General features: G+C 44.7%; 4 protein-coding genes across 7 annotated transcripts; 2 read left to right on the top strand and 2 right to left on the bottom strand.

Moving 5' to 3' along the window:
- The first annotated feature begins 172,955 nt into the window (after window positions 1-172,955).
- On the top strand, window positions 172,956-444,501 carry NEGR1 (neuronal growth regulator 1). 2 transcript variants are annotated; one of them, XM_062003656.1, is made up of 8 exons: window positions 172,956-173,125; window positions 302,286-302,518; window positions 347,048-347,173; window positions 359,071-359,202; window positions 383,865-383,985; window positions 389,135-389,286; window positions 415,085-415,126; window positions 444,377-444,501. In XM_062003656.1, the coding sequence occupies exons 1-8, from the start codon at window positions 172,956-172,958 to the stop codon at window positions 444,499-444,501; spliced, it is 1,101 nt and encodes a 366-aa protein (XP_061859640.1). The 2 variants fall into 2 exon arrangements, with proteins under 2 accessions (XP_061859640.1, XP_061859641.1); XM_062003657.1 differs by lacking the exon at window positions 415,085-415,126.
- Window positions 444,502-511,010: 66,509 nt separating this feature from the next.
- ERICH3 (glutamate rich 3) lies at window positions 511,011-535,063 on the bottom strand. Its single transcript, XM_062003920.1, has 15 exons — window positions 535,044-535,063; window positions 531,860-531,953; window positions 529,896-530,021; window positions 529,212-529,283; window positions 527,320-527,445; window positions 526,581-526,664; window positions 524,669-524,824; window positions 523,183-523,401; window positions 522,413-522,593; window positions 521,031-521,217; window positions 519,654-519,952; window positions 517,620-517,832; window positions 516,268-516,768; window positions 511,643-513,912; window positions 511,011-511,339 (listed from the first exon to the last, which is right to left on the bottom strand). The coding sequence occupies exons 1-15, from the start codon at window positions 535,061-535,063 to the stop codon at window positions 511,271-511,273; spliced, it is 4,617 nt and encodes a 1,538-aa protein (XP_061859904.1). The 3' UTR covers window positions 511,011-511,270.
- A 2,752-nt stretch (window positions 535,064-537,815) lies between these two features.
- Window positions 537,816-545,480, bottom strand: CRYZ (crystallin zeta). 3 transcript variants are annotated; one of them, XM_062003867.1, is made up of 9 exons: window positions 545,373-545,480; window positions 544,074-544,198; window positions 543,633-543,785; window positions 542,326-542,489; window positions 541,525-541,576; window positions 539,369-539,518; window positions 538,863-538,964; window positions 538,685-538,780; window positions 537,816-538,431 (listed from the first exon to the last, which is right to left on the bottom strand). In XM_062003867.1, the coding sequence occupies exons 2-9, from the start codon at window positions 544,182-544,184 to the stop codon at window positions 538,270-538,272; spliced, it is 990 nt and encodes a 329-aa protein (XP_061859851.1). In that variant the 5' UTR covers window positions 544,185-544,198; window positions 545,373-545,480; the 3' UTR covers window positions 537,816-538,269. The 3 variants fall into 3 exon arrangements, with proteins under 3 accessions (XP_061859851.1, XP_061859852.1, XP_061859850.1); XM_062003868.1 differs by lacking the exon at window positions 545,373-545,480 and adding an exon at window positions 545,204-545,258; XM_062003866.1 differs by lacking the exon at window positions 545,373-545,480 and adding an exon at window positions 544,396-545,147.
- A 480-nt stretch (window positions 545,481-545,960) lies between these two features.
- Window positions 545,961-552,057, top strand: TYW3 (tRNA-yW synthesizing protein 3 homolog). Its single transcript, XM_062004238.1, has 6 exons — window positions 545,961-546,207; window positions 546,531-546,611; window positions 549,022-549,120; window positions 549,845-549,916; window positions 550,144-550,277; window positions 550,654-552,057. The coding sequence occupies exons 1-6, from the start codon at window positions 546,034-546,036 to the stop codon at window positions 550,868-550,870; spliced, it is 777 nt and encodes a 258-aa protein (XP_061860222.1). The 5' UTR covers window positions 545,961-546,033; the 3' UTR covers window positions 550,871-552,057.
- The last annotated feature ends 24,659 nt before the right edge of the window (window positions 552,058-576,716 follow it).

Here is a 576,716-nt window from a genome sequence, read left to right as displayed (position 1 = left end):
TTACTGTTGGTGTGGATGATCAGTATTATCAGAGGGATAACTCATTTTTAGCAGCTTAGCCTGCAACATCCCCAAAGGCTGCACAAGAAATGAGCCACACAGGGGTATGAGATAGGTGTGTTAGAGAATGCTTGTCTGAAATTTGTGTTCTCATAAAAGCTAAACTGCAAAATACAGGAGAGCACCTTCCTCTGAGCGACGAGGTTTAAATATGCGTGTTCCAGAACTGGTTTGGCAAATCCACTCATCTTATTCTGTGTTCATATATGTTATGTTTTGGTTCCAAATTTTGGCAACGTGTGTTGTGCATAAATCCTGTGTAAAGATGAATGCATGCACAGGAAGGCAAACATAAAGTGCTACAGCTGTTTATTAGTCTGCTTGGGCTTTTGATGCACAGTGTTTATCAACGACTATTCTTATCTTTTTGTTTATTTTATCTTAGGAAAAAAGATTCAGGACTCCAACACAGATAAAAAAGGCAGTGTCCAGACTAAAAAAAAAATACCCCCAAACCAAATCAAACAACAGAACCCACAAAAAATCCCAACCTTGCCTATCACCATAGTTACCTGACAAAAAACCCATCATGTGCTCAGTAAGGCTCAGTTACTGATGAGACTCTTAGGAGGTACCTCGTGTTTTTAATATGCACTTATGAACTATTCATGTTCAAAACAAAAAGTACAGAGAATGATAAAAAATGTACACGAAAGAGTTTTCTGCTATGGAGTATTCAGCTGTTGAGAAGCATGCCTGTGATTTCCTCTGCTCACAGGCTGCAGGAGGTCTGGTATTTACAATAGCAAGTGGAATTTAAAAAATACACAGAAGAAAACGCGTCCTTTGTGGTCCATTGTTTTAAGATGATCAATTGCTAAACCACCTTTCAAACTTGTTAGCTTATTTTATTGCTGCGTTTAAAAGCTCTTGAGGGTGGATCAGGCAAAGTAACCCACGTGCTCGTGTCTGCACTGGGTCCAGTTCTGGGCTCCCCAGCTCAAGAGAGACAAGGAAGTGCTGGAGAGAGGCCAGTGCAGGGCTACCAAGATGCTGAGGGGATGGAATATGTGTGTGAGGAGGAATGGCTACGGGCTCTGGGGCTGTTCAACCTGGAGGAGAGAAGGCTGAGCTCAGAGGGATCTCATTAGCACTTGTAAGTCCCAAAGGGTGGATGTCAGGAGGATGGGGCCAGTCTTATTTCTGTAGCACCCAGAGCCAGGACAAGGAGTGACGGGCACAAGCTGGAACACAAAAAGTTCCACTGGAACACAAAGAGAAATTTCTTTGGTGCTGAGGTGAGGGAGCCCTGGCCCAGGCTGCCCAGGGAGGGTGTGGAGACTCCTTCTCCTTCCCTCTGAAGGAGGAACATTTATCCCGGTTTCTAAACCTGCCTGGGCACGTTCCTGTGCCCTCTGATTGAGGGGAACCTGCTTTAGCAGTGGGTTGGGCTGGAGCAGCTCTGCAGGGCCCTTCCCATCCCCACCATTGTGGGATTCTGTAATTTTATGAAGGGGAGCCCTGTGGAAGGCTTTAAGAGTTTGTGGGATTTTTGAGCTATTAGGCAGAAGCTCTTCCCTGTGAGGGTGGTGAGGCCCTGGCAGAGGCTGCTCAGAGAGGCTGTGGCTGCCCCATCCTTGGCAGTGGCCAAGGGCGGGTTGGATGGGGCTTGGAGCAGTCTGGGCTAGTGGGAGGTGTCCCTGCCCATGGCAGTGGGTTGGAATGAGATGGTCTCTAAGGTTCCTTCCAACCCAATCCAAATCATTCTGGGATTCTATGACACACAGCACAATCCTGGTAATTTAAAATGGCATTCCTGCTAGGGCTCTTGTAACTAAGAAATACTTAAAAGGATCTAAAAATTAGACTGAAGCTGTTCCATTATTTTCCTCCTCGTGATGGTGCAGAAAACCTGGCAAGCCATTAAAGGTAACAGGATGTTGTAGCAAAGCCAGTATCTGTTGCTAGTTGGATCTAATGAAAAAGAAGGCATACATTAAATAGCTTTAACTCTATGCTAAGAAATCTTTTTCTTGGTAGCATGAAAAAAATGTTCGTGGCTCAAATGGAGCCTTTGACCTTTTCCACTGTATTATTTAATCAACGCTGCAGTAGCTGTTGGTGGCATAAATGCCCCGTATGATGAAAAAGGAGCATGCAAATCTCCTACTGATCAATACATTTACTGGAACAAAAATCTTTAAAGCTTGCAATCAATTTAAAGTTAAACCTGATCCCTTTAATTTGATGGAGCCTTCCTCACCCCACTCCGTGCAGGGACGTGGTCCTGGAGTTCCAGTAAAGGTCGGTCAGCCGCAGGCAGCTCTGTGCAGGGCAGCGCTTCCCATCAGAGCCCCACCTGCAGTGGGATGAGGCCAGTGGGATGCTTTTTGAAAGCATGTCATCTCCTAAAAACCTCTCAAACACAAGTACTGAGGTGTCTGTGCTCTTCCCATCTCTCGGTACAGTAGGAACATCTTTCCTGGTGTTGTCCAGACGTCAGTGGGACCATTCAAATTAATTTAGGGTGGGTGAAAAGTCTGGAAGCAAAGTGATGGGAAGCCTCTGCTCATCATTTATTCATTATTTAAAACAAACATCCTGAGGGCTGTTTATAGGTTTCATTAAATATTTGTGTCGAATCTAGATGTGGACATTTGCACCGTGTATTCATTGGAGGGGCTGGAATGGAGGCACACGGAGGGTTTTGCAGGTGAGACTCTCTGACTGCGGTGTCCAATATTTTCCCCTAACTTTCTTATATCATCTACATGGGTGATTCTGGGTCAATTCCACTGTCTCCACCTTCCCCCTTTTTACTCTCAACGCTCTCTGCACTTTCCAAAAGTATACACAATTTCATGCTTAACGGCTCTTGCTGTTAGAAGTGACCTGTGATGGCATGCACATATTTATGAGATGCTCTCAGGGCACTGCCCGAGAAAGCTTTTCAGCTGCGGGCTCTTGCCCGTCCTTGTGCGGACTCTGCCAGGACCATGGGCACAGAGTTGGCTGCAGTGTGCTGGCTGGCAGCTTGCTCCCAGAGCCTGGGCTCAACATGTGACTGCTTGCCTCCTGCCAACAGGACACGGGGTGACAGCCCCACTGCACCCTGTCTGCAGTCATGACCTTCCCTGCAGTGCGTGGCTTGGGCTTGGGGCAGCGTGGACCCAGGGCATGTGTTTTGTTCTGCAGGTGCTTGTAAATAGATTACAGACTTTTCCTCCTAATGTCTAGGCTGGGAATTACATCTCAGTTGGAGTTTGAATTCTTCTCCATGGATTTGAGCAGATTATCTCCCCTTTTTTACAGGAGCCTTGTACGTATTTCAACACTACTGTGCCCCTTCTTTCAATTAAACAACCTTGTTCAGTCTTAATAGACAAATCTTCTAGATCTCACCGTTTACATTCAGTGCCTAGAAGTGGTTGGAGTGCTCCAAAAGCCCACGGTAAGCGAGTACTCTCCTGTCTTTCTGTGCTGTTGTGTTTGCTCTCTGAGTGATTCGTGTTAGAATTTGCTCCTAGTGAAACGGCTTTTACCTCTGTTTCTGGAATTTGAGTGGGTCACCTGACCTGTGTTAATAACTCCTAGCACATCAGCTTTGCAATTCCCAGAATCTACTGGAGTGTAGTTTACAGGTTTTAAACAAACACGTGAGTGAAAGCGATGTGGGATGGACGGCTGCAAAGCTCTGCCCTGGCTGGGTGATGGTCGTTATTCTCTGAGACAGGTTCCGAAGGTCTCGCCCACCTCTGGTGCAATGGCTTCATCTGGGTGATGTTTGCCTTGCTCAGTTAGGAGAACACCTTGCTCAAGGCACAGCTTCTCCTCACCGTAAAGGCCTCAGAAAAACATTGGAGTGGATTGATGTGAGGTGCTCTGGACAAATCGATGCTGACTTCTTGTTTTCCCTTTGTTTCTTTGCAAGGACTTGCAGTTGGTTCAGCTGTTTGCTTCAGTAGTTTTCTGGAAACTGGAGTTAAGTTTTGCAGGTTATGGCTCTTCTGTTGACCTTTTGTGTCTGCACAAGACTTCTTTCTCATGGAAAATACAAGAGGGGAATTAAATCTCAGCATGAATCAGGATGCCTTAACATCTTACTCACTGTTCTTAGTGACCCACAGTCACGTAGAGCGGGAAGGGAAATTTTCAATACCTTTAAGCTCAGCAGTCATTCTTAGACTCAAAATTTGATGAGGTCAAACAGGTTCTCTTATAAAACACTAGATTAAGAATTAAACAGCTTGGAATTATTTACTTCAGGTAAGTGGAGATGTGAAAGGAATGTAAGAATGATCTTGCCAAAATCTGGCTGACAGGCTGAAATCAGCAGAAACACATTTCTGCAAAAGGAACAACACAAAAATGAGTTGAAAAATCTTCTGCTATGCTAAAATTGCATCATGTGCAGCCTGGGAATCCAGTTTCAGGGCTGGTGGGCCTCAGAGGCACACGAGCAGTTTGTCCGTGCAGCCATAAAACAGTACGTGGTTTCTCGGGTGGCCTCTGATTTTGCTGTGGGAACCTGTGTCCTTGAGACCTGATGGACTGGGACTTGCTCTGAAGGCACCTGTGTGGCCTTTGGAGGAAAGGAAATGATCCCAAGCAGCTCTTCAGAGCAAGTCCCAGCCCAGCAGGTCTCTTCAGCTCCTGCCTGCTGCTTACAGCAGCTTTACAAATGGGAGAATTACGCATCTATGTACCAGTGCTCGTAAAAGCATCAGGCACAAGGAAATTCATGCCATTAATCAATTGCATAAACATTCATGTCAGAAAATGCAGTGAAATATATGCAAAGCCCATTGCTGCCTTCCACGCAAGTCAAAGTGCAGAAAAACGTGTAATAAGTATCAAGTCTGTTTCCAAACAATTAAGGAGAGAATGAAACTTCAGTGCGCTCTCAACAGGTTTATAAAAGATGTGGCAGTGTTATGAATGTTAAAAGCTGCACACATCAATTTGCATACATCTATACATGTGTTTATCTACATCAGTGTGGGCAATAGATGGGCTGTGAGCTTCTGTGGTAGCACGGGCATGTAACTGATGCTTGATCCTACAGCTTCTACTAATGTTTATTCCTCTTTGTCCCTCATTTGTGGGTGAAGATGGTTTGCTGCTCCCTCTTGAAACTCAATCAGACGTGCTGGGAACAAGGTTAACTGGGTGTATTTGTGTGTCTGCATCCAGACATCCTGCAGCGATTGAATCCTGACGTTTTTTGGGGCGTTTTGTGAGAAAAATAAATCCCCATTGTGTGGTGCATAAGGTGATTAGATCTAAGTGTCCTTACCCGTTCTGTGATTCTTTCCCCTCTCTAATAACAGCAACACATTTAAGAGTCCTGAAGAGTCTTCACTAAAATTTCATTTTCTGGTGTGACAGGCACTTAAATCTCCTTTCTTTTTTTAACAAGAAGCTGTATGAAAGAATTACAACAGAATTGCAACTGTGGAAAATGTGTATTGGCTTTTGAGTCCCAGGTTCATTAGCTGATCCAAGAAAGAGGTTACATCCTTGGTGTAAAGAACCTCTACAGAGAAGATGCAGAATCCCGCCTCCCTCCCGATTCAGAGCTTCTTTCAAGAGTTTAATGATGGGTTTCCTCACGTGCAGGGACACCAGATGCACTAGAGCTGTAGTGTCATCTTCACGCTGTTGGCAGCGAGAGGTGCTCAGGATGCTGGGCACATCAACTCCCAGGACACTTCTGGTGCACACGTTTCTCTCAGGTCAGCGTGTGCTGCCCTGTACTTTGGCAGTAGTTGTAGTGATGGTCTGGGTACAGCAAGTAACATAAGCGTTGCCAGGAAAACGTAACGTCCTGGTTGGAGAACCAGAGACAAACAGACAGGTATATATATCTCATTTTCACTCAACTCCCAGTCTCCTCCAGAGCAGAGAGCAGCTTGCTCTGGTTATTTACGGCTCCAGCTCTGCAGCTTGACCTTCGGGGGTGAACCTTGTCCTCTGCTGTGCCCGACAACGGGAGCCCTTGCAGCATGGGAGGCTTGGGAACTCTTCTAGTGTAAACATGTCTGTCTGAGTACTGAAAATACATCTTCAGTGAGTGCTTGGGTGTTTGACTGGGAAATCTGCTTGCTGTTAATATTTTCACAGCAAGGGTTGACCTGTAGATCATAAGAAGGAGAAACAAAAGGGATGGAAATATGGCCTTACTTATTTACAAATGTGATTAATTATCTGCGGGCAAGTTTTGTTGTCGCAGATCTGATTTCTGTTCCTCCCAGACACACTGAGCCTTTTTGTGTTCGCACTGGCAAGCACATCAACCTTCCACTCCGATGACACATGTCACTTAAACCTGCCCCGGATCTGGATTTGATGTATGTCAACACATTTGAAGTTGTTAAATTCGAGGGGAGTTTCTCTGCCTGCTCCTCGGTTGCCAAGGGAATGCGGAGTATGCAATTTGGCTTTTAAAGCTGAACCCAAACATCACTGGGTTATCCATCTGATGGTACAAACGTATCTGAATATTTACTTGATGCAGGTTAGCAGACAGAGAGTGATGTTCTGGCAAAAGTTCTGTGACCATGGATAGGGGTTTAGGGAGCTGGGGAGGCAAACCCAGCACTCTGTCTTTCAGGGCTGTGAATTGGATATGCCTGTGCCTCTTGGGTACCTCCTGCTGTACCTCCTTTTGTCTCAGCACCCTGGAGGGATTTCTGACCTCAGCCAGGCCTGGCATAGCTCGGTCCTGGCATTTCTGAGCGTTTTGGGCTGAGGTGAGCAGGTCCCGTCAGGCACCTTCTCCTCACTGCAGGGACCTCGGTCTGAGTCCTGCTCTCACCGCTGAGCTGGGCATGGCCACGGAGTTCTGCCGTTCCCTGGACATGCAGGGCTGCTTCTGCCTTCAGTGGAGATGACAACCAGTCTCAGCAAGGCACAGGGGTGTCCCTGCCTGGGAGAAGGAGGAAAGAACGAGGAGGAGGGAATGAGTTTCACAGGTGGTGCCCTCTCCCTTTGCAAAGTCTGCGTGAAAGCTAATGGAATCTGTGCTTTTGCCATTATCTTTCAGTTTATAACACTGCATATAAAGCAGGTTAAATGAAACATTTGCAATCTGTCACTAATTTTGTAAGGAGGAGGGACAACTGGAAGAAAGGCACTGAACGCTCTACTCTGAGTAGCACTTATGGGACTTTCAGGTGAAGGTGGGCAGACTGACCGATACCCACCGGTGCTGCCCACAAGGACCAAGGGCTGGAGGATCGGTCCTCCCCTTCTAAACTCTGTCCTCCAGTCTTCTGGCAAACACTGAGCTCTCTACAGCCCTGCAGTCTAGTAGTCAAAGCTTAGTCACTGCTTTCTCTTCAGATCAGGGGAAGAAAAGCGGAGCATCTTGCATGTACCAAGCGTCCTGACCAAAAGTGGTATTTTGGGAAGGAGTATAATGTGCAAACTCGCTTTGTCAGCCAGGAGAGTTGCTCTTTACAGTGGGGCCATTTTTACCAACTTTTGCCTCTCCTGAGCATCCACAAAGATGTAATAGCTTTGTGCTTTAAGTCTTGACGAGGATCTTTCATCTGAAGTTTCTATAATCCAGTATTAATATTCATGCATGGTGAAATTAACATTTTTATCCAAGTTTATTTTGTTTGCTGTATTTTCAAGCATTTAATCTTGAAGCCTGAAAATCTATCAGAGTCCTGCTGCCTTCTCCTAGTTCCTCAGCCCAGCACTGAGGAAAGGCAAAGCTGGAGACCTGGCCAGTGTGGCAGGGAGGGACAAGCAGAAACTTTTTCTTTGGGTCTTCCACTGGTCCAGAAGGAAGCAGCAACTTGTTATTTATGTGGGTGTGATTTCTGGCCTCCTATTCCAAATCTTACCTCTGCTTATGTATGGTTTTGTTTTTATTTCAATGTGTATTTTTAAAAGAGAACCATGAAAACTGAAGGAAGAAGAAAAAGACATCAGTGGCATGTTATGGCTGAGATTTTACACACATAAAAGCCCTTAAGTAGAGCTGTGTAAAACTCATTGGTTTCACTTCACAGGGGCTTGAGACAAGATTTGCTCTGGCTTTTGATCCACCTCAGCCTGAACCCTCTGAGTGTTACCATGAGAGTCAGGGCTGAACTCATTCACTATCTCAAGGCAAATACAATCAGCATCAGTTAGTTTAGACACCTCTGTCATCAGTTGTCTCTCAGACTGCTCTTTTCACATGTTTTCTTCACAAAATCACGTCATTTTCTTTCAACAGTAACATCAACTATTTTTTTTCCTAGAGATTTTGCAGACCTTAATCAATATTTTAAAGAATTCTGAAGTTACAGCAGATGAGAGAGGACATTTGCATGACACTGCTGCTGATATTTCAATCTGCTGTGAGAGCAGTTTAGTCACAGAGTATGTTTGTACTAAGTAGGCAAATACTTCTCTGCAGATCAGCTGGCACCTAGAAAATCAAGCCCAAACAGCCATGGGAATTCCTCAATCTCCTGACTGTGAGCATGTAATATAACCCCTAACAGTATAGGGCATTAGTTTGCAGGTCGTGCAGTGCTGGGCACATAAATCCTGTGCACTTTCCTTCTCTGTTTCCCCCTTCTCTGCAAGGGAAGCCAACCCACCTGCCATAGGAGGGACAAGGCACAGCGGTGACCTATCTCTTTCCTCCTTGCTTTTTCCAGCTTAATCTGTTGATAAGTTGCTTTGCAATGACTGGTAGGAAGGTGAAGCTCCAGCCTTGTGTGCCCCCCCAGTAAGCATGGTGGTGGGGTGCAGGGCAGGGGGCTTGGTCTGGACTCCACTGGAGGCTCTGGCAAAGCAGGATTGGTGGGGCTTGCCTCTGGAAAGTTTCCAACTCATTACCTGGCCACTGGTCCAGCTGCTAGAAAAGGTGAAGCTGAAGAAAAACTGCTGGAAAAGAATAAAAGAGAAGATCTTAAGGTGAAGATGTCAAAGGAGACAGAAGAGATCCACATCGCTTTGCAGCCTGAGTGCAGCTTGTAATGAGAAATTCATATTGTTTTGGCTTTCTCCTGAGTTGTTCTTTGCTTTCTGAGGCATTATCCGTAGATAAACTTTATCACCTTTCTAGCAAAATGTATTGACAAGGAGGTGCATCGTGGTGCTGTTCCATCCTGTCTCCTGCAGGGAAAAGCCAAGATGCGGGGGGGTAAACATGGTGCATATGCTCAGCCATGGCTGAGACACAACACAGCTGAACACAGAGAATTAAGGCTTCGAGACACACCAGAAGATCCTCAGTACACAGACAACGCTGCGATACTCTCCGAAAACAACACAAAAGCTTTAGCAATCACACTGGGGAAAAAAAAAAGTGACTTCTTTCTTACTGAAACAAGGAGAGGTTTGGGAAAAACAGGAGATGGCCACAGAGTGCAAGAGAGGGAGGACTTTTGGCAGCACATGCCATGCAGCTGTGAGAAACGAGGAGGAAAGGGCTTCAAATGCTGTCCTTACGCACAACAGGAACAGCAACGAGGCTACAGACAGCAAGGACTGCCAACGGGTCCTTTGGGAATGGAGAAGAGCCTGAGGGCTGAAGGTGCTGGTTGGTAAAAACAAGAACAAGGGAAGGAAATTTGAGGAAATCTCCTCCCATGTCTCAATAGCCACCAAAATCCTGTCTTACCTACCTGGGGACAGTAACACCTACAAACACTGACACTGACATGTGACCAGGTAGCTCGCATAGAGGAGAACGAAACTCACTCAGTTGGGTACTCGGAGCCATTAGTAATCATTTTTAACAAAACCCAGAACAATGGGTGAGTTCCTGAGGAGGAGAAATCGTGTGGGTGTCTGTGCTTAAAAAGGGTGAAAGTTCTGGTAGCCAGCGAGCAGCTGCCGGGCCCAGGAATAGTAATGGGAAAACTCAGGTGAGGTGTCATTGCTGACGAATTCCTTGGTTCTGTAGTGTAATTAATGCCAAGCAAAGTGGGTTTATGAAGCATTAGTCTTAAAGAAAATTGCCCTGGGAGATGATAACTTTGCTGACTGAAGGTAACTGTCACAAAACAGGTTGCCTAAAAATAATTTGATTTACTGCCCCAGGCACTTTGAAAAATTGCCTTATGCCCAGTAATGCCTCGGAAATTAAATGGGTTAAAAACAGTTAAATGATCTAAAAATGTAATCAAAACCAGGAAGCCATCATTCTTTGGTCTTTCTCTAGCAAGTTGCCATAGGGATCTCTCCTTAACGCAATACTGCGTTGCAGAGGACATACATCAGCCGGTGCTGGTAGTCTGGGTGGCAGCAGCTCAGCCTCGGGGATTAGCCACGGTGTGGGAGCTCAGGTGGACATCCTGCTCAGGGGAGCCCAGTCCCCTGTGAGTGTGGAGAGCAGGAGGGATGCTCTGGTGAAAAGAAAGCAGCGTCCAGGAGTTCAGCAGGAGTCAGAATTTACAAGAAGGGCACGAGGAATTCCCAGGGAACAGCAGACCTTAGCACATCCAAAAACTGTGAGGAAGATCCTATTGGGTGCTGCTGAAACACATTTAAGGGAGAAAGCAGTCGTCAGGCACAGTCAACATGGCCTCACAAGGGAAAGTCTGACCTAAATGATTTGATATCCTTATACAACAAGGTCACCCACCTCACGGTGCAGGGCAGGCGGTGGACGCAGTTTTTATGGCATGAACCCCCATTGCTGAGGGAGCTGAGGGGGTGAACATGACCTGTGGGAATGCAGGCGGAGTGGTGTCAGGCAGGAGCTGCCTGTTCCCATGGTCAGAGAGGGAACTCTGCCAGACTTCTCCTCAGGGCTTGTTAGTGCCAGATTCTTTGGAAAGAGATGCCAGATAGGGGTGGGACCTGTAACATCCTCCCATTGTGAACCCCCCTGAGAGAGCTCTGCCAGGGATGCCTGAAGGCAATGGGGCAGCAGTGCCCCACGGGGACCAGGCACGTGGAGCCTCGAGGCATGGGCACAGTCGGCTGCAGTGGCTAAAAAACCAAAAGCAGCAAACTCATACCGGGAATGACAACATTCTGATTACCAAAACCATTTAGAGACAGAAGGGCTAACCTGAGGACCCAGGCACTTCACACCATGAAGATCGTCCAAGAGAAAACCAGGAGGTTGTTTGGGAGTGGTGCTGAAGCTGGAGCAATCAGTCACGTGTTGTGAAGAAATCAGTAGACAAAGTGCAGGAGACTGCATTAGATTATCCTAATTGTCCCTTCTGGGTATGAATTTAATGAAAGAATATGTGGAGTTTTATTCCTTTATTAAAAATAACAGATTCGTTGAATTTGATTAATTTTTCAACATCTATTGTGGTCAGCACAGCATCTTGCTTGCAGGTTTAGTCACAAACCAGCCCTTGGCTACAGGATACCACCAGAGCTTCACGAAATTCAGCCCTAGAGAGGGGTCCTTGATTTGCTCATCCCATGGCTACAGCTGAGTGAAAAGCTGTACTTCTCCCTCAAACTTCTGAGCTGAGAAAAGCTACAAAGCAGTGAGTGCTGCCCATGTGTTGCCAACATGTCTGTCAGGCTGGCGAGGGCAGGCCATGGTGCAGCGGTTCAGGGATGCACAAGCCACTGCCATAAGAGGGAAAGCTGGAGGTTCCCCTCAGGGAACAGCCTTGGTACCAAGGCACAGCTGGGAGCAGAGGAACCCTGGCTGGTGCCCAGCAAGCCTAAGCTGGTCTGCAGCACCCACAGCCAGCAGTGCCCAGGGAGCATCACCCACGCCAGATCCCAGCGAGTCTGTGTGTGGCCGTGCAGGTCCTGGCTGAGCAGTGGGAGCAGCGATGGGTCACCTCGGCCTCGTCACACACCTCCTGTCACCACCTGAGGAACGGCCCTGGGCTGCCTAATTAGGCAAAGGGGACGGTGCAGGGTGTTAGTTTTCTCGTCAATATCAAACTGAGGAAGCTGTCAGACAGAATGACAGGTATAACAATTAGGTGGTGCATTCTGAGTTGTGTATCTGACAACAACGTTAACGGAGGCGTCACAGGCAGGAGCGTTCGCCGAACCTTTCCAGAAGTCAGCTACATTTTGTCTGCTGGGCACAGTTCGTTAGTCGTCGCCCAGCAGCCCTCTGACAGCAGTGCTCAGGACCACTTCTGCTGTCTGAAATGTTTTCTTTTATTTGTTTCTATGAAATAATTATCTCATACTTAAATGGAAACTTTTTTTCCCCTGCTTTTTTCTGTTTCCTTTGCTGATGCTTTTCGGCTGTAATTATGTTCACAGCCTGGGATAAATTCAGACTGAATCCATGGGAAAGCACCTCCTCATCCATAAAGAAAGAGATAATGTCTGAAGATCAAAAGAGCAAAAACGTTCAACCTGGGACACACTTGTGCTGTGAGAAAACCCAACGCTCTCTGTGCTGGAGTAAGCAACAATTTACAGACTGTTTTTGTCTTCTCTACAAAAACGTCAAATAGTGTCACACAGGAGATTTGTGCCCAAGCAATCAAGTTCTCTGTGTAGAAAGGTAGCAGAGAAAAAACCCCAACAACCCACCTTTCAATGAAAGTCTAGCAGTGAACATTCCTGCATTGGAGCAGGGAGCCTGCTGCAGGCGGCGTGTGCCCCGGGCTGGTGCTGTGGCTGCAGCCCCCCGGCTCGGTCCCGGGTGGCACTGCTGCGCTGCTGCTGGTGGGCACGGCCGGGCAGGCAGCACCCGGGTCACCCTTTTAATATTCTCACGCTGAATCCAGCTCCTTGGACATCGTGTCCTGCTTTTCAACGGCCGACCCAGCTACTCCAGAGCACTCCTGCAAAAGAGCCTCGAGCAGCCGTTTTTGTGGGTCACTCGTGGGGAGTCACCCTCGGAGGGTTCTCGTTGCCACTTGCACACACTCAAGCAAAATGTGTTCTGTTTGTTTAAAGTTTCAGTCATTTGAATTTAGAAAATATTATTTAAAGAAAGTATTTCCAAGGCAGATTTCTTTTGACAGTTATATCAAGAGGATGCGGCCGGTGCCAAGTTGTAGGGGTTTGTACGCTAATTCTCAATTGTGCTTCCCAGGCACCGCTTTGCTGACAACCATCTGCTTCAACCCGATTTTCTTCCTTAAAGTCAGCCCAAGAGAAATTCAAATATCAAAAGGAAATATTTCAGAGGGAGTGGGAAGGAAGCAAAATATAAGGGTGCTGAAGCTGTAAACAGCTTTTGAATTTAAGTTTAGCTTAAGTCCCTTTTTTTGCAACCACGTTGCCTGCGGGTGAGCTGGAGACAGCTCAGTCTGGAGCAGCACCAGCCCCACGGGGTACAGCAGCTTCCAGCAGCTGCCACCGTTCAGCAGAAGCTCTGCTTAGCTCTCCCAGAGCTCTTCCCAAGGACGTGGGAAGGCTTATTTTCTCTCTCTCAGATGGTGCCCAGCCTGCAGTGTCCCGGTCGCTTTTGCAGGTTCCCGTGTGCGACGTCCTGCCCCAGTACAGAGCGCTGAGTGCTGAGCGTGGGCGAGACCCCTGCAGCGCCTCGAGCATCCACAGAGCTCTGGCCGGCTTCTCTGTCTATGATCAGCTTACCCCAAGACTAAATTAACCATTTATAATTAAAATAGTGCTAAAAAGCAGATGGAACGCATTAATTAAATGTCACGGTTGGCTTCCTGTAGTCTTTTGATATCGAATTCATAAGTGAGAGAAGGGAAAAGGCGTTTGTGCAGGCTCCAGGGGCAGCCGCTGCTGCGGGCAGCGGGCGCTGCGGGACCGGCGTGGGCATGGAGGCTGCCAGCGGGAGCCAGGGCACTGACATGGGCTCTGCATCCCAGCTTTGGATGTGCTTTGGCTTAAGAAGTGGTTAATAGCACAGCTCATACCTTCCGCTAAGGAGCAAACAGGAACAACGAAATTCAGTCACAAAGCATTATTTTGTCACAATTGCTGCACCTCTCTGAAACAACTCTATGAGAGGCAGCTTTGCTATCGTTGGTGTCAAGGCACGGTTTCCCTGGCTAAAACAAGGTGCATGATGCCCCATCTTTACCAACAGCAAAGCAGAATTACAGCTTGACACACATGTACATGCAGCTGCTGTTTTTTGCTGTCGCTGGACAATTCTCGTGTGAGGAAAAGCAACTGCTGTGCTGGAAGTAGGAGGGAGGCAGTGGCCAGGGCTGCATGGTGGGATGTGCAGAGGAGCATGTGCCCAGCAGACCTCTGCATGTCAGCCACCCCTGGGATCCTCCCCAGCCTCTGCAGAGCTGCTCTCGCTTTTCCAGATTAACCTTTTCAGGTTTACTAATGCACACTGTGAAAAATATGTGAGAATGTGGGTTCGAATGAATGAGGAAATGATGGAAGCATCAGCTCTATTCTTTCCTTTTGCAGAAGAATACCGTGGTGAGTGTTAAGACTTGCTAGTGGCTACCTAGGTCAGGTAATAGTCTGCCTCAGATACTCCTGGAAATGTATTGCATTTATTTTTGCTGTGAATTCCCAGTGGCCCATTGATGCTGAATGCTGCCTAACGGCTACAGGAGCCAGTTCCCATGGCATCTGGGTTTGATTTGCCAGCTTCTGGTGTGCTGGTAAATGCCATCGTTTGTCTGGTCATCTGCTTTCTGCTTTGGTTTATTTTCCCAGTCATTTTGGCGTGTGATGGTCCCAGGGCAGGGCTCCTCTAGCCCCGCCTCGGCCAGCACAGCCCCAGCCTGGATGGGAACAGGGCAAAGGTGGAGAGGGAGCAGATGAGAACTCTGCCTGGCCTTGCACACAGCCCCTGCAACATAGCCCCTGCACACCCCCCCCACCCAAAGACCCCCTGTGCCGCCTCCCTTGCACTCAATGTTGTAATTCAATATTCTTTACACCCCTAATGTGATTTTGACGCCACAGATTGGATTTTCTGTGAAAACAAAGTATCAATGCACAACAATACTAAAAATGACCAGAGAACATTTCATCATCAGTAAAATGAAGCAAAGGCTCCTCTGCTTCATGTGAGGAGGAAAGATCCAAAATGATGTTAGGGAGTTCAGAGAGTCACAAAAAAGGAGACTGTGGGAGAAAAGCTGCTCAGACCTGTCAGATGAGGATGAAGAAAAGGAACCTCTGCAATGGAGGATTCCCCCTGACATATAAAGCCGAAACCTTTGTCAGCATCCCCATTGAAAAGCTCAACCTCATTACAGTTTGTCATTCCACTTAAAAAACAAAAGCAGGGAAAGATGACTAACACTGTCACTAATCAGTGTGAAACTGTTAATTTTAATTGAATTACAGCAAACTTCGAGTCAAACCGATAAGTCCTAATCCTGTAATGCCTTAATTTTGTTTCTAATATTTTTCTGATATCCTAAGACACCATGTTACTTACGTGTTTAATCAATTTCATGATGGGTTTGTGAAACTTTGATACTGTATTGTTGGTTTCTAAACAAATGAGCGGATTTTAATTTCAGGAGGTGATGGTAAATGCAGCAGCCAATACACAAAGCCTGGGGAGGGACAGCTGGCTGAGCTCACCGCAGCAGTGGCCAGAGGTGCTGGTGTGATGTACCAGCCCTGGTGTGTTCATACCAGGGCTCTGCCCTGGGGTTCGTGTGCTGCCAGCACGGCCTTGGGGCCACTGAGACCACTGGGCATGTGCCACACATCCTGGGGGATGCTGGTAACAAGGCATTGAGAGAGAGCTTGCTCAGTCAACACCAGCTCATCTGCTGTTTGCAAGGGAGGGTTTCCACTCTTTTGAGGCTCTAAGGCATAAGCATAAGCAGCTGCAGCAGGAGACGAGGCAGAACCCATGGGCAGAGGCACGTGCTGCTCTGCACTCCTCACACCTTTATTCTCCACTGGCCTCTTGCAAAACTTCAGAGATGTATAGAAAAGGCAAAGCTTGCAAGAAACAAAGACTCATTTAAATCCCTCTCTTAACAGTTTATTATGCCACACCGAAGATGAAAACAGGGGTGTACAGAGGTGCCCACAGAAAGCTGATTTATGCTCCAGGCTCGGGAGCAGCACATGCCTGAGAGGCAGCAGCCATTTGTAATGAGTGAACACTCTCTGGGAGAGCTTACCCAATAACTTAAAACAAGATAAAATAGAAATGCCTGCAACAGGCACTGGGATTTTTTTAATGAATTTGCTTTATGAACTGTTCATAATCCATGTTCATTCCATCTTTGAAAATTAGGTTTATCTCCACAAAGTTCAGGCAAATACATTTGCAAGACCTGTTTTCAGGCCTTTAGGAAAACGGAATGTTTAGTGTCAGATTGTAAAGTTGCATTTTACAGTCAGATGGACAAATAGCCCTGTGGGTCCTTAATAGCCAGACCAGGGCCTCTCAGGAGGGCAGCTCCTGCCTGTGCCTAGCAGTTGACCTAGGCTCCTAGCGCTGGACACCAGCCACGGCCAGCCCCAGGTGCACACAACATGCACACACCTACACAAGCGCCTACACACACACACAAACCTGCACACTCACCTGCACACACACACACACACAGAGACACTTGCATGCACACACACGCACAGCTACACACACACACCCCTCCACAAGCACGTGCACACACACACAGCTGCACAAGCACCTGCACACACACACACACATGCACAATTGCACACAAACACATCCACACCTGCACATGCACCTGCACACACACACACACATGTATAGCTACATGAAAACACATCCAAACCTGCACAAGCACCTGCACACACACATACATGCACAGCTACACAAACACATCCACATCTGCGCAAGCACCTGCACACACAGACATGCACAATTACACACAAACACATACACACCAGCACATGCACCTGCACACACACACACACATACACATACAGCTACTCACACACACATATGCTCCCAACCGGCATCATGCAAGAAAGCTTTGGGTTTCTTGATCACCTCCCTTATCACATGCTTCTCAGTTCCCATCTCTTTTCTGTTTGCCACCCTTTGAACCTGTGCATCAGGTGTTCTCACATTGCTGACACCCTCAGGGATGGGGAAATAAGTGCTCCAGCTCTAGTGCTCTGGCAGTGCACCCGGAGGTATGGATGAAGGACCAGAGCTGGAAGAATTGCCAAGTCAAGTTTCCCTCCCCACATGCTCCAAAGGCAGTTTGTTTGTTTGTCACCCCTTATTAAGGCCAAAGCTAATGAGAGTCAGTGCATAATTTTCCTCTCCATGATGTCTGTGTGAGAAATGCCTTCATGCCTCCCTCAGAGAGGGAGGCAAAAACAGGTGAGCTATTTGACCACTATTAATTTTGATTATTCATGATCAAGCCCGTGACTGGGTATTTTGAGAAGATTTTTTAAATCCATTTGTGCATAGGAAAAATACCAAGGAACCCATATTTCCTTCCAAATAGCCTCCACAGAGTAAGATGTCGAATTTAGTGACTAAATTATTAATGATATGATAGTCACTTGGTCTTAATCTTACACTATTTTATACCAGGCAGCAGAATATATGCTGAAGACAAACATTTTTCAATGCTGCTATCTACTGCACACAAAAAAAGTGCCTTCAAAGGCAGATTAGACTGGGAAAACGGAGAGTCTGTGAAGTGAGATCGCAGCAATGGAGTCACTTTCTCCCTGCAGAGACAGTGGCTTGAGGCTGCTGTTTGCACATCTGAGTTCTCAGAGCACTTGAGGATCTCGAGTCCCACCAGAAGCCCTGTGACCTTTTCTGTTGATGTCCTCGGCGTGGCCTCTCACCCGACAGGTGCGATGTGGTGCGCAGGCGTGGTTTGAGATTCGCAGAGGGGGATTTTGATGTGGCCGAACCAACGCCGCCTTCGAGCCATCAAGAAGCTGGTGAGCAGCTCAGGTAGGAGGAAAGGAGCTCCTCTGTGTGCCATGCTGCCAGCTTTGGCACAGGAGGGCTGGTTTCAGATTGGTTTAAATACCTCTCTCTAATATTGCGGTCAAAGATGGTCTCAAATGATTATCTGGAGGCTTGGAGCTTTCAGGCTGCTCATGATCCTGGACTCTGTGTGAGAGCACGTCCTGGTGCTGAGGACAATTTCCCTCCTACATGACTCCAGCATGGGTGGCAGCTATAAACCTTGTCACTACAATGCCAGTGTTGGTCTCTGCCAGGGGAAAAACCATAAGCATGATTTCTTTACAGCCAGTGCTGATCACTGGTGAGCAGTGTGTCCCTTTTGGATTGAAGCAATGTCACCACACAAAGCCAGCTAAGAACACTGCATACGTGTCTCTGGAATATTACAGAAGACTGTCTGTGTTGGGAGCGACAACTGATTCACCTGAGATAATTTCCAACCTAGCTCTCAGCAAACAGCTTACACTAGTAAAACAGTTTCTTATCATGTCTCCCAGGCAGCTGCAGTAGCACACTGCTGCTCAGGGGTCCCTGCCTGTGGCAGCAGTCCCACTCCTCTCCTCCCAGGCCGAGACAGGGAGGGAATGTGGGCTACGAGCAGTGTTTTGAGGGTTATGTCTGTTTCTCCTGGGGAACAGCAAGGCTCTGATGCAAAAGTTCAGGTAATGTCTTTGTTGCCCACACATTTCCTCAACGTGTGCAGGAGCCCAGAGGTATTGCTGGGTGAGCATGATGGGCACTGTGGTTGCAAGGTTCACAGTTCCTGCTTTCTGTGGGGTATCTGCATTAGCATAAGACAATCTGGTCACTTGGTCCCACATAGGGACTGGGCTGTGGCTTTCCATTAGGTTTCTGGGTAAATGCTCTGTGCTGCAACCCCCTGTTCATGTCTTGTCTTTATTTCGGGTGTTCAGCAACAGGCATCGGGCACACCTCTCTAGAAAGGAGCGTGTGCTGGGAAAGACCATAACACATCTGCTCAGGCACCATCAGGGGCTTTGCTTTGCTGACAGGTAGAGCTTCATCTCTGAAAAGCTGGCCGCTTGCACAGGGGAAAGTTTATTTTCTGCAACACAGTGAGAAATAGGAGAGTGCATCCAGAATTTATGCTTTCAAATAGCAGACAGCTCTCATCTCATCTAGAGTCAGCTCACCACCTATTCAGCTGCAGACCAAAGATCTTGCCTCCTTCCTGACATCCTGCCTCCACCACTATAAAACAACCAGTGCTGATGGGTTGTGTTTGTTTGCTTATTTTTGTTGTAAAAGCTTTGAAAGAACTCTAAGGAGCATCTGTACACTCCAGTTATGCTATTATCTAATCATTTAAGATGTGGCACAACTTATCTGGTAATATGGAAATCATGTCATGTTTGTTAAATTGAGGGTTTAGTTGTGTGAGTCAACAGATTTAATTTCTTGGGTAATAAACTGCTCTGAAATGATTTCTGACTCATCCTTTCCTTGCGCTAGGAGATGTCTGAGGATGGTGGGAAGCCCAGGCTGGCAGGGATCCTGCGCTGTGCATGGAGGGACACCCGCTGTGCCGAGACGTTTGCCCCAAAGCACTTTGTGTTACTCATCCTCAGGGTAAGGTGACACTTCCAGCCCTGAGTCATCCTGCCCCGTGGTGTGGGTCTCCTCGAAATTGAAGCAATTGAAGCCTGGGTCAGTTTATGTGGGGTCTGGTCACGTGTCAGCTGCTGCAGGTCTCTGCTCCTCCTTTCGGTTCTCCAGGCCTTTTTAAGGCTCTTTCAGCCAGTCTGGCAGCTCTCTTTCAGCGTGTTTCAGCAGGCAGACAGTTCCTGTGGCTCAGAAAACTCATCCACTTGTGGGGATGGAGCGCGGTGCCCCTCAGAGGCTGGTGCGTGATGGCTCTGCCCAGGCTTCATGCTGCCTCATGCACTGGATGCTGCCTGCTAAGCTTTTCCTGCAGATCCGTGACAGACAATTGGCATTTTTAAAACATAGCTCTGATAATCCTGAGCTTTTCTTCCTCTCCCTGTTTTTGGTTTGGTTTTTTTTCCCCCCTCCATTTTCTACCTGCCTCTACACAAGGCAGCGATGCCATCCTTGTCCCAGTGCAAAGCTGATTTAGATGCGATAGAGGCTCACTCCTAACTTCCTGAAGATGGTACAAACTGTTCTGAAAGTGTCATTTGAAATCCCAGCCATCAGCTAGTTTTCACAGGTTTTGCTTTTTGCCTGCCTTGTTTCTGTTTTCCTCTCTGCTTTGCACACGCGTGCAGGTACCAATGTGATTTAAGCCTTGGCTTCGAATGACACTGTGCTGATTTTCTCAGCACACCTATGTTCTCCCTTCAAGAAACTGGATGGTTGTTGATGCAAGAGGAAGAAGAAGCCTCCATGAACATGCAAAGAGAATTTGAACAGAAAGCCAACGATTCTGAGGCACATCGAGGTTCCATCTGCCCCTGATGAAGAGCTTTCACCTTGCAGCGTATGACCCATAGTTGGGAACTTTACACCTCAAGGTTCTTTAAACTGGTAAGGCTGTAACATCATTATGAAGATATTTATTATCTCACATTCTCTCTCCCAGCTTCACAGACGTGCCGGGTAAGGTGACACACCGAGGAGTTATGGTTCGTGTGACCGTTAGCTGTACGTGTTTGTGTAACGTATCGTTTCGTAATGGGACTGTAAATCGTTTCAGTTGTTCATCTTTGCTGTATTTACAGCAGTGACACTTTTTAATATTGCAACATCTTATTCATTTTCTCTAAGCTTATGGGAGTGACATTTTTCAATATTGCAGCTTCTCTCACTGCAGTAGGCAGCCACAGGTCTCTGTCTGACCCAGATGAAATTCTTTGGGAAGTGATGAGAAAGGCTCAGTTCAGTTAACCGACAAAGAGATCTTTATGCAAGGAGCTTCCCAAAGTAGATAATGAAGAAATATGTGCCTGTTTATGTATGCAGCTAAACCAGCACAGATGACTCACCCTTTGATCAAGAGTCATTTGAAGTAAGGAGCCGCCTTTAAATGAAGCAAAGTATCAATGTAAATTAAAACAGGAAAAGAAGCATGACATGTTGGTCTCGGACCTACTATTGACTCCACTAAGAACAAGATCAGACTCATTATGTACCCAATTAAGCAGAGCCAGTGCCAGGAGCAGAGGGAGGGTGCAGCGCTGGGCCCCAGGGACGGCAGCGGCGGATGGGCGCCAGCAGCACCGGCCACACCGCGCTCACCACGGCCTGCCCGTGTCCTCCTGGGACTGTCCTCCCAGACTGGCCTTCACCTCAGCGAGGAGCAACCTTTGTCCGACTTTTAAACGTGTATCCTTTGCACAGGACTAGTTTAACTGTAATTCGTTCCAATGCAATACATGGAGAGGATCATGGACGAAGAAGTTTAGGGCAAGAAGAGTGAAAAAGAAGAAGACTGATGGTTGTACAGAAGACTTCTGGCTGTACAACCTATTTAAGTACAAGCCTATTTAAGTTTCCTTTTTGCTTCCTGAATGCTTACACTTTCTCCTAGCAGACACGTACTTCACATATTACCCTGCCCATTCCAGTCTGTCTTGACTGAGACTTTGCTGATCAAATGTACTACTGAGAAGTAAGTTACAGAATTATTCTGTGTAGCTCGTCTCCAGCACACCCAAAGCTCAGAGAGCTTCAATGACTTGTCCACTTACTACGGATTAATCATTTTGATTTCAAAGCAGCAGCAGGGAAATGTAAGGGTGGTCCTGCAACGTCACCCTGAAGATGAATTTTAGGAGTAGCATTTTGGTGGGATTAATTTTAAGAAAGGAATTGCACCAGGGTCTCTTGCGAACCAGTAACAGAACAGGAAGCAGGCTCTTGCCAGCAGCATAATCCCAAACATGGGCTTCTGTGCCATGGGTTAATGCCAGCACCAGAGGGACAAGTCTCTTACGAGCATCCTTATTTTTCCCTTCAATTTTATAATGATTCCTAACGAGCTCTAAGAACTCAGGAAGCAGCATAGTTATATAACAACAAAAGCAGTTCATCAACAAATAGATTTGAAACTCCTGAGGGGGGAAAAAAAGGACAGATGCTCCGTGTTGGCCAGATCCCCAACTTTCTGAAGTACTGCTGAATTTTTCTTCTGCCTTCAAGTACCTCTGAATCAGAAAGGAATGCTCCAGAACAAACCTCAGTATTTGAGGATTATATTTACTCATAAAAAATCCGAGATGAATGTCTTATCAATTAATCTGGGATTTATTAGGGCATACAAAGAAGTGACTGATTGCAGAATATCAAAGATAGGGATATGATCAGCCCTCTGTCTCACACGGCGATAAATGAAGGTACCAGAGCTGGTGAGATAGGATCACAGTTTTATTTATTGTTCAGTCCCGTATGCTGCAATGGTAATGGAGTTTTAGACAAATTGTAGCTGGCTTATCAGCATCCCCATTGAGCCTGCACCAGCAGGGCTTGGGACCCGTCCAGGCAGGAGGGGACGGGGAAGCGTCAAGGCCCCGGAGTGGGGGACACAGACCGGGCTGGAGCAGGAGGAACAGCCCAGCAGGATGGAGCTGGCAGGGAGTTTTACTGGAAATTTCATTCTGTCGTGAAAAACAGCTTTGGCAACCAGCTCATGGGCCCTGACAAACAGCTGAGCAGCGTGACGTCCCGCTGCGTGCCACAGCGCTTGGACCTCCCGTCACCCCTACCCACCCTGGCTGTGTGTGGCCCTACACAGAGCCCATCCAGCAGCTGGGCCCTGTGAAGGCAGGGAGGGCTTGGGACTCAGAGGATTAGGCTATTTACAGTGTCCTCTGTTTTAATGTCAGAAAGATATCCCCAGTTGGGTAATGGAGAACAGGAATTTGGGAGGGATCTGAAGCAGCAGCAGAGGTTGTAATGCTGATCTGGATGAATGACTCGTACTGACGAAATATCATTAAAAAACCCTACTGAAGAAACAGTGTCCTAGAGTCTGGGAAACTGGAAACAAATAGGGTGCTCAGGCAGAAATGATTTCTATGCAAATACAGTAAACAAATAGGAGAGGTTGCCAGAAAAAGAGCAAAAGAAAACTTTTGTTCCTGGCTCACACACCCACAGAGGTATTCTCAAATACCCAGCCTAAGCCAGGAATGCTATACACGGTCAGGAATGGCACATGAAATCAACTGGAAGGTTAAAACATATGAATTCTATTGTGCTAATGAAGGTAGCACCAGGTAAATGCGTTCAGCTGAAGCACTTGAAAGCTTCAAGGACAAGTTCAGGTCATTCATGGAGTTTTCCTTTTGAACTGAATCTAGCTAATTATTTTAATAACTAAAGATGTTCTGCTAAAGCAGGTTGTAATTAGCTAATTATTTGCTCTGTTTACGTTTCCTGCTCCCTTATGCATTTTTATTTTTCTCCTAAACTTGAAGACAAACTCTTCCAGAGTGCTGATGTGTCCATCTCAGGGAGTCTGGCCAGGAGGGCTCAGGGCACTCGTGCTTTCTCTTTCAGGGACAGAGTCCTGATGTGCTGTGGAAGAGTCAGCATGGCCACGACCACAGCCAGAGCCACAGAGTTTGCCCCTGCAGCATCGTGGTCCTGCCTGTGGTGCCTGCTCCTGCAGTGAGGCTTTGTGCTGCTGCCATGGGAAGGATCAGCCCCGTTCCAAGGCTGTCATTATTGCGATAGCTGTATGAAATTATACAGCTCCTCATTTGTCTGCACTAAAAATAAACACTGAATAGCTGTTTTAATTAATGAGTAAATATAACTAATTGATATAATTATAATTAATGCAGGAAAAGCAGAGAGACCTTGGGGCAGTGTGAAACTAACTCTCAGGCTTTGCTTGGGGTGATGAAGGCTCATTTCTGAGAGCCCTGGGCTGCTGCTTCCCCCTGCTGCCAGGGATAGAGGCCCTTACAAAGCAACCCCGAGGATAGTGTGGCAGGAGGAGAACTAGGCCACAATATATTGCTCTTCTTGATGTAAAGAGCCACAAATCATCCCTGGACACATGGATCCGAGAATCTTGTTGCTTCACCGCAGGCACTCGTTGCACCCCACAGCAGCCATGGATTCTGACAGCTCTTGTCTCAAGGGACAAACTGAGCCCTCAGTTCTTCCACTGGCATCTTCCCCACCCAAGGCAGGACACATTTCTGTACTGAGCGTGCTGCTCCCTTCCAGTCCCGTGGAAAAGTCTCACTGGCATTATCTGTCCTATGCATGTTGTAATGGCTTTTTGCCTCCCTCTGTGCCAGAAAGCTGGGCATTGCCTTGATAAAGGAGATAAACAGAGAAAAACTGTCTATCTGGCTTTTTTCCTTATCTACAACCCTGCTGATGCTGTTCCAGCTGCACTTATCGCTGCGGTATCTGAGCAGGGAGCGGGAGACGGCTCCAAGGGCTGTTTGCTGCCACTGCTGCTCCCCAGAGCCTCCAGGCTGGTGCCTGGCTGGGGCTGAAACGCACTCCTCGGGCAAGGCTGGTTGGAAAGAAGTGGTGCTCCAGCTCTTTTGGCTTCATCCTTTCCTCCTGATGGAAGGTTTACACAGCCTGGGACACAGAGCAGCCACAGCTCCCTGTCCATATGAGCGCTCAGGAAGGGTAAGAGGAAGAGGGGAGTCCCATCTCAGGGCTCACACAGCATCTCTTGGACTCAAAGACCAGAAAAAGAAGCCTGGGAAAAAAAGGATATGTGAAGGAATTTCTCCAGAAAACAACATGAAATAATGAGGAGAAATGTATCCATACACAGAAAGCTTTAGGACATTTATTGCTAATATATAACAAAGACGGTTAAACACAGATAAATGACAGCTTTGATGAGCCTTTATTGCACAGTTCTTTGCACCTCATTAAATATGAAGAATAAAAGAAGAGTGGAGGACTCAAAAGACAAATCTGCACACACTGTTGATGAATGATGAGGAATCTGAAGACAAAGGATAGGTTTTGGCACATTTGAGTTGCCACTGTTGAAACAAGTGTTTGTGATTACTGGGAGGTGAGTACAAATGTGGAGGAGGAGGAGGAGGAGGAAGTACAGATAGAAGTTTCTTGGCCATTGCCTGAGGGAAGCGAGCCCAGTTTGATACCTTATTTATTACTGGGCAGAGGCAGACATAGGACACCTTCCAGCACTGGAGGAGAAAAATAAAATGGCCCATTGTTACGATTCTCCTAAGCCATAAAATGAACACGTGCTCATCAGCACTCCACCCAACACTCTCAGTCTCATCAGTGCTGTAATGAGGCTGTGAAGAGAGAAACTAGTTAGGACAGCACTAGTTGGGAGGCTGTTAACACTGTCTGCTCCTGACAGCATGCTGCTGTGGCAGCTGCGGCCATGGGCAGTGCCTGCGATTCCGAGCCCTCTGCTGAAAGGGCAGGCAGGTAATTGGGATGCTTTCTAGCTTATCTGCCAGCAATGGAATGCTCTCCTGGTCAGGGATGCTCAGCACAAGCCCTCTGTGCCATGGGGACCGTGGGGCTGCAGCCCTGGGGCTGGGGGCTGGCAGGGGGGCACTTCACAAGCAGCGTGCAAATCGTTGGGATGCCAGCTGGGCACAGTGATGGTACCAATAGCACAAAGGACTCCTGTGCAGTAGGGATGGCCCACACCAGCCCCCTGGCACATGGGACTGGGGAGACCTTCCACTGCCTTTCTGGTTCGTACCCCTTCAGAGGGAACAGTCCCTCTCATCGCCACTGCAGGATATTTCCCCTGCACAAACACAGCCTCTCTAGCTACACATCAAGGTTTTTATTTTTAATGCAGGGATTTTTTGGGATATTTTTGCATGTGGAGTTCATTTGTTTATTTGCTTGAGAAGATTAGAAAAGTCCCAAGGGAGTGTGTGTTCTTACTCATACCCATTTCCTACCTAGAATCACATTACTAACACTTTCTATAGCCTTCCTGGGGTTTCAAGTTAATATAGAACATGAATATTGATACCAGTATCCCTCTCCTCGTGCACAAACAGCAGCACACACGTTGTACATGCCTGTGGGGATGAGGAGGAGGAAGGCAACCCGTCTGAGACGGCCACGGCCTGCGGGCTCGCTGCTGCTCTGCCCACACAAGGCTGCTGCTGCAGGCTCTGCTGTGCCAGCCCTCCCTGCAACTCTCCCTGCAACCCTCCCTGCAGCCCTCCCTGCAGCCTTCCCCCAGCCTTGCCATGGCTCTACCTGTCCTGGACAGATGGAGAAAGGGCAAAATGCCCTTTCCACAGGGGGAAGGGATGGTGGGACCTGTGGTGCACTCCCCGAGTCACTCTGGTGCACTCCCTGCTCTCTCTGGCGCTGCAGTTTCCATCCTGCGCCCTGCACCAGGCTGTGTCGGTCCTTGTCAGATGATTCACTGACTCCAGAGCCTATGGCAGCTTAAAAGCCATATCGCTTCCCAGGGTTACCACACGACTGTCTCTGCTGCTTTCAGATTCAGACTTCATTTGTTTGAGTAAGAAGTGCATGTAGCTGATAAGATGCTCGCGTGGAGTTGCCATTTCAAATGGCCAGACACGGTGAGCAAAGTGGCTGTGCCAGGTTGGAACATGGGAGGGAGGGTGGCAACTCTGCACATGCTGATGTGAACTTTTGCTTTTCCGAAGCTCTTTGATGTTCTATTGCTGTTATTTTGAATGTTTCCAAAGACAGGAGAAATGAGGGAGCAGGCACACACCTAAGGAAGTGAGTGGACACACACTACCCGTATCTCCTCAGGCAGCCAAGTGCCACCCAGGTGAGCAGAGCTGAGGGGAACTGAGGCTGACAGAGCCCTGAGGTGTCTGCCTCAAGCCATACAGGTGCCTTCAAAAAGCCAGAAGTGAGTGAGCAGTAGCACAAGCCCCGTTGTACAAAGAGGAGCAGGTCAATGGCAGCCTACAGAGGCCCTGCTGCCCCAGAGATCAGGCAGCAGGGGGGTACCTGACAGAGCCCATCTGCCAATGCCACGAGATGGGGGGCTGCCCCCAGGTCACCCTCTGGTGTGGCTGTCACCCTTCCCCAAAGAGGATTTCCCTCAAGGGCTCTGGGAGTTTGATGCCTTTCACACGCCTACCACAACTCCTCACCAGCCAGAGACTGGCTGTTGACCCTGTGCCCCTGTGCCCAGGCGCAGGTGTGTGTGGGGATGCTGGTGTGAGGGGTGATGCTGGTGTAAGCAGGGATGCTGGAGTGAGCAGGGATGCTGGAATCAGCAGGGATGCTGGTGTAAGCAGGAATGCTGGAGTGAGCAGGGATGCTGGTATAAGTGGGGATACTGGTGTAAGCAGGGATGCTGGAGTGAGCAGGGATGCTGGTGTAAGCAGGGATGCTGGAGTGAGCAGGGATGCTGGAGTGAGCAGGGACACTTGGAGCGAGCAGGGATGATGGGAGATTGCAGCCTGCTTGCTGTTTCTGCAGCTCTGGTGCCCCATGCAATGTGAGGTGGCCACAGTGGCTGTCTCAGACTCCTGCACCTTGCCCCATCTCGTCCTGCCAAAAGGGTTTTATCCTTTGTTCTTGTTCCTCGTTACTCAGAGATTTCTGCTCACACTCTGCTCCTTGTCTTTCTTGCCTCAGTCTGGCAGATGCTGCCCTGGCCCTCCAGTGCCTTTCGCCTCAAAGTAAAAAATTATCTTCTCCAATTATTGCCTTTTTTATGAAAAGAGTTGCAATAACAATGTTCCTGTGAATTCCTTTTGCAGATAAATAGTCCAGGCCCCATTCCTGAAGCGAGGAAATAATTGTACACACCTAAATAGGTGCTTTCCCCTTTATCTCCCATGTCCACTTTCTTCCTCAGCTATCTGATGCATTTCTTACTCCTCATTTCACACTCCTCCTCCTCACTCTGTCATCCAAGTTTGTTTTGCTCATTCTTCTGATAATCCAGTGAAGTCCTCTCTACAACAGAGGCAAAAAAGGGAACTTTTGATTTTCCACAGACTACTTGTGGACTCCGAACCCATTAAGATAATTCTGCTGGTTTTTATTCTCCAAAGAGCAGGATAAGGATTATATTCCCCAAATGCAAAGCTCTTCCAGGAAGACAGGCGATGCAGCATCTGCAATGTTCATGCCTTGGGGGTGGAGGACACTCACTTCAGCACGGAAATTTGGAAAACACGTAAAAATCATCAGGCAATTTGGGGTGTCCCTACTAATTGTGTCCCCTTGATGAGACACAGATGAGGCCTCATCTCTGGTGAGTATATTAACCAGTGCAAAGTCGTGCCCAGCTCAGTTACTGTTTCTGCCATCAAAAATGTTTTTGTAGGGCTTACTCCTGGCAAGTTTTCAGTGCTTTCAGCTGGGGCCTTGGCACGGCTCAGTTGTTAGCTGCCAAGCAGCCCAGTGTACCTGTCTGGGAGCCTGCCAGCTTCCAGAGGTTCGGGTGGCACCAGGAGACGAGACAGGTTGTTTTGGAAACTGCAGCAGAAATGCTTAAAGTTTAAACAAGGACTAGTTTGTCACGTGAGTTTTCTGCTCCCCGTGGTCAGTCTGTTGCCCCCACGCAACAACCTGCTGCTCAGTTTCCATTTTCACAGGACTGCAATATCTTTTGTTCAATCAAGCTGGCTCTTCTCCTCATTTCATCCTTTTATTCTCTCCCTTTGTGTGTGTCTGTCATTTCTTTCATTCCTTCAGGTTTCTTCCACTTGCCTAATTCAGCACCTTTGCCATTTCTGCCTCTTTCTTGCCTGAGCCCCTTGTGCCGTAATTTCTGCTTTCAAAGAGCTACTGGCAGGGAGGACAGGGTCAGAGGAGGAGTCTCCAACTCCACTGCATTTGCATGGTGCTGCAGCTATTGTGCTGCTGGAGTGGAGGCTGACTGGGGCAGCCACCTCCCCATCACCTTCCACCGCTTTGGTACCCTGGTGCGCTTCAGCAGCCTTCCATCGATAATCGTGTTAAGCCCCAGGAAATGTGTTCCTGGGAGAAATCCTGCACGTTTTCATAAAGCAGAGCACTGAATCCATTTATTCATGAGTCAGCCACAGCCCTGCCCATTGGTTTTAGACAGAAGTTTCTTTTCCTCTTTCGCAAATAGTCAATAGAGTGGTCTCTCTGATAAAGCAGAATAGTCCCCTTTGCCCCTTATGCTTTCTGGATGGAGAGATTAAAGAGGAGGAGAGGTGTGGGAAGAGAAGTCTCTGCAGAGTTCATAAAAAAAGAAAGAATGAAGATGTTGAGCATCCGTGGTGGGGAAGCTGCTCTGCATCTTCTCATCATTGATATGCTGTAAGTGTTAAGTTGCATCATGTGGAGTACACCCATCTTTTGGTGCTTAAATTATGCATGGATATAGATATATGGGTAAAATTCAGTGTGAGGTGGAGATGCTGATTCAGGCTGGAAAAACCTGAGCACTCATTAAAGAAAAGAAAAAAATGATGCTAAGGATATGCTTTTCCTCTGAAGACTGCCATTCAGTTAATGCTGGTGTGGATTAAACACTCGTCATCCAGACATCACAAATACATCAGATGGCTGCTCTGTCTCAGCAGTGTAAGCGTGGAACAGGATCCTCACAGCCCAGTGGAGGAGCACTGCCATTCACATCCACCCTTCCTCCTGCTGAAGGAGCCGCTGATGTGCAGGCTACCAAATGATACTGTAATTCAATTGCTGGCACATTAGGGTTTTTGACATTAAGACTTGTACTATAAATTCCAATTCTGTATTCTGTCAGTAACTAACAAATGCTGAATTATCTCCTTCCTTAGACATACACCATTGGAATCCATTTAAAGTGCTTAATGATGTATTAATAAAGCATGATTTTCCAGCAGAGTTTCTGAACTCCAGCCACTGGCGCCAGGACCAGCGCTGCCAATCAAATTAGAGTGTCATCACTCCTCAGTAAATAAAGGTTAATTGGATGTACAGTATGAAAGGGTCAGGGACGTCAGACACATCTATGGCAGGTTTGTTCTTACTTGAAAGTGGGTATTTTAGATGCCAGCTCCCGTGCAGGCTGCTCAGCTGCTGCCTGTTAGCGCGGACACCGCCGGGTGAGCGATGCCTCACGTTGCCTGCCAGCTTTGAAAAAGTTCACAGGAAAAATGCTGAATAGATTCAGCACTCCTGTGACCTCTGGATTTCCACAGGGGATGGGGATCTGAAGAAAGGCTCATCTTTAATTATTTCCCCACAAGGCCGTGTTTGACGGGGCTGGTGAGCTGTGGGTTGGAGGTGTGGCTGTACCCAGGCGGGCCATCACTCTCCTGCCCCCGTGCTGGCGCTGGTGCAGTGGGATGGGCAGAGCACACCGGCCTCTGGCGTGCCCTGTGCCTGGCAGGATGGACAGCAGCTCCCAGGGACCCGCTCTGCTGGCACTCCTGTGGCAGGGAACCAGCTGCAGACTTCCTCTGTGTGGGGCAGCGACTGTCCCACGGCCCTGAAACACTCCTCACCCCTCTGCTGCACTGCCTGGCACCTCAGCCCGCTGCTCAGCACCTCAGCCCACCGTCTGCAGCCACATCCCACTGTGCAGCACCACATCCCACCACCCTGTGCCGCATCCCACAGCCCGGCAGGATGGAGTGCAGGGCAGCTGCCTTGCCAAGCCATCCTTGGACAGTTCAGGTGGCTCTCCGAGGAGGCTGTTTAAAGCCATACAAGAATAAGCATTCTAAGAAGCACAACCCCCTGTTTACATTGTTACATGCCGTGTGGCATGAGCTGGAACTTCATCTCAGCACATCAGGGATTTTGTTATGGAAAAAGTCCATCCTGTTTTTCAAAACCCATTAATGTACCTCAAGTGCCTTTTCTCCTTCAGAGACTCTCTTTCAAACTCCCGGCTTTTGTTTAGTCTTTCATTGCTAATTAACCCTCCTGAGCTATTTGCTCCCTGTTCTGCTCTGGAGGCCTGACCTTTCATTGAAGACATCTGATATTTTAAAGCTCTGATTAAAATATTTCCATTAAGTGCTTTTTCAATGAAGAAAGGGCTTTTGACATGAACAAAAATGTATTATCTGAAATATTTGGTTTTGCTAAATGTATCAATTTGCTACAAAATTTTATTGACTGCAGAAGCAAAAAAATGTCTTCAATAAAGACAAAAATGGTGGAAAACAGATTAGGTTTTTGCTGCTTATTTGTAATTGTTCCTTTGAAATCTAGCAGCAGTTTAGAAAATGCAACTGAATTAAAACTACCCACGGAGCACCGATTTTGAGCATCATTGTGTTTTAGCCATACCTTTCAAAGGAACCACAGCTGAGGCAGATCTGTAGCTGGTGGTTGTCTGTCATGATTCCCACTCCCCTTCCAGGGAAGCTGCCTGGACTTTAGCCCTTACCAGTCTTTGGTTTGGGAAGCCCTTGGTGGGGAGTTGCCCCTTCAAGGCTGCTCCTGTAGAAACACGGTGGATTAATAACACCTTTGGCAGACATTCTCTCTTCTTCAAATGTACATTTACTGGGCTGTTCTGCAGATCTAATGAGTAACATTAAGCCCTTGAAGAACAATTAGTTGATGCTAGAACACTTCCAGCTTTACAGTATCATAGACTGATGTCATTAACCAAAATGAACAAAAGTCTAACAGTGGAACAGACCCAAAGAGACTGTGCCATCCTTCCACCTCACTGTCTGTGCTCTTGTGACACACACCACGCTCACCAGTGAGAAGATCTGTGGGCAACTGAGAGCACACACGAGTCTCTCGTTCATTTTAGCAAGAGCTGTAACTTGTCCAGTGTTTTTGGTGTCATTGATATACACAGTGTACAAAGACAATGTAAATCAAATGCAACAGTTCTAGGTCGGATTTAGGTCAACTAAGTGACACACACCTGAGGTTCTGGGTTTCCACAGATTGTGAGTACTGCACAGAGAAAAAAGGTGAGTGCATAATCACCAGTCATGCATTTTAGATACCTTTGTCATATCTCAAAGGGTTTTCAGGTTGCCTTTTACACTTGCCCTAATATTTCAGGGATAGTGGTTAATGGGGATGTTTGTGATGGAGCTGGGACGTTGGTACAGCAAGGTATTGATCAGGCACCTGCCTTCTTCCTCCATCATCATCATTTTTTCTATGTTTTCAAAATTTCCCTGCCCTCAGCCATGTCACTTCAGTGCCTGTCCACTCTGTCCCAGTAAAGGGAACTCTTCAGCATTTGCAAATGTGTTCAAAGTCTGACTTTTGGCTGCTCTCTGGGATGGCAGAAGAGCCTACGTGTGTTAGGGGTTGAGGGCCCAAGGCTCCTCAGTGAGAAAAAGGCTTGTTTGGAGCAGAAGGTAAATTTCTGTTGGCTTCTGAGATAAGGAAGGTCTTTGGCAGCAAAGGTGATGTGCTGCCCTGGCACCCCTGGCAGTCTGTTTTGTGTCCCTAACCCAGCTGCACTACTTTTCCTTTTACTCACAGAAACGCATGTCCTGCTGCTGTATGTAACTGCACTTTTGTCTTCTTCCTCATGCTTTAAATATGTGGTTTTTATTTAATAGGTTGCTGGAAGGGCATGAAGTTCTTCCTTCCTTTTTCTGCAACAGTTTCCCAGCCAGTCTGTCAGGAATCATTCACCTCCAGCCTGGCGAGGGAGATGCCCAGAGTCACTGCAGAGGTCATCCTCCATGCCAGACAGCAGAAACACTCCAGCAGAATCAGCAGGGTTTGTTGCCCCTCTGTTTATCACATCCCACCTCCAGATTCACTTTTCTCTCATTCCTTTACCATCTCTTCCATAGTCACAAATCAAGTTTGGATTTTTAGAGATGCTGCTTGTTCTCTCCCACACTCCTCTTACCTGTAAACAAAAAGCTGGTGATGGAGTTAACAATAACCTGCAGACACTTATCCCAGGACTCAGTTATTTTCACTATGGGTGTTTTGTGGTGAGGTATTATCTGCTACAAAGCAGTTGTGTAGCTCCTATTGCTACAGGTGGGTATAGGCACATATATGGCAGTTGGCAAAAGGTACCAGATACATGTCTATGTAGTTTTAGCATAATTGAGAAATATCTTTCTTGTCATTTAAATCAGATGATGTCCAGTGTAACTGTGGGAGTGGATGACAGAAGTAACATCCCTGAATACCTACATTTGTACCATAGCCAGAAACAAGTGACAGACTCTGGGTGAAAAAGGAGATAAGAACAGTCAAGCAGAGTGGAGACATTTTTCCCCTACCACAGACTCCTCAGGAGCTGAAAAATTGCCTTCCATTTCATCCATTTTAATGCTGAAGGGCAGGCTAGCCACAGCCTGACTCGAAGGCTGTCAGTGCTTTGTCATCCCGGCACTGCAATCTCACAGTGTATGATGGAAAAGTCGTATTGATACCAGATCCCGAGTGAGATTTCCAAGACACTGAGCTCTCAGGGTTCAGAGCGAAGGTCCAGGGCATCTCTTTCCCACTCCCCCAGGCACATGTGCCACAGCAGGGCGGTATCAAAAGATATTCTGGCACGTGCAGTTAATTTCAAAGAAAGCTGTTTCTAAAAACGCGTATCCATCCTCACTTGGTCAGTTCTGCTTAGAGCTTCTCTGGGGAAAGAGAACTATCCATTTCTATTACAGGGGATTTGAAGACAGGGTGAAGTGCCAACAATTAGACCCCAACCAAACATCACTCAAGTGTTGTGCACTCAAAATCCCATTCCAGCTTTGACTGTTGCCAAGTTACCTAGTTGAGTAACAGTTTGCAGGACAGACGTGATGCTGAGCAGCGTGGAGTGGTCCAGCAGTAAATAAAGGCCACTTCCCTCCCCTTCCCGTTCCCAGCCAAATGGCTGAAACTGAACAAACCAATCTAAGTAACACAAACCTGGCAGAAGGTTCCGTGTTTTAAATTATCTTTTACTTCCTCGGATTTCCTACAAGAAGACCCAATTCTTGTTTAGCTGCAAATTATGCCTTACCATATAAGCCCAACAAAGGAGGCTGCAGAGCAGTGCTTGTGCCCAGGGCACGTTGCTGCAGCCACCAGCTCCAATCTTTGTGTCCCTGAGGCTTCAGAGGAGTCTGGCTGATCCTCCCAGCCAGGCCTTGGTGGCAGCTTCCATGGGGGATTTGCTCACAGAGACAGGATTTACACCAGCAACCTGCACAGCAGCATGTGGTGTGCATGTGGTTTCATGTACAAAGGACCTGAAGCATCTGCACCCCCGAGGCAGAAACTGCCCTCCAGCATCAAAGCCTGACCTAAGGAGTCCCTCTAACCGTGGTTACAGGGGAAGCCTTGCAAAGGGTAATGAGTCTTGCTGCTCTCCTTGACAAGAATTTAAGGTGCTTGCAAACTTCTGCTGGAGGTACCTTCCCACCTCTGCATGGTTTCTGCCCTTTCCCCAGTTTAACTTCATTTAAATAATATTCTCAAATCAGTAGGATTTCTCTTACATATTTCCAATGCTGTGTTTTGGTTAAAGGAGGGTGGTTTTAGTTATACTCTTTTTATGTGTCTGTTTTTTCAGTACAAGAGACAGATAAGTAGGTGAAATACTTTATGTTTTATTCCTGTCATTGAAGCTCTACTATTCCAGAGAACATAAAGCACAGTCAACAGAATGTCATCTACTCTTTAACCATCATTTCATGATTATAATGCTATCATTAGGAAAGTGTTTCAAGTGCATGTGTAACAGCTTAAGGATTGTCACCTATAACGAATTCCTATCTGGGACTTGCTTAAATGTAGCAATCTGCCTTCCTAGATCATATCAGATCAGTGAATACACACTTCTTCTTGGAATTAGATTTGTATAAGGAAAGATTAGCCTCATATAACATAATGTTACATTTTGTTGTTCTGAGCTATACTAAATGTAAATCATGTCTCAGGTACAATAATAACTCAAACAGGAAATGCAAAAGAAAAGACATAAATATGAAAGAGAAAGATAGTGTGTATAGGAGCACAGTGCATTTGAAACTTGTTTTGAAAGTCAAATACATGCCTTTATTTACAATGCTCCGATACTATTCAGTTACCCAATGTATTTCTGTGAAATAATATCACATCTCCCCCTTTATGAACAGCACAGCTGGAGAAGAAAGCAAATGAGACAGCAATAACTCAGAGCTGTCAGAGAAGCGCCCCTCGAAAGAGGCACTGTCCCTTCCAGCTGTACAACATGGAAATCTGGAGGTTCATGTCAGTTCCCTTTGGAGAAAGGACTGAGGGAAGTGCTGCAGAGATGTGACCTGCCAAGATCTCAAAAAAAGGTGATGCAATTCCCTGTTTAAATTGTGCTTTTATGAAAACTGCGTTAACATGGAATTAAAACGCAACACAGGAACAGAACACTTTGTTTGACTGCAAGCTTGTTACCTAGGGTGGAGAGACAAGCCCTCCAAGCAAGGGAGGCTTTCTCCAGGCAGGAAGCTTGTCTGAGCTGTAGAAAGGCAGATGCTGTACTTACCTGCAGGTGACTGAGCAGCAATATGCTTGAAGTACTGTGTGGGACGCAGGCAAAGGTAATCTACCTGTTCCAGGGCTGCAGCCTGTCATCCAGGACGGCAACAACCAGGAGGAGCTTTTCCTGAGAGCAAAAATCAGTGGAACAGCCTGGCTTGGGGCACCTGTGGGCAATTAACTTGTTTGCTACCAAAGGCTATATAAGGAAGTGCTAGTGAGGTAGGTTTTGTGATGCTTTGTATGAGTGTGTTGTTAGTATCAGTGCAAGTAGTACATTGAGGCATTGGACTCTGGTAGGTGTGTGGCTTTAGTTCAATTTAACCTGAAGCTATTCTTTAGCTGGCCTTAAGGATGTGCTTGAGACACTATGAAGAGTTTTTAAATTCATTCTGTGAGGTTCATGTGCTTTTTCTGCTGTTTGTCTTATGCAGATCTAGTGTGTGTTGCTATCTACAAAGCTATCTGCAGGAGCTTCAGCAGGCCTTGCTTCCAGAAAGCTCTGCAGGTAGAGCTGGAGATGCTCCCAGTGCTACACGATGAAGGAGGAAGAGTCAATCCCTTCAGGGAACACTGGACTATTATGAAGTGTAGCATATCCATCACTTGCCTGCCTTGCAGTGGCACAGGAATGGCTTATCAATGAGGCTGGTCTGTCCTCCCAGGTGCTTCGTGTGGCCTTTTGTGGAAATGCTTCCCCTTTCCCCCTTGCAGTACCCTGTGCAGCCCTCTCCCTTGCTGGCAGCAGCCTCCCTGCTGTGGGGGCTACGCTGCTCCCCTGCAGATATCTTCCTTCAGCCTGTAGGCTTGCATCTTCCCAGCTTTGTTCTGGGGAGTGGGCATGTTCTGTCTTTCCAGGAAGCTGTAATACAGAATGAGGGCACAAAGGTTTGGAGAGGGTGGGTGGGGTTGCTGAAGGACTCTTACATCTAGAGTAAAGATTACTCTGATGAAGGTCTTAATGCTGCTTTTGTTTCCCTGTAACACAAATTAATCCCTAATGGTGTACAGCTTGGGTTAGTAAGAGCTCTAACCCACTCTCCTGTGAATCAAGCAAGCCAGCCTTTCCCTCTCTAAACAGCGGTTTGGGCAGATGTGTGAATAGAAAACATTTTGCTTCTCAAGGGATCTATTGTTTGGTGCAACAACAATAACTGTTTCTACATGTTTTTCAGCATTAAAGCATGTGTATTTCTGCAAAGATCACTTTGCTTACAGGAACACAAAACCTCTGAGTAATTACTGGGAAAAGCTGACTCACTCTTTGAGACTTTGCCGTAAGAGCCAAGATGGAGCTCTACAAGTCTGAGGCTGAGAAAGCGGGTCTGGTGCAGCAGCCTCATTGCTTATGGGGCTTTTTAGGTCCCTGAAATCATATTGGTATCCTCCTTTAATATTTCATGGGATGCACTGAGCATTCAGATGTGGAATGCTGGGATGAGAATATACTTAGTGCTGGGTATTATAGGAATAATGGGGGAGGCCAGAAAAATAGGATGTTAAAAAATCATTCCTAACCATCTAGAACAATCTGAGATGAGGAATTGATTGAGATATAATGTGCCACTGGAGGAGCTGGGCGGGCTTTAGACTACGAAAACCAAGGCTGGTTAGGCTCGGTCCCGTAGCTGGCATGCAAAAAGGCTGAGAGCATCCTGCTAGTGATGACTTGAACTTCCAGCACTGCAGCTTGTATGACTGGTGCTTTGAATCAGCCTGACTCTGTGTTGAACCTCCTCTTCATCTCTGATCCAGAGTTGATGGGGTATGGAGGGGGAGACGTCTGCTGGTGGAGCTTCAGCTGCTCTTGCTGGAGAGAGGCAAACACAGAGCAGCTTAACACTGCCTGTGGCTATGAAATGATGGGAAGGAAGGAAACTTTAGCTGATATCTCCTGACTTTGTTTGGAAAAGTTTAAACCAAAGAGTTTTCTTTTTATTTGCTGTACTATGCCACGTGTAGTTAAGCTAAAATTTCAAGTGGCTTGTTTATTTAGGATATGGCTGGAGTAGATTATACAAACTCTTCTTACTGAGCAAGTGGACTACCTACTGTGCTGGAGCCCAAACGTTTGGAGTGGTTAGTATCACTGCATGCACAATTGCTGTGTTTGCAATGTTGCTCTGTGGATACCATCTCCATGGTCTACCTGCTGAATTTCTGTGAGACTCCTGTGAGTCCTCTGAAACTATCCATCTATCTCATTCTAGTCATAGATGCTGGAACCCATCGCTGTGGTTTCGTGGTCTTGGGAGTCCTTTGAGAGCCCTCTTTTGGGGATTGCTTTCAAATGAGATTGGGAGTACTGTTCCCTACGTGAGTAATATCTCTGCATGGTTATACTTGAACAAAGGAACACTTGGTTTCTGTACTGCCCACTGGGTGCTCAACTGTGTCCTTGCTCATCCCATCTGGGACATAGTACCAGGGTCTCATCCTGCCTCCATTGCCACGAGATGCAGTCAGGCACTTTGTATCAGGAGCCTCTAGAGAGAAAACCTTTCTGTAATGGGGTAGAGCAGCTTCAGTGCTCCTCAATGAGAGCTGGCTAATCCTCTAGCAGACCTGAAACCAAATCCACCTATTGGGCTTCTAGAGAAGCTGATTGTCTTCCTGCAACTTGAGACAAAAGCGTGGAGTGATATTCCCATATTTACAGACAAAGTCTTTCTGAGCAGATGGCAGAGCAATAGGAGAGGCTTTGGGCAGCTGCTGCTCCCTTAGAAACCAGAGGGACAAACAGGGAGTGGGCGTCCAGAGAGCGAAGTCTGCACAGGACTCTGGGGTGGTAATAAATTAGAGGGAAGGGCTGGAGCATGATCATGGATGAGAATTTAACTGCATGCTTCTTGGATTTCCTGATAGTGGATTATACTGGCCAGGAGTGCTTTCTGGAGGAGGTGAAAAGCTGATACCTGGTGAAATATTGCTGTGAGAAGCTGTGTACAATGAGTTCTGTATTGAACAATCTGCTCCATTAATAGAGATGTGATGTCTGGATCTACAGTTTGAAACTTGGATGCCTTGAGTATTTGCTCAGCAATAATTTATTGCTGGAGGAATACTGCGCAGAACAAATGGGGTCAGACTGTGACCACCTCCTCCTCCTCCTCCTGCTGATGAATAGAAGATGAGGCAGGCAGGGTGCAATCACAAATAGTCAGCTGAGGTATCCAGGTGAATATTAGGTGTGTGTATGTTTGACCTTCGTGAAGTGAACAACAGGCAGAGGTGACTGTCTGCTCAGTCTGCTGAGCGCTACCGACCTGAGTGCTTAACTGGCCCACGCCAGGATGCGTGTGGAGATGAAGCAGAAGCCAAGTGTTTGCTTGGAAGCATCAGGGGTTCTCAGACTTCAGAGTGTTTTGGAAATGTTTGTTGAATATCTGCATTTTCTGGCTTTATGGGAGTCAGGAAGCAGAAGGACTGATGGAAATAACCTGTCGGTACTACTTGACAAAAAAACCCCACCCTTTTTGTCAGTGGACAAGCTAAAGATAACATCCAATATTAGATACGTCTTCTTACAGGCTAACTCACGAGCCCATTGGTGCCCTTGAGTCTGCTCTAACAAATGTGGTGATTCTTTCATAAGGTCTTACAAAAGCCTCATGCTAATCTTCTCAGCAAACTTGGCTGAGCATCTCAGGGTATCTCCAGATTCTGTTTTACTTTAAAAGATTAAAGCAAGTCAAGACTTGTGTTCAGGATGCATGGAAACTTTTAGGGTACTGTGAAGTAGGATCTGTGTAAGGAGGTCTTTTCTAATACATCAGATAGTATTCATATTAAAAACGAGATGATTAAAGGTGGATTTGGATCCGAGGCTGTGGGGTTATTTTTACTTCAGCTTTTGAAGGTGGTCCAAGTTTATTCTAGCAAAGGTGAATTTTCTATCTCCTTGCTTGACTAATGCAAAAAGCAAGCTGACTGCAGGAATCAACTGTTGTCAGTGGAAAGCAGACACTCTGAGCTGTTAACGTAAACAAAGAATGGACTGCAAGTAGTGCTGTGGAACTCTGTGTGAGAGTCTGCAGGGCTGGAGAGCGGAGTGCATGGCTCATCCCCAGGGATGCCAGACAAGGCAGCCCCAGCATCAGCAGGAGTGTGAGGTTAGCATCGCAGGAGGGGTGTTACATGCTCTCCTGACCTGTGAGAACATGCTGCTCCCGGGCTGAAGTCTTCTGTGCTGCATCTGCCTGCAGGCAATGGTCTTGTTTCTTCTGTTTTACTGGCGAGTTTTCAATAATTGTGTGTTCTGAGACTGGAGGGGAGAGGGAAAGGCTTTTACCAGAACAGAGTATGGCTTTGGGAAAAGTGATAGTGAAAGTGATTGGTGACTGATGCCGACCATAGGGATGTTCCATGGCAAAGATAACTGCCAGTATTTAGGGAGAGGGAAATAATGCTCAACAAAAAGGGATGCAGCCTTTGGTTCTCCTGATCTATTTTAGAGGAATACTGGGCTCCTAATGGAGCAAGTGGCCTCTGCCAGTACTACACTTGGGTCTTCTCATCTGGGACTGGTTATTAACAAGGAAGCTGAGGACCTTGCCTGAAGCAAACACAGCAAGTTTCCTCCTGGAGGCGAAGTGATGTAGACAACAGCAGCCTGCACTGAACTGTGGAGACTTCTCAGCGTCTTGAGCAATCTGTTTAACTTCCCTCATTCCAACTGAGACCAGAACATATTGTCTGAATTTCAGGGTTGTTCTCTGTGAGGACAAAAGAGAACACCCCATCTCCATCTGATACATCCATGCTGCTTCACTCCCAGCAGCATGTGCTTTATTAGAGTATCTCCTTGTGGGAAGCTAAGAGTTTCTCTTGTTCTTTATTCTGTTATCATTTGCTCTCAAATGCAAGAGGTGGTGATGGGAGGGGGGGCTTGAAAATAAGGTGAGAACCAGCAAGTTGCCTTCTGAGGCATCATCTATTCCTTCATGTTTTCAGATGCACCTGGCAACTTGAGCAAGAAATAGGAGCTTTTACTTGGATTTATTCTTTTCAGCAGCAGCAGAATCCTATGGAGGAGTAGGTGGGCTCTTTTATATTCCCAAACCCCTACAGGCTCAGTCATACTCTAATTCATGCCCGCTTCCACTTGTCCACAGATTGCACGATCAGGTTGTGAATTCCCAGTGTGGGGCTGGCTTTTGCCCCCACTTACGTCGCTGTCTGAAGATCAAAGCAGAATTTAGCTCTGCGAAGCTGAACTTTTGAGTTGAATGCGAGTCAGCAATCCACCACTAGTGCTCCAAACCACCTTAAGTTTTGATGTTGGTGGCAGAGAAAAGAAGTCTTAAACCTGTGTTTGAAACTGCCTGACCATCCCTCACCGTTGGATGCTTTGTATCTGCATTTGGAATCAATTAACAGAATATGACTGTGGCTTCAGCTAAATCCTGGTCTGAACCAGAATCCTGGCTTGAGAACAAGACCTTGGCCCTTTAAGGGGTGATAGGCAAAGTGACTTCACGTGTTTTTTAAAATAACTGTGTAACTCATTCTTTAATCTGCCTATTTCCATAAAAGTCTTTTCTCCACAGTTATTACACATCTTTAAAATATGATTTAAAAAATGTAATAACCTTTGTCATCTGTTCTACAGCTTGCCTTCAGCCAGGGCACTGCTTGAGAATACAGAACTTCAAATTAAATTTACTAATCTCACGGAAAAAGGGCACTTTAGGAAACGCTGCATTCACAGTTTATACTGCCACAGCCAGCTCAGGGCCACTAATTCTACCAGGTAACGGAAAATACATTATACATTCTCACTGCTGGTTGGGCTGAAATGTTTCACAAAATTATGGAGAAGCTTCTCACGTAAAACCAAAGGAAAATACCAATTAACCACTCAGTCTCTGGCTGCAAATGAAGCGGAGCTGGTTGTGAATGTTTTGCTCTCAAGGTAATGGGATGGTGGCTAATTATTTCCTGGCAGATGAGGCTTGTCACGAGGCAATTGAGAGGGGCATGAGGAGTTCTTCTACATCTCAGTGGATGCTGTGATGTCCAGCACAGCCACATGTGAGCACAGGGGCAGCCGTGTCCTGCTGGGCTCCTGGGTGATGGCAGGAGCACCTGCAAGGGCTGCTTTGCTGTGATAATGCACCTGAACACTCTTTCCAAGACACATCATTTATTCATGGATTAGAAGCAAATTGAGGCCCTCTCTGCAGGATCACTGGGGGATATAGTATTTTGAACTCCAGCCAAATCTGCCCAGCCATGCACTTTAAGAAAACACTTAAAAATCCAAATCACAATACACGTTCTGTCCATATAGTGGCGGGGGGTTGGGGGGGGGGAGGATGAATCTCCCCCTGCAAAACACCATTTGTAGGAATGAAGTCCACAAATATAACCTAGCAGTGTCAGCCTCTGCTGATGCTGTTCTGACAATTCTGTTTTGATGTGGCTGTCTTTCTGTCCATGCTCAGAGTAAATTGCACAGAAAGTAGACAAATAAATGGGGAGGAATCAGCATGCTGAAAACAGTGTGCTTTGATTTGTCTTCCCGTTCAACCTCTATCTGTCTGGCCTCTGGAGCTGACCTTTATTTAATTGGGACAAGGCTGGAAGGATCACTAGAAAGCATTAGGTTCCTGTGTCTATTCAACCATCTGTTAGTGAGGAGAGGATTGTCTGTGGGGTACAGCTGTAGGCTACCAAAGCTGTTGCCTGCTCCTGTCGGGGCTCTAACCAGCGCTTCAGAAGAAGGAGGTGAAATAAAGTGCTCTGGCACTTAGAGAAGTGAGCAGCACTGCTCACCGAGGTGCCACGTGTGAGTGTAATCCTCAGGTGCTCTGTTTTGAAGGAGGTTTGTTGTTTCCTCCCCCGTAGCCCCATCCTGCAAGCTGAGGGAGCTGCAGTGACAGAGGAGGGAAGCTGGTGCATGGAGCTGTGCGGCCAGAGGCTCTGGTGCTGGGGCACAGCAGCAGCCGCTTTGGCTCGCTCTGGCAAGGCACAGGAGGAGGCCACCTTTTCAAAATCAGCCCCTTTTGTGTTCCCCTGCTGTGGCTGCAGCTCTTCAGGAATAGATTTTTTTTAATTTTTTTTTTTTTTCCCCAGAAAAAGTGCTTGATAAAATATTCTTTAATGAAACACTTTGGGGTATGTAATCAGGATTTTTAATGATTCGTGTCAGAAGTGCAAAGAATTTTGGCTAAAGTAGAAGGCAGGATTTTTTTATAATCATCAACATGCTCATTATTCACTTCCCACTCTAAGCCAAGACAAGAAAAACAGCAGCTTTCTGATGAAAAGAAGAGGATCCATCAGGTCCCACTCACTTTTCATGAACTGAGAACTGATGTCAGTGACTGTCAGATTCAAGTGATTTTTCTCCATAAATCTCCTCTTTACTTGCAAAAAGGAATCATTGTTCCCTAACATTGCACAAGCTTTTTGTTCAGGTTTGCTGTGTATAAAATTTAATGAGAACAGGCACAGAACATATCAAGGCTCAGCATGTGTCAGTCAGTGTGCAGCTTTTGGCTGGGATGGAGCTACTTTTCTTCATAGTGGCTGGTACAAGGCGGTGTTTTGGATTTGTGCTGTTGAATAGTGCTGGTAACACAGGGACGCTTTTAGTCCCCGATGAGCTGTGTGTGAGTCAAGGCTGCTTCTGAGCCTCATCCCACCCCACCAGCCAGAAGGTTGGGGGTGCACAAGGAGTTGGGAGGAGACACAGCTGAACCCACCTGACCCAGGGGACATGCCCCACCAGAGGACATCATGCTCTGTCCCTTTCCTGGGGACTTTATGGTCCATCTTTTCATCACAGTATGCAGTGCAGGGAAGCCCTGGGTGCAGCTAGGACACAGAGATGAGTGGTGGTTCTGGAGAGGACTGTGAAAACAGTGTTGTCACACTGGATGCCTGCAGACAAGCTGACTGAATGCATGTGGATGGTTAGCAGAGGAACAGTGACTGCGTTCACTCAGGCTGCTTGCACCCTACCCTGGTGAAAAGCACCATATTTTACTCTGCTTTTCCCTAAATGGCACAGTCACACAGAGTAATGGGGCTCTTTGGTTTCCGAGTGTCTCTGACAATCCCAGTCTTGCACAGCTAATAGTAAAGAGCAAAATTAAACTGTCAAGGTTAGGTGGCTACTGTCCATACATAGCTTCTAAAAGGCTCAAAGTTCTTTTGAGGTTTATAGGTAGCTCCTGCCATGGTAGGGGTGTTTTACAGGTAAAAAATTCAGCTTTTTTGATGCCGTGATTCATCATCTTAACTCTTATTTATGAATATTCTTTTAAAAATGTCAAGATTCCCCTGTCGTCTTAAAAGGCAGAAGGCAATCAAAAAGCGAAGATTGCAAGCAAAAGGATGTCTTGCAATTTTTTAATGACATTTAAAGCAATTAAAAGTTCATCTAACTCCTTGCTTCTGCAAAACACCTGTCCTAGAAAATTACTGGGGGGGAAAAAAAAAAATCTCATCTGCTTGAAAGCTGCTCCTTAAAACCCAGAAGCTTGGCCAGCCCCGGAGGCAGGGGTGGTGGTGCCACGTGCACATGGTGGCAATCCATCCTTTGCTCGAGGGAGCATCCAGGAATACATCATGATTTTGGAGTTGTACCTTGTTCCCTCATGTACCACAGCATCCAGGGGTGGGAATGGTGGGAATGAACCACACAAGGGGAAGAAAACATTTTATCCCCCATCTCCCGTCTCTAAAGCAAATAGTAAATATTTCATCAAGACTCTGATTTCCTGCCACGCTGCAGTAGTTTAGCAGGTACATTAATAAGATGTATGAAACGTGACCTAGGTACAATTCCAACACCAAATGTGAAGCTGGCATCAGTCACCTCCAGCCTGAAGGGTGCAGACAGTGTTTGCTTTCTCAGTTCGTTGCCTCCGTGCAGCCTGCCTGGCACGCACGTGGAAGTGACCTCGGAAACGTTTACCAGTACCGTGTTTTTAAGCTCAGCGTGGAATTAATAAAAAGAGAAAGGGGTCATGCCCATAAAATTTGTGTTTGGCATTAGGGAACTTGCAGGTTGTCAATAGCATTTAAATGTTTTCTTTCCAATCTATTACCGTACTTAATTTCATTTTAACCTTAAACAGTTGGGGTTGGTGGTGGCCATCAGAATTAAATTAATATTGCTGTTTCGCAAGTCATTAATTGCTATGGCTGAACTGCAGCAGTAGCTCAAGAAAATAAAACATCTCCCAGGTAGCATGGCTGGAGGAATGGGTTATGAAGCCGCGTGAAGTCACCTGCAATTAGAACGGAGTGATCTTTATTAACTGGCCTGCGCCACGCGAAGCGCGGCCAGTGTCGTTCTCAGGTCTCTGATTTACTGCACTTCATTTTATCGAAGTGTGTATATCAAAGCAGAGGTAATTTCCCATAACAGGTGTAGGGTGTGAGCACAATGAAGCCCGGATCGTAAACAATTACAACCTCTTTGAGACGCTTTTGTGCAGCGACATTTTATTGATGTTTCTTCCTGATCACTCTCTGTTGAGTACAAGAGAAATAAAACGGGCTACCAAATGCCTAGGAAACCATTTCAGGGAGATTATCTGAATGTTTCCACGTTCTGCAGACTTGACAGGGTGGTGAATGTGTGAGGGATTGCTGCTTCCAAAGGGGAGGCATCACGGTAAATGATGCAAATTGGCAGGATTACAGAATATGACGAATCCAAAGATTTTAAAATATAATTGGAAAGGGTGTCAAAGACAGAAAAAAAGAAAAAAGGTTGATCTGTGCTTTCTGTTACTGGGACTTGAGCTTACATCCTAGTGAGAAGTGTACTCATATCAGAGAAAAACTGCATCCCTGGCGCTTGTGAGGGCTCTCACTGAACACCAAACCAGGTGACTTGCACAGTTGTTGTCCTGGGGCAGGGGGGGTAATTCTTCTTTAATTCCTAAGGGAAGAGAAAAATCTGTTTCTTCTCCTTGTTTTGATTTCTTCTGCATTTCCTTATGCTAATCAGCCTTGTGGGATGTGAAGTATGATTATGGGAAGCGAATTAACCACTTCAAGCTGCTGTATCTTTTGCCTGCAGAAGCAACTGTTAACAAGCACTGCAAGGTGTCTGGTCCAGCCCTTTCTGGGGCAGGGAGCCCAGCACCTCTTCCCAAGGCAGTGTGGGATGGGGACGTGGCACTTTGGTTGTCAGCGTGTCATGGTGACCGCAGAACAACGTGCCATCTCTTGTGCTTGGCAGGGATATGTGTTGTTTAGTGGGGATATACAGAAACCAAGGATGCAGGTAGCTTCAGAAATCGTCATGGTAGCTGATGCTATGTTGCAGAATCCCATAGCAGGCAGACCCTTCAGTCCCTGTGCTGGATGGCACGGCTCCTCTTCAACTTAGACCCTGAGAGATGCAGATAAACCGATTTCTGAGGTCACCTTCACTGCAGAAGCAGACCCCACATTTATTCATCTGAAAGGATAAGAGGAAAATAATTTTCTTGTCACAAGGAGACATGGCAAAGGGTGACTAAGTGGAAATGCTGAAGGCACTTAAATAGTAAAATGAAAGTTAAAAAATGTGTCTCGAAGAATTGTGTCCAGAGTCACTCAGGTGCATGCAGTGTACATAGCGCCCTGCAGCACAAAAGCAGTTTAACTGATTAACATGCTCCAGTGGTTTCTTAAAACTCGTTGTTCTTTAGCTGGGGCCAGTTCTGTGATCTTGTCAGAAAAGAGGTAATAAATATGCAAGTTTGTACAGACAGTACTGTTACAGAAGGCACTGGGCTGGAGGAGAAAACCTACAAAGTAATTCAGATAGGACTTAATTGACGTCTCCTGGGAGCAGCAGCTCCTCCAGATACAAGCTCAGGTGGCTCACTCCTGGGAGGTTTTGGTGGCAGGGGATGAGCGAGCTCATGTTGTGCCAAAGAGGCAGGGGATGAGCGAGCTCATGTCATGCCCACTGTCACCTCCAGCACTGACCGGTCACGCTGGTCCTTCTCCAGCTTTGGGGAAGCTGATGGGACCTTCTTACTGATGATCACAAACCACCATAATTCTGGAAAAGTGAGGCCTTTAGAATGAGAGTAAAATATGTCATAACTTGAATTTATTCTCATCGGTTTATTTCCTCTCAAGTACAGGCACAATGTGAAATGGACCTGTGGTCATCTCTGTATTTGCTGTGATGACTCTGCATAGAAATTTTTATAGGAACTCTGTTTTTTGGTAGCTTTCTGGAGTTTGATGTTCCCCTTAACATTGTAACTGAGTGATGCAGCCAGGCCATTACTTTGCTAAGGGGTGTGTGCACAAGTCGAGTCTGCACAAGGCCACCAGGTCTCAGGGAAATCCAAGTCACCCGTGCCAAAGAGAAGAGTCTGTGGGTTGCAGAAGGCCACATGCTTACCCCCATGCGGCGTACTGACTTCAGCACATTCTGCACCAGGCTCTGAAATGGCATCAGGTCAGGTTTGGTTCCAGCTGAACGCTCTTTGCTCTCTGCCTTTGCTCCCCATTCCCGCACAGCAGCAGCGCTGAATGTGCTAAACTGGGCTTCGATGTGCTGTTTATGCAAGGGACAATGAGAGCAGATGCCCATTGATAATGGTAATGTTGATGCAGACACTGTGTTGAAAATGTTTCTAAAGTTGCTGAAGAAGCAGAAAAAAAGAGAAATGAGTGTTTCTTATTTGAATGAGTTTTACCTTTTTATCTAGAGACGGTGCAGAGCTGAGGAGTCTCTCAGAAATGCCAGGAGCCTGAGCAGCACCATAAATAGCTTCCCGAATCAGATGTAAATTAAGCTTTCTGCTACATTTCTGTAATAATCCATCCAAAGAGGAGCAGAAGCTAAAAACCATAATAACAATGGGATAAATTATACAGACCCACAATTTTTTCCAGCACTGCTGTTAGCATAACACTAGACTGATGTTGTACCTATTTTTATTTTGCTGCTGGAACAGTCTGTGTCACAGAGGGGAGGCATACAAATTTCAGTGTCTCATATATTTTGTGAAATATCTGGAGTGCAGCACTAATCTGACCTTTTCAGCATTTTTCATTTCAATTGTCTGGTCACCCCAGTCCTTTGCAACAGGTTAGGCTCCCCTTTTAATGGGAAGAGGAGGAGTGCAACGGTCAACCATTCAAAATGCTGAATATTAAAAAGGTCAGCAGAGTATGGCATGGCAGCGTGAAAATGAGACAACACAATCCCAGATACCTCATCGCAGTGACAAAAATTGTAGCAAGAAGAGAAAATGTCACAACATGAAGCTATTTCCAGGAAGGGATGGGGGCATGGCGTGGAATGAAGCTGTCCTTGATGCAAAGTTAAGACTGCATCCCTGCAGACTGCCCAAAACCTCTAGCAAGACCAAGTTGCCTGTGTAATGGTCAGAGGTATTTCCTCACAATCAAATCCTCTTTGTGCAAGTGATGCTGGTAAATGGCCACAGAAATATGGCAAGTGTGCATATTCCTTCTTCTCCTGTGTTTCCATTTGGGTGTTGTGCTGTGCTGGAACCTCTCTTTCCTAAAGCACAGAGGGAGGTGAGCTCAACAGCTCGTCCTTTCCCTATTTTCAGCCAGAGGAGGGAAAACAAAAAACAGGTAATAAGTTGTTTGGGTTTTTTTTAAAGTGTTTAGTTTTAGGCAGCTCCTTGGCTGGAAGAGATGGCCAAGCCCCAGACACGCAGGACTCCCTGGTTTAACACCTTGCTTGCTTTGCTTTCATGTTTTTCTGTATTAGTATTCATCAGCTCTTAATTTAAATCATTTAAGAACCCAAATGGTGTTTATAAAAAGTCACATGTAAAATGTGTTGGGCTGATTGTAGCAGCACAAATGCCGTTTCATGCTTTTCCAGAGTCATAAAGAAGTACTTTGGTAACTATTTATTTTTCCTTGAAAAGTCAGTGTATGACAAACATAGATCTGAGGTACCTGACTTGAGGCGCCCTGGTTTGCAGATACTGGCTGATGACTACAAGGAATTGCCATTTGAAAAAAGAAAATGCAAACCTCAGAATTAACATAAATAAGCTTCAATTGAAAATGGGATTTCTTCCCACCTGAGGCAGGAAGAATTCACTCGCAGGAATCTTATCCGGCAAGAAAAGCGCTTTTCTCTCGCAGCCTCAGAGAAAGAAGCAGCCTCACAGAGAAGTTAAAAGAAAATGTCCCAGACATGTGCTTTTGTTACAACCTAATGAGATTGCACTGCTGGGCTGTGGAAGACCAAGCTCTCCTTTCACAGCACTTTCAGCTTGGCTGCTTATATTTTTTCCTGGGCAATTATAGCTAGCAGTCATTTGTGATGGATGTCAGATCTCGTCACCATTTGCATGCACAGCTCCTACTGTTGTCAGTGAGGTCTAAGTAGAATGGATGGAACATAAAGCCCCAAATTTGGCCTGACTACCTGGCAAACTGGCATAAGCATAGCTCAGTTCAAGTGCCATATGCTTCAGCCTCTTAACAAATAAAAAACCCAACAAAAAAGTCCAGTGACACAAGATCCTCTCTCCTTCCACCCTTGGAAGCAAACTCATGTTTGCACAGATAGCACAGGAGCCAGGGGCAGACCGAGAGAAGGACGACAGCAGCAGCACTTGGCTAATCAGTTCTTTCTGCTTACAGAACGTTTTTGCAAATGGTAAGACCAAAATTACCAGCAGAAGAGCTTCTAAAAGGCATCCTTGTGTTCCTGAGCCATGCTTATCCCACCTGTGACACGGACTCCAGTGTGCTGGTGGTGCTGACAGTGGTGGGAAACTGAGGAAGTCTGAGCCAGGTGTCAGGACAGAACAGGGAAAGGGGTGTCCTGAAGCAAAAAACAAGGGGAAGTTGTGTGGGGAAATGGGAATAAAGTCGTTTTTATAGAGATTTGGAATTTAAAATGATTCAGAAAAGGTGCTGTGAAGATAAAATACGTGTGTGTCCACCCTGCAGGGAGTTAAACTCCCTGTCGAGCCAAGGGTCTGGAAGCGGTCTCTGGTTCACTGCTGTGCCACCTGAGAGGTGGAGCTGTAGGAAAGAGTCAGTTCCTGCTCCCCTCGAGTGGGAGTGGGTAAAAATGAGTAGTGCTAGGTCGATGCAGCTGTGGAAATAAAGAGCAGCAATTATACTTCAGAGTACAGCTAAATGGTGTCCTGGATCATCATTAGCAACAGGCAAAAATGGTGCTCAAGCCTCTAATCCCCTCGCCAGTCAGGATGTCATGGAAATTGAAACTGAAGTACTCTTGGTCATGGCTTTAAACAAGTAAAACTCCAACAAGGTGATTAGAGAGAGCCAAAATCAGCTCTGAAAGTGCCTGTGCCTGCCTTTGCTCATGTGAGGAATGCTTTGGATGGGGCACACGGGTCCTGCCTGCTTGGGGTGTAGAATAACACCCCACCGGGACGAGAGGATGGGGCGAGCACTGCCTCTGGGGAAATGGTGGGAGATGTTTTAGGAATAATGTTCCCAGCCAGTGCTGGTAAGTGCAGTAATGCTAATCCTCCTTGCTGTTCCAGCTCACATTAGAGCAGTTTAGTGCTTTCATATTAAATACACTTATCAGGGACCGTACATTCTCCAATGTAGTATTGATAAGTACTGTAAAATTCCCAGAGCATTAAATGGATGACTGAAAGAGGCACTGGGCTCATCACTTACTGACATCCCTCTCCCCAAAGGTGTGCAGAAGGCACCCTCCGTGCCCTCCCTGTGGGGCTGAGCAGAAACACGCTCCTCACCTAAATCTCTTTGGTCTATTTAGGGTTTTATGGGACATAACCAACAATTCAGGGTCCATTTGCAAACTAATGTTCAGAAAATGCATGTTTTTGATCTCTTCCAGGCTGCAGTGAAGAACCCTCCTGGCAAGTCAGACCCAGCCTGGGAGACTAATGGCAGGGATGTTTCTGAAATGGAACTCTGAGGATACAAAATAGAGAAGTTTACACACAAAACCAAAGGTACCTAAATCTCTAATTAGACCCAGAAACACAAAAAAACCAGAGGTGATAGGATTTTCCCTCTCCCTTTTCAAGCAAGATATTTCTGGGTGCTTTTTTATTTGTTTAACCTTAAAACTCCTGTGTCACCAGCCACCATCAGCTGCCCTGAGAATACACCATCAGTCCAAGTAGCTTTAAGCCACTGGAGCAGAACAAGGAAAGCAACAGGTATCCTGAGGGAGGAATGATGTTTGGGCAGAGCGAGCCAGGCAGTGGGCAGAACTAGGGCTCTGCCCGAGGGGCTGCAGGAGCATGGCTGGGGCTCACGCTCCCATGCAGCCCCGTGGCACAACGGGGACTGACTGTCCCAGGGACAACTCTCTCCCTGACATTCTGCTGGTTAATTACAGGAGACTGGTCCAAGCTCTGCGCCACTCACTTCAATTTAAAGGGAAAGTCTCAACACATGCAGTGATAGCAGGAGGTACTGGACCTCGGGTTTAGACCTGGGAATCCAGTTCGGAAAGGGTCATCTGTAGTGCTAACCCTTATCTTTAATTAGCAACAAAATCTGCCTTAAATGTTGCAGTCCAGTGTTGCCTCATGAAGACAAGGACTGTTGTTAACTGTGTCTCTGGGCAGCACTGTGGCATGTCCTGGCACTGCATGCCAGACGGTTCCTCTTCCCCGTCCTCCTCTGCTTTGACCCTCCTTCTGCAGAACTTCTGCTGAGCAGATCCACTCTCCTTCCATCTTGGTCGAGTCCTAAATAATAGCTGATGGTGGTGGCAGCCGCATTATTTTGCAGAGACACTTTATTGTTCCTTTCAAAACACGGGATGGTAATAATGATTTTTTTAGAGTAAAGATGTGATCCAAAAGCAAAAAGAGAAAAAACCCAAAAGAGAGAGGAGAGGCTTCCTATTCCCTTGAGGAGACTTTAGATCAGACCTTTATAAACCATTCCTCCGCTTCTCTGCTGGATGTTAATTATTACAGCTTGCAACTCAAGAATTTTGTTCTCAGTCATATCCTAGTTTTATTCTCAGTATAGCCGAATGGCAAATTATTCATTTGCTCTAATCACAGTGGGGTTAGGATCTTTGGTATGCTAGTGACAGTATTAATTGCCTGGCGTGTGGTCTTCTGAAGAACACGAGTTAGAAAGAACGATCCCACACCCTAATTCATTAGAAGAACAGTGCAATTCATTATCTGTGCGTTATTATCACTAATGACACAGTAATAGACTCATACTAACAATAAATATCTTTTTATAAGCACACTGTTTTACTTAACAACCCTTTTAACTGGGAGGCAGAGGCCCGTGTCCCTCCGCCGCCTCCCGCCCCACCACAGCCGCCTCCCGCAGCCCTCGGCAGCGCAATCTTCCCCGTGCCCCAGCCTGCTCCCGCTCCCAGAGGGATGGTGGCCTCTGCTCAGCCCTGGGAGGATGGGGGTAGAGCAGCCCTGGCACAGGCTGCAGAGAGTTGTCTTCCTTCCCATTGCCTGCCATTGGCCTCCCCAGTGTCTTGTCCCTGTCCTGCTGGCAGCCCAGGGAGTGAGGGCCTGCTCACACAGATGTGTACGGTCAAACGTCCTCCAGCCTCTGCTTTGGTATCTCCAGGAACATGACCTAGTGAATACATTTCTTCATAAACATCAATATCACATCTCCCTTGAAAAGCCAGATTGCCACTGGTGAACCTCCCCTTGGCAACGGCATTTGCAGCTGAGCTGTCTTGGACGTGTGGGTCAACCCTTGGTAGAGGGGTGCTGCGGAACCCCACCACAGTGGGAATCTCTCCTTTGTCTGCGGGTGCTGAGGGAGGTGACTCCTGCAGATGGAATGACGCGGTTCATTGCTTCAGTGCTGCTTCTTACCTACCCTGAAAGTTTTTTCCTACTCGGGAAGATCTATACCAAGATCTGGAGGGTGCAGCACTCATGTTGTGAACACAACAACTCACCACAGCAGCTCATAAATCAAGCGTCACTTCCACAGGGAGGCACAGCATCTCTTCCCCCTCGAGGCTATCTGAGCCATATGCGAACAAGCTCCCAAGACCAGGCTTTTGTTTGTTGTTTCTTTTTTTTAAATGACTCACTTCTTGCTCTCAGCACAACTGCATTTATATGTAAGGGTGGCATGAGCCTTTCAGAGAAATTGTCTTAGGAGAGGTGCTGCTTCAGATACAGTCTATGCCATGAAGTCTAAAACTGCGCTAAAGTCTGTGCACTGTGCCAGCCTAGAGCACTGCACAGCCATGGAGCTGGTTGGCAGAGCACAGATTTGCAAGCCTGTCCGTGAGAAAGCTCTTTTGTAATGACCGGGTAGGAAGCAGATTTTTTTTCCTGGGGTTTTTGCACGGAGCTTGGTTTTCCCTGGGGAGCAGGGCAGCCCTTTGCTCCAGGTGACCTCACAAAGCAAAGAGGGAGGCTTTGTCTCCAACAGGGAGGTTTAAGACACAAACTTTATTTCACAGATACTGATGGATGGTTTTGGTTAGATTTTTGAGTCATTCAAGGCCAGGACATACACTTATCACCTTCTCAACAAAATCCTGAGAGCAAAGGACAGACTGCTACGGAGACTTGCACTTTTTTTCCAGTTGATGCTGTTTTCAAGGGATGTAGACTCCAGATGCTGGTGGAGCCCCTATCCCCCTGGAGGTCCGTTTTGTTTCCATTTGGCTATTTGGGAAGAAATGGATTTCTCTCCACTTCTGGCATTTAGAAGTGCTTAATGTGGTCTGTCACCAGGGCTCCCAACCTGTGTCCTGGGGAGTGGGACATCCTCCACTGCTGAGAGTATTGTTGAGGAACAGGCCACTGTTTCTGAGCTCAGAGGGAATCTGCCCTTGGAAAAACAACATTAAGAGACATTTCAGTGCTGTATCCTTTTATTTCCAGTCACAGGTGTACCAAGACAATTCTGGTGGCACAGTGGAATACAAAACGATTTCTTAATGACAGGAAAATCTGCACCCTTGAATATATCCCAAAGCAAGTCTGAAGTTATTGAGGCAGGGTCATTACCACTCGCTCTGCCAGCCAAACCTGGAAAATAGATATTTTAACTTTAATTGAATTTCATATAAGTTGCAACCTGGCCTTTAACAGAGTTTTCATTTTAATTTATCACAGACCCAGGCGTTTGCTTTAGGCTCTTGAATTTAGTCTCCAACGCTGCTGAAGACATTTTACCTCAACTGCACTCTGACATTGAATGCAGAAACCTTAACTAAAAAATCAGCATGTTTTTGCATTAGTGTTTCCTAATTTAGAAGTAACGGTGCCCAGTAGGGACTGAATATCTGACCTTTTTTTGCCTGAAGTTGTTCTAGTGGCTATGTTGGTTAAACTGTCTGATGCCAAGCAGAGGAGATATCCCAGTGCCTGTCCATGAGTCGTGCTGCCTTGGGGACCAGGACTCAGATCTTCCAAAGATGGCCAGGGAGCCTTTCCTGTAGTGCCACGTCCTGTGGGATTCCTGCATGGGAGGACAGAGAACACACACATCCCAGCTGTTCCCTGCTGCAGATTTCGGGTGATTTGCATGGCAAGTCTGGCACACCGAACCCTCCTCCTGAGTAGCTCCTGGGTGCTAAGCAGACCTCTCACTCCTAAATTCCTCAGTGTGCAGGAGGCGAGTTTGGATGTGTCTGGGAAGAAATAAGCCAAGCTGAGAGGAAACCTGTCATTGTCACCTGCAGTCTCACTGCAGCTCTCAGACTGTTTTATTGAGGAAAAAAACATGTGAGAGAAAACAGCAGTTAAAGGCATGTTGATGCCTCCATCCAGGGCAGAATCCCAAACCACTTTCCACACAGCTGTTTGCTAACTGTGCAAAAGCTGGAGCAGGAGCATCCCTCCTTCCAGCTGGTGGTACTCGGCCCCGGCCCTGGGATAAACCCTCCCTGCACTGGCATCAGCTTCCACTCAGCCCCGGTCCTCGGCTCCTCCATGGCGAGTCAGTGGAGGTGTTTGGTGTCCTGACCAATTAGAGGTGAAGGGAGGCCTGATGCAAGCTGAAATCACACACGCAGTTGCAGGAGCCGCCCATGCATTTTTAATACATGTATTAAATTATGCCGTAGAAAAGCAAGTTAGCATTTTAAACGTAGTGGAACTGTTTTTAACTTGTTTGTTTGGAAAACAAATATCTGCTTCATATTACATTACATTGTTGAATTATTTATTTACAGCTCAGAATACCTGTGTTATTTGTGTTAGCTGCTATTACAAACACCGAATTAATGCTCATTCATTTCTCCACTTATATTGTGGAGATTGTATTATGACTTTATCAATTGGCTTCTTTTTTTTTTTTCAAAGAAACTTATTTCAATCCAATTTCTTATGTCATGTTGCAGATAAATGAAAGCAAAGGCCTCCCAGTATTGTATGTGAAATCTGTAATACTGTGGCTCTAGAGTAATGCCTTAAACAATCAAGCTAAATATGTCAAGGGACTTTTAATACGCTGCACTGATGAAGCAAGAGTATTAAATTTATTCAACCATGAAGAAGGCTTTGATTATCATACACCTCAGCTGTGCTGGTATGTGTTGACCACAAGAAAAAAAAAAACAAGGGAAAATGAAATGTGATTAGTTCCTGATGGCTTGAAATTCCTTTAATACGCGTAACATGGAGGGAATTCATATTAAGAGCTTCCATCAAGAATTTGTCTTGTTTATTTTTTTCATACCTACTACACAACACAATGGATCAGCGTCTCCAGAGTGTGATAACGCTCTTATCAATATCTGAATGGAAACATATGGGATGGCACAATTATTGCCATTTTGTTGTTTGCTCAGTTAAGTGGGAGACTCATTGTGTCCCTCTCCGAGGCCCTGCAAACAGCCACACCAGTTTGTACACCTGAACACAGAAGTGATGGCTGCTTCCTGACTTTCTTTTTCCTCCTTTGTCCATAGATTCGATAGTGCAGATTTGGAAAACTGATGTTACGAGATTGTAAAGACTGGTTTTTAGCTGAAGTGAACAAAAGCCTATCTTTAAGACCTCAGTTTAAAAAAGAAAAGCGAGGCAGCTGCACTGCGTTTGAGTGAGACAAGATTATAATACACATAAGACATTGTCAGGAGAGGGGAAAATTATGAGGAAGTTTAAAAGGCTAATTATTAATCACCTGGCTTTGGCAGCACTGCAGGCCTCATTTCCTTGTTTCCTAGGCAGATGTTGGGTTTGCAGAGCTACAGTCCTATATCCAAAAGATTTTTAAGAGAAGGTGCCCACGGGCATAGCACAGACGCTTATGACTTATTACAACTCTGTTTTGCTTCTCCGCTGCCTCCACAGCTATTTCACACATGCTCACTGCAAGTACCTGTCAGTGAGCAGGCACAGAAATTTCACAGAATTCACGAGGAAGTGTGAAATCGAGTTCAAAGTGTTCAGCATTGTTAATTTGTGTGCATCACATGTGGAGGTGAAAGTGGTGTGCTGGCAGTGGAAACATGGAGTGGGAAAAGACCGTTTGTGCTGGGGGGGGCCCGTGCCACGGTGCAGCTGCCCCTCAGCAGAGGTCATGTGTCTGCAAAAATGGTGTGAATTTTAAGCTGACTTTGGACTTTTGGTTCTAGCTAGAATTCAGAAAGAGCACTTACAGAACAACCAGTGGCTTCACCATGGACAGGGTCTTCAGAAATTGCTGCAGAACCTGTCTGCGAATCCCAGACCAGGGCTCTGCAGCTGCAACACGGCGCCTGACCAAGAGCCTTCCCAGGAATTGAGTGCTCCAGGAAACTTGTGTGGTCAGGACAGGAAGGGGCTTTGCTGTCTTACACTGAAACGTGGAAGTTTAGCTGGCTGGATGATGGGTTTTATGCAAATAATGTAAGGACGAGTCGTCTCTCTCTCTGAATCCCACGAATGACAGATGAGAGCGCTCAAGAACTTGTGTACTTTAATGGTGCTCGTGCTGAAGATGATAAATGCAGTCTTCATCCAGAAACTTCAAGGTTCACTTTTTTTGAGAGAGAGGGACATGCATACAGTTAAAAACACTTTGCAACATTAATAACACTTCCCTGCAAGAAAGATTGATGTACGCAGCACAAATACTCATGCAGCGTACATAGCTCCTGGTAGACAAGTGGTATTGCTTTTGCCTTCAATATTTGGATGGAAGATTGAAGTCCAAGAGAGCTGTTTTTTCTCTTCTCAGAGGAGTGTGCTCCAAGGCTGTTACTTCACTTTCGCCTTGCTGATGACTGCACGGGCACCTGTTTCAGAAGACCAGCCCATGAGAATCATGTCACAGTTTCAGGCACTACAGGCACAAAATTGTGTCAAAAGCTGCTCTTGGCAGCACTTGAGATAAGGAGGAATTGGGAAGAGCTGGGCAGTCCCACTGCACGTGCCCCCTGCACACAAGCAGCATGGCTCAGTGCAGTGCGGGAGTCGGTTTTGCAATGTGGCTCAGGGCAGCACAGGATTCGGTTTTGCAGCGTGGCTCAGTGCAGTACCAGAGTTGGTTTTGAAGCATGGCTCAGGGCAGCACAGGATTCGGTTTTGCAGCGTGGCTCAGTGCAGTACCAGAGTTGGTTTTGAAGCATGGCTCAGGGCAGCACAGGATTCGGTTTTGCAGCGTGGCTCAGTGCAGTACCAGAGTTGGTTCTGAAGCATGGCTCAGGGCAGCACAGGAGTCGGTTTTGCAGCGTGGCTCAGTGCAGTGCAGGAGTTGGTTTTGCAGGACTTGCATTGTAGATACTCTTGTTTTTCACTTCCTTTACTTGCTCTTACCCCTGGGCCACAGGGTGCTGCATTACTATCAACCAGAGCTGAAGGCTATTTCAGCTTTGATGCTGAGCCTTAAGTACAGGCAGGGAGAAGGAAGATGCAGGAGTAGAAACTTTTAGTCTCAGTGCTGTAGAGTCTTGCACCACCACACCTTGGCTTTCCTCCCTGACAGGAAGAAGATGCACTTGGGGAAGCCTGTGCTAGCAGTCCCTGCATAGAGAAGCATCTGTTTTTCTGCTGTGAATGTTTTCTTCTCTGAGCAAGATCTCTGACCTTTAGTATGCAAGAGACTTCTTATCTCTCAGTTTCTTCAGTATGCTTTCAGAAACTGTGAGTATAGAGCGGGAAAAACACACCCAAGGTAAGCCTAAATGGAAGCCAAGCCATTACTGAGCAAGTGAAATAAGTTCTGGGTATTGGAAGGAAACTGGGAAAAGATAAGACATGCTGAAGCACAGGATGGAAAAAATGGCAGAACATAAAAGGAACAAGCCTTAGAAGCGTGGCCTTTGTGACTCTGGGGTCTGTGCTTTCCAAGCTGAGTGCTTCCTGAAAAAGGGCTGGAGCTGCAAGCAAAAGAAATGTTCTCCTGTTATTGTGTCTCTCCTATGTTCATGGAAACAAAAAATGGCATTAAACCCCTCTGACTTCACTATAAATTGTTATTCCCAGCAGAACCACAGGCAGAGCTCTCAGCTTTGAGCTGGAAGGGCTCACTCTTTAGGAGTCTGTGAAACATTTTACAGCCTGTTCACTCATTTACCTTGTCAATGAGATGTTGGATACCATGTGAAAACCAATGGGCTCAGGTTTTCATAGCTCTGCGTGAGCTGTCTCCTCTTTTTCAAAGATTATTTTTAAGTGAGGAGGAGTCTCATCCTCAGTGACATTATGAAGATAAAAGTGAATGGAAAGGAGACTGTCCTGGTTTAGCAAGGAGCAGCTTTTGGCTTGGTAACAGGAGGAGCGGGTTGTAGTGAAGACCCTCCCCCGGCTCCTAGGTTCAGACCCACCTCCGGCCCGGCTGGGCCTATCTGGCGCCTCTGCGATCACTATTTAGGGGACGGGAATTTGAAATGCGAGTCGGGAAGTGGAGAGTGATACAAGATGGAGGCAACCACGCGGACCCTTCAGCCAGAGAAGGAGGAAGGAACGAGAAGCAGTAGACCGGAGACCCCTCTGCAAGCCGTGGCGAGAATACAAGCTGTGCCCCTGAAACCTATGGAGATTCGTGGCAAGACTGAGAGCCACCAACAGCTCCGTGTGGGTGAGCCCGGACGGGCGGGGGACTGTGCGGGGAGATGGCCATGGCCCAGGCCGTGTTGGAGAGCCTGCGCACCGCAGAGCAGCCCGTGCAGATCTGCCATGCGTGTGAGTTACCCCACGGACTTGCAGGGAGGACTGGCGTGGAGTTCACCCGTCCTGAGGAGGGACAAACGGCAGAAGCTCTCGGAAAACCGACTAACTGAAACCCCCCCTGCCTGCCCCCCCGAACCGTTCAGGGGGGGGCAAGGTGAAAACACCGGGATCAGGGCTCTGAACCCGGGAAGAGGGGAGGGGTGGCAAGAAGGTGTTCTTAAAAAGGCTGGTTGGACTCTCCATTGATGTATTACTCTGGGTTGTTTCATTTTGGTTATGTTTTGGTTGATTTTGCATTAAATTATTTTCTGTTTTCTTCCCCAAAACCGAGTAGCCTGGTCTGTTTTGTCCTGAACCTTAAGCAGCAATTAAGCCCTCCCTGCCCTCGAGCAATCCTCAGCCTCTTCGGTACTCGAGGCTAATCGTGGCCTTTGTTCCCTGATGGGCCTAAACCACGACAGAGACACAAACCACAAGCAATGGAAATTGGGCAAAGCTAAACCACATTGCATGAACTGGAGGGGAAAAAAAAAAACTAGTGAAAAAGAGAATCAGTAGGAAATAGCCTCAAAGTAAAGGCTCAGGGATGGTCATGGTGCAGTTCCCAATCAGAGCAATTTTCATTTATGTAGCAGAATGCATGAATCTGTTGCTTCACAAGAGTGAAATCTCCCTGATGTTTTCTCCCAGTGCAACTGTAACTAAAGCTGAATGGAGCCAGGACAGCTGTTTTGGAAAACCTTCCTTTGCTCAGGAAGGGTTCATGCAGTTCTCATGAAGTCCCCTTGGAATAAACATTAATAGTGATGTGCTGAGCAGATGCTGGGTCTGGTGTTTTCTGTAAGGAACTCAGTTAATATTTAAGTAGGAGTCAGACAAAAGCAGAGATGAGGAAATGACAGATTCCCAGTATCATGGAATAATATTTACTGATTGAGAGGCATGCAGCTTCTTAAAAAAATCCAGGGTACATCATTTGCAACTTGTTCTTGTGAAGAGAGAAATCCCATGACGGGTTTCAAATCTTTGGCACAGCTTTATAACTTTATCAAAGAGAAGCATCAAAGCAAGAACTTTGTTCTGGGGAAAAAAAAAATAGTCAGAAAAATAATCAATAGAAACCACAACAAAATATAAGATCAGGATAATCATGTTGAGCCATCAGGAAGGTAGAGTTTTTGTGGCTTTTGTGATGTTTTCTTCATGACAGTTTGGTCTCAGTGGCACAGTGAAAATAACTCGGCTGCCGTGTGATTGACAGGAAATTTAAATGCCAGAAAGCAAATGCCACCAGGAAAAAAAAAATCTGACTCACATATTGCACACCTTAACGCAATATTGGATCCAGCCAGTTTCCTCGTAAGTTAATGGGTAATTGGACCCCATATGGCACCCAAAAAAGTACAAACTTGGGTCTTCAATGTGAGGAGAAGTTACCTGGGAAACTGTCTACATTTAGTTACTTATCAATATTCAGTGCTATTGCCAAGACAAGATAAAGGAATAAGATGGAAACTTGAGAGCTTTAGATAAAATAGGCCAATAAATGCATCAAGAGAGAATCTGACTCTGCAGCAATTTCTCCTGATATTGAACTTCAATCCTGAGCATCGTAAAAAAAAATAAATGTCAACTGTTTTTTCTGTAACAGCAGGACTGCCTAGTCCATATATGAACACTATTAATGTTGTTGCTTTTTTTAGTCTTTTTTTTCTCCCTACATGTTTGATTAAATAACTTACAAATATTCCTGTCCCTTTCATTTTCCTTTTTTTTTTTTTGTAACCAGATGGATTGCCAATGAGGGAGCAAGTGCATCTTGGATGCTGCTGAGAGTCCAGTCAAAAATATTTATATACCATAAAGACAGAAAAAATGAAGAATGGGCATCTTTTCCTGGTTTGAGAGACATCCAAGAACCAGAAACATCTGCTTGGAACCCAGGATACAACTCAAGTGCTGTGTGAGGAGCACTGCTGAACCAGCGTGGATCTAGGTAATGTTGAATGGCAGAGGCTTGCAGGCTGCAGGGGTTTAAAGCTGTCAGTTTGAAGTAGCAGTGATCTCTGAAGAGGGGCTGCACTGCCATGGTGAGCTGAGTGCTGTGGTTTGTCTGCCACATGGCACAGAGTCTTTGGTTTCTCTGCAAATGCAACACAGGGCTGGCTTTTCATAGAATCATAGAAGGGACCTTTAGAGATCATCTAGTCTCAACTCCCCTGCAGAAGCAGGTTCACCTAGATCAGGTCACAAAGGGGTGATGTTGCTGATCAGAAGAGGGTGGGGTCATTGGTGATCTTTAGCTAAACATATGAAGGAAATCTTGCTAAACATATGAAGGAAAGTTTGCTAAACACATGAAGGAAAGAGGGAAGGAACAATGACAGAATCTCAGAGTCGTTGAGGTCAGAAACCTCAATGTTAAGATTAAGATCACTGACTCCAACTGTTCCCTGGCACTGTCAGAGCCCCAACTAAACCGAGTCCCTCAGCCCCACAGCTACACAACTTTGGAGTCCCTCCAGGGATGAGGACTCCACCCAGCAGCCTGTGCCAGGGCTTGATAGCCCTTTCAGCGAAGAAACTTTTCCTGACATCTAGTCTAAACTTCCCTCGCCACAACCTGAGGCCTTTTTCTGTTGTCCTGTTACTTGGGAGAAGGGATCAGCCTCCACCTCACCACAACCTCCTGTCAGGCAGTAATGCCAGAGTCATAGTAATTGTTAGCTGGTTATCGACACTGAGCTTGGTATTGATTTCTATGCCATGCCTGTGAGTAATAGCGGAGGTGGCACATTGCAATGGAGAAGGTGTACTTACCCTGATTTCCTTAAAAATAACGTCATGCTTTAAAGAAGTGGAGCCAAATGCTCTTTTCCAGCTGCAGGAGTGGCCAAATGAGCCTTTGAGACTGGATTGTGTACGTGTCTCTGAGTTAATGATGTGCATCAGTGGGATCATGTGTTTGGACAGGCAAACTTCTCAATGAGAGAAAAATAATTGTTTTCTCCGTGTATGTTTTGATGTGCTGCTTGCGTGTGCTGGCACAAGCCTCTCATTAGTGACAGACTGTCTGTGCCTAAAGTATGGGCAAAAATGCTTTATTTTCTGTCTACTTTCCCTGTAAAACAATAAAAAAACCCTTCAATCATGAAAAAAGAAGGGCCAACAGGCTGCTTTTGTGCTACGGACTTTTCCTCTTTATTAGGTCTGAGACGGAGAAAGGCTCTTGTTAAGAAATGCTGGTTTATTGCAGCAGGCTGGGAGATGAGATAAGAGTGAAATACCAAACACACACGCACAAACACAAAATGAGTGAAAAATTGGAATGATAAGGTCTTTGGAGCGGGTTCCTGCTAAGGTGATTGAGGTGCGACGCCGCATCATATGTGTCGGTGAAGTTGGGGAAAAATTGCGGTATAATCAATTAAAATTGGTGCCACTGTGCCTGGACAGAGCTGTCTGACAGCAAAATATAGTAAATACATTTCTTCTTTGCTTTTTGTCAAGCTGACCTGACTTTGCAAACAGAAAGGGTGTGTGTAGAGGACATACTGCTGCCAGTAGCGAGACGGGAACGGCACTGGGCCAGCCTCAGCGTGGATCAACCTTCCATCAGGAGCGGAGCGAGGGGATGTGCCCTGCCAGGGAGGGGGTTTCCTGACACGTGCACCTTGTCCCTGCCACGCTGAAGGTTTGGTCTTGGGGATGGACTTCCCACCCAGCCCTGCCCTAGCGCTGTCGCCAGCGGGGTGGCAGTGATGGCCCCAGGGCTGCTCCTCTGGCCGAGGAGGCCTCACGTGAGGGTCCATGAACATGGCCGGGCCCACTGTGTGCCTGAGGGTGGGCAGAAGCGTCTGTAGCATTGTCTTTATGGAGCCTGTGCAGAGGCCTGTGCCGGCAGTAGGCAGGGACGGAGTGCTGGGGGACATGGGTTAGCATTGAGCTTAGCAGTGTGAGGGCAGGGCTTGGACTCCAGGAGCTTAACGTGCTTTTCCAACAGAAATGGTTCAGTGATTCCATGGCCCTTTGAGTCCGTGTGTACAGGACTGGTGGTACCAGCATGGTGCGAGCCCTGTGGAGCAGCCCAGCTTGTGCTCGCCTGTAGCCCGTGGCCACGCTGGCACTTTGGAACGTCTCTTCTCCTTCCTCTGTCTCTCTCAGCAAGCTGCTGTTACACCTTGTGGGTTTTGTGGTGGGATGAATCGAGTACTTCAGTTAACACTCCCACTATACCCACACAGATTCGCTGAACAAAGCCTCCCCGTCCCTGGCGCCACGCTAATGTTATTTCTCAATTACTTTTTGTTAAGCAAATATGTAGTGTGCTTTAAGTACTGCATCCAATAATTATGCTGAACTCTTCAGTGTTGCGTGATGGCTTTCTTACAAACCCTTTCATTATACCTGTCACATGAACTTTAAACACTTGGCAATGCAGCAGGATTGCCTTCAAAAAACAGAGAGTATTTTTACACACGCCACCTGTTAGAGAGCATTTGGGAGTGCAAGATTGAATGAAACTGAGGCATCCCACGTGGAAAAGATAGTGTATGCAATGTCTTCATTAAATAACCTTGCTTGTTTTGTGGGTGTAGTGGAGTTTTTTTTAAAGAGACAGAAGCACAAACATTTAATGCACATACACACATATGCTGTCTGGGAGGCTTTGTTGTTCACACACACAGCTGCAATTTATACGCCAGGAGCTGTTGATGTTAGGGAAAAACCTGTATTTCCTTATCTCAAGGCACAATCTTAGATAGAATCCTAACAAATAATGTCATTTCTCATTCTCATTTATTTTAACAAATACTTTCAAGGATGACCGAATTCCTTGAATGCTGAGAATGCTGCTACTGTATTTTTACTTCATTTTTAAACATATATATATATAAAGTGAGATTTTTTTTGTTGTTGTAAAAAGTACCCAAATACTTTATGAGACCAACTTTGAGTCTGCACACAGTTTTATGGAGATTCTTCTTCCTTTTTGCAGATACCCATATCACCCAAGGACAACTCTCCTTCAGAACTCCCTTCTGCCAAAGCTGGGAAGAAGCAACCTCTTGGTATGTGGGAAATGCAGCCCTTCCAAAGAAGGTTGTTGGAGTTTCTTCGCTAGTGACTAGGAGTTGAATTAGCAAGGTAGTACTCTCTCATTCCTGTTGGCTGTTAGGAAAAGCCCAGATCCTTGGATGGATGTCACTTATTTTCCTCTGTGCAGCCTATGAGTCCTCTGAAGTGCTGACAGATGCAAGGCTCTGTTTATGCCTCAGCTATAGCTAATTCAGAGGATTCGGATACTTCAAAGCTTCCAGTTGATTATTTTCTGTATGTTAGTTACATTTCCAAGTCAAATGATTTTTCAGTGAAAAACTCTATTGTCATTTAAATCAGGTTCATTTTAAAACATCAAATAAAGTTCAATAAAATTTAGTTTTTAAACGCTGAAATCAAGTATTTCAGCAGAGCTGACATACTTCGTTGCAACAGTTTTAATGGAACGTTTTTGATCTTCGGTTTCCAAAGAACTTGTCCAAGTGAAGTCATTAGTGCACACACTTAAAAAAAAATAAGACTTTTGAAGATTAATGTTTCGATTTCATTAAAGCAAAATGTTTATATTAATTCAAAATGACTTTAAAATGTGTTGGAAATTTTGATTTCTGTTAATTGGAGCAGAAAACATAGATCCTGCACAGATATTATGTGAGGTATCGTTTGCTGAGTACAAACCAGATTTTGCTTTTAAAGTCAGTGATGATTCAAAACATTAGCCTTAATTAGAGTAAAACATGGGTGATTCAAAACAAGCTGTGCTCAAATAATTTACTTCAAGTAGCAATCCTACTAAAATCATTATGCTGATGATAACTGGTAATCCAACGGGCATGGGAGTGGGAGCAGGGGAAGGACACTCATCAGGCTGGAATAAACGCTCACAGGAGAGGCCATTCCTATCACAGCATTGCCCATTTTCAGTTCTGAGCAGGCTGCTGTTCCTCAGAGAGAGGCCTGCAGAAGGTCAGGCCTTGCAGCAGTGTGGTGGAGATGCTGTGCTGCCTGGTGGGATGCACGAGTGAGGGCACTGTGCCACTGAAACAGAGGAACAAAACTGGGGAGCAGGAGTCACGGATCCTCATATCTACTTGTTGCTGGAATTAAAAAGGATGGTGAAGCAGTCCAGGAAGAATGAAGTCAATTCTTCAGTCCCTGCGTGTTGATCCAAAAGGCAAGCCCTCCCCCTATGCTGGCTCCCTGCCTGCCCCGTGGCCTCCAGGCTCCCGTCTGTGCCAGGACAGGTCATTCGGTGGACAACTCTCTCTGTGAATCTCTCCATGCTGCACCCTGCAAACTTAATTTAAACTTGTGTTTCCAAGAAATGTCATAGCAGGAAGGGACATTCCTCTGACTAAAGTGATTACACTGTCAGTGTCTGAAATCAATTAAGTGTAGCTTGGGGTTTTCGCTGAACTTATCCACCCTAAACCTGATCTGTTGCACAAGGCAAGCGCTGGGCAGGACTGGCGTCACAGGCTGCCCAGCTCTGCTCAGAGAAAGGGTCTCACAAAGCCTCATATTTTAAAGAGGAATCAAGTGTACACCACAGGAGAGCACATCTGGCAGCAGAGCACTGCCAGCACAGTGCACGAGCCATCCCGCGGCAGTGAAATGTTCACAGGGAGTGAACTGATTCCAGCACTGTGGTAAACACAAGGTGGTTTTGGATTTGATCTGCAAAATCTTGCAACTGCCTGGATAATAAACAATTGTTTTTAGATGCTAGACCTAGTACCTTTAAATACAGGTTACCAGTTTAAGCAGGCTTTTTTGAGTGACTGAGCTGGGGTTTTCACTGTTCAACTGGTTCACAAGGTTTACTTAGTTGCAAAATAGCTATCAAGAGTTTATTTACTAAGGGACTGAGTCTTCTAAATGGAATAGCAGACAGTGTTTATAAATCTGACATGCTTTTAAACCATTTTTTGTTTGAAAAGACAGGAAAGAGTTTCTCCAGGATTTCTTTTTCTAGTGGAAATGTTGATAATGATTTTCTTTTTCTTTCTTCCAGAGTCTCACTTTCCCTGAGAGGGGAATGTGGTCTTTTAAAACATATGCCCTGTTCCTGTTAAATACATTTTAGGAACACTGTGTGCACATGAAAAGACTGCTCTGCATCACTGTATGATGACCAGGGAAAGGCAGTGGTCTCCTAAGTGCTGGAACTTGCACCTTCACACCCTGCTGTTCCATGTTTCGAAGTGCTTCCTCGCGTGCCTGGGACAAACGGCAGCCCAACTGTGTAACTGCGTGCTGCACTCACAGAAGGAAGGTGTGTATGTGCTCAGCATGGGCTGCAGATTGGCCACGGAAGGTGGCTGCATGGCAGTGCCATCACCGCCAGCCACAGGGGCTGTGGCTGCCCATCGCCCTCCTAGGAGCTGCCCCAGCACCAGCCTCCCCAGAGCTGCTTGTTGGAGTTGGGATGAGGCTCGAAATTGATCCCTAGCTTCCCATTAGGGCGTTTGTGCCATTATGTAGCTTCCTAACTTAATTAATGGCTTGAACTTTGAGTTCTCAGAACCTCATTGATTTGGGAAAGCGTGCCCTCTCGGCTTACAGAATACAAATTGCACCTGGCAGCAGTTTTCATTAGCTCTCAGCAACCTCGACGCATACCTTATGGCACCTGAGCAAGGGGAGTGATAGGCACACGTCTGGGCTGAGGAGGGGGAACAGAGCAGGGATTTGGCTGGCAGCAGCAGAGTCTGACCTTTCTCACGCCCCTGCTGTGTTTGGACAGGTCCGTGTCTCCTGCAGCAAGCAGGGTTTGAGAGATGCTGGAGGACCAGACCTCCTTGCCAACAGCAGCTTTCTGTGTGTCAAGCCCAGCTGTTTTGGAAACAACAGTAACTAAAACACACAAAGGAAAAAAGTGTCCTGAAAATACTTCAGAAAATTATGTCTATTTGGGTTTTCAGAGAGCCTGAAATAAGGGTGTGTGTGGTCTGCTTCTACTCATCCCGATATGTGTAAGGCACCTCAGAGGTCTTGACATTCTGACAGTCCCATAAATGCCGGTAAGGACTGTGAAACAGATCATGTTTATTGTCACCACTCCTGGAAAAAACAGTTCATCTTCCAAAGAATGAACAAAAAGTACACTATCCAACCAGTTCTTCAAGTAAGAAGAATTGGTTCCTTTTTTTTCCTACTTAATTACAGCTATTCTGGAGAAAATATCCAATGCTGGCCCTGCTTCAGCTGGAACGACCCGTCAGATAAGGTCATGTTAACTATGTCACTGTGAGCATCAGGCTGACCAAGAGAAGGCAGTACATCCATCTCACGGGGCCAAGGTCCTCAGGAGGCTGGCTGATGGGGCTGGGACAGAGCGGCATCCCCTGCAGCGGGGTGTGTGCCGAGGCTTCTCCTGAGGCTCAGGCTCTCCTCAGTGCAGCTTCATTGCCCACAGATTCTCCTGCTCCCGGGTAATTCAGTTTGGTTGCTTGTTTGGGAGGTATTAGAAGTGGTCTGATGTACCTGAGAGCATGGAGGTTTCGCTCCATGCTGTTCTTCCATATGTATGTAGTGGAAAATCATGGAACTTGTTGCTGTATTTAATCTCTGTGTTTTCATGTCATCTCATAGACTCCATTTGTGATGTTTGGCAGGAGCCTAATAGGCCAGAGGATGTTTCTGAAGGATCCAGGTCTTCAGCCTTTTCTTGCAGCATGTTGCCAGTGTCCCTGGACTGGCATCCATCCATCACTTCTGCTGCTGATCTCCAGCCCTGATCAGAACAGCCCCCTTCTGTCCTGTGTCACTGGCAATCTCACGTCTTTCCCAGACCCAAACCTTTCCTCGTTTGGGATGAGTGACTACTCAGATCTATCTATCATATGTATAAGCCAGATGTTGTAGTCAAGGAACCACACTGGACCCTGCAATGGAAGAGAAGGCCACAGTGGAAGTCCTAATGCCTGGAGTCCAGCTGCCCAGGACAGTTATGCCTGTTTTAAAGCTCTCTAACGCCAGAGTCCCCCAGCTTCCCTTTGCTGCAGGCACTGCAGGCTGACGACTGGCCTCAGAATAGATTCTCTGCTGACTTCACCCAATTACTTGTAGCAATTTTTTCCTTGTACCAGTGTAAACAAATCTCTCACATCCTCTGTGTTTATGCCCTTCCAATATGTTTAGATGCTGTTATGTCCCTTCAACGTATTTTTCAAGTTGATGGAACTTTCAGGTTTTCACAGTCAAGTAAGAAATGAACGATGAGCAAGAACAAAGCCTCCTATTATGGAGTAAAGTGAAGCGTGTGCTAATTACTGCAGAGAGGCATCATGACGGAAGAGGGCTGGTGACTGACACGAGCACGGTCTCCTGCAGCCCCAGGCACCTGGTGAAGGAAGAGACACAAGGTGAGTGTCCTGGTGTCTCCTGCACGGAGGATAAGCACTTGGACCTGTGTACTTTAAAAAAGGTGATGAGATATAAGTGAAAGGCAGTGAGATATGCATTTGCAATGTGATGTGTCCAGGACAGTGAGGAAAGGAGAAAAATGTGTCTTTTTGTCATATTGCACCGCTATGAGAAAATATATCACTGCTTTCCCAGCAGAGCACCCTGAGACATATCTTTTCTCCTCCTCTAGCAAGGTGTTTTTGTGGCTATAGCTACTGATGTCTCCAGCATCCACAGATGTGATTTTCCCCCATCACATCTTCCCTTGGAGACAGGGGCTCTGGCCTGCCCAGCCCTCACCCCACGGCGTTGTACATGCAAAAAGGAAAAGGGCCCCAGTGTAAAGAAACTTTAAATGCTAAAATGTATTTGTATGTAGGACAATGTTCATGGGAGCAGCCACAGAGGGATGGGCAGTGAGCAGAGCAGGCAAGGGGCTGCCTGGGGGCTGGAGCACGCAGCCCTCAGCTCCCACCACTACCAGCACCACCAGATCTCCCTGCATCCCTCTCCCCTACCCTCAGCCCGCGGCAGCAGCCAGAGGCACCCACGGCACCCAGCATCAGCAGGAATGTCCTTCTGCTTGTCAAATATTGACTCGGACTAAAGAGAGCTTGTGTCCACCTCCTCAGGCTATGCACAGTCACTGAAGAGGCAGGAGATGAAGGAGGCAGAGACAGGCAGTGGCACCAGGGCAACGCTGGGAGCTGCAGAGAGCAAACAGGGAGGGCACAGACAGGAATGTGTACCAAGGGCTCAGCTTGCTTTGTGCTCGCACAGAACAAGCTTGTGTTCACCTGGTATACAGTCTTTCTTTATCTCTTTCTAGAGGGAAAGAGATAAGGCATCAAAATTAAAGCTGAGAAAACAATCCACCTTTCAAAAGCAAATGGCACCGTTACCAGGTGACACTATGAGTGCTGCCTAACAACCCAGAAATTTTTAATGAGCACCAAATTATTAACTTTTTGAGCAAAAACAACACAGGCAGAGGAAGGAGAGACAAGTCTCTGGAGCTGTAGAAGGGCTCCACACTGACAGGCAAGGGCAAGGCAGATGCCACCACACCGACAGGGAAGGGCAAGGCAGGCTCTGTGTGTGCTCTGCCAGTGCTGCAGGGACCACTGAGACTCCCGGCAGCCCCACAAAGAGCTTGGGGCTTCTCACAGAGGAGGCTGGTGCTGCCACGTCTGTGGCCTGACACTGTTGGTGTAATGGTGTGCCTGCAGCCCATCCAAGCCTCACTCTACTATGGTTCAGCCAGGGGCTGCTGCACACCCGCTTCCACCTCCCTGGAGAATGTCACAGCCTGCGCTCTCTGCTCACTCTGGGAGGATGCTCTGGTTCCAGGCAAAGGCAGAACCACAGCTCCTGCTCGTCAGCCACCAGCTCTGCCAGCTTGCTGCTGCCAATCCTTACTTTGTAATTTGTGTTTACTGGGCAGCTGCCAAGAAAAATAGTATCTTAAATGCCTTGTATTGTGCTCCTTGACTCTATTATTAGCATTGTCACTTACTGGCTTTCAGTGCTCTGTCTGCATTTTTTGCCCTAGGAGATTACTGTCCTGGACACTGCTGCCTTGCATAAGCAGCAAAGAGCACTGACCTTGTGAAGTTTCCATGTTGCCTAACTTGTGGCACGTTACAGTGACCGTTAACAGCATTGTGCCTGCAGATTAACCTTTGCTCGCTTTTGATTCCTGTTCCTTGAGCTGGTTTTCTTAACCAATCACCAAGAACAATATGCCTTACAATCACCAGCCTATTGGCAAAAGATGAATCTCATTTTCAGTGTAAGCAAGGTCTGTACCCAAAAAAGGCACAGTCAGGGCATCACTGAGGGGTGGAGGTTGGTGGAGAGCTCTGGGTCTGCCTGGTGCAGCCCCCGCTCATGCAGGGTCACCCAGAGCTGGATGCCCAGCACCGTGTCCACACAGGTTCTGAATATCTCCAAGGATGGAGACACAGCTGAACTCAAGGCTTGTTTGGCATATAAGATGCTCTCAGCATTGGCACTCTCCATGTGCCTTCTCTTGAGAAACAGTGAGACTGTCAAGCCATTATTTTGTTTTCAGCATGACTAGTAGTTAAAATAATTTGGTCTAACTTTGCATTTCTTTTAGCAGCAAATATCTGAAGGAAATCTCTACCTATTGATAGGCTTGGCTTTACCTTTTCTCATCATATTCTTTTTGCCTTACTCAGAAGATCCTTTAAAGCCATTGCAGGTGTCCCCTTGCTCTTGGGGCAGAGCACAAGGCAAGTGTGCAGGGTTCAGGATCTCTGAGGCTCAGGTTAGGGTACAACTGGTCCTCCATGCCTTGATGGATCTATAAACTGCTTGTTTCCTTCAAACACCTGAGACTTCTGTCAAGAGATAATTCTTCCCTTATCCTTTAAATCCTTCTACCTACAAAAAGTGACAGCTGCTGATGGAATGACAATATGAGCCAACCAGCAGCCGCTGCAGACTGTCAGTTGGGATAACTGGAGGGCTTGGAAGGTTTAATTTCAATTTGAAGTGATTCTATATGTGAAAATCATGAGCGATAGGGTTATAACAGCAGCTGACAAATACAACCACATCACTTCATGTCTGCTTCGCGTTAACTAACTCTTTGCATTTCATCCTTTTAGTGCCACATACACTTTTGGAGTCATGTTTCAGTTTAGCTCTTTAAACTTCCTGGGGAAGAGGTGCTCCCAGTGTTTTCTTTCTGCAGAGCAACAAATACAGAGGGTCACTAGCTGACACTGCTATCTGCAAACTATAATTCACTGGCTTGATTTAATCTCTGAGAAAATAGATAAGCATCATTGCATGTGACACCTGGCTTCCCTCTGTTGTCAAATACATCCAGAATACAGTGCAGTTTGAATTACCAGGATGATAAAGTGTACCAGGACAGCCAGTTTCGTATCTACCTGGGGCTGTATCCAGAAGACTATGATGGCAACAGCTTCTATGGGAGTTGCCTTACTCAGCCAGTACTGCTATGGAAAGGATTTGGATGGGCTTTTTCATTTGTAAATTTGCTACAGCCACCAAAAAAAATCTGCCAGGTTTAAGTATTGCTTGTTTCCACTCTCTGACAGCAGGCTTCTGCTCTCTGCTTCTAGTTAGGAGAAGCCTGCAGGTTTTAACAGTATCTGTCTGATTTCTTCGAAGGATTGTGATCACATAGTAATCTGAGCTCAGGAGGCTTTGGAAATGAGCAGTATTTGAGTCTTCTCCATATTTCTTTTGCTTAGGGAGCCCATCCTTGCATTTTTCACTTGTGATTCTTTAGCTAACATGACGTTAATTGTGATTGGAAAATGATTGAACCTGTGAGTTGTGAGACTATTCTCTCTTAACAGCATAGCAAGTATTGCTTTGATTAGATTGCTCTCTCCTTTCATTACTGAACAACTTTAAGCTTAAAAAGAAGTTAGATGTGAATAATATTTGTGTTGAGAGACTCTTTCCTGCACACTAGTGAAGAGATGTATGAAAGACAAACCTGCTCGTATGCACAGCCAGAGCACCGTCTCCTCTGCGGTTGCTTTTCAAGAAATAAAAGTAAGGATCTGCTCTAAAGGACTAAGCACAGTGTTTTCTGTCAATCTGCACATTAGGACTCCTCTGCCTGCAGACCAGTCGTACAACATCTCCCTATTTGAAGCTACTTTGTTGGGAAGAAAACAAAAAAAACCCCTAAGCATTGCAAGAGAAAGGCCCTGTGGAGGTGCCATGGTGGGAGAAATGTGGAGATGAGAGCTGTGACCTGGGGGCAGAGGATGGACATCTCCCTTGCTGGAGAAAAGTTCCTCTCCAATGCACAGTCACTCTCCTACTGAGAAACACCATCTGTCAGGGACTAGCTGTGGAAATGTGTTGGTTTAACTTCTTCTCAGTATCTTAATCTTTGTGCATTATAGAGGAGCCTAATTAATTTCCTACTAAAGCCCTAGTATGAGATGTAAGACAGGCTCTGTGCTGCTACAGCTTTCCAACCTTCTGGAGGGATGCTCATCCCAAGCAGGCAATGGCTTCCTGGGGGTCATCCTCGTGCAAGAAGGCAGAACCAAACAATGACTAGCAAAAATCAATTAGAGAACTGTTTGTTCAATAATTTCCTTTCGTAACTGTGTCACTTGCTTCTCTTTGTGTTCATCACAGTTTCAAACAGCCACCAGTCAGTGCTGAAAGAGTGATCAGGCATCTCCAGCTGGCGATTCCCAGGGTGCCTCCTCTTACTATCATTTAATTAGTGCAGATCCTGTGTTTTGATGTGTGTTAGAGGGAGGGATTCACTGGAGGCATATTTTTGACACCACACAACAATCCTGTAGGTTAATCCTGTGCTTCCATTAGGGTGTGTAAACCACCATTGCTTGTGCAGCTGTATGTTGCCCGTGCAGTGAGCTCCCTTTTCCTGTGTTAAGAGAGAAAAGGGGTTTTGCAGCGAGATACTCTGCTCCTTTCTATTTCTCCAGATCACGTGAGAATTAAATTGCCACCAGCCCATTTGAAAAGATGTGAATCCACCTCTGTATGTTGCAGAGAGGGGTATTTGCTGTTTTAAGACTCATTCATGTTAGATAAATACAGTAATCTACTCTCCAGAGGGTAAAATTCAGGAAAGCTGTATTTTACTACAGAGCACTGCACCAATTTACATCAGGTGACAAGGCCGTTTATTGCATGTATATGAACTCTATGTTTTTAAAATGTTTTTCACTAGTGATAACAGCGCTGGTAAGAAAGAGTGTTTCAGGGAAGGATTTTCCTCTGAAGGTGTTGCACTGTCTCCTTGGTTTCCACTGCATGATGTAGACTAGTCACTGCTTTTAACAATAAGTATTTACACGTTGTCCTTAATTTGGTGAAAAATCTTTGTAATCCTACAGAGTTCATAATCCACGGCCTTGAGCTTAGCTGCTTGATGGCTGTGCATTTCAAAGAGGGCAGAGCAGAAGTCCGTGCAGGGTAAGTCTGTCGGTAGCCAGAGCAACTCTGCCACTTGCTGCTTATTAGCACAAGTGCCCCTCAGAACAGAAATAATCATTATTTGTCGTGCCCAGGGTGAGAGCCCTCAGGGAAACTCGTGAGTATTTGCTCAGTGAAATCCAGAAGGAAAGGGGCAGCAGCAGGAGGGACCGACCACAGGCTGGAGGACCCAGGCATGGCTCAGGATGAACACGCCCATGGCTGTTGTGTTGTGCCTCAGACTGACATGATGCTCACAGCTCTCAGCTGAATGTTGGTTCAGTTTTGGTCATGAACTCCAGGCACATGGTTGCCTGCAAGGTATGAAGAATTCAGAAATTGTGTGTCAGTTACTTTACCAGGGAAACTAGAGCCTGCAAAATGTCTGCTTTCAAAGTTGTACGCTGCAGAATGCTATGTGAGGTCTTTCCTCACAGTCTTGAGTTGAGGTAGCTCAACATTTTTGGCTCTGCCTCTCCCTGCCTGGCCAGCATCAGGGGACTGAGCCTGGCACTGTGTGCTCAGCAAACACCCAAAAGGGTGACAAGGGATCTCCAAGTCCTGAGTGGGACCCTTAGAAACTCTTCCCACTTAATGCAGCTGAAGTGCAGGGTGGACACTGTCTTAAACCCGCAGCTACTGCAGTACAGACTGCAAGGAACTCTTTTAAAAGACTTCCCTTAGAAAAGCTAATAACTCACCTTTTAGGTCCTCTTTTTAGAGTCTGCACAAACACAACTGAGATAACTTGAGGAATTTAAATGCAGCACAGTAACACTGCAGCGACATTACCAAGTTACAGGTAAAGATTCCTTTTTTGTTTCAACCTTTATGGAGAAAGTTATTTTCTTATTAAAAAAAAAGAAATCAAAGAGCTATTACTATTTTCCTGGGTTTTTAAAGAAGTAATGAGCAGTAAACTCAAGCAATTATTCACATACATTATTAAATGTCACTGTTAAACAACTGCACACTGTGAAGAAGAAGAAACGTCAATTCACGGAGCAAACTTCAGGCCGATTTCATACTTGCCGAATTCTCCTTCTTCAATGTGATGCCTGAATAACTTTATGCACAGCATTTCAAATACAGGCAGAATTTTCTTGATATCTCTTTGACTACAAGTTTAATTGAAATTCTTCTTATACCATCCTGTGAGTTAACTCAACCAGCAACCCCCCCTTACGTGCAGCTAAATGATACAAAATCTGATTGCATATCACATTCTGTACATGATATATACTGATACTAAAGAATTTGTGCTGCTTTTACCAACACACTACCACAGAGTCTGCAATTGTCTTTATCCCTGACAACAATTACTCTGGAAAGGGCAGTTGTAATTAAATGTCAGTCTTTAAAACCACCAAAAATAAGTAAAATATCCAAGGTGAAACTGCCCAGATTCTTTTGGAGAGGGAGGAGAAGAAACACTTTCAAAGTATTCTGTCGAGTGCTTTATTATTTCTCATAGCACCTAAAGGATAATCAGGATGGTGACAAGTTTTATTGTATTTATTTCTTGGTTAATGCATTGTTATTACTACTTTAGAATTTGACATGTTAAACTCTACATTAATAGGAAACCAAAACCACAGCAAAATGAGATCCAGTACAAAATATTGGACATTTACATAGAACCCTATTTATTTCTAATAAAAAATATAGCATTTATTTGTCTTCCAGTTCTCACTTTTCTGCTCTATCAATTCCACCTGTGCAAGAGGATGCAAACTGCTCTCCCCCTGGCACAGGTGTATGCATGACACAAAATCTCCTCCTGAAACGAGGTAAGCTTTAACAAACAAATACTCCCCCATCTCCACCGTGTGTTCAGATGCATTCAGTTGTTTTCCTGGTTAGAGGTGGTTCAGAGATGAAGGAAATGCCAAATTGAGGTGGCAGAACTGTGAGTCTCTGGGATGTTGTGATGGAGGCAGAGAGTACAAATCAGAAGAGTCTGGAATTGTTATTTTCTGGAGCCACTAATGGCTCTGAAAGAAAAAAATATGTCCTGAGAGACCAGAGATATCAAATCCCAGGTGTCTTCTGCTGAGGAACCTGCATCAGCAGACTGAGGGACATGATTTGGAAATCTCCCGGTGCTGCTACGACTCTGGGCAATGCTAACACGGGTGAGCAGAAGAAGGAGTTGTGAAAGTAATGGAGGGAAAGTTTGTATCAGGCCTCATTTATCAATTAAGGAGAGATTTGTGACAACACCAGAAATTGGTGCTAGCTTAAACTCAAGTGATCACAGCCTGCTCGCCATAACGAATGCTATTAAAATGAAGCCCAGACTTCAGAGTGTAAACAAATCATTAAAATTCTGAGAACAGTTATGATCCATTTTGTGAAAATGTCCTGAAGTCCTTCAAAAGGTCACTGTGTGGCATGATCAAGAAAGAAGGCTGTATCGCCTAAAAAATGTCAGCCACGGAAACTTCGGCTGACCTACAGGAAAACGGCAGACATTTGTGTGAAAAGCAAATGGAATAAAGGGAAAGTCAACAGTAATGAATCCGCTTGAGGGTCAGAAATCCACAATAACATGAAGGGAGGCAAAGGACCGAAGAAAAATCAGTATCTAGCAGGAATCGAGAGTAAAAATGTTTTTTCTAATGAATATTATATATTAAAAAAATCACAGCTATGGAATTACTGTATTTTGAGATGGAAACAGAGACCTTCTCAAGTATAAAAGGCAGAAGAATGCAGCAACTGTGGCAGGTGTACACCTGGAAGAAATCCACACTGCAGAAAGATAAAGCGCCTCTCACTCCCACGTCATCTCACGATGCACGGTGGAAAGATGCTACTAAGCCTGGTCTTTAAAAGCCAGAGCCTCCAAATAAATCAGAATATTTTAGGAAGTTTGTCCCTGGGGCTCTCTGGACCCTCGTTGCTCCCTTTGGGGCTGGCGCTGCTCGGGTCACGCCACCATGCCAAGGGCACCGGCAGCACAGGCTGCCAGCGGTGCCAGGCAGAAATAATGGGGCAGCTGATAAGGGATTCAATTAGTAAATTGAAGAAGGGTACTATAAATAATGCCAATCAAGTAGGGTGTAGTGGTAATAGATCCTGTCAAACCAAATTGACGTCTTCTTTTAATGAGATTATGAGCTTGGTTGATAAAGGTAATAGTGTTGTTGTAATGGATGTCTGTACAGCATTTGAATTGGTACCAGATAACATTTTAATTAAGAAACCAGAATAATATAAAGTGCAAATAATAAACATGCAGAGCATTAACAACGAGCTAACTGGCAGTTCTCGGCGTGTAATTGTGTGTTTCCCTAACGAGGTGCTCTAATTCCAGACACCGTGGCTTGGTTGGGACAACGGGTCACAGGAGCTGCTGCATTTGATCCTTCCAGGCCCTTCTGCTCTTGGTATTTTAAACTTCAGAAGGATGGAGAAATCCTTTACAGAGGACTGTGGTCTCTCAGATGGCAGTGTTAGGTTTATGGTTGGATTTAGTGATCTTAAAGGTCTTTTCCAACCTAGATGATTCTGTGCTTCTGTGATTGCACAGAGCTCCTCACTTTCTTTTTCTGCTTTTCTTTTTGCCAAAGAAGACCAGTGTTCTCTGCCTCTTGTTTAAGCTGCATTATCCTGAGTCCAGTGGGATTTGTGATGTATATTATGCATTGGTTTTAACAGCAGAGGATCCACCGCTTTATTCTTCCAGTCTTTGCTCTGCAGAGCATTTTATGTCATAGTGATTTATGTCATAGTGAAACTGGGCTATCAGACGGTGTTGTGGAAGCAGACATGGGGTCCTGCAAGGAGGCTGGTGAACCAGCACTGCACTCCAGGACTTCTTTTTGAATCTACCTCTGGCACAGTTTCCCCACGTTTTATTTGATCTTTGCTATTTAGCACTTATCTTGACACTTGCACACATCATTTTTCTCTGAACTCCTGAAGCCTGGAGCCTTCAGCATCTCAGTCCTCTCACAGACACTTTTGATTAGCTTTTTGATCAGGAACCAGGAGTTCCCTTCTCTAGCAGCACCCTTCATGGGGGCATCATTGAGAGGGGGCATTGCTAGGGCAGGAGCATGAGGGTTGGTTTAGTTACTAGTGCTACAGGTTCGGCATCGGTGGCTTCCCACAGCACGGCTCTGGGATCATTGCTAGCACCTGAACACATACCTGGAAACCCCACCAACACTAGATCGGTCATAGCAAAGGTTATATCCTTCAGCTGGCTTTAGAAGTGTGAGATAGAAACTGCCCCTGGAGAGAACATGTGCTCTGCAGGTTAGTGAGAAATGTGGGTAAAAGGGGTGTTGTGCTCTTTTCCTTGAGAGAGAAATGTAGTGTAGGATATGAAATGAGTGCAGCAGAGAGGAATGTATGGGAAAGGACGGTGTCGCTAATTATTTGTTTTGGCTTAGGCAGTGAACCTTATTGTACTACATAACAGGATCCACGAAAGGTACTGAGCACAGACAGCTCCTACATGGTTATTTTGGTATTGTACAACACCCTTAATAACATATTAATTTAGAATATGATTGATGTAAGGTTATTTCATCTCCTGGATGGATGTTTTCAGATGATGAGGATGAATTTGAATCTATTATTATGTCAGTTCATTAGACACACCCCAGCCTTCTGTTTCTACATTTCTGAATGCTTTTTTTTAATACACACAAACACACACATATAGGTAAAAATACAGCTACAGCCTTACACACAAGAGCTGGTGTCAACACTCAGTGCCTGAGCAGCCCTACAGACTTCAAGAGAAATACACAAATAGCAAAGTTCACACCAGAGCTAACTCTTCTGCCTCCATCTAACACAATGTAGTGACTAGACAAGGATACATGGGAAGTCTTCTGAACACGTGGGAAGCCTTCATTACAGTCACAGCGGCTGAGATTCTGCAGCGAAACAAAAGCACATCACTTGAGATCGTGCTACAGAAGGCGGTTGTGAAACTGGAAGGTGCATTGCATCAAAAAGTTGAGTGGTAATTCCGCCCCAGCATTATAGTGACCACCTGAAATCTTTACAGTGCCTGATTTTCAGAGATGTTTCTGGAAACCTGAAGTCATTGCAAGCCCTGCATCTAAAATCTGGAAACCCCAAACCACAGATTATCTTCCTAAATGTCGTCCTTAGGGACTGTGGCAAAAATTCAGCACAGTATGAAGGTCTAATTTTCTGAATGACAGCATAAATCATAACTGGAGGCAGTTGCTTAATTAAAGCTGAGTGAATAAATGACTTTTCAATGTTCTGGCAGTTCCAAGAAATTCAGAAGTCATTTCAGGTCAAACATAATGGTTCATTTAACTCTTCGATACTCTTTTATAGATTTCGTTGCAGTTTTAAATGTCCCTTAAGCAATTACCTCTGAAACAAAGCGATACATGGAAAGACATTTCTTAAAATCATGAAAAGATAAGCTGAAATTATTTAAAATCAGAAAAGACACATTTCATTCGTGTCTCTGAAAATAAAGGTTTGAAGTTTTGGTCTAAAATTCAGAATAGCTGGAACAAGTTCATGACCATTTCATTGCCACCAGTACGTTTTTCTCTGTCAAAACACCCAATGTTCCCGTTTCCAGCTACAAGTACACGGGGCAGGATGAGGAGCAAGGCTGGAGCAGAGATGGGTTGAACCGTTGTTTCTGCAGAAGGGGAGGTCATGAAGATTCTTATTGGGCAAACAGAGAATGAGAAATAAGTTTAAATGACTTTTTAGGAAGAAAAATGTGTAAGGGCTTGTCTTGAAATATTGAAAGTAACTACAGAAATTTTGGACTCTGTTGAGGTGTCAGTGACATCGTTGCCTTTCCCACTTGTCCATCCTCCATCACTGACAGCACAGCAGCAAATGGCAGCAGCCAAAACTGGAGTTTCACTTATTTAGCAATGGCTTTGTCATGAAAAAAAAGTTGAGATAAAACATGTTCTGAGAATCTGAAACTGATTGGTGACCCCATTGCACCTAATGCAGAGAGCACTTGGAGTGGGAGCAAGGCCGCCAGTGCTCTGGGCTGAAGGTGCCCTTGCCTGGCAGATTGGACAAGGATATCCTGGTCTGTGCTGAGACTTTCCTGGTTCCTCCTGCCTTGCAGGGTCTAGACTTGCCTTTCAGACCTCTTCTTCCCATGGAAGTGCATTTCTGTTGGTGTCAACTATGACTTTGCTGTAAAGAGCAAAAATGGAAACAAGGCAAGCTGTCATATAAAAAAATGAACAGATGGGGAACCTATATTTAGAAAACAAACAAATAAAAAGAGAAGGGAAAGAGGTGCTTGCATGTGGAAGGAGAGATTTTCATGATGTCTGATTTAGCAGTGCTTATTATTCCTGGGCAACTACCGTGGCCACCTATTGTCAAGTGCCTACACCAGCTAAAATGTGATTTTGAGATAAATGGTAAATCCTCCACGCCCTTGAGACAGGGATAACACCTCTGGAGAAAGGCCAGAGTGGGCGAGACTCACGTGTGACCCCAATAAATGTCTCGCGATGAAACCGTTGGCTTCGAGCAGTCACATTCCCGGGCTCGGCTGAGCGTTTTCCTGCCTCCCGGCTTCCCTGCGTGCTGGGGGAGGCAGGAGGAATTCCCAAATAGCACGCTATTCATTTCTCCCTGACACCACAGCACGATGTTTAGTGATCTATCAGTCTCCTATTACAGTGCATTATTATATTCTACCCAGGCAGGCTTCCCCTCGCCTGTTATTTAGAGTGGACCTCTGTCCTCCTCTTCTCAAAAGAAGGCTCAAAAGCAGCTCAGTGCTATATTTAGAGCCAGCCCGCCTCCCAGCACCATCTTCACACATGAAAGCACAGTATGATTTGAAGAAAAGTGTTTTCATTTTAAACAGTTTCAGAATCAGAGTAACCAGAATGTGATATCATTTTGCACTCCAGCAGCAGCACCGTGCCCGCTGCTCCTGCCCGTGTTCGCCTCTCTGCCTTCCAGAGCTCCGCTGGACACATTGAAAGTACAGGGCTAACAGGCAGCCTTCCTGACACATAACTGCTGTGAGATTGAAATGAAGGAAGAGAGGAAGAAAACCAGAGCTAGACAAACAGGAAGGGCTCTCTCTGCTTGTGGAGAATCAGCAATTACACACCACGATGCTGCTTACTATGGGGCATTGCTTAATATTTTTCCTATCAACGATGCCGTGTGACTGACCGCGCCACCGAGAAGCTGCTCCACCACAAAAGCAGACACGCTGTCATTGGCTTTTAAATAACTCTGAACATGTCACAGAAATTATATGCACTGCTGTAAATACATGTCATACCTTTCCAACACTCAAAAGCTCAGTTTTTAAGAGCATTACACTTTTTTTTTCCCTCCAAAACTCAGTGACTTCAGGGTGATTTTTTGATTTCCTTTAAACATTAAATGAACTCATTCCCTGTCAACCTGTTCACTCCTGGCTTCGGGGCTGACCAATGGAGTTCTGTTTTTATCCTAATTCGTCAAGCTTATTTCTCATACACTTAAGTCTCACTGACATCAGTGGACACAAAGAGTTGCCTTGAATTATTAATGCATTTAAGTCACAGACTGAAATGAAACCCTAGTCAGTCTAAGGACAAGCATTGAGAGTCACTTGCATGAAGCCCTCAGTCAGGGAAGAGTCAGTGCAAAACTTGTTATATTTCTTAGGGTTGCTTTGCAAGGGTGAGGGTTTTGTTCCATTTTGGAAAAGAGGTTCAGGGAAAAGTAGAAATCTGAGAGATGAGGTCACGAGGCTGGTTTTGCGAGAGTCAGATAGTTTTGCAGAACAAACCTTCTACAAAAATGAAATACACAGCCAGGAGGCAGCCAAAAAGCTGAAAGCTGAATGCTGAGTTTGTGGTATGTGACAGAAATGTGATTTCTCAATGTAAGGATAAATAACAGCTTAGAAAAGATTGGTATTTCTGAAATGTATTATTCTCAACTCTGTACATTCCGTGTTTCCTGAGATCACATATGTGGAATGCACACACTCCAACAGGTGACAGGCAAACAACTTGTTACTGTTTTTATTTCTTACCTATTCACATGATAGCACTGAAACACAATTTCAAATTCATGTATCTCTACTACATCTAACTTGAAATTGCACCTGAAGGAATGCCTGTGAAAGATTAACGGCACAAGAACTTGTGGTAAGAATATGGAAAGTGATATTCTTGTCTATATTCCATATGCATATTTCTATGGAGGATGCCATAAATATCCTTTGGAAATGCTGGCTTGTCTGCACAGGCTGATGTTCCTGGGCCACACAAAAAGGATTTGCGTTACTTATTGGACTTATTGGTCAGAAAGGGTGGCTCTGGCTAGAGTGGGCTGCTTTGAGAGCTAGCAGTGCTACAGGAGCTGCTGCTTGATATATCAACTCCAGGCGAGTGACAGATTTGTCACCAACCTGAGCCCCTTACAGGCCACGCGGTGCTAAATGGCTGTTTGTAGTGGGCTCTCCAGAGCCTGCTGCTACTGCATCATCACAGCCCTCGCCTTTGGTCTCTAATATTTCATGCTCAAAGCCATTACATAAGTAGCATAATGCTGCTGCTTTGCCCGAGGCTTACATTAAATCACAGTCTTCAAAGGCACGTGGCAACTGATGTATGGGAAGCCCAACGGGAGCAGCCGCTGGCTTGGACAGGGAAGTGATTGCTCTCTTGGGCTGTGACTGTGCTATGGGCATACAGAGCAGTGACCCTGCTTCCCGTGGGATGGATGTCCACACACCGAGCTGAGCCGTATGCACAGACTGTTTTTTGATGCCATTTTCAGTTCTTTCCTCTTTCTCACAGATACATACTGATGCAGGAGGGTTTTAAGGAAAGACGTTACATTTATTTGCTATTTCAGTGTCCAAACAGGCCAGCTTAAAAGTAAAAAACATCACAATTTGTACCTTTCACATGAAAAAAACCCCAAAGGGCTGCTAAGCAATAGGCAGAGAAAATGAACTGCTCAGCAACAGGCAGAAGAGAACCTCCTTTTTTGTGCAGTACATTCTGGTCCTATGTTCACATTGCAAGCAGCAGCATTTAGTCACAAACTCATTTTGCAATGCATATATATTCACTTCCTGTATATGAGTCTTAAATTTAACCTGCTGAATCTAAAACTGAAGAATTTGACAAAATCAAGTGGCCAAAAAAAAGAGAAGTAATATGAAAAACAACTTCAAGGGGTGTGAGAGTTAACCTAAGCTATCTCCCACTTTAACTTACAACTTCATTTAGCTCCTAGACATGTAACATCAATTTGACCTCAATTAAACCCACTTATTCCTGTTACACTTCACCTCTGCATTTGGCTCTTTGTTTTACAATGCAAGCTGGTATATTGTAAAGAATAATTCCAATTATTCTCTGTGTGTGCTGATGGATTAAAGATGACATATGGCCTGGTGGAGGGTGTTTGGAGGAAAAGGGCCAGATACGGGGAATCTGGAAAAACTCTCTCTGTAGTTAAGCGCCGTTATCTCTGCCAAGTTACAGAGCCCAGGCGTGCTGCTCTGACTTTAAATGAGGGAAGTGACTGCTGCAAACTCAAATGCGGCCTTAGCGACAGAGCTGGAACATTCATCACGGTGGTAAACAGCTGCCAAGCCTCATGTCTTCAGTTGGTTGCGGGACCAGATCTGCACAGGGCAGGCACACACCCAGTGCTCTTGTTCAGACTGGTACCGGAACCCGGTGGCACGTTTTCGTGGGGGTCTCTGGGGCTGTGCTGCTCTAATGTATTTCGTGTCAGTCTGCTCTCACAAACGTGGCAGCAGAAGAGTTTCAATCTCTTTGCCTACCAAACGGCAGCAGTTAAAGGCAGTGTCTATCAGCAGCACCAGATACAGAGCATACAGCCCATGACACCTGATATTCAAACAGATTTTCTACCTGAAAAATATTTCGCTTCTAATGACCCGTTTTTACACCGTGTCCTCATTAAGCCCTTCTGAAACACAGTGGCTCTGACATTGTCCTAGCTGCAGAAGACATCTTAATAACACAGGCAAATGTTAACAGCTCTTAGAAAACCACCCCAAAGCAGCTTATTTTGCATGATATAGAGCAGCACAGATCCACCAATAGAGTCATCTTGATTTATACTGGCTGTAATTCTCACCCACAATATTTAACAGCTCTTATTAAATATTTAATTATCCTTTTGAATACTTTCCTTGATCTCTGCCCTTTCCTCCTGGGATGGGTTCCCAGGCAGCCAGCACTGACACCACTTCTATAAGAATATTAAATGTTTATAGTGATTTTTATATCGGATGATCTCAAATTGCTTAACGCAGTGGAATGGATCAGTCACCTCGCCTTTGAAGCAGAGCACGTCCTCCGCTCTGCTCGGAAAACACGGCTTACCGCAAGTTTGTCAGGAGAGAACTCAGAATACAGGGGAAATGTAGAAAGAGCCAGAGGCTAATTATTCAAGGGGGAATCTGGCCAGGGCAGGGAGATGAATCTCTCTCCTTCCTTCAGGGAAGGTGCTGTGTGACTCTTAAGCACGGCAACTCGTACAAGCTCCTGTTTTAGATCTCAGCTAAAGAGGGGCATTTCCATCTTTATGGGTTGGATTCTGAGGCTGAATGATGCAACAAGCTAAATGTGTGTTTATCCTCCCCCTTTTTCTGCTGTGATACTTTGAGTTTAACTAAGTGAGAAGTTTATTTTCCTTGCAATGTAAGCCAACATCTTAGAACGGCATCCAATTAAGAGAAGCAGCATTTTTCTGCGCTGTGGTGCAAGGACGAATGGTGCTGGCGATTTTAAAGACCGTAACAGACCTCTCTTACCGTGGGCTCCCTGGCTGTTGAGGGGAACCAGCCTGGTACTCTACCAAATATGTTTCTGATAATGACCTTTGCAAAGAGGTACTTTGACATGTGCTGTCCTTCCAATATAGATGAATTGAGGGATCTCATGTTAAAGTACTGATTTATTCTTGGCTTGTAGTAGAAAATCTCTGTTTTCCATAGTGTTCCAGCATCCGAAGGAGCCTCTTTAGGAACTGAAATGCAAGTTGGCACCTGCAAAGTCCTGGAGTGCATCTTGATTTTTTTCTAAGTGTGATACATGTTGATATGCCAGAATACTGAAAAGAAATTGCTTTCTGACTTTCAGCGTGGAGACTTAAAGGTAGGGAGTTTATGTGGTTGGGTTTCCGTGGGACCTTTCAAATGAGCACAAAACCCTCCCATAGCTATCAGGTAGGAACAATTATTTATGGTGTCATTGACAGTTCACCAGAGTTACCGTGGTCAACCTCTCACATGGGCACACCAATGAGACAAAAACCACCGTGAACACTCGTCCTTGTCCTTCGAGATCTCTAGAACATGCCACCACTAAATGTCACAAGCTTTTATTTTGAAAATGGTCTTGTTTTAATTAATATATGTAATTTGAAGCAGAAGGGTGAAATCCCAGCTGAGCTGGAGTTAACAGCACGTGCATGTCTGGATGGAGCCCTCCCCATCAGGTTGCCATGGCGCTACACGCTGGCAACACGGAAATCAATTTTGACAAATGACTCGCATCCCTAAACCTGTAACAGCTTAACATTTAAAACGTGGGGAGACAACACGTAGCATCGGCCGTGGAGCCTGGCCAGGAGGAATCCGAACAGCCATCACTTCCTGCTCAGAAGCAAACTGATGTTTGCTTCTTCCAGATAGAAAACGGTGAAAGAATAAGAATCAGAGCAGTGGAAATACACTCATTTTCTTCCATGCAGCCGTGAGTTTTGACTCTGTGTGCATACATAAACACATATTTACTATGCTGAATAAACTCATATTCGTTAACTGCAAGAAACTATTAGATATAAAATCATGGGAAGATTATCAAATAAGAATGGCTAATGTTTACAGAATGGCTAGAGTGTGCTATTCTGTGCCAGTTTGATGAAACATAAGAAACTTTTGTGTGGGTGACAGTTCAGCTGCAGTATTGGATGGAAGGACGTGGTTTAAACTTCACCTTCATTGAATGGGGCTGGTGTGCCTTTCATTACTAAACCACAGCGAGCATGATGATGAACCAAGGGTCAATCTGCCCCCTCAGTTAAACTTACAAGAACTTACAGAGGACATGAACTTCATTAAAAGTGATGGGATTATTTTCAGTAATCTCCTGACCTGACTTCCAGAGAGCCATGGATCAGACCAAACAAGATGCCTGTGCCCCGGGGCTCTATTAGGAGCCTGGACTCTGAACACATGGAGCAGACCCCAGAGCACCCATCTGGCCTGAAAATGTGTGGATATTTCCACTTTTGAGAATGGTATTTTGAGTCAGGCTTTTGGAGTGCCTGGGGGCATCTGCATGCCCCAGATGCTTCAGAAGGTACATGGGACAAGGCTACAGCAGCTGGGAAAGTCCCACTCTGTAGTGCTGATGCCCATCTCTATAAAAGTGGATTCTGAGTCTAAAATGAACTTTGCAGTCATTATCTTTCATGCAGTATCTTTGCCAGGTTTATACCAATAAAGGACCTATAATATAAACCTTTTGCTACCTGATCTAGGGGAACCTGCTTCTGCAGGGAGGTTGGACTAGATGATCTCTAAAGGTACCTTCCAACCATACCATCCTATGATTCTGTGAAAGCTAGAGAAATTTCACCGAACTGCTTTTAAAAGCCAGGCTCCCCACCCTCTGCATACACACTTTGCACAGCTCTGGGAGTCACTCAGGCAGGGAAAACACAGTTCAGTCAAGGATGTCTTTTTCTTTTAACATCCCTCATTTTCCCGATTCCCATCTTCTCCTCATATTCTCTCTAATCTTTTTCTGACTCTTAGGTCTTCCACTTTCAGGAAGGGCTAATTTAGTTCAGCAACACTCTTGTAAAGTGAGGCAGAGGAAAAGTGAAAGAGCCAGTCATAAAGATGGAGTTACACACATTCAGTATGTAATCACTATACTTAAGATGTACTTAAAGACAATGGACAGAACCTTCATTACTGTGTTATTGCTCCTTACAGCAAAGTTACCCATCACTGGCAAATCAATCCTAGTATCACAGTGTATAATGGTTGTGGTTTTTCTCTCATGAATGTCACAAAAATACACTAAAATGCCATGAGCAAATTTGACCAAAACTTCAAATAGCAAAGAACTTCTGCATCCAAGACTAGTAACTTGTTCTTCTTGGAAATATCAGGAGATCTCAAAGGCTTTACTCAGCACTAGAGTGTTTGTCACAGAACAGGGAGTTAGAGATAAAGCACTGGCTTAAGGACTGAGCACTTCTCTTTGATCTATTCCTGTTCACCCCGTCTCTTATTGCAGCTTCTTGCTCATTTTTAATTTAAATGTGTGCTTGACAGAAGTGTTAAAAATGTCACAGAAATAAATTGTCACTGATACATTTTTAAATTTATGTTTGCTTTAGAACTGTTGGCAGGCCCTGAGATGTTTTAACGTTCATCACCCTCGTGAAATCAATCAGCCATCGCAATGCAAAGCTGGGACCTTCCACATCATTAGGAACTAGCGCAGCTCTGCTCTCACTGCGGAACAACAGTCCCATGGGCTGTGGGGTAGAGGTAGGACATCAGTGGGGACATTTGAGACTGTTCTCTGGCATTTCCACATCCAGGTGCTGGTGGGGTTTTGTCCCAGCAGACAGGACCCCCTTGGCAGGACTGCTGTGAACTGTGGCCAGGGTCTGCCATGTGGTGGGGACGGCTCCTGCAGCGCTCCCTCCCACCGCCTCCCCTGCCGATGGCTACTCCAGCAAAACCCTCTCACAGCTGCAGGCCCAGAGACCAGATTCTTCCTGTTCTGTGGGGTCACAGGAGTGATACCTCCTGCAGGATCAAAAAGGTACAGGATGGCATTTTGAGAGGTGGTTTGAATAAGGATTTGGTGTGCCTAAGTATTTGTATGCCTAGACTCACAAAGCGCCAGGGGAAACTGCTGCCGTGGTCTCTATCCAAACACTTGTTAGCCCCAGTCATAATGAAATGTAAAAGAAAAGAAATGAGAAAATTTCAGGAGTGCAATTTGCCTGTTGCTTTGTAGCTCATTCCTGCAAATTGCTTAGCACAATTTTGTTAGTTACACTGGGAATGTGAGTGTGCATGTATTTTCTTTTGTTAGTGTTATTTCTAGCAGCACACAGCCCTGCCACATGCAGAACCTGCAAGTCCCAAATGATCATTATTAGCAGATCAAACCCCAGCACTATGAGGAGCATATTAACACTGCAGCCTTCAGGTACAGCTCTAATAACACTAAAAGACAGTGCAGTGCACAGAGCTATAAAGTGGTGCTGTGCTAATGCCCCAATAAACTGCTTCCCAAATTGTTTTATAGAATATTCATCACTCTGTGGAAATAATGCAGCTCTCTGAATATTTTTATCAACCTTTTCCTTTTGACCTTGCCCAAGCAGGGTTTTTTTTCATACTGGTCTACGTCTCAAGGCACCCCTATGGGCCATAGACCAGCTGACCTGTGTTTGTAACACACGTGAAGCATCTGCAGGATCTAGCACATCTGAGTTTTAATCGAATGCCCGCAGTTCAACCAAAGAGTATCAGTAATATCAAATATCAAATATTTTATATCAAATATTTTATATCAGATATCAAATATCAATCACCATTTGATATTTGGACAGAGATGCCCAGACAAGAGTACAGAGAACACTTTAAAAATTGAAGTAAAAGACGAAAGCAGAGTGGAGCAGAAGCAATAAAATGGATACTAGATACTGTCTGAACTGGGAACTGTCAAAGTCAGGCTTTTTCCCGTGTCCTCTCGCTGGAGAAGGGCAGACTCTCTTTCCTTCCTCCAGCAGAGTCACCCTCTGACTGTGCATCCTCTCGGCTGCCCTTGCCCAGATAATGTTGACTTTCATGGGTCAGGCTTAGCCCCTGGTGGTTGTTCATTCCTGCTATCCCTAGTGGGCACAGCAGTAGTTCAGGCAGGGAAGGGATGCTCCTCCCCACTCCTCCATGGCTGCCAGTTGCTCTCGCATTTTAAACCTTTCTCTGGTCAGGGTTGTGTGTGAGTGCAGACTTCCTCTCCAGCTAACAAGGCCCACACGACACCACGCAATGTCCTTGAGCTGTCATACCTTTCTTGACACCACAGATTGGTGTCCTCACAGTGTTCATACACCCACCAGCAGCCTCTGCACTGTGCCTCTGTGCCTGTCCATAAGGCTGCGTGTGGGACCTCTGACATGTCACCACGCATTGTACTTCTCATTTTCTTTCACTTGGATTTAATTCCCTTTAAAAGTTCCATTTCCCGACAACTCTTTCAGCTGCTGCATATTTGTGCTGTGGGGGAATTTAGTGTTAGCACCAGGAGCTGCTGAGCTCTGCTTGCACCTGGGATGTGGAGAGAAGGGGCCAGGAAAGCTCCCCATGCCCTTCTGTGGGACGGAGCTGCTGCACCTGAGTGCTCAGAGTGGGGAGGATGGGGCACCAAATGAATTTCCATTTGCAATCGAGATCCAGAGCTGAACCCACCTCTCAGAGACAAAGAGCAACTGTCTGCAGTCACTGTGATGTCCAGCCTCTGTCACTTGGCAATTAATATTGTTGAACTGTCCATCAGTTACTTGATGCTTCACTGTTGTGCAGATTATTTACATTCCCTCTCTGCAATCTAAATCCAGTGGCCTGCCACCGTGCAGTTTCCCACGCTTACACCCACCAATAAAGTGCTCGCAGAACTGGCAGAAAGGGCTGTTTGACAGCTGCCCATCAAAGATGATGCCCATGATTTGTCTGTTGCAGCAAATAGCTCATCCTGGAGTTCTTCTCTAGAGGTTTTCATACTGTCTGAAAGGATTTTATTCTTACTAGGTTACTTTCACATGTCTTTTGGCTCTCTCTAGAGTCATGAAAAGTCAGAGCAGAAATCATGTCCTGCCTTAAACAAACTGTCAGAAATGTGGTCGTTTCTCTCTGAAGTGCTGGCATGGCACAGCTGAAGCTGCAGTGCTCGTGGTGTGGTTATCAAACACAACTGCCAGTGGAGAGAGTGTCCTTTTTTTCTTGAAGCATTAGCTGCCAGTTGAAGTACAATGGTCTGTGATTCTGGGTTTTGTTAAGGAGCAACTGAGAAGCAGTGCCTTTACAACCATCAGAGAGTGCTGTCTTGAGCTGGTTGAACATCTGAAGGGCTTTCCTATTGAACAGGATCGTGTACCTGTTTCCAGAGCTGTGAAAACAGCAGAGCAGTGTGTACAACACATTGAGCATTTTTGGCAGGGTGTGTAATACTTTAGGTATTATGAACCACGAGAGATGGCTTTATAGATAATGTCTGCATGTCTGGAGTGACGGCTGGAGGATGGATGCTCCAAACAGCTGGGTTTTTACCTTCCCCTTCCCACTGGTTTATTTCAGTGTCTCTGAGCGCGTTGCTGAGCACACTTCCCTTGACTTGTTGAACAAAATTCTGCCTTGATTGAAAACCTTGTGTGGAAAGAAAGCTGGTGAAACACTAGTGGATTTGATCTCATACAAGTATTTGGAAACCCAAGAAACATTAATACAGAGGCATTTTGAATGTTTGGTTTGGATGCAGAGGCAAAAAAATAAATTTAAATAGCAAATGTCCACTGTGGAATTACAAACCTACAAGCTAGATGAAAACTCCTTTCTTCCCAAAAGCTGTAGGTAGAGAATTCCCTGTGTTTCACACGTCACCAGATGATGCCTGTTGCAGGATGTGGTGTCAGGCAACACACACTGTTAGTATAAGTATGTCCCTTGGTGTTAAGTTTTATAACAGCCTTTACATAAAGTCCTGAATTGTGACTCGGGTAAAAAAGCAAAGAGGTGTCTCAGGAGGAGTTGCAGGGGGTGGTCCTGAGGGCACCATGGCCCTGGAGCAGGGAGGGGAGTCCTCGATGCCACCACCACCTGCCTGGGCAGCAGAGAAAGCAACTCTGAATCACAGGGTGATGGGGGGAGGCTGGCCAAGGCCAAGATGAAAATGAGTTGAGAGTCTAAACTGAAAAAAAGGGTATGAGTGAAAGAGGAAGACAAAAAGGTGTGTGCAGAGTGTGCAACAGAGCACACAAGTCCTGAGTGCTCTGGGGTCCTGGGATGGTGGTGAGCCCTGGTGCAGGGCACCATGATCTCCTTGGCACTACGTAGTGCACTGAAAACGCTCAACAGACCTTTGTTCCCCAGCTGAGCATCTTTCCCCTGTGACTGCTGGGCCTGTAATTCAGTTCTGGGCTGTTTCAGCTGCTCGTTATCGGGGCCGATTGTATCCTAATGCAGATGATTTGAATTCTTGTCCAGTCCCTGCCATTATATAAATTATTTTCCAATATTATCCCAGACAGAAATACAGCAACATGTAAGAAAACGTGGATGCTTCGTACGAGAGGGTCATGATAGATAAAAATGATAATGGATCCTGTAGTGCTATAATCAAAGTCTAATTGTCCCATTAATTAAGAGCAATATTCGGTTATGTATTGGGTCCTAGAGTGATTATGACTCAAACGCGTACTAAAACGCATGGATTTATCTTCTGGCTTCCAGTTTTCAGCCAGGCAAAGCATTTGGTGGAGGTCAAACGGTTCAATTGCTGCTTTAAAATGTAGTTGAACTTTAGGCATGAATAATCATTGATCCTCTGCTGTGCTCGCCAGCCCTCGGACGCCGCGGCGGCGCGGGGGAGAGCAGCAGCCCAGCTCTGACTGCCGCCAGCCATTGCAGGGACATCTCCTCTCTCCCACTGCCACGAGCATCCAGCTGCCAGAACCTGCATCAGGGCTGAGGAGCAGGCGCCTCACTGGGTGCAGCCTGCTCACTCTCTGTGTATCCACCACTCCTGGGCAGGTGTTCCAGCGCAGGCACCTGAAATGTCTCCCTCGCCCTCCAATCTTCTGACGCTAATTTTCAGAAGTTCCCTGCCAAATGTGCACTGCTGGTAACACTGGCTGTTCTGGGGTAATTAGATCAAGATTCAAGCAATTTGCTGTAGGGCCTGAACTCAGATCATCCTTCATATGTCTCTGCTCTAGATCTGTCTTTAAATTAGATTATAATGAGCTTGGCAGCACTATTAATATCACAGCAAATCATAGGAGAGTATGGTTTTATTTCTTTGGTGTAATGTGCACAATCGGGCTGGTTTTGGTCATGCAAAGTAGGTAACAGTCACAAGTTCCTACCTTTTCTAATCATAGAAACCAGGCAGTAGGATGCACGAGTTTCTATAAACTAAAAGCACTTGAGCTCCTTTACAGTACTAAAATGGGCTTAACACAGGAAGTTTAATAAACTATTTCAAGATGGTAGTACTTGGTTTAATTATCATCAGGGTCCTACCTCTGGAGGTTATTTTATTTAAACATTGCTGCTTCTGTTTTTAGTCAACGAGCCTTTGCCTCGCTTCAAGGCGAGGTGAGCCCGGGCAGGCAGGGGGCTCCATTTCCCTCCTGCTGGCCAGTGGGGGGCAGAGCGGCCCTCCCTGACTGAGCCAGCTGTGGGTCTGGGACCTCGCCAGTGCCCCAGTGCCACAGCCACAGTGTTTTTCCTATTTTCCCTGTGGTTCACATCAGGCAGAAAAGGGATTTTGCTTCCACACTTCCATGAGGTTTCCGCCACTGCAGGATCACAGGAGGCAGGAGAGGTAGAGGAAGGGAAATTCCTGCCTGTGATTTTGTGGCTGTTGCCAGACTGTTCACGCTTTTATTGCCCATCAGGAGTGCAGAGGTCACGTTTGGCTGCGTGGCCGTGTGAGTGGATACACTGCCACAGCAAAATCACTGCTGAGGCTGGAGAGGATGAGGCTGGGATGCTTCTAACGAAGGGCTTCAGCAGTTTTGAGAGGACACGTGCCAGCCTATGGAAAGCTACCAGGGCCCTTCCTTAGGCTTCTTTTAATGAGACTTCTTTAAAATTTTGATTAATGACTTTGGCATAGAAAGAGGAAGGACGCTGAGGAAATTTGCTGACAGTGCAAAGTGGAAAGATGTTGTCAATAAAGCAGGGGTCTGGGCTACTGTGCAGAATTAACAAAATGACCTTAAGCACCAGAGTAAAGTAATTGGGATGAAGCTTAATAGCACAAAGTGCAGAGACCTGCAGCTGGGCCCTGACCATGGGCAGCAGGAGGAAGGAGACGGGAGCTCCTTCCCTCTCCTCTCCCTCCAGGACCGGCAGTGCAGGAGCAGCACAGGAGCTTCCTGCTGCTCGAAGCTGAGGGGTGCAGAGCTCTGCTGGGAATCAGCTTGTGTGGTTGGAGGGGGACAGGCTTAAGGCACGTTGTTTACAACACATGGCCTCATCAGCTCTGATGGGCTTGACTGGCAGTGCAGGGTAAAGCACCAGTGGTCAGCTACAGATTTCTGATTCTGATGAGCGTTACGTTACTTGTTTTACACATTATATTCTACAGCTAGAAAGGAAACGTAAGTGACAGCAATTCTTCTTGTCTTACTTTGATTTTTAAAAGTTTAGAAGATGTGAGGTTTCATTGAATTTCAACTTTCTGGAGCAGCTGAGAAGATGGTACCGTTTCACAAGCTATTTCAATCAGCCTGAATCCCACTTCCCAGTCCTTCCAGAGAATGTCCATTTCTCATTGCTCTTCTTATGATAAAAACGCCAAAAAGAGAAATAGAATGTAAACAAAAATGCTTTTAGTTTTGCCCTTCTGTAAAGAACAACTGCTTATTGCAAGGTCAAGTGTTTGGGTGTCATAGAAGAGAGAGATCACAGCAAGCTCTCTGTCTGATCCAGGAGGTACATATGGAGCTGTAGTTTTTGGTTGGATGGTGTGCCTGAACTGGAAGAGCCTGCAGAGGAGGAGTTGCAATTGGGTCAGCGAGGCTGGTCCAAAATTTGAACTGACAGCTGAAGAGAGAAGATGAAGACAATGAGCCTGTTAATCTTTTGTTTCCACTTATATTCAGTGAGGGTCACAAGAGGGGCTCCATCAGCCTTCAGAACACGTCCTTTGACATTGCATGTATTGCCATCAGAAACCTCTGAAGTATCTGGGAGCGGCAAAAACACCAGCACACGAGATCTTGCTGTTTCCTTTTTCTCACATACTGGGATAAATATAGATTCAGTGAGGGTGAGAGACAGTAAATTAAAATTCTAAATGAAAATGTTTCTTTGCAAGTTGTGCTGCTCATTGCTATGAGGAAACTTTGAGAGCACCTAGTGACATAAACAGGACACTGATTTGGGTAGATATGGGACCAGTTTGTGAGCTGGGGTTATCTGGAAAACAGAAAAGCTTCTCTCACACATAAGACAAAACTCTGGGCCAAATGAGGTGAAAGACATCAGGGACTCACCCCTCCGAGGAGTAAAGGGTTTGTGCCGGGCTGCAGGTCCAGCTACCATCGCTGCCTGCAGCAGCACAACACTCAAATGAGGCAGAACAACATCCTGATGCACAACCAGGGCAGCTTTCAGCTTTGTCCCTGCTATACTTTTATCTTACCTTTCATCACACAGCCAGTAAAAAGATAACTTGGTCTTTCACAGCTTGACCTGAATCTGCAAGACTGACAGAAGTAAACATCTTCTGATTTCCACTCTGAACAATTTGATATGCAGCTCTCTCCGAGAGAGCCTAAAAAAAGAATCCTTTCATCTTCATTTCCTGAAGTCGTTTGGGGTTTTTTTAATCATCTCTAAATTCATAGATAAAGCCCCAGACAATTTTATTGGATTAAGAATGACCACAAACAACTCTGAATGTCTCCCCATGACATTAATATGCTTGTAATTGATATATCCATTCTGTGTTTTTCTCATGAGGTTGGGTTCACTGTACTTATTCTGGTGCAGACTATCTGTCTCCCTACATGCAGGTATGTTTATCTTTAGTGGCAAAATCTAGCAGGATGGTAAATTATAGACTCCTTGCTAGGGAATGAATCCACTCCAAATATTGTGTCCTCTGGTGGCTTTCCTGCAAAAGTGAGACGTGCCCCAAGTCCAACTCACCAGGAGGATGCGAGACACCCATTCACACAAAGTGCACCCATGATGTGCCCACAGCTGCTGCTGACTGCAGTGTGTGTGCTGAAATGCAGCTGGGGGTGGTCTTGTCACTAACCCAAATAGTCTTAAGTATTAACAAAAGCTGTTGATTGGAGTGCTGCTGGATGAGATGTCTATCAGCTCCCTTCTGAAAAGTCAGCTTCATTAAATGAGAAGCTAACCTGTGATGCTGCATGACTCGTGACACGTTCCTACTTTCTTTTCAGAATTTTGAGAGCACTTTCCCGAAAGTACCAGACTCTTTGTCTACCCAAAATGGTCCTGAGTGGTTGGTGGCCCTCTGCCTTGCTAAAAATGTCGTGTCCGGCCCCATTGGAATAAATAAATTACATAGCTCAGGGGAAATTAAAACTCTGGGCAAAAGAGAAAGTATGATGAAAAGGAAGCATGTTTGATAAAAAAACTATGCTAAAATCAAGATTAAAAGTTTTAAATTCAACTCTGCCAGGCAGGAGGTGGATCTAATTTTCTCTTTAAATAGATTCTGGCTCTAGTTTTTATTCTACTATCAAGGAACTAGAATAATTACTATAGTAACCTCCCAGCCTAGTAGTACTCACTGCCTGCAAAGAGAATCAGCTCTACAATTGGATCTGGCCAGGCTGGAGCAATAGGCCAGTTGTATGAGGTTGCACAAGGGCAAGTACCAGGTTCTGCACTTGGCCCACACCAACCCCAGGCAACACTCCAGGCTTGGGCAAAGGGGTTGGAAAGCTGCCTGGAGGGAAAGGGCCTGAGGGTCTTGATCTAAAGATGTCTGAACATGAGCCAGCAGCGTGCCCAAGTGCCCAAGAAAGCCAAGGGCATCCTGACTTGTAGCAGCACCGGGGTGGCAGCAGGACCAGGGCTGAGTCCCCTTGTGCTGAGCATTGGTGAGGCTGCACCTCAAGTGCTATGTATTGACACGGGTAAGTGTGTCAATGTTTTTCTCGAAAGGTAGGTTATTATCCCTGCTTCAAAGAAGAAATTTAATGAGTGAGACATCTAGCAGGGTATAAAAGAATCATTTGAAAAGACATTATTCTTGGGTTGTTTTGACATGACCTGACTCAATGGCATGTACATCTCCTCAGAGAATAATCCTTGGAAGTCAAACTTACCTTGCCTAGGGATTGTTCTTCCTTGCTTTGCTCCCACCAACGCGAAGTGGAGTTCTGCACACGTAGAGGGACAGGAATAAGACAACCTTGTGTGTTTTCAACATTATGGAAATATATTACACAACAGAAAAATCTTCTTCGAAGAATCTGAGATGATGATCTTTCCCCAAAGCACACACAGGTCTGATTCACACATCACCCGCCTCATTGAGGTCGCTGGATTTTCTCCAGGATGAGAGGATAGCTGGTGCTTCTCCTTTCACCTCAAATCTACAGCTGAATGCTGGATCCAGAGTTCCTCAGGGTGAACAGAAGTGCTCATGTTGACTGCTGGAGTTTTTGGGCAATGTCTTATTCTCTCTAATGAGGGAATGATTTGGGGATTAATCACGTTGCTTTCCCTTCCTTGTCAGCTATAGAAACAGAGGCTGAGAGAAAGAGAGGGCAAAGAGCTTCTCTTGCGACCTTAATCATGAAGTATAAGAGTTTGTTTGCATGCAGCCTTGAACAGTGATGGCAAGTGATCACGTAGAGATAGGTTTGGTTGGGTTTTTGTTCTTCTTTTTGTACTCAGTAGTAATTTTCCTGGCTATGTCTGGCAGCTGCAATTACGTTTGACTTGATCTTCTTGGATCGTGGCACTGAAAACCAAAGAAAATTAAAGGATAGTGAATTTTGCATAATTCCACTCATACTAAGAATTTCCAATTAGCAAGGCATAAATTGATCCTCTTTGCTTTAATATCTTGGGCTTTTTTCCCCCCTGCATACAGATAACGGCTGAGTTTTAATTCATTTTAATTCTATTACCATACCTAACCATCATGCACTGTGATAAGTATCTCTCCTGTACACAAATGCCTTTGAGAACTAACCATCAAGTCGTTATTTAACCTCGTTGTCAATGGAAATAATAGCATGCACTGTATGTGTTTATTTTGCCTCATTTATAGAGCAAATTAACTTTTTTAAATACAAACACACCGGTATTTCTTTTCCCATTGACATTCTTCCCAGCGAGGCTCCACTTTCCAGGTTGCATTCCCTAAAGGTTTTCTACATCTCTGTTAGTGTACCAACCACTCAGCACACGGAAACAGATTTTTATTCTCACTATTACTATTAAATGTCATTAAAACGTGACGGAAAGTTTTACTGAGGTGAATGGGACTGATTTCTCCCAGGAAAGGCAGCTTATTTAAATCACCATGTGGATGAAAATCCTTTCTTTTAGAAAAGAAAAGCTAGGTTCCTACATACAAACACGCACGCTGCACTGTACATGTTATATAAAGATAACAAAAGATTTGCCATTGTTATTCTCCAACTCCTTATAACAGCCTTTTTAGGTGTCTTGCTGAAAAATTATGCAAGCTAAACCAAAGTACACTGAAAACCCCTCCAGTGCGAGTGGGTATTTATTACTACGGAAATAAATCGATCGCAGTTGACAGTAATTACAGGCTACGATGAAAACCAGACCAGATTTCTCAGGGTTAGAGAATGTTCTTACTGCAAAATGCACTTGGGAGTTCATCAGGCTGTAGGAGGACAGTAACCAAGGGTGTGATAAGTCGGACCCACACTATTTCTCATGCCTAAAGAAAAGGCCATGGGCTATGTCACAAGCCTATGGGATAGTAGCTGGGGTCCTGGCACCAACCAGCTGTTGTTGCTGATGAGGCTCACCACAGACATCCCCTTGCTGCCTCCAGCTCAGACTGGAGGTGATCCAGTGTCAGAGCAGGAGCATCAGGAGATGGCCAACCTCACATCTGTCCTCTGTGGGGAGAAGCACCATCCAACAATGCCAGGAAGCTGTTTGCCTAGAGAGGAAAGAAAGGCCTTCTGAGGCTTACTAACCTGGTGAAGACTGATGGGATGCTGCTCTGTCTGCCTTGCAGCAGTCATTGCCCTCAGTGGCTTTCCAGGTGAGGTTGCTCCCATCTCAAAAGGCTGCATTTCTTGCAGGCAGGCAGGCAGGCAGGTGGAGTGACATGACCTCGGTGCCTTACGCTGTGCTGTGCAGTGTTAAGGAAGGAAGGACACTTTACAATAAAGCATTGTTTTCATTTACTAATTTATTCCACTCACATTCAGCAAAGTTTGTGTCTGTATTCAGGGACATGTCACAGATCTTCCTGATTAACACCTTGCAATCCCAGCACCAGCCTTTCCTAGCTGCCAACGAGCTGATGACAGCAAATTAGTTAATTATGGATCCAATTGAAATACTAATACCTTTTGTGTCCATAACAAGTGCACTTGTGTTTTGTCTTCAGCCTTACTGCCCCTGAGGCCTTAAAGCCTGCTTATGCTGCAGTTGCCACAAACAGTACCTGAAGGGTTGGGACAGGGATACACCATAACTGGGCCAAGCTTTATGCCTTTGGGGAAAGAATACTTTCCCCACATAGGTGGGATCTGCAGCTTGGGTGGTGAGATGAAAAAATACATCTCTGGGATTTGGGCTGTCATGGGAAAAGTCTTAACAAATAAGTTCAGGTTCAAATAGCACCTATAAAGGCTTAGATGCAGCTGAAGAAGAGTAGTGTGAATGTAAACAGTTGGAGCACCTACATCCTCAAGCAACACGAGGCTGTAACTGACCTGCATCTTCTGCATGTGGAAATAAGTGAGACTGGGCAAACTTTTTGGCCAACCAAGCCCATTAATCTTTGTCTCAATGGTGTAGCTTCCTCTCAGCTTTTACTCTGTGTTGTCACTAAGGGAAAAGACTGGAATACACATAAGAACTAAACCAAACCATTCTTACGACGCCCACTTTTTACCTCTTTTGTTTCCCTACCCTCTCCATGGCCTGTGAAACTGGATGCCTTTTTTTCCCTGTTCTATTTAAAATTTAAAAGTTTGAGAAGTTTTTCTCTGCAAATAATTAAGCATGTTCATGCATTCCTGGGTCTTCACCTCTTGTCACAGAAAAAACAAAATGGAAAATATAACCATATGGAGGAGGCAGTAATAACAGGATAAAATACGGCTGACCTCTTATCACTTTCACTTGAAATTAGCATTTATTATTTTTTTTCCCCATTTGATGCACTGTCATTACAGGGTATGTGTGTGTTTTAGTATTTTTATTAATAAACATGGTAATTTAACAACCAGGTTAACGGCAGTTTTAATGAGAAAGAATATTAATTGGACAGGCTGGGAGATCTTTGGGCAGCTGTGGGTTTTTTTCCTTAGAATCTCACTCACCCCGTCCTTGAAAATACACAGCATATGTGCCAAGGGTTGGGGGTTTGTTTAAATGTTGACAGTTAATGCACACAGCTTGTACTATTTTGTTTCATTTCACAGAGCCTTTTGCACAAACGCGGATTCATGCCACCCCAGCCACGGGATTTGCAGGCTGCTAAATCTTAAAAGGTTTGCATAAACAGGCATCTTGCTATTGATAAGACAGACAATGTGACCATCTGTCTTTCTTCTGCAGCCAAATGAAAATGACACAAAGTATGGGTCTTGTCATTTAAGAACTACTAATTTCCCAGCTCTTGTTAGCCATAATTTCAGCTCTGGTGCCACAGCGGGCTGCTTGGCAGGCAGTGGCTCTCCCAACACGGGCACACGGAGCCCTGGCATGGCTGTGCCTCTGCTGGCCCTGGAGAAAGACAGTGCCTGTGTTCCTCACCCGTCCTCCCAGCAGCACAGGTCATGCTACATTTGCCTCTCCTCCTCGGCCTCCCTCAGATGACGATTACTCTGTAGCTTTCTCTCATCAGCACTAGCAGCATCTCCAAAATGCTCTGGAGAGGCAATTGCTGGGAGCAAACCAGAGCACTGTGTATGGTGCCAGTAGGGTGGAGGGCAACTTCTGACTAAAGGCTGAAGGTCAGGCTATATCTGTCCCCGGCCTTTTTCCTTCTGCCCCACAATGGACAATGCTGGTCTCTGGGAGGCACAAGCCCTTGTCCAGCTCTCCACCGCTGAGCCAGCAGCCAGACTATATCACCCCAGAAACCTTTACGTTCAAAAGGCAAATGAAAGCAAACAAACAAAATGATCTCCCCACAGAGCAGATTTATGGAGCTGTTGGCACTTAAGAGAGACTGAACAGACAGCAGCAAGTCAGATTTGCCATGGAGATACCCCGACAGAAAACAGGTTTCCTCCGGTGGAACAGGAAATCACCATCTCTTTAAACCAGTTTACAAAATGAGCAGATTTATGGTGATTGAGTGATAACAATCTACAGTTTATACTGTATAGCAGTTTTTGCAATATTGTCTTAATGCTGCTGTTGGAACATCACAGACAATAATGTGGTTTTGGGGCTCTCCATAAATCTTGCATTGTCAATAAAACGAAACTGAGCACTTACCACACAGACGGCAATTCCCAGCTTGCCCCTGGACGGGTAAGGGCTTTTTGATTACCCAAGTGTTGCTGTGCACATGAAATACCAAAAACCTGTGTTCAGACTACGTGCCGTCACACCAGGGCGTGTGCAAAGCCATCCTCCTCCTCCTCCTTGCCCTCATTATTGGCTGATCTACGTGTTTTGATGTGTAATTGCAGTAGGTGCACTGTGCTGACAAGTTACCCAAACACTGACTGCACCATTGTGTGAGACAGCTGTGGTCTTCAGATTTTACTGCCTCTAATAATAGAACTGTTGACAGATCCTCTCTCCTTCAGACTCATCTGTGCTGGGGCTGGCTGAGGGTGTGCAGGTCCCATCTGAGCCTAACCCTGACACAAACCCAGCGCCTCCAGCTCATGGGCATTTTAGGGAGAGTTGTGGGGTCTTGGAGGCAAAACTCCACAAAGTTACCATTCTCTCCAGCTCCAAATGTTGAGAGCAGTCACTGTCCTGTCCCAGCCAGTGGTGCATCACAGCTGTGCCCGTAGATCCTGTGGCAGTGATGGGAGCGAGCAGCAGACATCTCCATAAAGCAGCAGGCGAGCAGTCTCTCGTGACAGCAGCACATGAGGCTTTGACGCTGCCTGGCATCAGGAACTCCCCTCATGACACCTGATTTACATCTTCAGAACCAGCCTCAAAGAGTTTGCTAACTTGGCTTTTATCTCATAAAGAAAACACAGCACGCTGTTTTACATTCTGTACCCCATGGGTGGCCACAAAGTGATTTATTTACGTGCCAGCTCCTTTGGCTGTGTTACTCACAGAGGAAAGGTGCTCACCCCTACACCGTGCCCCATGGGCACTGCTCCTGCCTCCCACCACAGCCTCTACCACCAGCCCCAGTATGCCTTTGGGTCTGGACTGACCACGTCCTGTGCTCTCTGGGGTGTTCACCAAGCACAACGTGGCTGACAGCCTTTCAAAGGCACATACACAGCCTCAGCATTGACGTTTTTTCTTGTCAAATCCAAAGAAAATCTTATTTTCCTGTTTTTAAATGGTTGTGTAGGTTCTTGCTGCAGACTCCAGTCTCCCAACATCTTCTAGCACAGAATTCCTTTGTGCTGAAAATCCTCAGTGTAGCAGCTTTATAAAGCTGTAAACCAGTATGTAGGCGATTACATCTTTGGATAAGCAAGAGTGAGTGGAGCACGTGGATTCCCATACAGCCAGAAAAATAAATCAATTAATATCTTTGAAACCGAAAAAAGATGTTATAAATGCAGTAAGGTTCTGAAACGACCAGGCTTAAAGTGGAAAGATCAGGCTTGTCCGTGCCATACCAAGAATTCCTTCAAAATGACATATTCCACTGGTGAGAAAACCCAGACTGAGGCAATACTGAGACGGACACACCTCCAACCTTGCAAGGCTGCGGAGACTCAAAGCACTGATGATTATGGTCACGTGTTTTCATCCAACTTTTGTTGAGACTGGTTTCCAGGGATTAATCTGACAGGTTTGCAGATCTGATCAAGCTACTACAATTGCAGACAAGGTGATGAAAAGTTCCCCTGGAGGTCATACATCTGCCAGGAAAGACAGAACGTGGGAATCTTCTTCCCTATCATGGGCTTCCCCTGCAAATGCAGATAGTCCTTGCCCAGCACTTGTTCATGGGAAATATTAAATGAAAAGATTTCTCTTTGAACACTACCTGTTTCCTGAGCTAAGGTGCACACATTGCTTTGGGGTGCAGAGAACAGATTTGGGCAGAACACGTACCACTCTTCTAAACCCAGCACCTTTGCCATGGTCCTAGCACTGTGCTGCCAACTTCTTTCATGTTTCAGCCCAACAATTAGAAGACTCAGACTAGAAAAGAGATATCTTAGTTTAACAACTTCATCAGCCTGGAGCTTGAGACACATTTTCCACTTCTGTGCACAGTGCCTGAGGCTGGACTTGATGGCACCAAGGACTGGGGTGGGAGGCTGGAGCAAACCAGAAGCTCTGCTCTTCTTCTTGAGGCCTGAAAACAAATTGATGGGCCAGAATGAGAGAAGCAGCAAAAAGGAGAGTGTCTGTCATCTGATGGTTAGGTTATCTGCTGGGGACAGAGAAAAGGGAGGCAGGTGACTCCAGTTCTCAGACAGAAGTGGTTTTCCCCTGCTTCAAAGCCTCATGCTCTGCCAGCATGAGTTGTGCACAGAGGAGTAACACAGAGGACTTGGAAGACATCCAGTCACACCCGATACCTGCTTCTTCACTCCAAGGGTGTATGAAGAGTTCAGTGCTCGCAGGCACCTGCTGACTTGCATGTCTGTTTTTTTTCTTCACGTGTGCTGACACTTTCACTCTGAAATGTCTGTCTTTACAGCATCCCACTTTGTGTTCCTTCCCCGCTGGTTTCAGTCAGGTTTAAGAAGGGGCTGTGTGCTACAATGTGTTTCCCTTAACTGATTTTTAAAGGTAATATATGACTTTAATTGCCTAACTCATTCCGAATGGCATAAGACTAAAGGCAATTGTGAATGCAATTAGCTGGAATAATTTAGTTCACTTCAACCTCTTTTTAATCTTCCATTTTTAACCTCTTCTCTTCCCTCTTGAAAAAGCCAATGGTAAATTATATTAACAAAAAGCTGTGTGGCACTGGGAAAGTGAGATAAGCCCCATCTCCATCCCAGCCACTCTCCAAGCAGCCGGGTCCTGTCAACTGGGTAAGCTATTAACTGGCTTCAGATTGTTTCAAAAGTAAGGGCTTGTTCAAACTTTTCAGAAGGAAAGTTATGTGCTGGGACAGTAAAGAAGGGACATGGAAAATTCTGAAACCTTGAAAAGTGTTTCCAGGTACCACATGCAACATCTTAGATGGCAGTGCCTGTCCTCAGCGCAGAGTCCCGTGCTGCAGGTCCTGCAGGGCATGGTCCCTCTGAGGAAAGGGTTGGTGAGTCAGCCAAGCTCCTCCTGCAATGCCAGGTCCTTTTTTCACCTTGAAAAAAAGACTCATCTGTCAAAAGCCCCTCCAGAGCCTGTAAATAGGTGCCCAGAATAACAAAACCAGATTCAGTGCTTTGTAGGGCAGGTGCCAGACCGGGAGGCAGAGGAGGGAACTCTGGCAGCTGGGACAGGTAGGGAAACGCTGTGTCATCCTAACCACAACGATAAGAAAAGATAAGAGTGCTAAATGTTGACATTATTTTCTTCTCATGAACCAACTATATTACCTAAACCAGACACATTCTTTTCCTCTTGAACAGATTTCTGTGCTCTGGGAGAAATTCCCCAGCATTGCACTAACCAAAAACTGGGAGTGCTGTGACAGCCTCGGGGGAAAAAAACCCGAGCATCTACAGGTGCCAAGAAAGGCAGAATTTGTCTGCTTTTCTAGGGCTTCTGCTCCAGCCAGCCCCCAGGCCATGGAAAGCAGCAGGACATGGCTAATTACTCTGGGCAGGATCTGGTCGGTTTAGGACAACCCACCATGTCAGCTGCACAATGTCTATAATCCCACACCCTGCACTGACAGAAGAGCAAGATGGAAACCACATGTTCCAACTCACTTTCCATGCAAGGAGCTCTTGAATGCAACAATGCAGGAGATGCCTGTAATTAGGTCATCTATCAGGTACTAAGTTATGTGTGAATCTTTCTTTTTCACAGCAGAAGGCTTTTACTGTAAATTAAAGTGAGGGAGAAATATTTAATCAAACAACAAATGATATAAAGTCTTCTCAATTCATCCAAAGCTAAGCAGATCTATTTCATCCCAACCTAAACCAGGTTTTCTGGTTTGGCTACGGAGCTGAAAAACTACTGTTTGCTCAAAACTATTTTGAATCTCTTTTTGTTTTTCACCTCTGATGCAGACTGCCCCCATATCACCCTGCATATCTCCCAGGCAACCCAACCTTCCTTGAGGAAACATGGAGAGAGAAACTCACTTCTCCAAGACACGTTTACATGAGTTCCCAAACAAGCGACTTCTTTTCTTCTTTCAGGTAGCAATCCCACACTCAGCACTTGGCATGTTTTCCCAGCACGAGCCTCCTCAGGCAACCCAGCCACGGGGAATCTGCAGGCGACCTCCTGACCATGCAAACAGACCCCCAGCGCAAATAGGGGGCTTGGAAGATGCAGGAGCACTTCACCAGCTGAAGCACCAGAAACCGTCAAAGCAACAAAACGTCTTTTAGGCAGATTAAAAAAGACATGAGAAGAAATGGCAACTGTTGAAAAGAATTTGGTTTTCTTTTCAAGCAGGTTCAGATGGGACTTTCTCAGAAATCAGCATGTTAATCCAATAGAGGATCTCCTTCAAAGCCTGGCTTTCTCTTGAGCTACATTATCAAAGCAAACTCACAATTTCAGCCGATCAGAAGGCAAGAGAGAAGCTTCAAATGAAATGCCCAGAAAATTAGATTAATCAGAGTTGATAAGAATTAAGTGAGACCATTCTGCAGTGTGAACACGACTGAAAATTGTAAGATAACTAACTGATAGAGCACTCCCATGACAATATCTGATTAAAATAAACAAGTTATTATTTTCACAATAATTTGTTTAGTGGTGTCACACTATGCTCCGGATGAGGAAAGACAAAAGCAGCTTTGTGATCTAATTACTTTTTAAAAATCCTATTAACATAACGATTTGCTCCAACTGCTTTTGAGGTGTCCCTGTCTTAGCGTGTTGGTCCCCATGACAACAGAACTTTTCTTGAAAGCTCCAATTATTTTGGGACAGAACATCCTTTGAAGGAGATGTCCTGGTATCGTATGTGAAAAATCTCAAGGATCATTTTGGAGAAAAATAAACTTCAGAAAATCCTCTAAAAATAGCCCTGAGCCTGGAACTCAAATGTGAAGAATTCCTTTGAATCTCGGTTGCAAAACATGACAACTTAAGGTCACAAAAAAGCTAGTTTTAGCAAAATGTCAGGTGGAAATGCAGTTTTGGGCACCTCCCAATAGTAAACAACCTGGCTTCCTTATTTCTTAAGTATATGCAAATTAAGATAGCTAAGGATTTATGTTCATATAATTTTTTTTCACCTAACACTTCCATGGGGAGATATTCCATTGGAAATATAAAATATGTTGATTTAACACTTTAATTCTAGGATTTCTGAAGTAAAAGTTCAATTTTCAGGTAAAGATTAATCATGTCGACTCTTTTTTCCAGAAGACAGAAGAAAAGGCCAAAGTACAAAATGCAATTTCCAGCCCTTCAAGTGCAAATCCTAAAGCTCGTCAGCTTCCTAAAGTGGTACCGTAAAATATCATTTACTACAGAATAAAATCTAACAGAACTAGACATAGACCACTTGCATAGTGAGCCAAACTCACGGCAGTATTCAAATGATGACAAGTTTGAGTCGAGAGATAATTTGACCTGATTTTCTCTAGGCATTTCTATATGGACCAGACTCGAGGAACAGCTCTCCCCGGGGGCAGGGGCTGGACACAGAGCATCAGCTGAAGAGAGGCTCTGTCACCCATCAGCCTGTCCCTGCCTTCAAGGGTGTTCTGTAGTGGGAGGATTTCCAGCAGCAGCTCTGGCAGCAAGGACAGGAGGGATTGAACTTGCTATTCATCTCCTAATCCCAGCTGAAAAGAGGCTGATGCTCCCCTCACGCTGCTGTGACCAACCTGCCTGTAACTCTCGTGTGTACTCGTGTGCAGCTGATGAGGAGTGAGAGCGGTAATTGCCAACATCTTGGTTTCATTCCCAAAGCAGTCGCTTTCATAATACTGAAGATGATCACAACGTATATTTGTCCTGCGAAGCATCTTCCTTCTCCTCACAACCTTTTCCACGAATCAGCTCTCAGTAATTACCCTGAGCTATGATGTGATACGATGGCTATTTGCTGTGTTTAGCTTCGTGCAGCTGATGTATTGTCCAGTCTGTTCTAACAACTAATAGCAAAAGACAGTTCAGCTGTGTGCAGCTGTGTGTGTGGCGTGGCGTTGTCACATGGACAGAAGAGGGTACCAGGGGAATGAGACCGAGAGATGCCAAGCAGAGTGTAATCCAGATTGGGTGATTGGACCCATATGAATTTAAAAGTGTTTTCTTTGTTTTTCAATGCAGAGAAAGACCTGTGATGAAAAGGCATGAACTGAACTATGAAAATGCCTGTAAAATGACCAGGGAAATACCAGGATACATTAAAGGAATTTCACTAAGAAAACAAAGTAACTGTTGTGTGCATGTTAATACCATGCACACTCAGGAGTGATTTCCTAGCTGCGATTGGAGATAGGAATTAAAAACCTATGGGAGGCTGAACACTTCTGTACACATAAGAACCTGAAGTATTGGGGCAGAGCCTGCTGCCAGGTCAACAGGGGCCACAGCTGGGAGCTGTCTGCAGCAATAGCCTCTGCAGCCCTGGAGGCAGAAGCACTCTGTCTCCCTGAAGTGTTTTAGAGCTTTAATTGCCGTTTGATGAGATAAGCAGACACTGCACCTAACTGCCCTGACTCCTCTCCTGCATCTCCTGTATTCTCAGCTGTTTGACTTAGAGTTGAGGCTTATCCTCCCCATGCAAGTGCCTGTGACTATTCAATGAATTTTTCTGCTTTTGTTGTCTGAATAATTCACAAAGAGTTTTCGAGAACATCAAATTAAAACACAGGAAAGCATGTTGTTACTCAGAGGCTCTTGTTGGCAAATATCTAACTACCCAGGACGAATCTGATGAGAAAAACTTAGTTTCTGAGGTTCTTACGGAAGTTTACACCCTCTGAGCCCACAATTGTGGGCTTCAGTCCTGGGTGAAGAACTGGAGTAAGAAGAGAGCATCATCTGTTCCCAGCTGCAGCAGCTCAGTGTGTTTCACTCATGCCTGATCCAACGGGATCACCCAAATTTCCCCTGCAGGGTGGCCAGCTCTGGGGGGTGAGGGAGGAAAGGCTGAGTGAGGGGGAACACAGAACAGACACACCAGCACCCCTGTACCTCCTCTTTGTGTACTGCACAGCCTGAATGAGCATCCAGACAGCAGCAGCATCTGCATTCCTCCTTTGCTGCATTCACTTGACGAGCATCTCTAAAATCGTGGTGATTTCACTGTGGTTTTGGGAGATGAACCCGAGTGAATCCCTGCTGCATATTTAAGGACCAGCACTGTGCCACTTTTGCCAGACTAGGCTGATTTACAATGTGCTTTAATAAAGTGTGTTGCTATGGTGAGACTAGTTTCAAGGATGTGTGTTTGAAAAAAAACCCACAAACCCAGCAGCAAGAGAGTCGATTGTCCAAATCAGATTAACGAGAAACCAGGTCATAATGTGGCACCATTTTTTGCTGGTTTTGGATCCTTGACCTTGGTGAGCTCCATGTGGTTTGTACAGACCCAATTCTTGAGCTTGCCTAGGTGCCTCTGGACATCCCAGCCCTCAGGTGTGCCAATCCAGCTTGATGGTGTCTGTGCAAACTTGCTGAGGGTGCACTCCACACCACTTGTCTATGGCATTAAGATATTAAACTGTACTGGCCCCAGTACAGACCCCTGAGGGATGTGACTTGTCACTGATCTCCGTCTGGACGTTCAGCTGTTTACCACTACCCTCTGGTCATGACCATCCAACCAATTCTTTGTCCACTGAACGGTCCACCCACCAAATTCACATCTCTCCAATTATGACAGAAGGATGCTGTGGGAGATTGCATCAAAGACCTTACAGAATTCCAGAGAGGTGACCTCCATAGCTCTTCCCTTGTCCACTGATGTAGTCACTCCATCATAGAAGGCCACCAGGTCCAAGTCTTCTTAATTAACTTTTCTATTTTGTACCTTGATTAGATTTCTGCCTCTAGGCTACTTCTCCACTTTATAACCTCCTCAGAATGCAGTTGCATAGCTTTCTAAGTCATATAACATAATAGAAATTAGTTTTAACAATTTCTTTCAAGATTTATAACGCCTATATTGTTATACACAACACAAGCAGAGGAAAAACAAGACCAATTTGTGGTCTTACTGTGACTAGACATCTGTCCTCATCCCTGCATGGATGGGATTGTGTGCTCCCTTAAAAGGTGGGTTCAGCAGCCCTCTTTCATAGGAGCCAGGATGGGATTGGTAACAGGATCAGTCCTGCCTCACCGTCCCTCTTCCTCTGAGTGTTGCAGCCTCTGTTTTTACCTGCACTCCACGGCAGGTTTGCCACTTCAGGTGCATTGATGTGCTGGGATCCAGAAAAGGTTGTAATAAGGAAATGATTGATCACTGCAGTCAAACAGAGCATCAGCCTCTTGACATAGCAGCTGTAGCACAGCCATCGGCTTGTGTGCGACCAGTCCCTCATGGGGGGCATGGAGCTCTCCTGTCTCAAATCCAAATCCTCCCTCTGCCTGCTCTTTCTCCCAGAGCTATTGCTCACTCTTCTCAAGCCACTTGGAAGTGTCCCTGTGCTACAGGTTTTGGAAAAAAAAAAAAATCCTAACGCTCTCAGGACCCGAGGAAAAGGCATCTCCAAGCTGATGGGTCAAGCTCAGCATCATAGCCCAAAGAAAGCAAGAAGAGAACTAAGGAGCACAGGGCAGTCAGTTGGCTGCAATCTGTGGGCACCTCCAGCCTCTCTTCCCAAAGCCCCTGTAGACACAGCACCTGCCATGGCTCTGGTGAGGCAGAGCGCCAACGTGGTGCTGATGTTGAGACGGCTCTGTTTCTCTTCTGCTGCCTATCTGCTGTCTTAGCAGGTAATTATGACACCTTTTGATTCAGTTCTCAAACCTCCAGCAGAACTTTTTCATGTGATCAAGGTAATTATAAAGGTCAAAGCATTTGCAACAGAAAAGAGCAAATATGAAGGTGCTTTTGTTCCTGTCACTGCTGTCAGGTAGAGGTCACAGTGCTGCCAGATGGATGCTGAGGTTCCGATGCAAGGGATGCAGCTGGGCTGAGGCATCTTCCCAGGGCACTTGGAAAAAAATATATAAAAGGAAAGAAAAAGAAAGTCCCCAAACCCCTTAATAGTTTCCTTGATGGCTTTTGCTGTGTGGCAGACCTCACTCACCACTCACACCGTTAACAGCCTGATTTAACCTGTGCAGGGAGCGCCACTCAGTCATCGCTTTGGGGTATTTCTGTTATTAAGGCTGACTCCTTCTGCTGTCGTTGAGACTTCACTAATAGTCGTATCCTTGACCAACTAATTTGGAAAGGTCAAGCCCAAACTCAGAAGCACTCATTAAGGCCTTATTGGCTATATACCAGGACAAAGCTGAAGAATTTCTCTTGAATGTGGGCACTTGCATGCTTCAGTTCAACCAACCCCTCTCCTGGAGGCATTTGTTCTCTCCCAGCAACATATGCAATTTCATCAGGTAAAATTGAAAATCCCACTGATGCATTTGCTACCTTGACAGTATAATTTCTCACTGTTTGGCCACAGATTCCATTTAATTCATTCTGGGCCCAGGATGGCATGCAGCACATCCTAAGTGGGGCTGTTTCCATATGTGGCCTCAATACTTTCTTCCCTTGCCCCACTGAAGAACTCAGTTTTTACACATTCCTTCTTGTGCTTTCTTGCATATTTAAATGATGGGGATCTGCCCTGAGCCTATCCTGGCCCTCCAAGTGTAATTGGGACATTTCTACAGATCCTCAGCCTTTTGTTCAGCAGGTGGAAGTTCCCACCAAGGCATGTCTGGCTCCTGGAGCTGATATCCCACTCACTCCCTGCTCCAGCTGCCGGCAGAGCATCCCATCCTTGCCGCAGGCGCCTCTTCCCTGGGATCCCTGCCCAGCTGCCTCTCCTCACCCTGGCTGCCTCCTCTCAGCTAGAAGCTGAGCTGCCTCTGGACTGGTCACAGGAAGCAGCTGGGACTGGTAAGGGACAAATTCCCATGGTAAAAACTTTCTGAATAACAAGTTTCCTCTCAGTAACAGACATCCAGGTGAGAGTAAATGCATAGGACCCCTCTGACTTCTGTCCTTCTTTACCTCTGTCATTTTACATGGATGCACACATCTGCTTTGGTGTTCTCTTTTACAACTAGTGTCTAACACAGATCAACATCTTACTGTCTTGAAGATGCAAAATAGCAAGGCTGGTTGCTAGCTAGGAGTGTAAAATGGAGTGTGCCATAAAATGAACACAACAAAAGAGCAGCAGTTTAAGGAAACAGTAAACCCCAAAATGCTAAAACTTACTCAGAATGAGACAACAAGAACTACTGAATGAATAAGTTCAAGACCACGGCTGGGAAGTGGGAGCTGCTTTAGCAAACTGGTGTCAGACATCAAACCACTGCAATGATAATCTGAAAGCTACTGGTTGGGGAACACGCATCACAAATTCAGTAAGAGATCTGGGTTTCCATAAAGCACTGTGGTTCCTCACTTAGGGATAATAATCTACATTGTTCTTGGAAAGCAAGATGTCAGTAGCATAAACCAAGTAAGTAATAGATGCTTCTTAGGCACGGTGAGGATAATGGCTCCCAAGACAAAACGAGACGGGTTATTTTCTATCATAAAAGACTCTTGAGAATTAGGCAATCACCTGGTCTTTAATCCAGACATTGCAGACCCAAAGGAATTTTGTTTGAGTGTGACAGGGAGCGGGAAAGGTTTCCGTCTCATGAAAATTTATTGGAAATTACATTAGCAGTGCTGGGAAGGCAATAGCATGTGGCAGGAGCGGATGCAGCGCTGCATCCACACACAGCCCGTCGAGTACCAACTCGGTCTGTCCTGTACTGAGGGCCCCAGCCGAAAGGCTACTGTACATTGAGGACTTAGTGACCTACACAGCAGTTCTGTGTGGGCCAGAGCGGGGCTGAGCAAACCCTGTGGCTGCAGGATGGGCTGATCCCCACAGAAGGGCCTGCAGCATCTCCTGGTGTCACCGCTGCCGGTGCCTCTCTCCCAGCCGTGCTGTTATCTTGTGGTGAGCAGCATGTTCTCAGGTGAACATCTTTTTTTTTTTTTGACAGTAAAGATGAGAGATAGAGTTGTTTTCTCCTAGAACAATCCTACAAGAGCTGTACTTATGAAATGTCAAGGCAGCTCTCCACAGACGGGATGTCCCGGGTGGGATGTCTGTCCAAGGATGCATCACTCAAGGAATGCATCAAAAGGGACATCAGATTACCGACCTGCCTGCTCTTCCCTACCACTGTTAACCCCAGTAAGTAGTATCTTATTCCATACATGATGGAGTCTGAGTGCCCTTACCAACACCGTCCTAACAAACACCTGCATCAGCATATTGCAGGGACTTGCAATTATGAGCATGGGGTGAGAGCAGGAAGCAGATAATCAATATCAATAAACTAGTGTTTGAAAAATAGCTTGTACATGCTCAACTCATTTAATAGACCAATGATACTCATTTTTAAAACACCCATAGTGTTTGATTTGCTGTATTTTCGGGATAACAGAAGGGAAAGTGAGAGTCCCTTCAGGATGTCTGGAGAAGGCAGCCTTTCCTCCTTGTCTCCATTGTGGTTCATGGCTGTGCGCTTGCTGTGCTCTGCCTTCCTGCTGTGTTTGTTTTGACCCACACACTTCCAGCCCTTCCTCGGCCACACATGCTCCAGGTGTTTCTGTGCCTGGCAGCACATAGGGTACGATCCGTCACTTGGTGCCTGCACAGCTCTCACAGGAGAGAAAAGAAAAATCCTCCCAGTGTGCAGGTCTTGGAGACAGCATAGTAGGGGTCAACGTCCTTTCAAACCACTCACCATCTCCTTTTATCCCAGCCCTTTCTGAGCCCTGCTAGTCTAGTGGAGGTGAAAGCTTCCTTTTCTTTCCAAGAAGGAGCCACAGACAAAAACCTGGAGACATGCATTAAACTGCAATTCATCCCTATCATGACAGAGTTTATTCTGAACTGAGATAAGGAATTAAAGGAATTTCTTTTCTCTTTCTTTCCACCCCCCCCCCCCCCAGTATTTCTTCACAAAAGACTGTTTTTAACAGACTTTGCTGATCATGACATACAGAAAACAATAATCTATTTTTTATCCAATTAATTTTAAATTGTGTTTTCAACGTTGTGCCTAATCACTGGCTTTGTGCCTACCTTAAAACAAATCTGGACACCACCCACATACTTAAAGCACCAGCCAGGTCCGTCAGCATTCTCATCACACAATGCCACTGGGGAGCACTGGTGATGGTAGCGGCTCCTTCTCCCACCCCAGGGCTGGGGATGCAGCAGGGCTGGCTGGTGTGGGCTTGGTACCCACCTTAGTGTCTCTGCTGCTGTTCCCCCTCCCTCTGACTGCTGCATCACCTAGTGAAAGGTCACTCCTTACCTGTCTCCACTGGGACACGGTGCAAATGAGCAAAGTGGTGACAAAATCAGCCTTTTAAAAGTAATTCTTGTTTCCTCAGAAGTGTGTGAAGAAACATAAGAAGCGAGGACCTGTGCCAAAGCTGTGCATGCATCTCCCTACCTGCCCTTAGGCTGGCTTCTGGTCCTGCAGGTGCTGTGGTATCTGCTGACCTGAGACAGATCCTCCAGCACTGAACACCCCGTCCCGTGCTCTCAGCGTATCGTCTGCCCACGGCACCTGGACACCTCAGACTTCATCTGCATGTACTTTTCCTGTCATTTTTACTATAATAAAAGAATACTTAACTGTATGAAAATGCATACTTCATTTACATCAATGCACACCTATTTTAAATAAAGGAAGACAAGAAATGGAGGGGCTGCACTACAGATGTCAAGTGAAAACAATCACCAAGTTCAATGCCATCCAGACCTGAGGTGATTGATAGCGATAAGCACCGGCACTGCCTGATTTCTTGATAAATGAAGCCAGTCTCCAAGCATGGGAGTTCCCAGCAGCAGTGGGTCTGCCCAGCTGTGCAGACAGCTGGAGATAGCCCCAGCTGAGCGTCCGAGGGCTGCACCAGTGCAGAGGGAATCTCCATCCCCACCCAAACCCTCCCCACAGCGTGTCATCTCCAGTTGTGATTAATACACGCTGGCAAGAGGTTCGAGGGAATTCTCATTGCTGATGCCCAGGCTGTATTTATTCTGTTGATAAAGATCCCCCTCAAGACTATCCTTTTGACATCTGTTATGTCTACAAGGAACTCCTTCCTTCGGTGCTGGGATGAAGAGCAGCTTTATAATTGACTTCAGCAGCAGGCAGATCACCTTACATCCGCACACGCAAAGGGGAGATTGAAAACTGAAGCAATGACCCCAATCTATTCTCCAAACTTTCATCATTACTCTCTACAGCTCAAGTCCTCTTCTTCCAAAGCCTACTCTGAATTTAAAATTCACAGCATGTTGACAGCAAAAAAAAAAAGCCCACGAAACCTTAAATGGCAGAAATCAACAAATGTGGTGATGCATTATCAAATTGGAGATTAGGAATAAAAATGTTTCTTGTAAAGTAGAATCCTTGCCTTGATCCATGCATTAAAAAAAATCAATAAAATAACGTGCAACAACCATGAAAGGCTTCTTTTAATGACTTGTGTCTTAATAAATACCATATTCATTACAAATCTCCATCAAAATACATTATCTACGCTTGCCCATGCTACTTTTCCTTGATTAGAAAGCTTCACCTTGCTAAAGCATGAGAAATGGATAAGAGTGGAACAGAATACAAAGGGGCCACTTCTTATTGTCAGCTGGCAGGGTTTGCCCTTTTAAAGCAGATATCAACATTTTAAATTTCATCTTATAACAGCAGCAGATTTCTTCTGGAGCCACCTGTGACAGATGCAGGGGAACTGCAGAATCTTTGGACACTACTGTATTAATACCAGAAATGTTGCATCTGTCTCCATGGGCTGAGCAGCAATTGCACTGCTGGCTCAAGGAAGACAAGAAGACACACCTTTGCAGGAACCAGAGCCATGAGGGGGTGATTTGCCTTTCTCCAGATGTTTAAAAGGGCTGGCCACAAATCACTTGAAATTACAAATTAGGTACAGGTGTTTCTGCCCTGGGAGAACACTACAGCAGTAGGGCAGCTATGATTTGAGAGTGCTAAGGCTGTTGTTGGATGGGGAGGGTGTCACTTGGAACCCTGGTCCCTTGCACTGGGAGTCAGGTGGGGAGCAGAGGGGTTTGTGTGCAACCATGCTGGACATCTCATGAAACATACATGGACTGCATAAAGTTGCCAACCTGTCTGTGTCCACCACATTTAGTGACCCCAGGGGACATCCCCTCCCGGCACTGATATCTATTCAACATCTCACCATGTTTCAGGTGCTGCGCAGATGACCTGAGGCAGGAATTCATGTAAGTTTGCAATATTTGCTATACAATATTCAGTACCATCTTCAGCCATCAGGAGTGTAGGCTGACTGCAGGGCAGAGCACCCAAGATGTGCCCCAGTGAGGTAGGTGCTGGTGCTGTGTCCCGTGCCCTAGCGAGGAGAGTGTCTGCCCCAGGTGAGTGCCTGTCCCCCCCGCGCCATCACTCTCACCCAGCACCTTCACAAGGGATGGTGAGAAATCACCAGGTTTGTGTTCTCACACTGTGCACAAGGTGTTTCTGTACAGCTCCAGGAGTGCCTGGAGCATTTCTCACTTAGCATAGTACCTGGGAAAAATATATGTGTATGTGGCTTTGGTTGGTATTGTTTGATTTGACTTTAGGTAGCACTCTATCCATTACCTGAAATAACAAGCTCTCCCTGTTTGCTTACAGGAGAGCCACCTGACTCCATCTTTCTCTCCTTGATCCACGAGCACAAATACTAGGAGGCCTAATTTCTTTCAGATATTTACCAAAAGTTGAATAATGGTTGAATTGGGTTTATGGAAGAGAGATGGCAGTTTTTTATCTTAAACAGTGCCAGAGACCCCTCTCCCTGGTGCCTAAACCAATTGGTCTGATAATTCCCCTAAATGAGCAAACTGCCAATATCAACTATGCAACAAACCCAAACTGCCCTCCTGAAACGTTGTCATCTAATTAGAATCACACATTATTGCTACCTAGATAATTTTCCTCCCTTCGTCAGCAAGGTGCTTTGGACACGTCCTTCACCTTTCTGCTCACACGATTGCTCAGCTCTTCTAGAGAAAGAAAACCCCCAAGTTTACTGTTTGGTATCGAGTCACCGCCTGACAGCTGAGCCCAGATCAAGGACCTGGATGTTACCTTCACACCTTGACCACAGCAAGATCAGCGCCTGTTTGGTACAGGCCTGGCCAGTGTTCCTTGAGAAGCAACAAACTGCCCTTTCCTCTGATACCTCATCCCAAGGAGATGAAGTTAAACAAATAAATAAGCAGAATATGCGTGCTTCACTGAAAGCACAGAGCTGGCCGTTTGCAAGAACCATGTGCCAAGTCAGGGGAAGATGCAAAATTCAGCCTGCTTTTCACTTTGAGCAGATTACCCCTTTCTCTGGCAGATCCCTGCCACAGAGCGCGGCTGCCGATGTGCTGCGGCAGCGTTACCCATGGTGCAAGGCAAGTGGCTCTCTGAGCCAAGCCGTGCCAAACTGTGCCAGCCTACTTTCACCCAGACAGCTCTCCCTTAGATCCCTTGAGGCAAAACCTCCTGGCACTGCCTTTGAGATAGGGAACAGCAGGCTCAGATCTGTGAGGACACACTCCGGATATATATCTGGCCTCAACCATCTCCAAAGCGTTTCTGAAAAAAGCTGGAGAGGTCTCCAAACCAGAAAACACAAATAAATAAACTGTTTTGTGTTTTTTAAAGGCGGTGAAGGGGATTAGTGTGAGTCCCACCCCCTCTGCTTGCATTTGCATTCGGCTTCTGATGGCACTTGACTCTGAAATCATTCCAGTAAAGCGGAAAATTAATATTCTAATATGTCTGCTTCTCCAGCAACTAGAAATAAGTAAAGTGGAAGTAGCAGAGAAGAAAATGTTTCAGTATTAAGTATGTGTATGAATATTTATTGTAACCTCCTATCAGACATCTGCCTATCAGGGTGCCTGTTTGCTTGTATGTACTGGGAAACACTGTGGGAGCCACAGCAGCAATTATTTTTATATTGTATAGTAAGGAGGTGAACAATTAATTCCTAATAGTCTTTTGATGAGCTTTTAACACCATTTTTTGCTTGAGCATCCAGCATATCTTGTGAAGTGCACTGCAGAAGGGAGTCCCACCAGACCCTGCTGCTTCTCCCAGGAAGATACGTGGCTGTGGGATGGGTGAGCAGGACACCGGGGGCTGGGGTTTGGCAGTGCATATGTGCTCAGAGGCAGCCCACCATGGGGCCAGAGCCCCCGTACCCCCAGCCAAGGCATGGCCACGGGGATGGATATGGACACAAGGATGGCCATGGGAACAATCGTGGAGATGCAGACAGCCACAGGGGCATGAGGACAGCCATGGGGACATGTATGGCCATGACCACAGAGATAGAGACAGCCATGAGGACAACCATAGGGATGGCAAAGGAAATGGAGACAGCTACAGGCCATGGGGATGGGGACAGCCGTGAGGAAGAGACTCCCAGCTGCCCACCACACCGACATCCTATGCCACAGTGTCTCCTTGGACTGCTCTTAACTTTAACCTCTGCTAACTGTAGATATAAATGTCTCCAAGTGATAGAGACACACACAGAGTGACAAGACCCACCCACACCACGACTGTGTTTGCTTAAAGAGAAAACCCTGGCAGAGGTTTTAAAACTGCAGTTTGTTACTTGGAAACTCACAGTTACTTGGAAAACACACAAAGTCTCACTTTTCTGTAGGAAAAAACAGATGTTTAATAATTAATAAGAATACATAATTTTCGATTTTCATTTTTATTTATAAATATTTATGTGTGTTTAGAGCAATCACTTTCCTATAACTTTGCTTACTACTCTTTCAGTGAACCTGAAAGCCTAAATATTTACGGTGCCGGTTTGTGTCTTTAATGTTCATTTAAAGATTTATGGTAAACATGCCATGGGTGTAAATGCTGTCTTACTCATTTTCTTTACAGAGTACCCGGAGTCCAGGTGAGACTGCAGATGTGTTTCTGTACTGGTCTGGTTGGCCGTAGTTCCACGCAGCCCCTTCTTCGCTGGGATGGTACTGGAGGTGTTTCCTGGTGTGGCCAGGGATCGGGGCACAGAGACACCTCTGCTCCTCACAGGGGATCCTGTCCCTATTGTGTTTTAAGGGAGGAAAGAAAAGGAAAAATGGAAGAAATATCAGGTAAAATGTCCACGGCGATGGTCAGACTGGGCTCCAGTGGGTGCCAGAACCAGCACTGACTGCTGGGTGGTGGAGCACGAGCTGCTGTGTGCTGCTGCGCCTTCTGATCCTGCTCTGCACTTTTGGGAAGCCAGGAGTAGCACGGGAAGCGTCTTAGGCAGACAAGGGGAGCACCAACAGATGCCAGTGCCCAGGCTGTGGGCTTGGGCACCTTTGCAGGACCAGGAAAGGTGGTAGGTGGGAGTGGAGCCTGCAGAGCACTGCTGCTGCCAGAGCTGCTCCCGGGGAATCCTGCACACAGCTCATCAGCTGGCCGTCAGCTTGGCACAGAGGCCTCAGCATCGCTCACCCATGTATGCAGTTTGGTGTATTTAGAGAGGATTTCATAAGTAAGCAGAATCAGGGATTGAGGCAGAAGAAGGTCTGCAGGGGAGGAGCTGGAGCCCTGGATGAGCCCTGGCACTACAGCCCCAAGGGAGCGCCAGGCGCCAGCGCGACCTGTCCGCTGGTCACGAGATGAAAACTGCTGAGGTGTAACTTTGCAGATGTGGTGTCAAGCACAGTGTGTTGTTTCTCTGTTCAGAAGATACAAGATCAGCTGAATGTTCCGAGGTGTCACTGTGCTTTTTCTCTTGTTTGCTCCCAGAGCAGGTGCTGGGCCAGCAGCACCTCTGCACAGGCAGTGGGACCATTGTCCCCTGACACCCCACTGCGCTCAGGGCCTGGCTTTGAACACACTCCAGTCCCAAATTGCAAACAGATGTTTTTATTACAGGGCAAAGCAAGAAATTCAGGAGTTACAGAAGAAAAAGGGATTTGAGCAAACCTAGAAAACGCTGGAATCTAATAAATTTTTGATTGAAGGAGCAGGCTTACACTCCTGGGTCAATAAGGCAAGAGAGAAAGCTTTCATGCTTTGTTCTTTCCCCTGAGGTTTCAGAGAGCACAGAGATGTGCAGAGGATGGAGGGCAGAGCAGCAGGGCCTCCACAGCGTCCTGTCACCCCCTGAGCGCAGCGGAGTGGGCAGCGACAAACTCCTCCTGTGCTGCTGGCACCGAGTGGGCACGGGCAGCCTGCTCACGCTCCTCACCCGGGATGGAGCAGCTCCCAGTCCCACAGCCCCTGCTGGGAAGCACCTGCGCCGTGTGCAGTGCCACAGCTCCTGCCCGGCGGCACAGAGCCGTGACCCACTTACGGCCGGCTGCTGGCAAACAGCCCTCGCGGCCAGCTGGCACCAGCCGCTCCCGTTTTGAGGCGAGCTGGCTCTTTTGTGAACTCAGGACATCAAATTTGCACTGCAAGGGACGTTATAATTAAAATGCAATCTGAAACTTTCTGCTCTTACGCCACCATTAAATAATTATGGCTTATTCACCTTTTTTTTCCCCCCTTATCTTAATGTCTGCACAGTTTGATGACTGAATATACAGCAGCAGTGAATCACTCATTTACAAGTATAAAACTTGCATATTGTAAGGCTGAATTATTCATATTATTCCTGTTCAGCCCTATTTCTATTTACATTCTTGATACTGAAAAATATTCTTCAAAGACAAGTTTTGGCAATTAAAATTTAAAGGCAGAATCTGACAATGCACGTTATTAAACCATCACAAACCCGGACAGCCGAAACCAAAAACGTGGCTGGTGTGAGCTGGCGGTGACGTTGTGAGTTGTTTTGAAGTGGGTCACCGTTTCCCAAAGTAGACTGGTTTGACTTTTATATGGTTTGACTCCTTTTTTTTCCCCTCAGTTTTAGGGGGTTTGAGCAGGTTCTGAAGCTGGTGCCCTCACTGCTGCATGCTGCGTCCTGCGCTGCCTTCGAGGGAGTCGGGCACTGCTCTGGTGGGTTTAAAGGTTAGAAGGGATTCATGCATTCAGCCAACCTGATTAACGTGGGAGAAACAGAAAGTGGGATTAAAAATGATGGGAAATGATTCTATTATGCAAATGCAATCCATATTTAAATTGTGCATGCACAGTTTTCAGAGAAAGTGGTAAATGTAAAGCAGAGCCTGTGACAAGCAGGTTACGCTTCGCTCCTCAGCTGGGGAGTTGCACACACATGGGGTTAAAAACCCAAGAGCCCTAGGCAGGCAAGGGAGCTGCAAGGCAGGACTGCCCGTGTCCTTTGTCCCTGCAGAGCTCTGCTCGCAGCGATACGGGCACAGCTCTACTGTTTCATTTCCTAATATACTTCCCCTGTCTCACAGTGCTGAGAAATCTTTTCTGTATGAACTTTCCTACTGCCGTGGGGAGAAAGAGGGCTGCAGTTTGTTCCTTTTGAGTTTGCATTTCTGCCCTGATGATGTAGAGGTGATTTAATCAGCTCCTACTCCTCTGAGCCTCTATGCAATCTTGCAGGCTCACAGGAAGCTCTCTGTCTCACTTCAATGCTGAGCACCAGGGCTGGAGCTGTGTTAGCCCCTGCCCAAGGCCACCCGCCTACAAGCCAGGGCTGGAGTGGATCCTGGGGCTGGGACACTGAGGCACAGTGTTCCTGTGATGAGCAGGCAAACATGGATCTGCTGAAATTCTACACAGATCTCTAAATTCTGACAGCATGCCATTCTCTGGCTTTATTGTCTTCTCTTAAAGAAGAATGAAACTGCTCAGAAGTTACGTGCCTCTAAAATAGCAACAAGGGTGCACTGCAAAGACTGCGACCTCTAAACACACTTGTATGAGGAGGAAACCTGGGACCTTGCTGTCCTCAGGTGCTTTCTCACAGGCTTTCCAAAGGCTTGCTGGAGGCAAAGCAAGTTCCTTGGCAGCTGGAGATCATCCCTGCTCCCAGAAAGGATTGTGCAAGAAATAGTAATAATGCAGCAGTTATAACAAGCCATAGAGGGAGGAAGAGCTTTTTAATCAAAAACTCCTCTAAAGCCATTGGCTGAAATGACTGGGAAAATGGATGAAATGGATGGTGTATAACAACCCTGGGGACCTTCTGCCTGCTCCTTTTTCACTCATGGGGCAGCTCTGCCAGTGCCCACGCTGGGATGGCCAGGCACAGTCCTTCCCTCATGAAGGCAGTGCTGGGGAGAGCCTCTACCCTCTCCAATTTGGAAGGTAACCAGTGCTTTGCAGGAGCACAGATCTGTCTCTTAACTGAGCGTGGGACCAGAAATCACTGGGAGACGTGTCCAAAAACAGGTTGACTTTTTGATTTATTGTTTTTCAGTTGTATGTGGTGATGCAGACTAAGGTTATCCCAGAAACCCTGCAAGCTGAACACAGAGATCTGAGATGGTGCTTCTCAAGAAGGCCAGGTACATCTCTCCGGACCCTCTGTGGATCTCACAATACAGCAAAACGAAACTTGCCACAAACTTTACCTCAAGCAGATCATTTCCTTATCACATTTATAGAGTAGGGTTTCCCCATGCATGCCTTCCTTTTTACATGCACGCTCAGTGAGCCTATGACCCTTGTTATATGTTGGGTATTCTTTACCTGCAGTCTCTGTGACCCTAGCTTGTCTTTCAATGCTGACACCAGTGCTTTGGACACTCTTCTATGTTCATAAAATCTACATCTTCTGTGAGCTTTGGCTGTAGCTGGGTAATTTTCCTTGACTGACAATAGCTTGTCAGTCAAGGAAAGGCTGATGCAGAACTTTCCACCAGGCTGAGCATCTTCCAGTGCTGGGCTTTTTGCAGACCCCAGATTTATGAGGAGATTTGGTACCAAAGTCAGTCATCCAGAGCCACAGGGCAGCCTCCCTCAGCAGCTCCTCCATGCTGCATGCTCAGCTCCACTCTGCACAAGCCACTTGCCAGCTGTCAACAGACAGCGGTGCCCTGAGCCTTCTCCTGCCAACATAGCACGGGTGCCTCTCCTGCCCACCCCTGCAGGAGTTGCCTCCTCACAGGGATCCTCACCAAATGAGGTTTTTCCTGGGGACTGCACCCAAAACAAATTGACTGCAAGGACTAAGAGAGTATTTACTTCACCTGTGAGTGAGCTGTGTATGTGTTGTGACCTGTGGTACCTGAGTGACCCAACATGCCGTGGCCGTTGTGGCTAACGCGGCTGCTTTCACTTCATCTCGCTTCATCTGACCGATTGGCCCTAATATGAAGTGAGGGATGGGGGTTTGTTCTTCTCTTTCCTTTCCTTCCTTTCTGTTTTTTTCCTAGAAATTGAGGCCTGAAGACCCCACTGATGCTGCCTGGGCTGTTCTGGTGGGGATGGGAATGGGGTGCAGAGGAGGACAGTGTGTCCTCCCAGGAACCAAAGGATGGGAGCCTGGCTGTGGGAGATGTTAGCTCAGAGATGCTCTCATGATACTTAAATATCCATGTGTATAGGTAGGTAGGTAAGTACACAGCATGTGCATGTTTATACCCATGTCTGGCTAATTACATTTCTCTTAAAAAGCAGTCAATGTCATGGTTAACCTTCTTCACCTTTTCATCTGCGGTGCCATACACATGTTTGTACAAGGACAGAGCACAGCTGGGATCTGGGCAGCCGACAGCAACTCTGGGTGGCAGATCCCAAAGGCCTTGGTGTCCCACAAGTGGGATTCTGCAAACATGTCCCTGGGGTTTTCTAGTCCCCTCCTTTTCATACCCAAATAGATTCTCCTACACGCTCCACATGGTTATTAGCAGCAGGTATTTGCTGCTAATGCTTTTTTCTACATCTGCATGATAATGTTAAGAAATACTGCAATTTCTATATTTAAATTGCTCTGGTAAAGTATAATACATTAATCATAAATAATTTATATGAGTCTGTCTTTTTTCCCAGCACATCTCGGCAGTGTCATAGTAACATCCCTTCCATGTAACGTTACTTTGTATTCTCCTATAAAAGAAAAAGGAAGGGAAAAAAAATGAAGAAGAAAACTAGGTGAATCTTTCTTTTCTCTCTCCCACTCGATAGGAACAATCCCCAGCAGATTTCCTCGAGCCAGTCTCTTAATTTTGCGTAACACTAGCAGGTGAAGTAGGGAGAGCTGCTGTGGGCAATTTCAGCTCCTGTCAGAAGCGTTGCCATTAGTGTATCTTGTTTTATGCTGTGCAGCTTACAAGAGTAATGACAGCAAATGTACTTCTGCTTTCAGGCACGGAGTTGTACCGTACCTCGCCTTCTACTCCATTTCATGGAAACGACCGGGTGCAATTTGAATTCATTTTCTGCCATTATCTCTCTTTCGCTGGATTGTTTGTAATTTGCACTTGCTCTGCCCCTCCTCTTGCTGCCTGTGCCGAGCCTGGCTTGGCTGCTGCCACGCCGGCCCTCAGGAGCACACTTGGTCAAGCCACAGAGGAGCGCCAGCAGCTTTAAAGATGCTGTTTTCTCAGCGTGCCACGTTCAACCACTTCCAGCAAGGTCAGTGGTAGTGTTTTATCTCCCATCATCTTGAGGCAGAGGCACCAATCCTTGAAAGCAGCGGGGAGCAGCCAGCACCGAGCAACAGCAGGACTGGCCACAGCTGCAAGGATAGAGCTCCTGTGAGAGCGAAGCCACCCTCAGCACCAGATACAGACACTCCCCATCCTGGAAAAAAGGGCATTTATATCTCACATCCCCCCCACCTGCCCAAAAACAAAACCCCCACAAGGCATCCCCTTTCCTTCAAATGCAGTCAAAGGTTTTCTTTTGGTGTGGGACATTTTCACAGAGTGAGAGTATTTCCCAAAGCTGGTCCTTCCTCCAGAGTAAAAACCCAGGTTTTGGCAAACTGTGATTGTGAAGCATCCAGTGCCTTTATTCCACAAAGCCTTCAGTGGCTATGGGCCCCCATGGAGAAGACAGGGATGGAAATTTCCAGCAGAGCTGTGTGAAGAGTTGATTTTTTTTGTGCCTGTGACTTTCAGAGGCACTTTGACAGACCCTAAGTTGGAAAGCTAAACTTTATTTTCTTTTTATACTACTGTCAGTGAAAAAAAAAAACCACCCCAACAACAACAACAACAAAGAGATAAGAAAGATTTCCAGTCTTCAAATCTTAGGAACTTTTTTTTACCAGCAATAGTGGGAGTTGCATTCTGAGGTGAAGAATAGAGTATGATCTTACAGTACATGTTAAATAGCTTCTGAAACACAAGAAACCCTAATTAACATTCTTATAGTACTGGAAATATAACAAGAAAAGCAATTTAGTCTGTAAAACTCTATTTGTCACAATGACAATGATGAACAGAGAAAGCAACTGTTAAGGGGGAAATAGAAGAAGGAATTAAAAGGTAAAGGAGATGCATCTCCAACAGTTATTAAGTGGGTGGTTTGGAGAATGGTGAAGACAAAGCAAAAACAACTGACTGTTGAACTAAGCCAGAAAACTGGGAAATTCCCCCTTCTCCAAATCCTTTCTTCATTGAAATGCTTTAATTCAGATCTGCTCTCCCTTAGTCCTCACATAAACTGAAGAAGATAAGAGAACAATAATGCTGCAATGCAAGGAAACCAAACCAGTTCTTTAATCCTCTGACTCACATAAATTAACGAGCATCTCTGTGCTCTGTTTATGAAGCAGAAGAGTTCATGGCGAGGGTTTCCTTTATGGGTTTGAGCAGCTTCAAGGATACCGATAGTGCTCACAAAACGGGGAGCTGCATCTAAATACTGATCGTTTCCTCCAACATCTATCAAGCTTGGCTCCAGCCAGAAAGCCCTGGAGGTGGAAGATGCTGAGAAGTGGGGCTGCAGTGATCAAAGCAGCAATCCAAGGGAGGCATGGGTGATTGGAAATCACTTTTTCAACCCCAACAGGCAGGAATAATGCTATTTTAAAAGAGTTTTTGTTGTTGTTTCTTTCTTTGACTTCAATTACTTTTTTGCTCTCAGACTTCTCCATCCTAAACTTTTTCTCACCTTATGGTTTGACTCCAAAAGGGAAAACAGGGACTCTTACACAGATTTTGGAACACTTCTTTTGAGTCCAGTCATAAAAATATACTAAAATAAGCTACTGCCTTGGCAGACTTGCAACAGCAGACCTAGAAAGGTAAGCAGCTGCTGTGGAGCTTTCTTTTAGAGTGGGTTCAAAATGAAGTTAACACGGTGCAGAGGGCACATGGTGCCTGAAGCTAAGGCACCTCGGTTTGCCCATTTCACGGGTCCATAAACTGGACATGGATGTCCAAAAGTTTCAATTCCTGTTGCGCCGTTACTGTCAGAGTATGAAGCTGTTGTTAGTTGTCCCTGAAGCTCTGCAGCGAAGCAGGAAACCTGTAATTGCACCCAAACGGACAGAACTGCTGTTGTGCCCACTCAGGGCCCGGTGAGCTCCAGTTGCAGCCTTGGCAGTGCCAGCTCCAGAGGACCCTCAGCAGCAGAACTGGGATAACACACACCACCTCCCTCCCTTCTCTTTTGATTTCAGCCCCTTCAGGCTGTAGCATTTGTAACATCCCCATTTCCAGTACGTGTTTAGCCCCCACTGCAGCTGCTCGGAGATGGTTGGTTTGCCTGGTTACTTCCCCATAAAACACTTCCTCTGCTCTCCGCAGCAGCTGTGCAGCTGTGGGTGAAGCCATGTGCCCCCCCTGGGCTGCCCTGTCCCCATCCTTGGCAGCACCTCGCCAGAGCGCCCGGCTCCATCTTCACACAGCCTTCTTATTTCCTTAACTGGTATCACTTTGTGTCTTATACATTGAGGTTTTTTTCCCAGTTAGTGCAGTTCCCCAAAGGCTCTTTGGCATTCCTGCAACCCCAAGAGCTTCAGTTTTGGCAGGAACAGGAGCTCAGTTTTTGCCACTTGCTGATGCTGATCCTCCCTGCCCACTTTTATGGACGTATCAGATGCTGATGAGCCTCTCTGATGGAAACGCACAGATGTAAATGCCCCACTATTTATTTTTAAACTTAATGCACCACAGAAGGATTTGCTATTAGCAGGAGCACCTGGCCATAGAGGCATTGCTCATTCTTCTGAGATACAGATTGATGATGATCGCGTTGCTTTTGCAGATGCTGCTGCAATATTTATTCAAGTGATGTCTTCCGTGCACCATGCATCATCTCTCACTAGAAAACTATATTACTCTTCAATAAATATTTTGCCTCTAATGTCTTGGTGTGAGGAGATTTATGCACTGATTACTTCTTTCATCTTATTTGTTTAAGGAGTTCTTGTTTACAGAGCCCCCGACAGGGCTCCGCAGATTGCAAACTTGTGCCGAAAGCTCCAGGGTCCTTTATCTCCAGCAGACATCACCTGGACCTGCTCCCCGGCTCTGCAGCCATCACCCAAGTGCCAAGGGAGGTTCCTGGGAACACTCCTGTGGGAGACTCTGGCCATGCTGGAGAGCCTCCTGTCCCTCCTGCAGGCCATGGGTGCCTTTCAGAGCCTCCTAGCAATGTGAACGTGCATCAGTCGATGGGCAGCTTCCCTCCCTGTCTGACGTAAGCCAATTCCTCTAAACCTGGTAAGAAACTGCTGTACTGCTCTGCAGACAGAAAGGGCTTTTAAACAGCTTGCTCCAGCCTGAAAAATACCTTCCAGTCCTGTTCACGTCTTCTCTCTCCTGCATGCTGATCCCCTTATTTCAGCACTTTTAATTTGCTGGTTCTTACTGTGGATTCAGAAACCTGTTTATTCTTTGGTGATGAAACTCGGACTTTGCAAAGGAAGAGGCAGCTTGCTTGGGAGAGTGAATCCAAAAAGGCAGGGTGATCATCTGTGTGGTTGCCTTGAACATTTAACCTGTTGGTTTCCTAGAAGTACAAGGGATCCATCTCTGAAATGGCAGCCTTTACATTTCTTAATTAAACAGAGTAAGCTGAAGTGTTTAATTATTACAGAAACTTTCTGACACATTAGGCTTCATTAAATCCTGATCTTTTTCAATAACGGAGCAGACACTGTATTTCCTATTTTAGATATAATTAGACAGCAAGTGCTGCATCTTGTTAAGGAGTGTAAAGCAGAGCCTATACTTATGACACGGCATGAAAGAATTTATTATCAATATTTTTAAACGTGTCGTCACATTTCGGCAAGCTTTTTAATCCCTGCTAATGAGGATGGTTTCAAAGTACAGCACAAGGGCAGCGTGCTGCTTGGACTAGAGGGACCACAACAAAGAAAATAAGTTTGTTTTCCCTTGTCCAGGTTGTTTTTTAAAACCTCTAGAGAAGGTGACTGAACGACCTCTCTGCCCTCCCTCACCCTCACAGGAAACCTTTCCCTTCCACCTTTATTTTTCCACTCTTTTTATGTCTTTGCTTTTTTTTGTTTGTTTTTAGTAGGATAAAGCAGAAAGGGTAAATCCTGTACATTTACCACCTGAGAGCAACAGCTGTCCCCAGTTTACACTACAGCTCTCATCCAAAGTGTGGTGAATGCCACCAATACTCCAACAGAAAAATGACCTGCTTTCCCCATTGGGCTGGGCAGCAGCAGCACGTGTGTCTGACAAGGCAGTGGATGATGCAGCTGCAGATTAACTGGCCAAAGCTGGCTCTGGTTTTCTGTCCCCACGTATCTGCAGCAGAACACAGCTCTGGGGCTTGTGCTTTGAAAACCACACCCACATTTGAAGCGTGTGTCGCTACAGGGCTGACGTTTGTTTCTGAAAGCCCTGCATCCGCCTGATGGCTGCGCTGTGAGGTATGGTTTGGTGCTCCACGGGTTAATTGCTCAGAGTTTGGGGTTTCATTTACTGGCCATTGATTTTTTTCTTTCTAATTTACATTTATAGAATAATATTTGTCAGTGTAAAGTTAAAAGAGAAATGAAAAATGGGGGATATTTCTGGTTTGGCTAACGAGTTACTACAGGCGTGATGAGAGCTCTAAACGTGCGACCAATCCCAGATTAAAGATCTCATCCTCACCTTTGGGTTAATCATACAGACAAATAGCAAGGCAAATCCTGGAATACTTACTGCTAAAAGAGTCGAGGAGGCAGAGCTGGATTCCCAGAAACTGCTGTACCACCTTCCACAGTGGCACCTGGAAGCGGTCCTGCCTTCCTCCTCGGCTTTCCATTATTCATATTTTACTGCAGAATAGGTATCTTAAAAGATTCCTATTTATTGTTTTGTAGGCTGGAAATTAATTTACATACATTACTGTAAGGAAATTCCCATTGGTAAGGCTCTTGCTGGGAAAAGGTTATTTGTAATGACCAAATTTGTCACTGTTTGGAATCTCATAAAGGTCACAATAGAAGGTTTTCACTTGCTTTTTATACAATTCTGTATTTTAAAAAGAAATATGCTTAACTTTCATTTCATAGAAATATCAAACCTGTTTGCACTATAATTTACTTTTTGAGCTCTTGACATTTACCCAGCTGCCTGTCTTTGGAGAACAATCTCTTAGTTTGGCTGGGAAGCACTCGCAAGAAAACTGTCAATTACAAATGAGCATGTGATGCTGCGCCAAGGGCCCGTCTCCTCCCTCTCACACGGGATATGCTGGGGGTGCCCAAAGTGACAGCAGCACCTGCACGGGGCACCCAGGGGCCTCACCTTCCTGTTAAACACACACTGCTCAAGGTGCTAATTCACGTGGTCATCCTCACCAGCCTGCGACGGGAGAGGAGGTGTGTAAGTGAGTGAACAGCCTGGAAAGCATCATGTTGTGTTTCACTCGGGGAACAGCAGCTCCTATTCACCTCCCTTCCCTGTACCAGATGGACATCCCTGGGAAGGACACAAGTCCCTGTCATCTCCTGCCACTTGAGAAGTCCTTGGGCTTGGGGGGGAATCAAACTCGAGTTTTCTTTCCATGGCAGACCCCTCACATGACACATTTCGCATCATGCACCTGGTGCAGTTCAATCCTTCCATAAACTTGTGGGACCTACTGTTTGCTGCTTTTGTTATCCAGCTGTTAGGGTCAAGGTTAAATTACAAGCTTTTGGTGACAACCAGTGGATTCACAGCTGATGAAGCACTTTATTTATCTACCATCATTATCTCAAGGGACTGCTCTCACCCTGCTGATGTGACTTGGGGTAGCGGAGAAGGTGGTCTCTGCACCAGCAGCGCCTGGAGCGGATGGGGGCCACTGACTGCAGAGGAGACCCAAGCTGCCCTGCAGCAGCACTTTGCTGTTGGAAAATACTGCTTTTCATCTGTTGACTGAATTATTTTTCCAGCAAGCTGAGCCCTTCAAGTAACAACCTTTCAAATTGCGCATCAGGGTATCGGAGGTGCATGCAGCAGGGCTTAAATCACATTATTGATACAGTAATGTGCCCAGGGAGCAGAGCCATCCACTGTGGAGTCAGTGCTGTGTTAGAAGTAACAGTGTTTAGAAGTCTAGTGCTGGATTAAGAAAACAATGGCGTTAATGGGAGGCTTATTGGAACCACACAAGCGAGCTCAGAGAATGGGATCGGTCCAATTAGTTCCACCTGTAATGTTTCCAACAGCTAACGAAGAAGAAGGCTGAAGCATTATGTCACCACCCTGCACCTTCAGTGCCAGAAAACCAGCTAATTTCTCAGGGTACATATTGGAGGGTAACTACCGGTAGCTTCTAATTACCCCTTTCATGTGCCTGTACAGTGGATTTGCTCCTCCTCCTGCACTATTCTCCTGAGATGTGCCCTAACTATTCCAGGATGTGTCTTTGTCTTTCTTCCTGAGAGCAAAGCTGCTAACCCAGCTCCTGCAAGAGTTGTGGCATCTCCTTAATCTTGCCTTCTGGCCACCCTCTGCCTGCAAGCCTCTCTGCAGGGTGTTACAGCAGAAACAGGGTGACTTGAAAAGGGCAGTAAAATAAGCTGCCCTTGCTACAGTTGAGCCACAGCAAGCAACAACAGGCCAATCAAAGCTGCCACATGCTCTGGTTTTCCTTCTGCCTTTTAGCCCCAGCCCTCCAACTCAGGTGGTCATTGCACAAGGGCCAGTTGCCCCTTTGCCCTGTCCCTTGCAGGTCAAGCCCTGACTGGCTCCAGGTTCTGTGCATCCCTACAAGTGCAGGCAGAGGGTGTCTCCTCCCACTTCACCCTGGAGCACAGAGGTGAGCTTGGAGCTTTGTCCTGCTCTTTCAGTATCTCAGTTCAAAAGTGCAAATAGTTGTGGGACAGGGTTGCTAGTCAAAGTGATGTAGAGCTTTACACTAACGTTTACTAATATGCCTTATACTAACTTACTGCAATAGTATAAAGCTTATTTTTCAGAAGGGACAAAATTCACACACAAGCTGTAAAAAGGTCGTGCTTATCCCCTTACACAATACCTCCGGAGTCCTCCAACTTCCTTGAAGGCAGAAACCGGTTCTTCGAGGGGCCAAGTGATATCTGAAGTCGTGCAAAGATCAGGGGTGAGAAAGCCTCAGGACTTATCAGCCTTCAACCCCCAAGGCCCCAAAGACCATCACAGACTGTCACCGCGAGACACCACGCAAATGAAAGGAAGAAAAGACCTAATTTACATGTGAAATCGGGGCCAGGTTGTGTCTTTGCCTCGGGGGATAATATCATATGATTCCCTAACTTTCTAACAAATATAAGTCAAGCAAGTTGCCGAGTGGGGTGGGCACCTATGTGGTGGAGCACAATAAACATACCTTCTTTACAACCTTTGAGTTATAGAGTCTGTTTCTGCAAGTCAAATGATGTAACTTTATATTTTTGTGTGCTGGTGTATGTTTTTTTATGCTGGAGCAAAATACAGATGTGGAAATGAAGGATGCAAAGTAATGAAACTTGCCCAAAACTTCTGGAGGTTGGGTGATGTATGTCATTGTTTTTCTCTTTAGTGCTGGATAGACCGGTCTGGGGGCTCAGAAGGTTTTTAAATAATGAATAATCTTCAGATTGCCTTTTACTTGCTTAAAGGAAAGCTTTTGCTATATGTACAAATGAAAGATGTAAGTAAAAGGAAAACTATCACCCCCTTATTAAAAAACAAGGTAGGATTGAGGCTGTGTTTTAGACTGTTGTGTTGTATAAATATGTGAGGGGTGTGCATGGTGGGTGAAGCATTGTTCATTTCGCTGGAAAGACTACAAAGTGCAGGTCTGTTCCTCTCCTGGCTTGACCTGGTGGCATTCAGAGAGATATATCGATTTGAATTTAGGTGATGTATAGTCCGGGATCCGTGCACGAGTGTGCTATGATCTCAACTTAGCCATTACTGCGAACGTGTCATAAAGGATAAATAACTAATGTCAAGCATTCAGAATTGATTTGAGATTGGTGCACCAGGTGATCCTCCCAGTCTCTTATTCCCAGCTGCTGATGGAGCTTGGTGCAAACCAGGACAGTGCCAGGGTGTGCAGTTAAAACGCGGGGTGTGGACTGATTTTTCTGTTTATACTTTCATTGCCTCAAACGGCTTTTATTCTCCTCCTGCCTTCATCGATACAAGTAAAACTTGGGCGCTCTGGTGATGTGTTTGCATGTGAGAAGGCAGCTGAGCCCCGAGGGTGCCGTGGCTTTCCTCGGGACGGCTCCGGCTGGGCGCAGGGGCCGCTCCGGTGAGCACAGCTTGTAACCTACCACCAAGGAGAAGCTCATTAGTCATTAACGAGCTATTTACTGGAAGCGAGTTGCGCTTCTGAGGCGGTATGGTTGGTTGTAGCAAAAGCATGTGTAATCTCTGCTGTTAGAGGAATCCTTCTGTTTTGGTACGTGGTGCTTACAGCCTCTTCCCTTTTGCGGTAGGAACAAATAGAATGAGCTCTCTGCCCTTCTCGGGGAGTGTGCTTCCCATTCAAACTCGTGCTTGCTGTTTCTCTGCTGAAAAGATATTTTTCTCAGCCGAACCTAATTCTCCCCACTTGACTTTTTGAAATGCCAGCATCTCGGTGATTGAAGACAAAGATGCTAAAGGTGCAGCAAGTGCTTTTAATGGCTGTGCTTTACTGGCTAATGAGAGACCGGTGCCTTCAAAAAGGCGTGGGGTGGGGCAGGACTACTTGTGTCCTGCTTTTCTAAACGCTTGAAACTGCATTGCAGAGGGATACAGCAAGCCCCATCCAAACCAGCTATGCAAATTGCCCTACTTATCAACCACAGGCTTCATGGATATAGCTATAAAAATAATAACACAAAATGTCGTGAACTTGCTCTTCAGCAAGCTGGCTCAACAAATGAGCAATCTGTTTTCCACCTGGGAGATACAATCTACATCGAAAGAGAGCTCACAATAATGCTTTGAATGTATATCTAATTAGCTTATTCTTTTCCCCAAAATGCTCTCATTTGGGATGGGAGAGATACACTTTGACAATTCGTTTGCTACTACTTAATTCTGTGCATTATCTACCTTTCACAGATGGTGAAAATGTGCTTCAGGGACAAGAGTCTTCACTTGGCTTGATGGGGGGAGCACAGGATAAAAGTCCATGGGTTGGGCAAGTCACATGTGGTCTGTTTAGGCTAACATATAAGAAGGGAGCTGAAGCCCTGGGAGGCTGGCAGCCAGTTGCTCCCATGTGTTCCTGGCAATGCTGATCTGTGATGACTCACTGGAGTGGCAGAAGAAGGGAGAAACGAGGCTTGTTGGCTAAACTTGTTGCTTTTGGATGAGTTTCTCCATAAACTTTCACTTGTTGACAAATACATGCCATGTTGTATGTTAAAATGCCTGGGAGATGTCCATAAAGTGAGTTTTGAGAGGAAAGAGGGGTTTTTTTTGCCTCTGGATTGAGAGAGTGTGTTGCCCACATCTTGATGATGAGTTCTGTGGGTTTCTGGCACCTGCCATGCTGTGAGAGGTTGAGTGTGGGGGAGGTCTAACCTATTACCTAAAAGACTAAAGCCTCGTAAATAATACCTCTGTTTACCTCTGCATGGAACTATCAAGCACAGGCACTTGGCTTTAAAAAGTGTGTGTGCATACATAATATACATACTATTGTGTGTATACATAACATACATACTATCCGTGTGTGTGTTGAAACACAAATAGGTATGTTTTAGTGTCCCCAAAGCTTTGCAAGCACTTGGGACTTTCAAGATAAGTATTTAGGAAGTGTTTCTCCACTCAGAGATAAAACATGAGGTGACTCCTACCACATCACACCCTTGCATGGGTGGTTGTCTTCTGGGAGCTTTTGAGCATCATTTTGAACATAAGGAAAACTCTTTTGGAAAAGGTGGGCTTCCTCACTTTATTGGAAACAGCTCCTGTGTTCACCTTGATTCTCACCAGCAACAAATGCAAAAGCCAGCTAGCTTCTCATAGAGGAAAACAATGAGGTTTTCACCATTGGATTTACTTCCCTATACCATATACCAGTAAATGGGGGAGAGAGACCAGACTCCACAGTGAGTCTCCATTGTTTGGAGCGTTTGAGCACAGCAGGCACGTCACAAGCCTTGTCAGTGCTCTGCCCATAGCTCTGCCTCAGCCACCATGGAAGTAACACTTTAATAAGACACAGTGGACTGATACTGAGCTATCACACACAGTGTGAATTCTCTTCTTCTCTAAACCCATGTGAAATCCTGGTCTGTTTATAACTGCTAAACCACGTCTATAAAAATTCTTGGTAACTTTTTAATGACATCCCTAACCTAATAATGGTAGGAACAAAACCAATAAAAGGGAACTTCTTATTGTTTTGAACAACACAAATTTAATATATTGGGAATTAAAGTTTGAGCTTAATGAATAAAAGCAATTTAGATGTAAACAACTGGTCTGAGTCAAAAGCCTGGGGGTTTCAACAGACCATTATACATTACAGGGAAGGCTTTTAAAACTGAGTGTCTAAAGGCTTGACAGCAGGTCACAAAATGACCAAACTGATCTACTTTAGACTGTGTGCATGTCAACACAGGGGAAGCAGAGTGCAGCCTCCCCAAAAGATACCCTGCCCTCTGATCTCCAGGCTTTCACCTGGCAGTCTTCATAGGCTACTTAATTTAATTAGCATAATCAAGGTGAAACCTATAGAGGTATAAATATTTGTCAAAACAAATACAATGTGCTGCTGTATTTAGGGATCCCCTTTATTTTGAAGTCGGCCTATTAAGAGATTGCATTTGCTATTGGTGCCTGGGCAGTTCCACTGTCCCTGACCCTTGCTGGGGGGCCTCCTGCATGGTACAGCCAACTGAAGAGAGAGATGGAGGAAGTCCCAGGATTTTCTACAGAGTAATCTACAAAACAACGAGGTGAGAAGGTGAATGCTCTATGCTTGATTGCTATGGGCATGGGGCTTGTTCAGAACCGATTTGAAGTCATTGATCCTGAGCTCACGAGTCTCTTTGTGCTGTTGTATCCTGAAGGTATCATACAAGCAGCAGTGCTGTTGGGTTGCCTGAAGCCTTCAGGTCAACCTGCTCTGAAACAGCACAGGAGTCTGCCTTAGGACACTGGTCTTACTTGGGCATGACAGGCTTAAACTGAGCTGTCCCACACACCCATGGTGGAAAACACTGCTGTGAGTCTCCTAATTCACGCTGACTTCCCAAATTCCTGGTCCACAACTGCTGGAGGAGGGCTGCTCTATGGCCCACCCAAGGATATTCAGGGGATTTTTGCTCTCCCTTCTGTCAGTCCAGCAGTTTTTCCACCCCAATCTCATTATTTTGGAATGGGAAGTTTAGAGCAAATTATGTGCTAATTATAGCACTGCTTAGCAGGCACGTCTTCAGACTGTTGCACTTGGGGATAAGGCTGTCAAAATTATGTTAACAAACAAGAATGTGTCAGGAAGAGCTCTTCCTTGTGCACATTTTCTATAAAATGTGTATCTTCTAAGTCATTATTTTAGGCAGGAAAATGAGTCCTTAATACTTCACCCTAAGGGGAAAATATGTAAGGATTTATGGTTGAAATCAATAACAAAAATCTGGATGCCAGGGTGAGATGCATGTTTTCATTAGGTACAGTTCACTGCTGTATGAACAGCCATCATAAAGCCTCTCTGAAGAATGGCTTCAGGAAGAAAGCTATGAAAACATTGTGCTAATAGTTGAATGGGTCAAGCTGAGCTCATGGTCAACCATATATTATTCTCCTGGTTGCATATGGTTGTAATTACAAGGTCAAGGGAGACTGGCACGGTGAGACTTCTGTTCTTTGGTGTAAAGATTGTTTCCTTCCAAACTAGTCAATTGGTTTAAAATTACAAAATCTAGAAAAGAGAAATAGATCTCTAGAAAAATATAAAGATACCTTCAGGGTTTTTATTGTCAGGGTATTTAGGTGCTGCTCTAAAGCATAGAATTAAACAAGAAGTGGCAACCTTTGTGTGGGTGCCAATATGTGAGACACAAAGGAACTTGATTTGTCCACTGGTGCAGGACACACTAAACGAATTTCAGCACAGCAAAACGGAATCCAGAGAGAAAGGAGCAGTGTTGCACCATAACACTGGCTAGGAGAGTTGCTATCCCTTCTGATGCAAGCTTTTCCCACTCTGAGAACGTGAAGTGGAGCTTTGTACATGGTAAATGCTGTAATAGGAACATTGTTTGCTAAGGCACAGACCCAGGCATGAAAACCGTGGATGTTGTAGACCAGCCTGCCTAGACTGATTTCCAGAGCACGTTCTTAGCTGGAGTGTGGACTTCTCAGAACAAACACTTTATTTTTAATGGGCTCTGATCCCTGTCTGGGGCTCTACAAGAAAAAGTAATAGAAAAATGTAATGGTGAAGCTGGGTGGAACACCTCAGCTTCTAGAGGCTTTAAAGTTGAGAATCAGTCTGGAGATGGAAGTTTTGCAGTTGTCTTTGTTGTCTGGTTTTACCTGAGTTAACTTCTTCTTTACTTCAAATGGGGGGGGAGGGGGGACGTTTACATAATTCCTTCTCTTGCAAACTGAGCATTTGACCAAGAATGGATCAGATCTTCTAAATTTCTGTTAATGAGAAAAAAACTCTTTTGAATTGTGTTTATGTAACAAACACAAAAAAAAATAAGCCAGAAGTGGTCTGGACTAGCCCAAAGGCACAATCAAATGTAACACCATTGTGGAATGGTGTCTGCTAAAAAAAACCTCTCCAGCTCTCATAAAAAAATCACTGAGTCCTCCATATCCTTGCAATTGATGCTAGCTGTTTTTGTGGAGGACTTTGGGAAGGTCTGTGATTGGATACCACTGTGTGCTTTGGGGGATGGTTTTTGTAAATACAAATATATTTTTATAACAAAGAAATAATTTGCACACATTATGGGTATTTTCTATGAATACATACATATACTCATCATCTCAGAGCTGGGATAATTCCCTCCACTGTTGCAGGAAGCAGAGGGCTTCTATTTCCATTTCTGTGTTTATGGATTAGTACATGGCTTTCCAGGGGACCGTTTTTATGCAAGTAGAATAAATATGTACAAATGGAAGCACTAGATGCTTGAAAGACAAAAATATCTCACTCCTCATTTCTGAGAGCAGCTTCTCCCTCTGTAAAGGTGATTTTTTTAGCATGTATGCATGTGAAAGTTCTCCATTTGTGCAGAGGAAGAGAAGGGTTAATACCTTCAGAACACTGCTTGCATAATGCAACTGGGAGCTGGGATATATGGGTTGAGTTTCTTTTCCAAGGTAAAGTAACTGCTGAAAAAGGCTTTTATGGCTCAATCCTTAGCTCAGCAGTCTCATTGCACACTTAATATTAGTTTACAAGATGCAGGTAGTAAGTGCTGGAGGCAAAACAAACAGGCAAGGCATTAGAGCAGGTGAGAGGAAGCATGAGCTGAGGCACCAGCTGAAAGCCCCTGAGAGCTGCCCTAAACCGTGTATTGACCGGGTACAACCCTGGACCCTGAGTCTTTGGAAGCTCATCTGCTAATGAGTGATGGAATCAATGGTATTTCTGAGCAAAACTGCATCTCCCCTTCTCTGTGTGAATAATAAAAGTTTTATATCAGGCTGTTGTTTGCATTTCATAATAGAAAAACTTATTCAGATCAATTTCATGGAATAATTGCAGCAATCATTGCTGACTTTATAAGGCAGGGCACTGGCACACACAGAACTTTAGGTTTAGTCCTCTTTATCTTCAGAGAGACAGACTATGCTTGCTCTGGTCCAAATATCTTGCAACTGCCAGTCAAAAGAGTGTTAAAAACCCAAACCCCTCCAAATAGGGACTGATGCCCTGGGGCTGCCCTGTTGGTTGCTGTGGCTGCTGGTGGAGTGTTCCATGGCACCCACTCTTTCCCTCCCACACCAGGGATGCAGGGTCTCTCAAGCTTGTGGATACCTCACTGTTCTGGTTTAGCAAGGAGCAGCTTCTGCTTGGTACCAGGGGGAGCGGGTTGCAGTGAAGAGTTTGTGGACTCTCCCCCGGCTCCTGGGCTCACACCCACCTCCAGCCCGGCTGGGCCAATCTGGCGCCTCTGCCAGCACTGTTTAGGGACGGGAATGTGAAGTGCTGGCAGGAGGTGTGAGAGTGATACTGATGTAGAGCTTTATAATAACATGTGCTAATAAACCTTATACTAACTTATCACAATAGTATAAAGCTTATTTCTCAGACAGGACAAAATTCACACAAGCTGTAAAAGGTCACGCTTATCTCCTCACACAATACCTCCGGGGTCCTCCAACTTCCTTGAGGGCAGAAACCGGTGCTGCGAGGGGCCAAGCGATATCTGAAGATCAGGGGTGAGAAAGCGTCAGGACTTATCAGCCTTTATCTCCCAAGGCCCCAAAGACCATCACCGGCCATCACCGGGAGACATCACGCAAATGAAAGGAAGAAAAGACCGAATTTACATGTGAAAATCGGGACAGGTTGTGTCTTTGTCTAGGCGGATAATCTCATCATATGATTTTGTAACTTTGTAACAAATATAAGCCAAGCAAGTTGCCGAGTCGGGTGCGCACGTTTGTGGTGGAGCGATCCCCCGTGCGCCCGGCGCCGAATAAACAGACCTTCTTTATAACTCTTTGAGTTATAGAGTTTGATTCCGCAAGTCAATACAAGATGGAGGTGACCACGCAGACCCCACAGTCAGAGGGGGAGGAAGGAAGGAGAAGCACCAGACCAGAGACCCCTCTGCAAGCCGTGGTGAGAATGCAGCTGTGCCCGTGCAACCCCTGGGGGGCCATGGCAGGGCTGAGAGCCACCAGCAGCTCCGTGTGAGTGAGCCCGGACGGGTGAGGGACTGTGTGGGGAAACGGACTCTTCACTGCTGTATTACTTTTTTTTGTGTTGCTTTATTTTGGTTATGTTTTGGGGTTTAAGGTTATGTTTTAGTTGGTGTTGCATTAAATTCTTTTGTGTTTTCCTCCCCAAGCCCAGCAGCCTGCTCTGTTTTGTCCTGAACCTTAAGTGTCAATTAAGCTCTCCCTGCCCTTTGGCAATCCTCAGCCTCTTTGGTACTTGAGGCTAATTGTGGTCTTTTGTTCCCTGATGGGCCTAAACCATCACACTCAGGTTGAGCCCCAAAACAAGAGATGTTTTATGTAAAGTGAGCATCTGCCTTTCAGACCTGATGTGTCCTGTGAGTTTTGCCTTGGTCTGTTTAACCTATTCAAAGCCCATTGCTTTTCATTAGTTTGTTTAAGGCTGCAGTAATTTTCAGCCACTGGGCAGAGAAGACTAACATGGTATCATCTCATATTCCTGAGAGGTGCTGAAGTGCCTTTCAGGTACTAAATAAATTCTTTCTGTTCTGACTTATGATTGATACTGATCCCAACTTGTACCTGTGTTGCTCAGCTCCCAAAGCTTGAAGTCCATAAAATATTATTCCAAGCAGAGTTTTATTGATATACTAACGTGTGTGTGCATCCTTGCACACACACAGAGAAGGGAGTGTCTGATGAGTTTTAGAGGCAGGTGAGGACTGTGACTGCAGCAGCTCAGGAGGAGAAAGATGATGTTGAGAGAGAGAGGGACAACAATGCTGCCTGTTCCCCAAAGCCCTTGTGTAGCCTGGAAGAGAGGAGCTCCAAGGGGGATGTGGGTAGACAACTCTGTTCTGCCCTGAGATGCATCACTCCTGATGGTTCTAATGTCCAGGAGTAGAAAACTGGGGATCATGGCTTAAACAGTCACATTATGTGGTGGCAGTGCCCTGGAGGGTGCTGGGGCATGGCAAGTGTCAATGGCCAGTTACCCCACATTACCAAACACTGAACTTGCAGTTAACTTGCAAACATCCAGCAAATGACAAAACATGGAAATTAAACTTTGGGAAAACCAATGCACTTGGAGCTGCCTGCCTAATTCCACAGGCTTTGTTCACAGATGGTTCTATTTAGATCTATGAGTTAGTGTAAAGTGATAAAAGAGAAACACTTGCTGGATAAATCACAACACCAGAGCTGGGACTGTGTGAACTTTCCAATTAAATTTGACAACTCCTTAAAAAATTTAATCCCACAGATGCAATCTGACAATTCCCAAAGTGCAGAGTGAACGTGGTGTGTTATATTCAGCTGTAGGGCTGCCGAGTCGGCACTGTGCTTAAGTAGTAGAAGGTAGAGAAAATTCAGTTAACACATTGACACCATATGTGAGGGCCTGTTTGTGTAAACTAGAATAATTTGGAGCTGAACTGTTTACCAGTGGGCTTTATCCTCCTTCCATCTCCCTACTCCGTAAGGGCAGCATCAGCGAGACTCAAGCAGTCTCCCGGTAACTGACAAATGACTACTCATCTGCTCAGAAGATTTCCAGGAGGAGGGGAAAAAAAGGCCAAAGCTGGGAGATAGTTCTTACCTGCTACTGGGCATCTGCCACTGGTTCTTAAAGTACTCCTTCATTTACCTCAAGCGTTTAATTGAAACTTTGCAGAGGCTGTGGCTTTGCACGCTCCCCAGGTACTGGAGACATTCAGCGCTGTGATTAATTGGGCAGGCAGGATTTCTTGTGTTTGGAGACCACTCGAAAGTGGAAGTGAGAAATGAATTGTGCCAGAAGGGTAGGGTTACTTTTATTAATAGAGCAGATTAGATAGATCACAAAAACAATCTTCTAGTTTATAGGAGTCTGCCTCATCTCTTGTTCAGCAGGGATTGTGACTATGGAGCTTGACCCTGTGAAGGGCGGTGTCCTGAGAGGGGTTGCACAGACCCCATGCTGGTGGGAGGATGGTGAGAGAGAGGAAGACTTCCCACAGAGGGGTGGAGAAGATACCCCAGCCCAGTTAACCTCTCCTTGCCCAGCCCTGGCATCCCTTGCACCTGCTGGCAATCATCTTGGCAAGTGAGACTTGTTCTGTGGGCAGAGAGGCAGGAGGAGGCTGCCAGTGATGGTCTCTCTTCCTAACAGGGATGGTGGAGAGACATTGATTTTAATTCACTTCTACACAGGAGTTAAAGGAAAGGTACAAAACACCGATGTGGTTAGAATAGGTATGTGATGAAACCACTTCTGCTGTGCCTGTCAAAGTATCTGAATACCATTTATATGGAAAAGTCTTTGTATTCTGACTCATGCTTGAATATATGCAAAAACAACTTAAGTAGTCTTCCTCTCCCTCTTCCATCCTCTGTCTGAAGGTTTTGCTCAGTGGGAAAAATTGGAGGGGAGATGACAGTGTGTTTGGGTTTGTTTTTTTAAGAGAGGGAGGGGATAGTTTCCTGTTCCCTGTTCTGTAAGCATTACTGATAGGAGGAAACTGGACTTGCGAGGGAGCTGTCCCAGTGGTCTGTCCCCATGTCACGAAGGACTTGGCACACTTCTGTGTTGAAAAGTGACACCAGAGGCAGGAAAAAACAACCATCGTGTGGGGTGAGGGGGTACTTTGAATTTTTTTGTGATGGCCAGGTTCCTGCACTAGAAGTGTGACAATAAATCAGCACATGATCATGTACTCAACAGGCAAAAGCCTCTCATTTTTCTTCCCTTGTTCCATCCTCTCTTCTGCACTCATCCACTGACTTTGACTTTAAATATAAATACCTTCCAGCTTTTACAAGAATGGTGTGAGGCCTATTACAAATGCAGAGGAGTTAAGCAAACAGCAGTGAAATCTGTATTCACATTAACATTCAATTTACAGTTAGGAGTGATGTGAATTACCCGGAGACTCACTACTTCCCTGTACGTTTATTTTAGGTCTTGTTTTGGGTTAAATGGTAAGGCCACACTTGCTAGTGAAAGTCAAGCAGAGCAACCGTGTGACAAAGATGAAACATAAAATAATAATTATGACTTTGCCCACTGCTGGAACCTCAAAAATAGCTGCTGAATGTGTATCACAACCTGCTCTTTGCTTTGCTGAAAAAGCCACTGCTCCACAAAGTAAACACGTGTGACTTGGAGAGTATTAGCTTGTTCATCCACCTCCTTATTAAAATTTAATTGATGTAGCAATGTGTTACATATCTTAGATTTAATGAATTGGCAGTAATCACAATACTGTTCTTATTTGGCACAGGGAAACTAAGCTGGGGAACTTTTAAGGTGCCTTGGATTTTAAAACAGTTGTATACTTCAGGTGTTTCTGGTCTCAGCAAACAGAGGCTGACTCCTCATCTCCCAGTTGCAGTTTGGGTTGTGATTAAAATGAGCCAGATGTTACTTACATTAAGCAGAGATCATACATGTTACGTGACCCACTTTCTCTGGGTCTGGCTCAGAGCATCATCTAAAGCCCAGGCATTAGGGCAGGGCTTCATCTGGTGTTAACTCCTGTAATCCTCCTACTGAGAGAGCACGGAGTGGGGAAGAACCTGCTGCAGCCACCCTTTCTGGGGCTTCCTGAGACTTTACTTGCCCTTCCAGAGCAGAACCAACATTTGGATTGGCTTCAGTTACATGGCATTTAACTCCTGGTCGGGCAGATTGGTTCTTGTAACCAGCATCATGTCTTGAAATGGGGCCAAGAAGTAGGAAAAAATGACACTAATGGGAGGTGGTTATGACATGTAAAACTGCTCTGCAATTTTCCATGCTTATTAAATAATTGCAAGAAGGGTGCTTTTTCAAATTAGTTACTTATCAGTGCTCATCAAGTATGTCAAATAACAGCAACTGGAGAGTTTTATTTATTGGAACAAGATGTGTATGTTGGGTAGGGTTTGACCTCAAATGCATTGGTGGCCAGAAGTTGGCTCTATTCCTTTCCCTAAAGCAGTATTTATAAGTGGGGGGGAAAAAACCCCACTCGAAACTATCTGCTATAGAATTTGAGAAGAAATGATTAAAAGTAGTAGCAGAGGGGGAGACGACCCAGTCACTTGTTCCCCTTCTAAGTACTTTGAGGACAAGGTGTCTGGAGGGACGGCTGCCTTCTCTCCTCACGGACGGCAAAAGGAGGAGTAGGGAACTGTCAACTGGTTTGTAAAAGTAAACCTGTCTTCTAGGTCACAAAATGTGCAGTTCCCTGCCAATCACAATGAAAGGCAAGGAAAATATTATACACCAGAAGGAAAATACAGCTGATTTGTTTCCTTGTGTAACTGTGCTCCCATTGAATGGTTTGGGTTGGAAGAGACCTCGTTCCAACCCCCCTGCCATGGGCAGGGACACCTTCCAGCGTAAGGCGTGGCTCCAAGCCTCATCCAGCCCAGCCTTGACCACCATCCCCAGAAGCCTGTTGACCTGCATTTAATGGGTTATGCACCTGGGTTATGCACCTCAGCACGGGTGAGTGACCCTCAGCCCTGCACAGAGGGAGGACAGGGCTTCAGCATGGTTGACATGCATAAGTCAGGGCAGATAATGGAAAGAGAGCTTTAAAAAAAGAGGTGAACAGAGAAGCCAGGCAGGTGTTAGAGCTTGTGGAGAAGGAGAGGCTGCTCATATAACCGATTTCTTCTGAACTAACAAGCCTGTTGAAGGCTCATGGGCTTTGAGGTCTGGATGGAGGATCCTCTGCAGCCAGGGCTGCTGAGCAGACAGCTGAGCTCAACCTCCAGCCATGGCTGGTTTTCCTCGAGTGCAGTGTGTGTACTTGTGTTCCTCAGGGATGCTGCTCCATGCTTATGTGACCAATGCCATCAGACCTTCTTTCAAACTTGTAAATCTAAGTGTGAGCTTCCATGTTAACCTTGCTCTGAAATCTCCTTCTGTCTTCCCCTGCAAGCTGAAGAGCTCGCTGACACGCTCTGCATCACCAGGACGTTTCCATGTCTGCACTCAGGCTGATTAATTGCTGTAACCTACACTTTTAAAATGCAAAGGCAATTAAATAAATCTTTTTATGTACACTCCTTTCTGTATGAATCAATAGATGTTAAAGTGCCTCTAAAGCCTTATTTATCTTGCATTAAATCAACTGTAATTGTAAAAACATCTGTGATCCAAATGTTGCAGCCTGTTTGATCCTTTTCAGTCTCTGTTAGGGCGCAGTGCTCTCGTTCAGACAGAGTTCTAGTCTTTGTGAACTTTACCAAGTAGCTAAATCACTGTATATGCAACCATTAGCCAAGAAACCAGTGAATTAGGAGTGAGGAAAGCCTGGAAACATGCATTTTTCATGAAATGTACTTTGTTTGGACCATTGATGTAAGTTTCAAGCATTGTTTCCAGCTTCTTCCATTACCCACTCACCTGGAGCATGAGGACTGGCTTTTACTGAACTGGAGGGTCCTGCTGGGGTCCAGCCCTGTATCTGAAACACTCTGTGTTGTGCTTCACAACCCATGAAGTTGGTGGGGCCTAAACAAACCCCAGAAGAGCTTGCAGCCATAGACCAAGGGGATGGATTCATCTCTGGTTAGAGCTGTTTAACAGCACACAGCAACTGCTGGAGATGCTGAAAAAGGTGAAATGTCCACGTCTGTGAGCACTTCACCTCTCTCAATGAAGCAGCTGCTTTGAAAATAGAGAGATACCCATTTCTTTCCCCGCAGAAGCTTGTACCAAAGAGCTCCAGCCGACGTGATGGGTTTTCAGAATACTTCCAACTGCTTTGTGAGACAGGGAGTGTGCATTGGCTTTGACAACATTAACTGCTACTGGAAGAGAAAATAAACTCTCTGAGTAATTGCAGTTAACGCCTCCATTACAGGCAGCTTGGGGCACAGGCACAGGGAAAGCAGCGCAAAAACAAAGCGGGAGTCAAAAGCTGCTCTGATGGGAGATGGGCAGGAGAAGAATCAAGAACTGGTGTCCTTGATCCTCTGAACGGTGAAAGTGGTGGAGTCTTCTTGACTTGTTCAGGGTGTTGGGGATTTTCCCCACAATACCATGGATGCATGAATAATACCTCACAGGAGGGTGAGCCAGCTCTAAACCTGGGAAGGAGTACCAATAGCAGTGAGTGAAATGTGCCACACGCTGTTTCATGGGAGTGGCTGTTTGCTGAGCAGCACCCAGTGTCACTCTGGCAAGCAACAGGCTGACAGGCTGTCCTGTCCTTTCAAGCCTGTTTGCTGGGGCTGGGCAGAACTGGAGTGGGATGAGCCTCGCTGGGAACAGAGCCAGCAGGGATTTGTTTCAGTAATCCCTTAGAATCTGGATGTGTTAGGGTGTAAAGGACGATACACAGCAACATCAGCTGTCTCTGTGCTTTTACCAGTTCTCAAAGGGAGGTGAGAACATTGGTGAAGATGGTATTACCCCCAAGAGAAGTGCAAGAGATCTCACACAGCTGGATGGATTTATACACACTTGGTTGCTAAAAGGTTGAAGTGTTCAGCAAAGCTGTTGGTTCACAGCTCTATTTAAGTTGCATTTTGCATAGATAAATGCCTCTCCTCTCTGTCTCTGGCTGGTGGAGGTGGTGCAGGACTAGGTGGGACTCAGCAAGGAGCTTGCTGAGTGGGGCTTTCAAAGTGCCACTGTAACTCACTTGGCTCTGGGGCAGCAGGAGCCAGAGCTCTGCTTTGGCAACAGCCTCTTAAGCAGTGTATATAGAGGGCATTTCCCCTTTCTTCAGAACAGCATCTTAATGCAAAGCTACATTTAAATGAGAATTTAGGCTAGGGACCAATATGACAGGTCTTGGGAAAATCAACACAAGGAACGAGCCCTGCTTTGCTTTCCATCTCCCTTTCTTTGGAGAGAGGGCTGGGGCTTCAGAAACAAGCCCAGCACTATTGAATCCATTTGCCAAATTTTGCTGATGACTCCCTGTTGCTGTTCATCGAGAACCAGCGGGTGTTTCCAAACCAATTGATTAGCTTCTGGCCTCCTTCCAGCACTGAGCATTGGTCTGATGGGTCTCTAGCTTTCTAGAGTCTCCTTTCTCCACCCTTTAATCATAGATATCTTTGTCTTTCAGTGCTTTCCAACCTTGCTTGTCCTCTGCAATTGCTTGTTTACTTCCTGACTCTTGGGAGAGAAATTTCATTAGACTCCAAAAGGTGCTTAGTGCATTTCAAACCTCTTTACTCCCTAAATTTGGCCTAGGGGCTGAAACTCTGCAGTTAAACATAATTGCATTATGCATCTGGTCATGAGCCACAAGGCTTTTATTTATTTTAAGGTAACTCATCCTGGGCTGTCATCCAGGGAGCAGTAGGCCTACGTTTTGCTTCATCTTTCTCTTCTAATGTGTTCATAGTTCCCAGACAAGCGAGTTTAGGTGCCAGAGTGAAACAGACACAGCAATGTGGAGCTTAGTGTGAGTAAGTCTGCCTACCTGTGCAGACGCCCTGCTCAGGCGTGATGCTTGCTTGTGCACACCCCCTATTGTCAGGAGTTAACAAACATCACTCTAACATCATGCTGATTTTTGGGAAACAAAGAACATCTTAGAATGCATAGCACTACCTAGATGTTAGCAATGATTGACTTCTTCATGTGACACCTAAGAACTGAAGTGTTAAAGATTTTATGAAGATGAGACACAAATCAGGGCTTTGAGGAGAAAACCGATGGGTTTACTTTATAGATGGCTTTCAAATTCAGAGTCACATCTTCCTTCCTGCTCCCAGCAAGCACTTTGAGGCATGAGGTGTGAGCTTCTGCTGGGCTGCAGAGCAGAGACTGGTATACAGGGCAGAGAAGTCGGCATCCACATTTCTATTTATAGGTATAGCTAATAACTTCAAGTGTTCTAGGAATGAGGTTATCACTTTCACATGTTTCCTGATGTTCTGCTCCCAACGAAGCCATGTGGGAAGTTTAGTGAATGAATTACATAAAAATCTCTCTGAAATTGGCGTGGGCTGACTTGTCAAATGCTTCATTTCTCTACTAGCGAAAACACTTTGTGTTTCTGCAAAAAATGTAAAGAACTCTAATCCAGCTCAGCCAGAAGCTTTAAGTGGCCTTCTTATTAAGCAATTAATGAGCAAATAATTTGTGGTTAATAATTTACTCAATTTAACCTGAACAGATGATACCAGAGAAGCTCAGATGCCCCTTTGCACATAGCAACTGCTGAAGTTACTCACACCTTTCCTAGAAGTAACTGTGTATCAGGCAGATGAGGAGATGGACTTGTTACTAGAATCCACTGGGACATTTTTTTCCCTTTTCATTTGAATAAAGCCATCTGGAAAAACACAAGCAGCTAGAGAACAGAATGGATGTGGCTAGTGTGCTCTTGGTAGGCAACTTTGGGTGCCTGAAAATCTTGTCTCAGCCTGGCCTGAGCTTGCATGCTGGAGCTGGTGAACTAAGAGGAGGAAATCATGTTAGCAGGGCTAATGTGCTGGCTGCTTCCCTCCTGGAGGAGGACCTTCCTATGGGAAGAAGCCAACTGGGGAACTCAGTCTGAAATATCCAGGATGCTGCTGCAGAACTGCCCAAGCTTTACTGCAGCTGATAACACACAGCAAACTTACCTGGGATACCCTACTCTGATGAAAAGTCCCTATATAAAAGATAACTGCACACAGAATGCTTTGAAATAGCTCTCCTGTGTTGCTATCCTGCTGCTTTGATAAATAATTCTTTGTTGTCAGTAAATTGTCTGATAACTTTGTATCTCTGGGCTCTAAGCCCTGCCAAAGCAGACTGCAAATTCCTAAGCTTGTTGGAAATAGGGTTAACATGCAAGACCCAGCCATGAGCTTAGGTCTAAGAGTGTGCTTGCTTACTCCATGACAATAAGATATTATATCTCACAACCTCAGGACTAACACTGGAGAGAGAGAGAAAGGATTGAACTGTAGCAATAGGAATGTCCTGTGCAATTATTTCCATGTCTAATTTACATTGAGGTGTTACCACACCTAAAGACAATACTAAAGACACCTAAAGACAACAAATTATTTGGGTACAACTTTTTAACTATGGAATTTAGATCATGAATTCAGCAAGAAATCCAGAAAGGATCGGTTTCTTTGCGGTTCAAACTCTCAGGGGACTTCTGCTTTGCATTGCCACAGGTAACTGTGTACTTGAGGGAGCTAAATTGTGTACTTGAGGGATGCTAAAGGTTCCTTCCAACCCCTACCATTCTATGATTCTATGACCTGAGCCTGTTTGCCCTCCCAATATACAGCACAAATCCTTCAAATCTGAAATTGGAACTGATAGAAATATCAATAGCTTTAAGAAGCTGCTTATATCTCTGCACTCCTCTGCCCTGGATAATGAGTAGGCTCCAGGTAGCAGGAGAGGAATGCATGAATATTGTGTTCATGTATGCTTTAAAAACGCAGAGCAGGAAGACAGAAAAGCTCTTTGGGTCTCCCCCTCTGCTGTGGATGTGCATAAGCTGTACAGCAGCTGCCCACCTTCCTCCAGTTTATCGGGGATTCAGAAAAATCCTGCTGGATTTCAACCCTCGGCTCCTCCCTGTACATCCAGATAAACATTCCCAGAGCAGGATGCTTCTCTCCAGTGTTTACTAAAATGTGAGGTTTGCCTTCATGTGGGTGGAAGGATTTGTACCTGTGATCTTCATTTTGTCTTCCTGGCTGATAAAATTCCAGTTCTGTTTTTCCCAGGTAGTAACCCCTACCTGTGTCTATCATATGTGGTGCTTATTGCTCTGTAAATAGGCATTTCTGGGAATGTCTCGGGGTCTCTCTCTATGTAGCAGCTAGTTCAGCATCTCTGCTGATCAGATGACAAACGCTTTTTCCTCCTACGTGTGCAAGTAGCAATGTGATGAGGAGGAAGGATGTGTGGTGCTGCTGGTGCTCCCACAGAAATGCTGAGATGGCTTTAGCAGCTACTCAGGCCACTGAGAGTGCTGATGGATGCAGCTGGAGAGCAGCTGTGTGCAGGTCCTGGCTGAGCAGGGGCAGTGGTGGTGGTACAGCATCAGCCTTCCAGCAGCTTCCATGTTCTCTAACATGGTACACTTCCTATAGGAATAAACCAAGTGTCCCTATCCCATTCTGTCTCTCCTAAGCACTTGCAAGACCAGAACTCAATCCTTTCAATTTCAGCAGGTTTTGATCCCTTGAGCCATGTTCTTCACATGGACAATAAAGAATGATTTAACTACATGATCATCTAGCTGAGAGGTAAGAGCTGCCTGCCAAGAGAAGATGAGGTCTCACATGTAGTTCCCTTTTTTCGTCTCTCTTTTCAATGACAAAGCTTACTGAAAAGCTCATTTTGGCCATTTCTCAACTGACCTTCACAGGTTAAAAAAGTAAAATGGCACTTCTCACTTTACGGAAAAAAACCACCAAAGAAGGTATTGTAGAGCATTGAAACTTTTCCAGAAGTTGTTAGTTCAGCCTGTAGACTCTCATCTGTACTGATGGTCATATTATACCATCTTTTTCTAGCAATTTATGTAAATGTTACAAGATTCAAATTGTTGCCTTACAGTGCCAGTGTAATTTTAGTGTATTTCCCTGATTGCGTGTTATTCTCTGCTCTTCTGGAGTATTTTTGTTTGATCTCTTGAATGATAATTACTATCACTTCTTCATGTGTTGTTCATCATTCATGTGTGTCTTTTCTTCAAATCTATTTCTGGCTGCAGAAGGAAAAGAGCCTTTTTTATCCAAGGCTACTGTTAGCTAAAAAGCTTATGTAGCCATCTAAAGCTAAACTGCACTCTGTGAACCAATAAAAATGTTAGTCTCTTTAAACCAATTTTGAGAAATAATATTTACCTATTACTATATATATATTAACAAACTTGCCATCTTGCTGATCTCAGATGTGTTTTCTTTGGCTGAAAATTCTCGAGGATGCTCAGATGATTCTGATGATGTTGTCCTTAAACACTCCTGTTAAAAGCTCACTTCCTATCTTGAAAGTGAAAATGTAAGTCAATCTTGCTAGCAAGGTAATGTGACAAGGAAGTATTTTTGCATTTTACTGGAATGATATGCAATTTCCCAAAACCATCTACAAAAATAACTGCTCCCATTTCAAGAAGTGATTCACTTCAGGAACTTTGCTTCCAAATCAGGAGCCTCACCCTGTGGCAGAATTGGTTGTCTTCTTGGCAAGATGCAACAGTTTAGTAGAAGTTGTCCTCTCTCCAAGGGCTTCCCTTTGCATCACTCTGCTAAAAAGCCATCAGCAGGTTCCTGCAGGTTTGGGGTACAGGTGTCTTGGGTCTGTGTGTCTGACCTTGACAAACCTTCTTCAGCTTCTCTGCAAACTGAAGACGAAATACGTCTTTTCCTCCCTGAGGTGCTATGAAGCCAACTTTAACATGTGCAAACTGTCCTCAGGTTCCCAGAAAAACAAAACCACATTTTGCACTGAAGTGCCTTTTCTTTCTGTGGTAGGGAGATTGCAGATTAATGAAGCAGAATGCAGACCCAATCCATCCTGCGTTCGTGGTCTGACTGTACCGCAGTTTCTGCACTTATCTCTCTAGATACAGCTAGCAGCCGGGCTTTTTGGGCAAGGAGAAGGAGGCAGTAAATCCAGCAGGGCTGTCACAACACTAAATCAATTCTGCATTTGGTAAAATAGATCAAACTCTCCATATGCCTTTTCAAGACAGTGTCACACTGCTCTGGACTGTGTTTTGGACTTTGTTGTCCTCTCTTCCTCCCAGTCCCCCTCTCTACCAGTGTTTGCTGTGCTGGATCCATCATTGCCTGTTTGTGTTTCAAAGGCACCTCTTATGCCTCTGCTCTGCCTTAAACTATTTTCTTTGAGGAGGTTCTGTGGCCCTGCAGCCAGTCTGTGTTTTTCCTCCCTGCCCATCCATCATCCCAGTCACCTCAACCCTTGGCTGTACCCCTGGGTTTTTCCTCCCTGCCCATCCATCATCCCAGTGACCTCAACCAGGCTTGGCTGTACCCCTGGATTTTGCACTGTGTGGAGTCACGACAGCACCCACTCCCACGCTCCAGATGTGTTTTGGCAAATCCTGTCTTAAATGGCCCAGAGGGATGTTCCCAGCAGCTTGGATGTGGAGGAATCCCTGGCACAAGGAAACACATAAAAGGTGTGTGATTCCTTTCAAAGATATGTATTGGTCATTGAGCAAACCCACATGTGGATCAGTAGAAAACTGAGATCTACCTATATTAATATAGGTCACTTATGCAAGTGTTAATCTAAGTGGAAGGGACTCTGAAGTACAACACAAGAGGACAAAAAAAACCCCACCCTAGCCAGGAAGGCATAACATAAATCAGGAAGTAAATAATTTGTTTCTCCCTCTCAGAAGTAGATGGGTTGGGGTTTTTTTATGGCTTTTAGTCTTGCATTCAATAAGAAAAAATAATGCTAGCAGTATATGGTGTCTGCTGCTTAAAATCCAGACTTGGGGGGCATGTCTGAGCCAGAGCCATTCATAGGCTTATATTTTAAGATATCCCTTGCTGCTGTTAACAATCGAGCCAAATTATAGTCTGAACCAGCTGAAAGAGTATTCAGAGGAGGAGAAGTTTCTCTGCTCTCTATGCATTCCTTGGGCTTTGTTGTGAACAGTGAGGGTAAACCATTAACCAGCTAACTGAGTTTTCTCCTGCAACTCTTTGCTCTGTATGGATCATTCTTGTTTTCCTTCTTCATCTGAATGTTTTGTATAAAGCCATATTTATTTATTTTAACCTGTGGTGGTTGTGGGGCAGCATTTAAACTCTGACCATGAATAGCTGAGTGGTGTAAATGAGCTCAGTTGTACTGCACTTCCTGTTCTCACGTGTTGCAGAAAAGTATTTAGTGTGGGTTTTAACTTGGTGTCTCTCTTGCCCAGTTTAGGTCTGTCACCATCATCAGAGCCTTTCAGTAGTTACTTGGCTCTTTAAAAAAAAATGTTTAAAAAGTGCATTTTTGTGTCTACATCAGGGTTCACTGGTAGCCTTTGTCCTTATTTGCTATCAACTACCTAACATCAAGATAAAATTCATGCCAAAGCATCTCCATAGTCTGAAGGCTGTGAAAAAGGCAGAACTGTCACAGCAGAAATGGTGTGAGTAAAATTGCTGACCTCAGCAGCAGGCTTATTGCATCTGTTGCAGACATTGACCACAAGTAAGGGACGCAGCAACGTCTCTTCAATGAGATTTGGCTTCTTTCCCCCCCTAATTAAAATAATTAAATGACATTTAATTACAAGACTTCAGCCAAGACTTTGTTACATCTCGTCAACCGCATTATCATTGTTTCCACCTCTGTAGTCAGGTGTGGTGGGAGCAGATCTGATTCCCCAGTTCCAGTGTGTAGTATGTGGTTGGGCGCATCAGGAAGCTGCGAAGCAAAACCAGTAGCTTGATAGTAAATGCAAGTATAGGTGGTATTTTTCAGTGTTCTTTAAATAACCTGCCATGTGTGGCATCCTTATGCTTTTTACCTTTTCCACTTTTCTGAGCTACATTTTGAGTTCTACATTCAAATATATGTATTTAAGCACACAGACGTCCTCACCTCTAGCTGTGCTCTGAGAGGAAGTATCAATTTTCTCTCTGCAGATGCTTGGTACCTCACGAGTTTTTACACTGCAGAAATGTTCCTTCTGTAGAAATAGACCTCAGATATTTTGGAAATGCTTCTCTACCTGCAGCAGGGGGAGAAAGATCCAGAGTCTATCCCTTGCTGGAAAGGGGGCTTGTCTAGAGAGCAAAAGTGACCCCTGTTTTATTAACCAAGGTCAACAGAATCTGGTTTAGATGTTGATGAGCAGTCCCTGGCCGTCCTCTTGAGTTAAAGACAAACACCATGACTGCAAGGGTCATGTCTTCCTCATGTGAGTCCTCACAAATGAGGAAATGCAAATGGACAATGAATAGAGACTGCTGGAAAAAGGGGGTATTCTGATCCTCTAATTCCAGTTAGAGAACACAAAGCAGGAAGGAGTTGAAGATGAATGTCATAGGGAAAGTGTAACTCTGGTCAGTGTTTTAAATGACTAAAGCACTCTCCTGAAAAGGCTGTTGTCAAATTTTGAGGCTGTGTCACAAATCTCTGTCAGTCCCCAAATAAAAACAAAATATTGATGAATTTCTGGAGATATGAACAAAAAAATCAGTGAAATCTAAAAGGCAGAAACACAGCTGCTTATTAGGAGGCTTTTTCCCTTAAAATATGTATTTTAACTTTCAAGATATAGTGTTCATTACTGCAGGCAAACCGAAATCTGCACATATTGAATTGCCTCTGGCTAGCGAATGTATTTCTAAGGTACATAATATTTTAAGCAGGTAGCACAGAACAAATCTGCAACTCAATCTGTCTACAGCTAATCACGTATTCACAGCATACTTCTAGCAAAATAACTTTAAAAGGAAAGTCACTTGCCAGTCACTAACAAGCATACAGCTAAATTAAAGAGGTGATGTCTATAGCAAGCATGAGGCTTACAGTGTTATTTCTAATAACCCCCCACTGAATTTAGCTTGTTGAAGAGATCTCTAGTCCTTGCACCCCCTTGCTGAAAAAAAAAATGCATCAATTGAGTATATTTTAATAAGACAATGGATTTGAGTCAGAACTACAGTTTTAAGAAGAGTTTTAATTCCAGCTGACCCAGCCTCTGCATCTGAATTTGGTTGAGGTAAGCATTTTGTCTCACCGTTTGCAGAGTGGGCTTCCTGAAAAAATACTTCTCCTCTGTCAAGGCTTCTAAGATTTTCTCAGTAGATTTTTTCCCTTGCATGAGATGTAACCTTGACACAACTTGACTGAATATCACTTGTAAGGTTGGAGAGTGACCCCAGTATATATGGAGGATGTTTCTAAACTCATGGGGGGTAGAAGATGAGCTGGGAGAAAAGGGGATGAATATACAGTGTCTGCTGTTGCCTGTGAAGTCCTCTCTTCACTCCCTGACGTTCAAATTTGTAAGCTCAGCTCATGGTTCCTTTTCTTGATCATGTAGAAGCATCAAAAAGAATTTCTTAAATAGTTAACATAGTGAAAAGATCTGATCTTCATGGGTGGTGGTGGTTTGCAAACTCAATTATACAACTCTATAGACTCATATTTTTAAGACTGTTTGACTTACAACATCCACTGCTGTTGGGCTGGAGGGGTTACAGGAGGAAAGCAGATCTGGTAGAGTGTCTTCTGCTCTCAGTTAGGTTATGTGTTCCAGCCACTGACCTGATGCAGCAGGCTGTGGCTGCCAGCACCTTCGGAGTTTGCTGTGTAAAGCAGTAACTTGGTGTCAAAACAATTTTCCTTCACCACCTTTCTCCACTGGAAGTTTGGCTTTATCAAGCAAAGCCTCATTTAACTTGTGTTCAATCTGCCAGCAATGGGGTTTATTGCTACAGTTCATGCGTTATGGTGATTATTTGGCATAACCAACAGGAAGGGATCAGTTACTCCTCTCTGAATGTGGGTGCAGGTGAGTGTCCAGACAGCTCCTCAGTGGCAGAGGAGTGATAGATTTATCCTTTAGCAAATTTCTTAGATTCAGCAAGGGGATATAAATTCCAGAATGAACAAAAACATCTGGAATCAGTGATGCTAAAAATATACTCCTCTATTCCTACCTTGCAACTTTTGATATACTGATATGTTTCCTGTGAAATCTTACTTATTCTAAATCTCAAGTGGAGGTCACTAAGAATTGAGCTGTGGATGCACCTCCATGGCTTGCTTTCTTCTTGAAGAGAAGTTGATGTCATCTTCCAGCTCACCCCATACACATGGTGCAATGGTCTCCTTGCAGATCTCCTGTGAGCATGTGTTTGAGGTGCTAAGGCACTGAAATAAGAGCATAACTTAGCACAATAACCTCTGTGTTGCTAGCCATAGCCACAAATGCCTCAAAATACTGAAGTACTTTGAGTTGGAAAAAAAACAATGCTATTATTGTTACCATCTGCTATCCAGCTGCATGAAGGCAGTTGAAAAATGTGTACATTTCTGTTCCTTTTAATAAAGATATATTAAAATACTCAGAGGAGACAAGCCTTTAACCTGAAGCAATGCAGTAAGCTCTGCAGATAGTTTGTTTTTGAGTTTAATTGATGTGGCTTCAGTGCTGGAATAGGTCAACATTAAAGGCATCTAGAGTTATTAATATTTTTGGTAAATGCATAAGCTTTTCTGCTTTTATCCATGCAGACACCTAATAGGAAGGCAATCTGTTCTCTGATGCTCTGCTCACCCTATCCGTTAGTACTGCAAGTACTGCTGGCATCAGAGCGGGTAATGAACTCTGCTTCTGAGAGATAATACTATTTATCATATTGACAAATGCATAGATGTTATGAATAGGTTTTTGTATTGCTGCACAACAGCAAAAACATCTTGTGGAAGATCTCCTGAATTTTACACCTGACACCAGAAACAAATGAGTATTAGGGCAATTAGGGTGACAAGCTCATTAGTATTTTGAGAGAGTTAGAAGTGGAGACAAGCAGGAACATGGAGACACAGTCAACCTATTTCAAACGACAGCGTACCCAAAGTGCAGCAGAAAACATGTGGACTTTGACTGAGGTGTGTTTCCAGTTGACTAAGGGACAGAAAAAGGTGCATTTACCCCTCATGTCCAGATCCTCAAAGTCTTGCCAACCTGCAGGGTTTGCATTGCCTTTATAAGCCCTGTTCCTGGGAGAAGTCCTCTTGCTTAATTTGATGAGAGTTCATCTGTTCCTCTTGAGCCTGAGCCTGAAGGATACTCAAAAACCCACATTGACCCTCTGCCACTGCTGTGCACCATCAGAGGAGTGCATTGCTGGGATACATCCCACAGCTCCAACTCTCAAGGTCAGCCAAAACCTATTAAAGTATCATTGCACACCTGATGACTTGGCTGTGCACAAAGGAGATGTGGCTGGTGTACAGCACCCATTGGGCAGCAGCACAGACCAGAACATTTTGTCTGACCATCAGTGTGATGCACAAGGGCAACCAGATGTCCAAATACTGACACAATGCAGTGCCACCAAGTATTATGATTCTGTAATCCCTTAATAATAACCTTTGTTTTCACAGTACACTAAACTGTTGAAACCTTGTTAATTACAACTTAAAGGCACTATTTTTAGTATAAATCTGGCTATTATGTAGGCACCACCTTGCTAAGAGACTATTGTCTTTTTTTTCTCCCCTCTATGGTCTCTACCGTAGATAAGGAGGTGTTTGTTGCCTTGTTGACTTCTGAAAGATAGTGTCACTGACAAGAAGTCAGTTGTGCAACGCTCCACCTAACACTGAGCTGTTGATCAATAAAAGCCAACAAACCAGATTTGAATTTTCTGGAATTAATTTCTAACAGCTAATATTAACTGTGCTACTAGATCAGGTCCCAGCTTGATTGTTCTGAACCGCATCCAAGCTTCTTCTACAGAAAACAATCTGTGACAGTGTTGTGAAGTGATTTGATGTTATTTATCTGTTTTTAATGGTGAGAGAAACGTTTCTCTGTGCTTTTCTATGTTGTTTTCCCCTGTGTAACTGCAGAAGTTACCCTGATCTCTTTGTACGGCTTCTGCAAAGATTCACTTCATACTCCACAAAGAAATGTGATTACTGTGGGGTTCCTTAGGAGGTCTGTCCTGTAACTGTTGAAAATTGCACTCAATATGCAACAAAGTGGTTTGCTCAAAGAAGATAAGACTACCCTCATAGTATAACCAGTGAGAGATCCCTGATCAACATGATACATTTCTGGTGTTAGAAATTAGGATCCTGGTACTAGATGCATGATTTACCTTTTTTCTCATGATGTTGCTCAAGAGCTGCAGAGGTGTCTCTGGCCACCACAGGTCTCCCTGGCCCTGTTGCCATGGGAGGAAGAGATGCTCAAGTGCCTTCTGTCCCTTCCTCAGCTCTGCACTGGGATTGCTGATGCTGCTCTTCTGGCAGGCCAGCATGGAAAGGAAAGGCACAGCAATTCAGAGCATACAGTACCTGGTCTGTTCTCATCAGAAACTATTAAGCCATGTTTACCTTCCTACAGAGACTTGGCCTCCCAACAAAGACTTTGGGAATTTTGATCTGGCTACTGCCTGTCACATGAGGGATGTGCTGTGTGCCCAGTGCTGGGCAGAGGACATGACTGAAAAAATGTTTAATTCCATATTGATTGCTTTCACTTTATTTATGGGATATCCTGCAATTAAAATATCATCAATCAAAGGGCTGAACTGAATATAGATTTGGGCTTAATCCCACTATTTTCAAGTTTTGCCTCACTGGGATACTTCCCAGGTCGGGTGGTGCATGACATCAGTGAAGTCACTCTGATTCTTTCCCAGCTGTTACAGAAATGATCCAGATCACGGGATCAGGTTCTTTATTACATTTTTTCTTTCTGTAAAACACTTTTCCTGTAGAAGTTCTCCGTCAAAAGGAAGGAAATAACTTGTCACTTGGCTTATTAAATGATAGATTAAAAAATGGATTTTACTACTTATTCATGTTTGAAATATATATTGACAGCAAAGATCAAAATCTTTCTGAAAGCTGAGAGGGGAAAAAAATCCATTTTGAAATTCACCTGTCAAGCATCCGTACCTTGTGGGATCCTGAAGGCTTAGGAAATTTTCATGTGATATTAGCTTAAAAGGCACCTGGGAGAGGCAGGAGCAAGCCCTGATGACTCTGAGCCATTTGGGCATCTCTTATAGGTTTCAAGAGCTGGGAGGTTTTATCTTGCATCATAGTCTTGGCATCGAGGGTTATTCTAAAGGATAATCACATCCCGTTTCAGGTGGGAAACAGTTATGACCTATTCTGGAAGAGTCAAACATCGTCCTGATGTCAGTCCCGAATTACTGCAAGTGAAAAGACAATTATTGCAAGATTATTTTCTGGTTTTTTTGAAAAGCATGCCTTTTTTTTCTGTTCAGGAACCTCTGGCAAGAAGAGAAATAAGACTGATGGAGCGTAGAGGCAATAAAAGATAATGCTGAGGGTATGGAAGAAAACTGTTCACAGGTTCATAATACATCTTTGTAAATAAGATTACAGCCAAAAAAAAATACCATACAGGATCTGAACAGAGTTAAAGAAAACATTATTTAAGCTGGAAGTTGGTAACCTACAACAAATTAAATCTGCCAATGGGAACCTTAGTGTATTGGGAGAGTGCTGAAGTCCTGACTATAGCAAGTGCCGTGGCCCTGGGGGTGTGTGAGCCCCTGGCAATGCACAGTGTGGGGCATGAAAACTGTGTGGCCTGCCCAATGCAGGGCACGAGCAGCATTGAAAGCAACCATCCAAAACAGAGGTTGTTTTTTACTTAGAATTACTACATTTTTTCCTGTAAATGCCACTAAACTTTTGAACAATTTTCATCAAAATGTCATCTTTTGTTAGAAATCGTTTTCCATACAAGTGTGCAAGCCACCTCTATTTCATTGTGGACCTGCTTTTCATTTCTGTAAGTTGTTCCCATTGATTAATCCTCTGTCCTCTTCAGGAAAGTGATTTTTAGGGGTTTTTGTTTTGTGTCTGTAGCACTGGCTGCTGGTAGTCATAGTTGGGTTTTAATATTTCATCAATACATTGAGTGATTGTATTGTGCTCAGGGTTAGCTGCATAGTCACAAAGGGTAAATTTAAATGTCTCATGTCAAATATGCTTCAGATTTATTCATCTGAGGTATTAAACAACTAAATCTCAGTTTTTAACTGGAATAACGAGAAAAGTGAGAGGTCTGGGTTTTCTCTGGCCATGAAAATCATAGTTAGGCTTTTGTTTTTTCCCCTCACTTTGCTTTGGTATTTATATTTGCTTTTTTAAGTAGTGTAACACCCTAAATTAAGGGTTGACAACTTAATTACATGTGATTGATATGCTTGTTTGGAGTGAGTCATTACTAGACTGTAAACTGCTAATGCTGTACCTCTTATATTTGCCATTTGCAAGGGGAGGCAGGGAAGGAACACACTCCATATAACAGCTCTGGAGCATATAACAGACATGATCCTGCAGTGAAAAAATGAGGTGAAGCCTTCCTGCAGCAATGCCAAAATCATCCCTGGTGAGGTGGCCTCCCTGGAGACCTGCCCTCCCAGCACAGACTCTGAGCAGGAGCTCATAAATTAGCCCCATAGACATGGGTATGGAAATTGGGCACAAGGAATCTGCCACTTTCCCTGGGAGCTTTGGCAGATGGAAACCAGAGCAGAAGGAATGCCGCCAGTGTTGGTCCTCTGGCAGGGTGTGGAATCAGCTTGCTACTGTCTGAACCGTGAACCCAAACCAGCCCCAAACCTGCACCGCTTCAGAGAAACTCTCTGCAGCAGATGCCAGCAGTCCCAAACACGTTAAAAAAACCCCTAAGTTATCAGCAAACCTCTCCCACTGTAGTTCATTAAGCTTCACTCAACACGTTTATCTCCTGCTCTTCTGTAAATTCACGCTGTCTACTCATAATTGTTCAGAAGCTCATAACTTTTGTTTAGAGGGTGTTAGCTGGCAGGGAGAGCTTTCTGTGAAGATTTTTCTCAAATACCTGAAACGTTGTCAGTAAGTGATAACAGTAGAGACAATTCTTTTGCAGAAGGAGGAATGCCACTTCAGGGAAGGACTGTAACATAATTGGATAACAAGCTGTATAACTCCTACAGAGCTTTTTCTTACTGTTGCTGCTTTAAATGTTTAACAATTTGGAGAGGGATCAAACTGCTGCGTTGCTTTAAACTTCACTCATGTCTACTTTAAAATTAAAGGATGAAATGTGTGTAATGGTTGCTGTGTTAGAGTTAGAGGGGTGAGGTTTGGTTTTAAAGCTGATTTGAATGCCCAGTACACTTTGAAGGCATGTCACTCCTGATACAGCTGATGTCACACATGGGATAATGTTTGTGACACGGGCTTTGTCTTTGCCTGGGAGCAGAGCAGCTAACACTGAAATTTTAGACACTGTTCCTTCTAATAAATGAAGTACTCCATAAAACATTAAGTAACTGCCACTAAATTGTCAGGACTTTCATGCTTTAGGAGTCTTCTGAGAAGCCTGGAACAAATTTTGGTACCTTGTCTGATCTTCCTTCCTTCCATCACAAACACAAGAATGAAACATGTGCCTTTCTCAATGATTGAAGGTAGAATTATGATGTTCCTCACTTGATATGTCCCTCATCATGCAGAGCTGATGAAAGGGTCACATAACTTCTGGGACCACTGGGATGACATGTTTTCAGCTAAGGCTATGTACTATCACTAAATACACTGTGACTGCAGGCTTAAACCTGGTTTGCTCACCTACTAAATAAACCACCACGTGTAGGAAGGTAAGCCTTCTCTGCTCTAGCCTCTTTTAACTAAAATCAGTAGGAAGTTAAGCCTTCTCTGCTCTAGCCTGTTTTAACTAAAATCAGTAACAATATTCAAATTTCCAGATGCTGAGAATCACAGGCAGGCAGGAGTGGTACTTCTGGAGTTCATAGTTCTTGTGTTCTTTATGATTATTAATTCAAGCTTAGTTTAGGGGGTGTGGGGGTTTGTGCTTCCCTTGTCTGATGAAAGCACGATAAAAGGTGTCTGATTCATCCGTTGCCCTTACTCAGCATGACTGCTGTGTATTCTTGCTTTCAGTGGGACTTAACACCAGCGAGGGAGGAGCTTTCCCTTTGGCATTTTCTGTCTCTCAGCAAGGAGAAGTGAGACTCCTTTTTACTATAGCAGAACAAAGGCTAATTTATTCTAGGATTAAGTGAACAGAAATTTCTAGTTGATCAATTTTCTTTCATCACATGACTGGATAGCTGCTGACTGTTTGGGGGATGCTAGAACATTAACCAAAATCCCTCCTCTTGCTCAGTTCTCAATTGTATGCCAAAGCCAGGGTAATTTTTACATACACTGCTTAAACTCTCTGTGAAGACAGAAGACCTCTTCCCTGTGTTTACTCGCTAAGAGGCTTAAACACAGACTTCATCAGCTCAAGATGAGAAAACACAGGGACTGCAAACCTACAAATACATTCCCATTTGTCTTTTGTCCACAAACTTTTGTAATTGTAAGCTTCAGAAGTTGGAATCTGAGAGTAAGAGATAATTTTTTCTTGAAGTAACATACAACTAAATGAATGAAAATGTACATTTTGGAGTTGTGGTTGTTTTTAGGGTCAGTACACTTCTCATGATACGTCCTTCTGTTAAATGCTGCTGTATTAACAAAGGCTTCTTCAAGAGGTCTAGATAATAGCTAACTCTGTCACTTTTTGATTTCCACACACACTGAAAATAAATCTCGAAAATATTTCCTGCTCAGTGTCACACAAATGACTAAACCAGAAGAAATACAAGAATTGCAGTAGCCTTTAAGTGCACACAAAAAACATAAGCAAAGGTTAAATGTATGCAGGGAGGAGTGGCAGAGAACAGGATCAGATAACAAAAGGTTTCTCTAAAATGTCATAGAATCATGGAATGGTAGGGGTTGGAAGGGACCTTTAGAGATCATCCAGTCCAACCCCCCCTGCAGAAGCAGGTCAGCCTAGATCAGGTTGCACAGCATGGGAACAACCTTTATGTAAATAGGGAACTGTGGTTTTTAAGAAAACTTCTAAAAATATATTGCTGAAATAGGATGTGGTGAGATCATTTTCTCAAGTTGGTTTCTATTAAAATGCAGCTCTTGTTTTGCTTTTCATTTCGATAACCACTAAAGATTTCGTTTCTATACGGTCGTTACAGGAGTGGGTGCATCCTACATACCCTAATAGGCTCTATTTTCTTCCCTAGGTGTCCCAGCATGATTTAAATTGGAAAGTGCTCTGATATTCCTTTCCTGGTCATTGTCTTACTCTTCAGCAAAAGTAGTGAGAGATGTAAAGAAAGATGTTCAACAGGTGTCTTTCGGTGTCTGACTCCAAGGAGAGACTCCCATTCCCATGTTCCCTCATCAGAGAGGCTACTCACAGCCAACAGCTCTGGAGACAAGAAGCAAGCTCATGCTTCTGAAGGGTCATGTTTCTGGCAAGGTCTGGCACTCTGTGCACGTCTGCAGCATGGAAGGACTATGGACTGAGACTTTCCGTCCCTCTGGTCAGCATCCTGAGGCACACGGTGGCACGCAGCTGGGAGCCCTGGGGTGCACCAGCTTTAGCGGGGCAGGACACTTGTCTACTCTGTGATGCTCAAGCAGCAAATGCCTCTTGGAGGAACATACTGGGAAAAGGGAAATTCATGGCCTGTTAATGAACAGAGTGACTGTGCACAGGCCCTTCTTCTGCAGATGTTGTTTGCCCCAGTAATGAAAGAGAGGGAGCTGGTCCTTCCTGATGTGTGGTGTTGCTCTGCGCAGATCACATCAGAATACCAAACCTGCTGCCAGAGGCCCACTGTCAGACAGGCTGGCCAGTTACACTGGCAATGCTACCAGACTGGATGCATAATGAGAAAAAATGTTCAACCCTACAGCAAAGAGAGAAAGACGAGTTCCTGGCTTGAAAGGCTGCTGTCCTCTGCATCTCTTCTGACACTATCTGCAAGCAGACAACAGTCTCTATAACTGCCCTTAAGGTAAGAAGCCTTATTTTACTTTCTTATTACTACAGAGTATCAGTAATGTTTAATCACTGTATAGCAGGAGAAGAGCATTGCCAGTACTTTCAGGGAACACTTTTCTATCTGTCTGCTACTCACAGGAAAACCTTCAGGGCTCTGTGGCTGTTGTAAAGCATCGTTACGTTACTGAACCTCTCTGGATTCTGCTGGGGCCAGCAGCTCTCTAGAAGCTCCAGCCCAGTCTAAGCTTTAACACAGCGATTTCACACTGGCTCCTGCTGCAGCTCAGCATTGTGCTGTGAGCTGTGCTGGCGGCTGTACGGTGCCTCTGGGCAGGTTAAGGAACTGCCTCACCATTTCTTGGTCTAATGAGGAAACGTTGTGCTGCTCCTTGGTAGTCACACAGAATGAAATGACAGAACAATAAATCCCTCCAGAGAAACGGTCCCTTTGCATGAGTGGAAATGTGATGGTGTGGTTACATGGTAGGTAAGAAAATGAACTTTATGCTTTAAGACAGCCACATATTTCTGATTATTTTTTTTTGTACCTTTTAAGAAAGTAAACATGGAAGGAACAAATATGCAGGCAACTGCCCTGCTTGCACAGCGTGGACGAGGGGATTTTTATGGATTTTGTTTTTAATTGTGAAGGAGGATTCTATGTTTAATCAAAATATGAGTATGGCAGCAAATCCCAGCCCTGGGTTCTTTGCTCATACTCATATCCAAGCCAGGTGCACTTATGAGACCTCCTAACAAGCAACAACTTGTGCATGACTATTTCACTGAGGAAAGTAAGTCTTTTGTGATGTTTTGTTACCTATTTTACATCGCTGTGTGTGGAGCCAGGGATCGGTAACCTCTGTATTTTATCAGTACGTGCAGTTAACCTCTTCATATGTTTCAATTGTTGAAACTTGTTACTTCCCAGGTTTTGCAAGTTAGATCACTTTGGCAGCATTATTTAGTAGTGTGATATATTTATTCTAGAATCTAACGTTTCTTCTTAGTTCTTCACTGTTGCCCAAGGCTTTGTACCCAGTTTCATTACTCTCCTTTGTCCAGCAGTGCACCTGAGTACTTTGCCTCTAGATGTTTTGATTATGCATGAATATGGGATGTTTCATTTCTGTAAGAGTAGTAATTTTACTCAAGTAGTAACCACTTGAGTCAGTTATTCCATTAATACAGTCACACTCTTGAAGTCTGCAAATTTGCTGCAATCCTGGCTTTGGTTTTGTTGCATTGACTTTACTCAGTTGACTGTTTTAAGTGGAAACAAGCACTGTGATGCCTTTTTCAACATTCCTTGTTTGCCTGCACCTGAGGAGGTGAGCTGCTCAGTAAGCCTCCCACACTGCCAGAAGCCAGATCTGGGCCTGTCGTCCCCACTGGCTTTCCTGTTCTCCCTTGTCACGTGCATTAGTTTCTCCTCTCCACCTCCACAATACTTTGAGTTTCTCGGTGATATGGTACTTTCTGTTTGAATTTTACTAATAAACATCTTCAGACTTCATACATTAGGATTCCAGTACTTCTGGTACGTCTTAACCTCTGGGAATTGTGTGTGAATGACACCTCATTACTTTGATACTAGAGGTGTTATTTCAAAGCGCTATGACTAATTACTAACAAATGATGAGAATTTGAACATCAGTTCCCAGTTTTTGCTCTGGGCAAACCCCCTTTTCATAAATCTTCTGTGTTGTTTCCTGGAGGGGGTCAAATGCTGCTGGCATTCATTGTAGTTTCTCATTGTGTTGCCTTTCCACATAGACAAATGAGTCACAATCAGTTCCAGGATTTCAATTAAACATTGGAATTATGTCCCAGATAATTCAAAATAATAGTTTTTACATTGTTGGAAATGGTTCTTGTTAATCTGTCAGGCTCAAACATGTGAACTTTGTGCAAATAGAATGTCTCTGGCTATACACCCAAAAAATCATACTGCTGGTTAAAGTTTAACGTTGTCATCATTGTCTATGATTTATTCTTGACACAACTTAGTTGACTGAAATGTTAGATTACTATTTATACTGTAAGTTCATCCCTCAGTTGTGATGCTTTCCAAAAACACTAGTCTTGAAAGCCAGTAATTCTTTCTTAGAGCCAAACAGGTTAAGGGAACGCTGAATTTGAGCATCCCTGCAAATTTAAGTTCATAAATCCGTAAAAACAGAAAGTTACTGCTTGTCTTGTGCCTGAAGACATCCATTTTTGGAATGTATAGGCAGGAAACTTGAAGCAGCAAGAGGTGATGCAGCATTGTTGAGGCTGCTGCTATAGTACCAATTGCAGTGCTGTATTGTGGGGTTTTGTAAAATAGATACCAAAACGTTTGAAAAAAGTAAGAAAAACTGTGGCAAAGAGTGTGTAAAGGTCTGCAAAATGTGCCTGCACAATGACACACTCAAAGGTAAGGGTGAAGAGTTGATCATTGCCTGGCAGCACCTACACGGGGAAGATTTCTGACGGTGACATGGCTCTAATGAAAGGCATTCCTGGTGTAGGAAGAGTGGCAGCAGCAAAGGTGTCTCAGGAAAACGTTGGAAATATTTGACATTTCCCATAAGATTGACCTACCTACAGGCATCTTAGCTTCTCAGACATACAAGTTTTGCTTATTTATCTTGAATGAAAATTCAGTTTCTTTGTAGGCAAGACCAGTTTCCCAGCCCTTTTCATTTCAAGGTTGAATTCTCAGTGTCTAATAAAGGATAAGCTCATGTTGCAGTTTTTCTCTCAAGTGGAGCATTAATGCAGTGTCTCTGGTTACTTAATTTCATAATGTTGGTGGGAACATATTATCATATAGACCTTTGTCTTTACATCAAATCTAATTGAAATCAGCCAGCCAGTTTCAAAGCCGTTCATGGTAGATGGGCACACAAATAAAAACCTATCTGGTGAACACACACAAACACATCTGGTGAACACACACAAACACATCTGGTGACACAAGCCTCGTTTTCTTCTTTATTAAAAAACGGGGATAGAACAGAGGACAAAGCTTAAACAGGTCAATGTGTGATGTAAAGTTTCTGCGGTGCTACGGTCAGGCCCTTTATTGATATTCCAGTTTGAACAAATAGTAGTTTTAAAAATTGTAGGTAATTCAACAGAGGTGTTCACCTTTAGGACAGTAATATCTGACTCAGCCTCCGAAAGTTCCTCTGATTTTGAGCTTTGATTTATTATTTCAGACATACAAAGGAGCCCGTTCCTTTGGCAGGTGTTACAGAGGTGACCTTTGAGGATTTTTTGCAGTACCCAAATGTTGCTATTTTTAATTGATACTGAAAATCTCTTCAAACTTTGTCCTTTCAGATTGCTTTATATCACCTTCAGTAGCAGTCTCCATTTTGCATTGGAATAAAATTTAAGATTGAGCTTTTTGAAGCTGCATGAAAGGTATATTTATGTGTGCAGGCACACATACACAGATAAGTTATGTCCAAGAAGTAAGAAGTATGTGCACTGGCAAGGTATACTTTTTTGATGAATGAAGCTTATTTTATAAGTCTACCATATCCTAGCAGATTGTGGTTCATTTCTCGTGGTTATTTCAATTTATTTGACAGATACACTACCTTTTAAAAAAGCCATGCTGAGGGATGGAGTGTGAATATTCAAAATATGAGACATACTGCTTACTTGAGATTGGTGAGATAAATCATGTTTCATAGTGGTTAGTTTGTGGCTCTGTTTGTTCTACTGTTGCATCTCCTCTCAAGTTCTTTACTATTCAGAAGGATAATTGGTCTCTGATAATGTGACCAGGAAATTCCATTTCTATTCTTGACCATAAGCGTGGCCAAAGTTGCCTCTATTTTCAGTGCTTTATTTATGCATTTTTCCAAGTAATGTCTTTATTCTTATTGAGCCCAAACCGTGCAGGTGCATTTGCACTTAACAACCCTGTGAGAAGCGGAGATTGATTTTTCAGGAAAGTGATCAACCTTTCTGATGGCTGGTTTATATCCTCCACAGCCAATCCTTGTAGGTTCCAAAACCCCTGTTGTTAGTCAAAAGAAATGACTGATATGCAAATGCTGTTTCCTATAGTTTCCAGCAGTGCTGTGATTCAAGCATCAATTATGGAAGTGCTATAAGGCATTTCTTTGCACCACTGCTCAGAGATTTACAAAGTCACTATCTGGAAATTCCTTGGGTTTTTAATCTTAATACCTGGGGAGAAAACATGCAATCCACACAGACCTCCAATCTAATATTTTTTTAACGAGATTAAATGAGTAAGCTAAATTATACATGTAAATCAGATAGAGAACAACGTAGGACAATATGAAGTCAGCACATTAATCAATTTATCAGATCAGTTTATCTGATATGCTCTGATCAGTGGCCTTCATCTCCTCCATCCAATGTGCTGCATACAATACAAATCAAATCCTCCCTCCGTTCCCTTTGAAAACTCATTTCATGTCATATCACTTCTGCCAGTGCTACAGGATAACAGAACTTGTGAATAAGAAAGGAGCATCATGAAAATCTACTTGAGTTTAGGAAGCTTGATATTTTACTGCGAAACATGTTTGCAAAGAAAGCTGTTCCAAAAGCTAAGGAGATAAAGCTTCTGAGGAATAGGCACACGATGGTTCAGACAATCCTGCTCAGTGCAGCTACTGGTGGTCACTCCCAAAATGGCATGATGCACCTCACTGGGCTGGCTTGCCTTGGTACTGGTCTGAATTTCACAAACACAGAAAGAAGGGTAATGAGTCAGAAGAATCTTTCCAGGGGTCTGGTACAACCTGGGTGCTCAGAGCAGGGCCAGGGCTGAAGTTGGATCATGTTGCATAGAGTTATGGGCTTGTGGCAGTCTCAGTGGTAGAGCGAGATGTATCTCAGTGACCCTGTAGCTAACAGGGGCAATAAGCACTGCCAAGCAGCTACAGATGGTCCAGGAGACATCAGCAATGATGACAGGTGAGATATGAGTATAGAATGGAAGAATTTTGTTTAATTGGCCTAAAGAATCAAAGAATAATGCTTTTAGATGAGCAATATGAATGTGACCAGGTCTCATGTTTCCAGACAACTGGTGTATACTCTTTACTGTGCTTTTTAAAAAGGAAAAAACAAGAGATATCACACAATATCATATTGGAAATTACTGTGTCCTAAAGGAAGGAGAGTCATACTCTAGGACAGGAAAAAAAAAAAAAGTCCCTTTGTTTTCTTGGTCATAAAATATGGAGTGGGGTCCCTTTCTTGCAATAACAAGTATAGGGATGTTTATGTAGTGCTGGTGGAGGTTTTTTGCCCTTCTTTCAGGCCCACAACAAGGGTGTTGATCATCAGTCAAGAAAAAGAGCATGTCCTGACTGTCCTGTCTTTTTTGATACCTCCTGCTTTGCATAAGCAGTCCCCTGTCCCTCATCCTGCAAGGCACGTGAGTGTGCCACGCTTTTCTCCCGAGGCTGAAACATTTGCGTGAGATGTCAGAGGTTATTTAGACAAAATTCTCCCTGATGAATAAATGAAATCCTAACATGAAAGAATGATCTGGGCTGTTGAGCAGATTCACAGATTGTCCACACTTGTCAAGTTTTGACATGTAGCACATCCTGACTTGTCCAAGTTACAAACTCTGACTGCAGTAGTGAGGAATTCCCATGCAAGACGTTGTAAAATACAAATGTCTCTGGAAATGTGGTTAAAAAAATGGTAGTTTCAGTAATGACTATTCTGCACATCCCCAGCCTCAAAAATACCAAAGGAACAACCATAATTTCTTTTATAAGTTTGGCACAAAATGCTCCTATACTTGCAGTTAGGATACTTGAAAAAAATGCAAGTTTGCTTCCTTAGGACTAACCAGGCATTTTGTTTGTGAGTACTAGACCACACTACTAAGTGAGCATCTTGAGTATGGAGAATTGCAAATTGTTGCACCTCCAACTCCAGGTTTTTTTTCCTCTGCTCCACTTCCAGACCCAACAAGGAATATATTTCTAAGGATGCTTGTGTCTTGTCACTTACTGGTTTGGGGGTTTTATTAAATTGTTTAAAGCCACTTCTTTGCATAGCAAACTCTGCTCTTTGTGAATCGGAGTTTTGAATGATTAAAAACCCTGACACTTTCTGTGTATGCTGGGAATCTGTATCTTTGCAGAGCTCTTTAGTCTGAAGCTTCTTGTGGATGTTTTCAAACTGCACTTACTTGTGTGTCTTAAAATAGGAAAATGTAGGCTGATCACAAGTTGACAGTAATATCTATGTATTTGGCATCAATATTAGTGAGCTTCTGTCATTTGGCAATTATTCCCATAGTATACCATATGGTGAAGAAAATGTTTTCATTCACCCACATGCAACTAAAGTTTTTTTGATAGCCTTACACTGTGTGCAATCTTATCCCACCAAGGGCTGCTGAAGCCAACCAAGAACTTAAAGACACAGGTGCGCTTCTGTCAGGCAGAAGGGTCTGGGCTTCAGGTCTTGCGTGAGCAAGTGGCATTTCCCTGCTTCTCATGGGTTAAAAGAGTTGATGTATGAGGTGCTGGGTCAGCACTGCTATTCCTTACAACTCTGTAGGTGCTAAAGAAGAAATGGGTCACCTTTTTCTTTCTTTCTTTCCCCACACTACTGAGTCTTCCTGCACGAATGATGGACATAAAATGGAAATTACTTCTGCCTCGTGGTTTTCAGTGTGTATTGCTGCATGTGCAGCGTACCGGTCTCCACTGCAGTGGCGGGGATGCAGCACAAGTCAAGTCTTCTCAGACAGGAGAGGATCCAGAGAGGAGATGTTGTGAATGCCTTGTGCCTCAGATAGGTATCATTAGAGCTTGTATTTTCTAAGTAGACAACCATGAATTCACTTGTTCTTTGAGAATTCTTATTATATACATTTTCTGAGATCCAGAGTGGGCTGGGATTGTTCTACAGCCTTGCCCTGTCAATTTAAAGACTCAAATCTCTGGAAATTAGAGTCCATTCATTCTGGTGCTAATAGGTCTCTACTGGCTTACAGCTCATAGGTAGTAGCTCAGATGATGGCACACCAGGATTCTCCCAGATCTTGAAGTGCAAGAAATATTTTTGTGGAGTATTTTATTCAGCACTTGTGTACATAGTCATGTAATGGGCTACACAGAAAACACACTTCAGGGAGATTTCAGCGTTTGCTTTCAATCCTATTAGCAAAACACCCCACCATGGTGCCACAAATGCTGAAGTTGTGAGTGAAAGAGGTCCTTATTTATGAGGAAATTTCTGTTGACTTCAGTGTTTGACAAAATCACTGTTTCAGTCTTTCATGTATAAGAAACTTTTAAAATAAGAAATCAATGTTGGGAAAAAGTCATGTAAAAACTTCTGGTTTAAAACCTGAAAGCTCTGCTTTCTGCTTGTCTGTGTTTTCTGAGATTAATCCCTTCCTTGACTTATCTGCACACATTCACCCTCCCTTTTAGAATGAAATTCTCAGGGAACTCATTCTGTGAAGCCTTTTCACACTGTAACTGATGACCCAGTAGGGCTGATCTAGATGAGCTCCTTTACATAGCAGTTCTGCAGAAACAGCAGAAATTGCTCGTTGAAAACTAAAGCTGACAAATTATTCCGGTGCAGAGGAATGTTTGTTCAAATTTTAGGCAGCTTGAGACAATTTTTAAGAGTGTAGAGCAATGATTGGGTGCCTCTTGGAAGGATTTGCACTACAGCATGGTAATGAAGTGTTGTCCTTATTTATGTGATGTTTCTGCTGTGAGAGTGCAAAGCGAAAAGTAAATACATTAGAGAATATTACCAGAAAATGTTCATTACCTGAGAATCCCAAAGTTAATAGAAATTTTTACTTTTCTTTTTCCTTCTTAAAGATTTCACATAAAACTAAAAACCTAGTTTTACCTCTGAGAGTGCTCATTTCATTACCTCTCTTTGGCTGTTGTAAAAATGTTTCAAAATTCCAAAGTTTTGGTGACTTTGTGTACAAAACATGAGACTTAAAATTCAGTGCAGAGGAGTTTTTTGTTGTTATTTTTGTTGTTGTAGTGTCCCATCCCTTTCCTGTCATCCCCTATGTCTCTCCCTCAGTTTAAAATGCCAATCACTTCATCAGGAAGGAGCCATAAAGTTTCGGTTATCAGGGACAGTATCATGACAAACCTCACATTGCTCTGGAGCAATGCTAACCAAAGTCATTCAGCAACTAGGCAGAAACACTTGAGCACTCTCAGAATTATATAACTCAAAAGCAAACAGAGGTATATATGGAAATTGTCCATGTGATTCTTACAGAGCTCTGCAAAAAGATTTTGATTAGAGCCATTAACAGAATCACAGCACAGCATTGCCTTCCATCAGTGCAGCACGCTCGTTTTGGAAGACGAGATATACCTTGAAAATGCTGCTGCAGTGGATGTTGTTGGGACCTCTAAGTAGGATGTGCACGCTTGCAGCCAACATTCAAACATGTAGAAGTAGAGCCAATTCCTTGACCAGCTCCAACTTGGGGTAATTAGCATTTGGTAAGCATGGTCCAAAATATACGGAAAAATGAAGCCAGCTGGAACTCAACATGATGAGGAGTTCACAAGAGAGTGACTAAGAGTGCACTGAAAAACAACAGTCCAACAACCAACTGTCATGGCAGCGAGAGCGGTTCCCCGAGCAGATTGTCACAGCAATGTCTGTGCCTGGAGTTGGGCAGGACAGGGAGGGTGTCCTGGGGCTAGCCACGTGCTGCAGGTCAGAAGCACTGATTGGGGGTTATTCCAAACAGTCAGCTGCCACATTTTGTCATTAGCATGAAGGAAGGGTTACAGGAGGATTAAATGCACAGAAGGAAATGAAGCAAAAAGCCAAGTGTGAAGTTTGTGAATCAGTCTTGGATATCTATGCAAACTGTTAAGTGAATACTTGCAAACAACAAATAAATGTAGCTTTCCTAAATGGCTCTAAACATAAATATGCAGCTGAATCACAAGAATTATCATATGGCCTTACCACTGCTGTGTTGGAAGTCCCCAGCTCTGTCAGGTGAAACCAACATGCTCAAATAGCCAAACGTAAACTGTAACGTAAACGCAAGCTGGCTAATGTCAGAGTTTTCTGTCTTCTCTCCACGGAAATAATTCTCCTGTGTGTGTGCACATCTGGTTTGAGAGCTTTATTTTTTTTTTCCCCTGCAGGCTTCCTAGACTTGGAAGGAGATGGGGAAGATTCAGATGAAAGAATTCGGTCTCTTGAGCACCACTGATTGGCATAACTGCTATTGACTCCTGACCCACTCTTTTTTCCATTGATTTGCAAATAGCGTGAAAGGCAGGGATAGGAATCTACAAACGAGCACAACAAAATAAAGAGCTTCATCTTGGCTATTGTTGATTGAGATTTATGTCATCTTTTGCAAAATTAACAGAATGCTGTAGAGGAAATGTCTTTTGTCCTCCTTTATTCAAAGGGGAGCAAATTATTTGATGTTTGTTAAGGTCAGGTAAAAACAACATCATATGACTCATTAAAGGTTACAGAGCTCTCCCTAAAATTAGATCTCAGCTATTATATCAACATCTCTCTGGATGATCTGAGCACTTAATGTACCAGAACATTCAAAGGACTTCTTATACGAGGCAGCTGTGTGAAGTCTTTTACATCTAAAAACCGGTTCCCGTGTGGTTACGCGTCTTCCTCCTCTGGATACCAACACAGCGTGTTTGTGAAATTTGTATCATAGCCTGGAAAGGTATTTCCCCCAAAGTCTAAGGATCAGCACGGGAGATGACAAACATTCATAAACATTCTGTGTCAGAAATTACTGACTTGGCAAATGTTGTCTGACCAAGTCTAATAGATGTGTTTTGCATGTCTGTAGCAGGAAGAACTGCATTTCACTCTAGAATGCAAGACAGGAGATGGTCTGATGGATCTGAACTTGCCCTTTTTTGTTTTCCCCCTTTTTTTTCCTTGTTGTTATAAAAAGAATGGGCTGATCTAGCTGGGTTGGCTAGATCCATCTGATTTAGCTTGGCATGGTTGAGGCCAAAGGAAGAGCAGAAAGCCCTGAGAAACAGATGAGGTTTTTTTCATTTGTTTTGTGTTTTTAATTTCCCCTATCAAAAAAAGTTTGATGTTGAGAAATAGGAAAGTGTGGAGTGACTAAGGAAATAGTGCAACTGTCTAGTCTTGGAGCAGAAGGGAAAGATTGCACTGCTTTGGTTGAGTTTGGCTGAGCCAGTCTGCTGTTATCAGGGGAAAAGTAAGGCAATTGTCAGTTGTTTGGTCAAATGGTAGAAACATCATGGGGGCGGGGGGGGGGGGAAGTAAGAAACCCTTCAGATGCTCTTCTCAGAGCTGTGGGGTAGAAGCTGTGGCTATTTGACTGAATGTGGGGTGGAGATGGCTATGTGACTGAATGTAGCCTTGGGAGGAAAAGTGACAGCAAGGTCTTTAGGACTCACTGAAGTAGGACTGGGGCTGGTGCATTGTCATTTGTGTCGTGTACACAAAACCTTCTCAATGAATATTTCTCCATCTTTTACTCTGTCTTGCTGCTGTTGTGCCAAGCGTATGTTGATGCATTCGTGCAGACAGGTGAGCATTGGTTGCCAGGTCGACCTGACTGGTTTTTTTCAGACCAAGCTTCCTTTACACACATGTGGTTTGAGAGAACATTCAGAGACCTAAATGCAGGATCTCAGCTTAGAAGGCCAATGATTTGAAGAGGAGGTAAAGGTTTGGATAAGCGTCTGAGAAGCAGGGCATCCATTCTTCAATAGCAGAGGTGATGGCAAATGGGTGACTGGCCTGGAGTCCTGAGGCTGAGGGACAGGATGTGTTTTCTACTTGAGTCTCCTTATTAAAGGACTACGGCAGTACTGCTCACTTTGTTTCCAGCTGTACAGCTTTAAAGAGCCTATACAACAGGATCCTACAACAGCAACCAGAGCGTAGGTTGATACATTAAGAATGACAAAAGTCTCATACAGCTGAGCATGTGGATGGGGAAGATACCATCCTTGGATCCCAAGCATAGCAGTGTTATAGGTTTGGCTGTGAGATAAACCACTTTCACACCCAGTAACACAACTGGCAGGGCATATATCAAAGAGGTCGTGGAGTTTCCCTCTCTGGAGATATTCAAAAGCTAACTAGATGTGGTCCTGGGCAACCTCGCTGTGTGGCATGGGGGTTGGACAAGTTGGCCTCTGAGGTCCCTGTCAACCTCAACCATACTGTGCCTCTAGGTGCTTATGCAGAAGACAGGAAATGGCTCTTGAACCTGAGACAGTGCCACAGCTGAAATACCAGAGAAGAAATTAAGACCAAAATCACTGGATTACTGAGATTCCATGGGAAACAACCCTTCTGGTCAACATGTGATGTTTTCTAGCTGCCGACTGCATGTTTGGAAAGGTCCTACAGGAGAGTGTGGCGTGTCTTTGAATGTGGGACAGCGGCAGTGGGAGATGTGGAACAGCTCCACCTCCTATCCACAGCTAGTGAAAGCAGCTGAGGCTCAGGATTGGAGCCTGCCTTGCTGGCAAGCCCATTTCAGAGTGTATGGCATGGACTCAGAAATAGGCCCGGTAATATTTTTGGTGCTAGATGTTCAGCTGCTGCTTGCAGGAAGTCCCTGCTGTCGTGGTGGGTGTTGCACACTGCAGCATGGATGCTGGCAGAGACAACTGTCTGGTGGTGGAGGTGTATTTAATGTTAAAAAGGCATTATTACTATGTTATAGTGATAATGCTGATGACGAGTCTTCCACATCCAAAGCCAGTGAGCCAGGCTCTCTCTGTCTTACACCTTTCTTCCCTTATCAAGGAAACTGTGTAGTATCAAGAGACACAGAAGTAACAGAAGAATTCCCTTTTGTGTACACTGGAGTTTGTTTTGGCAGCTGGTAAGATCTAATGCAGGGAGATGCAGCAAGGAAGGGCAAAGCTTACAGGAGAAGGGACGCAGGTTTATCAAAAGAACAAGCCTTGGAGGTACCATGATTAGTGATGGGGTGGTTTTTTTCCTTACTTGAAACATTCTATCTTCAAATCCTTCTGATGTAAACTGCAAGTAGGAGAAAATGGTGCACCAGAAAAATGCACACTCTGGCAGCTGATGAAAGTGCTGTGGGAAAACCAGTGTGTGTTGTACCGGCGGCCAGCGGCATGGGGTGGCCGAGCTGCTGAGAAGGAACAATTGCAACATTGTACGGGCCAGATGTGCATGAATTAGTGCGACAGCGTTTCAGAAGTGCCCGTACGGCTGTGGCAGTTCCCATTAGACAACCACACAGCGCCGGTGCAGCTTTGCTCGAAGCGAGGGGAGGAGAGGAATCCCTGTCCGAGGCTTGGCCTGGGCTGGCAGAGGAGCACCCTGAGTCCTGTGACGGATAGTCAGAGCAGGAAAACAACCCGATCAGAGACAATTCCTCACTTAGTGGTTTGTCAGAGGCTGACAACGCTCTCAGTGTGCATTGAACAAGCTGGAGAGGCCCGCAGGAGGAGGAAAGGCTGCTAATTTCTGTGTGTCTGAAGGGAAATGATCTGTCAGTGGTTATTTTGCTCCTATTGGTGAACGGCTCTAACTGTCCTGGTAGAATTTTAGGAAACAGCTCCCTAAATATCGGAGTGACTGACCCTCCATTGCAGGCAGGGCTGGATCATTTCTTGGGCAATTGCAGCAGCTCCCGAGGGAGGAGGCGGCCTCGCCCGGAGCCGCGGGTGCGACTCCCAGCACCGCAGCCTCCAAGCCGCCCTCGACTTGCCGGCTTTTGGCAAAGGGGTACATTTCTATTAAACCTTCAGGGGAGCCAGCGTAACCAAGGAGCGATTTCTGAGGAGATGTGGCACAGGAGGACGCGGCGAAAGCAGCCGCCGCCGGGCCTGCACCGCCCCGGGGCGGGAGGAGGCGGGGGGCTGCCGGTGCCGGATGGTCCTCAGCAGGCCGCGAAGAGGGGAGGCGGGCGGGTGCGTGCCAGCCGGGATGGCGAGGGGCGGGGAGCCCCGCAGCTGAGGGGGGACCAGCGGCGGGGAGGGCGGCGCGCATCCCTCCGCCGCCGGGACGGTTGCCAGGGCGACGGCTGCGTGGCAACGGGCTGGCAGCGGGGGCCGCCCGCCGCCGGAGCCGCCGCCGCCGCCGCGGCGCGCAGAGCGGGCGCGCTGCCCTCCTCGCTAGATGCTGCGGCGGCCGCCCGGGAGCAGCCACGCTCCGCGCACCGGCACCGAGCGCCCGCAGCCCGCCGGACGCGGACCCGCCGCTCCCCGGGCGCAGCGAGCCGGGCCCAGGGGAAGCGAGGAGAGCAGCGGCGCGGAGATGGTGCCGCTGGTGCGGAGCGCCGGGGGCTCCCACCAGTGGCTGACCGTCGTGGTCCTCGGCCTTTGCTGGTTCCTACCTCCCGGGAGACTCGCCGCTCCCGGAGGAGACTTCCCCGGGGCGACCGTGGACAATCTGGTGGTCAGGAAAGGGGACACGGCGGTCCTTAGGTAGGAGGCGATCGCGGACGCGGTGGGGAGGGCGGTGGGTTTGGGGTTGTACGGAGGGGAGCTGACGGCCCCGCCGCCGCAGCATCCCCGAGAGCGGCCGGGGAGCCCTCTGGCTGTGCCGGGAGCGCCGAGCGCTCTCGGGGATGCTGCGGCGGCCGCCGTTCCCTCGGACCGGGTCCCGGTTGTGTAGTGGAAGTGGCTTCCCGGTTTTAACTCTTCTCTGCGGCGCTAGAAGTTGGGAAATGTGCTGCTGGGTGAAGTGAAATGATGCAGTTTGGGGGTTGCAGCCCCAGCGTCCCTGGGTTAAAGCACGGTGGTGAGGGTGCTGATGCTGTTCCAGAAGTCTTTTGCGATGTTATTTTTGTTTTACATATTTCTCAGGGGGTGAGGTGGAGAGCTGTGTGCCATTTGGAGATGACATAGCTCACACACTGCTTCTCCTTGTGAACCTTGCACTCCACAGTATTTTCTCTTCAGTATTTTCTCTTCAGTCCGGTTGTCTAGAGCAAAATTTGTTTACCAGTAGTCGTACACCACACTTAATCGACTTGAATCCTTCTTCTTGACTGGAGTTCATTAATCCTCTGGCTTGATTTGATTATTTTTTATACACTCCCCACCCCCCCCCCCCAACTTTTTTACTCACACATTGTACTCTTGTCCTGATGTTCAAGAAAAATCCATTTTCTTGTTATCTGGAATATGATTGCAGTGGGATGAACCTCCTTGCTTGTGATAAAACCCTGATTTAACTGGCAGTGGCTTTAACCTACCAAGTATCTGGCTGCATTATTTTGTTTGTTGGGGTGTTATCACTTTAGAAGTGACACTTAGGTCCCTAGATTACTCAGTATTTTAGCCATGTGCATTTTTAATGATCCTGTAGCCTGCTGGAAAATACTGGTATGAGGTATTTTTGGTAGGAAATTGGAATTGCTTCATAGCAAGTCAGGCTGCTCCTGGTGTAGTAGCTACTGAAAATACAGTAGATGTCTATGTAGGGCAGCTGACAAGTGTTTTTTATGTGTATCTCAGTCATACTCTGTATTTTGAGGTGCCCTGTAGTCCTCACGCTTTCTCTCTGCACAATTGGAGCATCAAAGGGGTTTCTTTTCCTCTTAAAAAGAAAAGTCTTTTATTTGTACTATTTCAGACTTACAGGTTGCAGTGAAGGTAACTCGGTGAGTTCGTGGGCAGCTGAGTCAGATACTCAGCCGCTACCGGGCATTATTTGGACATAAACAAATATATGCTCAGAAATACCTTGTTAAAAAACTGTGGCATCGCTCTGAAGATGATCTCCTGGTTGGGCTCAGATGGAATAAAGTCTGGGCCTAAGACGGTGTTCGAAACTCAGTGTTTGTGCAGCTGGCTAGGTTACATAAATGAAATTAGAGCTTTAAGATTAAAACATTACTTTTGCCTCACAAGGGAGAGAGAGTATCTGCTTTGTAAAGAGCTGCTGCTAAAGGAAACATTAACATCGCTGCTGAACTCTGGAACAAAGCAATTAGATGTGAAATAACATGCGTTACGTTTGGGTTTTCGTTCTTCTTGGTCTATGATTAACTTCTTTCATTTCATATGCCTTTTGTAAGCTTTCTTTCAAACCAGGGTTTATTTTGTTTTCAGCTGGTTTTGCTACTTGAAAGAGGAAATGTAGGATCACTATCAGAGAGAATACTTTCAAAAGCGTGTGCAGAAGACGGGTAGAGCTGTTTATCTTCAATGTCTTGCTGAGCATCATCACTGAATTTTCCCTCACTGGATATTTGTAAGACAAATATAGTTCCACATACATTAAAACACCTACTGTTACTATTGGAAGCTGCCTATTTGTTTAAATACAAATCCCGGTGAGCTGGATACAGCAATTTGGGTGTTAGAAAAGGTGGAGTTTTTTCCTTCCAGCTCTGCAGCTGACTGAATTTAGCACTCCCCAGTTACTGTATGTTGCAGCACCCAAAGTTGGCCATGCCCTGCAGCTCCCAGCTTCTTACAGCAAGATGGCCATCAGCTGCCTTCTGCCCACACATGTTGCTTCACCTCTCAGCACCAGGCTTCCAAAGCTTTAGCTGCTCTCGGGCAACGAGGGCTTCAAAAGTTACCTCTTTACTGTGTTACAACGGCAGCACCATGCCTGAAGCATTTAGCATTAATTCCTCTTTTAATAATTAAAGCTAGACAATGGGAGTAATTCCCATGGCTTTGAGTCAGCATTTTCTGAGCTGCAAGAAGATGGGGGTGATTTATGTGCTGTGTGTTGAGGGGGAGAGGAGGAGTCCCCCGAGGAGAGGACGTTGCAGGTGCTGCAGGAACAAACCTGCTGCGGCCACACGCCTTGGGGCTCCAGCTCAGCTGAGCATCTGAATTGCCTGTTGACTTATGTTTTGGAGTCTGCAAGGAGTCTGAAAAAATGGGGTTACCTGCATTGAACTGAGGGTAAACTCCTACTGGTGAGCCTTGTTTTGAGCTAAACTGTTTGGGAAGGCAGTGCATACCCTATCTCAGTGAACAAGGTGGTAGCCTGAGCGAGCTGATTTCCAGTCTCGGTTCTCACATTAAGTTTTCGTTTTGCTAAAGACGAGGAATAAAACCTCCTTTGACTGCTGAGGTTTTCCAGTAAAAGCCTCTAAGTGTTAACACAAAGTAAAATAAGTAGTACAACTCTCTCATTTTAAAGAAGTTACTTCATATGAAAGTGTAATTAATCAATTTAGAATAAAAAATGATTCTCCAGTGCTGTAGAAGCAAAGCTGTGGGCACCAACCCCTGCCCAGCCAGGCCCTCGTCACCCTCCCTGCACACCCAGGCAGTGCTGTGATCCTCGTGCCTCTCCTTGGCCGGTGCTCCCCAAAGCGGGCAACGGGCACAGCACCCCACGCTTTGCACCTCCTCACAGACTGGTCAAACAGAGAGTTTGCCAAGAATGCCACTTTGCAACTGCTTTGGTGTGGAAAGCATCTTAGCAATTATTTTTTGGCAAGAAAAACCTCTCATTGGCCAAAGTGTTCTTTCTGTAGTCCCAAAATGGAAAACCTGGGGCCTTCTGTCTGTTTGCAGTCAGTGACTGATCTATGCAGCCCCAATGCTGTGGGTGCCACCGTGTATTGAAGTCATGAGAAATCATGTCAGTGGTTCAGTTGTTTTGTATGGCAAAATAATTTTGGGAAGCCTTTTATTTTACAGAAGTAGAAATTCCGTCCTGCATCTTTTCTATATTCTTCCCAGGCAACCAGTTAAGATTTAATGAGGACACACGAGGAAGGAGAGAGCAAGTTATAAAACCATTATTTTATTAAAAGAATAAATTGCCACGTTGTAGACTGCTAGAAATACAGGAAAGAGTCTGTATTTTCAGAACTTGATTTCTCTAGTGACCCATTCCAAGACCTCCTATAAGGAGAGGGATCGCAGCAGGCTTGCAGTATATCCGTAACGCTGACAGCAGAAGAGGCAATTTTGGAACAGGAGTGTTTCAAGAGAGGTGACAAATGCAGAGCAATTTGTTGAGAGCAGGCATGGGTAACCTTTTCCGTTTCTCACTGCCTGTGAGCAGGGCTGGGGCTCCAGGGCTGAATGCTCAGGGAGTCCAAAGGCCACCTGCACTTGGATGGGGGCTGCTCTGGCCCCTTGCCATTGGCCCTGCGCGGGAGACGCGGGAAGGAGCTGGAGAGCTCGCCGTGGGATTGCAGCAGAGAGGCGTCTCTGCTTCCACCAGAAATGAGAGAGAATTTCTCTCTGACTTTCTATGCCGATGCTTATCCAAGTTATGGGCAGTGTGTGTGTGTGGCACTCCTGGCTTTATACAGCCAAGGAAACAGGTATATGTTTCTTAACAATTCCTGCATTCCTCATCCACCAAAATTCTCTTGCATGTTAAATGTACAAATCTGAAGATGATCAAAATGACTTTCTCTAGCAAGCAAAGCTTCCTACCCTGCATTTCATTTTCCTGATGCTCATGGATAACAGAAAGCTGTTTTACCTGACAGTGCTGTTACATTGTGCAATCACAGTAAATGAAGTTTTAGAACTTGATGCATATTTTGAAAAAGCAAAAAAATTCTTTACTGCAATGTGAGTAGAATTTATGAAATATGTGCTCTGCAATAGGTAACAGAATGTGACTTTTTCACTGCAGAGAGTGAACTCTAGCAGGGATCCATTAGATCAAGGTTCCCGAAGGCTGCCAGTGACGAGTAGGAGAGGTGGAAGCTGTAATGCAGATGACTGTGTCTGACTGTGGCTGCAGAGCAGTCGTTGGTTCTTGTCAAATCTGGCTGGGAAAACCAGGGACCGGTTCTAGGCCAGCCTTTTGTCAGGCAGATTGAACTTATTCCACATGTTTTTGACCACAGTGGTCTCTTATGGCCTTGCAGTGGGAATTTTGTGTAAGGTTTCAGGCAGCTGCCAGTCACCTGAGAAGCGTGATCATAAAGGAAGACGATTCTTTTCTGGTCATAGGTCAGGAGGTTGGGGGATGGTTTTTTTGGCTTGTTTTCTAAATTATAAATTCTTCACTTGTAGCCTGGCTGTTCCCCTTTCCACCTCAGAGAGTTTCAGGTCTATGTCGTGCAACCACGCTCTCACCTGCCTCAGAGACTTGTAGTTATCCAGCGCACTGAGTGAGCCAAAAGGCAGCACAGGACAGCCTGTGCCAAGCACCTGCAGATGATCGCTGTCTGACAGTATGTTTACTGAAAAGTTTTGGGCACATGGCAGACAGTTGATCCAAAGCAACCTCTTTTGGTGGCTGCTTTTAGAGTTGCCCCTTTGGAATTGCCATCTGGGGAACGGGAAGAGCTTACAGTATCCCCCGTGTGTCTCAGTGTCCTTACCTAGGAAAGCCACTACCCCAAAGGCATCACTCATGACTCCTGCCTCTCCTGAGAGGTACTGAGCTTGTTGGCCATGGCACCCCTGGGGGGGCACAGGAAGCATGCAAGGCAGTGTGGTGGGGAAATGCTGTTCCTTTTTCAGCACTGACAACTGTGGCTCCCTCCAGCTTCACAGAGATCACAATGCTCCCCGTCTGTTGAAAATGACTTTTCAGATTGCATATCTTCTTTGCTCGTAAAGGACAAGGGACTACTCCCTATTCTCCATTGTGGCTTTCCTCCAGTCAGTGGTGGTGCTTCAAACCTACTGATTTTCAGACTGGACTTCCCTTGTCTCAGTCAAGCACATTAGTGCCTTACTATGGGCTGAGGAGAGTCCCAGGCAAATGAAACCTTCCTGGGACCATTTCCAGTTCCTGCTTCTGCCTCCCTTGACTCCAGGTGCTCAAGAGTGAAACTACAGCATTAAGGATTTTATTTGTGGGGACTCCTTCCCAACACTTCTTCAGCTATGAAATCCCATGGATTCCCAAATCAGTGGTCCTCAGGAACATGCAGCTTCTTTGACTGAAACTGTTGAAGGAGCCTGTGTGGCTTGAGGACCTGCGTCATGCTGAAGGTCAAGCAGGCTTTGACTCTGAAGCTGTTCAGGTCCTCAGAGGGGTGTAGGTACCCAATCCATATTCAAACTGCTGACAGGGGCTAGTGACTTTGGGTGATTGGGACCTACTTGCCAGATTTGCCTTCTCTTTTATGAAGAGCTACCCTTTACAGCCAATGAGCTTTGGGAAAGGAGCAACAGTGGTCATGGAAAGGCGATGGCACGTCTGCCAAAGATTCTTCATCCGTTGTCATTCGAATTACTGAGAATTAGGTATTGGAAGTGCAAGTTTTGCGGTGTGAATGGCAGGAGAATGTCAAGTGTGCAGAGCACATTTAAATGTTAAGATATTACATGTATTCTAGCATTACAGACCCCCTGATGTGTGTCCTCATGCCAGTGGTGGTCACAGCTGTGTGCACCCATATATAAATACAGATGTGTTTGTGAGGGGGGTGAGTGGTGCCACGTAAAAATGTATTTTCTTGCCTTTATGATTTTAAAAGATGCATTTCTTGACTTCTGTACTCCTTTGGTATTCTGGTGCAGTTCAGGATCATAAATTATTTGGCTATGTGAAGCTTTGTTCCTATCTCTCTGGAATGTGGCTGTGGTATGTGTAGACATATGTGCACACTCCCCCATAAAATGAAGTTGTTGTTTGGGTAAGACGTCCACGTTCCAAATCCCTGCCAATTATTAAACAAGCACATTATGGTGCTGCCTCTTGTCTGTGCAGTAATAATAAATAAATTCAGAGTAAATTAAAATAATTTATCATTTTAAACGATCACAAATATTTCAGATGTTGTGCAGAGGAACTAACAAAACACGGAGTGAAAAACATGATTTGTTCCAAAGAGCTGTACTGTTGAGGGAAAAACAGAGGCTTAAATTACTTTCTTCTTGTCATCTTGCATAAGGGTTGACTGTAGCCAACATCCCAGGGAAACAAGTCTCGGGGGTTCAGGCTGACTCACTCCACAGGCCAATCAGTGACAAGCAGTGCTGCTGTACCACTGTCTCTCCTGGCAGAAATTTGACCCAATGCTGTGCGTGGAAACTAAAATCTGTGCTGCAGCAACCTCGAGGAATCAGTCTGGAGATATTTCAGCTCTTTTGGAGACCTAGGGAAGAGAGGTGGGTGCAGCAAGGCGTGTACTGCTCTGAGGAAGGGAGGCAGGGCCCAGACGTGGCCTCCTGCACTGGCAGGCTGCTGCACATGCATGGACATGCACATGCTGCACATGCCAGCTCCATGGCATGGAACTGGCACCTGCTGACTGCCAGTCCTGCATACATAGTATTTGAATATCGTGGGCCGTCATGGAATCGGTTTGGGTGGAAAAGCCCTTTAAGCTCATGGAGTCCAACCCTTCAACTCCCACAGCCAAGCCCGCCTCTAACCCATGGCCCTCAGCAGTGAGTGAGACAGGTGATGTGCAGCATCTTCCCTGCTGCTCCAGCCACTGAGGGAGCCACTCAACCACTCTGGCAGCCACCCCCTCCAGACACTCCCAGTGCAGGGTGAGAAGGAGTGCGGCTTGAGAAGGAACACGGGATCTTTCTCAGAACTTAAGGGATTCAAGCCAGCAGCAGGGTGAAGTCAGGGGCCAGTTCATCCAACTGGCTACAGCTCTGGATAGATTCAGTGAGATATTGCAGGTGCCAGCAGTGGCAGCAGATTTGCCTTTGATGAAGTAACACTCTTAGTGTGGCAGCCAATCCAAGCCCTCATCATCAAACCACCTCTGCAGCAAAGACCACATAGTGGGGCCACAGTGACCTTTTGACTCTGCTGTGCTGCCAGGTCCAGCTGTGCCATCACATCCTGTGCTGCTGGCTCTGGCTGTGCCATTGCTGTGGCAGAGCACAGCCAGAGCAGACCCCCACTCTTAGAGCTGGCTGAGGTTGCGATGGTCTACACAGCTGTACCAAGTCCCACTCACCTTTGTCCTACTATATGAGACCACCAGTCTTTTTACCTTGTTTCAGATACTTTTCCACTCAGCAGAAGTAAAGCATTTCCTGCTCTGCAGAGGTTTTCTCCCGGCGTTACAGCTGCCAGGGAGCCCGGAGCGGGCTGGTTTCATTAGTGCACCTGCCATTGCATGTAGGTGGATATGTAAAATAGACCCAGTAGAATGTTCAGCATCGCAGCAGCAGTTTCTGGTCCTCTTCCTGTAGCACTTTCTGTACATGTAAGGCACCTGATGTCAGGAGATGTCTGCGGTAGCTCCAGCTGTAGCTCTGGTTTGGTGTGATGTCAGGTTTGGTAGTGACTTACACACCACGGCTCACCAGTGAGTTCAACTCCAGTTTTGCTTTTTATACCTGCAAAACTGTTAAAACCCATCAGATGAAGTGGAACATGCTTTGGTTTTCAACAGAAAAACAGTCAATCTATTTTAAAATATTTTCCCTTGGCAACGGCAGACAATCTGGTGGTCGGACAGCCAAACTGCTATCATTAGTCATGCATAATTAAAACAAAGAGAGGATCCAACTGTTAGCAGTAACAGTTTGGTCTTGGAGAAAATCTCATTAGCATACAATACTTCTTGCAGAAACCTCCAGTAGTTTTTCTCATGCAAATGTCGATGTAAATGACAATATAAAGCCGATGTATTGATGTATATATGCTGTGTTTTCTCCCTATACGTCTGTAAGTGTACAGGAAAGCAGTAACTGTCCAGTTCAGTACAGCCTCTGTGATATGCCTGCTGCACTTACATAATGCAATTCTGCCAAAAGTAGGCAGGAATATAACACATAATTCACTGTACACTTGTGTGCCTTTGGTGTTTCACTGGCTTTGTGGTAAAACATGTTTTTAAACTGAATATAATTTACTGTCTTTGAACAGCACTGGAGACCAAAGTCCTGCCCTTCTGACCACCTGGTTTTCACTTGATGCAAATGCTCCTGTTACATTTATTCTGGGTGTGAGGAAGAAGGTGCAGACCTTTGCCCTTTGTTTCCTAGGGAAGGGCTGACTGGCAGGGCTGCCGTGTTGCACTGCGCAGCGGTGCAGGCTTTAGGTGCCGTTGGGTGCAGAGGGGATGTGTTGCTTTACAGTGTTTCTGACTGACTGGAGAGGAGAGCACCTGTAACCCCAGGACTACAGGCACACTGTAGCTTTGCTACTGGCTAAAGATTGAGTGTACTTAAGCAAGAATGATACAGAGGACAGTACTCCCCAAGGAAGTACGACTGAAGAAGGGAAAGGGAAGTTTCAAACAAAGTTCTGGTTGATCTAGTGTGGTTAAGGTGTGTGTGATCATGCCAAAATTGATAGTGGTTACATCCTGGCTCACCCAGCAGCAAACAGTTCCCAAACCCCTCAGGGAGGCTGAGCTGGGAGCCAGCAGAGACCTACCTGAACCCACCGTGTCTGGGTGTCTCCAGGGCCATGCACTGGACAGGAAGGACCTGCAGACCCGATGTGTTTGTTTTGTTACACTTCTGGTGGAAAAGGGCACTCATCCATCCATCCACCCTCCATCCATCCATCCATCCATCCATCCATCCATCCATCCATCCATCCATCCCTCCCTCTGTCCATCCCTTCCTCCCTCCGTGAATTACATTACATTGCTTTTTCCTCAGCACAGTAGTTGTATTTCTGACTGAAATAACAGATCTATAGGCACACATATGCATTGTGGGTTGTTTTTTTTTTAATATACACAGTGTTGTGGGTTTTTTTTAAAATATATTAAAGCTGTTCATTTTCTGTAGAAGTTGCAGAAGATCAGTTACCATAGAGCAGGCTCTTGACTGCAGTGCTGGCAGCTCCTCACCTCAGTAGCACCTCTTGATAGCTCCAGCTGCCTCTGGGTTATGGTGAGGGGAGATGCCTTGTGAAAACAGGCAAGTGTTACAGAAGAAATGGTTTTGTTCTGCTGTGGAACCAAAAAATATTGCTGGAGTACTCAAAGCAGCATTTTTTTATCCCATTTCCCCCCCTCTTTTTCTGTTCACCCACGCTGGCTGCTTAGAACTTTCTCTTCCCCTTGCCTTTCTACCCTGTTGTAAAAAAATGGTCCATGTGCCAGTAGGCTTTGTGTGTGGAAGAATAAAGTTCATTGGGACAGCTGAGTGTGTTTAAAATCTGAACACGTAGTCCAGTAAAACCCGTGTGTGAAAACCCCAATAATTTTTGTAGTAGGTTTTAATAAGCTACCAGCTTTTACTTCCATTTTACTGGCTCTGGGTTTTAATTACACTGGTGGAAGTTTGCAGAGACAACATGTTAAAGCACTTCCTTCATGTGGGATCAGGAGCACAGGAACAAGAAGTGCATGATTGTTCTCTGCAGTTTTCGGTTTGTTTTAATTCAGGGACATTTACTCTCTTCTTTCAAAGTAAGAGACCTGGTGGTAGCAGCAACAGCACTCTCAGGAAGGATGCACCAGCCTAAGGGGTGATTGCTTTGAAGCAGCCAGCCCCACTGCATCACCAATCCCCTGCACAGGTGTTGATTTGAACTGGGGGCAGCTCCTTCAGGGAGCCAGAGGAAAGCAGAGCCCTCACAAAGAGTGCAGAGGTTTATCATCTGAGAGCTGGGCTGTGACTAGGGCAGGCAGGTGGCTGGGCTGTGTAGGCAGCAGGAGCACAGTGAGTGCAGCTGATGCTTATTCTGGCTTATGAGTATCAGAGAGAGGTTTGATGAGGGGGAGAGTGTAACTGAATGCTTTGCTTGCGTGTTCTTCATGACTGTGATGCTGCCCACTAGAAATGTTCAACCTGACACAGGAGTGCCAGACAGAACCTCAGCTTTCAGTAGGTTGTGGTGTCAGTCTTTAAATAGATCTGTAACTGCATGATGGAAAAATGAAAACATTAAACATTGCAGCCAATACTTTTGGTGAGTGGTACATTGCAGTCTTGGAATGAGCACATTTTTGTGTTTGCCACAAAGTATAATGTTATGGATGTAATTTAATATCAGATCCTCCGTATTGTGTGTTACACAAAAGCGGATGGTCAGAAGCTCCCTGGATGGGTGGTGGGTGTGAGAGCTGGGGAGGGCACTGGCACAGAGAGAGGGCTCTGTGCTAAGAGCAGTCCTGTGCTTGAGAACAAATAGAAGTTGTCACAGCCATGTACTGCGTTTTGGAACCATGGTACTTGCCTCAGCCCCTTCCCAGTGGAGGTCAGGGATGATTAATGCTTCCACAGTTGTTGTTTCTGCTTTTCTAGCCCTGGACCTAGGCTTGGATTAAGACTCCTCTGAGAGATCCTGTGTCCGTGATGCATCTCCTGGTCCTGTGACACATTGCACAGCCATTGCCCTGGCACGCTGACCTTTACATCACTGGTTTGTGAAATAGGGTCACAGGTTCTCTGGTGAGGCTTCAGAAAGCTATATGTGCAAGAGAATATAAAATCCAGATTCATGGGCTATGCTGCACTGAAGTGCACTCACTGACCCACTCAGTAAGACGTGGAACTGCTAATTTTCTCCAGATTGCCTGAGTGAAGGTCAAGAGTTTCTCCTTGCCAGTGGAGGAGAGGAGGAGAATATCTCCCATGCCATGACCTGTGGGAGCATGAAGGAGAAAGCAGAGGTTCAGGTGCCTCAAAGGAAGGGAGAAAGGACGGATAATTTTCCATATGCCTTTCTGCCAGTTCTAGGAATCCTGGGTGGCAGAAGGCAGCGATTGCACTGAGCTGTCAGGCTCTCCAGCATGAGGACACAGCAGCCCAGAGGGCTCTGATGATTTGGACTACAGAGTGCTGGTGTAAGCATTGGCTTCTGCTTATATGGTGTTCACCCAGTGACCCCTGCAAGAGCTGGAACTGCCTGTTGGTTCCCTGTGCTGGGTGGCAGGGCTGGTGCTTTGATGCTGAGAGGAAAATGCAGAGTTTAGCCAAAGTTAAATGTGACACAGCTTTCAAAGAGTTAGTTGGGTTCATGTTTTAAATTCTAGCAGTTGTGTTGACTCTTCCTTGTGTCAGCCCCTCCAATCATGTCTGTGTAAGCATTTGGTAATGAGTTTTTGGTTTCTTGGACGTAAGTGAAGGTAAACCTGAAGAGTAGAAGATTTGCTCTACCAGATTTTTGGACTGACAAGATGCTTTTGGACTAGTTATAACGGAGTTTGAGAAATGGTCCTAAAAGAGATTGAGTAGTTTCAACACACCTTGAAATAAATGACAGAGGAGGTTGTCCCAGCCTCTGAATGCTTAAAATCTTTACAAGATTGACTGAAAGTCTCATGGAAGTCCCAAAATAATCTGATGTCCTGAGCTGAGGCAATAATAAGTTTAAAAAGATGATGAGAAGAATGGATGTCTTGGCAAAAAAATAAGCAAGCAGAGAAAAACACTGTCTTCTGTTTGTCTGCCACGTCACAAAATCTGACAGGCTGAGGTCGTTTCTGCAAGGTGAGTGAACCTTTATTGGTGAATGCTTTATGGAAAGCATTATTTCAACCAGGTAACACTATCATGTCTAAGAGCAACTGTTTCAGTTTTTCTGTTCCTAACTATCACAAGGTAGCAGTTTTTAATGAGACCTTTGTATCAGATTGTGCCCTGGTGGGCAAGAAGCCAATGGCAGCCTGGGAAGCATCAAGAAGAGTGTGGGCAGCAGGTCAAGGGAGGTTCTGCACCCTCTCTACTCTGCCCTGGTGAGGCCTCATCTGGAGTCCTGTGTCCAGCTCTGGGCTCCTCAGCTCAAGAGGGACAGGGAACTGCTGGAGAGAGTCCAGCACAGGGCCACTAAGATGATCAGGGCACTGGAACATCTTTCATACGAGGAAAGGCTGCGGGAACTGGGGCTGTTTAGTCTGGAGAAGAGGAGACTGAGGGGGGATCTTATTAACATTTATAAATATCTAAATGGTGAGTATTAGGAGGTTGGGGCATCAGTTTTTTCTATAGCAGCCAGCAACAGGACAAGGGGTGATGGGATGAAGCTGGAACACAAAAAGTTCCATTTAAATATATGAAAAAACTGTTCCAGTGTTTCAGTGAGGGAGCCCTGGCACAGGCTGCCCAGAGGGGTTGTGGAGGCTCCTTCCTTGGAGGTCTTCAAGACCCACCTGGACATGTTCCTATGCGACCTGATCTAGGTGACCCTGCTTCTGCAGGGGGGTTGGACTGGATGATCTCTAAAGGTCCCTTCCAACCCCACCATTCTATGATTCTATGATTAGTTTAAAAATGAGCACAGTTGTATATGAAGGTCTCAGAAAGGACTTAAAATACTAAATTGACTTATTTTAGGATCTGTGTTTATGAAGTATGGAGTTAGCTTAGTTATGTACTTGAGTAGATGTGATAAAGAATCTCACAGCAGTGAGAGTTAAAAAGGCGTCAGTTTTGCAGTCGTGTTGCTTACAGAATGAAATAATGCATAATAATGCAATAATTGAAACATTGCTTAGGATAATATCCACCCTGAATATTTTTGCTTCTACATTTGATAGGGGGTGTAATGAAATATTTACAAAATCATAGATTCACTCATTAAACACATGCACAGATTTCTCTCGATATTGTATCATAATTATCTCGAATTTATCATAGGAATGAAAGCACCAAACTGGCAAAATCAAGTGCTCTCTTACATGTGTTGTGTAGAGCCAAGTGCTAAAGCGTCCCGCTGCCTGGCGACTGCTTGGTGTCCTCTGGGTATGAGTTACATTGTAGTGCAGCACTTAAGGCACACCTTTTATGATCGGACTCACCAGGCCACTTCTAACTTCTCATCACACTCCCACTTCAGCACTGTAATTCTCTTCTCCTTCTTGCTCAAGACAGTTATTAAGTCAATCTAAAATTAAATATTAAAAATGTCATTGAAATGCTAATGTAAACAGTGAGAAGGGAAGAGTGATTAGTCTGAAGTTTCCTTTCAGGTACTAAGGGTCATCCCTCAGACAGCAGCTCTTACTTCATGGTGTGTAGAGAGATTGTTAGGTGCTGTGGGCAGTGATTGTAGGAAGCCACCTTGACCTTTAAAATCTTTTAAAGTGTGCTATGACAACACGTGGGAGCCAACCTGCACAGCTCTGCTGCAGAAATAAGCATTATATTCCCCTCCACAAAGAAAATCACAACCTTTATCATTCAAGTCACTGTAATTTTTCAGGAATTTTTTGTAGTAAGGCATTTCAGGGTGTAAATTTACATAATGGCTTGAGAAACAGCATGCACTATCCAAATAATCCTGAACAATTCTTCATGCCCCATTAATTCTGGAAGCCCTTTAGGTCTGCTTCTGGAGAAAGAAGGGCCATGAACTAAACTCTTGAGTTGACAATTCAGCCAGAAATCAAAAGATTAGCACCCTATCCCAATCTATAGGAGACTGTCATCCTCCTGGATTTTGGAAATGCACACTGCTTATTAGAAACAATAACCTTAGAGACTATCTCCTTCCAAGCCCCTGCCATGTGCAGGCACATCTTCCACCAGCCCAGGCTGCTCCAAGCCCCATCCAAGCTGCCCTTGGGCACTGCGAGGGATGGGGCAGCCACAGCCTCTCTGGGCAGCCTGTCCCTGGGCCTCAGTACCCTCACAATAAAGAGTGTGGAATCTTAGAAAGGTCATCTGAAAGACTTTCTGTTGTTGGAGACCATTTATATTCTGTAGTATTCATGTATGAGACAATTTTATGTGTATATTTGGGGTTTTTTTAAAGGATATTACATGTGTGCTGCTTCAAGGAAGGAATCAGAGCAACAGCTGCCAACTTGCAGCAGTGCTCCAGCCTCAGAGCCAAGGCTTCTGCTTTTGGCAGAACTTTGATCCTCTGACTTGCAGTTAAAAAGAAAGGCACATACATATAGCTGAAAAGAATATTTACCAATAATTAATCCATACACAAGGTCTATTATAAGTCCTCAGTGAAAGATAAGAAGCTTATGGTGACCAAGTAGCCTACACCTGCCTTGGCAAGGGACTGGGTTAATCCTTCCTCTGCAAGGTCCATCACCAAGCCTTGGACCACCCCAGCCCTGAGGTCCAATGGGTGAGTGGGTCCCAGGGAAGTATCCTGTGTCACCTGCCTCTCACCAGCAGAACCCCTGGGGAAAACAGCACATTCAGGTCCCCTGGGCATGGAAAGCAACAGTCTGCCTTTCCCTCTGCAGCCAGTGACCTTTGCTTTTCCGACTACGATCTCTGAACAAGTGCATGGCAGGAACAAAATCAGGGGAGGGAAGAGGAGATGGTGGGAAAATGACCAGTGATGAAGGAGTAGATCACCAGCTCACAGGTCTGGAGCTTTGGTCACATTCGCAGGAGGCTGTGTGATGAGTAAATATGTTATGAAAGTGGCCTAATTATGACAAGCAATTTTCCCCCCCGGCTGGAACAATTGGACTGGAAAATTGTACTAGACTTTTCATTCTGAGACTATTAAATAGCAGAGGAAGAGAGAACAAAATATATCTTTTGTCACAGCTACTTTTTTTTTACTATAGAGTCTTACATGGGGCTGGAAATTAGATTAAAATGAATTTAATTGATTGTATCTAATTTGAGACTTCCTTCTACCTGTGTAGACCTTCTTTGTGCTACATTTCTAGTACTACAAAGGTGTATGTGCCTAGAGATAAGACACAACCTGCAAATTAAACTGAGATGAGCCGATTGTTCGGAGTGGGCTGCAGGTTGGTGTTGGCAGCCCGTCCTGGTCCAGCCCCCACTGACCAGGGCCATGCTTGGGCTCCTGGGGTCATTTCCTACCCACTGCAAAACTGCTTTGCTGGTTTATTATTTCTTCTTTCTCTCTCTCATGCACTATATCCAGATAGTTCATCATGATTGTTTTTGTGTCTGCATCTCTAATGCATTTGTGATTCTGTTGTACTGGCTTCATGAAGAGGTAATGGATTTAAAATGCATCTTAGTCTTGGAGGTGTAAAGAGGACATTCCATGATAGTCATCTCATTGAGTGCAGTAGCTTTCTGTAACTATTTCAAGTGAACATGCATTGTTTGATAAATTCCCATAAGGCTTAAGTGGTAATATAAATAATTAATGTCTTAAAGTGCCTGGCCTTTCTAAATATAGCAAACTGGCATGCCAGAGCAGCTTTACCACCTGCATGTTATTTTCCCCTGTACCTATGGCCTCCTCTCCCCAGCAGTAGTTCACCTTTCCCTCCCTACTATCTCTTTTAGCATTAATGTTTACAGCAATGAAGCTATTCACAACCAAGGAACACATTATTCTGTTTATGAAAACAGTAATAGCCCTGAACGCTGTGAATGTATTTGGGATTTCATTCAAGCAGCTCTTGAAACGTCACATTTCCCATGGACTATGCTGATTCCTCCTCTTTTTTAACATTACCTGAACAGAATAGGACACGGTTTTACATGGCAAAATGTATTATTAATTCAAACATGCTTCTTCTGGAAGGACTGCCTTGAAAAGTATGCTTTTTAATATCTTAGACACATCCAAATACATTTTGTTTTTACAGGATTAACCAAGTGAAGGATGAGAAATAACATTGTTTTGAAGCATTCACGCAAAAACCGTTGTGGAATAAAGTGGAATTTAAGGGTAACAATGGTTCAGTGCATTCACTTCTGTGACTGGAGGCTCAAGTCGTAGCTCACGAAAGAGCCAAGTCAGTGCAGGAGCCAAGAGTCAAGTGAGATAACGGCTAAGTGGGAGGAGATACTCAGATAGTCACCCAAGGAGTCTTAAGTGGTATTTTAATATCAAATCTATGGATAGTCAACTTGCTTATTGTAGCTACAAAAAGCTGTGAGGAGAATCAACTATCTCAGTAAGATGGCAGCTTGAAAGGCTGTGGGAACTGAGGCTGTTTAGTCTGGAGAAGAGGAGACTGAGGGGGGATTTTATTAACATTTATAAATATCTAAAGGGTGGGTGTCAGGAGGTTGGGACATCCCTCTTTTCTATAGTAGCTAGGACAACAAGGACAACAGGACAAGGGGTGATGGGATGAAGCTGGAACACAAACAGTTCCACTTAAACATAAGAAAAAACTGTTTCAGTGTTTCAGTGAGGGAGCCCTGGCACAGGCTGCCCAGAGGGGCTGTGGAGGCTCCTTCCTTGGAGGGCTTCAAGACCCACATGGACATGTTCCTGTGTGACCTGATCTACGTTGACCTGCAGGGGGTGTTGGACTAGATGATCTTTAAAGGTCCCTTCCAACCCCTACCATTCTATGATTCTATGATCTTGCAATGCTTAGAATTATAAGTGCATAAACCTAAAGCAGCTGCCAAACAAAACACAGGCATAAACCTTCAGATGATCTCTACATTTGAGTGTGTTTGGAATCCTCTTGGTTATTTTGGGGGGAGGCAGGGGGGAAGTGGAATCAGCTTAGGTCCTTGCCATTTCTTGCAAACCTTTTGAATATTTAGGTGGAAGATCATACATTGTAATGGTACAGAGTAGTATTTTTTTATAGCAGCAAACGACGTGCAGCACTTACTGTTGATCAAAGTTTATGTTACCTAGAATGCAGCTTCTGTGCAAATGTTTGCTGTCTTTGGAGAGGACTTGACACATTATTTATAAGTCTGAAACAGATAAATTACAATATCCAAAGCATATCTGCTAGTAAAAAGTTTCACTGAGAGCAGAAAAGCAGGACAAATATATTCATAGCAGAAGAAAAGATTGCTTTTCCTATTTAAGAATATTAATTTCACTACACATGTGTGCTGCTTAATAATATACATCCACACCTGTGTGATGGCAGAATCAAGAACACTCTTTCTTCTGCTTCATCTGGATGGGAGGCAGTCATCTTTACCTCAAATAACCACAGCAACTCAGTGCATGGGTAGTCGAAGTTGCCAACCCTTTGATAAAGTTACAGCATCTTGTACATCAGTTACCGTAATCAGCTGATAATAAAGAGCCCCACTTAATTAATAAATAAGTGCCATTGGCAGTGCTGAAGTATAATTTTGGCCATTTTTAATAGGTGATGCCTTCATAGGGCTGGCTGTAGTTATTAGAAGATAATAAGTCTTGGGAAGGAAGGGTATCAGGCACATGCAGCTGGAGTGCCTGCTGCTGATTATTGAGTGCCAGCGCTCACCAAGCCCCTGACCCCAGGGGCTGTGGGTGCCCGGGAGGGTGGGCAGGAGCCTGGGCTGAGTGCTGCTGCAAAAGGTGTGATAGCTCAGGGGGACTGTTCCTTCTCACAGCTTCATTTCCTGCAGAAAGAGACATTTCCTGTATTTCTCTACCTGCAAGAATCCTGTGCTCATATACATTTTGTTTGGGTTTGGTTTTGTTTGAATTTTTTTTTCTTTTATTTGTTTGATTTTTTTTCTCCTTTTGTTTGTTTGAATCTTTTTCTTCTTGTGTTTCTGTTTGGGATTTCTTCTTGTGTTTCTCTCCCTGGCACTGTTTCTTTGTTATTGTTGTTTTTCTGCCTGCAGTGTGCAATATTGTAGATGAAGAGTTCTTTTTCTGGAAATATTTATTCTAGCTGACCCCTTGCCCCCAGGGCACTGATGTGGAGTTTCCTTCTCTAGCAAAGCTTCACGATACTGTAATTACGACCCTGTTCCAGGGAGAGCGATATTTTTTAGCATTCCCCTGTCTTTAACAAAAAGTAGAGAGTTCCTGTAATGGTTCCAAAGCCGTTTTCACTAGCAAAGAAGTTCTTTAAATAGCACTCTGCTGAGTGAAGCTGCTAATTTGCACGACAGCTTGATTAAACATAACCTGGCTTCACACTTAATTTATTTTGAAACTGTCCAACATTTTTGTGCCATCCCATTAATTTTAAATTAGTAGACGAGCTTGATTAGATTATTTAAGAGAAAGAGGTAATTTCATTATCTTCATTTGTGTGAGTTCAAATCCATACTGTAAAGTACTCTGAAAGTGGTTATAAATAATAAAAGTGTTTGCACCAGCATAAAGATCTATGGAACCTGTTAGCATGAAGCTCAGTGAGACGAAGAATTATGTCTCTTAGTGATCATTTTTAACTTCAGCAGAAGTTGAGTCACAAATTTTGCTCGGTGTTGCAATATATAATCCCCAGTGTGTGGTTTTGGGGAACCTGGACAGGTGGTATTTGAGAATGCATTTTACACAGGCCTTCAAGAGGACTCCATTTTCCACAGAAAGTGATCTTCCCAGCTACAGCAAGTGCTTTGGAGCTGGTTTTTAATTGCAGGAGGGATTGCAAGCAAGAATTGCTTTGAATGATGCTGTTACATCAGAGTCTTTGTGACACTAGATGCAAAGATAAAACATTCACCATCAGAAACAGGGGCTAGTATCAGTGTTGCTCTTTTTGCTATTGTCTTAATATCAGGTTTTATGATGATGAAACAATTTGCCTTTTCTGCCCAAGGAGGAGTGATAACACTATGTCCAAATATGCCCTCTTCCCTGCTGCTGTGTGGGAGGGCTGTGGATGAAGAATATATGGGTGCAAAATGCTCTTCCAGAGGTGTAGCACTTAACCTTTGGCAGTAGATCCTTCTAATCAGCCAAATATGCTGAGATTCTGGCATTGCCATGGAGCTGTAGATTGAGCAGGAAGGAAGAACATCACTCCCAAAGGCAGTGATGCCACTCCAGTTTCTGTCTCCATCTAGCTCATGTCTATAACTGTAGGAAGTTCAATCTGCAATGTGCAGGGCTTTTTTTTTTTTTCATGGAATCATAAAACGATTCTTAAAGAATTATCCAGTTCCAACCCCCATCATGGGCAGGGACACCTTCCACCAGATCAGGTTGCTCCAAACCCCATCCAACCTGCCCTTAGGTAAGTGCATAAACCAAATAGTTTTCTGCATTTGCTTTATGATGGGGCCTGATGTCCTGGACCTTAAGCAGCAATTAAGCTCTCCCTGCCCTTTGGCAATCCTGAGGTCTTTGGTACTTGAGGTTAATTGTGGTCTTTTGTTCCCTGATGAGTCTAAACCACGACAGTTGGTTAAAGTAAACTTGGTATGTCAAGTGTTGATTGTTGGCTGTGGGGTTTTTTTCAGTGCACAGAAATTTTCTGTCAAATAGTTAAAAGTAACAAAAATCTACAGAGCAGATGTGTGAGATATGATTGGTACTTGCACTGGTGTGTTGTGTGAAATATTTGATATGGGGGAGGGTTTCACCAGGCTTCACTGCTGGAGATGAATCAAATTCACTGCTTTAGCTTGTAGTGGAACAGGAAATGCTTTCAGAGGGTGACAGAGGTACCTGAAATCTGACTGTGAATGTCTTGCAATTGCTAGGATAGTCTATGTCATTAAACTAATTGATATCCCAAGAAAATATTTGTTAATTTGTGGCCCCTGAAATTGGTCTAAACAAGATGAACCAGTCCTAAACCCATAAAAGCACTTTGGGAGACAATCGTATCCTGCAGGAATAACGTGTGTCAGACATGCAAATCTCGGATCCACTGAATATTATTTGGATAAGCAGCTCAATATTTTTCTTGGTAACTTGAATATGTTGAGGAGAGACAGGAGTTTTGCCAAAACATAGTCAGTTTGCATTTCTTATAACATCACCCGAGTTCAACATCACCAGCTGCACTTGTCTTGAAATATTCACTCGTGAGACTCTGTCCTCTTTTAGTTCATTTTAAAATTATTGTCATGTTTTCCTTTTGAAGAGCCCTACTCCACACCACTGCTATCTGGGCAGACTTTGGATCCCCTCGATTGCTCCCTCTTATCTCTCTGCTCTTGAAAATTTTACTTGCTATCTCCGTGAAGATGACACATAGATACATTTTCATTCCCGATCTGCATCCTAGATTTGCAAACTAAAATGTCCATTTTATCTTCTGCGATGTCCTTGGAGGGATCTGTCAAGGAGCTCAAGCATTGTATTTTAATTTTTTTACAAAGTTCATATAGCTTTCATTTCAGCCTGTCTCCAATAAATGCCTTTTCAACTAACCACCTTGCTTGTAAGGTGGCAGCCAGGTTGTCTGGTCACCCTCTCTTGATTCTTCTGTCCATACTCTTCTCTAAACCTTGCTGATTCTTTCTGCATAACGTCCCAGTGAAATGAAAACAGAGTTTTCATCTTGATTAAAAAGTTGTTTTCCATCTGATTTTAAGAAACACCGTCTCACACTGTGACATTTGCTCAGAGCTTGGTGAGAAATAGCTTTTCAGACCGTCCTCTCAGTATCCCGCTTTGGTTGCCTCTTGTTCTAGCTTCTGCATCTCATCAGGGATAATGTGTTTGCCTTAAGATGAAGGTTATCAGGTGGGGATAATCAGCCATGGAAATAAATGTTTCTAACTTGGCCACTGCTGGGAATGTGAAGGTGACAAAGACATGTCATTGCCTGTGCTGGGGAGAAGAGCACTCCGTAGGTCCTTCATTTGCAACTCCGACTGCAAAGTTTACGATTACGGGATGGAAAACAGTGAACACAGAGAGAACATTTTACATTTGAATGAGAGGACCAAGATGTGTGACACTAAATATACTTCCAAAAGATAATTTATTTCCTAAATCACATTCACTTCTGAATTTGAATAGTGGTTATGGATGAAAACCACCTGCATTTAATCAGGAAGTGAGCGAGCACTGAAGAAAATACTGTGGGTACAGTAATAAATATCTATTTGTGATAAATGTGCATAAGTGAAAGATAGAATTCAGCATTCACTAGGGCTGAATCCATCTTGTGGTGTAATTTACAACTCCCAAATTTATGAATATATGTAGGAATTGCTGAATATAGACTCTGCTGTGAATAGTAGTCATTGAAGGTCGTGCCATATGTCATTGGAAAGACAATTTTCCTGGTGTATGTAATAAGGTTTCACATTTGATCTTTACATAATGATTACTGGAGTGTTTTAATGTTCTATTATTGTGTAAATAAATTTAAGTATGTAAATATTTTTTCTTACACTTGATGAAGCAAGTACTCTTTCTGTCATGTATCTGAAAGCAGAAGAGGTAACTGATCCCGGTGATGCTCCTATCTTGGAACTGTAACAATGGGACAGGCTCATGCCAGAAAGAAACAGTAAGTCGCCTGTCTTTGCATCATTGTTAACATCTTTCAGTAGTTTCTCTGCTTTTGGAAAGAGATGAGTTGCAGTCAGTTGGGAATCATGAAATGCTTTCTGCGGCAGGTGTTGTACACTTATCTGTGAAGGGTGACCATCTGTGAGCCATCAGAGCTGGCTGTGTTGAACCTTGCAGTGCTACAAGACTTGATTGAGAAGATCACGAAGATCATCGGTCCATAGGTGTTATTCTGTAGTTGTATACTATCTAAAGGGCTTGGGTGAAAAATCTAACAGATTCAAGCAGTCAATAAAACCAATTCCACTTGGGGTTTTTTGCATTCTTTGGTGAGGAAGGAGCCATTTCAAATCTATCACAGTCTTTCAAGGTTTGTCTGAAAGGCTGCATATAATAAACACTGCCACTGCTGTTTGATTTAGTACTGTAGAAGCTCTGCTTTCCTAAAAAAAACCCAAACAATAAACCAAACCAAAAGGCAGGCTGAAAGTTCAGCGAGGCTATGTTAAATGGATCAAGGTCTGGATATGAGCATACCTCAGAAAAATCATCAATGTGGAGTCAACACCGAGTGTGGATTGAAGGAGTGTTTCTGGTGGGGCTCTGCAGCAGTGAGGAGAGGGAGCACTTCTCTTGGGGGTTTGCATGAATAATTTGGAATTTGGTATAAAATTATGAATGATGAAATTTGGAAATGACTCAGTGAGGGGTGGAACAGGATAAGATGAAGGGGAAAGCTGCTCAAAGGGAACATCTCAGTAAGCTGGATCCATGCTAAAAATAGAGTTTGCGTTGGGTCCTTAATATGTCCTATGGCAACACCTACAGTAAGAGGACCCAGAGATGTGCACATCTGAACAGAGATGCAAATGCCTTCCCGAGACAAAGATTGAAATACAAGGAATGGTTCTGGTGCACATTTTCTTGAAGATGCTGAAATTACAGAGAGGCAGAAGGGTATTATATAGGAAATAATGTTTACTGGGAGAAGCTTAAAGAGTTCAGTCTGGTTAGTTTAGTGGGAAAGAAATAGATTGCCCAAGAAATGTGTTGAAGAATGTTTTTTGTGTAAAAAAATAACCCAGAAAATTTAATCTTGACAAAACAAAACCCCTAATGACTAAAAGCTGAAACTGAACACTTTCAACATAAATGCAGAGAAAGTGTTTTATGGCTGATAAACTACTGGAACCTGGTAGCAAAGAAATAGAGGACTTCTTATCTACCGTGGCTAGTTTCCACTCCAGAAGATGCATTTCATAGAATCATAGAATCACAGAATGGTAGGGGTTGGAAGGGACCTTTAGAGATCATCCAGTCCAACTCCCCTGCAGAAGCAGAGTCACCTCGATCAGGTCACACAGGACCGTGTCCAGGCAGGTCTTGAAGACCTCCAAGGAAGGAGCCTCCACAACCCCCCTGGGCAGCCTGTGCCAGGGCTCCCTCACTGAAACACTGAAACAGTTTCTTCTTATGTTTAAGTGGAACTGTTTGTGTTCCAGCTTCATCCCATCACCCCTTGTCCTTTTGCTGGCTACTATAGAAAAAAGGGATGTCCCAACCTCCTGACACCCACCCTTTAGATATTTATAAATGTTAATAAGATCCCCCCTCAGTCTCCTCCAGACTAAACAGCCCCAGGTCCCGCAGCCTTTCCTCATATGAAAGATGCTCCAGTCCCTTGATCATCTTGGTGGCCTGTGCTGGCCTCTCTCCAGCAGTTCCCTGTCCCTCTGGAGCTGAGGAGCCCAGAACTGGACACAGGACTCCAGATGAGGCCTCACCAGGGCAGAGTAGAGGGTGAGAAGAACCTCCCTTGACCTGCTGCCCACACTCTTCTTGATGCATCCCAGGCTGCCATTGGCTTCTTGGCCACGAGGGCACATTGCTGGCTCATATTTAGCTTATTATCAACCAGCACTCCCAGGTCTCTCTCTGCAGAGCTGCTCTCCAGCAGTTCAACCCCCATTTTTGAACTGAATCATGGGAGGAAGGTGGTTCTTTCCTCAAGTATAGTGGTGGTAGGTATTGCCTTTTACCCAGGCAAAAGGAGTGAAGCTTTGTGCCGAGCCTCAGCTCCCATCACTGGCACCGCTGGACGTCACTGAGTGCAGAACTGCCATTTGTCATTTGAACATTTCCTGTATCTAGACGTTTTTTCCCAGAATATTACTGGATGTCTCTGTGACATTAGTTCAGTTTAGATGTATGAAATTAATATTTAATCTTAATGTTAAAAATCTAATTTCTTTAATGACCTAAATAAAATCTGTTGTGTGTAGGAGTGTGATTGAGAATATCTTAATGCAGGTTGTAAGCTTGGGGAAAAAATGCAAAACATGTTCAAGAGATACTTGACCTTTGCCTCGTCTTCGTCGTGCCTGTGGCACAGGTTGCAGAGCACAACTGTGCTGATATGAGCTACCTGTGGAGGCATCCGAGGGAACTAAAAGCATTTCTGTGCCAGTTTCCCCCCGCAGTTATTGAGCAAACAATTTATTCATGTGTCCTCTGTTCATAAACCCGTAAGTCTTTTCTATAAGTAAACAGTTCAATTTATCTTTAAGAATCAATTTTATCTTTAGATTGTGGGAGGCAGTGCTTTTTTAGACCCAGTGATTTCTGTCAGCAAGCCAAAAAAAAAATGATGCCTCGATACTCGTGTGTGATGAGCTCCTGCTTCACCCCGGAAAAGCTGGTGGTGTGGCCCCTTCCCTGCCCCACTGACGCAGCCTGCCTAACGGGGCTGGTGTAAATGATTTCACTGACAGCTTTCAGTCCTGTGAGCGTGCTGAAACAGTGCAAGGACAAAAAATATAGATGCCTGGAGCAGCAGCAGCCGCTGCTCTGTGCTTTCTGCTCTTTGGGGCTGTTTCTGAGCTAGGCTTTGACTTTGTCGCCTAGCTGGATAATGAACGCCGGGAGAGCAGGCTGCTGCCGCCGGCTCACTGCGCGGGCTAATTGGAGGGGACTGCATTGGTGACAATTAGGAGGAAGAACAGCAGAGCAGATCAATATCCTCGAGAGCAGACTTGCTGTCCTTTGGGAATCTGTTCCATAGCAGGGCTGCCATTTTACAGAGAGATTAGGATACAGCCGGTAGCTGTTGGTAATTTATGTGCTTTAACTTATATAATTATCAAGTATCAGATATATGGTTCACACAATAAACTGCATTAATGGTTCAAGTACCACATTTTGACTGATGGTCTGATGGCAGTTTCAAGATGCTACAGTGATGATGCATTCACATTATTTTCCTTCTAAGAGTCTCTTGCTTAAATGCTGGATGGGCTGCTATTGCAATTATTGTGAAGGTGATTGACCATCTGCTCTCTGAGGACAAGCAGCATGCTGATGTCAGGTAGCATCTTCCAGTTTCCTGAGGGGGCTGAGAGGACCTTCCTGCCCTGTGAAGTCACACAAGGACTGATCTGGGGCAGGAGGAGGTGTCTGGGCCAGCAGTGCAGGTCAGCATGATACCTGTGCCACAGCCTCCTTATCAAGAAGGGGGCCTTTTGGCTTCTGCATGAGATGCACCTACGTCTTTTCCCCCTATTCTGTAAAGCCAGCTATCTTGGTAGCCTTTTTTCCCTTTGGTACTATCCTGCACCAGCAAACTGCACTCCTTTGTTGTGGTAGCTAGTACCTGAATTAGTTAGTGTAGAAGCACTTGCATTTCCTTTCAAGCAGACTGCAGGAGTACAGACCTTTCTGCTAACTCTGCTGGGATGCATTCCTTGTCTTTGAGGCTGACAGAAGGGTATTTGGAGTTCTGTTTTTACTGATCTGTTCTTGTTAAAATGCTGGTTGAGAGCTGGTTTTCATGGCTCACAAATCACTCCTGTAAGGTGAACTGGCTGGGCTGCTGGAGGGCAGATCCATATGTAGTCTGGCATAGGGTGAGACAGGTAAAACAGGCTTGAAGCTTTCCATTAAAAGCATTACTAGGAGTGTTCAGAAAGTTTCAGGTAATATACCAAGAAGTCTGCAGTGGGTAGTGATAAATCACACTGTGGGGTCCTGACAGGCAGCACTGGGTAATTTTGAGGGAGATACTAACCTGCCTGCTTAACAGTTCCTGGCATTACCCAGGTTTAATGAAGATATCCTATAATCTTGAAGATCCAATTTACTAACTGTCACTGTTAATGTAATCTCTATAGAAGTAAAACTCTGGGTTTGACATTAACACGTACCTAGACAGAATCCATTTCAGGTGAGTGTAAAAATTCTGCTTGTGAGGTACCTGTGACTGTCACAGGTGAAAATATTTGCTAATGAAGTGTGTATTAGTCTTAGACAGGTAGAGAACTCCCTCAGTCTCTTAATTTACTTTGAATAATTCATTAGCTAGCACTCTTCACCCATGACAGTCATAGGTAAATCCCAGACTGGAGCTGCTAATTAAAGTTGCGAGATGAAGGGAAGCTCCTAACGAGATGCTAGACGAGTCCTCGAACAATACAGAGCTAATTTTAAGCACATAAAGTTTTATTGTTGGTTTTCACATGGGGGTAAGAAAATGCTGAGGAATTTACACTTGTTACAACAAATAATTAGAAATGTGTGTGAAGGAAGGCAGCACATGTCCCCAGGACCTGCAGGCCCTTGCAACGTGCAGAGGGGTCCTCAGGGGGCTCTCGACACAGTAATATGGAAAAGTGTTGAATATTTCAAATTTAGGCAACAGTGAGCTTGCAGAAGGAAAACAGACAGGTATAGTTTTCAGTAGTGGAAATGAATTTTTCCTGTTCTTTATTCTACAATGTGAAATTTAGAAATTTCCAAGTTGGTGCTTTATTGGAGAGTACAGAAGATTGCACCTGAGTTGTTGCCTGGCTGGTTCAGTATGCAGAAACATCAGACGTTGCAATACATTTAAATGTGGTTTGTGTTAGGAATGATGTATCTAGAAATCTGTTTGGGAACATGGAGGAGGGTCAAAACACACTTCTAGTGATTATTTTTATATACTATATGCAACACATTATTAAAATCCAAATGGTTTAAACCAGTTGATCATATTACAGAAAACGTTTAATAGGGAAACCTGTTTATTAGAGCTTCACTAAGCATGGGAATTGTGTGTGTATGTGTGTGTGGTGGGCCTTTGGTAAAAGGAAAATGAAGACAGTTAGTTAACTGTGTTTGCTGCTCCTGTCTATTGCATGGTTATAGCAGCAGCTTGGGCATGGCGAGCAGAGGGTCAGTGGTCGGTAGGGATCCCTGCAACCAAGCTGGCCTGGAGCACTGCAGAGCCAACCGCTGGGTGACACTTGGCTTATAACCTCCCCAGGCTCCATATCTAACTGCAAAACCCACCAAAGGTGATCCCAGTCCCTTGCCACTTCTGGCTCCATACACATGTGCATCTGTGTTGGGAGCCCACCTGGCTTTAGAGAAAGAGCAGCATGTGACGATGTGACACCTTCCCTGATAGGTTCTGCCTAAACTGGCTGCTCCTTTCATTAACTGTTCAGCCATCCAATATGTGATGACTGGCTTGCAAGAGGGTAAGAGTGAGCAGAGACAAAGCCTTGGAGTTTGTGCAAGGGCAGGACCGCATTCAGATGCTACTGAGGCAGAAGACTGGATGTCAAAACACCACGTGCATTTACAAGGGTAGGATTAAAAAGCAACACTCCAGAAAAGCAATACCAGAAGTGGTTTACATAGGAAAAGTGCAGTGGCAGTGGTAAGGATGTTAAGATTAAAAAAATGTGTTATGTCTTAGTGAAACACCTGCTAAAGCAAGCAGGGTTTTAAAGAGCTTCAGTTTCCCACCCACAGCAAACCCCAAGATTGGGGAGCAAAAAAGAAACCTAAAGTACCATATAACTACACTCAGATCCCATGGGTTAAAAAGCAAGCCCCTACATGAATTCTCTGTGATTTCAGTGCATTCTTGGTTTGCTGGAGGGATTCTGGATGTCAGGAGGGTGGGACATCCCTTTTTTCTATGGTATCTAGCAACAGGACAAGGGGTGATGGGATGAAGCTGCAACACACAAAGTTCCACTTAAATATAAGAAAAAACTCTTTTACTATGAGGGTGAGGGAGCCCTGGCCCAGGCTGCCCAGATGGGTTGTGGAGGCTCCTTCCTTGGAAGTCTTCGAGACCCACGTGGACATGTTTCTCTGTGACCTGATCTAGGTGGGACCTGCTTCTGCAGGGAGGTTGGACTAGATGATCTTTAAAGGTCCCTTCCAACCCCTACCATTCTATGATTCTATGAATACACCTGTGCCATGCACTGTCCCAAACTGTTACAGCTGAGGAACAAATGAATACCTTCCTGCTCAGCTCTGATGATTGGCTGAGGAAAAAATAAAGAGCCTCCTGCTAGTTACAAGGGTGGTGCATGATCTCATCATTTTAATTGTGATAGAGACTTAAAAGCAATGAGTTAAGTTTATTACTCTGGAAGTTGGTTGTTTGGTGTACCCGTAGCTGCAGCAGATTGCTGACTGGCAGCAGGGATGGACCCGGCCACTCGTTTATAAAGAGATCCCAGAGTTCAGTGAGACCACAGAACAGCCCCTTCCAACATGGACATAAATCTGCTTTATGTGTCCTCCTACTGTTCTCCCACTGTCTCTATGGAAAATGCTGGTTTTAAAAGATTTCCAGGTTTTCCAGGTCTGAATCATTGTTACAGTGTGTATTCTAATGGAAAGAGCAAAGGAAGTTCAATGGAGCATTTTTATGCCTGTGAAGAAAGTTAGAAAATTATGAAGTGCAACTGGTATTATGAAGTAACCCCAAAGGCAAAGGGAGCTGGATGCCTCATGGTCTGTGTCAACACTTACTTGTGCAAAGCCCTATCATCAATCTGAGTGCAGAACTAGGGAGTGAAAACCATTTACTTGGCACTGGTTTCCATGTGTAAGGTCTGAAGTGGTAAAGAAAGGCCTGAAGTGGTGAAGCAGCAAACTTCCCCACAGACCCCTTTTTGGCTTGATGACTTTCAACAGAGAGACGTGTTGTGGAGATGTTTACATCATAGGATTGATAGCAATTTGTTCAGGAGTTTTATAGCTTTCTTGGATCTCCTCAAAGATGCTGAAATGTTTGACTTCAGTCTTACTTTGAAGAGGATGAAATGTGGCTGTATGCTTCAGTGGTGACAGTGTTTGTATGTATGTCTCTGTATGTAAAGTACTTAATATACAGGGAAGGGAGAAACAGCAAAAGGTTTGTAAGCGTTGATGCTTTGATGCTGTGTTGTCTCCTAAGTTGGGATCAGATCTGTTAGGAAGCAGCCTCCAGGAGAGCTTTAGCTGCAGGCAGCAAAACACCAGGATCCCAGTCCTGGGAAATGAAGGCTTAGAGTCCAAACCTGTGTGATGTATTTAGCACATCTTACTCCATAAGCTCAAAATGCTCTGCTGTGTAGGACAGTGGTGAATGTTTCCTCGTACATCCCCTTAACACTGGTGGAATAACTATTAGCTTTCTCTTGTTGATGGAGAGGTTGACAAAGTCTCAGTAGATGAGGAGTATTAGTCTATCTCAAGTCTCATTTTGAGTCCTCTAGATCACTTACTTTTCAAAACTAATATTTAGAACATTAACAAACTCACTGCCTTTTCACTCTACCTTCCTTTCAAACAATGTCTCATCTGCTGAACCCCAGTATTAATGTCTAGTTCCACTTCAGTTTCACAAATAACGTGTTAAACAGTGAAGTAATTTAGCCAAGTGGACAGTGCAGGGAGTCTTTGTGGTACAGCCTGGCCTTAACCATGCCCATCGCTTTCAAAGTCAGTTTGTAAGCTGTCAGTTTAAATGTGCTGTCCCCTGGCAGGCAGGGCTTGAGGTAGCAAACTTGGGAGAGATCTTGTGCAACAGCTTATTTCCTCTGAAAATGAGAAAACGTTAACATTGCACCTTTGTAATAAAGTACATTGAATTGTAAATGAAAAGAACATAGTTGTGATTTAAAATGCAAGCAGCTCCTGCAAATCAATACTAGCTATATAAAAAGAGTCCTAAATGATAATACAAATTAATCTTAGGGAGAAATATTCATAGTAGTCATGATACACTGATTTCTACCAGTGACAGCTTGATTGCATTTACAGTTACATTTGCGGTACTCTTGATAAATCCCTGATTGAAAGATAATGCTCACATCTGAACCAAATATGTCTTTGAAAAAGCCTTAAGACCATGAAATACAAAGTAAACTCCATGCCTCACCTCTTTGCTCAGTTATGGTTTTGGGGATGAGAGATTTTCCAGGCTCGGCCCAGCAGTGACTTTGTGCTCAAGCAAATCAGTTCCAGCCTGGGGAACGAGAAGCTGGACGTCTAGTTTCATCTCCCCCAAGGCTTTTAGCCTCCCCTGACCTTAGTGTCAATCCATAAGTGTCTGCTTCAGTTTCCCAGCAGTATATTAAAAAATAATGAAGCCAATAGCCGGAGTTGTCGGTGGGAAGGCAGTGAGTGTGGTGCTGGGAAGGCACTGCGAGCAGAGCCAGCTCCCCTGGGCTGGGCAGAGGGGCAGGCAGCATCCCCTGCTCAGCACACAGACTGAACAGGAAGGAGAGCAGCTGTGGGAACGCTCCAGGTTTCCACCTCCAGAGCTAGACAAGCCATTTTTCACTGATGTCCTAGAATGGCAATTTGTTTGCCTGAGACTGATCTGAATGGAAACTGTATCTGAGAGAGGTTTCTCTCTATAGGAGTCCTAAATCTATTGCACAGGGAAGAGGGACAGCATACATACATTTCTTTTCCATGCTAAAATAGAGTAAGGCAGTGTTTTGACATGGAGGCAGTTCATGAGCCTGTCTTTGCAGCCTGAAAGAAGCAGGGCAGCTTATTTTAGTCAGCCAGTTGCATTAAATTGTCATCCATAAGAACCTTTTAAGGACTATGCAATCATTCTGATTTCTTCCTGGCACTGACTGGTTTGGTTCGTGATCTGCTACTCTCACATGTGAAGAGGAGTAGAACTCTGGCCCAGGTATCCCAAGAGGAAACAGTTTGCCTTAATCTGAAGTTACAGTCTTTGAGAGTGTGCCTGTTGTTTTTTATGGGCCGCAACCCTCCTGGTTTTCTCCCGTTACCTTTAAAAGGAGGCTTTTGGCTGGTACCTGTGCACATTTTCTGTGGCTACTGGAGCGGGGCAGGGGAGGAGGTGTTATTCTGACACCTCAATATTATGCAGTGTCTTCTTTTCTCACCATATTTGTTTCATGTTTGTTTTAGAAGTTTGAACTCTTCCACGTTGAAGCTACTCTCATCATGAAGGGCTGCTGGTGCCAACTTTATGTGCCTGCAGCAATGTGCTGAGTTAGTGTTGGCGATGTCTAAATCACCTCTGAGGCACAGAATAGATCTTAAACAACAAAATCTTTTCTTTCACTTTTTGGTTCTTTAAAGCAGACAAATTGTGTTTGGACAATGAATTGAAGACCTGTAGAAACCTTAGAAGAGGGTTTTCTCATACAGACTTTTACTGATATATGCCTCGATATGGAGCATGTTACTAAATTCACACAACAAGTGATTTTTAAGTCCAGGCTTTGCTGCAAAACATGTGCCTCTACCAAATTTGACCTCCAGTGAATATTTTATAACACATTATTTTTCTACTATATCCTTCCAAATTACTTTAGCTTACATCCAACTATGAGCTACATCTAGACCTCTGCTAACAGGCTTTTCACATCCTTGTGCTTCTGAGGGGTGTTTTGCTTTCTTCTCAAGGTCAGTATGTTGGTGTAGTAGATCTTGGCTTGACTGAAAGTGGCAGGATGCTCTGTGGCAAGAGCCCCAGCTTCAAGGTCTGTTGAGGCATCACTTTCTGAAGATGAAGTCACTGTCTTCTCCTTATCTTTCCTCTGTTCTTCTTTTTGATACGAGGGTTTTTATTTTGTTGACTCACAGGTTATCTAAATACAAATGGGTTCACATCAATCAGCACTGCTAGTACTACAAAATGAATATAAATGTTGTGTTTGGTACTCTCCTAAAAGAAAGAACATGTGTCTGAAATGTAAATCAGCATTCTGCAGTCTCTTCTCATCACTCCCAGAAGCCTAACTCTTTGGTTGGGGGGGGTTAACCATTAATCAATTAGCTTGCTCCAGACTCCTGAGTGGGTTTGTAGGAACGCATGTTATCTGTGGCATTATGTTAATTTCCAGAGGACAGCAACAATCAAGGATTATGCAAAGCATAAAAGTTAGAGATGAGAAATGTTTGCTTGTTCCTCCAGATGAATGTTGGAAATGTGCAAAGTCTGTTAAGAGTGTCTATTTATTCAGTGACCGAGCTTTATATTTCACTTGGCAATTACTCGGTGTTTTTCATACTAATGTGTTCTGGAGCACTGAAGGAAAGTTATGGTGCACTCTTGGTGGTTTTAGAAAATGAACCAAAGTAAGATCCAGTACCACTTGGCACTGTGTGGAGGCTCCAGGGAGAAAAGGAGCCTGCATTCTGGTACACTCATGAAGAAAGCAAGCAAGTATAGAATCATAGAATTATAGAATGGTAGGGGTTGAGAGGGACTTTTAGAGATCATCTAGTCCAACTCTCCTGCAGAAGCAGCTCCCACCTAGATCAGGTTGCAAAGGAACATGTCCAGGCAGGTCTTGAAGACCTCCAAGGAAGGAGCCTCCACAACCTCCCTGGGCAGCCTGTGCCAGGGCTCCCTCACTGAAACACTCAAACAGTTTCTTCTTATGTTTAAGTGGAACTTTTTGTGTTCCAGCTTCATCCCATCACCCCTTGTCCTGTTATTAGCTACTATAGAAAAGAGGGATGCCCCAACCTCCTGACACCCACCCTTTAGATATTTGTAAATGTTAATAAGATCCCCCTCAGTCTCCTCTTCTCCAGACTAAACAGCCCCAGGTCCCGCAGCCTTTCCTCGTATGAAAGATGCTCCAGTCCCCTGATCATCTTGGTGGCCCTGTGCTGGCCTCTCTCCAGCAGTTTCCCGTCCATCTTGAGCTGAGGAGCCCAGAACTGGACACAGAACTCCAGATGAGGCCTCTGCCATTGTTATTGAGATAGCAAAGGTGAAAGTAAAAGTTTCCTACAATTCCTAGTTGTAAAAACAGAAAGAAATGACCCTCTGAACCTAAAATCCTTCTCCTACAAATTAGGGCCCCCAATTGCTAATTCAGAAGGGAAAAAAAATACCCCGAAACCAAACTACTAATTCTAGTTTGGCCTAAAGTTGCCCCCATTTTCCCCCCTCCTGCTCAGACTCCTGCTCTGACATCAGTGGGAGATTCCATCATCCCCCAGCAGAGTCTGGGGTCACTCAGCCTATGGTGCTGCCCCAGCCTCACTCTCCTGGGCAAAACCACTTACCTTTGAATTCCCAAGGAGTGATTCGTGTGCGTATTTTTGTGCCAGGAGAGAGAGTTTACTGACTGACCTCATCTATTTTTTTCAACGTGGTTAAAATATTTGTATTTAAGCTTTTTCATTAGAACTGTTGACAAGCACAAGGAATCACTAGCGGAAACTGTGATTATTGCATCTTACACTTGCAATTATTTAAGTCACGATTCTTGACAAACAAAGCAGCTGGTCTTTTATTAAAATGGACGATTGCTGTTAGTTATTAAAGCAGAACACTCTAAACATAATACATCTTCAGGTAACCCCGTATAATTTGTCCTTTCTTGCCTCATTTGAGAACCGTTCTCGCTGTTTTTGAGGTTGCTCTCCTAAGGATTCTGAGTAACTGAAAGATTTTACTTTTTACTGAATTGGAAAAAAAGGGTTTCTTGACCTTAACCATAAGAGTTCTTGGAGATATGTGGGCTCTGCAACGTGAAAAATCCACTTTATTGCAGCATTTTGGCTATTAATTTTTTTTCCTTTTCACTATATGTTGTTGGAACCAAAAGTGATCACAGATGGTGTTCTCCATGTCCCAGAGCTCTCACACTGGACCTCTCCCATCACTGTAAAAAGTGTCTTTTCTGAGCCGTCCCTTCTCCTCAGAACACAGCAGCTGTGTTGTGCACTTGAGCAAGTGAGATGCTGCGGAAATCCCTGTTTCCAAATCAGAGAGAAAGGAAATGTGACTGAATAAGCTGTGTGCAGCAGGGAGCTGCACAGCTCATAGGGTAACTTCAGTGCTATTTTCTTGTTATAGTTAGAAAGCTGTAACGTATTTTTAAACAAATCAGCAGTTGGAAAGTCTGGAGTGTTTTGACTTTTCCTTCCGAAAGATGGAAAGTCACTGTGATGATTTTACTTTTGTAGTTTTATATGTAAAGTTATTTTTCCCATTTAGTAATTTAACTTGTCATAGGTAAAAGTGTCATTGATACACACTTATTTAATTGATTCTCAAATGGTTGTCATGTTGTAAAACAAACACACTTAAATGTGTTTGTGTTCATGAGTTCGTGTCTATCACAGACTTATGTCAGTGCTGTAAAATCTCTTTTCCATAATCAAAGTCTCCTCCCTTTCTGAGTTTTAAGACAGTGAGTTCTTGGTGCTGTAGAAGTCAAAGGGGATAGGATTCTGATATCTGATTTTATAAGCAGTGGATATCTTTGTTACTTTGATTAGAAACCCACACTCTTTCAGCCTTTAAAGAAAAATGAAAAGAAAAGGTTTTCTTTCCTCATTGTGATGCTGTGTGTGAAAGCACAGGAGCAGTGCAATGTGTGTGTGGTACACAACAAAACATGACAAATTTTTTTCCTAAAGAAAAAAACCCAAACAACCCAGCAATGAAATGATACAGCAACTAATGCAGACCAGTAGTACTCTTCATATATAAAGAACTAAGTCTGAAATTTCTGCTTCAGCAGCTTCCCCTGCTCTGATGATCAGGAGGGTGGTGCTGACTGTGATGAAGTTGTGATTCACTAGGTAATCACTGTGGTTCTGGTGCAGCTTTTGCAGGAGTTTTGTGACTTTCCTCTTGCCTCCATGGTGGGCTGCAGATGGTTGTATGTCTGCTGGCGTGTCTGACCAGCTCTAGCCTTGTTCAGTAACCAAATCAGAGCTGCAGCCATGATTGGTGTTTTAGGGCTCTTCAACTTCTCTGCCCTTTACAGATGAAGGCTGGCATCCCATGTTGTCCTCAATCCCTCATTTCTGCCTTCACTGTGATACAGAAACATCTAATTGCTATGGGCATTGGTTTAGTCTATATGAAGGGGAAGTTGGACTAGATGACCTTCAGAGCTCCCAACCTAAATGATTCAGTTGTCGTAATCCATATAGCTTCCAATTCCAGTAAACTCAAGCAAATTATTTATTTTCATGCCATAAATGATTATCAAGGTGTTAGAAGTATGAATTCATATTCTGCTTTCGTGCTGATGCCCGAGCCTGCTCGGGGTCAGTCACAACATCTGTATCGTGTTTTATCAACTGAGATCAAATGCGGCTGCTTCCCTCGGCTAAGTGTTAAAATTCACAGTGCTTTCTTCTAAGAAATGTCCAGAAGACATTGCTGAGTGTCCTGCCTTACTGGAAGAGGCCAGATGTTAACACGGGCAGCGGGAGAGCTCCAGCTGGTGTCAGTGGAGCTGGGATGAGCTTCTCAGAGTTGCTGTCAGTGGAAATACAAAGCAAATCAAGAGCAGGAAGAAAAACTTTTTTTGTAAGCACATTGAAAAGGAATAAAAATAAATTATGGAGGAGCCTGTGGATGTCTGGTCATGAAAAGCTTTCAGAGAGCTGGTACATCTTTCAGTGAGGCATTACGGTTAGTTTTGCTTTTGGATAGGAAAAGTGATGTCTGAGTTGCCTCTTGCCTTACTTCTGGTGAGCTTTCGCTCATTCTGTGCATTAATATGATAACATAGGATGAGCATCCTATATGGTGAGTAGCTTTCTATAAATTCAGATTGATTTTTACAGCCTTTAACCTACAGCTGTTAAAGTCCCAGTTCTCATGGGCTTTCCTTTCTGTGGTCCTGCATAAAGTAGTAGTGGGAGAGTTTACTTCAGAGTGCCTAGAGATGAAGACGGATGCCTGAGTGACTTTTATGTCTTATTTCCCTGAGAATTGTCAAGGTCGATGAGTATCCACTTCTTTAGTTCCACATCTATCTTTAGGCACTTTAGGTGTCATTTTGAATCTTGCCACTAATATATTCTGCACAATGAAAACTTTCTGCAGTGAGACTAGTTCTTCTGTCACTTAAAATGTACTGAGATTTGTTCCTGTTTTCCTTGCTAAGTGATTATTCCATTTCCTTCATAGAAATTGCAATAGGAAATGTTGGTAATATAAGTGAAAGTTTCGACTTGCGTCAGAATTAAAGAGAATAAATTCAACAGGTCCTTATAATCTGAGCTCAAAAGTAGACTCTTTGCATTGTGTAGCATTAGTGAGTGAACCAGTATATCCGACTTTGTGTTTCCTTGGGTTAATTTCTCAACCAGTACTTGAAAGTCTGAAGCTTAGTGCATTTTAGTTTAAGGCAGTAGCTTTTGACTTGCATATAAACATCCACCAAAGGTCTTGCTGAATCTAAGGTGATTGCTTCAAATGAGAAACAAGTGGGGGAATAAATACCAAAATCAGATTTTACAGAAACTTCATGTAGTTTTACTGGTGTCTCTGAAACGTGGTGATTTTAGAGGAAGAATAAGTCCAAACCATAAAATAACTATATGGAAGCGCTCACAAATATGAGTAAATAAGATTTCTGTGTGGGGAGCTCCTGCCTCCCTGTGTAACAGCAGCCAAGTCAGATGCCCACAAGTTAAGCATTGTAAAATGCATTCCAGTTCCTAAGCGGACCCCAAGAGATGTATCCGTGCCCTTGGTCTTGCTGTGAGCCGATGGGAGGAGAAGGTGCCCAAGATGCAGTGCGGGAATTTGGTGCGTGGAGCAGAGAGATAGATGCTCATCACTCAGGCAGCTGCTGACAGCTTGGCACAAGATGGAGGAAGAGATAGATGCTCCATTGCAGTTTGAGGGTTTGGCATCCCAAATTCACCACCTACACACTCATTTGGTTTTGCATGATATGTTTTTAAGTACTGCCATTTGAATTTGCTAGCGTTTTAAACCCATACTATCTGCACACAAATATGTGGGTTGTGGCAGAGATGAAGGGTCCTCAGACATACTTTCAAGCCTGAAAAAAGGCAACATTTCCTTAATACCTTTTTGGTATGATCTGTGAATGTGCAAAACCAAAGTATTTGTGCAGTTGCTGAGCTTTAATTACATCAGGTAGGTGAAGCTTCATTTGGAAATATTACCATGTGGTCTTGAGAGAATCTGAGACAAGCTTGCCCTGTGATGTTTTGGAAATCAATTTACTTCTCTCATCATACGAACAGAATTGTACTCTTCCTTCCCTTTCTTCCACAAGAGACACATGTGATACGGAAAAGATATAATTGAGTTAAAATTTTCTCACTTTGTATTACATAGTGCAGTTAGCAGCTGTCTCTGCTTGTCAGGGTAGGCAATCAAGCTTAATTTTGCACTCTTAACCAGAAAAACCTGTCTTTTGCTACACCGAGCTGTACCAGAGCAAGTCTGTGCAGTCCTAAAGGAGGATGTGCTTCTTGTCATGAGAAAGAAATGAGGATACAGCAACATCAGTGCAGTCTATATTGTGGGATGTTGCAGCTAGGTTTCTGCTGTGTCAAATGCAGCAGTGCCTGCCTGGCAACAGAACTCTGTCCTACAGACCAGTGTCTGAAAACTGCATCAGGGGTCTGGAACATCTTTCATACGAGGAAAGGCTGCAGGAACTGGGGCTGTTTAGTCTGGAGAAGAGGAGACTGAGGGGGGATCTTATTAACGTTTACAGATATCTAAAGGGTGGGTGTCAGGAGGTTGGAACACCCCTTTTTCCTATGGTATCCAGCAACAGGACAAGGGGTGATGGGATGAAGCTGGAACACAAAAAGCTTCATTTAAATATAAGAAAAAACTCTTTTACTATGAGATGATGGAGCCCTGGCACAGGCTGCCCAGAGGAGTTGTGGAGTCTCCTTCTTTGGAAGTCTTCAAGACCCACCTGGATACATTCCTATGTGACCTAATCTAGATTGACCTGCTTCTGCAGGGGGGTTGGACTGGATGATTTCTTAAAACTCCCTTCCAACCCCTACCATTCCATGATTCTATGATTCTGATGTTGAGGTGCCTGATTTTTAGGTGTTTCAGTCCTGGATTAACTGTGAGCACTATCAGATATTTTTTACAACATTCTATGTGTTTCTCAACTGAATCCAGAGAGGAAGGGCTTTTTATTTAAAAAAAACAAAAAAAAATTAAGCTTTTCATTAGTTTATCAACTAAGAGAGAGCACTGAGGAACTCTGAAATGCTGCCATTCTGCTCAGCTTCTTCTTGTCTTCCCTCTCTGGTGGGGATACCTGTGGTGGATCGGGACTGTCATGAGGACTCTCCATTGATGACTCATTGGACAGGAACATTGAAAGTTCCTGCCAAGCAAATTCAGCTCCTTCCTGAATAGAATCTGATCAGGAAAAGAAAATGTTATTTTTCACTGTGGCACAAAGGCTGCATCGACTGCTATTTAAAAACATTCAGAAATGAGTAGTAACTGTTAATTTTGGCTGGCTGGCTCTACTTGTATACTTGCGAGCACACTGGGGAAGCAAATGTCTCAGTAAATGACTGAGCACTGGATTTGCTGTAGTGAGAGCTTTCCAGAAGTATTTTGTGAGATCTTGCTTTTGTTTTCTTCTTCATTTTTTTCCCCACTCGGACAAAAAAACATTTGATGAGTAAAGAGAGGAGAGCAAGTGATAGCAAGGCTGTTAATGAGAGAACGGATTTCCTCCTATAACTCTTTTAGAAATGACGATGGAAACAGAGCAGAGGGGCAATGACAATCAAGAAGGAAGGGCTGAAGAGGAACCACCTCGTACCTAAGCAAGTGTATGAAGGGAGCACAGGTGGGACAGCCCTGGGGAAAGGTATTTCAGCATTTCTGGGGAGTTGCTGCCTCTGCAAAATGCCTCAACATGAACCTACACAGTGTAGGGCTCAGAATGGAGGAGCTGAAAGTCAATGCAGATGCAGGGATATGACTTCACTGGGATTGCAGAGATATAGTGGGACAGCTTTCACAAATGAGGATCCTTCTCTTCTACTCAGCACTGGTGAGGCTGTGCCTGGAGTGCTGGGTCCAGAACTGTGCTCCCCAGTACAAGACATACTGGATACAGTCCAGCAAAGGGCCACCGATGTGTTAAAGGGACAGGAGCATCATGTCCTAAAAATATGCAAAATAAAATATGCAAGACAAAGTCTATCTTCACTCCCACTGCAGTCAGCGGAACTGCAGGAGTTTAAAAGACACAATTTGGCTTATGTAGCTGGATATTATTTACACAGAGCACAACGACATTCATTATATATTTCACCAGGGCAAAGCATCCTTTTTCTGGGCAGGAATTGGGGTAGTTTTCACCAAATCCATCTGTATCAGAATTCAAAAGAAAACTACACAGAGAGCCATCCATCCTTGTGAGAGGCACATGCCATGAAGCTTGGGGCATGAACAAACGGCTTTTCTAGCTGTAGGAAGTACTGTTTTCCCTCCCTCCATCTTAGCTCTCTGCCTCTTGTGACTTTTGTCTTTTCCCGTCACACGATGTTCGCAGGGAGTGTGAATTCAGATGGTGAAACATGCTGTGAGACAGCCACGGGCTTTGTCTTTTTCAGCTGGCTGGGAGAAGAGCATGCTCAAAAACAATTTATCTTAAGAGCAAGTTTTTATATTACTTTTTCTGTTTTCAGACCTTCATTGGTCTGATCCTTTTGGGTTGGAGGCGTGCCCGTTAGCAGGGTTGCAGCAGGGTGCTGGTGGAAGGATTGTGCATGGACAAGCATAATGTGGACACTGAGACAGTTTTTGGCTAGCATGGTGCATTTTTCACTCTGTCATTGCATCTTTTCCTTATCCTTCATGAGCACGATTAGTTGATTTCCCAGAGCCTTTCAGATTACTAACATTGTTTGGATCACTTTTCCTTTTATGACTGTCAGTCTTATTTTTTATACCTCCTACTTGGATCCAGGTTTTCATTTATTGCCTAATCATTATTAAGAGATGGCAGCAAAAATATCTTGTGTTTGCTTCCTCCTCTCAGTGTGAACTCTCTTTAGCTTTGAAGCATTACATAAAAAAATAAGGTAAGTTTGTAATTGGGCATCTTTTCTTTATGAGAGACGTGTTTTGCTCTTAATGAGATTTGCTCTGCATTTGTTAGGCATTTCTAGAGCCTTTCTAGTTGAACTGCTGATGTTTTCTAACAGTAACCTCTGGATACCAGAGCTGGTTGCATCCTGTGACTTCACTTACACAACCAAGATGAAGGGCAGAAATTGAGAACTTGTCAGTATTCCTTTTAAAACTCTCTGAAGTTGAGCCATCTGACATCACTGTTACATTATTGTCCTGCAACTGTGAACTTCCACAAGAAACGGTGGAACTCAGGCTGCTGGAAATGTTTATGGTCAGGGTTAGGCAGGATGCAGATGGAGGTGACCTAAGAGCGTGCAGAGTAATCCTTGGGGATTGTGGCTCCTTATCCTAGAGAATATCTCAATGAAGGCTAAGACAGTGTCCTTGTTCCAGGAGGTTTGCAGCACAAAGTTAAAGACAGGGGTACACTAGAGATGAGAGAGGACAAGAGAGGCACAAAGGGTTAATTGATTGCTGACAATGAGCAGCAACTGGGAGAGAGGAGCCCTGAGCAGAGCTGACTGCAGGGTCTGTGCAGCAGCCACAGGCATGGGAGAGCAGAGTGGGTGGGTGGGTGGACTGTGTGCTGCCCACGGCAGGTTGTGGGGAAGGGGCAGCCATGGAAGGTGGCACAGGGCTTAGATTTCCCTTCTGCTTTGTTGCCACACTCTTCAGTTCATTGAGATGCTGTGGTGCTCCCAAGTTCTCATTTAATAAGGAAACAGCGGGCACATTTCTGAACAGAGAGGGGGTTGGACCGCAGCAAGGCCCTGTGCGAGACCCTCCCCTCCCACCGCCTGAAAAGCACATCACAGGCACATGATTACACACAAATATGTGTATTTAGCTGCAATTTCTAGCTGCTTTCAGTGGTGGGATCTGTGGGGAAGGCAGGAGTGCAAACATTATTTGCTCTCCACAGGGTAAATACCTTTTGTGTTGTGGCAGCAGTGGAAAGTTTGTGTGTGCATTGCACTTACCAGCGAGTGTTTAAATCATGAATGCTGTTAGATTGCCTCTAATTGCCTCAGAGATGCCGTGCCTCATCTCGTTACTGCCAGCTCCTGTTTCCATGGGAGACGGTGACTTCTGATCCCCAGAACTTGAGCTTAGACGTATTAATGGTGTTTGGTTATCGTGTGCTAACAACTCCATCAACGCGTGCCACTGCTGCTGGCTGCGGGAGAGGGATGGCTGTGGGGCTCTGCAGGATTCACACCGCCTTGTCATGGGCCTGAGCAAGAGACCAGCAAACAGACAAGGGGACAGATCATAGAATCATAGAATGATAGGGGTTGGAAGGGACCTTTAGAGATCACCCAGTCCAACCCCCCTGCAGAAGCAGGATCACCTAGATCAGGTCACATAGGAACGTGTCCAGGCAGGTCTTGAAGACCTCCAAGGAAGGAGCCTCCACAGACCCTCTGGGCAGCCTGTGCCAGGGCTCCCTCACTCTCACGGTGAAATAGTTTTTTCTTATGTTTAAGTGGAACTTTTTGTGTTCCAGCTTCATCCCATCACCCCTTGTCCTGTTGCTGGCTACTATAGAAAAGAGGGATGTCCCAACCTCCTGACACCCACCCTTTAGATATTTATAAATGTTAATAAGATCCCCCTTCAGTCTCCTCTTCTCCAGACTAAACAGCACCAGTTCCCACAGCCTTTCCTCGTATGAAAGATGTTTTATACCCCTGATCATCTTGGTGGCCCTGCGCTGGCCTCTCTCCAGCACTTCCCTGTCCCTCTTGAGCTGAGGAGCCCAGAACTGGACACAGGACTCCAGATGACACCTCACTAGGGCAGAGTAGAGGGTGAGAAGAACCTCCCCTGACCTGCTGACCACACTCTTCTTGATGCCCCCAGGATGCCATTGGCTTCTTGGCCACGAGGGCACATTGTTGGCTCATATTTAGTTTATTATCAATCAGGACTCCCAGGTCTCTCTCTGCAGAGCTGCTCTGCAACAGTTCGACCCCCAGCCTGTCCTGGTACATGGGTTTGTTCCTTCCCAGATGCAGGACTCTGCCCTTGTCCTTGTTGAACCTCAGGAGGTTCCTCTCTGCCCAACTCTCCAGACGGTTGAGATCCCGCTGAATGGCAGCACAGCCTCTGGGGAATCAGCCAGTGCTCCCAGTTTAGTGTCATCAGCCAACTTGCTGGGGGTCACTCTGTCCCCTCATCTAGGTCGTTGATGAAGATGTTGAACCAGACTGGCCCCAGAATCGATCCCAGTGGAACTCCACTGGCTAAGTTGCAGCATATTTATTTTAAAGACAAAAGAAAAAGTGTTTTTGTTCACTTTCCACAACAAAGAGTTTAAAACTGTGCAACGCTTTCTGCGACCCTTTCCATGGTTATATTTAGATAATCTATTTGCTTGGCAGTAGGTCACCAACATCACAGCTTTCCTATGCTAGTTAGCTGCAGGTTGTTTCCAGCGCGCTGGAAGGTTTTTCATCAAAATTAATGGCTCAGCAAAGGAGGGCTGAAGCTACCTGGCTCTAATGATGCATTGGATCTGTTGAGCTTTAATGTACTGAAATTCAGGATTAAAATGCACTCACAGATTGGCTTTCTGTGAGGATCTTTTCTTAACTAATGAATATTTTTGTATGTTTTAGAAGAAGTTGAAATTTGTTTTTTCAAAGTCCTTTTCCTAGCTGTTTTGTTTCCAGTATTATTTTACTAAAGGCATATGAGAGAGATTTATTTGAGCTTTCATTATTTGGGAAAGCGAAACTCCTACTAATTTATGTGCATGTTTAACCAATGTTCTTCTTCGTAAGGCATATGAACACCATGTATATATATTATTCTTATTGTTCCAATAAGTGGAACAAAGAAAGGAATCAAGGAATAAACCTTGCTGAGGTAGGATATCAGGCTTCAGAAATGGACCAGAGAAGGGGTTTTTCTGTTTCATATTGCAAAAGGTGAAAACCAAGTTAACCACACGTCTAGTTGTAGACATTGCAGATAAGATTGCCTTTCGGGCTTCTAGTAGCAGTCATGGCATTTTTGTCCTGACTTTGCAAATCTCGAGCATTGTTGAGAAATCACTCGTGGCCTTCCCTATCCTGACTGCTTTTTCATCATCAGGAGTATCATTTCTAGGCATTCTTCACACTGCTGAGTTTGATCTAGTTGCAAACTTGTCTCAGTGAAACGTTTGCCCTTCCTGGCAAAGGCCAGCAAGGAACTGAGGCAGCTGGTGGCTTTACATGAAATGTGGTGTAAGGTCAGATGTGGACCCCAGCGCTGCTTTGGTGATGCAGAGGGAGAGGTTTGGTTCATGTGTTTGCCCTCAGATATACACAGGAGGGAGGTGAAGTCTGTATAAGGAAGAACAGACATATCTAATAAATAAACCCCTGAATGCCTAAAAGCTAAATGTGTCACTGAGCTTTTCTATATGTTTGTTTTCTTCTCCAAGTCACAGCTTCACCAAGAGCTGCTCCTGTCATTTTTTACTCTTCATAATGCACCATTCCATTTCCAAATTGGTTACACAAACAAAGTGGAGAACCATCCAAGCCCCATGGTGGATATGCAGATGCCACAGGGCCCAGCCCTGGGTACAGCAGTAGGAGGGCTGAAGCCCCTGGGAATGCTGCTGCTTCTCTCACTTCTGCCTTGCACAGTCAGTGGATGGATTTCTGACTCCCCAACACCTCAGGAGAATGGCAGTGCCATTGCCATCTAACCTAGGGCCAAATAAAACAGTTCTCTTGTTTCTACACGCACGCCAAATTAATTATAGCTCCGAAAAAAAACCCCAGGGTGGAATAAAGGTGAGCAACAAAAGCTCTCCTCTACTGTCTCAAAGTGTATTTTTTGTTTAACTTCCTTTCCCAGCTGAACACTTTAGGAAATTTAAGAGTATTTTTGATATGGTATTGTAGTGAGAAAAGTTATCACCAAATGGCCTGTTCTTTTAGCAGTAATATCATCCTTGCATCAGCACCTGCCTCTCCGTCCGTGGTCGCAGCTGTTCGAGTTGAAAACGGGAAATGAAGCCCTGATGGTTTTTCAGCCTGGATGGTGCACAGTGCCCTGGCACAGCCACTGCCCTCTGACCTGCACTGGGGCACTTCCCAGAGATGGGACAGCCTCTGTGAGCACTTGGAGATGCTTTTGCTTAAAAAAAACAGCAAAGGCAGATGATGTTTTTTTCTTATGTAAGGCTTTCAGTGCAAAATGTCTCTCAAAGGAATGAACTATCCAGCTGCAATGCCATAGTATCACAGAGGATTGAACTCCAAGGTGTCGGGGTCCTGCACAGGCAGCACACGGTGGGAGAGGGGATTGTCTTCCAGACCCACCTGAGAAGGGGGAGTTCTGTGCACAAATCCCTTCTCTGCAGCGCAGCTCAGAAATTGTGACATCCCTGTACTTAACAGGTTGTGGTTAGTGCTGTCAGAGTACAGTTAAACACTCACCTGAATGGCTTTGCACTTTCTTTTCCCTCCTAAAAACCCCCAGTTTCATTCTGCTAGAAAAGAAGTAGCCAACGTAATTTTTCCTCATTAGGGAGAAACCTCGCTCCTTTTCTGTTGCTTTTTCATGTCTTTATAGCTTGCTTTTGAGAAGATTCAGTTATTTTACTCCTACTCCATTAAAAAAATAAAACAATGGTGCAAGCTAAATATCAGTTTGAAATATAAGGTGTGAGGAATTGGCTGTGATTGCACAGCGCTGAAAAAAGCTTTCCATTTTATTGGGAAAATAATAAGTATGGATTGGTTCAGCTGTGTAAAAAGCAAGCTAGTCTCACTAAAGCAATCTAACTATGTGTATAAAAAGGGCAAATATTTGTTGAAATGCTGCAAAGAGGAACTGGACATACATTGACCATCACTGGCAAAATGTACTTTTAAGCTTAACCTAAATTCTCTCTCTCCCCCTGGAAAGTGTTGAGTATTCCTTGGAAAGTCTATTTGTCAAGGAACTCTACTTAGAGTTGAAAACTGTCTCGAGCTGATTTTATAAAGGGGTTTTGTAAATGAGAGATGAAATTGGGTTGTTGGCTCCTGCCACAGTCACCACATCAGCCTGACCACACCGCTACAAGTTTGCCTCTACCTTTTGCCCCCTTATCCATCTTGTGCTGGACAGGGGGAAGGAATTAAATAAGTGGTAGAGATCCGTAGAGCAGAGATTTTTCTATGCATAGCAAAGAATTGCCTGTTTTGTTGACAAAGATTTCTATGGATTTGGGGTTTTTTTTGACAAGGATTTTCCCAGTTGACCGCCAGCATGAGGCAGCTGCCCATGCTCCCTTCACCCTGGGTATCAGGTACAGTGGAGTGGTCATTAAGAACAAGAAACACCAGTTACCATGTGTGGAGCTTCCCCACTGTGCAGAAGGGTGCAGCCACGTCCTGTGCTCAGGTCCAGCTGCACGGAGCATGCCGGGCCAGTCCTTACCATAAAGATGGATTTATGAATGGGGCATGCAGTCATTCTGGCAGCTTGCCTCTCTCCCTCAATGTAACATGCAAGTTTGAAAAGCCAGCATGTTCTTCAAGTGTTAATTATTAAAAATGATTAAATAATCTTAGGATTATTAACTAAGCCACTAATTACTGATTTAGTTGCTCTTAAAATAATGTCCTTTAAATAAATGGTAGTTTGGATGCATTCAATAAATTATTGTCCTTTCTTGAGAGGTGTTATTATTCTCTCATCACCATTTAAATGTGAGAGTTTGCAATGAGCCATTCTTGGAATTAAAGATACCACTCATCTGGTTAAATCTTAAACCAGGATTTTCTGTTGTCAATTTCTATAGCGTGTGCTGCTGAAGAACAAAAGCTTGTTGCTGCGTATCCTCGGCGTTTCCTCCACAGACTCATGACTTGGTATCTTTTTGGAACCAAGTTGTTAGAAATTTGAGAGAACCTAGACAGAAAATCAGCCCTTGAGAGCAACGTACTTTGACAATCTATTAAAGGGAAAAGGGAGGTTTGACAGCGAGGAATCAAATTTATTAGGCAGATATTACAAGAAATTAAGACACCCTCTTTGACACAGAAAGGTGTCTGAAGTGTCAGATTATCACATGCAAGGACTACATCTGCCAAACATTGATGATGGTATTAAGATATTGCCTGTCTGAAAGCAAAAATACAAGCTGATGGTAAACTCTTACAGCTACAGGCTTAAATTCCCAATCCAGGCTTGCACTGAATCCTCTTCAAATTGTATACAATGTTTAGCTTAGTCTTAATGGAGAGTATTTTGCCCTTTCAGTTTATAACTTGTGTTTTTCTAAGGAATATTCTGTTCTTGCTAGACCCTTTATACTATCCTTGACCACGCAAAACATGGATAACCTGCCCCATCTCTCTGCAATTTGCCCATGTGAAGGATTTACAGTGTCTAATGTAGAGACAGACCGATTTAGAAACGGTGTTACATGGCCAAAAATGGGGAAGGATCCAGCAGTGTGACAGCTAAAACATTGTGCTGCATCTAGGGGATTTTCTTGATTGTTTCTGCATAGGTTACAACTATTTTTAGTGGAGTAACTGGTTTGCTGCATTTGAGGGTTTGGCCCTATATGAGTTTGATTATGGCACATTAAAATACAATGGTTGATTTCTTTAATCCATAGGATTAAAGAGATGTTTAAAATAACAATAACTTTCTTGGCAGTCCATGCTTTTTCATGCAAAGTAACTTTTTAGTATGTTTCCATGCTGTATGTTTTTACACCTCAGATTCATCTCGTGTCAATATACTTGGTGGTACCTCTTACACTTCAGACATGCTGCAGTACATGGGCTGAAGGGAATCGTGTCACCTCAGTGCCATTTTTCACTCTACAACTTGACCACAGTTGTGTGCTCTTCTTATTTGCATGTGCTCTGATAAAAGCAAATTTAGAACTGCTCAGTGCTTGGATTCTTTGCCAAGGACCAATGAAATTCTCACCTAGGACTGAAATACAATGTATGCGCTTTGAAGTATTTCATTTAACATCAGAAATTCTGGACTGGGAAATTTACAATGATCAAGCACCTCAGTCAAACATGGCCTAAAATTTGCCTCATACAGTCTCAGAGAACTCTGTCCTTTTTAATCCAGCTCCCTTTCTCTGCAATTGCTTTTTAGACATGGTTGGTGCAAAGATTTTCTATTCCAATCACTTAAAACCACCATCATCAATGGAGAGAGCTCAGCCAGGATTCTTTTTTTCATTATGCATTCCTTTAACAAAAAATAAGAAATTACTCTTTCTTCCCAAGTCAAAGCATGTCAGTTAAAATTCATGGTATCTTCCCAGGTTGAAAGGTTTGTTCTTCCTGACAGGTGTCAGGTTCACTGGTGATGCAAATTAATATTAAAGGACAATAAATGAATGGCAGAGGAAATCTTCAAAATCTTGAGACACTCAGCTGTGGACTTTTAATGCCTATGAAATATAAATTGCAACTAGGCAAATCATTGAAGGATTCAGAGCACTGATATGTGAAGAGAACAAGAAGATCCATCTGACAGGCTCATAAAAGAGAGGCCAAAGCATTTCAGATGTCATCTTGGACGTACAGGTAGCTTCCTTTCAGGAGCTGTTCTTGTGGTACTTGGGTAGTTTAGTGTAAGAAATAAAGTTTCTGTTGTTATTACTCAGTTATTACTTATTTCACTTTGTGGCTAAATTGTTCTGCAAATATGTACCTCTAAATGTGGCTTTGAAAACAGAGCTTTTGTCATAAAAGGCATGGATGTGTATTTAGGATTGAAGTTAAACGGAGAAAGCTGTGGTAGTTACCCAGAGTCATCTAACGTCTTGAGAACTTTTCTGCTGCCCAAATAATACATATTTAGTGTTGAGTTTTCACTTCAGCTGAATGATTTCCTTTGCATTGCAGAGACGACGTAGTGTCACAGGCTTCAAATCCCCCTTGCCCTGCACAAGGAGTCTCTGCTTGTTAGTCTCTGAGGAGAGCGCTCCCGCAGGAGCCGTCTTTTGCTGCGAAGGCGATGTTTCCTTTGTCTGAAACAGTTCCCTCATGGAAGACGCCTGATGCATTATTGCTTCGAGGGTGTAATAAATATACAGGTGGATCAGGTTGTATATACATGGAGGTTATAAATGTGACAGTAAGTGACTCTTCATGATAACTGGGGAACAAGACAGAAGGAGGAACTCATTACTGGTGGTTGTTGTACACACTGAATCGCCGAGCTTTTATTTATATGTTCTGAAGTCTCTTTCTGAGGTGTGCTGGAGATGAGGCAGGACCCTTTCTCTGTGTGTGTGCATATGTGTGTGTACCTGAAGTGTGAAGGCAATTTGTGGGCCTTCCAGGTTCCTGTACGGGACATCCTGCAGAGAAATGCAGGAAGGGACTCAGAGTGGTGATGCACAAGGTCTGAGGCTCTCAGGATGCAGGTGTAGCCCAGAGATGCAGGGCTCATCGGAGGTGCACAGCTCACTCTATCCAAGCATGTGTTTCATCATCACCTGCAAGGTGTCTCGGCTCTTCTGTGAGCTTTTTTGTCATGTTACATCTCTGTAAGTTACAGCCCTTCTTTCCTGTACATAAATTCAAGGATTTCCCAGCACTTCCCTACTGTTCACCAGACTCATTACTTGAATTACAAAGTCATTTGTTAAGGGTCTGTGTGCTGCAAGAAAGGGTGGAAACAGTGTGGGGAGCAAAAGTAAAGACTTGCATTTAATAATTTGCTATAGTGCACTCCTGGTATTAGGCTTAATTGTTCTTTGAGTGCTTAATACAGAGATACTTTAAAAAAGATGGCTCTGTATCTTTTTCAAAGATGGCTGTCCAAAGCCCATTCATAGAGATAGATTCATCCTTGGTTTTTGTGAGGCACTGGCCTTTTAATGGTCCCATTCACCCTTTTTTTTTCCTTTTGCTATGAATTTTTAATTATTACCTCAGTGTCACTGGGAAAAGCTGTAATTGTCTGAGTATTGGTTGTAAAGATTTACATTTGTTGGAGTCCTCTGGTACCTTACTGCTATAAAATGCAGCGTTGTAGAATAGCACAGGGAAATTTAGGTTGAGTAATTTTTTAGAATCAATAAGTGGATCCATGACTACAGCTGCAGATACGTTTGAAGACTTACGTAGTGCATCCATCATTTATACTGAGCCTCAGCTACACTGAGCTTTGTTATCTCAGCTCTCACTGCGGGGACGGGGCTGCTCTTGCTTACAGAAAGTAAATTTATTGACATCTTAGCCTGTATTGATTAAAGCACAGCTCTTCATTGGGCATGCATTTTCCTTCATTTTAACAAGAAAATACCAGGGACAGCAACTTGAAACAGTGGAGAGATGTATTTCAGTGACAGCACCTTGCAAATCCATAGCTCTGTAGTTAGCACGCTTGCAGGTTTTTGTTTAACTCACACTATATGGCTGACACCAATAAATAAGGGGGAAGGAACCTGTCTGCTGGCAGGCTCTGTTACCTGTCCACACCTGTTCCCACACAGTTCCTGCATTAACAATGCAGCTCTGGGGGTACTGGGAAACAGAATATGGGACTGGTACATAAATTTCTGTGCTCCGAAAGCAATCCATTTTCAAGAAGTCAGTTTTTGCACAGTGTCACTTATGAGTATTCTAGTTAGGTTTGCTTTGTATATTTTTAGTAGCACAGCTCTTGAATTGCTTGTGGTCAATAAGCCCTTGGTTATCTTCCACGTGTGATGCAATGAATTAATTATAAAGTGGGGAACAAAAATCTTTAGAGATGCAGGCTTTGCCTGTGTTTCTCAAACACACTTGTTTAGAGAGACAAAACAAAAATCTGCAATCAAATCTCCCTGAGGGGCAGGCACAACTTATACCAAATACTAACAAATAAACAAAAGAAGGAATTATTACTGCTCATCACAGCCCTAATTCTGCTTTAACTGAGTGATACTGGCTGGACCATATTTTGTTTCCGCAATAGTAAAGCCTCTGGCAGTGAAATAAGGGTGCTGCTGCCTGGACTGTCTTCCCATTCTTCTGCTTGAGGAGGTCTGGGTTCAGTTCTTGTAGCCTCTAGGGTATTTGGAAACACAGTGCAGTTTGTACAGTGCCTTTGATGCCCACAGGGCAAACAGTCATTTGACTCAGGAAAGCTTTCAAAAGACATCTTAGATCTGCTTGTTTCTCACACCTCCTGGTGTTAAAAAATGAGTTATTTCCTCATCCTTATACCGATAATCACACCTAGTTAAAAAATCCTGAGATTTGGATTGTGAGAGGCGTGAGATCAGGGTGTTTCAGGAGCTATTTCTTCAGCAGTAAGCGGGTATCCCCAAATTCCCCACGTGCTACCTCTCCACAGCGTTCTTGTCAGGTTCTTCTCTGAGCCCTGTGTTTCTGTTCAGCTTTGAGAGGATGAGAGCTTTAACATCTGCTGCCTTTTTACGGGGGGACGGACCCTCCAAACTGACACTGAAATCCTTACTGAAGCCATGGCCTCGGATTTCATTACATATGCAAACCAGGGAATTACTTGGTGATATGCAACTGCATGCACATTTTTGCATGGGTAATTCTGAAAACTGTGCCTCAGGTGTTGAATGTTCATCTTTTTCCACACATGCCACTCAATTATCTGTTTAGAAGGCATTTTATTTTTCACATACACATCTACGTGTGCCTTGACATTCCATCCCTGGGAAAGCCAGCGCTGCGTTCGATTGCAGTTTCCCAGAGGTGGGAAGGATGGTTATCTGTAGTTTTGATTTTTGATCCGTGGTTTGTTTTATAACAGGAATAATCTCTTGGTAGAATATTTGCAATAAAAAAGCTTTGAGATTGATTAAATGCCTCAGGTTCCTCTTGGCCATTAACCAAAGTTGGCAGCCATTTATTGCTTCAAACAGTGCAAAGCAGCAGAGATAATCCGTTAAATATAATAAGCCCCTTCAATATAATGAAGTATAAATACTGGCGTGGTGATGTAAAAGTTATGTCTTTTAGTAATGGCATAGCAATAACACATTACTAATAATGGGTGCTCCTGGTTCTTACATTTCTGACAAACACAGATTGTTTACCATTTATCTGCAAACAATTTTCACTCGAAGAAGATCCCACTCTTTTATTTCTAGTTGGTAAAAGAGCACAAGCCAATGGATAAAAGGAAAGAGGAAAAAACTAATCTGCTTGTATGGGGCCTCCCTCCCTACACCCCCAGGGCAGGGCTTTGATTCAAATCACTGCAAATCTTCTTGACATTGTATCAGAGAACAACCCTTTAGTTTGGGTACTGCAGGATCTCTGCTGGGGTAAGTCATAGTTTCCTTCCTGAGTTGCACTCAGAGCTTACTGCATTCTGGTCTTTTGGTAATGGCCAAGACCTAGAGTCCCACATTCAAAAGGTGCCAAGAGGCAGCGTTCAGTGAGCATGGAGCGATGAGCAGAGCACCATGATTCACCTGGATGAGTGCTATCTTGTCTTACATTGCATTGCATTACAGCAAAATGCTCCAGAACGTTTTGAAGCCTGTGTGAGGCTGCATAACCAACAGATTTGAATGAAGATATCCCCAGGAGCTGTTCCCACTGCAGTGTGACAGTGGGGCTGCTTTCTGTGCTCCCCAAATACCTGCACAGTGCCTTACCTTCCTGTTGCAAACTGCCCCAAACTGTCCAGTTTCTTTATCATTGTAGACAAAAAAAAGACCTTTCTGGAACATGCGTCAGAATTATTTTTAACCAGAGCTTTGGAATTTTCTAGGCCACTTGCTTACCCTAAATATTTTTCCTTTCTAGTCTCTGCTGTTTACTGCTAGACCCAATTAGTCAGATTTCAATCAGCTCTGAGCTCTCGGCCCCAGGTTTAATGATGGCTTTCTTTGAAGCCTGCGTTGTTACATCTGAGACTCAGGCAACTGGTCTCTGTTGCCTGCTTGAGAGAGCTGTACAAATTGCTTTATACACGTGTTTGTTCTCTGATGTGCTTTAATTTGACATCTGAAGGGTCCTGCTGCCTGTCCAAGGCATTGGTATGGGGGCTGGAGTCTTGGTGTTGGAGGTCAGCCCCTCTGATGGAGTTTAGAGCAAGGAGCAGACTGCCCTTCCCAGTGTGATGTGGCTGGTGATGGAGATCTTGGTCCCAGCGTGCCACCTCAGGCCATGTGGGCTTCAGCCAGCATGCAGCTTCTGAGTGGAAACTTTCCTAGTTTCAAAGTGTGACAGAAGTCAAGTTTGGAAGCCCTGGTGATGTCCATATGCTCCACAAGAACCTCGTCTTCCTTTGTTTATATTGTTCTTAACATTTACTCATGGAGTTCTACTGGTTTATTATCATTATTATTATTAGTCTACTTATCTTGATCTATCTATTGATAAGTGTATCTTTTTATTCTACTCAAAAATGGCCCAAAATTACAAAATCCTGCCCACTTCTCAAGCACCCTTCTTTGTTTGGCTACAGGAGAGTTCTGAGGACAAAGCACCTTGCCATTCCTGTTGTAACAGGGGTGCATGTTTCCTTTTCCTGATGATAGGAGTCGCTGCTCCCATAAAACTCTTGGAGGGCTGCTGTGCCAACCACCCTCAAGCTGTAAGGATCCATTTTGTGTAAACTCGGTCTCCAGGTTCGCTGTTAATTGCTTGCAGTGGTCAGCAGTGCCAGACTCACTGCTGCTGCTTGATGGAGACAGCACTGGCCAACTAGCTAGCACTGCCTGGTGCTGGATTGCCTCTTGTTCCCAGGCTGAGCTCATCATGGGCTGAAGTGACTTGCAGGAACATCAATTTGGCATGCTTGGCAGCTGAGAGAAGGCTCAAGGGAGACGTCTGCCTGCAGCAGCAGCCTGCAGGCTGCTCCCTCAGTGTGCTGTACCTCAGCTATTCTCAGAAGGCACTATATCTTCAGATATTTAGGCTAAGGAATGAAACAAAAAGGTAAAAACTACCTTTCTCTGCTTCCATCATGTGCCAGCACTGGAACTTGGGGTGAGCAGGCGGCAGGGTCTGTTTGGTGGCCCTGGCTCTGCCGGAGATGGGTACTGCCGGTTGACCAGGTGGATAGGGACGCTGCTGGGGGATGTGGTGGTCCCTGACTGCAACTCCAGGCCACTCACTGGAGGCTGGAGACCAACTGCTGCCCCTGGGACCAGCCATGCACAATCTCTCATGGAAGGTCATTTTAGGCACGGTGTAAAATCCTTAATGTGATATTTGGGCAGATTATCTGGTCGGCACGAGGGATTAACTCCCCATTAACCAGCTCTGCCATTGCATCAGACGGGGGGGACTCTGACAACTCCCTCTGCTTTTGCTGTGAGATATCTCTAGCACCACAGCAAGGGCTGTGTCTCAGCTTCTCTCTCATTGCCTGTGAGTTTGTTTTGCCATCCTGTGCCTCCCAAGCTGTCAATGCCACACACCTTGGCCCCTGCCACTTTCCAGCACCATCTGAGGATACGTGTGGCACCGTCCAGCTCCCCCCGAGAAACACCCCTCACCATCTGTCCAGAGCTCTCTCCTCCCCCCTCCCTGCCAGTCATTTGTGCTGCTTTGTCTCATGGCTTCATCTATTATTTGATCTTATATTTAATTTTATCTTGGCTTTTAAGGACCATAATAACATTGATAATTTATGGTCACAAACTGACTACCAGCACTGAAGGTTTGAGCTGTGCAGCACTTCCAGTGTAGATACATTCCTGCTCTACACAGTTTTGCACATTTAATGTAAAACTTTCTTTAAATATTTATAGTGTTACCGATGCAATTCAAGTGTGAGCAACAATAATTAGCCTGGAAAAAAAATCATAGCCCTGTGGCATAGGTAAACTGTGTTGAGCTACACTTGAAAAGCAAGATATATCAAAGTGACATTTTATCTCTTTACAGTTGCATCCTGACAGTTGTTGAAACACTGGACAAAATTTTGCATGTTGCAGATCAGTTTCACATATGGCAATCCAGGTTTCTCCCTGAAGCCTCTTGTATAAGCCGACTGATTTAATTTAAGACAAATATCACCTTCAGTAAGAACAGTAAAAAGCTTTCTGTCTTCTGAAGGTGTTGTGTTTGAGGTTCCATTATGGCACCACTGCAAGATTTCAGACAGCACGGGCCTCTCACAAGCATCTGTCAGCTTTTGATACGTATTCCCTCTTCTTCCCCCAAAAGGGGGGCAGGTTGTCTGTGGTCCAGTGAATAGAGGGACTCAGCCCCTGTGCAGGTATCCGTCTCTCCCTCTGAAGACATGCAGGGCATGTGGCATGTGGGCTTGCCATCAGTTCCTTGGGAGGAGGAGCGATGGGTGGGAGGTTGCAGGCTGGGAGTTTCCAGCAGCAGTGTCTTCACGGTGACTGGTGTGGGGCATGACATGGCTGGGCAGTCCTCTGCTCTCAGAAGGGCTTTCCCTGGCCCATGGCTTTCCTCTCTAAGGCTTAACATGGGAATAATCTATCTTTTTTTAAGATAAGGTTCCATAATTCATTTCTTGCTCATCATTTCATTGTCAAATACAGTGCTCCCTTCCAAACTGAGTGGCAGCCACTGGCTGGAGGCGTGTGTGTGACTTTGAAACCTTAGAGACAGAAACCGTGTTGATTGCAGGTGCAGATAACACAGGGGAAACCTCACAAGTTATTTGTCTGAGAAATTAAAGTCATCATCTGGAATGGACAATATTTACAGTATCTCCCTAGTTTTATTTCACAGCTTCAGTGTAAATCCTTGCTTCCACAGGAATTTATTATTTACCTTTGTCACTGGAGACCTTGTCTCACGTTATTTATCATATATATTGTGTATGATTATATTTCAACTTCAAATTATTACTGGCAGATATGACTGTTTCTTGGCACCTCTCTTTATTACACTTTGTACTTGGCAATTCATTTCTCCTGATCAAGTCAGCGTGTCAGACGTGCAGGTTTCGTGATTTATTACTATGCTTCCATACTTTTTGTCTCGAGTATCCAGCTGTTCTCCAGCTGTTATTTTAGCATGTCTCTTACTTTTAGAAGGTTTTAACAGTACCGTAAAAGCCCTAATGTAACTCATCTCCATAATCCAATGTGATTATATTATGTACTGTAATCACTGCTGGTTAGTCCTTTTGCTCTTCGTTTTTTGCTCTGACTATTTGTATAACCTCTAGGAAATGGCAAATATTTCTTTCTCTGCTTAGTTGGAACATCAAAGAGAGCTAATTTTGGTTCAGGTAGTTTGGAGGTCAAAGCAAACAGTGCTTAAATATCCAGTAAACAGTGAGCAAGAGCATTATGTCTGGCGTTGGGGAAGCTGTGTTGCTACATAGCACTAGTGCCTGTCAAGGCTTAATAGCAATTGTTTCAAGACATGTTAATTGTTGTAAGCAGTATTAGATACATTTATTTCAGTGTGTGTACTTAATCTTGGGGTATAATTTTAAAACGTTACTATGTCTTTGGTTGTTCATCCTAATTCAATCTGTGATACATTGATGGAATTTCTTCTGTAAGAGGAAGGGTATTTCCCTCCTCTCAAAGTGCTTAATAATTCTGATTACATTATCTCATGTGCGGTCAAATGCTGCCTAATGTGTGCCCTCGGTGAAAACACTGCTTCAAACTAATTGCAGACGTCAGTTTTTCTGCCAGGTTTGATCAAAAAGCTAATTTAGTTGTATCTAGGGGCTTCCTTGTGGTTTGTCCCCATGATGCTGTTTGGTGGTGCGTGGTTGTTTTCAGGGCAGTGAAATGACTCTATGCCTTAGAACAACCCGTTCCACAACAAGGATGCATTTGAAGAGCAGAAGCAGCACCGTAGGCTGCTGCAACAGTTTAATCATAGAATCATAGAATGGTGGGGGTTGGAAGGGACCTTTAGAGATCATCCAATCCAAACCCCCTGCAGAAGCAGGGTCACCTAGATCAGGTCACACAGGAACATGTCCAGGTGGGTCTTGAAGACCTCCAAGGAAGGAGCCTCCACAACCCCTCTGGGCAGCCTGTGCCAGGGCTCCCTCACTCTCACAGTGAAATAGTTTTTTCTTATATTTAAGTGGAACTGTTTGTGTTCCAGCTTCATCCCATCACCCCTTGTCCTGTTGCTGGCTACTATAGAAAAGAGGGATGTCCCAACCTCCTGACACCCACCCTTTAGATATTTATAAATGTTAATAAGATCTCCCCTCAGTCTCCTCTTCTCCAGACTAAACAGCCCCAGGTCCCGCAGCCTTTCCTCATATGAAAGATGTTCTATACCCTTGATCATCTTGGTGGCCCTGTGCTGGACTCTCTCCAGCACTTCCCTGTCCCTCTTGAGCTGAGGAGCCCTGAATTGGACACAGTATATCCAGTATGTCCAGAGTAATGATTTTGGTATTTGGGTTACATGGCTGCATGTAGAAAGAAAGGACTGATGTGAAGTTGTCTAATCCCCTACATAACTTTTTCTGTTCATAACAGTAATGCTAATTATTGTCAACCATGCAGTCTTTAAAAAAGTGATGTGAGGTTCTTCAGATGGTTTCAAGTCGTGTTGTGAGCCCATGGGTCTGAATCGTGTGTCTATTGGTAGGTGCTGCTCCAGCTGTAGTTTCTTTTTTCTGTGTAGTCCCATCCTGGCCCCTGAGTTGGTGGGAGATGTGTGAGTTGAGCCTCAGCCCGCAGCCAGACGGCTCAGCCCATCCTACTGACATTTGTCCTTGAAGCAGGTGGAACAGCTTCATTTACGTTTTGGAAATGGGCTCAAATGCAAGTTTATTACATTTTCTATTAGGCAGTAAATGGTAATCGTGTCTCTCTTTGTGGGTCATTCAAAATATGACTGAGGGGGGACTTCATCAACACTTACAATCATAGAATGGATCTGGAGTGCTGTGTCCAGTTCTGGGCTCCTCAGCTCAAGAGGGACAGGGAAGTGCTGGAGAGAGGCCAGCACAGGGCCACCAAGATGATCAGGGGACTGGAACATCTTTCATACAAGGAAAGGCTGCGGGAACTGGGGCTGTTTAGTCTGGAGAAGAGGAGACTGAGGGGGGATCTTATGAACATTTACAAATATCTGAAGAGTGGGTGTCAGGAGGTTGGGACATCCCTCTTTTCTATAGTAGATAGCAACAGGACAAGGGATGATGGGATGAAGCTGGAACACAAAAAGTTCCACTTAAATATGAGAAAACTCTTTCACCGTGAGACTGAGGGAGCCCTGGCACAGGCTGCCCAGAGGGGTTGTGGAGGCTCCTTCCTTGGAGGTCTTCAAGACCCAGTTGGACCTGTTCCTGTGTGACCTGATCTAGGTGACCCTGCTTCTGCAGGGGGATTGGACTGGATGATCTCTAAAAGGGTGGATATCAGGAGGATGGGGTGACACCGTTTTTCTGTAGTGTGCAGAGGTAATGAACATAAGCTGGAACACAAAAAGTTTCACTTAAACAGAAGGAGAAACTCCTTTGGTGCTGGTATGAGAAAGCCCTGGCCCAGGCTGCCCAGGGAGGGTGTGGAGGGAGGCACTGCTGGACAGTGCTGGGCAGCACCGAGCACTGCCAGGGACAAGCACCATGGCCCAGGTACATCTGTTGACAAAGTCCTGAGGATCTGAGCCACAGAGCCTGTTCTCAGAAGAGTCAGAGCTCCCTCTGCTTGCAGGCAATTTGTGTGTCACATTAATTATACTTCCATTGCCGTGCAAAGGCAAGAATCGTGTTTAGATGTGTGCCTGTTTTAAAGATGGTTCCTCTGAATAACAGTACAGTGAGCAACCAGGAACCATGAGGCCTTTGGAACTGGAAATGAGTATGAAGTGTTCCGATGTATGTCAAAGTTTCCAGTATATCAGGAAAAATAAAGGCACCTATCCTTAGCTACATTGCAAATTACGATTAACATCTAGGTTGTAAGAAGTAAAATGTTACTTTGATCCATTTAAATTAGTAGGCAGGCCAGACTGGAGTTTTATATTAATGAATTGCATCGTTGATACAACGCCTGACATCAGCTCGGGGGATTGTCCAAGAAATTCCCCGAGTTAGACATTTCTTCTTTAGCTCAAAATATAAGAGAAAACTTCATGTGGAAACAATCTTGTTACACCAGATTGGAACTGACTTGTGTATTAAACTTATAAGAGGAGTCTTTCTTGTGCTTTAATTATACAAAGGCGGTGCGTCTGCAGCGCTGTCACATTGTGTTCAGCGCAATGACTTGTCTGGATCGCTATTCCAGTAAATCGGAAGTAATTGAGCTGGGATTATCTGTGGCAGTGGAAACAGTCACTCCCTTTGTTAAGCTGGTTTTACAGAGGCTTTTTTTTTTTGGTGAATAAGCATGAAGTTTTGTAAAAGGGCCAGGGCTCAGCCACGCAGCCTCTGTGCCAAGCGCTCCGGGCGCACGGTCCTGCCTTTGCCTGCGAGGGCCACCTCGTTACAAACAGGCTCCTCAGGGGTTGTTAGCTGGAGACAAAGGTTTCTGTACATTCACCAGCACTGGGATTTCCCGTTTGCCAACACTGTGGGAGCATTGTATTATAAATGAGAACAGCTTGCCGGGAGCCGTGGGTTCTTCTGGTCTGGAAACAGATGAAGTCAATATGTTCTGATAACTCCGCAGTGATAGCTGAGAGCGGGTTTATTTCAAACGCAACGCCGCTTCCATGCAGAGAGGAACCCCTCTTTCATGATCCCTTTCTTCCCCAGGTAGGGAGATTTGTACATGTGTTCCTGTGAGATTCATTGCTGCAACTTGTCGACACTTGAATTTTGAAGCACTTTTCTGGGGATGTGCGACAGCTTCAGCAAGTTACTAAAAAAAGTGCATCTGGTGTTCACAAAGCCCAGACAGTTGCTCTATTTTGAGAAAGATTAAATAAAAATCTCTAGAATTATGTAATTCTCTACTTCCTCACGCTAGGACTGTTTGGGGGTGGCAGTGTCTCCAAAGATATAGGTCTGTAGAACACCAGCCATTCACTGGAGAAAAAACACGTCCCTTGTTTTTACAAGCAAAAGCAAAAAAACCCCAAAACACTTCCCCCACCGCCCACCCCCCCACCCCAAAATCCAACGTACAGACAACCAATCAAACTAAAACTAAAGAGAAGGGGTGAAAAAAATATTGCAGATGTGTTTTCAGGCCTGGAGAGGGATCCAGCACAGCTCTGTGCTCTGCCACAGATGCTGTGTTTCTGTGGCTTCCATCCAAGAGGGTCACATGGATCTGCCATGGCATGGGTTGTGTTAAATTAGGATCATCTGAATCCTTATTTCACAGTGTTAAGTATTCCAAAAAGTCTTTCAAATACGACATAGCACATCGTGTATCAGATACCACAGGGAATTTGGAAACAAAATTGGATTTAAATGTAGGTAAACTCTTGTCTTTAGGGTAAGTCTGCTGGGCTTGTGTCAGTTTGCTGGGAGAAGGGCTGGATGTTCACTGGGTAAGGAGAGAAACTGCAGTAAATGAATGCAATAATACTTGCACAAGGAACATCAAAGCAAATTTGTGTTTTCAAGCTTAGGACACAAGTACTGTTGAGTTAAACGTATCCTCAGTTTTCAAAATGCACAGTAAGAGCACAAAATACTGATGTGTGGTTATGTAAGAGGTTTGTGTGATCTGCATAGGCATTCTCCATCAGAGCTGAAAGCAGCAGCCAGCTTGCTGGTAGTGAACTGTAGGGCAAGGCTGTGAAGTGCTGGTTGGCAGTGCTCCCCTCTCCCGTTGGGATTCAAGTCAGGACTCTGCAAAACAACAGCACTGGGGCCCAGTCCAGCACTGCTGAGCACTGTGAGGTGGGAGAGCTGCTTCTCTTGTGGAAGAGGAGAGGGACTGCCTGCAGTTCAACCCCAAATGGGAAACGCTGATTTATATTCATCTTTATAAAGGTTATTAATGGGGCATTTACAACCCAATCTACAAAATCTCAGTGGAGTGGTCAGCTAAATTTATCAGGTTAAGCCACTTGATTTATCACTGGATTTTGCCATGTGCTAATGGTGATGTGTGTAGCAGCAGCAAACATGAGTCGCTTGGAAATGACATTTCATTTCCAGACACTCTATTCTGACTTCTGCATATTGTGTAGATGATGGTCCTTTGCAATGATGGATTACAGGAGGGCTTTAGGAAGGCTTTCTTACCCAGAGTACCCCAGGCAGCCCTTCAGGGCAAAGCATAGCTCCTTCAAGAACTTTGTCATAATTAACCACCGAGCCCTTAAGTGGGAAAATCATGTAATGGTGTGTGAGTTCCCATAGCCTTTTTTCTTTATTGTAAATATAGCAGCTTTTGACCTCAAGAGGCCTTTCTCCTTGTCACAAAAGGTTATTGTATTGTAAGGAGGACTCCAACACTTGCATATGGCAGGTCTGCAGGAGGACCATACGTGCGTTACGCATGGTACTACCCTCGCAATGAACGACCCCGAGGGCACCGTGCACCATCTGCATTTCCTCAGCAGACTAATAGAGATCTTGCTCATAATCATAACCAATATCTGCTGTGGATCATTCTGCTGCTGTTTCCTTGCACTTCTCCCGAGCACGTGGGTTCCTGTGCTCCAGGCAAAGCTGTCACTAGGTTGCAGAGCTGACCACAGCTGCCAGTGGAGCACACGGCAGGTGTGGGCAGAACAGGGGCTTCCATGCAAACGTGTCCAGTGGTCTGATGAGGGATAAGATACAATAACCTAACCAGGTGGGACTGGTTTTAGGATACAAAGTGAAAATTGCTGACTGAATGTTAGCACGTGATTGAAATGCGTGGCCTGGCCCTTCCAAGCGTTTCCAGCTCTGCAGACATTTCTCGGGAGAGTGTGACCTGCACAGTGTTTGCTGAGCTCAGCTAATGTGTGGTCTAGGAAACAACGCAGTGCTACACTACAGCCTGCACATTTTCAATATTTGTACAAGAACTTAAGAGAACTTGCTTCCTGTTGTGAAGAGAGGAATAGATAACCTAAGGCTGTGCCACCTTTAGGGGATTTTTTTTGTTGAAAACACAGTAAAAAAAAATCAAAACAGAGAAGAAAACCAGAAATAGATCTTCCATGAAGCTGACCTGGCTCTGATGGGTGGGTTACTGCTCCACTTTCAATGAATCTTCTCACTCAATCATCACTTCTCATAATTTCCCTTATCCATTAAAGATGTTTTGCCAAGAACAGAGGAGTGTTGCAAGGAGAAATATTAATTTCTTGACATTTCTTAGAGAAAAAGAGTTCTGGGAGGTAAAGTATCTTACATGCTTTCCCATTTTACAAGTTGGGTTTTTTCAGTAAATCACCTCCATAATTTGTTTTCTGCTTCCAATTTCTCAGGTATCTCTGCATGCATTATCTAGGATTCAGTTGTATTTATTAAGAGATGTAGCCTTTGTGTTTATGACCCTTTTGTAGCTCGGCATCATTTTTTCAAAGGTAAAAATAGCAAACAACGAAGGTTTACAGAGGACAAGGTTTGTGTCCTCTGTAACTTCAGTCTGCTGCATCCATCCTGATTACTACCAGAGGTTTGGCTTCCACATCACACTGCACAAATCCAGATGTATGGTGCTGAGGGATGAGGATATTGTTTCTGATTTCTGAGGTTAGATATGTTTATGAGGCTCATTTGTAAGGTGCAAAACATGAAATTGCAACGGAATCAAAAGTTCAGGAGCTTCTGAGAAGTGACTTGCTTTGAGTGACACGAGACACAGTTTTCTCTCATACTGTACAAATTATGAAGGAAACGAGGCAGAACAATGAAGCCCAGCAACAGCAAAGGTAGAAAGGTTTATTGCATCTGTTGCTTCCACAGAAGCCAAAGCTTTCCTTGCATAAAGGCAGTATGTTCTGGGTATAAATAGTGTGCCCTGACAGTGATATGCTGTCTGCAGTCTCCCTGCATGCATGCAGGGATGATTAAAAAATCAGGTACGTGTGTATATATATACACACATGTATGTATAAAATCCTGCTGGGAGGCTCCTCTGCTGTAAGGAAGCAGAAGGCAGGCTGCACCCTGCAGCTTGGCCGCTTGCCTGATGCCCTTGCCGATGGTGCCGTGCACGAGCACTGGGCAGCCGGCGGGGCACAGTGGGCAACGAGGCTTTACCCAACTTACCAAAAGTGTCACGTTTGGCTCTCATTCCTTGGAAGCAGTTTTAAGAAAACATATCAGGGGCTGAGGATTTTCCAACTATTTTCTTTGATTTAATAACAAAAATCCGAATTGGGAGCCAGCTCCCGTGCCTCTGCGTCAAGTGAGTTTCTCGGGATCTGATTTCACCAGATTCCTTTCTTTCCTTTGCCATAGAGAAGAGTCTGGGAGAGTTCATTTCTAATCAGAGAGGAGTAGTTCTGGAAGGACCCTTTGGGTGGATGTGTCCACAGATCTGACCTGCTGCCCTGGTTTCACCCTGCCCTTACAGAACGAGGCAACTCCCCTTGTGCCTGACGTTGGTTTTTCCTCTGTTGTTGGATGTCATTTTATATCAAACACAATTCCAGGTGAGCAGTGGTGAACACTGGTATTTGCTCCACAAAGCAACGAAAGGGTTCCTGGGGATATTTGAACAACGTCATCAAAGCGCAGTATCCCAAAGCTTTCTGGGGAGAAAAATCTTATTTTTGTGATAGTTTAATTGTTCACAGCCTGGTTGTTTGTGAAAAGGTAATTCAGCATCGAGAATGACTAATGGGAGGGAATTGCTGTGCTGTGCACAGAGCAGTTATTTACCATGGTTACCCTGGGAGATGAAGAAAGCTACAATTATTCAGAGAGGTACTGTGGATCCTGTTTACTTTCATTCTCACTGTCTTTCACATGTACTTTTTCCCTATCTCTGTACAAACAAACAAACAAAAAAACAAAAAAAACCCTAATTAGGTGCATTTATCTAATTTTGAGGCATAGTGTTTGCAGTTAAAAATCTTCCCACTGACCCGGGCCAGGGAGGAGTGGAAGGTGATGCGTGTGGCTGACATGGTGTCACACAAGGATGCCACCTTCTCCCCAGTGTGAAGCTCTTCTGGTTTGGTCCCAAACTGTTCTACCAGACGGAGGGGGATGCAGGTTCTGGTCTGGCATTGCAATCTTTATTATCTCACCGTTTGCATAAGTTTACTCCCCAGAACCTCAGTGGCAGAGGAACCTGTTGGGTGTTTGGCCTAGCACACTTTGGGAAATAACAGCTACTGGGGAGGAAACTCCTTAATACATTAGTTTAAAAGAAAGAGACATAATCGATTCCAAATTGCTGTCATAAATGGTGATGAGATGTATTTTACTGGGGCACTTTCTCAAATTATTCTAAGGTTTAAAGCATCAGTTCTGGTATGTTTAGAGCATCTGGTATATTTAGAGTATCAGTTCTGGTATGTTTTCAGGTCTCCCTTTCTATGTCCAGACCTTCCAGATGGAGACTTATTGTCCTCTGCTTCAAAGAGCGGCATTTCTGTTTCTCATACCTTCAGCTTGGTGTGGTCTCTTGTTTCTCCTGTCTTTTCTTTGCCTCTCCTCACTCTTCCTCTCTCCCTTCCCCTTTCTATTGCCTGTGCCTTTAACATCTGCAAACACCTGCCTGGTGCTTCTCCTGAAGAGTAGTCTGTCAGCTGCTGAGTGCCCAGGACTGCTGTGAGAGGCACTCAGGAGTGCAATAATCCCACAAAAGCTCTCTTCTGTGACCCACATTGAACGTACAGCCTTCATTATGGGTGAAGGCTTCATAGACTTTTGCCTTTTTTGCCTTGCACACCCTCATTTAGTATACATGGGTTTGATTAGTCTCACTAAACATACAGAAATAAAAGGATGCTTTCTTCCCCAAAAGGGAAAAGATGTCACTGCGTAGGAGCAGGTTAGTGGCAGAATTTCAAAGGAGTTTCCCTCTTTGGTGCACCTTCTCGTTTGTCCTGAGAGTGTTGTAGTCAGCAGAACAGAGACAGGGAAGATGAATTTGTCAAGCAAGTAAAATCTATTGGATCTTGTCTTCAGTCAACAGGAAGCCGGCGGTTAATGCTGTAATTAAGTGACAGTTATGATCCTTTGGTTCTTCATAAGTGCCTGGGCCATGTCTGTTACAAAATACTTTGAGGCAGAATTAAGTAAAATAATAGAACGAGTTGTGACTTTTGCTTCTCTTTTATCTTTCAGAGGGTTTGGTTTAATATTTAACAATATTTTAATATTTAATACAACCAGAGCTTTTATATCAGCCTGTTGTTCCAGACCCTCTGGTGTGATGCAAAGAAGCTGCCCGCCTAATGGGGTCATTAAAATACTGGATAGGTTGTTGTTTGGCTAGTTACTAATATACCTGTGTGTGAACAGAGCAAGTCAGACACAACCAGGTGCCTTGTCTTGCTTCACAAAGTTCCTTTGTCAGCCACCCTTTGGAGCTGTTTAGCTAGTTACTGTAAAGAAGATAGTGGGACATTGCTTTCTTGCTTATCAAAGGCCAATGATGTGCTTCCCTGAGGGAACTGGAGGTATGTGTGGGTATTGTCTGCCTGTAAAATGAGAAGGACTTGTTCTTCCAAATGTTTTCCGAGCCATATCTCTTCCTGTGCAAAACTTGGACCTCTATATGGAGTTTTAGCCTCTTTGCTTCCTTAGGAAGAAAAAAACCCAACCCAAACAACCCACCCACTCAATAACCACATTTAATGTGAGAAGAATAAATGAATCACTAGTAGGTTTACAGCCACATTACTCCAGGTCTTTGCTGGAGTCATGAGATACAGTTCAGAGGTGCCAAGCTACACTCATCTTAGGAGAAGCTGAGCTCCAGCTGCTGGCTTTTCGTGGTGGTAAATTTATGGATGAAACCAACAATGCATCCATCTTTTTGGCTGTGTTGGTGTAACATCTTCTGTCAGGTTGTGTTGATGCTGATGGGCTTTGTTTGGGCGGTGTGGATTTTGTGGGGCTCTTTGCAAGCTGAGATTTCTTACTTCTACCAACTGCTTTTCTCAGTCCCAGTGCTGTGGCAGTTTGTGTGTGCAGACACAGTGAGGGAAAACAACTCTGAAACATAAACAAACAATGAAACTCAACCCATATTTTGTGAAGGGTCTGTGCCTTCCACAAATACTGTCATGTTTTCATTCCAGTGAAGTATTGAAGTCAGTGAGATATTGAATATTTCTTCAGCTCTGTGTTTGAATGCATGCTATCAGGAGCTAGATTTTAGCATCCATCTGCTCTGCTGATCCACTGGCCACACTGTGAGCTCAGTGACATCGGGGCTGTCCCTCACCAGCACAGGCAGGTGCTGTGAGGTGCTGGATGCAAAGAGGCAACTCGGCTTTTCTCCCTCTGCGCACTCCAGGCCACCTCTCTCCACTTCCCCAGAGGATCTGCATGTTTCTGTCCTGGCTATTCCTCTGACTCCTTGATGTCCTTCTGTTTTGTTTTCAGAAGTTGCAGAGATGAGTGAGGGATTGTTCCATCTAAGAACTTGGGAAAGATTCACCTCCAGGGTTCAGAGTACATTTTCCATTCCTGTTATTTCATGTTTGGTGGAAACAAAAGATAGACAGGAGCCTATTAAATCAGTATATCTGGGGATGCTTCCCGAGTACCCATCATAACGTGTCCCATCAGTACAGCCTTCTGAAGAACTGCATAGTGAAATTTCCACTTTGGATGTGTTTGCATCACTGCTCGCTGAAATTGAATTTGAGTGCCTGAGCACATTCCTGCCTTTTACTGTGACAGAACACAGTATTTGGAAAAATGTGATATAAAAGACTTCAGAACTGTTACAGTATGTACAAAGTGCATTTTTCTCCTGTGCTACACCATCTCTGCTTTTTCAGAGCCTTTCTAAAAAGGTGGGGTTTTCCCCCATTGATTTATAGGTAGTGGAATTCATTCTTTCAAGTGCTGCTGGTCCTTACGCTGCCTCCAGTCTAGTATTAGCAAAGTCATGAGCCATTTACTCATCAAGTACTGTGAGAAACTCCAGGACCAATCTCCATCTGACATTTGCAGGATTAACTAATTTCAAATAGTTTAAGCACACATTTTACTCCCTAGGTATTGAAAACAGAGGAAACTACAAAGAGTTGTTATTTAAAGTGCAATTGAATACAAAGGTTTAAAAAAAAAAGGCAAAAGGCAATAGCTACTGTTCCCTCTTTGTAAGGGTTATGTGCAAAACAATTCTCCCTTTTTTAGACAGTTTGTTCTTCTTTTCCTGCCTCAGTATTATTGGTACTTTCCTGCAATGATATATGCAGTGCCAATACAGATACAACAGTTGGACTCAGTGATATTAAAGGTCTTTTCCAACCTAAATGATCATAAGACATAGGATAGCATATACAAACACATACACATGTGTGAACATATGTAAGGCAGAGGTTTTAAGAAGAAATATTTCTAGGCTTGGAAGATTTTCCAGCAGTGCTGTGCAGGCTGTCTTTAGGGAAGGGTACTGCACACACACTTCTCTTTGCCGGAGCTGCTCTAGCCCAGATGCTGAAAGCAGAGCCCAGCATTGACTGGTTTGATTTCTCTCACAGCCATGACCAGGTTGCTCCCAACCCCCGAGCTGGCACGCTCCCCTCCACGGGGCACATAGATGAATGTGTGTGTGTGCAGGCAGGCTGTGGGAAGGCTGCTGGCTTACAGGGGTATGAAGGGAGATTGGTTGTAACCAGGCTCAGAAAAGAGTAACAATATTAATTCCCAGTGATTCCAGTTAAACTGCTAAAGGCCAAGAGGGTCCTTTTAGAGCTCTGTGTCACTGGAGATCACCAGCTCACCACGAGTTGCCGGTGGCTAAGCGTGCCAGCTGCAGGGATGCTCAGCACTCCTGACATATGTGCAAAGATGCTCTTCTAACCTTAAGAACTGTTTCCAAGATTTGAAAAGTTTTTCTAGAATTTCCCTTCTTTTATTTGTCTTACTGGTTTTAATTTTGGTAACTTTTTCTCCGTGAGAACTCTCCTGTATCTGCTTCGGTTTGGGCACCAGACACAGAGCAATAGTGGCTCCACCCCATTGTTTTCCACTGCATATTCTCTTTGCTCCTCATCTCCCAAATAGAAAATGGTTTTCCTACTTCTAAAAAGCTATTCTTAAATCTTCTTCCAGTCAATTAAATCCATTAATTAAAAGAAGATAAAGATCAGTGAGTAAAGGCTGAACTTAATATATGCTTAATGCATTGTTATATCATGCTTTGTCAAACACACTAGTAATTGCTCATTTAATTTATTCATTTTAGCATTACTGATTTAAATATCTTTCTGGACTTTTTGGAGTCAGTTGTCGTTTTTTTAGTGTCTGCTGGTTGCATATCAAAATGTCAGTTTATTATGCTCAATACATTATCTGTGACTTCAGCTTCCTTAAAACCTCTAATTGATATGACAGTTCTCACAAAAATTTAGTCCTGATCTGAGAATTATTTCCATCTTAATATAAAAAGGCAGCTCTTTTGCCTAGAGGTTTTATTTATATGTCACCTTTGCATAATTGCAATGTCGTGGGGACTCTTCCCCCTCTCTCAACTACTTCTTTTCTCAAAGCATTGTTGAAGACAATCGCAGCCTTTGTAATATGAGGTCAAGTTGTGAAGTCCTTCAGATAACTTCCACTGATATGTCATATCAAGTCATTTGCTTCTTCTGCTCATTATTTGTGTGCAGAGGAACACGAATCACCATACTGCAGAGTGACCTGCTAGACTTAAACAGCTCCTACTGCATCCAAAGAAGCTAATAAGTCTCAAGGGCTACATACATTTGGCCACGAGGGAGAGAAAGGACAAAAATTCATGACTGACCTGAATCCTCGTGAAACCAGAAAGCAAACAGAATTGTACTGGTGGCCACTGAATAATAATTATTTGAAAGACTTTAATTAGATATATAAATCCAGAAAAGATCTGCTAGTGCTGGAAGAATGTAGACTCCCAAACAAAGAATCAACTCAAATGCCAAAGCTTCTCCCATCTTCTAGCAAAAGCCTAGTCCACAGAAAAGGCTTTACATAAAATGCTAATACAATTATTTTTATGCAAGATTTTTAAAAAGGGTGAAATATTTGATAAAATGTCAATTTCTAAAAGGTCTTCAGACAAATCAATCGTTGGAGACCGGTGAGTTCAATGTTGGGAGCCAATGGTGAGGAGAGTTGGAAAGGAGGTTTGTAGCTAGAGTCAATCTAAATTCTAACTGCTGTTTGGAGGCAGTAGAAATTTCACTCAAATCAAACCACACACTGGTTTGCAAAGGAAAAACAGGAACATATTCCAAAATTGTCTTATTGGTGCTCATGCACTTGCTTCAGGTAATTTTGAGGTTTGTGGAAACACGTGCCAGCTCCTTTTCTGTACAGCTAGACCAGGAGAGTGGGGAAAGAGGTGGCTGTAATTCAGAAAGCTAGAGCAAATGAAGTGCAGTGAATCAGAAGACAGAAGAAAATGAAGGAATAAACACAAACTGAGTTACATTACAGTCAAAGGGAAGGTACTTGTATCTCATCTTCATTTCTATTAATCATTTCTTTTCTTCTGTAGTTTATATAGTCTGTCTCTATAGTTTTACATTACTCTTCAGATTTTAGTCCATAAACTCACCTGTCTGATGTTTTTGTATTGCTGTATGAAGCCGTGAACCAGCCTTCCAAATACTTGCTGCTCAGTCCTTAGGCATGGCTGAATATTTTAATATTCAGAACTAATTAACTTCTGAACAAGGGATTTGTTAATAGGGAATGTTGGTGGTTTATTCATTCTCCATTTTCAAAAAGAGAGTGGTTTGGGTGTTTTTTTTTCAAAGTACTAAACAACCAGGGATAAAACAGTCACCAGTACAGACAAATGTGAGGAACAGTTTGGAAGACTGTCAGCTTTGCTAAAATGCCATATGCCTACTCGGCTGTTCCTTGTAATCCTTTCTAGCTTTCATCAGAAATTATTTGAGCTGAACTGTCATGTTTTGGATATTTCCTGATGAATAGACTTGCCTTTGTTTATAACTGGCAATGGCAGCAGTCAGGAGAGAAGCTGTGGTCCAGTGCTGGAGGTGATATCAAAAAACCAAGTATCAGTTCACAGATGATTATGACAGAAAAAGGAGAAAATTCATATTAAAAGTAGTCTGTGGTGGTGAGAGGCGTACCTGAAGTGAGCTCAACCTTTGGTTGCCCTGATTAAGGGTACTGTGTTTGCAGAGACCGTTAGACAGCAGCAACTTGTGATGATGCTGTAAGAGGAGGAACAAAGCAGCACCTCACACCTAGTTATCACCAGCACCTCCTGCCCCAGGTGCTGACTAAAGCAGGGACCACAGAAGATGTCACCAGACCACAGTTTTTAGGAGGAGGAATCACTGTAGCCATCTCTTTACAGAAGCTAATGGAGTTATAGGAAGTTAATATTTATGCCCTTATTCTTAGCAAATGTGACAAATCCTGTTGCTTTTACCCGTGTACCTTCCCTTTGTCTTTGAGCCAGGAAAGCTGCTCGCAGCAGATCAGGTGAGCTGCCCTCAGGGCAGTCCGTGGGGCTTCCTCTGCTCTGCCTTTCAATGCAGGCTGGAAGGAGGGAACAGGAGAGAATGATCAGCTGTCACTAGGAGCTGTGATGTTAGAGGATGGTCTATGTATCAATGAATTTGAACAGCAAAATCACTTCAGCAAAAATTGCTGCTTCTTGTAAGACGTTTTTGCCTTGACATCAGGTTATGGATATCCATTTGGATGTCCAAATGGATAAAATTTTACATGAAATCTGAGAGAGATTGTCTGCTGATTCCCTTTGGTTGGACTCCATTAACCTCGGCAATTTTAACTCTTTCTTTGAAACTCTCACTTCTAAACTTTTAATCAGCAACTGCAGGCTTTTTAAAGAAAGAAAATAGTAAGAATAAGGTAAGCCTTACGAATAATAGTGGTAAGAGGAGTAGAATAAGTTTCCAAAAGACACGGGATGGGAATAAAGGACTCACCATCAAACACAGAAGGACGTTCCCAGGCAAAATGCCGGCGTCACTGATGGTATCCTCTCTCCAAGACAGTGCAGAGTCTAATTGCTGTGGCAGTAATTCAGGCTGCTAAAGAGACTGTCCCTGTCAAGGTCACTGATATTTTGCTCTGAATGTCAGGCTTTGATTTATCTTCCACTGCAGCGTTTCTTGAACCTGGAATTGTAAACAATAATTACATCCCAGCCGCGTGGCCAGTGTCACGGTGCTCTGCGCATATCAGCGCCTTCCAGATTCTTGGGCTGGTTTTGATCCACCTCCCAAAGCTTTTCATAGTTTGTTTTGTAGTAAAAAATGATTGATACACTACCTTTGTACATTGTTTTTGCGTTCTGTATCTCAGAGGTAGATTATACCCAAGGTCACTCTGGTGCTGAAGGCTTCATTCTGACGGTATTTTCTCTTTTACTGTTGGCCGTCTTAAAGTGTTTTCTGTTAAACCAAATCATGCTTCCTTTATTGTTGCTCTTCTCTTTTTGACTATAGATATTACTCTGCTGCTGGAAAAAATTAGAGCATTCAGACATCAACTTAGTAAAGTGTGTGCTTTGTTTGCTCTCTCATCTGCGAACACAAGACGTGTGTTATTTTTGTTCTAATTCTCACTTCACTCCTATTAAGGAACAGTTTAAGTACTATTGCTTTATCTTGCTGCCAATTTTCCTGGCATTTAAGGAAAAAAACAAACAGGTGCAAAACCTTGCAGGAGCCATTGTGCTTGGGTAGGGGTTTCAATAAGCTGTGTGCAGCCTCTGGAGAGTTCTGGAAATTTTGCTGATAGTCTTAGAAACTCAGAGAGCCCTCTTTTTGACATGTGGGGAACCTTCCCTCTTTCACTGTCGTATTTCTCCTGTGATCATGCACTGCTGGGTTTGAGCTGATAGTGAATGTGGGAGAAAGCTGATTTTCTGATACTAAATGTCCACTGAACAGCAAAGGATGATGCTTTCACCCCTCTTACGTATTTCAGGGACACACTTTACTGAGTAAGGATGGTTTTTTACAAAATAGGGCCCTGTGTTCTTTTCCCCTTTTTTTTTTTCCACCCATGGAAACATTCTCAGTTTCTTCCTTATGAGCATCCTCACCTCCTTTTCCATGAGACTTGCCTGCTGGCAGGAGGTGCTGGCATCAGCAGATGCTGGGACCAGCCTGGAGCTGCCTCCCTGTGCTGAGTTTTCAGAAAGGCTGACCATGTTTTCAGCTAGATTCCATCTGTCCAAAGGAGATGGGGAAAGCTGAGTTGCTCCTGAATTTCACAGTTCAGAAGCAATGATAGAATGTCTTTTCTCCTTTCCATGGAGCTCTTCTCTCCGTTGAACCTCCCGTCCTTCAGTCGGATTTGATGCAGTGGTTCAAAGGTAACTGAGAGGGACAGGCAGACACACGTAGCACAATTGCCTATGTTTAGTTTTGTCAGGAAATGGAGTGGAAAGGATTTCTGCAGCCAGTTTATGGTAACACTATGAAAAAAAATCGGTTTATATGGAAACTGGGAGAGTTGCAGCATTTCTCCTTTGAGGTTCAGAAGGCTCTTAGTTTGTGGTGCAGATTCTTCTGCTTGCAGGATGATGCTTTTCCCTGGTCCACGTCTGTGCACAGTAGGCTTTGTGCATGGAAGAAACTCAGGTCTGACAGTCACTAGATTTGGCTTTTATCTGAAGCTTTTGTGCATACACAAAAGCACTTGAAGAAAGATGCTTCTTAAAGCAGTAATGTTTCCGTTGCTACGGAGGTGTGGCAAGCCCCAACCTGTTAATGCAGTGTTTCAGCAGTCTGAGATGCTCTGCTAACCTGCACCAATTCCTAGTAATTGCTGTTCTTCTGATTCATTTACTGATATTGGATTTATAAGACAGCTTGTCTTTGGTCCCCATAATGAATTGTAAGGTGATGCCAATGTCTTTTGAAAAAGATGTGAGGTTACTAATTATATTTAACCAGTGAATTGAGATTACCAGAGTGTCTGTTTGGGACCATTTTGGCAACTTGCTTGTTGGTAAGTAATGAGGAATGTGTATTACTGGATTTTTTCTTTCAAATTATTCCATTACAAAGAGAAGTTGTTATGGGATAAAGTTATTGTTATGTAGGAAACAAAAAGAATATGAACATGACAGCAGTGATTGGTATGGATTTGAGAAGATGATAAATGATAGGATGCAGAGCAGCAATTCCAGCATTTGACAGTTTATATAATAAAAAAAAGCAGTTCATCTTGTGTTGAAAGTCTCTTGTAAAATCTGTTAAAGTTCTGGGAGCAAGCCAAGCGGTGTCCTTAAAAGGGAGTGAAGGATCCAATTCTTCTGGGCAAGGACAGCCATGAAATAAAAGGCGGATGCTGAAAGGTCTGTAAGGCTGACTGCTGCAGATGACACTTCTGTAATGTGAGCACAAAACATGCTGGATTCGATGGGCCCAGGCTGAGATTGATGAGGAAAGAGCACAGTGTTCCAACATGCAGACAAAGGGCTGCTGGAAGGCATATTTTAACCCCCACTGAAAGGAATGTTGGCCTGTTTGGTTCTGCCCTGCCACAGAGACCACAACCATGCAATCTGTTCTGTCTTGCTGCATCACAGGTACAAGGTCTTGCCATGGATGTTTGTGAGCTTTAGAGGAGCACTGCTGCTCCAGCTCCAGAGACATCCATTTTCCACTGACTTCTCTGCCCCCGAGTTTCAGCATCGGCCGTAGAGCTCTTGTCACAGATGAGAGAAAAAGATTGGATTTTTTTAAGTGGAGTGAGAGGTTCCTCAAACACCAGAAGCCTGTGGTGGCACTGCAGAAGCTGCGACCTGGAGGCAGCAGCTGCTAGACTTGCAGAGCCTGGAGCGGCATCTTCCCCTGCTCTGCATCTGAACCAGCCCCCAGCCCCAGAGAGCAGAGTCGTGGCCAGGAGCCCCAGCCGGGTGATGGGCAGGAGGGGGTTGGGCAGTGTGAAGTTCAGGCACCAGTTAAGGCATTCATGGTCAGTGAGACTGGAACCAGGGCATGGAAAAGGCCAGCTGTGGACTCAGTCTCTCTCTGCTTTGCTGGATAAGTGAATATATGACTGGGGAATAACATTTTACATGCTCACATGGAAAAGTTCATCTACAATTCACAGGATTAAATCACCATGCCGAAGACCTGAGTAGATTGCAAGTTTTTAAACATTCCAGCTTGCTCATGGGTCATTCATAACCACCAAATAAGTGTGGAAGGCATTCTCTGGTTTGAAATAGTTGCCTAGTTGGCCACATAGTGACTGAAGTTTAGTATTTCAGAATAAATCACATGGAGGAATTAAAAATTTAATCCAAAACAACATGGAAAAATCACATTTATTTGCCAGCCTGGTTTCTAGTCCTTCAGCCTTGCAGATGGGTAAAATACTCACTTTTAAACGAATTACTCTTGATTGAAAGTGTGTCTTTTTTTGTCGTTACGCTAAAACAACAAAGAATTGCGTGAGTCTAGTTAATGGAGAGCAAAGTTTGGATTCACCAGAGCTGTTCCTTCTGAAATTCATAATCATGGCATTACAGTTATCTTCTCAGGGAACAAAGGCATCCCTGTGACCAGAGTACCCAGTCCAAACAGCCTGCCGGTAAAAACAGTGGAGACCTTTGATGTGAGTTTCTTGGTTCTGGAGAGGAGATTGCTCCATGTCAGCCCTTCATGAGAGCTGAAAGAGATTTCACAAGTTAATCTTTTACACTCTTATCCTTACAGTGTGTCTAAATCCTTTTCTTTTGTCTTTGTACTGCATTGAGATAGATCTGATGGTTCAAAAAAACCTGAAATGTCTTTCTTACAAAGGCGCAAGACTTTTAGACTTCTTGTGTTCTGAGATGGTTTCTTTAGAAACGTCATTCTCACCTTCCAGGGGCACCATGAAAGGCACATATGTCTCAATTTAGGAAGTGACCCTCAAAAAAAGGAGAGGGAAGACTAATAAAAAAATAAGCTTATGATGAACTTGGACAAGCACCTGCCAGAAAAAAGGCTTGATTTGATTTTAGACCAAGCATGCCTTTAGTCTCGAAGTTGCAAACACGCAGAGGGATTGCTGGTGGATGGTCACAAATCTGTGTGATGGTGACAGTCCACATTTCAAAGCAAATGTGATGAAAATATGATAGCCCAGGTCCTGGGAGTGATATGAATATGAGACACTGGAAGCAGGCTTAAAGAAAAGCTAATTGAAAAATAGAGGTTTATCTATTGTTTGCTTCAGATATCGTTTGAGTGCTGTCCTTTCCAGGAAAAAAAACCCAAACCAAAATCATCAGACAAAGAAAAGCTCTTAAATAAATAAGTGCAAGGGTGCAATAGGACACCAGATTCACTGGACTTGTAAGAGTTTCATCTGTTCATAGGGGAGCTGTACAGGCCAACACAAATGTTTCCTTCGGCATTGCAGGGTAGTGTTACAAATCCCCGAATCCTGGAAACATCAGCGTGCAGTTCATTAACAGCTGTGTAAATTTAGCCTCATTGCTTTTGTTTAATTTCAGTGAGAGAACATGCTCAGACCAGGCCCAAACACAGGGCAATTATGCTAATGGCATACATGAGAAACCAATTTAAAACATAAATAATGTATTATTGACTGTAAGATTACACTCAAGCTTGGATTTTATTCCTCCTTCATCATTTTGTTACAGGGGCAAATTAGCCTCCTGAGAGGTTCCCTTTGGGTCCCTTTGGGACACTGTACTCTGGCAGCAGAGGTGAGTCAGGCTCCTCAGTGCCACATTCTGAGCAATTTCATGCATATTTGGAGGTGACATACAGCCTCAGCCAAACACCTTGCCCTCCTTGCCAGCCTCAGCAGTGAAGCAGCTGCTATGAGACGCCAAGCTCCAACTCTGCCACGGCGTGTCCGCACCTCTGTAGTGAGGTGGGTGCTTCTGAGCCAGGTTCTGTGAAAACCATCTTCAACCTCACATCTTCTGGGCCCATGACCCTCTGGGCTGTTGCAGCAAGTGAAATAAAGGTTGAAATTCTCTGACAACACAGTCACTGCAGCAGCTCCGAGTGTCGGTGACGTGGGTGCAGCCACAGAACCTTCCTGGCAGCCAGAGGTGGGAATTGCAGCTGTAGGATTGACCTAATGTCCAGATCTTTCAGAACATGAAGCCTTGGGGTAAATACCAGGGGCTTGTGGATTTAATTGCCTAACAGCAAGAAGTTATTGCCTCTTTATTATCAGAGGCTCAGCAATTGCCATTGCCGTCGATGGAGCAGTGGTGTTTCAGCATGTAAAATGTTGGTTTTCTGTGTAGGAATCACTTTTTTATATAACGTTTGGAGGAAAAGATGTTATTATGTTCACACTCCACTGTTTTCTTTTGTATAAAAATGGTTGTTGGGTTGTGTTTTGGTGGTTTCTGTCTCAAGAACAGCATATCTACAGATAGTTGCCTCATGATATAAAACTAATGTTCCTTCCTCACTTAGCACTTATTCATTACTATTGATTCTTTGCTGTAAACGAGATGATTAATTTGGTGCTCCTGCTCCACTTCACAGTGTGAGAAGGGCTCATGAGGTGGTGTATCCTACCATGACAAGGAAGTTAAGTGTCCATTCAGAGTCAAAGGTTTTAAAACAAAAGCGTGTGTGACCTGGTTTTCAGGAAGCAGGGAGTTAACATGTGTGTGGCTGTGTGCAGCGCTTTCCCCTCACTCCCATTGCAGTGCCTGCACACCAGCAGCTCCTGCTTTCCCCTCGCTCCCATTGCAGTGCCTGCACACCAGTAGCTCCTGCTTTCCCCTCACTCCCATTGCAGTGCCTGCACACCAGCAGCTCCTGCTTTCCCCTCACTCCCTTTGCAGTGCCTGCACACCAGCAGCTCCTGCTTTCCCCTGACTCCCATTGCAGTGCCTGCACACCAGCAGCTCCTGCTCTACCCTCATTCCCATTGCAGTGCCTGCACACCAGCAGCTCCTGCTTTCCCCTCACTCCCACTGCAGTGCCTGCACACCAGCAGCTCCTGCTTTCCCCTCACTCCCACTGCAGTGCCTGCACACCAGCAGCTCCTGCTTTCCCCTCACTCCCACTGCAGTGCCTGCACACCAGCAGCTCCTGCTTTCCCCTCACTCCCACTGCAGTGCCTGCACACCAGCAGCTCCTGCTTTCCCCTCACTCCCACTGCAGTGCCTGCACACCAGCAGCTCCTCTTTCCCCTCACTTGCACCACAGTGCCTGCACACCAGCAGCTCCTATAACCAGCAGCTTCACAGTACACAGTTCTTTTTAGTTAAAGAATAATAAATTAGTCTGATTTCAGGAGTGAGTAACAGCCAATTAATGGACAGAATTGTCAGTCTAATCCTCCAGAACCAGTGCTTTGTTAGCTCCAACCCGATGAACGCTGGAAGTACATCCCTGCTGCACTGTATTGGTTATTGGAATGATTTTTAATGTTTTGGGGGTAATTATTTATCACAGCTATTTACATGTGCCAGGTAGAAATGCACAGACAATTGGTGAATCATCAGCCAGAGAGAATGGTCTTGGGGTGGCTGGGTTCCCCTTTCCAGTAGCCTGTGTAATCCTGTTTCGCTTCAGACAGGGTCTGGCATGTGCCATGTGTGGGTGCATGGTCATGCTTCAGACTCCACTGCTGAAGTGATGCTTCTTTTTTAGCCCTGGCTTAGGCACCTTTAGTTTCAGAGCCCTTTGAAGATGAAAGATCATAGCTGGCTAAGTCAGCACCACAGGATTTACAGGGCTTCTCCCTGTCCCCTGTGTCAAGAAGCATCTCGGCTGACATAGGTCAGGTTGTCTCACGGCCTCATTAAACCCACCACAAAGCTGAATATTCTGCCAGGAGTGCTGGAAATATAAATTTCTATTTTGTGTCAGAGGCATGGAATAAATCCAAGCTGCTGTCATTTCTGCCATGGTGGCTTCAGGGCAGAATTCACGTGTTTTCTCTTGGAGATTTTCTTGGAAGCAGAGTTCAGTTTTAGGTGTTACATTTCTGCATCTGAGGAATAATTCCACTTTTCTTGACTTTCTGAAACTTTCTGCCCATAATTTGAAAAGACTTGCTGGGCTTTTAAAACATTTGGATAATCTCTCCCTAGCAAATTGCTCACTAAGAGTATGACCAGTTGAAAGAAAAAGATTAAATTACACAAAGATAATTGTCAAAGGGGGTGATAATTTATCTCATCTCCTCCAGGTGTGGCTGGAAATCAGGTTGTCAGCTGCCATCAACATGCAAAGTCCTCAGGTTGCAAAGCTCACGTGCTGCAATTTGTGCATTTGAAATCAAGGCTTTGCAGTGCTAGAAATGTCATTCTAAACTCCACTTTGATATTTTCTTTAGGAAGAAATTCCATTCAAACAAAATGTTCCCGAGAACAAAAATGAAATGTCATCATTTATATCTCTTAAAGCCTTATATTGTGGGGACATACTACAGTCAGTATAACCCTTTAGACTGAGAAAGTTTCTGCACGTCAAGAATTTCACCATGGAACATTGTATATTGTCTTCCATAAATGTCACTCTTTGTGCAGCCTTGCTTGGACTGAAAGTGGAAAAATGAACTCACATGAAAATGCCTGAATATTAATATTTCATTTGATGTTCGCCGTAATTATAATCAGGATTAATTCATTCAGTCTGAGAGCAGATACTGTGCACTGGGGGAATTCACAATTATTGATTTCTGAGTACGAGAGTGAATGTAGCTGAGCTGTACTGCTTCAGCAAAACCCAGGAACGGGGTGAAGGTGAGGAAAGCATTATCCGGTCCGAGCGTCAGGAAGGACATCATCTCCAGTCCCAGTACCAGGACCACATGTACTTCCAGTGCTGCTTCCCAGTGCAGGGTGCATCCTCCTCCTCCTGCCCTCCATTGCTTGTTAGAGGACTTTGGAGCTCTCTAACTCTTCCCAGACCTCCTGCCTCCTGGGACCTGCCTCCAAAACTGTGTGTCTCTAGCCCAAAGGAGAGGGCAAAGAAAGTGAAATGAGTGCAGCCTCCTCCTCAGACAGGGCAGGAGTCTGTAAAAAAAAGCTTTGTCTCTCCTCTTTGTAAGAGGTTACAAGAACATTTTCTTAGCAGGTCTGTGCTTTGGAAAGAAATCAGGCCAATGCTGTCTTGCCCAAAGCTCTTCCCGCTTGAGTCGCAGCTGATGGGGTGCAACTTCATGGCTTTCTGTGAGTGTCTTGGGAAAGAAAGAAAGACTGAACATGAAATACAGCCATTACAAGAGGAATTTCAATTTTGCAGAGGCTAGAAAGCAGCATTAAGCTATAATTAAAAAGTTATTGGAAACCTCCACAAGGCTCCAATTCAATTTAATTAATGCGGCTCTTCCTCCATCAGAAAGGCAGCAATCATTACAGTGGCATTTCAGAGGTTGCACATGTTTGGATTTTACCTATTTTGAATGCTAGATGTAATTACAATTCTCTCATATCCATCCTGCTTTTCTGAGCAGAAGCTGAAATTCTGGAAGACTGGACTTTGTCGTGGGTTCAGCATTACTCATTGTTGTGCCAGCCCAATGATGTCAGGGAAGGACACTCCCAAGCATTCTGCACAAAAGTCCTTCTGCTTAAAACAGGAGAGGACATGACTTGTGCTGGTCTGCATATTAATAAAAAAAGAAGAAAATGGGATCTTGGAGCCAAGAATTAAAACCCACTGTTGATTAGCTTCATCATTAGCAATCAGTGTGTGTTGTTTTTCTGTCAAACCTCTTTCTTCTGTAGACTTTCAGAGACTGTTTAATAATTAGAGGAGCAAAGACAGGAAGAGTTTTGTAGGCCTATTGGATAAAGACCCTGTATTTTTCATGTTCACCTTCAGGCTGTGATTCTCAAAGTGGTCCTTGAGCAAACTTAGCAGCTTCTGTATGCTTAAAGCAAAGCAGTTTTTTGGGGGGGAGTGTGTGAAATTCAGGAGTTTCAAAGTGGCCAGTCCAGAAGGCTGCAGAGCTACCTTTTTGAACAGTAAGGTTTTATATCTCCTTTGTTGAGACACAAAGGTGAATTCTTATCATGTCTCAGGCAGGGGATGGAGGACAGCATTTGGGAAAGAAAAAACAACATGCAGGGAGAGCCTTTGTAGAGACTTTGTTTTTGAGCCCTGTGCGTGTGTAACTGCATTTCACTCTGTAGCTACAGGGTCTCCTTAATTGGCATTAACTGGACCCAGCTTCCCCCAACACAAACATAAGGAACCTCTCTGCCTCCCGTACATTGCTCCTGTGGACATGTCCGGCTCCTGCCACAAACCCAGGAGCACAGAGGTGTCCTTGTCAGCCCTTGTCCTCCTGGGCACTTGATGGGTCGTGGAGACATCGTCCCCTGTACTCATCTTCTGCCCTGGGGCACCAGCCCGCTGGTGCTTCTGCTCCAGTGTTTGCAGGACTGTGTAAACGGGACCTCCTTGCTGAGCCCACACAACAGGCCTCTTGCATTACATGGAGGAAAAGAAGTCCAGAATCAATCAAATATTTTGCTGTGTTTAAATAGCAGAACAGTAAACAATATGGAAAGCTCTCCTGCAAAGGTTAGGTCTGTATTGTCTAAAACAATACACTGTCCACTCACTGTGAGATTCAAACCAGTCCTTACCTCTTACAAGCACTTGCTTTTCTATGTTTTCTACACAGAAGATCCAATTTATACTCTTTGTATAGGACATTTATTTGGCTGTCAGGACACTTTTCCTGATCTATTATTTGTTAAATGTTTCAGAAATAACAGCTGTGATCGCCCTAGCAATCCCTTTGCAAATGAATTGATTTTAATTGAGTTTCTCTAGATCAAAATAAAATCACTCAAGTCTGGATCTTCCACAGGTTTTGTTTAGTTTTCAAATCAATAATATAAGCAGTTCAAAGGTGGCAACGTTCTCAATAATTAGGTACTTTTTTAGTAGAGTAAATGTACATAAGACCAGCAGACTGATTGAACAGATTTCCTCTCAGCCTAGGAAGTATTTTACCTTACTAGTAAGTGTGGAATAATGCCAGATACAGAGAATTTAGTGGGAGTGTTTTTATTAATTACTAATCAGCATTAAGTGGATGTTAGAATAATCTGAATATTTGAAAAGCTAACTTTTTTATGCTACTAATTTTTACATATCTCTCTGTCTGTATATGTACAAAAAATTAACTGTTTAGAAAAATTGGACATAATATTGTGAGAACAAAAAAAACCAAACCAGAAATAGAAACTTCTGTTTGGTTGGAATAAAGTCATTGGACTTCTTTTTGCACTTACATTGTTTTACTAAACAAAGAAAAGACCTCGTGGCATTTTCCTCCTACATCTTCCCTAGTTACAAAAGTGGAAATGTGATCATAACTCTTGAATGTTGCAAGGTATACCCACTGTGATGCGTTTACAACCAATGGGTCTGCCAAACAGCATAAGTTCTGGGTTTCACATCTTGAGTTTTTGGCTTAGCATATGTCTCAGAGTTGTATCATGCTGGTGGAATTTATAAATTCAGATTGAAGTATCCAATAGTCAATATGTTTTAATTAAAAGTATTCCCTTACTCAGGTAGCATTTCCTGGAGCTGTAACTTGTCTTCCCCTGTGCTATTCCTTTGCAGATTTTTTTCTTTAAATGGGAACATTTAGAGTAGTTTGCATTCAGCTCTCCTCACTTAGGTACAACACAGTGTCAGTAATCCATGGCTGATACTTGCTGCCTTTTTATTCCTCTCTAGATTCTAAATTACAAGAAGAACACTTTTCCATTCAGCATGACAAAATAACCCCAGCTGTAATTTTTTCCCCTCTCGGTAAAAACTGATCAGCACAATCAGGATTTGCAGTCTGTACTAAACTGGTTGGTGTCTCTCGCTGTAATCAGAGGGTTCAACACTCTGCAAGCTCCTGTTCTACCCTCAGCTAACAGGCGTGCAGCACTCCCTGTCTCCTTGAGCTCCCTGCCCGTGGGACGTTCCTTGGCAGCAGTGTGATTGGATGGTGGGGAGCAGACCCCCGCCCCCAACCCCCATCCCACCCAGAGTACAGCAGAGAGGGCCAGAGCTGGTTGGAAAGGACCAACCAGTGAGCTTGGCAGTGTGAGGTTAGTAGTTGAACTTGATGTTAAAGGCCTTTTCCAACCAAAATGATTCTATGACCAGCATGCAGTTTGGCATCATCACAGCAAACAGGTGACTGAAAGTGCCAGCTCCATGGTGCCTTCCTACTGCAGTCCCACACAGAAAGTCCCTGCTCTAATAAGAAAGTACCAGCAGCATTTATTGTTACCACACACACACACATACACAAAGAATCAATAAGCACCCCTCAGGTTATATTTCCCAGCACAATAATGAAAGATATATGTTGTGGCTAGCCTCCAGCTACTGGTATAGGCTTTCCTAATTGGCAAACCTCAACTGCTGGAAGTCCATCTGAGGTTAAGTAACAGCCAGCAAAGGTTTGCTATTTTTTCCAAGTATTGATCTTTCCCCAGCCTTGCACTGCCTGTAATTCCAGCGTTCTTCCTATGTGTAATTAATCTGTAAGTACTTTGGTGCTTCGGTGGAGGTTGCATTTTCTTTCGTGGTAAAATCCTACTGTAGTAGTAAGTGGAAGATCTACATCCACACAATCTCTCTTCAGTAACATGGAGAGCTGAGAAGAGCCCCATGCACAGGCATGCAAGTATGGGGCTGATGCTGGGAAGGAGATGCTGCCTTCACCACCCGTGCTGGGAAACAGCTTTTTCAAGGGAAATGTAGCAGGATAGAAGTAGTGTGTGACCAGTGATGAATGGTGTGTCAATAGTTGTATCCACGTCTTTGTCTTTAATAAGCTTTGATGGACTTTTCTTCCATTAATTTGTCTAATTGTTTTTCAAATCCATTTTATGTGTTTGGCTCCCACAGCATCCTGTGGTAATGAGTTCCTCAGTTTAATTATGTGCTATCTGGAAAAATACTTTATTTTCTTTGTTTTGCACCTACTGCCTAATTATTTTCTGACAACCCTTTGTTCTTGCATTTTGAGAAACAACAAATAATTGGTTGCCACTTTGTGCTTTTGCTGCCATACATGATTTTTTGTATGTCTGCTACGGTGTCCTCTCTTTCCCAAACTGAATAGCGCTTTATTTTATCTTTCTTTGAACAGAACCTCTTCCATTCCTGTCAGATTTTTCATACCTTATCTAGGTCTTCTGAATCTTTTTTGAGATAGGCTACCAGACATGCAAACTGTGGCTCTCCCACAGAGTTTTATTGGCACAGTGACAACCTTCCGTTGCCATCGACACCTTTCTGTGTAATTCCTGCCTATACTTTCACTTTCCTTCTCCCTTCCTGAGCACTAAGCTGATGCTGAAAAGCACCTATAAAGACTCCATCATCCAGGTAAGTTTTCTGAGTGTCACTGTCTGTTACAGTGAGCTTTTACTGTCTGTCATTGGGGTTGACTTGCTCAACTCAGTGTTACCGTGCTAGCTAGTGTTATCTGAGACGTCAGTGCTGTCTCATCTCCACATTTGGTACCTCATCAGCACCCACCTCTATGCCTGGTATAGAAGTAATGTTTAATGGTCTGGGTGATTGCTACTGGAGCTGTTCTGAAGGACTGGTGTTAAATTCTCCACCCCTCGTTCCCCACTCCCAGTTACAGGTAACAGTTTGTAATACTTCCAAGTGGTGGTCCAAATCAGTGATGGAAGAATGTCTTTGCAGTATCTGTATAGAAGGAAAACAGTGGGACTGTGATATCAGAGGCAATGTCTGGAGGCAGTGGCTCAGGTAGGGCAGTCCTGTGCTGGTGGGCCAATGGTGGGATCTGCCCTGTGCTTGAGGGGGGACTATCCTCATCCCTCTTCCCCTCACAGCTCTGCTCCTCTGCATGGCTTCTCACCCTCCATTGGGATGGCATCTGTTGGGATTTGCTTCCTTCTGTAAGAAGGGTTATTGGTAAATGATGTGACTTCATGAGGAGCTGCTTTGTTGTGGGTCTTGGCTTGGTGACTGAAACAAAACAAATCCTCCTTAGGTGTGCTGCGTGCTGAGTACAAGCAGCAGATTCAGCTGTGAGAGAACGTGCAGTGTCACAGGATGGGTTATGTGGGTTTTCTCTATTGAAACGTTTATCAGTGTAACATACTTCTGGGTAAATGTTTCTCAGTTTATCAGTGCAAATCCATCCCCTTTCCTATATTTATCAGTTCATTTACTTCCAGCAGGTACTAATAGCAGAACAAGACTTATGGGAAGAAAATAAATGAACTGGTAGTGTGGGTTATTTTAGGGGAAAAGGCTCAAATGGAATGATCAGGAGAGGCAAAGAGATGGAAGTTACCAGGGGGCCCAGGGGTACTGCTGCTGGTGGCAAGTTGCCCCACAGCCACGGGCACAGACAGCACACACCCCGCAGCAGCCGTGGCCTCCCGCTCGTCGTGGCCCTTGGAAAAGGAAGGAGAGGAGGGCTCTGAAACCCACTTCTGTTGAAGGAGATCATAATCCTTCCATTACAAAGCTCTTCAGCAGTGAGGTGAAACTATCTCATATTCCTCTTTAGAACTTAGCACCTTTTATCGCAGTGAAACAGGTCATGAGAATGATTACTCGCTGACAGGATCAACCCTGCGTTCATATACAAACATACACCCACAGACCCGGGCAGATAAAGCACTAGCTATCTGTCGTGAGAAATGCAGGTAATGAAAAGACTTTAACATAAATTAGATGGCAAAGAAATGAAAATCAGGTCACCTAAAGGGATGGAATTTCTGCCAAAGCCCTTTAAATGCAGCGTGTGCTCCCTAATGTGCAGGCAGGGTCAGTGTGTGGCTCTCAGTAAGTGCTGAGAGCTGAGAGATGCCTCTTATGACTGATAAATATTGAAATCGTTGTAATGAGGTTCATAATGAAATAATTGATGGTTTTCTTCTTTCCCATCACTGCTTAGGTGAAAAGCACTTTGAGAGAGCCTCCTGTCCATTTTCTAGGGTTAACAGAGGGAGGGGAAAACCAGAAGTCTCAAAGCATGTGCTCTGAGGCTCTAACCCAGTTTAAACGCTTCAGCATGATGAACTCCAGAGTTCATCCTTGTCTTTTTTTCAACACATGCTACCATTTCTGTGTATTCTGAAACCAAGCTCCTTCTTTAATTTGATGAACTTTCAGCATAACCATGATGGTGAATGTGGTTGAAAATTCTCATCAGTTTAATGACTCACCAAGAGGGACGTGTTTACCTTGGGAAACAACATCATCTGTTGTTTTAACCCGAGGATGCCTTTTAGCTGATCTGTTCCTGTACCTGTTTTCTCTTACACATCCATTATATCATCACAGGTTCCAGCTAATCTGAAAGAAACCATAAAGATGGCTAATGTTCCTGTTTGTGCTTTGAATGTAAAATGTCCCTGAGTGCTAGTACTCCTTCTGTCCTCCTCCTCCAGGTCCTTGGGCCAGTGTCCCGGCTCCTGGGCACAGCAGAGCTCCTGGGGGAGTAGCTCTGCAGAGCAGGTGCGAGGGTTGTACACAGACCCTTTTATCTCATCTTTTAGCTCTTTCATGAGCTGGAACATGTTTCAGTTTCACAGCACAGCCCCATAGGTGTCTCTGGTTCTGGAGTGCTGCTACAAGCAGAGAGATAGCTGGATTAGCTCCCATTCCTAACTAGGCAGCTGTAAATGAAAGGTTCATCAAAACTGGCTGTAAATGATGAAAATCTCTCATTAAATTTTCCCAGGTAGGCAACAACATGTAGGCTTGCCTCATAGAGATCAGAGGATAACTTAGACAGTAATTGTGTTTTGCATCCAAATGTAACAAGCTTCTGCCTTTGGGGTGGGTGCAGACTGCTGAGCTCTCTGGAGAGGGCAACTGTGTCTTCCTTCTGTTGTACTTGAAATACTTGGATCTACCTGTACATCCTGGCAACTAAACTTAGTTTAAAGCTTGAACATTTTATCTTGTTACCCACTTAACATCACAAAATACAGCGAACAACAGCAGCAGCTTCTCTGTGATTGCTGATGGCTGGAGTCTGACAGATAATTCACTTGCACCACTAACAAAACCCCTTCTTTATTTTGTCTTTCCTGCCTATTTTTATTTTCTTGTGTTCATAGTTCTTTTTAATTTGAGTTAAACCTGAGATTTCAAATTCTGAGCGAGAAAAGGAGGCAGGACAAGGCAATAGTGCTCCATATGTACTACTTTCTTCCCATCCTTTCTTCTCATGATGGTACAGAGAGAAGGAAGGTGGCAGATGCACAGGTCCTTTCCAACTCTTTGCTCTGAAATCTGACGTTTTCAGAGAACACTGACATTGTTAAGGCTCATACAGTAAAAAATCATTAGTAAAATAAACCTCACTCTATAACCTGCTCAATATAGGGAAAATCTTTTTGCCTCGTACCTGCAGAGGGAAAGTGTATCCTTCTGCACTGTTTCTCATATCTATTTTAATCCTTTACTACAGTTTGATCCTAATGAGATTAGAGACTTAAAATGATGCAGTACTTCATTATTTAACACAGAAGACCACTTTGGTAACCATGGTTTCATTTGCATGCCTTTTTCACGAGCAGAGGAGCTTTCTTTTCAACAGAGATAAATACATTTGTCAGGAAATTCTGATAAAGCCTGAATCTTGTCTTGTTTATGTTAGTGTAAAAGCCACGTGAAACCATTAACAAAGCCAACAGACTTTCTTTATTTGCTCAAAGCTCCTTTTGGTCCATAATGAAGGCTGGGAAGTATCGTTCAGAGGGTTGTTACAAAAATGGCATATCCATTGCCACTGAGGGGTTTAGGTGTTTGTATCATTTCTCAAGGCAACTAAACAGTGCATGGAGGTGTGCTGAACTTTGGAAACATTTTCACTAGGTGCAAGCCTCAAGTACCAAAAGCAAATGAGAGTGGGAGCATGGCTTTGCCAGGCTGATGATCAGAGCTGGACTTCAGCTCCTGGCAGCAGGGACTGTCTTTTGCTTTGATCTCTCTCAGAAGACAGGGAAGATGTCACTCAGTACGGAGGTATCGTAATCTGCTCTTCAGTGATGAAAGTGGTTTACAATCCAGGTTAGGTAGGTTTAAGTCCCACTGACTTTAAAGGTAAAGGCACCAGTGCACGAGAAGTTTCTCTGTCAAGAGCAGGAAGAGAAGCGAGCCTTGTGCTTCATGTCCCTGGCTGCTGCTCCAGACTGCCCGTGAAGCTGCAACACTCATGGAAATCAGTGCCATTGTACCTTTTGCAGGTCATTATTTTGCTCTTCATCTTTCATCCTTCTGTGTTAATGGAATTGCCGTTTTCTCATTTAATGCATATTTTTAGAACCAGAAAATCCCTTCTGGTCATTTCAGAATAACTTTATTTTGCTCTTCTATTGCAGGTAAGAAAAACATTGCCACTTCTTCCCTTCTAAATATAAGATTAAGCCATAGTGAACTTGTTTTTTATACTGTTTTCAGCTGTTTACATACAGTCTATACAGTATAACATAATAGCTTGGTTATCAGCTTGGGAAGCAGGAGGAAGAACAGAGAACACTTTTTTGTTGCAGAATTTAGACCAGCAAACTGAGGAAGCTATTTCAGCCACACAGGAGAAGGTTTAAAAGCATTGTAGAAGATAGGAGTGCAGTTATTTTCCAGTGCAGGCAAAAGTACTTCATCCCATCAGATTACGTGAGACAAGCAGAACCTGCTATGGGCTTGTAAAAGCTTAGCTAAGCTTGTTAAGGACAAGGATAGTGCTTTTGCCAAAATCTTAAGTAAACATGGTTGGAAGCTGCACAGCTCAGTGAAGCCAGCATCGAGTGAAAGCTGCCCAGCTGCTCTGCTCTGTAGCCCCTGTGCAAACACAGGGGCCCTGATGGTACCGACCTTGTAAGCCCATGCACCTCTCCAAAAGCTCTGTCCAGTGTGGGAAGTGCCCGTTTGAGCTGTCCTGTTCTGAGAAATACCTTTCATATGTGAATTTACTGAAAGGCAAACATGTATTTTTTCTATGTTAGAGTGACCCTTGACAGTGGCTGTCCATGGATGACTACATCACTAGCTCAAACTTGGGCTGTATCTCATTAGCTTGAACTTGGGCTATATCTCATTAACTCTAATTTGGGTGTTTCCCTTGATACAACTGAGCTTTCAGGTGCACCAAGTGCAATTGGACTCTGTTCCAACAATAAGAAAAATGAGTGGTTTCAGAAGTGTTTGCAGAATATACATCTCCAATTAGTGAAATAATAACTGATTAAAATGGAACAAAAAAACCCACAAACCCCATCAGAGCAAAAAATCCCAACCCAGCCAACCCACAATATTGTCTATATCTGAGCTTCAGCTCGAAAATGAACAGATGCAGTTAAGGGAAGTAGAATGAGACATGCCCATGAGGCACAAAACCAAAGGAAAACTCTGTCCCAGCAAGGTGGTGCCCACAGGGCTGTAAGGCACGTTGGCCCCCTGCCCACACCATGCTGTGGTACCTGCGGCTGGCAGTGGTTGGCTCAGGACATGAGAATCTGAACTCGTAATCGATCTGATCGCTGCAGACATTAAGCTACTTGTGGTACGTGCTTAAGATCAATGAGGAGTTTGGACTGTTGACTTCACAGAAATGAACACGGGCATTTTACTGGGGTTTAAGTGTAGTCACTTATTGTAGCAGTAGTTTTAGAGTGCAGCTGCTGCCTTACTCCTGATTCTTTCCATTTTATCTCCGTGTTGAGGGGTGTTCAAATGAGAAATAAGTGCACCTGAACGCAAAACTGAAACCAACCAAAATATCTATCAAATGTTCCCCCCCTAGTGCTGGGTTCTTCAGAGCCTGTTGCAGCCCTGGGGGCTGCTTGATGGTCTCAGGTTGGGAGGGTGATGTGAGAAGGGTACCCAACGGCATCCTGTCGAGGAAGCACCACCATACTCAGCTGCTACTCCTCCCTCATGTCCCATGAGGACCACTGCTGCCACCCTCCTCAGGCTGACCATGAATCACCTCAATATGGTAAATTTTTCCCCTCTTGTTGAAGGAAATATCAAACGAGCTATAGATTAAAATCTGTGGTCAGGGTTCTGTAGTCACTGGTCTTGGCCTCTGTTTGAAGTAACTCATCTTTCAAATGAAGTATCAAGAGGCATCATTCTTTTTTTGCTCCTTATTATCCACAGAGTTCACATGATTATGTTTGGTACCCTGGGAAGTTTGAAAAGCTTTATGTGGTCATTCTCTAATATTTTCTAAGTCTTTAATTTCATTTTTATTTTTATTTTTTCCTCCAGAAAACAAAATCTCTCCAGACTGAGCTAAAATTTCCTTTCTTACCTAGGTTGATGTCCTGCTATGGCTGTGTATCGCTTCGTTTAGATTACTGCTTCTCATTAAAAGGCTCTTAAAGTTGTTTGCAGTCTCCAGCAATTGTACCTAAAGTCTGTTAAGGACTAAATCTAACTGAAGATTTCAGGACTCCTAATTCCTATTGGCTTGTGGCCCTCCAGATGAAGTGTTTATTTCCTTGTAGTGCAGGATAATTTAAGAAGAACAACAGATTCTGCAGAGATTTTCTGAAGATGAAGATGTGTAACTAAGACTGATCACTCATATATCTGACAACTTTCTATTCCTAAAGCATATAAGAGAACATGGTAGATTGGCCAGAGCTGTCAGATGCTGTAGTCTTTGTGAAGAATTTTTCCTCACTAACACGTGGGCCAAACATTAAGGCTGGATTTCTGAAACAATGAGTTGCAGTGCTTCTCTGGTGCACTTGAGGATGCTCTCTTGCATTCTCCTTGTTGTTGCTGGGGCTATGCTGCTCTCCTGCCCATGTCTGTTTCTCAGAACTTGTGCCATCTCGCTACTGTCCTGCTCTGAGAACTCTCTGAGGATATTGAAGGCCATTGCTGCCTTGGCAAGTCCTGAGGAATGTAGGGAAGGAACTGGGAAGCAGAACAGCAGGCTCAAATGATCTTCTAGCCACAGTACCTGCTGCATTTTGGGTGGCTGCGCTGCAGCCCCATGTTGGTGCCCATTAGTTGGTGGAGTAGAACACATGCCATTCTCAAGCATCTTGTCCAACTCAGTTCCTTCTGGAAGCAACCAGTTCAGGTGCTCCATGACCTAACTATGTTGTAAACCAAGAGATAAAGAGCTGTTTCCAGAAGGGATTTATACCTCACCCGAACTAGACATCTACTATGTACCTGTGTGAAATGTACCACACACTGTTGTCGTGAAATTGATTTATAGATTTTGAGCCTTGAAGAAAACAATAATGATCCTCTAACCTGATGTGCCACACAATCCAACTGTGTCATTTTTTTTTATCCAGTCCATAATTTCTTTTTCACCTAAAACACATCTTTTAAAAAATAAATCCATCTTTACCTGAAGACTCACACGACACAGGAAACCTAGGATGAACTCTTCCAGTGTTAATTTAAACGGAATCTGTCTTGAAATTTCACTTACTGGATCTCTGTATATTTTGGTAGCTGAAAGAGACACCTCCTTTCACAAATATTTTCCCTCAAGTGAGTACTTTTTAGGTCAAGTTATATCAGCCCATTCTAATGACAGATTGGGTAAAAGCTGACATATCTATTTTAGATAGGCTGTAGGGATGTTTTTATCAATGTGCTATTACCTTAGCCTAGTAGACCATCCAAATATACACAGGAACTTCATGTATTGCCATGATATTCTTATCAGTATAAGTGAAAATAAAGAAGAAACATGGATTAACTGAAGAAAAGTTAAGACAGAGCAAATACATTAATAGCAAGCTGGAAGATTTAAAGTTCTGCAACTTAGTCTTTAGACATAATCAAAACAAGCAAATAAAAAAGTGTCCCAGTGTGTTGAAAGTCCTGAGTGGGAGACCTGGACCTCATAAATGTTTGACTGGCACAGGCACCAGGAGAGAAATAGTTGAGATGTATTGTCCACTGTATTGGAGTGGATACTGACCGCTTTTTGTTCACACTACAAATCACAGAATCACAGAATGGTAGGGGTTGGAAGCGACCTTTAGAGATCATCTAGTCCAACCCTTAATGTAGTTTCTTTTTTTCCCCAGACCACAGCTCAGAGGCTGAGCAGGTGTCCCTCAGAAAAGCATTAAAAGAATGAACAGAGTACAAAAATGCAAGCTGTGCCACCTTCAGTGAACCTCCCCAGAGCAGAGCTCTCATCTTACTCTGGCAAATCCAGTTCCATCTGCATACATATATATGCTCATCAATATTATTTTCCCATGTCCAGCTCCCTGGCTGCACCCTGTTAAAGATGGCACCACTCCTCATTTCTGACACTGCTGTATGAACACAGCAGCATAAGGTGGACTAGAATATGGACAACAGGATAAACCATCCCCATCTCCTCCAGGGAAGTGGTCAGGCTACTCTAACTCATTACCACCCAACAGAGGGTTGGAAATCTACACAGGAGAATCTGTTTGTGTCAGACATGTTTCCTTTGGTAGAGCAAATAGTCATTGGGCCACGAATGAGTCAACATCGTTACTGCAGAATGCACCCTCAGGATTCACTGGGGGCCAAGGGGGTAATGAATTTATGTCTTTATATGAAGTCCAAATAATGAATTATAAATGCTACTAGCTCTAAGATAACTGAATGGAGAAAAAAAAGGGGGGGAGGTAATGTGTAGGGCATTGGAGCTTCTGGAAGGAGCAGGTAAGGCCAGGTAGTTTCCTGCAGGCTCCTCCTGTTCTCAATGTTGGCATGACATGGGTGAGAAAACCGAGCAGGTCTTTCTTGGATGTGTCATGTGAGAGCTTGCCAAAGCTTGTTTTGAGCTCCTTGAAGAACACAGCCTCAAATCCAAGGGATGCTAAATCATAGAAGTTGAGGTGAAGGCAGAGGGCAGGCGGTGAGATTGTGAGCACTGGCCTTTGTTAAGGTTTAGCGGTTTACAAGGTGTTCACTTAAAATTGCTGAGACATTTTGAGCAGAGTTGGAGACAGGAACTCCAGCGTGCCGTGTGCTTACAGGGGCTATACTTACACTGCTGGAGATTAATCTGATTACCTAATCTAATCAAGTTGTTTGCATAGCTACCTAATTTCTATTATTCTATTAGCATCAGAACAAGTGAATAAATACGCATAAATAAAAAGTTATGTTCAAATAAAATGAAGCCAGCAACTATTCTTCCCCAGTTAAGAAAACCAATTAAGAAGTTGCTCACATGCATTGTTATTTTTCTATACAAGAACTATCTAAAATACCTTAAAAATCTGTTCCGACTGCAGTTCATATATTGCATTATTTCATTCCCAAGCCTTTTAGTTAATTTACTTTATCCATAAAGGCTTATGACTTTAAAATTTTAATTAAATTTCGTTTCATATACTGCATTCATTAATATATTCCTTCAAAAGCATTTCTAATTCGTTGTCTTTATCCACTTCACAATTAGCAAATGTTACTGTAGTTTGTATCTCAATCATAAGCAGCAGCTGCCTCTCCAGGCAACACTAAAAAGATGCTGAAAATCCTCAAACCATATCTCAACATTTCTTTTTACTCTTCATACCCTAATCCCTGCTTCCAGAGCTGGTGGCGGCTCAACAAAAGAGTCTCTTGGCGACAGGCAGCATCCCTGACCTTGCACATTCTGCCCATTACCATAAGCTGAGGTACATTTGGTAAAGCCGTCGGTAGTCACGTAGCAGTGGGAGGCTCATGTTTTTTCCAAGCAAAGAGTTTATTTAGAGGATTACTTGCAAAGTCTGCTTTTTGTCTGAAATGGCAGTGACTGTTTTTGAACCAGGTGCATTCATGGGAAGCTCTGCTATGTTTGGGGTGGCTGTACATTTGGTCAGGTTTCTTACTAGAACTCTATTTGCATTATTAATGTGTTTTTAACAACTGATGTATAAGGATCAAGCTGAGAATATTTAGCTCAATTACCATTTCAGCATCTGGTAGTATTGCCAGTGGCCAGCTGAAGACCTCCCACTAAGGCAAATCTGTGCAGACAACCAGAATTCCTTAGGTGGAAAATTAAGTAGAAAAGAAAGAAAGGATGTGCAAATCCTACATGGGTATGGAAACAAATACCAGAAAAAAGGGACATAAAAGCTTCAGGCTGGGTATACAAACAAATGCTAGAACTTATAGTTAAGTTTCTTGTCGTGGTTTGGCCCAGCCAGCACAGCAGCACCACGGCAGTCTCTTGCTCGGTGCCCCCAGGATGCAGAGGCTCCAGTGAAATGGGAGTAAAAAGATCACTAAGGTTGTTGTGGATGGAGACAAGGGCAGGGAGGTCTCACTGCCAACTATGGTTCTGGGCAAAACAGACTCCAGCACTCAGTTTAGAGAGGAAAGGAGGAAAGTTTATTCTACAAGAAACAGAACAGAATAAAAGCAAAAAGGGAGCAGGATGATGAGAAAATTACACCCAGCACTTTAAGATCTCCCTCCCCATCCCTCCTTTCTTCCCCGGCCCAGCTCACTGCTCCCCAGATCTCTACCTCCTTCCCCCTCAGCGGCTCAGGGGGGCAGGGAATGGGGGATGTGCTCAGTCTCTCACAGATGGGCTCTGCCCCTTCTGTCTTCTCAGATGAGGACAACTCCTGGCATTCTTCCCCTGCTCCAACACGGGGTTCCTCCCTCGGGACACAGTCCTGAATGAACTTCTCTGGTGTGGGTTGTTCCCAGCAGCTGCAGCTTCTGTCCATACAGGGTCCCTCACATGGGACACAGCCCTTGGTGAATATCTCTGGCGTGGATTCTTAACCACGGCTGCAGTTTGTGCAGTTACAGGATCCCTCTCTCGGGACAAGGCCTCTTCTGGGCATAGGTTGAATGAGCTGCTTTGTCGTGGGTTCCTCCCCACAGTTACAGCTGTGGATATTGGGTCCCTTCCTCGGGACATGGCCTCTTCCAGCCATAGTCACTGTCCCTGGCTCGGGGCCTTTAATGAAGTGAATCGCTGCCCCTGGTCTGGGGTCAGCTTTAGCAAAGTGAGTCTCTGCCCCTGATACGGGCTCATTATCAAAATGAGTCTCTGCTGCTGATGTGGGGTCTTTAAAGAAATGCAAACAAATCTCAGCTTCACCAGGTCTCTCCATGGAATGCAGGGGAGTCTCTGCTCCAGCACACCTCCTCCTCTCTTTCATCACTGACCTTGGAGCCCACATGGTTGTTTCTCTCACTGTTCCTACTCCTTGCACCACCAGCAGCCAGAAGAAGAAGAGGCAGAAGAAGGAAGAAGATGGAGGAAGAAACCTCCTCTTCCAGCTTCTTCTTAAAAAGTGATCATGGAGGCATCTAATTGGCTCAGCCCCAGCAGTGGGTCTGGCTCAGAGCTGGGAGAGTTGAGAGCAACTTCTTACAGAAGCCATCTTTACAGCCCCTTCCCCCTTACCAGAAAAGGCTGTCATGTCAAACTATGACATTTCTGTACAGAAGGCTCTGTGGCCATATACAAATATTCTGGTTTTAAGAATTTCAGGAAAAAAGGAAACCAACACACTTAGATTGTCTTAAGGGTGCATAACATTTCTCTGCACATGCACACAGCACAATTGACACCCTCCAAACCCCATTTGAAACTGCTTCTGTGTATCAGTTTTATTGAAGGAGTGGGGGGTATGAGCTCCTGCCTTACAGACCAGGTCATGGTGCTACACTACAGTCAGGATTCTCACCAGCAGTGAGAGTACTGGCAAGCCAAGCATCACTACTCAGGTTGAAAGAGACAGACACTGGTGTCCTGGTGATAGGAATATGGGGTGCACAAGTCTCAAAGGTCACTGAGGAAAGATATTCAGCAGACAGAATCATTTCAAGGTAAGATATTCAGCAAACAGAAACATTTCAAGGTAAGATATTCAGCAAACAGAATCATTTTAAGGTAGCCCTGTTTTTTTAAAAAAAAGAGTCGCTTTCTTGTCGCTTCTGATTATCTCAGCATATAAACAAATGTTGGTGTTGAGTTGGGTACAGGCTTTGCCTTGGGTTGCAGTGCTGAAAGCCTAAGAAGATAATTGAATTCCAACAGTGGCATCAATTTGATCAGTGCTCCAAATGGACACTCAAATTAGCGTCTTCCCTACCAGAGAAAAATTATGCCAGAAATTAGCGATGAGATGCTGGCAAGTATTTGCATCATGTTTTCATGCTAAAGGGCAGAGCTTTTCTAATGCTAATATTCTGGCTCGTTGAGCTTGTAAAGCTTTTGTTTCTCACAAGTTTTGGGTATCAATGTACACACACGCTGGCTGTGACCACTCAGCAGGTCCCGACTGAGTATCGAGTGACACCGCTCCACTCCATCAGCGGCGGGAGCACTCTGCTGATTCACACCACTGTACCATTCAAGGGAGAATGATAGGGGCTCACACTCACCTGCTGACCATAAAGAAGTCATCTCAAACACAGTCTAATCTTTTATTATAGAATTGCAATCGATATTGAATAACAAGTAGTTTTGATTTGTGTTAGCACTGGTAAGTTCCTCAATGTCAGAGTAATGAAAATGCTATTAAATAGCTTAATGTGTTTGCTCGTCCTGTAATCAGATGTCTAGTAGCAAATAAGTGGCTGCAGTATCAACAAAGCAGATTTATTTCCTGAGTATCTCCAACCACCTTGTGCTTCTTAGCCTTCTGTATCCTACTCAAAACTGACAAACTTTCTTTCTTACGTTGGCCTCTCGTCATTATTATACCTGCAAAAGTTTAAGATAGTCTAGATTCTTGGAGCTAAGGGGTCTATATTTTACAGAAAGTAATTCATAAAACTTAAAAAATAAAGAGAGATCAAAATTCTGAATGTCAAAATTCCATATAACCAAAGCAGCATAGTCATTGTTTCATGTATTTACAGCTGTGAACGTGTGCTGGTGGCTATGACAGGGAGTGGATTTTGAGGTATAACTAGGGCTAGTGTTGTGTGGTTCTTGATGAAAGTAAAAAGTTAGAATTATGATGGCAATAACTTCCTTTTTGCTTTACTTTGGTTTGAGTTGATGCTGTTGGACAGGTCTGACTGACCTCATCTGTTTCTGTGAAGTGTAATAACTCCATGAAGGTTTGTTGCCTTGCATGCCTTATTCCTACCATGTCATACAACGTATGAACAAAAGTCTGTAGTGAACTATGGGAACATGAGCCAGCAGCCTGTCCAGGTGGCCAAGAAGGCTTCTGGCATTCTGGCTTGTACCAGCACTGTAAGACAGCAGGAGCAGGGCAGGGATTGTCCCTCTGTGCTGGGGGAGGCTGCAGCTCAAGGGCTGTGTTCAGTGTTGGGCTCCTCACTTAGTGTCAGAGGGACACTGAGGGACTGGAGTGTAGCCAGAGCCAGGTAGCTGAACTGGGGAAGGGGCTGGAGCACAAGTCTGATGGGGAGTAGTCAGCTAATGAAAATGTCTCCCTTTCTTTAAAATGAGATTGCAATTCAGCTGTTCCTATTTATCTAATCAAAGAAAATGTCCATTAAAGTGTGATATCACCTTACTGGTGATGACTGAGCTTTTGTTTGAATGGCTACTCGTGCAATGATGAGTACTGGCTGCTGCCTGCACTGTTGGGTTCAGCTTCACTTACTTGCCTAATTGTTAATTATGTAACTAATTACATATATCCAGTTCTATTTCTTATAGAATAGGGCAAGTTACATAAACAGGCTTGTGTAGTATAGGCTCCCTGCTGCATATGGTGTAAGTGGAGATGGTGGAGGAGGTTGTCTTCTCAAACTGTAGAGTATTTGTTGGAAGATTGATAGAATTTATGTTTCTGACTTAATTCCTTTTGTAGCAAAGCAGGATTGAATTGTTTTACTACAATTCTCAAGTGGCAAATTATCTCAACAACTCTGTGAGCAACCGCATTTGCACAGTCCAATTGGCTACCCTAAAGGCAGAGCCAATTTAATTATGCTAATGTGCTAATACACACAGAAATAACGGCCTCACCGTTCAAGACATCAGAATACACAACCCTTTCAAAGCAACGAGGTTGATGTGGTCAGACTTTCTCTTAGAAGTGGTGGGTGACAGGTCTGAAATTGTCAGATTTGGCAAGTTAGCAACATTGGGATGTTTGCTAGGAGTGACGAAGCATTTTGTGGGAATGCAGACATCACCGTGACAGGGCGTAGTGCTGCTCTGGAAACTTTCCAGGAGATCAGCTTTTGCATCATTAATTCCTCATAACCTATGGAAAATTATCTGAAAATCTGTTCACTAGAAATTTAGCGTAAAAACCCTCTTGCCTGTGTTGCTTATAAAGTGCACACTTTTTCCTGGGATGTGTATTCTAGAGCTTATTTGGGCAGCTTTGTGGCACACCTTGCCACATCACAATATCCTGGTCAAAAAGAAGATTTTCTCCTGAGATTGAGTAAAGAGCTGTAAGTGTAGTTATGATGAGAACTCACTTCAGTTGGGCAGTGACCTGGGCAGACAGACACCTCCTTGGGTTAGCTGTTGCCCTGCTCAGACACTGCCCCAGCTTCTCTCTCCAAAAGCAGACACAGTGGCACTCCTGTTCTCTGCAGGGGAAGTGCTGTGGTTTAGATTACTGATGACAACAACGATGCAGCAAGGAGTGGTGCTTGTGCATGTTTAGCATGTTTGTACTGCTCCCTTTGCTGTAAACATGACCTTGAGCTACCTCCATGGTTCCCTAAAATGGAAACTATTCCAGTGCCTTTAATCTTTGTTTCCTTAGTGGTTTTTTTATTATTACTTTCCTGTGTTCCCTTCCTGTACTCCCTTTGCATATCTGTGGCCAGCTGCTGAGTGGAGCTGGATCTGTCTGGTACTCTACTGCATAGGAGTTGATCGTGATAGAGAAGCTGTAGCATCTATGAAAATGTTCCTTTTCAAGTACCACATCACTGCTTAATAGTTAACATCTGGAAGATAAGAGGACTTTGACTTACCATGACATCCTGTCTGACATATCCCTGGTTTATCTATGTTATCCCTCTGCTGATCTTTCTCCATACTGTAAGGAAGTGATGCTTGTGGGTTGCCGCCTACTCACTTGCCTGCTGGGCAGCATTAGCTGTGGGCATTTTCTGTAATCTCACCCAGTTTTCTTCCTTCCTTTCCTCATGAACACCATCCCTCTGTCTGGCTGCTGCCCTGCTGTCGGTCTGGCATGCTGTGCAGGGCTGGCAGCAGCCCTCACCCTCCCAGGCACAGCATGCACACCACTATCGCCTTCAGCTCTTGTATTATTTTTCATCCCCTTCTTCTGTGTGGCACCTGAATTCTCATCAGCACCTACTGAGCCAAGATTGGTGTTTGCTGAGTTGATCCAGATCACCTGAAGGGGATTTGTGCAGTAGAACTTATTGGTAGAAAATTGCATCTCTTTACCCTCTTTGTTTTCCTTTTCAAATCCGCTGTTTTCCAAGATGTGTGACATCTCTTCCATTGGTTTTTTTGTCTGTTTTTAGTGTACTTAGGAAAGACTTACCATAATTACTGTCTCAAGTTTGAAGTTGACGCAGTTATGCTAAACCCATCTCTACCAGATCACCATTATCCTTAGTAAGATGGCTCCTGAAAGGATCCAAGGGAGATGAGTCAGAACAATTAAATAGGAGATTACTTTGGGCACAAGTCATGCCACAGCAAATGCCAGTGCCTGGACAAATGCATCTTTTCAGGAAAGAAGTGAAGTTTGGAGCTGGCCTGTGAGCTCTCTCTGAGATCCTAGATGCCTTGCAAGAGAGCTTTTGGATTTCTAAAGACTGACCAGAAGTGAATTGCCGTTCATTGCTGAAGGGTTGGTACACAATCTCATCTTTCTGAACACGCTAAAAGATAAGTACAAGCAGTCTGCAAGCGAAGGAGCAGAGCACATTGCAGAAGACTGTCTTTCAAAGTGACAAGGTTATTGATGACTTTGAGCAAATCCAGATGTCAAACAAAAGCATCCAATCTCTTGATTACTTGAACATGAAAAACATACTTCTGCCAACTGCAGCTACATGCATTTCCATAATTAGAGGCTAATCTTAAATAAATATTTCCCTATTTATTCTTATCATCATCACTGGGGCTGAGGATATCTGCCAACTGAGGTGTTGCTTGTTGTCCATCAGCGATGGGTGGTCTGTCCATTGCTGAGAAGACTAGATGTAGGAACAGCTGTATTTGGTGTGGCTGAATGCAATACTTTGCTGTCAGAGCTAACCATGCTGGAGAACCCTTTTCTAAAACGGGTCAAATGTGAATTTCTTTCCCTTGTTTGCAAGTAGGTGCAGAACTTTGTTCCCAGCACAGGCTGGATACATTTCACCTGAATTTGTAGTCTTCACTGGAAGCAGTGCAAGCTCCACGAGTGCTATTTACTCTAATTTGTTTTCATGACCCTACCCCAGCTCTGGGCTCCAGGCTTTCAGTGCATCACATCTTCCAAACCTGACTTGCATTATGTGCCTCTCTTTTTCTTCAAACCAGCTATTTTATCCTTGCTGTGGAAACCTGTGATAACCTGGCAGATAGGTAAAAACCTTCGGAACAAGCTGTGTACAAAGAGGAACAGCTAGAAATAATGTTATTTTTCTTAGCTTAGTAATTTCCCGTGTGGTGCTGGGGGTGTTGGAGCTGTGTGCACGTACATTCAGCCAGCCCATCTGTAAGAAGCCACGGGAGTTTTGGCTAAATAAGGAACGTAGGCTTTGCCAATCTTACCTACCTCCATTTTTAGCCTGATATTAGTGATTTCAGTGTGTCTGGGGTTTTTTTCTTTTCTTCTTGTTTCTTTTTTCCTTCCTCCCAGATTTTGTTTTTGTTTGCTTTTCACTATCATCAAACCCCCAGTTTTGTAACATTTTTCCCCAGTCTTTTTTGTGATTTTCTCCCTTGCTGCATTAACATGCAATTATGTGCTTTAGCTAATTGCTAGTTACTTAATGTCAAAATGCATAATGTGTCTTAAATGTCCTCTATTTTTCTCTGTCAAAATCGTATGTAGCACAGGAAAAAATGCAAGCTATTACAGCTACATCACGTCAAGAATTTACCTAAAAAAAATAGGTTATTTTTTCTTTATGGAACATATATCACATTTTTATGTAGTGTTTTGATTACAGGCATTTAAAAATGTATAAACTGTTTCTACTACATCTTCTTTTTTTGTGGGAGACTTTATGTGTAGAACTTATTTACTCAGAATTATAAATTTGGTTTGGCCCGTACTTGGGGGCTGATAAAGCTTAGAAACGTTTTTACAGACTAATGTAACTGGACAGCAGCAAAAAGCATTAGGAAAATGGAAATCTCTTATGTTTCACAGCTGAATTTACCCTTTTAGAGACACTGAGTTTGCCTGAATGCTTCTTTTTCTAATATATCTGAGGTAGGTGGAAAAAGGTTTAAATGAATAAATTACATAATTGAAAGTGGATATAATAATGGCATACCTGGTTGAAGTGTTTTCTTCTTTAACAGAAAAAGAGGTTTCATCAGTTCACTGTTGTATTTTTGTGTAAGAGCTCTTAAGTCATATCATTTTTGGCACATAAAAAGCTATTCTAGAAGAAAATTAGGAAAGCTATAGAGCCAGTATTTGGGTGAGGGACTGCTGGAAAGAATGGTCCTGGAGCAGTTTGACGTGGCCTATTGTGCCAAGATTACATGAAGAATAATTTTGCTCTTAATTGCAAAAGCTCTGTGGCACAGTGTAGGGAACAGGAGGCCAATTTAAGGCTGTGAGGAAAAAATCAGCTGAATTCTGTTATTTTCCTCCTATTTGGAAACTTGGCTTTGAATTTTCATGATGCACCCTAAATATTTTAGTGGGGGGAAACTCATTGAAGGACCAAAAGCTTTTCCTTCCGTTGGTTGGATTTCAGCAGCTTGTGGGACTTTTGAAAACTGAATCCTCGTTTCTGGCAGTTTACTTCCTACCAGCTGTAAAACCTGAGACTCAGGAAAACAGTAGGGTTGGCAACAGCTAGCTTTTTAAGTTCTTGGACTTGGTTTCTCTATAGCAAGAGGGTCCTACAGAGAAGATCTGTGTCATTCTATGGCTTAATAAAAAATAACAGGAAATGTTCAGGATTCTGCATTCCACCGTTTTTTTACATTGGAATTACTAGTTCATGAAAATTTTAATGAGCAGCCTACCTAAAATACATGAACCAAATTAAAAGCACACAGGGAACATATTGTGCTTCATACCTCCCTCCACTCAGCTGTACAATATTTGCTAATTTTGATAATGTTTGGCATCAAAAAATAATAGTAAAATGTAGTTTTGCCTATAGCTTTCTGTTTAACTGTTATGTAAAGGAATTACTGAAAGTACAGCTAAGTGGTTACATGAGAGGAAATCCTGAAAATACTCACAGATCTTGAAATCTGCCTCCTCCATTTGGCTTCCCCTCAATAAATGTGCCAGTAGGATTGTGCCTGTCCTCTCTTTAATTTCCCGATCTCTAACTACAGAGAGCAGCTATCCATGCAGGATGTGACAAATCTCTGGTTTGTAGGGCACGTTTGGAGGATGGTGTGTTATGGCCATGCTGCAGCACCCTCCTGGCTATGAAAGGTTCAGCGAGTCCTAGAACCTCTTAAATCTCCCTGAAAAGCACTTGGCCAACCCACTCCACCATAGGAAGGGTCAGCCCACCATGGGCTCTGGCTCCTGTCCTCAACCATCCTGTTTACTGTTCACTCTTTGCAGCGAGACACTGGTTGATTGGCTTCTACTGGAGCTCACATCTGGGACAGGTTTAGGAAAAGGATGGTTCCATCTCCATTGGAATAAAGGATAACTGTGAAATAAAAAGCAGGATTTTTCCATCTTAGAAAATCACAAAACATTACTTAATGAGACCAACGTATGCACTTTGTCACAGACAGGCATGTAGGATGTAGTTAAAATAATCAGCAAGCGAAAACAACTCACAGCCCACTTCTCCAGTCCCAGTGGCTCCCCGACATCCCTTCCGCTGTCTTCCCCATTTTGCCTGTTGTACTGATTTTTCTTTCAGCCTTGGCATGCCCCCAAAGTGTGTTTGCAGTTTCTCTGCCCACCTTTCCTGTATTTCACTTGAGCTCTCGTCTCATCCTCCACGACTTATTTTCTATTTCCAAGTTCTTTTTCTTCCTGTCTGCTTTACTTTCTCATTAAACTTGTCTTGGCTCTCTCCAGACTGACCCGGCATGTTTGGTTGGCAGGGTACATTTCACTATGCTGCTTTTCGTCTGCTTGAAGTACAAAAATATTGATATTTACAGGGCTTGTTGTAAAAATCAATATTGCACTAGGCAGAGCAGAACAGCTGCTGTGTTGTAAAGCCAGTCCTGTCAGCCTCAAAAACTGATATGGTTTTAAGAAATCAGGAAAAGAGTGAGCAAACCTATGTTTATGAGGGTTTGGTCTGAAAGCGCTGCAGTGGCATGATGCGATTTCTTGTCTTGCTTGCAAAGAGCCCTGGCTGTTGTGAAGAAAGCCCACATCCTGCATGCATCATTTTTGGCTAGCACGGGAGCACTGGCACACGCGACACTCCGTACAAACTGCCTCGGTGTATATTGAGTTTGACTATTTCAATGCCACTGATTTCCATCCAAAATCCAACTGGAGGAAGGTAAGTGGAAAAGGCAAACCCGTATTCTGGACTCCTCAGCTCAAGACAGACAGGGAAGTGCTGGAGAGAGGCCAGCACAGGGCCACCAAGATGATCAGGGGACTGGAACATCTTTCATACGAGGAAAGGCTGCGGGACCTGGGGCTGTTTAGTCTGGAGAAGAGGAGACTGAGGGGGGATCTTATTAACATTTACAAATATCTAAAGGGTGAGTGTCAGGAGGTTGGGACATCCCTCTTTTCTATAGCAGCCAGCAACAGGACAAGGGGTGATGGGATGAAGCTGGAACACAAACAGTTCCACTTAAATATAAGAAAAAACTGTTTCAGTGTTTGAGTGAGGGAGCCCTGGCCCAGGCTGCCCAGGGGGGTTGTGGAGTCTCCTTCCCTCAAGGTCTTCAAGACTCGTCTGGACATGTTCCTGTGTGACCTGATCTAGGTGACCCTGCTTCTGCAGGGGGGTTGGACTAGATGGTCTCTAAATGCCCCTTCCAACTCTACCATTCTATGATTCTATGATTCTTTATTCTCTTGAAATTGTGGGTGTTAACTGTCTGGTAATTCATGCAGGAGAAAACATCAGTAAGTTAATTAGTTCCTAGGTAAAGTAGTTACTCTTTTTTTGCTTCAGAGAATAAAATCTTTACTATTCTGAATCCGGGAGTGTTGGCTTTTACAGAGCACATCTGGACCTTGAAGTACCAATAGTGTGAAGGATTATTAACACTGTCAATAGGATAATACTACTAACAGCCTGGAAGCCACTGGCTGAAAGGATTCAAAGTGATCTTTTGCCAAAGAGAACAGGACAAGGACTGGGAGCTTCTGCTTGGTTCCTCAGACCAAGCCCTTTCTTCCACTGCTGCCTTCCAGAATGGTGAAGTTTACCCTCAGCACTTTGGAATGTTCTGGGGATGAAGACGAAAATGAATCTGTTGGCATTCAGTTCACTAGAAATAGTTGTACACAAACTGCCTTTTCAATGTGGAAGAGATAAATCCTTTTTGCAAGTGTTATTATCCAGTTCAGACTGGAGTTTAAGCATTCACTTGGCCCCACGCAGCTGAGCAGTCTCTAAACTAAGTGTAATTAAGTATCTTAATGAAATGTAATATTGAGACTGAGATGATTTCACATAATTTTGAAATATTAAATAGCTCAAAAATTAATCTCTGAGGAGGGCTTTTTTTGCTTCTAAGCAGCATTTCTCAAGCAATTTTATAACTTCAGGACTTTGTTTTCAAAAACAGAGTTCTTTCTGTGTGCCAGGGGAAGAAGCTGGCAGCAAACACATCTGTGAATTGATACTCATGTGACTTCCTCATGAATTTCATGGCTTCATGAACCTCTTTGCTCTTAGAAGCCTTTGGAAACTTCTTCATCTTGGTTTTGATCCATCAAATTGTGGTCAGTTGTTCTCATGGATTTCTTGCTGCCCACAGGTGCAATTCCTTTCCTTTGGAATGTGAACACTGTATCTACCATTTCTGTTCCTTGCAAAATGTGGGGTTTAGTCTTTAAGCCCAAATTTGATCAAAACAATAAAAAAATTGCCTTTCTTCCCCTTCTACATTGTTAGTAATGATCTGTTTGTCTATTTTCTCCAATAGCCTTTTCATTATTTAATGAGGAAATTAGTTTAGGCTTTACTTCTAGATATCATTTAATAAAACTTAAGGAGTCAGTTCTTATGAAACACAGGAGGTTCCCTCTGAACATTAGGAGAACTTTTTCACAGTGAGAATGATCAAAGGAGGATGAGGCCCAGGCTGCCCAGAATGGTGGAAGGGTCTCCTACCTTGGAGATACTCAGACCCCGACCAGATGTGGTCTTGGGCCACCTGCTCCAGAGACTGGGCCAGAGGAGCTCCACAGGTCCCTGCCAGCCATGGCCAGGTGGTGTTTCTGGGAAACTTCTTTACATCAGGAGTGGATGAGAACAGAGTCTCACTAGTATAAGTCAGTAGCAACTTGATTACTAGCCATAGTGATGTTGATTTTTCCCATTTATTTTAACAAAAGGCTTTATGTCAGGAGCTAAGAATTTACATGACCAATGATTGGTTTATGTTTTAATCCTTATGGGAAACAGTTGATGAAATGTCGGGGGGTTTTCCCACCTGTGTCACAGAACTGAGAGAGCCTGGCCTCTGAGCAAATCCTGGATAATTACTAGTATTGCAGTATATATAAAATTCAACCTTCATAATTTGCCAAGTAAGTCCTTATTTCTCCCCTTACAGCTGCCTCAGGGAACCTTCAACTAAGACATCATTTTTTTTCCCCATAATTTTTCTGAAATACCCATATTCTTGCTCATTCAGGATACTTTATGCAAATTAGACAAAAGTGCTCTAGCCACACTTTCCAGTCTACATGATGGGAATATGATTTATATAGAAATATTCCCTCAGGAATCAATCCTAAAAAGTTAGAGAAACTCTTGTAGCATTTTACCTTTCTAGACACGTCATCACCTCGTGGTTGGATCTTGTTCATGCAGGAGGCCCTCTGAGACATTTCACTAATTCCCTTAATTAATCTCTATAAAATTTGTTTGCAACTGTAAAATATTTGCTGCAAATTCTAAGCACTTCAAAATGTAAGTCAGTGCCAGTATGTGCTACCCTCTTCTCTATGAAGCCTCCCCAATTGGGATTTTTGTATCCTGAAGCAACTTGAATGTCTAAAGTCTGATTAATCCCTCTCTGTCTAAGGGCTGCACTCGGTAGCTGGCATATTACTGTCAAGGAGCTCCGTGTTTGGTACTTAAAAGCAATGTTTGTTATGTCCTTAGTGAGACTTCCAAAAGTATGTGGTGACAGTCGAGGCTGGCGAGCTGGGAAGTGCTGCGGGAGCTATCAGCCCCCTCAGTAAATGCCAGGGTGGTGCAGGAAGGAATGAGACATGCCTCAACATTGTGCACAGGTTTTTGATGGTTGATGTACGAGGGACCAACGCAAAGCTCATCTTGTCAAAGTCAGGATTAAGGAGAGGATTCACTTCTGCAGCCTGGGAGTTGAATAATAATTACAAATTCTAGATGGCCTTAAATTAAAGAAAGGGTCGTTAAGGTGTAGATAAAAGGTGCGATCATACATTTGGAAATGGCTTCTCTGATTTGTTCATGTTTTCTCCTTTTTGCTTGGATCTGTTCTATCTATTTTATTCTCTTTTTTTCTGGTAAGAGACCATACTGTGTAGGATGAAGGCAGCTGCTGTCTAATAACCACAACTCGTTATTACAGTGATTCCCATTCATTGGGCACTCAAGACTGTTGACTGAGGATTGATTGGATTTGTGTAGTCACAAGTGCTTGCTAGGAATAAATGATGGAGCTGAAGTTCCTGTTGCAGTAAGCAACACAGCAGTAGAGGTTAGGTATGAGCTATGATATGGTCATCTACCACAAAGGGACTTTAGGAGGTTTTGATTTGTTTTCTTTGTTTTCCCTTTTGCTCTGTTGATCTCTGAGCCTTGAGAAAGAAGAGGAATGACAGAAGAGTCATCTCTTTGTGCCTGCTTTGGCCACTAACCATGAAATCTTCCAGTATCTTCCTTATACATCACGTAGTAATCCACTAACAGAACATGAAAATGGACATTTAAATTATTGGAACCTCTCCTGTTTAAAAAAATACATGCCTGGAAGAAGTCTGGTATGAAAAACACAGAGATCTAGCACTGGCTGCTGAATGCAGAGCAATACTTCCAGGTAGGCTGTGGGCATATGTCACTGCAGCCTTGCTAGGTGTTAGATGGGCATATAACTTATAGAAAGAAGAGCTGCCTAGTCTGATGGGCTGGCATTGCTAAGAGACCTAAATGGGATTGCCTTGCAAAAACAGTTTAAATTGAGGACTGGCAGAGCTATCTTCAAGTAATTCCTTGAAATGGGGAATCCATTACAACCTTGGGCTTGGGAGGGCTTTTGATCTGTGAGAAAGACACGTAAACACTACTGGTTTTGTGGAAGTGGGTGACAGGAGGAAATGAAGTTTTGTGACATTTCAGGTGAAGAAGTTTGACATTTGTACATTTTTGTGCAGAGAAAAATTTTTGATGTGCTGATGCTACTTGAGAATTTGTGGAATAGCATTTTTAATTGTTTGTCAAGGGCACCTAGAGTCTGGGAAATGTATTATTTTATATTTTATAGGCCCAAATCTAAATAAATAAATGTGGTTGAGAGCTCAAATGACTGTCTGCACAGTGGGCAACAGCAGTTAAAATGCTTTGGTGCATTAAAAGTACAGAATATATTACAGCAGCATATTGAACAATGGTACATCTCATCTGGAGCAAGGCATTCAATTTTACTTGCCAACCCTGAGCTATAATTAAGATTGACAAGGTTATCCAGAGCAGGCAAATAAATATTACAGGAATTTTAGATATGTGGACACATGACTAAAGAGTTATAAGAAATTAAATTTCTGGACAACAAATTTGAACACAATTAAGACAAGGCTACTTCAGAAAATGGAGAGGGAATATTATTGAAGAACTACTCGGACTGTAAGCTCTTCAGCTGATTTTTGTGCCTGCTGGTGGAGTCTTCATCACACTGGTTCAGTGTGGGGTCCTCAGTAGTGGTAATAATGGAACTGGTGTTGACTGGGCCAGAAGAACGGGTACACAAGTACTACAAACAGGTTGTAGATGGACTGGATGTATTTTTTTGTTGCTCTCAGGGAGAAAGAACACCTTTTGGTGAAAATATGACTCTTATAAATACTTCAGGCATTTTCCTTCCTGCTCCGCATACTGGTGAGACGTCTGGCCACTGCACAGCTGTGTGTGTGTTGGAAGCGTGTCCTGGAGCCTGTGGTCCACCCTCCTGGCATCCCGTCAGGCAGTCACTCTGTCTGAGCATCGTGGGATAAAGCATTCTCCAGCTGCAGCAATTTCAATCTCTGCTCCTCTCTCAGCAGAGCAATGTGTTTCTGTTGTTTTCTTGCATTAGCCACCTCTGCAGCCGTGTGAGGGACTCCCAGGCTCCTGGAGCAGGTGTTCCCAGCTGCACACACAGGGGCTGGTACGCCTCAGTCTTTTAGGCAGTGGCCAGCACTTATCAGATGAATGTGGAAACATAGCTCCCCATATAACTACAGCTTTTCTTTTTCTCATCTGCTTCTACTTGTCTCTCTGTCTTATCTGCTGCTGCTTTTCTTTTTTTTAACACACCCAGCATCACAGACTAGATCTTTCATTCCTCTTTTCCTTTGGGGCTAACCACCTACATCCTATTTTAAGACTGATTTTCAGCTCACTCCAGTAATTAACATGCAATATTGCAGTAAGTCTGGGCTGCAAAACTATCTCATTGAAATGTCCATTACAGATAAATATGCAGTCAGGCACCTGTGGCAGTGCACAAAGTCAGCCCTCTGTTATCCTGCAGTACACAGCCATGAACACACTTCTATACACACACAGAATTTGTATTAAAAATACTGGAAATAATTATGTCAAGTTCTTCCCTGCATAAAAAACACAGGGATTTCAGTGGAGTTAATTTGAGCTGAGTGTGCATAACATTTCACAGTCGTCTACAAATATGTAATTTATGTGCAATTATGTACGTAAATTCTGTGTCTTCCACTAACAAAAACCAGGAAAAGCTGAACATGCTCACTGTTAAAACCAATGAGGATCAAATTCCACACTGGTTTTGCAAGTGATGCCCTCCCTTTAATTTAATAATGTAACTCTTTGTCATCAGGCTTGCTGTTTCATTCCCACGAGATGTGTAAATTTAATGTCAGCACGTGTCAGCGTCCTGTCAACACTTCTCCTTCCCTCCTATCCAACATGTGCGGTGCTTGGGAGTGGTTGTCACTTGGAGAGTTAAAGCAGGAGGATGTGAAGTGGTCCCTGGTCTGGACCACTGCCAGCATCTCCTCCTTTTGCATACATGTCCAGCTCAAGCCCTGGAACACAGAGTTCACATCCTGGCAAAATAACTGCATGGTTTCCCTGTACATGCAGTTCTGCCACCCAGTATTCCATGATTTGGGGCTCTTCCCCTTATTCATCAATTTGCCTACAAGCTCCTCCCTGTAACTGAACTGGGGCCTTTGGGGAAATGGGAGTGACTTACATTTTTGTTTAAAGGAATCAGCCAAGCTCTGAAATGTGCAGGATAGCAGTCTCTCTTGATTAGTCAGATTTGACCCAATAGTTATTATTTTATTCAGTAAAAATTAAAACCCCTGGTGTAGGCACCTCTCTGCCGTCACAGCGAAGTTAATAAAGATTTTGATCTCTGAAAAAGAGCAACTGTGTTGGTGCAGAGCACCATCCTGAAAATGTAAGTAGCCAAATGAAATTCACTCATGTATACAGTAATAACAAGTGGGTTTGGTTCATTTTTATTGATATTTTCTTATCCTTTTAAGGGGAAAAATAAAGTACAGTATTCAGGACATGACTGCCCATAGCTTCAGTCTCGTACAAGTACAAAGACAACCGTGACAGCTTTGAAGCTGCCAGCTCAGGGAGCAGTGGCAGGTTACCTGGGGGAGCTGGGAGTTCAGCCTGGGCAGATTTACCCTGTGTTTCAGCAAGAGGATGCCTTCCCAGGGGCTGTGCAGGGCTATCCCCAACATGGCTACCAGCCCAGTTTGGAGCTCTCTGGGGTGCCCCAATACTCCACGGCGCTGGGGCGGCAACCAAGACCTCTCCCCACTCACCTCTCTGTTCATATATTCCTTCTTAGTAAGCCAGTAAATTTCAGCTAATTATCCTCCTGTGTTACAAATCAGACTTAAATTATTGATGTTTGCCCTGCTTTCTTAAAGAAGAACCCTGTATTTTAAAACCATGAGACGAAGATGTAACTAAGATATGGAAAAGAGGTTAGTGGCTGTGTGTGCTCTTTATGGAAATGGTTTTTATTCTGGGGTTGCAGGAATTGCTTCTGAGGGACAGGCTGTGATTAATCTCAGTTGTATGTGGCTTTTGAAGATTAATCACCTCATTCTGATTCGTGCTATTTATGGTACCAACTGAAATGTTTGGGGTTTTTAAATAGTGAAAAGATGTGGAGCAAATGTTTTGTGACCATCCCAGCTCACCTCCTAGACTGACCATAGCCCACCTGCTCTTGGAACGGTTGCTTAAAACCATCTATGGATTTCTAGTGTGCTCAGCAGTGGTACTAATCACACCAACAGTGCATAGGTAGACGTCTCATCTAGATCCAGATGCCTGGAGGGAGCTGTCTTTTTTTCCTTGCCTTCTTTATGTTAAAATAAGGTCTTTGACCCCAGTTCTTATATACATATATGTTTGCTTATAATAGGGTAAAGTCATTGTTGTATGCTTATCGAAGCAAAACCATTAGCTGATGCAAGTCTCCTCGAGGATGACTTGTGGGAATAACATCCATGTGCCTGAGGAAAAGCCTCAGTGTCTCTATGTGTGTGTGAGGGTCCATGTCTCAGCTGCACACAGCTGATGCTGTAATGAAACCAAGCAGAAAAAGGAAACCCAGGAATCTAAAAATGGCTCAAAGTGGGTGAGTGGCTGAAACCTGTCTAAGCACTCTGGCAAACAGCGTTTAAAGTGTTTGTCTGGGAGGGAGTGGGAAAGGTGGATCAGCCATCAGGAAATGTAGCTGTTTTTAATGGGGTCACTCTTTGCAAATGTCATGGTGAGGTTACACCTGGAGTTTCAATTATTTCTGCCCAAAACATGGTCAGGTTTGGGGTTGCTTGTTTCACTTCTTCTCTTTCACGGCGCTCTGAATTCAGTTTACCTCTGAAATTCAGGCTGAATTCTTTCCAGTTACAGTTAATAAATAAAACCAGGTAGCTGGGTTTTATGTTCTGCAGGGTTGTGACCCTCTGGCCTTCAGCAGACGCCTCTGCTCATGCTCCAGGTGTAAACAGAGCTGTGTTTGCTGACCAGCTCTTGCCTGGCTCAGGGAACTGGAGACAGAAGCGTATTTTATGCCATTAATTTAAATAAACACTGGTAAATAGATATGTTTATATATATGGGATAAATTATTAAGCAAGATGATGCTGCTGCCTCGTTCTCTTTGGGGGAATTTTCTCTCTTCTCACCCAAGATGCTCAGGCCCAGCAAGAACAGAGCAGGTTTGGGGGTGGGAAGACAGCAGGCTTTGCAGACATGAGATCCTGATTGAGAGCCGTCTTGCCTTGCCTTCCCTCACAGCCTGACCTGATTTTGCTGGCTGCTCCATGTGTGCTGCCCAGCAAACTTGGGCTGGGATGCAGCAGAGCCTCCATCTCTGCTTGGAGCAGGCAAGGTGACCCAGGAGTGGTGCTGGGGCTGGGCAGCAGCACAGCACAGCTCAATGCAGCCCAACAGTTCCTCCTTGGGCTGCAGCTCAGCAACGGCCTCTCCGTCATTCCCAACGTGTTACCCTTTAATGCATCTGCCTGGGCTGTAATTGATTTTAGCTTTAATTCAACACCTTTCTGAAAAGGGATACAAATCAGACTTGTTTTATATGATGATTATACAGTGATGGATACATAGAACATACAGTGACAAGGGTAGCTGAGTTAGTTCTCACTTTATTACACATATAGATAACCCTGATGGTATGGTTGTATAAACTGGAGAGCCATGCAGTGATTGTAGAGCAGATCATTGCACTTTGGTTTGCATAAGCCGTATTGATTGGAATGGAGAAGGGTAGGAAGCACGAGGTGCAATTATTCAACTAACCAATCTTATTATTTATTGTGTTTGGTGTTTTTTTTCTGTGCAATGCAATCACCCCCTAACATTGGTGACTGAAAATGGTGACATCACCTGGGAGGAACCAGCTCTCTCCCCTCTGTGAAAGGCAAAGTGGGGGTCCCAGGGCTGCCCCCCAGCAGGACTGAGCTGACCACCACCACCCAGCCTCTCTGGGACACTCAGCATCTTCTTCAAATGTCCCAAATGCCCTCCAGAGGGAAAGGGGATCACCTTGGATGGAATATATGGGTGGAATATATGCCCAAGGAGACTGTAAATACTTTCAATACTATTCCTTTAGTTATTGTTCATAAAACACGTGTGTACTCCTCTGTTCTCTGGCCAACAATTATTTCACTTGTCAAAACTGCATAATAAGATATGGTTTAATCTAAAAACATACAGACAGAGGTTTGCAGCTCTTCTATGTAAATATGATTTTTCATGTGCATTGTGTGTTTCCCAGTGTGGTTACATCACCTGTTCTTACACCCAGCACCTCCACTTACCTCACAGAGAGCTTATCAATACCGGATTCATTTTGTAGGAGTCTGCTTGTTCTGATGTGAAACTGTTAACTTTCAAAAGATGGGATTTCACCTCTTTTACAAGTAAAATGAGCAGGCAACATATTTTGAACAAGGGGAAAGGCTGGATGTAAGAGAAAAGGAAAAAGGAATTCCCACTAGTTGTTACTACTAAAAAGCTTGTTTGGAAGTGATGTGCTAAAGGAAGCTACTCAAGAACAGTTCCTTGTTAACACCCAGGTTATGCAAATGTTGTTGGGCTGTGTCAGACTTTGCCTTAGAGCAATCAGGCAAGCTGAAGTCATCTCTGAACGGATTCAGATGAATTTCCCAGAAATTACTTTAGAAGCTGCATGTAGGTAGCAAGTGAATGTTTGTTTGGGTCAGTTGTTCATCCTTCCTCTGTGCACACTGTCACAGTTTCCGTCAGAAAACAGCCTCTGCTGACAAATGCCATTTTTCTGCACCTGATAAAGGGTACTTTTAGTTTCTCCTAAATTAAATGAAAACTGAAACTTCCCATCTAGGCTCCCTTTCCCAGGAATGGTGGGACCAGCTGATCTTTCGAGGTCTCTTCCAATCGGAACTATTCTATGCTTCTATGAAATGACTACCAGTGTCACAACTCCAACTGATTCAGGACTGAGCTGTAAGAGAGGCATCAATGCAAGCACCTGATTCTGCATGTAGGCATCAGGCAGCATAGTGTTTAGATGATGGGTTTCACTGTCTCTATAGGCAAGGTTGTCGTAGATCTGGAGTGAAATGCTCTCCTTGCTAAAGTCAATTGGAGCTTAGGAAGACAGGAAGAAAGATTGCATCTTTTGTTGTTTCCCTTCCAGCAAAACAGTAATGTCAGTTTTTCCCCATGCAGGAAATGCAGAGGGTGTGATGTGAGAGTGCCCACTCCAGTCATTGTCAGCTTTTGCTTTGGAGTAGTCTGGGTGAACAACGGCAGAATTAAAAGTGATCATCACGTGCATCTGCTAAAATTGTTGGTCAAAAATTGCATCACCATTTCAAAGAGGGGAGTTGAATACAGTCAGGGCAGTGTAACTATTTGCAGCGTGTGCAGCTCCACGTACCTGGCAGAGAAGCCTGTGGGATGTGCAGACACGGGCAGGTCGGGTTATGTGCTGCTTTCCTCCCTGCCAGTCAAGTGCGAGGCAGTTTCCACTTGATTCTTGTGATGCTATAAATAAGAATCCACAGCACCAATTAGTAGCAGACAAAAAGCTGGGCACGTGCTCAGTGTTCAGTGGCTGTGCTGGAGGAGCAGCTCCACGCTGGAGTGGAAGGTAGCGGAAGATTTTGCAGAGAAATCAGCATGTCAGAATCAATAGCTGCGATTATCCCACAGTAACTGTGCTTAATGGTCACGGGCCGTGTTCTTCAGGCTGGATTATGGAGGCAAGTGTGTGTGTGTCTGCTGTGAGAAGATAAAGAGTACCAGTTGAGTGGAGATGGTGGTTTGGCTAAGCAATCGACTTCCTTGGCTGCCTTCTGTAAAAAGCTGAATTCCTCTGGTAAAATTTCCTTTCACAATGAGTGCATCAAGTGGAATCCCAGAGCAGGGCTTCTAAGGTGCTTGGAAAATGTTCATCCTATTAGCAGTGGAGGCACAAAAAGACATCAAGCCTAAGCACAGCATTTGAAGATGTACAATGTATTTAAAGCCCCCTCTCAGATTTATATTATTTGTGTCTGAAACTTGCTCTGGTTTAAAAGACGTCTAGAGGCCAGTTCTTATTGTTGTACTTGATTTGTGGCAGTGGAGAGCTTCACGTTGCTGTTAGTCTTCCTTTACTGTCCACCTGGGTTAGGTATGGCATCCTGTGTGTACTTATGGCAGCGAATCCATCTCAGTCTCAACCCAAAGACAGAGAAATTTCTACTTTTGCTGAGATAATTAAAGCACACAGCAGCACCTTTACACTTTGCATCACTAAATTAAGCATAGGAGGATGTTTCAGATAACATAAGACTTTCTTCAGTAAAAACTAGAAAACTAAGCACCACATGAACCAAGAACTCCATCAGGTTTATTATCTTCCAGTGATTTCAAAGAGCTTTTTTTTGTTGTAATTTGCCATTCTAAAAGCCAACGGTGTATCTGACTCTTCTCCATTACCTTGCACAGTGAGACTTATTTCAATCTTAAATTTGAGCACTATGGAAGGGATCTGGGGTATATCCTTCCAATAACGGGAATTTACAACATATGAACTGAAATATGAACACATGAAATTCTTTGGAATGCCACTGTAGTGAAGTGTGTCCTTTATCTGCCTCTTTTTCCTCTCTTCTTCACTGGTACTAGTGCATAAGCAAAGAGACAAAGGACCACCAGATGGAATGTGTCAAATGCAGGATGCCTTGGAGTGGTTGTCTAAAATTATTCCATTAGATGATACAACAAAATGCCTGAGGCATCATGATGCAAAGGTTTCTACCCCATGGCAGTGTGTGGTAGAGCTGAGAGTCATCCCAGTGCAGCCCCTGCACATTTCACTCGAGACATGCATATCTTGTTCCTGGAAAGCTCCACTAGGGACTAGATGGATTCTACAACCCATTCAAGCGATAAACACAGCCTGGAATGAGCAGAAGTGTTTCCTGAGCTGTGAGTTCTTTCCTAAGGTGTAGCTCATTTTCTTGCCTCACCAGCAGGAGGAAAGGTTGAGAGCACAGGAAGGATGGCATCAGCCTCCTGTGACCCCTCTCAGGTGGTGTGCTGGCCCGAGTGGCTGTACCACTGACATCTTCCCCTGGGGACATGTTTAATAATATTATTATTAACATATTAGTAGCAGTACCGTGGAGCAAGCATCTGTGAGGTGCAGCCAAAAATCTGGCTGTTGCTGGCAACTGCCACGTGAGACATCTCTGTGCCAAGTTTGTGTATTTACATACAAAGCTCCATCCGTAACCTTTTCTTCCTCTTTTAAACGAAGAGGTCATTCTTACTGCTCCTGAAAGATTTGTTACAGTGCAGACTGCAGCACAATTACTCTTGCCTCTTTTTTTATTATTAATATACCAAACAGCAGTATATGAGCAAACGAAATGTTCCAGGAGATAAGGATTGAGGAGTCCTAATTGATAATAAACTAACCATGAGCCAGCCATGTGCCTTCGTGGCCAAGAAGCCAATGGCAGCCTGGGATGCATCAAGAAAAGTGTGGGAGGCAAGTTAAGGGAGCTTCTTCTCTCCCTCTACTCTGCCCTGGTGAGGCCTCATGTGGAGTACTGTGTCCAGTTCTGGGCTCCTCAGCTCAAGAGGGACAGGGAAGTGCCGCAGAGAGGCCAGCACAGGGCCACCAAGATGATCAGGGGACTGGAACATCTTTCATACAGGGAAAGGCTGCGGAACCTGGGGTTGTTTAGTCTGGAGAAGAGGAGACTGAGGGGACATCTTATTGACAGTTACAAATATCTAAATGGTGAGTGTCAGGATGTTAGGACATCCCTTTTTCTCTGTGGTAGCTAGCAACAGGACAAGGGGTAATGGGATGAAGCTGGAACACAAAAAGTTCCATTTAAATACAAGAAATAACTCTTTCAGTGTTTCAGTGAGGGAGCCCTGGCACAGGCTGCCCAGAGGGGTTGTGGAGGCTCCTTCCTTGGAGGTCTTCAAGACCCACCTGGACATGTTCCTGTGTGACCTGATCTAGGTGACCCTGCTTCTGCAGGGGGGGTTGGACCCTTCCAATCCATTCTATGATTCTACGAAACCACATATCAGCTCTAGTAGAAGTTGTATTAGAAATTAGTTAGTTATTAGCTTTGGTGGAGAACTCTATTTTATTAAAGCCTTTTGAGATCTTAAAATTTTCTTTTCATTCTGCAGAGGAATGAAGATAACTTCTCAAAAATAGTCACAAGAATTGAGTTGTTGAAATGGCCTTCTCTGCCAGCTGCACTTTCCTAAATGTGTTACATACTGACCTGAAACATGGTACACCTCCGTGTAAGCTCTGTTCTGCCTGACAAAGAGCAAAGGTCCCAGTCAGAGATCACTCTGAATTTAGAGTAGGAGCCAAAGTAATATCAGGAACTTCAGGGAAATGGGATGCTTCTCTTGTTCTCCCTTTTGGCTTCTTTTCATCGTGATGAAAAAAGCAGCAGTGGCTGGGCACACACAGCACACTGCCAGGCTGCAGAGAAATTGCTGCAGGAAAATGTTATTTGTAAAAGTGCCAAAATGATATATTACATATATTCACATATTTGCTTCATTTCAAAAAGCAAGGGAGTACTCAGATTCTTCCAAACACAGAAATACTCACCCACTGCCCAATTTGCTGACCTTGCCAGCGTACGAGTCAGCAGCTCCAGGACCAACTCATGCAAAGCTCTTGGCAGCATCATCAGGGTGGGAGGTCCAACAGCAGCGCCTCTTGCCCCCAGCCATGGCCCTCCCAGGGGTACCTGGGGCACAGAGTGTGTGGCACCTCAGCCCTGAGCCCCACTTGCTGGTGCATCAGCCCATGAGAAATTGCTTGGGGCTCTCAAGTCGCATCATCCTTTCTGATCTGATTTTTGTTCAGTTCCTCCTTGTTCTTCTTCCGTGTGTGTTCTCTCTCTAAAGTGCCAACAGCTATTCTTGTCTTTAGCATGCAGTGAAAAGCAATCAAAATACAACTAGATTAATATGTATGGGGCTCTAAGCAGCAGCCACACTGGCAGGAATGTTTGCAATGGTGCTCACAAAATACTTCTCCGCGGGGAGCAGGAGGCTGGACCCAGTTGGCCTCTACTGCAACCAGTGAAAATGCTCATTCATACGCATTTGATCTTTCTCCATCTGTGCTTTCATCCTCTGTGCTTACTGGTTTGTGCTGGGTGGCTGTGGGAGGAGCTGAGCCCTAAGAAACAAGGCTCACAGAGCTGCCCAAAAACGATGACACAAAAAGAGCTCCTTACTTTGAGCAGCACATCGTTTATGCTGTAAAGGTGTATTGTTGCTTTTACTTATTGTGTGTGTGTGATGCTTCTCCATGAGAAAGGATGCAAAAGTTTTGTTTACTGTTGAGCTGACTCCAACAGTGTATCCTTTCCAAGTGGTGGCAGAACACCCTGTGGGTACCCATGGGTGAAGATGTTTCGGTGGGACTTTCGTTGTCTTTGTTTTGCTTTGCTTTGTTTTCTCCCAGCTTTAAGATGTTTTTGTACAAGAGGCTGGTTAAACTGCAGGCTAATAATTTAGTTGTCTTGGTTAGACGTGCAGGTACCTCTGTGGCTGGTTATTTATTTATGAACTTGCCATCTCTGCTATAAAAAGATTTGTAATACCCCAATAATAAATGCATTCATCACCACATCTTCTGTAATCACTACAGTTCCTGAGCTGCTATTTGGCACTCATTAGCTGAAACTCCCATTCACCTATAATTTATGAGAAGCATACAATTATGTGTTATCACTACTTCAAGTGATTACTACACTGTATGTTTTTAAGATAATGGCATGAAACACTCCATGATGAATTACACCTCTCTAGGTAGCTTTGCTTCTGTCATTAACTCTATTATTTTACTTAAACCAACCTGGAGAGAATTGTGTTGCAGGGTTGGCATTACCTTCTCAGGGAAGAGCCCAGGGTCAATACTGATCCAGTAAAGGACATGACACAGCACACAATTATCTCCTGCCTTGTGCATCCTACCTACAATGAAATCCTAAAATTCAGCTGGTTTTCACTAGGAAAGCCTGTTTTTTTTCATCAAGGCTTGTTAGTGAAGAAAGCCTGTTCAGGAAGAACATGTGAAACGTAAAACCTGAATATTAAGAAGTCCCTGGGGTGGGGGCAGCTGCAGCCCATGTCCATGGGCTTCACCATGAGAGGTGAAGTTCTCACAGCTCCTTTCTGTGGCAGGAGCACTCACACCTTTGCCCAGAGGCACTCTTTTTCTCATTGTGATGGGGTTTATACTTCACAGCTGAGCAGGTAGAGGGGATCCTCACTGTTGTGTGGATGCTGCAGGCAGGCATCAGAAAGTTTCCCAGCATTAGGGAGCACTGAAGTAGGCAGGAGGTTCACCGCAGCACATTGTCCTAGTGTCCAGACTGTCAGCAAAAGGAAGGCTGCAGGATGGGGAGAAACAGCCGAGGCAGCCAAGGAAGGCAGGACAGCTTCCTTGCTGCAGAAGGTCATCTCTCAGCTGCTGGTGGTGGAGTCTCTGGGCAGCACAACACGCAGAATCACCCAACAGAGCACAGATTTGGAGGGGTTTTGCCTATATTTTTCTTTCATCTCATGTTTTTAATGACTGGTAACAACAGTTTGCCCTTTGTCCCTGTCACGCCTGCCTTTTGCTATAGTCTTCTAAAATGTTACGGAGGCAAGAAGTGCAAGAAGAGCAGGTTTATGTCAAGGGGGTCTGTGTGTGTGGGAGTCCATGGTTCTTTGCCTGGTAACATGCCGCTCTCCTGGGCCTCCTGCCGACCTCGGGTACTCCTCCATACTTGGACACTCAAACTCAGGTGGTTATTTGCATTCAGTGTGGTGATTCTGCAAGTGGTCTCCTAGACAAAGCTGGTGGGGTCTGCCCTCCGCTGCCCTCCAGCCTGTCTCGCCCTCTCCCGTGGTGTGCTGCAGCTGGTGTGAGCCAGCATGCTGTATTCATTAACAAATCACAGCGTTTATGTGGCTGTGGAGCACAACAGCCATCCCACGCTCGTCATTTCATCCCGAGTGCACGCCACTGTAATAGCCTCCTGTTGTAAGCCCTCATTTTTCTGTCAGAGCTTATTGCGTCAGTGAAGAAACCTTTGTTTCATTGCAGCATTAAAAATAAAGACTAATGTAATTGTTCCGAAACTGAAATAAATGCAGCTAATTAGCATCATGGCCGTTTTAATTCAGTTATATATTTCTGGATGCTCAAATCCTTCAATAACATGCTGTGATAATGAAAATTTGGAAAGTAACACTGTGTGTTCAGGACATGATGTTTTCTCATTCTCTAGGCAAGATCCTCTGCCCTTGCCATGGCCCCAGAGCTTGTGTTGCATTTCATTCCTTTAATTTGTGTTTGTGTGTCATGTGGCAAAAAAAGCAGAGGGGGGAAAAAATGCCATCTGGATAGGTTTTCACCATCAGAAGAAGCAGCTGACTTATCTATTCCTATAAGATAAACACGACTGTCTCTTGAATCTTCAAAGACTCCTCTCCCTCAAGAAAACTGCAAAATAATAAAGCAAAACCATGCAGTGAGTTGTTTCTTTACTTTTCTGCATTGGCAATTTCTTCTCTGTAATTTCTGGAAGTTGGTGTTTCTGTATCCATAAATCTTTAGGAATTAATCAAACCAAATGCAGCAGCCAGCCCCTTTTAAATTTTTCAGATAATATGATTAAGCTGGGAGTTACTCTGAGAATGAAACCAAGACTATCAGAACTAATAATAATATTGTGTCATATTTTTTCTGAGCCTTCAAAGAGAACCTAGAATGTGCTTCCATGACTAATAATTCTTTGCCTAGTCTGCATTGTTTTGTTCACTTTAAGAGAAAAATACATCTGTGAAAAGGGGAGGGTGTATTTTTGTATAAGTAAAAGCTACAAAAGAATTTATTACAGGTGTGATCCTGCTGGTTTCTCTGTCCTTGCCATGGGAAGAAAAAAAAGCGCCACTTCTTTGTGAGAGGAAGGAAATGCACATTATGGTCATGGCCAGGGGTTGTGATGAGTGTGAGAAGCCAGAAAGCCCCTGTGGATGTGGTCTTTTGCCTGGCTTGGATGCACTGGCAGAGGCTGAAGTTGAAACCCATGTAGATTAAAATTCAAATGACTTCAGCTCTAGAGCAAATTGCATTTAAAGTCTTCTAGAAGTAGAAAACACTTTTGCTATAGATTACTAATATTCTGTCATGGTTTAGCAAGGAGCAGCTTCTGCTTGGTACCAGGGGTGGGGGCTGCAGTGAAGACCCGGTAAAGAGTTTGTGGACTCTCCCCACCTCCAGCCCGGCTGGGCCAACCTGGCGCCTCTGCCAGCACTGTTTAGGGACGGGAATGTGAAGTGCTGGCAGGAGGTGTGAGAGTGATACAAGATGGAGGCGACCATGCGGACCCTACAGTCAGAGAAGGAGGAAGGAAGGAGAAGCACCAGACCAGAGACCCCTCTGCAAGCCGTGGTGAGAATGCAGCTGTGCCCCTGCAACCCCTGCAGGGCCATGGCAGGGCTGAGAGCCACCAGCAGCTCCGTGTGAGTGAGCCCGGACGGGTGAGGGACTGTGTGGGGAGGGGCCATGGCACAGGCCGTGCTGGAGCCTGCGGGCCCAGAGCAGCCCCACACGAGAGGCAGAGACAAGCTGCAGCCTGTGGGATCAATGCGCGTGGGAGCAGCCCGGGCAGGGCTGTGTGTGTGAGGGACCCCAGGGACATGCAGGGAGGATGGGTGCGGAGCCCACCTGTCCTGAGGAGGGACAAAGGGCAGAAGCCATCGGGAATAGACTGACTGAAACCCCCACTCCCTGCCCCCCTGGGCTGTTCAAGGGGGGACAAGGTAAAAACCCCGGGATCAGGGCTCTGAGCCCGGGAAGAGGGGAGGAGTGGGGAGAAGGTGGTCTTAAAGGGCTGGTTGGACTCTTCATTGTTGTATTACTCTGTGTTGTTTTATAGTTGATGTGTTTTGGGGTTTTAAGGTTATGTTTTAGTTGATGTTGCATTAAGTTCTTTTCTTTTTCCTTCCCCAAGCCCAGCAGCCTGCTCTGTTTTGTCCTGCACCTGAAGTGGCAATTAAGCTCTCCCTGCCCTTTGGCAATCCTCAGCCTCTCTGGTACTTGAGGCCAATTGTGGTCTTTTGTTCCCTGATGGACCTAAATCGCAACATATTCCACTGATTTTCTGTTTAAGGTGTTTCAGATGTGTGGGTTTCCTGCAGTGTCTTACAGCATCGTCAAGGCAGATGGGTTTATAAAATCAAGAGCACAGAAATGCACAATGGAGAAGATGTCTTTTACTTTCTCTCCTAGTTGTTTTGTCCTGCTTTCTCTTTCTGCCTTGTCTTTTGTTTCATCCACTGGCTGGCAGGTACCTGGCAACTTTGTCATGGCCAGCCACAGAGCAGAGAAGATGACGAGTTCTCATGGTTAATAAACAGCATGTCAATTCTCTGGAGCTGTGAAAGTGGCACGGGAGCAGAGCAGGGAGGTTAATTATGCTAATTACTCATGAAAATTCAGGTAGCATGTATCCCCATTTATTTCAGGCAGTTTGCCAGATAAAAAGCTCATGCTATTATCTGCTCCTTTTGGAAAAGTCCATGGGTCAGCAAATATTTGAAGAATTATCTTTATTTCTTCCTAAGTTTGCAGATCTCCCAATTGTGAGCTGCTCCTTTCAAAAGCAATGCAATAATGAACTGTTGAGAACTGCAGAAAACTGAGGGTAGTAGTATGGAAGAAAGTCTTTATTTAGAGGAGGTAATTAACAAATGAATGTATTGATATGGCGCTAAATTAATTATTTGTCTGCAAACACTGGGTAAAATGTCTCGGGCGTGTCGAGTCTGTTCAGCTTGGAACTAGAGGTGATGCTACGACATCTTTAGCTCCTTTGCTGTCAGTGCAACAGATTATTCTGCTCTTTGCCCAAATATGCCATGGAGCAAAGGCTGTGGGGGAAGAGGGGGACAGGGTGAGCTGGAGACTCATCCTATCAGACTGTGCTGGTAAAGAGCAAGGAGGTTTTCCTGGAGGGATCTTCCCTGGGGAGCTTTCCTGGTCCCCTCCTCGGACCAGTCTCCTGTGCCATCTCCTTCCTGATGCTTGGAGGGAGACTGGCTCTGGAAACTCTTAATCCTCTCTGGGAAGGCACACTGCATCCTTTGAACCTGAAAAGAAAGTCTTCTCTAGAGCAGGATTTGGTACCAACTATAGTTTATGGTGCTTAAAAGGCAGAATGCATGCAGAGCAAAGATTGAAAGAAAGGCTCATTTGTGCATGATAACACCTCCGTGTATAATCAGGGCTCTTTCTGCCATGGACATGAAAAAACAAAAAGAGCAACGGAGACATTGGGACTTGCTGGTTGCAGAGAAGGAAAGCTGGTCCCAGGGAAGGGGGAAGGAGAAAGGGTTTGGAAGCCAGGCAGGTGAAGGGATGGTGGGAGCAGAAGCTGCAGTAGACATGGTGACATGGTAGGGCCAGAGCACATGCAAAGAGGAGGCAGGATGCTTGGGGGGCCTTCATAGGGCAAAAAAGCAGGCTTTGCAGAACCTACATGAAATGCTGCAAAGTTCATGCATCTTTGTTGTCAACCGGTGGCTGCACAGGGAGACAGAAACTGAAATCTATATTCAATCCATTAGCAGCACTTTCTTTAAGCCCAAGTCACTCGGTGCTGTTTCAGAGACACAGCACACAAGAATTCACAGTGGGTTTGGCATTCGCTGTGAGAGGAGAGGGCGGGCAGCTCAGCACCGGGGGCTGAGCTGCTGCTGGGGAAGGTGTACGTTCAAATAAAGCAACCTCGTCACATCTCAGCAGAGTGCTGCTGTCAGTCTGGAAGCAGAAGGCATTTTTAAAGGACTTTGACAGACAAAGGAGATGCCAGGCAAAGCAAAGCCGGTGCTTATTTTGGGTCTATTTTGGCTGCCGTGAGGCAGAGTTTTGGGGTTCTTATTTTAAACTCAGTTCTGAAACAGCTGTTTGTCTCCCGTTTCACATAACTCCTGTTTATCAGACTTCCAGAAGCTGTCTGTGCAGGTTCCCATCCCATTCTTGACAGAACAGTCTCCCTCTGCAGGATAACTTAACGTTTGCATATCTCATAAGTACATAGTGTTACTTCTTGGGAGAGAAAAAAAAAAAAGTCTCCCTAAGATGAAGGAAGCAGCCATGGGGGAGAAGTGGAGCTTTGGGCACAGAAGCAGGCGACACGTGGCGAGCAGCAGCCCAGTTGCTGGCCGTGGATGCGTCAGCTCCCTGCTGCACTGACACTCTGCTGGAAATAGAGTTTTTAAAGACCTGTGGTGATAATGAGCAGCAGCACTTTCTTTAATGCAGAATTCTATGCCTTGAGCAGATGTAAGAGAACAGATTTTGATCAGAAAAGCAAAAGGATCGTCTATAATCGTACCTGAGTTATTTTTGTTGTTCAGAGAATTTTCCTGAGCATGACAAAGGTTAAGATGTTGTTCGTAAGAATCCACGGAGAACTCAGAGAGCACATCTACCAGATCATCAGTAAAAGGACTTGGAGAAAGCTATTAGCAGGTTTCTGGTGTGATTTTTCTGGTTCTAGAGCTTGGATGTATCATTTTATGTTCTGAGCTTCTGGGTGTTTTTTCTAGGCTGAACCCTGACCCTGGTGTTTCTCTCTCCCCTTGCTGCTTAGCTCGAAGCCAATCTCCTTTAGAGCAGAAAAATTTCAGCAGTGCTGTCTTTTGCAAAGGTTTTCTGTGTTCTGCGGAAAGTGGCTATAACTCAATGCCAAAACCAATTTCACTGGGAAAAAAAAGATGCTGTAGTAAGCAATAACAACTCTGTTAAGTGCTTCACATCTGCTTTGATGCCCACTCGCCCACTGCAGGGTGATGGAAAGGGGATGCTGTCATCCTGTGTGGGCGTTAGGCAGCTCTTCCAGCAGCCAAAGCACCCGCTATATAAAACTGTAAGAGTTTTCATGTCCAATTCTTCTAGCTTTTCAGGGAAAAGAAAGGATTCCAGGACTTTCTGTAAATGAGTTGGAACTTTCCACCTGAACTGCAACAGGATTTCTGGCTTTAGAGATGCAGCCTACGCAGAAATGAATCATGTTCTGACCCGGAATATGTGTCTTACCATTTAGGGGAAGTGTTTTATGGAGTCAGCATCTCACAGCATGGCACTTGGTGTCTCCTGGAAGTCAGAGGTGTGCTTGGGATGACTCAGCAGTTGGGTAGTGCAGTAGCACTGAGGGCCATTTCCCGGACGGACGGACGACTTTCGCCCTTGCTCTTTCTGCCCATCTCCCAGGGTCCCAGCTGGGAGCATGCGGTTGGAGGCCTGTGGGGCTGAAAGGGTGTGTGTAAAGGGTTACATGGGTTGAATTTACCCACAGATTTGTGAGAGAGCTTTTAACTTCCTCTCAGCTTTGCAATCCGGGTCAGCTAACCCATGACACAAGAAGTGAGGATAATGGCAGCTTTCGGTCCTACTTGAGTGGAGATTTTTTTCTTTTTAAGCTCTGCCCAAGTACTATGGAACTGTAACCCAGAGAGTTCATTGAAGGCTGTTTGGAGACAGGCGTGTGTCAAACACCCACGTGGTTTGTGGAACGTGGGAAAGCTTTGCATGCAGTCCCATACCATTGGTTCTGAGGACAGCGAGGTGGCAGCTCTGGCCCTGGCTGCACTATGAAGGCACTTCTTAAAAGAGACTCTGTACAGTTTTAATTAAGCAGCTGAGAAGAACTGGGGTTTTTTGCAAAGATTAATAGGCCTATGTTTTAATTATGGGGAAATAATAGACTAGAGAGCTGGGAAAGTGGGAGGTATAAAAAAGAGAGGATTAAAAACTTTAAGGAAGCTGGGGGAGACTATATTTTTCTGTACTTACAAATTACAGAAGATCATCCCCATTAATAATGATCAGAAAAATAATAAAACACCTTCAACTGAACACGACAGCCAACACTAAAGTCTATTTTTTATGCTTGTTGAGTAGAGAATTTCTGATTACAATCATCAGTTAAAAAATGAATTGTTCTTTTTTCCAATCTCCTAAGTTTAAAAATAGAATAATTATCTTGAGTTCAGCTATAGTTTAATCAATACTTTTCCAAGCAAAGTAAAGGTAAAATGAGCAAAAGTTGCTCTTATTTAGTGATTGTTATGCTTTCTTTAATTGTGATACAGAGTTATTATTAACTTCTAAAAATAACTTGTCCTATGCATAGATTTTTAAGGTTACATTGCAGAAAATGCTGCCATGATGCACAGGAAGCTTAAAAATAAACAAGATTTAAGGAAAGAAGGGGGGAAAAGAGGGGGTGCCATTGATATTTGCAGTTTCTACTGGTTGTCATCTTTTCAATACATTATTGCCCATACATTACTGTAAGAAATGATTTATTGCTGGACTTTATTAAACATCAGCATGTTTTGGCTCGCACTGTCCACCAGTGATGGTTGGTGATCGAGCTCCTGTAGTCCAGACACTGACCTCTGGCAGGAGCAACTCTACATTGTCAGTAATGTGGTCTCACAGGGGTTTGTGTGAGCTGATCCAGGGCTGTGCATCGATCTGGAGGCATTATTCAATGTATTTATGGCACTTAGTATTGGGAGAAGTTGAAGAGCTGGGCTGTTAGCTTGAAGCTCAGACTCATCCTGAGGAAGCTGCACTGGAAAGCTGCCAGGTCTTTATAAGTACACATGAAATCAAAACTCTGCTCAAGCTCACTTCTCAGGTTTGCTGAAAACTCATGGTTAAGTTCCCTGAAATATTTGCAAGGCCTAGTGGGTAAATCATAGAATCATTGAATCATGGAATGGTAGGGTTGGAAGGGACCTTTAGAGATCATCCAGTCCAACCCCCCTGCAGAAGCAGGGTCACCTAGATCAGGTTGCATAGAAACATGTCCAGGTGGGTCTTGAAGACCTCCAAGGAAGGAGACTCCACAACCCCCCTGAGTACAAACATTCCAGAGTACAAACCCAAATTTTAAGGTCTTTTAGTAAATCTTGGTGACTCTTGTTTTGGGATTTATTACATGTTTTGCTCAACCGGACCGCAGCAGTCTCAAGGAAACAGGTCCTCATGGGGAACTTTGGTCAGCATCGCCCAGATATGTTCATGTTTAAAATAACAGTTACCACTGAGTATCTACAGCTTAAAAAAGTAAAGTTAAAATACTGTTCTTAGTTAAAATGAAGAAGTGCCTCCAGAGATCAAGTAAGTGAGAAATGCAGCTGTAGGGGTAAAGGCAGAGGCTGAGAACTAGGTGAAGTGTGTGGCAGTCTGAGTCTCTGTGCCCGTGGTTGGATCCCATGGGCTTGCTTGGGGTTGATATTTTTGTTGTTCTCAGTGTTTATTCTTTGCAATTGTTCATCCATACACAATTGGTGGCTCAAGTCACACAAAATGCAAGTGGGAAGACTGCTCTTTCACAGAAAATCATGAAAGTATGGAAGGAAAAAACACTAGGCCTTCATTTAATGGGGAAAAAATTCCTTCTTTGTCCCTATTTCTGTTCCACTGCAAAAGCTGCAGTGCAGAAGCATTATCTCCATGGCCAGCCACACATGTGGGGACACGTGTAGTCCAAGTTGCCTGCAGAATACTTTTATGCAATAACTGTGTTTTAAGAAATTAGAAGCAATTTGCAAACAAAAGAAGATTAAATTTGTTAGCTAAGAAAATGTTCCTGACATGAATCATTCGATTCCTTCTTCCATGGGGTAAATATGCATTTTAACCATGGCATCTAAAGGTCCTTTCCACCCCCTACCATTCTAGGATTCTGTGATCTCGTGTGTGCATTGGGAAAATACAGCATCTTGGCTGGTGTTTGACTTTAAGGCTATCCTGTGCAAAATATTGCAGCCAAATTCTGCAACACGTTTGAATTAGTTCACCCCCAGAGTGTTGGGGAACATGCTTTGAGTAAAGGTAGAGACAAGAGCGCTTTGGGCTATTGATGGAGCCTGTCTGAGGTAAAATATTCGACCTCTTTCCAAGGAACCTTCTTTTGAATGTCATTTTTGGTTTGAAGCCGATGCATTTCCCCAGTACAACCTGCTTTCTCAGGGTCTGAAGGCGATTGAAATGTTTCCCTCCTGGTTATACTTTTAGAGATACTTCCTATGATTTTTTGTTGTTGTTTATGAAACTTGAAAATCTTTCTTAACAACTAAACATCTGCTCCGATTTTAGTCCTTGGTTCTCATGGTTTTTGTGGCTATTATACACTGCACACGTTTTGTTAATTAGTGGGGTACAGAAGAAGGTTGGGTTTAGCAGGTTTTCATCTCTATCAGTGATAACCATGCACCTACAGACAAAGGGAGATTTCCCATTTGTTTTAGAAAGTTATTTTGATAAAATATCTTTCTATACCAAAACAGCGAGAGGTCTCATATTCCCTGCTGTACCTCGCCGTTCTGCAGCAGGAAAGCCTTGATATCAAAAGGGCTGTGTTTATATGAGGAGCTCTCTGTGGCCTTTGGGGCTTTCAGGGCAGGCACTGTGATGAGGGCTTTAGGATGCTTTGGAGCTGCCATGCTGGCAGCCCTGAGCACTGGCCTTCTCGGTGTGCTTTTCATGTGGTTTGCTTTGCCTCTGATGAGAACTCTCCTTTTGTCTTTAATTAATAGCCAAAAAAAATAGACTTTTATAATATTTCTTTTAGTGTTTTTTAAAGCAAGGCTATTATTTTTTCTTACAAGCTGCACAGATGGCAGAGAATTTGAGCCTGGTATTGTGTGCTGGGAGGTGAGGAGGCTGGTTTTCTCTCATGTGGGAAGAAGCCATAGTGCTAACGCTTTCTTCTGTGTTTTTGGATGTGTGTACATGTATAAACAATGAGGGAGTTTAGCAAAATGGTAAACAGTCACCAAAACCACAGGCTACCTTTCAAATTCTTCATTTTGGGCTGACTGTATCCAGCTGCTGCAGAAATACCCATAGAAAAGAAACACATTATAGAAGAATGTCAGTGAATCTGAGCTTTCTCTGCTTCTCCCCAGCCTTCTGCTCATTAGAATCAATTTGAAAATGTTCATGAGCCTTTGAAAGCGGCTCCTTGCCTGCCATGAATGGGACCAGACCCCACAAAACTCTTCCTGCTGGGGCTCACAGCCATCTGCTGTGCTCCCCATCCTCAAAGTGATGCTTCTCTGTGACATCCCAGTTCTCTGCTATATAAACTGTTTTTTTCATCCTGTATCATGTGCAGCCTCTCTCAGAACTCGTTCAGATTTCATGTTGAGAGCATTAATTAAATGAATGGTTATGTTCATGATCCATTTCTGAAGAATTTCACCCCGATGCTTCTAGTTTCTTATTCCTAACAGGAATGTCATTTTCCCCCTTAAACAATGCCACCATATGCTCTAAGCTATGAAATCACCATTTTCTCCCACCTAACATTTCCCATAATTGTGCTATTTTAGTGTTTTATCAAAGAGACCAGATCTATTGCATTCTCTTCTTCTGTTGGATTTCCTTCATGTAAAAAACCTCTTTATCAAATAAAAACGTCCCATTAGTTTGCTGTACTTTGTATTACCTTCCTTCAACTTTTATGGTTGCTTTAAAGCCATGAATTCTATTGTGGGCATGGTGGTTAGCCTAAAATTTGCCTGATTCACTCTCTGTATTTCTTTAAAGGTAGATGATGCATCTACAGTTGCCCAGCCACATGGCATCATTTTGGGATTTGGGTTTTGGTTTTGTTTTTAAACAAAAAAGCCCACATGCTCCTGGTTTTGCAGTTTCATGCTCTCAAACATGTTCTCTGTTAAGGTTTTTCTCTGCCCCTGACTCCATTAGCTGCTCTGCCTTTTCCCACATGCTGGATGTCACCCTCTGTACAGAAAATTGGAGTATAATGCTCATTTAGTTTTTGAGCTGTAGTAAAATGTTCTTGACCTGACTCCAGACAGGCTCAGTCTCTTGTATCAGTTTGTAGAAATTAAGCTCTTCCTGCACAATTTCTCTCTTCTTTCACCCACTCACTTCTCAGTCACCAAGAGGGACTCTCCTTGCTGGCCATTCCTCCTGGACACCCTTCCCCCAGCCCTATTTTCCGTGCTCTGTACCCAAGCTGTCAACATTTCCCATGTTCTGTCTCCAGTACTCCTCCTCTTGTGACAAATACTTCCTTGTCTATGGCAAGATGGTACTTGTTTGTGTTCTAGTTGAATTCTCATACTTCACACAATCCTGTGCTCTGCTGGTGTTTACTGGTTTTCTTCCCATCGTTATGTTTCCTTTCCTCACTTGCTGCTCTTTCCTGCGTTCTCCTGGCTGCACAGAAATCCTTGCTCTGGCTGAAGTTCAAGCTGTCATGCCTAGTGATTACTTTCACTGCCAAACATTGCAAAGTAGAATTTTGGCTGCCTGGTCCAAGCATCCTCTGAGCACACTTAAAATGCCCATGGGACTGAGGAGTGGTTTTCACAGCATCATTTCTATCTCCTGCTCTCCCACCTGTCACCAGTGTCACTCCCCTCTTTCCAGATGACAGAAAAGTTTGATGGCTTCTCCAAAACCATTGGTTGCATTAAAAATCAGAGCATTCTTATCCTACAGCCTGTGTGCTGCTGAGTGGCTGTTCCTTTAGCTCTGCAAGCTACGGGGCTTCTGCTGCACTGGGGCAGCTTTGTATCCTGCACCTCCTTCCACCACCCTGCCAGCCAGAGGCTCAGGAGCACCACACTGACACCAGCACTGGGGATCCCACCCCAACAAGCGTCTCCTTTCCTTCTTAGTTACCTCATTGTGATAAGAAGTGCTGTCAAAACAGTTCACCAGCTTCTTACCACTTTTCCCACAAAGCTTTAGTAGTCATGCTTGATGCAGTCCCCGTCCTTAGGACTCGTTGGTGACAGTTAATAGCACCCATCCCAGTGCTGTGCTCCACATCCCAGTGTGCAAGTGAGCAGCTTGAGATGGAAAGCTGTTTTAGAGACAAATTACAAGTGTTTCCTACAATGCAACAGAGAATATTGGCACCAGCAGCACATTGCAGTGCCTAATTACCTCACTAGGCGGTTATGCTTCTGTTGCACCTCGTTGGCCTTTTTTTGGTGGATATCTGCAGAAAAGATTTTCAATTAACATTGACCTTTAATACTGCAACTAGTTTTTGATTCTACAGATGGTGAAACGGACTACAAATTAGATTTTGCAATATACCTTGTTCTTGATATTGCTCAACTGATTAGTTTCAGACAGTTTGCAGTACCTACACCCTTGCATTCAGCTCGCAATTCCCTCGTGATGCCAGTGCTGTGTTCAGACCCCCAAGATACTGTGTAGAAGTGCTGTCAGACTCTTCATATAAAGATGTATTCATTCTATAGAGGGATATTTTTGTACTAAAATACAGAAGGAAAGACTCTGTGTGGGGTGCAGCTGCTGATGGTTGCAGGGGTGTTGTTTTTCCTCTGAGCTCAGATTAATGTGACTGTTATACCCTGAAGAGCCCTATTTTTGTTGTTCTTCTAATAACAAATGAAAAAAAAGAACTGAAGCATGGGATAATAAATCACATACAAAAGAGTTTAAAAAAATATTTATTAGGTTCATAGAAGAGTTGGAACAGACCTTTATGATCACAGAGTCCAACCAGTACACTTTGATGTCAATGTTGTTGTCGGCAGGGAAATCCATGCTAATTGAATGTATGTTTGCTTTAAATGAGATGACTTGAGTATAAGAATAACAATGACAAACTGAATCACCTTGTGAAAAGAAAAAGTTATAGTTTTGGACAGTAAGATGTCATTATAGTTTTTGATTGAAAAAGTCTCTTGGTTCCTTAGCTAAGCAATCAGAAGTGTATTGTGTCTTAGGAGCAGGCAGTAATCTTGCAGAGGCACATGTGCCAACTCCTGATCTTTCCCGGCTGACACTGCAGCAGAAAAGGCTCTTTTGATGAAGTCATTGAGGCCAGTTCAGAGATAACTGACACCACTCGCAGCAGGAGAATCAGAAAATAAGGACATAGCAGAAAAATATGTCTGGTTTGTGTTTGTAAGGAAAGCTTTTGGGTTTATGATGATTTGTGAACTAACAAATGACTCGTGTCTTGAGATTCAAATCTAATACAGTACTCACTCTAAAAATCAATAGCAAGTTAATGGTATTTAAAAGCTCCTGTGTTTCAGTACTTACTGTTTCACCTTCTTTCCCAGGTGTTACTTGGAAGATGGAGCTTCAAAAGGTGCCTGGCTGAACCGGTCGAGTATTATTTTTGCTGGAAGTGATAAGTGGTCAGTAGATCCCCGAGTGTCAATCGCAACAGCGAACAGGCGAGAGTACAGCCTGCAGATCCAGGACGTCGATGTGACAGACGACGGCCCCTACACGTGTTCTGTGCAAACTCAGCATACTCCTAGAACGATGCAGGTGCACTTAACTGTACAAGGTATGTCTTCAAACCACCTGCCAATTGTTATTTGAGATGCACTAGAAAATGTTATTTGATATCAATTGTTATTTGAGATGTACTACCTTGTATCAGCATTGGTTGTATCAACAGCAGGACACTGGTACTGGGCGCTGGGAAGGCTGCAGCTCAAGGGTTGTGGTCAGTGTTGGGTGTTGGGCCCCTCACTCACTGTCAGAAGACAATGAGGGACTGGAGTGTGGCTAGAGCCAGGCAGTGCTGCTGAGGAAGGGGCTGGAGCACAAGGGTGCTGGGGCGGGTCTGAGGGAATGGGGGTGTTCATCCTGGAGAAGAGGAGGCTGAGAGCAGACAGGAGCACTCTCTGACACTCCCTGATCGGAATTCATGGTCGAGGGTGTGGATCACTCTCTTCTTGGGTACCTCAAGTGCCTTTTCTGATGTATGCCATCACAAGCATTGTTATAAAAACAAGATTTAACTCAGCATCCTGAAAAATGCAGAGCTAGAATGCATAAAGCTGCTTTGCAAAAACATAAATAGAAATTCTATTAGATGTAGACATTTAATATAGATGAATTGAAACCTAAAGAAAGAAGTGAGGACAAAATAAGCTAATTCTGCAATAAAGTCCACAGTTTTTATTTCTTCTAGAGCAGTTTTCTCACAGAAGTGCTAAGATCCTGATATTGTTAACAAGGGCAGTCCATTTATTTCCGTGAGACAGATTTCTGTTACGAGGGCTGCAGGACGAGTGTCGGTTTTACACACGTGGGGGTAACGTTTATTGTACTGTTCCGGGGTGAACACTTCTTAGTTTTGATTGTCACTGTAACAGTTAGTGCCCTCATGCAAGGGACTAAAAAAAGAGAAGTCAGAAATTAATTGCATGTGTAAAACATATAAACAGGAGCTTAAAATTAATTAGGCTAAGTACGAGCATATAGAGAAATAATAACTCAGTAGTTAAAAATATGCATAATTATTAAGCGATTGCATTTATATCTTCAGAAGTGCAAAGTATAACCTAAGGCTTTAACTTATTAGTCTTTGGTGTAATCATCATTAACATTTTCTTTTGCATTTTTATGAGTAATAAAGCAATGAATATCAACCAGAAGAATTTAAATGGCAATCTCTATTAATCCATATGGCACGCCAAAATCCCTTAAAAATAATGTGTGTGCAATGCTTCTTAAACTAATTACCCATAACCAGTGGACCTTTAGAACCCTGTGGTTTGCAGGAATGTCAGACTGTAGCTCTGTAAAATCTAAGAAGAGTATTGTTTTATTAGTGCAGCAAAAATAAGCCATCATTTACTCATTATAACCTTTCTCAGAGGCAGCTGTTATTTACAGGGCGGGGGAAGTGGTGTTGGGAGATTGCAGAAATGTTTGCATGCTGTTGCATTGGGAAGCTGGAATGAAGAAGCTGTTGCAGCATCAATTGTTATTTCAATTGTATATATATACACTTATCCCAGCATTATTCCAGTTTTATGTAGAAAGTAGGGAGCAGCTCCATGAAGCACAGACAGAATGAATGAGCTGTGCTCAAGATAAAGTTTTAAAAAGTCACCATCCCTGTATTATTTTTCTTCCTGTGTAGTTTTCTTTGCACTTGGCAAGAAGGGAAAGCTGCTGAGCTGGCAGCTTATAGAGAGGTCCTGCATCCACTGAGCAGCAGAGCGGCATCAGCAGCTCTGGAGGATACCCCGTTCCATCTTGGTGATGATCAATGATATTACAATAGATATTGTTAATTATCAGCCATGCCCCGTGGCTGCTCAGTGGATATGTTGTGAGTTCCAGCTCATCCCACACAAGTGGAATCCCAGCTTGAATCAGCATCGGGATTTGCATGTGATTTAGGCACAGCTGCATCAGACTCACTACTGTCGTTATCTACCCAGTGGACCTGAGCAGGTCCTGTGCATGTAAGCACTGACAGGCAGGTCAGTTCATGCTTACACTGCTAATAAAGCCCTCACTGCACCTTCCATGTCCTGCCCCTCGGGAGGTGAGGACTCAAGATTCATGCATCCTTTGAGGTGGAGACGGATCTATCTGAAAGTAATCGAGACTGTAAAGGAAACATCAAACCCATAATTGCTGCTATAAGCTTATATATCCTTTCCTGCTGAATAGGGTTCACAGGGATGATATAATAACATTTTATGGAAGCAGTTTTATGGTTCCTTTTACTATTGTTCATGGCTTTGTATTTCAAGATTAGAAACAACTCCTGCTATTGGGGAGAAATAAATGAAGGGAGAAGCAGGTCTTTTGCCAAAGTAAAACCATTCAGTCAAAGGGCTGGGTTTCCTTTTACCTTGTGAATAAATGATCAGCAGCATACCTAGAGCAGCACATGAAATAACAAGAGAAAAAGAACATTTAAAAGCAAAGCCTTAGTCCTTTAAAATCCCTCTGCCCTACAGGCTGTATTCTGCCTAGTAATGTTGAAAGAAGATGTTCTCCTGCTGAAAGCAGCAGAGCTGGAAGGGTGTGTGCATTGTGTCACAAATTAAACGGATAGAGACTTACCTCTAATCATAAGCTCCCAAATAGGTTCAAATTCCAGACAGGAGAATTATTTGCTGTGAAACTCCACTTTAAAAGCTGTGTAAATCCGACTCTCCCTCTTCTTTTTCTCTTTTTTGTTTGACCTGTGCGTGAGGTCTCTATGCACAGAGATCCAGCAGCTGTCATTGTGAACCTCCTCTTCTCTGCTGTTTGGGCTGACAATCTCTGAACACACTTATTCAGGGATAATTCATCTTTATGAATTAAAGATGTCCTAATTTCCATGAGCAAAACATAGAAAGGTAAGTTGATCAGTAAATAACCAAAGCTGAAGGGAAGCCGTAGCCTCTCCATGACTGACCCACATGTGGACACAGGCAACAGTGAGATCTGATGGCCAGTCAGACAGGAATCTCTGGCAGAGCTTGAAGCTGAGTTTCAGTCTCCCAGATCCCTGTTCAACACCTTAATGAGGCCACCAAGTCAAATTCAGATGGCTGTTAATTACTACATAGCTACATCTTTTTGTACAAAGAAAATTGACCAAGATAGTTAATGAAAAAGAAAGGTTTCTGGTGTGTCTTTAGCCCACATTCACATCAGCGAAACAAAATACACATGAAAGAGAGGAAGATAATCCAGTTAACTTTATTTCAGTGACCTTATTAAAAAGAAGTGAAACTTATGAAGTAATTAATTCAAATTTTAGAAGGCAGGAGTTTGCAATCAACTCAGTCTACCTCAGTGACAGATGCTTGATCTGCAGAGTCATGAACTGCAGATGGTTTAAACATCAGGTGTTTGCCACAATAAGGTAAAAAACTTAAATCCCTCTTACCACGTTATGTTTTTCATAACTTCTCTAGCAAAAGGTTGCAAGTGCTACCGTTTCTAGTTTGACATTTATTCTACCAAAGTCGAAATTGCATCCTCCAAGCTGTGTTTCCCTTTGATTTTGCAAAAATGTTAAGAGATCTTTACCACTGTCCTTGAGAATTAGTTTGGCTGTGGGGCAGAACAACACGTCACAGGTCATGGCCCAAAGCCTCTGGTTCTGTCCCTGTGTCAGGGCATGGTGAGGATGCTGTTTCCATCCTCATGTGGGGAAAGGGCAAGTCGGGCTGCTTCTTTGTGACTCCAGGTTGATAGAGGCCACAATAGGCTGCTCGGGAAGACTTCAGCTGCCAAGAGAGGGCTGCCAGGATGACTGGGAAAATAAAACCCCATCTGAAGGAGGTTGCTTTGTTTTTAACCTAGCGAAATGAGGGCTTGGGGGGAATTCCGTTATGCTTTATTAATACACTTGATGTGGATCAGAGGAATGGAGAGCAAACAGACTGGCTAAGGGAGAGCACTTTTACAAGACTAGGCAAATATAACTCAATCATGTGTGAATTTTAATGTGAGATGAGTGGAAAGTGCAGATTTCCATCACCCTGGGGATGAGCTGTCTGGGGAGAATGGTCAGGGCTTGGCATAATGCTTTCCGCAGGGGCTTGTGGGACAAAGGTGGCCACGACTTTGGTGTGTGCGGTTTGTGACCATGGTCTCCTTTAACAACAGGATTAAGGATCTGACAGCTCTGTTTATCTCTTTGAATGTCAACAAGGAGTCTGGGCATTATCCTGGTGACATCAGCACCAGGATCCGCTGGTGCAGTCTGGATCGAGAGGTGTTTTTCCAAGGCTGTGTTTTGGTCTGTCATGGATGCATAGCTCAAACGAGTCTGTGCTTTAGTCTCTGAGGGGTAGATAACAGGTCTCATTCCATTTGTCACCCCTTATCTCTGTCTCCCCATGGTCTCTACTGCCCTTGCTTACCCCTCCTGCACCCTCTGCCTCCCCTGTCCTGCAGGAGCCTGGCCCCTGATCGTATCAGTGCTTCCTACAAGTACCGAAATGCGAACACCAGGGAATCAGAGACACCAAAACTTCCTTATAATCATTACTTGCCATCTTCATTCTTATTTTAACCTAGCCCATACGGGGCACACTTGGGTCTCCCCCTGGGACAGCCCCTATGAGTGTGAGACACAGCACGTGCTCCTGCCCTGCCCTCTCCGCATCGTCTCATTTCTGTATGTGACCTGAACTTGACACGGGTGTGCATGTAAAAAATTCAGTTATCTATGTAAATGCCATTAATAGATTCAGTCAGAAACCCCAACCTATATTTTTTATTCAAACATGGATAATATTTCCAAAGCAATACTCAAGGCCCTTTTTCTGTTTAATAAACCTCCTTAATGTCCCCTAAATATTAATGTATTGATTTAGTCTTTGTGATGTTTGCAAAGTCTAATTTGTTTCCTCAATCAGCCCAAGAGGGACTTGCATTTGGAGCTAACGAGAGAAATCTTACCCAAATTTATTTAAAGTGGGACAAAATAAATATGCAAAAGACTTCTAAAATCATGTAAGATCCACTTTGCAGCTAAAACTGACAATCCATTACTCTTTTAAATTGCTAGCAGTCGAGTAGGATGTCAGTTTTCATTACAAAATTAACTCACTGTTGCCAGCCACTGTTATCATTTTGTCCCTGCTCAGCACAAGCAGCAAAAGACTTAGAGAAATTGTTCTGGAGCTGGAGGTGGCTGAGTGAGTCCTGCTCAATGAGAGGGGCCTTCCAGCCAAACAAACCACCCACTCCAGCACAGAGCACGCCTGGGCTTGCTGTTACCAAAAGCTGCATCCGCAGTCATTAGTGCATCATTAATGACCAATCTGACTGTTTTCTCTGGGATTTTTATCCATTCATTAAATTCCTCCCACATTTGTACCTCTCACAGCACTCACATGAGCTGCAGGGGAATCTCTCTAAAATATGTATGAATGCTTTTCCCCTTCTTTAAAAGGCTTGAATCATGGAAAATGTTTGCTTTAGCAGATGATCTCATTTGCAAGGATGTAAATCAGGAGTATTTTATCTGAGGTAAACAGGGCTGTACTAGTCTGAAACTCATAATCTTGCAGTGTTGGAGGTGCTTTAGAGCCATGGCTGCAACTGAATTTCCATTATAAGCCTGAAATTTCCATCTCCTGAAATCTGCAGGCAAAGGATAATCTACACAAAATAATCATTTCCTCTCTGGTCCAAAGTATATTACTTCTGTTATATTTGAATTAAGTTGAATGAGTTGTTTTGTGGTCTGTGAGAGTCTTGAAGAAGGTGTGTTCAGCAGAGTCCAAAGTGTCTTTCAGCAGCTTCTTACATTTTAGGGCAATGACAGATGCACAAGTAAGAAGAAAGAAATAAGAGGCAAAGCAAAAATAAAGGGTCAAAGAACGTAATAAACTAATGCAAAGGGCAAAAGTGTAGGTTATTAAATTCTCAGTTTAAGTTCTCCATCCCCTCCTTTACTAAGCCAGAGAGGTGCACAAGCTTCCTACTGGGCACAGCAACTCTCACACTTTCTAATTCAAATGGTCTGGCAAGCTCCCACCCTACAAGCAGAACTCCCATGAATCAAGCAATAACAATCAGTGGGAAATCTTATGCAATAACCAAGTTGCAAAAAGGATTATGAAATGTTTAGAAAGGAAAAGTTTTACGACTATTTTGGAAAGAAAGCCAGTTCTGACTGAGAATTTATCAGAGTGAGCTGCTGACCATGTCTGCTCACTGTGGTGAGTTGTTTCTGGTCCTTACTGGCACGAAGGTCAAATCTATCACTGTGTGTTAGAATGATCTAGAGTGGATGATGTGAACAAAAACTATTGGCACAGCTTTTCTTCTTTCTTTTTATTCCTTTTTATTCAGAGTGCAGATAACCTCCATAGTCTTCCACATCCCAAGGGAAAGGCTTTCATTAAGGAATTTACAATCAGAAATGTTTTACTGGAAAATGTGAAAATAACTTCACGGCTGGCAGCACTCAGGGAGGTTTTTGAGCAGCTTTATTGAGCATTTCTACAGATGACAGCAGAGTTCTCCTCCTAAAGCTTTGGCATTGTGCTGGCCAGGAGCAGAGGGAAGATGATGACCCCACAACCCCGTGTATTTGGGCATGTTGATGGAGCTATGGGAGTCCATTAGCAAAAAGTCACTCATAGCAGAACGTGATGTGTGATTGTGTCATGCAATCCAAGAAATTACCAAGGCTGCCAAACCTACTCCTTTTTAAAGATTTTTGTAATATTGAATGTCTTTTTAAAGATTTCATATCTTTTGAGAACACAGTCCCACTGAAAATCCAGATAGTTTCATTTGACAGCCAACCCTCCCAGCAAGACTGCTTGGAGGACTAACGTTGAAATGCTGGCTTTCCCATTGTGAAACCTCAGAAACACAGTTGTCACCTGAGAACAGCGTGTGGCAAAGCAGAGATTTTAATTACAGCTGCTTTATCCAAATGCAATTTTGTCTGAGCAGATCCTCCAAGGTGTTACTGTTGTATCTGAAATGAACTGCAGGACTGTTATTTTAAAGGCAGAAGATTTGCTTATGACACGTTTAAGGGTTGGTTACGTGTAAGTTCCTGTTCTTGTGACTGCCCTTACCACAGGCTCTCTTATTCCCTCTCTGAATGCCTCATTGCAGTTCTGTTGATTAAATTAAAGGCAATGGGTCTGGCCTGGAAAAACTGAGCTAGTAATTATTTTGTAATTCATTGCCATCATTTCCACATTGGAAGCATTTTTGGAACTCAGTACCCTGAGAAAGCAGTATAATATTTTGTTGAGCTTTGTGCTGCCTGTCACTGTGATCACTGTGATTACTGTGATTTATCTGGGTTTTTTTTTTTCATTGGATTTCCTGTTATTTCAACTTCTGTAGTGTCAGACTGTCAGTTGTCAGGAAGAAAAAAAAAGTGTTCCATGTTTAAAAGCTTAATTTTTACTTGCAGTGCTGTTAACAAAGACGGTTAAACAGCCTTGGAGGGCATTGGAGACCAATCTCTGCAACTGTTGCTCAGTATGTCATCTTTTGTATTACCTAGATTTGAAAGAGGATGTAAAAAATATCCCACCTGATGCAGGGTAAATCTAAACCATTCTGGTTTTATCCTGAAAAAAAGATTTTAATCCAAGTGTTTAGTGAAGTCTTGCTGAGGAGGCACAAAACCACTGATTATCCAGATATTGAAGAGAAAAGAGTGTAAAAGTATTTTAAGGTCAAAACTTTGGTAATCCATGAAAAAATAGCTCCTTATATGAAAACCATGTCTTTAAAAGCAGGATGGAAAGGAACTGTGGAATAAAACAAAAGGATGCATCAAACACGTCTCTGTCCCCTCCTGACATGACCAAAAGCAGCACGTGTGCTGTGTCTCTACAGGAGAGACCTGGGTCAGCATCTCGCTTTTAGTCCGATCAAAACTAATAACATCTGACATACTAAATATCCTCACTGAGATGTTGTAATCCGATAAAAACCTTTTGTCAAGTCCAGTTAATGTTTAAAAAAGGAGACAAATGGAAACTACGATGAATTTAGAGATTTCCCAAAGAGCTGAAGTGTGCCTGGTCTGGTGTTGCCTTCAAAGACGCATCATCCTGACTACAGCCGTATGTGCTTTAAAAATCAATCAGTGCTTTAAAGTAATAAATATCTTATTCAAGGCTCCAGGGTGCCAATGATGAATAATTTTACTACATATACAATTAAATGTCACCTCAGTGGCATTGCAATTTGTTCTGTGGGAGTTTCACTGCCTGACTACTTGTCCTTCCGTGTCCTCGTCATTAGCAAAAACCAGTCAGCCCTACCCTCTTGGGCTCAGAAGCTGTGCAGTCTGCCCCACACTCACCATTCTGCTGCTCTCTCATTTTCCCTTTGATTTGGTGCTCAAAGATGATAGGGAATATGGGGATATCCCTGCTCACTTGCAAAGGATGATGGAGATCATGGAAATTTGGAGAGTTGCTGGTCTCCTCAGGAATCGTATGAGAAAAGTGACTCTCTAGAGGGGAACAGAAGGAGCTGGAAGAGTGTTATAAGGATTTATTGATGCAAAGTTTCTTTTTTAAAGGGATAAGAGAATGATGAGATTTGTAGGGAATCCAAGCTGTTGGACCACCAAGTTCTGTGCAGGCTCCTGGACAAAGCTGAAGATGAAACATGTCTTGGGGAAGTCAATGTCACTGCAGCCTCTTGTTCATCTGTGAATGTTTTCTGCAGTTATTTACAGGGGAAGAGCAATGCTTTGAACATACGCATCTAATAATTGAAAATTATTTTTTAGGGCAATGCTTTTAAACATCAGAATAACTTCTGAGGATACAAAAAAGGGAGACACGTCTTTCATGGCTTTCTTAAAACTACAGTGGAGAGCATCACAGAAACATCAGCCCAGAACCAGTTCTGCGTGTTTTGGTGTTTGACATGGCCTTGCTTGCTTAGCAGCAAAGGCTTTGAGAATTACACCTTCCTTTGCTACACTAGTAACATTCCAAGTTACTTTGAAACTGCTCATCTGGCTATATTGAACCTTAAGTAATTGTAACTGTAAACGCTGGCAATACTGTTCCCAGTCTCAGTACAGGCAGTTACAAGCATAGGAATAAAACAAAACCAACTCTGTAGAAACAATGGATACCTGGGAAATAGCGTCTGCACATTGCCAATGGATGGCTGCTGTGTACCAAATGCCTCTGTGCATGGTAGCAATATAGCAGGATGGAATTGTGCTAATGCCCTGCTCCCTTGCATCTTCCACCCTTTGCTTTGCTTCCCCTTTTTCATTGCAGACCTAGAGAGATGGGTTGGAGATGGGGTAAAAATAAAGATGCTGGCAGTAGTTGGTCCTATGCAGACACTGCTAGAACAGTGCAGTGTGACAGCAATAGCTGCATTTTTTGTTACTCCTCATCCAAGGGCAGGTGGTTTGCCACTGGCTGTGGGCTCCTGCACTCCCAGCTCAGGGAGCAACTTGCTGGACATTGGGATGTTCTTGCAACTCATGCTAAATTTAGTCTGTTGCACTGTAGTGATCAGGAATACTGGAAACTTATTCATTCAAGGCATAGTTCATTTATTTAAGCTATAAACTAAAATCAATGCATCCCCAATAAGTAACTAATGATTGTCCTTTTATAACAGTATTTCTATAAAACTTAAATTAAATTTGAGCAGCTGTTGCTAAATAGAGAAAAGTATTACTTTCCCTTTTACAAGTGGAGGCCCTGAAAGACTTGAGAGGATAAAATCAGACTTATTTCACGGTCTGAAATTGCCCTTCTGGTGTTCAGCAATATGAAAATCCATCCAGCAAGGCTTTAGTGAAGAGAAATAAAACTGATGGATGGTTTCACCCACATATATTTTTAAGTGAAATGTCCATGATCATACAGCAGATATCTGGCAGGAATGGAAGAGGCTTTAAAGTTCTTGTCTGGTTTTTACTGGCTATCAGTAGTGCATGTTCAGAGGTGCACAGACACATACATGTGGATGTGTATATGCAAGTTCCTTGTATACATTCATACTATGAGGCAAAGGGCAGCAGAATCCAGTAGGAATATGCTGAATGTGAAGGCTGAATATAGAGGGACATCTCATAGATTTGTCTTTTACAGATAAAAACAATCTGTAATTGCAAAGAAGAACTATGTTAACAGTGCAGATCTGTAAATGAACAACTACTTGGAACTGATAAGGAAAAGATTTGGATCTGTTCACCACTGTCTTTACATTTGGGGAAGGTAATTCTCCATATATTTTGAACCTGAACAGGTAAGAACTCTGTGCCATGAATCCAACCAGTTATAAATGTCAATATTACACACTTAAAACACTCCAATTAGTGTCTAGAGTTTGGAATCCACATTAAGCATCAGTTTTATTGGAATAATTAGCTAGCAGCCTCTGTAGAAGTGTGAGATGTCATTTGGGCTATTCAAAAACTTGTTGACAAACCTGTTTTAGGTTTTCCTTCTATGAAATTTAAACACTTGAGTTGTCTACTTTGAGCAACAGCGTTGTAATTAGTCTCTAATATTTTATTATTCCATGTTCAGCCTTGGCTTCACCTTCTGTGCACTCCTACAGAAGTCTGATTATGTATGCTAATGTTTTTTATGGTGCTAAGGAAAAGCTGCATAAAGCAGAAAAATGGGACTGGGTTGTACACTTGCTTTTGAGGGAACAGTGTCTCTGGGATGGTCTAGGCCACCTGCAATGATTCCTTCCTCCTGGTTACAGAGGGGCTTCATAGGCAGAGGCACACCATGCTGAAGCTTGTCAAGGAAACATGTTACATATTGAATACTCTCCTACGTGCTTTGTACCAAAAACTCTAAGAGGAAAGCCACACACATCTCCCCAAGCTCTGGGCAAATTTGGGCAAGTCATGCACAGTAAATAGAGAAACTCTGGGGACTGTGGTTGGCAGTGGTTCCAAGTGTAAGCCAGGCTAAAAGGATCTGTGACTCAAACATGCAAACTCAAAACACCCTGTAATTTATCCTGTAACTGTCTGGGTTGTTCAGGGTACTTGACCAAGTATTAGCAAAGCTCTTGTAATTAATTAGATTGGCATTATCAGCAATCTACCCTAGACCAGACTGTTATTTCAGAATACTATTGTCATCTTTTTCATGCTTTGCTTTATTTCAGTCTAATTTTACTGTTTATCCCCTCCCACCCCTCCTCCCCATCCCAGTGCTGAGTTGGGAGCTTCATGCTCTCCAGGCAAGACAGTCCAGCCCAGCTTTTCCTGACCTATGCCACGCCAGGCTTGGACTGCCTTCCTCCCTGCCCATCACCACCATTTGCTGGTGTGCTGACCAGGCTACTGGGCTCCCATTTGCCAGTGATGAATAACTGAGACCAATGGTCATGTCAGCCTTGGGTACCAGTGGATGACAATCCTCTGAGAGGCTGTTTATCTCTAAAGCATAAATAAGATAATGCTTTGCCACAGGTTGTGAACCCAAACATCTGGCCTTATTTTGCTTTCATGCTGAGGCTATGACATAGTATCACCATAGAAAAGGGTGAGAAGGCAGAAGAAACCCAACCAAGCTTCTCACCTGGCTGTCCATCTCTGCTCTGCTCTCAATGGAAGTTTTTAAAGCCTGTGTTATTAGTGTTGCTTACACAAAAATGAATTGGCTTATTAGTGTTGCTTACACAAAAGTGAGGTCACTTACAAGTGTTTTCTGGATGAGGTAAGGACTGATTGGCCAAAAAAATGAAAACAAGATCAGCAAGACAGAAAATGTGAGATTATTTGGCTTCTTTATGGTTCATCATTCAGAAAAGATGTTTATTTTCATAGATGAGAGAAGTCAGCGAGAAAATGTCAGTTCTCATCAGTGGAGGCTAAATTGAGTCCATAGTTCACCAAATGTCATTATGCAAAAGAGCGTGGTTAAATAGAAGCTTAAAGTATCAAAAGAGAGGAGGGAAAATCTCTATGCAGTAAAGGGAAATAGTATTAGGCAAGACTTTAGGTTGCTCTTCAAACACTAAGGGAGAGATTCATATCTGCACAATGGATCTCCATTGCTGTTCCACCAATTCTGTGTTTTTGTGACAGTCATTCAGAGTATATGTCTCCAAAATTAATGTCCCATTCAGACATCCCATTCTGCCAGCACTTTTTTATCCCAAAGAGTAGAAGAAAGGGGAGAAAAGTCCACTCCAGAGCGGAATCACAACTTTATTGATCTTGGGGTTTTGTTTCGTTGCTCAAGTCTAAAAAGAGAGGAATGCTGAGCGCTGATGTAGTGGGGTAGAAGCACAGAGTCCTGGAGGAAGCCAGGCTGGGACGTGTTGGATATCAGGAAAATATGAAAGTTGGATATAAGGAGAAAATTTCTTCACTGCAAAGGCTGTCAAGCCCTGTCCCAGGCTGCCCAGGAAGGTGGTGGCGTTCCCATCCCTGAAGGGATCCCAAAGCCGTGTAGCTGTGGGAATGAGGGACTTGAGTTAGTTGGTGGCCATGGCACTTCTGGTTGGAATCCATGACTTTAAAGGACTTTTCCAAACTGCAGTGATTCTGTGATTCTCTGTGTTAAAATGGTTCTCAAAAGAGTTGAGAGTTAATACAGAAACAAAGCAATTCTGTTCCATGTTAAAACTCCATGATAAAGGTTTGGTGAAAGCTGATGCAAAAGGGTTTTTATATGTTAAGCAGGCATTTGACAGACGTTTTTAACGTAAAATAAAGCACATTTGAAGTGCACAAGCAGGCAGAGGGGACACATTCCTGGTTACTGTCTAAGGGTGTGTTTTCCTTCATGACATGATCTTTGTCAAAAAAGGTGTCCCAGGATGAAGCATAAAGAACTGGTGACTGAAAGATAAACACGAAAACTAATGAAGGAAAATTACATGAGGAGGAAGGTGTATGGAACATTCCCTGTATATCTTTTAACAGTAAGAAATCACTAGGTGAAATAGTGAAATACAAAGTGGCATTTATGCCATTTTTGTTTGTTTGTTTTCCTTTGCTATCCATTTCTCTGTATCAGTCTCTTCCCATACTTTTTCTTTCCCTTTAAAGGAGCATCAGTTGTAGGAGTGAAACTAGGCCAAGCACAAGTAGAAATGAAGTTTGATTTGTAAGCAGAGAGAGTGGGAAACTTTGGAGGACTTTGATAGAGGGTTGGCAATAAAACAAGCTGTACATTTCATACTGCATTTCCATATTTGATGCTAGAGTTGATAGCATAGAGAATTTGGTTTGTCTTTTAGTTCTTTATGTGATACATAATACTTGCATCTGCACTGGATGCTGCTGCTTTCCTTCTAGCCATATTCAGCTCTCAAGAAATTGTGAAGTAAGCTTGTGTACTTGCTTTTAACTTAATGACATCCTTGAGAGGTGGCATTATTATCCAGAACAGTGTAAAGGACTGTGATTTATGTCCTTTGTAGCTAGCTCTGCTTTAGCAAAAGCTGATGCATGACCTCTTAGCATGCTAGACTACTTCATAAAGCTGTCTAAATTATACATAGGCAGAAATAGTCTACCTCCAGTGACCAGTCCATTAATAAAAATCCATAAACAGGAAGGGGTAGAAAGCTCTCATTAGGAACACCAGATGAAAGAAGGAAATGCACAACCTTGAAATATTTCAGTGATTGGAGACTCCATCAGAGAAACTGAATATTCAATGTAAGGACTTTTCTTTGCCTCAGGAGCAGCCATAGAGAAACATGCAGCACTCTCCCAGAAACACATAGGCTCTCAACCCACCCTCTTTCACAGTTTACCAACACAGTGAATATACACACACACACACACAAAATATTAAGTGAAGATGCGAACCTTTTTTCCCTCATTCATTCATTCCATCTCTTTTCATACCAGAAACACCATCTCTAGGTATTTATGGAAGATTAAATGTGCAAGAGAACCAGTCTTGAAGTAAACAGTTCTTCCTTGTAATGTGTGATTCCCATCCATAGTGAGGTCCATTAGGATAAATGCCTATGTACTGAAGATGTCACAGTGAGAACAGCCCATTGCCAAAGAATTTCTCTGTGTCTGGGTGTTGGGTCACATCGATGTGTCTTCTACTGAGCTATTGCAAGCTTTATCTGCATGGCATTGTTGATTTAGTTAAATGACAAACAAGAATTCTACAGTAGGTCTTTAAATCCCACCTCCAGTATATGAAGATGTGTTTCTTCTCTTTGAATTTACAGGACAGTAAATCTTGGGGTTATGAGCTGAGAACTTGCAGAAGATAAATATTTTGCTCGATGCGTTCGATCCCTGGTTACGAGAGATTTGTCGAGAATGAACAAGCACGGGGACGGATTTATTAAAGCAGTCCCTTCCCATACACTGTCTGCTTGTTGTAATCCTCTACAGCTTAATTTTTATTTTATTGATTAAGAGAGAGTAAGAGAGGATGCTAACAGTATCTGATGTTCACAAGCAGCAAAATCCACCAGTTGGAAAGAGGAAAACCAAATGAATATTGTAAAAAAAGACATTGCAGTGCCAATGTAGGAAAACGTCTGGAAAGGGCTGAAAACAAAAGTAAAGTTGCAGATTTATACTGTAATATTGTAAGAATTGTGAAAGAAAGTTTTAAGGGATATGGATTAAGTATTAATCTCAATTTGAAAGAGTTTGCCTTTGACTGTACAGCTTTCATAAAGATGCAAAGGAAACTTATTCAGATATTCTATATAAAAAGGTCGTGGGGCAGCAAATGCAGAGATTATCTAACCTGAGACATGCTGCAAGGACGCAGGGATGCATTCTCTATGGGGCAAATAAAGATGCTGCTGCTCCCCACTTTAGCATTTGAGATACCTTCATATTGAGGTTTAATTTAGGAGGCTCTTCTTTGAGCCTTCAAAAGAGAAGCTTCTAGTCCTCTCCAGTTGGCAGTAGTATGATGATTTCACCATCCCTGAGCACCCTCCTCCTCTCCATGCCATGCATTCCCACCTCCCTTGCCTCTCCCCTGTGTCAGGTGCTCAGATACCTCTGTCATCTTTGTGGCCCTGAACATGGGTTATTCTATAGTAGCTTGTATGAATATATCTGAGTATCAGTTACACAAATATTGAGCTACTTTGGGGAAATGTCTCACAGTTTGGCATGTCTCAGTGTTTGAGTATCACAGGACCCCTTAGATGTAAGACAGTGGCCAGAATGTCCTATTTCTGGTGGCTAATCTAGTGTAATCAAACAGTGGCAAATTTGGCCTGGAAATTGCCTGCATGTGGTATACAAAGCAATAGCCATAATATCATTAACAATTTGTGAAAAACACTTCAGCAGTAACTAAAGGTGTGATTTCATTTGAAATTGCCCAACAGAAAGAACAAAGTGGGAAAAAAATATAGACATTCAAAACCCACTTGGATGAGTTCCTGTGTGAGCTACTCTAGATGGTCCTGCTGTGGCAGGGGGATTGGACTGGATGAGCTTTCGAGGTCGCTCCCAGCCCTTGAGATTCTGCGGTATGAACGTTTGTTAACATTTCGGTTTCATTACATCCCATCCAGTAGGTATGAGCAACCAAAACCTACAAAAGTGGGTCTCGTTGCTCAGGAGTCACTGGTCTTCAATAAGCAGATTAATCAGTGGGTTATTAATGTCATTAGACTAGATCCAATTAGCCCTTGTTTTGTAAGCAAAACTGAAAAAACAAATGACCTGAGTATTTCTCATTTTGATGGCACAGCTTTAGCCTGCTCTTGGAGCCATCCTGGAACTGTGCTGGTCTCTTCACTTTTAGGAAAACACAACATTTCTGGCAAAGGGTAATACAAATTAATCTTCTCCTTTCTATTTCATAATTACAGTGATAATTCAGATATTTATCAGAGAATCACAGAATGGCAGGGGTTGGAAGGGACCTTTAGAGATCATCCAGTCCAACCCCCCTGCAGGAGCAGCTCCCACCTAGATCAGGTCACACAGGAACGTGTCCAGGTGGGTCTTGAAGCCTTCCAAGGAAGGAGCCTCCACAACTCCTCTGGGCAGCCTGTGCCAGGACTCCCTCACTGAAACACTGAAACAGTTTTTTCTTATGTTTAAGTGGAACTTTTTGCGTTCATCCCATCACCCCTTGTCCTGTTACTAGCTACTATAGAAAAGAGGGATGTCCCAACCTCCTGACACCCACTCTTTAGATATTTATAAATGTTAATAAGATCCCCCCTCAGTCTCCTCTTCTCCAGACTAAACAGCCCCAGGTCCCGCAGCCTTTCCTCATATGAAAGATGCTCCAGTCCCCTGATCACCTTGGTGGCCCTGCGCTGGACTCTCTCCAGAAGTTCCCTGTCCCTCTTGAGCTGAGGAGCCCAGAACTGGACACAAGACTCCAGATGAGGCCTCACCAGGGCAGAGTAGAGGGGGAGAAGAACCTCCCTCGCCCTGCTGCCAACACTCTTCTTGATGCCCCCAGGCTGCCATTGGCTTCTTGCCCACGAGGGCACGTTGCTGGATCATATTTAGTTTATTATCAATCAGGACTCCCAGGTCTCTCTCTGCAGAGCTGCTCTCCAGCAGGTCACCCCCAGCCTGTCCTAGTGTGTGGGGTTGTTCCTTCCCAGCTGCAGGACTCTGCCCTTGTCCTTGTTGAACCTCAGGAGGTTCCTCTGTGCCCAACTCTCCAGCCGGTTGAGATCCTGCTGAATGGCAGCACAGCCTCTGGGGAATCAGCCAGTGCTCCCAGTTTGGTGCCATCAGGGAACTTGCTGAGGGTACACTCTATCCCCTCATTCAGGTGGTTGATGAAGATGTTGAACAAGACTGGCCCCAGAATCAATCTAATACATTAACTCTTTAAAGCGTTTCGTGTTTCTCTCCAGCAGATGTTGAAGGCCACTATGTCTAAGGCTTCATCTAGTGCAAGGTATCGAGTCCAAACTACAGAGACACAAACCATCTCACACAAAGAACTGAGGGAATGAATTTCAGAAGAACAGCTCAATGAGCCCCAAACACACCATACTCAAACACAGCTGCAGACTCACAGGATAAACTAAATTAGAATACTGTTTGTAGCAAACAGTAAATCGAAGCCCTCTTTGAGGCAATTAGCAAAATCAGAGCATCCTTTGAAGCAAACAGGCATGAAAATGCTGTTCTTACACTGATTTTTCAAATGCTTAATTTCACAACTTTCTTGAGTGTCTTACAGTTTGTTCAAAGGGCAGCAGAATGTCTAATGCAACAGTCATTTCCATGAGTTGGTGGTGCTTGGGGTTTTTCTATGAACTATTCAGCCAGCTATAGGAGCGTGTTTTCAGTAACAGCAGTGACGGATGAGGACTATTTAAATAACCCTCACTTGTGGGTGAGTTGTAACTGCATTCAGACACCCTGCTGGGTTTCCACCTTGCATCCAGTGAGGAGCAAGTGGAAATCAAGTGGAAATCACCATAGGCACAGGGAAGAACTACAAACTGGGATTAGACAGGGGCAAGACGGAAGGGTGAAGCCGTGGGTTTCATCTGGATCAGAAGTATATAAGTTATTGTTCTTATTCTGTGGTTCTTATTTCTGTTTATAATATCCAGTATAACACCTGGTTACAAAGCAAAAATTCAGATGGTGTCATTTCTCCTTCAATCATGGTTGATATGCTGATTCCTCAACACTTTACTGGAGTTTTTTAATTTTTAAAGGTTTTTGTCTTCACATTTGTGTTTTCATCAGACAGTGCTCAGGATTTGAACATACCCAGTTCCTTTGAGGAGCAGCTGAGCGTGTTCAGCCTGGAGGAAGCTGAGGAGAGACTTGATCACTCTCTGTCACTCCCTGACAGGAGGTTGTGGCCAGAGGTGCGTGGGGGATTGATCTCTGCTCCCAGGAAACAGGGAAGAGGAAAGGGCCTCAAGCTGTGCCAGGAGAGGTTTAGATTGGATATTGGGAAAAAAAATTCCTCCTCAAAGGGTTGTCCCAGGCTACCCAGGGTAGTGGTGGAGTCCCCATCCCTGGAGGGGTTCCAAGGCTATGCAGCTGTGGTGCTGAGGGACGTGGCTTAGTGGTGGCTGTGGCAGTGCTGGGGGAATGGTTGGACTCCTTGACCTTACAGGTCTTTTCCAACCTAAATGATTCTGTTTTATCTTCCTTTGTCCCATGTGACTAAGAGATATGTTGTTTCTTTTAAAGAACAAGTCATGTAACACTAACTGCTCATTTATAGGAACAAACCTTTCACAGGAACATTCTGAAGAGTTTCCTTAAAGGAACCATACAATGAAAACTGTATGACTTAAATTACTGGGGCTGTATTTCTTCGGTGTTATAATTTATGAAGCGGTAACAAGGATAATAAACGGTACAAGATCCTTTGCACCATGCAAGAAAGCTCTTATAGCAAAATGAAAACCATATAGCATTGATTCTTAATGCAATCCTATAATATGACTCTCGCATCTATTATACCTACTTATCACAGATCTTTTATCCTGGCTGTTGAGATAAAAGCTGAGGAATTTCAGCAAACAGAATAGCCTAACCCCATGGGCAAATTTTGAAAACTGTTCTCAAAGAGATGCACACACAAAATCTACTCATTTTCTACTTTTTTGTGTGTGTTCTTTTTTCCCATGGGGTGTTTGGAACGTTTGTCCCTTCAGGTTAATACGTTCATTTAAACAAAAAAATTAAACAAAGGTCTTGTGAGAGAGATGTGAACTTGAATTTGAGTGCCCAGATTTGAATGGATAAAAAGGCACTTCAGGAGCTGGATCTAACAGGCACGTTTATAAGCCTATGATTTTCAAACCTGCCTCAAGGCCAGCACTGCTGAAGACATTACACTGAGACAAAATAAATGCTTACATTTTTGCTTACTTGTAAAGCTTTATAATACCAGGGGCTACAGTATAGAATTGTAAGATGGTTATTGTATTGTCTCCAGCAGATTACTCGTTTTGTTGTCTTTAGGATTCTGAAATGTTCTTATTTTATTTAGGCTGAAATTTTAATCATCCCCACTTTGCATTTACAATATGATATTATTTGCCCTTCTGTCATCTGTAAGAGAAAACTGGAACATTTCCGTAATAGTTGGCAGATTTGCTTTGTTATGTAAAATAGATCCCTGGCAAAAAAACCCCCACAACCCTATAATTAACACAACAGTTCCATTATACAATAAAAGGGTTGTTTTATAAAAAGAGGTCTCTCTGTTTGAAATGCTTCAAAAGAAAAGACATTGTTTTGTTTTCAGAGTGAATTGAATGTAGTTAGCAAGCTAAAATATTTTGCCCAGAAATCTTCCCAAATCTCTCTTTGTGGTAACAGCAACAGCTGGGTGTGGCTTGCCCCTCTGCCTCTTCACAGGTAACGTCCCTGCTTTGGCATTGTAAGAGTATTTGCCATAAGTCCTTTTTAGATTATAACCTCTCTAAGTTAAATTGTTTTCTGCAGAGACACTTCTGTATCACTAAAATGTGTACAGCACGTTAAATAATAGGGCTCTAATCGGGCAATAATTGCTTCTGCCTTTGGGAGTTCTCTGCTAGCTTTCAGAATGCTGGTAAGAAGGTGTCCCATCGGACCAATCCGTTCCAGTAAGATATATTTTAAATATAAGGCCATTACAGTATTGTCCTCAATAGCCTGTTGTCTTTAAGGAAAAGGTTGATTAGAATTGAGGAATAAGATTGGCACTTAAATGTTATAATTAATCTTTAATATGGGAGTATTGATATTGCTCCACTAGAATTAATACAGATATTCAATACAAGTCAGTTGAAGAATGCCTGGGGTTCTAGCTTTACAGCTGTGGGAACTGGGGCTGTTTAGTCTAGATAAGAGGAGACTGAGGGACGATCCTATTAACATTTACAAATAACTAAATGGTGGGTGTCAGGAGGTTGGGACATCCCCTTTTGCTATTGTAGCTGGCAACAGGACAAGGGGTGATGGGATGAAGCTGGAACACAAAAAGTTCCACTTAAATATAAGACAAAACTCTTTTACTATGAGGGTGAGGGAGCTCTGGCACAGGCTGCCCAGAGGGGTTGTGGAGTCTTCTTCCTTGGAGGTCTTCAAGACCCACCTGGATATGTTCTTATGCAACCTCATCTAGGTGACCCTGCTTCTGCAGGGAGCTTGGACTCTGGAGGTCCCTTCCAACCCCCACTATTCTATGATTCTGCAGGAATTGCTCTCTGTCACACATACAAACTTTAAGTGCTACTGTAGACCACTTCCTGACGCTGTATTTACCTCAAGCTTTGTACAGTGCTGATATTCTTCTAATTCACTGTGGACTGCAAAATTTACTTAGACAAATACACTCTTTTATCACTGTGACTCAAAAGCCAGGAATATTGTTGACTGCTGATATCAGTTTTTTCTCGTATCAGACTCCTCCATCTCGTGGAATATTAGTTTAAAATAAAAAATTATATATGTGGTGTGTGTCTTACATCTAACAAGCTTTCCTACCAAAACCAGCTTCGTAGACTAAATTAGTTTAAAAGATTTCATGTCTGACTCCCTGGATTAGGAAGATGGAAAGATAAGAACAAAGTTTTGAGTTCACACAAATATGATGAAGCCAGGAAGGTTTCACCTGTAGTTATTTGGTTCTTTTGTCAAAAATGATGCAGTTTTAAAGCAGTTTCTAAAATCCTGATCCTGTTCAAGTCAGTGACAAGATTGAAAAGCCATCATCTAAAGTGTGTCTTATTCATCATTTACTTATCACGATACAGCCCAAGGGGCGTAGCAGGGATAACAGACCCCTAAATGATACACATGGACAGATAGTTAGAATAGCTCTTTAGAAATCAGTGTCTTATGCCTTCAGCTTTTCAGCTGTCTTTTTCTCAACAGCCTGAAAAGGAAACAGAGGGGTTTGGGTTAGATTGAACAAAACGTCCGTATTTCCCCAAGGAAAGTATCGGTTTTCATTCAACTCCTCAAAACCAAAGCTTTCCTTTCTCAATTCTGTCTGAGCTGATTTTTCTTTTCTCAAACTTAGAAATTCAACTACTCATTAAAAAAAAAAAAATCCATTATTCTTCCAGGAGTAGCATATGAGTTTCCAGATCTATGATGCAGTGTTCAGGTACGGTTCAAGTGGAATAAAGACTGACCATCGTTTAAATCCTCAGCCTGCTTTGTGTTCTGACGGGGCATATTTTAAACAAAAACGTACAGAAAACTTAAAATAGAGCAGGAATGTATCCAATATAACATTGTGGCTAAATTTTCAGCAGGGTTCCTTGACTGTATGTGAAGCATTTGAACACATACTGAGGTTATGAGCCCAAAATGAGCAACCACACAGGTGAACGCTGCTTCTGCGTCTCTGCATTCACCCATGCATGCACTCATCCTATAACGGCATACAGCAGGGGTCTGATACAGAGAAGTCTGATTCCAGCAAGCAGATGCAAAAGTGTTTAGTTTTATAATAGAATTTGGGTGGTTTGAGGTTTTTGGTTTTTTTGGAAGACATTTCCATTTGCACAAACTCCAGTTTGTGCTTTGCAGTCATGGTTTGGACTCTTGGTTGGAGGAGGAGTTACCTCATTTCTGATCGTCTCTGGATCCCTGTCATCTGACTTTTTATTTTCCTTAGGAAAATAAAGTTCCTAAGTTCCTAGGAACTGAGGTGGTGCAGGAAGCGTGTGCCCAGCAGATTGCTGCGCTTCACCGCTGTTTTAAAGCTGTTGGAGCAACTTTCAGAAGCGCTGCCTGTGGTGTTTTATGACTTAATTTTCCAGACTCCTTTAAATCCCATTCCAGTCCTTCCAGCACGAGCTATGGTGAATTATTACCTTCATAACCCTACTTAGAACAGATACACAGAGTCTGTCGTGAACAAGGAGCAATTTCTTATTCAAAGTTTCTATGAGTTTACAGAAACAAGCAGTTAACTGCTGCCTTCCTGTTTGGAGATATTCCTCTCTCATTACAAAAGGCAAGATTTTCTTACCAGTGGCTGGGGCTCTCAGAAGGAGCTCTTGACACCCCAGCGACTGCTCAGCAAGCAGGATTTGCATTTTACATTAAAAAGGCATAATGCAAGGGGAAGCTGTCTCCCTTCTCATGGTGATATATGGGAAAGCCACATGAGCTGACTTGGAAAACAACATAAACACAGGGAAAGTGATGAAGTTTCCTTCTTAAGACAGAGCAGGTGCAGTTTGGTTTGCAATTCAAGTGTTTCCCTCTTCTTTTGTAGTCCACTATGATAGGAAACAATATCCAATATGCACTCCTGGCACCCAAGAGATCTTGTGGGAATTATTATTTATGTGTTGAATGTGCTCTAGTGGAAAGTGTTCCTGGCCCTGGCAGAGGGTTGGAACTAGATTAACTTTAAGGTCCCTTCCAACCCAAACCATTCCACCATTTCCCAATTTTGTGATTTTACCTTCAACACATTTTAATTATAACTTTGTTATTTGTGGGGGATTTTGTTTTTCTAATGTCACAGTAACTTGAGAAAAGATGAGTGGTAAAACTGCCTTTCTCTAAGTTAAATATCAATTCATGCATTTCCCCTTTTTTTTTCTTTTCTAAAATAATGAGTTCTGGTCCCTTTAAAGTCAGCTTTTCTGTCTTTCCACTCTTCACCACTGATGTTAGAAACTCAGTTGCTTCATTATTACTTCATATCATGTTCTTTATTTGCCGAGCTTAGCTGTCCCTTAGCCATCCTCACTGGTACCTATTGATGCCACTTTCCCAGTTCTCAAATCCTTACTGAGGCCTGAGCTGGGGTTATTTCCAAGGAGATATGTGAGACAGCAGATCTGTGTGTCCACCTGGCTCCTTCTGAGCACCCCAGAAGGCTCTCGGGGTCTCTCCTTTGAGAAGCACACTGATCTCCTGCTGGAATTACCGGCCAAATAGGCAGGAAAAGGGTATCTCTGGAGTTTGACCGTTTCTACTGATGCTTCTGCCATTCTGCCCCTGTGCCTTCTCCCAAAGGCAAACCAGGCTTGTCTTCATCATTGCCTATGCCAGCTGAATATACTTAGTCTTTTTTAACTTTGAAGTCCTATGAATTAATCTAGGTGCTCATTCACGGTGAGAATTGATTATTCATTTATGAATCTGGTATGTCACATAGCTACCCAGCTTGGACAAACTTCTGCTGTAATTTTAACCTAAGATTGAAAGTGGTGCTCTGTATTATCAAAGCAAAGTCATTAGCTAGTTGTTGAAAACCTAATTAGACAGGATTTTGAGTCCTCGGCTCTGGAAGTCCAAGTTACTGAAGAAAGCAACCTACTTTGAATGGTTATGATCCTTGTGATACTTTTGCATGCTAGGACAGAGCTGATTTATTCATTGTTATTGGAGTCTTTAATAATCAGTGTAATTTATATGGACAAGTACATAGAATCCCTTTACATTTTTCATTTTTATTGATTTCTGTAGGCACAGACATTCAGGATAGTGATTGTGTGCTGTAACACGGTGTGTATGTCACTGTAACAGCAGAGACAGAAATTCAATCTATCCTAGTGATTCCATGGCTGAAGTTGTGGTAAAATTTCTGCTTGGACCTTGCTTAGTGAAGTGACATACCCTAAGAGGGAGCTGGCATTCAGTTGGCACTCAAACACTTGCTGGCCCAGAGATTGTGCTTGAGGCAGTACCGTAGGACTTACTTTAAAACACTATCAATTGAGTTGTGAGGACAATGCTCCTTTGAAGGTGCTGTTTCTGCTACTGAAAAGGCACAGGGTGGTCCTGTCATCGTCTCAAGGTTGTACTGGGCTGAAGATATCAATAAACCAGAAAAATTCACAGCATTATTCTCAGAAGTCACCTAGTTGACAGGTAATACAGCAAAGGGTGAGAGGCTCAGTACATGAATACCTGAGAACCAGAGATGTCCTATGGGCAGTTCTGTAACTGTTTCAGAAATAAAACCTTTCCTCCCTCTATTTAGGCTGAACAAACACTGATTTTGTTGGGTGGCCAAAATAGTCTGGAACCCCAGGGTAACAGCCAGTGCTGTGCAGGAGTCTGCCCATTCTCCCTTGCCTCTCCCACAGCAGCTGGAAATTGATGTTCTGTCAGAAGATGCTGCTTGTCCCGTCTCTGGTCAGGTACCCAAAACTCTTGGGCAAGGAACAGTTTGATTTTAATTCAGTGTTAACTGTCTGTAAAAGATGAATATTAATCATCTCATTAATCCCCATTAATAGTAATGCTTCTCGTGTCATTGGGACATTGTGAAGATTAAATCATACCTCCTGCAACACATTTACGTACGGTGGGGACAGTTCTGCTGAAACTTGAGAGAAGAAATTAATACTGTGGAAAGCAATTCCAAGTTTAAATGTTAGGTAATGATTAGTAATTTCTAGGCTACATAGTGAGAATAAAAATACTGAATAAGTACCTACCAACTGACTTAATTCAGGGAACAAGCCTTTATTCATTTGACTTGAGTCAATTCATTCACAACTTGCTCACTAGATGCAGTCAGTATAACTAGAAAACCATTTTCTCAAGTAGAAATAGTATGTGATGGGATAACAAGAGGCATCTGAACAAGTACAGAAACACAAGAATGAGTCAGGTTGGTGCTTGGTCTCTAAGCTGTCCCAAAGCTGCCAGTAGAATCATGTGTGAGCTGGGTATGATGCTTGGATGGGGCACAGGGCACGGAGCACCTGGGGGTTACCTAACCAGTGAGTCTCCCATCCTCGCTCTGTTCCTTCTGTGATGACACATCCTCCTCCTCCTCCTCCATCCTTGCAGTATGAAGCCAAAAGTAAAGTAGATATTAGTCTAGAGAAGAGGAGACTGAGGAGAGATCTTATTAACATTTACAAATATCTAAAGGGTGGGTGTCAGGAGGTTGGGACATCCCTCTTTTCTATAGTAGCCAGCAACAGGACAAGGGGTGATGGGATGAAGCTGGGACACAAAAAGTTCCATCTAAATATAAGAAAAAAACATTTCAGTGTTTCAGTGAGGGAGCCCTGGCACAGGCTGCCCAGAGGGGTTGTGAAGTCTCCTTCCTTGGAGATCTTCAAGACCTGCCTGGACATGTTCCTATGCAACCTAATTTAGGTGAAGCTGCTTCTGCAGGTGGGTTGGACTGGATGATCTCTAAGGGTCCCTTCCAACCCCTACCATTCTCTGATTCTATGATTCTATTCTATGTTTACCCCACTGGTCCACACGTGTAGAGACCAGACACCCCTCTGACCCACCTCCATGAGTGAGCTGGAGAGCTTTGCTCATCAGAACAGGGAGCCAAAATAGGGAGAGAGTAAATTAAATGCTGAAATGCCTGACATGAGCTGGTATAATCACAAATTGATAGCATCTATCCTGGAACCTCTGAAAGCAGCCCCAGAATCCTGACAAACTGTTTGGGAAATAGGAGGGGAAGGTCAATCAACAGAGAACCATGGAAAGTGTAAAAACCTGAGCTTAACTTTTGACTGGAAAAAGTCTGGAATTAACATGTTAAAAAAAGGGGGAATCTCATAAACAATCAAGTGGCAAGGGATGATAAACAAGAAGCATTAATTTTTAAAGCAAGCACTGTGAAAGACCAGTCTAATTTCCTTCCCTGAGAAGGTAACTCGCCTTCTGGGAAAGGTCAGGCGCTAGATGGGAATTGCATCTTGACGTTAGAGTGACGTCCACACCATCAGTCCTGGTTTGCTCTTGCAAAAAAATTAAAGACAGGCAGCTCAGACCAAATTGCTGTAAGATGGGTGCACAACTTGTTAAATATAATACTGAAGGAAGGACTGTCAGTAATTCACTGTCTAGCAGGAAGGGTCTGTTGTGATTCCAGAAGGATTTAATATGGATTTCAATGGATGAATTAGGTCATATACTAGAGAATACATCTATATAATTTGCAGAGGACATCAAAGTGCAAGTACTTGTGACAACAGGCTTCAAGTTCAAAATGATGGATTTCAGAAATGGTCTGGAATCAATAAGATGAAATTCAATAAGGATGGTGCAAGACAGCAGACCTAGGGAGAAATCAAATACACAACTGCGTGAAAGCTCCATAGGCAGCAGTGCTTTGGAAGAGTTACAGTGGGCCATGGATCAGAGCTGAGATAACAACATTAAACACTGCAGGAAAAGGGCAGATGTTGTCTGGAGAGGCAGCACCTGGACTGGAAATGGTTTGTACCTGTTCTGCTTATCTGCCCCCAGTGAAGCTGAAGCTGGAATGAGATGCTCAGTCTGGGGAAGAATCAGTTTTAAAAAAGCTTTCTACAAGGTAAAGAGATTTCGAAGGAGAATGGAAACAAAATGCATGAAAATAAAGAAGAGTGGGAAACAGCCAATAAAAATGTGGAAGGTTTCATACCTGAAGTCAGGGAATTCTAGCAGATTAAAACAAACTTTCATGTATTTGCACAGTTATTACAAAAAGAAAACAAAAGACGGGACAAGTGTTCAAGAAACCCACCTGACAAGGGGCTTCAGAGGAGGAGGAAATCTCCAGCTCTTTGGGCAGACAAAGGCAAGAGCAGGTTGCCTGGGGAGATCTCTGCCACAAGCCACCATCTCCAAGTGAGGCTGACACAGGTCAGAGGTGTCTGTGGGAGCAAGGGGTTGAAACTGTGGGTTGATTCTGCTCCTTTCAGCTTTCATTTTTGTGGCTGTGGGTGCAATTGAACTGCACGTTCGTGTCAAAAAGAGCGAGAGTGGACACGTACAGAGGAGTAAAGGACAATGAATTGCTTTTCAGATAAGAAGATACCTAAAATGCTAAGTAAGCAGAGACATATGGTTGGGATTGAAAGAAGGGGGAGGGCTACAGTCAGAGAACTGTCAAGGGAAATTATTGCATTAACTATATTGGGAACACAATGTAAATCTGTCATCCAGCCTTACTGGAAAAACAGTCAAACCTGTGAAATCCTACAAAAGAACAAGTGCTCATTACCAGAAAGCATCCTGAATCATGGCAGCTCTTTCATATAGTTGCTGTGATTGCAAGAGGGGCAACAAGTACATTATTGTTTATCTGCCAAAAGACTTCAAACATTATGCTTTTGCCTGCAAAGATTACTGAAGCTGCTCACCTCAAATTTTCTGTCCTAGAACGCTTTGCTCAGTACCTAGTTTGTGGTATTAAATATTTCAGTGGAAAGCTCTTACATTTTAATTCATCTTTAAAATCTGTGAATACCAAATTTCCATGTTTTACCCATTTCTCACTTCTCTGAGTCCTCTGTTTCTGTTTATAAATACACACATAAATGTGCAGACCACAGCTAAACAGAGTTGTTGCTTTATCTACAATGGTATGGAGTGGGAGAGACAAGTTTAGTCTGAGTTGTTACATTACATTGCTTTTCTGCTTTGACCAAACCATGATTTTGTCACTGTTGGTTTCAGATTGGAATATGCAGCATTTAGCTCATTGTCTGAGAGCAGAGGAATAATGGGGTTTTAAGGGAATAATACATGTATGTCTTTTTATGATAACTAGCAGCTTATTGACACCTTCTGGAGAAATGAGGACGGTGTAGCTTGTATCTAATAGCATAGGAAGAAAGAAAGGATTTAGAGCATTTTTGGCAGGCAATAATGACTCTGTGAGTGGTACTGGGGCTGTTTAGTCTGGAGGAGACTGAGGGGGGATCTTATTAACATTTATAAATATCTAAGGAGTGGGTGTCAGGAGGTTGGGACATTGTTTTTTTCTATGGTATGTAGCAACAGGACAAGGGGTGATGGGATGAAGCTGGAACACAAACAATTCCATTTAAATATACGAAAAAACTATTTCACCATGAGGGTGAGGGAGCCCTGGCACAGGCTGCCCAGAGGGGGTGTGGAGGCTCCTTCCTTGGAGGGCTTCAAGACCCATCTGGACATGTTCATACGTGACCTGATCTAGGTGACCCTGCTTCTGCAGGGGGGTTGGACTGGATGATCTCTAAAGGTCTCCTCCAACCCTACCAGTCTATGATTCTAGTCTAAGTCTGCTTCATCACTGAAAGGTCTTCAGAAGTTTCCTTTGGACCACGAGATTTTCAAAGCGTTACGGCTGTTTTATGCAAATTTAATCAGACTGTATTCAACAAACATTTCTCGTGTTGTGCTCAGTTGTTCTTTTCTTACCTCTGTAAACATTTTCCTCCTTGGTGTTTCTTAGTGACCATTCCTCAGAAATGCTGGTCTACAAGATTAGTACAGAGGAGTCTTTTTATTAACTAGATGGATTTTTTTTTTTACCTTTGACTATTTTCATACTTTTAATCATTCTTCTTTTTTGGAGGGTACTTATTTTCAGGAGCAACACATGATTACATTCACACTATATTATTAAATTCACACTATAATATAGTTGTGGATGTACTAAATGTTTGAATTCACAAAACTGGAAAGGATTTTGAAGAACAACCTTTGTCTACAATTTTTATTTACATTTGTAGTGAATTGGAATAGCTTTATTAATCAAAGAATACCACTGCTACTGCATGTAAGACTTTTGCTTTGATTATCTGAGGTAATGCTTCCCAGAATCCTTCCTAACATTATATTTAAGCAGTTGCACAGTTGTGACATGGATCTCTAGTGCTGGGCAGAGGGCTGGGAGTGTTGGGATGTGCGAAGCCTCTGAAGCAGAGAAGAATACTTCTTAGAATGAAAATGACATAATTTGCTTGGAAATAATAAAATAAATCACACATTTAGTGGACTGTAAGATCCACAGAAAGAATCCCTGATTTTTCAGAGTACTTTCATACCAGTGTGTGCTAAATTAGCTTAAACAATGCAACTAAAATAGAATAGTGTCTGTGGCTCAGACCTTTTACTTAGACAGCAATCAGTCACCAACTGGGAAAACTTTCGTTTTAGCCAGTAGGTCGTTGCTTCCTTTTTTTTTCCTTTTGCTTTTTTTTCCCCCCACATTTACATGATTAAATCCTTAGCAGTGGTTTTATTGAAGAGCATCGCCTACTGAAAGTGGCTTGTGAAATGTCTGAAAGCTTTTCCAGGTAGTGGGGAAAACAGTGTGAAAGATGTAGGATGGGCGTCCTGCTCTGCATCTTTTGTATGCCCGAGGGACGTTTCACTGTGACAGCTCGCCGCCTCCTTCAGAAGAAAAGGCCATGAAGGCATAGTCCCACAGACACAAATCTCATCCCTATTTGGACAGAAAGAATTTCCAAATTAAAACCTTGTTTTTCTGTCCATACTCTGACAGTCTTGGTTTCACATGACTGATTCTCTCTGAAGGTAGAGCAAGTCCCATTCACACCTGCACATGTGTGCGCTGGTTCATGGGATGCGATTGCTCCAAGGACCTGAAGCCTTGCAGAAACACGTTTTTCTCATTGCCATTTCTTTCAGGTTTTTGTGCCAGAAAGACATATCACTGCATTGTCCTGTCACAGTGCTGCTAGTGGCAGGAATCAGTAAAGGGCTTCTTTGTAAGTCAACTGATTTGCTTTTCATTTTAACAAATTTCAGCAGTGTTTAAAGAAGTTTAGGATAATTAGACAGTCAACAAAGAAGTACCTAATTACTCGTGGCTTGTTAAGTACAGCTGAAATTGTGGTTAAAAACCCAAATGTGCTGGTGCCATAGGCAACTGCAGTCTGCCAAAACCAACACCCCTTCCACGGGCTGTGCAACCGAGTGAGCAGTTAACGGGGCTGTGGAAGAGGCTGAAGGAGGCGGGAGCTGCGGTTACTGCAGCACTGGGTGGCTGGAGTTGGCACCCTGCACCTCTGCTGTTCTCCCCCAGCCTCAACAGTTCTTCTCACTCGGGATTCAGGGTTTATTAATCAGCATGGTTGGGATGGGATTGCCAACACTAGTTGTTTCCTTTTCTCAGAACCAAAGGCCTGTCCAAGGGGGAATATGTTGCTAGGGGACTCGTCAATCTGGTGATGTCAAGACACCTGGGAATGGTTTCCCACTTGTGGGGAAAAGATGGAGAGCTTTGAAAGAAAAATAAAGTATCACTAGGTTTCCAGTTGAGTAAGGTTTTTCTGATTTAAAAACAGATTTTTGCAAATCAATTAACAGAAATGGCAATTTTATTTTCTACATTTCTTCTGCTTTACAAAGCATCAAACTCCTGATAACAAATTCATCTCAAGGCAAAGAATACAGCTTTTCTATTTCTGTATTTTCTCAGTGATAAATTGAGTACAGTAATGAAAAAATATAGGAGAGGGATGAAAGGGCTGCAGAGAGAACAAGTGCTCGTCCTTTCTCCTCTCTCTGCATTTACCAAGTGAACAATATGAGTCACAGAAAATAGGGAAAATCTGTGGCATCAGAGATTGAAGAATGATTATCTGCAGAGAGTCTGCTTCTTCATTGATGGAGAAATGGTTGCATGACAAAATAACCCTGGGTAAGAGATGAAGATCCTTCGATTTGCTTGGGGGAAAAAAAAAAGCTAGCTGTCGTGTTCGTCTTTCAAAGAACTTTCAGCATCATAAATTTTGCCCATCAACCTTCATTCAGAGCACACCCTTCCCACCAGGCAGAGCAGACTCTGGCTGTGAGGTGAGACCTTGGGGCTGCCAGCTCCCTCCCCTCCTGCAGCAGCTTTGGGCTTCCAGAAGCTCCACGCTGGGAGATGCATCTCTGTCTCTCCTCAGAGAATTGGTGATTTGCTTCCAGCTTGGGGTCAGCCTCTTGTCCTACATGATATATACATTATTTTGCTGAGGTCTTTTCCTTTCAGTCCTTGATGAACACAGATGCAACAGGAGCATCAGCATAACAGTCTAAAAACAGTCCCTGAAAGTCACTGTTAGTGTTGAATAACAAGAACAATCCACCCGGTATTTTAGCCTGTCTTTTGTTTCTGGATTTTCCCAAAGTATTTATGGAACAAATATTCAGTTCAAGTAGTTCTTAGTGAAACACTTAGCTATTCTAAGCAAAAATCAGTCACTGTGGTAGGACTGATGCACAGTTGGTAAGATTTTCTTAACCTTTCTTGCTCACTAGTTTTGTCAATAGATGTAGCCCTTTTGCAGTGGCTTCCAGTACTTGGAAGTGTTGCACAGCAGTGCTCTCTGACTTTATGAATGTATTCCAGTGCACACCTTACAAATGGCTTCTTGGCTCAGTAACTGGCCCCAGGGATGATGGCAGCAGCCCTCCCTGCTGCCTGCCACTGCTCACGTGCAGCCCCACCATTGCTCACAGAACCTAGATGAGAGTCTGAACCTTCAAGAAGTGGCACATGGCAAGCCCGCAGCTGAAAGCCACCGTGCAGTTTTGATTTAGTGATGCAGAGAAAACTCCTCGCTTTGAGGAATCAATAGCAAAACTCTGACTTCAGCAAACCCCTCAAGTATAAATTCCCTTTGTGCTCAGTTCCCATATTGAAAACTCAATTTAAGTTGGTTTTGACAAATGCAGGTAGATTTATTTACTTGAGATATTGGCACTGAAGGGCAATTATTTTACCATGCCCTCCTCAGTGTGAGCAGCGTTGGTGCTCACCGCTCTCGCTGTCAGGCCGCCGAGTAACAAGGCAGCAGGAAGGATGTCACCCATCCAGGTGACACATCTGACACTGCTGACACCTTTCCAAGCCTCTCATGCCTTCGTGAACTTGTACTGCGGTTCAAATAGATTATTACCTTTGAGAAGTGACACTGCCGCAGGTAGAACAGGTAAAGGCCAATGTTTCTGTGCCGAAATGAATGATTTAGGAAGAATCCTGTAGCTGTAAATCCAGCTATGTCAGCTTTTAACCAGCCAGCATCCACTGCCAGGCCATCTTCCTGCCCCTGGGACTCCAGCATGCTGCTGGTAGAGATACAATAGGCACAACAGATGAACGCATCCTTACTCATTTTTAATTTGTTTCCTTCCAATTCTGCATCAGCATGTTCCTGTGGCTGTGAGGAGCTTTCTTCTATGACTTAAGATTCATATTCAGGTTGGTCTAAAAGAACTTGATCACTGGTAACAGATAATACAATGACAATAAATGTCTAGTTAAAACATAAAGGGTAATATATTAGTTTATACAAATTGTGGTTGTACTGCTGATGATATGAAAGAGCTAACAGGAAAAGAAATTAATCAAAAACTTACAAAAGCACTACTTTTATGAGGTTTTCCTCATGCTTTAGCATTGACATGAATTGGAAATAAATGAAGAATCAAGCTGTAGCCATTATTCTTCACAGTCCACCCATAATTCATTTTACCAGAACCAGTATGAGAATGCTTCTTCTGCATACAACATAAAGTGTGTTTAATAAGTGAGAGGTGGGGACCTTTGGGCAATGCTCTTCAATCAAACCACTGCTAAGGAACTAATCATGTAAATGCAAAAAAGGAAGAAAAATGTTCTTAGTTTTCCCAGTTGGTGACTGATTGCCACATAAATGAAGACTTGTGCCACACTAGCACAAGCTGTTGTTGGCTTTTTTGTATTATTTACTGATTAGAAAACCAAATTAACTATAAGAATCGTATACATTTTGGAGGTGTTTTAGAGCTCACTAAATGCTGAGCTCATCTTATTGTTTTATTGTGTCCAGCATGAAAAAAAATCTCTGCAATATACGATTGCAATGGGAGGGGCTTCAGCAGGACAACGTTTGTGCTACATGGAGAACATTCTAGCATCCTACAGGATTTTTATGCATTCAGAAACAGTTAAATTAACAGTGGCAGGGGCAGACGGGGCAGGAGGAACTTGGACCTTTCGTGTCCTTTCTACTGGGCTACTCCAAGCTGCTGCAGCAAGGAGCCAGCACTGGTGCCTGCACCGTCTGAGGAGAGCATCCCATCGTGTCAGGTCACGCGCTCCACTAGGTTATCTGCTGTGAGCTGCCCTCAGAGTTACACTTAGGATGCACGTCTTGACATGCTCCAGAAAGTGCAAACTCTTTCTCTTCCTTCCATTAACTCTTTTCAGTAGCCATAAGGAGGCAAGATACCCTGCGTCAAGACTGACAGTAATACACAGGCATCAATGCTAAGAGCTGTAAAACGATACTGGGCAATTATTAACTAGTTCTGTAGAGGAATATGGCTTGAACAATTCTGGACTTTGTTACTTGTGGTTACTTGTCCTGACTTTCAAGGGATTTCTTTCCCAAAGAAAAACCTAATTTGCCCTTGCCTTAAGCTGAGAATTTGGGATGGGTCTTCACCTATAAAAAGGATCTCTTCTCTGACACCCAGACCCTTTAAAATGCAGCAGTTTCAATTTCATTTTAAACTACAAAATATGCATAAACATGTAAATATCTGCTGTTGATTTACTCTTGCTCATCTCTTTCTGTTTGACAATGTTAGTGGTAGTGGTTACTGCGGCTGCTGATTCCTGGAACGTGCCCTTCATCACCTTTGCGGTCCTTGCCTGGACTCACTTCACTCTCTTCCCCCTTCTCTTTTCCAGGGAGACTCAGCCCTGGAACCAGCACCAGGGCTGAGCAGAGGAGGATGTAACAATATTTCTGATGTGACAGCTGTAATGCATTCTGGGGGAGGAAAAAAAACCCCAAACTATATAAAAGTGGAGCAAGGGGGGGGGGGGGGGGGGTGTGATGTTAAGTGTTGACAAATGATTTTACAACTCTGCAAAGCACAGATATCTTTTTTATGATATATACTACGGTGCAATATGTTCAACTACAAAAACAATTTTCCTGGAAAAAGATTTTTGAGATGTTTAGAGTCATTTTTTTATTTTAAAATAAGGTATTTTAGATGTGGCATTTAGAGGTGCTCAGGGCATCAAAATTCCTCACAGATCTGAGGAAGAAAGTGATGTAGGTGTTTGCCAGAGGCTTGGAGGGTTTATGTAGATATAAATAATTTCAATATCTTGACAAAATGAAGGGCATTTTAAAACAGTGAAATAATTCCTTGCTTCTTGGAGCATTTGGAGCACGCTGGTTTACGATAACTTACTCATTTTGCATTGCAACACCATGACTTTCGTCCACTAACTCCTTGGCTGATAGTTAATTTCTGCAAAGTCCAGCGTTTAAGGTGTTTCTCTGCAATCCTGTCGGGTTTAGTTTGTGATCACAAATATTTGGCATCATCTACTTTCTGTGGAAAGACACTGTTTGGAGGGTATCTTCTCCCAGAGCACATGGAAGAAGCTGTGCTATATAGCCGGGCTGGGGGTTGAGAGCGAGCGATGAAGCTTCACAAGCACATTGAGACCTCGCTGGCTAATTAGCGACCGCGCTGGATTAGCAGCATTAGCTGCTGCGTGGGGCATCAGCCAGTGTAATCTCCTAGAAATAAGTTACATCTGTTTCTGCTAATTAATACACTTCACAGGAGTCACAGCGGTTGGCGGTTGGCAGCATTGTTGCTGTTTCGCTGCTTGGTGATGGTTATTGATGAGCTCTGCAGATGGTGGAATGCCCTGTTGAAGACCCCACTAGCTGTTCATGCAGCCCCTTCCACTCATTCACAGATGATTCAAATGTGTTACTTATCCCTAATAACCACATTTCGACCTGGGATTTGTTTCTCTTTCCATAAAAACTTTCCTTTCACTAACTGTCCTTTTTTATTCCCATTCCCCCCTCTCCCCCACATACACATTAAGAGTGTTGTAGCTGTGCCTGGTTGTTCACTCACAAGTTGCTTCGTCCTTCTGACTGAGATGGGAAGAGCAAGACAAGGAAAGAATAGGAAATGAGGGGTTTTGTACAAGAAGTGCCCTGGAAACTTCTGGAAAACAGACTCATTTGTAAAGTGTTGGGGTTTCTAGATGCAGGGGATCTGATGACTGCGAGATGGAAAGTCGTATAGATTCTCAATCAGTGGCAAATGGAGTTCATCACTGGTTTTAATAACCCTCATAAGTACGTTTTAATTTTCCTATGTATTTGTCATAAAAACTAATTATGATGTCCAAGCCATAAAAAGAAGAACAATAATCTATTTCTTATGTCATGTTAGTGATTTCTAGATATGATAAAAGCTAATGAAATCAATATGCATATTAGGAAAGCAAAGCAATGAATTATTTCATCTGCAGAGGGGAATCAGTGTTTCACTTTATTTTTTTCAGTATCTACAGCAGGCACTTCAGGCCACGAGGGTCCCCAACCTGTCCCTGCAGCAATGTGGGGCTCGGAGCTGCAGCTGGTGGCCACTCCCCAGTGAAATGCAGTATCCTCTCCTGCCACATTGCCAAAGGAGTGGAAGGCTGCGGTGGCTGCACTGTTGGTCCTTTCCATGTTGGCCACCTCAGAGGAGACATTTCTTGTAACAGAGAAGTCTGTCCCATGCTCCCACCTCTGCCATGACAGGGGTGAGTGGCGAACCAAGCCAGGGACCTGCTGTGGTCTGTTTGTGGAAGGAATTGCTAGAGATTACCAGTCTAAATCAGGATCTCTTGAGGTTTTCTCTCTGATGACATCTCCAGAAACCCCCCAACCACAGATTTTGCACTTTCACAGCTGCATTTAGACTTTTTTTAATGCATGTTCAAAGATGATCTCTAGGAAGATCAGGAAATGATCAGGCTGCCTTAAGAGTCCTCCACCTAGGTGTGGTGTGTGCTGGTGGGAGGAGGAGCAGGGTGTCCACCATCCTCCGTGGAGGATGTACCTGTGGTGTTTGCACCCTGTGCCTACAGGATGATAATGGCAAACTCAGAGGGCAGTGTAAAACAGGATTTTATTGGTACAGAATAATGATATGGTTGTTGGAATTGGAAATATATTTCATATACAGTTTCAATCAGGATCAGGATAGAGGTTTTCTGTTTTAATCGGTGATGGATTAGAGGAACACTTCCTACACCCTATTATTACTGTAGCTACTGCTTATTATTAATTGAATTAACAGTTTAACTAGCTTGTATTATAAATGATGCTTATTTCATAGAGAATGATGTTACTCACCCATATCATAGAGGACGATTCTCTCTTTCTCAGCTCCAGAGGGTAACCTTGAGGGGGCATCTGCACTCAAGAGGGAAGGTTTTCAGACACTTTCCAAAGGAGAGTGATGCAGAAATCCTCTCACACCCCACAGAATGAGGCTGAGCTTTTATAGAACAGAGTGACTGTCATCTTGTTGTTGAATTTACATCTCTGTAGAGCCAGCAGGAACATCTAGTTTCCAGCAACAACATTATCTCTGAGATGTCTGTTTTACTGCCCACTAGCTCAGGAATTTTTTCCATCCTTCCAAGTTGTTCTTAGAGACAGTCGAGTCAGGCTGGCCTGCCACTAGAAACCAGCTTGACCTTCAGCTTGTATGTTTTCACTGGGGATAGTGCCCTGCCACAGTGCACCACGCTGCGTGGGATGTGTGTGTGCAGGGCCCAGGAATCCTGTGGAGTTCACCAGGTTGGTGGGGTCATCTGCTCCCAAATGCCAGAGACAAACATGTGGTTAGGAAAATAAAACGCAGGGAGCCTGAGAAGATAATAATCCCCTCCTTTCCTGAGCTCTGTTTCTAGGTTTTGGCTGCGAACGCTCCTCAGCAAGCATTTCCTGACTGCTAATGGCAGCAAATTGCATTGAGACAGTGGGTTTTATTACCACCAAGGAGTCCCCAGTGCTTTACAAGCTTGTGATACATCATGAACAGTCATTCCCTCCTGGAATGTGCGTAGCAAGGTCTCGGCGGCTCAGAGCCACATCACACCATCAGGGCAGGGGAACAAGGGCTTCACTTTGAGTGCAAAAGCCCATTTGGGCCACGTTCTGCAGCTCACAGCAGCTTTTGCAAAGATTGCTGTGGGGTCCTTCATGTGGCAAATGTGGCAAATACCTCCATTTTATTCAACTTCAAGGCCTTGAGATTTGGACTGCAGGTTGTTACCGCTTACCAAGAGGATTTGGAGCTGATGGATGGGTTCCAGTGAATTCTACTTTCATGGCATCAGAGTGGAATAAAATTGTGATTGTTAATGTTATTATCATTATCATTGCACACTTGGTTTTCTAGCAGCTCGCTACTAAGGTTTTTCTGAACTTCATTCTCATACCGTTTGTTTTAATTGCTTTTGAAAACAGAAACAGGTTGGGCTTTTTCCTCTCTGTTATAAACAGCCTGAGGGAAAATAAATATATCACCGTGTGCATCATGCCACACTCTATTGGTATGCACTTCTGATGAAGGTGATTAATTTATTTAACACTGTAGTGGATTTAAGCCTTGGTAAATATTTTTTACCCAAAAGATTTACAAGCACTGTGCAAGCCAACAGGCAAACAAGGGTTTGGAGTGTGTTCCCTGGTTTTTTGTTATCCTGTAATGTTGACAAATTACTTCTTAAAATGGCATGCAATACCTACTCTTCATGAAGAACTAGTGAAAGGAGGAAGTAATGGAAAACAGTGAAGTTTCTCTATTGTTGATCACATCCAGAAGCATTTTAGAGAGTGTGTTTGCCCAGGCATGTAAGCAAAGGGGCTGGTGGGGATTTAAAGCTGCACGGGGGGGGATGGATTTGCACCTTAGGCTCATACTTTTAGCACTGGAGATGCTGTGCTGCCTGCATGAATACCTGGGAATTATCATTTGCTCCTCTGTGTTTCTCTTTTGCTCTGTATTTTTCTCTCGGTTAATCAAATTTAAGTAGAGCAGTGCAATAGACTGCTTTCTGAGCACAAAATGAAGCCTCACTGAAATGTAAATCTCTTTCCAAAGTGTTTAGCGTGGCTTTAGATTTCATCAGCAAAACAAAGAACCCAATCGTTTCATTTTTCTCACTTGCTTTAGATAACGTGATTTATTTTGACTCCCAGAAAAATGACCAAGGGCTTTAATATTTGATGCAGGATGAACAGCTCTTGAATTTGAAATTTCCAGCTGGAGAACTGTCACTTGCAGGGATTTCCAGTCATCGCTCTCCCACTGCACTGATGCTCTGTGCCCTTGGCAGCACCAGGCAGCCTGGTCCAGGCTGGGTCTTGCACTAACACCCTGGCACCCGCTGTGTTTGTGCTGCCTCTGGTCAAGGGAGGGTTCCACTTCTGGGGCAATGCCCATGAGCTCCCTTCTTGGTCCCTTCACCTCACTCTCTCTGCAGAGAGTGGTTTGATAACACTGTAGGAAGCAGAAGATTAGTTTTGACTTCCTCCTCCTCTGTTTAGTTCCTGCAAACAGTCTATGTCCCTTGTCCTAAATGAGAAGGTGTTCATTTAAGAGCATTTTAAGAAAAAAATGTCAGATGACATTTTAGACCCCTCTACAGAGTTTACTCAAGCAGTTTAATTAATTTTTCATCCTTGCTTATTACCTCATTTTTATGCATTTAATTCATATACTGCATAAATGTTTATTTGCTCCTATGTTTGCTTTTCTTTTTCTGACCTTCAGAGTTGCCACGTGGGATGGGTGAAAGACTGTAGCTGTTGAGAGTAGCTCTGCAATGCATTTAATCTGCACTCAGAGCTCAGCACAGCAGATATTAAAAGCTAAATCTGCTTGTTGATCAGAGTCTTTGGAGGTATCGTAAAACTATGTATGCAATATAAGCAGGTTTAAATTCTTGTTAAATACTAACTTTCCATTGTGATTATGCATCTATATTCTAGTCATAATTAGAAAATTCCACAGGTTTTGGTGATCTGAATGGAATGATCCCTGTCAGTCAGTAAATAGCCAAAAAATCAGCTACACACCAATATACCAGAAATTACTTCTTGTCTCAAACTTTGAAGTTTGAGAACTATTATGGAAGCCTACTTCTGTCATGAGAAAGAAGATCTCAGGAAATCATTGATACAAATGAAACCTACAATCTTTCATAAGTACTAGATGATATTGTATCATTTCTGTGATTTTACAGAGTTATACAGCAGGACTACACTTCTGTGTGTATTGGTGTGTCATTGTAGTTAATGTGTGGCATGTATTCATTCATATTTTAATTCTCTTTTGGAAATGCCTAAATGATGCAATCAGCTCAAAGTCATTGTAACGAGACCTAGAGACATCTACTAGATTTTATTTAATCTCCCCACCATAAAACCCAGATTAAAGAAGAGCCCAGTCAATTAGGAAATGGACAAAGCACATACTTCTTAAGAGAAAATCACTTAATCGGCCCTCTGTAAGTCTGGAAAATTCTCCTTCTTCTACCATGTTCAAATATTCCCTTAGAAACACTGCAAAATTCTGAGTCACAAGCCTCAGAAAGAAGTGTTCACATCTTGCAGTCTTTAGCAGAATCTGGAGAGGGTTTGTCCCCTGGGATCTTGTGTCCCTTGAGGCAAAGACGATGGGGTGTGTGTCCTGTGCAGCGCTGCGTATCAATGGGGCTGACTTGCACTTTGGGTGGAAATGTCTGACTCTGGGGTTTATAGGAAGGAATTATTATTATTATTATTATTAGTTGGAGGGGCAAAGTCCTTCTATGTGTGTGGCAGTGCCAGAAGCTGTTGTATGCTGTGTGTGCTCATCACTACAGATTATTCTGTGAAACAGACCAAACCTGTGTGGGCTGTGCCATGAGGGCACCAGAGTGCCCCTCACTTCACAAGGATGCGAGCAGGTAGCCAGGGGCCAGTGGGCTTCTCAATACCCAAACAGACTGCTCCATGTATGTCCATTTGCTCTCAAGGACTGTGCCTTTTGAGATTTGTGTGCCTTTTGGAAATATGTATTTGACTGAAGGCTACTGCTTCTGCAGAAGCAAAGGCTGAATAACAACAAAGCACTTCAGTGACAGGCTGTTTTGCCATGAGCATCCCTTGTACTGTGTCCTGCCCCTGCCCTCTGCTGCAGATGGGGTCCCTGAGCAGCACCTGCTGTGCTCAGCCTCTTACAGCAGTGCTGTGTGTGGAACAGGAGAGTGTGTAGCACAGGAGTGTGTGTGGCACAGGAGGGCTCTGTGAGGTGCCAGGGCTTTGCAGGCTCTTCTGCTCATCACTGTCTGCCCATGCACAGTTCGAAATGTGGAAGCAGTTGAACAGATGGGATGGTCAACAAATTAATTCTAATCTGAAAGGAATGGTCAGTTAAGCTGCTGGAAACAGCATCTTCTCTCCCCTCTCCCTGTGTTTGTTGCTTCATTATGAAATTATAATCAGAAAAAGAATCAAATAATCATTGCAGACGGAGGTGGGGATGCAGCCCAGCATTTGGATGAACAGCTTCAGGGCACTGAGGATTCTGGAAAAGAAGCTATATAATACATCTCTCTCACCAAAAAGTCACTCCTTATTGAAAAGCAAGCATATAAGCCTTCAGCTAAGGCATATGAGCACAAACACTTCTCTTACAACACCTGGGAGGGATGAAGGAGATTCCTTAGATTCTGGTGGTAAAGTTTCTCTTGCCAAACTCCCAGATGTAACACTTCTGTGCTTACAAACCAGTTCCTCTCACAGTTTTTGTATGTTCAATTTGGATGGGCTATATTCTGTATATAAGATGGGATTGGTTATGTTGTAACCTGAAAGGGCAGCTGACTGCCATATTATTCAATGAGTGTTACTACCAAAAAAGAACGTAGTTCCTAACTTGGTGTTACCTTTATCTGTGGAAACCTTCAGGGAAAACAGAGCAATATGTCTAACCACAAAGGTTGTAATCTTGATACTAGATAGTCTTTGACTGGTCGTTTCAAGGGGAGAACAGTAAGGCAGATGTTTTAAGAAATGAGTGAACTTCAGCTGAAGCTTCAGATTTTTTTATATGTGAAAATTCAAAACTGTGATGATAACAAGACATCCTTTGCCACACTAAAAAATGCAACAGCAATTAAACAAGCAGCTCTCCCCTTCCGTCATTCCCATCACACTAGTTTTATTATGCTGCATCATTTAAATATGTGGTTTTAACTGAGTGAATTCAACTAAGAACACCATTCCAGACCTTGAGAATGAGAAATGAGAGCCTGCAATGAACTACAGACTCAGTGTCAATTCCCTGCAAAATAATGACACACGTAATTCTGGACTCTGGTTAAAAGTAGGAGCCAGAGACTTGGTTCCATTAGCATCAATCAGTCAGGCTTCAGAGGTCTGGTCAGGCAAAGCATCTCCTCCAAAAAAGCCAGGTGAGAAAGCAGGTCTTTGTCAGCCACTGGTAGGGAAGTCAGGACAGCATTAGATGGAGTAGGCAGGTCCCTCCTCAGGCAGAGCCCAGGAGATGCTGCTCTTCTCTCTCCTCCTGCTGGGATATTACTTCTTACCTACAAGGTATGCAATTTTGAAGAGAGGATTGAGAGGAGGTTCCCATAGTAGTGCTTCGGAGGGAATCACAGGCAGGCATGCAATGGGACCAAGGGGGCCCCCATGTATTCCCATAGTTGCAGTACTGTAGGTAACTGGCATTTTTAACCACATAGGAGATGCATGCAGCTTGCCATCCTCATCCCCTCTGTGTCTTGCTCTCTCCCTTCACAGCTGGCCATGGCAGGAGCTGGTGTTACAAAAAGAATAACTGTCCAGGTGATAGTAAGAATATGATAGAAAGAATAAACAAAGGTATGAGAGTAAGGAAGAAGTTTACCTCTCTGCACCGTGTTGGTTAGACTCTTGCTAGGCTATTATGCCTTGTTCCACTGTTCACATTTCAAGATGATTCAGATATTCCTCAAAAGAGAGAAACAAATATTATCTAGGAAACCTTACGAAAATTAAGCTTGTGGTGCTCAAATCATCTGCAGAGAAAAGTGAAGAGGTGATTTATCACATTGTACAGGTCCTTAGTCATAGGAAAGATACTTGATAGTAGGGGAGATGTTCAGTCTTGCAGACAAAAACATAATAAGATCTGATTTCTGAAAGCTGAATTTAGTGGAATGCAATTTCTAAGTAAGATGCTGTTTCCTGGCAGCGAGGGGGTATTTAGCCGCTGAATGTGCTTACCAGACGTGGCAGTGTGAGCATCACCTGGAATTGCCAGGATAAGACTAGACAGCTCTCTAAAATAGATACTTTAGTCAGGCTTCTGGGAAAATTTCTACAGCCTGTGACTATCTGATCTCAGACTAAATTATTCTAGTGACCCCTCTGGTCATATATTCCACAGATACGTTTATAGGATTGAATTCTGTTCATACCAAAAAATCTGTGCTGCATAAGCATGGCTGACATACAATCACCAGGGAGAGATTTCCAAACTGTTTGTCATGAAAATATACAGTTTTATCAAAATGTTTTACAAAATGCTATGGATTTGGAGTTTGGTGCAGGCAAAACCTACAACAAGGGAGTGTGGACTGAACTGGGCAGAGAAGAACCTCATGAGGTTCAACAAGGACAAGCGCAGAGTCCTGCAGCTGGGAAGGAACAACCCCCTGCACCAGGACAGGCTGGGGGTGACCTGCTGGAGAGCAGCTCTGCAGAGACAGACCTGGGAGTGCTGGTTGATAATAAGCTAAATGTGAGCCAGCAATGTGCCCTCGTGGCCAAGAAGGCCAATGGCATCCTGGGGGCATCAAGAAGATTATGGCCAGCAGGTCAAGGGAGGTTCTTCTCCCCCTCTACTTTGCCCTGGTGAGGCCTCATCTGGAGTCCTGTGTCCAGTTCTGGGCTCCTCAGCTCAAGAGGGACAGGGAACTGCTGGAGAGAGGCCAGCACAGGGCCACCAAGATGATCAGGGGACTGGAGCATCTTTCATATGAGGAAAGGCTGCGGGACCTGGGGCTGTTTAGTCTGGAGAAGAGGAGACTGAGGGGGGATCTTATTAACATTTACAAATATCTAAAGGGTGGGTGTCAGGAGGCTGGGGCAGCACTTTTTTCTACTGTATCTAGCAACAGGACAAGGGGTGATGGGATGAAGCTGGAACACAAACAGTTCCACTTAAATATAAGAAAAAACTCTTTTACTGTTCAGATGAGGGAAAAGTGGCCCAGGCTGCCCAGAGAAGTTGTGGAGTCTCCTTCCTTGGAGGTCTTCAAGACCTGCCTGGACATGTTCTTGTGTGACCTGATCTAGCTGAATTTGCTTTTGCAGGGAGATTGGACTAGATGATCTCTAAAGGTCCCTTCCAACCTCTACCATTCTATGATCCTAAGTGCCCTTTCTTCAATTCTAGATTCCTGCCTGTGGCAGGACTGTCCAGGTGTTGTCTTTGGAATTCTGTGTTTTGGGAGATTCAATTACAGTTACTTACATGATCCAGCTTTTCTGCTGGAGTTTGGTGCCACTCTGCTCAAAGGATTTACAGTAGCTGAGCTGAAGGCCCAGCAGTAGAGCATGCAGAAAGCTCCTCATTCCCACTGAAAATAATGGAACCATCTCTCTAATCCATTTTTTATGTTTGACACTAACTAAATCAGTATACTGAATAATGACTGGATATTTCACCCACTTGTTTTCTGATGATGGATGCAGGGAAGAGATTGGACTAAACCTAATCCCAGAGCCCCGGCACAGCCTGAGCACCAAGAGACCTCCTTTAACTTGCTTTAGTTTGAATTGGCCACTGAGGTGCCATTGTGGCAGCACAGCAGGCTCCAGCCATGTCCTCTGTGTTTAGAGACAAGTTTAAGGCAAATAAAAACTGCCTGGATAAATAGCAGTAGGTGTCAGGTGTGAAAAATCTCTCTATGGCACTGCTTCGACAGCATCAGAACATGAAGAGATCTCTTCTTCTACCTTCAAAGATGCAGACCTCAGATAACTGTAATGCTGCTGGAAATCTTATATTGTAACATTTACCTAATCTGGAAGATATTTCCAACATTCCAAATAGATATTGCATCAGCCAGTTGTATATATTTACTTGTGAGAACTCTTTTGAGTTGATTCCTTTACTTGACTTTGTGGATGTACCTTCATTCTTGAAGGATAAGGAAATATGTGGCAAGGAAGATATTCATAGACCAAATCAAGTCATTGCATGTGCCCCATTACTCACGGTATCCTGCTCTCAGATGGAAACAACAATGGGATATGCCTTGTTACAGCATCGATCTGATTTCTGTATCCAAAGTAATAATAAGTTATGTGAGGAAATGCATATTTCTCTAGAACAAGTCACTCTGAAATCCAGCATTCCTGCCTTTGTTGCCGGGACCCCAAGTTCTTTTTCTCCTTGTGTAACACTGCAAGAAGTAAAGCATTCCCCTAAGGAGGGGGGGGGGGGGGGGGGGGGGGTTTAATGCTTTCCATCATTCTCCATCCATGTGGAACTCAATTCTCTTATGCCCAGGTATATAAATAGTGCAGCAAATTGAGTCTACTGAAGAATTCTGCTCATGAAATGAAAGAAAAAGCCAGGTAGCTTACTTTTTCTTGGCCATGCTGCTGCTGCAAGCCTGAAAGCAATACAGAGCAACAGAAATGAATGTATTTTAGTCTTCACCGTGAACAGCTATGACTCTCCAAGAACACACAGAGCAGGTGTAATGGGCTTCATTGTTTCTTAAAAGTACAAGAAAAACTTAATTTCATCTTCTTTTCAGACTGTCATGAGCAAGCTCAACCTGTACTTAAACAAGAGCATCCATCAGTAGCAGCATACCAGGAGCTCGATAACAATACCTGCTTTGCACAGAGCAGAGGAAATTGCTGCTTTCTTATTTCTGGCATTTCAAATCCACAGCTGAGCTTCTGCAAACATGATGGAAATAGCTGTGGTTACACCTGAACAAGGTTTTTGCATAGTTACATTTCAACTCTACTTTCATCAGTAATGGCAGTGTGGGGATCCTAACTGTCTGAGCTCTGGTGGGATCACAGGTTCCAGCAGCTTTCCCATTGCAACTCTCTCCTTGTTTCATTGCAGTCTCTCCGAAGATATTCCGTATTTCGAATGACATCGTTGTGAACGAGGGCAGCAATGTCACTCTGGTGTGCCTGGCCACGGGGAAGCCGGAGCCTTCCATCTCCTGGAGACACATCTCTCCATCCGGTAAGTGCAACCGGCTGTCAGCTGGAGCTTCCCGCAGCGTTTCACGGGCTCTCGTGACTTTGTATTTCCAGCCTGGGGAAGTGTGACACCATCACTTCGTATGCCTTAAAAAGTGTGTGCATTAGATGTGTAGAAAATGAAAGCTGCTTCAGGTTTCAGCTGAGATCAGTGGAAACTAATACAACTGTAACATAGGAATGTAGAAGTAAAGGCTCCAGGTATATTTTTAACAGGCTGCAGACACCAAATAATTCCAATTAAAATCACAACAAGGAGATAATGAAGAGCACACAGGGCTCTCTGGAAGTAGGCGTGAAAGTTAAAAGCATTAACACATCATGCAATACATTTAATTCAATGTAACTACCATTGAGCCATTACTCCATGAAACAGCACAGTTTATTAAGATGATTGTGCTGAACAAATTAAATTATATGTATGAAAAATTGCAAACAAAATGGCATCTAAAAGCACAGTTTCCATTTAATATTTCCATTCATACTTTCAATTTCTCATCAAATATTTAGTGGAAAACCTTTAGCTGACATTAGAGGCATCCCTACACCGAGTGACTGGGTGCAGAGCCACCTGGTCTCTCACTGGTTCTTTCATTGTAATTACCATTACAATGGTAATTGCATGTGCAGCAAAAGGCTTTCTGTTTGCTCACACAACTTTTGCTGAAATCCATGTAACTGCAGGGAAGACCAGTTTCATGGACCTCCACAGCTTACCATGGTGTCTCATAATCCTGAGTAACAGTTTGCTTTACAAGCAAGATCTGGGGGGAAAAAACCCAACGAACCAACCACTTCTGACCTTTAAGACAATGACAATGAATTCTGCTTGAAGTGTCCATCAAGGGACTAGGGAAAAGATTCAGTTGTAGCGAAAAATGGATTTTAACTAAATGTCAAATAACATTTTATTGGAAGCCGTGGTGATACTTTACAGTAATAGCTTAAAGCATTAGATTGTCTACAGAAAGGAGCTGTTAACAATTTTCTTGGAGAGGAAAAAAGTAGAGAAGGAGTATTAGTGCACTCAAGCTGGAGAAGGGGTCTGAGGAGCGATTAGGTCCTCCTCTTCTTGAATTCAGACAAAATTAGTGCACGTAACGACAAGGGCTTTCAGTGAACCCACTGATTTTGTATCTTGACCGAAGGACTGAGAGGGAAAGCGTGATCACTCAGCTGCAGACCCATCACAATTGCCACAATGAGAACTGAAACCAAAATTTGAGGACAAGACTAATCAAGGGGATCGTGGTACAGGGAGAGTCAATCAAAGTGCTCCCGGTGCAATGATGATGTGCTCTCACTAAGGGTCTAGCACAGCAAACTGCAGGTAGACAGGGATGTTTCCTCACTGCTGAAGATTTAAGGGAAGGCAGTTACAGGCTGTGCTTTGTTCCCTTTTCCTTGCCTGGTGCCTGCTTCGCTCTGTCTTCTTGGCAAGTACACGCAAATGGCACCCATAGGACAGAGCAGCATGCATTTGCCATATGCCTGCAGTTTCATCCTTTCTGCTAGAGCATCTTGGTCAAGTAGGTGGCAGGTTATCGTGCAAATCCCATACACCTCCTTTTAGGATTCTCTTTGGGGAAGGCTGGCTTGTTGGATTGGTTTTGCCACATCCCTTACTCTCTCACCAGGAAGCAGTAGGTTAGATGAAACACAAACACAGGCTTAACAAACTTGATACTAAAGAAAAAGGAAAATTGAAATGCACTTTTAGCCTAGATCTAATATTTCCTGCCCATGGCAAATGCTGCCTTGAACTGCTGCATTGTTACAAAACAACGGGTTGATTCATGGACCTGAATTCATGGGCAAGGTTCTACCCTGCCCAGAGTAGAACATAGGATCCAAATAACTTTTTGCTCAAAAAACTCAATAAGATCTGATGGAGACAAACATATAATGTACAGAATATGTTCTCTCTGCTACTTTTCCAAGTAAAGAACTTTCCCATTTCGGTAGCATCGTATCACTTTTGTGCTCAGGTGTGTGTTCTAGTGTACAGACAGTTACAAATGGCACTCAAATCCAATTAAGTGTCAGCCTGAAAAAGAATAAGCCTGGATTTATTTGGAGGGAAAAAAGAAAACAAAGTTGAAAACAGGAGATTTCTGTGGCAGTTTGTATTCTTTCTGCAGCAAATTACTTTCATCTAAACATAAGCTTCATCTGTGCTTTATGATTTCTACCAGTTTTCTCCTGTAATTCCTGGTGGCACTAATGAGGCTTACATGTGAGCATCACCTCCAGAACACAACACTAAATCATATTAATGAATCATATTTAGAATATTCCGGAATTGTTTGTCAAAGCTGCTACTAAAAGATAAGAAGCTGAAATCTCTGAATACAAATGATTCAATGTAGACTAATTCCAAACTGTTATCATGATTTGCATCAAGGCAGCCTTTACTTGGATAAGGTCGGATTCCGGTTTTTTTAAACGAGAGATAAAATGAACCTTTCATGGGAATAAAAATAAAATGTATTTAGAGGTGATTTTTAACTTAGTACATCAATTATTGGCCTGGAATCTTTATTGTGCATGTTTAACTTGCAGTCATTATGTAAATGCTTCCATTATATAAATATTCATAATCCAAACCCATTATGTAAATCCACAAAATCTACACATTCAGCGTTAACACCTTAAGAAACACGGGGCTGCAGTTTGTAATCTGAACATCTCGTATTGTTGAAATGTCACCTGAATAAATTGCAGGTATTACTTATTTTGTTCTGACATTTAAGAGCAAAGTGCAGCATCAATAGCTTAAGAATGAAACCAGAATTTTAAAGAATTAAGGTCTGCCTACAGTGTTGGGTGCTGCCCACAGGGAGCAGAGGAGGGCCCAGCAGCAGAAACATGTGCTGCCTGAATGCTTTGCTGCTTAGGGCGGGCTTCTTGGGAAAGCCTGATCCAGCCTGTGGTTGTCTAAATGCAAAATAGGTTGAATTCCATAGTTTTAGAAAGTCTTATGGAAAAAAACTAAACCTTTTCTACCTAACTCTCTTAAAACAAAATGACACACCTTGACATGTCTTCACACTGTAGTCTGATGTTCAGGACTTAGGGGTGTTTTGTTTATGTTTGAATTGAGCACATGGATGTGCTGACAGCACATTGTACTGGCAGCTTTCACATCCAAGGGCTGCAAGGTAAAAAAAATAAGTAAAAAGAAAACCCAAAAATCCCAAAGCTTGAGCCTTGGGAATCGCCTGCTTTATTGGTAGTTCCATGTAGTGTGTGGCAGTGTTTCCTGACCATAGTGTCCTGGCATGTCTATCTTGTTCATACTCAACAGTCCCCTCTGCCTCTGCAACAGCTTAGCCTCGTCTTCAGCATCATCCCTGGCAAATTCTAGTTTCACATTTTCCAGTTCTTCCCTGCTGTCTTGCCCTTTTCTCACTGTTTTATCCCCGTTACTTCCACTCTAGTTTCTAGTGATTTTCCTAACATGTGAGGATAAGCTGAATGGATGGATGAATGGATATGGATGGATGGATGGATATGGATGAATGGATGGATGGATGGATGGCTGTGCACACATTTGGAGAGCAGATTTTCAAATGTTATGAATGTAGCTGAATGAAGACAGATTTTCCCATGTCCAGTGAAAGGCAAATCCCTGGCACGAGGACACTCTTGTTCTTTCAGTCGCTGTGTCCAGCGAATAACCACACTGAAGCATTTAAAAAAAAAACCCCAAAACCCAAACCCCAAAACCAACCTGTAAGAACTGTTTAACACAGGTAAAAGAAAAGATTTTTCACAAACACCAAGGAAAGCCACACTTCTCCAGAAAACAGCCTGAACTTGGGTTTGAACATAACACTCACATGACGGCTCCTCTCCTCTAACACGTTTCATTTGCCACCGGGGCGTGTGTGCACGAGTGTGATATGACTGAATGGAATCTAATGCCTGTCCTATTGTTTCTGGACAGCCCTAAAGCTCTGAAGATGTATTGCATTAATGTATCATCACAGCAATGTCGTCCTGACGATATATTAGTGTAATACATCTTCCGAGCACTCAAATGATAGGGCTGTCTGGGAAGAATGAGTCTAAGAGCCGGTTCAATTCAATTACAGGACAAAAGGCAATGCTGGTCCCTGAACGGGCAGAGTGTGATTCTTGCAAGACCTTTCCTGAAGCAGACTGCTACAGAAAGCTGATAGTGGGGAGGGAGAAGCAAAGAGGCTTTTTTAAAACTCCTAGGTAAATCCTGAGAAACCAACAAAGCTTGATGGGAGCACAGCTAATGTCAGATATTTCGTTCCACTCGCATTTCTGCTAGAGAACCAATGTTTTTCAGATGTTATCTACACGTGACAGATGTAAGAAGTGTTTTGTTGAGGTGCAAGTACTCTGAACCTGGATTTTCAGGCTGAAAATACCCAACTGACATGAATTATTATCAGATTTTCAGGACTTTGTGTGTGTACAATGTGTGAGCTCATCTTTTAAAAACTTCACCTCTTGCTTGGAAATGATTTTAAAACTGAGTTTTAGAAGCAAAGGTTTCTGGCTTGTATCTTTTGTCTTACTAAATTCCAAAAACCAAGCAGAGATCGTTGCTGATGAGGATTCTCTCACACCAGGTTCCCTCTAACGTATCTGCAATTGTGCAGTATGTAATTTTTTTACCTATGAGAACTGCTGTCATGCTCCCAACACTCAGCTGCCACCTTTGCTCCGGGAGGCTACTTCCAGCATTCATCAAGTCTTGTGAAGGATCTCAATGTTCAACCACATATTCCCAGCTTCCCGAATCTAAGCCCAATTAGCAGGTACTTCAGACAGCCTGGCAGTACTGCCAAAGACCTCTTTCATTCAAGCTGCTTTGTCTGAGATAGCTTAAACTCAGTAATTTTAATTTCCTGGTTCATGGCTGGGGGCTTGCAACACCTTGGAGTCCCTGTTTTATATTCTCCCTCTCCAAGTGGTTCCATCACACTTCCCCAGCAGCTTGGCAAAAGCTCTGCAGGTAATGTAGGGTTTTCTGGGATGGAGCTGTCACTTCTTCAAGATATTCTGCAGGAGATGAACTTTTGAGACTAGACCCAGTGACATGCTTGTGGGCTGCAGAGTGGAGTGAGGTCCTGCCTCACTCGAGACGTGGCATCCCTTTGAGGTGCAGTCACCTTTCCTAAATGGAGGTAGATTTATTGCTGCATTAGACCAAAAATGAAGCTAGTTCCCTTTGGGTGTCTAAGCAGCAGAATGTAAAATAATTCAGTGATTTAACCTGATCTGCAGTGGCAGTGATATGCCTGCCCTATGCTATCATTACTCATCATGAAAGCAACAGCTTCATTACGGTGTGGGCACTGTGCTCCTTGGCCAGGTGAGGAATTGCCGGACTGAGCCAAAACAGCTGCTCCCTGTGACCCAGCTGGAAATGTTTGGAGATGAGCCAGGAAACCTTCAGAGACAGACCAAGGCAGTGATGGGCTAAAATTGACTGTGATGAAGAAGGTTTTACTTGTGTGGTGGAGAAGTAGAGCAGTCCTGCACATAGCTGTTGGCTCCTCTGCCACTCCTCTTGGCCCCTGGCACCTGCCAATGTTGTCCATCCTGGCTTCAGGAGGAAGGAAGGACAGGGATGTGCTCTCAGCTGTCCTGAGCCACCAGAAAAATGTGCAAATTGCCTCTTGGCTGTGTGTGTAGATCTTGGCACCAGCTGGTTTTAGAACTAATGTCTTCGATGCCAGCATATTACACTGACAAAGACAGTGTTAATTTAGGGCTCAGATGCCTTGGGGCATCTGACAAAGCCTTTACGTCCTGCTCCTAGACTGTGTTTATGGAGAACACTCCATCTTTTTCTGTCCCTGATGCAGACTCTTTCATTCTGCGCTGTATAACGGAGCTCTTGGTTCACAGCTCCATGTTGCAGTACTTTGCACAAGCCTATTGCTTTGCATTTCTTATTTAGCAGGGATGCCTGCTTGTCCCAGTCATCAGCTCTGGCCAGGACCTTCAGGAGTTGAGCTGGTGGCCTGACACATTTCCCTGTTAGCACTGGAGTCATAGCACCAAGGTTTCAGGCTGCCACTCACAGCACTCCTGCCACACACCCTTCTTGGCATGCAAAGCTAGTACAATAATACTGGCTAAATACAACACACAATACAACATATATATATATATGTATACAACAACTAATGCAGCACACTAAATCCAACAGCTTGCATGGCTGCCTTGTCACCCAGGCACTTCTTCAACTGCAGACATGCCGCAAGTTGCTGCTTCTGTACATGACTGAGCAAGATCTCCCTGGAAAACACCCAAAGCACTCATCCCTTGGGACTCAGGACAGCTTGGGGGGCACTTGGGGGCTTTTGTCAGCCCTTACACAAGAAAAACTGTGTGCATGAGACAGATAAACATCACACTGATGGGCACGTGGTGGCTGTGTGGATGGATTGGTCCATCTTACAACTGTTTGGGGACTTGAAGCTTTGTGGTTAATATTTTATATGGATGTAATGGCCTGGCTTGTGGTCCTGAAGGGGAGTCTGTCAGTTGGTAAAGGCATCGTATGTCGTTAAATCAGTGGTTCCCTGATATCAAACACACAGCTGGCAGACTCCCAAGAACTCAGGGGAAAATGGTGTGAAGCTCCACGGGGAGTGAGGGGATTAATTCACAGTTTAAAGACAGCAGTGCAAATGCTAGTACACAACACAAACTGCTTCTTGTGATCCTTTCTTTTGCCTTTCTATGGACAAAATACAAGGAACTTCCCAAATCACACCTCTCCCAGACAAAAGGTGCTGTTACAGGACTTCTGGCCTGTTTTATTTCAACGATACTTGTAAGTACCACTCTTGGCAGATTTAGTATTAGGATCCAATTAAGTGACATTCAGTACCAGGATCCACTGCTCTGGGCTCAAGACATTGTGCTGTCTGTGGTCAAGGGTTTTCTGAGGAAGGCTTCCCAGAAACATGTCATTTTTATCAGCACAGCTCCAGAAGTTTGAATGTCCCTTCAGGAACAATTAAAGATATTCACAGAAAGCCTCATGTCTTCTTAAAACCTTTAAACAGGCTAGGAATGAAAAAAAAAAAGGAAGAATATTCAAGCTAAGCTGGTCAAATAATTAAATCTTTGTGGAGGCCCTGAGAAGTGAGAGCGAGATTACACTCACAGTGGAATGTGGAAGCTCAAACTAAACCAGTACAAAAGCATTGCACAGATGTAATTATGGATTTCTGATGATTTTATAGCAAACAGCAAGTATTTCTCACTTTCCAGTAAAAGTAGATGAACTCACTAACACCTCATACAATCTTATCTAATTCCCTTTCTCTGCACCTGTGTATTTCACATACTTTGTTGTCTTCACCTCTGAAACTTTCGACTTCGGCAGCCTGTGTTCACGTCTCTTTTATCAGCATGCCTTACCTACAAAACCATGCTCTCCTTGCTTTTCTTGCTCTGTGTCATCAGCTTGGAGATCTCCTCCAGCCCTGGATCAGTTTGGGATATTTTTTTCTTTACATTTGGTCTGGTATTTTGTTTCAGACGTGGCTCGTGGCTTCTCCAAAGCTAAATGGCCTTCAGCAATCAATTTTTAAACAGTCCCTAATGTGACAGAGCCATTTTCCTAATAGACAGTGAGCTGTTCAGTTTACCTGCAGTTCCTTGGGGAGGACTTTACACTATCCAATTACAGGATTTGGTGTAACTTTAAACTTGGAGTCTCTAATGAGTAGTAGAAATGGCTTCAGAGCATTTTTCTGAGTGAATCCAATTGTTCAGACTTTATGTCGTTCTCAGCCTCCCATGACAACTCATGTCCAGGTGCTTCTTTGTGCCCTCGATCCTGTATCTCTTCCCAGCCTCTCAGATCAAGAAGGACCTCACAGATTACAGGCTGCTTAAAGCCTGTGGTGATAGTCAGATGTCACTGTGATGGTATCAGCACTGCAGACCACCTTCTGTTCTCTCACATTGAGCTCAGTCCTCATCATCGGGGCAGTACACGTGAGGATGAGCCCATTCTGGGATCTTTGCACTCCCTCTTCTGGAGACAATTCGCTAGGCTCCAAGCAGTCTTTCATGCACCTCTGAGATATCCTGAGTCTGAGAAACCAGGAGTGCCATCAGCTCAGGTCTTCACTCCTGCTGGAGGATGAGGTCATAAAGCCAGCCCTGAGCACTGACCAGGTTTTGCAGTTCATACACTGGGGCTGCATTGTAGTTATTTAATATCCTTTTGAATAAGGAGAATTTAAAAAATTAAACTCTCCCTTGGCTCAGATAAAGTTTTCAGAGCTACCCTGGGCTTGCACCAGATTTTTCCAGGGGAGGAAAATGCTACCATTGCAAAACTCTTCCGTCCAAGCCTTTGAGAGCCGGTCCATATGGCTTTGTGTACGTGTGCTACACCTGATGCCAGATACCATATGCATGGTAAGAAAACACGGTTTTAATTGTGTGCTCTCCCGAGGAATAACAAATCTGATAATTTATCAGGCATCATCTCATGGCAGCAGCAGAAAACAGGCATTCAAGCTTGCTTTTGCAGGCATTTCCCTTCCAGGATAGCAAACCTGATCCCGTAACCTAAAATATCCAGAGGAGATTACTTGCACATCATTATATGCATCAGTAAGTCCCGTTTAGAGACCTTCTGAAAACCCATTAGGAGTGCCCTTGGACACAAGGCACTTGCATGTCCACTTTTCTCTTCCTTTAACAATTCTTTCCCATCTTTGATCCAAGACCTTGGCTGACACAGCCTCAGACTGATGGACTGGTGCTGATGAACCTTCCAGATTTGTTTGTCTCAGATACTAAGTCTGATAAGTCTTTTGGCTGGGAAAACAAGCCAAACATGCTCCTGACACCTGGAAGAGGGTCCATAAAGTGCAGGTGGCCTGCAGAGGGGAAAAGCAAGGGGCAGTTACCCAGGGCTGTGAGACACCACAGCAACAAACAGTGAGAAAATGGAGCTGTTTCCTGAAACTCGTCTTCATTCACCAATGTCTCCATACACAATTTATACTCCCTGCTGCTTGTGAATACCCTTTCTTGAGCTGTATGTACATGCAATGTAACATAAATATGCTTACATATAGTTATGCATATATCTGTCACATAACACGATTTAAGTTCTCCCACACAGCCATGGGAAATCTCTAAACACACGCTGAAGAAGATGAAATACTGTGCGGGCAAGTAGGAGAGATGAAACGTGGTGTCTGTGTATTCCCTAAGAAAAAATATTTATCTCTAATATTTACTGAAAGCTTTCTTGTGTGATCTGGATGCAAAATTCCTGAGGACATGCAGGTTTAAAAATGTCTTCATTTTAATATCTTAAAGTGTGTAAGAGGGTTGCATGAAATATGTGAGTATTTAGCATTTTGGTGCATACCCTGTATCCAGGGAAGTTCTGACACTGGAGAGCATTACATCTCTTCCATTAACAGTCATTTTTAACCTGATTCACAGGAGACTTTTGTGGTTTATGTAGTTTTCTTGGTATTAGAAACAAAACAGAAGCCTTGTTGGAGGGTGACTATTCTGCCAGGGTCGATGCAGGGGCTTTGCGTCACTCACCACTGTTCAGAGCGATAGTAAACAGAATGGTCCTAGAATGTGATCCAACCTGGCCAAAGTGGAGCAGGACGAGGGGCACGACGTGAGCAGCAGCAGCTGGTTTGTTTGCAGGAAGCTTTTATTCACAATTCACTTCTACAAAGGTGGAAAGAGCAACAAGGCCTCCCGCCATTCCTCACGTGCTGTAAACGATTTCCTCGCATTTTATGAATGTTCACTTCAATTCACAATCATTTTCCAATTTCAGCCTTATCTTTCTGCTTTACATAACGGGTGCTTACTGGGGCTCTTTCCCGTGGCAGGCACGGTATGTTGTGCTTATTAATGAGTGCTATCTTGCTGAGCGATGCACTGTTATAATTGATGTTTTGAACCTTGCACACTTTAAAACATTAATCCGTGAACAGATAAGCAAATGGAATTCACTGCTCTGATGGACGTGGACATAATACTTCTACTTGGTTCTCACTACCTGGTTCAGATTTTTGTCATGGCTCTATAAGTTGCAGTTATTAACAGTCAATTAAAAACTTATCTGCCTGGGAAAACGCTTTCAGCGAGCCTTTTTAACCTTTAGGCCTATAATTTCCAGCATCTGTGGTCGGAACTGCTGTGATATATTGTTTTGAGAGGAAAATTACACTCAACATGTTTTGGTTTATGATGTGGTGAGCACCTTGTGAGGAACCTAACACAACTAATGTGCTCTCCACCTAGAGTACGCTGCTCAAAAGAAATAGAAAGGTGAACTTGGAGCCAGGCAGAAGCTTTCATCTGAAGGAGTCCTGTGTCCAGTTCTGGGCTCCTCAGCTTAAGAGGGACAGGGAAGTGCTGGAGAGAGGCCAGTGCAGGGCCACCAAGATGCTCAGGAGTATAGAACATCTTTCATATGAAGAAAGGCTGTGGGAACTGGGGCTGTTTAGTCTGGAGAAGAGGAGACTGAGGGGGGATCTTATTAACATTCATAAATATCTAAAGGGTGGGTGTCAGGAGGTTGGGACATCCCTCTTTTCTATAGTAGCCAGCAACAGGACAAGGGGTGATGGGATGAAGCTGGAACACAAAAAGTTCCACTTAAACATAAGAAGAAACTATTTCACCATGAGGGTGAGGGAGCCCTGGCACAGGCTGCCCAGAGGGGTTGTGGAGGCTCCTTCCTTGGAGGTCTTCAAGACCCGCCTGGACATGTTCCTGTGTGACCTGATCCAGGTGACCCTGCTTCTGCAGGGAGATTGGACTGGATGATCTCTAAAGGTTCCTTCCAACCCTCACCATTCTATGATTCTGTGATATCAAAGTGCTTCCTGCCAGGCAGGAACCACAGTAGAGAAAAGCTGGGAGGTGCTGGAATTTAGAAGACTACAACAATGTCTGTGCATGGCCACGACTCCACAACAAGGGGAGACAAATTAGGTTTTGAATGGTCAGTGTTCTTGCTCTCTAAAACAATTCATGTCCTCAGCTACCATGCATTAAGGAGTCACATAGACAAGTATTTCCATTTGGTCCTCATTTTGTTTCACATCAGCTAGACCTTTATTTCTTTCAGAGGATCTTGTTTCTTGGGTTTTGCTCCTTTGGGAGAGGAGAGCTATTATTTAACGTTTAATTAATGTGATGAAATGTTTATGAGGATACAACATGTAAGCTCTGAGTGATACTGAAAGAGCTTTTTCCCTGGAGGTAGGACATGCATGAACCAACCACTCACCCCCTAGAGATGACCAGCTACTGTTCCTCGCCAGTACACAGTCAGCTTTGACAGCTCTTAAAGTGCCAGGAAACCTGAGCCCTCCAGCTGTGGAGGCTTGTCATCCTTACATCTGTCAAGCTGATTAATGTATAGCTACAAATGATCCCTGCAGAGTGTGGTTGTGATGGGAGCTGCTGCCAGGGCTGGGTTGGGCTGAGCTGGGCTGGGTTATTTGCCCGTCTAGGTGACCCTGCCTACTGCCCTTGCTTCCAATTGCTGCAGGGGAGTGGATCTCCTCCCAGGTGCAAATCATAAGACCGAATGGATGCTGAAACTCTTAAAGCAAGGTTGTGAGGGAGGACTCTGTTACAAACAGGCTCTGTTATAAAATAGAGCCATGTTAGAACAGGCCCCTTGCCCATCCTTAGGGGTAAGGGGGCTGCAGTGCAGCTTGGAGCTGGCGTTCAGGGGCTGCCTGGCTCCCCTTAAATGTGTTATCTGCAGTACTCAGCAAAACTCCTCAGCTGCTGTTTGGATCTTGGTGAAACTTCAGATGTTTTGTGCTCTGCTTCTAGTAATTTCTTTCTCTCATTATCTCATTTCAGCAAAGCCCTTTGAGAGTGGCCAGTACCTGGACATCTATGGAATTACAAGAGACCAGGCTGGGGAGTATGAATGCAGTGCAGAAAATGATGTCTCAGTCCCAGATGTGAAAAAAGTAAAAGTCACAGTAAACTGTAAGTCCTGTTGTTTCTTAATCACTACATCCAATGGAGAAAAGCGATGCTGCTGAGAAGAAAAGTCTAAGGCAGCAAACTGCTGCTTGTGGTGAAATTGTGGTGTGTTTGGGTTTTGTGATACAGTGGCAAAAAGCTCTGTGGTGTTCGATTAAGAGTCAGGCTCGCTGAAGGAAGGTGGAACAAGATTAAGGTTCAAACCCTCCTTTTGTCTGCTAGGGGACAGTGTTGCTGGCACAGGCTTTATCCCAGGTGCCCTCCCTGGGCTGTGGTGCTGTTTGTTGATTTTGTGATTGTAGTTGTTGTTGTTGAGTCATTATCTGAGTAACTTTTGAGAACTGTTAGGCCGAGCTGTTTGATTTCATTTGTCATGGCTGTACAATAATATAAGCATAAAAGTATAATATACTTTTAGAAACTCTCTTTAGGTGACTAGATTGGCTCAGTCTGTGGAAACATGACGTGCTCCCAGAGGGATAGCGAGCTGCTGGTGCAGGTGACCTGTGTGAAGGCAGAGGGCTCTGCTGCTGCATGGTTCTGCCATTGCATCTCAGACTGGGGCAGCCCTGGGACCCCCCTGAAGCAGAGGGGTACCTGTCCCTGCAGCTGGGGATACTTGAGCCCCAGGCTTGGAAAAGGATTTGGTTCAGCCCTCAGTGTGGCACAAAATGTTCAGATGCTCTTCCTCTGCCCAACACAGAGTGGGGGAAAAGTTGAAAGGAAAGAAAAAACCCTCTTCTCTCCTTCATTCTAATAATGATGCACTTCCCTAGGCTAAGTGTAGTTACCCAGCTTGTGATGTGTAATGAGTTCTGGTTGGAAAGTTGCTGTGGCACCTTTATCAGCCACAAACTTTTGAGCCATTGGCTTTGTCTCCCTGCACAGGTGTTGTCCCTGTTCATGTGCTACAGGTAGCAAATCCCTCATCCCCACCTCGCTGCAGAGCTGAAGGTGGGAGCTGGGTTACTGCAGGTGGGTGACTGGTGGGGCTAGCTGTGCTACCCAGGCATTTATGGAATGTTCTCACAGTCATGAACCCACTAAATACTTGCATGAAGACTCCAAGCTGATTTTTGGCCCAGTTCACGGCCATAGTGTGGATGGATGTGTTGCTATGTCAGGTTCAGGCAAACTTCCAAGTCTGCACTGGGGATGTGCAGAGTATTTTTTATATATATATTTCTTACCACTACAGAAGAAAATGGAGGGGGTGTGGTGGATAGAGCAATGTAAAGCTGGGTTTTGACTACAGCGTGAAACAGTTTGTGTACGTGAAGGACTTGCTGCTGTAGTCAGCTGATTGCTAATGCACTTCTGTTTGGGCTCTTACGCTGTCCCCCAGCCAGTTAAGTGGAATGCAAAAGCACTTGGAACATCTGTTCCCTGCTGCTGATGCTCAGCCCTTCTGACCAGACAGAAAAGTGGCTCCTTGTGTTCAGGGGAGGGGGTGATGTTGGGAGAGCTCTCCTGCTGTGACTGACCCCGTGGGCACGTGGCTCATTGTGTGGGCAGCCCTATTCCAAGGTGGTGATGTGTGTGTGATGAAACCAGCAGAATGATGCCTGTCTGTTGTGCTGCCATGGCAGCTTTCTATCAATAAAAGCTAAATATCTCTTTGAGGAGAGCTGTGCTTTCTCTACTAGTCACTATTCACAAGAAATTTCTATCAAACTTCAAGTTTAACTCAGGAAATAGCTTAAGGAAGGAAATGTAAAAAAGAGAAAGCATTCAGGTCCTTTTGTGACCTTGGATGGGGCAGAGTCCTTTGCCAAATATCCACCAGTCGTGTTTTCTTCTTTTAAGATACCTGTTTATTTGTCTAACAAAGAGCATGGCTTCCTCCCTCTGCCACCACCCCACCAAAAAAAACCCTCATTCCTTTGTTTTCTCTGGTATGGCAAACCTATTAATCCCCCTGCTGCCACCCAACCACGTGGCTTCAGCACCCAGTCTGCAGCCTCTGCTGCTCTACGTGCATCCTGGTGCTGTTTGGTGACTGTCCTGCTGCAAGTACCTCCAGTGTGTCCTTAGACCCTCTTACTTGTGGCTCCACTCCTTGTCAAGTGTCACTGAAGCCACGGCTGGCATGCCAACCTCCAGCCTTACAGGGATCCTATGATTTCAAAAGATGTCTATTGCTTTTCCCAACTGTAGTGCTTGTGACAGAAAAGACTCTTGGAGGTTCTGTGTGTGTCTGGTGCTTAAATTCCTGCTTTTGCCCCTCTGATCTGATGGGTTATTGGACAGTGGTGTGCTGCAGAAGCATCACTTCACAACCTGAGCAATCCCCAGCTCATCTCTGTGTCCCTACACTGTCTGGCATGGCGATGCCTTGGCAGCCACTCCCCAGCACCCAGAGCAGTGCTTCAGCTCTGTGTTTGAGTCATCATCTGAGTAAGGTAGTTTTGATGGTACAGCCCCACATCTGCAGGAGTGTCAGCACCTACCCACCGCTCCTGACAAGTTTTAATACCATTTCATTGTTATTAAAAGGAACATTCCTCTTTGCAGACCTGGTAACTGTGGAATAAATCAAAGCTTTATTGTGCCCAGTTAATAGAATGTATCAATGAGCCCTGAGCGGCTGCGGTGGGTATAAGCAGAGCTCTGAATATGGATATTCATCGCATGGAGCAGTTGTTCACTCATCCAAGCGTGGACAAGAAAATTACCAGGTTTAAATTACTTTCAGAATTTCAAGTTTCTTGTCTGGGCAACTTCCAACTGTACATAAACAACCACCTCACTATCTGCCTTGCAGCACGTATATTATACATCTAATGACTTCACAGGGGTGTTTTTTCCTCTTTATACTGCTCCATATTGCATAATCTACATTTTCTACTTAATTTATATCTGTCTTCCATAATTCACCTTTTAAAAACGGTGTCTGTGCTTGAGAATCCATGGTGCAATTGTCTGCCTGAATTCTGAGAGAGGAGATGGGGAGGGGGAGAGAGAAAAAGCAATTGGAGCTGCTGGTTCATGAAGGAATACTATACCAAATCAAGTTAAAATAGATAAGATATAATCCAATTTCATTTCACAAGCAAATCTTATTAGCATTTTCCATTACCTTTTATAAAGCAAATACTGATTTATAGATGATAATATTGAACCCCACTTTGAACAGACCAGTGTCTGGATTAGCAAGACCTTAATATGCCATCTGAAAACTGGGCTAAAACTCTGTGTGGTACTGTAGCTTCACTTACTCTCTTCTGGTTTATTATTGCCATACTTAAGAATATTAAAGGCAGCTGCTAAATGTGAGAATCTCTAGAAGTGTGGAGGCCATGCTGAGATGAAGAAGAACAGGATGTGTGTATCATGAAACTGGCATTTAATTTATGTAGCATTGCCAGTTACCTAAATAAATAGCAAGAGTGGGCTTTTAAAGTGGAGCTGTGTTGTGGCGATTTATTATTCCAGATAATACACATTAAAGGTCTGGTTTTCGTAATTGTATCTTGAATATCTCTGAAAGCTGAATCTTGAGACTGAATTAAGGTCTGGTGACTTTGGGGGGGGGAGTTGAGGGAGGGGGAAGTCATTTGGTTGAAATTAAAATACAATTTAATTTCAGCCTTTATGAACCCCATCATGCTGCAAATTGAAGGCCAGATTCATTGGTGCTTACTAGGGAGGTGAAAATTGCAATTCCTGTGCTGAGGGAGCCCAGCTGGCACTGGCCAGTGCTGGTGCAGTATCGCCCTTCCAAGTCTGTTGCTTTTTCTGTCTTGGTCTTCCTCACAGTGAAGGAGAGAGGAAGAGGTCATCATTTCTGAGCCAGGACTCCCAGGTGCCTTTTCTGGCACAGGATGGTTCAAAGGAAATGATGCCTAGGGCAACCTGGGCTCAACTTGCAGCAGCTCTCCTGCCTCCCATGTGCTGCCACGAACAGAAGAGAAAAGTCATCTGCCAAAACTTATAGATAGTGAATACAAATGATCTGAAGTCAACTCAATACTCTAGATATTGAGCCTGTCTGCTTGCAACAGCATGTCTCTGTACAGTCCTTTTCCATTAGATCCTTACAGTATTGGAGAAAGGAAATGGAAGTGAGTTTATGATAAGCTGTAACATCTCTGTTAACGTTGTAAGTTGTGCCCTTGGATTAGTGTTGCCAGTAGATGTTTGCCCAGTCCCTTTGTAAGGGGTCTCCAGTGATGACAGCTCCATGGGACATGTAATCTACCCAATCACAGCCCTTAATGTTTTCCACAGTGTGTAACAGGAACTTTCCTTGCAGAATTACAACCCCATTCCCCACCTGTCCTCTGAGGAACAAATCAGTCTCACCTTTTGGTCTCTTTGAAGATGGTGGGCTTGTGCTCCCCATGTTTACCTCCTTGTGTTCACCAGCCTTGATTCATGTTATCTGTATTCTTGGGTCATGTTTTCTAAGAAATTGACTGTTAATTCTCTGTAGATCAGTTGGTGCTAGGGTAGGGTTTTCTTGAGAAAGTTATCTAGAGCTTGAGCAAGTGTGCCTGGCCTGGTGTTGGATGAGCAGGAGTGTGGAAGGGTTATTTATGATGCTTGTTTGCACATCTGTCTGGGACCTTTCCCTTCCCTGTGACAGCAGGACCCTTTAGCAGGGTTTTATCCCCATCAGCCTCAATCTCACCTGCTCCCCATACTCATTCAGCTGATGAATCCCAAGTGTTGAATTCATTCCTGTTTGATACTATCTAGTTTTCAGGCCACTTCAAGCTCGTTTCAGGTTTCTCCTCTTTGATAATGATGTTAATGCAAACAGCCAGCAGAAGCAAGCCCAGGACTGATTTCCAGCTGAGCAGATAGAATGGCAGAACCATGAGCACAGCCTTTCATGGGAAGACACCATTTACCCAAGCCTGGCTTGCTTGTGCATGGGAGACATGGTCAAATGCTTGCTGCAGTTTTGTGGCATCTGCTACTGTTCTCTGCAGGAACTGATGACCCGAGACAATCTGTTCTTAACAAACCTGTTGGCAATTGCCTGCTGCCTTGTTATCCTTCAGGTGCTTTCACATCTTTGATTGCTCGGACAGAATTATTATGGGAATTGAAGAGAAATGGACTAACTTGTAATTCCCTGGCTCCTGTTGCACTCTCCTTTTCTAAAAAGCATTGATGGAGTCTCCATTAGGCACTTGCCCCAGCCCTCAGAAATAACATCATAGCTCTGCATTTGCTTCACATTGTTCAAGTTTATTAGGCCAATTGGTTTTGTATCAGATTGGTTTATTCAAGCACTTGCTGCATTATTCTTTCCCTGTCTTAACCTGAAAAATGAATGAGTAAATTGTGGCCATTAAATTGGTCATTTTCTGTATTTGGAATGATCCTGCCTCCTTTACCCTTTTGTATGCATATGTTTCTTGTTCTTCAGTAAATCATCAAAGCTGAGTTTGTTTAGATTTTATTCCTTTCATCTAGTTTTCCTCTGCTACTAGAACCTGGGTCTGGTGCTCAGAGCAGGTACTGCATCACTGAGGTGCACTCAAGCCCAGGGCAGAGGGACCCTGGGTTGCTGCCCACCCTGCCAGGCTCCACATCAGGATTGTGCTGCTGCCTTTCAGCTGGAGCGGTGTCAGTCCTGTGGGACTGGGTTTTCAGGGAGCTGCGAGCCAGTTAGGGAAGGTGTCTGTACAGACATTGTGCCCTCTTCCTGCTGTGATGGTTTAATAAGATATTTTATGCTATGGGATGTTTTTTTGTGGCAGGAATGTGTGAGTTTCTTGTATGAATTTTAAGTAATGTGTTTGTTTTTTTTGCTTGGACAGGTTAGGGTTTTTGCAGAGCAGCTTATCTCATTAGCATTTCTTAGAAGTCTGCCTTACTGTTGCTATGGTGCTTTGCATCATATTATGCATAATACTCTGATTTTACTTTGAAATCAGACATACTGTACAAGCCACTCTAACCTAATTATATCAGTAACCTTAAACCTACTGAGGAAAAACATTATAAGACTTCAGTGTTGTTTGGGGCTCCTAACACCTGGACATGTCGCTGTGACTTCATTTTCCCAGAAAGTGTCTTGCTATGAACCAATGTTGACCAATGAAAACATTCCCATGGCAAGGCTTTTTTACTTTGGTTTCAACAAAGGAAACTCCCCTACGTGAAGGTGAATCCATCATTAAATTAAAAGGTAAAGGACAAATGTTTGTTGAGGGTAGTCATCCTCTGTTTTGGTACCAAGTGTAAAATTACTCTGAGCAATTTGCAGTTTTAATTTCCCCTTTCTTCTAAGAGATGAGGAGGGCTCCCCTTTAAACATCAATGAGTATCACTGATTCTTTCAAGTTTTAGTAGCCACAGATATGCAACTTCATATTTATATCCCTAACCAAGTTTAGGACTCGGGGGTTACAGTCAGCTTTGGCTTTAGGAAACCAGGAGTCATTCTGGTGGAGAAACCAGTGAGTCTACATAAACATACTTTGATCCATCAGTGCACCTTTTTGTTTCTTAAAACAGCATGGACAGTGTATTGAACAGTCATATGTGTCTAACTTTTGGGGTTTTTGTTAATACTACTTATGAGGCAGCCTGGGAAAGGAGAAACCTTCTTGTCTGTCTTTACCAGAAGTTTACAAAAGTGCCTGCAGTCCAGCCTTAGAGGACCTGGAACTTAATCACAGTTGTTTCCTCCTGGTGAGGGCTTCTATCCAATTACAAAATCTTCTCTTTTAAACCAGCTAAAGCCAGTTCTCTGAAAGAAAAAAAAAAAACATGTAGAAGTTACTGCTGTTCTTTACAGTGTTGTTTATATCAAATTCAGTCGTGTCAGCTCTTCAAACAGAACTGCACCCACAAGAGATGAAGTCATGTGTTCATATTTGACCATGGAACAGAAAGACTTTATCTTGATGTTGCAGTGGTTGATATTATCCATCTGGCTGAAGTTCACACATTTAAAACTGCATCATGGAGCTCGGCCTCTCTCTAATCACCGAGTATTTCCCAATAATGTAACAACTGAGAGCAATTTGCAAGTACTGAGCACCCACAGTTCCCACCAGCTGTTTCAAGAGCTACGGAGTCTTCCAAGACTGAACTTTGCAATATCCTTCTGAAGTATCAAAATTTCATTCTGAGAAGCTGAAAGCCCTCGAGTGTGGTTCCACTGGCTTCTGGGAAACACCTTTTCCTGAGTTCTTGGGTTAACATTCAAAAATGAGATTTGGGCTTCCAAGTCACACTGGGGACTCCTGGGAGTCTGACTCCTGGTTCATATTTGAGACTGTTAATGGATCAGTGAGGCTTATTTCAGTGAGAGCTTTGCAGAATGTGACTCTGCTTCTTTCAAGCCTTCTTGATCTCAGACATGTAGGTGAGGGCATTGCACACCATGGACTCCAACAGTGTGTTAGAGTCTGCAGGCATAAGAGATGACCTCAGTCAGGAATAGGCTGTGTCCAAAACATGACTTCAGGCTGCCCCATTTTCTGGTTTCTTTTTGAAGAAGGCTGTGAGGTCTCTTTTTGTTTTATCCTACCTGGGGAATGGATGGTGTCCTCCCTTCACTTTTTTCCACCAGAAAGCTTACAGAATATAGAAGTCAGAGGTTTGCTGCCATTTTGAGCGGTGAGAGCAGTGCTGCTCTGTGCTGTGCTGCTGGGTACCTGTGGACTGACTTCCCAAAGGTGACATTGGCAGTTGGCAACGTAGACAGGTCAGGAGTGACGCAGGTGTGGAGCTGCATGGGTTAGTTCATCAAGACTCTTGACTTGTTTTCCCTGTTACTCTGAAACATTAACTTAATTTTAAGAATTGGGTTCTGTGTAGTGCAGCTGTTCTAGTCCAGGAGTTATAACTTGTATCTGAGCTACTATTTCAATTAAAAAGACCCAAGAAGGCCTTGAGAGGAATGATGGAGAGGAGGCCTTTCTGCAGCACGAAATGCACAGCTGAGAGCAGAGAAATAAGTGTGATTAGTTTCTATATCAGTGGGTCAAAAATGAATGTATAAAGCCACTTGCTCTAAGTAAAGGAGACCAATTGCTAGCACAGCTGAGATGAAAACTTTGATCATGGTTTAAGTCAGTGACAGCAGAGCTTGTCTTTGGGTCTAGCCATCCAGACTAGCAAAACATTTCAGGTGAAAGCAGTGCAAATACAAACAGGAAGAGTTTTGCATAAAATAAAGATGTTTGAAGAATTTTCTGCCAACCTGTAAAATGGACCTTTTGATTACTTATTTTGAAGGGTTTTGTTTGCTATTTTTGGTCAACATTACAACTAAATTCCTATTTTCGTCAATTTGGAAGCTACTGTCATCACTGATGCCACTTGTGAGAGTTACACAGTGTCCTATCTCACAGTAACACTTCATAAAAAGCAACTTACACTAATTCAATACAAGTGGGCTGTGTATTCAAAACTACCTCAGTGGAGTGGAGAAAGAATGTAGTTGAGTAAATCTTTCTCCTCACTGATGGGGAAGGAAGCCTCTTAGGAAAGTAGTGTTTGTCATTTTACATCCTTCAGGTATTTTTTTATTAACCTCAGATTAAAACAATATGGTTTAAGTTTCTGACTTGAGTGCAATTTGGCTACTAAATTGACATTGATTTCTTTCCATGGTGTAATAGTTTACTATCAGGTTCTGCAAACTGCTGTGCAGTTACTGCACACTTCTGGAAAACGTTGCTTATATTGAAGCGTGACAAAATTCATTATAAAGCTCCTTCATGTAGATGGCATTCTGCTGCCACAGCACATTAATCAAAGGCTTTGGCAACATGAAACGAGGCCCTCTATTAGAAGGAGCTGGAGTGTTAGTACTCAAGATATGCCTCCAGCAGATGAGGAGTGCATTTTTCATCTTACAAAAAAACCTCCTCTGTTTTGAGGGCTCTGAGGGGGCTGCACTCTGTGTTGGCCAGTGGCAGGGTGTAGATGTGTAAGGACAGATCTGTCCTCACAGGCAGCCTGTCAAGTGAGCTGTCTCTTCTCTCCATAAAGATCTCGAGGTGACCAGTGGTATGTGAGGCTGAGGGACAGGGATGCAGCTTCTCTCCTCCAATGGAAGAAGAGATGGTGCTCCAGCACAACAGCATTGCTCCTGCAATGGCACAGCTTTTGACTGCAAAGGCAAAGTCAGTCTGACAGAAAACCACACATCTCAGGTTCTTCCTTTGCTATGTGAAAAGTGTTTCCAACACCAATCTGTGAACCCGATTGAGGAGTTGGAGAGCTATTAAATCATGTGCAAACAAATCCATTTTCAGTCACTGTTTTTGTGGGAAGCAGCATGTCTGACCTAGCTATTAAAAGATTGTTTCTATTATCCAAATCTGGATTTTATTGTTTCGGAAACCTATGAGCGCTGATTATTTGTCACTTCTGCAGTGGTTAATGCTGAGGATTGCCATGATTACCCATTTGGAAGTAATCTGTTCCTTGTCCCCAGGAAAACAAGTCATTGAAATAAAAATAGCTGTACTAATTTGCACATAGTTATACCCTGCCAGTAGGTACAGGCCCACATGTTGTGTAATTAGGGTGTACAGGTAAATGCCCTTCAGTATGTTTGTGCACCTCTGGGAGGCTGTACTGTAAGGAGCAATAGGAGCACCCAGGACACTGCCTCCTAATATCAGTGGAACATATTGTCACCAATCTGTTGTTGATGGTTGTTGCAAAGGCACAATGGAAAGGCTTCAGGCCATTGTTGGTGAAAGTGTAAGGACCAGAGCATGAATTAGAGGAAAAAAAAAAAAATATCACAAAGGTGGGGAGTGGTGGTTATAGCTTTTCTGTACCTCTCCATTTGTGCTGTCATTTTCAAGTCAAAATAAGGTTGCTATAAGATTCTGGACACCTCTGTGCAGCTTCCTCTGGTGAAGCTGCCTCTCTTGCAGCTCCTCCTCCTGGCATCAGCAGCAGAGTTCTCCTTAGGTCAGGGCTGGCTCCCTGTCATCTTCAGAGGTGCTGCAATTTCACACCTGCAGGTGGGATGTTAACCCCCTCCAACCTGATGGGATGCAGAGCAAGGGAGTGTTTGTAGTGATTGAGGAGAAGCACTCCTGGGAAGTCAGTCCCACTTGGAGCAAACGCCTTCTCCCAGCTCAGAACCACTGCCGGCTCTTCAGCCTCCAGGTGATCCCACTTCAAATGCCAGCTAAACTACAGTTCAGGAAAATTAAAGTCTTAATAGAAGATGAGTCATCTCTAAAGAGCTTATGCATTTCAAGAAGCAATTTGAAGTATACAGCAGACTGTGTTAGACTTCAAACTACAGCCAAAATTAATGGAGAGCTCTTCAGCTTCCAGGAGTGTTCACTTGCCCAGATTGCTCTTCAGCAAAAACAATTACTTAAAATATTTCTCATAATAGTCAACATGTTGTAAAGCAATATTTCTCCCAGTAATTGTAGTGTTCCTTGTTGCAGTTGGTCTAAGACTTGGTCTTCCCCATCCTTTGCCAATACAATGCGCTTGCCGTGAGAGCCTAAAGGGGCTTTGAATGCAGCTGCTGACACCAACCAGGGTCATGAAAAGACAAGTCTGGACAGCAAGCTGGTCTTGCAAAACTCTCTGTTCCTTGGCTTTTTTTGTTTTTGCAGCAGCAGTAGTTGCTGCTTAGAAATGGTTCTGCAAAAGCACTCTACTTATCATAACTTGTGAGTGTATGGGTATAGCCCTGGCACCCTGCAGCCAAGGTCCCCATTGGCTCCTACCCTCAATACACTTGACACTTCAGTGAGACATCCAGTCCCTGATAAGACTGTAATGATACTGTTACAGCTTGGTTGTCCCCTGGTGAGGCTGCTAAATTAGATTTTAATAACTTCTGCAGTTTGGCTGGTGGTAGCACGTGTACAGTGTAGGTGCTGGGTCGGAGCTAGGGGAGCGTCGAGAAAGAATATTTCCACTTTCACAGTTTAAAACAAAGCAGTGCTGTTGACACAAAAGAAAGGCAACATTTCCAGCATCTCTCATAAAGCTGGTTCTTTTCATATTTTCTGCCTCTTCTCAAAAAAAACCACACCCCAAAACTGTTGTGAGGCTGATGTGACCTTTTTTGGACCTTAGATTTGTAAAGCAAGCCCAAGCTCTTGCCATGAGAGCTCTGTCACCTTCCAGGCACGGCCGCACTCGGGGCCGCTTCCACTGACAAGTGATGTTACAGGCCATTTACCTTCAGTTGCTTTGATACCTTTTCTATGCCATTTCTAGGCTGAAAAAATCAGTCCATAATGCTCTGTCTCCAGTGCATTTTGAAGAGAATTGTATTTAATATCAGATGTCTGAAAACTCAGGTGCTTGCTGTTTTTACACCTGGTATTATTAATGGCAAAGAGAATCTCAAGAAATAGAACAAATCAGGGATTACCTTTCAGTGCAACTAATAAATGTTTCAGTGGGGAAATCCCACTGTTCCAGGCTTCTTGTGCAAAGTCAAATCTGCTTCCTAGCGTCTGCATCTTCTTGGGAAGTAGATGACATCCTTTGGAAATGAGCAGGTGTTACAAGAACATTAAATGATCCTCAGGGGTAAACTGCAAAGCCCCAGGTGTCTGGTTCTCACTTTTTTGGCTTTGGTCTTGCTCAGCACGGCATCCTGGGTGCTTTGTTTTAAGCAACATCATTGGAATCAAAGGTGACATCCATTGTACCCAGCTCATTGGCTTTTATTTTTTGAAATACCACAACACTGAGGAGGAAAAAGTAACTTTATATGGGCAAGTTTATAAATAAATACAGAAGGAGAGAGAGAGGGAGAGACCCTTGAAATGCATGTGCTTTGATACCATGCCTTCTTTACTGCAGCCAGCCAATGTTTTGGTGCCAGAAGTATGCAGATGAGGTGTTTAGTGAGGAGTCCAGGGCATTGCAGAGGGGGTGCTGTATTAACTGAGATGCTCAAGGGAGTCTGCATTGTATTTCCCCATGGAGGGGGGGGGTTGTACAGGTATTTTGACTGTGTGACACAGAAGCTGATGTGTCAGGTCCTGCAGAGCTGCCAATCAAAGTCACTGGCACAGATGCAGCATAAGAGAGAGAGAAGTAAAATGCAACTCAAAGTAAACAGGTTCTTTTTTAAATTAACACTTTCATGCAGATACAGCTGCCCCAGCAGATCCCCCCTTGGGCTTGCAGGAGGTCTGGGCAGTCCCCCTGCCTGACAGGGCTTCACTGAGCTTTTATTTCTGTGATTTGATTTCTGAACTTTGCTTTCAGTGCCACAAACCAGTGTTTCTGTGGCTTTATTGCTTTTTAGTTTAGAAAAGCCACTTTGGACTTGACTCTGTGTGTGTGTGGTTGTCACAAACCAGTATAGATTGTCCTGTTTCTATCAACTTACATCTGCTGCAGATTTCTGGGGAGAGGGGGACAATCCAAAAAAACCCTTTCTGTAAACTTCACTTCTTTTTAATATAGAGCAATAGCTTCTAGACCTTTTATGACGCTCTCTCATTCTTCATGAGATACATATGTATATCAGCTATAACACACTGTCAGCGAACAGTGGTTTTCAATCAAAAAGACTGTCAGTAAAGCTGATTCACTAACAAGAAAGCTGTCAAGCTGTGACAGCTGCTGTCTTTGCAACCCCAAACAATCTGTTCAGTGCTAACTCTGACTTATGCTTCCATTTATTATACACTAGTAATGAGTTCTGCCCTCAGAAATATCATTTTGGTGACTACACCTAGCTACTTGTATGTGTGTAGAATACATCAAATCAGATCCAAAGTGTTTGAGGTAAGTTTTCTGCAAAAAAAAAAAGTTCTACTGCTGTCTTTTGAATCACTTTTTTGAATCCCAAATCCAGTCTCAAGACTTACCTTATTTTCACAGTTGGCTGTGAAAATGGATCTGGAGAATGCATTACTATTGTAAGCTGAGAAAGAGTGTAACTCCTTTTTTTTTCCCTCCCATTGTGTTGAAAAATGGCATATGACCTGAAGCACAAGAGTAGTATCTACAGAAATGAGTAAAGAAATTTGCCATTATAGGAATTGTTCTGATGCCTAATAATCCCAGGATCTCAGAGACCACACAGCTTCAGCCCAGAGGAGGAGCTGAGGAACTGGGCTGATGCTGCTGTGCAGAGGCAGGTGACACTGTCCAAATTGTCAACCTTTCTAAAAGAATAATAACAATAAAAAAAGAAAGAGCACCTTGACAGTCTCCTTAAGAAACCTCTTCTGGCAATAACTTAGCAGACCCAAATCTCTCTTGCTTCAGTTTTGGTTGATTATTGCTGACTTGTCCCATAAAAGAGATATGGAAGAGCTGATTCCTTGCATGTTTAGTGAGGCAATGCATGTCTAGTGAATCACCTTTTCCAGCTCTGCTGCTCCCAATTCCTTCTGCTTTTCTGAACTCGGTGCTTCAGCTGACACCATGCTAGTGCCCCAAAAAGCAGGTGGCTTGCACTAGATAATGCATCTGTTGAGCATCTCTGGGAGGTACCAACCTCTCTCCCAGCACTGTGTGTTTTCAGCTGCTTTCCCCTGTCCCCGTCTCAGAGGAAGGGAAGACCAGTCACCTGCAAACCATCAGCAATGGAAGCAGAGAGCAGACAAACAAAGTTGACCTGACAGTAGGTATAAAACAGCTTCCTACAAGGCAAGTATTATTTCAAGTCATCAGATAAGAATAATACATTTCATCAAAGATGAATGTAAAACAATAATGGAACTGTCATTTCTGAGAACTTAGAAAAGCTGGACATGGTCCTGGGGACCAAAGCCCCCAGTGCCTGTCATTCAGAGGGAACTGGCATGTCTCCAGTGCTCTGATAGATAGGCTGGAGTTGTAAGAATATGCATTTGCACCCGGGAGATAACCTCAGAGGGGTAGCAGCTACCATGGATTCAGCAACAGCAAATCGTGTTGTCTCAGTAATTCCCAGCTCTTGCTGGGGAAGGCAGGAGATGTCATGTGTAGAATCATCATTGAGGGGCTCCTTGCCAGGCCAAAGGGGCTCCAGGTCACTTTTTCCCTTTAATAGAGATAATGTACCTACGGCATGATTTCCCATTGCCCTTGGGGTCTCCTGCCTGCCTTATCTGCCAGTTTTCTTTTGCTCCCTGGACCTGCTCTGGTGGGACTGGAGCAGCTCTCTTGTTGCTCTTCTGACCTACGCTGAGATATTTTGCATTTTGTTCCAAACATTCTTTCCTTGGAAAGTTACCAGCTGTAATTCACTTTCTCCTCAGCTTTACTGCCAAAAGATCTACTTAGTAATTCCTGGAATTTGTTGAAGTCCATTGCTTTTTATCTTCCTTTGAGGGAGAGAAACAGCAAAGTAAATGTGCTCACGTTTGTTGGCACTAAAGTTCTCCGCCAACTCTTCTGGATTGACATAAGATGCGTGAAAGCATCCCCTTTCTTCCTGCTCTTTCCTAGTACCACTCTGGCGTGGCTATACTCATTTTTCCCTTTCACATCCACATGGATCTTTGAGCAAAAGAACTCCAGCAGAGTGCAAGGGCACAGTAATTCTATGAAAGCCTTTCCAGCAGAAGTTGCTGAGGGAGGGAGATTTCCTTAAGTGGGAGGCAGCTGATAAGGCTGGCTCAGGTGGGAGGCCTGGCTCCCCCGGGCAGACACAACAGCACTCCATCCTTCTTCCCCCCATAACCTCCCACATTGGTACTCCTGTCTTATGTGGAAACATCTCCTTCCCAAGCTAGCCCTGGTCCTCCAGCCTTACCCTGAGACGTACATTTGCTCCTGTGCATGAAGCACAGTGATATTTAACAGCAAGCCTGTGTGGAGTAGGGTATCTCTATCTTTCCCGTTACTGAAGCCTTGCAGTTGTTAGCGGAGGAGACACTGTCCTGCCTTCCAGAACAAAGCCTTTCCTCACTGCCTGCCTGGGAAAGTGTAGTCCCTCTCAACATACAGAGAAGTGTAACAATAGAGTGAACACAAAAGTAGAAGGAAAATGAGACCAAGTACACAGCATGTGGGAAAAGCTAACCCAGCCATTCCTGAGATGCCTTCTCCTGGGGCAGATGCTCTCTTGAATTTCAGAGAAATGCCCATCTGCTTGCAGTGTCCCCCCAGCCAGCAGATGAGTTAGAGGGGTCATGCTCTGTTGTGTGTTTCTCATGCTCTTCCTGTTCTCTAGCAGACCTGCACCGTTACAGACTCACACACTGTCCTCAGTGGCTGCTGCCCATCAGTGCTACAGTGCCTGGGTGTCACCTACAGCCCAAACACGCTTTCCCTCTCTCTACTGGCTGCCTGAAACACAATGTCAGGACTCAGAAGTTGTGCCTCTCAGTCTCCCCTGCATACCCCACCAAAAGTTTTAAACACTTTTCTCGTAGATCCTTCTCAAGTACTTCAAAAAAGACAGTCAGTAGTTCTGCTGGGTCCTGTCGATACCATATTTTATGCCTTGAGACATGAAAGTTTGTGCTTTCAACTCGAGAAATTACAGAGTCTCTGCCGTTCTTTGCTGATGAGAAAGTATCGATGACAACTTTTCCTTCAAATTACAGCAGTAAGAGCCGTAGCACATAAACAGAGGGATTATGTGACAAGAGCTGCCTCTGTTATACTGGTGCTCTTTCAAGTTATGGGGTTTTTTTATTCTCTTTTTGTTTTGAAAACTGTGAAAGTCTCTTTTACTGCAGATCTTTCTGGGTCTCGTTCAAAGCCGACTGAAGTCGATACAAAGACTTCGACTTGAGTTAAATTTGAATCAAATTGCACTGGCCAATGAAAGATTAAAGCCAGCTCCACCATATCAAACACAGCCAAACACTGAACATTTATATCCCTATTTATGTTTTGTGCATCTGTTCCTTCTAAATTACTAAGTCTTGTATGCAAATGCAGAGTTTGCTTCATGCTTGTTCCTCTTGGTTTCCATTCCACTCACAGAAGGGGCGAGCACAGTGCTGTTGGGCAGATGCAAGATATTCCAACCCACTTGCTTAAACATATGTTTTGAGGTCCCTGACTGCAAGGCATTCACCAAGATGAGGTTTTTGTTCATATTGTGAGTTTACATATGGCAGCAAGACTTTTCTCTATCAAATGGGCCATTTGCAAAAGATGGAGAGTTGCTGCCCAGATGGGTTGTGGAGTCTCCTTCTCTTGAGACATTCGAACCCACCTGGATGGGTTCCTGTGTGACCTACTCTAGGTGGTCCTGCTTCTGGCAGGGGGATTACACTGGATAATCTTTCAAGGTCCCTTCTAACCCTTAAGATTCCGTGTGATTCTGTAGCTGGGGTTTGTGTCAGAGGGTAAAGAGTTGACAGTGCAAGGGCTGTTTCCACTTAGGTCTGTGCCTGAAGAAGAGTTATGTGACACTGTCAGTGCTCATACAGAAATATTCATGTGTGTGGTGGACGTGGGGAGCCCAGGCTGCCTACCCTAGGGACATGGAGCGAGTGCTTGAGGGTGCCTGGAGCTGCCTGACTCGCCGGTGCTGTCTCCCGCAGCATGAGATGCTCAAGGAGAGGGTTTCTGTTCCCAGGCCAGAGCAGCTCTTTTATCAGGGGATAAAAATACATCTGCAGAGCTATCTTAAAGGGAATACTATTAGAAAAAACCAAAAAAAAGCTTTGTTGGAAAACAGAAGGATTAAATAGATGAAGCAGTAAGATAAAATGTGACGGACAGAAAAACAAAGCAGTCCTTCCACCTGCACACTAACTGGCATTTTCTTACATAGCTCCCTAGAGGCCTTTGTTTTGCTGGTCTGGGGAGATTTTGTTAAGGTTTTTCCTCTCCTTGCTTGTCACTCAAATACTTGCAAAGCACATTGTTAAGAATTCCCGTCTCCTGGCCTGTTATTTATTAAGTATTATTTTGCGTTGCTGACTTTTAGTTTTTTCCTCCACATAACAATTACTTGCAGACTTTAAGCTTTCCTCTCGACTTCACACCGGGAGGTTTAATACTCAAAAGCATAAATTGCACAGCAGCCAGTCGTTTTGCTGGTCTGTTACAATGCAATCCATTAGATGGAGCTGAGGGAGATGCACGTTGCAAGGAGCCTCTGATGCATCCTGCGAGTCACACGCAGGGAACGCTCGGCAACCCGCTCGTTCCCTGGCAGTTAGCGCAAGGTATTTACACAATTGTCTAATTAATCGACATTTAAAGTATACTTTGAAGTTAAATCCTGAGTAGGAAAGGGAAAAGCACAAAAGAGCTGCTGTGTTATATCTAGAAATGCAGGAGCTGAACTCAGTTCTCACTAGTACTTTGTATGCCTGCGTGGAAAATCTATGCACATGCACACACCAAAATCCCACTGAATTTAGGGGGTTTGGGGAAGTCATCAAGAAAAGGTGAAAAAAGGAAGCTTATTAGTTGGGATTGTTAAAGGCATCACGTGCCCAAATGTGGAGAAGTTGCTGCTATAAAGAGACATTTGTAAAACCACTCCATTAATTTGGGGCAGCTGCTCTGAATGAGTTAGAAAAATGACCTTATCTAGATTACTGGAAGACCTTGTTAGTCACGTGAAGTGCAAGTAGTGCTGCTTCACTTGTAAAGATTTGTCACTTCATTGGTAAAACAATATGCGTGAGTGTATATATCTGTATAAAAATGAACATATTTGAAAATTGCTCGTATCTGTTTTTCTGAGGCTGAAAACTAGACCTCAGAAAACTGTTGTCTTACCTGAAGGTCTTTATCTTGACACGCTGGAGAGCAATTTCAGTAACAAAAGACCATGTGAGGATGCAAAATTAAAAGCTGATGAAAACTGGAGAAACAGAAGACTTTTTTTGACCTTTACAATCAATGCCACAAAAAAGGTTAGTTTAATCAGACAATATGGTTCATCACAAAGGTGAAACTGGAAGTTGCCAGCCCTGAATGCTAGTGTAAAAGTTAATAAATTCAGCTCATATTCATTACACACATGCTAGTTATAATAATTTACTGTCCATACCAAATCTTTATAAGCATTGTAATTAAATATAAAATGCACATTAGAATTATAATGAGTAATTAGGGCAACATAACTAATATGCATAAAAGTCCTGGAGCTCATTAAAATGTTAAAAGATGAAACCTGTTCTAGCTGGAAGGGTTTTTTTGCACACTTTCTGTTCCTGCCTGAATGCCAGTGTGTCATGTGCATTGTCTGAACTGCTCCTTTAAACACTTAAAAGCAAAAGGAAAATATTTGGGCAGCAGAAGCCGATTCAGCAGCACTTTGCATCATTTCTGGATGGAACATAAGTTGTAAAATTTGGTTTCCCAGCAGAAATGTCTGACTCATGTGAGCATGTTGGTGATATCACATGAGCAGGAGCTGAGCAGAGAGTAATTATAGAGCTCTTTTAGCGCAGGAGTGGGAGACAAAGATTATGGTTTTCATGTCTTTATCATTAACCAATTGGGAGAGAGACAGAGTGCAGTGTGAGTCCTCAGCATCATCACGTGGGACTTTAATAAGGGTATTTATTGAAACTTCAGTTGTGCACTGAAATGAAAGAGGATGTGCTCACATCAGAGTGTGTGTCCATACTTGATGTGGCACTTATCCACCTTGAATTCCCCAACCTCCCTCCCCGAGTTGCCCAGCCATCAGGTCACACCTGCGCGACCCCCATGAGATGCCCCCAGTGAGCAGATGGGCATCTTGCATCCCCTCTGCTGCTGTTGGCTCTGGCTCTCCTCACTCACACCCTCTCATGCCAAATCCCACCTCTGGGATTACACAAATATGTATTTCCTGGGAAAAATTAATACATATTTTGGGTGAGGAGCAGCCTTGCCTCCTGAGCCACCTCCCACAGGGATGAAAGGGCATCACTAGAACACCAGTTGAGCCAAGTATCTGAGCACTCCCTCGAAAAAGCCTTCCCAGCAAAGCACTTACACCTCCTTGAGCCATTGATATTAAGTTCCAGTAATTTATTTTCAAGCCAGAAATGAAGCATTGATTTGAAGTGCTTTGCTCCACAGGGATGAACTGTGGGAGAGGATTGAACAAGGATCCACCGTAGGGAGAGTAAACCTACAAATATGAGCCACAAAAGCCCAGGACTACTGACAGATATACATTATCTTTTTTTTTTTTTCCTGCTTTGTATAACCACTGTTTAGGAGAGATAAAAATGACAAACACATTTAAATTATTAGTCTTGCACAGGGTTTTCTTGTTAACATCACTGTTACATTTTACTGCAGCCTCTTCTGTCAGACCACTAAATTTTCGATTGTATCCTCCCACTTGAGAGCTCTCAGTGGCTGTCACCCCCTTCCTTGCTCCTCTGGGCTCTTTCAGGTAAACAGTTTCACCCTTTACTAATGTTCTATACCTCTCAGACTAGGTGTTAGTGTGTTATTATTTCTGTATGATTATTTAGAAGTGCTCTGCACACACCGAGAAGCACGCCTGTGTCTCTGCAACCAGCATCTCCTCCCATGGAACTTGGGGAAGGGAGAACCTTTGGTTATGGAGGTTGCAGGGTTTGAGGGAGGGCTTGGTGGAGTGACACCTGCCTCATGCCTCCCTTCACACTCAGATTCTTTTGTGTTGAATCCTTAAAGTTTTTCGTGATTTTCCATTGCTTTTTTTTCCAGCTGTAATTACTGCATTTAAAATTCCTTAAGGCTCCTCTTCACCTTTTTTGACTCTCATCAGGTCCATTTGCATCTGTCCCCTGCCTTCTGTCACCCACTCTGGGTTTTTCCTGGCATGTATTTGATCAATCAGCAGAATGGAGCAGGCTTGCATCAGCAATGATACTGAACGATTTTCTGTAATACTTCAAGTCCTCATTATTAAACTTCTGAATGAAAACATTTTCCTAGATGGCCTATATTTATCCTTGCTATTGATTCCCTCAGCAGGCGTACAGAGCCGATGGCAGCGGGGGGTGGTTTGGGGGTTACCCGCTGCAATGTGGGCAGCGATGCTGGGGTCATGGGGAGTGCTGCTAACGGCCTTGCAGGGAGCCTGCCAGGGGTTTTGTAAGGCATCTAATTGCCATGGGGATTGAGTAGGATCTACATGATCCCCCTCAGTCATTCCAGCAGATCAGATCGCCTTGAGTCTCCCCATAGAGAGGGGAGTATGCTGCAAGACTCCCTGTGCTGCTCAGAACAGCCTATAAAAGGATGCCAGCAGAGGATTGGCAAGTTTATTGGCAATACAAAGGAAAATAAAGCAAGCTGTGAAGGATGCAGGAGAGTCTAATTGAGGTGGAGGTGATCAGGCAGGGAGGATCAGTGTCACTAAATGCAGAGTGCTGTTGCAGGGCTGGAGCAATGGGGTGGGGAACCAGCAGTGCCTCTGTTTCAGGAATTCTCTGCGTTCCTGAGGTACAGCCTAGCAGGAGAAATGTTGGTGTTTTCTGTGTGTTCATGATAAGCCATGAACAACATCTGCCAGTCAGCCTCGACAGGAGGCAGGGGGGTTGTTATCCCCCACCCCCTTCTGCTCACAGGCACCCTGTCTGATCCTGCACACCAATTCACCAAGACACCAATGTGTATTGGATAGCAGTGAAGGCAGAACTGAATCGAACCATGTGAGCTCTTGTTTGCATCAAAAACGAGCTTTTCTCTTGCTAAATCGTATGTATTTAGATCCATGTAGTGTTCCTTAGGACAGTTATAGCCTCAAAATCTTTTACATGGGAGAAAACATGTGCAGCCACAGCAGTATAAACTGCTGACAAGTGCAGCATGACCAACAGCAACCAGATCAGCTTGTGAATGTCTGCTCAGAAATGAGCCTTTTCTGACTACACAGAAAGACAGTTTAACAACATATCAAATAGTGGAGGCCCGAGAGTGTCTTCCCATGTGTTTGTCTCTTTCCAAAACAAACCTTGGCAGCCAGAGCAGGGGTGTTTAGGTGTGTTATTCCACCTGGAGCTACTCATTCTTCCACACTGACGGGAGCAGTGGGGTCTGATGGGTTTTTGGCTCGGCACATCACTACTCAGTGCACTGGAAATGTGCTTGTGTCGCGTAATTTGTCTTTATACTAAAAACAAGAAAATAACTTGACAATGAAAAAGCTGAGAGAATGATGACTCTAAGCTACCTTTGGTTGCTTTTCACACTGCTATTAACCAGGGATTTCCTGGAGCAGACAATATTGATCTTGATTTTGATTCTGAACAAACAGAAGCTGAAACCCTTCTGAACGGAGCTGTAAGAAAACTTCCTTTTCAGGAGTTTTCTAGTATTTTCTAAGCAAAACTCTGCCTCACCTGCCAGCAAAGCCTGGAATCATGATTTCTAGCTGGGATCCAGCTGGCATCCCCTCCCCAGCTGCACCAGGAGCGTGGTGCCTGGGGCTCCTGCCTGGAACAGCATTGTCAAGCTGTGGTTTTTTTACAGACCGTTTCATCTTAAAATGTATTACCAGTGATGTTGTGGGCTCGTTTAAAAAGCCAACCAAACACCACCAAAAAAATCCCTCAAAGCACCCAGCAGAGGTGAGCAGCCCACACCGAGGAGCATGAGGGTTGTACTTAGAAGAAAACCTTTCTCCCTGACTTGGGCCTTTGCTGGTCAATTCTTTGTTCTTTCTGCCTTGCCCATGAGAATGAAATATTGTCAGTGTAATGTGCACACAGTGTGGCATGTTAATTTCAAACTCAGGTTTCCTGCTAATAATCCTACCCACTCTGAATTAGAAAGAAACAAATATTTACACTCCATTTGAATAACCTGAAAAAATATTTGCCTCTTATTACAAAGCTTTCCAAGGAGCATGGTGATGTGGAGAGGGGATGGATAAGGCACTGTTTCCTGCTGTTCAAGGGCTTGCAGATCCTGTGGAAACCATGGGGTGATCATGACTCTTGTCTTGCACAGGACAGAACCCACAGTCACTGGTAAGACAGGCAATTGGGCTGTTGCCACAGAAATCTCAAGGGGCGACAGCTGAAGAAACACTGTGTTAGATCAGCAATGATGGGGTGTCATCGAGTGTGGGAAAGCATCACGTGCAGACTGCAGAGCAACCTCCCTGTTCCCCTTGGCAGCATGTCCCTGGTAGTACTGCATCTCACTTTGGGCACACTCACTCAGGCACACTGTGGGTAAACTGAAGGACTTCCAGGCACCACAAAAAACACACACAGCCTTTGGGAAATGTGATGTCTGAAATGAGGGAATGAATGAGTTTCTTTTAGACTGAGTTTGTTCAGATAAATGAGGACTGAGAGAATAAGCACACAGGCTTTAACTGGTCAAAGCTTTCTTGAAAGAGAAGCCTAGACCTTCCTTTCACATCACCAGGGACAAAATAGTTAATAGCTTAAAACTGCAGCAAGACACATGCCTGTAGCTGCATGGATGAGTAAGTGATGGAACAGTCTGTCAGGACCACTGGGGTTGGGCTGGTCCCACTTTGGGCAGGCTTTTATTACCAGGTCCCTCAGCAATGCAGAACCACAGCATCAGGCAGTCATGAGTGAACTGGAACTGAGCAGGGATTTCCTTGAACACCGGCTGTCTGGGGGTCAGTGCCTCGCAGCAGGGGGACCCAGGACCTGCCTACTTAGGGCAGTGATCCCCCAGAGCTTCGCAGCTCACCTGGACCTGCTGCAAACACACCAGCCATGTGTGAATTAATGATGGAGGAGTTTCCTTGAGTTCTACTGCAATGTCCATATCCCTGTGTGTGGGATGAATCTGCCTGGCATGTGTCCAGCTGGAGGGAAGCAGGGGGAATGCCAGCAGGCAGTCCCCAGCTGCAGAGCAGGTGGAAATCTGTGAGAGGTAGACTTGCTCCCAGTCCGTCTTTTGGCAACCTGCACTGATTATGTACCTATGCAGCAGACTCTCCCTTTCTTCCATCATTCAGGTGATGTTTCTATATGGTCAGTCTCACACGAATTTTGCTTTTGCATGATTTGTCCTGGATGTTTTACTTGTTATTCTCCTGAATGCTTCAGAAGTACAAGAGGATCTGTGAGCTCTGTGGTGGTCTGAGTATGTGCTGGTGCTGTGTGGGGCTCTAGGAGCAAAAGTAAAATGTGACCAGTTCACAGCTCTTCGTGCAGTCGGCATCACTCAAAGTTACTTTGTCAAAGTCTTTGCTGCACAGACTGCTTCATTTCTCAGGAAGGAGTCAGCTTGGTGTGTCCCAACTGCTTTTATGGAGTAGTGAAATATATATGATGGGGTTTTTTTTCAGTGCAGATGCTGGAGAAGTGGTTGTGCAAATTGGTTATACTCTATTATGCACTTGAAATTTCACTATTACAGGTTGGAAGTTAATGAATTTATAGGTTGGTTTCAAGTAATCACGGGAAAGAGAAAGTTGAAGGCAGAGGGTGTGTTTGCTGGCTGGGTAAAATTGTGGTCTGCCTGTCTGCCAGACTCAGGCTACAACGTGAGTGATGGGTGAGAGAGGACCAGTTCTCTGTTTAATTCATCTCATTTTGCTAAACATTAAGAACTTGTGCACAACAGTGTGTGTTTGCTGTGACAGCTGCGTTGCTATGGCATGTCCTACACATCTGGATACTCAGCCATCGCCGGTGTTGGTGAGGGCCAGGGTGAGATGAGATGTGTGATGTAGCTGGGAACCTGCTGTCCTTCTGGTCTCTCGCAGATCTGGTGCTTTGTTTGTTGTGGCTGGGTCCTGTAAAAGATGATGGCCTCTTACTGTGGCACGCTGAGCGATGGGTGAGGTGATAGCAGGTATCAGCAGATGAGAGGCAACCAGCGTTTCACATGTACATAAACACCTTAAAGCAACATCTGGAAAATTGCTTGGGAGAAGATAAACAGGTTTTTATTTATAAGTTCCACAGTTTGGTTTTTATAGTGCTTTTACAGTGCACATAAATCATTGCTTAAAACCAGAAAATATAAAGGAAATTCCAGGGAGAAGGCAATTGTTCAGCCTTCCCTTTGATAATCTCTTTCCTGAAGAATTTGTTGTATTTTATTTTCAGCTTACTTTTACCTTTTGTTGACAAGTGGAAAAACTCCCAATCACTTTGTATCTTTATTTGTACCCGCAGTTCTAAGCTTAAAATGGTGTGTTGCTATTTGCAGTGTGTACTGTTTAAAAAGACAAAATGTATTTACCAAAACAAACCTGTATCTGGTGTAAGACTGGGACAGTCGTGCTTTTGTGTGGGATATACGGTGGCCTCATCACTGCGAAGGTAAGTTGGTTCTTTCAATACCCAAAACAAGATATCAGAGGCCATTTGAGCCTACAGGGTTCTGGGGCACTTGCAGAAGCCCTGATGCAAAAGAGAAGTGATGCTGGTTGTGTTCCCTTTGCTTTGGACTCTGTGGCCCAGGAGCTGCGCTTCCCCTCTGCAGCTTGCAGTGGGGGGTTTCTCTCCCTTCTGAGGGACCAAGCAGCCTTTCAGCTGACACCACTGCTGGGGCCACTTCTGCTTTTTTCCCCTTTCTGGGGTTCCACATGCGTCTCGTATGACACCAACGCTTGTGAACTGGGCAACTGAGTTGGAAAACCAGCTTTTTGTTCAGTACGGGATTGATCTCTCTTCATGTCTCAGTTGTGTGTGTTTTTTACACCAGATGCACAGAATATATGTCAGAATGTGCTGTGTGGGATAGTTTTTGCACTGCTGGAAGCAAACGTGGTTGCATGTGAATGACGCTGGAAAGGATGCACCAGCCTGGGCGTGACGTGGAGCGCGCTGAGAGGAGCAGCGTCGAGCAGTCTTGTGGATCCACGTGCAAATATCCATTTTACAATTCTTTTTTTTCAGTTGCCCCCACAATTCAGGAACTTAAATCCAGCGGTGTGATGCTTGGAGGGAACGGACTGATACGGTGCGAAGGTGCAGGAGTTCCTGCCCCGGTCTTTGAGTGGTACAAAGGAGAGAGGAAGTAAGTAGCTGGAGCTCACGCTGCTGGGGATGCTGCCTACCCGGGGGCAGGAGACCACTGGGCTGGGTTTGGCCCCTGTGATGACAAGTTCAACAGGCTGAGCTGGAGTTCACACCAGCAGGTGCTCGGAGGTGTCAGCTGCCGACAGCGCCGCTTTTGGGGCAGTTCCCAGGTTTCCTTGTGGCGCCAGTTTCCGTGCTCAGAAATGAGGTGTGAGCAGGCTGTCCGTGGCTGGGCTGCCATGGTGATAATTCCAGTAGTGATCATTCCAAACATGCTTTAGTAATTACAGCCTTTTAAGTGTAATAGCCACAGAGGCACTGAAAAGGTCTACTAAAAGGGTTTCCTATGTTTTTTTAAATCCATTTCTGTGGGTTTCCCACTGAGGGCTGTGGGGGTGGGAAGGCTGGTTCACCAACAAGACTTTCAAACCTCATGGATTGGTTTTCATACCTTAATCTTTATGAGTTTTCACTCAGTTGTGCCGTTAGCGCTCCAGACCGTTGGCTTGTAGCCCACAGGTTGTAGCAGAGTTACTGCATGTCACAGCATCCAAGAGAGGGTCAGCAGAGTGCTCCCTGCTCAAACCCTAAAAACTGTTCATGTGCTGTGGGGTTCTTTACACAGTCAGCTTTACTTTCAGGTTAGTGCTACATAATGATAACAGGCATCTCTGCAGAGTCATCTTTGGTTTAAAAAGCAGCTCATTATGCAGGTAGATAGTTTTCTTTTTTGAGTAGGAAAAATTGCTTTAGAGCTCTAAGGTTACTTAAGAGCTTGTTTCTGGTGAGTTTGCATCTTGGTGCAAAAGCAAGTGGTTATTGCCTATAGACACCTTCTAACTGCTGGAATTTCCCGGCTTCCGAGTGCTGGGTTTCTCAGCTCAAGCATCCCATTAAACCTGGGAGCTGACATGAGAATATTAATGACCATTTTTCATGGAAAGCCATCTGTCAGCTCATTGCTCACTGGCCAGCTGCTCCCCTTCAGGAGCATTAGCTGCTCATCTTCCTCTGTGAGTTGTCAGAGCAGTCTCCTAATTATTGCACTTTGACCATACCCCAAAGCAGTCTCTAAAACAATGTAATTGATCTTTATTAGATATAAACAGGAAATGGGTTTTTTTTCTTCTGTCAGCAAAATTCCTCTCCATCCTATTTCCAAAGATGCTGTGCACAAGTTTGGGGGAATTGCAGCGGAGCCAAATATTGTGTAGAAAGTATTGTAGCTCATGTTTTAGCAGTCTGGGTTCAATTAGGCATTTCCAGCACGATAATCACCTTTCTGTTTATACCATTGACCAGTTCCTTTCTTTCATGAGCACATTCAGTGCCATGGCAGCAACGAGACTAAGTAGAGCAGAACACCAAAGTTGTGCCTTCTCTTTCCTGTTTCCATTGGTGTATCACCTGAGGCTGGCTGTAATCAGCAAGAAATGTACTGTCCTTACTGCTCCGATATTAAGCTAAATCTAGGAGTATGTCTTTTGTTGTTAAGCTGTTGTTGAAGATGTGCTAGATATGTATGACTACAAAGGTACTGGGGATCTCAGAATCTCCTCCACTTGCAGGAAAGAGGAAAAAGCATAAGCGTTCTTTTCTCCAGCACATATCCTTTCCCTCTGGATGATGGAAAGCCAGCACAGAATGAGTCTTGGACAGCTCAGTTGTTTTAGTGCAGAAGTGAGAAGAGTCAGATCTCATAGGTAGCTCAGTGGCACGTATGTTATCCTGCAGATACTTTGCAGGTATAGTACAGGACTAAATTTGCACACACTCTGCTTTATTTTCTGCAAATAGAATGGGGAGAATCCCAAATTCTTTGGTTAGTTTTGGATTGGGACTTTTTTTTTTTTCATAGATCTGGATGGACTGTTGAATAACTGAACAATGAGAGTTAGGTCTGAAACCCTAAGTATATGTTCAGTGCCTGGAACAAGTCTTTTGGGTCTGTAAACTGTACTGTTGTTACTTAGATCAATGTAAATGCAAATCCACAATTTCCAGACTCCAGGGATCGTGTCTTCATAAAATAGCCATTAAAACTAAACATAAAAGCAGTCGCAGACTACATCCAGTTAAAAATACTGGTCCTTGAGGTAGAGAGCTTGCAGGACTAATTCTCCCTAATCACCGAGCTCACAGGAGTTGTTAGGCATTAACTCTCCACAAGTGCTGGCACATGAGGGTGCTTTGCATCGCTCTTCCCTGGCCAAGTGCGTGGTGAAGAGCCCAAAGCCCTGGGAGCTGTCACCCATGGGAGGCAGGGAGCAGCTGGGGAAAACTGAGGAGAGGTCTCACAGACAGGTTTCACACCATTTCACACTTTATCTGTCAAAAGCAGGGCCCTGAACCCCACAGAGGAGCTGTCAAGTGGCTGTGCAGACCCTGAGCTGAGGGTACCCTGAGGCAGGGATGGTGGGATGGGCTGGGAAGAGATGGGAAATTTGTAGGGAAAGTTAGTAAAAACATCTTAAAGTTTTAAAAGTGTGTAGCTTCTAAAACTGTGCAAAGATCTGTTTTCCAACCAAAATGATTCTGCGTTTCTGTGATTCCCTGTGGAGAGAATGGCTTCACCGTGTTGACTCCCCAAATCACAGCCCTTCCAGCATGTGGTGTTACAGAGTTAATGCAGAAACCACATCTCAGACATTAAACAGCCGCAGGGAGGAAGCCCAAAAGTCACCTACCAAAAAATACTAACTCCTTTATCCTTGCCAAAGCAAACAAGACTTACATTTGAAGTGGCAAAACTCATTGTAACAGCTCATTAACATGAAGGTATTCAAATACGAAACCAAAGGCAGGTACCCCTCGGGGCTGGCGCTGATGCATGAGCTGCTTTGGATGCACAAGCATAGTCTCTGCAGTAAGAAGGAGATCACTCTTCCCTTTATAACTGGTGGAGAAACGTGTAGAGTGGCTGCACACAACTTGAAATGCCATTCCAGCCTGAGAAGTAATTTGGTAAAATGCAGACAAGTGCTGAGGGCTGTGCTCAGTCAATGAGCTGAGCAGAGCAGCACGCAGGAGTAATTAATTTAAAAGTAAAAGCATCTGGTTCTTACAACTGCAAATGAAAACCCTCAGAACTGCTGAGTTTATGCTCGCTAATGCCGACTCCTCAGCCCCTTAATGACGTGGGTTATCGATATGCATATCTGTCTGATTCCATTTACTTTCCATTTCTGGCCCCCAGTGTCAGCTACTTCCTAGCAGGGACATTGAAGGAAGGTGTTGCTATCCAAGCTCTTTTGGCAGGAGTGGTAGGAGAGGAAGGGGTCTGAGCTGACACCCACTGAGCCTGTCCTGGGGAAGGCAGCAGATTACAGCAAGCAGACAAAGTTAGGGTTTTTTGTGTGAGAGCTGGGGTGTTGGGGGCAGCAGATACCCCAACATCCTGTTGTTTTCTGGGCAAAAAAGAAAAAAACTGTACAAGTGTAAAACAGAGATGCTGCAGTTCAAACTGCAGTTACTGGCCAAAAGGATGGAGCTGGCTTCTAAACAGCTGAGAGGAATAAGCTGCAGGTGGAAGCAGAGCTATGACTCCAGTGCCTCTAGCACCTGTGGAATCAGGGACAGGGGAAGTTCAGATCCCAAAAGACATCAGGAAGGGACGATGGCCATGGCTGCAGCTCACACTCTCCCTGCAGGGGAAGGGGCATCCTGAGGAAAACATCTGAGCTGGGGTTAAAGCAAGTAACTGGGAAGCCCCTGCTTGCCCTGCATCCCTGAGCACCACGGGCACAGCCTCAGCTCTTGCTGTGCTGGTAAGCTCAGAGCACCATGTGCTGTCACAGGGGCCTCATAGTAGAGAGTGTGTTGGAGTTTGGGAGGCTCTTGGGTTTTTCCTGCAGGAGAGGCAGAAAGAGGAGGGATAGCCATTGTCAGTTTTAGGAGAGCATCCACGTGCACGGGTTGAAAGGACAAACTTCTGCCTTTCTAAAGAAGAAAAGATGAATCCTCTCACTGCAGTGTTCACCTCAAATCAGGCATTTCCATCCCACTTTTAACCTATTTCTCCCAAAACCACGTGTGTCCATGAGATGGTGGCCTGCACAGGGCAGATCAGAACTCCTTCATAACACAAGAGAATCCTCCTGTATGTGCAGCAGCATTTAATGGGAACTAAGATGCTCATGTAACGATGGGCAACGTTCAGTCCACAACATGCAGCACTATAGTGGTGGACTTGGAATGTTTTTAGACAGAACACTAAAAGTTTACATTCATTCCCAGGATATAAGACCTTATTTTCAACTTATCAAACAAAAACCATGTACTTGATCTGGAACTCTACTTCTTATGCAAAACGGAAGGAATTAGGAATAATCAGCCAACAAGTATTTTAATAACATGGTCACCCTTCTCATCTCCTTGTTTGATCAGACATGGCTTTCAGCAACATTTAAATTGCTCACCTCTCTTTGCTCTGGTACAGCAGTGGTGCTTCTGACATGGCTCTGGAAGCAACGTCAAAAGACCTGCTCCATTCCTGTGAAATCTGGGGTGAGATGTTCAAAGCCATGGAGACAGAGCCGAGTAAAAAGAGCCCTGCTTGGGATTTTTGCTACACCTCATTATCAGATTCCTGCTCAGGTTGCTGTCTCAGGATGTAGGGCTGCTGTAGTACATCTGTCCTAATTGCAAGTCCAATTTGTAGCTGTAGAGGCCCATGAAATAAACTGTAGTCACATTGATGGCTACCTGATCTTCATCTGCCGTCAACTAGAGGTGTTTAAGGACACAAGCAATCTCCAGAGTCTGAAAAAACACTCTTGGAAAGACTTACCACAGTACCTTTCACCCCTGATAGGGTATATAAGTTTTTCTTTAGATTTGCCAGATTTAAAATGTAGGTTTATACCCTACCCTGTGGCCAGGCAGGCAGGACCCTGCATGCCAGTCTTTATTTTGATTCAACTGTAGGACACGTAGGCAGAAACTTCCCCTCAACAGCTCCAGCGTTGCCCATGGCCTCTCCAGTGTGCTGCTTTGGTTGTTTTTGCTCAATAGACTACATGGACAGTTTGCAAAGAGCTTACTGTGCTATCAGTTATGGCTGTAAAAGAAAGAAAGGAAAGAAAAGAAAGAAAGGAATTTATTGCTTATGGTATATGAGTCACAGAAGTTTTCTTTTTGCTTTCTAGACTGATCAATGGTCAACAAGGGATTACTATTAAAAACTATAGTACAAGATCACTTCTTACTGTTACCAATGTGACAGAAGAGCATTTTGGCAACTATACATGTGTCGCTGCCAACAAGCTAGGGACGACCAATGCCAGCCTGCCTCTCAACCGTAAGTAACGCGGACATGTGGCAAATGTTCATGGTTGGTTGTTTCCACATTCGAAAGCCAGAAAAGAACAATATGGGTGGGGTTTTTTTCCCCCCTGGTTTCCTCAGAAGGCATATAAATACCACTGGGCTCCGCAGTACTGGGGAATGATAATGCACCTGGTTGTTTATTCCGTGCCACAGAAGGGTTTCTGTTCTGAAAGGGTTGGCAGATATTGGGGGGTATCAACGAGTTGTTAATCTACAAAAAGCCAGTAACTAAACCCAACCCGCCGTGTTGGTATACAGAACAAGCAGGACAAATTCCTCCTGCTGAGAACAGCAGTAGTGGCTAGCTAAGGCATCACTGTGAATAGAAACACTTTGAGCTTCAAATGTCCTGCTTGAAAGATATTTTTATCTTTGAATTTGTAGTATTTCACATTTGTTGACTGTCTAACCATCTGTCAGTGGCATCCAAAGATGTGTGTAGTCACTAATCTGTTCTAATAGTGACGAAACCAAAAGGCAAAACTTAGATTATATCCTACAGGCATTTCTCTACAGAAAGATATTCCTCATTGAGTGGAAACAAAGACTTTCAGTCGCTTAAATCCTGTGGTTACTGTCTTCTAGCCATGAATCTTCCTTCTGAATATGCTTCCTGTATGGTGTGTGTTGTCGTGTATTCTAAATTACTGCAGAAGAGATGTAACAAGCAGAAAATATCATGAAGCCTTTCCTGCCGTTTTACTGAATGCTTGAGAAATCATTAACAAAGTGGGGAAAGCATTGTGCTTACTGTAAACAGAAAATGCAAGAAGTGCAAACAAAGGGATATTATGCCAGAAGCAGGTAGTATTTGGTGCATTTGCAATTCAGAGGAGCTAAAGCGAAGGCTCAATTTCATTTTGAACAGAGCAGGACTGAATCTGTCTCTTAGTTGCTGCCAGGATTTTATCCATTTTCAATTGTCGAGGTACTATGCAGCCACCCTTAACAAGCACTTTGAGATTCAGAGGTTAAGAATGTCCAAATACATGGTTACAAAAAACTGACGGGATGTATGAAGCAAACACTGAAATCCGTGTCTGATCCTGACCTCACCAAATGAAGCACGGGGTGATGTTAGCTCAGCTCAGAGCTTTGTCTAAAAGACCAGGATGAAATGTCTTATTTTATACTATGATTTCTTTTTTTTTTTAACTTAGTCAAAACAAGGGGAGATTTCCAAAGGATTTCACTTGGGAATGAATGTTGTTTGGTGGACTTTTTTCCTTGCTCATAGTTTGCATTGTCGTGATCTAGAAAGAATGTCACTGTAAAAAATAAACCCAACAAACCCTCACAGGGCAGCAACCTGTGAAGTATGGACTCCTTAATCCTTCAGAGATCATTTTCTCTTGTGAAATGCTACTTACATTTTATTTTGTTGGCAGTGGTAGCCGAACATATGTGCTGGTTCAGGTACGTGTGGGGGAAGTGATGGCAGTTAATGGTTGGTTGCAACATTTGATAGGCAAACGTAGGGTTAAGTAGATCATAGTGTAACTTGACAAATGTTAAAAACTAGATGCTGATGTCTTATTTCAGCATATATTTCAAGCTGTCCATTGCACTGTTGCAATGCAGCTTTAGGTCCAGAGCAGCACCGAGAGCAAAGCTGCGGGCACCACCCACAGTTCGGGAGCCCAACTGCTCCCTGATGCAACCACTGCGGCTGCACAAAGACACAGAGTCTGTGGCAATATGCAACTGAAATGGCTGTGGGAAGGCACAGGGGTTCTGCCAAAATTCAACCAAAGCAGCTGCCCGAAGACACAGGGGTGCTGCCTGAATGGTGCAGCTATGCAGGAGCGTGTCAGATCTGAGCACAGACACTGCCAGGTCCAGGTCCTGGCACCTTGCACAACCTCACCAAGGAACTGATAATTGGCTGCTTCTGCATAGCTGCTGAGTTGGGTTGTTTTTTTAAGAAACATTTGTATAGCAGAGTTAGAAAATCTGTGTTTTGTTTCTTTGCACATCCCTGTATCCTACCTAAATGACATCGTAGCTGTGCCCAGCTGGGAACCTTTCTCAGGGACAGAGCGGAGCGTGGTCTGTGTTATCAGTGTCTGCATCCTATGCAGGTATAAAGCTCAAGGGTACCAGAAAAAGGATTATTTCTGCTACTACAGTGAGGGCTCTGGCACCTGATCTGTAAAGCCAACCTTGAGTTAATAGAAAGTCATAAAGCGGGTGAAGGGATGTCAGGACAAGGTAAGAGCTGACTTTGTGTGGCTGCGACGTGGACTGAGCAAAGGAGGCAGTAGATTAATGGAGCTGTGCCTGACGGTGCCTGCGAGGTGGACGGGGCAGGAAGAGAACTTGTCTGGGGTACAGCTGCTCAGCCATGGCCAGAGGACACCCTCATCGCTACTGTCAGCTGAGGATGCTCACCCCAGAGCCACATCTGTCCCAGGGACAGATGGCCAGGTCACATCACCTCACACCTGGGCAGTTATGAGCACCCCAGATCCTGCAAACATAACAGAATCCATCATACCCCTGACTGAAGAGTTGTTGGCCCATCACTCAGATCTAGCTATTAATAATAAATTCAGCAGCTGTAGACTAGAAAGCCTGAGCCTTGCAGGAAAAATACAGAGAAGCAGTGTACTCATTTATTTCCCAATAAATAAATAATGACTGGCAAATTGCTAATTATTCATGACTGAGTCCTCTGTATCACCCAAATGTGTTGTTTTTTGTGGGTAACCTTATGAAGTACGTGACCCTCCCAGAGCACTCGCGTGAGCAGTGTGTGTTGGACAGTCCCATCCTGCCATCTATGGGCCTAATGGATCAGATGCTTAGCACTGCCTACACTGGCTTTTCCCAGAATTTCTGGTACTTAAGAGGAGTGTAGTCCTTTGCTGTAAGTAAAGCACAGGGTTGCTGATTCAGTGTGTACCCAGGGTAAGAGGTTCCATCCTCAGGGAACCAACAGGGAATGGAACAGCTCACTTAATTATTCAGATTTTGCTTTTTATTGTAGCACAAACTTAATTCAAGTCAAAAGGCGTTGTCCTACAAACAAAATTGCAAGGCTGTTGTGAGGAGAGTGAGCTACCATGCACTATTGACACCAAAGTAGGGTTATTCAGCTGGTTTTCTCAAGCAGCCAAAACTGAGACGGTGTCTATCAACAGCAACATCCTTACCGAGCTGTCTCTTGTCCCTGTGCTCTCCAGGTAACTGAGCCATAGCTGGTAGTGGATTTCTTGCTTTCTCTTAGCAAAGCTGAGCTGAAGCAGAAGGTTTTTGCTGCCTTTCATTGATGAGGATAGAGGTGGAGCTGTTTCTCAGCCCCTGCTCCCCTCAGTGAGATGTGAGGTGAGTTGCCGCCACCACAAGCCCTTGGTGAGCTGCTGGTGACCTGGGCCAGACATGAGGCTCTTTGTGGCACTGAAGACCAGGGCTGTGTACATCAGGTTGTAGGGTGCATTGTTTCAGTCTCCCAGCTTGGTCAGGGCTGCAACACCAACCCCACACCTCTGCAAGCCCAGCAGGCACAACTGTCCTCATCTCCCTTGCCTAAGCACTTATCAAATTAGAGCAGGAAACTTGAGAGGCTGTTGAAATCCCACATTTTTATTTTCTATGTAGATTTAATCTATACATCTATAGAAGCTATAAATCTACTTAAGGGACTGTTGACAGAAGCATTAAATTCACTACTCCATGTGTGATATCTGTGTGTCCACTGAGGATATGCCATCCACAAAAGTCTGGATTCATGTAAGCCACTGCCTTGCAGAAGATGAAAATAACCATTACTTCTCTAATAGATAGGTGTGTGTGTTTATTCTTAAGTAAAGGTATTCTTTTTGTTTTCTAAAGACCCCCCCTTATACATTCCCAAGTATTTCTAGGAATGCTGTAAACATCACATCTGCTAAGTGGTACGTCTGCTAAGTTGTACTTAAGACAATTTGCAGCACAGAGAAAGAATTCCTGTCCATTGCCAAGAGCTGCCAAATAAGTTCCTTCAAGTATCTGATTCTATGGTCCACAGGTGTTTCTGGTGTTCAGGTTTACACAGAAAGCTCAGATATTAATTTTTCAAAAGCATAAATAATTGTGAAGAGCTGCATAAAAGGTCAGCGGTGACACTTGGAAGGAGAAGGAGCATAGCAAGGTGTGTGAGAGATGTGGTAGTATTTTCTGTGATAATTTAATTGCTGCTGCTAAACAGAGCTACTTTATTGAATAAGCATCCAACTGTGAACTTATGGTTAGTGCAACACTCTTATAATCTTGTCTCAAACATTTCTACATGCCAGGATGCGCCGGACCGTGCCCTCAATTTATGTATCTTGATTGCATTGTGTACTGGTTCCTACATGGAGATTCCTAATGAAACAGCTGTGTTAATGTTTTTCCATTGGTTTTCATGTCTGAAATGCAAAAATATCAGTGTTTTCCAAAAAATGTAGATAAACTCGTTGTAAACAGCCCATAACATGTAATAATATGCATGTTCCTCAGTGGCACCACGTGTAGTTGGTGTAGCATCTACTGGGACATCACAGACCCAGAGGTATTGAGGGTATCTGCAGTAGTATAATGACCTTGCTGTGACAAATCTTCTAAATTAGGGGGCAGACAGCCATTTTCATGGTCATTTCCTGCTGTGCCAAGTCATGAAAATCAAAGAAAAGCCAGACTTAAGGGGACTTTAGAGATCACCCCAGTCATCTGAGCAAGGACAGGCTGACAATGCCATTGGCTGTTCTTGGCAGCCATTGGACTTGCCCCCTTGATCCATAGTGACCCCATCACAGGGTGTTGACATGCTTCTTTCCTGCATTACCAACTCTTCCTTCATATTTAAAGTAAATGTTGTCTTACTGCAACTGAAGCTGCAGCTGCACCCATCATAGTCACTGCAGGAGGAAAAGAGAGCACTCAGAAGTGTGAAGAAATGAGGTCTGGGCCAAGGGAGGAAAGGGCGGTGCCATGGCAAAATAATTGGCTCCAAGACCTTGTTCAGGATCAGCATTTGTTATTCTGCCTGGAATAAAACTCTCCTGATGCAGATAGGGTTTGGGCTGCATGGCTGGCCGTGCTCCCCTCTGCCTGACACTGACCCTGGGATATCCCATAAGGTTTTCCCTGTCACCCAGGTTGGGCCCTGCAAGGCTGGTGCTGCTGCAGGGCTCTTTATGACCAGTAATTTACATAGCTTTTAGTTATCATGCAAAGACTACTTGGGTCATCTTCTGGTCATACCGTTTGCTGTCATGGTTAAACTCAGCAGTTTCATTGTATTGACTGAGAAATCGTATTTTAGTGTATTTGGATATGTGACAGGTTTCTGCTAAGTCTTAGCTCGATATCTTTGCCTGGCCTACCAAATTTGACATTTCCAGAAAGAAATATACTCTCCAGGGAAATTCCCTTTGTGCCTACAGTTTCAGCTCTTGTCCAATTACCTACGAAAGATGTTAATGTTTTATCTCTCAAATACTGGTCTGCAAAGCAAATCAAACTTAGATTGCATAGTCCTGTGTTATGTCTCAGCCAGGCAGCCTGGTCTGCACCCAACAAAGAAAAAAAGTACAGAGATGTAGCTATATGCATATAAAAATGTAAATGAAAATCCCTGTATTCATTAGGAGCCTATTCAAAGACCAGTGCAGTCAGTCAAAGGACATTTATTGATTTAATAAGGCTTGGATCAAGCTCAAAGTCTCTTGTACACATCACTGTGCAGAAAACTGGTGCCGTGGACCTAATTTTTCATTGGAGGAATCCCTTTCACTCCTGCTCCTCAAGAGTGCAGCCATTGCCCTGATCTGCTCATCCAGCTCCTACTGAGCCTGCAGAGGAGGCCTCTTCCTTCGTGTCTCGGGAGAGGTGGTGGACAGAGAACAGATCTGAAATCCATTCTGGGAACTTTTGTGGTGTTTGAAAAGGGATGGTGACATGTCTGAGCCATCACACTTTCCTATAGCTTCTGACTCTCTACAAGGGACATCAAGGTCCACAGCTGTAGGGTTTCATGCTATATCCTTTATAAAGCCAAGCCAAACCTTTGTGTGGTGCACTGTTCCATCTGAAAGCACATTAGGTCTGTGCTGTACCTCTTCTAGTTACAGGCTGGAGGAGATTCTGTTCTTTTTTCTCCCTCTGTGTGTTTGCTCGGTCTTCACTGATGAAGTTTCTGGCTTGAATCCTTGGTTTTGCTTACCAAGTCTATATTGGCCTAATAGGACAAACTGCTACAGAAGAGGTGATCTGCCATGGAAAGGACCTGTCCTGGAGATGGAGACTGGGACAGGCACCCAGCTCCTGATCAGCATGTTGAAATCCAGGGAATCAGAGAATCAGGGTTATAAATCTGGGAGCCGGTTCCTCAGGGACCTTTCTCACAGATTAAGGTATTCACTCGGGGTATTTTAATTGAGTGATCACATTCCCAGTGGAAAACAAGCCTCTGAAAACTTTCAAACATCCCCAGTGGGATTCATGGGCAAGGTAAAAACCTTTCTTCTCTCTCCGTTCTCACACAGAGTGAAATGCAGACGTGCAGCGCAGCTGAACAACACACAAGTAAAACAGAGTTTTCTTTATATCCCAAATACACCTGGGGGACTAATTTCACAAGATACTGCTGAGACAAGGAGCCTGGCAGAATTTAAAACCTCAGCACCTTAAATTCATGTATTCATACAGAATAAGATAAATGGCCAAATCTTCCATTTACGTAAGTCACAATAATGCTGTTAGATGTAGGGTTTGAGATCTCTCCATATGGATGCCAACTGCTGCTCCAGGTTACAATTACTGAGGGTTAAGGAGAAATTTTCTCCAAATCCATTTTCCTGCTTGTGCTTTATTCTGAATTATATGGCAATCGGTGACTGAGAAGGGATGAGGTAGAAATAACCCACCTGAGCAAAGCCAATAACATGTATTTCTCCTTGACATTTAGAAGAAACTTTAAAACCCCAAGAGAGTGCCTGTGTTTGAGGGGGAAAAAAATCCCTCAAAAAACCTCAACCCCACAATCTTTGCAATGGATCCTTGCAGAAGTTGCCTTTGTGTTACGTTTCGTTACGTTTGTGTTTATATCCTCAAGGCGTGTGATTATAACTGTAGCTAACAACATTTAGACACATTTTCTTACTAAATTGGATAAATCAGGGAGGTGGAAGCATGTCTAGAAGCATGTCTAAATGTTCATCTTGAGGATCAGTTAATTACAGCGATTAACATATTCAAGGTCATTTGGTGGAACTTATTTACAGCAAGTCACTGAAGGCAGCGGCTGCCCGTGCCCTGACCAGGGTGAGGAGCACCAGTGGTCAGAGCACTTCTGGAGTTTGTTGCTTTTCAAGGGGTAGAAAACCTTGAAGTAAAACAACTTTTCAGAAAAAAAAATGAAAGTCCAGAGAATATCACGTGTAATAAATGGGATGAAAACAGAAGTGCTGTAATGGAACAATATATATGGATCCTACAGCCCAACATGGGATGCAGACTTCGGCCGTGGCCTCAAAAGATTTGCAGGATGGAAAGGGAGGTTCATAAACAGATGAGAGGAAACACAGGGTGAAAAAAGCTGCCTTGTCAAGAGATTAAAGGTGATTATTGTCTGTCTACTAAAGGAAAGGAAGCTTATTAAAATATTGGCTAGTCCAGAGAAGGCGTGTTAGGAAGTTTTCTCCTAAAACAAGCCCAAGAGAGCTTTCACTTACAGTAATTGGTAGTGAATGTTAAACTTTATGCAAAGTATTATTAAAATATTAAGTGTAGAACTTATTTTCATAACAGGATGTTGAGACCAAAGCTCATGGGTCGTTAAAAGGAATTGGCCTTTGAATTTTCCTGAAATTCATAGAGTGGAATAGAATAGCTTTTAAACTCGAGACTTCAGTATTTCAGCGAATAGTCCAACAGGTTGGAAACCGCCTGAACTGAGAGAACCTACTAAATAAATTCCAGGTTATTTAACAAAAGCAGTTGATTGAAACCAAACAATGTTTATCTGAGAAGTGTATGCACTTCTGTCATGTCAAGTGTCCTCTAATTTAGAGATTACTGAGAAAAATAGAGACAGAGAATGGTCTCCACGGCTTCTGTTTACATTTTCCTGAGAGGTGCTACATGTCTCTAAGCATCTGAATATTTTGTGAACTGAAGAAAATGAGAAAGAAAAAGAAATTAATTTCTTTTTGACTGCAAGAAAGCTAAAAATAGATGCAGAGGGTTAAAGCCAAGGGCTTTTTCAGGGCACTCACCATATAAACGGTAACTAAGCTCTATTCCGAATCACATATGTAACAAAATGCTGAGATATTTCAATAAGCATCTGAAATAGACAACTCAGTGTTATCATCACTTCTGCCTACAGGGTTGTATGTCGAGGTTTTGACTTGATTTTAAATAATGAATTGAGTATAAAAGCTCCCTCTTCTCGGGACTTTTCCAGACCTCAGGCGAAAAGCATTAGCATCAGATGCTTAGATATTGCTTGCAGTATTAGAAATGCTCATTGAAAAAAACAACCTGTGATGAATTCTTCAGAAACGTACTTTATTTTCCCCAAATTCATCACAAGTAACAAAGCTGATGCTGCTTTGAAGCACACCTGCATCAGAAATCTGGTAAGACACTGTTGCTGTTAGAAATCTGAACATCTTTTTACAGGCCAATGTATAGGAAGAGGTTTATAACAGTAGCTGTTTATTCAAAGACAAAGCACAAGCCCAGGGACTCAAACATTTACATTCTGTTTATTTACTCAGTTAAAGTGCAGTTCCAAGAGAAATACTAAAACGTTTAAATTACTGGGGGTGTGAGGAAGAAAGCAACAAATGTCAGGAAGTAACCACCCCATAAATCGAGGCACACCACAGTCCAGCAGTGATGTACAGCCCTTATTTATTTAGCCAATAAAATGTGTGTCTGCTACCAACCCTTTTTTTCTTTGCTGATGCTGCTTCAGAGCTTCCCAGAGTGCTACAAGTGTGTAAGAAAGTGTCTGTCAGACAGGAGAACTAACTCTGGGGTGAGGATGCAACAGAGTTTTATCAAAATGGATAGGGATTTTATATGTTTTTAAAACTATGGTTTTACAGCTCAAGGTGTGTGTTTCTTCACCTTCTTCACCTAGAGTCGAGTTTACAAACCAGATTCCTGCTGATACCAGAGCATTGTATTGTATAAAGTATATCTGGTGTAAAATAGCACTTTTAAATGAATGACTAAGCGGCTGGCATTTTGAAGTAAAACTGTGCTTTTTTGCAACACAACAACATGCTTTCCCTGGATGCAGCTTTCTAAATTAGGAGACAATGTGAAAAAAACCCACAGAATTAGAATTTCCCTGTGCTGCTTGTCATCGTCCTGTCTGTGTTTCAGTATGTCACCCATCACACACACGCTTCTCCTCCCAAAGAGATTTTGCAGCCGCTCCGTTTCCATTTGTAAACGAAAGGCTGTTCCTTGACCTTTCAGCACTGCTCTCAGCAGTCTTTCAGCAGTTGCTGAAACTGCTCCTGGGCTCTGTAAATATTGTTCTGCAGCTCAGTGTGCAACCTGAGCACATAGATCACCGTGTGCAGGACATGCCAGTGTCAATGCGAGTGAGAAAGGTGGTTCAGCTCTTTACGGCCTCTGTCAGTAGCTCTTATAAAAAGTACCCTGAAAGCTTCCATTGCTTTAAATAAAATTCCCACACCAGGGACTGAAAACATTGCTCCCCAATTTGTATGGAATTCTTACCTTGGACTTTTCTTGGACATAAAAGCCTCTTCTCTTAGCACACATGTAGGCAGTGACGCTGCCGTTTTGGAAGGACGGGAGTGAGGAGGAACGTGGCACATGGCCTCCTGTCCTTGGTCTGACACTACCCGAGCTGTAGCCGAGAAGGAAGGGGATCTGGTTCGAGTTCATTACAGAGCTGGTAATGACTCTCAATCTGTGCTCAGTTTGCCCGTGGTTTTGGAACTGGTGGCTGGCTGTGATGCTGCACGTGACAACAGGGTAAAAGGAAATTACCTTTGAACAAACACGTATGTGGTACCACTGAGCAAAGCAAAGGCTGGAAAAGAGTTGTTTCTACATCTAAATCGACTACTCAGGCTAAGGGGTGAAGCTGGTCCAAAAATGAATGTGTATGAGTTTGTCATGTGTAAATGCAGGCTGAGAGAGAAGGATTTGTAACCCTTAGAACAGTGGAGTTCTGCAGCAGTCTTCAACAGAGAGCAATGGGGCAAGCAGCCGAAATTATTTCAGCAATGAAGCTTGGTGAGTTTATCAAAGGGATTCGTCCTCAGCATTGAAGAAATGAACCAAGAGCCTCAGGTCTGCTCCATAAGAGTAAATAAAGAAATAAAGAAGGTGCATCTCATGTCAAATTCCCTTTCTGCTGTTCCAATGAACATCTTACTGTAAAGCTAATCAAACCCCATCTCACCCAGGGATTTGGTGGTGGTTTGATTTTGTTATCTTGTTTGACATCTAGATTTCTTCAAGGTGGTTTCTGTTGTTTTGCATTTAAGAAAATAAGTCCTAATTGTCTTCTTGCAGATACAGATTTATTTCATTTTACATTTATTAAAAGTAGTTTGTTGTTTGTGTTATTAAAGTGGTGAAGGGACAATGCAGAGAGGGTCAGCACAGGGAAGGACTGCAGGAGGAGTTGGGGCCAGTCCAGGGTTATCTCAGTCCTAAGTTCAGTTGGATTTGGTATCCAGAAGAACAGAGATGATATTTCTATTTCCAGAAGTAATATGTTCAGTTCTGAGATGCTAATACTATGCTTATAATATACTACTGATGGTTCATCTGTGCAACAAGGCTCTAAGCTTTAGCACGACACTTACCTGGGCAGATGGTGCGGATTCTGCATTTGCAATGGCAGCAGAAAAGCCAGGCTGCCTCTGACCTGGTTTTGGAGCCATCCTTGTTTCAGGTATAATCTTCCAAGGCAGGATCCCAACACGTAAACAATAGGTAATTTAATATTTTAAATTTCACCACCTTGGCCAGGAAAACTTTATCAGTTCTGACAACAGCCATCAAAGTCTGACACATGTACAATCCCTTGCAGAAGATGACGAGTGATTCCTTTGAGAGGCATGTTTTGCTTTTTATTTTAACTCACTGATGAGTGTGCTCAGAGCCTCTATTTTCTTGTAGGCTATTTGCAGCAGATTTCTGTTTCTTGATCTCAGCTTTTAATAACTCCCCAGGCAATAAATGCATTTCCTTCTTCTGAGAGTTTGAACAACGACTTGTTCTATAGATTAGCCAGGCACTGTTCATCTCCTGTTCTGCCTGTTTTCCAGCATGCATCTATAGCAAAGGAAAAACAGTTGTACTTCTCTGTGACTCATTTGTAACTGGAACAATCCACATTAAGGTTCACTGTTGTGCTCCTTTGGGTTTTTTATTCTCTGACTTGTAGCTTTATGTGGGTCTCTTGGAAAGTTTGAAGCCAAAGCTTATAATGTGCTCCTTCTTAGGCTCTGGATAGAGATGTGCAGCCATAACTCCAGCTTAATTAAGTCTCCTTTTACAGAAATTGTAGACTTTTCTATGAATTTCATCATGACATTGGCACATTTCACCATGTAATTTATAGAGATTTGTAATGATTCATTTGATAGGCATTGTCTGTGGATTTCTGTTCATCAGGGATCAGCAGAGCGATAATTATGCAGTAATTATTAAATAATTTATTCACAAATTACTGTGCCAGTGAAAGCAAATATCAGAACAGTTGAGCAGCATCTAGTTCTTCTAGGTGTTGTGTACATACAAGGGTTCCAAAGATGGGGAGGCTTACTCTGAACATAGACACAACGCATAGATCAGGCAGGAAAGAGGCTTTTATACTGGGAAAAGTTGTCTATACCTGTATTCCCGGAGCTGCAAGCAGCAGGAGAAGACTTTCACACAAGTATCCATACAGGAGATTAACCTGTAGGTCAGGAACCCAGGTTCCCCCTCGTCGGGAGGAGCATCTCTGTGGGCTGACCCGGAGTGTGATGGACCCTGATTGATTGCACAGGTACTGTGTATTGGCCTACATATCATGTACAACTGTTATCAGTTTCTTTAGGGACCTAAAGTTGATACAAGCCCTTCCCAGTCAGCTCCCTGTTTCCTGGCTACTGCTCTGTTGTAACTCAGGCAGATTCCTTTGTTTTCTTCCTGTTTGCTAATAAACAAGGTGATGTGTTGCCCAACTGCCTGATGCTGTTCAGACTTTTCCTCAGCCCAAATCAGCTCTGTGTGGCCCTGGGATATGAGGGTCCTGGCCCCAGGTCACTGCTCTGAGTTGGTGAGAGGAAGAATGAGTAGAAACATAGTTCTTGTGTACCAGGTCTTGCATCCTTATGTGTGGACTCTCTCTGTCTGACTCCATGTTGATCATATTGGTTCAGCAGTTGTGGTCTGCTCTGGTGAACTATTTGTGTGAACCAAAGCTTAAATGGGTGGTGGCATCTGGGTTTGTGTGTGACTGAGCAATACCTCTGACTGCACCAGAACACTGTAAATGGCATTTCTACGTCTGCAGAGCACAAACAAGCAGCTTTATCACAGAAGTATAATTTAGAATGGCAAGATATCCCACAGGAAAACAAAACAAAAAAAGGACAAACCAGAATTACTGGTGGTGGTTACAGATCTGGCACAACATTTTATAGTGTTTGTAGCCCACAGATCTTTTCTGTGGCCCAGATCAAACGTGCTTGTGTCAGAGCAAATGCCACTGGGCATATCAATCAAAGGACTTAAGTACTGAGGTCAGCTGTCTCTCTTCTAGATTGCATACAGCTTCCACTGTGTGCCAGAAAGATCACAAGCCTACCTGTCCCAAACATCCAAGTGAAGTGCAGTCAGCCAGCAAGTAGAAGCATTTTCACGTGTTACTCGGTCTCTCCAAGGGAAGCCAAAGCGTTTCCAAGAGCCAATTTAGTGTGGGCTGGAGGAAAACATGCTGGCAGAGAGCTTAGCTGGGCTGCAGGTGGTGTGGTAGAGGAGAGTGTCTCCTGGAAGATTCCTCTGCACCCAGGCTGCCTATGGGAGTTGTGCATATTCGAAAGTGAGAGAAAATTACCAAACCTACCCGTTATTGTGAACCTGGAGAAAGGATCTGTTCAATAGTGTTAGCACGCTGCTGCACCCACGGGAGGGAGGCACTGCCCTGGCACATGGCCTGTTGCACCTCTGATGTATATTTTGCCTTGTTGACTCCCAGAAATACAGCAGCAGCCACGCAGATTTAAAGAATGACCTCTGAGAACAAGGAGATAATTACTGGAAGTCAGAGCACCGCTAATCATATGTTTCTGAGCGGCAAAAATGCTAACAGATTTCCAGATCTACATTATTCATCAGCTTCCTATTTATACATATGAATGAAAGACCAAGCTGAAAGGATGCAGACTACTCTGCCACTTTTTCTTCATTCTGTTCTGGACTTAGCAGCATCAGATTTCCCCAGAAAAATCTGAAATAGGAAAAAAGGACATTTTTTTTAGGCTCCGTGAAACTATAACTTGAACAACTAAATAAAGCCATTGTATTTCATGTGACCTCTGTGATGTAGACATCATCAGAATGTTGACAGGAAGTAGAAATTCAACAGGTTCCTCTGTTTTCTACATGGCACCGGGAAAGGGGCAACCTCATTGGCAGCCTCGTTAGACCTTTGATGTCAACAGAAGGTCATATTGTGGGTAGCATCTCTGAAAAGGGAGTTGTCCGTCTGTTTTCTCAGATGCTTTTTGTCCATTTTGCAATCCGGTTGTGCTGTGCCATTGTATGAACTTGGTGTAGAAAGCAAGAAGCCAATGACATCCAGGGATGCATCGGGAAGAGTGTGGCCAGCAGGTCAAGGGAGGTTCTTCTCCCCCTCTACTCTGCCCTGGTGAGGCCTCATCTGGAGTCCTGTGTCCAGTTCTGGGCTCCTCAGCTCAAGAGGGACAGGGAACTGCTGGAGAGAGGCCAGAGCAGGGCCACCAAGATGATCAGGGGACTGGAGCATCTTTCATACGAGGAAAGGCTGCGGGACCTGGGGCTGTTTAGTCTGGAGAAGAGGAGACTGAGGGGGATCTTATTAACATTCATAAATATCTAAAGGGTGGGTGTCAGTAGGTTGGGGCATTGGTTTTTTCTATGGTATGTAGCAACAGGACAAGGGGTGATGGGATGAAGCTGGAACACAAAAAGTTCCACTTAAACATAAGAAGAAACTGTTTCAGTGTTTCAGTGAGGGAGCCCTGGCACAGGCTGCCCAGAGGGGTTGTGGAGGCTCCTTCCTCAAAGGTCTTCAAGACCCGCCTGGACACATTCCTGTGTGACCTGATCTAGGTGACCCTGCTTCTGCAGGGGGGTTGGACTGGATGATCTCTAAAGATCCCTTCCAACCCCTACCATTCTGTGATTCTATGAAACGAGCCCTATTGATGTATCTTCTCAGAATGCAAAAATGCTGTCTGAAGTTTTGTTTGCTTGTGGCCAAGGGCAGTGGTGGAGTCCATCTCCCTGGAGGAATCCCAAAGCCACGTAGCTGTGGGACTGAAGAATATGGTTCAGTGGTGGCTGTGGCAGCACTGGTGGGACTTGATGATCTTTTCCAGTATAAAGCATTCCATTCTGTTCTCTGAAATCTGTAAAGCTTTCACTGTTTACATTTATTTTTCAAACCTGAACATTTTCATTATTCATCTATTCAAATTTATTTTTGTTCCTTGAAATTCATTGCACTTTTCCATTTTTTCCGAGTTTAGTGCTTGTAAATACTAGTGCAAAGATCAACTGGTGAAGGGACTGTAAACTAGGGGGAATGCTTTTGTGATACTAAACAAGCAGACTGAAATGTGAATGACTGCTTCTGACAAAACACCTTTGCCCAGGATAAGTTTCCCTGATTTATTAATTTCCTCAAAGTGCAGGAATTGCTGTGATAGGTAAAGCCTTGAGCATATACCAATGTGCTACAGATGTGAAATTGTTGTGACGCTGAGGACAGAAACTATGTGCTCTTAGTGGCAAGAATAACAAATGTGTGTCCTGTATTTGAAATATTGTTTTTAATTTCTTAATGAAAATATAATGTTTCCTTGTTGTGGTTCATAGCACCACATTTAAAATGAATTTTAAAAGAAAAAAATCATGCAATAAATTATTTCAACCGATATAAAAGATGATGATTCACTCTGGACCTCCCTGAAAATTAAATACATAAAAACACTTTAGCAGACTCCAGAGTTAAAACAGTGGGTTAGTTTAGTATGATTCTTTGGTTTTTAGCCAGAAACTTGAATTCCATTAAAAGTTTACCTGGAACTTGGAAGTTCATCCCATCCCTTGTTGTGCGCCAGCTGGGAATACGTGGCCCAGTACTAGACAGGAATGAATTTCAGTGAGTGGTCTCAGGATTTAACTCTCAGTGGACTTCTTTTGCAAGAGTACATGAAAAGGTGTAAAAAAACCCTATTTCACTGTGAGGGTGAGGGAGCAGTGGCACAGGCTGCCCAGAGGGGTTGTGAAGTCTCCTTCCTTGGAGGGCTTCAAGACCCGCCTGGACATGTTCCTATGTGACCTGATCTAGGTGAATCTGCTTCTGCAGGAGAGTTGGACTGGATGATCTCTAAAGGTCCCTTCAAACCCTACCAACCTATGATTCTATGAAAAGGTGTCATTAATGTGGATTTCTGCAGGCTTGAAAGTATTTAAATATTCGTTGCAAAACTGCTGCTACCAAGCAAATCCGAAGCAGTGTCGGTGCAGAGCAGTGAGGATGGCTGAGGGATGGATTAAACCACCTCGTAATTGCAGGTCTCGGATTCAAGGTTAAGAATTATTACTTTTTTATTGTCTCATAGAACTGTTAAACACTTGTCATCCTGTAAGAAAAGGACAAACCACTTAAATAAAATAAACCGTTGCTAGGCAATTAAGGCGCAGTAACTCAAACCTGTAAAAGCGCTCAAATCGCAGCTGCAAAACATTAACAGGGAGTAGAAGACACAGAATATATTAAGGTCGTGTCTCTCCCCAATTCACTTACACGTTCCATCCAAAGGACTTATTATTAAATATGCTTTTCCATTTACCATTGTACTCAAACAGCCTCTGGCTTACCTAGGCTTAAAGACCTTCATTTCAAAACAAATCATTAATCTTCATTAATCTTCAACATAGCTGATAAAGCCCAGGGGAGATTAGATTAAATAAGTCTGGTTAATTATCAAAGGTCGTGAATCAAAATAGTTATGAGGAAGTTTTTAATGAATTACTGCCTTTGTATTCAATTGCCAGTTCTATTTTGGACCAGTTATTGATTCCTCCAAAACATAGGAAGTCTAAATGTTATTACAGCAAAATCCAACAACAATACTGATGCAGACTGAAATGAAAGAAGATTTTTGCATTGTCCTATTACAAAATGCTCTCTCTATAATCTGTAAGGGTGTTAGTTGGGCAGCGGCATGTTTTGATGTTTACTCAGATCTAGAAATTGCACTCTCATTAGATGTTACTGATGAGTAAGCACCTCCCTCCATCCTATAATAAAAGATATCATAACTTGAAGAGTGTGGGCAGCAGGTTAAGGGAGGTTCTTCTCCCCCTCTACTCTGCACTGGTGAGGCCTCATCTGGAGTCCTGTGTCCAGCTCTGGGCTCCTCAGCTCAAGAGGAACAGGGAACTGATGGAGAGAGTCCAGCACAGGACCACCAAGATGATCAGGGCACTGGAACATCTTTCATACAAGGAAAGGCTGCGGGACCTGGGGCTGTTTAGTCTGGAGAAGAGGAGACTGAGGGGAGATCTTATTAACATGTATAAATATCTAAAGGGTGAGTGTCAAGAGGTTGGGACATCCCTCTTTTCTATAGTAGCTAGTAACAGGACAAGGGGTGATGAGATGAAGCTGGAACACAAAAAGTTCCACTTAAACATAAGAAAAAACTGTGTCAGTGTTTCAGTGAGGGAGCCCTGGCACAGGCTGCCCAGAGGGGGTGTGGAGGCTCCTTCCTTGGAGGGCTTCAAGACCCACCTGGACACGTTCCTGTGTGACCTGATCTAGGTGGGAGCTGCTTCTGCAGGGGGGTTGGACTGGATGATCTCTACAGGTCCCTTCCAACCCCCACCATGCTGTGATTCTATGATAACTTGGTGCTTTCTCTTACACAGTGTATGTAAGTGCCACGCTGTAGTAAACATGACTTTCTCACGATGCTCTTTCAGATCATTTGGATTTTGTGGGATTTTAAACCAATCATAAATAGAGAAACTGTTTAGAATGTTGATGATTATAATATAGAGATTGAAAAATACTAGAAGAAAATCCTAGAACAATGTTAGGGAAAAAAGTAATAGAATATATGCCCAGGCTATGGACTTGTCAAATGAAGTGTGTGTCTGTACCTGACTGTGTGTCTGACTTATCAGTCTGCCTAAGGAAATACAACTGAGTAGAATGGATTTCTGTGCTTTTTGTGTGTGCCATATTCTAAAAGGAGATTTCAGGAAACATGACATTTGAGGCAAAGGCAACTGGAGTTTGTTCCAGTAGTCGTTTCACACTTAGGATAAAAATACCTGAAGGATGGCAGAAAACAATGTTGAGGGCTACAGATGCCAATTAAAGCATTTCATAGTTCATAGTTTCTGTTCACCACGGTTATTGTAGAGCAAGATAGACTTTCTGTCAGTGTAATAGTGAATAATTCAGATCATTAAATTGAATCTCAGACTTGTATGGTATTGCTTTGTGTTCTGAAAAACAATTTGTGCATGGCATATGGCTCTACTCGTGGTAGTAATGCTTTTAGTTTTTAAACTGGTATCCTCCTCAGAGTATCAATTGCACCAGCCAAAACAATTTCATTTTGGACCAGCTGTGGAGGGATGAAATAAGCTATCTCTGTTATAGAAAATTGGGTTCATGGCTTTAACTCGAGACTTCTGCAATGGTCCCTGTGCTGGGCTGGTGCTGGGCTCATGCAGGGAGGGAGGCCCTAGAGAACTGGAAGAGAACACCGTCATGTTTGTACTACTGAAGAATTATCCTTCCCTAATTGAACAAAATGATCTTTATGGTGGCATTAGCACTGCCTGTGAGCCACAGGGCAGGTGTACTCCAGGTCCAGCACCAGCAGGCTGGTCCCACAACTGCAGCCAAGGGGTGCAGGGACATTGGTGTGTGGGAATGGAACTGTTAAGCCTGTTCCTTTTCTTGGTGTGGAGCACTATTGGACTGGTTCTATGTCAGTGAAAGTCTGTGGCTTGTCATTTGTGGTTTTCAAAGACCCTGATTTACAGCCTTTGTACACTGGGGTGAAAAAAACCACAAACATATATCTTAAATATTGTTAATATGAAATTAATTGCAATACTTAGAGCAGAGCTGTGCTCAGAAGTGGTGTCCACAGAGACATTTTGTTTTCTGTTACCTTGGAGGAGATCATTTTTGCAGGGGAAAAACCATCTCCACAGACTTAAGGATGCCAAGTGCAGAGTCCAGTGGCTTGACGTGTCTTGTCATTTCAAATTTATTATGAGAAAAATTAGTAAATTAACTGCGTAAAATGCAGAGACAGAAACCAGCAGATGAAGACCGAGGGGTTTGGCAAGATACCAGAAATGGGAATGTTGTCAAAAGTTCTGTATTTTCTCTATAGATAAAAACCAGAAAGCTGACATGGGAACACAGGGGAAGGAAGCAGAACGGGAATAAATAATGAGCACTCTTCTCTCCTTTGTGTTTGTGCCAGGACGAGGCACGGGAAAAAGAGAGAGGAGAAGGCAGGCATACATCTGGTGTGGTCCCATGGTGTTCCAGAGTCCTCCAAACTTCACTTTTTTGTACTTTCCCTATTACGTTTCCTTTCTTGGATTTAATAAATCTTGAATGAAAGCCCTGCCAGTATGTGAGCTCTGGCTCCAAGAGGGCTGTGTCCAAGACCCTCACCCCCAGCTCAGCCCGTGACCGTGCTGCTGCTCTGCAAATAACAAACTAACTTGCAGCACCAGACAGATTTCAGTTACTATGTCTTGAGTAAACCCTGTGAGTAGTTTTTTGGTTTTACCAGGTTTCTTCTCAGACAAATTTTGTCTTAGACTTGCAGTTTGGGAAATCCTGCAGCATTTGCACATGCAGATTGGGGTTCTGGTAGTTTTTCTCTTCTTCCCCTTAGGCAGACCTCTCTGTATGAGACTGCAACGTTTTGTAACTCACATCAGTCTGAGATCTGTTACCTTTCTGAATTCTCATAGACTGTAGTTTAATCTTGAAAAGGTTTGTGTTACTGAAGTAGTCAGTGCCACAGGAGAAACCATGCCACGGAAAATCTTAGTCGTATGTGCCTTTGTCAGATGCCATAATGATTATCACACTGAGCTGTGCCTGTTTGAGCTGCTGTGCTCTGTCCCAAAAGGCTGATGAACTCAAGTCTGTGAGCATTGGGCAGGGAAACGTGGCTTTGTTAGCAGTGAAGAGTGAAGGACTATTCACAACTCATGGAAAAGGATGTTTGCACTGAGGTCCAGCAGTTAAAGCAGCAACGCTGCACCCTCTGCCATAGTGTCTGTGTGCTGTAAAATGGAAAGGAATGGAAATCTCCAGCACTGGTACTGTGGGCAGCTCTGTGTCAGCTTTTGCTGGCTGGTGGGTTTGGGGAATGGGAAGAGGAGGTGAGGCATTTGCTGGCAGAGCTGGTATGGTTTTTACCTGCTCCAGGATGTTTTTTCTGCAGGCAACTGACTGAAACCACATATTGTTTACTTTTGCCAAGTTTTCCATATTCTTTTGGGGAAAATAAAAAGGTTGATTAATGCTATTAAGAGGCTAGGACTGGGAGGACACTTGGGTCAGTGAATCTAATATAGCACAGGCTGCTCCATCATGTAATCCCTGCCACAAACTAACCAAGTTTCTTCCTCGCAGGAGAGGTTTTTCTGTTGCGCGACCTCTGCCGAGGAGGCAGCACGAGGACAGCAAGGCCATAAGGGCTGTAGACTCACCTCATATCACTCAGTGCACCCACTCTCAGTTTATAACACTTGGTTATGCAAACAGGGGCTGATGAATTACTCAATTCCATTATCATATACTAGGACATTTTCTAGGCAAATAATCACCCGTAACCGGCCTCTAGTAAATGAACAGCCACTTGTTATTTACTGGCTGTTTTGCCCATATCCTTCAGTATCTCCTTCCACCTTCCTCCAAAGCCTTGAACACCTGTAGATGTCAGTGTGGGTGCTTACCCTCCTTGAACATGTCTTTGATTCTCAGTCCTCCCGTCCTCCCCTCACAAAAATTTTCTGTTGGTTTGATAATTTTATGAGCAAACGTATTTAAATCCCCCTGACCTGAGTATTCTGAGCTGATTGAATTTTGCTTTAACTTTGGTCTAGCAATTTCCATTTCCATTTTGTTATTCAGAATACCATTTCTTAAGCTTTTGCCAAAACTGAAGCAAAATAGTTATTTTTGGGTCCACGCTTCAATTCTCTACCTTTATAAACAGAGCTGCTTTCATTTTCCTTAAGGTGTCTCTGGGGCTACAGAGTGTTTGCTGTGGTTTCCTTTCCAAGGCGCCATTCAACTCAGCATCTGGGCAGCTCCCACTTCATCCCTGCCCCACTGCACTTTCCAGACATTGCCTCTTTGTGGCAAATTCCTTTTGTTCCTTGTAATTTTCCTCCTTGTGCTGTGTAGCCTTTCATGAGGTGGTTTCCCATTTTGTATAGAGATTTTCTCTGCAAGCCTTTTTTTCTCCCTAGGATCAGAAAGGTATTTCTAGATACAATCTCTTTCCTTTTGGTAAAAGGCAACGTTGAATGTCCTTGACATTAAACTGCACCTCCCTGTCCCAGCTGTCTTTAGTGGCTTATATTCTCCAAAGATTTCTCTTTTGAGGATTAGAGCTGTAGTTACAAGTCTGTGGGATTTATTCTTCCTCTCTATGTAGACTCACTCAGCTGCTGATTCTCTATTATTTCCAGTAGCCAGCTCTAGCATACACTCACTACTGCTAACCAACACTGATTTTAAAAGAACATGACGTTTTATTTCTTCCCCAGGGACAATGCAGTACAGATTCCTGCACACCTTATCCCACACTTCCCCTTCCTTCACCTCTGTGAAGTCAGGCCACTACACCAGGAGCTGCAGGTGCATTTCTCTATTGAAAAACTCTCTAGTTGTCTTGATCAAAATCTGACTTTGCAGATGGATTTCCTTGTGTTGTTCAAAGAAGTTCTCTGCCTTTCTCAAAGTAACGTTAACCCAGGTGGTTTGTTTCACCCACGTAACCATCCCCTGCTTCTCCCTACTCCATCACCACGCCAGCACAGGATGCAGCACTCTACCCAGCTCCACTCCATCTCCAGCCATGGCTGCCTCCGTTCAGGACTCTCTGCATTGCTTATGAGCAGTTGTGTTATTTCTCCAGGGCCATGTTCAGTGTCAGGTTGTGATTTGTACACCCCTTCTGACAGCATCGCTTAGCTGACTGCTGCTCTCAGCAGCTTTCATACTTCTTCCATGCAACTAATCTGTCTGCCATCAAATATTTTACTTGCTGTGCTATCTATGTTTACTTTGTTTTCTTTCTCCCACTACACATGCTTGCAGAAGTCTCTTGAGCTTCTCCTAAACTTTTCCCTTTTCTTTTCTTGAAGCTGCCTGGATCAAGGATCCAGCCACAACCAGAGAGGACACCAGTCCTTGGGTGTGCCAACCATCCTCCAAAAGTTACTTCATGTCTTCCACAGATTTTCAGGGCATGTCAGCACCTCTCAAATGACAGGGCAGGGGCTTCCATCTCCACACTTGCTTGTCCCAAACTGTCACTGTGTAGTTCTGCTTCCCATGGTGACATCTCTGGTGGCATCCCCAAGCATTTGCCGTGTTATCCGTAGGGTGTTTGTGAAGAGAGATGGACCTTAAAAGGCAGTAAAAAGTATGTTTGTACATACTTAAAAAAAATAAATTAAACTGTTGCCTTTTATCAGCTTTTCCCAAAGTATGGTGCTCTGTTTTGTCAGCTTTTCCCAAAGTATGGTGCTCTATTTTGGCTGAATCTGTTCTGACCCATCTTCTCAGCAGAGCTGGGGTTCCCAGAAGGACCGAGCTCCCCCTCTGCAAAACAAAGCCCTCTTTGAGCAGCCCTGGAGTCTTGTGACACAGGAGAGATGCCCACCATGAGTTTTGACCCTCTCTCTCGCACGCCCACCAGATGTTTGAAGTCGAGGGTGGGCATTTGCCCCCTCATCCCAAGCTGGCAGCAGCAGTTCGTCTGCAAGCTCAGCCACGGGACTGAAAAGCAGACAGCTTTCCCAATCAGCCACTGAGGCCAAGGACAAATACAGACCAGCAACTCATAATAAAGGGGTTTGGACATTAGAACATTTCAGCAAGTCATATTAAAGGGGTTTGGACATTAGAACATTTAGACCTTGATAGAAATGGCCAGTTTGCCATCGATGTTTAGCAGCCAGTGATGTTATGTCAGTAGCCCTGTGTCCAGAAGGCCGCTCTTCCCCTCTTTTCAGTCCCAGCTTGAATTAAAGCTCTGCTTTAAAATCATGAGATGCTTTTGGCTCATGCCTGCCTCACCAGAATAGGCGATTCTGAAGATAACAAGGATCCTGCACGCAGCGATTTAGGCGGCACTGAGTCTGTAAAGGGCAAACTAGGAGGTGTTGTGAACACATTGCTCTTCCTCTGGTTTCTGAAACAAATCTGAAAAGTTATGCTCAAGGAGAATTCTCCACTATAGTCACAGAAGTGGCACAGAACATCGTGTTTTCCGTTATATGTTCATCTATTTTTCTTTTCCCTCACAACCACTCCTGAAAATTTGATCAGCCCTGGTATTGTAGGATTGGGGCCTCAACCAAATGAAGTGCAGACACTAGCACTCTTTGCTATGCATCCCTGCCTCCCAGGGTTACTAAGAAGTCATTAATATATTTTAATTTTAATGAAGCAACCTAGCGTGCTTGTAGGAAAACCAGCTGCTTTTGTTTTCTCTCTATAGACTTCAACAATTTCATGAATAAAGATTTGCAAAGAGTTTTACAACTCAAAACTAGAAATATATCCATCTCTCTAATTCCTTGATCTAATAATGTATTTTTAAAAATGAGATTTGTGCCAGAGTAATGCAGGAAATTACTGCCTTCGCTTCCAGCCTCACCGACGCTGCAGGTCTGTGGCTTTATGCTACCTTAAGCACCTACAGTTAAGTCTAGAGCCAATGTTTCCAAAAGAGGCAAGATCCTAGTATAATCCCTGCTGGTTTGGGGATGGTATTTTGCCTTTTGATGAAATATGGTACTCATTGAGTATGTTAATTTACTGGATTGTTGCAAAGAATGTTGTTCTTCAGCAAAGAGTAACCTTTTTCTTTAAAGGAAGCCATAGCAACAAGAAGGATTGGCTCCTAAATTTGCAAGCAAAAGATCCTGTTATTTTAGGGTAGCCAGAAAAATGACTCTTGTCATCATTGTACAATGCTTTTGAAGCAAAGCTGATAGTTACACGTGACAAACAGGTTGCCGTTTCTCAGAACATAAAGACTCAGAAGAAATTAAAGACCACAAAATCAAGTTGTTACAAAATTTAGTCATTAAAATGCAAAATTGAGGAATTATTGACAGTTCTTTGGTTTTTTCTGAGTCTCTTGTTTTGACACAATATCTTTTTCTCCTGCTGAAAGCATGGTTGCTCTGTGCAGGAGTACAACCCCATTTCACAGAGGACATCTGTTTTTCTGGACAGCTGGAAACGTTGTATTATACTGTGTTTGTCTTGATTCCTCACTTTAAGCAGAGGCTTAAAGGGCTCAGCTGGGGACATCCCAGCAGTGCTGCCCTGAAACAGGCTCTCACAGGTTCCCCATGCTTAGAGACACCAGCCAGGACCTTGATTATGACTCTCTTCTGAGAGAGCAGAATTGGTGTCTTAAGCAGATTGATTCAAACCCCACAACGACATCACTATGGCTATTGCAGTTTCCTCATCTGTGACAGTGTTAGTGAAGTCCATGGCTTTGTAAGAGTTAGACATGTCTGGCATCTGTTTGGTTCCTCAGACTGCACTGTACAGTCATTGTTCCTGTAGCTTGGTGTAATTTTGCTTTATATCTTTCAAACATCCTGGAAAAGCCCCTATTTGTGCTGCAGCCAGTTCAGCAAAAACCTTTATCTGAAGCGTAATGCAGCTCCCAGAAGAATCCTCTGCCATCGTTTCTGTCCTTGGCCAGCTTTGTGCCAGGCCTCTGGGAGCAACCAAGTCCTGCTGCCCTGCAGCCCAGCTCCTGAGAGCTGCAGTTGGGGCTGCAAACTGCACAGCTCCAGGGATGCTCCCAGATGGGGCAGGATGGAAAACACCCACAGCCCCACGTGTCCTTTCCCACTGCTCCAGTCTGGGGACTGACTGACCCATCTGCCCCACAGCCCTCCCTCTGCCACATACATGAACTACCTCTACACAGGGGTAGAAACCTCGATGCTGAACTTGAAACCCTTTTTACATTAAAGGCTGCCACCAGCCTTCTTGGATTTTCAATCTCAAGTAAAAAGTTGGAGCAATACAGTTCCAATTCTGTTTTATTTTAAAAAGTGTGATCTGGATTTGTCAGCAAGGGTGGTGTTTTTGTCAAGATGTCAAGGAAATGTTTTGAAGGTTGGAAACATTCATCTATATTAGCAGAGTTCTTAGCATCAGTAACTTGGCAAAGACACTTCAGAACTTTTTGTTTGTGGAAATGTTTGTTATTTTGCTTGGAATGATTTTCACGTAACATTAACCTGAAAAGTAATTGTAGAAGTTAAAAATGCAAAATTGGACAAGAGTGGAGGGAGTGTTGAGCTCTTGCCTGCACACCCATTGTTGTCAGCTCGCTCCTATTTTTTTCATTAGTTTCTTGTTGTAGTCCAGATCTGGTCAATGATCTTTTGAGCCTGGTAATTTTCATTAGACCTTTGTTATTAAGAGTATTGAATGGTTACATTGAGATGGCAGCTTGCTTCTGTGCAAGGCTGATTGGGACTGGTACTTCATTTTGCACAGCACTATTCAAAGCTAATAAAAAGGCATGGAATAATGAATTTTAAAGCAAAATCATAATGAAAAGCCACAGGTGATTGTTTCATGAGACTGAATGCTTGAGGATTGTGCTCTGCTCTTAACTTTTTCTGCTGTTTGTATTGTTTGCCTTGGGTGAAGTAAACATCTTCAGAATGTGTGTGCTCGATGCTTTTGAGAAGTGTTTTCTTCTGGAAAGACTTCAATAACTAAAAAGATGTGCATTTTTTAAGTTCACTAAGGCACAAACCCATTTCTTTAAAACACTCTTTGTTCAAAGTTGTTACCTTGACATATATTCTTCATAGGAAATTACCTTCAATAAAGTGAGCAAAGACCCCTTTTTCTAGCCAAGTTTCAGTAATTCCCAGGAGAAATGCTTTTGAACTTGAGAATTCCAGTAGAGGCTTTGCCAAGGTGGCTGGGAAACGTATTTCCATGTTCAGAGAGTGATGGTCCCAATGTTCTGTACTGGTGACAGGTGAATAACGTAGCTGGGAAAAGAAAGACACTGGTGTATTGTTCGCAGGCACAAAAGTCTGTCGACTGCATGTTTGTCACAGGCCTGTGACGGCCGTCCCGACCTTAAAATACGGTTGCTGTGTGTGTTGCATGACTGTTTGCTGTCTCATTCTGTATTTGTCTTCCATGTGTGATTAATGCCCAAATGTTCTCTTTTTTTTTTCCTTTTCCCTTTTTGTAGAAATTATTGAGCCTACTACCTCTAGTCCTGTCTCAAGCCCAGGTCAGTATCCACATACATTCACGAAGTATGTTTGGGTACTTTTTCTCAGGGACTCATAACTGATGCATTGCCATATCAATAACTGGGATTGATTACCGGCAGCTTTGTTGTGGTAGTGCTGGACTGTCTCCTTCCCGTCTCTGTGCATTCATTGGTTTGTCTTCCCTCCAGGCTTTATGTGTTGTCCTCTTCTTTAACTTCCCCTTCTGAGAACCCCCCCTCCCCGCATCTCTGTTTCTCTCCCATTCATTCTCTGCCTCAGGGCAATGCAGTGGGTGTGCACAGGCCAACGCAGTCGTGTGGTGTCATTGCTGTGTTTTCTCTTTGTGGTGACCTGACTCTTCTCTGGTGTTGCTGTCAACATGAACGTTGGTGTGAGGCTTACAAGTTTCTCTCTCTCGTCACTGAATGACTCAGGATGGATCTAAGACCCTGTTGTGAGGTCCTGCTCCTTTTAGGGTGCCAGAAGGTATTCCTGGAGAGCTGAAGAGCCTCCCCATGTGCTTGGCAGGCAGAAAGAGGTCCTGGCTGTTCACTCTGACACCCCCATTTTCTCAGGGGTTGCTCGTTGCTACTCTCCGGCAGAACAGCCTCAAGCAGAGCTGGTCAGCCAAGGGCAGGCTTTTGAACAGGGATTGTCCTGCCCAGACCTTGTGAAGGGTGGCTTCAAGTCAGCCCGTGACAATATTCCCAAGCCCTTCCCAGTGGGTTTGGAAGGAATGAGTTGTGAGTGTACCATACTGTGCTCTAGCTCCCATTGCTCTACATTAAACACCTTCCTCCCAGGATGCACTTACAGCACCAGATCCAACAAGCTGACACTATCCCCATGTGCATAATGTGGATGCTCAGGTCTCCTCCACAGAGGAGTCAGGGAAGCATTATCAGGATTGTCTGGGAGACAAGCACAAGTAGAATGGCAAAAGCTGCATGTGAAGTATCCTTTTATTTCCAAATTCAGATAAAAATATGGGCAAGACTGCACCAGAAAGCCAATAGTGACCAGAGCAATCTACAGCCCAGTTAAAAAGGCAGATTAAACAGAGAGTTACAAAAGAAAAACCAGGCAATGGACTGATCCACCCACCTTAAAGCTTACAGGAGTAGAACAGTATCTAAATCTTCAGTGCTTTTAATTAAAGGGCTTGGGAAGGACAATCTGTGGTGCCCTGTGCGGGGTGCACAGGCACTGCCCGCCTGCTTTTCCCCTTCCCCTCCCTCAGCAGCTGGTTCCCAAAGGCACTCTGTCTCTTTTATGTGCAGAGGATCTACCGTGTATCCAGTGCAAAGCCATCCACAGAAGCCACTGAGCAATTTGTTTGACCACCATTCATCACGAAACACAGCAGCAGCAGGAATAGGAGGGGAGGCATGCAGCTAACCTGCAAAAAGCTGATAGTGTTTGTAACAAAAGTTCCTATCCTTATGATTTTTCATAGTTGCTTTGGACTACCAAGAAGCTGAAAATAAGCTAAGAAATTATTTTTGTAGCTAACAGAACCTGGGAAGAAGAGAAGAGACGTGGATGACATGGCAGTCGTGCAAAGTGGTGATAGGAGAACCTATCTATGTATCATTTAGTGCTGGGGTTTGTAACTGGTTGAAAAGCCTGATACTGTTGCAAGCTCTGTTCAAGGAATGAGGGTTTGTGCTGTATGGTTACAGTTGGAATGGACGGTGGTAACATTTTGAGTGTTAGTCTCTATAGGGAAGCAGCACAGCACAGAAGCACAGACTTTTCCCACTTTAAAAAGCTGATGTTCAAGTAGCAAAGCTTTGAGATGTGCTTGAATTCTCCCTGACTGCAGAAACTTACCGTGAATGAACAGAAATTGTTTGTGCTTTTGGGGAGCAGGACACAGATGAGGGAACAGAAATTAATAGCATCCTTTTATAATGAACCCTGCCTTAATTCTGAGAGCATGGTGTTAAACAGAGAGGTCTTTTCCCAAAGTGTGGTAGGAAATTGCAACGTGAGAGCCTTTGAACACAACAGAGGAAAAACTTTGAAGAAGCTGAAGTTGCAACAGATAGGAAACTAAATGAGCTAATGTGACTTTGCATGACTGAGGAAAGGCCTCTGAGGTCAGTTTGCAGACAAAAAACATCATCTGTTCCCCTGAAGGACAGCAGGAAGAGGGTGGCTTCTTCGAAGGAACACTCTCAAAATGCATTCAAATATAGAACTGGGTCCTTCCTCCTGGAGATCAGCACAGGTATCAGCAGTGGTAGTGCTATTGAAACGTTCTGTTTGCCTTACCTAATTAAATGATGTTGTGATAGTCCCTCTACTTCCCTAATTTTAGTCTGGTAAATAGCTAGATAATACCAGCACTGTTGCTACGAAGTTATACAGCAGCAGAGGCAATTAGTTTCCAGACTGTCAGAAACTGGTCTTTTGTGTGTTGCAGCATTAGGAGAGGAGATAGCAGGTTGGGTTGGGAGATCAGGGCAGAAAACGCTGTTTATTTGCCTATAGCTGCTTATGACAGTAAAATAAGATTTGTGACTTTGTTTCAAGTCAGCCCAGGACTTTTTAGCCAGCAGCACCCACTGGATCTCTGTCCATCTTCCCTGCTTTCCCTCAGGCAGTGACAAGAGTACGAAATGGGCATAATCCTGTAGAAATTCATTTTTCCTCTTGTCTTGCATCAGTCAGAATATAGAACATCAATCTCCTATAAAAAAACCTCAAGCTGAGTCAATATTTAACAGCAGATAGATGGGGGTGAATTGCAGACCATGGATCTCCCATAAATCAAGGCAAATAACTGAAGGGACTTTCAGCATCAGCACCATTGGGAGTGTTTGCGAGGCTCTTTCTTGAAGCCCAAACCAGGAAGTTTCTTCTTGTAGAAAGTATCTCTGAAAGAATCTGTAATAATCCTGGAGATCTTGAAATGACCTTCTGTTGAGGTTTTAGTCCAGTTCTGAATATACAGCTATTACCCTGTTCTCAAAACATTCTTTGGAAATTCTTTTCACTGTAGTTAGTGTATAAGAAAACACAAGCACGTTGATTCTTGTGGGTGAAAGGAGTAATGTAAAAGGAAAAAGTCACTTGACATTTTTCCTTCTTTTTCTCCTTCACTTTTCTCCTTCCTTGGAGGTCTTCAAGACCCACCTGGACATGTTCCTATGTGACCTGATCTAGGTGAACCTGCTTCTACAGGGGAGTAGGACTAGATGATCTCTAAAGGTCCCTTCCAACCCCTACCAGTCTATGATTCTATGACATCATAAGATGCTCAAGCCTGGAGCTACTGCTCTGACTCCTACAGGTCACTTATCAGCTGTCTGCTTTCTCAGTGTTGCTTAAGCACTAGTTAGCCAACTCCTATCTAAACAGGCAAAGTGCTGCACTGAGGATGAGGGTCCAACATTTCCTAGTCCTCTCACAATGTCCGAGCTCTGTCAGTGTTGAAATTGATACATACAAAAGACCTTCTATCTCGCCAGTTTCTCCTCTCTTATTCAGTGTAACTACTCTGACCAACTGGTTTGCCCTTCTGTTGTTACAAATGATTTATAAGTTGCATGAGTAAAATTCCATCATGGAAGTTTCATGACATTTTCTACACGTTCCTAAGCCGTGTGACAACATCCCCAAAATGTCTGTCAGTCATTACCTACAAACCCAGTTTTAGTTAACAAAAAAAACCCCAAAACCTCAAGGATTCCTTACAATTCCAAACAATAGGAGGGAAACCATTTTTAGCATGTAAAACTAATGCAAAACCAATGCTGTGTCTGAGCACTCTCTGATACACTTGCACATTTTTTCTGATGGAACCCTTTTTTTCAGTTTGGGGATTTACTCTCTCAATTTTAAGTGGCAATGCTTAAAGCATGTAGAATTAGCTGCAAAAGGTAAAAAATTGGGAGCAGCAGTTGGTATCTGTTTCGTCAGCCACTGCCAGGAGCTGTAGCTACTTACAAATCTTTCATCCTTTAGTGTAATTAGTTCACAGGTGGTGTCTTGAAAAAGCCTTTGAAGATGCTGCTGAATTCTTAACGCTGACTAAACAAGTAACAGTGACAGGTCAGAGAGAATAATTGAGGAATCTTCTTTAATTAATGATTTCACAGGTTATGAGGCACTTTCATAAAAATTGGAATTGGAGAGAGAAGGACTTTAACTTATTTAATTTTCTCAGGAACAAAAGCATATGTTTAAATGATCAGGTTGGACAACTGCTTGAACTTCAGTTACTTCTCCCTCTCTGCCTTGCTGCATACCTAATGAGCCAACACTCAAACCCTTTTCCTTCTTCTGCTTTGTGGAGTTCCTTCCAAAAACTTAAACAAGTATTAAACTATGATCAAGATCTAGGATAACAGATCCCAGGTCATTTAACTTCTAAATCACATTAGAAACAGATGACTGTTTGTTCAAAGAGCTTTTGACTCTCAGTGGCCACTTCACTGCCTCCCAAATAACCCTATCCTGGGAAGGAAGGCAGGGCCTCCTAAAATGCCCTCCACATGGAGCATCTTTCATATGAGGAAAGGCTGCGGGAACTGGGGCTGTTTAGTCTGGAGAAGAGGAGACTGAGGGGAGATCTTATTAATATTTACAAATATCTAAAGGGTGGGTGTCAGGAGGGTGGGACAACACTTTTTTCTATTGTAGAAAAAACAGGACAACAGGACAAGGGGTGATGGGATGAAGCTGGAACACAAAAAGTTCCACTTAAACATAAGAAAAAACTCTTTCAGTGTGAGATGAGGGAGCCCTGGCACAGGCTGCCCAGAGGGGTTATGGAGGTTCTTTCCTTGGAGCTCTTCAAGACCCACCTGGACATGTTCCTGCATGACCCGATCTAGGTTGACCTACTTCTGCAGAGGGGTTGGACTGGATGATCTCTAAAGCTCCCTTCCAATCCCTACCATTCTGTGATTCTGTGATCTCCTTCATATGATGATTGAATCACCCTCCAATACCCAACAGAAGAACAACACAGGTTCTTTTGTCCCAGTCAACAGATACAAATGCATATAAGGTTACCAGGACTTGCTTAAAGGTAGGTTGGCACCAGACAAGTAAACAGTCTCCAACAAAAATGGATCAATATATTCATCTTCTTTCTACTTTTTCTTTATGTTCAGAATGCATCGTGGTCATTTCTGTTGCACTTCAGAACATCAGGCAGATGTGACATTCCAAAGTAGTTCTCTCTGACAGAAAAAACGAGTTTATCTATTTAGCCAGCATTGTACATCTGCACACTTCATCCAGTGTGTAATGTGTTCCTGTAGGAACAAGCAGCAGAGCAAGGCGGGTTCTTGAACCAGCAATGCCTGGAATTATCTACTGCATGCAATATGGGAAATAACTGCCTTTAAAGTGTTATGTTCATCTGATGCTACAAACAAGTGAACTCCACGTTTCTAAATCATTCTGTGAAAGCTGCATCCTCGAAGTAGAATCTGTGGAATTAGATAAATGCTTCTATTTAAGTAAAATGTGTGTTTCAAATAACTCACAGTGTGTGCTCAGTGACATTCTGCAATATTTGAGGACGGCATCATTTCAGAAGACTGTTTGAACACAGTAAATCATAAGTACATTATTCAGTGCCTGCTGAAAAGATGCATCATTTAATATCAAAAGAACTACTTTCTATCAGCTGAAAAATATGATTAGAAACAGGGCATTTTTAGTCCATTGATTCCTACTCTCTAAACCAGTATGTAAAATGCAACAATACTGTTTCTGGCTCTGCATTGCCTACGTGCCTTTTGCCATGAGGGATTTCAGTGCTGATGTGTTTTTCCACTGACCTGAGAAGCTCACTTAGGAGGAGAAGCTGCTCTGGCACTCACTAATTTGCTTAACCAGCAAAATCCAGAGTTTCACAGGGAAACCAGAATGCCTGATTGTTTGAGGAAATAATACATTAACCAATTTGCTGAAATGTCACATTTTAACCAAGAAGCGTTCTCTAGCTATGCCAGGAGAGCAGGGCAAGGACAGCTGTGAAATAATTTCTGTAGTCTGTGAAAAGGGTAGAGGACGTGGAAGGCAGACAGATGCCCAACCTACTTGCTGTTGCTGCTTCAGTGTTGATTCTTTCTCCTGCCTGAGCGTTTCTGATGCCGGGGGATGAGCCACGTGTCACGGGCTTGCTGGGCAGACTGAGCCTGAGGCTCCTCCACGTTTCTGGGAGATGCTTAGCAATATACATGATTCCTCAGCTCCAAGAGATCTGTGTCACTGGTGTTTGGGGTTCATCATTATACAAATTCAATTGCATTACTGTAAATGGCATCAGCATTTGTCATACATCAGTGCACGCTGTGTAGGAACTACAGCATGGGAACCAGCACACCTCTGAGACATGGGCAAAGCTCTTTCAGCACAGTGCTAGCTTTCCACAGTTAATGGCATTTTAGGTTAGATATTGTTCTTTATAGCTCTGGAATCTGTTTATTAACTCTTTATATAGATTCTGTGATGAATGCCTGACCATCTCAGTCCACGTCCTTGAGACATCTCCCCCATCTAAGTCACACAGTGGTACCTGATGCCACCACAGGCAGTGGGCCAACCCTGGAGGGAGGTGGACTCCCTGGGGCAGTGTGGAGGTGCACAGACTGGAAATGTCTGCTCTGGAGGCAGGCTGGGGGTGGCCATCCATATACCTACATTCTGTTTTTCATCTACAGATGTGATTTAGGGCCTCTGCTCCCAAAGCATGCCAGGAAATCTGATGTGTGCATATATAGCTTGTAACACAGCGTGACTCCATTCAGGCTGGTATGAAATGAGACCCAAGCCATGTGTTGCAGCAGGGCAGTGTGTTGTCTGTGCAGGCAACAGGGCCAGGCAGCAGTCCTGCACCAGCTCTGAGAGGGCAAGAAAAATACACAGTGCAAATCTTCCAGCCTGCAACACTGCAGGAGATGGTAGAGCTGCTCTCTAAGACCGTGTATGTGAGGACATGTTCTGATTGAGAAAAGAGAAGCGGGAGATTCCAGAATGTGATTCATTAGCAGGAAGAGAGCAGTCTTTGTTTTTATTTATCACATAAGGGTATGTTTTATGTGAAGGTTTTATCAGCCAGAATTGGCTGACTACAGTAATTCTTACAGGAATAAATATGCATATATCCATCTAGATGAGGTGTGTAGCCATGTGCAGAAATTTAAAATGTATGTATAACTACATATCTATAACTTCAGGGAGGGTCCCAACTCCACACAGAATATAAAAGAGCCTACAGTTACAGCTGGTTGGAAAGGATCTGACAAACTTGGGTTGTTAAGGGAGGGAAGGCTTGGGGGAGTAGGGGACTTGTCAGAAAATGCCTATTTGATATCTCCATGAATATGTCAGTTTTAAAGAAATTCAAATAAAAGCCTGTTGAGTTTTGAGTGGAAAAAAAAAAAAACAACCTACTGGCTTCCTTCCAGGCTCCCCAGCTCATTCCAGGCAACACTTCTTTTCTTGTCTTTTCACCGTCTGAATTTCTCACCAAATGGAAATTTCAGTTTCTTGCCAGCTGCATCGAGAGTATCTGTGCAACATGGACATTTTGATGCAGTTGCCAGCAATATCTCCAGCTAGGGATGAAAACCAGCATCCAGAGAGAATATGGGATCAGCCCTTTCCTTCCTCTGAACCCAATGTTTGAAGGCATGCCTTTGCATCGTTATCTTCTCCTTATTATATAGCAGTCGCAAGGCTCAGTCTACCAGACTGGTTTTTAAACTGGTCTTGGTTCTTCTTTAAAGATGAGCTTTTAAGCATGCCATCAGGCAAGCCAAGAAAGACTGTGATGTGATTTTCTTCCTATAGTCTCTCATGAGTTAAAGAGAATAGAACAAAAATGTGATGATTGGGCCAAGACCATGTCCTTCAGAGAGTGTGATCAGAAAAGCTTTACACAGCAGCTCTGAGCAGTCAAACAAACATTGTTTTATCACAAGTTGTCATGGCTTCCAGGAGCTCTGCCTTCTTGGTTTTAGCCTACTTGTCTGCAGGAATCTCCAGTTATTGGAGACAGACTTTCCTCAGAATAGGAACTGCTTTTGAAGGCAAAAATACAGCAGTGAGGGCAGTACAGCAGTCCTTGAGTGTTTAGGGTGGCTTAAACGACCTTTGGCTATGACCAGATAGAAGTCATTTAACTGTGATTTTGAGTGTGGACCAGAGCTCAGAGTCTAGGCTATATACTTTAATTACAGACTCAAGCCATTTGCAGTGTTCTGATACCCTGTGACCTTTGCTTTCTTCCAGGCCCAGCTACTAATGAGAATTTACAACCTGAATACCTAAAGATAAACGGTGGCTTCCCAAGAACATAGGGCAATCCTCAGTGCGAGTGTGACAGGACCAGAAGTTTGTATCTCTCTGCAGCAAGTCTTCATGTGAACTTTGAACCTATTTAGGACCTATTGTATAGGTGGAAGGAAACGGGTTACAAGGTCAAGTTGCTTTGACACCTGTTTCTGCACATGGTTTTTGTTAAGCCCAGATTTTAAGCGAGCCTCTCAATTTCACAGTCCCACAGAAAACTCTGAAGCCGCCTGGTTAAGGTTTTGAAGACAGTTTTTAGTAAGATTAAAGTTTTGCAAAATATTTTACAATTTTTCAGCTGCAGAGTTAGACATTTCCATAAGAAAAAGCTGTTGGCATTAGGCAGCAGAAGACTAACCCAATGCATGAGTGGCAGCCTGCTCCCTTCCACCCACCCGCCCACCTCTGCATTGCACCACCCTGTGATCAGTGATGATGGGTGGTGCTGGAAGATACTGTGTGATGCCTGTCGTTCCAAACACCAACACAAAATGCTTGACCTTGACATCTTTTGTATGTCCTTGCCCTCCTTCTCTTTTTTAAGACACATGGCTCAGCTTGCATTTATCTCTCAATCTTATTCTGCAATGGCAGGGATGCATATCTCTGGGAAAAAAAAAAAAGCCTGATAGAACTTACCCTTCTTAATGTCTCTGACTGCAACAGAAATGATTGCCTACCATTCAGCCTCCTTATTCAACAAGCACAGTATATAAAACTACGCTGAATGAGTTTTCTGCCAAACTGAGGCAATTCAGAGAACAACTCGGTTTTGAAAGCTCAAGAGCATGTTCACTTGAATGAACGGGGTATGGATTTTATAATAGGAAAACATCAAGTAATTTGAATAGTCTGCAGTAAATTGTCAAAGCAAAGTGCTCTGGTTATAGAGATATTTCAGGAGTAAGTAATGCCCGTGATGTTGTTTGCAAGGTTTCCATACCTACAGCCTCCAATGTCCTCCCCCACTGCATCATACAGTCCCATTTAATGTTTCATTTTAAATTAAGAAGGAGCTGTGTTAGAAATCCTACCCTGTTAAATGTAGATTAGCGCTCTCCAGGTCTCAGTCGGGTATTTGGAAAGTTCCTTTTGTAGAAACTGGAAGGATTTTAGGAGTAAAGATCTATACACAATACAAACTAGGGGGAAAAGATTAATTGTATTTCTCCCATGTGAATCAAAAGTTATCAAAGCTGTTTTTAAAGGCAACCAAGTCCATCTCTGTCTTCCCAGAAGCACAACTCTTTAGACAAGCATGGCTTAGGTTATACACTCAAAGCACTCTTAATTCCCAAAGAGATTAGAAAAAGGGAAAGGTGAAAAGCTTCCATCACTGACTGACAAACTTTACCTACTGCCTAGAGGGGAATATATCTCATTTCCCCTTCTGTTATCTTTTTCTGTTATGTATATGACATCCATAACTACTTTGAAGGTTGCTGACATTGTTGCCAAGTGCCATGTACTGTTTTCTGTCTTGTCTTCCTAAATCCTTATTTTTGGCTCAAGTCCTTGAGCCAAAATCAATGGCACAAAGAAATTGCCCATTGCCTGGCTGGGAAATGTTTCTGACAGCCTGTGTACGGAGCTTTCTCATGAACAGAGGGATGCACGTGATGTGGAATTTCTCTGATTGCACCCTGCAAATATAGCACTGTGCTGAGAAGAGCTGAGCCACAGCTCACCTACAAGGTGATCGCTGAGAATATGGAAGAACCTTTTTTGGTGCTTTTTGTTTTCTGTTTCAAAGTGCATTTTAATGGTGAGTGTAGTGCATTTCTACCGAAGATACCGAATCCCTGACTTCACAGAGATGATAAGAAAGAAGATGGAAAATGAGGCACAGAAGGGACTTTTTACAGCAGTACTCAGCTGCTCAGTAAAGCAGGGTCAGTATGCCATTGCAAGCAGAGTGCAGTGCTTGAGCATCTTCCCTGAATGATCTCTGTAACCTTCTTGCACAAATTGTTTAGAAGATCCTGTGGAAGTTAACTCATTTTTCACCAGCATGTTTCCTTGCAGCCATGCTGTGTCTTCTCCCATCAGTATCAGTATCCTTCCCAGGCAAGGGATGGAGAGGGCACAGCAGAAAGTGTTCAAAAGCTGTAGCTAGTGGGAGAGCCATCCTGAGGATAATGCACTCTGAGCACTCATCCTCTACCATTAATCAGCAGTAATTGGGAAAGAGCCTCCCACAGAGGCACCAACGCTGCTTATGGGCTTTTTGCTATCTTCACCAAAACACTGTACTAATTGATAGAGATTTTCAAAGCCATGGGTCTTAACAGGAGTTTCAACAGCTTTGAAAAAAATCCCAACTATTGGGGTTTGTTTTTTTGACTCTTCTGCATAATAACACATGCAAAGCTGAGCCATAATGTCTCCAAAATCCTCTAGATTAAGCTGAAAAGCAGGTGGGGAAGGCTGGGGCATAAAAAGCTTCCTGATGCAAAATCCTCCACCAGCAGTAAAAGCATCATCAACCAGGGAGGATGGGGGCTCTGCAAAGGGACCTCCCCACCAGCCCCACAGATCAGAGACCCCCAGCAGAAAGAGAACACAAAGCCAGAGGTGAGGGGTTCCATTGCCTATCACACACACAGGAGGTACCAGCAAAAGCTCAGAGTCCTCCTGACAGCTACAGCAGCTCCTGCTTCAATCCTTCACCGCAAGAGCCCCATCATGGAGAACAGCAATTAATGATACATTGAATGGACTATTCTAACATAATACCCTTTGGGACAAAGAAAATCTGCACATTAATGAAAAGTAACAAGTACTTGATTAGATTGTACACAGTTTCCTGGGTATTTTGTGGATGATATTTTCGTTAAGCTCTCTTGGCTCCCAAACAGTAGCCCCCCAGAATTCAGGCAACAGCTTTAAAGAAGCAGTTTGTGTCTTTGCACAAGCAAGAGGCCCTCTGCCTCGAAGGATTAAACCTTGTCACAGATGGACAAGACATATATGAAATCCATATGCTTATATCAGTGTGATATAATGTGTACATGCAAAAGACTCTGTATCTGGAAGGAGTAACCCCCTGCACCAGGACAGGCTGGGGGTCAAACTGCTGGAGAGCAGCTCTGCAGAGAGAGACCTGGGAGTTCTGATTGATAATAAACTAAATATGAGCCAGCAATGTGCCCTCGTGGCCAAGAAGCCAATGGCAGCCTGGGGGCAGCAAGAAGAGTGTGGGCAGCAGGTCAAGGGAGGTTCTTCTCCCTCTCTGCTCTGCCCTGGTGAGGCCTCATCTGGAGTCCTGTGTCCAGTTCTGGGCTCCTCAGCTCAAGAGGAACAGGGAACTGCTGGAGAGAGTCCAGCACAGGGCCACTAAGTTCATCAAGGGTATAGAACATCTTTCATACAAGGAAAGGCTGTGGGAGCTGGGGCTGTTTAGTCTGGAGAAGAGGAGACTGAGGGGGGATCTTATTAACATTTATAAATATCTAAAGGGTGGGTGTCAGGAGGTTGGGACATCCCTCTTTTCTATAGTAGCCAGCAACAGGACAAGGGGTGATGGGATGAAGCTGGAACACAAACAGTTCCACTTAAACATAAGAAAAAAACTCTTTCACCGTGAGGGTGAGGGAGCCCTGGCACAGGCTGCCCAGGGGAGTTGTGGAAGCTCCTTCTTTGGAGGTCTTCAAGACCCACCTGGACATGTTCCTGTGTGACCTGATCTAGGTGACCCTGCTTCTGCGGGGGGATTGGACTGGATGAGCTCTAAAGGTCCCTTCCAACCCCTGCCATTCTGTGATTCTATGATTCTACGACATTTAAATCCATTGAAACGAGGACTAGCTAGTCACATAGAAAGGAGGATAAGAGGTATACAGTCACCAAAAAAAGACCCAGTTACATTCACCATCATTTCTAGAGCCAGTCAACAGATTTACACAATGGATGTAAACTCACTTCTCTTTGAATCAACATCTTGCAAGTAAGGATAACTGTAAGCACAGAGAAGATTCTTGGGTAGCTGAGAAGGAACAACTACAGGTGTCATTTGCACACACACATAAAAAGGAAGAAGTAAATTGTTGGAAGGGGAAAAAAAATCTGGTTTATTAAGTGCTGCTGGGAAGGGATTTGTTACACTCAGAAAGCTAAGCAGATGTTAATGACGAAAGGAAGGAATTGTATCTTTGTAGTTTGCATGATGGAGCTGTTCACAGGAAGCACTGTCTGCCTCACAGAGCCTCCCGCACTGCACAACAGCCAGATTATCTTAATGGGGGGGTGAAGTGACACAGGAGATGGATGCCTTCCCCTCGAGTCATTCTCTGAAAAGACATATCACTGAGCTGCAAGATGACAAACTATATGTTCAAAGTGACAAATCATTTAATTAAAATTTACAAGCGGTTAAATACTGCTTGACCCAAATGGAGGCAATTATCATGAATCAATCTTGGAGGAGGAACTCGGCTTTTCAGCAGATCGATAGCTCACAGCTCCAGTACCTGGCCACTCTCTGCGTTTCCTACGTGTGGAGAGCCCTTTTGCTGCCTGCCCCAGTTCAGAAAAAGATCTCAATCAAGTTGAAAAGTAGTAACAATTTTACTCAGGCAGTGTTTGAACGCTCAGAGGTTTCATGAATAGTTAATGTCACGTCAAATGTTCCAAGAAAAAAAACGCTCCTGTATCTTAAGAGCAAATAGCTCAGATTTTGATGAGTTATGTTTTCCCATTGCACGCACAGGCCGGTGGAAACTGCAATCATCTTTCATGAAAAGGCTCAGCAGTTTTTATTGTAGGCAAGTAAGGGTGGCCATTGCATTTACTAACTAATGTAGTAACTGTAAAATCGCCAGGGTAACAACACTTTCTTTATTTATGCTGCTGAGCACATAATGTGCTGGTAGTTTCATCAAAATATATATTAGGGGGATTTCACGTGCCAGCAAGCTGTAGATCTTTTTTATGTATGTGACTTATCCAGTGTCCTTCTATTTGAGACATACTCCATTACAGAGCACGAGATTAAGCAGTATTGGCATACGAGGCAAACTCAAGAGATAATGCCAGTCTAGTCAGTTATAATTCAAGGTGCACCACACTGAAATTCTTCTGGAGTTAGCAAACAGTTTGACTTTGTTATTTATTTCATCCATCACCTTGTTACAATAAAAGTGATGATGAATTGATTGGGTATTAGCACGGTTCAGCACTAGACTTCATGGATTATGGTTTCTTTAATGTATCTATAAAAAGAGAGCAATATATGTACCGTGCAGAAATATGACCAGAGAAACCTCAAAGACATGCTTAAGAAAATCAGCAGAATGGCTGAATTAAAACCAGGTTTTTGGAAATCATCTGACAGTCACCACAATGAAAGACTTGCTAAAAGACTGTCAGCTCCTCCAGCAAATAAAGTTCCTTTCTCTTACATAGGCACCAAAACAGAAAAAAAACCCACAAGAAATCACATACTGACCTGTTTATTCAATGTCCTTTATCAAGATCAGAAAAATGATGTTGAAACTGTCCAGAAACTGTAAAGCTGAGTGTAAAAAAATTATCTTTCACCATGCTACATGGCATTACCCCAATGTAGCAGAACCAACAAAATCTTCATGAAATGTGAGCACTATCAAAGTTGCCACCGAACGCGTGGATTTAAGATGCTGAGCAGTTCAAGAGCTTATTTACAATGTCACACTTCACGTTGAGAGAAATTACTCTGACAACTCATCATTTAAAGTACAGAAAGAATGCTTTACAAAAGGTCAGAAGTACAAATATTTTACATATTATCTACTAATAAATGCGTTTCCTCAAAAAGTTAGAAGGATCAGCAAATGTCGTCAAAGCTATTTACAATATTTCAGCACAAGAATCAACCTCTAATTACCAATGTAAGCTGGAAATAGTTGTCAAGTATGCAGATGAGCCAAAAATTCTATCAAATTAAAGTAATTAGCTCCAAAGTCTGTCACCTTAAAATATTTTTTCCTTCCCTCAAATGTGACACTTTCAAATGAGGGCAACATTGTCGGAGAAGCACTCATTGTAGGCTGCCAAAATTATGTGCATTTGTACCCTGAAGTACACACCACGTGTATTACTTTCAAAACAAGCCACGTTTCTCAGCAATTGGCTTTTTTAACCCCATGGATTTGATACAGCATCACACTTTTGAATTGGGCAAATTAGTCAGACTTGACCCCTTGCGAGGGGTTCAAAAGTCGTACTGTGTGGAAATCTGAGCGTAGGTGTCGGCCATGGAGAGATGTGGTTCTTGTCTCCACCTGGTTCATCTTCTCTGAAGGACCTTTCCAGACCTCGTGGTTTGGGGTGTAGATGAGAACTGCACTAAAGGCTGCAACACAAGGGTGGGGGGATGGGAATCAGTGGCTGACTTGACGGATTGTCACAGTGCTTTCATTGGCATCTTTTTAGTCTTATTCTCAATGTCCACTTGATCAAAGCTGTGCTTACAGGAGATCAGGACTCATTCTCTTTTCTGTTTAATTTTGGACTTCCATGCAGAAGCCAGCTTACGGGGGGTTTTTTTAGCTTAAGCTAAACTAGTGATGGTTGTTTTCCTTGGTTGCTGTTTCTACAGATGATAACAAAATCGGGGCTAGATGTGTACTAAAGATAGGTAGGTAAGAAGGTAGTCCCAGCACTGAACACATCACGTCCAAAACCAGTATTATGAGCAGAAAACTGCATAATACTGTGAAGTACCATATTGTTTATTCATTCCTTGCCTATAATTTCCTTTAAAATGATCCCTTTTTATTGCTACCCTCTCTGTCTCTGCAGTGGTTACTATTTCACATCTTCTAGACAGAAAAAAAGAAGGTTTAGATTCAAAAGTACATGTTGGGTTTGTGGTTTCCTTTACCCTGACTGTGCCAAGAGCAACGCAGATGAAGGATGCTCAGACTGGAGCCCATACAAAGGAGGGAAGGATTTTTATAGGGAGAGGGATACTCTGGTAAGACCTACAGTTGAAAACTCTAGTATGTCACTTGTGACACAAAAACGTGTTGTACTTCTCATGTTAGCAAACCCATCTGTCTGCCAAGTACTCCTGCAAAACAAGCACACATTTTTTTTTACTTCTGGCTAATGAAAAAATGTGTGCTGCAGCATTTGAACACATTTTTGCAAATCTAAAATAGTCTAAAAAATTGTAAGTTTCAAATGGAGAGCCTGTCAACAATAGCAACAAAAGAAGTGTGTGTGTGTGTGTGTGTGTGTGTGTGTGTGTGTGTGTGTGTGTGTGCGCCTCAGAAACAGTGTGCACGTCACACTGCAGATATTAAAAAGCTGGTCGTCTTTCTAGCAGTCAAGCTTGGAAGGTGAATGTGACATGCATCCTTACTTGCCATAGCACTGCTCTGTGGTTGGATAGCCATGCACATTGTACAAGCCCACAGTACACAGGACCTGCAGTTGCCTAATATGCTGAGATTTCACACAAATAAGCTCAATTAGTTCTGATGTTGCTTTTAAAGAGATGGAAGGCTTCAGCTGCCATATCATTTAGAAAACTCTCTAAATGTGATGTCATGGTTCATTCTCAATGGAAGAGCTTCTTTTCTCTTTCCTACCAATTTTGAGGTTTTCCATACATAAATTCACTAAAAAAACCCGATTTTCTCACTAAGTCTGGGGCAAGAAGGAGAGTTTGAGACTTGTACACTTGTCTTTTGGATTACAGCTTAAAATGACAATAATTAAGAGTAGCCCCAGCTCAATATCTCTTCAGAACACATGCCTGAGTCCCCTTATGCCTCAGAACCGAGACAGTTTTACTCCTGGGAAATATGATGAATCGTAGAACAGCCCGGGTTTGAAAGGGACCTCAAAAGATCACCTGGTCCAGCTTTTGGTGGGAAGTTGACCAGAGGAAGTTGTCAATCCTGTTTGCAATCACCAGGTAGTGTCCCATAGAGATGAAGTGCAAAGTATTCTTGTGCAGACTCAGTATCTTGTCAGTACCTCCCTACAGGCACACAACTAGCATATTGGATGTGTGTTTTACTGTATCCTTTCCTATCAGAGCTACAACGTGTTACTTCTGGGCGTTCTTGTGAGTGGCAGCAAGCAGAAGCTGCATTTCCAGGCTTTGCCGACTCCGCTGGTGGTATTATTTTGCTGCTGCTAGATAGTAGGACACTGTATATTGTGCTATCCAGTTTACACAGCTCTGTGTTGAGGCTTTGCCTTTCTTTTATAAAGCATTGGTAATTCTGAGATCCAATGGAAAATAAGTGATCAGTGGTGTCTAGTTCTCAGTTGGAGGAATTAACGCTTCAAGTCAGAAAATTCAGCAGGTTTCAGATGTCTATAGAAATACCTTGACAGTGAAAGTCCGGATATTTTTCTCCAGGCTGCCTCTTTGTTTTGTTTTTCTTCCCCTGGCAATGAGCAGGAGGTCAGGCTCCCCAGTGTGCATCACGAGATGGAAGAGTTTGGGTTACATGCAACAGCTCATCTATTTAAGCCAAAAAAGATGCAATGCCCTGGGATTTGTTGCAACACCCTGTTATCTGTCAGCCAGGCTACACTGATGCTGTAGTTTTCATTTCAGTACTATGCAGTTGTGTTCCCCTCTACTAAACACAGTATTAATGGAAACATCTGCAGTTGGGCTGGAGTTTTTGGTTTGGGGGCACAGGGGGCGGATCTGGGGTTTGTTTTTGTTCTTGTGCCTGGAGGTGCTGACAGAGAGATTGCATTTCTGCAGCCAGCCTTCTAGCTTTGCTTGCATAACAAAGCTGGCCAGACAGCAATATGATAATCTCCCTTGACTTTTGTTAGAATTTTCAGTTGGGATTTTCACCATTTCATGGACTATTTGTATTAGACAGGCCTTCTTTTGCTAACGAAATCCTAGACAGTGTTTCTGTCTCATTAATGCATAGTAATAGACCATATAGCTCTGACTATCAAGCTGTGCATTTATTCAGCTTTTCTCATATATCCTCCAAAGAGGCAGAGTGGATCTGATCCCAGACAGCACTCTTTGCTTGGCCTTTGGGCTAAGTAATAACTTTTATTTGAAGGCAAAGTTATTTGAGTCACTGAAGATAACCTTACCAAAGAGATTACTGCTGCAATAAACCACTGAATCGTATTCAAAAAGCCCTTTTTTTTAATAATCCTTGGGTAAATTATTTTTAGCACATCCAAAGGAGGAGAGAAAAGCTTGGCAAACTCCAAAAAAAGATGGAAGTCGGGTTTTATTTCAAGCCATAGAAAGCACAGTGCCCTTTAACTAATTGCTAACTCTAATGTGGGAACATTAGTGATAATTATAGCTCCTCAGGGGCTGATCACAGAAAGAAATGGGTTAAAACTGCAAGTACTTGAATCTGCTGTTGGTCTTATTATGCAAAGAGAAAGAAGAGAATGAGGAAGGAGACTAGAAGATGCTGCTCAATCTATAAAGAAGTGAAGCCACACACGAGTGGTGCCTGCGGAACCAGGGCAGTGAGATCTGGGAGGGGACAGAGCTCATCCAAAGAGAAACTTATCCTGGGAATCAGAAAATTCCTATACCCATTCAGAAGTGAAACTGTAGAGAAACCTCCCACTGATTCCTCCCAGTGGAAGACAAGTAGCTGCTTTTAAGATAGATCTTAAGATATTTATGAGGGAAATCACAAGACACAGTGCAACAGCAGAGCTGGGTCTGATAAGCCGAGGGGCATATGCTAAGTATAGGATCCACAGCTGCCTGCATTTTTCTACAAGAATTACAGACCTGTTTAAAGTTTTCTGTGCAGTTTGCATACAACAGGCATGTCCTTGAGCCATGGGAAAGAACTGAGAGTCAGTTTCTAGAAGCGGGAAATGGAGCTGCAGCGGGGGTTTTGGGCTGAGGATTTACCTCCAAGAGCTGCAGGCTGCAGGGACTGATCGTTGTCTCTGACATGAGCCACCCTCCCGTTGCTCCTGGGGAATCTCTTGTATCTCTGGTTCCAGAAAAAAAGTTAGAGTCACTGCTAATTGTGATGCATAGCTGGATTATTACTTTTTAAAGGCTCAAGGAGAACATCTAGAAAGGTCTCTTCCCACAGACAAGTGATGTGGTATCCACACTGTAATTTTGGACAGATATTTGTACACACTGCTCTTTGGTGCAGAGTCCTCATCCTTTCCATGCAGCCCAGGGCTAGGTTTGCCTCCATAGGCATTCTGGCTCTTACCTACCACTGGTTAGACCCGTTGATCTTGTTCTGCCTGCTACAGACACAAACAGATCATTCCCATTCTATGATTCTATGATTCCCTTACCTGCTTCAGGGGCAACCTTTGTGTGTATCCCCTGGTTGTTACCAGGACTCTCTTTCCCAGTCAGGTTTTGAGTTGTCCTGCCATTCTGAGCCTCCTTCCCAGGTGAGATGTTCTTGCTCTTCTCTTGGCACACTCTGCCTCATCCACTGTTGTGACAGATGCTCTTCTGAGGACTTGTCACAGAGTCCATTCTTGTTCTTTCAGTACACATGCAGTGGGCTGTTTTTGTTAAAAACTGAAGGTTTTTGCCTTATTAAATTGATTTTTTTTTTTCCTGGGAAAAAGCTTTCTCTTTAGTCACTAAGTTTGTTTTGAATTCTGCCCTGTGAAATGCATCCAGCTCCTCCTCATTACAGCACATCCATCATTCTTGCATTAAAATCCCAGCTCGGGTCACCTCAGGCAGTCCCTGTATTGCTGGTCGGTGCTAGGAGACCTGGGTGAGGTGATTTGGGCTTGTGAGTGGCTCAGTGCACGCTGCTGTTTGTCCTGAGCAGCTGTTTTGTTCAGGCTCAGCCTGCTTTGAGGGATAGTGAGATGTCTGTTCAGTGCTGTCCATTGCCTGCTCTGCTTTACTCTCGAGACACGGCACTTGTCTGATTTCTCCTGCCTTCTTTACCTGCTAAAGGCAGGGATGTGGTGGTGACCCAGTTAAGCACAGGTTCATTCCAGGGCTGGGGATGATATCTACTCCCCCTGTTAAAAGTCATCCCAGCCCTCTGAGGCTGGTACACATCCAAAAGTTCCTAAAAGCTACTTTATTTGTTCCAACACTGGTGCACTTCTCAGCTGTACAAAAGACATTGGAGATAACTCGAGTATAAAGGATGATATATACAAAGCCAAATTTTATGCTATTCCCTCACAGTAATTTCCCTCATAAATACTTGTTGGGATTATGAAGTACTCCTTGCAGTAGAAACTGGGTATGTCAGGGCTGTACTATTTTATCCTGTTAAACACTGAGGCACTCTGTGTTCAGTGCCTGCCTCGTTTATCCTGTTAATGTCTTAGAAGGATTCTTTTCTTTTGCAGGATTCTTTTCCTTTTTATTTGATATGATCAAGTTTATCTGTGCCTAAATGAAATTCCATTAAAGATATACCCTACAACAATGCAGAAGGGTTTCAAATTGGTTTTGTTTTTGCAGCTGCAACAAAAGCTTGTCTGCACTAAATGAAAGATCAGAGTGAGTCTGCTTTCCCTGAGCACCACCATCTTTCTGATTTTATGATACTCAAAGACATTTGCTTGAAGAAATACCTTGATAGGCAGCAGCATGTGGGGAATCTATTATTTATACTGATTATCTACAAGCCAGGCTTTTGTGTTCAGGCTGCTATTGTTAACGAGGTGCTCCAAATCACTGCTGCCCGTTTTTCATCTCACCTAAATCCACTGCAAATGCAGAAATATGGAGTAACCAAAAAAAGTGCGTGCCTGGCCCCCACTGAAAAGCCCACACTTGCAAACACTGCTGAGTAAGATCAACAGCAAGACCATCTAATTAGAGTGATCAATAACTAGAGGGATTTTTGGGTACCACTGTGCAATAATTGCCTGTAAATGGGGACTTTTGGCAACAGTATGCTAAAATCTGAAGTGCAAGTTTGGAAACAAATCACACCTGGGTAATAAAGTTTTAACAATACCTTTCCATTGTGAAAACAGCAGCAATATAAAGATCTTACATTTAAAAGTATTCAGATGCAGTAGTTTGGGTTACTGCATGGTTTTTAACAATGTAGGAGTGTATGTACACTGAACAGCAAATGTTAAGAGCGTCTGTACTCTCATGTCATGAATAACTAGATGCTGAGCCCCTCCAAAAAGCACACATTGACACTTAGGAGCATAGAGATGTCTAGTCCCTGCAGGAAAAATATCCGAGGGTTTGAGTTATCAAGATCTTGTGCCTAAATCTAAGGTATCCCACATGCCTCCCTTCTTGGAGAGGATTGTCTTTCTGGTATCTTAAATACTCTTCAGCCATGGCATCCACGCAGTTAGAATGACAAGATATCCTGCCATGTCTCTGCTACCTCAGTACAAACCTTGCCAATCTGTCTGTAAGTTTACATAAGAACAAATCACTGCAGTTTTTCTAAAGTACAAATTAACTGGCAAATGGACTCGCCATATATAAGTCCGAAAAATTAGAGGTGTTTTTATCTCTGAAAGAACAGCCCTCTTCTTTCTACATTCAGAGTTTTGCTGTGAACAGTAACAATCACCAGATTTAAACCCAGATTTCCACGAGAAGGGTCAATGCCAATTTGGAAAATAGATTTTGGATGCTGTCAGGAAGGAGAAATGAGGGTTAGGAAACAAACAAACAAACCCCACTACAATTTTAGAGTTCCATTTGTTAGCACAGCTCTTGAAAGTGGGAGAGAGGCTGCTGAAAGGTGGTTGACCCAGGCAGGTCTCAAGGCAGTGAAAATGGGGAAAAGGAAACAGGAGACAGTGAAACTCTTAAAAGTGACCTGATTCAACAATCCCTTGGCACCACAACCAGCCCTGGAGCACAGTTGCTCCTTGCTGCTGCTCACCAAGGCCCCTCCCAGCCCCAGGAGCATATCTCCAACTTCAGCACTGATAAACTGGTGGCTAGATCCTGAACTGCATCCTCTTCAGCCTGAGCATGGGATGCTCTGCTTAGAAAAGGGAGACAGACACTGCTGGTGAACCAACCTCAGGGGCTGGAGGTACTTCCACCTCCACACCATACACATTGAGATGCTTGCAGTAAGGTCTTTTGAGAAGTTGCTGACTTGGGAGATGCTTTGTTCCAGAGAGTTATTTGAGAACAGAAATTAAGACACTTAAAAACCTTTTGCATATAGTTAACAGCCTCCAGCAGTGGATGGTTTTGTTCTCTCTGTAAGCTTAATGAAATGCAGCTGGTAAGTGTTCACTAAGTAGGTTTAGTGTGAACAACTGCAAAATGTGTCTGCCCCACCACATTAATAAGCAAGCAAAAATCACCTCACTTAAAATCTACATTACTAAGTGTAATTTTTAGCTGGTTTTAAATTAGTACTCCAGTGTTTCCAATACTTAGCCTGAGTTCTTTGTCAGTGTGTGAGTGACTCCGACTATCGTGGAGGGCAGAGAGACAAATATCTCACTTCTGCTGCCTCCTTGGACCCGTTTCCACAGCCAAGGAACCCAGACTCCTGGGCAAAGATCCCCACAATTATGAAATTAAAATGCTCATGGCTGAGCCAGGTATCTTTATTTTTTCCAATAGCTTGAATCTCTTTTTAGCTCTGTAAACATCATATCCTATATTTTAACTCAGTCAGAATTGGTGTCAATAACCTGTTTCAAATTGGATACAAGGCATATCACAACTGGGACCTTTATGACTGAAACAAGAAACACATCTTTCTTATTTCCTGTGCCGACACAGAAAAAGATGCAAACACACTCTGGGATAATATTTCACTTTTAAAACATTACTGGAGGCATATCTGTCTCCAGTACTTTAAAATACTAAGCTCTAGTATTTTAATGCAACAAATGGTTGGGGTTTGCTTCTGCAGTTGCAGCAATAATCTTTTCTTCTCTGTATCCCCTTTTTAAGACAAAAAAAACCTCAAACCCCACATTATTCATTGAAATTCAAAACAGAGAACAAACCAGCACAAGCCCTTTGTTTTACAGCTGCTGCCCCATCAGCCTGATGCTGATGCTGATGAACAAGCCCTGACAATACCCCCAGCTCATTAATCCCATCAGGCTGTTGGGTCCCATCTCCTGAATCTTCAGAGAACGACAAAGCCACTCTTAAGAACCTCACAGTGTTTGACTTTATCCTCTACAGCTCTGCCTTATCCAGCCAGGCAGAGTTAGTTGCAATATGTCTTGTCTCCTTTCTCAAGGACTGTCAGACGTATTTGTCTCAGTAGTGCTAAGTGATTCCCAGTTAGAAAATACATAAAAGTAAAATTCTACCCAAAATTACACCCATGCAACCCAGAGGATGGCTGCAGAGACAATAGCAGAGCTGTTAATTTGCTGTTCACCATACTATCATATTTGCTGTAGATGATGCTATAGGAGGGGGAGCCCCTTAGCCTGTTCCCACCATTATCCTCTTCCTGGACTGGGGAGAAAAATGAAACTGCACACAGGTGAGGACATGTCCAGTGACACTGAGCTCTACCTCATCTAGCAGTTAGCTACACTCAGTGAAGGTGTTTTTCAGTGCCCCATGAGCTATCACATACTATGTGTTTCCCTTTCCCCAGCACAGAGCAGCTCTGCATTGATTCATTCACTTGACTTTCTTTGTGGGGGTAAGCAAAGCATTTTGACCATACATCACTTTAGAAAACAATCTCCTGCACATGTATGCCTTTGTTTAAAATGTAAGCATTTTGCATTTCAAATGTGCTCTGGGGACATTGGCCTGGGCAGTGCTGTGCCTTTCTGTCTCATTAAAGGGAATTTGGGTGATTCATATGAATGACAGGGGACCATCAGACTGGAGAGGACCTCCTGAATCACGGCTTCCAGCTCTCAGCTCCCACAGACCTGGTCCAAAGGCTTTGCATTACTTCAATTATCCGCCTTTTCCAAGTGTTATTATCATGGTCAAAGCTCTGTTTAATCAAAGTCTCCATCTGGCACACACTTCAAAAGGGCCTCCTCCTTCAGATTTATCTATTTAACTTCACTGGTGAATTTTCCATCACTGTAAATTTCCTGTCTCAGGCACTTAGCCTCGAGGGTGATTGCATTTGCATAAGACTAAACAAATCCCTGCCTTTGCTGATTCACTCTTACACAACTTTTTAAGGTTTTCCTCTCCCAAGATCCAGCTCTCCACAACCCTGCCAGGCCTCCACGGCACACGGTGAGGTTTCTCTTCTTGACAAACTTTCCTTTGGTCAGAGCGTTTGTGAGCCTGTTCCAGCGCTCCCCAAGCAGATTACTTCTCCTATCACAAGCCATTGCTTTCTAATTCAGTCCTTTATAGACTGTCGAGCCGCTCCCCCAAAGCCATAAATCCTCGACTAACTTCAAGTGTAACAATATTTAGAGATGTTGTCTGCCAGACTCCACTGAGCCCTCTGAGTCCCATTATCTTACCATCTTTTCTTTTAAAAACACATTTTTGACAGCCCAGTCTTTTGTGTCATTTTTTTTCTTACCCCTTTGACCTTGAGTTAGTTCATTCCTCCTTTCTCTGTGCATTTTAAATGTTGCACCAAAAACCTATTTATTTAGGCTTTCCTATAATAAATCATTAACCTGAATATGGTTAAATGAAATGCTTATTAACATCCCTCTGCATAATCCATTTAGCAGAATTAGTCTTGCTTATTCAGACAACCTAAAGAGGTCCATGCTTTTGTCTACAAGGCATCAGCATTAAAGCTTATAATTATTCCTGGTTAATGCAGTCCTTGGTGTTAGGAAATGTTGCTTTGCACGTTTCATCATGGTGCTTTTCCTAATCTCTTGTATTAATTAGAGATAGTGATATAATATTACTTTGTTCCTTTCTATTCACCACCAGGAGAGATGTCTGAATATAATCTTATCTGCCCTAGGAGCACGCTTCAATATTTTCACCACTGCTAACTGTTAGAAAACATCAGGATTATGGGGAATAATCACTAAATTTGGGAGGGGGGGAGGGAGGAGAGCATGATAAGGGTGTGTGGACTTCAGTGGCATGCACACAGGGGGCCCTGGCCGGGGGTTGTGGAGTCCTGGAGGGGGTGCCGACCTCAGCGGGGGTTTCTCCTGTGCAGGGCTGTGATGTCGGGTTTCTCCTGTGCAGGGCTGTGATGTCGTGCAAATGGCTCCCAGGAGAGATGGTAGATGCAACCTTACCAAAAGTGAGGAGTGGACCCGCTTTTATCCGTAACTAGTAGCACAGGGACTTACAGAGCAAAGAGGGGGACGAGAGCAGAGACTTTCTGCTCTTGTCTCCATCCCTGCTGCAACAAGAGCACCCACTTGCACAGCCTCATAGGCAGTTTCAACGTATGAGGGAATTAGAGGAGCCTGATGGCTCTCAAAAGGACACGGGGCAACACATGCACACAAAACCCACTTCTGTAACCTGCTGCTGGATACAGTTCTCCACAGGCAGGTGATGACTGCAAATCCCAAGGAGCATGGAGCTCCCCTCAGAGCTCCATGGGGGAAGAACTACTTTCTGGGAGAGGGGAAAGCCCAAGGACCTGCCCAGCCTCACTCAACAGGGCCCTCCCTACATAGAGGCTGCCTGGCACCCTGCCCTGCCTTGCCAAAGTGGGAAGCTGGGAAGTGAGAAGCTGGGACAGGCTGACCCTATTTCATAGCAGGAAAGCAAATTAGTATCCCTCGGTGACTGAAGCTGACATGTTCAGAGCTTACTGCATATTCTAAATCCTAGCTCACTTTATATTTCAAGTGTCAGACTTTTTATCCAGCTCTTTTTGATCTTCTTCTAGATGGAAATTCACTTGTTGATGTTTTTAAGGTCTCACTACCACTCTCTGAACTCCTGCACACAGAACTGAATTTGCACCACCAGATCAGCACAGGGGGAGCCAAACAATTTGACCCTGGTTTCCATTTCAGATAGTTACCAAGACATTGTTCTAGATGAAAGTCTTTAGCCAGATAAATACCTCTCTGCAGGCCAACTGCTGTTCTCCTCTCTGTGTACCAAATCTTCACATGCTGTAAAATCAGTTATAAATAGAGTGCTCCATTATAGTGGTGGTGATAGGTATTATGGAAATGCCTAGGATAGCTGCAGATGTAATCATAGAGTCAAATAATTCATGCTTTTATTTCATGCCTAATCACACATACCTCCACCATTATCTTGCTGTACAAATATTAGTACTGCAGGTGCAAGTGTGTGTGTGTGTCTGTATAAAACAATGCCAGTCAGTTCCAAGATCTTAGTGGGTAAAAAAACAGCAGTTTGCTGCTCTTTTAGAACGTGGAAACCTCTCCTACTCATTCCTAAACAAAGGTTTTTAGCCTGACAGAGAGAGCTAGCAAAAAACCCCCATGAAAAAATCAACCAGCCCAAGTACAAAATGACCTTGCTGAGCTTCACACGGCAATGATAATGAAAGCAAGGACAACTGAGGACTTAACAGCAACAATGACTCTTGCTAGGTGAATGACTAAGCAGGTCACCCTAAGAATCTTTACATTTTAAAAGTCAGTTTGTTTACTTTTTAAGAGTTTGTAAAACACCACAAAAGACCCATGGAATTTTGTTAACTTTTGGGAGCAAAGTTTTACTTTGCTGGCAAAACAATCAGGCAGCCACAGGAAAAGTTAATCAAAATGCTGAGGTGGAAAAGGGCTGCAGAAGCTCACTAATTTGTACAAACTGTTAAGAGCCAAGCAGAGCATTTTGAGCCATATGCCACCCAGCAGCCTCACCGTGACACTGTAATTGATGGAACCCATTTGCCACCAACCGCCAGAGAGGGGCATCTGCTTATAAATTCACTTTGGAGACTAGAGACACTTGGAGAGTTCCAGAAGTCAAATTGAAGTTGAGAGGCATGGTAATGACCTGGTGAGACCTTGGCAGTCGTTAAGTGGCCATCCATCGCACCTGAGATATGCAGGTGCTCCCCAGCCCAGCACACAGGCAGCATCCTGCCCCGTTCTGCCAGCTGAGCTTTCCAGAGGCTGCTCTGGTTTGGACTGCTAATTATAAAAGGAGGCTATTCAAATCTGAGAAACAGTCAGGCTCTTTCCACCGTAGTAGAGGCTTGAAGATGCACCGAACTGATGGTCCTGATGGCAAATGTTTTCCAGCTACCAGCCCAGGTAGCGGGGCTTTGTAAGCCTACAGCACATAGCTCCAAAAAAAGCTCTTCAAAATGCATTTCTGATCAGTTTGTCTGTTGTCAAGCCACAAATTTTGAAGCTATTTCCACAATGCAATTTCTTTGTTCAGGGGGACTCTTGGGGCCGTGCTGACGCAAGTGTTAACAGCTCTGGGCTTATTTTGGTTTTCTATGGCAAATGCCACTGCAGGTCTCACTGAGTAAGCTTACACCCAGAAGGTGCTAATCAGCAGACCCTAATGACAGCTGGCTCACACCAAATTGCCCTCTTTAAAGGAATCTGAGGAATCAGAACAGGTATTAGAGGGGCTGGAGAATAATGTTACGTTTTGCTGAAGCTCTTTCAGAGCATGGGTCCCAGTGACTCTGGAAGCAGTGCAGCACAGCTGGATTTCATTCTTTATTGTAATGCTAAAGAAGCAGGTTTAAAGAAACTCAGAGAACTTGTTACATGGGTTTTTTGAACTGAAATCTTGTTTGTCAGACCCAGCCATAGCATCAGCTAGCTCCTTGGAGGGGTGAGGTGTGGGACAGGGTGGGACCAAACAGGGCTAATCTACAGCCCATGGACCAGCAAAACCAGCCCCTGCACTCGTTTGGCATCCTGCACCTCCCTGTGCCACATGAACTCAGCCCTCGAGGCAGTTGAATTCAAATTCAGCAGAGTCCAGTGGCTTAAACTTGCCCAGATTTGCTTCTGCTTCAGGTTTCTTTCACACAGAATGCTTCTGGCTGCCAGCTTTGGGAACCATAACTCTTTTCTATTATCTACTCAAGTCTATGTATTTTTTCCCCCATTAATTCACCTAGTACCTTTGTGCTGAAACAATCCAGATATGATTTAATAAGCTTTAGAAAGATAGCACTGGTTCATATGCAGGAAATCAGATTTACATAATTTCCCACTCGCTTTTATAGCCACCATAGTTCAAATTATCTTTATGTTGGGGAAACTCTTTTAATATGATAAAATGAAATACCACCTACGCTGTGCTTCAGCCTGCTAGCCTGGCTTTTGCAATAAATTAAATGTTGATTTGTCACACTGACTTATCACAGAAAGTTCCTTTTTAACACCAGGAGGAGAGAGAGTGCCCTGTCCTGCTGTGAGTCATGGTCATAAGTCGCTAAACTAAGCTTCAAAAAATCAACCTTCAGCTTGTAATTTTTGGTTTTTACTATATGAACCTTTCTGCATGGGGGTAAGGGGTGGAAATCATTGACTGTTGGTTTTAGCACGTGCTCTGCGCCAAATAAAATGTCATACGTTGAAAATGGACCCGACAGCACATAGCACAGATTTCTGTGTAGAAAGAGACGTTTGTGTCTCCATATTTGGACTGGATAAGGCTTGAAACTGAGGAGACTGCAAACAGGATATGGTGAAACCCCAGGCTTACTGTATTTTCTTGGGTGACTGCTGTAGTCTCTCGTCCTCCTCCAGACAGGCTGCGATGTTAGTCAAATCCCTTCTGTTGCTTCATTATCGTCGCTCGTCCTGGGGGAGGCTGGAGGAGCGTTCTATGCAAGCCAGACACCGGGCACCAACCCTGCCAAGCGACATCCTAGAATCGTTTTGGTTGGAAAAGCCCTTTAAGCTCACGAAGCCCAAGCCCTCCCCTCATCCTGCCAAGCCCACCACTAACTCATGGCCCTCAGCACCTCAGCTGCACGACTTTGTAATAGCTCCTCTGACTTCTCTGTCCTCTGCAAGGAAAAGGGCCTTGAGCACCAGGATGCAGGCAGCAATCTGGCTCAGTCTTGCTCAGCATCCGCCAGACAGTCTCATTCCACGCTTCTGGCAGACACAGGGTCAGCCTAGTCGAAAGAGCAAGTTCTGTAACTTGTATCTAAAAAAGATGCCACTGATACAAGCAATGCCTGCTTGAAGAAATGGCACTCCTTGCAAGACTTGCATAGATTTAGTGTCTTACAATCATCTATATAGCCTGGAAAGCAAAACCTTTGGTACCACTGGCCACCAGAAGAGCACAGGATGCTGCGTATGACTGTAAGACTTGAGGGTTTAGTGCACCACAGAAATGAAAAACATTTGATTTGAGATAAATTTTGTACAGAAATGGGCCAGCCAAAGTGTGCCTGCAACGTTCGTTTTGCAGCCCAGTAGCCCGAGAGCATCATCCTGGGTGCTTTGACTCAGTGCAAGGGGAGGTAACAGGTCATTGTCCTTCCTCCAAGCCCCAGATGGTCAGCTTCTGGACAAATCTGCTCGCACACTACCATTGGGACAGCCTGCAGTCAGCCCACTCCTGACTGCTGCAAATGGTTGTCTCCTCATTTGTTTCTCTACACCATTTTTCTTATATTTTAGCTCTCTTTTCATGCATTTACTGTAATATTTACTCAGGAATTTGAGAAAGACTTTGTGTTAAGCAAGCAAATACAATTTCTTCAAAGAGACCGAAAATAAACACAAATGTCTTTGGCTAAGCAGGATTGTCAAACTTTGACTGCTAAAGTTGGGCAGAAAATGAGCTGTTTTCCTACAGGGATGAATATATTCGCCTCTCATTGACTTCAGTGAGGATCTTAATGCTCAGTAACATGAAAACAGATAAATTATTCAGATGTTTAAACACAAAGCCCTCATCTGATGTTAAGTACTCACATTTTTAAATGCTGGCCTTAATAATGATTCATCCTCTCTTAAAACAAGCAGCAGTGTTCACCGCCTGGTGTAGCAGGAGGGCTTGGCTACTCTGCAGCATCCTCTCCAGTTTTCACAAGAATACTTTTGCTGCCCTGATAGTTATCTGAGAAGAATTAATGAAAACTAAGAAATCAAGAGTCCTAGAGCGGAACTTTTCACTTAACCCCTCTTTCTTCTCTTTGCAGCTCCCAGTACGGCCCAGTACGGGATCACTGGTGACGCCGAAGTCCTCTTCTCCTGCTGGTACCTTGTGTTGACACTGTCCTCCCTCACCAGCATATTCTACCTGAAGAACATCATTCTGCACTAAGTGTAAAGACCCATAAAAGGCTTTTAAGGATTCTCTGAAAGTGCTGATGACTGGATCCAATCTGGTAGAGTTTGTTAAAAGCAGCGTGGGATATAATCAGCAGTGCTTACATGGGGATGATCGCCTTCTGTAGAATTGCTCATTATGTAAATACTTTAATTCTACTCCTTTTTTTGATTAGCTGCATTACCTTGTGAAGCAGTACACATTGTCCTTTTTTTAAGACGTGAAAGCTCTGAAATTACTTTTAGAGGATATTAATTGTGATTTCATGTTTGTAATCTACCAAGTTTTCAAAAGCATTCAGTCATGGTCTGCCGAGTTGCAGACCGTAGTTTACAGAAAAAAAACCAACAAACAACAACCCAATATTGCAGTAAAAATGTGCTTCTTTAAGGCTGCAATACAAACACTCAGTTCCCTTCTCAAATAACATTCTATCCACATTTACTCAGAAATGTCTTTTCTTTTTTTGATTAAAAAACAAAACCCAATAATATTGCCTTCAAAATATCTCTTCAGAATATTACACATATCTAGATTTTCTTCTAGCATGATATTCAGGTTTCAAGAATGAGCCTTGTATTATAACTGCATTGTGCAGTACTCTGCTTTCTGTTCTCTTTCCTTTTTCCTGCAAACTCAGCATGGGTGTGCCTTCATCAAACACTACTTCCCTCTTCCTCTCCAACAAATCTGGAATGTGTTCTGGGAAAGGCTAAAGCATCCTTTTGAGCGTAAGAAATCTCTAGTCGAGGACAAAGGTGCTATTGGCTAAAAGGAAAAAAAACTCCTCTCCCATCTCCAGGGGGCCATCAGACTGCTTCAGACACAGGTCTTTAGGCAACCTCTCAAGGACAGCACCAGCTCCTTGTCATCTTTCCCATCTGCCTCCACTAACCAGTGGGCGATCTCTGTAAGAACAAGTTTTCCCATTACAAGACAGTAAGCAAATTATTTTGAGACATCTTGTGAATGTAGGAACGTTTCCCTTAGTCATTCTAAGCCCAAATTCCTAGATGGCTGTAAATGTGAGAAGCCCAGTAGTCCCTTTTGTATTTACTGGCAAAAACTCTGTGAATCGGTATTTTTCTTGCACTTAATTTTGTACTGGTTTGGCTACTTTAGCAATGATGAAGGATGCTTTTAAATACTAGATATCTGAAAATACAGGAAGTATCAAGCAGAATTTTATATATATACATACATATATATATAAAATACATATATATATATATATATATTAAAAGGAGGTTGCTCCAACAACTGTACTCAAGCGCATGTCGCCATCCATGATAGAGTCATCTTTATGGACAGGACTTCATTGCTGATGCACTAACACTGTACAAACAGCTTCCCACAGCAGTCAGGTCCTCACGTGCCGTTTCCTACTACTGCAGTATATCAGGACAATGCTCTCATTGCACTCGGTGAAGGATTAAGTTTCAAAATGGCATATATATCACCAAAAACTTTGGTGTTTTTTTAAACAGCCCCAGACAGCATTAAGGGAAAACTCTGGTCACAGTTTACAGCTGAATTTTAAAGTGCCAACTGTGTAAATTGTCGAGACGTGGCTGCAGCCAACAGCCCTCGAACGCAAGATCTCCCGGTGACCCCCACAGATCTTGAGTTGCTCGCAAAACAAATACTGATGACAAGAATAATAAAACCATTATGGACGTTATTATTCCCCTGGTTGGTATGTGAACTCCAGTAGGCCACACAGTTATTACACTGCAACGGTTTTTCGCTAACGATAGGTTTTTGTAGCGAGCGGTACCAGATGAGCACTGTGCATACTCAGCAGTCCCACACTCGGCTCAGGTGCTTCTGAAAAGGCAGACTCCTGAGTTTTGCTGCTCTCAACAGCTGCTGTCCCATGCTAACGTGCTGACAGGACACGCAGGGAGTCTGGTGGTGCTACCGACAAAGGGTATACACAGAAAGATGTTGACTCCATAAGGTGGCAACGTGCTGTTGCCCTGCGTGCCTTCAGCGACAGACCGTGCTGTTCCTACCGGAGGGTCTCAGCCCTGTGCTGAGCAGTTACCCTTTTCAGAAATGTGGCGTTTCTAAAACCCTGAATAACATGACAAAACTCATTCTTTAAGGAAACGGTCTAAACCCAGTTCAAACTATGCTATACACAGGCCTGATACTCTGATCCCTCTTGTATTGCAGCTTTAAAGTGCTATGTTTTAGAATCTGCTCACTAGGAACAGTGGTGCTGCTGCAGAAAATACCATGTCAGTACAGTTTTATGAAGAAAGAAAAAAGGATGTGCATAGCCCAACTCATATGCCTCGTCTCACACAAAATTGAGACACGTTTCTATGCTGTGGCTGGATCAAATTATCTATTTCACTGATATATTTCATCACAGTGATTCTTGCTATCTGGACCCTGATATTCCCAGCAACAGAATAGAATGAGCATCGGTTTTATTAAATATGAGGGGAAAAAAAAGAAATCGTGGCTGTTTGCAATCACACCAGGTAGAGCCACTGGGTAATACGGACGAGACAGGCTCACCTCTGAGTGGTCGCTTGAATTTGAGAGGCTGGAATTATCGTTGAGACCAAAAAACAAGTAGTGAGAGGGGGAAAAAAAGCCAACCCCGCCAACATTTCTGGTTTCCAATGGCATTTCTGTAGGTGAAATAGGTATTTAATGTGAGCCAGAGCTGCGTGTGCAGCAGTGGCCATGTGTCTGCGTGTGCGCGAGGCGCGCTGGGGCTGCGCGCGCTGCCCGCCCTGTCCCCAGGGTGAGTGCCCCGAGGGCTGCTCCCCAGGCTCTGCCCACCCACCCCTCCAAAGAGGCAGAGCCATGCTTGATTTTACACGCTGGCTAATTCACCAGATGTAGCCCGTAGAGCCCAACGACCTTAATTCTGGCAGGAGTGGAGCCGTAGGCGGTGTTGGTCAAATAAAGAACCTGGGTTCTTGGTTGAATCTGTTCTGTGCAGTGAACTGGTGATTGTACAAGCTGGGCCTTTTGGGGCATCTCCCCCCAGTCAGGGAGTGCTGCAGACTGAATGCTGCCACACTTTACGAAACCTACTCAGCCTCCTGCCCTCTCATTTGTGGAGTGCATTTGCTTTAGGCAACTGTTTAATGCTGCTTCAAAGGATTAACCTATACTGTTCATATCCGTTGGGCAAACACTATTATATTTATTCCCACCTTTCAGACATGAAAAATAAATGGCTTAGCTCCAAGCAGTATAACTGGATATCTATATCGAGGTTGTGGTCCACATTGGAATGCCCAAAGTCCATAACAGTGTAAGCTCCTGCTTGTGCAATAACTCAGGTCTGCAGTTACTGTTGCGCCGGTGACGGACACGGGAGCAGCAATGCTCTGATTATACAGTTGCTGGTCGTGATATCATGCTAATACTGAATTAAAGGATGTCTCACAACTTCTTGAACAAATGCAGTTTCTCGAGGGTTTGTAACTTGGCAGGAAGTGAATCCCTTCAGAGCTAGATGGCTTTTTTTAAGCTGTTCGAGATATAGATACTATCTTTTTTTTAGAAACCGTGGTGTTTTTAAGATACAGGAGTGTTAAAGTCCATCACCAGTAAAAACTGCATTTTTGCACATTTTCAAGAGCTAACTCTAGACAGACAATGGTAAACGTTATGCCTACCAAAATCTCCATTGACTCCACATAACTGTGCTATTAAAAAAAAGTGTGTACAAAAATATCTATTTAGATGAATAATCAATATGCCTTAAAGACTAAATATGCATTTACTTCTAGGACTGGACCAGACTTGTGCCCAGTCTGGAGGTAAATAACCCGTGCTTCATAGCCTGCCAAGGAAGAGTTTGTTTCTCTGCAGAAAAGAAAAAGAAAAGAAAAGAGCCTCGCTGAGCACTGAGGGCAAGGGAAGGAGCTCATTTTGCCACTGGAAAAGTCCATAGCACAGCTGAAAACAGCCAGGTCAAGGCAATGGAACCAGGGTCTCAGGATAAACTGGAAGGGACCCTCCAAAAACCCTGCTCCAAAAACTTTGTATCGGCAATGAGAAGGGAGGTTTTTACCAGGGCACCTTCAGGATTGAGCACATACCTGTTTGTTCATATCACTTGCTGCCTACTTTATGCCTAATTCATGAAGAGCTCAAAGGTTCCTTTATATTTGAAAATGCCTGTGTTTAAAAACGTAGAGATCAGCATATTTGCCACCTCCCATAAACTGAGCTTTCAGTCATTCATATTTTAAGGCACAATAAACTTTCCCTTCCCTCAGTAAGGTGTAAATCTGCATTACACGATGAGCTGGGGACCAGTTCCCACCCTGCTCTGGCTGCTTCATTCTCACCTCGAATGGAGCCGCAGTGAGGGCATTGGGTCTCCTCCCAGGAGGGCTCCTGTGCCGGGGGACTGCTGGGTGATGCACAGGGGTCACAAGCCCCTCTGCATCAGCTACATGCTGTTGTCTGGGAAACTCCTGCCTGCCAGAATCAACCCTCAGGGTTTTCTTTAATTTATGCCAACAGCCATCAGAGTGCCTGGAGAAATGCAAGAGGAACCTTCTCCTTCCCTCTCTCCCCACAGGTAGAGCAGAGGAATTGGTTCTCCCACACAATGAACCTCGAGCCCATCTGCAAACAGCAATGAAAAACAGCACAGCAGTCCCTTTCATTGCCTGAGCCCCAGGGCAGCTAGACAGCAGGCAAACCTTACCCCCATTAGCAGAATAAATTACATGTGAGCAGGGAGCCAGAATTCAAAGCTGGGGGAGGAAGAGACGGTGTGGTGCTGTGCTGCTCTGGCCACTGCAGCCACAGGAATATCCCCCTTCTCTGCCAAATCTGAAAGTGCTCATTATTCCTCCACTACTCTTCTTTTAAAAAAAGGAAAAGCTGCCAGTTAAAAGAATGCCTGTAATGATGATGTATTTTATATTTGGTATCCAGAGGGTGAAATCTGTTCTCCCCTAATGCACATCCATCTTTCTCTTTATGTTTTCCCAGCCAAAACCAAAACAATTTGCACGTTACGCGGTGCAATTTCTGTGCAATAACATCAGCTTTTCCACTCATCAAAACCGTTAGAGTCATAAGCATGTAACTCCCAGCAGCCTCGATGACAGCGACTTAAATGTGACCCACAAGTGGGAATAGACCTTAAAGATGTGCTTGAACAGCAGCAGCCTTCTCCTCTGGCCGCTGTCTAACGGCGACGTGGCATTTCTCCCCTCTGCCTGCCTTATTGGGTTTTTTTTTTCTTGAAGGAAATAGACTCTCCTCTTCTAGGGGCACCTAATTTACGGTGGGAGGCGCAGCCATTTAGATGTGCTTAACATTTGTGCCGTGTCACTTCAGGTAGAGGCCCCAGGTCGTGGGCGGGAGAGGCGAAGCATCCCCGGGAGCAGCCGTGCAGGCAGCTCCCGCCTCAGCCTAATGAGACAGCTTCTCACAGGAGTTTGGGCTCTGCAGGAGCTGCAGGAGGTAGCACGGTTCATTAGGCTACGAAAGCTTTAAAATGTTAAAGGAACTGGTTTTCCCCTCTCATTTAAGAGAATTGCTTAAAAGCATTGGGTTGTTCTTCCATGGAACTTCAAATTCACTCTTCTCTGCATTAACCTTGACCTTTTGCCAGTTACTGCAACGGGGGGAGAAAGAAAAGTTAACTTTGGAGTAAGTTACACACACACACACACACACGCACACACTCCCCAAGCTTTTACAAACAGAGAGCCTGGGAGTTTGGGCCAGGGGAGCAATGAACCTCAGCTGCCACTGTTTCTGTGGCAGGAAGGATGTGTGGATCCTTACAAGGATTCAAGCCCCCATGAACCATTTCTAAGTTACTTTTAGCAAGATAGGTGTACGTATCCTTCCTTATACCCTTCCTGGTTATGAGCACCAGTGAGACAGAGCATAGGGACAGGCCCCTTACTGTGAGCTGCTCCCTGCAGCCTCAGCCATCCCAGACATGGAGCACTTTGCTCAGGCCAGGCCAGGCACCTCTCATTGCTCTCAGGGAGTGCAAAACTAAGCTACCAAGGCATCCTGGACACAGACGTTGGAAGCTTAGTTCTGGAACGTTTGCATCAGCCTCTTGGAACCACTGTGGGCACGAGTGTGCAAGCCACACTTTTGGAACCACTGTGTGCAAGCTGGGGGCATACACGCTGCCATCCTCGAGCATGGGGTACAGGGATGGAGCCTTTCCATCCAGGCATTGCTTTATATCGATGAGGCAGAGCAGAAATGTCTGAGAGCTGCTTTTCCTCCTCTGCTCTGAGACACGTAGTGGAAAAGATACCTGAGATTTTCCATTACATTAATTTCGGTCATGGGAGTTTCAGTAAGTGTCTTGGTCTTTGTTTCAGTGCCTTAAGCACCTTTTTGCAAAAGGCCACAGCGTAAGGGAGTACATTTAAGACATTAGTTTCCCTGAGTTAATCAGCCGCAGTGACTGGCTGCCCAGCGCTGTCACTCCCACCTCGGGGTAGCACCGGCTCCTCGGGGAGAGAGGCGGCAGCAGCGCCGCTCGAGAGGCACCGAGCACTGCTTCTGGCACCCTGTTTCTCCAGGACACTTGAGATAAGACAGTTTTTCTGAAAAGAAATCAGCTAAGGGCTTTGTCCTTGCATATGGAATACAGAATTAGCATCCCCATAAAGGTTAATGAACAGCAGGAGGGAGGAGAGAAGCTTTGACTGAAGTGTTTCTGCCGTGGGTTCAAATGTGTGCAGGGCTCTGGGCAGGTTTGTGGTGGCTGCCCTGGCACTGGATGGAAAGGGACAGGGGTTTCCTGCAGGTTTTGCAGGCTTGGCTTGGTCCTCAGCTGAGAGCCCTAAGGAGAGCGCAGCATCTCCCCCGAGTATCCAAAGTGTTCATGTTTCTGATCAACTCTGATCTCTAAAAACACAACTTTCATTTTATTTGCTTCCTCAACAAGTTGATGCTTGTGGGAAAAGTGATGCTTTTACTGTGTGGCAACACGCAGAGTGGTTACTGTCGGGCTCTTCATCTCTGGCTGGCCCCTTTAGTACAGATCTCCTTCCGAAGCACTGACAGTTTGGCCAATTTGGGCAAAGCTCAAACCAACCTTCCCCCTTGCCTCAACACTCTCTCAATTTCTAATTTGTCCCCCACCCCAAAATCATGGCAACATTACTGTAAATGGCAGATAACAGTGGTAAATATTGTGATGGACTCTTAAAATGAATTGCAAGAATTAGGGCTGTTACAATTTATTAGTGACTTTAAGTTCTTGTGTCTGTGATTTCTGTCATCACAGGCATTTCTATTTAATGCTCACGCTGTTGGCAAAACCTGGGAGTTGTCAAAAGTGCTTCAGTATTCCAGTAAGTTAAAAATATTTTGGAATAAAAACCCTTCCCACCCTCCACCGACAAAGCACACACCTCTATCAGTTCATGGTGTGGGTACTCTTCAGTACCAAGCTAGCTACTTAGTATAGCCTTTGCAAGGGTTAATAAGACTGAAACAAGAATAGGGAAAAAAACCCAGCCCACAGAGTCATTTTCTTATTTGCTAAATGTAGAGAGACGGGGTCTGAAAACAAAAGCCAAGCCCTGTGGAGGTAGTCAGCCAAATCTAGCTGTAATTATCCTTCTGCTATTCAAAATATTGCTACTGCAATAGCTCACAGATCAAATCCCCACCCAGTGTGCAAGGCTTCTACAGCACAGGTATTTGGTCTGTGTTGGAACATGTGTGGTAACAGAAGCAGCTGTGTCCCCAGGGGTGGCTGTGGTCAGGTGCCTTGCCACAGGCTGACAGGGCAGCTCCTGCCTCTTGCCAGGGGCTGCTCTGCCCTCTGCCTGCTCTTTGACACCAAGCATGGGAGGCACCGGTATTTCTGCCAACCCAGATCACTTGGCAGAGCTTAGGTGTGAAAATTGGTCTGAGCCCCTCAGTTCAAGGACAGGGAGCTGCTGGAGAGAGTTCAGCACAGGGACACAAAGATGTTGGAGTGGAGCATCTCCCTTGTGACGAAAGGCTGAGGAAGTTGGGGCTCTAGGGCTTGGAGGAGCCTGAGGGGTGAGCTCGTTCATGGTTACAAATACACAAAGGGTGGGTGTCAGGAGGATGGAGCCAGGCTGTGCTCAATGATGGCCAATGACAGGAAAAGGGGCAATGGGTACAAGCTGGAACAGAAGAGGTTCCAAAGAAACAAGCTAAAACTTGTTCCCTGTTGAGATGAGGGAGCCCTGGCAGGGGCCGCCCAGATGGGCTGTGGAGGCTCCTTCTCTGGAGACATCCCAACCCAGCTGGATGAGTTCCTGTGTGCCCTGCTCTAGGTGGTGCTGCCCTGGCAGGGGGGTGGATTGAATGAGCTTTCGAGGTCCCTTCCAACCCGTGATTCGGTGATTGGTAACCAAGGGGCAAAGAACTGCTTCTCAAGGATGGCTCAGCCTGGACTACAGGGATCATCAAATGAGCCTAAGGAAAAGTACTGCCTGCCCACTGCTCAGCTCCTGCCCTCCACCTTCAGCACCATGCTGCTTCCCCTTTATTCCCCTCTCCAGGATAAGTTCCTATAACAGCCTCTTATAGGGAACATCCTGCATAGTAATGCCATCCTGTATAGGGAATACCAATAGTGTCAAATCCATGTTTCAGGATAGGTATCCTGTGCCAGCTGGAAATAGAGCTGACGGGTTTGTGTGTCCCTCAAATGAGTGGGCTGAAGCCCAGGGGCCACCCATTCTGCCAACACAGGGCTCTGCAGCAGCAGTGTCCCTGCAAACATACCTTGTCTTGTTGCCTACCTTCCCAAAGAGGAGGAGGTGACTGCTCTCCAAGATGCAGCACCCAACTCTTGAGTCAATAATACATGCAAATGCACTTAGCAAAGCACTCCCACAGATGTTCTTAATTAAACCAACCTAACCCAAGCCCACATAAAGTAATAACCCCCAAAAATGCCTTCCTGCTCTCATATGTTCTGAATCACTGCTGTGGAATACTACAGGAATATTATTTTTATAAGAGTAACCCATTTGCTAAATAAGCCACCTGTTAAATAAACACTCCCACTCTCCAAATATTGTTATTTTGTTTTCCAGACTATGCACAATCTGGATTTATTTTAGATGAAAAAAGATAATCACTAAAGTATAAAAAAATCAACCCCAAACCGGTGTTTTGACTGTTTGAAACTATCCATCTTGTGTGCACATCTGCTCCTCTGCAAGCTGGCACAGCTCTTTCGTTAAAAGAGAATCATAGTTACTTATTCAGCCGGGAGCTAATGAATTTCCATCATCAAACCTCAGCACTCTTCACTTTTTTTAACTTCTTCAAGCCCTGAATTGTTCCTTATTCACCTGGGTTAAACTCCTAGGATGTGTCTTCTCACAGAGGCTAATCCTGGTACAAGACTGTTTTAGCAAAGTTGACCCAGGAGAAGGCACAGAGTTCACCTCAATTTTCCCCATTTTTGTCTTGCTCTAAAAACCGTGTTCTCCATCATCCCACCTCAAGCCTGTCTGTACAGGAACAGCCTGCTGCATACACCTAAAACACTCAGTTTAGTCTCTAGGACTGTCCACTCTTCCTATTCACTACAGCCCCTGGAAAACACCAGATAAGTCCTACAGGATGGACATCCCTCAAAAAAAAACTCCACACAAAAAAGGAATGGAATAGAATAGAATAGAATAGAATAGAATAGAATAGAATAGAATAGAATAGAATAGAATAGAATAGAATAGAATAGAATAGAATAGAATAGACATTTCAGTTAGAAGGGACCTACAAGATTCATCTAACCCCAGTACAAGATGTTGTCTGGACGTGTTCCAGCAACTCAATGATCCTCTCATAGTGAGGGGCCTAAAACAGAACCAGTATTAAATACAGAGAGCAACTTGATGCCAGACCTTAGGGTACTATTTAGTGCACGAACATCAAAGGTTGAAGTGATTACGTGAAGGGAGCAAAACCAAGTGTGAATGAGGATAATGTGAGGCCAAGTGAGTGGTCAAGCACATGAGTTGGCTTACCAGATCATCCTGGACTGCAGCTCTTGCTGTCTCTGAAGCAGTGAGTCAACGTTTTGAGTTTACTTCTGAAAGGCTTTCCAGAAACTGTAAGACTCAAGAGTCTGCAAAGCTGCAACTGAAGAACAGTGTTCTCCAGGCAGGTACTTTCCTGCACCCTTCTGCCCTCCCAGACGAGCACTTTTACCCTGGAAAGTAACACTTTGGAGATGCTGATCTCCTGTTATCCTGCCTGACATAAACTTTAGTGCCACAGATCCACACCTAAAGAGTGTAAATTTCTGTGATGTATTGTTTTTTACAGCTGAGGCTGAAACAGGGACCCCAACAACACACAAAACACTACCAACATTTCTCTGGGCTTCATTAGTACATGCACAAGCCACAAATTTGTGCCCTCGTATCTGAAGATAACAGCTTGTTATCTCCAGTAATTAGGCAGCACAGACAGGGGCTTGGGCAGCAGTGGGGACATCCTCGTGCCTGCCAGGTTGTACTTGCACAGAGAGTCCAGTTGACTTGGGGACACTGCTTGGCTGTGGTGTTACACCTTGTGAAGAACGGTACATGATATCAGACCCATGGAAATCGACCTCATTGGCAGTAAAAGCTGGGTAGCTGATCATCTAAGTGCATGAAATGTGGCCATAAAGATGCTTTGGCATCAGGAGTTCATCTAAAATTGCAGGCACAAAACTGGACAAAACTGCTTTTCCAAACCAGCCCCATTATATCCTGTTTTCTTTCAGAGAGAGCCTTTGTGATCATCATTTTGTCTGCTGCTATTTTACATGTTTTACACATACATTTTCTTGCTGTTTGACACTCAGCACCTAGCAACTTGGCTCCATCACCTTTAGCTGATATTTTTTCCTGTGCCTTCTGAATAAGGCAGCAGCAAAATTCTCCATGTAAGTCTCATACTCTGTCCTTAAAATGAACCCTCTTTGTTCCCCAAGACAAATTCAGGTTTCATCTAGCTACAGGCTTGCCTGTATCTTTTAAGCACTGAACCCCATCAGCTTGTGATTTTTTTTCCCCAAGTGCTTTTATGCCTCTTGACTGTAATGTAGACTCTGAAAATTCCACAAAGCCTGTATTACTTGTTTCACTTTACATGCAGCTCACTAATTAATGGTCTCTGTTAATTAGGCAGCTAACTTCTCTCCCCCTCCCAAAAAAACCCCAAATCTTTAATGCACTTGTTTTCATGATAATCTGGAATTTAGACATGAATTGGCTCTGTGGGTGAGCAGAAACAAATGGCACCTTATTTCCTTGTGCAGGGAAAACACAGACACAGCCCATGCCCCAGGCAGATCCCCAGGACCCACCACCACTAGCACAGGGGGGGAACCTGTTTGGCATCGGGTCAGTAAACAAACCACTCAAGGATATCATGTTCATTTGCAACTCACAAAGCACCCCAGTAACTCAGACATCTGTCCAGTTCACTGCCCAGACCTGTGTGTCTTTTGTATTCTGTGGAGCCCCAAAGGAAACAGCGAGTGCTTCCTCAGCATCACATCTAACTGCAAAACACAGAGCCCAGCACACAGCACGATCCTGGTGCTGCTCGATGGGTGAGCACGAGGCAGGGGGAGCCAAAACAGCTGTCTGCTTTGGATAGACTGTGGTCTTTGATAATTAGCAGAGAGGAGAGAGAAATAGTTTGCATACCTGAGTCTATATCACTTTAATAACACTAGTACAAAAAGAACACCTTTATTTGGAAGTGTTGCAATGCCCAGATATTGATAGGAAAAAAGAAGAGAGAGGTGCAGACAGACCCTTTCCTCACCTCTCCATCTCAGCCTTTGCATAAAGAAATCCAGGACTCACTTCACTCAAAGACTAGACTTTAAATTTCTAATACTCCTGCCAGGGTAGCATTAAATATTAAAGCAAGATATTAAAATTTCAAAGAACCTAAATTAAACCTGAGGTATTCAAAAATAAGTGTTCCTGAATATTTAATACTAAAGATTTCATAATTAACTTCAGAATTCTCTCACATTAAGAAAATGAGGAGCTACCTGAAAAAAATGTAAGCATCACAGTGACCTTCCAGGCAGTTGCAGCAGATGCCCTCAGCCCACACAAAGACATAGGTTCTGTGTTTTTGCCCTGCAGGGAGGGAGGACTCATCCCTGGGGCTGGCAGAGATTGCTTGGTGCCATCCCCCTCCCATCGCACTCCACCGCTGCCTTGGGCTGTGGATAGGCAGCAGTGTGATCCAAAGATCTTCCAGCTGGACCACTCTCTGTTTCCCACCATCATAAAATTTATTTTGTAACCTGCCTGTCCACTAATACTTGCACCATCTGCTCCTGCATGCACGTAAAGATTTGGGAGAGAGTTCTATACCAGTACAGGATCTGGCCCAATATTTCAGTGTAATTGGGGGGGGGGGGGGGGGAAATTAAAGACTATTTAAGAATTCCAATGAGGATGTCTGAGCTTGGGAAAATATTCTGTACTAAAATAGTCTGGGAAGATGTAAAAAATAGCAGTGAAGAGAGAGAAGAGGTTCTCTTGATTTAGCTGTAAAACCAGTGCAGCAGCAGCAGCAGCAGCCTGCCTCCCATCTGGAGCATCCCCTCTCCTCCAGCCAGCCCTCGCCCTCTGCCTCTCCCCTCTCCCTCCCCCTTGGTCAGCACCATGGGCTGCTGAGAGAAAGCCCCACAAAGCCCAGTCCTCTGGCTCTGTAATGAGCTGAATCTCCTGGAAGCCACGGGATGTTGTCTGTGCAAAGGCCCCTCACACTCTGGCCCTCAGCTGCAGCCTCCACAGACCTCAATTGCAGGGACAGCTGCTGCATGGTCCTCACCCCAAGCAGGTGGGGCAAGGGGCTCTTAGAACCCCAGCTGCACAGAAGGGCTTGGTGGTGATGCTGGTGATGCTGATGGTGATGCTGGCAGTGACGGTGATGGTGACCATTGCATGGAGATCCAAAGTTCTCAAGGGCAGTGAAACAGCTCTAGTTACTATGTGCTTCACAGAGATTTAAAGCATTATATAAGCATTAGAATTTATTTAATGACTGCATCCCACATGCATTTTTATAAATGGAAAGTTGCTTTAAATCAACAGTATGCCAAACTTTCAGCCCTCTCAGAGCATTTGAGCACAGCACATCAGGCCAGTGATGTACAGCACAGCTTGTACGCAGGCAGCAGTCTCTTGGTGCTGTCACAAGTAGCCAGCTGATAGTCTGCATGTACTAAGGTTTTGGACTAATGTTGAGCTGCTGTTTGAAACTGTGTAACTAATGGTACACAGTGGTCCTCTCTGAGGAGCCTGCTACCTGCCTTGCCAGCACTGTGTGTTGCCTCTGCCCAGCCTGCATCTACAAACAAGGGTGATCCTGCAACTGAAGCTTCCCATACCTGTGCAAATCAGAGATGTAAGCAGAACATAAAATCATTGGTCCTTGCTTTCAGTCACTGTGAAGAGGTTTGAATGCTTTCCCAAAGTAGAACATTGGCCTAGAGCAGATTGAGTGGTCCAGACTGTAGGTGAACATCCATCGTTTGTCTGATCAAAGTGAACACACCTTTTCATATGCACATACAGAAGGCACTGAATGGATATGGCAAAGACAGAGAAAGTCATTGCCTTTGTCAGTGGTGACACAAAACAAATACTAGAAGTTAACAAGGATAATGCTGCAGATTCCTAGGGTTGGAAGCCATCCCTGAGGCCATGGTTGTGTGACCTGTGCTGGGCAGGTACCCGGCAGCATCCCGTGGCCCGGCCAGGGGCCAGTGCCTCTGCCCGCCTTCGTGCCACATCTAATAGTGCCTTGAGGACATGCTGCAAGACTAGTTACCACTAGTTACCACTCCTAGTTACCTTTCCTAAAACACTTGTTCTGACAGAATGTCCCATGAGAAAATGCCTAGCCAAGGTGTAGGTGGGAAGTGGGCTGGGTGGGCGGTGCTAGGGCAGCAGGGCTCTGTGAGCAGTGCCAGAACCGGGACATGGCAGCAGGGCTATGTGAGCAGTGCCAGGGCAGCAAGGCTGTGTGAGCAGTGCCAGAGCCAGGCCAGGGCAGGCTGTGCCTTGCAGGCTGCGCCTTGCAGGCTGCAGGGTTTGTGACATCTGCTAATTTACAGGGCTCACTGTCAGAGCTTCCCTCAGTAACATACAAGATACGTCGCAATATCCGCTCCAGCACAACGGCAGCTTGTGGATGGAGGGGAAGGGAAGGGAGCTGAAGAGATAAAACCATATACTGACAAAACAATAAAAGACAAATCAATGTTGATGACAGATGAGCGAGTGAGATTTACAGCGTGACCGAAAGCAGAGAGAGAGCCGTGCTGTGCCAGGACAGGCAGCGTCACTCCATAGATGGACACAGTCACACGTGTGGGATCTCTCTGCCTGTTTCTCAGCAAACCTTCCAGCATGTTTTGTGGAAGTGGAGAGCTAAAGCACACGGGTCTTAACACTCCATCTGTATTGCTGGGCCTCTCCTTTCACCCAGCGCCTCGACTCCTCGATCCCTTGGCTTTTCTGATGCCATCAGCCAGCACAGAACGTGCACTCAGAAAGTGGCTGGAGATAAGACACAGCCCCAGACAAGGAGGCAGTGCCACATGCTCCTGTGGCCGAGCAGCAGTTAGAATAGCAGTCTGGGCTGACCAGCTCTAAGAATGAGCTTCTGGCTTTCAAGTGATTGCATTAACTTCTTCTTGGTTTTCGAGACTGTCCTTTATATATATTCCAAATGACCACCCAGCTACAGTTTAAAGAAATATCGGTTGATGAATTTAATACCATGTAAAGCTTAAAACATTCTTCAATCCAAATTAGTTTAGATCCCTTGGCTTTTTTGTATCGAAAGAGCAAGAATCACACAGCAAGATCCTCAGGTGATTTCATCATCTGTTTCCTCCAGTGGAAAATCAAACTCCTCCTGTTTTCTGTTTCGGGAAGACTCTTCTATCCTGTGATAGCTCTTCACTCCTCCTCCTCAACAAAAGCCAATGGAAAACACTTACAACTGGCAAATCTAATTGTCTTTGCAACCCATGGAAAGGGGCCATAGCACTTCAAAGGTCTGGGCTCAGACAGTGCAAGTTCACAAGAACTATCACTGTGTTAGATAAGCTCTGTCTAGAGACTATCAAGAAAATTACACAGGCTGGAAAACACATCTCATGCTCTTGGTCTCCATCTCTCTTCCCTCCTCTGGAGCCCTGGTTAGTGCCCACAGCGCTGCCTTTGCAAAGGGTCAGGGGCAGAAATCACAGCAGAGAAAAGCCTTGAAGGCATCAGGTTTATGCCGCGCTGCAACAAGTAACAGATGACTGAATATAATCCTTAATTCTCCTCAGATGGTTTCAAAACAGTCAGTTTATCACTTGCAAGCCAAGCCCTTTGTTTGTGCCCTTTTCTCCTTCGTTCTCAGATGGTGGGCAGCTACGGTTTTATTTTGCACAAAGTTCTCTCGCCAATATTCATCCATAATCATCAACAAAATAATATATGTAGGCGACTATAATGACAGTAAATGCTGTGTAGGAGGCATAATATATGCTTCATTGTCAATGCCTGCATGCTGAATTAAACACCCTATTCTGGTCAAATGCTAATACATTCTATGAGCACTTTTCCATAAACAGACTTTTAAAATGCAGTAGAATAAAAAGGTGATATGAATAATATATTGAAATCATCCGATAGGCGTGCGTTTAAGAACCAGAGTTTTCCTGTAACGTTGTGCTCGGTATTAGCACTGACACAGTCTGTCTGCATGAAAAAAATTAGCCAGGATAGTATCACTGGCACCTTCAATGTGGTACAGCCCGTCAGGACTACGCTAGCATCAAACCTCATTTGAAAACAGGATGTTGGTTTTTAAATGAGCTTTGCCACAGCTGGCTGCCCTGGTGGAGCCAAAGTCAGGCAACACTTTGGCTTCTGATGAAAAGTTAGGTGAAGTACAAAACACATTTAAAGCAGCTCAGATTGCTCAGCAGCACTTGCGACTCAGAAACAGCCTTAAAATCGGCAGCAGCCTCCTTGCCCAGCTGCATCCTATGTGGTTGGTACTATACTGGTCTTCAGCATTCAGAGCATGGCACAAAATGTGGCTGCACTTATGCTTCTGACTTCCCTTGGGATGTGTCTCCCACTTTGTGAAACACAGGCCAGTGGCTGAGAAGCAGAAGGGAAAGAAAAAATCCAAGGCAGCGTGCAAAATGAACCCCATGATGCTGCACAAAGGCAAAGGGACCACTCTGTCCCGACTCCCAGGGCTCTCTGCAGCCATGTGGCACCAACAAGACCTGTACACACAGACCTACCAGAGCATCAGTGGAAGTCAAGGGAGCCCTGGTTTGCACTGGAGCAGGGGTAGTGAAGATCCCACCAGATAGGGCCCTGGCTGATCCCCTGTCTGCAGGAGCAGGTGGTGCCTCTCACCCGTCACCAGCACACCCGCCACCGCTCGCTCCGGAGGGATGCCAGCGCTCGGGTTGCCTTCACGTGTCCCAGCCATGCCTGGGCTGCACAGGCTTCAGCCAGTACTTGTTTGACCAGGGTTGAAGGGGAGCTTTAGCAGAGCTGATGATGGCTCTCCCTGCAGTACCCAAATGAACCATGCCACAGGCTGATGGGCTTGGTTAGTTACCCATTTCTCCTAGATCAGCAGTTGCAAGATAGATTACTCCTCACTATGGATTCAGGCTTTTCATATAACACACTAGGTTGGGAGTATGTGTGTTCTGTACAGTGAAAGATTAAAGGTTAGCAGGGTTAGCTCAGTTCAGCCAAGCATCCCTTGGCTCCTGGGTGTGTGGCACAGTCGAGCAGGACACTGCAGCCCAGAACAGGCCTGAGAGTGCCGCGTGGCTTTAAGATGTACTGCCTGGTCTTTGGTGCCCTGTAACTATTGATTATCCCTCTTCTCTGGTAGACTTTTGATTTTATTTTCCTGTTTTACATTGCAGTAAAGCCTATCATCCTGAGCCCTGAGCAAAAAATGCCTCGGGTACGAGTGCATCTTGCTTATATTTTAATTACTCTGCTAGCACAGGGAGGATTTTACGGAGCAGTAAACAGCAGCACCCTGAATAACGCCTTGGTTCTGCACCATCTGTTCTTCCTTCCACAAATATCTTTTCCTTGGTGATCCACAGCAAAGGGCTTAATACATTATCATACGATAAGACAACTTAAAAGAATAAATAAGTCCTGCTACACAAAGCTCAGTATTAGAAATCCAACATGACAATAATACCTGAATGATACTACATATATTAGAGCTAAAAATAGATTAGAAAAGCAAACCTACTTCCAGAACAAGCAATGAAAGCGTGTTTTTAAGGTGATTTATGACGAACTGTGAAGCAGTCCTGGCTCTGTGCTGGGCTGTGAACAGTGAAATTGGAATAAATAAAATAATCTTGCTGCATAAACAACTTGCTGTAAAACCACACGCACGTGTGCCGTGCTCACTGGCTTCCAAGTGAGCTCCGTGGGTCAAAGGATAGGGCTTGGTTTAAATCTGTTTCTATCCCTGAGAAGAAATGAGTCGAGATACAGACCCCGACCCCACGGATGCAAAGGGAGGAGGGGGGCTGCGGCAGCCGCTCCAGGATCCAAGAGGCAGCTCCAGGAGCCGGCCCTCCTGCTCTGAAGGAGGTGAAAGGAAGGGGATGTTATTACTGGGGTAGAATGTCAGGGAAGACATTTCTGTACGGCAAAATTATAAGCCTGAACTTTCTGCCACACAAAATAGATGATTTTTGCACAGCTGAGGGAATAAAGTCCCATTTCTCATCCTTCTCTTTTCAAGTGGATCCCTGCCTGCTACACCACAGAGAGCCAAATTGTGTATTAGCAATCTGTAGCTTCAGCAGCTGCCAATGGAGCTGCTTGAGGCAATAGAAGGACCTGTCCCATTGGTTTGAATTAAAAAATGAAGCAAAACAATTAAATGAAATAATTAAATGTAAAACCCCTCTCTTCCCGAGATCAGTTTTAATGTGCTGGAGGATTTCCGCAGATCACATGGCTAATGCCCAAATAATGGCACTTGGGAGTATTTCAAAGGTGCTTACTCCTGATTATAAGCTTTTGCTTGACTTGCAAGTATGTCAGGCTTAATGACACATCTTTCTAATACCTCTTGGTCAGAGAAATGAACCACGTGCTAATCTGCTAGACCTAAAACTTCACGTTTCACTGGTGGAATTTAGAAAGCAACTCCAGCGTTGGTCTGCTCCTCGGCTGAGGAGCTGCAGCCCATCACAGCCCAGTGACCCAGCCCAGTGAACAAGGTGAACAGGGGATGGCCTTGAATCTTCTCACTTGTTTCAGAATTGGCTTTCCTTCCAATCTCCCATCAGTACCTAATGTTTGAACTCTGACGGGCTGGTTGGCTAGTTACCATCAGTGTCTCTCGCGAAGCAGCTTACCCAGGCTTTTAAAGCCCGGTTACAAGCATGTTTTAGCAAACAGGATGCCTGATACATTTTTTCATGCTGAAACTAAATACATAAAATATGACAAAGCAACATATTAGCAACGTACTTTTAGAGAAGAGTATAAAACATCCATTAGAAATCTTGTTAACAGCATTGGTCATTATGACAAGAGGGAAAACAGCTTTCCTAGGGATTAGATTTCTTTCCTTCTTAATGGGTACTGCTCTTTCACCATCACAGGCAGTCAGTATTGTCTATTAACATTTACTCAGCAGTTATCATCTTTGTATTTCTTCATAACCATACTGATTCAAACAATGCTGTTGCTCCCCTCTTGATAAATACAGATCACAATCCGGCACCAAAGAAGCCGCTGTGCCCAGTGATGGTGCAAAAACTTCCAGGTAGGGTAATTTGTCTAATTCAGTTCAGTACCATACTGAAGGAAAACTGAGTTTGAACATTGTGCAGAATAGAGACTTTTCTCTGCTTTCTTCAACAACAAAACCTGGTATTTTGATGACCCTCAACGTGTTTGTACAGTGGAGGTCGCCCCACAGAACGACTGGGCCATGCCCGTGGCAGGCTCAGGTGCCAGTGGCTGGTTATAGTAGGGTTTCATTCTTTAAGGACAGAGCTGAAGAGCAAAAGTTTTAGGAAGAGGAAGCTCGAGTATATCCATTTAATATTTGCATACTGTATTTCATTTACCCCCTGTGTGCAGTGCAAAATCAGTTACAGTGAAACACCAGATTTAAACATGTCAATCCAACTGTGCTACTGCAGTTTGATTTGACCTCTGCAAACCAGGGCCAAACTGTATTAGAAAGGGAATGAAGCAGGAACCAGCTTAGATGTTTCCAATGAAAACTGGAGCAATAAACCATTTAAAAGGTGCAAAGCAAAGCAAACAGCAGATAGGAGAAACCGACTGAAGTCCATTTGTAGGACAAGAGGAATGAATTATGAACTCTGATGGACACACTAAACCTACTATGACCTGCTTCTTCTTCTTTCCTCACAGAGCAGGTCAAGTATACAATAACGTGGTATATTTTGTATTGCACCCAGGGACGAGAGTGCTGTTGTATTTGCATAAGGGGTTAGGATGCAATGCCTCTATCCAAAACCTAATCTCCCTCTTAAAAATCTTGACAGAGAAAACCCAATCTAAGTTAGCAAGCTCCATCTCTTGACCACACGGCTTGAAAAACAGGATCAAAGCAAACGTATGAGCAAACTCAGTGTGCTGTTAGTGCCTCTCTTTCTGACAACTGATACATCCGAGAGGGGAAGTGACACAGGGTGTAAAGCTAAAGCCCCTTTTAAGCCACGTGCACGAGCTTCACCCCTGCAGTATGCTCTCATGCAGCACATCTACAGCAAATCATTTGCCTACAGTGGCAAGTCCTAATTTCGAAGCTAATGAATGGATATCACATCCATGCTGACTCTGGGCTTCAATCTCCCGTTTCGTCAGGCTGGATGCGTTTGACCTTTACATGGCTTGAGTTTGGTGTTTAATTGTGAGCTGGCACTGGCTGGGCTGCAGGATGGAATGGCTGTGCAGGGGAGGCTGTGTGTGCTGTGCCGCTGCAGGCTGCGCCTGTGGCACGCAGCGGGGCTCCTCGCGCCTTTAGGGGACCGCTCAGCACAATTACAGCCTGGGATGGCAGAGCTACTCACGGGCAAATGAGGTCAAAAAAGCAGTGAGGAGCGTGAAGGAAAGGCCTGGCATTAACCACCAGCTCACAACATAAAGCTTCCATGTCAACTCCTGGCGGTTAAAGCAAACGTGTACTTCACTGGGGTAAATCTAATCAGTGCTGGAGAACTACTGCTCCTTTGTAATGGCAATGGCTTCTCTGCACACAGGGAAAGATGGAAGGGCAGGAGGGAGGCGCTGCCTTCTGGGTGACACTTTCCCCGTGTGGCAAAAGAAGCGGTGTCAGTGTTTCACCCGCTCAGGGATGTGTGGGCTCCAGATTCCAGTTTTCACCATCTAATCCCTCTCAGGCAAACTAAAGAGTCTTCTGGTGTTCCTGTTTGATAGAGTGTAGTCACAGCCCCTGTCACACTGACAGAGGGAGTCTTTGGCTGTCCTGATAATGCAGCGGTGGCCTGTGAGAATCACAGGTGGAAGAACACAAGTAAATGTGAATTACAATAGTGTTTACTGAAATGAGCCTTAAAGAAACAAACAAACAAACAAACCCCAGTGGAAAGAACTCAGGATGGGGGTAGCTGGAGTCTAACCCCTTTGTTTTTTCATGGGACCTTGTTGCTGTCTTTGAAAAGTTGAGAGGGGTTCTGCTGGAAGAGCCAACTTTGAGGAGCCTACCTGTGAAATCATGATCCACATGGCTGAGAGGTTCTAGAAAGCATCGTTGTGTTATTTTCTCGGTAGAGCTCTTCTGTAGATCAGTGTATTGTGTACCTAGTCTCTAGATTTTCTGTGAGAAAGCAAATTTTGTCTTTATCATGTCAGTGCTGACTTCCCCATGACAAATTCTGTCACCCTTGAGCTGGGCATATTTTGTGCAGCAGGATTTTCTACCTAGAGCATCCTCCAGGTACCTAGCGGGGCCATGCTGCAGAGCTGCTCTCCCATGCCTCCATGTGTAGAGGAGCTGTATACAGTGATTTTGCAATCCCTGCCACATTCTGCTATTTCTTCGTGTTTGCAGTTAAGTAACCTCCCTGGTTTAAAGGAAGCAGCCTCTGCTGAGATTAGTATAACAGAAAGCAAAGGCTGGCCCAGTGTATTTACTTAGGAATCTCCGTAATGCATTCATGGTAAATATTGGATTTCCCTTCTCATTTCCACTCTACAGAAAGTGAGGTAGAACCATCGCATTTAAATATGTAAAAGAACAAAAGTCAGCATACAAACAGAGGTGTCTGACTGTCACTCAGGGGCACAGTAAAGTAGGCAAGTTAATACTAAGCAATTATAAGGTGTTTCCAACAGCCGACCTCGCTGAATGAAAGACACACTGGTAATCCACAGCAAGCAAAGCATGTGCTGCATGTGCAGTACTCAGACACAGGGCATGAATACAAGTGACAGATACGATTACATAGGCAAAGGATATCCCATACACACAAAGAAATCATCATTCTTGTATGGTTCCTCAATCCTCAGCTTAATTAAATTAAGTAAATTTGTTCTGGTTTTATTTGTTATCAGAATGAACAAAAATCAACCACGACAACCTGCCTTTAATGAATTCCAGAACTGTAAACATTTAGCCGAGGTATTGGCAAATGTCAGCAAATTACGCTGTGTTTTATTCCAGGACAAATAAAGTAGCATATGGATAAAAGAGAAGCCAACTTCTGCCCCTGTTTGTGCACAGGCGGCTTTCTCACAAGTACATTGTTGCCTAAATTGCATAGTAAATCTGAGAATAATGCTGAGTGCAGCTTGGAAGTGCTTCTGTGTAACGTGAAATTCACAGGATTTCAGAGCCAGGTTTCTCATTAGGGATGATACCCATCACACTTTTATCTGTCTGCTGATGAAATTCCTGCTTCTATCCCAGTGTACAGTATCTGTGTCAAAAGATCAGATATTGCCTGTGTTTGTTTTCCAGCTTGCTTATAGCTGATAACAGCATAAGCCAAGTGAATCCAAGGAAATATATTTGAAGGCAGTACACTGCTCACCCTTGTACTGCTGCAAAAATATATTCCTGTGACTACTGTGACTCCAACTGCATCAAATTCTGCTTAAGCATCATCAATCAGCAGCACAGAAAACACTTTCCTCAAGCTCCTACAAGGGTTGATTGAGTGAAACCAGATTGTCTGCATTGGCTCAGGCAGTAACCAGGCCAGTACATTTCTCAGCCACCGAGCCCTGCACCCTGACCACGGTCCCAGAGCCCATTCTTCTCTCAGCCTGGCCCTTGCTGAGGTGAGGAGTTTGTCCTCATTGTCCTTGCTGTGGCACCGCGGCGTGAGGCCGTGGCTAAGGCAGAGCTGCTGCGTTCCCTCTCTCTGGGTGACCGCTAGCCACAGAGAAGCTGGAGCCACCGAAACACGCTGCATGCACACAGACCTGGAGAGGACTGAATGGCTTTTCCCTACGCTCACATTGCTTCTGTTAAGGATTGTCATTTATTCCAGGATCAGGTTGTGGATTGTACCTTGTGCTACGATTAGAGAAGGATACTCATATATAGATATAGATCTCTATAGTGCTCTTTTGTATTAACTCCTAAACAAATCATTTCAAGGTGATGGGATGGCTTTAGTTTTTAAAGCATAGTTTACAGTAAGTGAATTAAACAGATGCCTTATTTACGAGGACTGAAGGATTCTTTTTAAGAGAAACAATCCCCTAACCAAAGGTACCTGAAGAAATCCTGGCAGGGGATGTTCTCCCCGGCGACGAGCTAAGGTAGGAAGGGTGTTTCTGTGTAAAGCCAGCTGGGCAGCAGGATGAGAGCAACTTGTGCAAAAAGAGAAGCTGATGTCTGAAAGGCGACTTGAGACACCAGGCTTGGCCTGAGGTTTCCCAGACCCTATCAGTAGTGTGACCCTCTGAAGCCTGGGAGCAGCAGCCGTGGCTATGCCGGGGGCAGCTCAACCTCTGCCAGCAGCGGCCAGGGTCCCTTGAGGGGGACTTAAGCCGAGAAACACCATAACAAGAACAATGCTACAGTACATAGAGTACCCATCCCAGTGACAGGGCAGAGCTCCCTGCTTGCAATTAAAGAAAAAGCCTCCTCAAATGCATGGAAATTTCCTTTCCAAAGCCACAGGCTGAGTTCCCCGAAACCCAGCTGCTGTGCAACAGGGAGGGAGAAAACCGCTCTGCCACAACTCCTTCGCGAGGTTAACAACAGAACTTCTCCCAGCATTAAAATACAGCCACGTTTCTTGTTTTCTATGTTGTTTTAATTAGTTTAACCTGAAGTTAACAGAGTCCCGAATTCTTTCCAAATCTCAGCAACAGCCTGTAGGGATGAGTGCATTTATTCCCTGCATCTGCTCTCCAAATTCAAGCAGAAAATGATTATGAAAGAACGATTCTTGGTAGTCCCCAGGGAAGCTCTTATGGAAACCTTACATCACAGCGATGCTTGCTGCCAGTGATCTCTCTATTGCAGCATGGCTGGAGCCTTTCTTCACACAACATTTCCCCCCTCCCCCCCCCACCTTTTGTATCGCACTAATTGTGAGGGAAATGTAACACCACTGCAGGGTTAAAATCTGGCTCCGCTGAAGTTGATGGCGAGGTTCCCATTTACTTCGGTGGATGGAGGATTTCATTTCAGAGGTTTATTATGCCATCAGAAGACAGGGGCAGACTGTGTGTCTGCGAGGCACGCGGGCTATTGAATGATGAGCCGTGGTGTGACGTTGAAGAATCGTTTGCATTCGCTCTGGCGTTCGGAACGTCGTTGGAGGGGGTTTTAATTGCAGGTGGGAACACGAAAGTGTGCCATTAATGCAAATCGGTGTTTAACACTCACTACAAGCTACCATGTGGAACTAGGATCAGATCTGACAAGTCCAAACTTTAAAAGGTGTACAGCATTTTATGATGCATGTAGTATTTTTAGTAGCAACAGACTATGACATTTGAGGGCTGCAGCCTAGTAGGATATACCAGTGTTTCTCGCTTCTATGTAATATTTTGTATGGGTTTAGAGAAGATGGCCTCTGTTGTGCATTGTTTGTGAAATGTTTCTTATCCCAGAGAGGTGTATGATGTAAAATACGTCAGTGAAAAGTGTATATTTTATGTGAGAGGAAAAATACATTTTAATAAAGGTAAAGCTTTGTTAGCTGTAAAAATGGCAACTGTTCAAGTGTACAGTAACTTCTTACTAATGTATGAAAATCTGTGATATTTTTGATTTGATTGTATTTGTATTGCCCAAATAAAACATTTTGGCTGTATTGTTCCTAACTGTTACTCTTTTTTTCAGGGAGAGAGTGCATCATCTTACAAGAATGTACTTTGCTCAGAACAAAAAAAGAGGAACTACCAGCTTTTCTGGCTGGTGCCTGTAGTGAGTTATCTTGCTGTCCTGAGTGAAAGCCCATCTTGTAACATGCAAGATTAATTTCCAGGTGTACTTTTCTGCACATTGCTATTTAATAGTGAAAAACAAATAATTCTTCAGCACAGGTTCAACACCTATTAGTAGAATAAGGCTGAGAATCCTCAGAGGACTCTGTAAAGAGACCTCTTAAGAGGCAGAACTTGAGATGAGATGCAATCTGTGTGGTGATGGGGGTATTTAAGTCATCATGGCCTTTCTCATCATGTGTCAGGAGGTTGGGACATCTCTTTTTTTCTATAGTAGCCAGCAACAGGACAAGGGGTGATGGGATGAAGCTGGAACACAAGAAGTTCCATTTAAATATAACAAAAAACCTTCAGTGTTTCAGTGAGGGAGCCCTGGCACAGGCTGCCCAGAGGGGTTGTGGAGGCTCCTTCCTTGGAGGGCTTCAAGACCTGCCTGGACATGTTCCTGTGTGACCTGATCTAGGTGAACCTCCTTCTCCAGGGGAGTTGGACTGGATGATCTCTAAAGGTCCCTTCGAATCCCTACCATTCTGTGATTCTATTATTCTCTTTAACACTTTTTTCCTTTGAGGGAAGACATAAATTACAAATATTCAGCCACAATTCCAGGCTGGTCATCTGGATCCAAACCTAACACTAAAAAACGCCCATGTCAGGAAATTAACCCAAAAAAGTCCCCCAAAACAACAAGAAAGGGGATACCATTGTCTTATTAGCATATATGAAAACTAGACTCCTTTCAAGAACATGAAGCAAACCCCAGTGCATTGCCTGTCAGGCACGTCTGCTCGGGTGCAAGTCTAATGTTGAGCTTTCATTTGTCTGCCTATCTCCTCACAAACCTGTGCGGGGTGAGGCAAAGGGACAAAATGAGCAACATCAAACTAAATGCTCTCTTTGCACATTGGGATGTGCAGCTGCAAAACTGTTCTGCATCTCTCAGGGTCCTTGGAAAAGCACTCTGTGAAGCAAAACCCTGAAATGGTGGCTGGTGAGGGTAAAGGTACACCAGCAAAGGCAAAGAGACATGTTTGGCAGTGTGTAGTGGTACGAGAACTGTCCAGGGAAGACAGCAGGCAGGTGTAAAGAGCGTAAAGAATTGCTATCACTGACCCAACCAAATCACTGGCACTGGCAGTGAGGTTAGTGAGCAAACACAGCTTGATAAAGGTCCAGAAGACAAGAAGTTACCCCGAGGCCTCCTGGTTATCAGTAAACCATAACAAGACAGTTTGGGGAGGCAGTAGGAGATCAAGGCACGAGAGCCAGCAAGTTAAGGAAGATGAAACCCCACGAGAAAGCAGCTGCTTTCCAAATGAAACTGAGCTGATGAAGTGTCCTCTCTGGCAACCAGCTAAAGAGTGAACTGCAGCCATCTGACTCAAAGATACTTTTTGTAAAGCATCAGCCATGTTTCCTAGCCAACCCTGCCAAGACAATTCTCATGCTTTAACTGCTCCTGGGGAAGCAGAATAACAACACAATAATAGGTCTTACGAAGCCACCTCCATTTCAAAAGGTTCTAAAAACAGTTTAGAGACATTTGCACACTCGAGAGCTGTTTCACCTGCCGCTGAACTGCAGCTGCCTGTGGGGTGAGACACGGGGAAGAGCACAGAGCACACCGCGGCGCCTCGGAGGATGACAGGAAGAGCATCACAGTAACTGTGCGCTGCTTTAGCGGGAGCTTATGGCAGGGATGGGGAACGAGGACGCACGCTGAGATCTGTAAGACCTCAGGAGATGCAGAGCAGCTGCATCCCAAACGAAGCTGGCTTGATAAATGGATAGTTCAGAGGGAACTGAGGCAAACTGAATATAAAAACCTCACAGGAATTAGCACAGGATCTGAAGATCCTGATGTTACACCTTCCCAAGCAGCTGTACCTTTGATAGACCACACAATACATCATGACACTAATTATGTCCAGAAAATGCTACACAAAAACTGTGAGTATTGCTTTCTGCAGCATCTTTGGTCTTCCCATTGAAGGCTGTGGGGTCCCTGCTTCAAGTCTGGCATCAGCACAAATCCAGAAACGAAGCCTCTCCCACTGTCTTCAAGAGGTTTAACAAAAGTTGAAGGAGATATTAATCAAGGCGATGCCAGGAGGCATTATCTTAGATTTTTTCTTGTTGTGCTGAAAAGTATCATCTCTGTACCAAATTGCAAGGCTTCTGCCCGAACAAAGTCACCAAGGTGTGCATGTAAGCTTACACTATGTGCTAAAATAGCCAAGGGTTGGCATTAGTAGACAGCTTTGGTACCCACTGCACTCGCTTTCCTCCCTGAACTCCTGCTGAAGACGTCAGGAGTCGATTCAGTCCCTGCTGAGTGTGGGCACTGCTAAAGGAGAATTAAGCTCTAGAAGAGGATTAAAAAATATATAAGACCAGGGATGCATTTTCCAAGCAGGAGACATAGCTCCTAAGTGCAGAGCTAATAAGGACACTTCAGAGTAGACAGCTTTGAAAGTGTCTCTTAGGAACAGGCAGCTGTGCACGGCGGGAGCCGAGGGGCCCGTGTGGCCCCACGCAGCTGCCCTGAGCAGGGCATCCCGCAGCCAGACAGCTTCCCCCAGGGAAAAAGCCTCCTGGCCACCACAGGACCACCTCACACTTCCCCTTCACATACAAAAGCATCTGTGTGTATGTTATACACTCAGAAATACGTGAGCGTTATTGCTAAGTGTTGGGGAAACAAATTGCACCGAGTACTGAACCTTAAAACACTTCTAATAACAACATTACAGCACTCCCAAGAATTAATTTCTTTCTGTCTTCAGGTTAATGAGTGGAAAACAAAAATATATGGTCTCAGGCAGCCACCACAACAAAAACCTTTGTCTAAACCACTCAGTCTTTCCATTTGTTGGGTTCATTTTCCTCTTTTCACAATGCTAATCTGCAGCGTCAGGCCACTCATTTCAGGGAGATGCACAAGGTCTATTTTTCCAGATTTGAACCGGGTGATGTCTTCATTTAATTGTGTTTGTTTTTCCCAGGGTGCATTCAGCCTCACCTGCTGCATGGAGTCCTCTCAACTACCGAAAGGGAAAACAAATTGAATTTTAATCTGAGGGTTTCCATTCTGATCACTGCTGGTCTCCTTTCATTTTGTAGTTACCAATAAAAACGTTACACAGAGTATCACCGATGGATTCATTTTGATTGATTGCATCTGCCCACTCTCTTGCATTTTAAGGCGCCTCATTACTGTACGTTGGAGAACTTCATTTCTTAGCCTGTGTAATAAGCCTTAAACTGTAATAGCTAATTGGTTCAGCTGGTGTTTCTGTGCCTTAGCTGGAAAACCAATAAAAAGATGCACAAAAAAAGAGAAGAATATTAATAGTTCCTACTTTATAAAGATAAGCTTAGCAGCCAGTTTATGCTTTAATTAATACATGGGAAGCAAAGGATGCTGCCTTGAAAATGGAGATTAACATCAAAGACTAGACTGCAATATTCCTTCTGTCCCCCACACACATTTAGCTGTTCGTGTGCCTTATAGATCCCTTAGCTCTGAGCTGTACATTGTGAGGAAAAGGCAACTTGTACCTTAAATTCTGTAGGAGTGAAAAGAATGTACAAGAACACTTTAATCATTAGCTTTTACTAGAGGATCCTCTCTTAACACTTGTCCTTTCTAAAAGTAAAAGTCATTGTTCCATTTCTCTTGACAAAGATATTTGCAAATGGAGAAAAAACAAGGCAGTGTGGGGTTGATGTTCTGAGGATGCCAGTGGTGCTCACTAAAATATAGGAGGTTCTTCTCTCCCGCTCTGCCCTGGTGAGTCTAGATGCCCAGGAGTCCTGCATCTAGTTCTGGGCTCCTCAGCTCAAGGGAGACAGGGAACTGCTGGAGAGAGTCCAGTGCAGGGCTACCAAGACGTTCAGGTGATTCTTAACATCTTTCTGATGAGGAAAGGCTGCGGGACCTGGGGCTGTTGAGCCTGCAGAAGAGGAGGCTGAGGGGGGACCTTATCAATACTGAGGAATCCCTAAAGGGTGAGCATCAAGAGGACGGAGCTTTTTTTCTGTAGCGCTCAGTGCCAGGACAAGGGGTGACAGGCACAGGCTGGAACACGAGGAAAAACTCCTTTGTTGCTGAAATGAGGGAGCCCTGGCCCAGGCTGCCCAGGGAGGGTGTAGAGGCTCCTGCTCAGGAGGTTTCCAAACCCACCTGGACACGTTCCTGTGCCCCCTGAGCCAGGGGAACCTGCTGTAGCAGGGGCTGGAGCAGCTCTGCAGGGCCCTTCCAGCCCCCACTGTTATGTGATTTTGTGAATGCCTGGATCTACAGTGAGTTAAATGTTGACAATACACCACCAAAACTTAATAGAGCATTTAGCTGTGTGACACTTTTAGGCAGTTCTTACTTCTTGCAGATAGTGATTCAAAGGAGCATCTGGTGTGCAATCAGCAGCTTTTCCTGCTACTCCACACACCGGGAGCTTCGGCCTGGGTGTGTACTCCAAGTCAGGAATAGTGCTGCACCTGGACAAGTTCCTGAGCATCAGACAAGTTCCTGAGCATCTTCCCACACATCCTGTGTGGGAAGAGAAAGCATGTGCTGGGGAGGCAGAGAGCTGCCCCTTCTATTCATGGACTGTCATACATGACAGACCAAGGGACAGACACAGACCTGGCAATCTCACACAGCATATGTATGAATCCCATATCCGCCGCCTCCCTGATGCATTTCCCAAAGCCCCATTTTCTCTTTCCTTCCTTGGACACTCTGCAAGACACAGATGATAAAGCCTAAGGACAAGTTTTATTCAGCATGTGGACTCTGAAAGCAGGATTCATTAGCTGAGCACCAGTCCCTGATACAGCTGCAGCCACGTGTCACAAAGCCACAGAGGAAAGAAAATATATACCCTTCTGCACCACCAGACATGGAGAGAGACACTCTCCAGCAGTGTCATGACCCACACTAACCCATGACCACCTTGGGTGGCTGAGGCCAGCCCTCCACACTGCAACACCTCTCATACAAGGGAGTTGGCATCAGGACCTTGCTGGTCATGTTGCCAGGGAAAAGCTTCCATTAGATTTGTTTCTAACAAACAGCCCCTCTGGAAAAATGTATTTTCTCGCTTTTCCTACCTGGAAGTGCCAACTAGGATTTTTAATGGGACATTTGACTTGCTTGAACAAATGCAGGCTTCATTAGCTGTTGTTTTTTTCAGAGTGATAGGCAGTGGTAAATCCCACACTAGACTTTTCTCACTGTGTCTGATAAATGTTGCCTAGAGCCCTAGTGCTATCTTTTAATAAGCACAAATCTTGCTGCTACACTGTTTTCTTGTTCTTTCTTCCAAAAAAAATGAAATATCTGCTGATGTCTCATGTTTCCCCCACCTTCCCTTTGTTGGTAGGAAGCCTCGTTTTTCTGAGACACCTGAGCTGAATGGGCATTGTTTCCTACACTTGAAAAAAAAAAGGAACTAAAACACCACAAAACAGACTTTGTCTTTATTAGCTGACTTGTTCCTTAAGACACCATAATGACAGTAAACACAATACTGGTGTAGCCCAGGAACCCTGCTATCAACACAATAGGCATAAAATGCTGCTTTGCGGTCTCTGTGGATCCTTGTACCTTCCTACACGCTGCAGGGTGGAAGTTACTGATGATTCCTCTCTACCACCTAACATCAGAGATCACCTCTTGAAAGCATATTTCTTTTTCTAGTGCTCTATAGGTTTATGGACTGAGACACACTGGGAAAGTTCCAGAGGGCAAATCTGCAACGTTGCATTCACAACTGAACAAAAATGTGCCTTTTCCCCGCTTCCTGCTATGCAAGTGATACAGAGCTGGCTTTTAAAGAATGTGGGCTCTCCAGAGCAGGTTTATAGGACAAAGACAAGAAGGATGAAGGTTATTATTGACTGCAGAGAGTCTTCTGGGTCTGTTTTGCAAGCAATGTGATTTTTTTTGTAAGTTTGTGTCATCTCTCAGAACTCGAGACAGAAACAGCAATGAGCCCAATCCCCACGAGTCCAGTCCTTACAGCAAACTGGGCACGCTCCTTGCCTTTCACTTTGGCCTCTCAGTGTTCCTCAACAATACTGCAAGGCTTACAAGTTCAGCTTTTCCTTGGTTAGAGGAAACAGAAGGCAAGCACACCTCCAAATGGCACTTATTCGTGGCACCATGAGGAAGCATCTGTCAAATGAGACAATAGCAGGGCAGCCCACACCATCAGGAATAACAACCACAGAGATAACCTTTTGCATTGGCTGAAGGGAGAAGCAAACGATGGAGCTCTCTGGGAACACCTAAGGGGTACAACTTCATAAAGGCATTTGCTTTTGTACTCACGTTTTGCATGGACACCTTGTGCTTCACTCCAGTGCTGCCAGATGTCAGCAGCAGTTTGGTGAAGCATCAGGTGATGATGCATCACCCACACCCTACAAAGCAGGTAAATGTGCCTAGAGGAGGCCAACATTATGACTAACATTTGAACAGCAGCATCTCATTTGCTGTTGGCTTAGGTATCACTGCACAACTTGCCGCTCCCCTGTGCAGTCGTGCCCCTGCTGCTGCTGGCAGAGACAGCAGGGCCACTCACCACGGAACTTCACCAGGCACTAGGGCCTCTGTGTTGAATCCCAGCTATGGTTATGTGCTTTTTGCCACTGTATTTCCTCACAAAGGCTGGATTATGTCACCAGAGGGAGTACCTGTGCCTGCTTTCATGCAACAAGCAACTCTGACTGCTCTCACTGAGCTACAGCAAAGGTTGGAGCCTCGCACCACAGCCAGCCGACATGGCAGCCCCACTCCCCTCAGGCAGCTGCAGGTTGGTGCCACTCAAGTCTTACGAGAGCATTTGGTGACCACTGCTTCCATTTCATCCTCGCTTCACAGCCTACAGAGAACCTCAGAGGGCAACAGATCCCCTTGCGATGGACAGTGAGTCACACTGATGTGACTGTTGTGATTCATGGAACAGGGCAGTGTTACAACAGGCTCTAATGCATTGCTGTCACTTTTAAAACTGAAACAGGACTGTTGCCAAGTAGTCTGACTGTTCTTCGTCACCAATAGTCTTCATAAATGCTGTTCCCTTGCTAGACTGGGGAACCTAAAAGAACAGACCGTGTTTCAGATATGGTGAGCTGAGAGAAAATGCACACTGTGACCCTCCAGCAGCTTTGGGAGAAATCAAGGTAAGTCAAGCTCTAGCACCCTCTGATCACCCCAAAAGAGCAGGCCTCAGTCTGCTGCTCACCTCCATCACTTCTTGACAAAAGCCATTTTTACCCCTTTACCCATCCCACATCAGTCATCATTCGTAACGACTGCTCAGCTGAAGTCAGTGAGACTACAAAAGCCACAGGACTTCACCACATGTCCTAAAAGAAATAACATGTGGAAGAAAGAAACACATCCACATATGAGCTTCAATTGTCCCATATCCTCCACAAACCTACTTTATGCTCTTTTTTTGTGTTTCATAAAACCTTCTTTGCTAAAAACACAAGTTCAAACACAAGGTTATCCCAGCAGCGGCCTCTTTATGGATGTGTTCTCTGGACACACTGCAGCAAAAAGCTATCTCCAGTGAAACCTAATTTAATACATTAATGTGGATCCATAAAACAAAGTCGCATATTGTGCAGGCAAGTTATTTATGGCACTGGAATCACACTGATTACAGCGATAAATAATACAGGACGTATCACTGGGAAGCAATGTGAGAAGGGGTAATCCACAGGAGCGATGGAGAGAATTGGAACAATTCTGCTATTACTCTAATGCAGTAATTTCATAACGGCAGCCTTCACAGTTTCCATTTTCAAAGCATTAAGTCTCTACTCATCTGGTAATAATCTGGGGAAGATTCCCTTCGGCTGTTTGTCACGCGACCGACGCTGCCCCTCGCCAGTCCAAACCAGCGGGATTGTAACTCTTCAACAGTCCCACCGGGACACCAGCAAAACTGCAGCTTCCTCCAGGGCCACAGTTCAGTCAGTACCAACTGCTCCAGTCTCTGTGGCAGTTGCAAAGTGCTGCAGCCTTGCTGCCTGAACCTGCTTACACTGCCCTGGCAGCATTACATGCGAAGCAAAACCGTGTTATGTAAAAGGTGTCTGGATTATGTAACACAGGCGTCAATCAGGACAAAACTGCTATTACCCCAGAGGGAAAAAAAGGAAATAGAAACCCTCTCCAAGTGCTTGTTGGCCAGCTGACTTACCCCAGCGCAGCTACAGGCCTCCTAAATGGGAGAGGAAAAACTCTCCAAATGCATATTTATACAATCTCTGGCCACAGGCAGAACTGGAGCAGATCCTCTACCCCTCCCCACCTCCTGTCATTTACACAGGATCCGGGCTGTTTTCCCCTAACTCAGGACTGGATTATGACACTGATGTGCAGACAGGCTTCGGATTATCAATATCCTTGAGAAAAGCTGCAAAACATTCTACTCAGTTTGCTAATTCCTTTCCCAGGATCTGCAATGTGCAGGTGAACAGTTCCCCCTGCTGCACTGTGCTATGTTCATGGCTCCTCTAACCAAATGCCTCCCCAGTTTCACAGGCTATCCAGGAGCAGCACTGGTCTGGAAATGCCTTTGAATTAAATTACATCAGCCTGCTCTAAAGATACAGCTGTACCCAGTGACATTTATATAGCCAAGGGCATCGTTTCCTCCAATTTACTCCCTTCAGTCCCGCCTTGCTGGGCTAAGACCAAACATGATCTAGAAGATAATAAATAGTATGCCAACATGCAGTGTCTCTTACCAGGAAACCATCACATGTAAAAATATTCTCTAATGTTTTAGGAGTCTGTTCAGTGAATGCTAAATTTAGGAATTTCTAGAGGCAGCTTTTGTGCTCACAGTGAGAGGTGAACTTAGCAACACAAAGAGATGTGGCTGCAGCTGCTCTCTTCAGGTTCTGCAACAGTTCTGCAGGCTCTGCCTCAAACTCAAATCAGTTTTGGAGCTCAAACGTGCAGCATTTGAATTTGGAAAGTTTTCCCAATTGTCAGGCTCGGAGCTGCAGGACAACTGTTTCTAGCACGAGGTACCTTGCTCCTGCAAAACGTCCTGCATGTCCACAGTGAGCTGTGTGACTGTGGCGAGACCAAAGCTGCAAGGGAGCTGCAGGTACGAAATGGGGTTTGTTCTTCAGGCACCATTGTGCTGCAGCTCGGTATCAGGGCTGCACCCTCACTACCTGGAACTTTAAGTGCTCTTCTAATGCTCTGCTGCCTCTTCCATTGCTCCTTTCCAAATTCAATGGCCGTCCCTCACTTCCCCAAGTGGAAGCAAAGCACCAGGCAGAATGATGTTTTGTGAGGGGCTCACACAGTCTTTTCTGCTTTAAATGTCTGATTACAACTGCAATGAAGATATTAAGCAGATGTATAAACAATGCCACTCATTCCACACAAATGTGAGCAGTTTGGGCACTGTTTTATTGCAGCAGTTACTATTTGCAGTGACAGAAAACAAAGAGCTCTGTTGGAATCTGACAACAGTTTATATTTCTTCTTTAAACAGTAAAGGCTACATCAGGACTTCTCTAACAGCAGTTTTTCTTAGTAAATCCTGTTGCTTTTGTTTTCACTCTCAGTGCTGCAGTCAACACGGGCTTCACAAACAGGATTTGCTTTTAGCCATCCTAGTAAAGCTCCATACATCAAAAAATGCATTTCTTGCAAGTAACAAAGTTCAGAAAGCAAAACCCTTCACAAACTGAAAGTACATATCCCAAAATAGTCACCAACATTTGTCAGTAGAATAATCAGACACTTACCAGCAGTTTCAGAGCCCTGACTGGTGCTGGCTGAAGTTCTCCCCCATTTCACCTGCAGAACTCTCAATGCCAAACCAAATCATCACTAGCAGCATCACCTGTACCATTTGTGACTGCCTGGAGCTTCTAATTTGCTTAATTGTCCTCAGCTGGGGGAAAAAAAAAAAGGTAAACAGCTACTAAATATCCCTTTTGATAGCACCTTGCCTGTCCACCTCAGATGGGTTTAGGCACCTTCTCAAATAATGATGTTCTACTTAAAGAACATTTAGAGAGGAGCACTTAGGGCCATCCTGAGACATTTTGGGCACCCATGGAAGGATAGTCATTTGATTTTCTTCACCTGCTGTAAGAACTCAGAACAAATAAGTGGAAAGCCTCCCCCCTGCCCCTTCCCCCCCCAACCCCCACCATTGCAGGCTTTGGATTAAGCTTTGGATTTAAGGCCTTGCTTTGATCAGATCTTTATGTTTTACCATATCCTGTGCCCTTTGGCATCCTCATCTTGTGCTTGCTGTGGTCTGTGCGCTCCCTCAGCCTTAACAGCTACCTTCCAGTATGCAATACAGCCACTCTGCTACAACAGAAGTATGAATAGAGCATGTTTGATCTAAAAAGGTTAAAGTTCTATTATCCAAATAAAAGTGTATTGTTTAGAAAAAGCTCTGAGAGCTTCAGGGAGAAAAAGAACTGAAATGTTCTTCCTTCTCCCTCCCACTGAGGATTAGGTTTTATGCTCTGTTAATTGTCTAAGAATCAGCCAAAATAAAACTGCAGCTATTTCTATTCACATAGAACTGAAGCTAAGGGGAACGTGTGGAAAGCAGAAGGGATTGTATATTGTGTCATGAGAGCCACTTAAACTTACAAACAGAATGTATATTAGTCAAACTTTGTCAGTGGAGCCAGGGAAATGGAGTTTGTGGGATGCACATTCCCAGCAGTGTGAGGCTGGATGTGGCTGCTGCACATCCAGGTGGGTTTCCAAGCCCAAAGCCACACAAGCAGAGGTGTGATTTGTTCCTGGGGTTTGCATGCAGCTTTCACATGGGCCACACCAGCTGCTCTTCCATCATCACATTAAACCAACATTGCCACCAAGAGAAATGTCCTTCCTTTCTCCCAGCACCAGGCATTTCTGCTCTGCTTTTTGGTTTTGCCATCTAGGGAGTTAGTCCAGAGAACTTACCCTGGTTAAAACTAACCCTTTTTTTTTCCCTGGGTAATTTTAATCAATTCCATTTGCTCAATCCAGTTCAGCTCAACCAGAATACTGGTCTGTATGTCATAGAATCCCAGAATGGTTTGGGTTGGCAGGGACCTTAGAGACCATCTCCTTCCAACCCACTGCCATGGGCAGGGACACCTTCCATCAACCCAGGCTGCTCCAAGCCCCATCCAACCTGCCCTTGGGCACTGCCAGGGATGGGGCAGCTCTGTGCAGCCTGTGCCAGGGCCTCACCACCCTCACGGGGAAGAATTTCTTCCTTTTAACTCATTTAAGCTACCCCTCTTTCAGTTTGGAGCTCTCATTCCTTGTCCTATCACCCTTGCAAAAAGTCCCTCTCCAGCTTTCATGTCTGTCCCTTTAGACAGCAGGCTGCTGTCAGGTCTCCCTGAAGCCTTCTCTCCCCCAAGCTGAACAACCCAAATTCTCTCAGCCTGTTTTGCAAGATCAGAATTTGTCCTACGCAATGAAATGCTTCAATAATGATTAGTAATACCTATTGTGAGATATTATTCAGGGAGGGAAGTTTCAAAGGTGGAGGAATGGAGTCCCCATCCCTGCAGATGCTGCAAAGCCGTGGAGCTGAGGTGCTGAGGGCCTTGGGTTAGTGGTGGGCTGGGCAGGGGGAGGGGAGGGCTGGGGCTCCAGGAGCTTAAAAGGCTTTATCCAACCAAAATTATTTGGTTCTATTATATGAATATAACAGATCTTTGACTTCTTATCCAATTCTTAGGCTTCACCATAAGGTCTCAGGTGGATCTGCCATCATTAAGGAACACACAATCTCTGGCATCCTTCTGAAAATCCAGAGTAAGTTTTGCTTTACTATTGAGTAACCTTTAAATGCACATTTACAACATTAAAGGTTGGCAGTGGAGTCAGAAAGAAAGCTTAATAGAAAGAGTTTGAGAGGGAAACAAAAGCTGGATTTGTGGCTCATGCACACATGGTTTGCAACCACACTGCCATTGATTAAAAACCACCTCAAAGCTGCTTCTTGGAATAGTCGAGATGAATGTGGTCAGAGCCACATTTACTCACAAACCAAGATGAGAGCAGCAAGAAGCATTCTCAGACTGATAAAGACTGTGACTGTCTCTCCTCAGGCAGTGCCTCCCACAATCAAGAGTGCTTTTTCTGCCTGGTTCATCATTTTGGAGCATTGTTTGAATCCAAAGGTGTGTTCTTTTCCTCCTACTATTTTTTTTTCTTCCCCCCTTTTTTTTTTAATCAGTCTATTTTGCTTTAGAAAGCTGAAATTCCTGGGTTTATCTTTTAAAAACAGCCTTCCAGGGACATGCTGGATCCTGAATGAAACTGATAAAACCACAGAAATGCAGAGATTTACGAGTTCTTATTCTTCTCCCTCTGCAGAGTTTGAAATGCAAATTATGGGAACCTGCACAGGGTGGGGCTTAAAGAGAAACAAATGCAGTTTCAACTCAAAACCTCTCCTAAGAGACAAAACGGGCTACAAGGATTCCCAGGCTCAGCCCCTGCCACAAAGGCTGCAGCTCTGTCCAGAATGTGACACACCAGAACAATCACTGCAGCAAGTTAATGCACTTGCTCTGCACTTCACCTCTAGCTGAAGTGCCAGCTGCTGGCTGGCATTTTCTCCCCTTTATTACTTTCTGTGCTGGGCATTAATGAGATTCCCCCTGTTTTTGATGGCATGCATGGCATTTTATTTCAGCCACCAGTCTGGGAATTGCCAGTACTGATTTTGGGGTTTTTTTTTCCCCTCAAGATGCCATATGCCAAAAGGCTCCATGTGAGATGGAAGCCATCACCTTGCTTTTCAAATCACACCTGGTGCTTCAGGAGGAAGGGCCTGTCTGGGTCTGCTGCTTCTGGCCAGCTCTTGAGAAAAGCTGACATCTTTCTCATTCCACAGCTTGGAACAGTTTTCCTCAGAGGGACAATTAACACTTTTGATTTTTTTAATCTGTTGACGAGTTCTCTGTACAATTTGCTGAACTCAAGTGTCAGGGAGAGGGAAAAGTTCGGGTAGCTACTGAGGACAATGCCTGCTGCAACAGGCAGGTCACACCTCATGTAGTGCAGGATCATTTTGTCCCTCTCCTGGCACATTCATGGCCTAAGATGAGGAAAATGTTGAGCTTGGATCACTTGTAAGCTATTGACTCAGCAAGCCTGCTCTGGCCACCCCTCTGTTTCAGAGGTGCTGCTTTCCCCAGGAACACGTGACAAGGGGTTGCATAGTTCTGTTACCTGCCTGCTCAGACAGCACTTGCTGTGGCAGAGTCCTCAGCAGACTTCTGTGCCTGTGGAGCAGCTCTGGGCTTCCTGGCACCTCGCTGCAGGCAGCGGGTGAGACAACAGCAAGTGCAGCCACCTCATGAGCCTGTGCGTCAGAGGGTGGGCACAGCAGCCCGAGGCCTTTGACAGCACTTACACAACACGGGCTGAGAGGATTCTGAAGCTGGCTTCGACATCCAGAGCTGCCTGGGAATACCCTGTGTGCAGGTGGGTGACACACAGAGGGGAGGCTTTGGTTTGGGCAGTGCTGCCATGCAGGATGTAAGGTCGATCATCCTGACAGTGCCCTTCAGCCTTGCTTTGGTCACCGTCCTCTCAGGTGGCTGCACTGCCCTAGGGGCTCTTTGGTCTGTGTGGGGCTACATGCAAGCACACAGGCTGAAAGCATAAGTTTGCATTTCAGAATGTTAATAGAGGAGGTCAGGGACAGTGGGTTTTGTTAGCTGCTGTGTCTGAGCAGCCACTTGCTGCCTGCTGCACTTGCCTTCCCTCTTTTTTAGGAGATACATTTAGCTGTGACCTTGAATTTTGTTTTCTTTTGTTCATTTTTTCCAGAAAATGATTTTTTTCTCTCTCTCTCCCTATCTTGACATGACTAGAAATGGATTTGATTTTTCACAAACACATAACACATGCCCTAACAAAATGTGGGGATGGCACAGCACTGGGCTGTCCATCACAGAGTGCCACCCTCTTTGTCTCTCTAATATTCACTGCTTCCTTTAGATGGGCTGGTCCTTGAGCACCACTTTGTGTTAAACACGGTTGCTCTAAAAAGCCACAACTGAGAAAAGTATAAAGAGTTCCCTTTTCTGTTCCTGACTGTCCTTTGTGTGCTTTTCACTCTTTTTGAGGAGGACTTGGTAAGTGCAGCAAGCAGACAGACTTGTGCAGTCACAGCCCTCAGCCCTGAGACCGCTTCCACATCTGCACAGTGAGGTCAGGAAGCTTCATTCAGACAAAGACTTGAAGCAGACTGTTTCCAGTAGTGCAGGGTGGGCAGCAGCAGCTGTCACAGCACCTTTGTTCTACCTGCCAAGAGGCTAAAATGAATTTTAAGGCTGTCATCTCTCTGAGAGAGCAGCTATGAGATCAGAAACGTTCCCTTGCTGTCCACTGATACTCTTCAAACCTGCTCTGAAGGGTGGCTTCCTCTGGGAGGCACCCCAAGGCTGGCATCTGCTGAGGACCCTCCACGCTGCCAGTGGTTCCTGCACCCACCAACCCTGCATTGGGTCAGACTCTGCACATCCAGCCTCCAAACACAGGAGATCTCAGAGAGTGTGGTGCAGGGGCAGAGCCCCTGCTGCTCTGCATCCCAGCTCCCCAAGGGCAAGGCAGCAGCCTCCACCCGCCACTCCCAGCTCACCATCCTGTCACTGCAGAGAAAGATGTTTCCCAAAGCTTTGCACAGCCTTGCTGACCCAGGGGCATCAGTCAGATCAGAGTGTTCTCCTGATTGAATAAACTCCAGAATTTGTGTGTGAGTAAACGGGCTCAGTGTTTGCATCCATGATGATGGTGGTCTGTAAAATTAACTTCCACTCTTTTATTTCCAATAATATAAATAAGAAATCATGTAGGACATCTCAGAAGACACAGGGAGAGCTCAGCTATAATCTGCCTGCCCAGTCTGCTTGGGAGAACACAGAGCAAACCTCAGATGTGACTGTACGTGACAGTGGTTGCCTTCCTTCGCTCCACAGAGCCTGTTAACCGGGTGCTGGTCCTTCTTCAGCAGCATAGTGGCTGATGCTCAGTCTGAAACGTGAATGAGCAAACCTAGGTACTGAAAACAATCCTCCTGCAGACAGAGGCCAAGGCTCCATGCAAGTTACATTCCCTGCTAGTTGTGTTGCTGCCTGCAGCCAGTCCCCTGTAGCTCAGGTACGCTGTGCATTGCCTCGCTGTGTACAATGAAACACGGCAGCCTGAAGGTTCTGATTCAAGTCACTGTCAGAGCGTATGTACAAACATATACAGTGAGAGCCTTTCTTTCCTGATGTTCTAAAGCCTGAGGTTTTGGCAATCACTGACACACTCCAGAGGAAACCCCAGCAATTTCCATTGCTGATTACAATGCTTTTTTGTCACTGGATTTCTTATTTTCCTTAACAACTGTTGCATGTTTTTATTTTACTGGTAAACCACAAGCCTGCTATGACAAGATCCATAAAGGCAAAGGATCCTTTAGTCTTCTTTCTCTTCCTAGAACTGGGGAACAGCTACTGGAGATGTTCCTCACAATCCCTGTAGATCCCAGGACGGCTGTCAGCATCTGAAGTGACGTGAGGAACCTCCTTTGCTGGGGAGTTCAAACACTCAGCAAGAGACACGGGTGCCCTGCAGCCTGCACAGATGAAACCAAAGCAGGAGCAGGTGGAGGCAGGACTGATACAACGTGCTGCCTGAGGTCTGGCAGATCAGCACACAGCTCTGCCCATGGCCCAGGATGTGCCCTCGACACGCAGAGTGGGACCTTGGCACAGCCTTTGGTCACTGCTCCTTTGATTGGAGGGGAAAATGTTTAGCCTACTGTTGCCAGGAAAAGGCATATAACATCGGGATAAATGAGAGGCTTTGAAGACAAATTTCCTTCTGACTTCTAATCCTGGATTCTGTTTCAAAACTGTGATGACATAAAGGTCAAAAGACACCGCTCTTATTTTCAGCAGGCTTCTGTTTTCCTTTAGAGATGTAATAGTTCAACCTTTAAGCTTTCCCCTGCCTATGATTCCATCTCCTTTTCTGATGTGCACACACCTATGTTCAATAAAAGCAAATAGGATTTCTCTCAGCCAGCCTACAAGGTTTATGCTATTTAAAAATACCTAAGAAGAAAGGAGTCATAAAACACTGACTCCATCCCACAAAAGCTGTGTGTAGGACTCCAATCACTCTCAAGTACACTTAATTTTTTTTTCTCTCAAACAGAAACTCACAGTAAGCAATAACAACATAAAAGGTGCAGCAACAGATAAAACAGAGATGAAAAATTGTCTCTCTGAATATTACAAGGATGTACTTATGATAAGTGATCCTTCCCTGGTACTGTCACCCCTGCAAAAATGGTACCAAAGGCAGACAAGTTGCATCTAAGACTTTTCTCATCCAGACCTTTGCTCTAAACCAGAGCTCCATGAAGATAACACTGGTCATGTTTCTCTGCATACTGGTCACACGGCAAGATATGGAGACTTTGGTGGCTCCTGCTGTCTGAAGACTTCACAATAACGATGCTCAAGGGAAAGGCAGTGCCAATAGCTGTGTTACGTGAGGAACACAACGATGCCGCGCTGCAGCCTCTCTGCTGGCTCCTGGTGTAGTGCTGGTCCTGGGCACCCAGGTACAACAGATGTCAGGTATGTCACAAGGGGATGACAGTCACACAGAGCCAGACCCACCAGCCTAGCTGTGCCAGCTCAACCCGTTAAACCCATTAAACCGCACCAACAGCCAGCATAGCAGTCACAGTAGTGCTGTGTGCCCACACTCCCTTCCCTAGGGTGCACAGCCCACAGAGATACACGAATTGCTTTTCCTTTGAGTATCTTTGACTCAGTTGCACCCAAAGAGACCTGGAGGCAGATCCCGACGAAGAATTCCTGCAGCCTCGTGGCACCCGATTATCTGCCACGGCACTGTTAATGAAGCTGCAAGAAGCATCGTTTGCCTTCCATGGCCAGAGCAGCCCATAACTCGATGCCCGTGGTTGGTGTGTGTGTCTGGCAGCCGTGTTCCCCCAGACAGCCCCCAGCCTCGGGCTGCAGAAGGAAGCTCCCGCGCCCACCCGCTCTGCCCTGCCCCGGGCCCCCAGCAAACACCGAGCTCGCCACATCTCCTGCATCACTTCACCCAAAACTCAGCAGCTACTCGGACACTTCACTGATCTTCAGGGCATGGTGCAAAAGACACAGAGCAGAGGTCAGCAGAAAGTTGAGATTCTTCTTCGGTGCAAACACGAGGGGTAAAAAAAAGGCATAAATCTCAGTGTCAAGAAAAAATCATCCTCAAGAGATCAGACCGTTCCTCCTCCTTCTTTCTTTACTTCTCCTGCTCCATAAATCATCTTATTTATGTAATGGAGAACAATAAAGCAAGCCAGATTTAGAAAACATTTTTTCCTGTCATAGAGCAAAATGATTGATGCAGTGCAAAAACAGTATCTAAGTTGTAGGAAAAAAACCAAGCTTTCCTGGATGATTTACTGAAAGACTGGATTTGGATGCTGCAACGCACCAGCTCTTCAGATTAAATTCATTAATTTGGTGTTTGGGAAGGGCCTCGAATAGTTAGAACCGAACAGGAGGGAAAAAATAAGATTGTCTTCAATTTAGACCCCTCTCTCCATTTTATAAATAGAAATGATTTCAGAATAACAATGTAGCCCCAATATCTCAAGACAGAACAGAAGCCTTCAACTTAGCCAGTGGAACCCTTATCAGGCTGCCTTGGCGTTTGTATGACAATGTATTAGCACGGCACCAGCATAATAATTCCTTGCTGATTGTAAGCAAACCGTTCTTCTAAGTCTTGTGTTCCATTCTCTTTCTAAGATAAAGCCCTGGTGAAGTACCATACAATGAGCGTGTATTGCATGAAGTGCCTAATAGAATTTGGATTTATGCAGGGCCTGTGGTGCTGAGGTTGAGCCCAGGAACACTGATGCAGTGAGACGGGGAGGCAAGTGCTGGCTGGCATTACACACCTGCCTTGGCTCACACAGAGCATGGGGTGTCTTTCCAAAAAGGAAAATGAATAAATAAACACCAGCTTTGGAGCTGGTGCTGGAAAGGTGCTTGTGAGTTGATATTCCCATATAAAGAAGCAATCCTAAAGGCAGTTGCTCCCTCAAGTCAATATTCCCCATGTAGGCAAGGACAGGCGATGTTAGATCCTGGGACTTGCATGTCCTGTCCCTGCTGAAAGACAGAGATGGGTACTGAAATAGAAACCTCAGCTTTCTCTTTAGACAGTTTGCTTGAGTACACTCAGGGCAGCTTTTGCTCTTCCAGTTTAGAGTCTCCATGTGGTACCACGACCAAAGCCAGAGACAGCCTGAGCTCCACTGGAACCCTCAGCTGAGGGTCTCCTGCCACCAGCATGCAAATGACAGGAGCGGGTAAGAGCAGTCAGCTATGTAACAAGGGACAAAGCTGTGGAATGCCGCCTTCTGGCATCTCTCAGGAATCCTGAGTATATCTGTTATACCTTGACCAGGAATTTGAGAGTACTTTCGTTACACCCTTCACCCTGCCACCCGAGCGAGTTGTTGGTTTAGATGTGGTGAATTACATTCTGGGCACGACTGGATTGATTGTTGCTGCTGGGATGGAGCAGAGGTTTCCTTAAAAAAAAGGAAAATGAATAAAAAGAGGAAAGCAAGAGTGGTGTTTTTATTTTCACTGCCAAATCTTGTGCTCAGAGGTCCGTAACCCTGGCACTCGCTGGAGCACGGGCCAAAGGCACCGAGGAGTGGTGAGGGAAAGGCTGCCCAGCCCCTGCGTGTGCTCTGGCAGGGCGAGGGCTGGCCCCTTGCTCCCAGGGCAGAGGGCACAGACAGTTTACCCTTCCTGAGAATGGCTAGGAATGCTTATTAAGCTGAGCTATTCGTCCTTGGTCAGTATATGAGAGAAATGTGTGCCTTACCACCTTGGTGTGAATATTTTGGGAGCTGATTCGCTTGAAATGATCTTTTCCTTTCTCTTGCTCGGATCTGAAGCCTTGGCAACACACAAACACTGCATCCAGACAAAATCTTTTCCATAAATCTTGCCTAGCTGAAAATATGTTCCATAGATTAAAACATAATCTAATTCAAAGTTGCCAGCTCTCTGTTTGTTGTGACCCAAATCATTCTGTGACGCTCCCCCTGCAAAAGATGACACAGATCAGCCCCCTTCCAGCAGGAGCGGTGCAAGCAGCCCGGCTCAGCATGCTGCTGCATGTGTTACACCCCATCCGCCGTGCTTTGAGTCATCTGTCTGTGATCTTCGCACTTTTCCTCCTTTGAATCCATCCTCAGAGGTGGTGGCAACTCTGTCACAGCAGACTGATTTCAGAAAAGCCTGGGTGAGGTGCAGGGTGCTGAAGTAAAATATTGTAAACATATTTTCCTTTTTCTCTCTGTTGTAAATCACCACATTGAATTACATTTCTGTGTGGAGCGAGGCACTCCTGTTCTTCAACTGTGCCTCAGGCTGCTGAGAAAAAAGGCACAAGGCGTGATCAAATGCACTGCTGTTTGTGGAGAACACCAGAAAGCACTCAAAAATCAGAGGGAGGGGGCAAAAAGGTGCTCGATAAACTCCACTGCAGGTAAATGTAAGGTAAGGGATATAAAGAGGAGAACTCTGGAGATGGTGAAAGGATGGTGCTGAGCTCAGAACTGTCCATTACAATGAGGAACATTTATGGACATCTCTGCCACACTCTGAAATCATTGCCTGGCAATGCCAGGGCAAAAAGCCCATCAAATGCTGTCTGTCATCAGGATGGCCGTGGCAAACAAGGCACATGCAGCCCATGCCTTCAGATGCCACCTCAGTGCACCCACTCCTCATGCACTAACCTGTAGTGCTGGTCTGTGTATTTTGGGGGCTTTGGGAAGGCCCAAAGAAGGGCAGCAGAAAGTATCAGCAGAGCAGAAGAGCTGCCTTATGAGGGGACTGAAAGGTTGTGACTCTTCAGCTGCCTCAGGAGAAGGCAGAAGGAGGATGGAGCTGAGGATTGCAAGCACTGGCAGGCAGTGAATAAACTGAATGTGGAGATGTCGTTCAGCCACACACGAGAGGGACTCAGAAGCAGCCTGTAGAACTAGGAGGAAGTGGCTTTAAAGTAGATAAAAGAGCATTTTTTTCAGGTGGCAGGTCGCAAACCTCTGGACTCTGGTGCCACAGGAGGCCCGGGAGGCAAACAACATCAGTCGACTCCAAAAAGGATTAGATGGATTCATCAACAGCAGGTCAATGGCTACTAAAGGTGTTAGGAAGAGATTTAACTTCTAAAATCCCTAATACAGCTCTTCTATATGCTGGAGGAGCACAGGGTAACGGGCAGGTAAAACTGTTCAGACTCAGATGTTCTTCTTGAACAGCATTGCCTCTTGCCACTGCAATAGACAACATACTTGCCATCACAATGACCCAGAGAGGTGTTTCTGACACTGTTACGTTTTTATCTGATTGCTTAAGTACTGGCTTATCCTAAACTTTAACTGTTGGTCCCCCCTACCCAACTTCAGACACTGATCTGAGGTAAGGATCAGTTTTCCCAGTGATATACCTCGATCTCTTCTCATCACCTAATACGTTTAATATCTTGTGCCAGATTTTCTGGTGCCTCTCACATACTTGGAGGAGTGAGGTCAAACAGCTCCAAGCCATCATCCATGCAGCTCTGCCTCCCACCTTTCACCCTAGGCAACCTGCGCGCTGTCAGCAGGCTCAAATTGTCCACCAAAAGCTCCACACCTTGGCTAGGGAAGCTGTAGATATCAAACTCAAAAAGTCTGAAGAGCTACTCTAGGTGATTGGTTGGGTAAAAAGGGATGGGACAGGAGCAGCACTGCACCGCACCACAGGACTTTTAACCCATTATTGCTGACTCTGAGCTTTAGGTGAGGTATGAACCTTTCTTTCCACGCTGCCAAAGGGAATGTGACATGTTCCACCCAGCAAGGTAAGGGGAGCGTTTTCAGTCATTCCACATTTGGCACAGGAGGTCACAACATGAGTAAAATCACAAGCTGCTGTTCAAAAGCATTCACTGCAGCGGAACACAACAAGCTTGTTAGAAAAATCCAGTAGTCTCAGTTTCAAAGCTGGAATAAAGAAGGGGATCTGCTGTTAAATGCCATGTACTTTTAAGCTCTTTGTTGATTTTTTGGTAGGAGTTTCTAAAAGCTATAGGAACTCTAGATTTAAGGGAATGAGGCATTTACTGACATAATCAAACCAGTACTTTTTTGAGTGTCCATACCTCCTGTGGTCACATTATACAATTCAGAGAGTTTGGTCTGAAAGAGGGGAAAGGTGGAAAGGAACAGCTAAAGTTGATATAGGACTGAATGCAGATTATTACTCACCATTTCTATATGAAAAATGCATGCTGTAAACTGCTTCTAATGACAGCTAATGAACCAGGTTGAGAAAGGTAATGCAAACAGTAAACAGCATTGTTACAACAATTTACAAATGCCTTTATTAAACATTAAAAGCAGCTGTTTAATGATGACATTATTATGAAGTGAGTTGGATGATGAATTAAATTTAGTGAGACTGTGGCTTATCTTCTGAGGATATCCATGGGCACTCCAGAAACACAGGAGAGTGGATTTTCTTCAAAAGAACTCTTTTTTTATCCTACATCAGCCTTAGAACCACGGGATCTTAGAATGGGTTGGTTTGGAAGGGACGTCTAAAGATCACTTGGTGCCAGCTCTCTTGCCAAGGACAGGGACATCTTTCACCTGAGCACCTTTCACTGTTGGTCCTAGACAAGTGTAAATATTCAGTCAAACATTCAAATTCCACTGTCATTTATGCTCCAGTCAATTCTACCAAATATCTCTGAGACTGCATGGCAGAAATTTGAAGCTGCTGAGCAGTAACTCTGGTTTCTTTACATCATGGAATTAGGCACCAACAGACCTGGAAATCACTGCGTTTGGGAGCAACAGAGTGAACAGAGCTGTGGCTCACCTTCCTCTGCATATTACTTAAAGATTTTCATGAGAATGTACTCTAGAAGTGTTATGTATTACTGTGTCTGTGATAAACTCTTTATTTTGGCCCTTACAAGCTCTGTTCACCCACTACACTTGCTCATCTAGAGCAGAGTTTTCTACTGTACTTTCACTTTTAGATGCCCAGTGAGGGGCTTTTCCTTCTTCACTTAGAAGAAACACACACTGCTTCACATGTGAGAAGGAATATCAGCTCTGGCATCTCTTTGGCTCCACTGACCAGCTCTGGCATCCCTTGAGTCATGCGGATCAGCTCTGACACCCCTTGGGTCTCACTGACCAGCTCTGGCATCCTTTGGGTCTCATACACGAACTCTGGAATCCCTTAGGTCTCACTGACCAGCTCTGGCACCCCTTGAATCATGCTGACCAGATCTAGCATCATTTGGGCCCCACTGACCAGCTCCGGCATCCCTTAGGTCTCACTGACCAGCTCTGTCACACCTTGTGTCTCACTCATCAGCTCTGGCATCCTTTGGGTCTCACTGACCAGCTCTGGCATTCTTTGGGTCTCACTGACCAGCTCTGGCATTCTCTGGGTCTCACTGACCAGCTCTGGCATCATTTGGGTCTCGCTGACCAGCTCTGGCATCCCTTGGGCTCTCGTGGCAGTGACATTTATGTCCTTGCCTTGGGTCTCAGCCCAGCTGTAGGTATAGACCTGCCCATGGGCCTGACATTGGCCTAGCCTGTCGATTCCTGACCTCCAGAAACCATCTGTCACTCAGTTCACCTTGGACTGCAAGACTTATTTTTTTCCTCCTTAGTGTGTGTTTTAGAAAAAGATTATGTGCTGTTTTTCCAGAAGATACAAACACAAGCCCTATTTCTTCTAGGTAAAAAGAAATGGCTTCACTTTACCTGTATCAGTCTGACTTGGATATTAATCTCTAGAAGTATCCACACAGTCTATCACCCCCAGGTATCTACCATTAATATACAGAGCACTGAATCATAAGCAGCTAAAATCAAAACACACTGAAAATAATCCTTTTTTTCCCTTTTCTCCCCAAGCTCAGAACTTTGTAAGGCATTAAGTGCCATGCCTTTGAGGAGGACTTTTTAGTTTCTTATATGTCTCCAATTTTCAGAGGTCTGTCTTCTGATTTCTGTGAGAATGAAGCTTGAAATAGAAATACTTCTTAAATGAGGGATTTATGTTTTTTGACTAAGACCCAAAGGGTAATACCTACAGTTTCTTGGGGATAAATGACCTTTAACTGAAATAGTTTGTCAGGCTACATTTGAAGAACTTGCAAACATTTCCCAGAAACTGATTCTTATGGATAACTGCCACCCCTGGCAGAAGCCTTTGGATTTTGCTGGAGCACATTCATATTTCATTGCCACAGATGCCCAGGCAGATGTGTAGAAACCCATCAGTGGTTGAAACCATTGAAAAATAACTGACAATCAGTCTTCTGGGAAAATGAAACAAAAAGAGCTAATCCTGGAATAAAGGGTGTGCAGATTCCTCTCATTGTCATGAAAAGATGCAGATAAAATCAAACAGCAGAAATACAACACATAGCAAAGAAATTTAATAAACAGACGGCGTTCTTGAAGTCCAAAGCAACGGATTTGGTCTAAGAAATGGATTTATGACTGACCACTTGCTCTGCAGAGACGTTTTATCCAGTAAGATGAGGAGTCCTGACTCAGCATGCTGGGGCAGAAGTGTGGGTTCTCCAGCTGTGGGCTGGGCTGGCCACTGCTATTGCCTTAGCCTGAAGGGACAGCTTCCAAATTCTCCCTCTTCAGCTGCAATGACACTCATGAGTAGCTCAGTGAAAAGAGAGATCGGATTTAGTACAATGTATGAGACTCAAAGATCTAAGTTGAACAAATCTGATGGATAGAAATTGATCACTGCTTCCATATTTTCATGCTGGAAATTTGTCCATCAAAACTGACTTGATTTGCCTAAAATGGTCTAAGCAGCAACAGTTCTCCCCAGCATCACTCTGTGCATCTTTCTTGGGTAGAAGCAGAATCACAGGAGTGCTGGGATGGGCAAGGAGGTCTGGAGATCAAGCATCTGTCACAAACCCTGCTAAGGCTGCCCAGGAGTGCCTCCAGATGGGCACCTCCAGCGAAGGAGACCCCACAGCTGACCTGGGCCACCCTTTCCAGGGTCTGTCTATCCTCACAGTAAAAAAGCATTTCCTGACTTTGAAATCTCACATGTGAGCCACACAGGCAAAGCCATACAACAGAACAATGCTTTGTATGACCAAAAATACAGACTTTTTCTTCAGGTATTTCTCATTCCAGTGTTCCAACACTCTCAGTTTACAAAAACTTTCAGTGCACTGAAAAGTAAAGTAAAAGTATTTAAAAATACTTTCATTGCTCATCTTCACTACTTTCAACCCATCCTGGGACTTCTTAGAATTCATTACTAAGATACTTCCCCTGTAAGACTGAAACTTACTTGCATTTGAAGCTCATCCATAATAGAATCAACAGATTATTGCAAGCAGCTTATACAAAGAAAATGGCCTTCTAGTGCTGTGTGTGAGGTGGGACGAGAATAACACGTTTGCTGGTTTTAAATGCTGAGCCTTGGCTGTAAAGGCAGCAGTGCAGGGCTCCTGTTGTGTGCACTCACACACCCACGGGCACGTGTGAAGGAAGCAGTGCAGGGCTCCTGTTGTGTGCACTCACACACCCACGGACACGTGTGAAGGAAGCAGTGCAGGGCTCCTGTTGTGTGCACTCACACACCCAGTGACACGTGTGAAGGAAGCAGTGCAGGGCTCCTGTTGTGTGCACTCACGCACCCAGGGACACGTGTGAAGGAAGCAGTGCAGGGCTCCTGTTGTGTGCACTCACACACCCAGTGACACGTGTGAAGGAAGCAGTGCAGGGCTCCTGTTGTGTGCACTCACACACCCATGGACACGTGTGAAGGAAGCAGTGCAGGGCTCCTGTTGTGTGCACTCACCAACAAACATGCTGCTAAAGCTCCTTCTGCACAGTCTTTTTCAGAAAAAAGGGTTCATAAACGTGACTATTGACCCTTTCCCACCCTTCAGTCATGCTCAGAAGATTCTGGAAACAAATTTCAGTTCCATTTTTTAATTAACTTCCAGGCAACGTGACATTTCCCAAACTCACCAGCAGCAGCAGCAACTGCAGCCGTGACACAGGTCAGCCCGTCTGATTTCAGCACGCTGCAGACATTTTCCCCTTCTCAGTTGTGACTCAGCCCGTCACCGTCTTGACCATAATGAAGCAGCTAATGGATTAGCAATGTGGTAACAGCCAATTACCGCAACATCAATATTTCCATGCTTGGAAATGTCAGAGGTCACAGAGAAAACACAGAGCAATACACATGCTTCTGCATCCCGCCTGTGATTGTTATCGCATTTGAAAGAGTAATTACTTATCAGCATCTGTTAGTATACAAGATAATAGTTAATTGTGGTGTATATATCTGTACAACTTCTCTTACATCGATACAGTTCAACCACACAGCACTAGTAACCACTAGCCACGTAACCACTGAGCCACGTAACCACTGAGCCATCTGATGATCAAGTGATCTTTATGAAAAGCTGTTGATCATGCTGTGGACATATTTATTGCCTCCACAACAGCTACCGGATCATTCTCTATTTTCCTCTTGGTAAGATAAATATTTCTGGGAGTTCTGCCCTAGCCATACGAGAGTTATTCCTGAGATCCACTCCATTTGCACATCGTCTTACATCTGACAGCCCACAATGGATAACACAAATTTCTTCTGCTTAAACAACAGTAAGCCCGTGGCAATTATTGCTGTCACTATTGATACACGCCTGAGCGTTTCCTCACACGTGCCAGAAAATAACAAGCCTTGGAGGGGGCGCAACAGAGACATGTTTTTCCTTATTGATGAAAAGTAACTGTAGTACAACAGAAATTTGAGTCAACCTCCCAAAAAAAGCACCTAATTAATAGACAAGCTTAACCAGAAACCGTGGTTGTGCTCTTTGCCCACATTAGTCTCCTGAGCCACCCTACCCCAGCTTCACCCCACAAAAACCTACACGGGATAAAATAAGTTTACACAGCAATATATAGATAAAGAAAATCAAAATGGAATGTGCACCCCAAAAGGGCTGAGCCTGTAGGATATTTCTAGCCAAAAACATAAGACTAGGTTAATTCTGATACTAAATCCTTTCAAAGTTATCTTTGCGTTCCAATGGCATTTAAGACATTTGTGCATAAAATCTATAGAAAAGTCTGTGACTATTTGACTTCTGAAGTGTCAGTTATTATTTTTTGAGATCAGGTATACAGGGTTTGCCCTTAAGAAGCAGATGGTTTGGGGAAATATAATAGCTTTTATGAAAGAGAGGTCGGGGTCAGGTCTGAAGTTCTTCCCAAATGGGAATAGTGCTTCCCTGTCGTTCCAGTTCTTTGTCTCACTCGAGCCAGATCTTCTGTCTTCCCTCAGTCACTTCACGGACCTTCTCAGTGACTTCCTCTGCCCTGTCTTTAGAGTCATCTCCTGCACTATATATCCCAGATGATGTCATCTGAGACCCAAGATACACAGGGTAAATTCATCTCTGCTTTCCCATTATGCCCATTTGTGCCAGCTTGGAATTGGGACTGCTGCATTAGCTACAGATACAATATTTCAGAGAGCAGCCAAATAAACTGCCTTTATTAAGTAGCTTTTGATCAAAATGTGTTTGCTTATAAAACCTCAGCCATTACAGATGTGAAAGAGTGGAAGGTGTGGCCAGCACCAAAGTTTCTGGTAGGAGTCAAGACATCCATTGATTTCACGAGTAATTGAATCAGGTCTGGAAAGCATAAATTGATCTAAATATTGGAATTTTGCTGTACAAATGTCAGAATTCCTACAAACGGCAGACAGTGAAAGGCAAGATGAGCACTGGGGGGCGTTGTAAAGGCATTACGTGGGAATAAACGGAAAGAATTGGCAGTGCTTTCCAACAAACTATGCTGAGGAAAGCTGGTGAGGTACTTGTCTCACAGGGAGATGTAGCAGCATTTCCCCTTAAAATGAAGAGCTCCTCTTGAAGCATAAGAACCTGTAGGAGCTAAGGGAAAAGAGAGTGGGAACTGGAAATAAAGGAAGAATAGACCAAAAGAAATAGCCTAATTGCTGGCAAGAATTTTACCGTCGGGAATGGAACATGAAGATCTGCACAGGACAAGGGGTTTTTATGCTGAATGCACTCAGATGAAACCTTAAACTACTCAAATATTTGCATGTTTATCAATGGCTTCAATCCACGTTGCATTTAATTGTACAAAGTCATCTTCCACTGGTTTTCAATTAAAAAAAACCCCGTACCCTCAACATCTCATAAAAGCTACAGATGGAGATTTATATACAGTTGTTTGCTCAGTAGATGGAATATTGAGTCCTTCACCCATTAAACGTATGCTCACCACAGATTTGCTGCAGCTGCTGTTTTACATCTCAGTGTACCCAGTGCTGAATATTTATGGCCCATCCCCCAGGAAGCACAGGCAGGGCATGGGGAAGAGACCCACTGCACGTGGTGCCCGACCCCAGCGCGTCCCACCAGCAGCAACGACTGATCCCACCTGCACGGGCACAAAGGATGACAAACATGAGGACGACTTTTCTCACAATGAGGGTGGTGAGACCCTGGAGCAGGTTGCCCAGGCAGGCTGTGGATGCCACATCACTGGAAGCATTCAAGGTCAGGTTGGACAGAGCTTGGAGCAGCCCGGTCTAGTTGTAATGTCTCTCTCAATGCAAGGGGAGTTGGACAAGGTGACCTTGAAAGGTCCCTTTCAACTCTAGGATTCTACAACCTACAGCAAGACATGCTGCAAGTACTTAACAACCATTTCAACAAGTCTTTCTCTATTGACAACTCACGTAATCAGAGACACTGTGACACTGTACCACAGAGATACAAGGACCTCCACAGAACCACTCAAACACTGTCACCCAGTCTTCCCAAACTGAAGGCAAACCTGCGATGTTCATGAGCCTGAATAGCTTATAGCCCCTTGTTTGCAATAGACAGGAGTTTTTCAAGCCCAGGTAGTCACAGTGCCCAGCTGCCACTGTGAGCCACTGTGTCTTCTTCTTGAGGAGCGAGCTGCAAAAAGGACAATACTGGCATTTTTATGATTGTTTGTCCAAAGACAACAGTGAGTGGTAAGCAAGGATGATTCATAGTTGTTACACTTGGCAGTCTGCAGTATCTCAGCCACTGGAGCCCTCTGTAGAAGCAAAATCAACTCATGTTGGTGTGAAGGGACATTCCTCCTGTTTCCCTCGTGCTGTGCAAGCTGCAGTAGCAAACCCAGCTGTGTTTTGAGAAGTGAGTTGGCATCGGAGTCTGCAAGGCAAGAGCAGTGCCCTTCCAGGGCAGTCCCACTCCACAGGAAGCACTTGAGGAATCGATCGTCGCCGATTGGAACAATCCCGAATTTAAAGAAATAAAACTGAAAAGAAAACAGTTTTAAAAGACCCCAAGAGCTGGAAGAACAGGTTGAAAAAGGAAATGGTCACGAGTGGTCAAAGGTGAGAAGGAAGTGGCCGGGTGCAGAGCAGAGCAGATGCAGAGGCGGTGGGAACGGCAGTGCACATACACACAGGAGTCCTTGACAAATTCAACTCTTGGTAACTTTTCCCAGTGCCAGTGGATTTACTCACTTTACTCAGGAGACTTTAACCTTAAAGAAAGAAAGAAACCTCAGAAATAAATCCGATTTTCAGAGCCATATGGGCGCGTTATTTTCGTCTCGAGCGTGTTGCCATGCAACTCAGAGAGGCACCCGCTCCCTCGCAGTGATTGCCACCAAACTTCCATCCAATTCACTTCATTGTGTTACTTGATATGAGTTTTGGACGACCTCATATCCATCTGCCTATATTCTATTTAGTTCTCCACTTTTAAACAAGCCAACCACAACATCTTGACCTTTCTTTTCCCGTCACTTCTCCTCAGCAGCGCTACTGGAGACAGCGGAGTGAGACTGGTACTTGGTGGTGGGTATTAAATCTCAAGAGTACTCTTGATTCTTATTTGTTTGACATTACAACACCCTTCCACATAAACCAAAGAGACCCACGGGGTCTTTGGGTACAAAACCAGGCTTTCTGAGATATTTTGAGAATAAAGAACAGATAATTAAGAAATGTACATGACAGCATGTGCTTAAAGATGAAAGATAACCGTTGAAACAGATAAGCAGGAGACGTGTCGTTCTCCTTCCTCAGAGGCCTGTAAGTCAAAACAACTGCCTCCCTGATGAAAGTGTTTGGATTGGATGCAGAAATCGGTGGGTGTCTGTTGGAACCCTCTGGGCCGGGAGTAAGACAGTGGAGATCTGAGTGCTGAAGCGAGAGAGGTGAAGAGTCACTAACAGAAACAAACGATAGGCAGTGTCCAGGCAAAGACAGACTATTGCAGTTTACATGAGAAAAACATTTGCTGGAGAAATATCCTTCAAAGTTAAGAATAAAAGAGAAAAGGAAAGCTAATTCTCTGGTAAAGCCTTTCTGCAATGATCTGGGATCAAAGGGCCAACTGCAGCACATTAAACCCTGCTGTTCCTTGTCATTATGCTCCTGAAGGGGATCTGCACCACATCATTCAGCAGCTGTGCAGAGAAAGACACAAGCAGTGACCAATTTGTTAATTGAGGCTTTAAATGGATAGGTTCAAGCACAGTATATTTTGTTTCATAAAGGTTTCACTGGGGACCTGCTATAACAAGAAATTGTTTGTGGTCCCAGGAAGAATATTGATTCTTCTGCAGAAAGCCAATCGATGGAACCGGGCACAACCAATGCTTCTTTCCCCCCACTGCATTAAGGGAAGTAAGGAGAAGCTGTAGCCTTGCTGAAGACAGAAAGTAGCTCCAGAGCATCCCAACCATCCACCCCACTGTTCTACCAGCGCTTGAGCAATTGCCCTAATGAGCACAACCTTTGAGTTTAGGGGAATAAAGGGCCTGAGACAGAAGAGGTGGGGAGGGCACAGAGGACAGCCGTGACCCTGAGGGAACTCCAGGGACCCTGCTCTGTGCCCCAGGCTGAAACACGGGCAGATGGATGGCTGAGATGCTTTAGGGAAGCAGACACCCGTGCAGACACACAGCCCCTTCCAGAGCAGCCGGACACTGGCAGTCTCTCCCAGCACAGGTTGTTGGTGTGGGCTGGGAGCAGGATCTGGGGAGAGACCTCACAGCTGAGCAGCCCAGGGGCCTCTGTTTCCAGGACACGTGATACCTGGGGGATATCAGGGGGGTGCCCCTTTGCTGAGTTACTTTTGGGAGACACATGAGGTGTAACAGCAGACGACAAATGTGTCACAGCAGCTCTTGGCACTGCTGCTGCTCACGCTTTGCTTCTTGGGTCCATTTGAGCACCTTTCCCCAGTAAATCTGAGCCAGCATTGCTAAGTTTTCTGCTTCAGCTGCGCCTTGGAAGAGCGGAGTGTTACACTTAACAAGTTATTAAAAACATGCCATGAATACCCAGAGCGTGCAGCTTATAACCACGACAACTCAGTGGTGATGCACTGCTGCCTTCTCGGTGCAGAGGAGTCACGGGTCACGCTGCTGACACTTACAGCTGCTCTTTTTCTGGGGGAAGAAGGCTCAGGAACGATGCCACCTCCTGGAGCCTTCACTTCTTCTACTCCAGTATTTTTTCAGTATGAGGTAAAAGTCAGGCGTAGCTGTGTCTCCAAAATGCTTGTACGGGAGCAACAGCAGAGAGCTCGATTTTAGGGACGATGGGCAGCCAAGTGAAGCCTGTATGCAAGGCTGGTGCGTCCGCAGAGAGGACGTGCAGACAAGAGGCTGCCATTTAGTACAAATTCTAATGAAAATACAGAGAGGAATTTTCAGTTCTTCTGCCTGAGCATACGTAGGATTTTTACATGAGCATTTTATTAAAAAGCAGCCAGAGTGATGAATCATTCATGGCAAACGCCCGACTCCCACACGTTGGGTTGGCAGGATGACCCATGCTTAGCTGATTCGCTGGCAACAAATAAAGCTGCTCTTAATGAACCCAGACAGGTTATTCTGAAGGCACCCAAGAAGCAGAATCGGGAGCATTTTTAGGATTCACACAAAGTTATCTGTTTTGTCAGGATCTCGCTGGGGGGGTTCCCCCCTCCCTCCTTTGAATAATGAATGAAGTTGTTTTAACGAAGTGTTAATGCTGGGAGTGCTGGGGGAAGAAATTCAATTGAAAGCCTGTCACAGGACTCTCTTGTTTCACTGACAAGAGTTGTCATGTTCCTGTGACACCTGATGTGCACAGCACCAACTGATAAATAGCTTAAAGACGAGGCTGTCATTCTCCATTACCCTGCAGAGCAGTGGCCTGGGGTGCTGGGACAGGGACCTGCAGGCCCTCCAGGCAGAGAGAGGGTGGGAGGCAGCATTTTGGTGCAGCTGTTCCTCACCCCAGGGACTGGAAGAGCATCCGGAGCATCTGCCTGGTGCAGACGGACTCTTGGCAGGATTGTTGGTCACGGTGATTGTGGGGGTTGTTCTTTTTGCTGTGCATTCAGCAGAGAAAGAGCCAGAGAAAGCTACGAAGGCAGAGGGAGAAAACCAGCCAAGGGAAGAGGGGAGAGAGGGAATAGGTGGGTAGCCTTAGGTTTGGGGGGGTGGGGGGAGAAACTGCAAACCCTTGCAGAAATGAGCCCTAAAGTTTCAAGGTGGAAACCTCCCAGGAGGTAATTTAAATTGAGACATTTCCAGCCATAAATGAATTTGATATTACTTAGAACTCCGAGGATGGCACTAACCTACTTTGGCACCTTCATTCCCCGCTGGCTGCAGGGAAACATCTGAACACCCCGTGCTGCTGGGAATTACTTTCACAGTGCCCCTTGTATTTTTCTCATTTCTAGCTACTTCGGGGAGACTCTGGGAATGGCTGTGCTATAACCATAGCAACACAGACATTTCACACAGCCCTCCAAGTTCCTGTCCTTAACCAAAAAAGCAGAGTTGCTAACACAATAAGGACAAAATTATTTTCTACTTGCATTAAAGAGAGGTGGGTGTGTTGGAGGAGCTCTGAGTTTGAGCCAGGCAGGGGTGGGAGCTGTAGGAGCAGGGCGGGAGGCTGGCTGTGGAGAAACACACTCAGGCTTTGGCAGCATCTGCAAGGACAGACTGGTGAGCTGTGGTGTGGCCTGCACCTTCCCCAAGGCCCCTGGGAGGGACCAGAGAGGAGGAAGAGGACCACTAGGCTCTGCCGTAGGGTTTGGGAGGAAGTTAGACAAAGCCATGGCAGGGCTGAACCGGGAGACAGACCTGCTTCAGGAGGGAGACCTCAGAAATCCCTTCTGCATGCAGGCAGAAATATACTCCTCTGCTTCAGTCAGCACTCGGCTTGTCCACTTGCCAGGAGTTTGTGATGAATTCAGGACCAGCTTCAACCTAGCAAATGGTGAGCACTCGCCTAAGGGCTAAAGCCAAGGCTCAGGTGGGCAAAACCCAGGTGAAGGTCGATGCATCCACCCAGGCTGAGAGGCTAGTAGAGAAGCTTCGGTCCAGGTGGAGTGCAGGGAGTGTTTAGACTGCTTAGGGACCTGTGCCTCTGAGGCAAAAATGTGTCACAGGTGCCCTCAAGTTCAAGAACTGCAGTGCCTGGTGAAAGAGCTGCAGGAAGCTGTTAGTAGGCTCTGTAGGATTAGAGGGGAAGAAGTGGAGAGAGATGGAGACTTCCACAACCAGGTGCAAGCCTCCAGTGAATCCAGTAAGTCATGGACCCTGGTTACAAAAAAAAAGAAAGGCAAGGGCTTGTCTTCAAAGCCCTCCTTCCAGAGTGCCCACTGCAAATAAGTGTGAGGCACTGGCGACAAGGGACCTCGACGAGCAAGCTCCAAAAGGGGAAAACCCACCAAACAACCCGTCAGCTGCTCCACCTGCAGTAGGTAATGGACACCGTAGGAAGAGGCGAAGGGTGCTTGTTGTGGGTGACTTGCTGCTAAGGGGCACTGAGAGACCCATCTGGGGAGCAGGTAGGGAGTCAAGAGAGCTGTGCTGCCTGCCTGGGACCAAGGTCAGGGATGTGGCCGAGAGAGTGCCACGGCTCATCAGGGATGCAGGCTACAACCCCCTACTTGTGCTCCATGTAGGTATGAGTGATGTCATGAGGCATGACATCTCCAGAGTTCAGATGGATTTTAAATCCTTAGGGGAGCAGGTAAAAGGTAGAGGGGCTCAGGTTATTTTCTCCTCTATCCTGTTCACTGGTGACAAAGGAGGAGTTTGTAACAGAAAAATCAGCCACGTGAACTGAGAGGCTGGTGCCAGCGGGAAGGCTTTGGGTGCTTTGACAATGGAGCCTTCCTTGGGGACTAGAGCTTCATAGGACGGGATGGGATTCATCTCTCCCATGAGGGCACTGGATTATTTGGGAGTGGACTAGCAAATTTAATAAAGAGGTCTTTAAACTAAGGGACTTGGGGAGTGGGGGGAGAAGCAAAACAGAACAAGCTGTCCCCTCTAGCTGGGAAACAGGGCAGGACAGGGAATGCAATGAGAAGTGCCCTTCATCTGCACACTGGGCTGAGATACGGAAGGTTGACCACCCTGAGAAAGAGCCAAACCGGGGAGGAACCTCCTGCACCTGCCCAGGGAAACCTGCGTGTTTGAGTCAGCCCCTGAGCTGCCTCTACACCAACGCAGCAGCCTGGGGAATGAGCAGGAGGAACTGGAGCTGTGGGTGTGGATGCAGGGCTACGACCCCATTGTGGTCACAGAGACATGGTGGCACAGCTGCCATGGCTGCAGCACGGCCAGGGAAAGCTATGGATTGTTCAGGAGAGACAGACTGACAAGGTGTGGAGGTGGAGTTGCTCTCTATGTGAGAGAGCAATTAATGTGCGCTGAACTGTGCCTGGGTGGGGATGAGGAGAGAGTAGAGTGCTTATGGGTAAAAATTAATGGTCAGGGCAAGGCAGGTGATGTTGTTGTAGGAGTTTGCTACAGGCCACCTGATCAGGAGGAGGATGTGGATGAGGCCTTCTACGAACAGCTGAGAGCTGCCTCACCATCACAGTCCCTGGTCCTCATGGGGGACTTCAACCTCCCTGACATTTGCTGGGAACCCCACACAGCCAAGCACACGCAGTCCAGGAGGTTCCTGCAGATTGTTGACAAAAACTTCCTGTCACAGATGATGGAGGAACCAACAAAGAGGGGTGTGCTGCTGGACCTGGTACTGACGAATAGAGAGGGCCTGGCTGGGGATGTGAAGGTTGGAGGCAACCTTGGCTGCAGTGACCATGAGACGGTAGAGTTCAAGATCCTGTGTGGAAGAGGCAGGACACAAAGCAGGACCGTGACCCTGGACTTCAGGCGAGCCCAGTTTGGCCTCTTCAGAGATCTACTTGGACAGATCTCATGGGATGTGATTCTAGATGGTGGAAGTGCCAATGAGAGCTGGTCAGCCTTCAAGCAGCACTTCCTCCAAACCCAGGATCAGTGTGTCCCGATGCACACAAGGAGGAAAAGTAGTTAGGAGGCCTCCATGGATGAGCAAGGATCTGCTGGAACAACTCAGGCAGAAAGCAGCTGTCAGTGAGAGGTGGAAACAGGAGCTGACTTCTTGGGAAGAGTACAGGAACATTGCCAGGGCATGCAGGGGTGCAACTAGGAAGGCCAGAGCCCTTCTAGAATTAAATGTAGCCGGTGATGTTAAGGACAGTAATGAGGCATTTTTCAGGTGCATCAGCAGCAGAAGACGAGGGGGAATGTGGCCCTGCTGCTGAATACAGAGGCTGCCCTGGTGTGTGAGGATGCAGAGGCAGAAGTACTGAATGTCTTCTTTGCTTCAGTCTTTACAGCCAAGGCTGACCCTCGGGAAGCCCAGTCCAGCAGGGATAACAGGATGGCCAGGACAGTAGAGGACAGCAGAGGTGGAGGAGGAAGAGGTTAAAGACTTGTTGGCCAAGCTTAAGGCTCGTAAGTCAATGGGTCCTGATGGGGATGCATTCGAGAGTGCTGAGGGAGCTGCTGATGTGATTGCTGAGCCTCTCTCCATCATGTTTGAACACTCATGGAGCACAGGCGAGGTGCCTGAGGGCTGGAGAAAGGCCAATGTCACTGCAGGCTGCAACAAGGGCAGCAAGGACGAGCCAGGAAACTATGGGCTGCTCAGCCTCACCTCCATCCCTGGAAAGGTGATGGAACAGCTCATCCTGAATGTTATCACTGACTATAGGAAGGAAAAGATGGTTGTCAGGGGAGTCAGCGTGGCTTCACCAAGGGGAAATCCTGTTTGCCCAACCTGATGCCTTCTATGAGTGCAGAACCGGCTGGCTGGATGACGGGAAAGGAGCAGATGTCATCTACCTTGGCTTCAGCAAGGCTTCTGACACTGTCTCCTACAACATCCTCATCAGAAAGCTCAGGCAGTGTGGCTGGGATGGGTGGAGGTGAGGTGGATGGAGAACTGCTGAATGACAGAGCCCAGAGGGGTATGATCAATGGCACAGAGTCCAGTGTGAGGCCTGTGGCCAGTGGAGTTCCACAGGGATGGGTTCTGGGGCCAGTCTGGTTCAACATCTTCATCAACCACCTGGGTGAGAGGACAGAGGGACCCTCAGCAAGTTCCCTGCTGGCACCAAACTGGGAGCACTGGCTGATTCCCCAGAGGCTGTGCTGCCATTCAGCGGGATCTCGACTGGCTGGAGAGTTGGGCAGAGAGGAACCTCCTGAGGTTCAACAAGGACAAGTGCAGAGTCCTGCAGCTGGGAAGGAACAACCCCCTGCACCAGCACAGGCTGGGGGTGACCTGCTGGAGAGCAGCTCTGCAGAGACAGACCTGGCAGTGCTGGTTGATAATAAGCCAGCAATGTGCCCTCATGGCCAAGAAGCCAATGGCAGCCTGGGGGCATCAAGAAGAGTGTGGGCAGCAGGTCAAGGGAGGTTCTTCTCCTCCTCTACTCTGCCCTGCTGAGGCCTCATCTGGAGTCCTGTGTCCAGTTCTGGGCTCCTCAGCTCCAGAGGGACAGGGAACTGCTGGAGAGAGGCCAGCACAGGGCCACCAAGATGATCAGGGGACTGGAACATCTTTCATACGAGGAAAGGCTGCGGGAGCTGGGGCTGTTTAGTCTGGAGAAGAGAAGATAGAGTACTTTGTGTATTTATTGTATGCACACATCTGAAAGTGACAGACTTTCTGTCTGATGGAGTACAATCTGATAGAGTTGATCTGCCATTTTCCTGCTATTTTCCGGCACTTTTCCTGCCATATTCCTTTCCCCTTTTTTAATGCCTTTTTAAAATGCATTTTTTAATTATGACTTATTTAAATAATACTTTTTTATAGAATGCTTTTTAAAAATAATGTCTTCTTTTAGTGGGGTTTTTTGTGGCTTTTTAGTCTTTTTTTAAGTGGCTTTAGTTGCTTTTTAATGTTTTTGGTGGCTTTTTAGTAGCTTTTTTGTGGCTTTTTAGTTGCTTTTTTTGTAGCTTTTTAGTGGCTTTTTTAGTGAGATTTTTAGTGGCTTTTTTATACAATGCTTTTAAAAAATAATGTCTTTTTTAGTGGCTTTTTTGTCTTTTTTTGTGGTTTTTGGTGGCTTTTTTGGTGGCTTTTTAGTGGCATTTTTAGTGACTTTTTTGTGGCTTTTATAAAATGCTTTTTAAAAGTAATGTCTTTGGTGGCTTTTTTTGGCTTTTTAGTCGTTTGTAGTGGCTTTTTAGTGGCTTTTTATTGGCTTTTGAGTGGCTTTTTCATTGTGTTTCTGTGGTTCTCTGGTTCTGTGTTTCTATGACCCTGGTTCTCTGGTTCTGTGTTTCTATGTGTTTCTGTGGTTCTGTGTTTCTCTGGTTCTGTGATTCTGTGTTTCTATGACTCTGGTTCTCTGGTTCTGTGTTTCTATGACTCTGTGTATCTGTGATTCTGTGTTTCTATGACTCTCTGGTTCTGTGTTTCTCTGGTTCTGTGTTGCTATGACTCTGTGGTTCTGTGTTTCTGTGGTTCTGTGTTTCTATGACTCTCTGGTTCTGTGTTTCTATGGTTCTGTGGTTCTGTGTTTCTATGACTCTGTGTTTCTATGACTCTGTGGTTCTGTGTTTCTATGTTTCTGTGTTTCTATGACTCTCTGGTTCTGTGTTTCTACGACTCTGGTTCTGTGTTTCTATGACTGGTTCTGTGTTTCTATGACTCTGTGGTTCTGTGTTTCTATGTTTCTGTGTTTCTATGACTCTGTGGTTCTGTGTTTCTATGACTGGTTCTGTGTTTCTATGACTCTGTGGTTCTGTGTTTCTATGACTCTGTGTTTCTATGACTCTGTGGTTCTGTGTTTCTATGTTTCTGTGTTTCTATGACTCTGTGGTTCTGTGTTTCTATGACTCTGTGTTTCTATGACTCTGTGTTTCTCTGGTTCTGTGTTTCTATGACTCTGTGTGTCTGTGTTTCTATGACTGTGTGTCTGTGTTTCTATGTTTCTGTGTTTCTATGACTCTGTGTTTCTCTGGTTCTGTGTTTCTATGACTCTGTGTGTCTGTGTTTCTATGTTTCTGTGTTTCTATGACTCTGTGGTTCTGTGTTTCTATGACTCTGTGTTTCTCTGGTTCTGTGTTTCTACAACTCTGTGGTTCTGTGTGTCTGTGTTTCTCTGGTTCTGTGTGTCTGTTTCTCTGGTTCTGTGTGTCTGTGTTTCTCTGGTTCCGTGTGTCTATGACTCTGTGTGTCTGACTCAGTGTTTCAGGGCTCGGTGCTGCCGCCCTGTGTCCGAACCAAGAGCTGCAGCCGGGCCGCTCTCTTCTGCCCCCAGGTGGTGACGCGTGAGTACTGCAGCGATGCGGCGCCGCCACGCTGAGCCGCTGCCAGTGACAAAGCGGCGTCGGGCGCTCCAGCAGCCAAACGAAACGTTGCAATGAGGCCGTGCCGTCGTTTTGGGTCACTGGCCGATGAGAATTCAGAGGAAAACTCCCGGGATATATTGCTGGCATCTTCTAATGCCTTTTTTAATTATGACTTCTTAAAATAATGCTTTTTTATCCAATGCTTTTTAAAAATAACCATAGAATCACAGCATGGTGGGGTTGGAAGGGACCTGTAGAGATCATCCAGTCCAACCCCCCTGCAGAAGCAGGGTCACCTAGATCAGGTCACACAGGAACGTGTCCAGGTGGGTCTTGAAGACCTCCAAGGAAGGAGCCTCCACACCCTCCCTGGGCAGCCTGTGCCAGGGCTCCCTCACTGAAACACTGAGTTTTTTCTTATGTTTAAGTGGAACTTTTTGTGTTCCAGCTTCATCCCATCACCCCTTGTCCTGTTACTAGCTACTATAGAAAAGAGGGATGTCCCAACCTCCTTTAGATATTTATACATGTTAATAAGATCTCCCCTCAGTCTCCTCTTCTCCAGACTAAACAGCCCCAGGTCCTGCAGCCTTTCCTCATATGAAAGATGTTCCAGTGCCCTGATCATCTTGGTGGCCCTGTGCTGGCCTCTCTCCAGCACTTCCCTGTCCTTCTTGAGCTGAGGAGGCCAGAGCTGGACACAAGACTCCAGATGAGGCCTCACCAGGGCAGAGTAGAGGGGGAGAAGAACGTCCCTTGACCTGCTGCCCACACTCTTCTTGATGCCCCCAGGCTGCCATTGGCTTCATGGCCACGAGGGCACAGTGCTGGCTCATATTTAGTTTATTATTAATCAGAACTCCCAGGTCTCTCTCTGCAGAGCTACTCTCCAGCAGGTCACCCCCAGCCTGTCCTGGTGCAGGGGGTTGTTCCTTCCCAGCTGCAGGACTCTGCCCTTGTCCTTGTTGAACCTCAGGAGGTTCCTCTGTGCCCAACTCTCCAGCCGGTCGAGATCCCGCTGAATGGCAGCACAGCCTCTGGGGAATCAGCCAGTGCTCCCAGTTTGGTGCCAGCAGGGAACTTGCTGAGGGTCCCTCTGTCCCCTCATCTACGTGGTTGATGAAGATGTTGAACCAGACTGGCCCCAGAACCCTTCCCTGTGGAACTCCACTGGCCACAGGCCTCACACTGGACTCTGTGCCAGGGGTCTCGTGCCTTGGTTTTCACCCTGGCCAGTGTTGTGAGACACTAACAGGAGGGATCAAGGCAAATCTGGAACATTGACATTTCCTTTTCAGAAAGTTTTTTTTCTTACAAATCTTTTCCCCTTGCTTAAAACAGTCATGCAATGGCTCTTCATTAAAGCAGCACTTGTACCTGAGAAACCAGAAATCAAACTGGGTTAGAGGACAGAGAAAGAGCAAGGAAGGCAGGCTGCACTTGCATGGGTTCCTCATGCCCTTCCCAGTGCCTGAGCTGCCCACCAGGACCCCTCAGCACCTCCTAGGGAACTGCCAGAGGTGGAAACATCACAAAAACCAAATCCAGAAAGCTTTTGATGGCAAAACTTCCACAGCTTAGGAAGTTCCTTACAAGGCAACAGCTTGCAAATAACTTTACTAGTAATCAAAGTTGCTGTGTCCCTGAAGAAATCAGTGTCTTTGTTAACTGGTCTCGATAGAAGAAACACCAGGCTTAGGGGAAGAGCGTGGCTCATAGGACAGTTAGTTACTAACACGGCTGAAAACTCTGAGAAACATAGATCAGTGACCAGAACGTGGTCTGAAGTTGTTTTCTGGAATGAAACGAGCTCGTGCTGTTCCCAGAGAAGCCTGAGGAGGGCACCACACAGATACGGATAAAGGATGAGATGCTCCGAGCTCTGCTGCCTCGCTGTAATCCCAGCCTGCTCCCACCACCTGTGGAAATACTGTAAATTGTTTAGCATATGGGTAATAGATGATCTAGGTTAAAATATCCTGGTGCCCAGCAAAGCCCAGTGCTTGCACCATCACCTTGGGCAGCAGAGGCTGAGGCCAGCGGAGCCACAGGCCTCGCTCCAGGGGCTGCCTGGGCCCTGCCAGGGGTCAGAGGGGTCACACGGTGCCTGTGTATGGCTGAGCCCCACAAACACTGCGGGAAACTCCCACCCAGAGAAGCCCCTGGCAGCAGGAGCAGCGGGCTGCAGCAGAGGCACCACCTGCACGCCTCCCACCACCTCACATCACCATGGCACAGGCTTCACACTCGCAGGAGCTGGACTTCCAAGCCAGCCCCTGTCCACAGGACACAGATGACATCGTTTCCCGTGGGTGCAGTGCCTCTGCTGAGCCTGTGTAACATCACAAGGTGTGACTGCAGCTGCATGAGCCAGGAACGGTACACCTGAGGCACAATCATCAGCATCCAGTGCCAAGCTACTGAGAACACCTGACAGCTTATGGAGTTTACAAAGGCCTGTATGATGAGCCAAAGATGAGTTTTGCCAGTGGCAACACTGTCAGGCAGTTTGCTTCTCTCACATATGTTCAGTTTAATAATTAGTCTCCTTGTGTGTATGTCTCTGTGTGTCTCTGTGTGTGTCTGTCCTCTGTGTGTCTGTGTATGTGTGTGTGTGTGTGTGTCTCAATTCTGGGCCTGGTTTAAGCCCTCTGTTTCAGAAAGCAGCTGCCTGAAAGGAGGCAGAGAGGTGAGCAGTGGGGCCACATCCAGGGCCCTGTGACACAGATCAAACCTCTCCTGTGGCTATCCTGTAAACACAGCTGTCAGAAACAAGCACGAGGGGAAACTGATGATCCCATCAGTGTGATATGAGCTCAGAAATTGTGGCATGCTCTTGGGAAATGGGATGGTGTTTTTCCCATCAGTACATAAAACCTCAGTACCTGAAGTAAGGGTTTGTTAAAGCAGTGCAGCAACTTTTACAGTTGGCATGTTCCTCGTGGCTTCCCTGACCATTGGAATCATACATGTGAGGATCATTTATAAATCATTTAACTCTTTTAAAGAATGAATTACCATCTTTCCAGTCCCTTGCAAGCACTACCACATTGTTCATTGTGGACCCTGATGCCTCAGATCCTCTGCAGCCCGAGAGCACCTTGAGAGTCACAACCCCTGAATCCCAGAGTGGTGGGCGCTGGAAGGGCCCTGCAGAGCTGCTGCAGCCCCAGCCCCTGCTCAAGCAGGCTTCCCTTGCTCAGGGGGCACAGGAACGTGTTCAGGTGGGTTCGGAAACCTCCCAAGAAGGAGCCTCCACATCCTCCCTGGGCAGGGCCCCCTCATCCACACACCAAAGCTGTTCTTGTGTTCCAGCTTTCGTCCATCACTCCTAGTCCTACCACTGGACACTATGCATAAAAAGTGTTGCTCCATCCCCTTGACAAACACCTTTAAAGTCCAGCTGCCTCCTGCTCACCAGCTCTTTTACCTTCTTTTCTAAAAGGTGATCTAGCTCAGCCATCTGCCCCTGCTGCAAACTCACCCTGCCATTTAATCATCTTCAACATCCTCTGGCTACTACGTTCCTTTAGGAAAGCTTCTACTCACACAGCAGCCCTCTCTCGTGGCTGAAGTGCTGGCAGCTGGCAAGAGGCTGTACCAAGAGAAGCCTCCTCCAACCCTGCCCCAGTCCCACCTCTGCATCGCCTTCAGAGCAGCCCCTCAAAGGGAAGCGCTCAGGTGGAGGCCCATGGCTGGGGGGACCCATCCCAGGGGGACCCATCCCTTGGGCAGAACCGGCTGTAGCTCCCTCCACACCCCACAGAGCCAGTGCTGGAGTGGAGACCCCGCTCCCTGTGCTCCCCATTTGCAGAGAGGATGATTTAACACTTTTGAGATGCTCAGCAGGTCACTCTGGGACTTGCCTACAACAAATGAATCAAACCTCTTACTTCCTGCACCTTCACCCTGTGCCCAGTAAAGCAGATACATGTCAGATAAGCCATTGTGGTTGGTGAGCTGCCCAAGTACAGCCTTGGTTTTAAACCCAACCCTCCCAGGGAATCCCTGCAGAGGCAAATCCTGCACCTAGATTCAAATCCTGAATCTAGATGCTGAACGCTCCACGTGCCAGGTGTGTTCAGCTGCAGAGGGTGGAAACACACATCACCTATTTGGTGCACTATTGAACAACAGTGACAACGTCTTGTGCCAGTGAGTAAGCCACTTGTGATTTTATAGACATTCCCTGGTCAAAAGGAAAAGAGCACTGTGAGCTGCTCACATCAAATATGTGCCTCTCAGCAAATACTGCACAGGATGGACACTTCTCCATGCCACTGAGGGTCAGCTGGGGCAGGGCTTCGCTGGTGGCTGTGGCAGACACTTGTGGAGTAAAACAAAGGAGCGGAGATCCCAACCAGCACAAATCTGCAGCAACTGTGTAAACGCTGTGGGACACGGCCCGGCAGGAGCTGCAGAGTCAGCTCAGGGGAGAGTCTCTTCCTCATCCTGAGGCTGAGCTGAGGGCACAACTGCATCTGGGTTCACAACATCCTACGAAACAACAAGGAAAAAGTGTTAGCTTTACAGAAAACATGCTGAACCCTGAGCTAGAGACCCTGCTGCATCCTACACGAGGGGCCGAGCGGGGCGTGGGGCAGCGTGTGCTGGCATCGGGCGCTGGCAGCTGCTCCAGCCATGCCAGGGCAAAGATCCTGGCAGCCAGAGCTCAGGGACAGGAAAAGTGCCATCCAAAAGGATCCATCACCCCTCACCCCAGCCAGCAGCAGCAGGTAGTTCAGGACAGAATGAGAAGTGGGAGGAAGAGGCACATCCCAGGGCGAGTGTGGGACTCACCTGAGAGGGGCTGCGGCTGCTCCAGGCTGTGTGGGCAGCTGGGTTCCCTCCAACAGGACTGTCCTTCCTCTGCTCGCTGAGCCCTGCGCTCCAGGCACTCCCTGAGCCACTCACTGCCTCTCCTGCGTTTCCACTGGGGCCTGGCTGTTCCCCCTCCACTTGCACTCTCTGCTCTGCCCCTCTCTGCAGCCCGTCCTCGCCTGCCCCTGGCCCTGTCCCAGGCCCCTCGTCTCCTGCCCACCCGCTCCCTCTTGGCCCCACTGCCCCATCCCCGTGTGCTGGGATGCTCAAGGAGGCCTCAGCACCCGGTTGCTCCCTGAGGGCTGTGGCTGCACGGGGCTCTCCATGCCCTGGGGACAGCAGAGGTGCTGTGTCCCACTCCCGCTCTACCCTGCCCTGGCCCCCGGCCTCTGCGGGCCATGGCCCCGCTCCCTCACACCCCTGCACCGCCTCCCAGTTCCCCCCTTGCCTGCAGGCTGCTGCTCCATGGGCCAGCCCTTCCCCACCGCCCCCAGACCCCCTCCTCCCCTGGGCTGTCCCCCTGCCATCGCCCCCGCTGCCCCCCGCGTCCCGCAGCCGCACTGCAGCCCCGGCCACAGCCCCCTGCGTTGCCCGGCCGCCCCCCACGGCCCCCACCCCCAGCCCCTGCGGCCGGGCCAGCAGCTCAGCTTGGCCCAGCAGCCCCTCACCAGCAGCCCTCTCCCCTCCTCCCCCTTCCACGCTCTCCTGATGCCCCTCCTGCCCAGCCCACAGCTCCCCTGGACCTGCTGCCTCACCCAGCGCCTCCTCTCCCCTTCCTGACTCTGCTCTGGCTCTCTCCTCAGACACTCCCATCACCCCTCCAGCACGCTTCTCTGTCTCTGCTTTGCTGCCTAGAGATGGGTTTCCACTCAAAAGTGCTTCTGCTGAGCCTTCCTCCAGTGTTGTGATCTCCTCCAGCTGAGATCCTTCACTTATGGGATCATCTCCATCATCCACCTTCAGTGCCTTCAGTCCAGGTGGTACTTGCAACGCAGGACCTGTGCCAGGCTCCACAGGCTCTACCACTGCATCCTCAGCTCTCAGGAGACAGCTCTCTTCTACCTCTGCTGCCTTGCCAGTCTCAGATATTGCTGTTCCTGTGGCAGCTTTCTTCATATCCATCTGCTCCTCCCCTGATGTTTTCAGTTGGGAAAACTCATTTGGCTTTACAAAGTCTTCTCCTTCAGGTATTGCTTCTCCTTTGCAAACATTTATGTCCCCTAACATTTCCAGGAGAGCCCCAGGCTTCACCACAGCCTCCTCTCCTTCTACAGACTCTTCTCCTTTGGGGCCAACTCTCCCAGCAATCCCTTCTTCTGCCAGGTTGGCATCCTCAACAGCATCCTCTCCCTCAGACACAGCATCCACCACAACATCCTTCCCCGCAAAACCTCCTTCCTCCATGGCCTCCTCTGCCTCAGACACCATCTCACCAATTGCCTCCTTCCCTGAAGGCCCTGTCTCTCCTACAGCCTCCACAGCCTCCTCTGCCTCAGACACCATCTCACCCACTGCCTCCTTCCCTGAAGTCTCTCCTACAGCCTCTACAGCCTCCTCTGCCTCAGACACCTCACCCACTGCCTCCTTCCCTGAAGGCCCTGTCTCTCCTACAGCCTCTACAGCCTCCTCTGCCTCAGACACCTCACCCACTGCCTCCTTCCCTGAAGTCTCTCCTGCAGCCTCCACAGCCTCCTCTGCCTCAGACACCACCTCACCCACTGCCTCCTTCCCTGAAGTCTCTCCTGCAGCCTCCACAGCCTCCTCTGCCTCAGAGACCGCCGCAGGCTCATCCTGCCCCGCAGACACTGCCCCCTCTGCCTCCCTGCCCGGCAGTGCCCCTGCCAGCCCCTCTGCCCCAGGTGCCTGCTCTCCCAGAGCAGCCTCACTCCCCATCCCCTCCATCAGAACTTCCTGCTCCCCAGGTGCCACCTCTGTGCCAGGCTCCATTCCCTTCCCTGTCCCCTTTCCTTTGGGATTCTCCTCTGCCATGGTGCTGTCTTCAGGCGCAGGTTCCTCCCCCACAAGCTGATCCTCCACCTGCAGCACAACCACTGTGTCTTCCTTGGGCACACAATGCTGTGCTGCTTCTCGTGCCTCCTCGGTGCAAGCATCTCCTCCCTCAGCAGCAAAGTCTTCCTTCTCCAGAGCCCGTCTCTCCCCTGCCATCTGCCCTTCTTGTACCACTTGTTCAGCTGCCTTCGGCACATCAAGTGTTCTTGTTCCTTCTGCCAAGGAAGCTCCATCTGGTGCTATTAAGAAATAATCAAAGCATTAGTTTTATTGAGAACTCTGTTAGTGTTGTACAGGGTTGTTGTTGAACAACCTCTCCCAAGCAAAACAGGGACGTGGCGATGAGAGGAAAACGTGCTGTGCTGCTTTCCACCCCACACCTGTGCTCTGCCTGAGCTTCCAGCGCTGCCATCCTGGCATCTGCTCTCAATAATCTAAGCAAAAATGTTTCTGCATGACCAGCTTCCAACTCTGCCAGCTCTCCCTGCCCTCTCCTTCCCCTGCCTGCCTGGCAGGGAGCGTGGGGCGGTGCAGCACTATCAGCCTGGCATCCCAAACTCAGAAATAGGTGGTAAATTGCCCATGTGCAGTTTGCACACACAGGAAGAAGAGTACTCAGCTGTTAATGCAAAATGGGTGATGGCTTCCCATGGGTTCTGTAATTACACCAGGGGAATAACACAGGGTGAATGCCTGCCCCTGGGAATGTCACAGCTCTGCCCTCCCTGGAGTCCCAGGGCAGACTCTCAGCAAGGAGAGGACTTTACACTATGTTTTCTGCCTCATCCTCGCATTCCTCTCCCCAGATCCCTGCCTCTCCCTTGCCAGTGCACACACTTTGCTCTCTCATTTGTTTCCCATGAGGTTGGCTCTTTCCTATGCTGTTGGTTCTGCCTTTCCACTCACCCTTGTGTGTGCTACTGTTCTTTTATTCACTTTTTACTTTTGCTACTCCTTCCTCCTGTGGTTTCTCCTGCTTCATGGTGACACCCACTCTTCCTACCCCATCACTACATCCCTGAATAGAAGATTGTTGAAAGGCCACTTGGGTCTCCAGCCCCAAAGGCTCAGCATTAGGCCCAGCATTAAAGCCTTTCTGTCTGCGCCACAGCTTAACGGGCAGTGATGGTTTCACTCCTTCCTGTCACATTTCACCTTGGGTGAAGCACTAAGATGTGCTCTGCAAGGAAATACAAAAGCTGAGCAGGGAAGGCCTCAGGAGAGCATTTGTAAGGTTCATTCTGTGGCCCAAGATCCTGACAAAGGCCTGTGTGCCATAGTGCACAACCTGCTTGAGCCATTCTGACATTCCAGCTCTGCAGAGAAGACAAGCCACTTTCTGCTCCAGGACAACCCTTGGCTGTCTCACTCTGAAGTACAGGCAGTGCTTTTTTCAGCTTGCTGAAATACCAAGGTGTGGTGCCTGTATTTTACTCTGACCTGAGCACAGGCCTGAGGTCTCACTAGCTGGCAGTTCCCATTCTTGGCAGTTTAATGCCTGTGTAACGTTTGACAAAGGGGAATTGACAATCTATCAAAACACAGAGCCCAGGGAAGGATGACAAATGCTGCTCACAATCATTCTCTCTCTTGGGATCAGCAACATCTCCTTGTCACAGGGAGCACAGCAAGACCAGAAAGCGCTCAGTAGGAGCCCATCCCAGGTATTTCCACCCTTGTGACAGATCCTGTCCTGCCACCACTTGTGGTGCCTGCAGAACAACCCCAGGGCAGCATTTTGCTCCTTTTGCTTTCTTCAGCATATACAATTTCCTGTCATAAATTAGTTCTGCACTGTTAATGACAGCATGGGCTGGGAGAAATCCTGTCAGGACCAGAGCATGTGGAGGCAAAACCACAGCAGCCAGCCCCCTCTAAAGTCAGGCTGCACAGCTGGCTCGGGGCACTCCTTTTTGTCAGCACCTGGGCAGACAACTACTTCTTTACGCTTGTGATTTAACAGCATCCAAGGCATTTTTCCCTGTGACCTGGATGACACTGCAAAGCAAGGGCTGACACCTTCTCCCATTCTCCAGATACAATAATGCAAAGCCTTGCTCACGTGGCCAGTCTCTTATGAATTGCCCATAAAGGTAAGGTGGAAACTGCAAGATGCCCAACAGTAAAAACAACATGCCACACAACTAACTGATTTGCTCAGCAAAATCTATGATTTTTTGACAACAAATCCATGACAGTGAAGCAACACAACTATGGGTCAACCGACATAGTTTTGACTCTCACCCACTGCACCATGGTTTTGGTGATCTGACTGAATCTAGTGCTGTGGAGTTATCAACAGCCTCCCCAGCTGGCACACAGATTCTCACATAGGTCATAAATCACATTTGCATTTGATAAGAATTGCTGTAATATAAACCCAGCTACTGGAGTAAAAAGGAAGAGTCAAAGCTCTCCACTGGAAACACTAGAAAGACTCAGTAAAGCAGGGTTTTGCTCTGGGTGGTTATTTAGCTGGCAGTAGAGCAGCCTGAACCACACTCCCCATGCTGCACCACGGCACGGTGTGAAGGCAAACACAGCAACCCTGCATGCACTAGTCACTCCCAGCTGTGCAGAGGGACTGTACTCACCACCTCCCTCTTCACTTCCAGGAGACTCTTCATTGTCATCCTCCACCTCCACCCTACTGGTTTCCAAAGGCACTAGAAGAATTTCCTTGCCATCATCCTCTCTGGTACTTGTATTCTTCTCCTCATCTTCCCCTCTGTTGCCTTCTACTGACTCAGTCTGTGTGAGTTCCTCATCAGCTTCAGCACTCTGATGCTGTATGGCCATTGTATTTCCATGCAAAATTCCAGTATCTTCCCTTGCTGTTGAGTCTTCTTTTGCCTTTTCTCCTTCATTTATTCCCTCTTTTTCCAGTGCAAAAGTTTCCCGATTTTCCTCCCTTCTGAGCAGGTTTTCCTCCCCATTCTCATCCCCATTTTGTGCATGTGCTGTGTTATCAGATGTCCTTTTGATACGACAGTCCTCTTTGCCCTGAACAGCGACCTTCATCGGTTCAGCACCAGAGTCCTCCTCACTGCTATACTGAGTACTGGTGGATGACAGAGAGTGTGCAGGCCTCCTGTCTAGAAACAGAAGACATCATTTTGGTTTAGTATTTGTCACTAGAACATCTGCACTGATTGGCTATTGACTAGTTCCCTTTGTTATGCACAAGGGGACTGAGGCTCATCTGATACCAATCTCCGAGTTTCACCATCTGAGGAGACTGGGACAAAATTCCAGTCAGTGTAATAGAAGAACATTGCCCAGATGTCTTAAAGGGTTAAAATCAAAGCCATTTAACATACTTCTTTTAATAATGGAAATGAACCAGATTAGCTCCATGAATCACACAGAAATATACCTCCAAAAGCACCTCTAAATGAGACTCGGGTTTTAGAACAGTTTCTTGAGCTCCATTTGACAACAGATTTCAACCATAGCAACAGTTCCTCTATTGCACTCCTGATATCCCAGTGAATATGATACAGAACTCCAAAATTCATGTGTAAATCATTCAAGTTGCACTGGAGATGAAATTTACTGTCTCTAAAAAAACACAGTGGCCATCAAAGTAGTTCTTCATCTAACATTCAGCTGACCAGCAGGGCTTACTGCTGCACACAACTGCTGGGGTCTGAAGTTCTCATGGGTTCAAGGAGACACAAGTCAAACTCAAGGAAGAAAAATACAGCTATTTATGATCAGCACAAGAAAACCAAAAGGAGTCCTTTTTGATCGCTGCAATAGTTTTATGAGCAAAGATGTTTCAAACCTGACAGTAGCATCAATAACAGATGAAAGCTTTCTGTTACCAGTTCAGCAGGAATTGCATGGGTTTTCCTGTGCAGACTCAACATAGCTATGTACATATGTTTACATTTGTAAAACATGCACCAGGTCAACTCCTCTAAGGCTCATGTAGAACACTAACCTTGCCTATCATCCTCGGAGTCACTGTCAGAATATCTGTCCCTTTCACCCTCCTCGCTGTCAGAGGTCTGCACGGTCTGTGCTGAGGTTTTACTCTTCTTTTCACAATCTAAATCATGGGTTTCATCATCTGAGGAGGACCTTGACATTCTGTTCATTTGATCTCCAGCCTGTCCCTCTTCATCTTCATCTGCTTCAAAATCTTCATCATACTCTAAGATAAAAGAATCATCCTGTGAGATGCAAAACAGACCTCACAAGTAACAAAGTCTGCCTAGGCAGACAGAGGTGAACCTCATTCATCTCCTCTTCCCTGTGCATTTGCTCAGTCTTTTTACGAGACCACAATCAGGGACCATAAGAGCATCAAAAAGCGTCATATTCTTCACAGACAGAGTGGAAAAATGCAGTAAAGCTACCAAATGATGCATCAGACATGACTAACACATTAAAAACCGAACAAAAGGAATCGTTGGCCACTGTAAGGGCTGCAAAAGAGCTGGGCAGACTCAGAAGTAAACTGCAAGAGTCTCTTATTGCAGGAGAAAAAGTTGTTGCAATGGGAAAAAATTACAAGCAGCAGCTTGTAAGAGAAAGCTGGAGCAAGGTAAATGTGGACTGATCTGGTTAATCAGCCAAGAGGTGAAATTCAGCCAAAGGGTGCTGGGACAACATCCTGTTACACACTGCTCTAATATGCTCCTTCAGGTCCCTAGAACAAACCCTTGTACAAACAAAGCTTACAGAAGAAGTGACATTTTTACATCACCAGGGTCTGGATTTCATCTCAGGCTACCAGCCTGACAAGTTGTAGCATTTGACACATAACTTTGCTCAGCTCTATAGGTAAAGCCTGTCCTCATGTAGACCTGTTAAAGGATCCTCCCTGTCCCAGTCAAGGCTGTACTGTTTAAAATCTCTGGCAGCAGCCTGCACAGCAATGTCAGTGACTTCCATTTAAAATTCAGCAGTTCCACTGCTACCACCAGCTCACTGAGCATGCAGCAGGGAGGCAACAAACCTAACTTGTGAAGGAGAGCTGTCACTGCTGACACACCAGCTGTCCCCTGTGGCCATAACTTCTCACCTTTCAGATTTTATTGCTCACCTCTTTTTCTTCCTGTCAGTGCTCTCAAAGTACTGAAGTGACAGAAGGGAAGAGTACCTGACACAGAACCAATTAGGCAAATAAACAATTACCCAGACAACGAGAATTAAGGGGATGAGGAGATTTATTTGCCCTGGTAAAAATCAATTGAGATCCCAACTGCATTGTTGGAAGTGTGGCCTCCTTAGTTAACTGTCAGAAAGGTGCCCACCTCCTGAAGGAAAAGGGCTTGATGAATCACACACACATTGACAGGGACTGACAGGGAAGCTGAGCAGTAGCAGTGCAGAATTACAAAAGTAAAAATAAGGAGTAGGAATTAAAACCCCTCCCTAAATTTGACTTACTCTGATGAAGACTTTATCATAAGCCTTCACAAGGTGGCACTGGGGAAAGGGCCATTCTGAGTGTGCAGCTGGAGCTCCTTATACCATAAATTACATGTTTGCCTGACACAAGAAACACCCCTTTGGGCAAACTTTCAGCAGGGACAGCCTCTCTCCAGTCTTTTAAAATCACTGACAAGAGAGACATGATGGGACTCAAGCAAAAGGCACAAGGTCAGGCAGCTCCAACCAGCAACGGGGGCGTCAGGCAGGGGGAAGGGACAGTCATCCCAGCAGGGCTGGGGCAGAGAAGGCAGGAAAGGTGAGCTGGCAGACCTGGAGCAGAGGAACAAAAGCTCAGACAGGTGAGAAAGTTGGGGGTTTGGGCAGGTGTCAGATGTGTCTGTCTCATTGTGTTGCTTGGCCGAAAGGAGCCCCACTAATTTTATTGCCCAGACATGGGCATCACCACATTTCTCACACCTCAGGTGTCCCAGGAGAGGATGCCCCAGATAAAGCTGGATGCCTACAGTCCCACACCTTCTGCAGAATCACCTATCTCCCATTTTTCATCCTCAGCTTGTGCTTTGGAGTACTGTACCATTTTTACTGATGTCATCATGACTATCTTCACTCTCACCATCAGACGATATTTTCCTTTCTTCCTTTCTGTGATCCTGTCCAGTCTCCATTTTGTTATTAGTAGTCTCCTCGCTTGTTTCATGGCTCGGTAAGATGACTAACACTGACTCTTTGCTTGATTTCTGCTCAGCATTGCTTTTACTTGGCTCACTGTGTACTCCATTTCCCTGGGAATCCACATGCTTTTCCTCGTGGTCCTCCTCCATCTTTCTCTTGGGAGGGGATGGCTTTCTGTCTAGACCCATTGCAATAATGCACCTATAAAATAAGGAAAAATGGAAAGTGCCACTTTTTTTTTTTCCTATGAACAATACAGAGGCGGCAGACTGTCAGCTGTGGAGTTCATTATCAGCAGTGAAACCAGCTACTCAGACAAAAAGGTTGCTGATAATGACTCACTTGAGAAGCACCCTGAAATCCTCAAGAGCTCCACCAACACAGACACAGTTCTTCCTTGAAGGACAGCAAGGCTGTCCATACTTATGGGTGACAAGACAAGTATAAACAGATCTAAATCAAAACTATCCCAAGTATCCATTCATTTTAAGCCACACCATGCATGATCTGTGAAGGTAAAACCACTGAGAAAGCAGACAAGCTGCGAGTCAGATGTGTGCTGTACCCAGATCCTGCTGTAACACTCACTAAAGTGATAATTCGGGGTTTGTGGCTAAGATTTTGTTTATCTGCTGGGTCTAATAATGGTGGGGGAAGAAGGGAGACTGAAATTGAATTCTGTATGTGGTACACTGGTTCAAATCTGAAAGCAGAGGATGAAACTGCCACTGGAACTTCCACTAATGGCAAGTTTCTCTGAAAACTGTATTTTCTTCACAGACAACTATGTCTTAAAATCTTCTCCATCCCCAAAACTGGTGTTTTTTTTAATGTGAGGCTTGACTGCAGCTCCCTTCCTGCTGGTTTATTTCTATCAGTACTTATTATACGTCGTTCATAGGGAGAATCTGGTTAATGGAGATAATTTCTAGCCCCCAGATAAGGCTGCCTGGACTGACAAGAGATAGAAAAACAGAGAGAGCACTAAGAGGGGCAGGAGGACTGGAGTGGGGATGACTCAGGAAGAAATTAAGCAGTTTCTAGAGACTATATTAATTCAGAAAGTGCCCTTCAAATCTTTCTAGGAGTCACATAAAAGCTGAGATTCAGGCCTTTTCTGAAGTCTACAGCCACTACATCCATTTGGCATTCAGATGCTTTTCAATACTGGGAACATACCAAGTGACATGTTTACATAAATGACATTCAATGTTAGACTGGAGTAGAAAAAATAAGGTACAACAGAGATTTTTTCCCTTAGAATTTGGTCACAGAATACCTGTAGCAAGGAGATGCTCCCTCCACATTGAGAAACATGAAGTATCCATGTCTGCCTCCCAGCTTGGAGCGCTTCTGATGTTTGTACTCACAGCAACAGCTCAGCCTGTCCACTTGGATCCCATTGAGAAAAAAGGTGAGGCTGAATGGGAAACCATGGTGCCTCTTTGAGACAAACTGGAAGGTCTCTGTAACCACAGAAAGGAAAGGGGTCAAAGAAAAAGGTTAGGCTTTACCATCAGCCTATTGCTGTGTCTCCTCTGGATCCCCAGCCCTCTGACCTCGGCTTCTTTGCTTCCCAGCTGTATTAGTTGGTAAAACTCTACCTCCTCCTCCCCACACAACAGCCTTGTCTCCTCCCAACCCCAGAGCACCAAGCTGTACACACCTGTGACAATTGAATTGGTTGTCACTTCGGCTGCTCAGTGCTACAGCAGGACAGAGACCAGAGGCTCCCCTCCCACAAAAACTAACTCTGCTACTTGCCTTACAAGAGTGTACTTTATGCATGGAGTGTAAGTGTCCTGGTGTGTGTCTACATGGTGCAGTGCAGGAGGATGTCACAGCACCTGCAGGGTATGTGCCTTGCAGAGTGCAGCCAGGCTCCAGGTCAGTGCAGCTGCAGCACTGGTGGTTCTGGGCCTGCAGAACCACCAATACTGGTCCATACCACCAATACTGGTCCATACTCACAGCAACACTAAGCAGATGAAAGATACTGTTTTGGGAGGCACTTCAAGCTGCTCTGCAAGGCCACTGTTCAGCATCCAGGCCTTAAGGGCACTCAGGCTGACACCCAGCTCAGTGCTGGATCATGGGGAGGGGTGGGGGGAGAATGGGTTGTACTCCCAAGTCACAGCACACTTCCCAAGTAAACTGAGCCCACAGCAGCAGGGAGGAAGCCACGCTGTCCTTCAGCAGGTTCCCTCAGAGGTGTGAAGGTATGAATGTGTGAGAGGCTAGGGACAGAGGAACACACACAAAGGACACCTTCCTCACAGCTGGGACACAAGTGCCCTAGCCAGGCCTGAGGCACACTGCAGCATACCCATAACCTCGGGCACAGGCTGAAGGGAGAGGCCTCTGCAGCATCTTCCTGCACCCAGTATAAATGCAAATGCAAGCACAGGGGATTCTGTGGGCTGGAATTATGGGGGTGATCTCTGGAATCACTCTGCCTTGTAAGTGAAAATCTCCCAGTCATCTCCTCTTCCCAGTTTCCCAGAACACAATTCACCTTTTCCTAGTGTGACACAATACAGATCCCTGGATGCCTGTGACTGAGCTCAGCTGAAATCCCTCTGATACCACACACCAACACTTTAGCAAAAACAGTAAAATGTTGCCAGAATCAACATGAACTTTGTGGCTCTTCACCCTCACCTCCTTCCAATAGCTTGCCTTTGTAGACACACAGGTTTTCTCCTCCACAGTGCTGCTGGTAGACTTTGATTTCATCTCTGTAACAAGTGTCTTTGTGACATAAATGCACACTCTTTCCTAGGAAGACCATGGTAATAAACACGTTGCTGCGTAACGAGGCCTTGCTGAGTGCTCTGGAATTCTGCAGCAGGAAATGCAGCAAAAATGCATTCAGCTTCTGACAAAAGGTGAGCATGAAGATCATGTATGTGCAGGAGATACTGGAGGCTTCCAGTCTTTTAAGACGGGCCTTGAGCTGCTTAAATTGGTGTTTTGTAACACGCATAAGGGTGGGAAAATACTTCAAACTGAAAACCAATGCACTGAACTGCCCAAAACTGCAGAGACCACGTTTAATGACCCATGTCCTCCCTCCCATCCTGGCTTCCTACAGTTTCCTTTACAGGAGTTAAAACTGGCTAGAGATACAACCTGGCAGATGAAGCTTTCGCACACTCAAGACACGTCGTGTATTCCTCCCAGGTTCTAGATATGGTCAGAGTTGACTGACACACCAGGCTTTAAGCATTCCTGTGGAATTTTTGTTTAAGCATCATTTTTCCCCCTAACTGATCAAAAATACCAAATGTTTTAGTATATAGAGAGGTGGGTGGCAATTATATATTAATAGTGATATATGTTCTTTCTTTCACACAGGTGTACACGTCTCTCAGCACTGGGGAAGGAAATATGCCCACACACAATCAGAACAGTAGACAGAGAGAACTCACCTTTGTTACAAGTTGCTCTGTATCATTTGGTGCAGTGATGGGACGAAATCTCCTGGCTCTGGCCATCCCGTTTCTCACTGCATTTACACCCTTGTCTCCTTTTTGCGGAGGGGGAGGTGGCACCGGTATCACATAATTGCTAATGATGGGGAGTTGATATGGGGAGACACCAGTCACATATTCCACTGAACTCATATGTCTTAAGGCAGACCTCTCTCCCTGCAAAAACATTTCAACCAGGTTAGATAGGTTATGTGAAAATAGCTTCCAAGGACATGGAACGAGCCATGGTTTGCCTGCTCTCTACAGTTAGTAACACACATCCCTCTAGAACAACTCCTTAATTTTGTGTTTGCAGTTTTGCTCATGAAAACACTCCTGTGCTTTTAATTGGCAAAGCAATGGGCAGATTCATTGAACACATCCCCCTCAGAGATACCTACAACACTTTAAACCACATAAGGACGCAGAGCTCTGATCACAGCACCGTGCACAACCCCACAACACTGCTGTGCTCTCTGGCAAACAAATTCCAAAGCAGCTGGAATCTTCCAACAGTAACATCATTTGGCATCAAGTATACAAGCTGGGGTTCAAAATGCATCTTTCCCACTTGTAGTGATGGCCAGGATGAAATGCTGAGGCCCAGGGCCCTGAAAGGTCAGACATCTCTAGAGAAAAAATTCTGCGAACGTTGCACGCTCTGGATCTGAGCTCTGCATCGTGTCTTCATAACCTATGATTGATTTAGCTGCCTTGTCAGTACTGATTATTAAAGCAATCATTTACATTTAAGCAGATATAGAAAGTGTAAGCAAACTCTTGGGGAAGGGTTCATGACCAGCACAACGCAGAGCAGAAAGGTGCTATTCATACAGTGTCTGCCAGTCAGTGGTGGCAGGTCACAGTCCCATTCCAAAATCCTCCAGTTATAAAGCCAGTTCCGTGATGTTCTCTATAAAACAGGAGACGAGTCCAAATCTCACCTGAAAGTGACTGCATACATGCAAAGATCATGTTTGGCTATTCCAGAAAGCTCTCACTCTCTGAACCTGACAGTCTGATGTTGTAGGAGGAATGGTAAAACAACTGAAAGGAGTTTTTGCCACTTTGCAGCAGTAGATGAAAACTTGTAAGACTGTGTGAAAATATTGCTGAGTTACTTGTGTTAACCAGGTGGCTGCCTCCCTGTCTACATAACAGAAAATCTCTGTAGGGGGTGAAAATTTTCCATGCAGAGAGACTTTAGACTATAAAAGACAAGTCACTACGTTTTTCCTGGCTATGATCAAGAAGTGAGCATTAGATTAGCAAGACACGATCTTGAAAACTAAGAGGAGGTCAGAAGGAGAGTTTCAATAAAAGCTGATAACCACTCAGAAGCTATGCTGCCTGCTGTATGCAGCTCTAGGAACTACTCTACTAAAGCAGTGTTATAAAGCTATCCCTAAAATTATACTGTTTTCAAAATGAAACATGGCCTCACCCCAGTGGCAAACTGCTGATCATGTCCAAGTGCATGGCACTTCTGTTTAGAGCTGGAAGCCTTTGATACAGTTCCCACGGCAGCACAGATGTGAAGCGGCTGGAGGCGAACTGGGTGAGGCATGTTTCCTGGAGCTGTGCTTGGTCGACAGGAAGACTAGAAAAGGAAAAAGAAAACAGACAAAATCTGCTTGTACAGTTTCCAGTGCAGAGCAGCATCATAAAGGGGGGGAAAAAAAGCAATGAGTGACACTTGGGTACCTTCAAGAAATCAAATCTCCTAGTCTGCCTCCAAAGAGCCAGACCCCTTCAGACCTTCTAATTGAACATCCAAACACTGGAGCATCCAAAATAACTCTTGATCATAACTTGTCTTTTCACAGTGTAGCTTTGAAGCAAAGGTAGTTGTCGTGGTTTGGCCCAGCTAGCACAACAGCACCACGACAGTTTCTCGCTCGATGCCCCCATTCACCCCTACCCTCGTTAAGATGGCGGAGGACCCAGTGAAATGGGAGTAAAAAGATAAGCAAGATTGTTGTGGATTGAGACAAGGGCAGGGAGGGCTCACTGCCAACTATGGTTCTGGGCAAAACAGACTCCAGTACTCGACTTAGAGAGGAAAGTAGGAAAGTTTATTCTACAAGAAACAGAACAGAATAAAAGCAAAAAAGGAGTAGGATGATGAGAAAATTACACCCAGCACTTTAAGATCTCCCTCCCCATCCCTCCTTTCTTCCCAGGCCCAGCTCACTGCTCCCGATATCTCTACCTCCTCCCCCCGCAACAGCTCAGGGGGGCAGGGAGTGGGGGATGTGGTCAGTCTCTCACAGATGGGCTTTGCCGCTTCTGTCTTCTCAGATGAGGATGACTCCTGGCATTCTTCCCCTGCTCCAACATGGGGTTCCTCCCCCGGAACACAGTCCTTAACAAACTTCTCTGGTGTGGGTTGTTCCCAGCAGCTGCGGCTTCTGCCGATACAGGTTCCCTCCCACGGGACACAGACCTTGGTGAATATCTCTGACGTGGATTCTTCACTGCAGTTGCAAGGTCCCTCTCTCGGGACAAGGCCTCTTCTGGGCATAAGTTTAATGAGCTGCTTTGTCGTGGGTTCCTCCCCACAGTTGCCGCTGTGGATATTGGGTCCCTTCCTCGGGACAGGGCCTGCTCCGGCCATAGTGATAAAGGGCCCCTCCTTCGGGACAAGGTCTCCTCCGGCCAAAATCACTGTCCCTGGCTCGGGGCCTTTAATGAAGTGAATTGCTGCCCCTGGTCCGGGGTCAGCTTTAGCAAAATGAGTCTCTGCCCCTGATACGGGCTCATTATCAAAATGAGTCTCTGCTGCTGATGCGGGGTCTTTAAAGAAATGCAAACAAATCTCAGCTTCACCAGGTCTCTCCATGGAATGCAGGGGAGTCTCTGCTCCAGCACACCTCCTCCCTTTCATCACTGACCTTGGAGTCCGCATGGTTGTTTCTCTCACCGTTCCTACTCCTTGCACCACCACCAGCCAGAAGAAGAGAAGAAGGGGCAGAAGCAAGAAAAGAAGATGGAGGAAGACACCTCCCCTTCCGGCTTCTTCTTAAAAAGTGATCGTGGAGGCGTCTAATTGGCTCAGCCCCAGAAGTGGGTCTGGCTCTGAGCTGGGGAGAGTTGTGAGCAACTTCTTGCAGGAGCCATCTTTGCAGCCCCTTCCCCCTTACCAGAAAAGGCTGTCATGTCAAACCATGACAGTAGTGGACTCACAGAAACAATGGCAGAGTGTTATGTGTTGGTGACTTCAGCACATGGACACACGGAATGCATGACAAAAATGGGCCTATTTTGGTCAATATTTCATCTTTCCCTTGTATGACCTTCAGAATACCCCTTAAAATGATAAAAACTGAAAAACCTGTTTAAGTGAGTGAACTCACCCTCTTAGAAAAAGCAGGTTCCTTGGCTCGGTGCTGATGAGAAGGATGTCCATCGCTGTAACCAACTACAGGTTCACGTGCCCTCTGTATGGGATGCAGAGGAGAAGGTCATTCAGGACTGAAAGTGTCTCTTCAGTCTGCACCAATTATTATTATTACAATGGAGAACCACATTAAAACTGAACTATGTATTTCACCTTTGACCTTAGACTTTAGTATATTTCAAGAGTATATTAACATTCCTTTTCTCCCTTTTAACAGAGAGTAAGATGCTCCTGAGTCAGAGCTCTGAAGCATGGCTTTCTGCAGTGAGCTTTAGTCTTACTTCACCCCTTCAACTCTGTTTTCTAAAAGACCTCCCTTGCTTTCAGGATTTTACAACGTGTGCAAACTTTCCTTCAGCCACAGCTTTTATTGATACAGTGTACTGGGCACAGCCTAACCTTGGGTAACAAGGTACATAAAAGGGAAAGATGAAAGCAGATTTATCAGAAAGGAAGGCTATTTTCTTCTAGGTTCTGATGTGCCATTCCTGCAACATCAGCTTCTTGGGATCTGTCTTTAACAACACAATCCTGAACAGGAAAATCAGCCTCAAGTAACAAAGGATGAGGCCCTAATCCAGAACACTCAGGGCAGTCAATGCTTATAGACAAAGGACAGATGTCACAGGTAGATGTGCACGATTCCAGCTGCCTGTGCTCACATTGCAACATCTGTAGCATGTGGTGGAACTCACCAGCTGTGAGTGACCAACTCGTTCTCCAGCTGCTGAAAGATGGAGCCCATAGTTTCTTGGACCAAGCGGTGGATGTGGGATGCGCACAGGGTTAGCACCTTCCACTGATCTTTTGGATTGTTGCACCTAAAATAACACAATTTACATCTCTGAGGTACTAAAGACTCTAACAGCCACATTTGAGCTTGCCTTCCACATGTGTTTCATTGGACAGCTATGACGACCAGTTTGCCCAGACCTGACTGGACACCTGCTTAAGAAAGGAAATCACAGAGAGAGGGACAAGGGAGAAGACTTGCTGCCAACTCTGATTCATTTCCCTGCAGCCCTCTCCAGCTACTGATCCCCCCTAATTCAATTCATCTGCCTAGTTCTTGTATCTCCCACTTCTTGGTTTGGTTGAAGGTCTGTTTATTTTTTACATTTCAGTTCATCTGCCACTCTCTTGCTCTGACTGCTGCCCTTCCCTGCCTTTTCTCCTCCAAAGCTCCACACTGGGCTGACTACCCTTCTGGAAACAGATAGCTCTGTCTCTCATCTTCTCTTGCTCAGTCGTCTGTCTCTCCTTTTATATTAGATACTCAGCCAAATTCACTGAATGTATGAGGTGAGAATTAAATTACAGTGCTAATTCCAGCCAGGTGCCTGTGTCCTGGTGTGGCATCACAGCAGAGATACGGATCATGTATCTGTAGGCGTCTCCCTTACACCTCTCACTGAAGGGAGCAGTTCTGGTTTAGGTTCCAAAACTATCCCAGTCCAGAGCCCGTTGGCAGGGTGTCTTAATTGCTGTGGTGACTGTCCAGCAGCAGGAGTTCAGTTGGGAAACAAAGCCTTTGCAATTACCACAGTGGTCAGTGGTTGTCATTAAAACACTCTCCTTTCTTTACTTAATGACTTGCTCATAAATGCATTATTTAACATGTAAAAAACTTGATGTTGTTTTTAAGCAGCAAGCTTCTCAATGTATCCTTCTCTGTATGTGCAGGCTCCTAATAAATAAATGAGATGTTGAGTTTATTTCAGCCCAAATGAGTAAAACTTTTCCAATGTGAGTCCAAGTGACTTCCTGGCGAGGAGAACCATTGACTTCCGTGGGATTTTGGGGACTCTCACAACTACATAGTCAAGCTCTACCTACATGACACCAAAGACTCATAAAGACTTCTGAAACCTCGTTTCATTACTTACATGCTGGTTCTGCTAAATATCACGTGGAGAGGCAAATGACTGAAAATGTGAGCTCAGTGCTCAGCAGCAGCTAAAAGAAGATAGCATCTAGAATTACCAGGAGGAGAACTGCAACTGTATCTTGAATTATTTATCCTGTTCTGGTTCCCCATTTCAAAACAGAAATTGTAGAACTAGACAAGATGAAAAAAATGGCAAGGGTAATGAGAAGCCTGAAGTGGCTCACGTATGAAAGATCCAACAGGCTGAGGATCTTCAGATGGCAAAACTGAGATGGAATATGAAAAAGAGATGTAAAACCACTAATGCTTTGGAAAAGGAGGACAGTTATTAACTCTTTTTCATAACAAGAAGGATGGAGTATCAAACAATTTATCAGACATCAGATACATTAATTATTGTGCAAAAATGCAAGAAAGTACCATTCCACACAACCCACAGTTAAATTCAACAACCAAGAACGCTGCAGAACCAAAATATTAAGTAGATTCAAAAGGAATGAATGGAAGTGACTGAACTGCTGCACAGAAGGAGATGTAACCTGGGGCAGGATCATCCTCCATCTGTCTGTTTCTTGTACTTTTTCCATAACCATCAGAGACAGAATACTTGTCTCAACGAACCTCTCTCTGGCCTGAGCCATGGCTGCTATTAACACAGAGCACAACTGCTGTGTCCCATCAGTAGCACTCAAGCCTCACCTTGATTTTCTGCACCCTCTCCTTCCTCACAGAATTTTCAAGCCTCCTTTTCATTTCCAGCTGATGATGACGCTGCCAATGTAAGAGAAAGGGAAATCTCATTAATGGACATTAAGTATGAGATGTCAAGGAACGTAAGAACACTCTTTTCTGTTCTTCTTAGCACCCTCACTGACCTTTGTTACAAAGCTACTGGATTGATTCAAAGCTAATGGATTGATTCAATCCATTTGCATTGCACCTGTGTGTATGAACACTGGCAAGGAAACAACTGAGCGTGTGTAACATTGCAGGGACCAACTCCATTCCTGATCTGTAACAGGAACGTGCCCAAACTTTGTACTCAGATAAAGACACATAGCCCTGCTCAAACTCTCTTGTTTTGATAAGATTTTTTTTTTAAGCAAACTATCTCTGTGAATTTCATCCCACAATCTGATGACTGACAAAGAGCAGCAAGGGAGCTGGCACAGAATAAGATCTAATGACAGTGTGGTTTAACAACTAGGGGCCAGTGAAGGGGAGCATCAAGTACTTGTTACTGTCTTTTTTCCCAGCAGGAGAGAGCCTTTGAGGGGATCATGAGGGCACAGCTATGGGAAACAGTGCAGTACAGGTTAATGGCCACTGGCTGTCAGTAGGGAAGTACGTGCAAAGGCTCACACATCAGTAGTAGGTGTATACCTCCATGTCAAGGACCTTATGAAATATGGCACGAGCCAGGCACTCCTGTACATATCGCTGTTGATTCTTCCTCATAGCATTTAGTTGGTATTCTTTCTCAGGTATTATTCGTCCACTCCTTGAGATCTGCCATAAACAAATATCATGTAAATAAAAAGAAGACAGAGTATGTTTTTAAACAGAATACAATTTCTCAAAAATCATAGAATCATAGAATCACAGAATGGTAGGGGTTGGAAGGGACTTTTAGAGATCTAGTCCAACCCCCCTGCAGAAGCAGGGTCACCTAGATCAGGTCACACAGGAACATGTCCAGGTGGGTCTTGAAGACCTCCAAGGAAGGAGCCTCCACAACCCCTCTGGGCAGCCTGTGCCAGGGCTCCCTCACCCTCACAGTAAAAGAGTTTTTTCTTATGTTTAAGTGGAACTGTTTGTGTTCCAGCTTCATCCCATCACCCCTTGTCCTGTTGCTGACTACTATAGAAAAGAGGGATGTCCCAGCCTCCTGACACCCACTCTTTAGATATTTATACATGTTAATAAGATCCCCCCTCAGTCTCCTCTTCTCCAGACTAAACAGCCCCAGCTCCCGCAGCCTTTCCTCATATGAAAGATGCTCCAGTCCCCTGATCATCTTGGTGGCCCTGTGCTGGACTCTCTTCAGCACTTCCCTGTCCCTCTTGAGCTGAGGAGCCCAGAACTGGACACAGGACTCCAGATGAGGCCTCACCAGGGCAGAGTAGAGGGGGAGCAGAACCTCCCTCAACCTGCTGCCCACACTCTTCTTGCTGCCCCCAGGCTGCCATTGGCTTCTTGGCCACGAGGGCACATTGCTGGCTCATATTTAGCTTATTATCAATCAGCACTCCCAGGTGTCTCTCTGCAGAGCTGCTCCAGCAGGTCACCCCCAGCCTGTCCTGGTGCAGGGGGTTGCTCCTTCCCAGCTGCAGGACTCTGCACTTTCCCTTGTTGAACCTCAGGAGGTTCCACTCTGCCCAAAAAGACTCCTTTCTCTTCCCAGTTAGCTATCACCTCTTGCTTCTGCCACGGTGCTGGAACCCACCTTCCCAGCACAGAACTGCAGTTTGTTTGACCCCATGTCCACCAGCAGACAAATGAAGAGAGCAGGAGAGCAGCAGTCACATTTCCTAAGAGCTGAGAGCTCAGCCTTACTCTTCATGGGTCACTGCCTAAGTCAGTGGAGGGGAGTTAAATACTTGCCTCCCTACTGTGTAGGGGTTGCACCTGCCTGTGCTAAGCACAGTCACACCTAGGAGTGCATGAATGGTTTTTTTAAGTGTTCAGCACATCCACCTTTACCAAATCCTTCAGTGTTCCATTAAACACTTTTTCAAGAGCAGCACTGAAGCTATTTAAACAGCTAGTACAGTCAAAGATGCTTCGATTTTACAGTTTAACGAAAGCAGCATCAATATGATTCTGTGTATCTGCAAACTGACAAATTTGGCCAACTCCAATGAGCAAAAAGCAGCATGGAGCAAACACATAAACCATTCTGAATTTATCAGAATCTCCCCATGAAATACATCCTTCTGCCTGGATGTGAAATACAAGCAGACTGACAAACGTCCACGCGTCACCACGACAGTGCAGCAGCATGGTACCGTGTGGAATAACTCACTGAAACCGCATTACTGAGCAGAGGCTTGAGGCCAAGCTGAGGCTCTCCAGGATCACCAATCCATGTCTGCCACCATTCTGTTTCATGCAGGTAAGCACTGTGACTGCTGCATTACAGAAGGTGCAGTGGAAGCATTCAGCATGATATGCTATGGAGTACGTCCTACAAACTGACTGTTAGCACATCACTTCTACAGTGCAATCGTCACCCAGCAGCAGCCCACACGCCAGCACCTTCACAGAAGGTGGTTTGAGTCATGCAATGTCAAAAGAAACAAAGAATTCTCTTTATTTTCACAGAAAAGGATACTTTTCCATCTCACCAATCCTGATCTCTGAAGATGTCGCCTTATCCTGGCATTGCTGAAGTACCCAGCCAAGTGTTTGTCTGTAAGGCTATTGTAGGCTGGAAGAAACCTGAAATAAAATCAATACAGACACATGACCCCCTTGACAGCCAAATTATCACAGCTGAAGTTATAAAGACCTACCCAACAGTCTGCTGCACAAAATGCTGTCTTGACGAATCCTGCTCAGCATTTTGTCAGACAAATGCCCATTAGATTATGTAAAAGCAACATCTTATTTGGTCCAGAAGACTTGTATCAGAAACAAGGAGCTTCTCATGAGATATGGCAGTTCAGCATCCAACTGCATCCCACCATCCAGGCACAGCATCCAGCAGACCCCAGCCCTGAGGGTCTCCTCCCAGAGCAGCCTCCTCACACAATGAACTCTGACCCTCAGCAGGTCGGTGTCGCAGCACGCAGCATTTAGAGTGTCTTTGCTCCTTTATCACCCCTGACATTGACTGTATCCAGAGCAATAAGAATGAAATGCAAGAACCTCTCACGTTTTTTCCAGTTCCCAAGTCAATATACTAAAGAATCTCTTTAATGCATACATTGAACAACACAAAGTGAACAGTTGCATCTCTCCTACTTATTGGTGGAAAACAATAGAGACATAGAGAAGCAGACCATGCAAGCAGGGCCCTGCAGCCCTGCTCAACCCCAAATTACAGTCATTGCATCATACGTTCAGCCTGACCTTCAGGTTCTCTAGGCAGTACAGGTTTTAATCACACAACAAGAGATTGATCTCTTGATTCCTTTGGCTTTAAACGCCACTGTTGCTCTGTCATGTATCTTTCAATGGGATAACTCAAGACAAACGTCTGTGGCTGAGTTACCACACACAAAAGCATACTCAAGCAGAGAGAAAACAAGTTAAAAAAAAAAGAAATCTGAAAAAACAAAGAGGTTATGGACCTACAGGAATTCACCTGGGCTTTCACAACAATCCCACAGGTGGCCTCACAACAATGAATTAAACCTTAGCTTGCTCTGCTTTGCATGCTGATTAAACACAGGTACTATAGCAACTGTCCTACCTTACTTTTTTAATCCACTGTTTGCATTCACATTCAAAACCATCAGATGATATCAACTGTGCTACTGACTTACAGTATCACCTGGCAACTCCATACAGAGGCAGAGGACGAAACTCAGTCCAATTCCTTCTACTTCCTTCCATCTAGTATTTCATGGGCCATAGAACTAGTTAAAAGGCAACTCCCAGCCAAGCATAGCTTTCATTTCAAGGAAGTCTCTGCACATGTATTTTCTCATTTGATTAGGAACAGACTGGTCTTCAACAAAGCTGAATTAAACTCAAAGCTTCAGAGGAGCTAAGGAAACGCCTCAGGTCTGAACCAAAGCCTATTAAACTACTGGAAAGAATGCACCTGGACATGCTGGGCTTTGGCAGAGCCCCGCTGCCGAGGGAAGCCCAAGCTCCTGCCTGGCTGGACGCCCCTGCAGCCAGGACAACAGCACACACTGACCACTCAGGCAGAGGCACACGGATACCCAGCACTGCCACGGACCCACAGGTCACACAGTGAGCTGGGGCTGTCCCTGCAAACCTGTGCTCAACTGCAGCTTCTGCCACTTCTCCTACTCCTCTCAGCTGACCTGTTCACTCTTCCCCAGTAGATTTCAGGCAGGTTTAGTGTGGCTCATATAGGTACTACGCTTGGGCTTGGCCCCAGGTCTCTCTGAGGGAATCCCTAGGGGTCAAAGCCACAGGGTGCTCCAGCAGATGAGGGGCTGGCATCCTCCCCAGCCTAAGGGCAGACGGGGTGAGCTCTTCTCCTCTGAACTGGACCTGTGCCATCCGCCCAAAACACACAACATATTCTCACAGCTCAGCTCCAGAGGAGCCCTGTGCTCCTTCATACCAAGGGACACCTGTGGCATGCCATGTGCAGCGCTGGGGAAGGGCAGCAGCAGTGCCTGCCCCTTGCTTGGCAGCACAAGTGCTGCCTTCTCACTCTGCTGACTCACAGATCATCCCTGGAAATAAAGCTCAGAATTCTGCTCACAAGTGACAAGGCTGAAACAGAGGCAGCTGCTGCAGTAACAGAGCTGCTGCCATGCAGACCGGGGTTCCTTCTTTGCTTCACAGAATAGTGCAACCTCTAGCTTCTGCAGCACTTCCCTAATGGCAAGTTATTTGATAAATGTCAAGAATCACTCAACCTGGTGACTGCCCAAACGAGCTCTTCAGCAAAGCAGACCATTGTTCTCACTCCTCTGCCCGTCCACATATAGTAAACTATATCAGCAACCAAGGGATAACACCAGCTCATGACTTGAGAGTTTTCTTCCAGAGATTTAAATACTCAAGGACAACACACAAATGTCACCTCTAAATCCTCTACAACAAACAAAAGCACAGAACTGACAAAGTGGCGTGTCACACACGGTACAGCAAAGGAAAAGCTCCAGTTTTAAATGCTACTATCCCAAACCTTTGCTACAGCCATATCACAGTCAGTCTACCAAGTCCATTTTTCTGGCTATTTCTAGGACTCCTTTTCCTCTGACTCTATCCCATTTATTCTTCTCTCCACAAATTCCAGGGTTTTATGATAATTGCAGGGAATCTTCCCGGCATAGCCCAGCTCACTTATCTGTATTTTGCAGGACTAGTTTTGAAGCTCTTTGCAACATCAGCATCACGTTTGTTTCTCTGGCATCACGGCCAGAGCCTACACATCACCGCTAGTTCAGGATTCCCCGTTTAGCGGTATTCGGGACAGTTGGACGTACACAGCCCGGGCCCGATTTTTCGGTTTAATTAGTTTCCAACCGCCGAGGCGAGCGCCTGAAGTCAGGGGTCCGGTTCCTGCCCCTGCACCCGCCGCCAAAATCACGTCTGCACACGGCTGGGGGACGCAGAGCAGGACCGAGCGCCCCGGCGGGCGCCGCGCAGCCGGACCGCGGAACGGCCCCGCGCCCGCGGCGGCGAACGGCTCCAGGGCCCCGCCGCTGGCGGCACGGCCCCGCGTCCCCGACACGGCAACCCGCCCGGCCGGGCTCCAGGGGCCGGCGGCGGCTGCCCCGCGGCGCCCTGCGACGGGGCGGCCGGGCGGAGGGGATGGGGGCCCGGCCCCGGGAGCCCCGTGCGCCGCGCCCGGCCCCGCGCCCGCCCCGCACTCACCGCGGCTGCGGCCCGCTCATGGCGGCGGCTGCCCGCGGCCCCGAGCAGCTGCCGCGGCCCCGAGCGCCGGCGGCCGCGTCCCGCCCGTCGCCCCGGACACGGCGGGTGCGCGCGGGCGGGGCTCCCGCAGCCAACGGCGGCCCCGCGCGCCCACGGCCCCGCGCGCCCACGGCCCCGCGCAGCGACGCCCGAGACACGGGGCCGGGAAAGGACGGGGGTAGGAAGGGAAAAGAGACGGGGAGAGGAGGGGAGGGAAGGAAAAACGGGGGAAAGGATAAAAAAAGGGGGAAAGGAGAAAAAAGGGGGGAAAAGGAGAAAAAAAAAAGGGAAGGAGAAAAAAGGGGGAAGGAGAAAAAAGGGGGAAGGAGAAAAAAGGGGGAGGAGGAGGAAAAGGGGGGGAAGAGGAGGAAAAGGGGGGGAAGAGGAGGAAAAAGGGGGGAAGAGGAGGAAAAAGGGGGGGGAAGAGGAGAAAAAGGGGGGGGAGGGGAGAAAAAGGGGGGGGAAGAGGAGGAAAAGGGGGGGGAAGAGGAGGAAAAGGGGGGGAAGAGGAGGAAAAAGGGGGGAAGAGGAGGAAAAGGGGGGGAAGAGGAGGAAAAAGGGGGGAAGAGGAGGAAAAAGGGGGGAAGAGGAGGAAAAGGGGGGGAAGAGGAGGAAAAAGGGGGGAAGAGGAGGAAAAAGGGGGGAAGAGGAGGAAAAAGGGGGGGGAAGAGGAGGAAAAAGGGGGGGGAAGAGGAGGAAAAAGGGGGGGGAAGAGGAGAAAAAGGGGGGGAAGAGGAGAAAAAGGGGGGGAAGAGGAGAAAAAGGGGGGGAAGAGGAGAAAAAGGGGGGGGAGAGGAGAAAAAGGGGGGGGAAGAGGAGAAAAAGGGGGGGAAGAGGAGAAAAAGGGGGGGGAAGAGGAGAAAAAGGGGAGGAAGAGGAGAAAAAGGGGGGAAGAGGAGAAAAAGGGGGGGAAGAGGAGAAAAAGGGGGGGAAGAGGAGAAAAAGGGGGGGAAGAGGAGAAAAAGGGGGGGAAGAGGAGAAAAAGGGGGGGGAAGGAGAAAGAAAGGGGGAAAAGGAGAAAGAAAGGGGGAAAAGGAGAAAGAAAGGGGGAAAAGGAGAAAGAAAGGGGGAAAAGGAGAAAGAAAGGGGGGAAAAGGAGAAAGAAAGGGGGGGAAAGGAGAAAAAAGGGGGGAAAAGGAGAAAAAAGGGGGGAAAAGGAGAAAAAAGGGGGGAAAAGGAGAAAAAAGGGGGGAAAAGGAGAAAAAAGGGGGGAAAGGAGAAAAAAGGGGGGAAAAGGAGAAAAAAGGGGGGAAAGGAGAAAAAAGGGGGGAAAAGGAGAAAAAAGGGGGGAAAAGGAGAAAAAAGGGGGGAAAAGGAGAAAAAAGGGGGGAAAAGGAGAAAAAAGGGGGGAAAAGGAGAAAAAAAGGGGGAAAGGAATCAGCAAGCACAGAGAGCAAACCGCTCCCAACCACATGTCAACCCTCATCCCCCAGCATCAGCTGAAGTTCAGCTGCAGCACCAAACAGGAAAGGAGTCGCTGTAAATCACGAGCCTCTCAGTCACGGCACCCTCTGACCAAAGGCCAAGCTATGAAATAGTAAAAACATACCATGCATGAAGAAAACGTGCACTTTTATATGCAACATCATCTCCACACTCATATCTATCGTTAATTGGTGTTCTTAACCTGCCAGTTAATACCTTAACGTGAAGGGGTGTCTTACTTTTCTAGCAGTGTTGTCAAGTGGAGTCACAGATTCCCTGTGCTGTCACTGCCTCAGACTGCATTCTACCTGGGGGAACAGCAAGTGTCAGCATCTTTCACCTCGATAATCAGCTACCCACATCGCTCAGGTTAATTATTCTTAAACCTTCCAATTCAGACTCAGTAGAAACGCAGCTCCTGGCTCCCAAGGAAAGTGCAATGTACAAGCAAAGCAGCTTCTGGCCATGAGGGCACCTGCACAGCCTCAGGGTACTGAGTGCCTCCCCGCACCTGGGCAGGGCCAGAGGGGAGCAGGGCACCAAGCCAAGGGGCTGTTGGGTTGTTGGAGATGACCACATGAAGCCCTGGACCCACTTATGGGTCTACTGAGACTGCACTTGGGGAGCAGGAGGACGTAAAGCTGTAGTATCTCATTTCCAAGCAGGTATTTTGCATCTCTTTGCACAGCCATGCACAGGAGAAAAAAATCAAGCAGAAAAACTGGGTATTTTCTGACACAGATTTCTAAAAAGCTGGCACATCAGTTCTAATGATCCAACTACTCCTGGTCTCCTACAGTGGGAAGTCACCTGGCAAGTAAAAGGATCTTACAGGTGACAGCTGCTATCACCTGCCACATTTTCTGTGTAGATAAGATGACCTTTCTACCACTTTTTTTTAGAACACCTGGTATTGATATGTTAACATGTCTCCAAGCTTGGAAAATATTTCAATCCAAACTGCTCAGATTAAAACAAGGAGCAAAACAACAATTCCATGAAAAAAGGTCAGGCATAGGTCTGACAAGTACAATGAAGACCCTCAAAAGTCAGCAAGAGTTCAACACGAACAGTGTCCCATTTTCTGAAAGGAGGCCACTTACCATCAAGGAATCCCCTGCTTCTGCCCAGACATCAGTTGCAAAGCAGCAGGTGTGAGCACACAGCTTCAGAGCCACGGTCCCTTTCAATTACTGGGACACTCTCACCTCAGATTCTGTCAGGCAGAGCAAAATGAAACTGCCTTTGCTTCCCAACAGTTCTATCTGAGAGATCCTCTGGCCATCTTTTGAGCTGGAAAGTGAACTGTTTGGCAGTAAAAGCTTTTATTTCAATTAAATCATGTGACAAAAGATAAGTAAGACAAATTTTGCGGCTAAAGAATTTACAGAGCCCCAGTGATATGCATCTAGTCAGGACATTTGTGCACCTGCTGAAAAAGCAGGCTTCCTTCTGCACTGCCTGCAGGGGCCTCACCATAACCCCACACAGGGCGCGATATCCCTCTCCACCTTCGGCACAAGCTTCTCCTGCACCCAGGCCACAGCAGCAGAGAGGATTTATCATTTCCACAGCATCCAAAAAGACTACAAAAATCACTTGGAAGCATATTCCACTCTGTGTATTACAAAAATAGACTGTTAATTAATGTCATTAATTAATCTGAGTTAGCATCTGCTGTTCCTTTCTTGTAACATACACGTAACGAATCACGTAAGCAAAGGTGCAGTTGGAACAGCTACAAAATAGATGCAAAAAGCCTTTATAGGAGGAGCACCATCTTTCCCTGAGCACCACTGCAATGAATGATGTCTTCGTGAGCCTTTGCCACTTTCTCCAGCGGATACTCAGAACCCACAGCTGGTTTCAGCCAGCCAGCTTCAACGCCATCGAGGACAGTTGTGGCACACTCACGGTGTTCCTCCTGCATTTAATAAAGACAGCATTAACCACAAAGTCTTTGTCAGAAAATAATTGACCATGCCAGTGTTGAACAAAATCTCCCAACCTGAAAATATTTTATGATGTCCTGAGATTAAATCAAAGTGCAAAGGAATGAACAAACCAGTTGCTAACAGTCAAATTAGGTTTCCATCCCTACAAATGACTTTAACTGGAAACAGAGAGGTGTTGGAATAAGTCAACAAAACATGCTTTAAAAGGAAAACATTTCTTACCTCTGTGGCAAGAAACAGGCTAACTCCAATGATGCTGGATTCTTTACTCATGGTGTCTCTTGGATTTATCTCAATGGGACCTCTACAGCCCACAACCTGTTCCAAACAAGGTCAAAGGCAGGTCAAGTTCTAACTGTTGCAAAATGCACAAACTGAGTCAGTGACAAAAAGTACTCACCATCACCCTGCCCGCATAGGCCAACAGCTGCAAGTCAGTAGCAAGGTTGACGTTCGAGAGCATTTCTATTATTATATCAACTCCTTTCATCCCTGTGTATTCCTGTAGAGGACATCACATGCTATTGAAATCACTCAGAGCCTCGGTACCACTGTTTATTCCATGTGCTACAGGTAACACACGTTTCCATTTACTGGCAAAACTTCCAAAGCAGCCTTTGTGCCAAGGCTGACAGCAACTAAGTTTAATTCTGGCAGATTTTGATGTGCTGAATTATGATATGCTTCCATACTGGAATTTGCTGGAATGCAAGAGCTTCTAAATGCTACTGCTTGTGAGGAAAGCACAGCTTTTGCAGCCTGGAAAAGATTTTCCTTCAGTAGAAATGAAGAAGGCAGCATACTGCTGCTCTTACCTAAATCTACTTAAAAAACCTTCTGCAAACAACTGTGCAGATACTGTCAGAAGGATACACACTGCATTACCTAGCCCTGATACGTGCTTACCTTAATTTTGTCAATGTAATTAGCTTCTCTGTGATTAAAGACTTGGTGGGCGCCATTTCTCAGGACTCTGCTCATGCCTTCCTCAGTTCCTGCTGTGCCCAAAACCTTTAAACCACAAGCTCTGGCAATCTGACACGCTGCTATTCCAACCTGAGGGGAGGGGGGGAAAAAAAAGGACCTTTTTTTTCCTCTTCCTTTCTTAACATTTTAAATGTGTATATTCTACCACCAAACTCACCCAATTAAAAAGCTGGGTTGGTAACACTTTGTGTTAGACACGGCAAGTATCTTGGGTGTTAAAGATGGCCAAATAGTATTTAAAGAAAAAAGATATATTTAAGGAGGCATGGTAAAGTTTTGGGAGTTTTTTAATGGCTATCAGCATCTGATTTACATCCATGCAGGATGTTGTTTATCTGTTGAGACTGGGCCATACACATTTGATACAAAGCCAAGGAAATTCTTCTCTTTCCCAGAATCACCTGCTACTGATTCCAGCATTATGTATCACAAAGAAAATCTGAAAGCACAAATCTTACTAAAACCACTTTTGCACCTTTCACAAACAGATTAAACGATGCTTTTAGAAACCAGATTTATTTTCAGCTCCTCACAGCAGCTTTGCACCCCGGAGGATGTTCAGAACTGAGGGAGACTTTCAAACAACCCTGACAACGAGGCACCAACGCCACCTCTCGGTTTTGCTTTGTGTAGCAGTGACAGAATGCGGATGCAAAGCAAGGGAAGAGGCACAATGCCCCCCCGGGATGCAGCCCCGGAGGGTCGGCTCTCTGAGGCTGCACACTCAGCAGCCCACTGTAGCAACCGCGCAGCTGGATACCTCCTCCAGGATACGTTAAGGAATGTGCATTTTCCTATTTTGGCGGGGGGGGGGGGGGGGGGGGGGGAAGGAATGAACAAATAAATAAATACACAAAGAAGACCATAAAAACTCTGTTTTGTGGCTCTGCTATTTAAATTTCTATATATTGGAAGCACACAAAATTAATGGACAGGCTTCTGTCTACCACAACCACCTGCCTGGCCAGGATCTACCCAGACTATCTACCAAACGTGACCTTCTTTTCTCAACAGCAGAGTTTAATTTTCCACTAAACGGAAAAAACAAACATCCTTAATTAAAATGCATCATGGCCAGACTGATTTTCAGAGAAAAATTCAAATGAAGGCACGTTTTTAAGAACCATTGTGGAAGACAGCATCACTTGAAAGAAAAGATGCAGCACAAACCACCTTTTCTCCTCAGTGTGTGCTTCGTGCCTATACGTATCTCACTGCTTTCACAGGCATTCCTACAGCAAAGGGCACAAGTCCACAGGACAACAGTTGTGCACCACAGGCTTCTGCCGAGCAAAGGCAATGTATCTTTTCAAGAAACATAAAATAAGCAAGAATAGAAACACTGCATTTAGTTTAAGGAAAAAATAAAGAAGCTACGATGCTGCATGGCATTCTAGCATCTCGGAGTGAGAGCTGAATTCCCCCTCCTGTGAGCTGACAATCACCTTTGTGCTGTCTGCCAAATAATTAGGGAAGTTTTGCCCATTGATAGCAGTTGTTTGGTGCACTGTCAGAAGCTGACCAATGTGCAGAGCACAGAGGATGAAGTAAGCTACAATGTTGTGTAAAATAGACCTAAAGTTAGCCTTCCATGTGAAAGCAAAAAACCTGTATGATCAGTTTCACACAGTTATTGCCATGAATTTGTGTATCCCAGTATCTCTCCTTGTGCAGCTCGCTGTCAGCTAATGGGCAACAATACCCCAGAAATGCAGAGCTGCTATGTCCTAGTGGTTACTGCTCTGAGAACAACTTGTACACATTCTAAAATCATGGCCTCCTGCTATTAGTTTTGTCTCAGAAGACTGGTTACAAAGCTTCCATAACAACTTCCACGGGCAGCAATGTGTTTATTACGTGACACTGTATTAGGCCTTACACAATCACTCTTGCAGCACCACAGTTATTTGCAGTAACAGGGTTTGCTCTGAGAAAAAAGTATTCTAAAGTGTCTGAAATAAAAACCTGGTTTTTTTTTAATCCCTTAAGGGATGTAAAGTTGTCATGGCACAGGCAAAAGCACATAGAAGGACAGAAAGCAGCACCTCTTATGCTTGCTTTCTCAAAATACTTACTCCCCCGCTGGCACCATGCACTAGCACGCTTTCACCTGCTTTGGCATGCCCTCTGAATGTGAAAACAGAAAACACTGGCATTGTGATTGCAGTACATAATCATTAACCACCAGATTACAAATGCTGACATCAAATCCTCATCTTTCACACAAGATTATTTCCAGTTTATGTTACAGCTAAAGGGGTATGATCAGCTCCCTTGGGAAAACAAGAAGACAAAATAAACCAATCTTTCATGAATTTAAGCACCATGCAATTATGTCGATATGCAACTGGAGCAAGTAACAGTCTGGTAATGAACCTCAGTTCAAAATCTTCACTTGTTACAGACCTTAAAACAAAGCACATGAGTTCCAACCACTTGTTTGACAAACTAAATCACATTTGCAGCTCTCACCTAGTTCTGGCTTTTACCCCTACAGCAACAGACGGGATGGTACAGAGTCTCTCTGGCAGAGGCTCGGGAAGAGGTGGGTCTGCTCCACAGCACCTCATCCGGTTAATTAAGAAATCACAACTATCCCTGTTTTGCTTCCCCAGCTGAAATACCAGTGAGTACTGAAAAAGAGTTACATGTTTCATGACATGATACTCACTGAAGAAGCCTTCCCAGGTCTGCTGTCTTAAGAAGAAATACTTAACAGGAAAATACAGTCACCAGCTTCTGGGTAACAATTACCTATCGATTCCATCGATGTAACAGATTTAACTTCAGTGTTTTAAACATCTCCATGAAAATACGAGCTTCAATATTTTCAATATTCAAAAGCAAAATGCACTTACTCAGACCTGGCACCTTACTTTTGGACAAGAGCACGATAAGCAGTGAAGTAGGGAATCCCAATCGCTGCTCCTTCCTTGAAGTTCAACTTCTCCGACAAGGGGAAGACACGATTGGCTGCAGCAACTGCATAATCTGCATATCCTCCAGAGATTGTGCCAGTGGTGAAAACCCTGTCACCTTTCTAGAAAGGGCAGAAAGGAAATAAAGAAATTCATTTCTCCCTTATTTTTTTCTATAATGTGCATAAAGAACCAGTTCACACAAGTTTAAGCCATTTCTAACAGCTCTGCCATCAAAAACAACCAGTTATATTTGCCATAGAGAAGATTGTCTTGATGGTTAACACATACAATCAATGCAACACAAGCCAGATAATGTCACATACTGTGCCATAATTATAACCTGTGCTCTACAGTGTAACACACTGACCCATTAATATCAATGAACCTGAACACTAAAGAATCCCAACTGCAGAACCTCAAAAGCTTTCACAAACACAAAAGAAATGTTTCCCGATTATTTTTGTTTAAATGTGGAAATAGATTATACTCTTCATGCACCCTGAGGTAACTAACTCACTTCCATAAGAAACAGAGCACACACAGCAGACAAAGCAAGCTGCTGGTAAGAAAATGTGGGTAAACACGACTCTTCTCTCCAGATAACTGAATCTATCCTCTCTCTCAAAATAGTTACACAGATTCCAAGTCAGGAAGTTCCAACACAATTTTAACTACAGCTTTTCTGTTTCTGAGACTGACAGCTGGAAGAACAGATCTGAAAACTCAATCAATTTCACGGGTGTCTTTCAGCAAAGCAGTAACTGCCTTCTCCTGTCCCAAGTCCTCTCCCCCTGAGAAAACCCAAGCAAAATCAAAATCAATAAAGTACTTGAACAGTTTTAACAACAACAAATATCTAACTTGTGGAGTTTTATAAGTCAGTAAAATAAAAGTAATTTCCACCTCGAGATGAAAAACAGAAAGTTTTTCAGTTCTGTGTGAGGTTATCGCATCACACGGGAAGGACCCAACCTCAAATACACCTGCAATGCCACCACAATAGTTCTGAACTGCAGCTCTGTGCTCCTGGTATGATTGCTTTAAGCACACAAACTGGAGGGCCTCTTGTGAGACCTTTGAAGTCCTGGAGGTCAACAGCCCTTAAAGACTTCCCTGCAGTCCAATCTGCTGACCTCGCTGCTGCACGCTTTTACCAGCCAATGAAGGCGGTTTCCCCTCATATAGATTACAAGCAAGAACACAGCAAGCACACAAAGAGGATACAATAAGCAGTAATGAACTAAAATCCAATGTAGAAATACCTTAAATGCAGTCACGTGTTCCCCAACACCTTCTATGACACCTGCCACGTCTGAGCCGGGAGTATAGGGCAAAGCTGGTTTCCTGGCATATGTTCCAGAGCGAATATATGTCTCAACAGGATTTACCCCACAGGCATGGACCTTAATTAACACCTAAGAAAAAGAAGCCTTGTAAGCAATAATTAAATTTATTTACAACCTGAGTTCACAGCACAGAATCATGTTATTTAAACTTAATTCTTAAGCAGAGTCATCACAAATGTAGCGTTTCAGGAAACCCTCTATGGGAAACACATGACACCAGGTAAAACATGATGTCTCAGCTGGGAGGAACATGCTGATCAAAAAGTACATACTCAAGTTTTGGCTTGTATTCTTCATTCTGTTCTGAGCACACCCGTTATCATTCAAGTGTCGTCACTTCATGGAACTCATATATACCTGATTTTCTTTTGGCGCAGGAACTAAGACGTCTGACTGGAGTTTAAGCACCTCAGGGCCTCCAAATTCAAAAACTCTGACAGCTCTCATCACACTTCTTGTGGCTGCCATAGTGATCTGAATATCTGAGGAGAAAAAAACCCCACAACACTGTTGTAGTAACTTTGAACTTTTCTTTTGCATTTAAAAACAAAGAAACAGAACAACTGCCTTTGTAGAGGGAAGCTTTTCCCCAAAGACTATTACAGCTTTTAAAAGGACCTCATCCACTACTTTTTTCTCCTAACTGATACAGACTGTAAGGCTTCACATTTTTGGTTACCTGTCAAGTCAGGAGGAGCATTAGTCACACGGACATATACTACTAACACTTCCCTTGGGACAGCACAGAAATCTACACTGCAAAGTAGTTTCTGATGCATGGGTCACCTTCATACATAGTGACAATAAACCAAACTAATAGAAAGCTTCTGTTCTCCTCGGGATAAATAAAAGGACTCGTAGGCTTAACACACGATTCTACAGGAGGTCATCAGGACGAGGCCTGCTCCAGGCAGCCAGAAGCAACCTCGATATTTGCTGGAGGGGCAACAGGTAGGCACAAGCAGCCCAGGCGGCCTCCCGAGCGCCTCGCTGACAACGTCCTGGCACAGGCGACGGAGAAGCGGATGGGAGAGCTGCCTGCGCCTTCACACGCGAGGAAGGAGCAGTGGGAGACGCGCGGGGCGGCGTCGGCCTCAGCCCCAGCGCCCAAGCGATGGTGGGGCTACGGAGCAGGGCAAGCACCGAGCCCGCAGCCCGACGGCCGGCGCCGTCCCCGGGAGGCCCGCGGGCCGAGAGGCGCCCACAGCCACGGCCGAGCGCTACAGGCCGAGCTACAGCCCGTCCCGAACGGGCCCGCGGGGGCAGCGCCGCCGGCAGCGTGGGCAGGGACAGGCGCCCGGGAGCGGGTGGGCAAGGCCGCGGCCCACAGGCTGGGCTGAGGGGCGCCCAGGCGGGAGCCAGCCCGGCGGCCCCGGGCTGCTCAGGGCCAATCCGGCCCGAGCGCGCCCAAAGAGAGCGGGGCCTGCGGCGGGCAGGGAGGCGCCGTCGCCGGCAGGAGCCCAGCCGGGACCTCCGGGCACGCTCACCGGCTGCTCCGCGGGGAGCGCAGCGGCGGAGCCGCACACCCAGCGCCGCCGGGCAGGCCCAGCCGCGCACCCGCCCCTCGCCGCTAAGGCCCGGCCCCGCGCTGCGCCGCTGCCCGGGGCGCAGCCGAGTCCCGGGGACCGCCGGGGAGCTCCAGCGCCCGCCGCCTACCTGCGGAGCGCTGCGGCTCGGAGCGCGGGGCGTGGGAACGGCGGCCGGGCGCAGGCGGGCCGGGACCGGGGCCGGGCAGCGGGCGGGCAGGGGGCGGGCACGGGGAAGGGAAGGGGGCGGGCAGGGGCTGGGAAGGGGGCGGGTGGAGGTGGGCAGGGGCGGGGCCGGAGCATGGCAGGGGATGGGCAGGGGCCAGGCTGGGGGCGGGGCAGGGGGCGGGTAGGGGCCGGGTGCCGCTCGCCCCACCTCTCCCCGCCCCGCCTCGCCTCGCCCCGCCTCGTCCCGCATCTCCTCGCCCCGCTTCGCCCAGCTTCGTCCCGCTTCTCCCCGCCTCGCCACGCCTCGCCATGCCTCGTCCCGCCTCGTCCCGCCTGGTCCCGCCTGGTCTCCCCTCGCCCCGCCTCGCCCCGCCTCGTCCCGCTTCTCCCCGCCTCTTCCCGCCACGCCTCGTTCCGCCTCGCCTCTCCTCGCCCCGCCTCGCCCCGCCTCGCCCCGCCTCGTCCCGCCTCGTCCCGCCTCGTCCCGCCTCGTCCCGCTTCTCCCCGCCTCGCCCCGTCCCGCCTCCCCCCTCGGCCGGCGCACCGGGAGGTTTGGCCCTGGCGGGCTACCGTCGGGGCCACCCGGCGGCCACCGTAGGCGCGGGGGCCGGGGTGGGCCCGGCATGGCGGCGTTCGCGCGGCGGAAGGCCCAGCGGCTGGCGCGGGCGGACGCCAGCAGGAAGGGCGCGCTGGACGAGCGCGTCGCCCCTGTCGTGCAGCTGCTCAACGGGCGCGCCCGGTTCTGCACCACCAGCTCCTGCTCGGGCCGCCTCGTCCTGGCGCAGGGCAGCCCCGCGGTGAGTCCCGGGGCCCCGTCCCTGCGAGCGGCCCCGGCCGCGGCCCCCGGGCGCGGGTCTCCGCGGCCCCGCTGCGGCTGCTGTGTCCGGCGCGGAGCCGTCGCTCTGCGAATGCCGGACCCCGGTCCTACGGCTCTGCCCGACTCGCAGTTACACACAGGCGTAGCTGAGTCGCTTCTAAACTGCTCTTATGTAAACGCCTTCCCGTGCATCGAGAAAAAGGGCGTTTATAACCGCGGCGTTGTTCTGAAGGACCGTTCTCTTATGCACGCACAAGATCAGCCATCTGTGGTGCAAGTTTAATGATTTCTCTTCATTACTAGAGTACAAACGGCTGGGAGATCCAGAAGAAAAACTGCTCGTGGCTGATGGTGACACATGAAACGTGCGTCAAAGACGCTGTGGTAAGAGAAGGACACAGCTATTGCATTTGTTTAATGCCACGTTCTTCACGTAACATACAAGGCAATTTTTATGGGCTTTGTTCCTGTTACCGAGATGAATTGGCACTCTGATTGCAAAGTAAACTTTTCTCTGAGTGTTCTGCTTGGTAAATTGTTTAGACCTGCTTTGAAGAGAATGCTTTTAAGCTTAATACCAAATTCAATGCACAGCTGTAAATGTGGCTAATATGAAACTTGAGCAGCTGCCTGGAGCTACACCATCTCCACATCACAGCAGCCCAACAAGAAGTCAGCAGTTGCTGTTGCTTCCGTAGCAACAACCTTAAACAATTGATTTCTGGAAACTGAAGATGCAGTGATTCTTACTTTTTCAAAGGCTTCTTTTTCTTATATTTTCCGTATTTAGAATGAGTGGAAGCAATGCTGTTCTAAGCAAGTGTTCTTCCTTCCCTGAAACATTACTGGCTTGGTCATTTCTGCAGCTTTTTATCAGCTCTTTCTTTCACCTTTCTTGTTGGATTGCCAGCGAGGTATCGCCTGGAGACTAAATTGGATTTTAAAGCCTTCCTATCCAGAAGTAAAATAAGTTTAATTTCTGTAGAAACTGGTCTTTGGACAGTAATGACCCAGTCATTAGCAGGCTGCCTGGGCTAAATGAAAGCAGGGTGTAAGGATTGCTGTTTGAAGCAAGGCATTTGCCCAGTAAAAGCTCAGAAATTACACTCGAGCAGCAACGTTCCTGCTGGGCACCGATGGAGGATGATGTGGCCCTTAACCCGTTCTCCAGCAGCTGGAGCCTGACATAGACTCATAGAATGGTAGGGGTTGGAAGGGACCTTTAGAGATCATCCAGTCCAACCCCCCTGCAGAAGCAGAGTCACCTGGATCAGGTCACACAGGAACATGTCCCAGTGGTCTTGAAGCCCTCCAAGGAAGGAGCCTCCACAACCCCTCTGGGCAGCCTGTGCCAGGGCTCCCTCACTGAAACACTGAAATAGTTTGTTCTTATATTTAAGTGGAACTGTTTGTGTTCCAGCTTCATCCCATCACCCCTTGTCCTGTTGCTGGCTACTATAGAAAAGAGGGATGTCCCAACCTCAAGGTCCCAAGGGATGTCCCTTTAGATATTTGTAACCGTTAATAAGATCTCCCCCAGTCTCACCACACACACCAGCTCAGGAACTGCTGTACCCCTTTCAGATTGGGCCCGTTGTGATTAACAAAGATTGTGTTGTGTTTATGAACATGAGTGACAGCCATTCTTGCTCTGGTGTTTTGGTCAGCAATTCCAGAAGCCACCAAAATGAGTTCCTCTGTGCGCTCGAAATGCCCATGGGTTCAGGTCAGCATGCCCGTAAGCATGTTTGGTTTTTGTGCAATGATATTGTTAAAACTGTCTTGAGTTTAAACAAAAAGCTGCCTTGAGCCCAGCTTGCTGAGCCAACAGCATTGTATTACAGACAGACACCAGAAACTGGCGTAACAGCGAATCTGTTGTGCTGCATTTTTAATGTAGTGTCTTCAAATCCTATCCATTTTTTTTAAATAGATATTGGTGGGGTTTTTAGTATTCTTCCAAGGTAGTCTGTTCTCTGCTTTGTCTGTCCCAAAAAAGAAGTGATTACCAAAGTCAAAACTCTGCCTCAGTTCATATCTCACTTTACCATCCACACACATGCTCCTGTGTGCACAAAAAAACTTGTCTTCACTTGTGTTGGTTCGAGCAAGGTAGAGCACAGAGAAGTGCAGAACTTGTGCACTTCAGCCATGTGAAGTGTCCAGGAGCTTTCCCTTGCTCCCAGGAAAAAGTGACGCTGGCACCTTGGTCTCCTGGTAAAACAGGGTAGTTCTGAAGGTAATTTCTGGAATTTTATCATTACAAAGTTACTTTTTTGTCTTACCTCACGGGTTCATTCCCCTTGCTTTCGACTCCTGGATTTTTTACCTTTGTAACTCCTGTACAGTAAGGCTGCATTACTATTTAAACTAGGATTCAAATGTAACCAAGGACATTAGGCCCTGAATGTAGTCTGCTGAACCCCAAAGAGTTTTCTGAAGTAATGTACTTCAGAAACTAAATCTCTTTGATTTGAAAGAGGCTGTACCGAGACTGCATCGATTCCTTTGAATGGACAAAGAAGCAAACAGGGAATTGCACTTTCCAGGTTCTGTACATCTCTCTTTTGATGGGTTCCCATCAGGCTTCATCAGTTTAGCAGACAGAATCCTGGAAATCTGTGGAATTTCTCTGTACTGGAAGCAATGAAAAATCAAAAGCAGCTGAACAAATCTGACTTCTCAGAGGTTATTTGCTGATTTTTAATGCTGATGAGCTATTATTTTCTTTCTTTTTTTGTAGTAACAGTACAGACTTGCAGTATTGATGTAAATATTTTGGTGTGTGTTCCAGATGACAGCACTAGAGAAAGCCACTGGTGATGTTGTGCTCAAGTTTGAACCGTTTGTTCTTCATGTGCTCTGTCAAGAGCTGCAAGATGCACAGCTTCTGGTAAAATTACATCCAGCAGCGATGTTACAGTGTTGTTCTGTCATACTCCTTCCTGTAAAAGTGCTGGCTCTGAAGTGAGTTTAGCCCAGATGTGTTTTATCTTTAGTAACTGGTGAAGAAAACGTAGCTTTAAACTTAGTAGAGGTTTTGCAGTACTCTTCAGAAAGCAGAACTGCTGGGCTACGCTGCAGTTTGTGGTTTTTCCCAGGGAGCCTGGGTTGCTGTCTCAGGCTGACAGTGGTGGTTTTCTCAGATGCCCTTGTGCTGCTGGCCAGGACCTTCGGCTGCGGTGTTCCAGCCAGATGGGTGGTACCTTTGCCTTCAGCCTTTCCAGACTGACTCCCGAGAGTAGTGCATGATGTGATTGTTACTTGATTAATGTAGAAGAGAGTTGGCTAGCTGCCCTTACAGTCCTGCTGCCCTTTGAGCTATAGAAGTGTTGCACAACTATCTAATAGTGCAGTGCCCAGAGCTGTCAGTGTCCCATCCACACTGATGGGCAGCCAGGACTGACTGTGGGTCTTTGCAAACCAGCCCCAAATTGTGAACTGTGTAGGTTGGATCTTAAAGACATTTCAATGTAACTATTATTGCATTAATCTGTGGAGATGGTTTGGGGGTTTTTATTTTGCAAAGCAGATTACAAAGTGCATCCCAACCTGTTTGTAACAGCTTTGTGCTGTCAGTGTGTAAGACCTGTTTAAGACATTTGTTTGTTCTGCAGCATTCTGTGGCTGTCGATTCCGGGTTCAGGAACTCCGGTATAACGGTTGGCAGAGGAGGGAAAATTATGATGGTGAGGACTCTTCTGCTTCTTTGTAAAGAGTGTAACAAAATGGTATCATTACTATTAACCTTGATTTTCCTCCTTTGTGGCACGAGCCAAGATCTGAGCTTTCTGCTTTAGTGGGCAGCAGAGTATCCAGTTGTGTGGATAAGTGGGTGTTCTTTCCCTGGAATCAACTCCCCGTGTTATTTAAATAGCCCTCAAAAAACCTTTAGTCCTTTTCTCTGTGTTTTTAGGCTGTCCGGAGTACTCACTGCTTGGAAGTTCCATTGAGCCAAAATGGGAAGATGATGGTCTCTGAAGGATATATTGACTTTCTGATCCATGTAGCCAATCAGAAAATGGAAGAAAATGCACGGAGGATTGACAGGTGTGTAAGAGTACAGCAGTCCTGTTGGTGGCATCTAAACCCAGAAGTGAGAGAGGCTGTGTAAAAAGGAAAAAATCATTTAAAAAGCCATTCAACATACATTTAACCTGCCACCATTCCCTGGTTCCTGTGAGGTGACCAGGCTGCAGTGGCAAGCGAGTACATCCACAAGCCTGACGTGCCCTGCGTGCACAAGGGCACCTGTCCACAGCTCTGAGGCTTCTGCCAGTGTCAGCTGGAGTGTTTCAACATTAATAACAATTTTCTTCTCTTCCTACATTTTGCTGTGTTACAGAAGCATTAGTTTCTCAGAGTGTTTCTGCAGGTCCTGAGCAAACGTAGCAAAAATAACAACCACACCACTGCTTCTTTCCAGATTCCACAAGCGGCTGGAGTTGGCTTTGAACGCCGGCACCAACAGTCCATGCCCTGAGGAGCAGGGGAGGCGTCAGGCTGTGTACGTCCGCAGAAGAAAGAGAAAGACCATCCCAGAACAAGACGTACACACCTCCCCAGAGGATCCCAGTGGAGAAATGGAGCCAGAGGATGATGTAGAAAGCAATCTTGATATTTTTGCTGAAATCATGATTTAGGCCAAGGTGTTTCCAAGCAAATGGCAAACTGAACAATGACTGCAATGCTCTTTGTAAGAGATACAAATACTGCTCTAAGTAGTAACACTCTAATGGACATTTACCAGGAAAAAAAGAGGTATCAATCAGAATTGTGAACAGCTGTAATGCCACAGAAGAAGAGAGAGCAAAGCCTTAGAATGTTTTGAGTGGGTTTAACACCACTGTTGAATTAATATCTTTTACTGTGTCTGTCTGTTACCAGAGAAAGGTGTGGTTCACTGCAGCCCTGGGCCTTGTTCACTACAGCAGCATTCCACTTCTGAGTGTGGGGCTTAGGCTTTCTGATTTCTGCAGAGCAAAGCAACTCTGAAACCTGCGTTGTTACCCTTGAAGGTTTCTATTTCCTGTAGGACCTCTGCACAGCAGTGTGCACCCATATAGACGGCCCTGTGGGAGCAACACAGAGCCACCCAGTGAGTCGGCTGAAGAACAGCACCTGGTGTGGAGAGCAGAATGGAAGAGCAGTGCTCTGCAGTGCCTCAGCACGCTCCAGCATCCTGCCTGGCATGCAGAGGGTGCCATTTCCCTGCTCCAGCCCCTGTGTCCACCGCTGCTGCATCCCTGCCCCAGTAAACAGCCAGTAAGGGCTCTTTTGCTTTGCACCTCTTGGCCAATACCATATGCTGAGATTTCATTACCTCGTTTACTTGCGTTTCATTCTGTGTGGTCAGCACCCAGCTGCAGTCCCAGCTGCTGGGCACAAAGTCAACCAAGGCTACAGTCATGTGCCTTCTACTGCTGACAGTCAAATGGTAAAGGTGAAACAGTGCAGTTGTGTGTGCAGTCTGTAATGTGTCCCTGGAAAGGTCACTCCATGCATGTAGTGTATTTGTCAGAAAGATGGTGAATTTGCAAACCTTAGCAACAGTGGCTTCTGAGCCCTTCTCTGGCAGAGGGATGGCCAGCACTGCAAAGCGGGACCCTGATGGAAGGAAACGGTCTCCTTGGTGCAGTAACTCCCGCTTCCTGTAGGTCTTTGGTTTTGTCATATAAACCTGTGTCTTGGGGACATTTTAATCCCACTGTAAAAATGTTATTTATTACCTGGCAGCTAAAGGAAAGCTCTAAGTACATTCTGAAGACTGTTAGACTGCTTCCATGAGCAGGCCTGCCAAAACTAATAAATTTGAGTCTTTGGTGCCGCTTGTTTGTGTTAACACAGCTTGATCAGTTCCGTGTGCTTGCTCTCACCCCTCTGATGGTTCAAAAGACCTCAGCACGTGGCTGGGACATGGGAAGGTGAGAGGCCAACACATTTCTGTCCTTGCAAAAAGATTGTGGCGGTGTCAGGTGAGCTGCTGAGTGGCTGACGCTGCCCCTGGTTGGCAGCACAAGTTGAATAAATAGAGGAGGCTGTCTTCTTTTCCTCTTTCGTGGAGGGGGTGAGGCGGTGCTGATGAGAACATCAACCTGTGAGGTGACCAAGTGCGTAAATGTGCCACAAGAAACCTTTAAAAAAACAGCTGTGTAGGCTGTTCCAAACCGTGTGTACTTGGGTGGACTGATCCTTGTTCGATTGCAACTGAACCTCTGGGGAGGACCCTTTCCAATGCTGAGGAGCTGCTTGTGGGGAGGCATGTGGCAGGAATGCGGCACAGGCTGAAGTGCCAGCAGCTCCCCGAGCCCAGGGGAGCTGCCGCTATCAGAGCAGCTCTGGGTTGGGGCTTCCCGCATGCACAGCAGCATCTGCTCGGGTGCGGTGGAGCGTGTGACTCCTGGGCCAAACCCCAGTGGCACAGCTGCCCCCATCTCCAGGGGACAGCTCCGTGCAGAGTAGGCAGTTGTGGCTTTTCATAAGCGGGGAATGGATTTCAGAGAGTTTGTTCAGAACACACTGAACCATCTTCTGCATTTAATGCAGTGCCAACGAGGGCAGTTCTGGTGTGTTGGACGTGAGCAAGTGACTGCAAGTGCTGTCAGTGACTGCGAGCTGTCTCCACACGCTTTGCAGAGATCTTGCACCACATGTGGAGAGATTAAATTCGTCACCAAAAGAGCAGAGATGCAAAGAAACTGTGTCAGACTTCATGCCCAGCCCAAAGAGTCTCTATTTAGAGAGCAGAGGAGGCCTGTTTCACAATTCAGAGACCCACAAGGACTCTGCAACAAGAAAAAATCTCTCATTATCCTCAGGGAGAGATTAGGGAATTGTTCCACTTCAGTGCTTCAAACAGTTTTTACAAGGTTTTTCTGATTTTTACCCCCCAAAAGGTTTCAGAAAGCAAAATACCAGCACTGCCATGCTCCATGGACCACCACTCTCATTTGTCCCTATCACAGAGGATAAACACACCTTTCCCCACTCTTACCCAAGTTTCACAAGTTCCTTTTGAGATTCGTTTTGTCAAGCTGTGGTTTTATTTCCAGCTCCAATAACTAATTCTGTTGGGCTTTGAGTGCAAGGTTGAGCTACAAAGGATCCCAGTGGACAGAAAGGCTACAGGTAACAGGCAGCAGCAGCCTTTGGAAAGGTGGTTCTGGGGTTCATGGCAGAAGGAAAAATTACTGATAACCAACAAGACTCCTAAAATTGGCAAACCTTTGCCTTTTGTAAGTGTGCTTAGCCACTTAATGAATGAAAGGGGTTTTCAGCTCAATTTTCATGTTTGTTGTTGCTGTGTTAAAACTTTAGAACATTTAAAATTACAGTTTGGTTCACTTTGCCTCCAGTTGTTTCTGGAGAGGCAGATGTCTTCATTCCCTCTAGTAACCGCCTTTTCTCACCCATAACGTGGAGCATCCGTACCAGAAAACCACTGTCAGTTGTCACAGCCCACGTTGGAGCCGAAGCATTGGCTGGTTGTGCTCAGAAAGGGCACCGAGCAGGCACTTCAGCACCAAAGTCACTCGACTGATACACCAAGCTACTTTTTTTACATGCAAGTCACAGATGTCACAAGCACAAGTATTTCTTTGACACAGCTTCTTCCTCTGAAACTGAAGTGCTTAAATCAGGTTACAGGGACGCAGTAATAGCATCAGATTGCGGTGGAAATTAGTGTTTGCAAATGGAGTTAGAACTCTCAGGATAGAACAGCTTTTCAGTGCTCAGCCACTGCTCCTCTCAGCGCTTTCCTTGAATCTGCCCGAGTGTTTGACAGCAAACATGCCGTTGTGTAAAATTTAGTCTCCTTTTTTTTTAACGTGGTACTATTAAATACACCACGCAGCACAGTTTCGGAAGGTTTTCGGTGCTTTTGGTTACTGAAAATACACAAATAATTCACAACATTTTGTCAATTTGATTTGACATAATGTGATATTATGGAGAATGTTTAACTTTTGAGCTGCCAACAGTTGAAACTAATACCGCTGCAACAAGCTGTGCCGTCCTTAAAAGAATCTTTGAAAGGAAATTTGAGTATTTAAAAAAAAATTTATTATCATGTGTCTTAAGTTTTCCTTGCTGCCCGCTTAATTTCTTCCTAGCAAGAGAGCATAAAGCCTGTGAGAACTGCCGTCCCAAACCTGCCAGCTCTGCTGAGACAACCGCAGACAACGGGCATCAGGATCGGAGCCTCCTCAGCTCTTTTTCAAAACAGACTATCCAAATTCCACGTAGAACTTCCACGTCAGCTTTCTCGACGTGGCTTATTTGTGGTAAGCGAGCGGATACAACACTTTGGTGAATTTTACACTGAGGACAAAAGGGGTGGGTGTTTTTTTTCATTTTCTGCACAAAAAGAGAAACATTTCTCTCCAAACGAATTTTTATCTCAAAGGAGACATTTTCTTTCCTCAAATAACACTGTAATCGAGTTTCATAGTTATTGCGATTAGAGTTTTTGAAGAAGAATTCTAAAAGCTGACAATCCCATTGCTCATTAATCCCTTGCCCCGGCCGCGGCCGCGACAGCTCCAGCCGCTCCTCCGGGGAACGGACGCGCCGCCTCCGCCTCAACCCTCCCAACAGCTCTCGGCGCCGCGGTCGTGCGGGGCGGTCGTGCGGGGCCGGGGCCGGGGCCGCGCCGGCACCGCGATCGTGCGGGGCGGTCGTGAGGGGCCGTTGCTGCCGCCGCAGCGCCGGTCCGCGGGCGGGACGGTGACGGAACCCGCCGAACCGAAAGTCCGCGGCAATGTCCGTGTGTGTCAGTTTGCTCCGCACGTAGAAGAGCGCGCTTTCCCATTTCTCTGCATCGGCACCTCTAACATACAATCTTGCCGCATGAGCCGGGAGGGCACCGAGCCGCTCGCTCCGCTCCGCTCGCCGCCCCCGAGTTTCCAACACTTCCACCGGTCCGCGCCCGGGCGCGGCGGCGGTTGGGGCCGCTCCCCGGAGGGCGAATCCCCGGCCGCCCGGCCCGGCCCTTCACCTCCTCACACCAGCCCCCGCGTCCCGGCGGCAGCGCGGAGGGGAGCCCGGGGCGGCCCCGCAGCCCCGCAGCCGCGCACCGGCCCCGCCGCGCCGCGCTTCCCCGGCCCCGCCGGCCGCTCCCGCAGCCTTCCCGGCCGCGGCGGCTGCCAGGGCTGCGCTCTATGGTACCACAAGTGTTTGCGACGGCACATCTCGCCCCAGGACGAGGCAAGGCACGCATAGGCGCTGTCGGAACATGCGGCGCGGCATGCTCACGGCGCTTGTGGCTTTGATACGAGAAACGTTAGCAGGTGAATTCTCCACTGAATAGTTTAATGAGCGATACTGAGAGCTGGGACGGAGTTTCCTAGCATCTGTAACTCACCGACACCTAAACAAACTGACTTTTATTTGGCATATCCCACCGAAAGTGCTCTGATTCCCCAGGTCCGCTGTCCACGGAGGGCGTTGATTCCCCATTGTCCCTTTCCATACCTCGAGACGCCGGCGGCATAGGCCAGCCCCGCCGAGCCCGCGCGGCCCCGCACACAGCCCTGCGCGGCGGTGGGCGTGTGGCGAGAAACAAGGACCCCTCCAGTGACAGAGGCTGCAGATCCCCTAGGCAGGTGAGCTCTCGCAGCCTGACCCGGCTGCCCACGCATCGCCTGCCGGCAGCCAGAGCCGGGCTCCGGCCTCGGAGCCCGTTACACTGCCTCTGAAGAGACAAATCGGTTCTTGTGATTCGTTTGACACTCTCCGTGTCCTAACAGTAGGAGACATTCAAACTCCTGAAAGACTAAACAGCTGGCCTGGAAAAACCCGCTTTCCGTGGACTGACCCCTAATAAGGATGCAAATGGATCCCATTGCTTTCTGAGAAGTTTTCCCAGTTCTGTATAAACGTTGCCCTCTCAGCACCGCTCTTCTCGAATCTGCTCATTTGAATATTTTTGCATAACATTGCCGACAAAAATCAAGGAATATTTACAAGGGAAATACGATCAGAGTTTATGCATATAATCTACCTTTTCTCGTTATTTTGCGTCTCTCAGAGGCTTATTTTAGCCAGAATTTTCTTCATTTCCACCGACACTGAACCTGGTTTTGTTTTATTCTCACTGAAAATACTTTCACCTCAAATATTTCAGAACTACAGCAGTAATGAGGAGGGAAAATACAGCAGAATTTTATGCAGAGTTGTGTGCAGGATCTACATATTTCCCCTGCACCACCTCCACTTAGGATGGCAAGCAGGACCCAGGGCCACGCTACTTAGGGAAAATAACATACAGGGATACCGTGGCTAGTTCTATATGGGATCAAAATTTGGCCCCAAAACATGCAATATTACAAGCAACCATTCGCCCCTCATTCCTATTACCTAGATACAAAAGTTCAAATCCAAGAATGCACTTTCCAATCCACAGCACTCTAGGGTAACATTAAATGAACTGCATTTAATAAAACACATTCCAAGTTGTTATTGTGATTGAAGCATTATACTTTTTGTCTTGCAATAAGTAGTTCAGATTTCATTGGGTCACTGAACATTTTTGAATCGGTCTCTCCTCAAATCATATTTGAAATATGGACTTAAAAACTGTGGCAACGGATATCTTCACCAGATAAACCAGAAATAAGGGGTATAATGCTGCATTAAAGCTGTTGCTGCTTTTATTTCCTGAGTCAGTGAATGACATTTTGCCATCTCGCAGAGTATACTGATTGTCCCTTTCATCAAACACACCACATTCCTCCAGGGAAATGATGGCGTAGCATTTTGTCCTCGATTCGCTAAAATAAGAGGTATTTTGATCACAAATGCTTACTCTTATCAAAACACTATCATGATTTCACTGGGATTAGCTAATCCAGGGGAAGCTGCACACAGGTCTCCCTTGGGTTTTTTTTTTTGCCTGCATGATGTTGCATCTAGTTTAAAATGTTTTGTCATTTAGAGCAGAAGCATCAGAGACCTGTTCTGACCCAGGGCAATCCTGGTTCTCCCGGGGTTCATGGCTGGAAGGCACAAGGGCTCAGTCCTCCAATTCAGTGCCTTTTCCCAGAAAACATCTATGTGAAAAATCACAACAGACTTGCCTCAGATGTTGGAATAAATACTGGAACTTTTACATATGCAGTTTTCCATGCCTGGAATGGGAAAACAAGTGCAACAAATTCAGTGAAGGTATTGGGGTTCCATACCAATACACCTTGCATTTCCTAAGGGGATAACCTATCTGTTTGCAAAATGACAAACGCTGTCTCTCCTCACACTGCCCACAATGAGGCTGTACAGGTGGAACCAGCAAAGGGTCGGCTCTGTCAGGGTGAGGCAGCCCCTCCAGAGAGAGCCCCTCACCCTGTGCCCATTATCTCTCACCCCTCTTTTTTCCACACCACCCTGACTGCCTGTGAAGCTGCTCCCAGCACCGCAGGGCAGCACCAACCCCTCTCCCTTTCTGTCAGGAATTTTCCTACTCAAGGTAACTAACACAGGAGCTCCTGGGGTGGGAACAGAGGCCTCACTCACCACAACCCCTGGTCCTGACACAAGGCCCTGGGCACTACACAGCAACAAAGAGGAAAAGCTATTTCCTCTCTCTTTATGTGCCTCCATAACAAACTTTTAACACGCTGCAGTCTTGTGATCAGAATATGTCTCCAAGCTTTTCTTTCTTACATATTTTCACTGTGTGTTACTTTCCTTCTCGGATGACATCAATGAGAATCAGTGTGGTGGAAGTGGCAGAGCAGCAGCAGGAAAAAAAACAACTGACAAACAGCAACAGCCTCCCAACACCCCTTTAAAATAATAATGATTTACCAAATGGTTGGGAAGTTGTTATAATTCCTTTTCCAAATTATTACTCGCCCTTTAGATTAGAAATGAGGCCAGGGTTAGCAATCAGCCATAAATGGTAGGATTTCTGAAGTAGAAGCACTTGTCTGATTGTGAAGTGGAGGCCATTATTGCCTTGATTGAGTCTTTTTTTTTTTTTTTGGTCTTTTTTTTCTCCTTTTTTAAGCTTGCTTGATTTGTGGCTGAGAGCACACATTCACTACTGTACCGGGAGCAATCAGAGCTTTCCCTGCTCTTTTTTGCTCAGCGATTTAAGGTCCACTACTTTGGCACAGCTGCCACCTTTTAGCCTCCATCAAGCAGAGATATGTTTAAGTGAACTGCATTTTGTGTTTGTCTTTTCTCCTCCTGGCCCTCTCCATCCTCACCCTTTTTCTTTCATTTCTGGTTTTTTTATTCTTCCTTTTTTTTCCCCATTCTCTTTTTTTTTTTTTTTTTTTGAGGAGGAGGCAATGAAAATATTGTGTGAACTTTAATTTTAAGTATGAAGTTGAAAGAAGGCATCTGAAGCTGGCCAGGATGGCATCTGGACTCCATGGCACAAAACAAATCTGCAGTTGCATAAGAAATACAGATGTGGCGACTTGCTCAAATGACTGAAGTCAACCAAATGCACTGATGAATGTCCAAGTGCTGGAGTTTGGAGTGTTCTTTGCCTGAAAACCAGATTCAAGCCAAGACCCTGTATTTATATAATTTATTTCCAGAAATCATCTGTTTTGCTGGCATATGGTGTTTACAGCTCTTCCCAAGTGTGCTCTAGAGGCATGCACACAGCTGAGGGGGTCCTGGTGCAAGGGACAAATGCCTCACAGAGCCCCAAGACTCACTCCATCACTCCCAGGCTCCTCCAGCCACCAACCCTTGTTGTCAAGCTCCTGCAGCCTCCAGCCCATGCTCAGCACAAATGCAATGAGGTAAAGCCAGGACAGAAAGGCAGCAGAGACTGCCCTGGGGTCAGCCTCAGGCAGATGCCAACCTGCAAGACACACCAGCTCTTTGGGCTCAGAAACACACAAGCTCACCCGTAGGAAGCCACAAATACCCACTTGATGTCTTTAATTGCTCCTACTCTGAAATAGCTGAATTTTGCTTGGGAGTACATTTGCAGGCAGAAACTCACCAAACTAACCAAACATGCAACTAACCAAACAAAACATACTTCCATGGTCCATTGGAATGTCCCTAAAACTAGGGGTTTACACTGAAATGCTATCAAAACCCCAGCTGCCACAGTGTGACAGGCCCTAGGAGTGGAAAAGCCAGAGCGTGCCCTGTAACGTGATGCTGCATTAGAAAGGTAGCACTTGCTACTGTGTACAAAACCAGAAAGAGTAAAAAATAGCAGAACTCAGATTTCCTGGTGATAAAGACTGTAAATGCAGCAGAATAGATGCTCTGGTACAGCTTTGTAACTCACTTTCTGTTCGGCAGTCACTATTTTCCAAAGCCATCGTTTTGGAGAGTCCAGTATAGCAAGGGGAAAATTAGCTACAAAACCAGCTCACGTTTCAGCTCAATTAGCAAGCTCATGTGAATGAGGTAATGAAATACTCACAGAAGGGAATTACTTTAGAAGAGGGAAGAATCTGTTTCAGCATTGTTAAGGAAAAAAAAAACCCAAACTTGTTAGAGGGAGTGCCCAAAGCCAAAATGCATTGACAGAAATAGCATTTAAACCTGTATTGCAGCACGCTCTTGCAGAGCCCCAACATGTACCATCCCCTGAAAGCAATGGCAGGGCAGAGTTGATATAGTCCAGATGAAATATTCACCCAGGGAAACAGGGTGTTTCTCCTGCCCTTGCTCATAGCAGCAAGCTGCCCAGTGTGCAGAGGAGCAGAGGAGGACGCAGACATACAGCCACCAGCACTGCACATCACTGCTCTCCCCAGACCAGGAAGAGTCATCCCACACAAACATATCCCTGCAGCAGAGGTAAGCAACAGCACAAACACCCACTTTTCACCTCAAGGCTTGGCAGCCCCAGATTTGCCCCTCTGTCACCTCCCAGCTTGCTGAGCGCAGCTCGTCCTCTCCCCGGGCTCTTTCTCCCATGGCCAGCCCTGCCCTCTGCCCTTTTATTGCTAGTTTTGCAAATTGTGCTAGTGCATCCATTACAATCACTCCAATAGAGCTAGAGAAGAAAAAAAAGGTGCAAAATAATGCAGAAAGTGATGCAAAAGAGTCATCTTCTGTCCATCTCTCCTGTCCAAGATAATTAAAATCATGAGCAAGTTTGGCATGACAAAAATAAAGAGCAGCAATGCAAATGTCAAGACATGGTTGGGAAGAAGCTCCAGACCCTGACTTTCTCAGTTAAAGGCTTTGCTCAGCACCTCTGAAAAGCCACGAGAGCTGGTGCTGAGCAGTGGGTCTGTCTGCATCAAGCTCTAGAGCCACAGCTGCTGGGGCCCACGCTCACATGCCCAAGGGCAACAGGCTTTGTTAAACATAAGGCAAAGGGAGGTGTCCAGGTCCTACAGTGACTCTGATGCTCTCATCCCATACGAGGTGCTCACGTTCTGTACCAGCACCAATAGCAGTCACTGTTACAGCTCAGTAGTGAGCAGGCTGCTGCAGCCACGGTGGGGATGGGGCACAGGGACTGTGCTGCCCAGGGCAGTGGTGGGGCATAGCCTGGGCCAGGCCATGGGGCAGGACCCTTTCCCTCCAGAGCAGAGCTCCACCAGCACCACTCAATGCTTCATCTCCCCACCTTTTGTCCTCCTGCCGTCCCCGTGGCCCTGCTAGTCCTCCCCTCCCACCCATCCCCAGTCCCTCCTGGCCTCTCCAGCTGCTCCAGGATCAGCACTTGGAGGTTTGACATACATGTATTTTCTTTTTACCCCACATCTCACCTCCTCAGCTGATCTGGCTCACCATTTCAACCTGCTGCCCGCAAGTCTCCAGTGGAACAAGCTGGTTTAGTTTCAAATTAATCTTGAAGTCCTTAATAAACTATTTTGGCCATCCTAAGCAGGTACACTGATGACCACATAAAGGCCACAAGCTGCAGAAAACTCACTTCAAGGCGGCTTGGACTTTTAAACAGCCGTACTTCAGTGAATTTTCTCTCACGCTGCCCGAGGCAAGATTGGATTCGAGGAGCCAGACAAAAAACCCCAGACAAACATTTTAGAGACTTAATCACATATAGTACCAGTGGGATCCCCTGGAGAGATGTCTCATTTTCCACAAAATGCATCTTTCACTTATTTTTTCCCTGTGGTGTAAAGGCCGGCGAGAGGGATGAGATAACGCCTGGGGGAAGCACGCTTGTTCTTAGCACGCGCTGGAGACCGGCACGTGGTCCTTTTCCAGCTTTACAGAAGAGCAGCTTTACAGAAACACGAGATCTGGGTGGGACAAGGAAGAAATCACTTTGACAGGTTTGTGGCTCTTACCAAGAAAAGTCTACTTGGAGCTGCCGAGCAGCCAGGTGCCAGAACAAGCCCTGGGAAGATGTTGGAGGGCAGAGAGCGGCAACAGTCACATTCATAGCCAGTCCCTGCTTTTGCCTCCTCACGTCACATTCCTGCAGGGTGCATCTATTCATTTGACAAGAACTTTTCATCAACTGACAAAAAAAAAACCGCCATGACATTTTGAACAACCATTTGGCTGGTGTCTCGGGGAAATCATGGGGAAGAAAAGCCAGTTATTTGCTGGCTCAGCTATTGTTTCTCCAGGGATTTTTTTGCACACTTTGTATTTCAGGAGAGGCTTTGTTAAAAACAAACAGTGGAGAACGTCAGCTAGTCACCATCATCCAGCAGCCCACCCCAAGTTTTACTCAGGTGTGTTTTGTCAGCTCTCAGAACAGCTTGCCAGCATAGTGATTGGCAAGTTCTGTGCATTTCTCTTACTTCTAGGAATTGAAGGGTGCTGCCCCGCAAGGACTACAGGAAAGAAAGGAAATGATCCATTTCATACGTGTGGAGCCATTTTCCTTGACTATATTCCGCCTCTGCCCAGTAACTTGCAGCAGGGTTTTGTGGCTGCAGTTACCACCACGAGCTGGCTGGTGGAGGATGGGGAAAACTCTCTTGATCAGTGCCGAGGTCCATCCCATTATGGAGGAATGCGTGTTTTGTTTCCACCCTGAAGTCTAAAGCTGAACACGTTTGACTACAGCAGTTCAGGACTGTCACTTAATATTATCAGCTACATCTACTGTATGGCCAGGCAACTCCCCCGAAAGAGAGGAGGGGGGGGAGCAGGCTGCAGGGTGGTAGCATGTCACCGCTCCTCCAACAGACAGGGATAACCATCTCTGCGCAAACCTGACATCCCTAAATTGATCACATCAGTGGGCAGTGGTGGTCCTTTCAAGTACGCTCCTTTTGTTTCAGCTTTACAGTACAATTACCAGCAGCAGTTTACAATTAAGGGAAATAATAATAACTGCATATGCTTTCATCTGCACATACAATGAACCGCATGCTTTAATAGGATTGTGAAAAATCTGTGTTTGACCCGTACAAAAAAGTAAACATTCTTGTTCAGAATACTATATCATTATCACAACAAAGGGAAACTCCTGAAATCTGATGATTTAAACATCTGGAGAATGTTAATCACTTCAAAATGACGGATGTTTTTTATTTTAGCTTTTGACAGACACGCTCCTTTCATAGATAGATGATTATTTACATAAATTACATCACTGATGGGGGAAAAACAATCCAAAATCACTTCAAAGGATAAAGAGCTTAATTAAAAGGAGACTTTTATACTTCTTCTCTTGTAGAACACAAGAAGAATGTGCAAAGGGAAAAGGTAACTCATGTTAAATCTGACACAGTTGTGCTTTAGGTTCCCCCCACCCCCCTCCGTGCACTTTAAACAGAGCTAAGGTGCTGGAACAAGTAGTGCTGCATATAAACAAGCTAATCTTTGCCTCAAGGAACAGAGCACAGTGTAAGACAGGTATGGAGCCAAGTTTTAGCTTATCTTTTCAAGCACATCTGCAAAATACACCGCGTTTGGTGCCGCTCCGATCAGCACCTGCAGCCCTGATTGCTCCTCTACCGTGAATTTGATAGATTGTAAGGCCATTGACTTCAGCAGAACTATTCTCCATCAACTCATATTTACTTGATGTTATGTATATGGTAAAAAACCCCTCACGTTCTCTATATAACATATAGATATGTCTTCTGTATAACATAATGTGTTTTATGTAACACTCACGGATATACGGAACAGCATCAAGTTCACCAAGAGCAGGATGATGGGATCTGCATCAGGTTCTTTAGCCCTGTCCCCTGGTGTGTTACATCAGGGAGACAAATTCAACATCACAGTCGCTGTGTAATTGTAAGAGCAGACTCAGCTACAAAGGCTCAGCTCCCAGCTATTTGCAAGACAATGGTTTCAAAGAAGGTTGCAGGAAAGAGAGGGAGGGACGGGGAAAAAGAATCACACCGTGTAACATCTGCAGAGAAACGTGAGTACTCTGGGTACGGGCAAGTAATTGCTAGGTTTAACACAAGTAGTCAGGGAGACCACTGCACACGTCAACACGAAGCTGAAAGGGTTGCTATGCTGATCTAATTCACTATCATCACGCCACTTAAATTCGGCAGATTCGGCAACAGCCTGAATTGGACAAACTGCAGCACGACAGCATTTGAAGCCAAAAGGCTCTTACTGGGCTTTGGTGCACAGGGAGGGGGCTGAGCCCCAGTGCCTGCCCTGGGCTGTCCGAGTGCTGCCCAACGCCAGACCCCCTGCAATTTAGCAGATCTGCTACAATTTCCTCCTACACTCTGAGCTGATCTGCATGCTGACCTTGGACAATTTGTCTTCCTACTGGCAGAAATGTCATCCAAAAGGAAGCTATTAAGTCAAGAAGGTAATTCTGCAAGAACAGTCCACTGTATAAACAGAACTTGACCTCAGGTAATTTATTTCTGGTCCTATACAAAGGAACTTAAGAGATATGATAAATACATTTCAAGATCTAAAAATGCCAGTGAAGGTGAGAATATAAGAAGTTTAGGTAATAAACCCCCACAAATCTGTTGAACTCTGCTGATGCCCCCAATGTTTAACGCCATTACAAAGGTAGACCATTTACTGCCTTAACCCTTTCACCAACTTCAGAGGCTGATAAGGTTGGAAACCATTTTTAAAAAGAGAAAAACATTTAACTCCTGTTTTACAATGTTGAAACAGATTAACTTGGAGTGCAGGAGGAGGCCTCTCTTCCTTATTAATACTGCACTCATATTTTGCTTAGCTTGAACCAAAATGATTTCCTTATCCAAGACTGGTTCTCAGCGCATTTATGAACACAGACTATCAGTTTTTCCTTACAGGCAGCATACCAGGTACGCTTCACTGGACTCCTACAGCTGAGAGAAACCAGCCAAGTCCCTGCTGTGACAGTGGGAAAGCTGCCCCTGCCATGGCCGTGTCTCCCCAGGTAGGCTACCAGAGCTCCTGCCAGGACCACCTCCACCGCAGGCTGGCCAGCCATGGCCCCTCTCCATCCTACTCGGTGGGCACCTGCTGGCACATTAAATGTTGGTTCCAAGAAAGAGGTATGAAGGCAGGAAGACCACCAAGAAACAGCTGGGAACAGCCTCAGGAGCAGGGAGGTTATGTTTTGAAGGCAGAAGACAGTTCAACTGTGGTTTTTGGTGGGCAATATTGCCATAGTTTCATGTTTCATGTACAGAGGGATAACGTCACGGATTCCACATCATTAAAACCCTCTTCTTGTGTGCAAAGTGTATGAAACAGTTAACTGTATTTACTGTTGAGAAAGCACATTGCTTCCCAAGCTATAAAAAGCAATTCCCTTTCTTGCCTGGTATTTACATTTACATTAAATAACACACTTTCTAGAAGTACCAGCATTTGAAGTTCAAGGCCCTTCGCTATATCAAATGTTTCCTTAATGGCTGCACCTGGATCCACATGAGCTCATTGTGTACACCTACATCCAAGTTCAAAAGAGCTGTCCTTTCTGTTTGTTTTCACCAGTGAAACATGAACATTTGTGGCTGACAAACTTAGAATCTGCTTTTTGTTCTTGCTCTTGTCACCCAAAAGAGATTTCATAACACACCGTAGGGTCTCCAAAATCTGCTTGGAAATTGCTCATACTAACTGGAATGAAAAGACAACTTGGATTATTAGTTTTTGACCACTGCATTGCTTTTGAGTCCCTCACGACCAGCTGGAAAGATCTCTTCACATTTTGGGCCAAATAAGTGAGTCTGTTTCTTGGCATTACTTGTACATTCCTCCCTCCTTCAACATTTTCCACTTGAAATTGCAAATTCTTTTCACAAGGGGTTCACTTTGTCTGCTGAGGCCAAAAAACACCCCTCTGTTTCCTGTCCAAACTTTATTCCTGACACACTGCAATGAGCTTTTGGTCTTTCAGGGTCTATTTCTGGCAGGATGATACTTTTGCAGTCTGGCACAGAGTGCAAATTTTCATTTAACAAACAACATATTGCTGATATGCTTTACTGGACCTAGCCAGAGGTAACAACAAGGCAGGTGCTGCTAACTCCAACTTCTGGGCACTTCCCCAGGAAAAAACATCTTTGCCTCCTGGGTCTGGTTGCAAGACAGCTTTTCTATTCTGCATTATGCAGTGTACAGGAGTAGCATGAGACATTGGGAACAGATCCCAGGGCTGCCAAACACTCTTTTTCAATGGCCAAGAAGCCAACTTTCACCCTACTTTGCATTCTCTCTCCCCTGCAGTGGCTCAGGTGCCTCTTCACACGGAAGTTCACTGCGTGGAAGGGAGAGACAGAGAGCAATGCCCCAGCCATTTCTCACTGGTGGTGATGTGCTGACCCAGCAGGTGCAGATGAGTCTCTGCAGGCAGGAGAGCTTGGGACTCGCTGCCCCCTCCTCAGTGCCAGCATGTTGGCTGCTGGATCTGCTCCCACAAGGAAGCACTGCCATGCAGGCTGGGATGTGTGCTTCTAAAATATGAGTCAGATCAGACTCCTGACAGCTCATCCACCTGGCCTGACCACACAGAGCAGGCACTCTGCATTTGCACGTGCAGCAGGACCTTAGTGCTCAGTACCACGAATTTTTCCATGGGGTTACAACAGACTTCTAACATAAGTATGTAGTGTCATGCCAGCTGGAGTTAACTTGAGCTTAAAAACAGAACTGGCAATCTAAATCAGGGAGGAAAAGTGATAAGGTTCAGGGTATCAGATGAGCAGATGTTACCGATCACATCCAACTGACAAATCCACAGGGAGTTAAAACATGAAGCTTTGCTTCATGGGGAACATCATGGAACATCATTGCTTTTAAGACTTTGAGAGATCCATTGTTTCACCTTTGGTTGCAGTTTTTCTGGTTAATATCTGATTGAAAAAGTAACTTTCTTAGCCTGCACCCTTCCAAAAGAACATGCAGCAACTAAGTAATGCTAAAGATGAACAGGTCATCCTAGTGAGCAGACCCCTGTGATGCCAGCTAAACAACCTAATAAACATATTGCCTGAGTGCCTTTACAGTCACTGCCTACACAGGCCCCAGAAAATAATGTAAGATAAGACCATGTATGCCTTAGCCAACCATGTAACATCAATGATGTTGTTAACCACAGGTGTGTACAATTGCATGTCAACATTCTTGTTCATTGAGCTTCCTACAGACACAAGGACCTACTAGTAAAAGCCAGTTTCTGAAATCCCGTTATTGGTGGAACGAGAGATATGGAGTCATGTTGCTACAAAAACTATCATTAGGTCTCCTAAAATATTTTGGTTTCTTATCATCCAATTTAATGTAAAAACTTGCAAAAGTGATGGACAGTTTGTTGCAACTTTTGCAGTTATATGGAAAAGCACAGCTATGACTGAAAACTAAGCTCCAAAAACTCTGTGATAGCCATGAAAGTAGCACAGGTGCTGATTGGAATGATTATGAATAATGCCCTTTCCATGTTCACTCTTCATCTGCACCTGAGGGACTGAACCCTGTGGTGTCATCAGGGTAACTCTGTCAGCTCTGGGAGAAAAGACCTTCATGCAAAGAACAGTAATGGGCTGAGGTACTCTGAGCAGTGCCCACGCTGCTCCCTGACACTGCCATCTGCCAAAGTTATTCCTTGGAAGAACACACCAGTTTGAATTGCTGACTCCTCCAGGAACTTTGTGTCATTGGAAACCATACAATTTGATTGTTTCCTTTGAGCTGCTAATGCCTAATCATAAACATTTCTAGGGTCACATTTTCCTTTGCATTATATTGACATAGCTATGATAAAATCATTGTGATTATACCAGCATACCACAGGAAATCTGGCCCAATTCTCTTAATCACACAGCACTCATAACGAATCCTCACTCAATAATTTTGGACTTACTATTCTAGCTTACTCCCCTCCAATCTGTGATTTGCTGGTGCATTTCCTTTCCTTTACCACTTTCACTATTTTTCAAGGGTCTGCAACATATCATTGGGGAGTTCTCCAGCCTCTTTGCAGAGTCACATAAAGACCATTTTTCAAGCAGAGTTGTTTAGGAATAGGATGTATAGCTACTCCATATCAAGAGTGCTCAGAGTTACATAAACGACTTGCAGTGTTGTAGAGCTGGAACCAAAGGAAACAATTCAGGGTAAAAATTTCAGATGGTCTAAAGTGTCAAACATATTCGTATATATCTTTCTAAATCTCTCAGCTAAGGTTATAATTTACTGAAGTTAATCTAAACAGCATAGTTTCTTCAAGTAAGTATGTCAATGGCAGACTCATTTCAGCCTAGGTCCCCTAAATATCTTTCCTCATCCTTCATTCAGATTTAATCTAATTGGGATCTTATATAGCACAGTTATTGAGAGATCCTGGGATTTCTAGCCCATCTAATTGTTCATTAACATTGAATTCAACCATTCTTGGAAAGAAGATGAAGTTTTCCCATCCCTAGACTCTGAAAATATCTTCTGTCACTGACTGATGAGGACACAGGTCTGTTGATCTTCAGGGCACACTGTCAAACCTATTTCTTCAGCCATTTTCTGAGAAGAAATCTTTGTACTGAGTTTGAACTTTCTGTTGTGGAAAAATTAGAGCACTTGTGTTTTCTGTGGTCAGAAAGCAGAAAGATGGAAATCTCTTTTTTAAAATCAAGAGGCAAATGATAAAGATAAAACAATCAAAGCAGTATATGGAGAAACAAAACCCATCTCCAAATCTGAGCTAAAAGAAAGGGCACCCAAACACACCAGCTAGTTCTGTCACTGCACAGCCAAAGTGCCTCAGTCAAACTCCAAATCCTGCACATTGACAGAAATAAATGGTTGAGAAAAAACAGATTTATGATTATTATCTGTCTTCACTACCTGCAGCCTTGGTCATTCAACTTCCATGAACAAACAAAGCAGTTGTGTGGGCACCCCCAGTTCACACCGTTATGTCCACAGTAGCTTCAAGAACAGGCTCAAAGGAAACGTGGAAAGGATGGGTGGACTAATTTTCAAGAAAAGCAGCACAGGAGAGATCTGAGCAAAAGTAGAAGCACAGAGAGTAATTTGGGGTCTGGTAACTGCAGCTCACTCCACAGAAGTAAGCTGAGGCTGCTGACACTGTAATTCAGACATCCAAGTCCCAGCGCACGGAGAATGCTGTTAGTAGCTGTAAACAAAAAAAGTGCAATATTATTAACCTTGGGTAGAAATCATGTCAAGGAAATCAGTGGTCCTGGCAGCAGCACTGTGCTGTGACTCTGGAAAGTGTAACTTTTGCACATAAAAACCCAAGAACTGAGGCAGAAGTTGAGATCTCTCTCTCTCCGGAGTTGGTTACTCTACCTTTATGCTGGTTCTCTTGGCCATGTGCTAAGAGAACGAGCTCAAAGCACAGCCTGAGTTAACTTTTCACTGTGGCAGTAAAGGGCTTTGGTGATGGTAATTAAAACAGTTAAAATGCATTCAGCTTAGGTTCAGAAAGTGGCTACTCAACACTCACAGGCTGTCAAACATGGAGCCCCTAGATCAGGAATCCCCGAGAACAGGGTCCTTCTGAAGCGAGAACCACAATTTTCTTCACAACCAGAAAAAGGATTAAGGACAAAATTCACTAGATGGTGGACTGCAGTAGGTTATCAAGCCATCAAGATTTAGTTATTTGACTGAAAATGTACAACTGGATCAAGCACAAGTTAAACTGCAAAAAGAGTTTCCTAGGTATATAAATAAACACAAATGCTAACACAAACAACAGCTTGTTTACTATAGAAAGCACTATGACCTTTAGGGATATTAATAAATCAGCTCCTGATGACAATACAAATAAATGAGAGTAAAACAGGTTTGTGACTATAGCTGAGATCCAGGACTTGGTAGATTTGATTTTTGTCTTTCAATTTTCTGTAGCTTTTCTGTGCAACTTTAAATACATTCACCATTTCTTTTTTGTACTTTGTGTTTCAATACATTAAACTACAGGTGTCTTTTAACACAAGCTTTAACCTGAAAGAGTGACTGTGATACACCCAAAGCAGCAGGTGTTTTCAGCAGCATGCTAGTAACAGCTGCCTTACCCAGTTCTTCTGCATTGGCACTATGCTCTGTGAAGACATCTTCAGAGCAGAGCTTCAGGCTGCTGCTTTGCAAGCATCAGGTATTGAAACTTCTCAGTGAGGTCTTTGAAGTAGGCTGAGCTCATACAAAGCCTATGTCCTTAACAGAGGATAACAGACTGATGTCTCAGTCTGAATTGTGTCCATAGTGGTGATGGGGCACTGTGGGGGCCAGGCTGGGGAACCCAAGGGCCACCCAGGAGGAGACCTTGCAGCCTCACCACCTTACAAAGCAGGGCACCATGTTGGCAGCAAACACAGGCACCGAGCACTTGCTGACATGTAACCATGTGTTGTGGTTTAGGCCCATCAGGGACCAAAAGACCACGGATTAGCCTTAAGTACCAAAGACCTGAGGATTGCCACAGGGCAGGGAGAGCTTAATTGCCGCTGAAGGTCCAGGACAAAACAGAGCAGGCTGCTGGGCTTGGGGAGGAAAACACAAAATAATGTAATGCATCACCAGCTAAAGCAAAACCATAAACACCAAAATATACCCAAAATAAAACAACACAGAGTAATACAACAATGAAGAGTCCAACCAGCCCTTTCAGAACACCTTCTCCCCACTCCTCCCCTCTTCCCGGGCTCAGAGCCCTGATCCCGAGGTTTTTACCTCCTCCCCCACTGCATGGCCCAGGGGGGCAGGGAGTGGGGGTTTCAGTCAGTCTATTCCCGATGGCTTCTGCCCTTTGTCCCTCCTCAGGACAGGTGGGCTCTGCACCCATCCTCCCTGCATGTCCCTGGGGTCCTTCACACACACACAGCCCTGCCCAGGCTGCTCCCACGCGCATTGATCCCGCAGGCTGCAGCTCCTCTCTGCCTCTCGTGTGGGGCTGCTCTGGGCCCGCAGGCTCCAGCACGGCCTGTGCCATGGCCCCTCCCCACACAGTCCCTCGCCCGTCCGGGCTCACTCACACGGAGCTGCTGGTGGCTCTCAGCCCTGCCATGGGTCTCCATGGGCTGCAGGGGCACAGCTGCATTCTCACCACGGCTTGCAGAGGGGTCTCTGGTCTATTGCTCCTCCTTCCTTCCTCCTTCTCTGACTGTGGGGTCCACATGGTCACCTCCATCTTGTATCACTCTCACACCTCCTGCCAGCACTTCACATTCCCGTCCCTAAACAGTGCTGGCAGAGGCGCCAGGTTGGCCCAGCCGGGCCGGAGGTGGGGAGAGTCCACAAACTCTTTACTGGGTCTTCACTGCAACCCGCTCCCCCTGGTACCAAGCAAAAGCTGCTCCTTGCTAAACCAGAACACCGTGTAACTTGGAATTAACCTGAGGTCTCTGCTGCTTACCCAGGAAAATACCATCTGGAGTTACAGACCGTTCCGGAAAGCTTACGAGGTACCAACATGTGCATCTGCAAACAAAAACTAACCCAGAAAAACCCAGTGGTCACACATTTGCGGATGGTGGGGTTTGAGCTGCAAAAGGCAGCTGATACTCAAAGGTAACAAACCTAACACTACAGTCTATTACTGTAGATGTAAATAGTGTGAGCTTACACTTTTCACACTGTATTTTTACATGATATCTGCTAAAGACTGGAGACAAAATGGTGTCAAGACTGTTCTTTTCAGTTTTGATTCTTTCAGAAAGAATCTGAGGGAAAAAGATGACTAGGACTCCTTTAAGTAAACAGAAAAATTATGCACTGTTAGAAATTAATAGAAGAGAAATAGTGAAAGGAAATGTCAACAAAATCCTAGGATCCCAACAGTCACAAGGATGTGAACACTCCACTAGTAATCCTATAGCTGCATCAAAAGCAAGCAAACAAGCTGCAGGCAGTATCATTGACATGATTACTCAATTCCTCTTGGAAGTTTACATCCAGTTCATGTTTTACATGCCCTATGCTCCATGTCCTGCAACAGGTAAAAGAAAACTCTGCCATGTGTTCCAGTCCTAATTGCAAAACCAGCCCTTTCAACTCATTGCTGGATGACTTAATCATGCTGAGAGACTGAGCAAAGATGACAGATGAATGTGAGAGTAAGAAATACGCAGTTGTTAATCTGAACCTTTCCTCTGTGATGAGTGACTGTGAACTCCTGCTACGATCAGCAGAAGCAAAACACCCAGGGGACTCAGGGGAGGCCTCATTGTGGTTCCAGGACCTGGGTAGTACTTTGCATTGCTGCAGAAGCTGCACAACTCACCATATTTGGTATCTTTTTTTCCTTATAAGGCACCATGTTGAAGAACAAGAACTAAGGCCTAGTGAGTGACCGAGTGATTTACCGGTGGGCGCACAGGAAGTCACGCCACAGCAGGAGACTCAGCTTTGATGTCCAGAGTCTTTGGCTTGTTGAACAAACACAAGCCCTTGGGCCTGTGCCCCAAGGTATGTGTAGTCCAGCAAGAAACTGTAGAAAAGCATCGGCACATAAATCTTTGAAGCTAGCCTCTAGCTGCAACCACCAGTGGCCCAGCTCAGACTCCTCTGACATGCAGCGTGGTGGTACTCTGGCTAACCAACAGTGCCCCTTCTGAAGGACCACAGCAAGAATAGCAAAGGGTGATTTCAGTCTTACTCAGAATGGTCCATCAAACATCCATTAGCAGCTACACCACCACACTCTGTATGAAATGGAGGTCTCCTAGCAGGCTGACCTCCCTCTTGGGATGATAGAAGATGGTTCCCCATTTCCTCAGTCAGACCAAAGCCCATGGGTTTAGAGGTATTTAATCTCTCTGCAGTGAGCCTGAGCTTTTTCTTTACCAATGATGACTATTCAATACGACTTTGTAACTGCAATTTCATATCCACAAAATAAATCAATTTTAAGTGCACACTCTGAAGTATGTGAACATTCTGGCAACCAGCTGAAAACGGACAGTTTCCTGCTCACAGCTCCACGACAGCGAAAACCGTGACAAACTAAGGAAGATATGTTCAGAGAGTAGAATCTCACACCAATACCCATATGGAAATGATTTTTTCCAAACACCATGGTATTGCAAACCCAGCCTAATAAACAGCGAGGTCATGACAGCACAGTTCATCATAGCATCTCCTGTAAAATTCTGTCCATTCAGCGTTTTTGACTTCTAGGCACCTATTTCCTTCTCAGCATTAAAACATTAACAACTGAACATACAGGTCATCGTCAATCACCACTAATTATTTCTATTGGAGTTAGGTTATATATTCCTGAGTGCTGCAACCATAACAATGTTATTAGTTACTGGTGCTGTGAGAGGTTTTATCTGTGTGTTCATTTCTCAATGCCAACGTAACAGCTTATCTTTGCTACAGGACACTATAAAGAAAAAACAAATGAATGAACAGTAAGAAAGAAAATAAGTTGCAGTTGCGTTGTTATTCACAGCAGTGTACACACAGCATTACAAACTCCATGTTTAAAAGGAGCTGTTTGCACCTGAACCTTGTAGAGATGAATTACAGGACTCAGTGCATCTCTTCCACCTTCTCTGTTTGAGAGCAGAGAGATCCCGGAGAATTTATAGGTGCTTTTCAGGTGATGACAGTTTGTGCCGTCAGCTGTCACTCCAGACTAACTGGAGGCTGCATCATATCGCCAGGAGAGGAGCACAGCTGGGCCAATAATGCTATCCCACAGGCTCAGTCTTTAAAGCCAACTTGGCTTTAAATTCACTCTCTTTAAAAGTTCTCTGCAAACAAAACTGACAAAAGATTCCTTTTGTATATGTAGAATATATTACAAAGGACGACTTAAAGAAATCTAAGGAAAGGTCTGCTTAGTGCTTTGCTGAAGTGATTTTCTGGAGTACAATCTTCCACCAAAATCAACACCCTGAGTAAAATCCTGTTGTTACTGGAATAAGCTGCCCAGGGAAGTGGTCATGGCCACAGGCCTGGCAGGGTTTAAGAAGTCTTTGGACAACTGTCTTAGATATATGGTTTAACTTTTATGTTGCCCTATGTGGAGTCAGGAGTGGGGCTCAATGGTCCCTTCCAGCTCAGGGTATTCTATGATTCTGCATCCGTTGCTGGGCAAATACAACAACTGTGTTTAAAAAGCATGCCAACTCGTCAGTTTAGAAGGACATATAGTGGTGGTCTTGAGAACCAGCTGGAGCTGTACTGGATATTTGGCTAGAGACAAAGCTATTAATAACCACATACAATTAATAGGCAGGAACAATGACACACAAAAAAAATACTGAGTGAATGCTAATTTTGGAGATTACATAAATATAACAGTCGAGAGCAAAAGCAACTGGAAAAGACAGAGACACTGATGTCTTTAACCATTCATCCAACACTGAGCAAGGTGTGAAAGCTGACCACGTTTAAGTGGTTAGAAGGATCTAGAGGCTGGCTGGGCATGTCTGAAGCTAGCAGCTAGACAAGCAAGGTGGGAAGAAGCATTCCTCTCCCCATTGTACTCCAGCTTTTTGCACTGGTGAATTTTTCAGCTGTTGCCATGTCAACCATCCGTTTGGCTTGCACACCCTTATACAAGATATTTCATCTGTTTTCGATGGTTCTTGATCCAGGAAAGGACTTAAGCATGTGCTTAACCTTAAACACACACTAAAGCCCCATTTAAGCAGAGAAGGAAGCATATACCCTATCTTAAGAATCAGTGCCAAGCAAGAAGAGTGGTTAGGGAAACAACTCTGTGGTTTTGCTCTTCCCTCCCTCACAGAGAGACGTGAGCACTAGTTAACTCCCTAGAAGGGAAGGGAGCATTCTCCAAACTCCATTCTATCATTGTAGGTACTCCAGTGGTAACACCTAAACATGCTGCTGGGCCAACAAGGGCATGTACCGCTGCCAGTGTGGAGCAGTGGCCAAAACACTCCCTACAGTCCTTTGCAGGCAGCATCACGAGTATAACCTCAGTACCTTCATTGTGCTTTTATCATCAACTACAATGGCCTAGAGTAGAATTCATAAATACTCAGGGACAAGGACTACATGCTGTTTTAGGATTGGGGCCATATTATTACCAGTTGATCTAACCTGCAAGAACTATCAGAGTTCCTTCTCTATTAATTGGGAAAACTCTGCTTTTCACTCAGTGAATTCACTCGGGGGATGGTACCATTCAGGGAGAGGTAAAGGGAAGTCCGAGGAGCAGGAAGAGCCAGCTTTGTCTGGAGAACAAAGACATCTGCTTCAACTGTAGCAGAGAGAGGTAAAACATTGCTGCTACCAAACAAGTCACATGTGTGACTGAGAAAAGGGCAGAGGACTTCTCAGCTATCTGGGCAACCTTAGAATATGGACACAGTGACAGGTAGGTCTCCCACTAGCACAAAGGTGCCAGCTCATCACAGCCACAAGCAGCAGAACTCAGCTCATTACAGCCCTGGTATCAGTAGGGGTCCTAGATATGCATTTTCACCTCTGCCATCTAATTAATCACCAAATAATTAGCCTGAATTTTAGCAGGTCTTCAAGTGGCTGCAGGTTTCTATAGCAAGTAGGGTTTTCTAACAGCTCGTTGCTGGCCTCTCACTGAAATGCACAGTAAAACACAGGCAAAACCAGGGATTAAATCGGGAACTCAGAAGCATCAGGGGTGGGCCAGGGCTGAGCACCCCCCAGAGACCCACCCACTGATGTGGGCAGTCAGGGATCCATCAGTTCTTCCCCAAACTCTGTGGCAAATGCACACCACCCAAGGGGCCTCATTCGCTGATAAATACCAGATTGCCTCAACATGGCTGTTATGGGCCTGAAATTTCCTGAAAAATGCAGCTTTTATTAAAGATAATTAAGCGTTGTTTTCTTTGGGGTGAGTCACTGAGCTGCATCATGTACTGCCTTCACATTTTGGAAAATCAGTATGAGGATACTGGGGAAACATAATCGCTGTGATTACCACAAGGGCAGCAAGTTCTGATCTGAAATTTCACAATGAACGTTTACTTTTACTCCCATCCCACCAAAGCAGAGCCCTGAACATGTTCATTTGTTACTCAGAGCTCCTTGGGAATACTGGAATAAACTGTTGTTCCATCCCACTTGCTAGATACTACAGCTTCACAGTTCACCAGTTCAAGACAAATTCATACCGACTTCAGGAAACTATTAGGATATTTTAGCCAATTGTCTCGTAGCAAGACATATTCACTCGTGAACAGCAAGGATTAAACTCCATCGGAACACAGCGTTGGAGAAGCCAAGATTCATAAGCAGTGTTATAAAAGAAGCTTTTGCATCACCAATAAGTGTCTGTTTCCAGCTCAGGAAGCTGTTGTAGGATTGCTCTGAAAATATAGCTCCTTAGTTCCTTCTTCTTGCATATTGAGATTTTAGAGGACTTGACAAGTCTTTGAAACAATTGACTGGTTATTTTTGTTTTTGAAGTAGAGAGAAAATGGAGATTGGAAGAGTCAGGATTGTTCTAGAAAAATAATTACAGCTGCTCTTAATGATTATAAAATGTTAGATTTCTTGTGGGAAGTTATGAATGATCTCTGTAAGCTCATCACCTGAAAAAATACATCTGTGTTTGTGGCACAGACTATCAAATTATTTTACAACAGACGAAATGACAAGATTTGCTCAAGGGGAAGGTTCCTAAAGCTAATTTTTATTCCTAATACCTGAAATAAATTAATTTGACCCCTTTCTGAGTTCCATGCTACCACAAATTACCCAAACTCCACTGCTGTAATAAAACACTTTGAATCTTATCATTCCTATAGAGCATTTTGATTCTTTTATCCAACTAAACAGAATAAAAAAAAAAACACAGGGGAAATTTTAGTGGTTTGAAGCTGTATTTACCTGGTTTCAACTCTTGTCTTTGACTTGAAAAAAAGAAGTTCAAACTTTAGCGTATTTGGGTTGAATTTGGCTCAGAGTCTTTGGCAGCATCCCTGGTAGGGTATTATCCATCACCGTATTTGGCTTTCAACAGATGCACAGCAATTTAAAGCTCCACAGACGATGTTACTGCCCTTGAGACAGCCCAGGTATATTGATATTTAGTTAAAATCACAAACTCTAGTCTATCACAGCCTTAACAAGCGTGTCCTGACAGTGCCAGCATTTACACTGAAGCCCCACTGTAAACACTGGAAAGTCCTTATGTAATGAAGGAAGCCACAAAAAGAAAGG

Source organism: Colius striatus, chromosome 10, assembly GCF_028858725.1.
Source record: "Colius striatus isolate bColStr4 chromosome 10, bColStr4.1.hap1, whole genome shotgun sequence".
NCBI classification, from domain to species: domain Eukaryota; kingdom Metazoa; phylum Chordata; class Aves; order Coliiformes; family Coliidae; genus Colius; species Colius striatus.
The sequence above is the reverse complement of the archived record's forward strand: the minus strand, read 5'-3'. Positions and strand labels throughout refer to the sequence as shown.

What these genes read in the sequence shown, in the direction of transcription:
- NEGR1 (XM_062003656.1), top strand. Translation starts at nt 172,956, where the DNA reads ATGGTGCCGCTGGTGCGGAGCGCCGGGGGCTCCCACCAGTGGCTGACC. An exon ending in GGGGACACGGCGGTCCTTAG is followed by an intron (nt 173,126 to 302,285) that starts GTAGGAGGCGAT and finishes CTTCTTTCCCAG; the next exon opens with GTGTTACTTGGAAGATGGAG. An exon ending in GGTGCACTTAACTGTACAAG is followed by an intron (nt 302,519 to 347,047) that starts GTATGTCTTCAA and finishes GTTTCATTGCAG; the next exon opens with TCTCTCCGAAGATATTCCGT.
- ERICH3 (XM_062003920.1), bottom strand. Translation starts at nt 535,063, where the DNA reads ATGAGCGGGCCGCAGCCGCG. An exon ending in CAGAGCAACTTGTAACAAAG is followed by an intron (nt 522,594 to 523,182) that starts GTGAGTTCTCTC and finishes TTCCTGCTGCAG; the next exon opens with AATTCCAGAGCACTCAGCAA. An exon ending in AGGCAAGCTATTGGAAGGAG is followed by an intron (nt 521,218 to 522,412) that starts GTGAGGGTGAAG and finishes CTGTGGTTACAG; the next exon opens with AGACCTTCCAGTTTGTCTCA.
- CRYZ (XM_062003866.1), bottom strand. Translation starts at nt 544,495, where the DNA reads ATGCATCAGAAACTACTTTGCAGTGTAGATTTCTGTGCTGTCCCAAGG. An exon ending in TGCTCCTCCTGACTTGACAG is followed by an intron (nt 544,199 to 544,395) that starts GTAACCAAAAAT and finishes TTTTCTCCTCAG; the next exon opens with ATATTCAGATCACTATGGCA. An exon ending in ATTACATTGACAAAATTAAG is followed by an intron (nt 538,965 to 539,368) that starts GTAAGCACGTAT and finishes TGTCCTCTACAG; the next exon opens with GAATACACAGGGATGAAAGG.
- TYW3 (XM_062004238.1), top strand. Translation starts at nt 546,034, where the DNA reads ATGGCGGCGTTCGCGCGGCGGAAGGCCCAGCGGCTGGCGCGGGCGGAC. An exon ending in TGGCGCAGGGCAGCCCCGCG is followed by an intron (nt 546,208 to 546,530) that starts GTGAGTCCCGGG and finishes CTTCATTACTAG; the next exon opens with AGTACAAACGGCTGGGAGAT. An exon ending in GAGGAGGGAAAATTATGATG is followed by an intron (nt 549,917 to 550,143) that starts GTGAGGACTCTT and finishes CTGTGTTTTTAG; the next exon opens with GCTGTCCGGAGTACTCACTG.